Source organism: Sorex fumeus, unplaced genomic scaffold, assembly GCF_029834395.1.
Source record: "Sorex fumeus unplaced genomic scaffold, SorFum_2.1 ptg000045l, whole genome shotgun sequence".
NCBI lineage: Eukaryota > Metazoa > Chordata > Mammalia > Eulipotyphla > Soricidae > Sorex > Sorex fumeus.
The window spans coordinates 5,221,663-5,798,378 of record NW_026606102.1 but is presented as its reverse complement, the minus strand read 5'-3'; the positions used below and the strand labels follow the sequence as shown (position 1 = coordinate 5,798,378).

Here is a 576,716-nt window from a genome sequence, read left to right as displayed (position 1 = left end):
TGTCAGAAGCAGCAGTGGAAGCACTGACATTTTTCTCTGCTTTTTGTGACTCTGAGTGAGTGTGTTTGGTGTAAGCAGAAGAGAAAGGCAAGATGGAGGAGATAAGTGTGTCCAGGATTGAATTCCCTAGAGGAAATAGGTGTGTCCAAGATTGAATTCCCTAGTGCATACTGCAGTTTGAATTCTTTTTTAAATTTTTTTTATTTTATAAAGTAGTTCACAATATTTGATTACATTTAATATTCGAACACCAATCCCACCACCATGTCACCTTCCCACCACCATATTTCAGATGTTTCCATCCTGAACCCCAACCCCTGCCCCAAAGCAGAACCAAAATAATATATGTTTTATTGTTTGTTATGAAAAAACCGCTAAAAATGCTACAGAAAAGTTTCCTTAGAGGAAAGAGTGTGAAGATTGTTGTATTTCACCAGGGGCCATTAAGCCCTTCTATAAGAGATCACTAACATGTTGAAGGTTGAGCCTTGTGTGCACATATATATATATATGAATTTTTAACAGATAAATATATATATATATAAATATATACATATATGCACTAGCACTATCCTCCCATTGTTCATTGATTTGCTCGAGCAAGCCCAGTAATGTCTCCATTGTGAGACTTGTTGTTACTGTGTTTGGCATATCGAAGACATCACGGGGAGCTTGCCAGGCTTTGCCGTGCGGGTGTGATACTCTCGGTAGCTTGCCGGGCTCTCCGAGAGGGGCGGAGGAATCAAACTCAGGTTGGCCAGGTCGGCACGTGCAAGGCAAAGGCCCTACCACTGTGCTATTGCTCCAGCCATACACAGCTATATACATATACAGATATATACATATATATCTGTAAAAAAATATTTCCCTCTAAGATTGGTTGCCTCCTACTTTAAACCCCATCAGATGTGGTTCAGTACTCTTGGAGTATGGGTAGGGTGTGTGCTATAAAGTGGCATGTGGTCATGAATGCAGCCGCATGGTCCAGGAATAGGTTCACTCGTGGGTGAGGCTCAGTCCGAACGTATGGAGAGCAGCCGTGAGCTTGGTGCTGTTGAGTTCTGGAGGTTTTCGGCTACTGGGGTTGGGTCCCTTGGGGTAGGCAGGGGTCTCATCTGCCGCCCTCCAAGGTGCCCTGAGTGAAACAGCCTGGCTTGGGGTCCGGTGGCATGGTTATGGCAAGTGTCATGTTATGCTCCCTTCTGGGAGAGAAGGACTTGTGATTCTCCAGTTTGAGTTCTTAAGGCAGGTTTAGGTACTTAAGTACTTAAATACCTTAAGGCAGGTACTTAGAAAATAATGACATGTCAAAAAGCTGGACTTTTTTTTTAGGTTGGGGGGGGGGCACCCCGGCAATGCTCATGGTTTACTCTTGGCTCTGCACTCAAGGATAATGCTTGGTGGTGTGGAGGTACCATATAGATGTCAGGGATTGAAGCTGAGTTGACAGCATGCAAGACAAGTGTCCTACCCAATGTTTGATCTCTCCAGCCCCCAAAGCTAGGCTTTCTAGACTTGGAATGGCAAAGTGTATGCCAGCTCTTCCTCCAATGACTTGTCCAGAACCAATACCCACGCTGTTTGCCAGGCACTGTGCTGAGTACTGCAGATGCAAATATTGACTTCAGTCTAGTTAGGAAGGGAAGTCTGGGGATAATATTTCTGCTTCAGTAGGGTACAAGAGGGTAAGGTAAGAGGGTCAGATAAGAGACTGGAAACATAGTACAGAGAGTAAGATGCTCTTGCCCAGGCACCCCATGTGGGCCCCCACGCCTGCCAGGAGTAATCCCTGAGTGCAGAGCCAGGAGTCAGACTCCAGCACCACCAAACATTCCAAGAGGGTACGGGTGAGAGGTCAGCAAAGTTTTCATAAAGCCAGAACATTTCAACCAGCCTTTGGATAGAAACTTACTAAGCACACCACATGTGATTGGAAGACTAAGTAGGAAAAATGGAGAATTCAGCAGAGAGGAAAAGAGGTCTAAACACACGGAAGGACGTCAGGATCCTGGGACCTAACTCATATAAGGTTCTCAAAGACTAAACAATCCTTGTCCCTTCCCTGGGTAAAATACAACAATCTTCACACTCTTTTCTCTAAGGACACTTTTTTTGTAGCATTTTTCAGTCGCTTTTCTTTTTATATTCTTTTTTAATTTTTTTTTTAGTGAATCACCATGAGGTACAGTTACAGACTTACAAACTTTCGTGATTACATTTCAGTCATATAATGATCGAGCACCCATCTCTCCACCAGTGCTCCTTCTCCACCACCAAAGTTCCCAGTATCTCTCCCACCATCCCCACTCCATCTTCTCCCCCCCCCACACCTCTGTGGCAGGCACATTCCCTTTTACTCTTCTTTCCTTTAGGGTGTTGTGGTTTGCAATACAGGTATTAAGTGGCCACCATGTTCAGTCTATAGACTACTTTCAGCTTGCATCTCCCGTCCTGAGCGGGCTCTCCAAACATCCTTTACTTGGTGATCCCGTCTCCATCTGAGCTGCCCTTTCCCTGAGCATGTGAGGCTGGCTTCCAAGTCGTGGAGCAATCCTCCTGGTCACTAAGTATACTATCCTTGGTGTTAGTCTCCCATTCTGTTACTTTCATTACAAACAATACAAAATATACTATTTTGGTTCTGCTTTGGGGCAGGAGTTGGGGTTCTGGATGAAAACATCTAAAATATGGGAAGGTGGGAAGGTGTAATGGTGGTAGAACTGGTGTTCGAATATTAAATGTAATAAAATATTGTGAACTTCTTCATAAAATTTTTTTAAAAATTTAAAAAAACAATCATTGTCCCTGATTGGGAATGGCATCTGCATCACACAGACTGACCAGGAGAGAGGGGCTTTGTGGGCCGGAAGAGAGCAGAAGTTAGGAAGCGTATCTGGCGAGCACAGTGTGTTGAGCAGACCTCCAAAAGAGGAAGTGGAGCTCAGGGGAGAATGAGAGTGATGTAACCATTAGCGGGGTGCAGGACAGGCTCTGGAAATATCACGCATATTTGTAAAGGGGGGGAGGTGAGAACCCACAATTGAAGGACATACAACAGGAGGATGTCACACACACAAAGAATGTCAAGAATGTTGTCAGGGACGTTGTTTTTAGTGTCGTGATTAAGAGAAAGGCGACTAGAGTTCCAGGAGGTCTCCCTTGAGCAGAGTCCAATGGCCAGTGTCATCTGGTCAGGGCCAAGATTGGGGAGAATAGAAGGAACATAAAATTGCAGAAGTGTACGAACCCCAGTTCCAGCAAAGACCCTCCAGCCCTGCCTGGAGCCAGGATAAGACCAGGAGAAGGGAAGGAACCGGGTGAGCAGAGTGTTACCTTGCTGCAATATTTTCTATCCTTCGGAGGAAACTGCTGAGTAAAGGAAACTCAGAGGCTGCCCATCTAGAATAAGAAAGAGCCAATTAGGATTAGCATAATGAACACTTATGTTTTCTATAACCTATTGGATATCCAGGATGTGTTTGTTTGTTTCTGAAAAATTATAGTCTGCGTATGGCCCTTCTGCCAATAAGTAAATAACAATGATCCGAAAGCCGTTTTCTCTCTGTTTGTGGCTGGGGCTTGAAAATGGGCCCTCAGGCATGCGAGGCAGACTCTCCCTCAGGGCCATCCCCTGACGATTTTCATCTCTCCTGAGTTCTCTGGAAGCATACCCTAGAGTATGCCAAATATATAGCAAAGTGTCTTAAAATTTTCTTCCCCCCATTTTGGTGGGAATAGCGGGGGGAGGGGGGCAGTAAATTTATAGATCAACACCATGAATGTTTGCACTATTGTTACCATGTTACCTCAACTATAATTTAAAAGAAAGGGAGACAAATGAGAGAGAAAGGAAGGAAATAGAAGAAAGAAAGAAAGAAAGAAAGAAAGAAAGAAAGAAAGAAAGAAAGAAAGAGAAAGAAAGGATGGAGGGAGGGAGGGAGGGAGGGAGGGAGGGAGGGAGGGAGGGAGGGAGAGAGGGACAACGTTCTCCATCCCACTTTAGTCATATATAATACATGTTCATGGCTCCCTGTTTTGGTTCAGTTCTCTCTCTCTCTCTCTCTCTCTCTCTCTCTCTCTCTCTCTCTCTCTCTCTCTCTCATTCTCTCTGTCCTTTCAGACCCTTGTAAGCCCAGCTACAGGAGAAAGCTCTGGCTTCTTCTTGCCAGCGCCCATCCCTCTTTCTCGATTGATTCCTCTGGGGCTAGAAGTGTTCCCTCCCCTTCCTGAAGTAAATCAGCATCACCTTTCTGGCCCACTACTCCAATCAACACCATCTCACTTTTCTCTTGGAGGCAGAAGCTGAATAGGCAGAATGGGGGATGCTTTGCAAAGGTTGGAAAACCCAGGAGAATGATTTGTTTTCCTTGTCATCAGAACGGCAAGCGTTCTGAGCCCCTGCTGGCAAAGTTTCTTCCTAGTGACTCCCATATTTTGGGCACTGCTTACCCTGAAAACATAAGGCTTCCCTTATGTTCAATCTTCCCTTATCAGAGAGACTCGCTGCACAATGATCTTCCTAAGCCTGTTTAACTTACTCGAATCCTCTTTCCTCATGGAAATTTTGAGTTCGGGGAAGACAACTCAAAGGGATAGAGTGTTTGCTTTGCATGCAGGATCCCCAGCTTCAATCCACCCCACCACATGATCCCCTAAACATCGCACTGGGAGTGATCCCTGACCAACAACGTCAGAGTATTCCCCTAGAGCATAATTGTGACTCTAAAACAATGAAAAGAAGAAAAGAAAATTTGAGTGCAAATTGAGTCCGGGGACCAGAGAGATAGCACGGTGAGTAAGGCATTTGCCTTGCATACGGCTGACCTGGGTTCAACCCCTGACTCCCCTTATGGGCCCCTGAACACTGCCAGGAGTGTTCTTGAGCAACTCTTGAGCAACAAGTCAGGAGGAAGCCCTGAGCATAGCCAGAAACAAATCCATAAGGAAATTAATTAATAAACTAAGCAAAAATATTAAATCTAAATTCCCTTACTCATTCAAGGTGGCTTAACACAAGAATCCTATTGATTTAGCAAGGCTGGCAAACGTGCCTGCATTGCACGCGTGAGGCCACAAGTTTAACTCTCGACGCAGCCCATATGCACCAGGACCAAGGGCTCTGCTGTCTGGGATCTCCAGAGCCTCCACAGAGTGTGTACTCTCAAGAACGATGATGCAGCTGGAGCTAGGAGAGTCCCTCAATTACAGCGTGTGAGTCCTGGTGAGCTCTGAAGCTGAGATGCATCAGCCCCCAAGCCAGGTCTCCTGGCGAGCACTGTACCTCAGAGACTGTTGCAGCTCCCAATCATGGCAGCCAACAGCACAAAGGGAAGGACAGGCTTAACGGGGAGGGATTCCACAGTGACAAGTAAATACGGAATTTGGTATAATTTTTTTTCTTAATTTGAAGAGATATTAATCATTGAGTGGTGATTCAGTGTATGCCTGATTCTCAAGCTCAGGGCCCCAGTGCTCCACCCTAAACCTGGAAGGTGAAAACGCCCTTCGCACAACGCTTAGCAGTGACTGCAGTGAACTGCATGTGCAGTACATTTCTCAGCAGATCTTTGACCCCCTTGCCCCCAAGTGCAAACCACATGTCCAGGAACACGCATGGCGGCATCTTCCCCATGTGCAGAAAACAATGTCCCTTCATCGGCTGTCCTCCTCTGTCTATACTGCATGCTGAGGAGCTGTGACCAAGTGACAAGCTACTGATCTTGCCTTTCCTGGAAGGGAGATGACCAGATGCAACATGCCCCCTCCCCGCCTCCTTCCCCCCCCCCCCCAACACACACACACAAACACCTTTCCACCCCCTTTTCTCCCCTCAGGACTTGGGAGCCCATTCTGGCATTTGAAGAGTTAATCTGCTGCCACCTAGTGGCTCTCAGACAACCTGCGTTGACACCCCTCACCCCACCCCCACCCCTGTCCCCTCTCGGGTTCACGTCAGAGGAATCAGTGAGGGGTGGGGTGGGGGTGGGAGGGGGCGGTGCGTTGTTAAGGTTCCTAACTGCTTTGCCTTTCCTACACCCCCAATACTAGTTAGAGATGCTGTATGTGTGTCTTTGTCCTCTCCCCCCTCCCCCGTGTGTGTGTGTGTGTGTGTGTGTGTGTGTGTGTGTGTGTGTGTCTGGGGCTCCTCTCATCTCTGTCTCTGTCTCTGTCTCTGTCTCTGTCTCTGTCTCTCTGTCTCCCTCTGTCTCTCTTTCTCTGTCTCTCTGGTCTCTCTGCCTCCCTCTGTCTCTGGCTCGCTGTGTCTCTCCCCTCCCCTCCCCCCTCCCTGTTTCCTGTGGACCTGGGCAAAGCAGTAGTACAGGCTAGATTTCTTGCAAGTTTTCCACTGTGGGGTGCCGCAACAGCTGTGACCCCGGCTTGATTCTGATGTAGACTTCAAGGGCGCCGTCCCCAGCGGGGGTGAACATTTTTACCTCAGGAGCCTATTCACATTGGTAGCCTTGGCAGGGAAAGTTCCAGAAGCTTTGATTACACAAATACCTCTGCTAGGTACAGGCCCCTCTTGGCAACCTGTGGAGAGAGAATGTGCACGTGAACTGATTAAACCAAAACGACCCGTTTCCTTTGCTGGAGCTGGGGTTTGGGGGGTGGGGTGGGGGGGGGGGGGTTCTGCAGCTTGGAAATGATTTTTTACTTGGCTGGGTTGCCTGGAAACTTGAAGAGTTTAATTAGGATTGGAAGGTTTGGGGCTTTGCAGCTGTCTGAGCTCTCCCCCAGGGTTGCTGAATGAGTGTGAGAGTGTGTGTGAGTGTGCGTATGTGAGCATGTGAGAAAGTGTGTGTGTGTGTGAGAAAGTGTGTGTGTGTGTGTGTGTGTGTGTGTGTGTGTGTGTGAGTATACATGAAGCACAACCAAAAGACTTCAAAAGTACACTGTGCACCCCGCAAGAGCTATGACACTTTTGATTTCAGGTAATAACTTTTAACCTTGCGACTAGAGTCTGAATGAGTGGTTTTGGATTCATGCTTGGCAAGGATTCCCCATGTTCCCCAGACCCCAGAAAGGAGAGCCTGTACCAAATCTCCTGGACTCAGTTCAAAGGGAGAAATAGGACAGAGTTGGGCCTGGCCCCCTGCAGCTATCTTACTTTGTTAGGGGGAAAGAGCAAACAAATTAAAATACACTTGATCTAGTCCTTTATTCACCTCCTTGTCCTTCTTACCCTCAACATCACCCTGATTGTTCTCACATTTGGAGATTTTAGAGACTCAGAGAAGAACTTTCTGCTGGTCTGTGCTGTTGTGGATATGTATGCATTCATTTTTCAACAACAAAGTCATACACAGAACTATGCTCCAACTATGAAAGAATGAAGAATTGCTTCCTGGCAGATGGTCTGGCAAGGGTCAAGGGAGAGCAGAGCTCACTTTGGCTCTTCTTTTCCTTTTTCTTCTTCCTTTAGAGGAAAACTCAGAGTCCTGGTCCTTTCCTGCATGGGAAGATGGAAATGAGGCATCTTGGACCTTGGGCATCTGTCTCCCCAGGCTGCATTCAGAGCACCCCAGCTGGGGGCGGGGGAGGGGGGCAGCGGGGAACAGCCGAATGAGCTGCCTTCTGGTTCTGAAAGTTGGAAGTGCCAGAGCCAGGTCCTGGGGGATGAGGTTCCTTCTGGAGACTCTGACCCCTGCCTCTTCCCTAGATCCATGGGGTCTGTTAGCAATTAAAGGTCCATAGTTTGTAATTTGTACACCCAACTTTCCAGCTCCATCTTCACATGATATTGTCACTCAGTGGCAGGAGGGGGGTCTGTCACTAGAATCTCTCCTCTTTAGGTCACATCTGACAGTGTAGGGGGCTACTCTCAGCTCAGTGCTTAGAGGACCATGTAGAGCTAAGGAGTCAATGCAGGTTTCACTTCATCCAAGTCCTCTTTCTTACCCCAGACTTCCCTCTTTCCAGAACACCTGTTGTACAGAACGAGGCCTCTTATACCGGCCGTGCTGCAACTTGGTTATATCGGTAGCGCCCTTCTCACAAATAAGGCCACATTCTGAAGGTCTGGGGTTTGGGGGCTCAACTGTTTGGGGGATTCAATTCAGCCCATACTATCAGGTAAAACAATGACTATGTGTACTTAGAATTGTAGGGTCCCTCAAGAGGGAATACATAGCTTTCCATAAATTCCACTTCATCTCATTTCTCTCTGTGTCTGTCTCTGTCTCTTTGTCTCTTTTTGTCTCTCTCTGTCTCTGTCTTTCTTTGTCTCTGTCTGTCTCTGTCTCTGTCTCTCTGTCTCTGTCTCTCTCTGTCTCTGTCTCTCTCTCTCTCTCTCTCTCTCTCTCTCTCTCTCTCTCTCTCTCTCTCTCCCTTCCTCTGCCTGTCCCTCTGTATTCTATCTGTCTGCTGTGGTGCCATCAGATCAATAGTCCACGTTTGTATCACCAGACTGTGTGAGATCTATAGGCCCTGCAGGTAACCAAGCCCTGTGGGATGCCACAATTCCTTTCCTTCCTACATGGGTTTTCCCACCTGGAGTGAATCATCGATTGAGTTGAGGGTCTGTGGTTTTTTTTTTTTGTTTGTTTGGTTGGGTTTTTTTGTTGTTGTTTTTCACTTGCTTCGTTTTTAATGTCCCTTAACACTAAGCAAACTCTGAGATCACCCCACGGTGTCAAAATATCTCCAAACAGTCAAACCTGTCAGCAACTATCCCTTTCATCTGCTTGAGATTCATCCGGAACCATCTGACCTGCTGCAGTCCACCAAGGACCGATTTGTAGACTAGATAGCTTCTTTGGCTTAGATCTTTCCTTTGGGGAGTGCCGAGAGAAGATGCTGTGTTGCCCTTACTTGAAGAGTAAATTCTCAGCAGCTGGGGTCTGGGGGCCAGCGTGTGAAAAGCTGGAGGCAGCCTAGTGCTCCTTGAGTCCCTCTGTTTGCAGTGCCATGCTCGCTCCCCCTGATGTCTCCAGGTCTGACATCTTTGCTGCAATGCAAGGGAGTCACGTGGCTGCCCTTCCCCAGCCCCTACTCTGACTTCTGGTTCTCTTTCCTCCCTCTCTCATCTCTGGACCTCTTGGACTAACCTTAACTGCTTCACAGTTGCCCAGGCTTTTCCCTCTACCCAGAAGCTCAGACTCACATCCTGCTATTCCAGTTTCCCAATCACGGTCACGGTCCTCCCGTTGTTCATCGATTTGCTCGAGTGGGCCCAGTAATGTCTCCATCGTGAGACTTGTTGTTACTGTGTTTGGCATATTGAATACATCACGGGTAGCTTGCCAGGCTCTGCCGTGCGGGCGAGATACTCTCGGTAGCTTGCCGGGCTCTCCGAGAGGGGTGGAGGAATCGAACTCGGGTTGGCCATATTGTCTGTGTGCAAGGCAAACGCCCTACCACTGTGCTATCGCTCCAGTTTCCCAATAAATTTGACAAATATCCTTTTACTTATTTCTTTTATTTTTCAAGTAGTTAAGATGGTTACAATCGTGTCAAAGTTCATGTCACTGATATACAAAGTCACTGCACCACCCCCATTACTGAAGAACCTATGACCCTCCGCCCTCACCTTTGTGACCTGTAGTCCCATCTAACTCCCTGTCCTCCCCCTCTCCTGCTTTGTAGTATTCACTGTTTGTTATCCTCTATCCCCTCGTTTTGTTCTCTCTATTCCACAGATTGGTGAGATCGCCTGTATTTTTCCATCTCTGATTTATTTTTGCTTAGCGTGATATCTTCTATTTTCAACCACATTGCAGTCAACTGCATGGTTTCATCTTTTCTTACAGCTGCATAGTTTTTGATTGTGTATATAGACCATAGTTCCTTTATCCATTCATATCTCGTTGGACATTTAGGTTGTTTCTGTATCTCAACTATTGTACTAAGTGCTGCAATGAACACAGGTGCACATATACCTTTTCAAATTAGTGTAAAAATACCCTTTTCCCAGGGAAACTGTCTTTGACCTTCCCTATGCTATTCCTGTACCCACTGGGTTAAATCCTACTTGGGACACCATACACGGACCCCTGATAACACTTTGCCAACACTTGAGCATTACGCCCAGGCAAGTGTGGGTGTAATAGGAGCATAGGATCTTTTTTATCTGCGTATTCTAACCCCAGCCTCTGCCCCAAGGCCTGGCATACAAGACAGATGCAGGAGACATTAATTTGGGATCAGAGAGATAGAACAGGTTTGATCCCTGGAACAATATTTGATCCCCTGACCTCTACCAGGAGTGATCCCTGAGCACAAAGCTAGAAGTAAATCCTGAGTACAGTTGGGTGTGATCCAAAAAACAATAAAAGAAAACAATCAAAAGACATTATTTCATCCATTGTACTTCTCACCTTCAATTGTTCCTCTCTCTACTCCTATTCTTACCTGCACAGACTCTCCATACTAAATCTAGGTTCTAAGAGAGGAGAAGAATATTTGCTACACATTAAGAGCATTAGGGCTAGAAAGATATTCGTAATTCTCCTCCTGGAAAATTGGGCTTAGTGTCACTCTTCTCCTCTCCTTTGGGGCAAAAAGTCTTCCATGATCGCTCCAAGACTTGGGAGCCAGTCTCACAAGGTGGGAGAAGAGGCAGCTTGGATAGAGAAGGGACCACTAAGTAAATGATGGTTGGAGGTCTTCCTCGGGATGGCAGATGCCACGTGATGGCCACTTAATACTTGTATTGCAAACCCTAACACCCAAAAGGAAAGAGAGAGTAAGAGGGAATGTGCCTATCACAGAGGCAAGGGGTGGGATGGGGTGGGGTGGCAGGAGAAACACTGGGAACATTGGTGGTGGAGAATGGGCACTGGTGGAGGGATGGAAGTCTGTAATTGTATCTCACGGTGATTCATTAAAATTGAATAATGAAAAAAAGTCCTCCATGGTTTCAGTCCTTACACATCTTGAAACCTTGGGGTGGTCACCAATGCCTCTCAGTTTTTTTCACTGGTTTTAGTATTGAGGTGGGGAGGGGCGAGCTTGAATCACTCAGGGAGAGTCCTGGTGGAGTCTGGCAGACCATCCAATGTAGGGAATCAAGTGGGGATCAGCCATATGCAAGGTAAGTCCCTTAACTTCTATACCAGCTCTCTAGGCCCTGCTTCCACCAATTTTTAAAGCAGAAGTTGCTCAAGATGATAACATAAAAAACTCTATTTTGGCTTTTTCCTTGCCACGGAGGTGACAGGGCATGTGAGGGTTAGCAGGTCTGTCATGCTAACTGTTAGCAGGTCGCCTGAGAGTTCTCATAAAATAAGGCCCGCCCAGGTCTCCAGGGCAGGATTTCCATGGCAGTAAGCCATGAAAAGGTTGCCCTGGATTATTTTCTTAATGCACTTCTTAAATGAGACCAAAAAAAATGTATCCCACCATAGGGAATAATTTAAAGTTAGAATCATTGGCTTTCTTCTCTATAAAATGAGGTTGAACCAAGTTCCCTTTGAAGCTACTCTAAAACTTTCCAACCTTATTTTCTGATTTTCAAGAAGGGTGGTTCAGGGCAACTCCTGGGTTTCTGAAAATACATTTCTCTTGAGGAAATCAATGTTTTATTGTGGGGTTTTAAATATACATATAAACACTTTTATGGACTTGGCAAAGAATCAGGTGAAGAACGATGTGGATTTGCAATCTGGCAACAATGGTACCATTCTAAAGAGTCCAATAGCCAACATGTTAATACTCAGCATAGAGATTTGTATGGGGGAGAAATGTTAAAATCATCAGTAGATTTCAAAATTGGGATTTTAAACCTTTTTGTACAGGATCAAAATAAACTTATATCTGCTGAAATATGAGACTTAAAATCCTAGACTTTAAAACAAATAAATAAGAGCACTTCATGGTGCTTTGTATGGTTATTCACTAAATATTTTCTCCCCTCCAGAGACCATACTGGACATTCACCTCCTTCCCAACTGATGTTGGGCTTGGCCTTGAAAGTTGCTTTGACCAATGAAATGCTAATGGGAGTGACATATGAGTGAAATGTACCTTCTGGTTTAGCTTCATGTGAGGCTGTGACTCTTCTTAGAGAGCCAGTGTCCCCTTAACTGGGACTCCAAAGTAAGTACCAACTGAACCCACAGAGCCTTCCAGCTTAACTCAGCTAATCAAAGTGAACTGCAATTCTTAGGGAGTGAGAATCAATGTGTGCCACTTTAAGCCACTGAGTTTGGATATGGTTGTTAAGTAGCATTATTGGGAGAGAGCTGACTAATACAGGCTACAGCATGGGTTCTCCTGAATCAATATAAGATTTAGGCCTAAGTGTTTCAGTTCTGAAATTTGGCATATCTTGCTTTGAATCTTACCCCTGTGATTTATAAGACATGAAACATTATGAGATTTACTAATATGGGCTGGAACGATAGCACAACAGTAGGATGTTTGCCTTGCACACGGCCAGCCTGGTCGGGCCAGGTTCAATTCCTCTGCCCCTCTCGAAGAGCCTGGCAAGCTACCGAGAGTATCTTTCCCACACGGCAAAGCCTGGCAAGCTACCCATGACGTATTTGATATGCCAAACACAGTAACAACAAGTCTCAAAATGGAGACTTTACTGGGTCCACTCGATGAACTAATATGCTATAAGACTCAGTTTTTTTCTCTGCGTGAAAGAGACAATTATTGAATTAACCTCATGGCAAAGATATGTGGACCAAATGAGATAATAAGATGATGCTGGGTCTGGAGAGAACCTGGATTGGATCCCCGGCACTGCGTGTGGTGCCCCAACCATGAGTATTCCCTGAACGCAGAGCCAGGAGTAAACCCTGAGCACTTTCAGGAGTGCCACACACCCAAAAAACAAGATATGCTTGTGATATCAAGTAGATAGTGACTGACACAGAGTGAGAACACAATAGATGTGTATTATTCTTTATAATACTAATTCTTAATCAAAGAAATCTTACTTTTGGGGTAACATGCTCCATGAAACTGTATTTTTCTGTGCAAAAATATTTAAGAACTCATTTGGAAATATCTGGCAAAAAAAAAAACGACTTAGAAATTAAACATGATGTGGCTGCTAAGTTTCCTGTTATATTAAAAGTTTCTTGTACAACAGAGTAAGAGGGAATGTGACTGCCACAGAGGCAGGGGGTGGGAAGGGGTGGGGGCTGGAGGAGGGACACTGGGAACATTGGTGGTGGTGAATGGGCACTGGTGGAAGATTGGGTACTTGAACATTGTTTGATTGGAATGCAATCATGAAAGTTTGTAAGTCTGTAATTGCACCTCACAGTGATTCATTAAAATAAAATTTTTTAAAAATTAGAAAAATAAAAGTTTCTTGTACATGGCAGTGTATTTTCTACCAATCAACTCATCCTAAATATGTGCAACCATATTGAGTATTTGTAATGATTTTCCAAATCTGAACTTGTTTCATGTTCAGAGTTTATATTACTATTTCCCTAAGTCCAGGATATGAAGCATAGTATAGAGTAAGAGCAGTCTCAGTCTCACTAAGTACTCTATTATTTGCTTGGCTTGGTTTTGTTTTCTGGGGCTGGAGCTGTATTTTGGTTTGTTTGGCAAAACAAAGTAACTGAGGACTACTCCCAACTCTGTGCTCAGGCTTGTCCCAATGATGTCCCTGGTGGTGCTCTGAATCTATGTGATGCTGGGGACAGAACCCAGGTCTCCCACATGGAGCAAAGCATACACTCAGCCCTTTGAGCCACATCTCCAGCCATTTTTTGTTTCTGTTTTTGCAGTGCCAGGAATTGAACCTAAGTTTTGCACAAGGTAAAGCATGCACTCAGCTCCTTGAGCTGTTACTCTGACCCCTGACTCCATGCTCTTGATATCTAAAATTGTTCCTTGGAGTTCACATCTAATAATGCCGTGCCATGGCACTCTGTGTTCATGTACTTAAGAAAAACATGAAGTACTAGGCACTGCCATGATGCTGCATGCTTGGCGATTGTGGGATGTTTTCCTCTGGTGTCAATAGTCATGGATTTGGAAGCGCTGCCCAAAGCATAGGTTAGAAACAATTCTAGGTAGCATATGATTTTAGTGGGTAAAAGAGACAGAGGCAAGAAATTGCTTAGTGCCATTTGGGCAGCCAGAACAAAGCAGCATCCAACAGAGCCAAGCATAAGTCATTGTCGCTGGGCCTGACTGAATGACTAGGAATTTAGAGAATGATAAAGTTAAGAGAAAAGATTGTGAGCCAAGAACACATGGTGAGCCACGGCACAGATATGTGTGAGTTGGGAGTGGTAAAACAGGAAATGTCCTGTTTAGTCCAGTGTGGGATGGATGCTGGTGAAAAGGAGACTGAGATCAGCTGGTGCTACTTCCTCTGTAAGATGCAGGACCATGGACTACTTGGAGGCTAGAGCAGGACAGGCACAAATACTTGGAGGGTTGCTGAGTGTGTGTGCGTGTGTGTGTGTGTGTGTGTGTGTGTGTGTGTTTAGTGATTCAGGGAGAATTTCATCCAAGAAAGAGAAAAAGGCAGAATTGCAAGGAAACTTTTGTGACTATGTAGATGAGGGCCAGTGGACATCTAAGCTAGCTTTATTAGATGGCAACATCAAGTACAATGGTATTCGCCCAAGCAATCTATGCTTAAGACTTCAATCAACATAAAGAAAATCATATATATGTAATTTAATGTTCAAAGTGCCTTCGTTCCAAATTACACACACACACATGCACACAAACCAACACACACACGCTATTATTATTATTCAACTAAAAAAAATAAAATACTGCCATTTACTATATGGATGGACCCAGCATATTATGCTTTTTGAAATAAGTCAAAGAAAGACAAGCATCATATAATTTCACTCATATGTGACACCTGAAGAAGCAGAACAAATGAATTAAGTAAAGCAAAAGTGAAATGTTGGTGTTTAAGTCCAAATTAGTGGTTTGCAGAAGGGAAGGGCAAGGATGGAATCAAATGTGTAGTTAATGTCATACGTGCATCATGAGTTGATGTATAAGATTCCGCATCTGATACTTGCATCATATTTTGTTTTGTTTTTCTGGGCTTTCCTAGTGGTACTGGAACAACCAAGACTACCTCCAGCAGTGTTTATGGGCCACGTGGTGCTGGGCTGGAATTTCAGGTTTGTGTATGGCAGGAAGGCAGACACCCGATTTCTTTGTTATTTATACTTACATAATGTTATGATGCACTGTTAAGCCAATAAACAGCACAAAGCAAATCAGTTTACTTTTCCCATTACTCATATTCTATTTTTTCTACTATATGTGTGTGATTACAATACACATCACTTCACTTGTATCACTTGTCATCCCGTTGATCATTGAGCATCTGCTCGCTCCAGGAACATGAAGAGCCTCAAACCATTTGTTCAGGGTTTTGACAAAGAAGTCTGACCATCTCGTAGGTGTGTGACCACGTGTCCTTTTGACGTCCCGTGGAATCCAGTCGGTAACAGCTCTAGTCCAAAGGCTGTCTCTAAATCACATTACATGTCCGACTCATCTAAATTTTGACCCCTTGGCGAACAAGACAGCATCCTTGATTCTTGATCATCGACGGAGGTCGGAACTCTGGATTCCTTTTCTCACTTAAGTGAAGTGTGATGCTCCAAGCATAGCTCTTTCAATTTCTCTTTGGGATACCCAAAGCGTTCTCTTCCTGTTTTCGTAGGGCCCATGTTTCTGAGGCGTATGTTAGCGCAGGAAGAATGGCAGAATCGAAAAGATGTGCCCGGAATCGGAGATTCTTCGTCCTCTTAACAACTTCTTTGACACTCTTGAAGGTGCTCCATGGCACTCTCTTCCTCCTGTGCAGTTCTAGCACCAAGTGATTCCGCATGTTGAGTTCTTGACCCAGATACACATAACTGCTGCATTCGGAGATGGTTGTTCTGTTGAGAGCAAATGGAACATCAGGGACTAGTTCATTTTTCTTGAACATTGTCTTGGTGAGATTCATCTGCAATCTGACCTTTCCACACTTACGGTCGAAGAAGGCCAGCATTTGTGCTGCTTGACTAATGTTTGGTGTTATTAGAATGATGTCATCAGCAAAGTGGAGGTGGTATAGTTTCCGACCGTCTATCTTCACTCCCAGTTCTTCCCATTCCAGTCATCACATGACGTTTTCAAGGGTGACACTGAAGAGTTTCGGTGAAATGGTATCACCCCTCTCTTTACATCGATGATTACTTCCTTGTAGAATGGTGAGATCCTGGTGGTGAATCCGTAATATAGCTCACGGAAGATCCTGATGTACTGACAATATGTTGTGGATCTATATTGTGAAAATAGATAGCCACAATATACATATGTCCAAGAAATAATCTTAGGGTTATAAATTTATTGTGTGACCATCCTGTACATCAATAATAGTTGATGTTATTATTCCCATTTTACACAGGAGAAAATTGAGACTCAGGGACTTTAAAGGTCTAAAATTATTGCTCTCAGAATACACTTCTTGTGTCTGAGATGGCATTTAAAACTAGAGCAATTTGATTGCTGAGCTCTGTTCTTTTGGGGGAGTGAGAGGGCTGGAAAATTTCACAAGTGTTGCTCAAGAGGCCTGATGCTTGGGCAGTCCAGTGCTTAGGGCATCTGGAGATATACCTGGCCATGCTCAGGAGAACATGTGGTACTGAATCAAACTTGAGTTAGGTGCATGCTAGACAAGTACCCTAACCTCTGTACTATCTCCTGGTCCCTGAGTCTTTGTTCTTAACCACCATGCTATATCATATAAACAATTTCATTTCCAAAGTTGCTGGCCCTCTCGAGTCTTTGTTAGACAATTCTTTCTTCTTTCTTCTTCTTCTGGCTCTGCCTCAGGGGTCACTCCTGGCAGGAACCATATGGGGTACCTAGGATAAAATTTGGATTAGCCAAATGCAACGCAGAACCTTGTCTGCTGTACTATCTCTCTGACCCCAATTGCCTTTCTTTTCAGTTAACTAGATTGGCTAACTGAAAATCAAGCAATGAGAATTACAAGATGATGGAAGGCAGGAGGAAGTTCCCAGTAACTAATGTGATACAAAAGGGTTATGCCACAGTATTTGAGCTCCTTTCCCTGAACCCTTTGAATTAAGAAATGCCTTATCTTTATGTATTGTTTTAGTAATGGGAAAGTGAGAAACATAAGCATGTAACTAAGCACAAGTACCCAGGGAGGCAGCCAGAGGCAGGAGCTCTGAGTGGCCCATTCTGTAAACCAAGCAAAATGAATAGGTCATCTATCATAAAACCGATCAAAGCAGAACAGAAGAACTCAAAAATGCCTGTTACCTAGGCAGGAGCCACTGAATCAATTATCAAATTAACAAATGTCTCTACGAGGCCTAAAACAGAACGTACCCACCACGAAGATACCCAGCAAACTCAAAATCCTATATTGTGGCCCTACTGCCTCAATGTACCTCAGTGTATTGTGGCGAAGCAACCAATCAAAGAGCTCCGTTCTTGGGGCCAGAGCAATAGTACAGCAGGTAAGGTGTTTGCTTTGCACACAGCCAACCTAGGTTCTGTTCCTAGCATCCCATATGTGGCATTCCATATGGTTTTCTGAGCACTGCCAGGAGTGATTCTTGAGTGCAGAGCCAGGAGTAAGCTGTGGCATCACTGGAGTGGCCCAAAAACCAAAAAAAAGTGGAAAAAAGAAAACCTTCATTCTTATGCCCTTTTTCTCTCTGTTTCACCATTACCCACAATTGCCAGAAAACCTCCTGTAAAAAGTTCTCTTACCCCTGCTCTGGCCCACGACTTTTGGTGACTCCTTAGTTTTGATCCACCTTGGTTTCTCACCAAAAGAGGTTTTGGGTGTGAATAATAAAGTAAATTCCATTGTAAGATTATCAAGATAACAGTGATCTGAGCCAAACCTCTGAAAGGATCTAAGTAACTTGAAGTTAAGGAAAGCAACTGATCTTTTTTTCCGAAGTACTCAAAATATTTCTTGAGAAATCTCGAGTTTCTTCCGCAGGAACCAGTGCATTTCTGACTCTACTGGGAGTGTCCTTTGCATCATGTCCAGGAATCATCGATCATAGGCAAACTCAGCCAGGGAGGTGCTCAGGACCGGAGCTCTTGGAAGTCTTGGCCCCACTCTGAACCTGCTTTGAACAAGTTATTTCACTTTGGCAGGCTCCTTCATCCTCTCTCCAAGTTCCTTCACGTTCCTCCAACATGGGGTTTATTGAAAGAAAAATCAGAGTAGTTGGGATTCTACATAAAAATGTGGTAATAAGACATACTGAATAACCAAGAATCACTGTCACTGTCCTCCCGTTCATCGATTTGCTCAAGCGGGTCCAGTAACGTCTCCATTTTTGAGACTTGTTGTTACTGTGTATGGCATATTGAATATGTCATAGGTAGCTTGCCAGGCTTTGCCATGCGGGCAAGATACTCTCAGTAGCTTGCCGGGCTCTTCGAGAGGGGCAGCTCGGCCAGGCTGGCTGAGTGCAAGGCAAACGCCCTACGGCTGTGCTATCGCTCCAGCCCAACCAAGAATGGCTTAGCCATTACTTGGCCTCTTGTGAAAGAATCTCCCCGCTCTGCAGGATGAGTATTTCTCATTCCTGCTTCTCTGGAGCCTGATAGTCATGGAGACAATGCAGGCTTGACAATTTCTGAATTGACAAAAAAATCACTGCATTTTGAAACCTTGCAAAATGTTGAAAACTTGTTTTTAGAAAACCCAGGCTCTAAGCTAAGTTCTTCCCTTTTTATCCCTCTTTCCTTTTCATGTGTCCAAAAGAATCCCTGCTGGTGATTTTTTTAAAACATTTCAGGTGTTTAATCTGGGGCTTTGGTGTTTGGGCTGCTCAGAGTTTATGCTGCAGTAAAAACAATAATTGGGACAATGACTGGCTAAGCTCAGAGTTTCCTGGAGCTAAGGACCGGCAAATAGAGTCTTGCATCCCTCTTCTTCCAGGGGTGGCTGGATGCCCCAAGTTGTATTGACCACCTCAACAACACAGTCATTTTGCTTGTAGCTACTATTCTCTTGGCTCTGGAAGTAACTAAAGGAGCAATGTGACTCCTTTCAACAGAGCAATCCCACCACCTCCCAAGTTCAAACAATCAAGCTGCAAGTCTCCAGAGATAACTGCTGTGGTTGGCAACGCCAGCATTCCTGGGGATCTGGGGCTCTAACCCTGCCCTCCAAAATAAACGATTCTCTACTGCCTCTGCATTCTGCATGCCTCTTGCTATTAACCCAGGAGCTGACGGCGTGGTGGAGAAGCTGCAACTCATATTACTGAGGGCGTAAGAGGAGATTGTGTTGGTTCTAATTCCAGAGCCGATCGCTTTAGCTGATTATGATGGATGGTTCGCTGCAGTGGTCAGTGCCTCCTGTATATTTTAGGTGGAACGCTTTCTTTTGACACATACTTTACAGAGACATATGTGTATCCTGTTTTAATTAATGGAAGAAATGATTCATTCACAAGTGAAAGATTTAATTAAATAAAGGGTCAGCATGGGTCAGCCATGAATTGCAAAATACCTCCCATGTTTATTCTCCTCACTACCATCTCTGCAGGCTGCCCAGAGCTGTATAAGGCAGGCAGAAAAAAAAAAAAAAAAACCAGGGTCCGGAAAGAAAAGAAATGAAGTTTCATTCATTCATTCAGTCAGTCAGTAGACAAAAGACTCATTGGGCCTCTTTAGCAACCTGGATGCTATGGTTAGCCCTGGAGATACAGTGCAATGGCTCACAAACCAATGTCGTCTGTGCCCTTATGGCAGCTATTTGTCAAGAAAGAAGATGGGAGGAAATAAGCAAGTAATGAAGAGAATGCTAGAATAGGTTATCACATGATTGATGAAAGAAACAAATCGTTTGTGGCTTGGTCATCCTCTTGACAGCATTTGGGAATAATTTTTTTTCAAGCTCTTAATATTCACTTTTATTTTGCATATTGGTTTCACACTGGACTACAGAACTGACCCATCTGACCCAACCTCAGGGGATAAATATCTTATTTCTAGAAGCAACTCCTGTGCAGTATTAGCTACCCACAGGGTCACTGTTATTTTTAGGAAATATTGGAGAAGACAATAGCTGGCTAGAATATAGCAGCCATAGCTATAGTATTTATAGCATGGTACAGTAACCTCCAAATATACTAATTCAACCCTCCCAAATTTTAATTTATGGGCCTAAGTATAATTTTTCACTACCAACTAGCAAGAAGAGGGGGAATAAAGTCTCCTCGTCATACGGAAAACAACATGTGATCTCCCAAGGTCCCAATTTTAATAGAATTCCTACACATTTGACTTCCTCCCAATGACTCTGGCCCACCACTTTGCAACTCCCTTTCTTTGTTCTTAAAGAGTTGCTTGTCACTTCTGGTCCCCAAGCTAGCAACAAACACAGCCTTTCTCTCGTTTTCACATGATTTGGCGCAGAACATTAGGAAACAAGGATGTTTCTTTTGGCGCCTTTCTCTAAGCACCAAGTGCCACAGACTGCAGAGGAAACCCCTTTCCCAGGGTGACTTGGCGGAGGGGAGGGACGGTGGGACTCTGACCCTCACCATGCTGTCCAGGAAGCCGCAGCCTGGGCTGGACTCTCCCCTGAAGGGAGAGAAGGTGGGAGCCTGGGAGGTTTTCTTTCTTTCCGGAAGTGAGGGAGAGGAACAATGATTGCATGGTGGAGGGCTTCACTGTGGTCCCCGTGATAAGCTCCAAACAACGCAGCTGTCTGGCTGGGCATCCTGGCCAGCTTACTCGGCTCAGAGCTCTCAGCGAGGTACTTTGGGGTAACAGACCTGGCTCCATTTCCATCATGACCACATCAGCCTGGTTTCCGCTGTGCAAAAACAAAACTCTAAAAAATGTGACCATACCAAATTGTATGTGGATTTTGTTCTATAAACAATTTTTTTTTGAAGTCTGTGGAAACTTTAAGAAAGACCCATACCGGATCCAGTTGTTTTCCAGCCAGTCAATTCCCCCTTGGAAGCCTTTCTCTCAGCACGAGGTCCTGTTCTACCCCAACAGTCCTAAAATTCAACTTCCACAGGACCCAGGGCACCATCACGGGTTTTCAGCATCTCCTCTTGAAACCTCAAGCTTCTTGCTGCTTCTGGAAAGGAAGGTTCCAGAACCCGAAGGGAGCAGCAGTGTGAAACAGCCAGTTAAGGGTGGGTTCTAGGAGAGAGTCTGTATCGGGACAGAATGGGAGGGCAACGTCGTGGTGGCTGTCAGGGGGGAGGAGGGGGGGGAGGTGTCTTCTCTCCAGATCTAGTGAGAAGTCTGATAAGCCCAGTGCCCAGACAACTCCTCCGTAGCCATTGCTCCCTCGTGCTTTACTTTTGGGGTCAGAGAGCAAGCTCAAAGGGGCTAAGTACAACTTCTGCATAAAGGAGGCCTGGCAGGGTCTGCCACCCTTTGTCAGCATGAAGCAGCTCCAGAAGACAGACCTTCAACCAATTTCCCCTTAAGATTTAAGGTGGTGAAATCTGTAGGGGGGATATGATATAGGCAGGTAGACAGGGAAGGCCCCCTCCCGAGGCAATGACAAAAGCCAGCCCTGCAGAAAATAGGAAAACAGGAACTAAGGCTTATCTGATAAGACCCTCACCTGGCTCCAGCAACAGACCCAAAGAAGCTCCTGCAGGAACAAAAGGCCAATAAAGGAATTTCAAAGAAGACCATCACCCCTCCTATCCTCCCTGGTAACCTCCTTAGCAACGGACTTTTACCTGGGAAGAAGTCCCATGTGGGGGCAGGTTGGAGAAGCCCTATAAAGGCCACCTTGAACAAAGGAAGGGCGTGCATATGCTGCCTGAGCCCACGTGGCTGAGCACATGTGGTGTCCAAGCACATGTGTCGCCCGCATCTCCCCTCTTGAGATGTGTACTTTCATGCTTTCGTGTCTAACTTTTCTCTCTCTCTCTCTCTCTCTCTCTCTCTCTCTCTCTCTCTCTCTCTCTCTCTCTCTCTCTCTCTCGCCCCCGCCCCCGCACCTAAAAATCCTCCAAATAAAACCTATTTGTTTCAAAAAAAAAAAAAAGGAGGCCTGGATTGGGTTCCCAGCACCACCTCATTCTCTGATGACCCCTCAACCCTGAGCCAAGAGTCACCACTGAGCACTGTTGGGTGCAGCTCCGAAACAATTAAAAATTCTTCCAAAGCGTTTACCACTCTCAGTAGACTCCCACTTAACAGGCTGACACTGATGATCTTTAAACAAAGAGCAGGTAAGTGGGGTGACATTAATGGGACAAATAAGTTCCGGAGCAAAGTCTAACCAACTGCTCCATGACAAATTGCAGAATAAAGGTGTGTGGCAGGAGTCTCTCTCCTGTGACCAGGAATCCACAGACTCTCGGCACTAACACCTCAAGGATGGATCCTGCTTCTCACACACTCTGATGGAAAAATCCTGTGATACCTGTGCGTGCCGGGGTGCACAGAGCCACAGCCAGACTTGGGCGACCATTTGAGTCTGGCTCTGTCAGCAACTCACCAGCCTCGAATGTCCATTCTATGAACCAAGGATAATAATAGACTCACCTTAAAGTCTCCTGATCCATTGAATCAACATCAATGCCTGTGGACCAGGAGAAGAAACTGGACAACACACTCCATGGGACACTACTCTGCCAAGAAAAACTTGAAGAGATAGAGAGATAGTGCAAGCCAGGGTACCTGGCCTGCCTGGTTCCTGGTTCTATCTCCAGCACCACCTGGTTCCCCAGCACTGCCAGATGCTGCCCCGAGCACTGGCCCAGGTCATACACAGGGCCAAAGGAGCACCACATCCATGGGGTCTCTCAGTGAACCACATGATATTGCTGGGAAAGGTCCCCTGTCCTCTTGAGCGCCACTTAAGAAATCCAAACATCAGTAAACAAACTAGCACTACACTGTAGCACTGTGTTCCCGTTGTTCATTGATTTGCTGGAGCGGGCACCAGTAACGTCTCCATTGTGAGACTTGTTGTTACTGTTTTTGGCATATCGAATACGTCACGGGTAGCTTGCCAGGCTCTGCCGTGCGGGCGGGATACTCTATGTAGCTTGCTGGGCTCTCTGAGAGGGACGGAGGAATCAAACCCAGGTCGACCGCATGCAAGGCAAACACCCTACCCGCTGTGCTATCACTCCAAATTACATGAGAACATTTTTAAAATTCCTTTTTAAAAATGAAACCGTACCTTTGGGGGCAGAATGGGTGAACCTTGAGTGATAATGCTCAGTGAACTCGTCGAAGTGAAAGACTGTGATGGGACGGTTCTGTGCATATGCAGAATATGAACAATTAAAGCCAACTGAATAACAAAAAAACTGATAAGGAAGGCCCAAACTAAATCTTTTACTCAGAAAAAAAATTGTCTTAGTTACCGAGGGGGTTTTGGTGATGGAATGGCAATTGGGAGGTCAGTGGTGGGAATGGGAATGGCTGTGGGAAAGGTTTTACATAGAGGTGTAAGCACAGACATTTCTTTATATTGTAAATCAATACGTTTAAAAAGAAGGGGTATTTCTATGAAAATTTAATGGTGATATGTGAAACAACTTGATATAGGGTCTGGAATATAGTAAATGCTCAACAAATATTGCTGACACCATTGTTAGAATAATCATGGGGCCAGAGAGATAGTACAGTGGGTTGGGTGCTTGCCTTATACTCTGCTAAGCTGGGTTAGATCCCTGGTACGCCATATGTTTCACCAATTTCCTGCCAAGAATGATCCCTGAGCACAAAGCCAGGAGTAAGCCCTGAGAAATGCCAGGTGAGGAAAAAAATACCCATAATTTCCGGTGGTTTTGTTAAATCTAGTGAAGATTCCTAATAATGCCTATCTTTATCTTTTCATTTTTTTCTTCCATTTTTCTTTTTTTTTTAATTCAGAGGGTCTGGTGGCTGCATTTGAAATGGTAAAATGCTCCTGATAATAGGTTTCTCTGAGAATTACTATAGATCAAGTTTAGATTCCCTTCGGCATCTTGTTTGGCAAAAATCAATGTTCCTATCTGTGCACTCCTGGATTATAAGCCCCATTTTAATGTCTTCTGTATTTTCTATTTAGCATCCAGTATAAGAAACTGCTCAGGATATTTATAAATATTCTTTATCCCAACCAGGTTAAAAAACAACAACTACTTCTACTGCTTGAGTCACTGTCACTGTCACTGTCCTTCCGTTGTTCATCGATTTGCTTGAGCATGCCCAGTAACGTCTCCATTGTGACACTTGTTACTGTGTTTGGCATATCAAATGCTGAGTAACCTTTGCTATTCTTCCATCTGAAAAAGAAACTCCCCTGACATGAAAGTTCTAAGACAGAGGTTCGTGGGCAAGGAAATCTTGCCTGTTCTTGCCTTTCAGGCTTTCTGATGGTCTGTGCTAGAGGCTCCAAAGCTACCTGTATCATATGAGATACTGACTCATCATTTCATCAACCCCATGCCTAAATGAGGGTCAGAATTCTTTTCTTAGCAACCTCCTTTCCATGTATTTTAGAAGAGTGCTGGTGCTGTCAGATGTCCCTACTAATTGGATGAGGAATTCTTTTAACCTTGAAGCAATTAAGTAGGAAGGAAGTATACAGGTAATGTGAAAGTTGACAGTCACCTCATTTTCTATCTGCCATGTATCATCTAAAATGAGAGGAGTGGTGTCTGTAATGCCTACATCTTTCTGTGAAGGAGAGTGTATGTGTGAACTGATCAAAGATGCTGCTTTGGTGATATAGGAATCTTGGGGTTATATGGTGAGTTCTCAACTGCAGCTATAATCATGGTCTGTACTCCAGTTCCTGTTGGGATGTCTGGACACTAAGCCATGTGATGACAATAGAGCCAGAATTCTTGAGACATGGACACATTCAGAAGGCTTTGAACTTGATCTGAGAAAAGATAAGCGTCCTCTTGGACTCCAGAGTTTTTGAAGTGGTCCATTCTTAATGGATTAATGGATTAATGAATTAATGGATTCATGATTAATTAAGCCAATGAATAAGTTGGGAGTCATGGAAAAGTTTTTAAGTATCAAGGTTATAATTTTATTTCAGAAATATCACACTGACCACTTTGTGAAGACAGAACTGGGGACTTGAGGATCAGGAGACAATTTAGAAGGCTATTCTGATTGTCCCTGGGAAGGGTCTTGGGAGTACATATGGAGAGGAAGGGATAAATGGAAGAAATATACAGAATGTCAAATTATTAAGGGAATGAGAAGGAGAATACCTTTTAAGTGTCTGGGTGACCAGTAGCCCCATACCAATGATGAAGAATGTGGAAGTGAAAAGTGTGAGGGAGAGAAACTATGATGGTGAATGTTATGTGTCAGTGTCACTGGGCTAAGGGGCACTGCAGGAAAAACATTATTTCTGGATATTTAATAAATTATTAGCTTTGGGATCCATAGGCTGACTAGAGAAGATCTCCCACATCCATGCAGGTGGAAATCAGCCAATACATTAAGAGCACGAAGAACAAAAAGGTGAAGGAAGGTTAATGTGCTAGCTTGGGTTGAGACATCCATCTTGTCTTACCCATAGACCTTGGCATTCCTTGTCTGGAGTGACCCTTCTGGTGTTCCTGGGTCTCCAGCTTGCAGATAGCAGAGTGTGAACCTTCTTGATATCCATAATTATGAGAGCAAATCCCTCAACTTTTGCTCTATATTTATGCTGAAATGCTGGGTTCATGATTGAATGTGGCAGTGGTCATGAAGCTATGCCATCTAGGTGATACTCAAGGTATGAGTTTTACCCCAGATGCTGGGAGCATTGTCAGTTGGGAACTCAGCCCTGACAAACTGAGGGCAGCTGCTGAGAGTCACTCATTCAAGGTCATGCCCATCATGAGGCATCCATATCCAATATAGGATTCTGGGGGATATGAAGACCCTAGCTACTCTGTTTCATGTGACCTCCATGCCTCAGAGATGGTCTAGCACTCTCCAGATGGTTGGGACTTCATCACTACTGCATACCATCTGCCCCACTCTCTCTTCCAAATCCTGCAGTCTCATCCACCTCCACATGTGTGAGTCCCTTGAGAATGATCTGTAAGTCCATCTTTGTCTCTGTTTCTGCTTCCAAAAAACCCAGCATGGAATAGTTCACACCGGAAATGGTTCCAAAGAACAGGGCATATGCTAGGCTTCTGAAGCAGTCTGGTTCCATCTCTGGTGAGAGATACACTGAGCACAGGTGGCAGCTCTGTTGTTCCACACTGCTGAAAAGTGAACTGGAAGGTGTGTTAAAAGGAAGATATCACAGTGGTTGTCTTACTATATGGGGCTTTGGGGAAAGATGAGTTAAGTACTAATTAGAAGGAAAATGGGATTGGGTTCTTGTTGATTAAGTGCCACCGATACCCTAGATACAAATAAAGAAAAGCAACAAGAGATCAATAGGCATAGAGAGAATAAGCCACTGTGAGACCAAGAGGCTTTCTGGAAGTTTATGCTTTTGAGTTTTGGGGTGGTTTTTTTTGTTTGTTTGTTTGTTTTGGTGTGGAAATCATATCTGGCTGTGTTCAGGGATTATTTTTGCCTCTGTGCTCAGGGATCAACTTCTGATGATACTCGGCAAATCATAAACTATTTGAGGATTGAACTGGGGTTGGCCAAGTACAAGGCGAGTGCCTCAACCCCTGTACTATCTCTCAACCCCAATTTTATGGGAATTTAGAGTGTGATATTAACCTGCTACATGGAAGGTCAAAGAAAGTTGAGGTCTAAACCCAAGACTTATCGATGAGTCTGAATTCTTTAAAAGATTAGTTAGCGCCCTCTCCTCTCTGGAAAGAAAGATGGCGGCCGCATGGGAGCCTTGTGGAGAGCAGGTGTGAGCCGGGGGTGTGGGGGCGACAAAAACCTCATGGGAAGGGGGGCATTCCGGTCCGTCCTTCACGCCCTACCGAGGCCACCAGTTGCCCCCCACGAGCGGCTCTCCAGCACGGCCATGGCCCCAGAAGCACAAGGACTTAATGCAGAACCCAGCAGCTTGGAGCAGAAAATTGAACGGACTATGCGTTAATCCAGGCCATTATGTCTGCCCAGAGGGGAAAGGGTGTTGCCCCATTCGCCCTCTCTTCTCTGGAAAGAAGGATGGCGGCCGCATGGGAGCCTTGTGGACAGCAGGTATGAGCCGGGGGTGTGGGAGCGACTAAAACCTCATGGGAAGGGGGGCGTTCCAGTCCATCCTTCACGCCCTACTGAGGCCGCCAGTTGCCCCCCAAGAGCAGCTCTCCAGCACGGCCACAGCCCCAGAAGCACAGAAACCAATCTCTTAATTATCTGACTCTCAGTAGAAATACTTCCAGGGTTAATTAGCAAAATAGCGGAAATCCAAAACCAACATTTAATTCTTGCACCCAGCTATAGAAAGCGAATCACTCCACAATGCTTTCTCAGCATGTCTGATTTGGGGGGAGGGGGTAAACTCTAAATAATAGTGGTGCATCTTTTATTGAAACAATGAATCTAATCAAAGCAGATAGAGTGTCAACTAGAATTCATCTGCCTCGAAGGCATTGGGAGGGGTGGGGGTGGGGTTTTATTGGGGTTCTTCATGGTAAAAAATAAGTATTGGTAAAGGGAAAGGTGTTTGATATTTGCATGACTGAGACCTAAACCTGAAAGCTTTGTAACTTTTCCCACAGTGATTCAATAAATAAATTTAAAAAAAAAAGATTAGTTAGCCAAAATACATCTAGATATGCTTCTGTAATATCTAAGAAAAAATGGAAGAGTTTTTTTAAAGGTATTGATGCTGATTCTTGGCTATTAAATTAATTATTATAAAAATTATTTTATTCTTTATACGCTTTTCTTCTAATTTTTCATCATAAATGCTTTCTTTGATTATTAAAACACATACACAATCATTTCAGAGAGAGGGGATGGCATTTGATTTCTTCTGCCTTTTCTTTTGAAATTTTGCTGAATCTAGGACCAGGTGATAGTACACATGTTAGGGCTCATGTATCACTCACATGCACAGCCCTGGTTCGATTTCCAACACCACAAGGGCCTCAAGCATCACTGGGTGTCCTCTAAGTAGTATTGGGATGACCCTGATGGTCTTTGACACCTCAGGGCTAAGCAGCACCACCTCCTTGGGTCTTGACCCTAAACTGAAGACCTGGTTTACTGGATATCATTGGAAGTGGTCCTCTGACCATCTAAGCACTCCTTGGGAGAGACTCCAAAATTCTTTACTGATTTTTTTGTTTGTTTGAGGTCCACAATATGCAGTGTTCAGAACTTACTCCTGCTCAGGGATCATTCCTGGCAGTCCTCGGTGAACAGTATCAGTTTTTGGAATCAAGCCCAAGGTTGGCCACGTGCAAGGCAAGTGTCCTACCTATTGTACTGTCTCTTCAGCCTCATGTTTTGGGCTCTTTCTTGTTTGTTTTTATTTTTAATTTTTGGGGGCACCTTGGCAGTGCTCAGGGTTTACTCCTAGTTCTGAACCCAGGGATGAGCTCCTGGCAAGGCTCAGGCGATCATATTTAGTGCTAAGGATTGAACTCAGGTCAGTTGAGTGCAAGGCAAGCATACAACCCACTGCATTACCGCTCCAGCCCTCCAACCTCATCTTAACTGAATCTTTAAGTGCCCATTGTGTCTGGCACTTGGTCACAGAGCCAACTGAAACACCTTGATCAGAGAGAAATGGCAGGGAAGTGAAGCTGAACCAGGTTGCTCCTGACTTTGTGGGTCAGACAAGGGAGCTTGGACTTCAAACATGGAAATAACTAAGTTGATAATGATGAAAAAAAGCTATGACTGTACCATTGTCCACTGAGAAAAACGGAGGGAGCCCTTCATTCCCTCCTAGTCCCCACCCTCTTGGTGGAAAAAATGATTAAGCACCACTCCACTTTTTCTATCACGTGGGTTCTGTTCCTAAATTATGGAGGTAAAGTCAATAAAGCTTTCGTGTTCCCCAATCAATTTCCCTGGACCAGTCCACTCACACTCTCAAGTGTCAAGCACCCTTCAGTCAAGCCTCCACTTAGGAAACCCAGTGTCGGCTGGAGAGCAGTTCAATCTTTCCCTTCAGTGGAACGGGCCAGGCTTGAGGGCTTTTCTGAGCAATGTCATCCTGACTTCAGTGCCATCAAGCACTTTTCACGAGAAGACTAAGAATAGGTGTGAAGTCTTTCTGAGTGTTAATTGGTTCCCATCATTTCCAATACTGGCTATCAAGGCCAATATTATTGTAAGAGAAATCATGAGTGGTCACAGGTATGGCCTCTACAACAAGGAGCAAGAGTGTGGAGAAAAAGGACTCACAAACAGTTCTGCAGGAAGAAGAAATTCACTCACACAAAGTAAATTCTATCACCCTCAGTTGTTCCCCTATTTGTCCATGCACAAAAGTTACTTTTAATGTATCGGTTCTATATTCAGGTATCATAGTGTGGCACTATGGAAGATTTGGCCTCCAGTAGAAATCAGAAAATGCGGGCAACAGAGATGGATAGTACAGTGCTTAAGGCCCTTGTGTTGTACATGGCTAGCCAAAGTTCATCCCCAACATCTTATATGGTCCCTAGAGCACTTTCAGGAGAAGTTCGTGAGTGCAGGACCAGGAGTTAGCTCAGCACCACGCAGTCAGCCTGCCCCTCACAAAAAGGAAGGAAGGAAGGAAGGAAGGAAGGAAGGAAGGAAGGAAGGAAGGAAGGAAGGAGAAAAGAGGAGAGGAGAGGGGAGGGGAGGGGAGGGGAGGGGAGGAGAGGAGAGGGGAGGGGAGGGGAGGGGAGAGGAGGGGAGGAGAGGAGAGGAGAGGAGAGGAGAGGAGAGGAGAGGAGAGGAGAGGAGAGGAGAGGGGAGGGGAGGGGAGGGGAGGGGAGGGGAGGGGAGGGGAGGGGAGGGGAGGGGAGGGGAGGAGAGGAGAGGAGAGGAAGGGAGGGAGGGAGGGAGGGAGGAAGGAAGGAAGGAAGGAAGGAAGGAAGGAAGGAAGGAAGGAAGGAAGGAGGAAAGGAGAGAAGGAAGGAGGAGAGGAGGGAGGGAGGGAGGGAGGGAGGGAGGGAGGAGAGAAGGAAGGAGAGAGGGAGGATGGGAGGAAGAAGAAGGAGGAAGGATGGGAGGGAGGATGGGAGGGAGGAGTAGGAGAAGGGAGGAGGGAGAAAGGGAAGGAAGGAAGGGAGGGAGGGAAACTAGGAAACCTGCCTGATTGTGGACAGTGGAGAATGGTCTCTTATTTGTGTTAAAGAAGGGGTGTGCAGATCTTCATGGGAAATCTTGATTTATTGTCCCACTGGGAGTGTGCCTCAGGGGATGAGCCCTGAGTGAATTTATTGATCACCTTGGCACCATCATTCTATACCTACTACTCTTCCTAAAACTGTGCTTCCTCGTTCTCGTTCGCTATGAAAAAACCCTTCCCAGGCAGAAGGTTGCTTAGAGGAGATGAGCCTACCATCTTCCACCTTGCCAGCACATTGCCAATCAAGCTCTTTCTTCATCCAATCACAGACTCTGGAATGAGCAGCCATGAAGCCACACCTCCTCAGGTGCAGAACAGGAGACAGACCTTCTATTCATAGGATATTAGTCCCCTCCCTCAGTGTGTGAGAAATAAGAACAGGCATTTGTTTTGTTTCACAAGCAAATCTTATTTGATTTTAAAACATTTTCTTCACAGAAAGCAAATATGCTATTTGCTAGCGTGAAAGTGGGCTTATTCCCGAGCTTGTAGAATTATAGGAAAGATCTGATGTGAAAGTCAGGTGCTTGGGAAGTTAAACTTGATTGCATATTTCAAGTAAATGGGTAGGCTCCATCCCCAAAAGTCCAGGCCTTTCCTGTTACCCAGGAACATCAGTCACCCTGCACCCCGCCCCCCCTCCATTAACCAGTGCAGAATACTTCCTAATCTTATTTCTCATCATCTGCCTCCAGAGTCTGATGGCCTATTCCTATCCCTGTGCTGTTCTCTATCCAGTGTAAGCTTTCCTACTCTGAAATCTGCAGCTGGAACCCTCGCCCTGTGTTTCCTTTGCTGGGACTTGCTTATCCATAACCTGTCACTAGTTCTCTTTGGGGCCACACCCCAGTAGCTCCCTGTCCTCACCGCTTTCCTTAGTCTCTCTCTGCTGTCCTCCCATTTGTCTGTGAATAGGTGAGTGGGTAAAGAGAGACCTGACCAGCTGGCAACTTCCTTTGATCTGCTGCTATTTCCCAGTCCAGCTCTCCCATTATCTGTTGGGAATCTCTGCAGCCAGAACATAAAGATCTAAAATGACCAATTAGGAAGCTGATCTCATGTGCTGGGGGAAAGGCAGCTGGATAAAGAAGAAACCACTAAGTAAATGATGGATGGAGGGCTTGCTTGGGATGGTAGATGTGAGCTAAAAGAAGACTATGGGCCAAACATGATGTTTAGTACCTGTACTGCAAACCATAATACCCAGAAGGAGAGAGAGAATAAGAGAGAATATGCCTGCCATAGAGACTGGGGGGGTTGGTGGGGGGAGGCGGGTGGTGGGAGGGATACTGGAAACATTGGTGATAGAGAACGGGCATGGAGGGATGGGTTCTTGAACAGTGTATGACCGAAACATAATCATGCAAGTTTGTAACTGTAACTGTATCTCACAGTGATTCATTAAAGTAAAAAAAAAAAGTGGGGGGGGGGCTGGAGTGATAGTACAACAGCAGGTAGGGTGTTTCCCTTGCACGTGGCTGACCCGAGTTCAATTCTCAGCATCCCACATGGTCCCCCAAGCACCGCCAGGAGTACTTCCTGAGTGCAAAGCCAGGAGAACCCCTGAGCATCGCCAGGTGTGACCCCCCCAAAAAAAGCAAAAAAAATTTTTAATAAAATAAAATGACCAATTAAATGAACTGGTTCCGTGATGTTTCATCTTTCCACTTCACCGTTGCACTATTCAAAATTATCCCCCCACACACACCTTTAGTTACAACAAATGTAATACTCTTATCATCCATGCGAAAGCCATGGCATTTTATATATGAGAAACAATTCAAGGTTCTTCGTGTCCAAGATAATCCAGCTTGAATTCACTTAACTCATATAAATATTTAGCAAGGGCAGCAAGGATGAGTCTGAAATTTTCGCTTTCAATCATTTCTTAAGGTCAGTCATCTCAAATCACTGCAAGTGAGATCTGTTTTTGTTTTTGTTTTTTACAGCAAAGACTACCTGCTGAAAGGGAGATAAGAACAAAAATGAGGGTAGTCTTTTTCCTATACTCTTGAGTAGTTTAGAAAATCTACAAGTGATGATTTCTGTTGGAAAATTAAGTGTAGAGAAAAGCCCAAAGCAGACACAACCATTGAGGAACTAGGAAAGATGGTCAAAGAATATGAGGATGGGTGGAAAAGGATACTGTTGGGCAGTGGGGAGGGAAGCTTCCAAGCAGTGATTTTGAAGCTCTGACAAATTTTTCTGCATTTACAAAGAAAAGCCAGGGATTGGAGGGATTTGGGGTAGGGAAGGGAGGTTCAGCTTGCTCTGCATAGAGTGGGAAGACTCTGAGACAGCCTTTTTGTTCTTGAGAGGAAGTAGGGCTTAGAGATGGAGGCCGGGAATAGAGAAGGGAAACAATGGAAGCAGTTGGAGGAGCAAGAAGGACCTGAAGGACAAGCCCATCTAAGTCCCCTTTTCATCTGCCAGTGTTGCAGGATCCCCCATTTATCTTGTGAATTCTTAATTTACTGCTCATGCCATTTTTAAAATTGTAGATCCTATATCTACACATCAGTATTTACATATGTGTGAATATAGGATTGTATATACATAGATATGAGAGCGAGAGATTTGAAATGAAAATTAAGATAGAATTCTTTTGAAGTCAATGCCAACATGCAGAATTGAGTAGAAGGAGCCCAGAGATGGCTCAGTGACAGATTGTCTGCCTAGTTGTATGTGACGCTACAAGTTTGGTCCCCCAGACCACCCCACATGTCCTAGCCCATTGTTCTTCAACCTTTTTTACACCTACAGACTGGCAGGTAGGGTGTTTGCCTTGCAAGTGGCTGACCCGAGTTCAAGTCTCGGGTTCAGTCCAAAACCTACAAGTTATAGCCATGGTGACAGAGCAGTAGTTTTCGGCCTCTTGATATCTGTGGACCAGCAGTAGGGTATGGAATGGTGGTTGAAGATCACTGACCTAGTCAATCCCAGAAGTGGTGCTTTTTTTTTTTTTTGGGTCACACCCGGTGTTGCACAGAGGTTACTCCTGGCTCATGCACTCAGGAATTACTCCTGGAAGTGCTTACGGGCCCCTATGGGATGCTGGGAATTGAACCTGGGTTGGCTACGTGCAAAGCAAACGACCTACCCCTTGTGCTATTGCTCCAGCCTCAGTGGTGGTTTTTGGAATCCAAAGTTCCCCAACAAATATATCATGTCCAGGGCACCATCAGTAAGGGTGTGTGACCCCCCCCCCAGCAACCCTTGTCTTAACAGAAATAATAACAATGCGAAGAAAGGGGAGATAAATTAAAGGACCTTAGAATTAGAACAAGGGTTAACAACAACTTTTCCCCCTTCAACCACCCTAGCAACAGTCTCTTACCTAGATAGAAAGTCCCATGCAGGGTAGCTTGGGAGAAACCCTATAAAAAGCCAACTTGAACAAACGAAGCACATGCACATATGCTGTCCCCACCCATGTACTGCTTCTGCCCATGTGTTGTTGCCAGACACTGTAGTGCCCAAGCACATGTGTCACTCCGCATCTCTCCTCTTGAAATGTGTGTTTTCATTTTTCATATCTAATGCTGGGATGTGTACTGGGGCTCTGTTTCAATTCTGGAGAAGCCCATGTGCTTTCTTAAGAGCATTATTCTCTCTCTCTCTCTCTTTCTCTCTCTCTCCTCCTCCTCCTCCTCCTCCTCCTTCTCTTTCTCCTTCTCCTTCTTCTTCCTCAAAACTTAAATTAAATTTGCTTTTTACTTCAAATGAAAAACAACAGGGATTAAGGTGCTTGCCTTGCATGTGACTGCCTCCAGTTGGATCCCCTGAGCCTTGCCAATAGTGATCCCTAAACACAGAACCAGGAGTCAGCCCTGAGCACCACCAGGTCTGACCCCAAACCAAAACTAATTCATTACAAACTATTCAGAAAGTATTGAGAGGCCAGGGAGGAGACTCAGCAGAAAGTTGAAAACTTGTCTAGCACGTGTGAATCCCTGGGTTTGACTCCTGACAACACAAAAGAGAATTAAAGAATGGGTTAGCAACAGTCCAGAGATGAGTGTAGGTGATAAAGTTTCCTGAGAATTTGCACAAATGTTGGGAAGAGAATGAGCCTTCACTGCGTGCAGAATGAGTTTAGGAATGAGTTATAATCTTAGATGATAAGGGGCAATCAAGTTCTGGATAACACTTGCATTTTTTAATTATTGACATGGCATGGCTCCCCCCCCACACACACACACCTAAATCCCAAACACTCAACCACTAACTGGATATGATCCACATTGATGACATAAGATGAGGTTGTTCTGTGATTAACATAATAGGAATTGACATAAATAGCTTGAGATTATTGAGAATAAGACTGAAAACAGAGGAACACTAAAAATGTTTAACAGAAAACTCTAGAATCATGGGAGAAAGAGGGAAATGTTCACGGGGTTAATAACTGAGATATAAGGACAGTCTGGGAGAAAGCAAGTCCAGAAAGAAAAAATGTATCTGTTCTGAACAGGAATAAACCTGGATTCATACCATGTTATTATTCTTTCTCTATGTAGACACCTCATTTGTATATATAGCCAGAAACTGTAATTATAGCAAACATCTCACATGGTCTTAAATATTTAATTAGCCTCCCCACTGGAAGTCAACCACGTAGAAAAGAAACACTTTCTCAATAGGTTAATATTAATTAATCAGTCACCTTGGCATCGATATTTATGGAATACTTAAGAAACAAGCATTTGCGAAGTGGAAACATGTTCATCCGTCTACTGAGAGACTCACGGCATTTTTCAAAGTGTCAAATTCACTTTGCGCTCTGTCTCTTTATGTTGTGAAAATTTGAAAATACTGTTGATTTGAAGGCTCTTCAAAAGGCTCTTTTTTTATCCCTAGCTGAGAAAAAAAAAATCAGAACAGATTAATCTGGTATTCGTTAAGTATGTCATTTCTCAATCTTGCAAAAGGAAGATGATAACCACGTGAAGAAAAGAAAGTTTATGGGGTAGGAGAGAGGAGAGAGGTAAGCTTGTATGGGTGAGCACCAGTCACAGCGCAGAGAAGTGGAGCACTATTTTCAGCCCGCAACCAGCCCTAAAAGGAAAGAGGAGGAAGGTAAGTGTTAACTGTGATTTGAAGAATGTCGAAAAGATGTCTCACCAACAAAATAACTTCAGAATCAGTACAGTGCAGCCTCGTCCTGAGCTGATCACTGTGCCTGTGTTCATTCCTTCCTTCAGCAGCGGGTAAGGAATGTCGTTCTGCCTTATGCTGGCTTTGAGAACAGGGTCCTGTGACCAATCAAGTCCAGCCCTGTCTTGGGGCTTCTGTGGCGAGGCATCTGTGGCATATGAGTAAGAAACAATTGCAGGTGTGCAGGAGGCCTTGGCAACTGCTGGCAAAACCTGGAGCTGCCACCTGTGCTGATTGGGATCCCTGGCACCGCGTAGGATTTCCCGCTGTTTGAGAGGGCTGGAGCGATAGCACAGCGGGTAGGGTGTTTGCCTTGCACACAGCCGACCCAGGTTCGATTCCTCCGCCCCCCTCGGAGAGCCCGGCAAGCTACCGAGAGTATCTCGACTGCACGGCAGAGCCTGGCAAGCTCCCCGAGGCATATTCGATATGCCAAAAACAGTAACAACAGTGAGATGTTACTGGTACCCACTCGAGCAAATCGATGAACAATGGGAGGACAGTGCTATAGTGCTTGAGAGCACTGAAGCTAAAGGTGCACTCCCCTAGGGCACTGCAGCTTCAATGCGTTAGCAACAAAAACTCACATGTGCACTGTTCCCCTATGCCCGGCCCCCACTCCCCAGTCATGGAAACATGGCAAAAGGAAAGTGAGGAGGATAAAGGAAAGAAGGAGGGCCCAGACTGATGCTTCAGTAGGTAAGGTGTTTTCCTTGCACAGAACTGATCCTGGTTCAGTCCCTGGCACTGCATATGGTTCCCCTGAGCATGACCAGGAGTGAGCCCTAAGGAGCTCTGGATGTGGCCCCAAAACAAGGAAGGACAGAAGGAAGGAGGGAGGGAGGGAAGAAGGGAGGAAGGAAGGAAGGAAGGAAGGAAGGAAGGAAGGAAGGAAGGAAGGAAGGAAGGAAGGAAGGAAATGCAGATCTCTGTGCTAGGCTCACCAACCGCTGAGATGCATGCTGGTGAGAATCCGAATTCTAGGTAAAGAGTGATCACTTTGTATACAAACCTGTATTGACAAATTGATGCATCAGTCAAATATCTTTTTTCTTAGTCCCTGCAATTTCCTGTGATCTGAGAGCTGATGTGTATCAGGGTTCCCCGCCCGTTTCAGCTCTGACTGTGCCTCTTCATAGACTGGAAGACCCGTGAATTCTTTCATTGTGGTCTACTTGGTGAATGCAGCCCATTTGTCCTGATGATCTATAAGTTACTCCCTGAGCTTGACAGTCTTAGAAGCTTCATTTAAAATGCAAATGCTCTCCTCAAAAAGGGCTGCATGGGGCCAAGGGAATTTATTGTGCATTAGTTAATTAAAATGGCTGGTCAGTCACCTTCCGGGGCTCTGAGAAAGAGGGCACAGGTAGGGTGCATCTTATAAGATGGGAAGAAAAGGTCCTGGATTTGGATATGAAAAGAGGCAAACAGAGGTTACAAGAGGCAGTCAGCCTGGGGAAGTGTCAGGAAGAAAGGAGAGTCATAAGTAATTCTTTTTTAAAAAAATTAATCATTGAAGTATTGTTTATTCATAAGGTTGTGTTATAGGAGAACTATCACGTAGTTCAAAACATCTATCATCACCTCACAGCCCTTCCCAAAGCACCCACCTCTTCCTTCACAGTCCACCAAACTCCCTCTCTATAGTGATCCTCCCCCAACCCCTCTGGTGACCTCAGTTCTGTGTTCAAAGTCCAAGGTTTGTTTCCACTTGGCTTGGTCTCTTGTTTGGTTTCTCTCCATCCCACATGTCAATGAGATCACGAGGCACTGGTCTTCCTTCTCCTGACATACTTTGCTTAGCAGAACATTCCAATTCCATCCAGGTTGTTATGAGAGGAAAGATTTCCTCTTTTGACTCAGGCTATAACTCAGCAGAGAATGTGGGCCTCATACACAGATTCTTTTCTTGCAGTGGAGCAATATCCCATAATGCATCACCGTATCATTGTCATCCCATTGATTGTTGATTTACTTGAGCAGATGCCAGTAACGTCTCTATTCGTCCCAGCCCTGAGATTTTAGCAGCCTCTCCTTACTCGTCTTTCCCAGTGTTGGTAGGCTCTTTCAGGGTCAGGGGAATGAGACCTGTTATAGTTACTGGTTTTGGCATATTGAATACGCCACGGGGAGCTTGCTAGGCTCTGCCCGTGTGGGCGGGATACTCTCAGCTTACTGGGCTCTCCGAAAAAAAAAAAAATATATATATATATATTTCTCTATGATTTGTTGCCTACTGTCTGAACTCCATCAAACATTGTGTGGTTATTATGGAAAATGGGTAGGAAGTGCCTTATGATGTGTCCGGAAAGCGGCCTTGAGCGTGGCAGTGGTTGGGTAGTGGAGGTGGGCTGCCGGGGCTGGGTCCCTTGGGGTGGGGAGGACTCTCTGGAGCACCCCAAGTGAAAACAACCTGGCGTGGAGTCCCCCCATCATGCATAGACACCATTTTTTTCATCCATTCAGCTGCCACTAGGCAGCTGGGTAGTATCCTGAGCGCGGCTATTGTAAATCGGGCAACGTTGAATGTAGGTGTGCAACTAACTTTTTCAATGACTGTTTTTCAGAGAGATACCTAGGAGAAGAATTGTTCGGTCATATGATATGTTTCGATTCCTCCGCCCCTCTCGGAGAGCCCGGCAAGCTACCGAGAGTATTCGATATGCCAGACACAGTAACAACAAAGTCTCCAATGGAGACGTTACTGGGCCCGCTCGAGCAAATCGACGATCAACGGGAGGGCCTTCACCTTTACCTTTTATGATATGTTTGGAATGTTTTGAGCAACTGCACCTTTATTCCCACCAATGGTGGATGAGCTTCCGTTTGCTCCACATCCGACAGCCCTTGTCCTTTCTGCCCTTTTTGACCTAAGCCATCCACACAGCTGGGAGGCAAGAGCTCTTTGTTGTGTTGATTTGCATTTCACTAATGAGTATTTTCTCATGTGTCCCTTAGCCATCTGTATGTTTTCTGTGTTGGTTCCACTCTTTGCCCCTTTTTTCGATGGGTTTACTGTTTTCTTGTGGTTGACTGTTGTGAATTCCTTGTATTTGAGACATCAAGACTTTTGTCAGATGTAGGGAGCGAGAGTATTTTTTTCCTTTCTTTCATTTTTATAGCAACTAGTTCATTCTTCTGATTTATGTATTAAAAGTAACTTTCTTGAGATGGCACATTGGCAAACTTGGTGTTTCCTGACACTACAAACCTTTAAAAACAAATTGTTTTTGAAGGTTTTATCCAGAAAGAAAGGAAAAGTATCTTTTACAATTGAAAATAGAAATATTTTTTAAAAGTTAAGAGAGAGTATTTACTTCTGTTCCATAGGATAACAGACCTTTTCTTTCTCAAACACAGTATAGGAAAGTTTTCTCAACTTAATTTTCAGAATAAGGCATTCGAATCCAATAAATGATCAAAGACAGTAGCAGTCTTGGGGTGACAATCTAAAAAGGGCTGGCGGCTATTTTCTTCATGAAAAGTCTCTCACAGGCCTATCTTGAGGGCACCTTTGTACAGTGCACCCTTAATTAGATTGTAGGTTTACTGAAGGGAATAAAGATATAAAGGGAGTGGGGGGGGAGAGTATTAAGTGACTGGGTGGGGGGAATCACACCTGGTGGTGCTCAGGTTTTACTCCTGGTTCTGTGCTTAAGGTTCACTTCTGACCATTCACTGGCAACCATATGCAGTATTAGGGACTGAACTCAGTTGGTTGCATGCAAAGCACTATACTATCTCTCCAGTTCCATGCTTGTTCTTTATAAAGAGTCTTTTCCTCATATTTGAAATCTTCCTTTGAAACATTCATGCTCTGTGCCCTTGAGGCTGCCAAACCAGCTGTCCATTATTGCCTTCATATGGACCACAGAGAGGTCAACATGAGCCGTGACCAAGCTATTCTGGGTTTGGCCAGAATCATCCCACGTGTGTGGATATTAAAGGCACATGTCTGAGACTGTCCATGGAGTACCAGGCGCTCATTCTTCCTGTTTGTGCAGCCTGACCTGAGAGGTGTTGGGCCCCATAGTTTCTCTTCAGGGTCAAGCATGGGGAGCTCGGTCTTCCTATTCATACAGTCTAACCTAAAGAGGTGCTGGACCCACAGTTTCTTCTCTTCAGTGTGTGGACATGCTGGTGGGCAAGTCTCCCTTTGACTCCACCCACTGATCCAATAGCTCCAATCAGCTTCTCTTAAATCCCTCTCACCACCACCAGTGGAGGTTTGTCTCTTTGACTCAACAGCACCAATTTCATCAAGAAACAGGATGAATGATGCATGTTGTTCAGTGATTTGAGGCCATTTCCATGCGAGTTAGGGCATCCCCCCCCCCTAGGTACTTCTGAACCAGTACAAAGCCAGTCATGCTCAGGCCAAAGATTTCCTTGCCACTGCTCATATCCACTTCAAGGAGCAGGTATTTTGATGGTAGACACACAGGTTCATGGTTGGATTTTTTTTCCTACTCAAACATAACTCATCTAGCATGACATGCCTCATCTACCACCGCTAGAGCTAAATTATGGAGATCTCCTGGCTGGCAGGAAGGAGGATTCTGGAAGAATGTGACTGGGATAAAGCAGTGATGTGTCTTGGCTAGTGTGTAACCTGGTGGCTGTCATTTTTACACATTGACTGGCTTAAAGAATGATGCTCTCAGCATGGTTGGGAAACAGTCTTTTTATGTGACACTAGCCAGAATGAAGTTTTTCTGTCCACAGTAAATATCTGACAACAGCCAGTTCAAAGTGTTTGAAAGCGGAGATATCCCCCAACTCAGTTCTTCATATAAAAAGACTGGAAATGGAGGGCCAGAGCAATAGTAGAGGGGGCAGGACATTTGCCTTGCACACAGCAACCCAGGTTCAATCCCCGGCATCCCACATGGCCCCCCTGAGCACTTCCAGGAGTAATTCCTGAGTACAGAGTCAGTTATTCAGTTACTCAGGAATAATACCTGAGCATCGCTGGGTATGATCCCAAAAGCAAAAAAAAAAAAAAAAACACGGAAATGGCCTGCACATTTTATCATCTCCATTTTAATGGATCTTGAATGACTGACACTTTCATTAAAGACAATTTCACCCATCACCCTGCTTCTTAATTTCTCATACCTGGCAAGATCCTTGCCTGAGTTACATCTTGGCAAATCCAAGATGCGGCAGGACTCTATAGAACAAAGCTACCTCTTTGCTTCTCTGGTCCCCAACCAGAATATTTGGATTCTTGATTCCTACTTCCCCACCTGATCAATTGTTCCTAAATGTTCTTATTTATTTATTTATTTAATTTAGTTTTAATTTATTGAATCACTGTGCTTTACAAAGTTAGACATGATTGATTTTCAGTCATACAATATGTGAGTACCCATCCCTCCACCAGTTTCCACTTCTCTCTGCCAAAGCCTCCAATTTCCCATCCACTTCCCAGCCTGCCTCTATGGCAGATACTTTTCTTTTTCCCTTTTAGTAAATACCTTGATTTAGATGTTCAAACAACTTCTTGTTGGCACATCTAAATAGAACCAAGGCTCACCCCCACCTGATCAACACCTCAGACCTCCCACCTCTTCATATATACAAACTTCTTTAAAGCAAGAACCTATTTTTGTTATTCACATAGACTCAATTTCCACACACTCCTTACCTGACTACAGATTAGCCCCCTTTTGCATGGAGCAACAGAAACTAGTGCAAGGTAAAGAGAAAGGAAGAGCATTTCACTTCTTGTTGCACCATATAGCATCCATGCTCACCTCCTAGGAGAGTGCAGAAAATGAAAGGTTAGACTTCAGGACTCTGGAAGGATGGCCCAGGAACTGAAAAACCTCTGCCTGGCAAGTACAGAGGCCTGGGTTGGATTCCCAGTACACCACCCAGGATTGGCTGCAGCTAGACTTCTGTAGGCAAATTGGATTCTGCCAATAAACCTGAAAAGACATTTTAGAAGACAAGTCTGTGATGAAAACTATCATTCTGCTTCTGATTTTCCATTAACAAGCAAGCTAGTGGGAACACAGAAGGTAGGAGACAATGAATACCTGACCCAGTGCCTGGTCCACACTTCTAGGGATCTAAAGGAAGTTTCCCATAGCAACAAAAAGTGGCTTCCTAACCTCAACAACCTGATCTCTAAATAGTACCTATGACAAGGTGCACAAAACTTATTAGTGCAGAGTTAGTGCCAATAACTGATTCAGCTATTATAGTAGTGCCAACCATTCCTCAAAGCACCCAGTTCCCTGCATAAAATCCTTTAATGCTTCAAACACTTCAAATACTTTCCTTCTCTTAAGTGAGCCCAGCCTTGCATAGAGATTGTGAAACTAGGAATGGGTATAGTCAACAGATTTTCAACAATGGTAATTTGGGAGCAGTTATCTAATTTGGTTTTGATCTGAAAGCAGAGATGATTCTGTTCTCACTGAAATGTGAAAACTGGCTGTCCCTGGCAGAGGTGCAAATAGTGACTTAAATGATCATGTTTTGGGAGGACTTAAATTAAGTGCCTATTGAAGGCCAAACTTTTGGCAGATGAGTATGATAGCAAGGGGACCAACAAGGACAACACACATACTGGACACTACTAGAAGCCTAGAAAGTGTCAAGAAAGAGACTCACTCAGGCCCTTCATGTTCTTCAAATTCTAAGCTCTTGGCAAAATCAGAGTGTTGAGAGTTTCTGTAACTACCATTAAACAATCTCTAATCTCTTAAAGCCAAAGAAAGCTCCATGGCATATCCAAAAATAAGATGCCAAGGCAGATCATGTAAGTTCTGGATCAGAAATTAAATTGAGTTCACAGCCTCTGCGGATCTTTTCTGTTCAATATGACATTGATCAGTGGGACTCTAAGAATAGAGTTGAGAAGGTCTGGGAAATTTTCAGTATGAGCTCCTGGGGTCCCCAATAACCACTGAATTTCACTTGCTAGGAGAAGCTGTTCTTTACTCCTGTTTGACACAGTTGACAGTCCCTGGTACAGCCACCTCTCAATGCAGTGGCCTTAGGAATTTAAATTCAAGCTAGTCAGTGTTCTGGCAAATTATTTTTACTGTCTCTTACCCTATATTTTAAAAGCCAATCCCCAGGGTCAAAGCAGTTATATAACAGGCTGGAAGTTTGCCTTGCAAGCAAAACCCAGGTTTGATCCTTGGCACCTCATATGATCCCTTGAGTCCTGCCAGGAGTGATCTCTGAGCACAGAGCAAGGAATAATCCCTGTGGCCCCGAAACCAAAAAAGTCAACTCCTATCCCTCAAGGGAAACAGTAAAAACATTCACCTATTTCAAATATTTCCATTTCCTTCTTCTTTATATGTTTAGAAACCGGGGCGGGGGGGGGGGGGGGAGGTGGGTATGTGTAATGGATTCATGTGGAAAAGGAGTAGACAAAAGAGAAGTAATTATCAACCCAGATTCACACCGCATTCAAGGAAACATTTATGTTTGTCCAGTTGATCAATTGAAATCTGATTTCAACGGAGGCCTACCCCAAGTAAGATTGAGATGTCAACATTTTCTTGATATAATGTAGAGTAGCGAGGCAGGGGGAACACTGAACACTTAGGAAGATGGCATTATTAACATGAAGTTGTAGCATATGATCATCTCACTTATCATGTTTGACAAAGGGCCCAAAGAAAGCTCCGTGGTAACACACGGAGAATTTTATCCATAGTTGGTTCCATAGTTGGTTGGTTTTTTTGGGGTGGGGGGCGTGGAGTTGTGGAGAAGGATAACTGGAGACATTGGTGGTGGGAAATGCACACTGGTGAAAGGACAGTTGTTGGAACATTGTATGACTGAAACCCAATCACGAACAACTTTGTAACTGTGTATCTCATGGTAATTTAATTTAAAAACAAATATAAAAAATGGAAAGAAATGCATCCATAGTGGCTGTACCAATAGCTTTTTTAACAAGGCTCTTTAACCTTTTCATAGCTGCAGACCAGCATGTGTCTGCACACCCATCCATGGTCCAGTAATTACAACCAAGGTGGTAGGTAGACCAGTGGTTTTCAGCCTTTCTACATCTAAAGACAGTAGCTGAAGACCTCTACTTTAAAGCATAGTCAAGATATCCCTCCTGAGACTGCTTTGGAATTGGCCTCTCTGAAATCAGTGAAGCCAATGGGATTCTGGAGCCATGAAGGCCAACTAGCACAAATTGTCACTATATAGGGAGCAGGCATACAGTCATTTTGGGGAAAATCTGACCCTTAGGGATGAGATTATTTATAATGGGATTTCTGTATCATACTGGATGGGCAACCCTAACTCAAGTTAAAACTGTCAGAAAAATACGGAAACTGGTATGAGTTGCTTAATGAAAAGTCAGATTCCTAGCCTAACCCCCAGACACAGACCCTCTCCCAACCAATCACACTAGAAAAGAAAGGTAGCTTCCTATCAGGAAGGCACCTCAGACACTGTGTCGGTTAAGTACTACAAACTTCCTCTTGGTTTCCTTCAAGAAATCAGTAATTTGCCAAAATTAGTGGGCAAATAGAAATGCCCAATTTGGGGGGTTATTAATGGACTGTGGTTCTTAGCTAACATCACTTCTCAGAGACAAAAAAAGATGATCATGACTCACTAGCCACAGAACTAAGGAGGATCAAGTTATATGTTCACTTTTGTTCAGAATTCATGTTGCGAGGTACTACAAAAGTCCGTGAATACACTCTGGCTTGTTTTCTCATTCCAGCAGATAAAGTCATAATAAAACTTTGGCAGGAAGTATACTCTCCACAAGAAACAAGCCAGTGAACCAAATAGTGAGTCAAAAATAATCACAGGAGCTGGAGCAATAGCACAGCGGGTAGAGACCTTGCCTTGTACGCAGCCAAGCTGAGTTGATCCCTAACACTCCATTTGGTCCCCTGAATCTTACCAGGAGTGATCCCTGGGCTCAGAGCCAGGAGTAAGCCCTGAGCATATTTGGGTGTGGCCCAATCCCACCTCCCAGTGAAACAATCAAATCCCTGGGGTCAATACCCAGTAACACTACCACTAAAGTCTACTGAGGGGGAAAGATGGTGGCCACAGTCTTGAATATCATTCAATCCCTATGGAAAAATATACAGTAAAAAAGTATTAACAGTTTTGATCAATATTGACAACAAAACTAGACAGCAAGACCTCTCCAGAAAGCCCCAAAAACAAATGAGAGGAGGTACCACCAATAGTAACAAGACCTGCTTGTCACCCATCTCTGTGTTAGAGAAATCAGAGGAAAGCAACAATGCAACCAATGAATTTGAAACCCCTCAAGAGGCAGCGAATATCCACTGAAAGTGCAGCAGGACAATTTGAGGGAAGCAGGAGAAACTGCAATAATGGGTGAGTGAAACAGTAATAAAATGGGGTAAAACAGTCCAGCCTCGATATTGGTGGTGGGGAATGTGCACTGGTGAAGGGATAGGTGTTTGATCATTGTATGATTGTAACCCAAACATAAAAGCTTGTAACTATCTCACGGTGATTCAATAAAATTTAAAAAAAAAAACAGTCCAGCCTCCTGTAATCCTTGAAACAAGTCTCCATTACAAGTAAGACTAAGCAGGATTGGAGCAACCAAAATCAATGTGAAAAAAAAAGGTTGGATCAAAGTGCAGGTGGTGGACTAGACCCAGGACAACCCATAAAACAAGTCACCGTTTTTAAAAAACACTACATAAAAAGAACAGATACCATAAAGTCTCTACATCTCCCTCAAACATGTCTCCTTTTAAAAGTTCCATAAGAAACAAATTTACTTAAGATAAGCAACAAATAGTATCAAGAGCAAACCCCATAAAAGTTTACTTTATTAAAAAGAGAGAAAAAGCAGGTTAATATCCCTATGGACAATGAAAGCATGTTTGAAAGACATGTTCCAGGACAGATCAAATCTGTGATAAATTATTTTTAAATGAGTCAAAATATATTAACAAAATAATGTAAGAAAAAATAACATAAATCAGAATTACTGATCAGAGATTACATCAATTATAGAATTACATAAATCAGAGAAAATTCAAAAGGGATTTATGAGAGAACTAATAGGAAAAATTATCAATAAAAGGGGGGAAAGACCAAGCATGTATCTCAAGTGCCCTGTGTGTGAAGCTTTGGGTCCCATCCAACATTGTATGGCCCTTCACACACCACCAGGTTCTCCCAAGCACCACCAAGCATACCCCATTCAAGAAAGGGGAAAATTATTTTTTAATGCATGATTATTATTGTGGAAGAAAGATAAAGCAAGTAAATACAAGTAAAGTCTTAAAGATTAAGAGGGGCATTTTAAATTAAAAAAAAGAGTGGAAGTGAAAAAGAAGTTGAGAGAAAGTGACAAGGGTTTGAAAACAGGCAAAGAAATTCCAAAATATGGGTTGAAATGATAGCACAGTGGGTAGGGCTTTTGCCTTGCACATGACCGACCCAGGTTTGATTCCCAGTATCCCATATAGTCCCCCAAACACTGCCAGGAGTAATTCCTGAGTTCATGAATCAGGAGTAATCCCTGTGCAATGCCGGGTGTGACCCAAGTAGCAAAAAAAAAAAAAAAAAAAAGAAGAAGAAGAAGAAGAAGAAATTCCAAAATATAGAGAACAGGAGGCCCAGACATAATCCCAAACTAGGAAACAGAGCAAATATGAACACCCTTCCTGTAATAAAACATGGAATCACTTTAAACTACATATTGAAAATGTGCATTATGTACCTGAGAAAGAAAAGTATCTAAATAATAAATTTAATAAACTGATTGACTCTAGTAATAAATTCTATGTGATCTCATCATCGGTATGGATTCTTTCTCCCTAACTGGACAGTGATGCAGAAGCTGGTGAGTATTTTTGAGAAGCAGATCCTCAAAGGTCTCCAAGATTAGATTTCAAGATTTATTTGGTCCTCTCTTTAATCTGGAACAAACTGCTGAACTTTCAGGAAAATGAGAGGCTAAAGAATCCTTAGCTAATAGGGGAACTCATGCTTCAAAGGGGCTGGGACAAATTGCAAGCAGACATGAGGGAAGAACCTTAGAAGAAAAGTAACTTTACAACATAAAGTTGGGGTTTGAGAGATTAGCACAGCAGATAAATCATCCAATTTGCATATAGTCAACCCGGACTTGATCTCCCCCGAAGCCTGTCAGGAGTGAGCCCTGAGCACAGAACTGAAAATAAGCCTGGAACACAGAAACATGTGGCCCAACAACAACAAAAACACAAACTCTAAAATGGGGGTGATGGGCTGGAGCAATAGCACAGCGGGTAGGGCATTTGCCTTGCATGGGGTTAACCCGGGTTCGATTCCCAGCATTCCATATGGTCCCCTGAGCACTGCCAGGGGTGATGCCTGAATGCAGAGTCAGGAGTAACTGCTGTGCATCGCCGGGTGTGACCCATAAAGAAAAAAGAAAATAAATAAATAAAACGGGGTGATTGGCTGATAATATGTAAGGGTGTGTGGATTCGCTGTTAGATGGAAAAGGTCATATAAGTGCAATAGCGCCAGGTCATATAAGTGCAATAGCGCGGAAGTAGAGATAGATGCTACTAGTGAGAAGGGGGCGGGGCAGTGACTGGAATGAGGGTCACGTGGAACCTTCTAGGGTAATTGTTGAAACTCTAGTTTTGACAGGTTTGACTGCAAAATGTTCATCTTAAAGTAATTCACCACACTGGTTACAGAATAGGAGCTGAGGAGTTAGGGGGCAGCTCAGTGGCTTAGAATCTGGGTCTACAAGTGTGAGGCCAAGAGTTCAGTCCCTGGCACCACTGCACATATGAGTAGGGTCCAAGCAGACCTGCTATTTGTGGTCCCAACACAAAAGATTTCAAGGTGTGTGTGTGTGTGTGTGTGTGTGTGTGTGTGTGTGTGTGTGTACGAGAGAGAGAGAGAGAGAGAGAGAGAGATCCACAAAGAAATAGTTGCACTCCCCCCCACCCCGTGAATACCACAACTAACAGAGAGATGAGCCTCACTGTCAGGAAGGGTGACCCCTGGAAATGACTCCTGGTGAACCCCACAACTAAAGATTACCCTCCCTGGCAGACATCACCACTTAAAAGTCTCAGTGCCCAGGCCTGCCAGGAGTGTGTGAGGGAATTCTGGTCAGCTCACAGATCTAAAGGAAGAAAAAGGGAGTGGGGCTAAGATTTGCATGACACTAGAGCAGTAATGTTTTGGTTTGTTTGGGGGCCAAATCAGCTCAGGGCTGATTCCTGATTCTGAGCTCAGGGATTAGTCCGGCAGGCTCAGGGGAACCATATAGGGTGCTGGGGGGTGGGTTGTATGCAAGGCAAGTGCCCTATCCACTGTGCTAACACTTGGGGCCCACCAGAGTGATGATTTTTATGGCAGCCCCATTTTATTCGCCACTAAGGGTTCTGCATACATCAGATGTTTTTGTGGAATAATAAGGGAGTCTCTTAAATGTAGTCAGCTGGATGGGCTTCAGTGGGATGACTTTTTCAAATACTGCCATGCCTCAGAACACAGCAACACAGATGCAGGCATTTGGTCCACAGTATTCAAGCTCCTGAAGTCTCTGTTCTCCATCCCACCAAGCAGAGAATACACAAGCCTGTTTGCATATGAGAGAAAAGCAGTTTACCTACCAAGTTCTAAGTTGTAGCGATATTGATTTCCTCCCTCTCCCACAAGGCATCGCAGTAGTTGAGAACGTTGTTACTATCCTATTCTTAAGCTATCACTGATAACAAGCAACTGTACTTCAGGGCTCCTTGATAAAAACACATGCAGAAGAGGTGTGAGACCAGTCTCACAGAAAACCAGGCCCCGCCACTTCCATACGAAGAAGCGTAGACGGACAGGGAGGGTTTGGGAAGCCACTCACACCACATTTGGATAAGCAACTGGACACATTTACCCAACACCACCAAAGGACTGTCAACTTTGATTAAGTCTCCAAGCAAGTGACAGTTCTCCAGCTGGTTCAGGATATGGCGCAAGCAGCTTGGGCATATGAGCTAGCAGAATCATGAAGCTCAAAGGATGGGGGCCTGGTGCAGATAGTGGGCAGACAGCTCCACCAGAAAAAAAAAATTTAAATGCAAGTTGCAGTATTGGGAGCAACATCACGCACTCTGCCACAGATACTTCATCTCTTTTTTGAGGAACGGCTCCTGGCTAGTAGAGATGGAAATGCTTGGTCTTGGGACTCTAGAAGCCATAAGATCTGCATTGCCCGTTATCAACTATGTGTTATCTAATTAATGTAACTGCAAACTTCAGTTTGCCTAGCAACACTCCCAAATCCAAGTGGAAGTGTGAAATCTCAGATTATACTCAGGCAGGTGGTGGAGGCAGGGGTGAGAGCCACATCGGGCAGGCCATCCACACATCCCGGGCACCTCCTCCAGTGTCACTGCCCTCTATTTCATATTTCTAATAGCTTTGTGGAGTGTCACCTATGAAAAGTGCAAGACACAGTCGCATGTGAGGCTAGAGCCTTAACCATTATACTAACTCCCTGACCCCTCAACACCTCCATTTTTATGGTTGAGGCATGTTGCTTCTGCATTGTAGAGTTTGACAATTTCCTAAGATTTTTCTCTCTAGAAACAATTTCTCTTCTGTTTCCGGGCTCTGGAGAGGTTTATCCCAAGGCTATTGGTGTTACTCTTTGCCATGGTTGAACCAAAAAAAAAAAAAAAAAGACAAGATGGATCTGTGCTCAGAAAGACTCAGAAAGACCCCCTTCAGCATCCGGAATCCATGAGGAAAATGTTCCCTCTGTCATCAGCACTTCAAAAGGATGCATTGTGGCCTTTCCCACTGCACAGTATGATTTTTATTATAGAAAAGTCTTTATGTGGTTACTAAATTGTTGTCTTACAACTGATACATATGGCAGTGTCTGACCTGTACTGGGAGAAGCAAATGAACTGACATTTATGAGAGAAACCAACTTTTTGCAAAAAGAAAAAAAGGGAGACATTCTTGTTCCGAACCCAATATTTCCTTCGAGAAAAGTTAAGGCATTTGTGTGAACGTCTCCAAAAGCAGCACCCAATTCTATGATTCACTTAGAATCCCCACGTGCTTCCACTTCCTCTCAGCTTATGCTCCACTCCAGAAAAATTCTCTTATTTCACTTCATTATAGGCAGACAGACACCGATCCCTACAAGAGTGACACAGACTCTCTCCTTTATGACTGTGCAGAGGCATTGCATTTATTCAGCCAGCTCCCGGGAGATTCAATCAGGGAAGATTCAATATGGGAGTGAGGAGTAGGGTGGGGTGGGACGGCTGATTTACCAAAATCAGACATTTGTTAAGTGAAAAAAAAATTATGTGGGCACTTATTAGCATAAGTGCCTACAGTCACATTCTATTTTTTGAAGTTTCCAGCTCTCCGAGAGCACTTCTTGCTAGAAGCTCTATTTAAAAATTACGAAAGGAATTAGCATACTAGCATCCACCTGATAAAGAGAAACAAGAACGGCAAGTGGGCCATTTGAGAAATCACAACTTTTAAGCTAATTGCAATTTCCAAAGTAAACCCTAATGCAGAGAAGAAAGTCTCTAATCTAATCTTGGATGCACTGTGATTTCCAACTGCTCAGCCAACTTGGTGAATTCACCTCCCTTTGCAGGGGTATGCTTCTTGCCTCTCACCCAGATTCTTTCTCTGTGCAGAGATTGATTGAGGAATTAGTGTCAAGGATAAATGAAGGCACTAGTTTGGTTTGTTTTGTTTTGTTTTTACCAAAACAATTTCTTAGTGGGACACAAGACTTTTTTTCTCTCTTCAGGAAAGGTGCAGATTTAACATTGTGTACTCTTTTGTTAGCTGGGGCGATAGCACAGCAGGTAGGGCATTTGCCTTGCACATGGCCAACCCGGGTTCGATTCCTCCATTCCTCTCAGAGATCCCAGCAAGCTACCGAGAGTATCACACCCGCATGGCAGAGCCTGGCAAGCTCCCCCTGGTGTATCTGATATATCAAAACCAGTAACAAGTCTCACAATGGAGACTTTACTGGTGCCCACTCAAGCAAATCAATGAACAACGGGAGGACAGTGGCCGGCAGTGCAGTGCTACTCTTTTGTTGCTGCAGCAAACAGGTGAAGCAGGGTGTTTTCTTCCAAATGGTGAATAGAATGAGAGCAAACTTGGGGAAGCAGCTGCAAGAGGCGTTATTTCCTGAATAAAGGGTAAATAGATGCAGAATTTCTTGGCCTCATAGCTGTCTGTTCAGGAAAATGCCAATGCTACTGACTCTTTTCCAGCAGCGAAAATGCAATCACCCAATTGTTTTGCCCTTTACTGAGATCGCTAGAAGGAAATACTTCTAACCCAAGCCAAATTGTCACTTCTAAAGAAATTTATGCACATGTATCTATGATGACCACAGAGCATGGAAGTCCTTTCTGGTTTATTGTATGTTTTATTCTTTTTCTACTGGTGAGACAATTTTAGGCTCACTCTCTCTCTCCCCTTACATCCAGTAATCCTGATTTTTTAAAATTTTTTAATTGAATCACTGTGAGATAGACCCTTACAAAGCTGTTCTTGATTGGATTTCAGTTTTACAGTATTCTAACATCCATCCCCCCACCAGTGTACATTTCCCAGCACCAGTGTCCCCAGGTTACCTCCCATCCCCCCACATTCCCCACTCCCTCTATGACAGGCATCTCTCTCTCTCTCTCTCTCTCTCTCTCTCTCTCTCTCTCTCTCTATTTCTCTCCTCCCCTTTGGGGCATTGCAATTTACAGTATTGATACTGAAACGTTATCAAGAATACCCCTTTATCTACTTTTAACCATCAGATATTGTCCAGCATGACCTTTCCCAGCTATTATTGTCATACTGGTCTCTTCTCTGTCTCACCTATCCTCAGCCCCACATACTTGTGGTTAGTTCCAACCATTGACCAGTCCTCCTGATCCCTCTTTTCCCTGGCCATGGATATTAGCCTTCTACTATCTATATCTATGTCTACATATATCACTATATCACTGTCATCCCATTGTTCATTGATTTACTTGAGCGGGCGCCAGTAATATCTCTATTCGTCCCAGTCCTGAGATTTTAGCAGCCTCTCCCTACTCATCTTTCCCAACACTGCCATATTGGAGGCTCTTTCAGGGTCAGGGGAATGAGACCCGTTATTGTTACTGTTTTTAAAACTTGTTTATCAAATACACCACAGGTAGCTTGCCATATATATCCTGCATGGCAGAGCCTGGCAGAGCCTGGTATGTGTATATATGTATATATATATATATATATATTATATATATGTATATATGTATGTATATATATGTTGGCGAAGGACAGGCGGGCGTTACGAATACTTTTCCCAGCTTCTGCTGCATCTACCAGTACTTCTGCTCTTCTCTCTTTGAGGTCTTCCTTGATCACATCTCTGCACTGCTTTGCGAGCTCGGACGTCAGCTTGCGGTTGCCTGAGGCATGCGCCAAACCACGCTGGCAAATTAGCTCAAGAGTTTTTGAAGATAGGCGATTTTTTGTGGCTATCTCTCTCTTGGCGTTCCTCGCACATTCATGGAGGTGCTGAACCAGTCGATCGTATTCCTCGTCAATGTTGTCAACAATGGCATCTTCCCATGTTGCCGCAATAGTGCCAAAGAGTTCCCATTGGTGGTCGTTCTGGGAGTTCTCTTTTTGAACTTTGCAGCCCTTTCTCCCCACTCTGTGAAGTAGAATTTTGCACGAAGGAGACGGTGGTCCAATCCCGTTCGAAATTTTGGGACAACAGCGACATCAGTCAGGCAAAACCGTCGATTGAATATGATGTGGTCTATTTCGTTGTGGAATCGTCCACCGGGAGACTCCCATGTCCAACGTTTAGATTCTGCCTTCTGGAACTGTGAGTTACCATGGATGGTCTTGGTCGACATGATGAACTCAGACAGTCTCTCACCCTGTTCGTTCCATTCTAGACCATGGGTCCCGATGTGAAGTTCTTCAGCTGATCTTCTAGGTCCTATCTTGACATTAAAATCACCCACAATGATCTTGTAGAAGGTGTGGTCTTCTTTATAGAACTTCTCCAGCTCCATGTAGAACTTCTCGATTTATCTTTCATCATAATGAGACGTTGGTGCGTAGACAACGAAGACAGAAACTGCAGGCAGTGAGCCACATCTATTCAAATGTAAACATCCGATTTGGGTTGTTAGGCATTCGAATGAATCAATGCTCATGGCCAAGTTTATGCTGGCAAGGACACCGACACCTCCAACACCTCGTTTATCGCATGTTCCGAGGAACAATTCTTCTCCAGTGTCGAAAACGGCATGGTGAGATTCGTGCCTTCTTGTCTCGGTCAGACCAATGATGTCGTACTTGATCATTCGCGCTTGTACCATCAGGTCCTCGATGGATGCATCTGATGCTAGCATACTTGCATTGAAAGTACAGACGATCATTTTTGTCTTCCTTCGTTGTGGCAGCCTAGTTCAGCCTTGAGATTTTGTCGGCCTCTCCTTTCTCATCCTTCTTAGTGCTGCCATGTCGGTGAAGCCTTCAGGGTCAGGTGAATGAGACCAGTTGTAGTTACTGGTTTTGGCATATCGAATACACAACGGATAGCTTGCCAGGCTCTTCCTTGCGGGTGGAATACTCTTGATACCTTGCCAGTCTTTCCGAGAGGAATAGAGGCTTTTGGGGCAACCTCTAATCACCCTTGTAGGTGTTACCATATTTGAACCCTATCAAATATGGTACGACAATTCCGGAAGATGGGTATTTAGTGTCTTATGATGTCTTGCACAGCCGCAAAGTGGCCGCGCGGGTCCGGAAAGCATCCTGGAGTGTGGCGGCGGCTGGGTAGTGGAGGTAGTGTCGATAGTGGAAGTCTGCCAGTGGGGTATTTATCTGGGTAGGGTGGGTCTTCTGTGCGCAATCCTTCGCCAACTACAAGACCAAGATGACTGCCCTCTGACATCCTGATGGATCCATCACATCCTCCAGAACGGCAATGGAGAAGATTATCCATGACTTCTACTCAATCTCTTCGATAGCCATGTCCACTTGCCGACATACCAAATTCCACAGGATGGATATGTCGTTCCCAACGTTCTCCCTTCTGAAATCCGACACGCCATTTCGTCGGTAAACAAACAAACAGCACCCGGCCCAGACAAGGTCAGACCTGAACACCTGAAGAACCTGCCGTCAGTACTCATCAATACACTGGCTCGGCTCTTCACTCGCTACCTGTCTGAATGCAAGGTTCCATCCCAATGGAAAACCAGCAGGACCATACTACTGTTCAAGAAGGGAGACATCCATGACATTGGCAACTATTGCCCGATCTGCCTATTGTCTGTCATCTACAAGTTGTTCACGTGAGTCATCCTAAATAAGATTGGCAGAACACTAGATGAAGGACAACCATGCGAGCAAGCCGGGTTCCGCAAAGGATTCAGCACCATCGACCATATCCACACAATAACCAAGCTCACTGAGGTTTCTCGGGAGCTCAAGATGCCGCTCTGTTTAACATTCATTGATTTAAAGAAGGCCTTTGATTCTGTTGAGACGGAAGCGGTCATTGAAGCCCTAGCCATTCAGGGCATTCAAGCCCAATACATCAAGATCCTCCGTGAGCTGTATTGCGGATTCACTACCAGGATCTCACCATTCTACAAAGAAGTGATCGTTGATGTCAAGAGAGGGGTTCAGCAGGGTGATACCATTACACTGAAACTCTTCAGTGCCACCCTCGAGAACATCATGCAAAGACTGGAATGGGAAGGATTGGGAGTGAAGATAGATGGTCAGCAACTACACCACCTCTGCTTTGCTGATGACATTGTTTTAATAACACCAAACATCAGCCAAGCTGCACAAATGCTGGCCGACCTTGACTGTGAGTGTGGAAAGGTAGGACTACAGCTGAATCTTACGAAGACAATGTTTATGAGAAACAGTCTCGTTCCTGATGCCCCATTCGCTCTCAACGGAACGACCATCTCTGAATGCAACAGCAATGTGTACCTAGGTCGAGAAGTCAACATGACAAATGACCTGGCACCCGAGCTGTGCAGGAGGAAGAGAGCGGCTTGGAACGCCTTCAAGAACGTCGAAGAAATAGCTAAGAGGACGAAGAACCTCCGGCTCCGGGCACATCTCTTTGATTCTACTGTTCTTCCTGCATTAACATATGCCTCAGAGACCTGGGCCCTATGCAAACAAGATGAGAACGCCATTCAGGTCTCCCAAAGAACAATAGAAAGAGCTATGCTTGGAATATCACGTTTCACTCAAATGAGAGAAAGAATCCGGAGTTCTGACATCCGTCGACGATCAAGAATCAGGGACGCTGTCTCATTTGCCAAGATGTCAAAAATCAGATGGGCTGGTCACGTAATGAGATTTAAAGATGATCACTGGACTAGAGCTGTTACTGACTGGATTCCACGGGATGTCAAAAGACTGCGTGGCCGCCCACCTACCAGATGGTCAGACTTCTTTGTCAAGATCATGAACGATCGGTTTGAGGCTCTTCATGTTCCCAGAGCGAACAGATGCCATTGGGCTACACTAGCACACGACAGGGACAAATAGAGACGTTACTGGCGCCCGCTAGAGCAAATCGACAACTAACGGGAAGTTATGTGATTAAGTGATTAAGTGATGTATATATATGTATATGTATGCCACAAATGAATGCAGTCATTCTATATTTGTCCCTTTCCTTCTGACTCATTTTACTCAGCATGATACTCTCTGTATCCATCCATTTATAGGCAAATTTCATGATTTCATTTTTCCTCACAGCTGCATAGTATTCCATTGTACAGATGTGCCATAGTTTCTTGGGCACTCAGGTTGTTTCTAGATTCTGGCTATGGTGAACAGTGCGGCAATGAACATAGGACTGCAGATGATGGTGCTTCTGCTGTCTGTTTTGGGGTCCCCAGAATATATTCCCAGAAGTAGTATTGCTGAGTCAAATGGAAGCTCAATTTCTGTTTTTTTTAAGAAACGTCCATATTGTTTTCCAAAAAAGGCTGGACCAGCCAACATTCCCACCAACAGTGAAGGAGAGTCCCTTTCTCCCCACATCCACGCCAACACCGGTTGCTTTTGTTCTTTTGGATGTTTGCCAGTTTCTGTGGTGTGAGATGATATTACATTGTTGTTTTGATCTACATCTCCCTGATGATTAGTGACAAAGAACATTTTTTCATGTGCTTTTTGGCCATTTGAATTTCTTCTTTGAAAAAGTTTCTGTTCATTTCATCGCCCCACTTTCTGATGGCATAGGATTTTTTTTCTTGTAGAGTTCAACCAGTGCCTTGTATATCCTTGATATTAATCCCTTATTCTCATTTTTAGCAGGCCATCTACAGCTCAGCCAAGCATTTCTCACTGCGTCCATTTAACATCTGAAAAATTTACAGAGTATAGGTGCATCTCTGTAATTAGATATGCATCAGAGCTGGAGATATATAGTACAGTGGGGAGGGCTTTTACCTTGCATGTGGCTGACCTGAATTTGATCCCAAGTGTCCCATATGGTCTTCCCACAGCATCACCGTGAATGCCCAAACTTCCCCTCTCCTGCCAAAAAAAGATATGCATTGCTTCGTTCCAGTACATTCAAGAATCTCAGGGCTTATATATAACAATCATCAAAGTTTGGGGATACTAAATGGTGATTCATCATCAGTTCTGAGAGAAAAGAAAGTATACATTAAAATCAAGACAAGTTCTCCTGCTCTTCACTTCCATTGCCTATGGGTGTTAGTTATTCCCCTACTACGTTGCTTTATATTCTGAATATGAGTGAGATCATTCCGTCTGTCCCTCTCCCTCTGACTCATTTCACTCAGCCTGATACTCTCTAGATTCATTCATATATCAGCAAATTGCATGGCTTCATCTTTTCTATGGCTGAGTAGTATTCCATTAGACTTATATATACCATAGTTTTTATATCTAGTTATCTGTTTGTGGGTACTTGAGTTATTTTCAGATTTTGGTTATTGTTATGTTTAAAGAGGGAAAAAATAAAAACTGAAAGTAGTGTCTGTCACAGAGGCAGGCCTGGAGGTCAGGAGAGAAACTGGACAATTAGTGGAGGAAAGTGGACACTGGTGGAAAATGGTGTTGGAACATTGTATACATGAAATTCAATCACGAATAACTTTGTTATCCTTAATACACAGTGATTCAATTAATTTTTTTACAAACATCAAAGACTAAAGAGTGGATGGAAATAGAAAAATATTATTTGTTCATTCTGAGTGGACAAATGATAGTGTCTGCTGTTTTCTATCTTTCTCTTATCTTTGGGATGCTTCTGAACTTTAAAAAAAAATGTTTTGGTAAGAAAAATAAATCAAAGAAGTTACCAGGTACTAAAATTCTAAAAGAAGAAATGCGAAGCAAGAAGGGAGTTGGCAGGGCGTCTTTCTTCTGCAGGACAAGTCAGTTGGAGAAAACTCTGAACAGCTCTTGCATCAGAGGGACAGTGATCTAGGGGGTCCCTGGGAGCAATATTCTGATTCTAGTGAAGGAGGTGAGCCAAGATACTTATAAGCTCTAGAGAACCTTTAACACAGGAAGCTATTTATCATAACAAGCTCGGTTGATACTGTTCCCATACTGAACCAATTAGGTTTGCCTATTTCGTCATACTTCATAACTTGGGATGATAGATTTCCAAGTATGGTACAGTGTAGTAATTGAATTTTGATCAAACACACATGGCCCATAACCCAGTATGTGAAATTTTCAGAACAGTTCACAGCTTTTAAATATCCAGTCAACATGTTGCCAAAAGTACAGGATGTACTTGATGCAGGGGAGGGCTGAGTCTTGGTAGAGCTGTAAAACAAATATTTTTGTTCTTGTTCTCTTCTTATTTTTCAAATGGCAGTGGAGAAAGGCCATGGGATATCATATCATAACTCAAGTCTTCCCCTTGCTTGCTCCACATGTGCATAAACATCTCTGAGTCTCATTGCAAATCACCAGTATGTGTGTGAGTATGTGTTTGTGTGTGTGTGTGTGAGAGAGAGAGAGAGACCCTTCTTGTCCCTGACCTGACACACACAACCGGCACACAATTCTCAATATTGAGCTGTCCAGTTTCTCAAGAAACAACACTGTTAAGCAGGTGGAATTATAGGGAAATCTTTGACTCAAGAGATAGGATCAGGGACTGGACCAGTTATACAGTGGATAGGGTCATTGCCTTGCAAATGGCTGACTCAGGTCCAATTCTCAGCACTCCATTTGCTCCCCCAATCCATCCAGGAAAAATCCCTGGACACAGAGTCAAGATGAAGCCCTGAGCACCACTAGGAGTGGCCCCAAAACCAAACCAAACAAACAAAAAGATATAATCATGGCCTTGACATTCTCTACTGTGGATGGGGAGATCGACAAACAAAAAAATAAATGTACAGATCAAAAATTGTCATTCCTTTTGCAGACCACAACACCCAAAACTAGAGAGAGAACACAGGGGATTGCCCTGCCACAGAGGCAGGGGAGGATGGGGGGATAGGGGTGGGGGGGATATTATCCATGGTGGTGGAAAATGGGCACTGGTGGAGGGATGGGTATCTGATCATTGTATAATCAAAACCCAAGCACAAAAAATAGTAAATCTACAACTGTACCCCATGGTGTTTCACTAATAAAAAAAATTAAAAATGTAAATAAATAAATAAAGAGAAAAAAATTGTCATTCCTGAACTGGAGAGATTGCACAGTGGGTAAGGTGCTTGCCTTGTAAGTGGACTCCAAAGTGGGATCCCTGGCACCACATCAGGTGCCCTGAGCACCACCAGGAGTGACCCCTAAGCACAAAGCTAGGAGTAAGTCCTGAACACAGCCAGGTGCGGCCCCAAGATAAAACAAAACTGTCATTCCAATCTATGGTCACCAACCAGAAGGAAAAATAGACTCAGGAGGGACAATAATGGGGTTTTGACTTATCCAAGAGATTTTAAGTAAGGAAAAGCTACCAAGTTGGCCTCTGTGGAAGTACTCTTAAGAACTGACTTCTGAAAGATGAGAAGGGAACCAAGAGAGGAAATGAATATACCCTGGAGGTCGAAGGATACAGACAAGCCTTGAAATAATAATCAGAGAATTTAAGATGCTGAAGGCCAGTGTACTCTGTGAGAACCAGGTTAAAAAGATCATGGGAGAGCGAGATAGTCCAGGGGGAAGGTGTGTTGCTTTTTGTTTGTTTGTTTAATTGTTTTTGTTTTGTTTTCTGGTTTAGACCCCTGTTTTGATCTTGGCTCTGCATATGGTTCCCCCAAGCACCACTAGGGGTCACTCCTGAGCAGAGAGCCAGGATTAGCCCCTGAGCACTACTGGGGTGTCCAACCCTGCTCCTCTAAGGAAGACAGCTCATAGAGGCCATGTAAACTAGTTCTTTAAGTGCAGCTACTGAAAACTGGTAAGCCAGGGAGCAACAGAGTGGGTGACAGGAAATACAAGAAGCAAGTAGGCTAGAAGATCTTGGCCATTGGGTTTGACCCTAGAGAGGAGTTGGAGGTAATAATAGGGGCTTGAACAGGGCAATGGCAGAGATGGCGAACTGTCGGTGCAGATAAGAGACTTTAAAGAGGGGTGTGACTTGCTAATGACTGGATATTATCGGGCGAGGAAGAGGGACGTTTCAAGGACACTTTGAGGTTTGCGGATTGAGCTGCTTCATGAAGGAAGTCTAATAAAGAATAACTGGTCTGAATAGTTCTTCAGGCTACCCAGGAAATGGGAGAACTGCCTCACTCTCTCCAACTCCCAGATACTTTCCTGGATCCCACAGGAATAGAGGCATTTCTGAGGGGCCGGGAATTCGGAAAATATCCTTCTGTCTGCACCTCCAATTCTCCTCACTAACATCTTCAAGCTCCGGAAATCAGACTTTCATACAAACTTAGAAATGGTTCCTGGGGCCAGAAACATAGTACAGTCAGTGGGACACTTGCTTTGAACGTGACCAATCTGGGTTCAATCCCTGGCATCCCATACGATCCACTGAGCCATGCCAGGTGTGAGCCCTGAGCACTGTCAGGTGTGGCCCCCAAACAAAACAAAACAAAACACAGATGGTTCCTTTTTTTCCATCACATCCATAGATGTCTGGCATGAAATACCTGCAAGAAAATCAAATGTCCCTTGACAAATGTTTCCAAACTCGATGTTTGGAAATCTATTCATGCTACAGATTTTTCTCTGAGCATTTTTAAGTTTGAGGGGCATGAGGTAAATAAGATGTGCTCCCCTGAATGTATTTGGGGAGGTTGTGGAAGGGAGAAGCACCCCAGCTCTGTACAACCCAACACAGGAGGAGAGGTATGACCCTCCGGGGAGCCCTGAAACATGGATCCAGAGAAAAGACTCCAGAGAAATTACATTAGAGAGCAGTTTTGAAAGACCAACATGAGGGCCAGAGAGATAAAACAATATGCAGGGCACTGTCCTTACATGCATATCACCCAGGTTCTATCCCCAGAACCGAGGATGATCACCTGAGCCTCTTCAGAAGAGATCCTGAGCTCAGAGCCAGGAGTAAGCCCTGAGCACACTAGGTATGGCCCAGAGATGAAAAATAAAATCATATAAAATCAAAAACTTTTAAAAGCTTGGGGGAAAAATCGAGGAAGGAAAAAGGGCACCGTCAAATCTGAATGGTCTTAAAGGATACGGGACCAGGGGCAAGAGTAATATTACAGTGGGTAGGGTGCTTGTCTTGCACACAGCCAAGCCAAACTGGATCCCCAGCATCCTGTATGGTCCCCTGAGCTAGACAGGAGAGATCCCTGAGCACAGAGCCAAGAGTAAGCCCTGAGAACTACTGGGTGTAGTCCCCAGAGTAAAACACAACATAAAAAAATGAACACAGGGAAAGAAAGATGGCAGCCTCTTCAGAGCTTTGTGAAAAACCAGGTATGAGCTGGTCATGATGGGGCGACTAAAACCTCATGGGAAGGGGGGCATTCCCGGCTCGTCCTTTATGCCCTACCGAGGTTACGAGTTGCCCCCCATGAGCAGCTCTCCGGCACAGCCAGGGCTCCAGAAGCACAAAGACTTAATGCAGAGCCCGGCAGCTTGCAGCAGAAAAGTGAATGGACTATGCGTTAATCCAAGCCACCATGCCTGCCCGAAGGGGAAAGGGTGTTGGTCCCTTCCGCCTTTTTTCCTCTGGAAGGAAAGATGGCAGCCGTTTCGAAGCTTTGTGGAAAGCCAGGTATGAGCTGGTAATGATGGGGTGACTAAAACCTCATGGGAAGGGGGGCGTTCCCGGCTCATCCTTCATGCCCTACCGAGGTCACAAGTTGCCCCCCTCCCACGAGCGGCTCTCCGGCACGGCCATGGCTCCAGAGCACAGAAACCAATCTCATAATTATCTGACTTTCAGCAGAAATACTTCCAGGGTTAATAAGTAAAATATCAGAAATCCAAAATCGCGCGGCCTCAATAGCGGCCATGCAACATCATTTAATTCTTGTGACCAGCTGTAGAAAACAAATTATTTCACAATGCCTTTTCAGCATGTCTGATTTGGGGGTGTAAACTCTAAATAATAATGGTGCATCTTTTGTCAAAACAATGAATCGACTCAAATGTTAACTAGAATTTAACTGCCTCACAGGCATTGGGAAGTTTGGGAGGGGGGTTTATTAGGGTTCTCCATGGTGAAAAATAAGTATTGGAAAAGGGAAATGTGTTTGATATTTGCATGACCGAGACTTAAACCTGAAAGCTTTGTAACTTTTCCCACAGTGATTCAATAAATAAATTAATTAAAAAAAAAAAAAAAGAAAACCTTAAGAAAAAAAAACACACACAGGACTCTCAAGGCCGCTGGTCATATCCTAAAGGCTCCCAAAGGCTCTGCTTCCAGGGTGGAAGACTTGCCAATTCCTCCTAAATCCTATTAAAAATAAATAAATAAATAAAATTTAAAAAAATTAAAAAACAGTGTCCTTCTTGTCTCACCTCTCTACTTTCAAGTTAGAGAACTCTAATTGCTGTCTCACTCCACCCCAGTCCTGGTGACTTCTGCTGGAACCCTGCCCATGCTCAGGCAGACTTTGGGTCTATTGCTGCAGGCAGGACCCAGGGTCCTCTCTCCTGCCATCAGCATCAGTCCCACAACTTGTCTGAGCCCAGGGGCTCCCTCTTTCAGAAGAGCCTAGAGAGAGTGGGAGCGGCCCAGGGCATGCTCCTGTGGGCTGGCGGGTAGAGAGCAGGCGAAGACTGACACTTGGTCTCTGGCAGACTACTCTCGTGCAACAGGCAGAGTGAGTAACTGCTACCTCCAAGAATAAATGTGTGTGTGTGTGCGCGCGCGTGTGTGCACAACTGTACACGCATGCCCTTGTGCACTGTGTTTGCCCCGCATGTTGTTTGCATGTGCACCGGAGGCTGGGTCCGTTGCCGGTGGGAGAGAGTGATGTCCATGTGAATGGCTATGCAGACAGTCCTTAGAGAGGGAGTTGGCAGCCCCCCACCCCCCACCCCCCACCTAGCTCCAGGCACTGCAAACACAGCTGTGGACAAGGAGACAGTTGAAGCTTCCAAGGAAAGAGCCGATGCTGTTTGGGGGAGCCAGGGGAATAGTCTGGGGGCGTCTTTCTCACAAAGTCACTTAGGACTGGGCTTGTCCAACATCTGCAAAAAAAGGGGGGGGAGGTGGGGAAAGCTGGGGGCAGGGGATCGAGTCTGGCATTTCAAAAAACAACTTTATGCTAAGGAAAATCCTTCCAGCCCCAGCCCAAGGGCCACTTTAAGACCATTCGTCAGAAGTTGCGACAGAGACCGCGTCCCTCCAGCTGCAGGGAGGCTCAGCCGGTCTCTGGCAGGGCTCACCCGCAGCCCTCCTGCCTGCATCCCGATGACACTGAGATTTCTGCACCGTGCCCCGACGGAGCACTCGCAGCTCCTGCCCCAGAACACACAACCTCCTGGGCAAGTGCCTGGCAGCTTCTTTTATCTGCGCTTCTGCAGGCTGCACAGCGCAGGCATGGGCAAAGGTCTTGCTAAAGGTCAGCTGTCCAGGAGTCGCCTCCAGCGACGGTCCCGGCGCTTCCCCAGCTCCGAAAAGTGCTCCGGGGGTGAGCTCGGGGAGCTCGCAGAGGGACACAGTGCAGGAAACCCAAAGCAAGGAGGTATTTTTGGTGCCGTCTTCTTCCCCTGCGACCGCCAAGGCGATCAGGGCCTGCGTGCAGCATCGGTTCGAATACCACCCCCCAGCACGCTCGCTGGGAAATTTCCATTTTTGTCATTTGCTTTCCTTTGTGAAGCCCAGGCTGCAGAGAGCTGGCAGCCCGCTCCGAGTCTGGCACGGCTACCCCGGGTGGAGGTGGGGGGCGCCCGGAGAAGGCTGGAAACTGGGGGGCGTCTGGCTCCACCTACAGGAGCCGCGGGGCAAGCGGGCGACCCCCACCTGCGCATCAGACTCCAGCTCAGAAACTTGGGCTCTGCAGAAGAAGGACACCCGGCTCCCTCTCACCCGCCCAGGAGGGGGTCCCACAAGTTCAAGGGGAAGCTCTGCTTGAGGGCAAGGACAGCAGCCCTGGGGCCTATCCTGTGCCCTCCCCTGTGCCGGATGAATGAAAGACTGGAAGGCCCCTACTCCAGGATCCGGTCTACCCGCAGCAGAGACCCAGTGTCGTTCCTTTTCCTTTTTTGGATGTGTTCAGGACAAGGCATTTTGCTCCTGGCTAATAATTGCTCACCTGCACCACCTTGACGGCTCAGCTTTCCCCTCTCCCTGGGGGCACAGCACTAATTAAGAACCGCTGAGGCCCATAAGTTTTGCAGGTGGATACACACACACACTTGCCAGTTTAACTCTTAGAACTGATTTGAGTCCAATTTCCCATTGTGTTTTCTTTTTTCTTTCTTTTTATATCTCTGCTTCCTCCCTCCTTCCCTCCCTCCCTCCTCCCTCCTTCACTTCCTTCTTCCCTCCCTCCCTCCCTCTCTTCCTTCCTTCCTTCCTTCCTTCCTTCCTTCCTTCCTTCCTTCCTTCCTTCCTTCCCATTCAGGGATCACTCCTGGCTAACTCTGAAGATCATGTGAGGTACCAGGGATCCAACCCAGGTGTGTCCAGCGCAAGACAGGTGCCTTACCCACTGGACTATCTCTCCAGTCCCAAATATCTGTTATCTGTTTCCTAAATAATTGCTTGGCTGATTGGCTGAGTTGATTGACTCTCTCAGTGGGATCATGCGTGCACACACGCACACACACACACACACACACACACACACACACACACACACCCCTACCTGTCTCCTGTGTCTAAGTTTATTTCTGCCTCGGCTTCTACCCCAGGCCCCAGCAGCTGCTCTACCGCCGTCTTCCAAAGAGCAAGTGTGCCTGGAACTGATGCCAACTGGTCGCCGTCCTTGCGAATCCCTGTCTTAAAGGCTAAGGACGGAATCCTCAAACTCGCGGGTTTGTGTGCTAATAGGCAGGTGCTTCACTTTAGCAGCACAGGTGCCTTTTAGATCCAGCATCGAGCACATCTTCTCCAAAGTGCTTAATTAGCAGTTATTCCGTGTTTCCCAGGATAGCCGCAGGCAGTTAGCCCTCCGTCTTCCCATAAGACTATAGACCGAACATGATTGCCACTCAATGCCTCTTTTGCAAACCACAGCACCCAAAAGGAGAGAGAGAACAAAAGGGAATGCCCTGCAACAGAGGCAGGATGGGATGGGAGGATGGGGGGGGGGGGATACTGGGATCTGTGGTGGTGGAGAATGAGCACTGGTGGAGGAATGGGTACTCGATCATTATATAACTGAAACCCAAACACAAAAATTTGTAAGTCTACAACTGTACCTCATGGTGTTTCACTAATAAAAATTTAAAAAAAAAAATTAAAGAAGGTGAAGTGCCTTCTTCAATGTGAGCCACCATCTGCATTATGTCAGAGGAACATGATCCAGGGAAAGTGGGAGAGCCTCTAGAATCCTCCAGCTTCTAACCACAACCCATCTATAAAATGGAAATAATACTGTCATGACCTCAGAAAGGATTAGAAATGAATCACTACTACTGTAATGACTACAATTTAATAATAGCTTTAAATTATGATCAAGTGCCTACTGTACACCAGGCTCCTTCCCAGCTGTGTTGCATGCAAAATCCAACTCATCCTTTACAGTTGGTATTCCCGTTTTCCAGAGGAGAGAGCGGCAGCTCAGAGAGGGGAAACTGCTCACCTGTGCTGTGAGGCCACCCTGAGACCCCAACTCCTAGCTGACTTCGGTCTCCCAACTATGGTCAACTCCCAACTATGTCAAAGGATAGATCCCTGTACGAGACATCCACATGGAAGGGAGGGATCGTCGCAAACCCAGTCTCTAGTTCTGGGTTCTTGTCAAAATACTATGCTTTCGTCAGAAAATATCATCCATTTTATAGCTCACCGTCTTTAAACACAGAAGGACTTCAGCCGACTTCCTTTTTTAACTTTTCGTGGAGAACAATCCATATTCAAGTCTCTAAGCTTGGTCACAGCTGGAGTGTGTTTTTGCTGTCCCAGGCCTCTTTAGCCAGGTCTGCAGATATTTGGAGTACGCAAGTATCTGCAGAAGGACAGGGAAGTACTAATGGCACCTCATGAGCAGAAGATGCTGCTAAATATTCGACCGCATCCGAGACACCAGAGAGAATGACAGGAGTTAAGGTGTTTGCTTGCCATGAGCGACTAATCCTGATTTGGTTCTTGGCATCACATGTCTCTGGGGCACTGATAGGAGATACTCCCCTGAATGTAGAGCCCAGGACGACCCCTTAGCCCCAGTGAGTGTGAATCCAAACATATATATATATGTGTGTGTGTGTGTGTGTGTGTGTAGGATATGTGTATGTATGACATACCATCTTACAACAAAGAATCATTCCACTCAAAATATCACTAGTCAAAAAGGAGTCAGGGTGGGCGTGGAGGATGGGAGCTGGAGCAATAATACAGTGGGTAAGGTGCTTTTCTTGCATGCATCTGATTCTGATTAATCCCTGGCACCCCGTACGGTCCCCTAGGAGTGCTCCTCGAATGAAGTCAGGAGTAAGCCCTGAGCACAGTTAGGCATGACCCTCCTCGCCTCACCCCCACCCCAAATGTCAATGGTGCTATTGCTGAGAAAGCCTGGTGGAGGACTTTGAAGGGGAATGAGACAGGCAGCATCATCCATCACCTGATGCCAAAGACAGAGAATCTTGAGAACCAAGGGTTACATGGAGAACAAAGTGGTACCAGTGCAAGGGCCCTGCGGTCCAGTCCGCAAGGAGCCCTGGGTTTGACTGCAGGAGACTTGCTGGAGGAGGAGGCCTGCCATCAAGCAAGCACAGAGATGGCCTAAGGTCTGGATTCTGGATCAAAGGTGAGCAGAACCTGAGGCAGTGCCCGTGAGGAGTGCCGGGTTCTTTTCACTTGCATGGAGGAAGTGTGACAAGGCATGGAGAAAAGAAAGCAGACTCAGTGGGGGCTCAATCCCACAGCCTTGAGTGCAAAGAGAAGCGCTTTGAACTTTACTCACAAGCCACAGAACAACATCTAACATTTCAAACACAGGAGTAATGTGGCAATAAGTTCAGAGGAGATGCATCCAGCAGCCTAATGAGGTTGGAATAGGAGATGGTAGAGATGAGACAGAGATGTTACACTGCTATTGGCCCCATATTGTTACTACTAGGGGGGCAAAAATACTTCATTATTATTCAAGGGGATCGATAACTGAAAGATGATTGTGATTCATGATCTAAGTTAAACACTATACATATTTTGTATATATATAATATGAGGAGCAAGAAGGGATGTTTTATACATATACACACATGTATACATATATATGTACATGTGTATACATATATAATATATATACATAGGTTTTATGTATATAAAATCTTGCTCCCCCTTATCATGAGGATGTCCCCTTTTTACAGGCCAGGGGACAGTCTAGGCAGAGAGCGGCAGACTCAGGATTTACCTACCTTTGCCCTGAGCCACTTTGGGTACTGGGTTCTGGTTGGAATCCTCTTGACCAGACCCGGAAGTTCTTCCTTCTTAGCTGGCAATAAAGCAAGGCAGCAGAGATCGCCCCCCCCCCCCGCCCCTCACCCCCATACCTGTGGATGGGCCTTGGACAAAGAACCTCCAGATCTTGGACAAAGACCCTCCCCTTGGCAGATGAAGCTGTTTGCTGGTAGAAAGGGATGTTTTCTCTGGGCTAACTGGGAGGACTGGAAGCCAAGGACACTTGACACCCCACATACAGACTCACCTACAAAATAGCATCCCTTACAAGGGCCAGGAGGATAGCCCCAAATCTGGAAGCCTGCCTCATGAGCAGAGGGGAGAAGGCAGCTGGAATATAGAAGAGATCGCTAAGAAAATGATGGCTGGAGGAATCAGTCAGGATGGGAGATGTGTGCAGAAAGCAGATAATGAACCAAACATGATGACCTCTCAGTGTCTGTATTGCAAACCATAATGCCAAAAAGTAGAGAGAGGTTATGGGAAATATTGTTTACTATGGAGGCAGGGGGAGGGTGGGGAAGGGGTGTCTACTGGGGAGATTGGTGGTGGGGAATGTGCACTGGTGGAGGGATGGGTGTTTGATCATTGTGTGATTGTAACCCACACATGAAAGCTTGTAACTTTCTCATGGTGATTCAATAAAATTAATATATATATGAACATTTTTTTAAAAATTCTATTCTGTAAAAGCCAAAAAAAAAAAAAAAAAGAAAAACTAGCGTCCCTGCAGCTACTCGGGCTTAAACGCATCCTTCCCTGGGGACTGCTGAATGAGTACAAAAACAGAACCCGGCCTGAGATGTGTGAAGCAGAACTACTGCGGGTGCCAGGCCTCCCCAGCCGAGCAGGGAGTGAGCAGGGGAGATGAATGAAGTGGGGAGAGGAAGGCAGTGACTCAGAAATTCCTTGTTTACTTGGCTCCCGGGCAGATCCTAACTGGACCCGGGTGTGTGTTCTGCTTTTGTTTGACAGCCCTTGGCCGCAGGCAGGGCTGGAGTGGGAAAGTGTCAGGCCCTGCCAGGGTCCTGGTGGGTGGCAGTGGGGGATCGGGGAGGTGTCAACACCAGGGCCAGCCTCACCCACTGGCATTGGCAGCCATGGCCGACCTGGGGTGGGCAGCCACTGGTGTGTCTTGGTGACTCAGGACACTTGGTCTTAAAGAGAAGATTCATTGCGACAAGCAAAGGAGGAAAAGACAGGTTTTGGCCACCAACACTCAGAGAGAATTTCCTTACCAATTGGCAGAACTCTCTGAAAGCAATAAAACATGGGGAATTCTCAGTGAGTGTCAGAGGCCTCCTAGCCTTTGGTGGCCATGCCTGTGATTCTGTGTCTCTCCACAGCAGCATGACCTTTAAATGTTTTGGGAAAGTGATGACCTACAATGTGAAGCTCAAAGCTTCCAAGGTGCCAATTCTTCTCTTTAAAACCCCCCACAATTGGCCCAAAGAAATAGCACAGGGGTTGAGGTGCTTGCCATGTTATGGTCGCCGGCACCACTTAGGGGCCTCTGAGCCCAGAGGCAGGAATTAGCCCTGACCACCAACGGGTGGTGCCCAAACCTCCCTTGCAAATTGTGGTAATTTGGTAAATTGTAGTAAAATGCTGGCCTCAATCATTTGATTATACCATTCTAATAAGGGCATGGAAAATAATTCTAATACAGTCTTTCCTCTGCACTTGAACTTCTCCAGGTTCAGGACCGAATCTGTAGGCCCAGATTAGGAGGCTCTGGAGAAGTTCCCACTGAGTTTAACTCAGGTGACATTGTCCCCTATCATCAGAAAGATTCGCTAAGTGTGTCCCCCAAATGTGTTTAAATCCCAATTTTTAAACAGCAAGAGAGAGAGAGAGAAAACCTAACCTTAGCCGTCAAGATGCCTGTTCTCACAAAGCCTTTTTGCCCACGACCTCCAAGTTATCCTAATACTAAGACCAAATGCCAAGAAGTAAACGGTTTTTCCTTGAGAAAATCTGAAAGAGGTAATCACACTCACACACACACACACCACTCCCAATGGGTCTGCCTCCGAGTTTGTGCTTATATGATGTAGGATGACATTGGTTTGTTCTCTCCACTTGGTCACAGGGAGCTTAGGTTTATTGGGTTACTCTCATCACAGTGCTCCCATTCCTCTGTGTTTATTTGTAACTTCTTTCTTTGTCCACTGTTAACTTGTAAATATTGTTTTTCTCTTCTCCTTAAGTCCTTTGCATAGTTAATTCAGAGCAGTGTCCTTTTTGTATGGACACAAGAAGACAGTTAATGCTATGCTTTAGTAGCTTGGGAGTTTAATTGACTCTGAATATTTACCTCCTGGACATCTGTTCTCTCAACTTAAGCCTCAGCTGCCCTTACTTCATAGCACCCCAAAGCAGGGTCCCAACGAGGAACTGGATGAACCCAGGGCAAGCGGTAAGCTATGTGCTACCCTGGCATCGAAATGGGCCTGGCCAAAGTGCTGTAATGCTTAACTACAAGTTAAGAGCATAGTCATGGAAAAATTCTGTCATGATCCAAAACGTAGTAACTAGATTTGAACGCTGCTAGGTTTAGGAAAGATTAATCTGTCCTGACCACTGTAGTCTGAGTCAGTGACAAGATGTTCCCAGGAGAGCCGCCCTACAAGCCTCAGTGTATCTCTTACTGTGTCCATACAAAAATAACTAATATTAAGATGTTAATTAAGTTATTGGACTAAGGAGAAGAGGAACACCCCTAGGTGGTATTTTTGCCTTTGAGCCTGATGGGCAGTCAGGAAGGGTTATCTTATGTTGATTTCGCTACTGGATTGGGTGTAGTGTTGGCCCAGAGTGCAGGGAGATTAGTAAGGGGAACAGAGAGAGAAGAGTGTAGGAGAATACAGGAGCAGGCACGTGGAGAGATGAGAGAATTGGAGGGAGAGGAGAGAGAGAGAGAGAGAGAGAGAGAGAGAGAGAGAGAGAGAGAGAGCAGGGCAGCAAGATGGAGCACGGAGAGATGAGCGGGAGAGACAGGAGGAGATGGGAATGAGGGGCAGTGTGAGACTAGAATGGGGAGCTTAGTGAGACGGGAACAGGTACGTGGGGGAAATGGAATAAATGGCAACTGATCAGTCAACTGGCTTGGCCCTTGCTTCCTTCTTCTTCTGCCCCATGGCACGGGTTGCCCCAGCTGGACGAGTGGCCCAAGACCACCACACTCAGGCAGCAAAGGGGAGAGTCACCAGGGCCTCCCCTGCCCATCCCAGAGATTAAACAGTATGAGTGGCATGTTTAGGTCTCTTCAAGCCAAACAGTGTCCTAAGCAAACCGTGAAAAACAGAAAGAGTTTTCTTTGCTCTGGACTCTCAGATTTGTTGCCCTACATGGGCTACTCCTTGGGAAATAGAGCTTGAGACAGGAAGCCCCACTGTCAAAGTTCAGGGGACTCCAGATAACTGAAAACACTGCAGTCATCACACACACACACACACACACACACACACACACACACACACACAAATCCCAGTTCAGGCTAACTTACTGGAATTCCATCTGAATCATGGTATATGACTTAATCCGAATGTCTTTAGGTAGGTGCCAAGTCCTCATTGCATACCTACTGTGCACTCAGCATAGTCAGGTTACAAAAGTAAGAAAAGAGACAAGCTGACAAACCAGCCCTAGTATGCCCCATATGCCAGTTGAAGAAAACACAATGAATACGGACCAATAGACGACATGATTTGCTGCTTAGACATTTACTGGATGCTTTCTTTGAGCAAGTTCCTCTGCTAGACATTTAGGGAAAAGGCGCTAAATCGGCTCTATTTTGCTTGCTTTAATACTTAGTATTCGTTCACAATTTAATATTGCTGAATACATGAATACAGGAGAGCACAAGGCAAAGTCTCCTACCCTGTGTCTGACTATCCTCGCCAGGGCCCAACAGCTGAAGACCTCCAGGCCCCAACCAAGGCCTTACTGGGGCCACTCTCTACACACTTGGATAAGCCTCAGACATAACAGAACTGGCAGAGGAACCCAGGTGTGTGGGACCCGGGGCTGCAATCTCCAAGCCTGCACGGTTTGGGACTGGACCTGTCAGTAGCTAGACAGTTACACCCTCCAACTGCCGTGTAACCCCAACAACAGCCAGGATCCAGAGATTATCACAACAAGCTCCCGGGAGCGCGCGGCCGCATTTGCGGCTGCGCGACTATTTATTTACTTTTCTCTAAGTTTTCAGGGTACCTTAAATATCCAACCCGCACGACAGAGCCTGGCAAGCTATCCGCGATCTATGCCAAATAGACCAAATTGATATGCCAAATCCAGTAATAAATGGATCTCATTTCCCTAACCCTGAATATGCAGAGTCGAGAAGGATATGGAAGGAGAGGCTGATAAAACACCAAGGCAGACATAGGCTGCCAAAACGCAGAAAAACAAAAATGATTGTCTGTACTTTTAATGCTCGTACGCTGGCATCTGCTGCATCCATTGAAGACCTTATGGTACAAACGCGAAAGATCAAGTACGACATCATTGGTCTGACCGAAACGAGAAGACATCAATCCCATCATGCTGTTTTCGACACTGGAGAAGAACTGTTCCTTGGAACATGTGATAAAAGAGGCGTCGGTGGTGTCGGTATCCTTGTCAACACAAACTTAGTCACAAGCATTGATTCATTCAAATGCCTAACAACCCGAATTGGACGATTACATTTGAATAAATGTGGCTCACTACCGGCAGTTTCTATCTTTGTTGTCTATGCACCAACATCCAGTTATGGTGAAAGAGAAACTGAGAAATTCTACATGGAGCTGGAGAAGTTCTATAAAGAAGATCACACCTTCTACAAGATCATTGTCGGTGATTTTAATGCCAAGATAGGACCAAGAAGATCAGTCGATGAACTCCACATCGGAACCCATGGCCTGGAATGGAACGAACAGGGTGACAGACTGTCTGAGTTCATCATGTCAACCAAAACCTTCCATGGTAACTCACAATTCCAAAAGGCTGAATCTAAACGTTGGACATGGGAGTCTCCCGATGGACGGTTCCACAATGAAATAGACCACATCGTATTCAATTGGCGGTTTTGCCTAACCAATGTTGCTGTTGTCCCAAAATTCCAAACGGGATCAGACCACCGTCTTCTTCGTGCAAAATTCTACCTCACAGAACGAGGAGAAAAGAATGCAAGGTTTAAGAAGAGGACTCCCAGAACAACCACCAACTGGGAGCTCTTTGGCTCTATTGCGGCAACATGGGAAGATGCTGTCATTGACAACATTGATGAGGAATACGATCGAATGATTCAGCACCTCCATGATTGTGCAAGGAATGCCAAGAGAGAGATAACCACAAAAAACCGTCTTTCTTCGAACACTCTTGAACTTATTCGCCAACGTGACTTGACACATGCCTCAGGCAACCACAAGCGAACATCCGAACTGGCAAAACAGTGCAGAGAAGCCATCAAGGATGACCTCAAAAACAGGAGAGCAGCAGTACTGGTAGATGCAGCAGAAGCTGGGAAAAACATTCATAATGCCCGCCTGTCCTTCACCAACTACAAAACCAAGATGACTGCCCTCCGACATCATGATGGATCTATCACATCTTCCAGAAGGGCAATGGAGAAGATTATTCATGACTTCTACTCAGATCTCTTCAATAACCACATCCACTTGCCCACATACCACATACCACATGATGGATATGTCGTTCCCAATGTTCTCCCTTCCGAAATCCAACATGCTATCTCGTCGGTAAAGAAACAAAGAGCACCTGGCCCAGACAAGATCAGACCTGAACACCTGAAGAACTTACCATCAGTACTCATCAATACATTGGCTCGACTCTTCACACGCTACCTGTCTGAATGCAAGGTTCCATCCCAATGGAAAACCAGCAGGACTGTACTATTATACAAGAAAGGAGACATCCACGACATTGGCAACTATCGCCCAATCTGCCTATTGTCTGTCATCTACAAACTATTCACTTGAGTCATCCTGAATAGGATTAGCAGAACACTAGATGAAGGACAACCATGTGAACAAGCTGGATTCCGAAAAGGATTCAGTACCATCGACCATATCCACACAATAACCAAGCTCATTGAGGTATCTCGGGAGTTCAAGATACCGCTCTGTCTAACGTTCATTGATTTAAAGAAGGCCTTTGATTCTGTTGAGATGGAAGCGGTCATGGAAGCCCTAGTCAATCAGGGCGTACAAACTCAATACATCAGGATCCTTCGTGAGCTCTATTGCGGATTCACTACCAAGATCTCACCATTCTACAAAGAAATAATCATCCCTATCAAGAGAGGGGTTCGGCAGGGTGATACCATTTCACCAAAACTCTTCAGTGCCACCCTCAAGAACATCATGCGACGACTAGAATGGGAAAACATGGGAGTGAAGATAGATGGTCGGCAACTACACCACCTCCGCTTTGCTGATGACATCGTTCTAATAACACCAAACATCAGCCAAGCGGCACAAATGCTGGCCGACTTTGACCGTGAGTGTGGAAAGGTAGGACTACAGCTGAATCTTATGAAGACAATGTTTATGAGAAACAGCCTTGTTCCTGACGCTCCATTCGCTCTCAACAGAACCACCATCTCCGAATGCAACAGTTATATATACCTAGGTCGAGAAATCAACATGATGAATGACCTGGCACCTGAGTTGCGCAGGAGGAAGAGAGCGGCTTGGAATACCTTCAAGAGCATTGAAGAAATAACTAAAAGGACAAAGAACCTCCAGCTACGAGCACATCTCTTTGATTCCACTATTCTTCCTGCATTAACATATGCCTCAGAGACCTGGACCCTACGAAAACAGGATGAGAATGCTATTCGGGTCTCTCAAAGAGGAATCGAAAGAACTATGTTTGGAATATCTCGATTCACTCAAATGAGAGATAGAATCCGGAGTTCTGATCTTCGTCAACGCTCAAGAATCAGGGACGCTGTCTCATTTGCCAAGACATCAAAAATCAGATGGGCTGGACACGTAATGAGGTTTACAGACAATCGCTGGACTAGAGCCATTACTGATTGGATTCCACGGGACATCAAAAGATCACGTGGACGCCCACCTATAAGATGGTCAGACTTCTTCGTCAAGACCCTAAATGATCGGTTTGAGGCTCTGCATGTTCCTAGAACGAACAGATACCATTGGGCTACGCTAGCACACAACCGGGATGAATGGAGACGTTACTGGCACCCGCTCGAATAAATCGATGAATCACGGGGATTAAGTGATTAAGTGATAAGTGATTAAGTGAATACATTAATTCTAGACTACTGCTTCTTGGTGTTTGTTTGTTAATTTGGTTGGTTGGTTTGGGGTCACTCCTGACAGTGCTAAGGAGATACTACCTCCTCTGTGCTGGGAGGTTATTCCTGGCAGTGCTCAGAGGACCGTGAGGATGGAAACTGAGACTCCTGCATGCGAAGCATATGTTCAGCCTTTTGAATTCTTCCTCCAGCTCTTAAACTGCTGCTTTCAAACTTCAGTGGGAGTATAAATCACCTGGGAATTCTGGTTCTGTTGGTCAGGTGTGGGACCTGGGATGTAGTTCTAGTAAGTTCCTAGGAAGTGCTAGTGATGAACCATGAACCATTTTTAAATAGTAAAGCTCTATGTCCCCAGTCCCTTAATTATCTCTGCACTAATATAGCTTCTATTCTAACAATAAAAAAATTAAGCAATGAATTCAACATAGTTTAAAGATAATGGACATTCAAGGATGTTTAGGGGGCGTTTTTGGTTTAAAGGCCTTATTCAGCAATGCTCTGTGGTTACTGCTGGCTCTGTGCTTAGGGATCACTTCTAGCAGTGCCTGGGGATTAAACCAGGGTTGCCCACATGCAAGGTAAGTTCCTTAACCCAAGCACTATTTCTCTGATCCTTGAGGAGTGCCTTATTTTTTGAATTTATAATTTTGAATTTTATTTTTTTTAAATCACTGTGAGATACGCAGTTACAAAGCTGTTCACAATCAGGTTGCTCGGATTGGGACAGGGTCTTCTCCACCCAGTTCCCCCATCTTCCAGTATGTAGGCTTACATCTACCAACTGCCCCCTGGCACCGTGCCGTGTAATCCCATCAACGGCCAAAACCCAGAGATTATAAAACCCAGCTCCCGGAAGAGAACAGCGCAGAGTCTCCAGCCTCTGCGCCTGGCTTTCCTCACTGGGGCCCCTTGGAGGAGGGTGGCATAATAGCAGGTTTTATTAAAAATAAGTGTGTGGGCCAGAAACTGGAAGAAACCTGAATGCCCAAGAACAGATGACTGGCTAAAGAAACTTTGGTACATCTACACAATGGAGTACAATGTACAATGGAGTACTATGTAGCTGTTAGAAAAGATGAAGTCATGAAATTTACATACAAGTGGTACAACATGGAAAGTATCATGCTAAGCGAAATGAGTCAGAAAGAGAGGGATAGACATAGAAAGATTGCATTCATCTGGGGGATATAAAGTAACAAAATATGAGGTTAATACCCAAGAATAGCTGAGATCAGCACCAGGAGGATTACTCCATAGCTTAGAGGCCAGCCGGGCATTCTAGGGGAAAGGGCATCTCAAATAGAGAAGGGAGCACCAAATAAAGGGTGTTTGGAGGATCCTCCCAGGAGGGGAGATGCATGCTGAAAGTAGACTATGGACTGAACAGGTTTGCCACTCAATGCCTCTTTTGCAGATCACAACACCCAAAAGGAGAGAGAGAACAAAAGGGAATGCCCTGCCACAGAGGCAGGGTGGGATGGGGGGGATGGGGGTGGGAGGGATATTATCCATGGTGGTGGAAAATGGGCACTGGTGGAGGGATGGGTATTTGATCATTGTATAATCGAAACCCAAGCACAAAAAAATTGTAAATCTACAACTGTACCTCATGGTGTTTCACTAATAAAAAAGAAAGAAAAAAAAGAAGTGTGTGGAAAGGGAGTGCCCTGCCACAGAGGCAGGGTGGGATGGGGGATGGGGGGGTGGGAGGGATACTGGTAATGGTGGGGGTGGAGAATGGCACTGGTGGTGGGATGGACAGGTACATGAATGTGAGTTGAGTGCTACCAGCTCTTGCATCCTGGGATTCAGAGCACACAAAGGATATGAACACGGGATTTGAAGGAGGGTAGAGCTCTGTAAACACCCTTTCTGAAAAGAAAGATCTACCAGTATGACTGCTTCGAGTGATAGAAAAGAAGCTCCAAGAAGAGCTACTTATTCTGTGGGTCCTGGCCCTCCTAGGGCACGTCAGAAACCCCATAGATTCTATGCAAAAGATAGGTTGCAAAAAATATCATGTGTGTGATATTTTTCCGGGAAAGAAACTCACACATTTATCAGTGAGTGGCCAAAGGAGTGCAGTGACCTTGAGTAAGTGGATTTCCTTCAAATGGAGAAGAGTCAGTCCATCCTACAAGACTGAGTCTCCGACTGATTACCATAACTTATCCTGTTGACCAGCAGCACAGGAACCGGGGTGGAGGGGGTGTGAGCAAGGTAGGTTTCAGCCCTGCCTCTCACTGGCATTTTCTGCTGCTTCTCAACACAGCCGTGTCCACCTGGCCTGGGTGTCCTTTACTGTTGCAGCTGAAGGCAATGCCTCCTTCCAAAAACTATTTTGATGCACCAAATACCTTCCTCTGGAAGGACAATGGCTTCTTTTGCTTTTTTTTTTTTTATTTTTTTTTTAGGGAGTGACACCCAGCAATTCTCAGCGGTTACTCCTTGCTCTGCACTCAGGAGTCACTCCTGGCAGTGGTCAGGGGACCATATGGGATGACAGGGATTGTATCTGGGTCAGCCATGTGCAAGGCAAGTGCCTTAACTGCTGTACTATCTCTCCAGTCAATAAGGGTCTCTTGCTAGACCATCAAACATTTACCCAGCTTTGATGTGGTCTAGCCGGGCAGGCAGCCACTTGAGTGACAAGCATGTGGTTTGTTGGAATTGATTTAAAATTGTACTAGATAGAAGCGTTATGTTTGGATTCACTGCTTCCCTGGGATGTAGAGATCAGGCATGATGGAGAAGGACCTTTCCCACCTGCCTGCTTATGCCACCACAGTGAAGCCCAAATTTCCACATCTGGAAGAAAACACGGTTTTCCAAAATGTTAATAACAAATGCAGGATCCTTGTCCGTGACAGGTGAACCAATCTTTATGGCTTAACCTTGCACCATTCTGTTTGATTAGAAGTATCTAGAGTTTGTCCCTATGTCAAACTCTTCCAGAGTACACTGGTGGTTAGCAAAAGCCCCTTCTGCAATCAAGAATCGGGATTTTGTAAAGCATGAGTGTTACCTTTCCCCCATCTGAGTGCACAGACTGTAGTTAACGTTCTTGGACAAAACAAATTTGGAGACTAAATGTCATCACTCAGGTTGTCCTAATAGAAGGAACCACTCAGAATTACAGGGGATTGAGGAGTCTCTGCTCTTTACATAAGAAATATTTCTAGGGACTGGAGAGATAGTGCCAGGGGGAAGGTTCTTGCCTTGCATGTGAACGACTTGGGTTCAACCCCCAGCACTGCATGTGGTCTCCCAACACAGGAGTAATTTGTGAGCACAGAGCCAGGAGTAAACTCTGAGCACCGCCCTCCCACCTCAGATGTCCAACAACAACAAAAAGAAGCATTTCTGTTCGGTGCTGAGAGGGCTAATATGGTGCTTGTGACACAGGTAAGTGGCCTTAAGAGGAAGGCAAATGGTAGTCTCCCGCTTTGGGCTGGGCACTGTGTTTGGCACTCGGTCACCATAGGGGGAACTACTATTATTAGCTCCATTCTATGAACAAGTAAACCCAGAGACACAAAGCTGTAAGTAGAGGAATCAGGTCAGTAGTGTCCACCCAACTCGGGACACTCAGTGAGGGCAGAGGGAATTTTCAAGTTCATCTCACTAGGGAAAATAGTAGTTAAGACAAGGGAACAATCATCACCGTGTGTGTGTGTGTGTGCACGTGTGAGGATGTTGGTCTGTGTGTGTATGTGTGTGAGTCTGTATATATGTGTGAGTTTATGTGTGTGTCTGCATTGTGTGTGAGTATAGATGTGTATGCATGTGTGAGAGTGTTCGTATGTGTGTGAGAGTGTATGAGTATGTTGGCATAAGTGTGTGTATATTGTGAATGTGTGTATGTGTGTGTGACTATATGTGTGTGTGAATGTGTGTGAATGTGCCTCCATATATGTGAGTGTGTCTATATATATGTATTGTGTATGTATGTATGTCTGTATGTGTGTGAGAGTGTATGAGTGTATAGGTATAAGTGGGCGTGTATATGCGTGAATGTGTCTGTATGTGTATGCTTGTGTGAGTGTATGTGTGTGAGTATACGTAGGTGTGAATATATCTAAAAATATGTGTCTGTACATGTGTATTATGTATGTCTGTGTGTATGTGAAGGCACATGCATCACTCCTGTTCATCTTATTCTACCCAATAGCACACATGCCATAAAGCAGTGACAGTGCTAATTTTCCATATATTTATTTCGAACCTAGCATAGAACTAGCCTCTGAACAGCCTAGCTATCTGTCTGGATAAAGTAAGTGAATTCAAAATGTTTTCATGTTTCCAAAACTCTACATCTCCTTCAAATCATTACAAATGGGGAAGAAAAGGACACTTGGGGGGCTGGAGGGGTCACAAATTGTTCAAGAGATTGGGGAGGACAGTTGGCAAAAGGTGAAATGTCTGAACCCTTTCAGCCTATGTTATATGTCTAGAAATCTAGTCCTAGACATGTAACACATACAAAAACTGATACATACAGATACAAATACTGATACAACACACATAAAGACTTTATGTCTGTGTATGTATACACAGAGAAGTACATAAAAATCATATATGTGTGGACAACACATATATATGGGTTTACATATATAACTAAAGATATGCATGCATATGTGAGATATGCCACCACCATGCTGAGACCACTCTCGGCACACATGAAGGTACTGGCAGAGGGACAAAGTCACGTGGGTTCCGGGGCCGAGATCTCCAAGCCTACTCGGATTTGGGCTGAGCATCCTCCACCCAGATCCTCCAAATTCCAGTAGGCGGGGGTCAGACCCACCAACTGGCCCCCTGGCGCCGTGTAATCCCGTCAACGGCCAAGACTCAGAGACTATAAAACCAGCTCCCGGAACCGCATTCGCAGCTGCGCGACATCCTATTATGACATCTTATATCTCATTCCTACTTTGGACAAACTGGCAGGCTACCGAATGTAGCCTGCCCACACGGCAGAGTCTGGCAAACTCCCTGTTGCGTACCCAATATGCCAAATACCAGTAACAATGATGGGTCTCATTCTCCTAAAGAGCCTTGGGCTAGGATGAAGGAGACATTACTGGGGCCTGCTCGAGGCAATCGACGATTAACAGGATGATTTGTGATTTGTGATTGTGATTACATATATAATTTGTTAATTTATTAGTTATAGATGTTTGCAATAACAAAATAAAATGCAGGCTGGAGAGGTAGTACAAGGGATAGGACCGATGCTTTTCATGACTGACCTCACTGAATCCCTGCACCCCACGGCCCTCCACAGCATTGTCACGTGTAGCCCTGAGGTCCCCAGAACCTGCTGGTTCTCTGCACTGCAAGATCCATACAATACTACATTCTTCTAGGCTAGCATTGACGGTCTGTCCCAGTCAGCCAAGAGTCATGAGCATTACTTGAGAGGCCCCCGGAGAAAAAACAAATTGATTTCATTAATCTAAAGATTCATCTATGAGGAAAAGATTTTTTAATCATGTTAAGACCAAAAAATTACAATATTTCGTAGCCATTAAAATAACAGAGTAGACATATTAAGTTAACCATATGAAACTGCCAATTCTTTCTTGCCTAGATCTGCAGAAACAGCAATGTCATATGGTTCAACTTAATATATGTTCAGACGTGAAAACTTTCTGAGTGTCTTGGGAGCTAAAAGAAGCAAGTTATGAAACAGAGCTCGTAGCCTGGTTGTGAAAGCACAAGAAACAAAAATATGGAATATAAACAAGAAAGAAACCCGCCAAAGAGTTAGGCTGGCCATGCTGGTATCTTTTACAATGGAAATTCAAAAAAAAAAAAAAAACAGACTCTCCTAAAAAGTTGTTTACAACAACTGCTTCCAAAGTATTTCTGTGTTTTGAAAACACTTTGGACATCTGAGACACAAATTTCAAAGACCAAGGCACTCACCCTATTTCTCTACTGGCACAGACGGAGGGGAGTAGTCAAGATCAGTCTGCATTATTCAAGCCAATAAGCTTCGATTCTGAGAACGGGGAGAAAGCTGAACTAGGCCTTGGATTTACCTTGAGACAATTGCCTGAGAATGTCCGTCCGGCTTGCTTTTCCTGTTTGAACCTGGCTTTTCAGATTAGTGTGAGGTGATCTGTTTTTCTGTGCTTCAGAACCTCTCAGAACTTGGCAGGCAGGGAACTACAAAGAAAGGAAGAAAAGGAAAGGGGGGGATCAGTGTGAGAAGATGGGAAGAACCTGAGAAGCTTTCTAAAGTAATACAACACACCCCACACCCTCTGGGAACAAAGGAACAAAGCTGATGGGAGACAACAGATGTTCTTCTTCCCTAACCATGAACCCCCACACTCCACCCACACCTCCTCCTCACCCCCAGGAGGGGCTAATGCCTCTTACTGGAATCTGGACAACAAAGGAACTTTCTTCTGTTGCCTTAGATGATGGGTATTAAAGGGTGTGTGTGTGGGGGGGGGGGGGGGGGGGGGGGGGAAGGGAGGTGGAATCACCATTACCAGGTACTGTCAAATAGGAGTGAGTTATCCATATTGTTGGTCTCTCTTGATTTCTATGACTTGAGATCAACAAAATGCCTCCATTTCAGTTGTATATATCCATAAGTTTTGACAAAGTAATGTACCCATGCAACCACCAGCATAATCCATTTTGGATGATGTTCCATTTTTTGAAAAAATATCTTCGTGCCAGTTAATCCCCACCCCTGATCTGCTGTCTATTGCTAGATTATATTTGTCTTTTCTAACATTTCATATAAATAGAATCATACATGTGTCTTCTGCTCAGTATAATTTCTTTTAAACAGAGGTACCATTGGTTTACAGGACTGTGTATGTTTTAGGGGTAAAATTTCACATCATTTCTAAATATACATTCCCACACCACACCCACCACCAAAGTGCCAACATCCTTCCACTCAATTCTTTAGAACCCCTCTGGCAACGTCATTTCTGTGGTCAAAGACTTAAGGGTTGTTTTCTTTTGACTCTGTTCCCTTGCTTTGCATTTCTATCCCCCAGATATAAGTGAAATCATCTGGCAGTTGTCCTCCTCTTTTCTCCTTTATCATGACCCCCTCCAGCTTCATTCATGTTGTCCCCAAAAGCAAGATCTCATCTTTTCTTATAACTGAGTCGCAGTCCCTTGTGTACTTATGTCACTTCTTTAGACACTCTCATCTGTCATTGGACCCTTGGGCTGTTTGCAGATCTTAATTCTTCTTCAACTCTTCAACACGTTCTACGAGCTACATCAGAATAAATAAAACCCAAGTTCATTAAACTACTGCCACAGTCCGAGTCACCGACCTCACTCACCCAGTTTGCATCAAAGACCTTCTCCCTGCTCTGCTCTTTCTTACTCCAGCAAGTCTTCCCCAAGTCCCTCCCCCACTGAGCACCGTGTAGTCCATAATTAATGATACCAGAGCACCTAACTTCCTCACTCCAAATCTTCTCCTGACTTCTCAAATTATTATAGCATTCAAATTCCAGTTGCTTCACCATCTGGCTGCCGACTACCACTCAGATTTTATCCCCTGCCACTCTTCCTCCTGGTCACACTGACTTCCTTTTCTTCCTCAAACATGCTATGACCTTGTCCGCCTCCCAGTCTTTACATTTTTCATTTCCTCCACCTGAAACTTGCTGTCTCAGCCTGCATAGAGCTGGTTACTTTTCACTCTGCAGGTCTCGGTTCAGTGCCGTCGCTTTACAGAGAACATTCTTTGACACATCTTTTGCAAAGTAACATCACCGATCAGCTGAAAATTACCCTTTTTCCATTACTTAAATTTCTTTTTCTCAAAGCCTCTCTAGCTCTGCAAAATCACTTTCTTCCTCTAGAACTTAATTTAATTTTATTTATTGGAGTGGAGATTGGGCCACACCAGACTGGACTCAGGGCTTACTCCTGGCTCTGTCTGTGCTCAGGGGTCACTCTTGGAAAGGCTGGTGAGGCCATATGTGGTGCCTGATCAAACCTGGGTTGTTTGCGTGCAAGTCAAGCACTTTAGCCTTGTACTGTGTTTCCAGCCTGATGCTTAATTTTATACGTCAACTTGTCTGGAAATGGGATGTCCAATTAAACACCTCTAGATCTATCTGTGAAGGTGTTTCCGGATGAGATTACATTCAAATCAGCACAGCAGGGGGCCTGCCTTGTGTGGGCAGGCCTTATCCAATTATCCAGTTTAGGCTTTGAAGTTTAGGCCTTGTACAAAAAGATGGGAAAAGGAGTCAGTTTTTAGTCTGACATCAGCCTGAATCAGCCTTCTTTTGCAGTCAACTACGTTCTGCCATTGGCCTTCCATCTCTCAGAACTATATCCTGGCTTTCCTATATCTCAGGCAAAGAGTCAGCAAGTCATACAACTTAGTCTCCATGATTGTGTGAGCCAGTTTCTTATAATAAATAGCATCTTCCTTAAAACTAAGTTCTCATATATCTTTTTGGTTCTCTCTCTGGAGAACTCTGAAAAAAAAAAAAACGCTCTTCTTTATTTCTTTCCTTCCTTCCCTCTTTTCTTTTCTTCCTTCTCCCTTCCTTCCTTTCCTTCTTCCCACTTCCTTTATCTCTCCTTCCAGTTTTTTTCCTCTTTCCTTGCTTCCTTCTGTCCCTCTTTATTTTTCTCTTTTCTTTTTCCTCAAGTTTTTCACTACCTGCTTGTTGTTACTCCCCGTTTTAGAGTATAAGTTCCAAGAGAGACTTCAGAACTCTACCTGTCATAAGTACATAACTGATGTTCAATAAAACTGTTAGAATAAATGAATGAAACTTTCAAAGAGGGAAATAAAGGGGTTATTTATTCCCACCATAATTAGAAATATTAAGTCACAAGCCCTAACTGAATGTACTGTCCAGTGGAAACCAGGAGTTCTTCAAAGGTCAGCAAAATATTGGATACTTTTTTCTTGTCTCAGTATTGTCTCTGGTAAATAAATGATTCCTATGACTTTTATAGAGAAGTGCTTAGTGAGACAGAATCCTAATGCTGCTATCTGCTCTTTAGCCCGAATAAGGCATATAACCTGTCAGAAGCATAGTTTACTCATATGTAAAATGGGAATAAAAATGATACAAACTTCAGGGGTATGGTGCCGCCAGCAGGTCAATCTGTACCTGTGAGGCAAGTGCATCAGCAGCCTGATCGCGCCTTCAGACTTCCAGATACCCCAAAATTGCTGCTGTGCCTTTGGCCAAATCCCAAAAACTTAGGGCAAAGTTTACCAAGAAAGTAAAAGGCCAAAAGTTAGGTATGTGGGAGACACACCCACAAACCACCTCTAGCTCAGCTATATAATTGGAGGCATGGCCTCTCCGGTTCCTGATTGAACTGCTTAACGGCCATGATTTCAGAGACTCAGAAACAAATCTCGAAACCCAGTGGCTTTAGGCAGAAATGCGTCCAATCCCTGCAGTAGGTTACCAGTGCTGGGCTAACCCAGGTGGGAATAGGTTTTGTGCCTTGGCCTGTTCCCCCTGGCGGCCTGGTGGCCACCATCCTCCAGAGGCCACTGGACAGTCAGGTTTGGGCCCGCAGTGATGAGACACGCAGGGCCTCACAGGATGGGGGTGGAGCTGGTCCTGTCCTCCCCACCCCAATGAGACCCCAAGTCATTACCCATGAATGGCCTCTCTGGCTCCTGATCAAGCTGCTTAGCGGTCATGATCCCAGAGACTCAAAAAAATCTCAAAATCCAGCGGCTTTTGGCAGAAATGCGTCCGGAACCCGCAGTAGGTTACTGTTGCCGGGCCACCCAAGGAGGGAAAGGGTGTTGTCCCTCCACCTGCTTCCCCTAGGTGGCTCCGTGGCTGTCATCCTCCAGAGGCCATTGGACAGTCAGGTTTGGGCAGTGACGAGACATTTTGGGCCTCATGGGATGGGGGTGGAGCCGGTCCTGTCTTCCCCACCCCAACGAGACCCCAAGTCATCGCCCACAAACAGCCTTTCTGGCTCCTGATCAAGCTGCTTAACGGCCACTATCCCAGAGACTAAGGAGGAAATCTCGGAACTCAGCAGGTTTTGGCAGAAATCCCTCCAGATTTAAGTGTTAAAATTTTGGAATTTCAAGATTGTGTGGCCACTGCTACAGCCACGTGACATCATATGCTATTCATAACCAGCAATAGAGAGCAAATTGTCTACTGTTGCCTTTTCAGCAGATCTGGGTGTTGGGGTAAAATCTCAAATAATAATGGTGGGTCTGGTGTCAAAATATTGAATGTGATCAAAGTAGAGAGAGAGTAATGTGGAAATCATCTGCCCCACAGGTAGGGGGAGGGTGTGGGATGGGGGAATACTGGGTTGTTAGGGGTGGAGAACGGGCACTGGTGAAGGTATGGGTGTTTAATTGTATGACCGAGACTTAAACCCAAAAGCTTTGTAACTGCTCTCATGGTGATTCAATAAATAAAATTATAAAAAATGAAAAAAAATGATACGAACTTCATCAGGCAGTGAGATCAGTTACAATAGGCAAAGCACTTAACTCAGTGCCTCCTAAGAGAAAAAACATTTTCATTAACTTCTTTACTTCTTCCTCCTTTTAGGCTTTTTTTTTGGGGGGGGGTGGAGGGGGGTGGAGGAATCATACCTGGGGATACTCAGGGCTTACTCCTGGCTCTGCACTTAGGGATCACTCCTCGCAGGTCTCAGTGGGTCATATGGGGCTCTCGGGGTTGGGATCCAGGTCTGTCACAATCAAAGCGAGCACCATACTGTCGCACTATCTCTTCCACCTCTAGACATTTCATTACTTTTGAGTGAAATCATTAAACTTTGTCTAGTTTGAAGTGTTCCAGATGTAAAGATAGCTCAAGGGGCTGTGTACATGGGAAGTCTGGGATCTCTCTGGGCTGCTATATGGAGCACCTCTGGGAGTGACTCCCAAGCAGAAAGCTGGAAGCAGCCTCTGTGCTATCCCAAGTATGACCTAAAGCTGAAAAAAATTAAAAATAAAGCATTCCAATGTGATATTTTTTCCATTTCCCCAGTTTATTGCAAGCATTCTTCCTTTTTAAAAAAAATAGCTTTCATTTCTTTTTATTTTAATTTAAGCACCATGATTTGCAAAATTAATAATGGCAGGGTTGCGAGCATAAAACATTTCAACATCATACCCATCACCAGAGAGTCAGCTTTTCTCTGCCATTGTCCTCGTGTCCCTCTATCTCGTCCTACTTCCCCTCAAGCCCCTCTAAAATGATAAACTTTCTATTAAAGGCCAGTTCATAGTTCTGCCACCATTGGGCATTTGTTGTTTCATTACTATGTTTCTTTATATTGCACATATGAGAAGAGCATTCTGTATCCGTCTCTAGATTCAACCTTCTAACTTCACTCAGCATCTATCCACGAGGCAGTGAATTGCATCATTTCACCTTTTCATATAGTATTCCATTGCGAATATGTGCCATCGCTTCTTCATCCAGTCATCTGTTCCTGAATGCTTGTGATGTTTTGACTATTGTGAAGAGTGCTGTAATGAGCATAGAAGTTTAGCTTTCTTTTCGGAAAAGTTTTTGGGTCCTTTGGGTAAATGCTAAGAAGTAAAATTGCTGCATCATATGGAAGATCGATTCCTAGTGTTTTTATAAGAGTTCATACTATTTTTCAAAAAGGTTGAGCTAGTCAAAATTCCCACCAGCAGTAAAAGAAGGTTCCTTTTATCCCACATCCCCACTGACACTGGTTGTTTTTGTTCTTTGTGTGTCCCAGTCTCACTGATGTGAGGTGATATCTTATTGTTTTGATTTGCATTTCCCGATGAAAAGGGATGCAGAGAATTTTTCATATACATTTTGGCCTTCTGTATGTCTTCTTTGAAGAAGTTTATTTTTTAAAATTTTTTATTAGTGAGACACCATGAGGAACAGTTGTAGACTTACAAATTTTTGTGCTTGGGTTTCAATTATACAATGATCAAATACCCATCCCTCCACCAGTGCCCATTTCCCACCACCACGGATCCCAGTATGAAGAAGTTTCTTTTTATCTCTTCCTCCACCCCCCCCCCCATTTTTGGATGGGGTTAGTAGTCTTTATCTTGAAAAGTTTTACAATGCTATATGTATCTTTAATCTTTTGACCAATAGGTGGTGATCAAATATTTTCTCCCAATCTTTCATTCTCCTAACCCTGACAGAACCTTGAATATGGCACTTTTTAAAATCTCAGTCAGGGCTAGGGCGAAGGAGACATTACTGTTGCCTGCTCAAGGCAATCGACGAACAACAGGGTGATCGTGATTGTGATCATGATCTAAGGGGATGTCTTTTTATTTTTGACATTGTTTTTTTTGCAGCACAGGAGCATCTTAGTTTGATGCAGTCCCATTTGTTTATCTTTGCTTCCATATGCTTGGCCAATGGCATTGAATTATTGAAGTTCCCTCTAGATTCAATGTCATGAAGAGTTCTACTTCTGTTTTTCTCAATATAATTTATAGATTCAAGTTTGATTTCAAAGTCTTTAATCCATCTTTGTTTGACATCTTGTGCATGGTATTAGAAAGTGATCTGAGTTCATTTTGTTTCTGCGTGTGATTGACAAATTTTCTAGCACCATTTGTTGAAAAGATTTTCCTTGCTCCACTTTAAACTTTTTGCTCCTTTGTCAAAAATTAACTGTCCGTATTCCTGAGGATCTATCTCTGAACACTCGATTCTATTCAATTGGTCTGCGAATTTGTTCTTATTCAAGTACCACACTCTTTTGATTTTATTGTACAATTTTTATAGTATGATTTTACACTGAGGAAGGTAGACCAGAGTGATAGTACAGTGGGTAGGATGATCGGTCACCTTGCACCTTGCAGCCAACTGGGTTCTATCCCTGGCATCCCATATGGTCCCCCCAAGCACTGTCAGAAATAATTTTTGAGTGTAGAGTAACCCCTGAGCATTGCCAGGTGTGGACCAAAACTCAAACTTTATCAATCAATAAATTAATTAAATAAAATAAATCAAATCAAGGAAGGAGAAGCTTCTCATCCCCCCCCCACCCCGAACTTCTTTGGCTATGTGCGGTGTTTTCATTACTCCCTATAGAATTCAGTAGAGTTTGATCTGTATCTTTTTTAAGTGTCCTGGGTATTTTTATAGGGACTGATTGAATGTGTGTAGTGCTCTGGGGAAGATTGTCATTTTAACAATATTGATTCTTCCAAGTCACATGTGATCTCCTGAGCACTGCCAATCTTGAACACAAAGTCAGGAGTAATCCCTGAGCACTGCAGGCTATGAACCAAAAACCAAAGACAAAAAAATAAAAACCTCACAGATTCTTTTAAAAACTATATTTCAGGGACTAATATAGTGGACGGGGCACTTGCCTTGAACATAGTCAACCCAGGTTTGATCCCCAGCACCACATTTTCATTTTTCATTTCATCATCCTGTTAATCGTCGATTGCCTCGAGCAGGCCCCAGTAACGTCTCTTTCATCCTAGCCCTGAGATTATATTCAGGGCTCTTTAGGAGAATGAGACCCATCATTGTTACTGGTATTTGGCATATTTGGTAGGCCACGGGGAGTTTGCCAGACTCTGCCCTGTGGGCAGGCTACATTCGACAGCCTGCAAGTTTGTCCAAAGTAGGAATGAGATAATAAGATGTCGCGCGGCCGCAAATGCTGAGACCACTCGCTGCACACCTGAAGGTACTGGCAGAGGGACAAAGCCACGCGGGTTCCGGGGCCGAGACCTCCAAGCCTACTCGAATTGGAGTCGAGCATCTTCCACCCAGATCCTCCAAATTCCAGTAGGCGGGGGTCACACCCACCACCTGGCCCCCTGGCGCCGTGTAATCCCATCAGCGGCCAAGACTCAGAGACTATAAAATCCAGATCCCGGACGAGAGCAGTGCAGTCTCTGCCCCCGCGCCTCGGTGTTCCTTCCCGGAGTCCCTTGGAGGGGAGCGGGTTGAGCTTTCCTCCCCGCCCCGGCCAGGGCTACGGCAGCCGGAGACCTCCAGGACCAGCCACCACCATGCTGAGACCACTCTCTGCACACCTGAAGGTACTGGCAGAGGGACAAAGCCACGCGGGTTCCAGGGCCGAGACCTCCAAGCCTACTCGAATTGGAGTCGAGCATCTTCCAGCACCACATATTGTTCCCTAAGTCTTCCAGGCAGGATCCTTAAGTGCAGAGCCAGAAATAAGCACTGTCAGGTATGTGAAAACAAATGAAAAAAAAGTTTTTCATCATCATTGATTATGAGAGAAATTAAACTTAAAATGATGATGAGATATCACCGCACACATTCAGATCTTGGTTTGTACAACTCTTTGCACTGCTGGAGAGTAAGGGGATCGTGGTTACCATCGCTTTGGCAGCTTAAAGAGCATTTGCAAATCACAAAGTGCTCCCTGAGAGGAAGCTCTCACTGAGGAAAGGAGTTGCCAAGAGTGTTTCAACCACAAGGACTATGAGGACTACAAGGACATGCCAACACCCAAAGGAGGCCAGAAGTCAAGTCAATCTTGAACAACTTTGCAACTATCTATCTCACAGTGAGTCAATAATACATATTGTTTATAAAAGCAAAATATGTCAGAAGAAGAAAGACAAATAGTGGATGACATCACTCATCTGAGGTATGGAATGAAATAAGTAAAGGATCCACAACCACTAAAGCAAACGCTTGGAGTCTGACTTACAAAACTGAGGTTACCAAGGGCTGGCAAGTAGACTTTTGTGAACCAGTTAACCTGATTAGAAAAGTGATAATGGGGCCAGAGTTCTAATATGGTGGGTTGAGGTGCTTTCCTTGCATGCAGTGAGCCCAGGTTTGATGCCTGAAATCTCATATGGTCCTTTGTGGGATTCCTGAGTGCAGAGCCCTGAGCACTGCTGAGTGTGGGTCAGAAACCAACACCCCTCATTTTTTGGTACTAAAAAATAATCAGTACTGCTAAAGCGACTTGAATTATAATTATGGAGTGATAGCACAGCAGGTAGGGCATTTGCCTTGCATGTGGCCAACCCAGGTTCTATTCCTTTGCCCCTCTCGGAGAGCCGGGCAAGCTACAGAGAGTATCTCACCCACACAGCAAAGCCTGACAAGCTACCCGTGACATATTAGATATGCCAAAAACAGTAACAACAATTCTCACAATGTAGACATTATGGGTGCCCACTCGAGCAAATTGATGAACAATGGGACGACAGTGCTACAGTGCTACTGCTAAAGATAACTAATCACTTGATCACTTGATCCCCCATTATTCATCGAATTACTCGAGCGGGTGCCAGTAATGTCTCCATTCATCCCTGTTGCGTGCTAGCGTAGCCCAATGGCATCTGTTCATTCTAGGAACATGCAGAGCCTCAAACCGATCATTCAGGGTCTTGACGAAGAAGTCTGACCATCTTGTAGGTGGACGTCCACGCGATCTTTTGACGTCCCGTGGAATCCAGTCAGTAATGGCTCTAGTCCAGCGGTTGTCTGTAAACCTCATTACTTGTCCAGCCCAAAGATAACTAATACAGAGGAGTAAATTGCTGAGTAACAGAGAACTCTGCAGGGTCTTGGTGTAGACCTAGAAGACAGTTGTAGATTGATTCAGTCCCAGCTGGATCCAGCCATCCTCAGGACCCCATTCCTGGTTGTCAAGGAGCTTCTCCTTCAAGAAAGGTGATTTGATGACAAAATGACCTTGGTCCTGCTCTTACTTGCCTACCACCAAAGGGAAAATCTCTCTGTTCTTTGCCTACTCTGCACGGTTTGGGAGCACTGTTCTTCCGTCGTTCATCGATTTGCTCAAGTGGGCACCAGTAACGTCTCCATTGTGAGACTTGTTGTATTGTGTTTTGGCATATCGAATACATCATGGGGAGCTTGCCACGCTCTGTTGTGCAGGCGGGATACTCTCGGTAGCTTGCCAGGCTCTCCGAGAGGGATGGAGGAATCAAACCCTGGTCAGCCACGTGCAAGGCAAATGCCCTACCCACTGTGCTATCGCCCCAGTCCAGTTTGGGAGAGCTTAAAGAAAAGCTACTCAACTCAGGAAAATGCTGCACTTGGATGGCTGGTATCTCTTCCACAGAGAGAATCAGAAGGAAGGAGCTTCCTCCAAACAGGCACCACAGTTTCCACCTGCTTCTTGAAAGCATTTGATATTGCCTGTCCATGAGATATAGAGAAGCAATGGCAGAGCCATGAAAGGCTCATAAAGAAGCCAGAAGATGCTGGCCCTAAGTTCCAGTTCCAGAATTCCTGGACTTGAGCACAGATACCTGGAATTGAGTCATGATTTCTGGAAAGTGAGATAGACATGGTGAGGTCAACAAAGGATTACAAATCAGACGCAGGTAGGGAAGCCCCTTCCCTACATAACCCTTATGTAACTCTTATGCAACCCTTATGTAATTCCAAGTTATAACTAATCAGCTAAGTACTAGTAATGGAAAGCCCTCCAGACTGTGGCCAAAAGAGTGGTCCGCAGAAAGTCCCTGTTATGTAATGTTAATTTATAAAAGCCCCTCACTTTTGAGACTTGTAGTCGCTCATTCCGAGAAGGCTGCCACTGTGTGCAGTGAGCCCGGCAAGGGACCTAGCTTGAGCTAGCTGAGCTAGCCAATAAAGACCCTTTGCTTATTGCATCGCAACTTGTCTTCATGTGATTCCTCTGGGAAGATCTTCTCCCAGTTTAACATCACAGGATAGAAAGATCACAAACCACAGATTCAGGCCACAGAACTCTGGTGTGGACAATAATCCGGATGGTCAGGCAGGTCACTCTGCCAGGGAGTGTCATGCCCTCTGCAGTTGGCCTGCCCTGGCCTTCCACTGGAACATTTCCTAGGAAGGAATGTGATGACAAATCTGATACTAAGTCCTGGCTGTTTCCTACTCTCTGTGGAATGTGACAAGTTCTCTACTCCTTGAGCCTCAGTGTTCTCATCTGTAAATTAGGTGCAACTGTCTTTTTTTATTGTGTTTGGGGTAGTTACCCCTGGCAGTGCTCAGGGGTTACTCTGGCTCTGTGCTCAAAGATCACTCCTTGGCTGGGCTTGGGGGACTGTATGTGGTGCTTGGGATTGAATCTGGTTGACTGCATGCAAGGCGAGAACCCTACCTGCTGTACTATAGTTCCGGGCCCAGGGGCAGTCATCTTATTTCAGAGTGGTTTTAATTAAGCCAGTGTTTGGAGGCCCTGCCCCTTTCTTCCTTCTCCCCAGGAGGGATGAAAAACCTCAGCCCAGTTCCTTTCGGTCTCCAAGGGTCTCCTCTTTCTCTCACTCACAACACCCATTTCTGACACCTCATCATCCGCTTACTTTACTGTTCCTCAGTGAAAATTATTTTGTATGCAGGATCCTTTCGGGCTCCAGGAGGCAGTGTATAAGCAGACATAAATTCCGTACTTCCTGGGGTCCCCTCAGAGGATGTAGGTCAAGCCAGGGTGGAGAGCAAGCACAGAGCGAACCAGTAAAACCTGCCAAATTAAATGAACAATTCATCATCATCAGTGTAACTTGAAACTGGCCGTATTCAATGAACTGTCATTTAATTGGGGCTTCTCGTAAAAGGGCCCCCTTTCTACAATATCCATTTTCAAGTTAAAAAAAAACTCACTGCAAAGGCCTTTGCTTTTAAAAAGAAAGCTTCTCATGCATCTCACGTTTGCATTTGAAACACAACTTTGTAAGGGGGGTGGGGGGAGAGGGAGAGAGAGACAGAGAGAGAGAGAGAGAGAGGAAATGAAAAACTAAACATCCTAATTTGTACAATTCGGGTATTGTTCTCTAAAACCTAGACACATTAAACCCCAGATTCCCCCCTTTTCTTTGTTATTTGCCTCTGCATCCAGAGTTAAGATTTTAAAAGGTTGACTTTGTAAAGGAAATGAACTCCCAATCTACATATGAACTGTAGGTTCTCATTTTGAGTGGATACAGGTTAGAATGTTTGACCATAAAAGCCGAAAGGCTGAAGTAAAGTGCAGCGAAGAATCTATTGAAGAAATGGGATCAGATAGATGCAGAGCTCTTCTCCTAAGTGCATATCACTTAACTGCATAATCAGCTTGCACCTCAAGAATTATGCAGTTTCTGTCTGGCCCCCATTAGATGGAATGTGTTGCTACTCCAGTTAATTGCATATTGGCAAATTTCATAATTCAGCTATATGCACCCTGAACCAAGTTCCAAATGCCATTGGGTACAATGTAATCAAAGTAGGGAAGGGAAGTGCAGGAATACTTAGGAGATCCTGCTTGCTTGTCACATTTGCCTTTGAGAGTGTGCTGCAATGGAGGCCTGATGGTCAGAGGAATGTGGGCTTAGGGTTCTTATTCACGGTCAACCCCTTTAAAAATAGGTCTTCCCCCATCAAAAGTCCATTTGGAATGGGCCCAAAAGAAAACAGGATGTCTGTATGTGACAAGATGATGTAAAAAGTCAAAAACACAACGTATGACTCTGGTATCTCCTTCCAGAAAACGCAGGGACTAGCCTTGGTTCTACTCTTAATTAGTTAACTAATTGGAAACTCACTAAGCCTCAGTTTCCTCTTCTGCATCACAGAGTGAGAGTCGCCACATGGGAAAATACTCTTTCAAGCTGACAGTAAGGATTCAGGGACAGAAAAAAAAAATAGTGGTCAGAAGAAATATAAAGGGAATACCTTTAACTGTTCGACAAGTCCTGCTAAAAACCATCTTGTTTTTCATTTTATTCTTCCTCTGAAGATTCAGTATATACACCATCCAAGTAGACCGTCATCATTAGCTTCTTTAGAAGAACTGGCCACGGGTCCACTATAGCCAGTCACGGTGCAGGTTCTGCTTGGGAGGGAAACAGTAACCACCACACAAGTCCAGAGCTCTCCAGGTCCCACCAGAAGTTTGACCCACAGGTGTCCTCATCCTGGAATCTAGGGACGCTGTCCACCTGCTTGGGGACAGCTACCGAAGCACATCTTCAGACCGTGAAGACTTCCCTGGCTTTTTGCAGATTTCTTTGCACAGATGTTTCATCCTTAGCTTGTACCACTGAAGACTTTGCAAAGCTGGAGTTTTTCTACCCCTTTCCTGCCTGGGAAACATTTCTCTGAGTCCCTTGGAGTTTTTATGTCACAAGTGGCCAAGCTGCTCCATAAAGGACCATCAAGAGAAATAGCTGCCTTCCTTTGTGGTATTTTTACTCTCTATGTAACACTGAAAACGATATTTAATCTCATTAAGTCTAACTCTCCTTTCCCACAAAGCAGGACCAATTATAGTACCTACCTTTCAGGCTTGTGAAGATTAAATAATACCACATATCCCGAGCCAAAGCCAGTGCCAAACTCTGCTACCCTCCACCAGCATGAAACAACAAGATCAACTCATGTGAGTGATGCATCACTATTTTTTCAGAAGTCTCAAATCACATTCATCTCAGTTTTGATGGTTTTAGACTACATGGACTACATGGTTTTGTTCTATTTTGTTCATGTAAAAATCATAAAGAACCTTTGTTTTAGAACAAGGACACCACAGTATAGGATAATAGGTGAGCATAGATCTTTCTGGAAAATTTTCAAGGAAAGAAATGACTTTGAATTTCTCCTGAGACCCATATTATCTGCTGCAACTCTTCATAGTTTGCAAGAACCCTGACTGCAATGAATTTGAACAGAGAACGATCTTGAGTGTTGACTGAATCTGAGTAAGTATTGATTGAATTGAATTAGTAGTTCAGCTCGCCCATAGTTCCATTTAGAATCATTGACTATTTCTCAAAAGAGGGACAGCATGAAGATTTCACATTAATATCAAATTCTCTCAGTTCTGGGCTTTCATACTTCACTCCACTTATAGTGGTAAAGTAGAAAATGTCTAATTGCTGGGCATAATGTCTAGTAGATACATTGTGATCCATAAATAGTGGTTGATTGATGTCATTAATGATTGCGACTTTTGCTAGTAGCCTTCTCTTCCATGATCTTCCAGAACTATTATTCCTTTACACCATCCCTGCTGATCTAGTCAAGGTTTGCTAAATACTCATTCACTCCTTCTGACCACCATGCCTTTGCTCTCAAGAATTTCCTGCACACAAAGATTATCTCTCCTTCTTTCATACCTGTTTTTTGAGGAAGTAATGTTTTGAACTGGGTCAACTTGACTAAGTTGAACTTCTTTTTTTTTTCATGATTTTTTATCCTCTATGAATACACATTACAGCTGACCAAAAGACAAGTTTGCAAGGATTCTGAAAGATTAAAAGGTTTTATTTGTTTTTTTTTTCTTTTTGGGTCACACCCAGTGATGTTCAGGGGTTAATCCTGGCTCTACACTCAGGAATTACTCCTGGCAGTGCTTGCGGGACCATATGGGATGCCGGGGAATTGAACTCGTGTCATCTTCATGCGTGACAAACACCCTACCGCTGTACTATTGCTCCAGGCCTGAAAAGTTTTGATGAGAGGTCGTGAGAGATGAAAAAGGAGACACTGTTTAAGTTTAAACTGGTCCTAGTTCTACCTGGTTCAAGTTCCTCCTCCCAATCACTAGTCCTGTTGACCAACTGATCTCACAATGTATTGTCTTATAAGTCAAAGAGTCTTTAGAGAGATGTGACTTACTTAAGAATCTTAGGAGTGGAAAATTATCTAGGATAATATGATGGGAGTGACGTAGGGTCACAAGCCAATGAATGGTGGAAAATTCTAGAAGCTGGACTAAACAAGGAAATGCTCCTCTCGAGCTTTGAGAAAGATTCTGTACTTCTACTTTAACCAAGTGAGATTCAAATTGGACTTTGGACCTCCAGAACCATACGATGATAGACATCCATTGTTTTAAGCCAGGTTTGTAGCCTAATATCAGTAGGAAACTGACACATAAGCATCAACATGATTAAACCTTATAACACGTCATTTGTAGTGGACAAGAATCATCCACATCCAGAGAGCCAGCCTTGAGGCACTGAAGAACAAACAGAGTCAAAAACCTTTTCTGGACTATCTTGGTCATTCTTAGAATGAATTCTCAGAACTATTCTTACACCAGGAGATATAAAAATGGTACTAGAAATTGTTGTTTCTAGCTTGCAGCTAAGAACACTGAGGCTGTGAGAAGTCCAGTCACTAGATCAAAATGACAGAGAGAGGAGCATGTGGAAGAACAAGGATTTGAACTTGGACTCCAATCCATGTTCTGCTGCTCCCCAGGTGAGTGCTGAGACATGTGAACAACATGGAAGTCTCTGGCACAGTTCTGGCCTTCAAGGAAATTACAAGCAGAATGACAAGTGACCTCTAACCTCAGGGAGTATATTACAGATGCTGAGGACTGTACTCTGTAGCTGATGAGGACCTCGGATGAGCCACATGCGGTAGGATTCCCTCCAGGCCAGGACATAGGATAGGAGCAGCAACGTGGTGTAAATGAGCATGAAAAATAGGGGGTGAGGGTACAGAGTGATAGTACAGCAGGAAGGGCATTTGCCTCACACACAACTGACCTAGGGATCCCCAGCCTTGCTAGGAGTGATTCCTGAGCACAGAGTCAGGAGTAAGCCCTGATCACTGCTGGTTGTTACCCCACCCCATCCCACCCCTACCTAAAAAAAGAGAAAGAAAGAAAGAAAGAAAGAAAGAAAGAAAGAAAGAAAGAAAGAAAGAAAGGAAGGAAGGAAGGAAGGAAGGAAGGGAGAAAGAAGGAAGGAAGGAAGGAAGGGAGGGAGGGAGGGAGGGAGGGAGGGAAGAAAGAAAGAAAGAAAGAAAGAAAGAAAGAAAGAAAGAGAGAGAGAGAAAGAAAGAGAGAGAGAGAAAGAAAGAGGGAAGGAAGAAAGGGAGGAAGGAAGGAAGGAAGGAAGGAAGGAAGGAAGGAAGGAAGGAAGGGAGGGAGGGAAGGAGGGAGGGTGGGAGGGAAGAAAGAAAGAAAGAAAGAAAGAAAGAGAGAGAGGGAAGGAAGGAAGGAAGGAAGGAAGGAAGGAAGGAAGGAAGGAAGGAAGGGAGGGAGGGAGGGAAGGAGGGAGGGTGGGAGGGAAGAAAGAAAGAAAGAAAGAAAGAAAGAAAGAAAGAAAGAGAGAGAGAGGGAAGGAAGGAAGGAAGGAAGGAAGGAAGGAAGGAAGGAAGGAAGGAAGGGAGGGAGGGAAGAAAGAGAGAGAGAGAAAGAAAGAAAGAAAGAAAGAAAGAAGGAGATGGAGCGATAATACAGAGGGTCGGATTCTTGCCTTAAATGTGGCTGACCTGGATTTGACCCTGGCCTCCCACATGGGCTCCCGAGCACTACCAGGAGTAATTCCTGAGTGAAGAGCCAGGAGGAACCACTGAGCATTACTGGGCGTGACCCAAAACTGAAAAAAATTACATTAAATTAAAATGGGGGTGAGGATGGGGAGATACTCAAAGCCTGGCACAACACCAGGTGTGGCCCAAAAACCAAAAAAAAAAAAAAAAAAAAAGAAAAGAGCAAAGGAGAAAAATGAGGAGATAAACTCATTCTCTTTGTGAGAAACCCAGCATTTATGGAGCACCCATTCCTGCCCAAGGGGAAAGCTCACAGGTTTTATTTTCTTAAATCCTCCCCAGCCCCAGCTGAAAGGGTCTTCTTAGCCTCGTTTTGTACAAAAGAGGAAATTAACCATCCAGAAAGATTAGGTCATGGTGACAGGCACAAACATAGGAAGTCTGACTCTATAAAACTGTGCTCTGCCCTTGGCGTTGTCCCCGGATCACCGCCAGCCTTCCCTGAGAAGGAGCAGTGTGAGACAGCCATTGTTTAAGAGCCTTCCAACAGCTCCCGTGCTGAGCACTGACCAGGGAGCCCACTCGTCCAACATGGCGCTTCTCAGCTTGCACTGCCGGCGAGCTCCGGAGTGGGGGAGCCAAAGGAGGAAAGACTTTTCCACACCCTGTGAGCGGTTCCCTCTGGGTGGGAAGGTGGAGAAATGTCTGAGATGGGGAAGGCTTTGGGTAAGTCAGAACCATTTATTTCATCAGAGACAAAAGAGAAATTGAAAACGAAGATGGCAAATTACTAACATGCTGGCTTTTTTTCGGTGCTGAGATCAGGGGTCTGTTGGCATTATTTGCTTTCACTTATAATGCTGTGAAAGAAGGGCAGAGTCAATGAACTTCAGAACCTCAGCTGGGGGTGGGGGATATACACTCAGTGACCGAAAGTAACTGGCAAGCAGGAGGCCCCAAGTGCAATCCCCAGCATCCCCACATGCACCTTGCTCCGAGCAGTCCCAGCAGCCCTGCTCTCTGGGTCCCCTGCTGCAGTAGGGTGTGAAATGCACATCCAGGTCCATCGAGGAGTGTGCAAGCATGACCACCTCAACTGAGCCCACAACTGAAAAGATGGATCTGCATGGCCACTGAGAGTGTGACCCCAGGAAGTATGTGGTAGCACCACAGCAACTCAAAGCAAGACACGCACCATAACTGAAAATGAATCGGAACCCCAGAGAAGCAAGTGTGCAGACACAGCAATAAAAATATGCGTCCCCCTCCCTCCAACCAGCAAGACCCACAGCCATATATGAGCACTGTAGCCAAGCATGTGTGGGAACCTGGACCCCAACACCCAGTCATCATAACAATAGTACAGGGGAGGGAAGGGGAAGAGAAAAAGAAGACATTAGGGCCAGGATGTAGCTCAGGATGCCAGACCACATGCATGAGCCCCTGGGCTTGATCCCCAACACTGTAAAAATATCTGAAAGTTACTGTTTTTAAGCAGCCAGAAAATTAGTACAGGGACTAAGGCATTTAATTCTGTACGTGACCAACCTCATTCCATCTCTGGCACCATACGGTCCTCTGAACGCTGTCAGGTGTTGTCCCGAAAGTCTCCAAGCACTGCTGGTTTGACCCAGATTATTTCTAGTTCCTCAGAACCCAACCCATACAGCGTTGCATGAACTGCCAATCCAGTTGGCCAAGAATGAACAGGATTGATCATAGGGTCTCCTGAGCATAGCTTAGAAGTCACTTCCCACCAGAGAGAGACAGAGAGAGAGAGACAGACAGACAGAGACAGAGACAGCGACAACAGAGGCAGAGAGACAGATACAGAGACAGACAGACAGATAGAGACAGAGACAGAGAAAAAGAGACAGAGAGAGAGAGAGAGAGAGAGAAATAAAAATCTGTGCCAAGCTACAAGAAAACTTACGTATTAGTCAGTACAGAAAAAAGGGACTCTAATGCAAAAAAGGACATAGACCTTCCCCAGAGCATCCAGAAAGATACATCCCTGCAGAGCTGTTCACTTCCCCCTGAGAGGCCTGATTGATTGCACTCCCAACCTCCAGCCACATCTTCAGGAAACTGTGAGAGACGCAGAGAAGGGAGGGAACAGAAGGTTTCAGGACAAGGAGCAAGGAGAGAAGGAACAGAGCCCAGAAGGAACACAACAGAGAGGCTTAAAGGGTGGGAGTTCACGGTGTGCCTAGGGGACAACTGGTTTGCTTCCCAGCACACAGGATATCCCAAGCGCCAGCAGGAGTGATCCCCCCCCTCCATAGAACACACTAGGAGTATTCCCCAAGTAACTCACTTAAGTTTAATATGCATTAAGAACTTAAATGCATATTACTTATGAAGTCTGCCCATCTCAAAGGCTACATTTAGTATCTGATCCTAATTACAGGGGCATTCTGGGAAAGGCAAATTCTGGAGACAGTAAAAAAAGATCAGAGATGTCCAGGGCAGAGTGAGGATTGAGGAATGAAAAGGAACAGGAAAGAATATTGCCAGCTCAGTGAAACACTCTGTGTCTAGGATGTATAATGATGGATACACGTCAATACACGTTAGTCTAAGTTCATTGGATGCAAGCTTTGGATAAAGCTGTGTGGTAGGATATTTGCCTTGTATATGTGAGACCCTGGGTTCAATACCCAGCATTCCCTGGGTTTGGCACCCAGCATGGGTGTATGTAAGAGGGGAATACGTAGAATGTATAACAGGAGTGGGTCCTCATAGGAACTTCAGTCTTTGGGCGATAATGACGTGTCCATGTAGGTTTTATCAATCTTTTGTTGGAAGTACCACACTAGAGAGATGGGGGCGGGGTGGGAAGGGAGTGTCAATAAAGAGAGAGACTGCATGTGTGAGACTGGAGATAATGGGAAACTGCTGTACCATCTGCTCAATCTTGCTGTGAACTTAAAACTGCTCTAAAAAAAATTAACCCCTCAGGACTGGAACGACAGCACAGCGGGTGGGGCATTTGCCTTGCACGAGGCCAACCCGGGTTCGATTCCCAGCATCCCATATGGTTCACCAAGCACAGCCAGGAGTAATTTCTGAGTGTATGGGCCAGGAGTAACCCCTGAGCATTGCCGAGTGTGACCCAAAAAGAAAAAAAAATTAACCCCATTGTTTAAAGAAAGAAGATGAGCGTAGACAATAATCTTTACAAAAATTTACAAATTGGAATTTCTACTTAGAAATTGTTTCATAGGTAGTTTGGAGAGGGAAATGAGTAGATAACTATTATAACTTCAGTCCCAACTGACAAATGAGAAAACTGAGGCTCAAAGGGATCAAGTATCTTGCTCAAGGTTACATAATACATTAAGTAAAAAGAGTGGAATTTGACCCGGAAAGTTTAATTCCCACACCCCTATGAGTAAGGATGGGAAGACAGAGTTTTAAAGGTGATTCTTAGTTCCTTATTGCTGCTATGGTGAACTATCATACACATTATGTCTTAAAATAGCACCAATTATGGGGGCTGGAGTGATAGCACAGCGGGTAGGGCGTTTGCCTTGCACGCGGCTGACCCAGGTTCGATTCCCAGCATCCCATATGGTCCCCTGAGCACCGCCAGGAGTAACTCCTGAGTGCAGAGCCAGGAGTGACCCCTGTGCATTGCCAGGTCAAAAAGAAGAAAAAAAGAAAAAAAATAGCACTAATTATTATCTTACCATCCTGGAGGTATAGAAGTTTAATGAGTCGTGGCAGCTGGAGAGATAATACAGGGGTCAAGGCACATACTTTACATGTGGCCGTCCATGGTTCTAATCCCAACACTGCGTGGTTTCCTGAGCACTTCCAGAAGTAATCCCTAAGTACCACTGGGCATGGTCTCAAACCATTCCTCTGCAAAGTGAATAAATAATAAAATGAATCTTGCTGGGTTGAAAGGAATATTTTGTAGTTCTGAGTTCTTCCAGAGGCGCTAGCAGAGAATTCATTCTCTTACCCTTTCAAGTTTCCACATTCCGTGGCTCATGGCCCCTTCCATCTTCAAGCGCAGTAAATCCTCTCACTTTAATGTCTGATTTTTAAAATCGCATTTCCTTTTTTGACCAAGACACATCATTATCAAACTTCTAAAAACTAAGATAATAAATCATACTGCCAGGAGTGATGCCTGAGCACAGAGCCAAGGTGTAAGCCCTGAGCAAAGACAAGTATTACCCCCAAACTAAAAAAAAAAAAAAGCAGATAAATGATGCACTGCCTATATAGGAATATCCACATATGTAAGAGCAAAGTTTACGTATGAAACCATGAATGATAGAATAAAAAAGGGGCTAAAACTTTTCAAGTATTGAAGTGAAAGAAAAAAATTAAATGTTATAAAGAGAAGAACTAACAGAACTGGCCACCATAAATTCTTTATTAGTGCCAGAATAATAGTACAGCGGTTAGGACATTTGCCTTGCACGCGGCCAACCTGGGTTCGATTCCCAGCATCCCATATGGTCCCCTGAGCACTGCCAGGAGTGATTTCTGAGTGCAGAGCCAGTAGTGACCCCTGAGCATCGCTGGGGTGACCCCCCCAAAAGAAAAAGCCAAAAATGGAAACCAAAGAATTAAAATTTTTTCCCACTTTATTTATTTATATTGAACCACTGTGAGGTACACAGTTATAAAGCTGCTCATGATTGGGTTTCAGTCATACAATGTTCCAATACCCCTTCTTCCACCAGTGCACATTTCCTACCACTAATATCCCCAGTTTCACTCCAGACCCCTCCCCTAGCCTGCCCTCTATGGCAGGCACTTTCCTTCTTTTTCTCTCTCTCCTTTTTGGGATTATGGTCTGCAATACAGATACTGAGAGGTTATCATGTTTGTTCCTGTACCTACTTTCAGCATGCAGTTCTTTTTTTTTTTTTATAATTTTTTTTTATTAGTGAAACCCCATGAGGTACAGTTGTAGATTTACAATTTTTTGTGCTTGGGTTTGATTATACAATGATCAGATACCCATCCCTCCACCAGTGCCCATTTTCCACCACCATGGATAATATCCCCCCCCCCCACCCCCATCCCCCTATCCCCCCTGCCTCTGTGGCAGGGCAATCCCCTGTGTTCTCTCTCTCCTTTTGGGTGTTGTGGTCTGCAAAAGAGGCATTGAGTGGCAAACATGTTCAGTCCATAGTCCACTTTCGACATGCATCTCCCCTCCCTCCTGGGAGGGACCTCCAAACACCCTTTATTTGGTGTTCCCTTCTCTATCTGAGCCAGCATGCAGTTCTTATCTAGAGTGATCATTTCCAACTATCTTTGTCATAGTGGTCCCTTTTCTGTCCCAACTGCCTTCTCCTCCAGAACTAGAAACAGGCTTCCAACTGTGGGACAATCTTCATGGCCCTTGTTTCTATCATCCTTGGATGCTAATCTATATGATTTTTTGGGTGCTAATCTATATGATTTTTTTTATATATATCCCACAAATGAGTGCAGTCATTCTATGTCTGTCCTTCTCCTTCTGACTCATTCCACTCAGCATGATACACTCTCCATGTACAAGCAAATTTTATGACTTCATTTTTCCTAATGGCTTTATAGTATTTCACTGTGTATACCATAGGTCTTTTAACCACTCATCTGTTCCTGGGCACTCCAGGAACACTATAAACACAATAGAGTGGGGGCTATCATGAATAGTGCTACAATAAACAAAGAAGTGCAGATGGCATTTTCACTGTGTGTTTTTGGGTCCCTGGTGTATATTCCCAGAAGCGGTGTTGCAGAGTCAAATGGAAGCTCAATTTCTAGTTTTTGAGGAATGTCCATATTATTTTCCCAAAAGGCTGGACCAGTCTCCACAACAACAGTGAAGGAGAGTCTCTTTCCACACCAGCACTGGTTGCTCTTGTTTTCTTTGTTTTTGTGTTGATGTATGCCAGTCTCTATGGTGTGAGATGATATCCCATGTTGTTTTGAATGGGGCTGGAGAGATAGTCCAGCAGGAATGGCCTTTGCTATGCATGCCATGACCCATTTTCAATCTCCATCACCCCCTGTGGTCCATGAGCCCTGCCAAGAATAATCCCCGAGCCAGGAGTGAGCTCTGAATACAACTTGGTGTGGCTCAAAAACAAAAAATAAAATGAAAGAATCCTGTCCTGTCCTGTCCTCCCATTGTTCATCAATTTGTTCAAGCAGGCCCAGTAACGTCTCCATTGTGAGACTTGTTGTTACTGTGTTTGGCATATCGAATACGTCACAGGGAGCTTGCCAGGCTTTGCTGTGCAGACAAGATACTCTCAGTAGCTTGCTGGGCTCTCTGAGAGGAGTGGGCGGAGGAATTGAACTCGGGTCAGCCTGGTTGGCCACGTGTAAAACAAATGCCCTACCCACTGTGCTTGAATAAACTTACAGAGTAAATGTAACACACCAGAATCCCTTCATGAGTCAGAATAAATATAACTAACATACTACCATCCCTTCATGAGTCTCAAATCAGGCTTTATAGTTGAAGCAAAATTCTTAACACTACTAATATTATATCCAGTGTATGTAGAGAGGTGGTTGATGATTGCATTGAAAGTGGAAATAACAGAGCCAGAGAGATAATACAGAAAGTAAGGTGCTTGCTTTCCACATGAACCCCAGTACAATCCTCAGCACCACATGTGGTCCCTCAAGCACTGTCATGGGTCACTCTTGAGCACAGAGTCAGAAATAGCCCTTAAGCACCACCAGATGTGAGAAAAAAAAATTTTTTTAAGTGGGAAAATAAAGGAGCTAAGAGCAAATATCTATGCTTCAGTACATAATCATATCATTTTTTCAGTTCAAAAACTGTTTGTATAGGCTTAGAACGTTCATTGCATAATCATAGTTTAGCCATACATGATTTATAAGTAATACTGGCACGATTTTTTTAAAAGTCTCACATAGTGGTCACGCGCCACTTTGACATTCAAATCTGCAATGATTATGTGAACTTTCAGTACTTTCAGTAATAAGATGTTGATGCCTGTAGACTGTGATAAGTTATATAGGGATATAAGTCAAAAGAGACCATTAAAGAAAATTACATCTCATTGTGCTGTGCTCAAAAGCATTATAAATAAAGGAAAATTGATTTTAAAAAATATTCAGGTAATGCCCAGAAGGCAAAAAGAGAAAGAAATGAGAAACAGGAAGAAAACTAGAAGCAAGTAATAAAATGAAAGCCCTAACAATAGCAATAATTTAAATGCAAATGATCTAAATGTACTAATTAGAAGACAGAGCTTAGCAAACTGGAGGTAGATTATCAAACAAAATGCTGTTGGAGAAGCACAACATTTTGAACATCAAAATGGTAGTTGTTCCCTTTTGCTGCTGTAAAAAAGTTAGCAAAAAATGTCATAACTTAAAACAAGGCACATATATAATCTTAGAGTTCTGGATGTTATTTATTGAACTAAATTGGGTCTTATCTTACTACACTGAAATTAAGGTGCCAGAAGTGTTCCATCCTTTTGAAGACACTAGAGCAAAAGGACTTTCCTTCTCTCCAGTTCCCAGAGTTTACCCATTTTCCTTGGCTCATGGCCCCTTCATAGGTCTTTGTAGCACAGAGTTGCCCAATTTCTCTCCCCCTGCCTTATTTCAGACATCACATGCTTCTCCTACCTTCTATCTCTGTAGAAAGATTCCCACGGAGGCATATGCTGCTCGAGCCCATGTGTGCTTGTGTCCACGTGGCCGAGCACATGTGGTGCCCCAGCACATGTGTCGCCTGAGCACAAGTTGCCCACATCTCCCCTCTTGAGATGTGTACTTTCATGCTTTTGTGTCTAATGCTAGGATGTGTGTAGGGACTCTCTCTGCCCTTGGAGAAGCCTGTGTTCTCTCTTGAGTACGTTACTCTCTCTCTATCTCTCTCCCCCTCCACACCTTAAAAATCCTCCAAATAAAATCTATTTATTTAAAAAAAAAAAGGAAAGAAAGATTCCCACAGAGGCACCCCATATGGTTCTCTGAGCCTCTCCAGGAGTGATCCAGGAGGACAGAGCCAGGAGTATCCCCTAAGCAAGCACCTCCGAGTGTGGTCCAAACACACACACATACACACATACACACACACACACACACACACACACACACACATGCACACACACACACACACATGCACACACACACACACATTCACACAGTCTTAATTTAATCAAGGCCACAAATTCCTTGTGGTCAAGTAAAGTGACAAAAATCTCAAGACTCTGGGGACTAGGACATGGATACCTTCTGGCTATTACTCTGTTTACCACAAGACTTAGGGCAGAAAAAAATATAGAAAAGCAAACAACAGTCCTCTTTCAAACAGAGGTTCAATTAGAAGGTTAAACTGGAGTCATAGCTCAGGGTCTGAGTGAGGCCTCTGCAGATGGGAGCTTTGGGTTCACTCCAGCACTGCACTGTTGGGAAGAACCCTTGTAACAAAGAGTCAAAAGTGGGGTAGGTCGCTTGCACTTGAAGAATACGGTTCAGTCTTGGCACCTCACGTGGTCTCTTGAGAACCATCACACATGGTCCCTGAGCATAGAGACAGGAGTAAACAGTAAGCACCACAGGGCTGTGGCCCGGAAAACAAACCAAACCCAAAACAAACAAATGAAAAAAGAAACTCTTGTCAGCAGCTCAGTGAAGTGGTGAGTACAGAGGCTGACTTGAGAAAAGTGTCTCTCTTCCACCCACCTCACTCTTCAGCCTAACTCAGCAACCAGCACTCAGGGAAACGCTGGCCTAAATCCTAACCTCAGTGGAGGCATTTGGGGTCTGTTGCCTTTTCCTCACAGGAAAGAGCTTCAGGAGGAGGCAAAATGGTGAAGCAAAAAAAGTTTTTGTTGGAACTTATTTAGACACACACACACACACACACATCTCTAGATATGAAGGGAGAGAAAGCCAGAAGTATGTGTTCGAGAGAGAACACAGACTTCTCTAGAAGGGAAATAAGAGAGAAACATCTTGACAAGAAAGTTTGAGGGAGAACATGGGCTTGAGGAGAAAGCCCCAGATGGCTTTCAGAAGGAGCTTTGCTTCAGCCCTTCTAAATGTGCTTTACACATCAAAGCTTTGAATCCATAAAAGTAATCTGGGTGTTGTCACAGGAAAGCCTTGCCCTGCTGATGGTCTTCTCATAATCTCAAGAATTCTTTCGCGACTCTATTTCTGAGGGGTCTACCTCTAATCTTTCCATATTTCTTGTGGAAAGATTACTTTGTGGCTTTGTTGTAGGCAATTAGTAAGGGGGTCCTTAATCACTTCACTTAATCACTTAACTTCCCGTTAGTCATCTATTTGCTCGAGCGGGCGCCAGTAACGTCCCCATTTGTCCCTGTCGCGTGCTAGTGTAGCCCAATGGCATCTGTACGCTCCGGGAACATGAAGAGCCTCAAACCGATCGTTCATGATCTTGACGAAGAAGTCTGACCATCTGGTAGGTGGGCAGCCACGCGGTCTTTTGACATCCCGTGGAATCCAGTCGGTAACAGCTCTAGTCCAGCGGTCGTCTTTAAATCTCATTACGTGACCAGCCCATCTCATTTTCGACACCTTGGCAAATGAGACAGCATCCCTGATTCTTGATCGTCGACGGATGTCAGAACTCCGGATTCTTTCTCTCATTTGAGTGAAACGTGATATTCCAAGCATAGCTCTTTCTATTCTTCTTTGGGAGACCTGAATAGTGTTCTCATCTTGTTTGCATAGGGCCCAGGTCTCTGAGGCATATGTTAATGCAGGAAGAACAGTGGGATCAAAGAGATGTGCCCGGAGCCGGAGGTTCTTCGTCCTCTTAGCTATTTCTTCGACGTTCTTGAAGGCGTTCCAAGCTGCTCTCTTCTTCCTGCGTGGCTCAGGTGCCAGGTCATTTGACATGTTGACTTTTCGACCTAGGTACACATAGCTGTTGCATTCGGAGATGGTCGTTCTGTTGAGAGCAAATGGGGCGTCAGGAACGAGGCTGTTTCTCATAAACATTGTCTTCGTAAGATTCAGCTGTAGTCCTACCTTTCCACACTCACGGTCAAAGTCGGCCAGCATTTGTGCCGCTTGGCTAATGTTTGGTGTTATTAAAACAATGTCATCAGCAAAGCGGAGGTGGTGTAGTTGCCGACCATCTATCTTCACTCCCATTCCTTCCCATTCCAGTCGTCTCATGATGTTCTCGAGGGTGGCACTGAAGAGTTTCGGTGAAATGGTATCACCCTGCCGAACCCCTCTCTTGACATCAACGATCACTTCTTTGTAGAATGGTGAGATCCTGGTAGTGAATCCGCAATACAGCTCACGGAGGATCCTGATGTATTGGGCTTGAATGCCCTGATTGGCTAGGGCTTCAATGACCGCTTCCGTCTCAACAGAGTCAAAGGCCTTCTTTAAATCAATGAACGTTAAACAGAGTGGCATCTTGAACTCCCGAGAAACCTCAATGAGCTTGGTTATCGTGTGGATATGGTCGATGGTGCTGAATCCTTTGTGGAACCCGGCTTGCTCACATGGTTGTCCTTCATCTAGTGTTCTGCCAATCCTATTTAGGATGACTCGAATGAACAACTTGTAGATGACAGACAATAGGCAGATTGGGCGATAGTTGCCAATGTCGTGGATGTCTCCCTTCTTGAACAGTAGTATGGTCCTGCTGGTTTTCCATTGGGACGGAACCTTGCATTCAGACAGGTAGCGAGTGAAGAGCCGAGCCAGTGTATTGATGAGTACTGATGGCAGGTTCTTCAGGTGTTCAGGTCTGACCTTGTCTGGGCCGGGTGCTGTTTGTTTCTTTACCGACGAAATGGCGTTTCGGATTTCGGAAGGGAGAACGTTGGGAACGACATATCCATCCTGTGGAATTTGGTATGTCGGCAAGTGGACATGGCTATCGAAGAGATTTGAGTAGAAGTCATGGATAATCTTCTCCATTGCCATTCTGGAGGATGTGATGGATCCATCAGGACGTCGGAGGGCAGTCATCTTGGTCTTGTAGTTGGCGAAGGACAGGCGGGCGTTACGAATACTTTTCCCGGCTTCTGCCGCATCTACCAGCACTTCTGCTCTTCTCTCTTTGAGGTCTTCCTTGATCGCATCTCTGCACTGCTTTGCGAGCTCGGACATTAGCTTGCGGTTGCCTGAGGCATGCGCCAAGCCACGCCGGCGAATTAGCTCAAGAGTTTTCGAAGATAGGCGATTTTTTGTGGCTATCTCTCTGTTGGCATTCCTCGCACATTCATGGAGGTGCTGAACCAGTTGATCGTATTCCTCGTCAATGTTGTCAACAATGGCATCTTCCCATGTTGCTGCAATAGTACCAAAGAGTTCCCAGTTGGTGGTCATTCTGGGAGTTCTCTTTTTGAACTTTGCAGCCCTTTCTCCCCACTCTGTGAAGTAGAATTTTGCACGAAGGAGACGGTGGTCCGATCCCATTCGAAATTTTGGGACAACAGCGACATCAGTCAGGCAAAACCGTCGATTGAATATGATGTGGTCTATCTCATTGTGGAATCGTCCACAGGGAGACTCCCATGTCCATCGTTTAGATTCTGCCTTCTGGAACTGTTAGTTACCATGAATGGTCTTGGTTGACATGATGAACTCAGACAGTCTCTCACCCTGTTCGTTCCATTCTAGGCCATGGGTCCCGATGTGAAGTTCTTCAGCTGACCTTCTCGGTCCTATCTTGGCATTAAAATCACCCACAATGATCTTGTAGAAGGTGTGGTCTTCTTTATAGAACTTCTCTAGCTCCATGTAGAACTTCTCGATTTCTCTTTCATCATAATGAGATGTTGGTGCATAGACAGCGAAGATAGAAACTGCAGGCAGTGAGCCACATCTATTCAAATGTAAACGTCCGATTCGGGTTGTTAGGCATTCGAATGAATCAATGCTCTTGGCCAAGTTTGTGTTGACAAGGACACCGACGCCTCCAACACCTCTTTTATCACATGTTCCGAGGAACAATTCTTCTCCAGTGTCGAAAATGGCATGGTGAGATTCGTGCCTTCTTGTCTCGGTCAGACCAATGATGTCATACTTGATCATTCGCGCTTGTACCATCAGGTCCTCGATGGATGCATTTGATGCTAGCATACGTGCATTGAAAGTACAGACGATCATTTTTGTCTTCCTTCATTGTGGCAGCCTAGGTCGGCCTTGAGATTTTGTCGGCCTCTCCTTTCTCATCCTTCTCAGTGCTGCCATGTCGGTGAAGCCTTCAGGGTCAGGTGAATGAGACCAGTTGTAGTTACTGGTTTTGGCATATCGAATACACAACGGATTCGAAGGGGGTCCTAGTAATGCATTTTTGGGAAAATAATAAATTTAAGAAAAGACTTCCTAGTCCTGAAGTAGCCCAAGGCATGAAGACCTCATAGTTTTCACACATGCAAAACCTGAGATCTTTGGAGAAGAGAAACCGAGGCACCACCCACGTGCAAAAATCCAAAGACCCACCCAGAGAAGGGTGGACCCCTCAATAAAAGAGAAGCTACTGAAGAATCTATGAGATTATATATATGTATATGTATGTGTATATATATATATATTTATATATAGTAAGACTATCAACAGTCAAGCTTTCCTGTGACAACACGCAGGGTAACTTTTATGTATGCAAAACTCCTGAAAAACCCATTTGGGAAGAATTGTCTAAAAACTCCTTTCCAAAGCCTTTTGGGGCTTGCTCCTTAAGCCCTGTTCTCCCTTGAACTCGTGTCTTGCTTGCTTGTCTCTGTCTCTTGTTTATTTTCGCTCTGGAGAGCTTCACCCTGTGTTCTCTTTCAGACATGTACTTTTCCTTTCTCTCCCTTCACAGCTTTCTTAAAGTTTCAGTAAAAAGATTCTTGCTTCTCCATTTCACATCTTTCTGAAATACTTTTCCATGAGGGGAAAGGATGGACCCACGATGCCTGCGTCAAGATTAGGACCTACCTGATCCAGGTCGGGCATTTCCCCAAGTGCTGGTGGCCGAGGTGGATTGAACACAAAGAGTTAGAAACCGTCTTTTCTCCAGTCAACTTCTATGGCTCCCCAAGTTACCAAGCCACTGGCAACACTGCAACGCTGAGCTTTACACTGAGGAATCTGTTGGTCTTTGTCCTACTGCTGCTACTGAGCTCCCAAAATCCTTGACAGCAGTTTCTCTTTTTCTTTCTTTCTTTCTTTCTTTCTTTCTTTCTTTCTTTCTTTCTTTCTTTCTTTTTTTTCCTTAAATTTTTATTAGTGAAACACCATGAGGTACAGTTGTAAAGGTAAAGGTAAAGGTAAAGGCCCTCCCGTTGATCGTCGATTTGCTCGAGCGGGCCCAGTAACGTCTCCATTGGAGACTTTGTTGTTACTGTGTCTGGCATATCGAATACTCTCGGTAGCTTGCCGGGCTCTCCGAAGAGGTACAGTTGTAGACTTACAAATTTTTGTGCTTGGGTTTCAGTTATACAATGATCAAATACCCATCCCTCCACCAGTGCCCTTTCTCCACCACCACCCGTCCCAGTATCCCTCCCACCCCCCTTCCCCCCATCCCCCATCCCACCCTACCACTATGGCAGGGCATTTCCTTTTGTTATCTCTCTCCTTTTGAGTGCTGTGGTTTGCGAAAGAGATATTGAGTGGCAATCTTGTTCGGTCTATAGTCTACTCTCTTCACGCATTTCCCATCCTGAGAGGAACCTCCCAACACCCTTTATTTGGTGCTCCCTTCTCTGTCTGAGCTGCCTTTTCCCCTAGCGTGTGCGGTTGTCCTTAAAGCCATGGAGTAATCCGCCTGGTACTTATCTCAGCTATTCTTGGGTGTTAGTCTCCTATTTTGTTACTTTCTTTATGTTACTCAGATGAATGAAATCTTTCTATGCCTATCCCTCTCTCACCTTTTCTTTCTTTCTTTCTTTCTTTCTTTCTTTCTTTCTCTCTTTCTTTCTTTCTCTTTCTTCCCCTCTCCCTCCCTCCCTCCCTCCCTCCCTCTCCCTCCCTCCCTCCCTCCCTTCCTCTATTTCCCTCCCTCCCTCCCTTCCTCTCCCTCCCTACCTCCCTCCCTCCCTTCTTTTCTTCCTTCCTTTCTTCTTTCCTGTTATATTAATGGTGACTTTGGGAAGGACTTTAGGATGGTGGAACTGTACAAGTGATTCCAGGGCTGGAAACTTCAATCCTGCACAGCAGTCACGACTAACTGCTTCCTGGGATGCAGAGGGACCAGGCTTGGTTCCATAGAGGATGGTTAACAATGTATCAACCATGCTGATGGCTCTAGATAAAAACAAGAGCCCATGCTCAGAGTGCCTGTGGGTTGTGGCCAAGGTGTTTGGAGGGGTTTTGGGGGAAGAGTGTGCCTGGAGTAGGCATGAATGCACCTGCCCTCCCCACACAGCTACTTCCCTCTGGCTACTCCTGCAGGAGAGCCTTTTACAATAAGGTGGTGACCAGGTAAGTAAAACGTGTTTCTGAGTTATTTCAATGGCTCTAGTCAATTAGTTGGGCCTAGGGAAGCAAATTGTGGGACCCTCTGATTTACTGCTGCTTGGTCAGACTCAGGCTTGCAATTTGCATGGCTGAAAGGCAGACAATTGCCTTGACTTATGGGGTGATTGTGAGGATTTACAGATAATCAGGTCAGAAATTCACTTTGGTAGTATGTGATGCAGTAGTCCTGCCCTCCTCAACCGCCCCCTTTTAAGAAAGTGAGCCTGTGCTCAGGGACCATTTTTGGTGGCGCTCAGGGGACCATGTGGTACTGGGGACCATGTGGTACTGGGATCATACTGGAACTGAGTATTCAAAGTAGGTAAAGGGATATTAGCTGATAACCTTTTATTATGTGGATTGCAAACCATAATAGGGGAGGGGAGAGAGAGAGAGAGAGAGAGAGAGAGAGAGAGAGAGAGAGAGAGAGAGAGAGAGAAGTTCCTGCCATAGAGGCAAGCAGGAGGTGGGACAGGGAGGGAAACTGGGATCATTGGTCGTAAAAAATGTACATGTTACACTGGTGAAGGAACAGGTATTAGAAGACTGTATGGCTGAAACTCAACCATGAACAACTTCATAACTGTGTATATCACTGTGATTCCATAAAAAAATTTAAATAATAAAATTTAGGGCTGGAGCTATAGCACATTGGGTAGGGCGTTTGCCTTGCACGCTGCCGATTCGAGTTCAATTCCTCTGCCCCTCTCGGAGAGCCCAGCAAGCTACCGAGAGTATCTCGCCTGCACAGCAAAGCCTGGCAAGCTACCTGTGACATATTCGATATGCCAAAAACAGTAACAACAAGTCTCACAATTTGTTGTGAGATGTTACTGGTGCCTGCTCAAGCAAATTGATGAACAATGGGAGGGCAGTGTTACAGTGCTAATAAAATTTTTTAAAAAATTGACAAGACGTGGAAAAGGACCACATGGAGGGCGGGAACCACAGATCCCGGAGGAAAAAAAAAAAAACAGGTTCCAAAAAGAGCTGAGATCACCAGGAAGTCCCAGATGGGGTAGGTACCGCATCCCGCCTCCCCCAGATGGAACCCCGGTGTCCAGAAGCCTCTACAAGCACAGCTCGAGTAGGCGGGAACTAGGACTTCTTCTCAAAAACGCACGGCCGCTTATGCGGCCGCACAACATCTCTCTATATACAAAGTGATCAATGGGAAGTAAACCACCCAACCTTTCTCCCTGAAAATCAGAGTTAAGTTTGGAGCACGGCCACAGCCCCAGAAACACAAGGACTTAATGCAGAACCCAGCAGCTTGGAGCAGAAAAGTGAATGGACTATGTGTTAATCCAGGCCATCATGTCTGCCCAGAGGGGAAAGGGTATTGTCCCATTCGCCCTCTCTTCTCTGGAAAGAAAGATGGCGGCCGCATGGGAGCCTTGTGGACAGCAGGTATGAGCTGGGGGTGTGGGGGGCGACTAAAACCTCATGGGAAGGGGGGTGTTCTGGTCCGTCCTTCACGCCCTACCGAGGTCACCAGTTGCCCCCCACGAGCGGCTCTCCAGCACGGCCACAGCCCCAGAAGCACAAGGACTTAATGCAGAACCCAGCAGCTTGGAGCAGAAAAGTGAACGGACTATGCATTAATCCAGGCCATCAAGTCTGCTGGAGGGGAAAGGGTGTTGCTACCTTCCGCCCTCCTCCCTCTGGAAAGAAAGATGGCGGCCATATGGGAGCCTTGTGGACAGCAGGTATGAGCCGGGGGTGTGGGGGCGACTAAAACCTCATGGGAAGGGGGGTGTTCTGGTCCGTCCTTCACGCCCTACCGAGGTCACCAGTTGCCCCCCGCGAGCGGCTCTCCAGCACAGCCACGGCCCCAGAAGCACAAGGACTTAATGCAGAACCCAGCAACTTGGAGCAGAAAAGTGAAAGGACTATGCGTTAATCCAGGCCATCATGTCTGTCCGGAGGGGAAAGGGTGTTGCCCCATTTGCCCTCTCCTCTCTGGAAAGAAAGATGGCGGCCGCATGGGAGCCTTGTGGACAGCAAGTATGAGCCAGGGGTGTGGGGGCAACTAAAACCTCATGGGAAGGGGGGCGTTCCGGTCCGTCCTTCACGCCCTACTGAGGCCACCAGTTGCCCCCCCACGAGCGGCTCTCCAGCACGGCCACAGCCCCAGAAGCACAAGGACTTAATGCAGAACCCAGCAGCTTGGAGCAGAAAAGTGAAAGGACTATGCGTTAATCCAGGCCATCAAGTCTGCCGGAGGGGAAAGGGTGTTGCCCCATTTGCCCTCTCCTCTCTGGAAAGAAAGATGGCGGCCGCATGGGAGCCTTGTGGACAGCAGGTATGAGCCGGGGGTGTGGGGGCGACTAAAACCTCATGGGAAGGGGGGTGTTTCGATCCGCCCTTCACGCCCTACCGAGGCCACCAGTTGCCCCCCACGAGCGGCTCTCCAGCACGGCCACGACTCCAGAACACAGAAACCAATTTCTTAACTATCTGACTTTCAGTAGAAATACTTCCAGGGTCAATAGGTAAAATAGCAGAAATCCAAAACCAACATTTAGTTCTTGAACCCAGCTGTAGAAAGCAAATCACTTCACAATGCTTTTTCAGCATGTCTGATTTGGGGGGGGGGTAAACTCTAAATGATAGTGGTGAATCTTTTATTGAAACAGTGAATCTAATCAAAGCAGATAGAGTGTTAACTAGAATTCATCTGCCTCACAGGGACTGGGAAGGGTGGGGGGTGGGGTTTTATTGGGGTTCTTCATGGCAAAAAATAAGTATTGGTAAAGGGAAATGTGTTTGATATTTGCATGACTGAGACCTAAACCTGAAAGCTTTGTAACCTTTCCACAGTGATTCAATAAATTAAAAAAAAATTGACAAGAGGTTTTGGGGGTCAGTGAGTCCACCAATGAGGGAAGCAGTAGCATGCATGAGGCACTGGCGATGGGTCTGGGTGCAGGGCAGAGCATTTCGGAGAGGCTGCCAGGGATGTCAGAGCAGAGCAGAATGAGGCAGCAAGTGGCGCTCAGACCCAGCACAGCAGAGGGAAGTTACCGCATCAAAATCTTAAATGGACATACAGACACAGGACAGGTCATTTGTTGCTGGTGAAATGGCAGTGAAGTGACATGTCTTCATGGGCTCCCAGCGTGCAGTTGGCTGAGAGGATGCTGTGAATGGGAAGGTGCAGAAAAGGTACACAGTCCGCCAACAGATTGCTGAAGATGAATAAATAAATTAATTTCTTTCAAATGAAAGAAATTTTATTTTAATTTATAATTTTCATTTTTTTCTTCAAAAAGCCTTGGGGTACCTCTTTTTAAAAAAAACAACTAAGAGTTGACAACTTTATTTCCATGTTTCACAATACAAATAAAAATTGCTGGGTTTTGTTCCATTTACTATAAACCCCCCTCCAAAACTATACTCTCTCTGATGGGAAGAGGGGGCAGGTCTCCCTCTAACACCACTGGAGAATACCTAGCGTCACAGCACCATGATCTCCTGGTGAAGAACAAGTGACAGGAGGAAGTGGAGAGAGAGACAGAGAGAGACAGCAAGAGACAGAGAGAGAGATAGAGAGAAAAAGAGAGATCGACTCCCACTCTCCTTATCTGTCTGGTTGAGTCATTCCAGGCTGAGTGGGCACCATTATGGGATGGGCAGGGGGTCTCATCATTGGAGACCCAGGCATCATGGCCATAGGGCCTCCCTCCTATTGGCAGCCTCATTCCAGGAGCAGGTCCCACTGGCATCATCCCAGGAGGAGGGGAGCCCATCATGGGAGGACCCCCCCATATGGGGTGCTGGCATCATCCCAGGGCGAGTAGGACCTGGGAGACTGGGTGGAGATGGGTTCATCACCCCTGCAGGAGGAGCAGAGAACGGAGTCGGAAGAATCGTGCCTTGTTGAAATGCAGCAGCTGTCTTGCCAATCAGGCCCTGGGCCTGCTCTTCCACCCATTTCTGGTAGTAGTCTTTCACATTCTCTTTGTGTTTCCTGCTGCTGCACTGAGTCTTTCTCACAGATGGAGCGTCATGGATGAGGTACGTGTCACAGTAGTCACAGTAAAACTTAGGCTGACGCTCTGCAGGCTGTTGAGCTCTTCTGCCCCGCTCACCGGAAGTCGGTGTGCCTCTTTAAAGCAATTTTCCACCTGTCTCAGACCACTTGACTTGGCCTCCATTGCCAACCATATAACAAGAACATTTCTGCAGGCCTGGATGGATAGCTCCGGGGCCTTGGATCAAGCCTGCACATTCAAGATTCAAGTTTAACCCCTGGAATCAATCATCTGGTCCCAATGATGCTGGGGTAACCCTACTGTCCCCCAGCACCACGAGGCCTGAGCATCACTGCACTGTTGGCCTGATGGATCCTCTGGATCCACTGGTCATCACTGGATACCCTCGCCTGGTTGGCCAAGAACTGCAGAGGTTGACTCCCACGCCACCCAGCACTACTTGAAAGTCCCCTCCAGAAGCTGGAGCGATAGCACAGTGGGTAGGGCATTTGCCTTGCACGTGGCCGACCCGGGTTCGATTCCCAGCATCTCATATGGTCCCCCGAGAACCACCAGGAGTAATTTCTGAATGCATGAGCCAGGAGTAACCCCTGTGAATAGCCGGGTGTGACCCAAAAAGCAAAAAAGTAAAAAAATTAAAAAAAAATAAAGTCCTTTCCAAAAATCATCATTATCATCATCATCATCATTATCATCTGTAGTATTTGATGGTCTTTTCTTTTTCTCTTGCTCTCTTTTGTTTTGGACCATATTAGGTGGTACTCCTGGTTCTGTACTCACAGGATCCTATGTGGTGCCCAGATCAGCTGTGTGAAGGAGAGCACCTTAAGCCCTGTACCATTTCTCCTGGCCTACTTTGTATTTTTTTCAACTTGCAATGGTGAATTTCATGATTCAAAAAGGTAAGTCAAGGGGGTATGGTGCCGCCAGCAGGTCAATCTGTACCTGTGAGGCGAGTGCGTCAGCAGCCTGATGTCGCCTTCAGACTTCCAGATACTCCAAAATGGCTGCTGTGCCTTTGGCAAGACCCCAAAAACTTCGGACAAAGTTTACCAAGAAAGTAAACGGCCAAAAGTTAGGTATGTGGGAGACACACCCACAAACCACCTCTGGCTCAGCTATATAATTGGAGACATGACTTCTCTGTCTCCTGATCAAGCCATTTATTTATTTATTTATTGTTGTTGTTTGTCTAAAATTTATTATTAAATTTTATTTTATTTTTTAAAAAAATTTTATTAGTGAAATGCCATGAGGTACAGTTGTAGACTTATAAATTTTTGTGCTTGGGTTTCAGTTATACAATGATCGAATACCCATCCCTCCACCAGTGCCCATTCTCCACCATCACTGATCCCAGTATGGCCATGATACCAGAGACTCAGAAACAAATTGTGGAACCTAGTGGCTTTTGGCAGAAATGCGTCCAGTCCCTGCAGTAGGTTACAGGCGCTGGGCCACCCCAGGTGGGAATAGATTTCGTGCCTTGGCCTGTTCTCCCTGGCGGCCCAGTGGCTGCCAACCTCCAGAGGCCACTGGACAGTCAGATTTGGGCCTGCAGTGACGAGACACGTGGGGTCTCATAGGATGGGGGTGGAGCCGGCCCTTTCCTCCCCGTCCCAACAAGACCCCGAGTCACCACCCATGAATGGCCTCTTTGGCTCCTGATCAAGCTGCTCAACAGCCATGATCCCAGAGACTCAGAAACAAATCTTGAAACCCAGCGGCTTTTGGCAGAAATGCCTCCGGACCACTCAGTAAGTTACTGTCACCAGGCCACCCCAGGGGGGAAAGGGTGCTGTCCCTCTGCCTGCTCCCCTTGGCGGCTCGGTGGACGCCATCCACCAGAAATTGGACAGTCAGGTTTGGGCCTGCAGTGACAAGACACGTGGGGTCTCATAGGATAGGTGTGGAGCCGGCCCTTTCCCTCCCATCCCAACAAGACCCTGAGTCACCACCAATGAACGGCCTCTCTGGCTCCTGATCAAGTCGTTTAATGGCCATGATCCCAGAGACTTAAAAACAAATCGCGGAACCCAGTGGCTTTTGGCAGAAATGTGTACAGTCCCTGCAGTAGGTTACAGGCACTTGGCCACCCAGGTGAGAACAGGTTTCATGCCTTGGCCTGTTCCCCCTGGCAGCTCAGTGGCCACCATCCTCCAGAGGCCACTGGGCAGTCAGGTTTGGGCCCTCAGTGATGAGACACGCAGGGCCTCACGGGATGGGGGTGGTGCTGGCCCTTTCCTCCCCATCCCGAGACCCCAAGTCACGGCCCACGAATGGCCTTTCTGGCTCCTGATCAAGCTGCTTAACGGCTATGATCCAAGAGACTTAGGAACAAATCTCGGAACCCAGCAAGTTTTGGCAGAAATCCCTCCAGATTTCATTGTTAAAATTTCAGAATTTCAAAATTGCATGGCCACTACTGCAGCCACGAGACATCATATGTTATTCATAACCAGAACAAATTGTCTACTGTTGCCTTTTCAGCAGATCTGAGTGTTGGGGTAAAATCCCAAATAATTATGGTGGGTCTGGTGTGAAAATATTGAATGTAATCTAAGTAGAGAGAGAGTAATGTGGAAATCATCTGCCCCTTAGGTAGGGGGAGTGTGTGGGATGGGGATATATTGGGGGTTTTGGTGGTGGAGAATGGGCACTGGTGAAGGTACAGGTGTTTCATTGTATGACTGGGACTTAAACCTGAAAGCTTTGTAACTGCTCTCACAGTGATTCAATAAATAAAATTATAAAAAAAAAAAAAAAAAAAGTAAGGTGGAGTTCATGCCCAATTCAATCAGCTAATAAGTGCCTGAATAAATAGCAGTACTCCTACACTAAAAAAAAAAGTCAAATGGATGTTTATCTGGAATCAAAGATAGGACCTTAAAGACCATAGTCTTTTTTTGTTTGTTTTTGCTTTGGGGCAAATCCTGCGATGCTCAGGGGTTACTCCTGGCTCTGTGCTGAGCTCAGAGGACCATATGGAACACTAGGAATCAAACCTGGATTGGCCATGCATGCAAGGCAAGCATCCTGCCCCCTGAATTATTTCTCCAGCTCAAAGACCATACTCTTTTAAATATAAAACTAGCTCACAAGACTGCAAGTTTCAAGCACCACACACTCTCCTGGGTGTGTGGGGGAAACACTTTTTTGGCACAAGCAATCCACACAGCTCTCACCGGCATCACTTTTTCAAGACTTCATCTCCATATGCTTGGCATAGTCTGGTAATGTTGACAGGTTAACAGCAACGTGGTGTTGTCTGCATAGTAATTACCCGCAATTAACCTTCATTTAAAGGCTGAGAGTGGGCTGATCAGCTACCTCGTCGCATCATTTCTAAATTTATTAGATAAATATCTCCAGAAAGGTTCAGGCTCAAAAGCAATCAAAACAAAGCCTGCAACCCTTCTTTTTCCCTGACTCGAGGAGGGACTTTAAGGAGGGTAGATGCCAAATAAGACCATGTTGGTTGGTTGGTTTGGGGGCCACACCATTGTGCTTAAGGTTTAGTCCTGGTCCTGTGCTCAGTAATCACTTCTTCCTATGTTTAATGTTAGTAAATCAGAATAAATCACACTCATCGTGCAGTGTGAGGCAGGGAGACTTCCTGAGCAGTGCCGAAAGGGTCTCAGGTGCTCTTCCTGGCTATTGGGTCAACTGGGCCTTGACTGTTCAGTAGTTAGCCTAGCAACATCAATGCTGCTCAGGCCTTGTGCTGGGGACTCCAGGGCCACCCTGCATTGCTAGGGGAACTCCGGGGCCACACCCTGCATGACCAGCGATCAAAACACCTGCTTTCAAGGCATGTGCCCCGACTTCCTGGCCTATTTCCCCAACTCCTGTTCACGCTTCTTGACAGCATGCAATGCCACAGTGTTCAATGAATATCAACATGAGGCTGACAGATTTTACCGTGGTTAGTTTTTTTAAAAAACTTCCGGGTCTGGAGCAATAGCACAGCGGATAGGGAGTTTGCCTTGCACGTGACCAACCCGGGTTCGATTCCCAGCATCCCATATAGTCCCCTGAGCTCCGTCAGGAGTAATTCCTGAGTGCATGAGCCAGGAGTAATCTCTGCATTGTCAGGTGTGACCCAAAAAAGTAAAGTAAAAAGTAAAGGCCCTCCCGTTGATCATCGATTTGCTCGAGCGGGCCCAGTAACGTCTCCATTGGAGACTTTGTTGTTACTGTGTTTGGCATATCGAATACGTCACGGGGAGCTTGCCAGGCTCTGCCGTGCAGGCGAGATACTCTCGGTAGCTTGCCGGGCTCTCTGAGAGGGGCGGAGGAATCGAACTCGGGTCGGCCATGTTGGCTGTGTGCAAGGAAAACGCCCTACTGCTGTACTACGGCATTCAGGAGCTGGAGCAATAGCACAGCAGTAGGGCGTTTGCCTTGCACGTGGCCAGCCTGGCTGATCTGGGTTCGATTCCTCCGCCCCTCAGAGAGCCCAGCAAGCTACCGAGAGTATCTGGCCCGCACGGCAAAGCCTGGCAAGCTACCCGTGATGTGACCCAAAAAGGAAAAAAAAAATTCCAATTGTCACATTAAAACTGACATTTATCACTCTCTTTTGGGGTGTGGGGAAGGGTTGCACTTAGTGTGTTCAGGACTTACTTCTGGCTTGTACTCAGGGAGCACACTTTGCAGGGCTTAGGGGAGAGGGCACATACAGGGTACTGGGGATTGAACCTGGGTTGGCCATGTGCAAGGCAAGCGCCTTATTGGTTGTATTATCTCTCTGCCCCTGACACGTATCACTCTTATTGGATCCAAGCCTCGTCGGGGTAAACACTGGGGTTGATGTTTGTATGGATGGGGAGGAAGCAATCTCTGATCACGTCCAGCTGTGCAAGTCTAGCTGAGGTCAGGTAGCTGGAGATGTGTTGCTGGTGGCATTGCCAGAGGTTACCTGTTTTCCTTGAGCATCTGACTCTCCTTGTGTCCCCATGACAAACATGCCTTATTGGCAAGCGTCTATTTCACTGTCACTGTTAAGAGTAAAGTAGAAGAACCTAAGAAAAGACTGTTTTCCTCTTCCCCCTGTCTCGGCCTGATTTCTCACACCAGCCTGGCTTGAAGTGGACGGTACATCTGAAAGGAGAGGCATACTGAACACAGGCTAGCAGGGGTTTGCGCCCCACAATTCACCACTGGCTGGAGCACGGGAGAACACAGTGGGGCCTCAGACAAGCCCAAAATTGCCACCTGTCTTTATTACTTGCTAAATGACTGGGCAGTTAGGATTCCATCTCCCCATCACTCGAGAATCAGCCACAAGGTGACAATTTGAGACACACAAAAGCTGTCACCATTTTGTAAAAAATTGAAAATAAAAATTATTGTCAATGTAAAGAATATAAAACCATATGGGTAATAGGTCACTTTTTCTGTGAGGAAAGAATGTTCATACAGGCATGGTAAAACAAGCACATAAAAATACTCATGCTGTGATTGTGGGGTTGTGGAGTGAGCTTCTCTTTGCAATTTTTGATGTTTTCTCATATTTTCTGCATTCCACTTGTGTTAATTTTGTAATTTAAAAAAAGCACAAACAGATGCTAGTTTAACCGAGAGAAAGGGAAGGTTCCAGATCTTAGGGTACGGCTACACTTTTTCTTCAAGTGAATGTAATAATTTTTTGTTTTATTTACTTCGCTTTTTTACACACATATTTTTTTAAAAAATTGAGGTAACATGGTTTACAAGAGTGTTAATTTTTTTCAAGTGGTAAAATGTTAAACAATACCAGGTGGGTCAGCAAAGCCACAGTATCTATCTTTCCCCCGAGGTCCATAGACCCTGCATGGGCTGACTCCGGGCCCTAACCCCCTGGAAACCTCAGTTTCTAGTCAGAGTCTAAGGCTTTGTTTTCATTGGACACTGTTCATTGCTTTCTTTCATTATACACCACACGGGAGTGAGATCATCTAGTATGTCTTTCTTTCTGATTTATTTTGCTTAGCCTGACCCCCTCCAGCTCAATCCAGGTTGCAGCAAAGACAGGTTCTGTCTTAGAGCTAAGTACAGGAATAGCTACATTTAAGGTCTTTTGAATCAGGAAGAATAACTAACATCTTGGACTTGAACTTTTTTTGGTGGGGAAGAGTGGGGGGCGGGGGGAGCGCACACCTGGCTATGCTCAGTATTTACTCCTGGCTTTGCACTCAGGAATTACTCCTGGCAGTGCTCGAGGACCTTATGGGATGCTGGGGATCAAACCGGGGTTGGCCACGTGCATGGCAAATGCCCTACCTGCTCTATACTCCTGCTCCAGGTCCAGGACTTGCACTTTTTAAGAACTAATATTGCAGGCTGGAGGAGTGCAGGGGTTAAAGGGATACCCCATACCCCACTGACCCCAGTTCCATACCTAATACTGTACATGCGCCAGGAGTGCCATCAGAGGTCATCACGCCTGAGCACAGGGCCAGATGCAGCTCAATGGGCACTGCCCGCCCCCACCCACAGAACTAATTTTCTTTCTGCTAGTTTCTTGCTATTAGATTTTTTTTATCTTGCTATTAGATTTTAATCTAGAGATTTATCAGTAACCAGTATCCATTAATACTTAACACCTTTAAGCATACAGAAATTAAATATACAGATTTTTTTTATTTTTGTAAAACAAAACACACCCCCAAACTAATACCTTTTTTAGGTCCTATCAGTCCCTAAAACAACAAATGAATGCTATTTCTTAGGTCCTAATAGTCTCTAAAACAAATGTGGGCACAGGCTTTTTAAAAAGGTTTCTTGGTTTAACATAGTGTGGCTTAGAAATCTCTCCGGTAGAGGTAACTGTAGAAATACATCTATCCTTTTGAGTTACAGGAGCAACATTTGATCATGTTTCTCTAGAAATACAGTTTCTCTGGTGCTGAAATAACACGTCTAATGTACCCAACAGGGTTTTGGAGTAGCCACATATGACTGAGTTCATATATGGCTCAGTTCATATATCTCACAATTTGGACCACTGTTCTAAAAAAAAAGGAATATCATAGGAACCATCTCCTACAGAGGCCAGAGCTTGTATTTCCTGTGAACATCCACTACCAAAAATAACCACAATAATGTATTGAACATAAAAAGAGAAAAGTTGTATTCACATGCATGAAATGCATTCACATAAAAAAGATAATAAAATACAGAAAAAAACATTCGTTAAAGAATCACATACATCAGGGAACAAGGCAAAATGGGGCAAGATTAAAAAAAAAAACAACAACAACAAAAACAAAAAGCTGTTCCTGTCATGTACATTTAGGAACTGGGAGTGAAAATGAAGTCGGAAGGTGTCAGAGTACCCTTCTGGAGGAGCCTTGTCCTGAGATGAGATTTTGTCAAGAATCCTTTGCAAGTGGAACTTCCTGAAAAGAACACTTTTGAGAAGCACCAGCCTGGAGAGCAGATTTCCTTCCTGAGAACATCCATTAACTGGAGCAAACTATGCAGGAATCAAGATGAAGGTTTCCGGGCTGCACTGCAGATACTACGTCATCACACCCATGGGGTTGTGGAAACCCAAAGACGTTCAAACCCCGGGCCCAAGTGCTGCTCAAAGCTGTGGGCAGCAGGAAGCCAGCGTCGACCAGCGAGGGAGCTGAGGTCACATAGGTCAACATGAAAGAGAGGAGCCCAGGATGACACAAGCCCCTTCGGGGTCAGGGTGTTTGCACTTGTGGTGAAGTGTTTGCTTGCTGCACCCCAAGTGGTCTCTGGAACACGGAGCAGCATGTTCACTGGAGACATTCCAGCTGCAGAGAAGTCAGACATGTGTGTCCCAGTATGTCCCAAACATGCTCAGGACATACGAGGGGGGTGAACTGTCCTATACTGCCTGTTCTCCAGTGACATAACTGATGAGGATTTCAGCTCTCTGACTCCTGAGGTGCCCAGAACCCAGTGCGTGGAAGCTGGCCTGCCGGTGCCTAGAGAGATGGCGAGTGTGATGGGGACAGAGTGGTTCCTGCCCTGCTGTCTTCAGGCGCTCTGAATTCCGGCAGAGGGACCCTGCTTAGACATGGGCGCTTCATCCCTGCGCCCGTTGCAGGCATCTGCCCGGCGCTACTGACAGATGGCAGCCATTAATCACAGGCTGCTGCTCCCACCTTGTCCATTCAGCCTCCGAAGTAACTGCACGGAGCGAGATGAGTCAGCACTGGACTTCCCAAGAGCCAGTGCCGCCCTCCCCGGCAGAAAGGAAGGACTTCACACTTCAGAGGCCTGGACCACGGCCAGAAGCATCCACGGTGCCTCAAGACTTGAGACTCCCCGATGATCTTTAGCTCCCTGGATACCGAGTCAAAGACAGATCTGAAAGCTGGGGAGAAACAGGTGGGGCTTGAGCCACAGGCCCACAGGCCCCCAGCAATATAAATGGTATTTGTTCACACCAGGGATTAACTGCTTTGAGAGATCAAAAAGCAGAAGACGGCTATTGTCAACATTTTAGAAATTTTCCTTAATAATAAAAGCATTAAAAAAGGGGAATAAGTCACACTTTTATTATTCAGAAGCCAAAATGACAAGTGGCTACCTGCCTTTGGAAAAGACATTAAAGAATACCAAGGTAATAACTCTCCGTCTCATAGAGACAGCAGCTGAAGACAGACTCTATTGTCATGGAGCGCTACCCCCAAAGTCCTGTTAAATAAATCTTCGAATAGTATGATTTTAAGTAATCGTGGAATCTGTGAAGGGGTAGACGACGAAGGACGAAAAGGAAAACCTGGAACTCCACACAGACTGAGAATCTGGATGCAAATCAAGGCGGCCCAAATCCTAAGGCAGAAAACAGAAACATGTTAGAATAAAGTCTTTCCAACTGTCAAAGACGCTGTTAGAGACACATGTTTGGGGAGGTGGGAGGTGGAGGACTGTTCCAAGTGTTCCTCAGGATGACCCCAGACCACTCCTATGGATTTGTGCCCACCAGAAAGGTGGGTTCAGGGGCTGGAGCGATAGCACAGCGGGTAGGGAGTTTGCCTTGCATGCGGCCAACCTAGGTTCAATTTCCACATCCCATATGGTCACCCGAGCACCACCAGTGATAATTCCTGAGTGCAGAGCAGGAGTAACCCCTGTGCATCGCTGGGTATGACCCAAAAAGAAAAAAAAAAAAAGGTGGTTCAATGCAAGGGCCCAAGACCATGGTGCTTCTTGGTCCCTGTGGTGCTGTGGATCACTGGGCAACCCCAGCAGTCCTTAGGGACCTCCAGAGCTACATCCCCAGCAATGTTTGGGAGACGAAGTGGTGATGGGGAGAGAATCAGGACAGTCACAAGCCAGGATTGTGCCGTCAGCTCCAATCTGATGTCTCATTTTAACTCTTCCTTTCCTCTTGGACCCTTTCTATAGCTCTTTAGAGCACATAAATGACAATGCAGGGAGCTGCCTTTTCAACAGCCCTTCAAGTTTCACACTCTGAATTTCAGTCTGAAATTACAATGAAATGTTGGCCTGAAAAGCTACAGAGAAGAATAGGTTGCTTTCTAAATTCTACATTCTTTAATTTTTTTTCTTTTTTTTTTTTTAAACTACGGTTTTAGGGGTTGGAGAGATAGCACAGCGGGTAGGGAGTTTGCCTTGCATGCGGCTGACCCAGGTTCGATTCCCAGCATCCCATATGGTCCCCTGAGCACTGCCAGGAGTGATTCATGAGTGCAGAACCAGGAGTAACCCCTGTGTATCACTGGGTGTGACCCAAAAAGAAAAAAGCCAACGGATTTAAAGCCATCTGCATCGCAGGGTGGAAAAGTCAGTATCGAGTTGTTAAGGCACTTGCCAGCCTGGATCCCTGGCACTGCCAGGAGTAGCCCCCCTGAGCACTGCAAAGTGTTGCCCACATCCTCAAACAACTGACACTGAAAGAGCTATGATTATAACATGAAAATGAGGTTATGTGAAACCATGCAAACTTCTCATAAAGTAGGAGCCACAATTTCCAAAGTGAATATAGGTTTAAAATCAAGTGACACAGTGGCAGACCTGGAGAGACAGTACAGGGGTTAAGGCACTTGTCCTGCAGGCACATTTCTCTCAGCCCTAACTCTAAGGACTCATGCTTGTGGAGCAAGGATCAACAAAATTTTTCAGACAACTGGGGGGAATAATTTCCTCAGACCTCGAGAGGTCTCTCATGGTTTAAGTCTCAGGACAAAACCCATCAGGCAAATCCTACAGCTTTATTGTGAAGTGGAAAAAACCTACCAGAAAGGGAAAATGGTCCTGCATATGCTATTTATACACTAAGGCACAGAAAAATGTTACACCCTCTTGGGCCTGAAGAAGCACTGAGACAGTCACAGTAAACACTGCTACGGGACTGTGGTGAAACCCCGCAATTCAACCTCTCTCTGAAAAGCCAGCTCACGCAGTGGAAGCATCCTAGAGGACCCAGTTGAAAACTGGTAACATCTCCAACTTCTCTGACTTTTCCTGGAAGTTGAGACCAATTAATACTTTTCTTCGGTTTTTGTTTGTTTGGCTGTGGCCACACGTGGTGGTACTCAGGGCTTACTCCTGGCTCTGCACTCAGGGATCACTCCTGGAAGGGTTCAGGGAACCACATGGGACGTTGGACATCAAACCTCATACAAGGCACCCTATCTACTGTAGTAGGGCAAAAATTCAGGTTAGGAAAAGTGCTTATTGTTCTTCTGGGATGAGATTACCAATTTTCAGGATTAAGAAAGAGGAGCAGATATTTAAGAGTCTTATTAGTGAGGTCAAAGAGATAGGACAGTGAGCAGGACATGTGCCTTGCACATAGCTGACCCGGGTTCAGTCTCCAGCACCTGTGAACACTGCCAGTTAGGTTTCCTGAGCACAAAGCCAGGCATCAGCCCTGAGCATCACTGGATGTGGTGCCTGCCACCTACTCCCTACTCCCTACTCCCAGCCCCAGGACAGATGGACTGTTGGACACTGCACCTTCACCGTAACCACCATACACTACTATCAGATGTCTTTTTGCTCTGATGGTACTTCTTTCTCATGAACTTTGTCCTTTAAACTTTGTCCTTTAAATATAGGCACTGCAGAGAGAGCTTAAGTGAGAACTCAGGAGCAATGAGCATACCCGAAAACGGTTTACAAAATATTAGGGATGTTTCACCGGTTTCTGATAAGCCAGTTAAGAGGTTTATTGCATCAAGTAATCTCTTCAATTTCCGACGGTTCTCAAGTTCTCAGAATCTTATGCAAATGTATAATATTATTCAAATTATATATGGGGGCCTGAGAGATACTACAGCGGGTAGGGCACTCGCCTTGAACACAGCTGACCCAGGTTTGATTCCCAGCATCCTATATGGTTCCCAAAGCCCTTGAGCACTGACAGGTGTGGCCAGAAAACAAACCAAAAAAGTAGTACTATATATACATACCTCTTACTGTTTCTCTTTAAAAAAATTATGGATATAACTGTGTTTTTCTAAATGTCTCATTAGTAATACTCAGTCTTGTAAGTCTGGTTCCATAATAATCTATGATATAGCTACTTCCATCTGACGGTCCAACAATCTAGAAGAGAAGAATGTTCGATATTACTCATTTTACAAAGGACACTTCTCATAACACTTTACCCAGTGGTTAATAAAATGACTTCAGCAGGGGCTGGAGCAATAGCACAGCGGATAGGGCGTTTGCTTTGCACGTGGCCGACATGGGTTCGATTCCCAGCATCCCATATGGTCCCCTGAGTACCGACAGGAGTGATTCCTGAGTGCATGAGCCAGAAGTAACCCCTGTGTACTGCCGGGTGTGACCCCCCTCCCCCCCAAAATGACTTCAGCAGTAACAAAAATACAGAAAAAAAAAGAAAAAAACCAAATTAACTCAATTAGAAGAAACAAAGTAGTGACTTGTGTCAGCTGAAAAGGTTACACGGAAGATGGCAGGACTGGAGGGGCTGCAGGAGCTGGGACTTCAAGCACTGAAAGGCTTCGCTTCCTCCTGCCCCCAGACCCTGGCTCTGACCCCCTCCCACTTAACTCAGTTTGCTTTCTTTGCAGAGAGGGGCTGACAAGTAGGCACCAACGCTCCAAACTGACATCTTCCCAGCTTCACTCTCAACACACAAGATTCTTTTTTTTTTTTTTTTGCATTTTGGGTCACACCTGGCGATGCACAGGGGTTACTCTTGGTTCTGCACTCAGGAATCACCCCTCGCGGTGCTCAGGGGACCATATGGGATGCTGGGAATCGAACCTGGGTTGGCTGCGTGCAAGGCAAACGCCCTACCCGCTGTGCTATTGCTCCAGCCCCTCAACACACAAGATTCTTGCTCAGAATTTTTATTAATTCCAGGGAAGGATGACGGTTCTATGCCTTTTTCTGAACAATTTACTGCATTTTAGAGAGGAGAATTACTAGCACTGGCCAAGCTGGGCTCCCTTTGATGAGCTGATGTGACTGACAGTCCCACCAACACGATATGGAATGGGAAAAGGAAGGGACAGGAAAAAAAGAAATCATATTACAACCATCTTGTCCACTTTGCATTGATGGCAATCCAGAGACCAGGATATCAACAAATGATCCTTCACATCAGCAATCTCCAAACCGCAGCTGTGGGGTATACAAGGATTCACCAAAGAGCACGTGCGCCCAGAGTCTAGAGGGGATCGACTTTGAGACCCTTAATTCCCAGCAGTGTTCTTTGGAAGACTGAGCTGCCAGAATGCCACACCTCTCCTGGGGACTCAAGGTGACAACAGGAAAGAGTCTCACCCATCAAAGCAGCACTGGAGTCCTGGGATGGCATACAGCCTTAAGGTCTAAAAAACTTCTGATGTGTTAAACAAAGGGATCAGCTAAAACATGGGACTTAAGGAAATCTCCTTTCATCAAAACATCCTAACTCTTATGCTAAGCCACATCTTATTCAATAGACTACTTCCTAAAGTGTTTTTTTCTTTAAAACTAATTTATTGAAGTAGGGGTGAGGTGGGCTGTAGCGATAGCACAGTGGGTAGAGCGTTTGCCTTGCACGCGGCCGGCCTGGCAAACAGGGTTCGATTCCTCCGCCCCTCTCGGAGAGACTGGCAAGCTACCGAGAGTATCTCGCCTGAACGGCAGAGCCTGGCAAGCTCCCCGTGATGTATTCGAGATACCAAACACAGTAACAAGTCTCACAATGTTACTGGGCCTGCTCGAGCAAATCGATGAACAATGGGAGGACAGTAACAGTGACAGAGACAGGGGGTGAGGTACTTGCCTTTTTAAAAAAATTCCTATTAATATTTCCTTATGAAGATATTTTTAAAATTTTTTTACTTTATAAAGTAGTTCACAATATGATTACACTTAATATTCAAACACCAATCCCACCACCATTACACCTTCCCACCACCATATTTCAGATGCTTCCATCCCGAACCCCAACCCCTACCCCAGAGCAGAACTGAAATTATATATTTTGTATTGTTATGAAAAAAAAATCACTGAAAATGCCACCAAAAAGTTTCCTTAGAGAAAAGAATGTAAAGATTGCTGTATTTCACCCAGGGGCCATTAAGCCCATCTATAAGAGATCACTAACACGTTGTTAAAGGTTGAGCCTGGTATATTTATATATATATATATCACTGTATCACTGTCCTCCCGTTGTTCATCGATTTGCTCGAGCGGGCCCAGTAACGTCTCCATTTTGAGACTCGTTGTTACTGTGTTTGGCATCTGAATACATCACGGGTAGCTTGCCAGGCTTTGCCGTGGTGGCAAGATACTCTCGGTAGCTTGCCGAGCTCTCTGAGAGGGGTGGAGGAATCAAACCCTGCATATATTTATCTGTTAAAAATAAATAAAATAAATAAAATATTTCCCTCTAAGACTGGCTGCCTCAAATGTGGTGCAGTACTCTTGGCGTATAGGTAAAGTATGTGGTATGAAGTGTCATGGCCACGGCTTGGCCTGAGTACGTGGAGAGCGAACGTGAGCATGGTGGCAGTTGAGTTCTGGAGGTTTTTGGCTGCCGAGGCTGGGTCCCATAGGGCGGGGAGGGATCTCACCCGCCCCCCTCCAAGTCACCCCAAGGAAACAGCCTGGCACGGGGCCTGTGGAGGCATGGTTATGGCGAGCGTCATGTTATGCTCCCTTGCGGGAGAGAAGGACCAGGTACTTGCCTTTTATCCTGCAGATCCTGGTTTGACCTCCAGCACTCAAGACTGTTCTGTGAGCACTGCCAGGGATCACTTCTGAGCACAGAACTGGGTCTAGCCCCTAGGCATCCCTCAAAACCAAAATGTTACTGAGGTTGGAAAAGATCTCAAAGGGCTAGAATGTAGGCCTGGCATGCACAATTTCCAGCACCACATGCATGGCCCCAGAATCACTGGGGACAGTCCTGGTGGCCCCAAGCACTGACCACACTGCTGAGCCTAGGATGCACGGTGGAGTCTCTGGACACGGCCTGGGGAGACCCCTCAGAGTATCTGCTACAATCTGTAACAGGCTTATGCTGTTTTGATGACTGTATCATTAATCATTATGACAAAATCACTTAATAAATAATAGATTAAAAATCATTTGATTCTAAGATGACTGATATATATTAGGATATAATTCTGTGGGAAAGAGAGAATGGAAAAAAAGATTTAATACAAGGAGAAAAAGAAACAATGTCAACATTTTGATGGTTAGCAAAAGTTTCCCATCTCTCTTCAAAGACTTTCAAAATGGTGCAATATTTATATACTGCTAGATATATTTTAAATTTGATATAACAGTTTTGTCAATATTTGCAAACTTAGAAATGACATCATTTGTAACTATTTAAACTTTATGATGAAAAATTTAAATGTCAACTTAAAAATGTGCCAAGGGTAGGGATTTAAAAACTCTTTTAGGTTTATACAATTAGGAGTTTGAAGTTATAACATGTTTTGAGACTATGAGGGAATCAACGAAGAAAAAATAAAGTCCAGCCAAAAGAAATAAGTTCAAATCAGATGGTAAAAATTCACCAAATTTAGAGTCTGTACATAGACTGAAATTGAGTTTCTTCCTAAGTCATCTCCCCTGAAAACTTCAGTTTCTCCTATAGATGACAAGCATTCAGGAACAAAAAACAAAGTCAGCATATGAATAGATGCCCTTCTCGTATCATGACTTTCTAATAAGTCTGCCTGGGCTTCACTGGACTCTCTTCAGGAAATTCAAATATGCAATTCAAAACTGGGGAAAATAGTTGTTTGACATAGTTGTTTTATAGAAGGTTTACACTGACGTCAAGTTATCAGGTGGCATACAGGAAAATGATAAGATGCTGCTTCAGTCTGGTTTGTCCCTTAAGTGAAGAAGCTCCAATAGCCGTGGGTTTTGTTTTTGTTTGGGTTTGGGGGCTATGCCTAGCTCTACATCATCCAATATTGCAGCTAACATTCAGCAATCCTGTTAAAGCATTTCTTTCTCCTTACATAAAAATTCTGGTTGCTCAGCAACTAACTCTATCAGGTAACTCCAATTCTCTTCTCCAAAGATTCATATGCTTGCAGGCTGGTCCATCACCTTAAAAGGCAAGTTCAGGGGCTGAGCCAGGTTCAATCCCCAGCATCCCATATGGTCTCCTGAGCACCACCAGGATATAATTCTAAGTGCAGAGCCAGGAGTAGCCCCTGAGTACTACCAGGTATCGCCCAAAAAACAAAACAAAAGAAGATAAAAGACAAGTTCATTGGAAGCCTTATTCCGTCTTTGAAAGCATCTATGTCATGAAGTGATGTAAGAAAACCAATGGGTCTGAAATTGGCAGGGAGAACAAAGGAGGGAAGAAATAAGGAACTGCAGGGAAAAGGGAGGGAGAAAAAGGTGAAAAAGCAATAAGGAAAGGAAGAAAGGACGGATGGATGTCCATGATCTACTTTCGCTCCTAATGAAGGAACCTTAGAACTACCCTATTTCCAGTCTCTACCATTCTTAAAGCCAATTTAAATGGAGATTTTAATTGCTTCTGCAATTTAATAATTGGTTCTTATTAATCCTAAATGACCCACACAAACAACATACCTCACGAAATGAGTAAAATTTCACCACTGTGTGCCACCTGAGGAAACCAGTTTGGGGATTAATCTCTGAACCAGTTAAGTTACCTTGGTTTTTTTGAGCATTCCTTCAATTCGATTGGAAAAAAAAAAGCTGCCTAGGGCTACACAAACGAAGTCAAATCTACCTAATTATAGTCGTATGATCTTTGGGAGGTTCCGCACCTAAATTAGGCGACAGGACCATGTGGTCTTAATTAGGCTCCACACCTTGTCAGTCTACCCAGCTTTCTGGTTTATTTCCCCAGCAAATCCCTCCAGGGTTAATTAAAAAATGCAGAGCTATTTGATATCTATAAAATGTTCACTACTTTTCATGTGACACTTCTTCATCTAATGAATGCTCAAGAACTGAGTATTAGTAATGGTAAGAGATTTAGGGTGAGCGTATGTAATATATATATGTATATATATGGTTTTGTTTAAATATATGTTAAATATATGTATATGCACATATATACACACACACGTACACACATATATATGTTTTCTGTTTTGTTTGGGGGCCACACCCAGCAATGCCGATGCGATGCTCAGGATTTACTCCTGGCTTTGCATTCAGGTATTTGGGGGACCATATGGGATGCCAGGGATCGAACCCAGGCCTGCCAAGTACAAGGCAAGCTCTCCAGCCCTGTGTGTTAAGACAAGCTCTCCAGCCCTGTGTGTTAAGACTTTCTTTTGATCAAAAGCATGTATTTCACTGGGAACTGGTTTACACGAGATCCCATAACTGGGCCTTCTTTATTTATGCACCAGCTTCAAAAAAAATTGACTTTAAAATTCTTAGTAAATTCAAAAAAAAAAAAATTAAATAAGTTTTGAGCTCCAGCGCTGAAAAAAAAAAAATAAACCAGAGAGTTTTTATAGCTTCAGAACTACTACTGTAGATAAACGCTTATATAGTATTATTTATAATTAAGACTGTAATCTGCCTATCATTGATTCTAACTTCTGCTAAATGCACAAAATAACAGATTAATTTTTGTGCTGCTTTAAGCAACTCATATTTGTTGCATACTTTTTAAAAACTTAAAAAACTTGAAAAGTCTCTAACAAACGCAGGTAGGTGTACATGAACTAGTACAGTAACATGTAAAGGTAACTCACTTTAGCAATATGTGCATTATATTTTATATATTATTTTGGTTTAAATATGAAGTAACTAGACTTACTATTTCCCAAGTGGACTTTCCTGGATTTTCGTTATAAATACTGTAAGGCAAAGTATGTTTTTATAGGCCTTAAGTTCATGCATAACATGTTTCTGGGATTCCAGCCCAATAGAAGAACATTGCTATTCACTGGGGGATACTATTTAATAACAAAAAGGAAAACAGGAGTTGGAAAGAATGAGGATGGAAAGAAGAATTTTTAAAAAGTTGATGGACATAATAAATCTAAAAAGTATATAAAAAGTTGGAAAAATACATTTGGAACAAAAATATCAGCAGTTGATGATATTTATAGAAAGAACTTAATTTTTGGAAAAACCATTCTCCTCTGAAATGAACGTAATCAGTATCACATGTTAAATATATTAAGCAAAATTTAAAATAAGGCTACGCATCTTAACTACATTTGAAAGTTGATTTTTTTCCCTCCAATCTGCAAACGGTTGAAAGCGGCCATATCTATTAAAATGTTTTAGTTGTGGGGAATTTACTGCAGGAAGTCAAACTCTCTAACTCTCCCTCACTGATCTGTTCTCCACAGGATAAGGGATTGAGCCCAGGTCACATGCGTATGGGGACACTCTGGTGCTGAGCCACCTCTCCTGCCACCTCGACAAATTTCTTCAGGAGACTGTCTCAAATCCAGATCTTGAAGAGCTCTGAAAAGTTCAGGCATATGTGTATCAAGAAAGTGTCTGAATCCATTAAGTTTTCTAATTTGATAACAATAAAGCTATCACTGTATCACTGTCATCCCATTGTTCATCGATTTACTTGAGTGGGCACCAGTAATGTCTCCTTCCGTCCCAGCCCTGAGATTTTAGCAGCCTCTCCTTATTCGTCTTTCCCAACGAAATAAAGCAAATAATATCACCAAAGAAAGAACCTCTTGTGAAGCTATTAACTACACGAATGGGTGTCAACGACACTGACATTGGGATATCTTTAAAAATTCCAGTAATACAGTCAGTTCCTTGGATTCTCATTGGCATGAGATACCCAGTTCCAAGCATATGGGCACAAGTACCTTGGCCTCTTCCTGCCTGCTTGCCTATCCCACAGTCAGAAAAGGCAGGATATTTGGTTAGGCATATGTTTCCGAATAAAGACAGGAAAATTCCAACTTCAAAACCAAATATTTTCCTTATTTAATTCTGGTATCTTATTGGTCCATATGCTGCCTCCTCCTCACAGTATGGTGCCCAAAATCTCCTAGATTTTGACTTTTTTTTTTTCAAAGCATAAGGATAACGTCAAGCAGACAGAACTGCAGAATGGAAATACTGCATGAGAAAGAACAAAACTGATGATGATCTAAATACATAACGACACACTTGCTGAAGACATTAGGTGTTCCACAAATGCTTCTGGAAATGGTGCCTTGCGAACATTTGCTGTGATAAATTCATCTTTCTCTAAATCAAGACTTCTCACGAATTACCCACAACCCATTCACTATAATTTAATGGAAAACATCTGGTGGGATTTCTAAATGCTACAGGCCAGTATTTTTTAAACAATGCCTGTCTCCACGCCCCTGCACCAGGAGCAAATGAAGCTACCAGAAGCAGTGATGAGACGAGGAAAGTCTTGCACACATCATCTGGCTACAGAGATCTGGTCTGGCCTTACGCTAGTCTCATTCCTAGATTTTTCAACTGAGAGCCCAGATATTCCTTTTTTACTTTTGTTGGCTTATGCTAAATACCAGCTTGTATGTTTGCAACCAAGAAAATACTAGTTAAGTGCTGTTCAGTGCAAGAAAAAAAAAAATCTGGTTTCTAGGGCCAGGATTGTGGCTCCAGGCAGAACACATACAAAGCCTTGGGTCCAATCCCTGTCTCTGCCTGCCCCCCTCCCAAGCACCATGAAGAGAGGCAGTGATGACCGTGACCCCTCAGCACGTTTTGAAGTAGCTCTGAACACCATTTCGCCCCCCACAATAAACAACAATCTTGGTTACTGCCTCATATATAATCGCAGCAGACAATCTAATTCTTATTAACATCCTAACCTGGAAATTGACAATGTGGCTACTCTATTATAATAATTGACAACATGGCTTTGACTATCAGGGAAAGAAATAATAAGTTTGAGAACCTCAATCTCACTTAGACATAATACATATTATAAAGATCCTTAGAAGTCACACAATAAAGAAATCTCGAACTCAATTGAACTCACATTACAAACAGTATTTGAGAGCGGAAGTCTCAAATAACCTGCTTGCGTCTTTTAGAGCTAGATAAATATATAGAACACAGGCTGGGAAGTGCTGTTTAAAAACGTGGCCATGAGTCTTTAGATTTAGCATCTGAAGATTGAAAAAACAATCTTTACTAAAATATTCAAGAGGAGATCATAGCACTCAAATTTGTTTTGTTGTGGGGACTATACCTTGTGGGGCTTGGGACACCATGTGGTGTCAGGAGAATCAAACTTGGGACACTGCATGTCAGGGATATACTCGAGTTCTATGAGCTATATTCCCGGCCGAAAATTCAGAGTGTGTGTGTGTGTGTGTGTGTGTGTGTGTGTGTGTGTCTGTGTGTTTGCATGTGTACACACAATGCTAGACATAAAACTTAAATTTTTGGGGGGTGGAAACATTCGAAACATGGTGGTGGGAAGGTACAATGGTGGGGGATTGGTGTTTGAATATTAAATTATTAAATGTAATGAATTACTGTGAACAACTTTATCAAAATAAAATAAAATTTGGAAAAAAAACCCTTAATTTCAACGTAAATATAGTTCAACTTCTAGAAGTTAACTTACCTGCATTGAAATAAGAATGAAATCAATTAGGCTCCCAATTCCACAAAACCCTACAGTGCAAAACTTTAATAAGCCTAGAAAAAAGAAAAAGTCATTACTTATAATCTGGAAATTTTTGTAAATATTGACAATTTCTTTTCATTTATCAAGAAGCCATTAAATATACCACAAACTCTTTATATCAATATACATAAAATTAACAACTTAAAAAAGTCAAATCCTCTAGAAAGATAAAAATAGCACAGTGGATTTGCTTGTACTGGGGTTCCATCATATGGTACTGGTCCTATCAGAAGTGACTGAGCACAGAGCCAGAAGTAAACCCTGAGCATCTCTGGGTGTGTGCCCCCAACACAAAACAAAACAATAATAAATAATCAAACCTTCACTAAAAAATGAGAGAAATTTAAAGGACCCTGTTTATCCAAGTCACCATAAACTTATGAACTGAGTTAACGAATAACAGAAAGGGCCAGAGAGAGCACAGCAGGTAGGGCACTTGCCACATATGTGGCCAACCTGGGTTTGATCCCAGCACCCTATACAGTCCCCTGAGCCCCACCAGGAGTGATTCCTGAGCGCAAAACCAGGTAGAATCCCTAAGCAGCATCAGGTATGTCTCAAAAAAAAAAAAAAATAGAAATGGGAGTATAGCATAATCTTACAAAATTTATCTGATTTATTTATTTTTGGATTTGGGGACCACCACTGGGGGTGCTCCTGACTCCCTGCCTCCATGGGGCCCTGGCGGAGCTCTGGGGGCTGTGGAAGGTGCTAGGGACTCAGGTAAAGGCAGGACACACACAAGGCCAGGAAGCGTCTCATCTCCTATACCACCTTCTACCTCTCTGGCCTCTCCCCTGATTTTTTTTTTTAAATGAAAATATACAAATGCATTGTGGTTTTAAATAAAAAGCTAAATCAAAGATGGAACTTTGCTTTAATTAAACGCTATGTCTTTGTGACTACAATCTGGTCGTATTTTAACAATTAACACATGTGAGCAATATATCTCCCCCAAGTGATCTTGACTGGATTTCTATAAAAAAGCCAGGGGGACAGAGAGAAGGAAATAATGATAACGTAGGACTGCTTAAACTGTGGTTGTGGAAGTAACCCGGCTACAGATAGTTGATCCCTTGCTATTACTTTTTATGTATTTTAATAGTGACCACTGTCAGCGGGGGGTGGTGCTGGACCATTTGGGCCACCCCCCGACGTGTGGGGTGGTGGAGGACCCATATGGGTGTGGAACCCGTGCGAGGCGCCACCGAGGGCCACAGAATTTCTTAGGAGAAAAGGCCAAAAGAAATTCTTCATTTTGTCCGTGACAATTACAGAATATCTTTTCGTTCTAAAATCCCTACTTTTTTAGACTTATCACGTGACCCAGGTTTTAACGTCCAGGTTTTAACGTCCATTTGTGTTGGGAGCACATACCCTGAAAGCTCAAATACATCGTGTCAAGCCACATTAAAGTAATCAGAGAGAAGACTGCCCTAAAACTGCAAAATGGTATCAGGAACTCTGTTATTTTGAATTTACCCCATATTCTGTCCCCACACAGGCATAGTGTTTATTAGGTACAGTCAAAAATCAACAATTCTTTCCACTAGATGCCTGACGGTCCTTAGTCACATTTCATATTTTCAAGTATGAAAATAGCTGGTAATAGAGCACAGACACGAGGAGAGACACGAAACTTCCCGAGCACATGATGAGGAAATGAGAGAGGCAGACTGGGGGTGGAATAAGATGAGTCATCGCTTTTATATTTAAACTTGGTTTCATTTCCAGACCTCCTGCTTCAGATGTAAAAATGGGAAACAAGACTCTTCGTGAAAGCATAGAAAGTATTCAACTACAAACAGATGCCACGAAAATCACGTTCACCCCGGCACACAATCTGGGGAGTAGAGTCAGCCTGAAATATGTAGGTGCATGGCTTCCTCGTTCCATCTTTCTATTCACTATTTATTCCAAACTTCCCCCGTTATTTTTTTTTTGATTAGTTGCATTTTAGTGTTGGTGGCCATGAAACTGTATCCATGCAATCAGCTTATTGCGTCCCAGCATTTACTCTCTGTATTTCCGAACTGAATCCCTCTTACATAGCATTTGAGTGGTTGGTAAGTGGGAAAGAGCTGTTATCCTTCCTTCAAATTGTCTATGAAAAGACTATCAGGAGATATCGCTCCCAGTGGGGAGGGCATTTGCCTTGCATGCAGCCAACCTGGGTTCGATTCCCAGCATCCCATATGGTCCCCTGAGCATCTCCAGGAGTAATTCCTGAGTGCAGAGCCAGGAGTAACCCCTGTGCATCACCGGGTGTGACCCAAAAAGCAAAAAAAAAAAAAAAAAAAGACTATCAGGAGTGATATAAATTTACAAATTTGTTCTCTTTAACCACAACTCCGTGAAGAAAAGGTAAGATGCGCGAGAGCCTGGGTTGGTGCCCTCCTTCCTCTGTCAACGTTCTTCCGTCAGCTTTCCTCAGAGTCCTTCCTCAGAGAAGAGCCTTTCACCTGCACGTCTGCAGGAACCCCAGCACATCCTCTACTTATTTCCGGAGGCCGAGACATCTATAATAGCTTCATTCGTTTTTTTGTTCATTTTGTCTTCCCGGGCCCTACAAATTCCTAAATAGAGGGTCCTCAATTATTCAAATTTACCAATTCTTTGAATAATAAGTACAATTTTGATACATGTGTATGACTCTCAAAAATCTAGGAACAGGCTGGAGTGATAGCACAGCGGGTAGGACATTTGCCTTGCATGCGGCCGACCCAGATTCGATTCCCAGCATCCCATATGGTCCCTTGAGCACCGCCAGGGGTAATTCCTGAGTGCAGAGCCAGGAGTAACCCCTCTGCATTGCTGGGTGTGACCCAAAAGTAAAAAAAAGAAAAATTTATTTAATGGATAGTCATTTCTAGTTGCCTGCCCCGGACTAATGCTGGTTCACAGGTGTGTGGAAGGATAAAGTAAAAAGCACCAAAGGACTCCGGAGGAGGGAGAAGAGACGGCAAGGCAAGAGCAGACATGAAAACCTAGAGAGGAGACCATGGTTCCCTACAGGACAGCGTCAGGCCTTTGGTGATACGAGGAGAATCTGCAAGAGATGAGGCTAAGTTAGAGGATGCTGCCCTGAATTGATGCTGTTTCCGTTTCATGGTTCTGTGATTTGCAGCAGGAGTAGAAAATTGTGGTAGCCCAAGTAGTAGCCAGGCTGATATTTATCAGAGGCTGCCCTGTCTCTTAGCCACACAAAGTTTGCCGTGTCCATTTGAATCTCTGCTGTTTCCCAAACAAGTCTTGGTCTGCTTCCTGCCACTAAAGATTAGTTCAAAGATTGTTTAAGACTACTTAAATATGATCTGGGGCTTACTTTGTAGTTCATATTTTGGGCATATTTTATAGTATGCTATTCCAGGAACAGATAGAATTGACTTAAGTTCCAAACACATTCTTTTCCTCTAATGTTTTATCTGAACAGCACTTTCTCACATTCATTTTTCTGAAATGTTCTTGAAAAGGGATGCAGCAACCAAATGTCTGATATAAATGACTTGTTATCTTTCTTTCTGATTATTAGCACATCACCAATAAATTACCTATTAACATATGTCATATTATTTTTAATATATCTGTAGGAATTCCTTCCTGTGGTGAGATGCATCCCAGTATTTTTGAGACGGTTCCTCTGCTAGACATTTAGATTGTTTTTAGATTTTTTTTTTTTCGCTTTTTGGGTCACACCCAGCGATGCTCAGTGGTTACTCCTGGCTCTGCACTCAGGAATTACTCCTGGCGGTGCTTGGGGGAACCATATGGGATGTTGGGAATCGAATCTGGGTCGGCCAGATTCTACTTACAAGAGTAGAGTGTGTCTTATATAAAACCTGGTCTATTTTAGCTCACCATTCCTTGTGCTACCTGAGTCATTGTCTTATGTAGTCAATACGCCCATTGAAAGAACACTCTAGCCACAGTAAACAACCTCGTTTATAAACAAACACTGATCAACTTGAACAACACTTGAACAACACAATTCTATTCAGCATATATTGAACTTTTTTTTTTTCCCTTTTTGGGTCAAACCTGGCGATGCACAGGGATTCCTCCTGGCTTTGCACTCAGGAATTACTCCTGGCGATGCTTGGGGGACCATATGGGATGCTGGGGATCGAACACCGGTCGGCCACATGCAAGGCAAATGCCCTACCCGCTATAGCTCTAGCTCCCATATATTAAACTTGATGCAGACAAATACTTTTGTAGTTTTCATTATTTTGATCAAACATATGTATCATCATCAGGTAACAATGGGCTATTTGTACACCCACAAAAGGACTTTTTATGTTTGGTTTTGTTTTTTGAATCACATCAGGTGACACATGGGGCTTATTACTGACTCCGTGTTCAAGGATCACTCATGGAGGTGCTAAGGGTAGATTAGACCCAGGTGAGCTGCATGCAAGGCAAGAATCTGCTGTGCTGTGGCCCCATAAACTCAGCTTACCACTCCTGATAAATAAAAAAGGCACTGGTCTCTTATACAGTCTCTATTGCTTTCTTGGATAAGGAATATCAGCTTTACAGTTGAAAAATTATTTTTATACTCCACATAAAATTGTTTCTGATCAAGAATGATCCATTTGCTCCCTGAATTAGTTTTATTATAGATAAATTTTTTCAAAAAAGGTTAAACTTCCATAGCTTAATAAATTCTTAGACAAGGACTTGGGAACCCTGCAATCTGATACAACAATGTTTACACAAACTTATTTTCTAGATCTATTGCTATTAATATTGCAACTTCGTTATCTCATCAATTTTAATCCTAGAATTGTATCAACAGTTGCCACTTTTTTAAACATTAAATAAAAAGTATAAAAATTGAAAAATTAAAAAAAAAAATCAAGCTTCCAGATGACATTAATGAAGTTCATGCTTTGAGTGGACCTTATTTATACTTTTGTAATATAAACTTTGTAGTTTAAAAACATGAATTCACTGCTCTCACGGTGATTCAATAAATAAAATTATAAAAAAAAAAACCATGAATTCAGTAAAAAGATGTATTTGGGCATACAATAAAAGAGCCGAGATTAACTTTTGGGCATTTTCAAACAGTTCTGATATGTAGGGGTTTTTTTTTTGTTTTTTGTTTTTTTTTACTACACGTTGAATCTTGCTAACACACTTCTGTCTACATGGGCTGTTTTTAGAAAATGTAGATATTTCATATTCGAGTTGCTGTTGCCAAACCGCAAGTATTGTACAATGATTTAGCAGTTATTATTATACTTTTTGTGTCTGCTACTATAAAGGAGAGCTTTTAAATCTTAAAAAAAGTTAAACCGATAAATTCCTTTATTTGTTCTATGATCTGTAGGTACCAGTCCAAACTGGTAACTTCAAACCTATAAAACCAATAATATAACCAAAGATTTCATTTTTAAGAGCTGGGCTTAAAAACATACAATGCTTTGTTATTCTCATAATAAAAAATATTTACATTTTAAAAAGAATACTATTACAAAAAGAGTATCTCTCCTGTCAACTGCTCTGAAAGAGTTATTATCTTTGAGAAGCCTAATCTTTTAATGCTACAGATGAACAAAATATTGCAAATTTTAAAAATCACAGATGTTAACAGAGTTGAAAAAAAAAACCTGACAAAGACAGAATATTACTAGAAAAATACATCTTCACGGTGAAAACTTTTGGCTTTCAACTAAAGGAACACTGAAATATTGAGGACTAAAACATTTAAAGGAAACAAAGCTTTTATTGAATGTCATATCCAACCTTCAGCCCCAACACCCAAATTTCCTTGCTTCATTCTGAATTAAAGTTTATATAATGATACCATATTTAATACTACTTAAAATAAAAGTTTGAGAGCGGGAAAGATAGTACAATGGACAGGGTCCCTGCTTGCCTCATGTACAGTCAACCCAGATTCGATTCCCAGAGCCACACATGGTCCCCCAAGAACTGCCAGGAGTGATTCCTCAGTGCAGAGCCAGAAATAAGCCCTGAGCACAGTGGGTACTGCCCCCAAACCAAAAATAAATAAATGGATAAGTAAATTTAAAAGTACAGGTTTTATAACTGCCTGATTTACATTACTCATTCTGTTCTTACAAAAATGATATGTAAGTAGTATCAAGTATCTTTAAAAGCTATCTACAGTACCAGAGAGTTAGCACCAAGGGCTGGAGCACATGCTTTGCAGGTAGGAAGCTTGGGTTTGATTCCTGACAACATACCTGAGTATCACCCTGAATATCAGAAATGAACCCCCCTCCCCCCAACCACCAAACTGGAGTAGCCTCTGAGCAACACCAGGTGAGCACCCTTCCAAGCTTTCTAAAAGAAAGGATAAAAAGAAAACATTTAAAATTTAAAAATAGCTGTCTATAAATACTACCACTATCTTTTAATAGCCAAAGAGAAAATATGAAGATTATCAGAAAAACAGAAGAAGTATTACAACTATTTTCTATTATAACCAATCACATCAGTTTTCTCTAGTTAAGGGGGAAAAATTTTTTTTTGAGGGGGGAACCTCCTAAGCAGTGTCCAGTGTCCCTGGAGACTGCTCCCATCCCAGAGATCTGAAGATAGTCTCCTTAGGCACTTCAATGCCGGGGACACCCCAGGTCATCCCAGGGTCCTACCGGGTGATGCTCTGGGGTCATGCAGTGATGCTTGATGTTTAGAGCACCATGTGCTATTAGAGACCAAAGAGGCAGCAAACAGGGGAGGTGGGGACAGCTTGGTAACTGAATGTATAACCACCAGCACCGACTGTCACCCACCACCTGTCCAGCGCCACCCAGGCTGCACCACCATTTGGGGACCCGGCACTGAAACAAAAACGTGTCTCTTCGGGGCACCACCACCATAGACGGGCAAGTCCCCAGAGGGCAGTGAGTAACCCCAGGGCTCTGCATCCCAGCACACAGCTCGAGGGCACCCATCAACAGCGCAAAAGGAACGAAAACAGGAAAAATGGGAAATGTTTTTCTTGAAAGTTTAATTAAAAGAATTTTATAAACATTGTAATTTTACTTATTAGATTAGATCTGATGAGAAAACAATCAAATTCTTAACTTGAAGAGTTTAGGATGCCAGTGAGGTATTTGAGTGCTTAAAAAAAATTCAAATGCTTAGAGATAAGAGGATTTTCTAGTTGAGATGATAAATTGGGCATGTGACCACTGAGTTCCTCTCGAGATCCCACTGAAAGATGGCAAAGGAATTTTTGAAATAAACTCAGTAGGACAAAGAAAATGGAAGATAAAACAATAACAACATAAATTCACAACTGTCCGCCAGAAAAATGAGAAACAACAGATTTAATAAGTCACACCCTACGTCAGGCACCAATACACTTACAAAATTAACGCACATCCAAAGGTGGCTGTGATTAATAATATACATTATTTAAAGTTTTTAACTAAATTTTAAATAATACTTTGCAATGCTGAGATCAACCCCAGGTTCTCACACAGGCAAGATAGGTGCTTTACCACTGAATCACATTCCCAGCCTAAAGCTGTTACTGTATTTTTTTTAGAATATAAGAACTCTTTTTATTTTCCTGGTCATTTTTTATTTTATTTATTTTTTAATTTTTTATTAGTGACACACCATGAAGTACAGTTGTAGACTTGCAAATTTTTGTGCTTGGGTTTCAGTTATACAATGTTCGAGTACCCATCCCTCCACCAGTGCCCATTTTCCACTAATCCCAGTATCCCTCCCACACTTCCCCCCCCGCCCCCATCCCACCCTTCCTATGTGACAGGGCATTCCTTTTTGTTCTCTCTCTCCTTTTGGGTGCTGTGGTTTGCAAAAGAGGCATTGAGTGGAGATCATGTTTGGTCTATAGTCTACTCTCAGCATGCATCTCCCATCCTGGGAGAATCCTTCCAACACCCTTTATTTGGTGCTCTCTTCTCTATCTGAGCTTCCTTTTCCCCTAGCACGTGTGGCTGGCCTCCAAGTCATGGAGCAAAATTCCTGGTACTAATCTCGGCCATTCCTGGGTGTTAGTCTCCCATTTTGTTGCTTTATGTTCCCCCAGATGAATGCAATCTTACTGTGTCTATCCCGCGCTTTCCGACTCATTTCGCTTAACATGATACTTTTTAAAAAAATTTTTTTTCCATTTCCTATCTCTCTCTCTCTTTCTCTCTCTCTCTCTCTCTCTCTCTCTCTCTCTCTCTCTCTCTCTCTCTCTCTCTTTTATTAGTGAGACACCATGAGGTACAGTTGTAGACTTAACAAACTTTCGTGCTTGGGTTTCAGTTATACAATGACTGAGTACCTATTCCTCCACCAATGCCCATTCTTCACCACCAATGATCCCAGTAGCCCTCCCACCCTCCACCTCATCCCCCCCCCCTCCACCCCACCTCTGTGGCAGGGTTTTGCCCACTCTTTCCTTTAGGGTCTTGCAGTTTGCAATAGAGGTATTGAGTGGCTATCGTGTTCAGTCTATAGTCTACTTTCAGCACACATCTTGCATCCCGAGCGAATCCTCCAAACACCCTTTGCTTGTTGTTCCCTTCTCTATCTGAGCTGCCTTTGCCCCCAGCATGTGCTGCTGGCTTCCAAACCATGGAGCAGATCTCCTGGAACTTATCTCAACTATTCTTGGGTGTTCGACTCCCATTCTGTTACTTTATATTCCCCAGATGAGTGCAGTCTTTCTATGCCTGTCCTTCTGGCTCATTTTACTTAGCATGATATTTTCCATGTAGAACCACTTCATGTAAATTTCATGATTTCATCTTTTCTAATAGCTGCATAGTATTCCATTGTGTAGATGTACCAAAGTTTCTTTAACAAGTCATCTGTTCTCAGGCACTCGGTTTTTTCCCCAAATTTTGGCTATTTAAAGCTGTAACTTTTTAGGGGCCACTTCCAGCGGAGCTCAGACTTATACCTGGGTCTGTGTTCTAGAACCACTCCTGGCGGGGCTCAGAGACCCGATGCAGTATTGGGAACCAAAGCTGAGCTGGCTGCTTGGACAGCAAACGTCTTACCTCCTGTACCCTTTTGGTCTCCTAAAGTCATTTTTTAAAAAGCCTTTACACAGAAGCTTGAACTCAAAAGCAAAAAAGAAAAAAAAACACACAGTTGCATCTGCAAGTTTAAAGAATCTTAGTGAGAAAGGCCTCTGATAGAAGTTAAGAACAGAACGGAACAAAGTGGCCAGAAGAGAGGTCTCAGCTCCCAGCAAAGGCGAACACTTACTAACCAGAGTAACTGCGTGCACACATGGCCTTATTACCGAGTGTTTCAATCTGTAAGGGAGAAATTAAAAATATACATTCAAAAAAAAAAATCACTGTGTGCTACAGCAAAGTGTGAAAGCACAGCTAACACAGCCACAAAGGACTAAGTCACTCAGTAAGACAAATGTTTAAAAACATATTTGCTATTTAAAATCATCAATTCAGAATAAAGCATTATAAAGTTATTTTCTCTTCACTCAACCTTTTAAAAACTTTCTTTGTTCCCCCTTGGTTTTCGGGTCACACCTGACAGTGTTCAGGGTTTACTCCTGGCTCTGTGCTCAGACCACTCCTGGTGGACTCGGTTGGCCAGATGAGGCAGCAGGGATAGACGCTGGTTTGGTTGCATGTGAGACAAGTATCCTACCCACGTACTATTGGTCTCGCCCCTTAAAAGCTTATTTTTTAAAAATTTTTTGGGGTCACACCCAGGGATGCTCAGGGGTTACTCCTTGCTCTGCACTTAGGACCTACTCCTGGCGTTCCTCAAGGGACCCTATGGGACGCTAGGGCTCAAACCTGGGTTGGTCATGTGCAAGGCAAATGTCCTACCCACTATGCTATTGCTCCACCCCCCCCTTAAAAACTTTTTGAAAGTTAGAAGTAAGTCCCCCCAAATATATTGATGGTTCTTTTCTCTTTCTCAGAGACTATAAAACCCAGCTCCCGGAAGAGAACAGCGCAGTCTCCTGCCCCCATGCCTGGCTGTCCTCGCCGGGGTCCCTTGAAGGGGAGCGGGTTGAGTTTTCCTCCCCGCCCCGACCAGCGCTCCGGCAGCCGAAGACCTCCAGAACCAGCCACCACCATGCCAAGACCACTCTCCGCACACATGAAGGTACCAGCAGAGGAACGAGGGCACGCGGATCCCGGGGCTGAGATTTCCAAGCCCACTCGGATCGGGGCTGAGCATCCTCCACCCAGATCCTCCAAATTCCAGTAGGCGGGGGTCACACCCACCAACTGGCCCCCTGACGCTGTGTAATCCCATCAACGGCCAAGACTCAGAGACTATAAAACCCAGCTCCCGGACATCTTATCATCTCATTCCTACTTTGGACAAACTGGCAGGCTACCGAATGTAACCTGCCCACATGGCAGAGTCTGGCAAACTCCCCGTGGCGTACCCAATATGCCAAACACAAGTAACAATGAAGGGTCTCATTCTCCTAACTCTGAAAGAGCCTTGAATATGGCACTTTAAAAAAAAAAAATCTCAGGGCTAGGACGAAGGAGACGTTACTGGGGCCTGCTCGAGGCAATCGATGAATAACAGGATGGTTGTGATTGATTGATTGTGATTTCTCTTAAAGAGAACATAATGAAAAGAAACTGTGGATGACTCCTAAGCATCACCGTGTCATTTTCCCTTCTCATTATGAACCTAGTCTCTCTGTCCATTCATTCATCCATCATCTAAAAAGAACATTCAATAAAACACCTTTCCTGTGGGCGACTCAGAGGCCTTCTGTGCATGCATGTGGTTTGACTGCACTGGGAATGCTGAGAACCAAGACAACCGTGAGAGACTGTGCGACTGCAGCTATGCAACACTCGGAACAGGCCTCCCCTCTCTGCTCCCTGCAACCACTTCTCCCATTCCAAGCCCTTTTCCACAGTTCCTCCAATACTGAATAGAAAGCGGCAAAAGAAATCGACCCCTCTCTGCTTCAGAGGTCTGGAAACAGAAGCCTACCCATGACTCCACTGGAAAACATGTACGGCCTCTGAGGTTTCAAGAGTCAAGTCCGAATTCCATACCCAGACACTCAAAGTCTTTTCTAACATTGTCAGGGGCCGCCTCTGCAATCACCTCACCTTCTCTGTCATCCTTTCTCATCTCCATCATTCTTTCTATACCGTCAGAGAAATAACCCTCTATTCTCACCACACACACACACACACACACACACACACACACACACACACGCGCGCGCGCGCGCACTCCTTCACAGCCTGTGCCTTTGCCTCTGTGGGCCCCTGTAGTGCATCGCTGTAATGAGTTCATTCTTCAAAATTAGTTCAGACGTTGCTTCACCCAGACACCCTGAGGCTGACTTACTCAGATCGCTTTTTAGACTCTCTTCACATTCAGTTATTACTGCTCAATCAACACCTATATTTCTTTTATCCAGTATGAATGAACTTGAGCACCACCAATTCCAAGAGCACTCAGTTACTCATACAGCAGACAGTAAACCTTAAAGTGTCTGCTCACGGAACAGTTCACGTATACAGTACCTCAAACTTAGTCTTCTGCTTCAACACCCTAGCCCAGTGTCACAAGACTAGCACAAACATCCATCCTGCATCATGGTGAAGAGAAGACTTCACTTGAATTTCCGGTGAGTAGCAACATGGAAAGAATGAGATTAGCGTTGCTAGCCTGAAAGCAGCGCGTTCACAGCGTTCAAATTTGCTCAGTGAAGAACTAATATAGGAGCAGAGTACTACAGTAAATAAAGCACGAGAGCTTGAGCCATAAAATCTGGGTTCACATCCAGGTCACCAGCTGAGTGTCCTTGGGTAAATCTCTTCATCTCCACCAATTTCCCTATCCATAAAATCAGGATAACAACAAGCGCTTCAACAGAATAAGGTTGTCTCTGGAGTCGGTGAATCCCTTAACCTCTCTAGGGGCAATTCATGACCTGTAAAAGAAGACTTTGAAAGAGCGATAAAAACTCGGCCCTTGTGAGATTTAAAGAAGGATCGGCAAGGGAAAATATTGCTTCAACAAAAGTGATCATTAAATAGAAATCGTTTTCATGAGCGTTAGAAACTGTAGCAGATGTGAAGATTGGAACCAGAAGGAAGGTAGGGAGGAAGGCAGGTCAGGCAGAGGCTCCCGCTCCAGCTCCTCCAGCTCCAGCTGGTCACAATGAAGCCACACCTAACTTCTCCATTCCCGCAGCAAGAAGAGGCTCGGGAAGAATCAAAGAATTTTAAGGAGGTGCTGGCACTAACTCATGAAAGGCTTGAGCAGCCACGGCTCTCAGAACTAACGATGACAGCAGTTCCGGGTCAGTACTAGCTTTGATAGCAAGGCCACTATCATAACCGCCTACACTATCTGGGCGTATGTCTTAAAAGCGACAGAAACACAGGAAGCTAGACTTCCTTTTTTGGTGCTGCTTTTTGAGGCCACACCTGGGAGAGCTCAGGGCTTACTCCTGGCTCTGTGGTCAGGCATGGCTCCTGGTGGTGCTAGGGGGACTGAATCCAGGTCAGCTGCATGCAAGGCAAACACTCTCTCTTCCGGCCTCAGTACTGCTTACCCCAGCGGCAATGTGGAGCCCACTACTCTCTACTCGCCCAGAGGAACGGAAACTACTCGACTTACACACAGAACCTGTAGAATTAGTAGTACACAGATATAATCTAGGAGCATATGAAATTTTTTTTATTTTGCTGATCTGTGATTTTGTTTTTAACTACCTTGAGCCCGATGATAACATAATTTGCAAATCTGTGCTAATAGTATATCTCTACTGGAATATTTTGGCTACAGCACTTACACATACAAGGATAACTCTACAGTTGTACACTTTTGAATAGCTAAATGAAAGATGAACTATATCGTAGTCGGGCTTTAGTAAAGCATTCACAAGCAAAGCCTGCCATTCTTCCTGGCAACACTGAATTTTAAAAGCATCTGCCCTTAAGATCATCTCTATAAGAGATGAGACGTGTTAAATACTCTTTATTCGATACTATAAATGTCACACTAAAATAGTCAAGTAAAAGGCAACATTTTAGGTATAGGAAATTTTAGTTAAATTGACATAATTAGAACCGAAAAAAACATAGGCGACACTGCCAGTTTATCCTCAGCCCTTGCCTTTACCAGACTAATGAACACAGCTTGGAACAGAGGTTAGTCTTTCTGTTCTAAGAGAGAGTAAAGAGGGTTCCTCATAATCTAGATATAGTAATATAATCAGTTAAAGAAATCTGAATCAAAAACTAATCTCCCCACAGGTTCTGAGATGGTATCCTCCTTATCTGGAAAGGTGAACATGACTAATCAATTCCTATCAGATCTTTATTTTATTTATTTTTTGGCTTTTGGACCACACCATGATGCTCAGGGATTACTCCTTATCTCTGCACTCAGGAATTACTCCTGGTGGTTCTCGGGGGAACATATGAGATGCCGGGGATTGAACCTGGGGGCTGGACATATTCAAGGCAAATGTCTTACCTATTGTACTATCTCCCTAGCACCCCCAGTAAGATCTCTAGAATGGACAACAGTCATTGCACTTGAGCAACAGGTAGGGAACTTGTCTGGCATGCAGCAGACATGAATTCAATCCCCAGTACCCCGTATGGTCCCCCAAGTCCCACCAGGAGTAAGCCCTAAGCACCACCGAGTGTGACCCAAAACAAAAAATAGTCACAGCACTTGCTGACCTGGAGTTATTATCATCCAACTTCAAAAAGCTGACCATATTCGTTTAACCACAAACCAAACTTACTTATACCAGGGCTGGTCAATGAAAATATTTCATCATGATCTGAATTCTGGTGAAAGAGACTGACTTAAGTGTGTACACATTAAAAAAAAAAAAATCACGAGACATTTCTGTTTTGTATTAAATGAGACAGCACCAAACTGTTACTCATTAGTAGTATTTTTTTAGGTAAGCTATTGACTCTGCCCTTCACTCTTCTTCCTAATGCTTATGAGATCATTTGTTCCAGGGATGAACTTCTTGGATTCTCCAAAGGTTCCATCAATGCCTCCTCTCTTGAAGTGGTGCCTTTGCCCTTGGTGGCATTGGTCTGAGTGAATCCGGGAGCCTGACTTGCCTTTCACCCATATAGACCATGGAGAGTCACTCTTCTCCCACGTATGCCACTGAGCATACTTCCACTCAGAAATCTTCTTGCCCTTTTCAATATCACCCATTTTCAATTCACTCTTGCATTGCATGAGACACAGAAGGTCTTGCCTGCAAGCAAGTCTTTCAGAATACAAATATTTAGCTACAAATTTCATAAGAATTTTTTTTAATGAAACATACTTACCCAAGGCAGGATATCCAAGGTAAAACCGATCTGCTCCCAACCATCCAAGAAAAAGAGACAGTGCAACTGCGACTTTGTATGAATAGCCATTACTGCACAAAAACAGAACCTGAATGTCATATTCATGTATCTCCAATGAGCAAACATTTAACAACACAAAACTCAATTATTATTTGTTTGTTAATTGGGCCATGTATCCATTCAATTAACATCTGGGTGTGCACTGGGTACTATTTTAGGCTATTGGGATACATTGAGAAAAAGAAAAAGAAACTCCCTGTCCCTAAAAAAATCTTGTAATCTAGTGGTCAGTAGAGCAATCAATATACTTTACTGTCACTGTCACTGTCACTCCCGTTGTTCATCAATTTACTAGAGCAGGCCCAGTAATGTCTCCATTGTGACACTTGTTACTGTGTTTGGCATATCAAATATGTCACGGGTAGCTTGCCAGGCTTTTCCGTGTGGGCGAGGTACTCTCGGTAGCTTGCCGGGCTCTCCGAGAGGGGTGGAGGAATCAAACCAGGGTCGGCCAGGGAGGCCGCGTGCAAGGCAAACGCCCTACCCGCCGTGCTATGGTAGAACATATATTAGAAAGTCATAAATTCCGTGCCAAAAAGAAGTGGAGAGAGGTATATATGGAATCCAGAATGCCAGTGGGACAGAGCTAGTATGGTGACAGAGCTACAGGGTGACAGCTGACAAAGACCTAATGGAAGTGAGTTAGCTATGCCACACCTTCGTGGGAAGAGGATCTCAGGCAAAAAGAACCAACCATGGCAAGGGAAGCACGTCTATTTAGGAATTCCCTGAAGAAGTGAAGTGAGAGAAAGGAAGACTAGAACAGGAAGAGCAAAAGTGACAATACAGCAGGTAGGTGCTTAGAAAAAGACAACCGATTCCACTTTGGGCCTTCACCTATATAAAGGTGTTGAGAAGTCAAAGGCGCTGATGAATAGAAAAAAGGACCAAATATGTAATGCTGGGATATTAAAATTTAAGGAAAAAGCAAAGGACCACGAATCAAAAGAAAGAGAAAAATGGTTTTGATAGATGTCAAGGAAATAAGGTATTTTAAGAGAAGGGAATGCCAAATGCTGCAGCAAGATTAAGATATGAACCATAAATATCCATTTGACATCGCAACAAAGTTTGCTGGTAAATTTCTCCCTGGCCAAAAGCCACACTGCATTAGACAGAAAAGCCATAAAAGACAAGTATTATAGAAACAAGTCTTTCAAGAAGCTTGTCTGGGAAGAAGAATAAAATCAGAGAAGCAATTATCTATATAAATAAATCACCCTGAATAATCGGGAAACTGGTGGTGTGTAAGAGCTCGGCTTGTTTACCAAGCCATTTCTCTTCTCTTCTTCGGGACATACAGCTCAATGACATATTCTAAATCACCTTGCAGTTCAGTGCGGTCGGAGGGGAGTTTGGGCCAATGGATACACGCCATTTCCAGGTCTGGCCCGTAAAATATTTTCCCATGAGTTCCCCTCGCCTCCTTCCCACCGCTGGCGGAGAGGAAAGGACTCTGGGGACTGCAGGAAGCAAAGCCACAAGATAAAAAGAGCAAGAGCCGATGTGGGCAGTTGGCGTCTCTCTCCTCACCAATGCAAACTGGACTACAATGACCAAGGACCTGAGAAAGGGCTATGTTAAGTCACTGAGTTTTTAAAAATATTTTGTTTTCAGGGGCTGGAGAGATAGTACAGCAGGTAGAGCACGTGCCTTGCACACGGCTGACCAGGGTTGGATCCCCAGTATCCCATGCACCCCCTGGAGTACCACCAGGAGTGATTCCTGAGCATGGAGCCAGGAGTAACCCCGGAACATCGCCAGGTGTGGCCAAAAATAAAATTTGGAAAAAAAAAATTTTTTTTTAGTTATCTGCCTAAACCATTAGAAGAAGGTATGTGGCTTTAATTACTCTGCCATAGTTTTTTGACTTCAATTTCTGGATACTTTATAGAACGACTATTTATATAGAGTACAATGGAAATCTCAATGAGTATTCATATCATACTACTTGAAAAAGGATGTACAAAGAGAATGCCATAAAAAGAAAAATAAATAAACTGGAAAGGGACACTCAATAAAAAGAACTTTCCAGGGACACCATATTCAGTAGTTGATCAGCAGTTGACTCTTTGGTAGGAAGATACTGAATAATCATTAACAGTAAACAATATACCTGGTTACCCTAAATTTGTAACTCCATGAAAACTAACTTCCTGATTCAGTGCTCAGCAAGCAAATTTGATTCTGGAACTGTATGTTTTATTACTGAAAGGGAATAAGTTGGCCAGTAAAAATGGAAAATCTTGTTTCTCTAATCATTATATTCCTTAGCACAATTAATGTCAATGTCTTGTGAATATGATTATTACAGCTTAAGTTCACTGAGCCTAATGGAATCCAGAATGGTTCATTGAGCCTTAAGTTCATTTACCAGAGACACTGAAAGGCAAATCAGAAATGACTCAAAATCAGGAAACGGACCTCTACTACCATTATATATTACCATATAGGTGATATGAACCTACAAAGACCCAATAGCATGATCAGCTAGTCTCAACAGATGGGTCTTTTGACTTGTATTAGAATCTATGATATCCCAGGAAAAACAGTTCCATTAGGGCCAGAGAAATAGTACAGTGGGTAAGGCGCTTCCCCTGGGCCCTGCCAGGAACAAGCCCTGAGCAAAGCCACGTGTGACAACCCTACTGAACAAATCTCTAACAAGTTTAGAATCCTGGACATGACTGCTTAGTGTTATGCAACAAATTAGAACCTAGGGTTGGAGAGCGAGCTTGGGGTTGAAGGTACTTGTCTTGCACAGAGCCAACCCAGGTTTGATTCCCAGCACCCCAGATGGTGCTCTGAGCATCCAGAAGTGACCCTTGAGCACATGACCAGAAATATATAAGCAGTGCTGGGTGTGGCCTAAAACAAAGAGAAACACCAAACAAAAAAGAAAATAGAATAAAGCTCTTCATTCAATTGAAGTAGGGTGAAAAAGAAAGAAATAGGAATTCTTCTAGTAATTCCAAGAATTCTGAAGGAGGGGCAAGAGAGCACAGGGGTGAAGGTGTTTTGTCTTTCACAGAGATGGGAGTGGCCCCAGGTCTCCCAACTCCACATAGAAACAACTGAACGATAATTAGTTCTCGATACAAAGAATACTGAAAAGTTAAGTCTCTAAAGACACTTTAAGTTTCACCAAATGATATTGTATTATTTAAAAGGTAAGGTCCAGGGCTGAAGCGATAGCCCAGCGGGTAGGGCGTTTGCCTTGCACACAATCGACCTGGGTTCGATTCCCAATATCCCATATGGTCCCTTGAGCACCACCAGGGTGATTCCTGAGTGCAGAGCCAGGAGTAACCCCTGTGCATCGCCGGGTGTGACCCAAAAAGAAAAAATAAATAAGTAATAAGTAAAAATAAAACATAAGGTCCACAGCGATAGTATAGTGGGTATGGCATTCGGCTTGTACCTGGACAACCCAGGTTCAATCCCTAGCATTGCATACGGTCCCATGAGCACTGCCACCAGGAGTAATTCTTGCACTCAGAGCCTGAAGTAACCCCTGAGCACTGCCAGGTGTGCTCCCCTTCTCCCCAAAAAATAAAAGGTAAAAATATGTGATAGCAATTATTAAGAAAAAAAGATAAAACTGAGTGTTTTCTTTTAGTACAAGGCAGAAATTAAAGAAAATGTTAGCTTTATTGTAGCAATAATAAAAACCAAACCTGAAACTTTAAACAGAATATTTCTAACCAAATGAAGCAATTAGGATCAGGGAGATAACTCAGATCCCTGGCATACTGATGTCCTGCCCCTCTTCACCCAGTACCACCAGGGGCAGTGGAGATACCATGGAGATACCATGGATTCCTCACCCTAACTGGTCACAGGAGTCCCCAACATCACTGGGCCAGAGTAGCACCCCATCGTCCGGCCCAAGCACTGAGCCATCAGCCCAGACTGGCCAAACATTGCAGGAAGGATTCCTGAGCATTGTATGGGAACTTCCACCACCAGCAAAGTCGCACTGCTGCAGTGTCCTCCTGTTGTTCATCAATTTGCTCGAGTAGGTCCAGTAACGTCTCCATTGTGTGACTTGTCATTACTGTGCCACGGGGATATGCCACGGGGAGCTTATCAGGCTTTGCCGTGCAGGCGCGATACTCTCGGTAGCTTGCCGATTCTCCGAGAGGGTCAGAGGAATCGAACCCAAGTCGGCACCGTGTAAGGCAAACGCCCTACCCACTGGGCTATCACTCCAGCCCACCAGCAAAGTCACTGTCACTGTCACTGTCCTCCCATTGTTCATTGATTTACTCGAGCGGGCCCAGTAACGATTTCATCGTCAGACTTGTTACTGTGTTTGGCATATTGAATACGTCATGGGTAGCTTGCCAGGCTTTGCTGTGTGGGCGAGATACTCTCGGTAGCTTGCTGGGCTCTCCGAGAGGGGCAGAGGAATCGAACCCAGGTCAGCCATGTTGGATGCCTGCAAGGCAAACCTCTACTTGCTGCACTATTGCTATCTTAATATTCCAAACTGAGAAATTTTTCCCTTCTTTTTGTTTTGTGAGCCACATCCTGCAGTTCTCAGGACTTACTCTTGGCTCTTGCTCAGGGGTTACTACTGGCAGAGTTCAGGGAATCATATGTGGTGCTGGGGATTGAACCCAAGTCAGCTACATACAAGGCAAGAGCCTTACTTGCTGTATTATCTCTCCAACCACCCACATGATAACTTTTGAATTCAATTCAACATTACTACACATTATCTGTTATCTATTACAAACAGTGTAAACTAAGTTTCCAAGTGTCTTTAAAGTACATATGATTAATAATTAACATATTTTAATACCTGTCTATACTCTAGAAATCATCCAAATTTTTTAAAGATGGATTTTTTTTCATAATTTACTTGGTGATTAAGCTGACTGAAGCCATAGTCTTTATTTACTCCACACACAGTGAACTAGTGACCTTAACTTGGTTGCAAGTTACATTTATAAAATAATAGGTGTACGTACGAAGTTTCTGGCTCTGTCCTCTCTCAACTTTTACTAATAAAACTTTTCTACGAAACAAAGTAAATAGAAACACAAAATTTATGGCACTAGTGGAAAAGAAAAAAATACATATGATACAGGATTTACCCCATACATTCACTCTTTACTACAAACATGAAAATTTAGTTTCTCTAATGTACTTACACATTTCGGCAAGATATGGGCTTGAGAAAACCAATTTCATTTCCAGTAAAATGTGTTTCATTACCACCAAAATCCTTACAAGTTATGTTGGGTGCTGGAAAACATGGAACTGAAAGCAGAAAAAAAAAAAAAACAAGAAACCATTTTTTCCTTCAAGTAATGAGTAATTTTTTAGACTAAGAAACCTCACAAGAAAATAGAAAAAAACGAAACATCTCCCAAAGTAACATCTGACATGAGACTTTTAACTGGAAAAAGCTATGTATACGTATGTGTGGTCATGCATCTGAGCACATAATTGCATACACATTACAAAATAAAAATAGTAGGGGCCGAAGAGAGGTACAGTGGGTAAGATTCTGCAGTCAACCCAATTTGATTCCCAGCATCCAATATGGTTCCCTGAGTTTATTAGGAGTGATTTCTGAGGATCGAGTTAGGAGCAATCCCTGAGCACTGCTGGGAGTGGTCCAAATACAAAATAAAGCAAACAAAAAATAACACAAAAAAACAAATTAAAGATAGTATAGTGGTCTCAACACAACCTAGAACATAAGAAATGCTTTATTGGGTTTGATGCAACCATCCTACTCCATCACCTTCTATGTCTGACAAAGATGATGAGGCAAGAACTGCATAGTATCACAGCCCTTCACTTCATCTCTAAGTTAAAGATCACTTACTGATTTCCCTTAAAAATATATTTGCTGACTGATTACCTTTAGCTGATTTATTACACTTATTAGTTGATTTATTAAATTTTAACATAATCAGATATTGTATTTTCCATTTATAGTAACTCTTTAGATAATGAATGGCATAAACTGAGATTCTTTTACTTAATTCTACACATATTTGTTTCTCTCTTCCCTCTAGGATTTGATGTAGTATATTTTTTCAACATTCAGCATATCTTTTTCTATTCATATACCAGATGACATGATAATAAAAGGAAATAATTCTTTCAGGGCTCACTCCTCATGGAACTCCGAGAACCGTAGGGGGTACCAGGGATTGAATCTGGGTCTGACACGTGCAAGGCAAGCCCTCTCGTTGCAGTAGTATCTCTCTCCTCTCAAAAGGAGATAATTTTTAGAGAAATTATTATGAAGCAGATAGACCCTGTCTGGAAGCCTTGAGAGCCTTTTAGTACAAAGAACAAAACTGGGACAGGGAGAGGGCTCAGACGGTTGAGCATATGCTTTGCATGCAGGAGCCCAGTGTTCTATTTCCAGTGCCCCATGGTCCCCCAGCACCATCAGAAGTATCCCCCAAGTATATTTTGATGTGTGTGTGTGAGGGAAACAGGAACAAGAATTTTTGGTGTGAAAATGACCTATGAGCGAATTACCTCCTTCAGCATCTATGACTCTGTAGATTAAAACAGCACAAAAATCACCTATAAACATGGTTGCTTTGGAAGGGGCAAGTTTACAAAACCTAAGAGGTGGTTGTGGCCAGCCAGATGCTCCTATAGATAGAAAGTGGCCAACAAGAGGAATACTGACTGTGCCAGGGAAAAAGCTTATAATGGTTGTGCCCTTTTGTTGTGTTGTCAATAAAGCAAACTATACCACCCATCTTACTTATTTGCTATTTAAATTTCCAAAACAATGTTTACACCAAAGGCACAGATCCAGAACGATGGAGGATCATTTACACAAGAACGGTCACCGCACTGCACTGTCCTCCTGTTGCTCATCGATCTGCTCGAGTGGGCACCAGTAACATCTCAACAATAAATTGTGAGACTTGTTTTTACTGTGTTTGGCATATCGAATACATCACGGGGAGCTTGCCAGACTTTGCCGTGCAGGCGGGATACTCTTGGTAACTTGCCGGGTTCTCCGAGAAGGGCAGAGGAATCGAACCTGGGTCGGCCATGTGCAAGGTAAATGCTCTACCCACTGAGGTATCGCTCCAGCCCCCTCGTGTATTGTAAAGGAATGAAAATCTATTTTAAAAATGGAGGCAGGGGAAGTAAGACGGGAAGCATGGGATGACTGTATTAAATACGGATCCACGGAAGGGAAAAGAAGTCATCTCCCTGTCCTACAGGGCAGCAATCCTGTCCCGACCCCAGGCATCCACAGGCGACCAGGGGGCCAGGCAGCGTCCTCACCACCTTCTTCTGCATCTCAAGCAAAGGGCAGTTCCCAGCTGTGCCTTCCCAGACCCCAGAACTGGGACAACCCCTCCCACCTTTGTGCCCCGCCTCACCCTCTTCTGGGCTCAGAGAGAGAACCTGGGACCCCCGCTGCTGGCTCCCCAAAGCCCTCTGCTGACAGAGCCCAGCATAAGACATGGGGAGCGACCGTTGTCTTGTGACGGAAGTCAGAGCTGCAATGGCAATGGCTAGGAGCTCAGCATCCCGCTGATGGCAACAGAACATGAGCCAGGAGACACATGGCTAAACACAAGAACAAAAGTCATAAAATGAAGGGACCAGGGAAATAGTTCAAAAAGTTAGTGCGTGCACTCGGCATGCAGGAAGTCTGGGTTCAAATCTCAGTACCACACAGCTCCCAAGCAGAGTCAGAAGCAAGCACCATGCCAGGAGCAGACCCTGAACACCACCGAGAGTACCCAAAAGACAAAGTAATAAAACAAGGAGAGTGAAGAAATAATTATACTATAAAGCACCAGGCACAGATACTAATTAAGTCACAAATATAACTCAGATATTCCTGGTGGGTATGGCCAAAGTAGAGATACGGTGCTATAACTCAAAGAAAGTATGCTGATCCACCTCAAAACTGCTCTGGTTTATAACGGTGGGAAACAGAATATAAGAGAGAAGGTCTTCAATGAGAAATAGTACAAAACAATGACTTTTCCAAGATCTTAGATAGAGTACAGAGGTAAAGGCACTTGTTCTTACATTCAGTCAACTCCTGTTATGGCCAATCTCTGATCTCTATTTTCTGGTGCCAAACAGACCCCTTAGCATAGAGCTGGGAGCAAATCCCAGAACTGCCAGTTATGAACCCCAAACAAATAAAAAACAACAGAGCTTTTCCACAGTCATTTCCTGCATGGACTCCAGATACAAGCAAGAAGGACATAATGTTTGGATCTAAAGAGAACCGGGCCAAATTTTAACAGGTAATTTATCTGCAGCTTTTGGCCACCTGCCTTGACAGAGGGGTAAGATTTATTGACTTCTGTGGATGAATTATGATCGTGTCCATAGGGTCTGTCTCTTGAAAATATACCGTGGTAGGTCATGCAAGGAAAGGAAGGAAAGGGGATGACTCAAAACTGGGCGGGGCAAATGTCTGCAATGGTGACACAGATGCTTTGTCTCCAGACACTTTCGGTTATTAAGTGGGAAGAGATGGAAGTCAGGATATTGTTAAGACATTCTACAATGCAAAAAAAAACCCCCTACAAAATCAAAAGAAATAAAAAATACATCATGTTTCTCAGAGCAGAGACCTGTCTAGGACAAAACGTAAGTAGCAAAGAAACTGAAAACCCCTTTTCTAGATCAGTGGGATTCAAAAACTTGAGGCTCCTGAGAGATGGGACAGCAGGTTAAGGCGCTTACTGTGGGCTCCATCCTGAGCAATGCAGATGATACCCTGAGCCCAGTCAGGCCTGATTCCTGAGTACAGAGCCAGGAGTAAGCCTGGGGCAGAGGTGGGTGTGGCCCCCAAGCTAAAACAAAACAACAAAACAAAACAACAACTTGGGAGGAGGGGGCTGGTGATAAGGTTCAAGTGAAGAACAGGTCTTGCACCTTTGAGGCTCTCAGTCTGATTCCTGATATCAGAATCCCTCCCCCTGCCCCAACCCCCAGCACTGCTTGTAACAGTCACTGTAAAAAAGAAAACAAACAAACAAAAAAAGCCAGGGCTGGGGCACAGTACAGGTAGTCAGGCCCTTGCCTTGCACATGGCCAACTGGGGGTCCATCTCCATCATCCAATAGGGTCTGCCAGGAGTGATCCCTGAATGCAGAGCCAGGAGTAAGCTCTGAGTGCTGCCAGGCACAAAACAAGCAAATAAATGGGGGAGGGGGGGGGGAGGTGGGGAAGAGGGAAGGAAAGAGAACAGGGTGCAGCTACTAGGCTTCTCCCCCTAGAAGCAGAGCAATGCCTGCTGTTTCGGAGCAAGCTATTTGGGATACTCTTGTTATAAGATGAGAAAATTAAACCAACGTCTAGCCTGCTTAGTCCTGCGAAAATACTGTCTACACCTAGGAGCACACAGACACGTATTCCTGGATGAAGGCCAAGACTCTAGGCATCAGGTTAAGTATGTAGATGAGCCAAAGAGAAATCAAATATTTATATATTTTTAAGTGGTGCTGGAGATCGGACTCACACACACGCAAGGCAGGAGTTACAAGCCCAGTGTAAAAGAGATCTAGTTTAAAGAAGTTCGGGCAGGGAGCATTCCAGGTCGTAATGATGGTACTCACAAAGTACCTACAGGTGCTCTTTTATTTCAAGCACCTTCAAGTATTTTCAAGTCCTTAAACCGGGTAGTTCTGGGATGAAGAACTGTGCCACAGACCAGACCTCTATTTTGAAACTTTGAGTAATTCTCTGAATGTACTACTTCGCACTTTCTTGGTTAGAAGCTGTCACTTCATCATACAGCCTTATTAGATCTTCTCATAGATCATATAAAGTTGGGTCTCCAGGATACTCTTAATATAAAATATAACTATCTTCCCTGTTGCAGGGAAAGATAAAGAAAAGAGGGAAGAACATTATTAGAATGTTTCTAGAAGTTTGACAGAAGAACTGAGCCCAAGGGCTGAAACCTATGTAAACTGAAAATGACTGGGCTACATCTCTAACCTTCCATGACATAAGAAAATAATCAATAAGAGATTTGAACAGAAAATCCAAAGTGTGGGATTTTATTTTTTTTGCTTTTTGGGTCACACCTGGCAATGCACAGGGGTTACTCTGCACTCTGGAATTACTCCTGGCGGTGCTAAGGGGACCATATGGGATGCTGGGGAATCAAACCCGGGTCGGCTGCATGCAAGGCAAAAGCCCTACCCGCTGTGCTATTACTCCAGCTCCAAAGTGTGGGATTCTAAGACTAGACAAATTTGAACTTAAGGATAGATGTTGTTGCTTAACTAGGATAACTGTTTAAGCAAGTTATATGATCTCACTAAATTTTGTTTTATAAACTGAAGAATGGGGACAACACCCCGGTACTGCTATTTTATAAGTATTGAACATAGACAATGGGGCCAGAGGGATAATACAGTGGGTAAAACGCTTACCTTGCATGTGGTCCACCTGGGTTCTATCACTGGCACCTCCTATGGTCCCCCAAGCCCTGCCAGGAGTGATCTTTGGGTGCAGAGCCAGGATTAAAGACTGCCAGGTGTGGCTCAAAAAACCATAATAATAATAAAGGCAGATGGTGTGTTGGTATGGTGCCAAGTTAGAAAAATTGCTCAGCAAATGCCAGGATTCCCTTCACTTGGAAATTAGAGAATTTTAACATTAAAAGGACACCAGGAAAACAAAACACTACCTGAACGTATTATAGTGAAAGGCTGTAAAATTAATGAAAGGCTTTACAGTGGGAAATTAATTGTTCAACTGTCTCTCTCGAAAATGTTTTAGTGATTCCTTCGCCATGTTACAAATAAAACATCCATAGGAGCCTATGATTCCATTCCTGGGAATTGACCCCAACAACACAAAAACAAATCCCAAAAAAAAACACACATACACCTATGTTCACTGCAGAACTATTCACAAGAGCCAAGACCCAGAAGCAACCCAAGTGCCCAACACCGGATGAGTTTGAATAAAGACATTGTGGCGCACATTCACAGTGGAATACTATTCAGCTATGAGAAAAGAGGAAATTTTGCAGTTTGCTGCAAGTTGGATGGAATTGAAAGGGTCAAGTTAAGTGAAATGAGTCAGAAAATAAAAGACAAAATCGATGATTTATGTAGAGTATTAAAAAACAAAGAAAGGGATTGGACAAATCCTGAGACTAATCAATAGAACTGGGAACTGTGTGAGGGTTGTGGATGGAGGTTAGGGATGTAGGATAATATTGGAGGGCTCTTGAGGGATTGGGGTCTTATTCAGCAACTATGGAACAACACTATTATAAACTATGATATCTCAAAACAAACACACAAAAAAGGAAGCATCGACCCTTGTGTTTACTTTGTAGTATTTCATTTGTTCCTTATTAAAGGAAAACCTGGAGAGCAGACAGAACTAGTAGTATGTTCCTTTTTCCTTTTTTTTCCTTTTAAAACAGAAAACCTTAATTTCCAACAAATTAAATGGTTGACCAAAATTTTATAAGTGGGTAATATTCTGTCAGATCTAGACTAATAATACTCAGTACTCTTAATTATGCCATGAAACCATGATAAGTTCATGCTTACACTGATTTTAGGAACAAGCAAAATAAAATCAATTTGATTCGATTAAAGAAGCTGATTACTAACAACTGTCAACCAGTAAACAAGATTAAGCAACACACAACAAGCCTGAAAACTATTGAATTCGCAGGTTTTCTGAAAAAGGTTTGGCTCTGGCAGATATCTAGGATTTAGATGGCATCCATTCAAGCCTTTAGCTGCACAGAACTACTCAATTATGAAGCAACACTGTTTTATAATGTAAAAATGCTAACCTTGAAATAATCAGGAAATGAAGTTTTGTAACAATAAAAATGTTGGTCCAGAGAGAGATGGCTCAATGGGCGAAATGCTTTCATGTAGGAGACCCAAGTTTCATCTCGGGCACCACATGGTCTCCCCCGCCCCCCCCCCCCAATAATCAAATTCATTAATTTGATTTAATCAAATTTAACCAAATTTATTGATCACGAGAGTCTGATCATTATTCTCTCTCTCTCTCTCTCTCTCTCTCTCTCTCTCTCTCTCTCTCAATCTCTCTCATGCTCTCCCTGTTTGGAACATACAAGAGCCGACTTATATCTTCACATTTCCAGTACCAGAATATAGCTTTCCTATTCTGTTATGTTGGTTTTGTGACTGAAATCTCCAGGCTTTCTCAGGGTCAGGATGGACTACCTTCCCCCACTTCCCTGTACTTCCAAAAGCCTCTCACATCCACACCCCAAAGTTGCCACCCAGCTACTTCAGCCTTACCATCCCAATAAAAACACTGAATGACCTGGACAAACACCATGACCTCTTAGTACCTGTATTGAAAACCATAATGCACAAACGGAAAAAGAGAGAGAGAGCAAGAAGGAAGTAGGGGTGCGGGGGTGGGGTGTTGGGGGATGGTGGGAGGGAAACAGGGGACATTGATGGTGGGAAATGTACACTGGTGGAGGGGTGGGTGCTGGATCACTGTATGACTGAAACCCAATTATAAACAGCTTTGTAATAGTCTATCTTACGGATATTTAATTTAAAAAGTTTTTTTAAAAAGTGATGTGGAATTCATGCACGCTTTAGTCAGCTTAATCAATGGCTGAATAAATACCAGTATTCCTACATTTTAAAAAATCTAGCCTTCCTTTGGGAGAGCTACAGTTAGAAAACTCAGCATTTGCAACTGACATGGCAAAGTGGTACAGGCCACAAACCTCAATGCATGGTTAAGTTTATGGGAGAAATTGCAAGTAAGACATGTGCATAGAGGCTGGAGTGATACTACATCAGATAAGGAGCTTGCCTTGCATGCAGCAGACCCGTGTTTGATCTCTGGCACCCCTTATGGTCCCCTGAGCTTCACCAGAAGTGACCTGGAGAGCAGAGCCAGGAGTAAGCCCTGGATACAGCTGGGCATGGCTCCAAAATCAAAAACAAAGGGGGGGGGAGGCATTGTAATGAGTCTCCCCATTTACATTTTTAATGTTACAAAGGAAAATGCATCAAGTACTGAGAGAAGCAGTAAGTGATCGGTGATTAACAATGACCACCACCACCAAGGAGAAACAGATGTCTAATCATGTGCCCTCCCACGTGTGGGGCTGAGGCTGCCCAATCACACAGAACTTTCCAGCCTGGACTGATTCACCTAAATCTAGTCATTCGACCATCTAACACATTGGATCATCTCAAATAAACATCCCACTAAAATAGGAGGAGACTACTGTCCTTCAACACTCACTGATATTAAAGGCAGTTCTGGGCTGGAGACTGGGGAGAGAGCTCATGCTAGGGGAGCACTGCTTGAGAGGACCCCCAAAATCACAACACTCCAAAAGCACCTACACCATTAGGCTAATGGTTCCCTGTTACTAGGCAGGGAGTGTCTGTGAGAAAGCAAAGGGGGTTTCTGGCAAGCAGGTGGCGGTTTCTCATTATCTGGGAGCAGTCGCTGTGTGTGCAAGTTACACGTATGTGCACTTTGTTAAATAAATGAATTTCAATAAATACTGAAGACAGAGGGCCCAGACAATGGCTCAGAAGGCTGGAGCACATGCTGCGTGTGCAGGAGCACAGGCGGGACCCCTGGCCACCCACTGTCCGCCCCCCGCCCCCCGCCAGCAAAATAGCTCCCCGCCAAATAGAAGGCAGAAAACTCCTTTAGGGCAGAAATTTATGAACTATCCCACCTAGCAAAAGTCTTCCATGTAATTTCTCAGTAAGGAAATACTTACTGAATTCAGTTATTTGCTTTGATGTATTCAAAATATCTTCCTGGGGCGGGAAAGACCATACAGGGGGCACTTGCCTTCCTTCCATGCAGCCACCCCAGGTTCAATCCACAGCACCCTAGATGGTCCCCTGAGCACCCCAGGAGTGATCCTTCAGTGTAGAGTCAAGAGGAAGATGGGCATGGCCCCAAACCTCCCTCCTTACCAAAAAAAAAAAGCTTCCGGTTAGCCCAATTAACAAGTGTTTATTTTTAAATTAGTTATAATTTAATAATTTAACTATTTAGGGATCTGAGAGAAAGAGCAGGGGTTAAAGCACTTGCCTTGCATGTGGCTAACCCCAGAAGATACCCTGGACCACATGGTCCCCTAAACACAGACGGGAGCAGCCCCAGGCACAGGCTGTGGGGCAGGGGCATGTTGGGGCACCCCTTGCACTGTGAGGACTCCATCTAGGCCCAATCTGAGCAAACTTATAAATGCACTAACAAGGGGGACAGAGGGTTGCTAACTAATTTCCTTTTTTTGATTTTTGTGTCATACCTGCAGTAAACCAGGGTTTACTTCTTCTTCTTCTTTTTTTTTTTCTTAAATTTTTATTAGTGAAACACCATGAGGTACAGTTGTAGACTTACAAATGTTTGTGCTTGGGTTTCTGTTATACAATGATCCAGTACCCATCCCTCCACCAGTGCCCATTCTCCACCACCACCAGTCCCAGTATCCGTCCTACTCCCCATCCCCCCATCCCACCCTACCTCTGTGGCAGGGCATTCAACCAGGGTTTACTTCTGGTTCTGCACTCAGGGATCACCCCTGGGGTGATCCTGGTGAGCTCAGGGGAACTACAAAGTGCTGGGGATCAAACCCAAACCAGCCACAAGCAAGGTAAGTGCCCTACCCATATTCTATCACTCTGGCCCCCCTTATTAATTCCCTTAAGTATAATGCACCCACACTAAATAAGTGTATATAACCCTTAAGATGTCACATAAACATATGCAATATTACTGCGAATTATTGTATGCATAGCCTGTTGCTATTTATTTGTATGTATAAACGGTCACATTATAAACTTTCACGATCCTGTTAAAGTTTCACTACTTCAGCAAAATGGCCATGGAAAGTCTAAACAACTGACTTTCAATGATCTTTACTGAAGCTCCAAGAAAGAACATAATCATGCAATTTGCAGCAACATGGATGAAATTAGAGGATACCACGCTGAGAAAGTCAGTCAGCAGGAAAGGGTTAGACACGGACTGATCTTTCTCTTCCGTGGGACATAGATTACACAGCAGGGTAGCAACAAAGGTTCAGAGGCAACAGAGTTGAGTTGGAGGGGGAGGGGGTGTTGAAAGGGAGTGTTGTTGGGGTCCTGGGTGGAGAGGGTAAGCAGGGACACTGGTGATGGGTGTGGTGTTGGAACCCTGTGCATGAGAAACCATTATTAACAGTATTGTAAACCACAGAACTGCAATCATTAACATTTTTTTTGAAGAAAATCTCTTGAAGGGCCAGTCCAGTGGGTAGGGCACTTGCCTTGCATTTGACTGACCCAGGTTCAATCCCCATCATCCCATATAGTCCCCTAAGTCTTCCAGTAAACCCTTAGCACTGCCAGGTGGGCCCCCAAACAATCAAAACCACAAATCTCTGTCACTGAGACCTGGGCTAACAGGTACCACAAAATATAACATCTAGAGAGATAAACCAAGATAAGCTTTTTGTTGCAGTTTCTGGGGATCTGCTTTTTTTTAATTAATTAATTAATTTTTTATGGGGGAATCTGCTTTTTAAAATATATACAAGTTCACAATCAAGAAATCAATCTTTTTTTTCTTTTTGGGTCCTATCCAGCGATGGTCAAGGGTTTACTCCTGGCTCTGCACTCAGGAATCACTCCAGGCAGTGCTTGGGGGACCATATTTTGCTGGAGATCAAACCTTGGTTGGCTGTGTGCAAGGCAAACGCTTTACCTGCTGTACTATACCTCTGGTTCCAAGATTTACGTATAATTTAAATACAATTATTTATATACAAGAAATTCTTGAAAAAACAAGAGTGTATTGTGGCAACCAGGCGCTTAAATCTCTGAATATGCATCTATTTTAGAAAAGCTTCAGCTTATAAAGGAAACATCCAATTGTTACCTTCCTCGTTCTCTACTTAAAAGCATCAGTAGAAGTTCATAGGTGTCGTTTGTTGTTTGGGGGGAAGCCACATGCAGCAATGCTCAGGGCTCACTCCAGGCGGTCCGCAGGGAAACCAGAGACAGCAGGAATCGAACAGCCATGCATGCTAAGCGTATCCTCCAGCCCTTTCAGCTACTGCTTCGGCCCCTTAGCAGGTGTTCTTTTCTCAAAATAATACTATTTAATTGCCATCATTATGCGAAAGGGCAAATAAGAATGCTAAGTGGCTCCAACAAACATCTTCCTCCCTTCCTTTATAAACATAGTCTTTTAAAATACCATATTTTAAAAATATTTTAAATTGAGAAAGCAATTGTTTTCACTTTCATCTGACAAAATAGACAACGCACAAACTTTGTTTATTTATTTAATATTTTTTTTGCTTTTTGGGTCACACCCGGCGATGCACAGGGGTTACTCCTGGTTCTGCACTCAGGAGTTACTTCTGGCGGTGTTCAGGGGACCATATGGGATGCTGGGAATCGAACCCGAGCTGGCTGCGTGCAAGGCAAACACCCTACCCATTGTGCTATCTCTCCAGCCCCCTGAACGCACAAACTTTAGAACAAAAGTTTCCCCCCAAATTATTATGCTGAGGGTATCATCCACCTCTGTAAGAAAATACAGATGCATACTTATAATGCTCTCACACACTGAAGTATATTTTACAAATATACAACGCCATTTATTGTACCTTACTGAGCTAAGAGTCTTACTTTAAATTCTTTTAGGAATTAGAAACTAAAGAATTCTCTTTGTTGGGGCAAGAGAGGGAACCTGAGTAAGGCACTCATCATGAAAGGCTCAGCTGACCCCCACTTGGTTCAATCCCGGTCACGTGGGGAGACTGAGCACAGAGCTAGAAGCAGTCCCTGAACACCGCTGGCGGTGCCCAACCCCCACCCCCAAAATAAAGACCGATTTCCAGAAGCCTTACCGTGAGCTGTGTAGTTTGTACAATTAACTGGTTCTTGGGTCGCATCATTTATTTTGGGGTCTTTACAAATATATGTAAAAAAAGTCAAGGAAAGAGGAACTACATACATTCCAAGATAACCATGGACCTCCCCAAACAGTTCATATTACATACTCATGTTTATATTCAGAGGTAAGAAGCAGCAGCTAGTTTGTCCAATAAGCACAATCACATACACTTTTTTTTTTTGCTTTTTGGGTCACACCCAGCAATCCTCAGGGGTTACTCCTGGCTCATGAACTCAGGAATTACTCCTGGTGGTGCTCGGGGGACCATATGGGATGCTGGGAATCGAACCCAGGTTGGCCAGGTTGGCTGCGTGCAAGGCAAACGCCCTACCCGCTGTGCTATTGCTCCAGCCCCCACATACACTTTTGACTGCACCAAGTTTCATGAAGTATCACAAGAAAAGTTCATTAGCATACGTATATTAGCTCAGGCAAAAGATAGAAATTTCATTTTATTAACTGAGTACTTTTTTTTTCTTTCCAGTTTTTGGGTCACACCTGGTGGTGCCCAAGGCTTACTCCTGGCTTTGCATTCAGGGATCACTCCTGGGAGGGCACAGGGGACTGTCTGAGGTGCCAGGGATTTGAACCCAGGTTGGCTGCGTGCAAAGCAAATGCTCCACTCGCTGTACTCCACTCCAGCCCCCCTTTTTATTCTGTAGTTGAGCAGCGGGATCCAATTCAGAAACTGACACCTGCAAGGCATGTGCTCTCAACACTGAGCCACACCCCTGGCACCAGGAAGTGCCATCTTTGAAGAACATCAATCAGGGCACAAGCACAAAGGGAAAAATGAAAAGAAAAATTATTACAAAATTATTTCAAGAGCAGGCTAAAAAAAAAGTTTCCAGATTTTTTATTGCATTCCGTTATGGGGCCCCAAAAGTATTACCATATATATCACTACCTGTAACAAATCATCTTATATTGGATTATTTGAAATAGGGTTTGACACTGATTAAGTTTTTAAATCACCATGAGGAACCTCATTTGTATGCAGGAATAACAGACATTTTCCTTTTATTATCTCATGGTACACTCAGCACCTTCTCAACAGGGTTCAAAATATACAAGTTGGGGCTGGATCAATAACACTGCGGGTGGGGCGTTTGCACACAGTCAACTTGGGTTCGATTCCCAGCATCTCATATGGTTCCCTGAGCATCTCCAGGAGTAATTCCTGAATGCAGAGCCAGGAGTAACCCCTATGCATCGCTGGATGTGACCCAAAAAAGCTATATATATATACACATGTATATACATATATGGGCTGGAGCGATAACACAGCAGGTAAGGCGTTTGCCTTGCACGCAGCCAACATGGCCGACCCGAGTTCGATTCCTCCGCCCCTCTCGGAGAGCCCGGCAAGCTGCCGAGAGTATCTCGCCCGCACGGCAGAGCCTGGCAAGCTCCCCGTGACGTATTCGATATGCCAAACACAGTAACAATTAAGTCTCACAATGGAGACGTTACTGGGCCCGCTCCAGCAAATCGATGAACAACGGGAGAACCGTGATATATACATATACACACACACCCACATATATATATATATACACACACACATATCAACTGTTCACTTATTTCCAAAGATGACTCTGACATTTTTGCCAAGGAAAAGCAGCAATTTACTAAGTTTGTGATTGTGATTTCCAAACTCCAAGTATTCGGCAAGTTGTAGCTATTCTGTACAAATCTGAATAGCCAATAAAGAAAGTTTCTACCCAACTAACACCTTAAACTGTCTAAGCATTTCTAAGAGTTGAATTTTAAGATTTTTCTCTCAGATTGTTTCAATCTCGTGTTAGTATTTTTTGTTCCACAATTTGTGTAAGACCTCCTCTAATTCTGTACAAAAGTAGCTACTTAATTTTATTGGGGGTGGGGGGTAATTTTAATAGCCCTCCAGGGCTATTCCCACGCTGTGGCTGGTTTCTGCAGGGCTGTGGGATTGAGGGTTGGGGGCGGATCCAACCCACAAGGCCCTGCAAAACTTGGATTCCAGCAAGGGGAATCTATGATCCTCCAGCCCCCAAGCAGCTACATATATTTTATTTTATTATGCATAAGATCGTTTTCATTGACACTTATTTAGAAAGAAGTGAGGGGCGAGAAAGATGTGGGAGGATTACGGGTTCGAGAACACAGGCCTCTCCTTTGCACAATAAGCAAAGGGAGAAGACAAGGAACAAGCAAAGGAAGAGCCAGGCCGGGGTGAGCAGGTGAATTCAGGGGAGACCAGGGACTTGAAGAGCGAGCCCCGAAGTTGCTCATGTCAGTGTGAATGCGATTCCCACTTCGTCTGCTTCTGCCTTTATCACAGCTGCACGTGCGTGCGTGAGAGAGAGAGAGAGAGAGAGAGAGAGAGAGATGCCCCATTTAACACCCGCAGCCTCAGTTCATGCATCCCAATCTAGAGCTGACATGCAGCGTCCCAGTTACGGGGCCGAGCATCCCTTGGGTGCACCAAGCGATGCTCCAGCATCACAGCACCCGGACCCTGCAAGCTGGCACCCACCCCACCCGCTCACTGTCCTCTGCATTTCCACCGAATTTGCTCCCGATTGCAAAATCTGCCCGCAGGTTTTTCCTTTCACCTTGCTATCTCCCTCTCCGGAGCCCGGGGGTCCAATCCGGATGGACTCAACGACGCGCGACTGACCCTGACCACCGACCTCCTCTTCGACCTGCCCCCAACTCCTCCTTCCCGCCCGCGCCGGGGCCGACACGCACCGGGGTGGAACCTGCCGGGCTCGGCCCGCACGGCTCGCGCCTGGGCCGGGGCCTGCCCACTGGGTGGCCCCTGCCCCACCTCCTCCCCGGCCCCCGGGTCATCAGCGGCCCCCGGTCACTGCGTTCCGCCCCAACTCGCGCCACCAAATCCGCCCCCGTGCGGGCGGGCGGGCGCGTCTCACGGAGGATATTGTCCCACTCTGAGATCCTCGCATTTAATCGTCTCCTCGCTGGACGCGGCGGCGGCGGCTGCCCAAGGGCCCGTGGGGATCGACACGAGCCACAGGACGCCCAGGAGCCGGGCGGCCACCGCCTCCGGAGCAGCCGGCCCGGGGGCCCAGGCGGCCGCCATGCTGGGGACCGGGGCGACCCCGCGACTTCCGGTTCCGCCTTCCGCAGGCGTGGGCGGAGACCGGGCGGCTCTTAAAGGCGCCGCTCAGCGTTCTCGCCTGCGGGCCCTCGGGATGCCCCAGGGCTGTGCTTGGTCTTGCAGCGCGCGAGGCGGAACAAGGCTCAAGGGTTCAAAAGGATCCAAGCTAACCGGTCTAGGCTTTCCCGTCCTCAAAAGTCCCCAGCGGCTGGTTGCATTTGAGAAACGCTTGACGAACGTTTTCTCCCTTCGTCCTGCGCGTTGCTCTCAAGCACAGCCTGTTGGAATAAATTTGATGCTGGAGTTCAGAATCTGTTCTCTATCTCATGGTGATGCCATGCATAGCCTCCCTGGTTTTTGTTTGTTTGTTTGTTTGTTTGTTTGTTTAGAGAAGCACTTGTAAAGACTGCTGTGAACTGAATTTAAGGACTCAAGTTTCAGGGACAAACATCTGCCTTTATCTAAACTATGGAATTGTAGGCAAGGAGACCAAAGAAAGAGTGGAGGACCACACCAAAGACAAATTGGGGACCGGATCTATAGTACAGCGTGTAGAGTTTTTGCCTTGCACGTGACTGTCCAGGATTCGATCTCCAGCATGCCACATGGTCCCCTGAATACTGCCAGTAGTGATTCCTGAGTGCAGAGTCAGGAGTACCCCTAAGCATAGCCGGGTATGAACCCCCAACCCCAATCAAAAAAAGCCCAAAAAGAAAAAAGAAAGAAAAGTTGGAGCGTCTTTTAGTTACTTTTTTTTCATATCTTCTTATTGAATTTCTGTGTGTTCTAAAGGTTCTGTAATGAGGATTTTTTTAAAATATATTGAACAAAATGTGAATTTTCCATAGTGAAATGTAATCTTTCCCCTCAGGTGTAAAAGTATTTAATTTGGTGCCTCTTGATCCACAACAGAACGTAGAAGAATGGGGTTTTGCAGTGATTCTCAACTTTTGTTTTATTTTTTAGCGGTGCCAGGGATTAAACCCAAGGCCTGGTACATGCAAGGCAAGTGCTCTACTACTGAGCTGTGCCCAGTTTGGAGATTTTAGAGAGCATCAAAATTACAAGAAGGACTTGTTGAAACACAGAAGAACTGTCTACAGTTCCAAGAACCTAGGTGGGGCAGGATAATTTGCATTTATAACAAATTCTTAAGTGATGTTGATACTATAGGTCCAAGAACCATAATTTGAGAACACTGAAATGATGTATTATGAGAAGTGTCAGGCACGTTCAGGGTGGTATGGCCGTAGACATGGGGCTGGAGCGATAGCACAGGGGTAGGGCGTTCGCCTTACAAGCGGCCAAGATGGCCGACCCGAGTTCGATTCCTCCGCCCCTCTCGGAGAGCTCTGCAAGCTACCGAGAGTATCTTGCCCGTGCGGCAGAGCCTGGCAAGCCACCCGTGATGTATTCGATATGCCAAACACAGTAACAACAAAGTCTCCAATGGAGGCGTTACTGGGCCCGCTCGAGCAAATCAACGATCAATGGGAGGGCCTTTACCTTTACCTTTATGAGAAGTGTCATTTTGGGGTAGGAGGAAGTGAAACTATTGTCTGTAGTATTCATCGTTATATGTAGCACTGTAGCACTGTCCTCCTGTTGTTCATCAATTTGCTCCAGCGGGCACCAGTAACATGTCACAACAAATTGTGAGACTTGTTGTTACTGTTCTTGGCATATTGAATATGACACGAGGAGCTTGCCAGGCTTTGCCATGTGGGCGAGGTACTCTCTATAGCTTGCCAGGCTCTCCGAGAGGGGCAGAGGAATCGAACCCGGGTCAGCCTCATGCAAGGCAAACGCCCTACCTGATGTGCTATCACTCCATTTAAAAAATTTAAAAAATTCAAAACCAATTTTGCAGCACTTAATCTACAAGTTGCAAAGGAAGAAAGCACACTTTTTAAAATTAAAGTTATGCTTTCTGTTTGTTTAAGTATTCATAAAAATGAAATTTATCTAGTCCCATTTTTTTAACCTAAACATTACAAAATTAAATTTGGTTTGGAGATGCTCAGGGATAACTCCTGGCTTTGTACTCAGGAATTACTCCTGGCAGTGCTCAGGGGATTATTTTAAATGCTGGGTATCAAACTGGGGTGGCCACGTGCAAGGCAAACATCCAACTTGCTCTACTGTCTCTCCCAAAATTAAATTTTAAATTAAGTTTTAGGTGGAATTCTTTCTTTAATTCATTTCTATTACCCTTTTTTCCTTCCTATTTTCTTCCTTTCATTTCTCCTTTTAAAACAATCTTTCTCTCTGTCATTCCTGAAGTATATACTATGTAGCCAGCATGAGGAAAGCCCCCAGAGACTCAAACAAAAATAAAATACAGAAATAAAAAACAGAAAGTGCACATTTTAACTTTTAAAAGAGTTAAAATGTGATTTGTTAATTGTTACTATAGATGCCTGTACTTTAATAGGATAAGTGTCTTGATTCAGATATTCTCCCAACAGGGCCAGAGAGATAATACAGGAATTAAGGTGTTTGCCTGGTCCAGTTTGATCTCTGATACCGTGTATATCCTCTCAGATCAGCAAGAAAATATTCCCCCAATAATACTTGGAACATTATATTCTGTCACCTCCAGACATACGTTTCAGAGCTGCGCCTTAATAGGATTCATGATCACCTAAAGATATGCAACCTTTAAAAATAAAGGTTGCCTTTGTTTTTTTAGAAGACCACTACTGTGTTTCATACAGACTTCAATACCTTCCCATAGCCTCATCTTTTGGTAAAATATAGGAAGGGGATAGAGATCAGGAATTTGATATAACCCAGGGAGAAAATACAGAATATCTCACAAATTCTCGTGTTAAAAACAGTTCGTTTCAATTTTGACTACTATTTTGGCACCCTTCCAAAATGATCTGATTTGAGATTAAAGAAATTATGGCAAAAAATAGAAATTTTCCTGGGGCCAGAAAGATTACATGAGTTAAGTTTCTTGGCTTTGCACTAGCCAGCCGTAGTTCTGTGGTCCCCTGAGCACCATCAGGAGTGATCAGTGTCAGGAGTAAGCCCCAAGCACCACCAAGTGTGGCCCAAAATATAAAACAATTAGATATTTTTTCTATTTTCTTGCTTCAGGAATATTTCTACCTTTGTATTTGTCATTTTTCACATAGATTTTGAACAATTAACTATTTGAAAATGCTATGTTTTGTGGATTAATCACATTACAAGGTCTATTTTTACCATTTGAATCGTCATTCTTATTCCCTCTATAAAAGGGGCGAACCAAAAAAAAAAAATCAGTGAAAGGAACAGTGCAATTTTTTTAACTCTGGAATAAATGGTGTATTTCTTTTCTTTTTTTTCGTGGGGGGCATGGGTGCAGTGGGGAGGCGAGTTAATCGGAAGGTGGGACTTAGGGCTTATTCCTGATTTCTAACTTCAGATTCTGGATGAAAATTACAAGATGGAGGTCTGGAGAGATAGTACAGTGGGTAGGGTACCTTCCTTGCATGCAGCTGATGTAGGTTTGATCCTTGGCACTCGGTGTGGTTCCTGAGCCCACCAGGAGTGATTCTCAGTGCAGAGCCAGGAGTAAATCCTGAACATTGCCAAGTGTGGCCCAAACTACCCTGAAAGAGGGGAAAGGAAGAAGAGGTAAAGGAAAGGGAGAGGGGAAAGAAAAGGGAAAAGGATACCTGGCAAGGCATGGTTCCCCAAGTACTAGGAGTGACCCCCCCCCCAAACACAGAGCCGGGAATAGCCTGTAAGCACTGGGTGTGGCCCCCCACCAAATTAACAACACACCCAAAAAATGTGGTTAAAACATTAAATATGATGGAGAAGGATGTCAGCTGGGGAAACTGGGGAGATCTGGGACGAACTTCCCCTGAGAGGAAAACCTTGAGTGAATACCCTGGAGATAGGGTAGGATTTCTAGAACATTCCAGGATAGGACAGGAAGCCAGTAAGCACCAGACAAGGTGATTCCAAGGACAGAGAGGAAACCTGTTTGGCCAGGTCATAAAAGGATGAAGGTCTTAAAGGGATGAAGTGGGAGATTGGGTTGAGTCAGAAAAAAAGGAATGAGCCTTAAAGGGCTTGGATGGTCAATTCATGGTCAATTCAGGGACAGTCTTTTTGAGAAGGGGACTGTATTTATGATCATTGTCAAGTGTCAGAGTAAGAAGAGTTCCACTGCTTGCAAGGCAAGACTTTGAGATCATTAGTCTCCAATGTAGACCACCCCCTGACTCCAGAAGCGTTTCCATCTTCAAACACCTGTTAGGACCTGTTCAAGTTCTGACACACTTTCAACAGACATAATGAATCTCTCTATGTTCTGAAGATTCTGTTGTCATTCTAGTTAGTAATTTATTATAAAAGTTTATATCCCTCAATAATTCCTAGTTCCTCAAAAGCATAGATTATGCTGATACTATTATAATTTTTCACCTCTCTTGGTTGTTGTTGATATTCTTTTTTTAAATTGTTGTTTGGTTGTTTTGGTTTTGGTTTTGAGGCCATATCCAATGGTATTCAAAGCTAACTCCTGGCTCTGAGCTCAGGGATCACTCCTGGCAGGGCTTAGGAGACCATATACCATGTGGGGGGAGGGGTTTGAACTGGGGTCTGCTGCATGCAAGGCAAGTAGTGGACCCCAGTGTTATCTTTCCGCTGAGTTATCTTTCCCAACCTGTTTTTGTCAACATGCTCACCAGGGATCACACACACCCAATGGCTATGGTGCATGCCAGGCATCGCACATCAGGTGTGGTAGTCCGCCATGGGGTCCTCTGCCGGTGGGGGCATTGTTGGTTGTGCTCTGCCTTGCTAGTTGTGGTACCCTCAGGAGTCGCTGCGGCACTCACCAGCCATGGAATTTCTTGGCCATCAAGCTCAGGAGGGAATATATGCTTTTGTCATAGAGCAGCTGAGCTGCCAGGATTGCATGTGGTGGTACCAGGTTGGAACTTTGACCACACACCTGCCTTGCAAAGCATCTGAGCCACCGAGCTATCTTTCTGGGCCTGCAGTTTCCACCAGGTATGCAACTGGTATTTCCTTTAAAAGAAGCATATATAAGGTGTTTAGGGCATTTGGGCATTTGCCTTGCATGCAGCAGACCCAGGTTCAATCCCTGACACCCCATATGATTCCCAAACCCACCAGGAGTGATTCCTGAGAGCAGAGCCAGGAGTAAGACCTGAGCACTTCTGGGGGTTCCCTCCCAAACCAAACAAACAAATAAGCAAACATGGGGCCAGAGAAATCATGCAACTGGCCGGAGCACATGCTTTGCACATAGAATCTCAGATTTGATCCCCGAATTGCAGGTGTCTGATCATCACCAGGAGTGATCCAGGAGGAACTCCTGAGCACCTGAGTATAATCCAAAACAACAACAAAAAAGCTAACAAACACTATTTCCATAAAAATGTCAAGTGGGGGGGGGTTTACAACAAATGTGCTTACATTGTAGTTGATTAGCATATAGGGCTTATTTCCCTTCAAGACAGGCATTCCACATTACAACACTTCACAGGACTTAACAAAGGCCGCGTTTGTTGCAGGAATCAGGCACCCGAAGCCTGATTTTCCTTCTAAAAAGTTTATGGATGGATTGAATCAGACCAAGTATGACACCTGCCATCAAAACGATAGGCGGGAATTTAACGCCGGTTTCCGCACGGCTTGCGCTCCCAGTCCAGGTCTGATGCTGGAGCACGAGAACGTCCAACTGGGTAGTGATGTCAGGGCCTGCACTTGAACGTGGACGTAGAAATCCAGCAGCCCATGGGCATCAGCATCAGTATCTCCCCCGAGTCGTGGAGAATTCTGTGTCTGACTCTATCAACGAGCGCGGGCCAGGCAAGCGCTGCGTAGAACCGTCTCCCGGGTCCTCACCGCTGGAGAAGAAGCCACACAGCCCCGCCAGGGGTGCACAGGATTCCAAGTGGCGACCGGGAGATAGGAAGAGGTTGGGAGGACAGGGAGGGACACGCAGTGGGGGGTCCCACAGACGACACCACCGAGGAGGCCTTTCACTGGCGGCGGGCTCGCCGCCCAGTGCTCCCACCTGTCCTGCCCCACCTGTCCGCGCCTTTGGCGTGCGGGGTTTGGCCGGTCCCCCCTCGGGAGCCTCCCGGGGCCCTGGGCACTTCACCTGCCCCGCCCCGCGGCCCGGGCCGCACCCCCCCGCCCCCCGCGCGCCACCGCGGCGCCCCGCCCCGGGCGGGGAGGGTCGCCGCGGCGCTCGGGGTGGACCTGCCAGGTGAGGCGCGGTCACCCCGGCCTCTCACTTCCGCCCAGGTGAGCCAGGGCCGCGCCGGGCCCGCCGGGGCTCCCCGCCGCGCCGCCGCGGGACCAGGTAAAGCGGGGGGACCCCCGCCCCCCACCCCGCCCCCCTCCCGCACCCCGAGGCCGGCCCGCGGGGCCGCCCCGCCCGCGACGTGGCCCGCCCGCCCAGGGGGTGGGGTGCGCACCCGCGCCGGGGGACACACCCCAGCGCCCAGGCCGCCCCGCGTCGCCAGGGCCCCCGCGGCCTCCGATCGCCGCCGCGTCTGGCACCCGTGGCCCGAGCGGGGCGGAGGGTCTCGCCTCCCCGGGGGTGGCGGCGGCCGAGGCGCTCCCGGTGCCCGCAGCCCGGCCTGGACGCCGCTGGCCCCGCGCGGTGGACGCGGATTCCCGGCGGACGCGGCGGCTCCTGCGCCCCAGCCCCGGCGGTGAAGGTCCAGCCCGCTCCCCGCGCCCCTCTGAGCCGCGCCGCGCCCTGCCACCCGCTCCCCTAAACGCGACTTAATCCCTCCCCACCCTTAAAAAAAAAAAGGTTCTCTGGGCACCCCGGCTTCGCCCCAGATGGGTCTTGTCACTTGGGATTCCAGCTGGTTGTTTCCCGGTTCCTCTGCGGCCGTGCAGAGAGCGCGGGCCTGTGTCGCTAAGTTCTTTAGAAGCCACCAAAGTCGCCGCACTAGAGAGAACAAGGTTTTTTTTATTGGTTTGTTTTGTTTTAATCATTCTCATCGGCATTAATTTGGGGGTCACATTAGTCGGGACTCCGGATTTACTCCTATCTCAGTGCTCACTCCTGGCAGTGCCAGGGGTCTTACCCCGGGATGGTGCAATGGGCCTTGACCCCTGTCGTCTCTCCGGGCACCCCCAACCCCAGTATTTTTTAGATGCCTTTCTGAGATTACTTAGGATGAAAAGACCACAGTTTTTCTCTTGACTGCCAATCAATTTTTTTAAAAGAGGAAAAGTAAGGGGACCCACTTGTAGCTTCAGAATAAGTGGAGTGAGAGCCCGATCTAGCTAAACTGAGCTTGGTGTTTCTAGATGGCCACAGCCTTTATAAGGATCATTAAAATTTTAAAATAATTAGAAAGTTAATATCAGAGCTGGGAGGGATTTTCTGGATAGAATTTGCAAACTGGGTTCTGAAGAGATTTTGCCCTAGCTAATTCAGATTCTATTAGGAGTCCCATAAGAGGAGTTTGGCATCGGAATAATAGTTTTACTTAAAACTGAAAAGAAGTTGTATTAAGCCCTTTTCTATGCTTAAAGATGCCTTAATGAGTTCATGTCTTTATTGCTATTTTTATTAACTATAAAGTGAACTTACATGCATTGTAGGAAAGTTGGAGAGAACTTTGAGAAGAGGAACTAAAAGCAAACCCACACCCTTTCAGCCATACCAGAGATGTCATCACTAATAAATAACTTTGGGTGTTTGTCATCCAGTCAGCATTAATAAAGATAAAGACCTGCTTGTTTTCCCGCCGTGGGTTCACTTTTAGAACTTTGAAACTGAGACAGTGGTTCAGCCTTCAGTACTCCCAACAATTGCATTTTTACTTAAAAGCCCTTAATAATTAGCTTTAAGCCGAACAACCAAGCAGTGTGAACCTACTTGCTTTGTCAATGTTTAACAGAAAACTTTTGGTGGGGACGCCAGAATTGCTTTTAATTTCCAAAGACCTTGGACTAAAATTGTTGACCAACTGTTCCACCTGAGCAGTGCTGTGGTTTTATTATTTTCACAATTGGATGTTCATGTGCAGATTCGGGTGCATTTTAAAAATGTCTGTTTCCTTTCCTTCTGTTGCTATCATGACAGATCACAGACGCTTGCAGAGCTCAGTGACTGGTTGCTGAGTCCTGGAGATTCCACATGTGATTTTTCCATGCGGGTGTGACAAAGGGCAGAGCCTGAAACTTCCTATCTCATGCCTGCAAGGCAGAAGGGCCGAGGGCAGAGCTAGAGTAGTTAGTACCTGGCCCGCCCCCAGAGGGTTTGTTTTACTTTTTCTTTTTCAGCCACATCCAATATTGCTCAGTGCTTACTGCTGCTTTGCTGGGGGACCCTATGCTTGGGAATTGAGTTCACTGCTGGGGTCTGCAGCATGCAAGGCAAACCCCTTAATCCTTCTGCCATCTATTTTGCCCCTCCCTGGCTCTTTTTTTTTTCTCCCCCAATGTCACATTTTAGGGCGTGGGGCAAAAACAGGAATTTAGTGCCAGTCAGTATTTTGATTTATGGCAATGGCTGTAAAAACAAACAAAAGTGATAAACTAGGACCAGAGAGATAGCTTAATGGGCTAGAGAGTTTGCCTTGTATGCAAGAGGCCTGGGTTTGATTCCCTGCATCACCTGAGTATTGTCAAGGGGGAACCCCCAAGCTTCTCAGGGTGTGATGTGTGAGCCCCTAAACAAAAAATAATAATAGTGGGATAATGTTCTCTGTTTAGCCATTGGACAGATAAATATTGAAGATGTTTTGATATTTAGAAGTGTGGCATTTTGTTATTCAGTTGTTCTGTGTGTTCAATAGTGCAGCCCTTGGAGTTAGGAGACATGGAATTGGTTCCACTTACCATGCGATTGTTGGCCAGATAATTTCCTCAGGTCCTATTTTCCCATCTGTAAATGATCACGTGGATGAGTTTTAAATAGGTTGAAATGAAATAATGTTCAAGTATGTGTCTTGAAAACTATAACCCACTCTTTTCATCTCTGTACTGTTTAATTTAATTCTGGTAAAAATTATGGGATATGGGCCCCAAATGATGGTACCATGAGTAGACACTTGCTTTGCACTTGACCAACGTGGATTTGATCCCTTGGTTCACTTTCCTATCCATTGTCACCAGAGCCTGCTAGGGAGGAGTGATCCCTGAGCACAAAGCAAGGAGTCAACCCTGAGCATCCTTGAGTGTGTCCCAGAACAAAACAAACAAACACATCTTTTGGTGGGGAAGAACTCAATTTTGTGAGTCTTCACACTGACAGCTATTTTAATCAAAATCATAGAGTTCATATATACTGGTAAACAAATCTTTGTTAAGAATGCTGAATTGGGATCTTTCTGAAAAGGTATTGACTAAATTGTATCATCAACACAGTAAAAACACTTGGATTTTTGACTTTTGGGCAATTGAAATACAGCTAGTCATGATCAGGCTGTGCCATACATGAAGAACATACACTAGATATTGAGGGTTTAGTGTTGCAAAGGTAATCTAAACTATTGCATTCCTTTTAAACATTCCTTACTTATTGAATTAATTTGTTTGCATTGGGTTCAGTAAAATATATTGCTTAAAATTCATTTTGACCCATCTCTTACCTTTGTCATGTGGTTATTAGAAAATCCTAAATATGCGTGTGATTCACTTTATTTTTTGATTGTACAGGTCTGGGTCATGATTCACAATGGCTAGGCTTATCCTTAGGAGGCTGAACTCCCAAGTGAGGGACGTCTGTGAGAATTTTGATTGTCTGGTCTTCTGAGAAATGGCAATTATTGATTACAACACGATCAAAATCTCAACTAAACTTTATTTGGCTTTTTTAAAGTTATAATACAATTTTGATTGAAAAGAGATATTGTTAACAGTGGCTATACCATTTATTAGGTGTTCCACACTAAATGTTTTTACAGTCCCTTATTTTCCTTTCAGTTCTCAATTTTTATTATCTTTTTTGATGGGTAGGGACCCATATCTGGCGATGCTCAGGGCTTCCTCTTGGCTCTGCCCTCAGGAATCACTGATGGTGGTACTCTAGGGCCACATAGGATGCCATGGTTCAAATCCTGATTAGTGGCATGCAAGTCAAATGCCTTACCTGCTATACCATCTCATCTGTTCTTGGGCACTCAGGTTTCTTCCAGTTTCTGGCTATAGTAAAGAGTGCTGCAATGAACAAACAAGTGCAGATGTCACTTCGACTATACTTTTTTGCCTCTCTGGAATATATTCCCAGGAGTGGTATTGCTGGGTCAAATGGGAGCTCAATTTCTAATTTTTTGAGAATCGTCCAGACTGTTTTCCAGAAGGGCTGAACCAGTCGACATTCCCACCAACAGTGAAGGAGGGTCCCTTTCCCGCCACATCCGCACCAGCATCGGTTGCTTTTGTTCTTTTGAATCTGGCCCTAATTTTTATTATATGTCTTTGCTATACAACACAGATAACTGCAGTGTTGGGCATTAAACATTTGGTCACAAGAACACAGAGCTGGTCCTGGACTAGAATGGATGGCTTTTTCCAAAGTTTGTGTAGAGTGTAAGCACTTTCACATTTTAAGAGTTGATTGTTGAACTAACAGGAAAAAAAAAGATTGATTTTTGAGGTCAGTGTTTAGTTCTCATTTTGTTTTTGTGTTACTGATAGGAAACAATATAATTGCTCACAAAAGGGAGTGGGGTCTATGAGTGAGTCATGCAAAAGCCAATTGTTGAAAGATAAATTTTCACTATAATTACCTTTTTTAAAAAAATTGCAGGGGTTGCACACCTGGCAGTACTCAGGGCTTACTCCTTGCTCTGCGCTCAGGGATTACTCCTGGCGGGCCAATTATATGCTACTTATATAGTTAAAGAACCTGCAGAATAGTAAGTACCGCAAACAGTGATTGTATGTTTTAGGAATTTCAGAGTTGAATTCCATGTATATTGATTTGTCTGTGCATTTGTGAAGTTGCCTTGTGGTTGAGTTAATAAAATCTTCAGACCTTCTTTCCTTCCTGCGGTCCCTCTGTCCTACCGGTTGATTCCATGTTGCTCTTGTGTGTGGATCCCCCTGTATATGTGATTTCCCCCTGTGGACCCCTTGGAATGTGCTGGGAGAGGCGTGGGCATTACAGATTGTATGATCCCTTGCTGAGAAACACTGCTGTAATGCTACCCTTTGGTTTTGTTTTGCTTTGTTTTTTTTGCTTTTAAAGATTTTTGTTCATCCTTTAAAAAAAGAAAATCACCATGAGATAAACAATTACAAAGCTGTCCATGATTGGGTTTCAGTCATACAATGTTCCAACACCCATCCCTTCAGTGATTTCCCACCACCAATGTCCCCAGTTTCCTTCCTGCCAATGCCCCCCATCGCCACCCCTCCAACCTGCTTCTATGGCAGACGCTTCTCTCTCTCTCTCTCTCTCTCTCTCTTACTCTCTCAGTTGCTTGCTCATCTTTCTAATGCTGTTCTTAAAGGCACCGAGCCAGTCTGCTTCTCTGTACTTTGGTGCTCTGGAGAGGTTGATGGTTTTCATGCCCAAGAATGTGTCTTTCTGAGCGGATCAGTTTCCATTAGTTTCCATTTTGTTTTCTGTCCTCATTGCTGTCATATGACTTTGCACAGAGGGGCAGGGTAGGGGTTGTGCCCTGACACAGGCAGATCCCATGGGGCTTATTGCGAGAGTGTCTTCAAAGCTCCAGGACAGAGTGTGGAAGGAGAAAGAGTAGAGTTAGTGGATGTGGAGGTCAGGGAAACAAACATTCATTCTCTATCGAAAGTTTGAAATACTCTCTCTTTTTCAAAGTGGCAATCTGTGGAAAGTCATTAATGCCAACCTTTCTTCTTCCCTGAGAACTTAACTCTTTTGTGGCATCTGTATTGCCTTAAAACTCTCTTCTTGGGGCTGGAGTGATAGCACAGCAGGTAGGGCGTTTGCCTTTCATGCAGCTGACCCGGGTTTGATTCCCAGCATCTCATATGGTCTCCTGAGCACCACCAGGAGTAATTCCTGAGTGCAGAGCCAGGAGTAACCCATGTTTATCGCTGGGTGTGATCCAACAATTAAAAAACAAAACAAAAAAACACAACTCTCTTCTTACCTTTTTCTTTTCTCTTTCTTTCCTTTCTTTTCTTTTTTTCAAAAAACTGTTATAGCTTAGGTCACATATTAACAATAACATTAATGTTTATGATGTTGATGTATACAGTAAACCTTACCACTACCATTTTCAGGAGCCTCCACCAGTGTTCTTATGTTTCTTTCAGTTCATCTCTTCAGTCTTTTATAACCTTTTTGTATTTGCACATACCCAGTGCTGCTTAGGGATTACTCCTGGCTCTGTTCGGGGATCGATCACTCCTGACTCTGTGCTCAGGGATTACTCCCGGTGGCATTTCAAGGATCTTTTACAGTGCTGGAGATCAAACCCGGGCCACCCAGGTGCAAGGCAAGCGCCTTCTCCACTGCTCTATCTCCCTGACCATGTCTTCTTTCTTTTCTCAAAACACTTTTTTTTTTAATTTTAGAAAGTTTTCAGTATTTTAACGAGAATGATGGTAATTTGGTGTTTAGAGGATAAACTGTTTTGTAGAAAGATCTCATATTACACTTAGTCTCCACCAAAACCAGCTGGTTCCTGATTTAGTGACAGATAAAATGGACAAGGCTTAGGTAGAAGGTAAACATTCATGGGCAGGGTGTCCTTAGCCAGTTTCCTCTATTTCACAATTTATTCCGGTTGTTTTGAAAACCACCAGCATGCCAAGCTCTGTGACCATATTTGTGGAGAGATGCTAAGGGCACATCGTCTTCAGTGTGGGAATTTTTCAAGAGAAAGTTTGAGGTGGAAATAAGTCCTTCTTAAAGAGTCTGAATGCTTAGCCTTCCCCCCACCCCACCCCCCTTGCATATCTTTGCTTAGGACAGAGAAATGTTTGTGTGAAAATATTTTAAGTCTTTTTTTTTTTTTTTTGCTTTTTTTTGGGTCACACCTGGCGATGCACAGGAGTTACTCCTGGCTCTGCGCTCAGGAGTTACTCCTGGCGGTGCTCAGGGGATCATATGGGATGCTGGGAATCGAACCCGGGTTGACCGCGTGCAAGGCAAATGCCCTACCCACTGTGCTATCTCTCCAGTCCCCCCCCTTTTTTTTTTAAGTTTTGTCAGTCATTGGAGAGTGCTACCAACAGGAATACAAAAATTAAAGTTTGGGAAGTGAGAGATAGTATAGTGCATTGGATGTTTGCCTTGCATGTGGCCGATCCAGGTTCAGTTCCCAGTACTGCCTTTGGTCCCCAGAGCACTGCCAGGAATGATCCCTGAGCATCGTCAGTATGGCCCTTAAACAAACAAAACTAGAACAGTTTCATTTTATTCACACACAGTAGCTAAGTTACAGGCAGCATATAGATTGCATTAATTTTGAATAGTTCAGTAAAAAAAATCAGTTGTTTAGCCAACAAAAATTCTTTGAAATAATTTAATTTTTAGTTCTAATTTGGACTTATTTTTTCTTCTCTCAGTTGTCACTGTTGTGGTGTCAGGTGACATACTTGTAGTGCTGGGGACTGAACTCTGAGACATGGGGCGGTGCCAGGGATTGAACTCTTGGCCTCATGAGTGCAAGACAGACGTGCTACCAGTGTCTCACATTTCCGGGCCTCTGATACTAAGTTCTCTATGGAATGTTTCAGTTTTGATTTCAACATAACCCTGATATCCAGCATAAGATGACCTTAGAAATTGCCTGTGGTTTGGTTCCAGCTAATACAAATAATCAAGCTCAATCTGGAATTTATACATCTGTTTCTAAAATTGTGTCACTGTAGTATTTTGATAGTATATTCCTTTTTTTTTTTTTAAACATTTGAGTAGTTTAGAAAAGGTGTGGCAGTGAACAGAAACACAAAGCTAGGCCTGCTGTCTTGAATCTGTGTGGCAATCGGTGAGTTATTTGTGGTCCGAGGGCAAGTAGAGATTTGACTAGGAGAGATTCTTTTCTATTTAATCAGGACCTGCTAAATGCAGGCTTGAGGACAAAGGCTGAGAGTCAGATACAGCCTGAGCTTTGCTCTTCCAAGGAAGTCATCCAGACTTGAAGCTGTTCCTGGACTCCATTTTTGAATAACTTTGGAAATCCTGACTTCATTTACCTTAGTGACATTAGGATGTGCTCATGCCCAGGTTCCATTGAGCTCTGGGGGAATTCCCACTGAGGAGCTCTGCGTGTGGTTTCATTGGGACTGGGGTCATTTACACTCTATTGAGTGTTCGAGTACTGAGGATTGTGGTGACTCCCCCCATTTCAAGGTAGAGGTATAAGTTGTCACTTTCAACTGAATTTCCAAAATAGAAGTATGAGGTGTCTTATTATGTTCAAGTGAAGAGTCAAAGATGTCTTGGGGATTCTGGTGCATGATTGTGAGTCTGAAAAATGTATTTCTTGGGACACTTAGTTTCCCATTTGACTAAATCTGACTTCAGGAGGCTAATGAGTGTGTGTGTGTGTGTGTGTGTGTGTGTGTGTGTGTGTGTGTTGTGGTGGGGGTGGGGGCACACACTCAGAATGCTCAGGGCTATTCCTGGCTCTGTGTTCAGGAGGGACCTCTGACGGTGCTTGGGGATGCACTAATATTAGCTGCATGGAAAGCAAGGGCCTTACCCCTTGTACTATCTCTCTAGCCTGGTTAAAAATCTTTCAAGTAAGTTTCCTCTACCTATCAATGTAAATCAAATTTGAAGTTCTGTTTCCATATTAGCATCTCTCAAGTATTCCATTAACTAGATGACGGCTAAGGGCATGGGTATTTTTAAAAAAGACACTATTATAATAGTTTCCTTCAGTCAAGTCCTACAGTGAATAAGACAGAAAACACTCACGGCATAAACTCCCTGGATCAGTGATGGAGTAGGAGCTGATGAGCATCAAGGACTTCTTCGTCTGGAGATGCTCAATTATTGGGACAGCCATGGGCAGTGTCTTGCTGACCTCTGGTTGGTCTGTTTGCAAGTTAGCTCAGCTCTACCAAGTTCAAACAAACTTGAAATGCCTTGCAGCTAACCCGGTTACTTTCTTCTCTTGGCCACATAAGTCAAAGTTGTTGATGTATTTTTTCCATTCTGATGATGTTCCGTTAAGATAATTTCACATCATTTCAACAAATACATGGAGATTGTTAAAGACCTTAAATGAGTGAGATAGAGTTTTCATTTAGCCTATATAGTATGTGCTGGTTGTACTGCTATAGAATTATTTGCATTTCTTTCTCCTGTTCTCCTCGTCCCTTTGGGCTTGAGTCCCCTTCTTTAGATCTTGCTTAACACCATGGAATTGGGTGTAGTTTAATATGTTTGAGTCAGAGAATTAGATGGCTAAATAGTTTCCCCCATCTCCTTTATCAAACAGTACTTGGTTTTGTCCAATAATTTTGGGCTGGGGTCAGAGCAATAGTATGGCACGTAGGATGCTTGCCCTGTATGTGACTGATCTGGGTTTGAGCTCCAACATCCCATATGATCCCCCGAGTACCACCAGGAGTGATCCCTGGGCTCAGAGCCAGGAGTAACCCCTGAGCATTGCCAGGTGTGGGTGCCTCAAAAAAAAGGTTTTTTTTTAATATTGGGGCCACACTCAGCAGTGTTCCGGGGCTCTTCCTGAATCTGTATTCAAGAGTGACACCTAGCAGTGCTCAGAAGTGACAGCTGCTATATGTGGTGGCTGGTGTGAGCTGGATCAGCTGCATGCAAGGCAAGTGCTTGACCCTTGGTCCTGTTTCCATCCTTCTGCCAAGCAACACTTGACCAATGGTGGTTTCCAAAAAAGGACTGGCTGATTCACTGGGAGAGCAGGAAGATGAAATCAAACCTTGCTTTTAACTTCTGTGGCACTGTCATGGAGTTTCTATTTTGCTTGTTACTAATGCATATGCCATCTTAATATAGCAGTGTGTGTTTGTAATATTAACACATAAATTGAGACAAGTGTGGTCACCATATCTTTACTGTTGGGGATGTGTTTTTTAAAAAAGTTTGAAGACCACTAATCTACCCTATTACCAGAATTACTGTTTTAAATAGAAATCTGGGCTCAATACTTCCCTACTTGAAAGGCTTTAATTACTTCCTGTTGCCTACAGGATAAAGACCAGTCTACTTGGTTTTACTTATAAGGACTCTCAAAGCAGTCTCTTTCAACCTGGGCCTCTCAGATTTTCAGAGATATAAGATCAAGGATCTCCCCACCACACACACAAACACACACACTCACTCACTCCCCCTCGGTCTTTCAGAAACTGGTCCTTTTCATAAATACTAGAACAATGGAATGAAAAAAAATCCATACTTTATGGTCAAGAGTTTTGTTAATTCTTTTTTTTCTTTTTTTTTTTCCCTTTATTTTATTTTATTTTTTTTTACAGTTGTAGATTTACAATTTTTTGTGCTTTGGTTTCAATTATACAATGATCAGATACCCATCCCTCCACCAGTGCCCATTTTCCACCACCATGGATAATATCCCTCCCACCCCCATCCCCCCATCCCCCCTGTCTCTGTGGCAGGGCAATCCCCTGTGTTCTCTCTCTCCTTTTGGGTGTTGTGGTCTGCCAAAGAGGCATTGAGTGGCAAACATGTTCAGTCCATAGTCTACTTTCGACATGCATCTCCCCTCCTGGGAGGATCCTCCAAACATCCTTTATTTGGTGCTCCCTTCTCTATCTGAACTGCCCTTTCCTCTAGGATACCCGGCTGGCCTCTAAGTTATGGAGTAATCCTTCTGGTGCTGATCTCAGCTATTCTTGGGTATTAATCTCATACTTTGTTACTTTATATCCCCCAGATGAATGCAATCTTTCTATGTCTATCCCTCTCTTTCTGACTCATTTCGCTTAGCATGATACTTTCCATATTGTACCACTTGTATGTAAATTTCATGACTTCATCTTTTCTAAGAGCTACATAGTACTCCATTGTGTAGATGTACCAAAGTTTCTTTAACCAGTCATCTGTTCGTGGGCATTCAGGTTTCTTCCAGTTTCTGGCTATTGTAAAGAGTGCTGCAATGAACAAACAAGTGCAGATGTCACTTCGACTATACATTTTTGCCTCTCTGGGATATATTCCCAGGAGTGGTATTGCTGGGTCAAATGGGAGCTCAATTTCTAATTTTTTGAGAATCGTCCATACTGTTTTCCAGAAGGGCTGAACCAGTGGACATTCCCACCAACAGTGAAGGAGTGTCCCTTTCTCGCCACATCCACGCCAGCATCGGTTGCTTTTGTTCTTTTGAATGTGGGCCAGTCTCTGAGGTGTGAGATGGTATCTCATTGTGGTTTTGATCTGCATCTCCCTGATGATTAATGATGTAGAGCATTTTCTCATGTGCTTTTTTGCCATTTGGATTTCTTCTTTGAGAAAGTTTCTGTTCATTTCATTGCCCCATTTTTGGATGGGGTTGGATGTTTTCTTCTTGTGGAGTTTAACCAGTATTTTGTATATCCTGGATATCAACCCCTTGTCAGATGTGTATTCGGCGAATATCCTTTCCCATTCTGTAGACTGTCTTTGTATTTTGGTCACTGTTTCTTTGGAGGTGCAGAAGCTTCTTAGTTTAAGATAGTCCCATTTATCTATCTCTGTTTTCACTTGCTCGGCCAGTGGCGTGGCATCTTTGAAGATACCATTAGCTTCAATGTCATGGAGGGTTTTGCCAACTTTATCTTCAATGTACCTTATGGTTTCTGGTCTGATGTTGAGGTCTTTAATCCATTTTGATCTTACTTTTGTACATGGTGTTAGGCAGAGTTCTGAGCCTATTTTTTTGCATGTAGCCGTCCAGTGATGCCAACACAATTTATTAAAGAGGCTTTCCTTACTCCACTTCACATTACTTGCACCTTTATCAAAGATGATCATATGATTGAGGGGAGATGTCAGTGTATTCAACCCTGTTCCATTGGTCTGCGAGTTTTGTTAATTCTTAAACACATTGTTTTGCCACTTTGCATGATGGTTTCCAATGCTTATTTACAATTTTTGAACTTATCTTTGTGACTCCAGCCTCCATTCAGTGTACATTCACTGTTCTAGCGGTCTAAACCCCTTTGTTGTTTGTTTGTTCTTGCCTTTCCAGCTATTTTTAGAGAGGGGGCAAAGTAGAGCTTGTGTCTATTTTCATGGCATGTCACGCACTTCAACACTTGCCTGTAGCTGTTCTCAAGTTGTGCTCTTGGGCGGATGGGTAGAGCACTTGCCTTGCATGTGACTGACCTGGGTTTGATCCCTGGCACCCCATATGGTCCCCTTGAACCCTCACCAGGAATAATCCTTGAGTCAAAGCCAGGAGTAAGCCCTGAGCATAACCTGTTGTGCCCAGTGCAACCACCCCCCACTCCCCTAAAAATCAGAAGTGAAAAACAAACAAAACCCAACTAAACAAAAATCAAACTGTGCTTTCAATGTGAGCAACATCAGGATCACGGGAGGTCATGGTGGAAGTGCTAATCCCCCAGGCTCACCCCAGAGTCCCGGAACCAGAAACACAGTTGGTGACCCCCAGCAATAGGCTTTCACAAGCCCAGCTAGCACTCCAGATACATACGAAATTTTGAGCATCTTCAGAGAGGCCTCTTCGGGGTGAGGAATGAAGTGATGTAAAAATGATCCTGGGAAGTTTGAGACCATCTTGGGTGACCGGACAAATGATTGTTCACTTCTCCACTCTGTTCTTTTCTTTTCTGAATGAGCCTCCCCGAGTGTTCTTGCAGCATCCCAGACTCCTGTGTGACTTGGACCCTTTCGGCAGTGCCACTCACCTCTGCTGTGACCGTGTGTGCCTTACAATGGAATTACCCCGATACCAAAAAATAAACACAAAACAAAAAAAAATGAAAGAGAAAACAAGGGAGTTCCCCATTGTATTATCTTGCTAACTGTGTCTGCATGTCTCAAATGAGGACATCTAAGGGCCAGCTTAGCCATCATCTCTCTCTCTCCCTTTTCTTTTTCTAATATAAGATGAATACGGGGCTGGAGCGATAGCACAGCGGTAGGGCGTTTGCCTTGCACGCAGCCAACATGGCGACCCGAGTTCGATTCCTCCGCCCCTCTCGGAGAGCCCGGCAAGCTACCGAGAGTATCTCGCCCGCACGGCAGAGCCTGGCAAGCTCCCGTCAAGTGACGGGAATACGTCAAGTGACGTATTCGATATGCCAGACACAGTAACAACAAAGTCTCCAATGGAGACGTTACTGGGCCCGCTCGAGCAAATCGATGATCAACGGGAGGGCCTTTACTTTACTTTTATTTTTAAGATGAATACATGCTTTTTCTTTTATGATTTGGTTTTGGGGCCACACGAGCCTGTGGTCAGTGCTTATCCCTGACTTTGTGCTCAGGAATCACTTCTGGCAATGCTTAGGGGACTCTCTTTGATATTGGGGTGATCACATACAAGACAGTGCCTTAACCCTGTACTGTGCTCAGGGCTTACTCATAGTTCTGTGTTCAGAGATCACTCCTGCTGGGGCTGAGAGGAACATGTGAGGTGCCAGGGGTTGAACCTGGGCTAGTGCCTTACCTGCTGTACTATGGCTTTACCCCATACCCACCCCCATACATGATGTTTACATAAAATTTAATTAATAGTAAAATCAGTAGAGTGAAGTTTAATTTTCCATCTCTCCATCCCCAGTTCTATTTTCTGGAAGTAAAGATTATTCCATGAAAGGGGAACTCCCCCATATTATATATTATATATGTTTATATATATATGTATATATATATATAGAGAGAGAGAGAGAGAGAAAGAGAGAGAGAGCACTGTAGCACTGTAGCGCTGTCCTCCTGTTGTTCATCGATTTGCTCCAGTGGGCACCAGTAATGTCTCACAACAAATTGTGAGACTTATTGTTACTGTGTTTGGCATATCAAATATGTCATAGGTAGCTTGCCAGGCTTTGCCGTGTGGGTGAGATACTCTCGGTAGCTTGCCAGGCTCTCTGAGAGGGACAGAGAAATCAAACCTGGGTCGTCCATGTGCACGGCAGACCCCCTACCCGCTCTGCTATCGCCCTAGTCCATATATATATATTTTTTTTTTTTTACAAAAAATATTTTTTTACAAAGTGAGAAAATCTTATTCAGTTTTGTCTACTAGACACTGCCCCTGTGTTAACACAAAGGTTGTCAGGTGAATCCTCAAGCATTCTTAGGTTAAGAGCAGATCATATCCCTAACCATGCCTTATTTCTGACTCAGGTTTAGGGAGGCTCAGAGCCAGAGCTGTCAGCACAGCCTCCTCCAGGAGCCCCCAGGCCCCAGGCACCACTGTCACCCATTAACATTGGCCAGGCGTCATCCACATGCTCAGAATCCCTTTGCACAGAGACTGTCATTACATCATTTACAAGTGTATTTCTGGGACCGGAGCGATAGTATAATGGGTAGGACATTCGCCTTGTAGGAGGCTGCCCCAGGTTTGATCCCCATCATCCCACATGATCCCCTGAGCACTGCCAAGAGTAATTTCTGAGTGAAAAGCCAAGAGTAACCCCTGAGCATTGCCAGGTGTGGCCCAAAAACCAAACAAATCAACAAATGTATCCCTTATAGGCTTTTAAATTTTATTTATTTATTTATTTTAATAAGAACAGAAATGTGACTTTATTTTTTAATTTTTTTTTTATATTTTTGCTTTTTTTTTTTGGGTCACACCGAGCGACGCACAGGAGTTACTCCTGGTTCATGCACTCAGGAACTACTCCTGGTCATGCTCGTGCCTACCCGCTGTACTATCACTCCAGCCCCAGGCTTTTAAATTTTAAATTTGTTTAAAGAGTCAAATTCCATCCCAGGACACAATTTTATTTTGTGTCAACAAACAAGTTCTGAGCAGTATACACAGAAATGTTTTTCTCAGAGAAAGCCTTTTGTCTCAAGAAAGACCCAGTTTGGGTTTTTTTTTTTGAGGAACTAGTGGGTGAGGTGGAGCTGGTGGTGGTGCTTAGAGGCTACTCCTGGCTCTGTGCTGGGGGGAGGGGGGCAGATATAGTCTCGGAAGTGGTCAGGGAATCATACAGGGCTGGGAATTGCACTGAGGTCAACAAGGCAAGCATCTTAATCCTCATGCAACTCCTGACACATTTCTCAGGAGTGGAATCCAGGCCTCCCACAGGCAAAACCCTTTGCCCTCTTCGCCTGCTCCTAAAATCTTGAGCCTTTCAGTTGAATGTTCTCTTCATTTCAAGATGCTTCTTTTTTTTTTCTCTTTGGGTCACAACCAGCAATGCACAGGGGTTACTCCTGGCTCTGCACTCAGGAATTACTCCTGGCAGTGCTCAGGGGATTATATGGGATGCTGGGAATCGAACCCGGGTTGGCCGCATACAAGGCAAACGCCCTACCCGCGCTGTGCTATTGCTCCAACCCCAATTCTGCTTTTATTTCCTTAAATTTATTTTTATTTATTGATGGTGCTGGGGGTCAAATCCAGTTCTCATGCATGCCCTTTCACAGCCCAGCCTGGCTCTCTTTCTTCCATCTTACACTTTCCCTTTATTTAAAGAAATTTTTAATTAAAAAAAAAATTTCTGCAGAATCATATCTGTCAGTGCTCAGGAGTAACCCCTCGTGATTCTTAGGGGATTATATGTGATGTCAGGGATTCAAACTAGTGTTGGCAGAATGCCAGGCAAGAGCCTTAACCCCTCGACTATCTCTCTGGTCCCCAGGATGCTTAAAAAAAATCTGTATTAGGGCTGGAGCAATAGGACAGTACGTGGGGCATTTGCCTTGCATGTGGCCAACCCAGGTTTGATCCCAGGCATCTCACATGGTCCCCGAAGCACTGCCAGGAATAATTCTTGAGTGCAGAGCCAGGAGTAATCCCTGAGAATCACTGTGTGACCCAAAAAGGCAAAAATAAAAACCCCCAAAACCCAAAAACTTTATTACAATAAAACTGGGTACAATAAAATGGACCAATTTAAAGTATATAACTCAGGGGTTGGAGAGATAGTACAGCAGCTAGGGCACATATTGTAGGGTCCAATCCTAGGCATCCCATATGGTCCCCCAAGTCCACCCGTAGTGATCCTTGAGTGAAGAGCCTGAACACTTCTGGGTGTGGCTCCCCTAAAACAAACCAAAACAAAATCCATAAAGTTTATAATTCAGTCCTAGTCGTCACTCAGTTGTATTGTACTTGCATTGCGTGTGTGAGACCACGGGCTCTATGTGAAGCATTCATGACCCCTCAGGTACCTCAAGGAGTAATCCCCGAGCACTGATCAGGGAGTAGCCCCTGAGCACAGCCAGGTATAGCTTCCCAAATTGAAAAAAAAAAAGTATAATTAAAACTTTTTCACAAATGTGTGAAATAGAACACCATTCCAAATATTGAACATTTCCCATCGCTCCGCAAAATTCTCTCAACCCCCCTCCCAGGCAACTCCCTTCACCCTGTTCTGAAGAGTCCCTAATTTATTCATAGGTTAAACATCATAAGGATGGAATCTTATAATTTATACCTTTATTTTAGGCACCATGATTTACAGTCTTTTTAATGCTAGGGTTTCCTGCAATGTTCCAGCACCACACCCTCCCCCAGTGTCTTTCCTTAAGCCTCGCTGCCCCCTACCCTGGTTGGCTCAGCTCTGTGGACCAGTTCTCTGGTTCTGTTACCTTGGGGCATGTGTTATTGACCTACTGTGGTCCTTTATGGTCCACACATGAGAGAGACCATTCTGTATCTGTCCCTCTCCTGGCTGACTTCACCCAGTATAATCTTTTCCAGTTCCATCAAGTAGTGGCAATTGAATGATTTCATTATTTCTTTTCTTTCTCTTTTGGCTTTTTGGGTCATGCTCAGCAGTGCTCAGGGTTTATTCCTGGCTCTGCCCTCAGGATGCCGGGCATCAATCCTCGGTCAGCAGCGTGCAAGGCAAATGCCCTCCCCGTTGTACTATTGATCTTTCTTATAGCCAAGTAGCACTGCACTGTAGCGTGTTGTCCCGTTGTTCATCGATTTGCTTGAGCGGGTACCAGTAATGTCTCCATTCGTCTCTGTCGTGTGCTGGTTTAGCACAATGGCTTCTGCTCGCTCCAGGAACACGAAGTGAGACTTGTTACTGTTTTTGGCATATTGAATATGCCCACAGGTAGCTTGCCAGGCTCTGCCGTGCGGGCGGGATACTCTCAGTAGCTTGCTGGGCTCTCCAAGAGGGAAGGAGGAATCAAACCCAGGTCAGCTGTGTGCAAGGCAAATGCCCTACCCGTTGTGCTATTGCTCCAGCCAAGTAATATTACAAATATAGTGCAACTGCTTCTCTGATCGTTAACACATGGGTGGTTTCCAGAGTCTGATTACTGTGAGCAGTGCTGAATTTGTATCTTTCTTGCCTGTTTCCCTTCCACACACTGTTTGTGAGATGCACCCAGGCGGTGTGTAATAATACCTTTTTCCCCATTCTTTTTTTATTTCCCAGTGTTCTGTTTATGTACCAGCATCTGTCGGGTCATTTGTTGTTAGACTTTGGGGACTTCTCTAGCTTGGAGCTTTTATAAATGAAAGTGCAATGGCTTTTAGATTATTCCCTAGAAGATTATTCCCTAGAGGTAGGACTTTTTATTTGGGTGTGTGTGTGTGTGTGTGTGTGTGTGTGTGTGTGTGTGTGCGCGCGCGCGTGCATATGTGTGTGTAGATATTTAGGAATGGAAGTGTTGTTATATAGAAAGTATATTTAACTTTGGCAGTGCTCAGGGGACCATATGGGATGCTGGGAATCGAACCCGGGTCGGCTGCATGCAAGGCAAATGCCCTACCCACTATACTATAGCTCCAGCCCCAGAAAGTGTATGTAACTTTTTGCAAGAACCTGGCCAATAATATTCCCAGGGGCCTGTGCTGTTTGTTGTACACTGCAACCAGCAGTGTATGAAATTGCGCCTATTCCGGTTGCTTCTTGTCCTAGGTATTGCCTCTAGTTTGACTTTCTGGTTTTAGTGATCCTCGTGGGTGTGTGCTGGCACCATGGTGTAATTTTAATTTTAATTGCACTCAGTGATGTCTTCCGATAAAGAGCATTCTTGAAATTTTCTTCAAGTTTTCTGTAAGACTATATAATCTGCAGAGAGAGAGAGAGAGAGAGAGAGAGAGAGAGAGAGAGAGAGAGATGGAGTGCTGTATACCCTAATGCTTTCTGTGTTTTTAAATTTTCCTTTAGGTTTCTTTAAAAGCGACTAAAGAGAACAAGTCAGAATGCCTGAGAATCCCGCCACAGGTACAGGCAGCTACTTCTCTCCCTAAATTAATGAATAATTCACGAAGCACTGTGTAAGAGGGATTAATGCATGCTCTGATTATCTTTCTTCAAACAAGATAAACTGCAGGTCCTGCAAGTCCTCGACCGCCTGAGACTGAAACTGCAGGAGAAGGGTGACACATCGCAGCATGAGAAGCTGTCTCTGTTCTACGAGACGCTCAAGAGTCCTCTCTTTAACCAGATCCTCACCCTCCAGCAGTCCATCAAGCAGCTGAAGGGGCAAGTAAGTGGCCGGGCTGCTGAGTTCGCTGAGACTCCACCCAGGAAAGAAAGCACTGTAGTACTGTCCTCCCGTTGTTCATCGATTTGCTCGAGTGGGCACCAGTAAGGTCTCCATTGTGAGACTTGTTACTGTTTTTGGCATATCAAATACGGAAGACTGAAGGAAATAACTAACTATTGTCTATTTCTGATTACTTTTTATTTTAAAATTTTATTTTTTTGCTTTTTTTGGGTGCACTCGGCGATGCTCAGGGGTTACTCCTGGCTCTGCACTAAGGAATCATTCCTGGTGGTGCTTGGGGGACCACCTGGGATGCCATGGATCAAACTGGGCTAGGTCAGTTTCAAAGCAAACACCCTACCTGCAGTACTGTATCACCTTGTCCTATCTCTGAATACTCTTTTATTTTTTTAAAATATTATTTTTTTTTATTTTATTGAATCACCATGAGATAAGCATTACAAAGCTGTTCATGATCGGGTTTCAGTCATACGATGTTCCAACACCCATCCCTCCACCAGTGTAGTTTTCCAGCACCAATGTCCCAAGTTTCCTCCCCATCCCTCACCCCCCAAATTTAGCACTCTTCATTCTGCTGTAGGGACTGATGACCTGTGGGTGGTATTGGCGTGAATAGTTTACAGTGTTAAGAACTTCTGTGTTTAGCTTTTGATTTTTGTTTTATTTGTTTTGTTTTGTTTGGGGGCTACAGCCAGTGCTGCCCAGGAGTTGCTCCTAGCAGGCCTCAGGGATCTTATGAAGTCGAACCCAGGCCAGCCATGTGCAGGGCAAGTGCTCTATCCACTGTATTATCTCCAGACCCTGAAATAAACTTCTTTAAAGAAACTGTGGGCTTTTTTTTTTTTTTGGTTCGGTGGGGGGGGGGGGGTCATACCTGGTGATGCTCAGGGGTTATTGTTGACTCTGAACTCAGGAATTACCCCTAACAGTGCTCAGGGGACCATATGGGATGCCAGGAATCGAACCCAGGTTGGCCACATATAAGGAAAATGCCCCATGTACTATTGCTCCGACTTCTGTTTTTTTTTTTGTCTTTGGTTTTTGGTGCATACCCTGCAGTGCTCAGGAATTATTCCCAGCCCTATACTGGGAATCACTCCTGCTGGTGCTTAGGAAACCACAAATGATGTTGAGAATCAAGTCAGGGTCAGCTACATGTAAGGCAAGCACCTTAACCCTTGTATGATCTCTCTGACTGACCCCTACCCTCAAGAATATGGTTTTTGTACTTATCTAAATACGCGAGAGTTAGATGCTTTGAGAATTCTCAACCATTTAATGAAAATTACAAAATAGGGGACTGGGGATGTGGCTCAGTGGGAGACCGCTTGCATGTCTTCGAGATCTAGCACCACTAACACAATTAAACAAAGCCCCTTAAGGGACGGAAGCCATAGTATAACAGGTAGGGCATTTGCCTTGCAAAAGGTCAACCCAGGTTTGATCCCCAGAACCCCATATTGTTCCCTAAGCTTGATACCTAAGCACAGAGCCAGGAGTAAGCTGTCACCACCACCAGGTGTGGCCCCCGAACAAAACCAAACCCCATATCAAGTGATGGGACCAAGGGAGATAGCTCAGTGCTGGACCACAAGCTTTGCATTTGGGAACTCTAGGTTTCATCCTCAGCAACCAACCAGTGCAGATTCAATCCCTCGCACCACATATAGTCCCTCCAGTCCTACCCTGATTGAAGAACCAGGAGTAGGTTCTGAGCACTGCTGGATGTGGCCCCCAAATTAAAAATAACAATCATAATAATAATAAAACAAAACACAAACAAAAAAAAACACACAAAAACAATGCACACATAGGTCTTGATGCGAATTTCTTTCTCTAGGTCAGAATTTATACTGTAGGAACCAGAGAGAGAGGCAACTAGGGTGTTTGCCTTGCATGCAACCAACGTGAGTTTAATTCTTGGCACTCCATATCATCCCCTGAGCACTACCAGGAATAATTCCTGAGTACCCCTGAGCATTGCCCTGAGCGACACCCCCCCCCAAAAAAATATCTAAGCAAACAAAAAGTGCATCCTAATTTTAGCACTCCCCTCATGGAGGCCAGCTTTCATTATTCCCCAGTCCTAGGATGTGTCCATACTGAAACAGTGAATGTGGTTGGTAGCAACAGAAATCAGGAAAGAACCCTAGAAATGTGTCACTCTTACTGGACAGTGAGAGGACTTAATCTTCCACTCCATCATAATAACAATCTTTATTATTTATAAAGTTTAGACTAAGTTATTATAACTTTAAAAAAAAAAGTTTTACTGGGGGAAGGGAATACCTCCTGGCTCTTGAGGTCCATAGGGGCTACTGTTGGTGGTGTTGGGGGCACTATGCTGTGCCAGGGATGACCCCAGGGCCCCAGCATGCAGAGCATGTGCTTCAGTTCTTTAATCCATCTCCAGGGCCCCAACATAACCATAATCTGTTCAATTATAAAATCCTAGTGAACAACTCTGATTTTATAATTTACATGGGTGTTGATTTTTCTATGAGGTTCTACTGACACTTTGATTTTTACCTTCATTTCACTGTTGATACTCATTTCAGCGAGTAGTTTATTTATTTATTTTTTTGCTTTTTGGGTCACACCTGGCAATGCATAGAGGTTACTCCTGGCTCTGTACTCAGGAATTACCCTTGGTGGTGCTCAGGGGACCATAATAGGATGCTGGGAATCGAACCTGGGTCAGCCATGTACAAGGCAAATGCCCTACCCACTGTGCTATCTCGCCAGCCCCATCAGCGAGTGTTTTTTAAAAATTAATCTCTATTTCTTGTTCCCATATGGACTTCTCCCCCTGCCCCACCTTCTATTCCTTACACATACACATTTTTTGAATTAACATGTAAGTGGCTGTGAAAACTACTAATATTTGATGAGTTAATTATGTTCACAAAATGGAATAATAGTAATAATCTCATAGAACTGTTGTAAGGATTAAATGAGATAAGAATGATCTCATTTAAGAAAAACTGTAAAACTTTAAGTATGGTACTTGGCTCATAGTAAGTACTTAATCAGTGTTCTTAGTTTTGTTTTATTTTACCCAAGGATTTTTGTTTTGCTTCCACGTGGAAATGTACAGATAAATGCAAATGGGCTTGATATCTTACATGTATATGTGATTGCCTAATTACATGTATCTATGTATGTGAGCTTCTGTGAGCTGTCATGCTGTTCATCTGAGGTCGTGGTGGAGGCAGGAAGTAGGAATACTGTTAAGTGTTGCATACATGGGCTGGAGCGATAGCACAGCGGGTAGGGTGTTTGCCTTGCACATGGCCAATCTGGGTTTGATTTCTCTGTCCCTCTCGGAGAGCCCGGGAAGCTACTGAGAGTATCCCGCCCTCATGGCAAGCTCCCCATGGCGTATTCTATATGCCAGAAACAGTAACAAAAGTCTCACAATGGAGACGTTACTGGTGCCCACTTGAACAAATCAATGAACAAGAGGAGGACAGTGCTACAGACAGTGCTACTGCATGCATTTTATTAGCTTTTGAAACATGCAGATTCCTATAACTTTTCCTTATTTCTTTCATATGAATATACTTAGAATGCAAATAATATGCAATGTGCAATTATATATATATATATAATTTTTTTTTTTTGTGATGCACAGGGGTTACTCCTGGCTCATGCACTCAGGAATCACTCCTGATGGTACTCAGGGGACCATATGAGATGCTGGGAATCAAACCCGGGTTGGCCACGTACGAGGCAAATGCCCTACCCACTGTGCTATTGCTCCAGCCCATGCAAAATATACTTAGTAAATACATTTTCTGTTGGTTCCAGTTGATGATTCTCATGCTTTTTCTCAACAGCTCAGCCATTTACCCTCAGATTGCTCGGCCAACTTTGATTTTTCAAGGAAAGGTCTGTTAGTGTTCACAGACAGCGCCATTACTAATGGGAGTGCCCACAGGCCTGCCGCATCTGGGCTATTTCCTTGGACCCCCAAGTCAGGAAATGAAGACTTTACCGCAATCATTCAACAGATGGCTCAGGTAAAATGATATCTTGTTATGAGAATAAATTTTATTGCTCCTGTTTAAGTTGGAACCGAAACCTATAAGTACTTTTCAGTCTTAAATACGTTAGCGGATGTTTAGTTTGCTTGTATTTTTATACTGTCGGGAATAGGAATTGGTACAAGTTTCTACCCAGTGTACTTAGAAATTTATGGCCCTGAAACTGCTTAAGGAGAGTATCTATGTGTGGTGAAGAGAGGCTTTAGAGAATGACTCTAACTTGGCATGTTGCTATATTCATAAGGAAAGTCCGTCTCCTCCTCCTCTTCCTCCCCCTCCTCCTCCTCCTGCACCTCCTCCTCCTCTCCCCGCCCAGGGTTCTTGGCTGCTGGGTGTCTTCAGGCCTGTGGCCGTGCTCAGGGGACCATGTGGTGCTGGGAGCCAAACCCAGCCAAATTAGACAGCATGCTCACGAAGCTAACCAGTAGATTATCCCCTAGACCCTCAAATTCTTTTTTTTTTTTCTTTTTGGGTCATATCCAGTGATGCACAAGGGTTACTCCTGGCTCATGCACTCAGGAATTACTCCTGGTGGTGCTTGGGGACCATACAGGATGCTGGGAATCAAACCCGGGTTGGCCGTGTGCAAGGCAAACACCCTACCCACTGTGCTATCGCTGCAGCCCCTCAAATTCTTTTTTGAGGTGGGCATACTTGGTGATGCTCAGGGTTTAGTCCTGGCTCGACACTCAGGGATCATTCCTGGTTGTATTTGAGGGACCATAAAGGGTGTTGGGGATTAAATCTAAGACAACCACGTGCAAGGCAAATCCTTGCCTGCTGTATTATCTCTCCTTCCCTAGTCTCTCACCCCCAATGTCTGTTACCATTCAGTAACAGGCAGCTGAATTTTAGGTATGTTAACTTTATATTTGCTCACATCATCGGCTAACAATATCTGAAGTAATAAAACTTGAGTTTGAATGCTAAAAAGATTTTAAGGTGTGATGGTTTAATAATATCCTACATCTGTTCCTTCTTTGAAATTATAAATCTCTTCTCTTTATTTGATTAGTGTTTTTGGTAGTAGGGGGTGCACCCAGTGGTGCTCAGGGTTTCCCCCCACCTCTGTGCTCAGGAATCATTCCTGGCTGAGCTTGATGGACCACATGGGATGGTGGGGATTGAACCTGGGTTAACCATGTGCAAGGCAAGCACCTTACCTGCTGTACTATCGCTCTGGCCCCAGTAAGGTAAAAGGTAAAGGTAAAGGCCCTCCCGTTGATCGTTGATCTGCTCGAGCGGGCCCAGTAACGTCTCCATTGGAGACTTTGTTGTTACTGTGTCTGGCATATCGAATACTCTCGGTAGCTTGCCGAGTACTAATTATTTTTGTGCAATACTTTTGTAAATGAATTTTGTGTCAAGAGAATTCAGAAAAATTCAGTGTAAGAAGTAATTTAGAATTTACACTGTCCTCCCATTGTTCATCGATTTGCTCGAGCGGGCCCAGTAACGTCTCCATTGGAGACTTTGTTGTTACTGTGTTTGGCATATCGAATACGTCACGGGTAGCTTGCCAGCTCTGCCGTGTGGGCGAGATACTCTCGGTAGCTTGCCGGGCTCTCTGAGAGGGGCAGAGGAATCGAACTCGGGTTGGCCATGTTGGCTGTGTGCAAGGCAAACGTCCTACCGCTGTGCTATCGCTCCAGCCCCTAGAATTTACAATGGGAAAATTTTTTTCTCAAGAGTTTTCTAATTTGAGTGTTCAGGGGCTCTTGGCCTTGGGTGGGGGCACAATTGGTGGGTTTACTCCCAGCTCTGTGCTTGGTGTCACTCCCAGTGGTTCAAGGGAACCACTTGATGCTAGGGATTGAACCAGGGTCAGCACATGCGACATCAGTACCCTGTACGTATATCTGGTCCTCTCAGGAGACTTTATCCACTTGGGCTTTATCTCCTACCACAAGGAAAGTGTAAAAATACCTCTCCACCTGAGAATATTCTCACTGCTCTGAGTTTGGGATAATCAGGGCAGGCTAAACATTTGCTATACCAAGACCATTCACGGGTCTCCAACCTAGTTCTTTGCTTACCTAGGGCTGGTCTTAGAAATGATGGTGATAAATTCAAAACCAAACTACAACGAACCTCTCCGATTCCCTGAGGTTGCAGAACACTGCATGTGCTGGAACCATAGCACAGCGGGTAGGGCGTTTGCCTTGCACATGGCCAACCTGGGTTCAATTCCTTCGTCCCTCTTGGAGAGCCCAGCAAGCTACCGAGAGTATCCCGCCCACACGGCAAAGCCTGGCAAGCTACCAGTGGTGTATTTGATATGCCAAAAACAGTAACAAAAGTCTCACAATGGAGACGTAACTGGTGCCTGCTCTAGCAAATCCATGAACAATGGGAGGACACTGCTATCCTCTCACACTTTTTGCTCTTCCAAGAATTAGACGGAGACAACTTCCCAAAGTTGTTGATCCCTGTAGTGCCGAGTTCCTTTGCTTCTGCAGAGCTGACTAACGGAGATGCTGGTTTGGTGTTATTTGCAAAATAGCACTTTTAGTTCCTGAGACAGCGTTATGTGGGGCGTACATACTTGACTGGTTTTTTAAAAAAATTTTTAATAGATCTTTAAAAATTGAATCACTGTCTCATTGTATAACTGAAACCCAAGTACAAAAATTTGTAAGTCTACAACTGTACCTCATGGTGTCTCACTGATAAAAATTAAAAAAAAAAAAAACTGAATCACTGTGAGATAGACCCTTTTGCAATACAGATACTGAAAGTTTATCCTGTATCACTTAACACTTAACTCCTGTCCAGCACGATCATTTCCAACTATTATTGCCTTACTGGTCCCTTCTCTATCTTTCCTACCCTCTGCCCCCCCCCACACTTGACTGACTTTTTAAATCCTCCTTCTCCAGGGCCGGCAAATTGAGTATATAGATATCGAACGGCCTTCCACCGGCGGCCTGGGGTTCAGCGTGGTGGCCCTGCGGAGTCAGAGTCTGGGAGAGGTCAACATCTTTGTGAAGGAAGTGCAGCCAGGCAGCATCGTGGCCAGGTGAGGGAGGCGCCTGGTTTTGTGCTTCACTCCTTTCTCCGCTGAAAACATTCTTAGAAAGATCTGGAAACAGTCACAGAAGTGGCTGACCTTCTTCCTAGGCAGGTGCTGGCTGTTTGCAGATGTTCTCACAAAGCCTTAGGGGAGTATCTAGTGACTCTGAGAGAGGAGAAAATTGACATTCAGAGAGACTCAGTGATTTACCTAGAGCTGCACAGCTATGACTACTGCAGCCAAATGTGGGTCCAGCCTGACTCCAAAGCCAGTGCTCTTCCACTTTGCACCCGCTCTCCGAACTGAATTGTTTAGTGTCTATTATGTAGTACAGCCTTACAGCCTGACCATTATGATACAAATATTGAAATTCTGATTCGGCACACTGCACTGTTTTCCTGTGTTTAAAATGATAGCTACTTTTCTGTGGGTTCTTTCATCGACTTCACTTATTTGCAATTAAAAGTCCCCTCAAGTCTATGCCCTTTCCTATGCTGCATTTGTGCCTCTGATTTGTTTTATTTTTAAGGGGCACATGCATAATTTATGTGTTTTGTCTGTTGGATTTGGGTTTATTATTCACTGCAAGGGCATAACATTCGTTACTTCACCACCGCCTGTTAGAATAATGGCAAGAGTGGCAGTACTGTTATAAAAATTCTCAGTCCAAGATATAGTTTTGAATTTACAATTTTCATTCACGGGGAGAGATTGGTATTCATCTCCACACCAAAAAATTTCAGGAAGAATGGATATGCAGGATTTTGCATCTTTTTCCTGCCATCTCATGCAGCATTTCCTCAAGAATATTTTAGAAAACTCTAACAGAGGTTAGAATATGTTTGAGAACCTCTTCCCCATGCTTGGAGATTAGATGTGCCCATTCGCAGTAATCATATGATTTATTGTGTAAATTAAGATCATTCAGGGAGTGAAAAGCTGTGCTATCAATGACGCCGAGGCAGCAGGTATTAATAAAACTATTATTATTTTTGTTTTAGCAGGGATGGGAAAGCCATAGTATGGCGGGTAGGGCACAGACCTTGTATGCAGCTGAACTGGGTTTGATCCCTGGTATCCCATATGGCCCCTTGTGCTCTGCCAGGAGTGATCCCTGAGTAAGCCCTGAGCACTGCTGGTGTCGCCCAAAAACAAAATTAAAAAAAAATCTTTTTTATTGTTATTGTTAATTATGGGGGCATGCATGTCAGTGCATAAAGGTCTGACGTGTCACTGAGCTCGGGTGTCAGAGGTGTTTTGGGGAGCCCGACAATGCTGGAGATTAAACCCAGGTCTCCAGTGTGCAAACCTGGTGCTACCAGCCCCCAGAATTATTTTCCCAGCTGAAAAGGACTATCTGGAAAAACTAGGCCAGCCACAGTAAAGTGGGACTGAGACCTGCTCAGCATTTGCTTGCTATGAAAGAACGATGAAGTCCTTTACAGACAGCCTGCTTAACTTTGATTCCCCCAACTTTTCTTTTAAATTGAAAAAATTATTGAGATGAAATTCATATATCTCAGGCATTGCTATTCTAAAGAATGCAGTTCAGTTCATATTAAGATTTAATGTATTTTTAGTACTGTGCATTTTTTCTGTGGTCAACCCTCATCTCAGTTCCTTGTAGGACTAAGTGTGTAATTATAGATTGGGGATAGTGCTCCCCCAAAGAGGAGTTTGATATGTGTGTGTGTGTGTGCTGAATATGTGTGCGGAGTGTGCTTCTGTACGGAGTATGTGAACAGAGTGTGAGTGTGTGAAATGTGACTGTGTCCAGAGTGTGAGTGCATACGGAGTGTATGAAATGTGAGTATGTAGAGTGATGTGTATGAAATACGAATGTGTATAGAATGTTTGTGTGGACTGTGTGTGTGGACTAATGTGAATGAAATATGAGTATATACAGAGTGTGATGTATATGAAATTTGAGTGTATGTGTGTAGAATGAGGGTGTGTGGAAAATGAGTGGGTTCGAATATGCGTGTGGCATTAGTATGTAAAAAATGTGCACAGAGTGTGAGTGTGTATGGAATATTAGTGTACATGAAATGTGTGTGTAAAGAATATTGAGTATATATGGAATGTGAGTGTGTACAGAGCATGATGTGTATGGAATTTGAATGTGTGTGTGTGTGTGTGTAGAATGAGTGTGTATGGAATGTGAGAGGGTTCGAATGTGTGTAGGGTGTGAGTGTGTATGGAATACAAATGTGTACAAAGTGTGAGTGTGTATAAAGAATGAGTGTATATGAAATGCGTGTACTGAGTCTGACTGTATAAAGAATGTGAGTATGTAAGAGTGTGTACAGAGTATGAGTGTACATGGAACGTGTGTACAGAGTGAGATTGTGTCCGAAGTGAGTGCATATAGAGTGTGTATGTGTGAGTGTATGTGTGTGTGTGTGTGTGTGTGTGTATACTGTGTGCTTGTCCAAGGTTAAGGAGAATGGTGACTCCCGCGGTTGTGGTGCTTGAGGGGACATTTGAGAGGAGCTGGAGGTGACATAGGGCAGCAGGCTCAGGGAAAGTGTCCTGGGGTCAGTGACCCTGTGCAGGATGGAGTCCGTCTGTGTCCTTGAGTGTGGCTTTTGCTTAGTTGCTCTGTGACCTTGAGCGGGATGAGGCTGAACTGAGGCGGGACAAGCCTCTGGGATATTTGGCCTCAGCGATCTGGTCTGTAGGTGGACAAAGGTTGAAGACTGTTGATTAGATCATGTTTGCTGGTCTTCACAATCAGTTCTTGCTTCTTAAAAGGAGCTTTCACAGAGAATGGGTTATGTTAGGTGCTTGCCCAAGACCTGTCGGCTCCCAAAGTCAGAGAAATCCACCATCATCTCTGATGTCCTGCTGGACAGCCATGTCCCCACCTTAACAGGAAAGTGTAAACTCACAACCCAATTCTCAGCCCAGTGTTTGTTCTCCTACACCACATCACCAGGGTGTCCCCTGAACAACACAGAGACAGGTTGAGTCCCTGAGCACCCACAGATGCACCCAACCCCCACCCCATTTTTCAAAATTATAAAAATGTTAAAATTATAGATATAGCTTAATAAAAATTTTAAAGTATAAGAGCACTGATAACCTGAGACTACTAGAAATATCTTAGAATGTTTTCTTGTTATAAGGTCATAAAATGTGGGGCTGGAGCCATAGCACAGCGGGTAGGGCGTTTGCCTTGCACGCGGCCGACCCGAGTTCAAATCCCAGCATCCCATATGGTCCCCTGAGCACCGCCAGGAGTAATTCCTAAGTGCAAAGCCAGGAGTAACCCCTGTCTAGTGCCGGGTGTGACCCAAAAAGAAAAAAAAATTGAATGAATTGAATGTGCATCATTTTATATCTTACTCTTTTTCTGTGTGTGCAGTGATTAGGGGGTACTCCCAGCTGTGCTGGGGAGGAAGTGTGTTGTGCTGGGGATTGACTCCAGGCCTCCTGCATGCTTAGCATGTAGCAGTTCTCTGGCCCCTTTTTCTCATCTCAATATGAATGTTTTTCAAATGCTAATGAAGGAAGTTGAATTGGTATTTTAATACCCCCTAATCTATTTTCAGAGCCACTCACAATTTCAGTACCAACAATTGAAATGGTCAACTTGTTAGCTCCAAAAGAGAATCTAAAATTGTATCATTCCCTCTCCTTAGAAAACAAAGTTTGTTTATTTGTCATGGGTGGGGGGTGGGGAGTAGGGATGGTGGCTAGGCCATATCTGGCAGTGCTCAGGGCTTCTTCCTGGCACTGTGCTCTGGGATCACTTCTGGCAGTGTCAAGGGACCATTTGCAGTGCTGGGATCAAACCCTGGTCAGCCATGTGCAAACCAGGCACCTTACCCCGGTACTATCTCTCTAGCCCAGAAAACAGAGTTTAATAGGGAAGGGTCTAATCATTTCTGGTCAGCAGCATACTTAGCATCCATGAATATTCAGTCGTTGATAAATGAGGGGTTTTGATAGCCTGATAATGATGCTAATTGTTGGGGGGAGAGATTTTGGCTAAGCAGAGTAGAAAGGCATTAAAGATGGAGGAAACCATTTATACAAGAGCAGAAATTCCACATATTTGAGAAGGACAGAGGAGAGCAGAACTGAAAAGGGGTTGTGTCGTGAAAGTTGGAAGTGTACTTTGGGGTCAGATCTTTGCATACCGACCATATTTTTGCTCAACATTGGTCATCAGACATTGCTGGTTTCCTGCTCTGCCTCTAAGTTTTGCTAATCTACTGTGAATGAGGGAAAATGGGGACAATGCAGGAGTTTTTCTAACTACAAAGTTATGAATTAAAGTTCTCTGTTCTGAAATAACTCCCTCGAAGGGAGACCCTTGTGTTTTGAAGGGGGTAAGTGCTCATCAATGGAATAGTCATGACAAGAGTTTGTCTTCTTTCCAATGAGGCCTTTCTTTTTAGGCAAGGAGGATCTAGATTAGCATGCTTTTTTTTGAGTTGGGAAATACCAGCGCAAAGATAGTTTAGAAAAAGTAAACACTGAAGAATTTGCAAGTTCAGTTTTAGGTATTAGATAAGGATCTCTTTCAGGAGCTTGACCGTGGATTAGGAACTGAGGGGATGGGTGGTTGCCAGAGAGATAGAGAGGGCTGAGAAGAAAGAGAAGTGGAGCTCCAGAGACAAATACTGTCAAGCCTGCCCACGGGGAAACCCGGGATAACGTTAGATGCACTTTAACTTCAGAAGTCAAAGAATGTACTGTGGAATTAGACTACTTAGATAAGATGCTAAGATTGTCCAGGGTAAGATTTTATATCTTAAATGCAAATTTTAGCTAAGATTTTAAAAAACAATTTAAAGATTATGAGGATTAAATGAGTTAATGCCTGTCAAACATTAGTACCTGTTTTTAATAAGCACTCAGTAAATATTAGCAACCGTTGAGTTTTTTTTTTTTAAGAGATTTTAGGGGCTGGAGTGTTAGTACAGTGGGTAGGGGGTTTGCCTTGCATGTGGCTCACCCAGGCTTGATCCCTGGCATCCCATATGGTCATTTGAATACCACCATGAGTAATTCCTGGATGCAGAGCCAGGAATAACTCCTGAGCATTGCCAGGTGTGACCCAAAAACAAAAGAATAAACAAACAAAAATAATAGAAAAAGAAATTTTGCTAATTAAAAAAAAAAATTCCTGTGTAAACACACAAAAAATAAAAAGGCCGGCGGTCTGGCCGTTTCCCCACTCCAGGGAGGTCGATGGCGATGGTCAGGCGAAGGAAGGAAACGAGGCCAAGCTGGTTGGTCTTAGCAGCAGTTTATTACATGGAAGAGATGTATGTCATGGAGGCCTCAGGAATCCTCGAGCACGTGCGCCTTTGTTCTCTCCGCTTCTGTCCTCAGCCCCATCTTCCCAGGCTCTCTGATGCACGTGTCCCCCCAGAGAGCCCTGAAATCTCCCTTATATAGATCATAGTACCCCTAAAGGGCGCAATATAATGATGTCATCAAAAGGAGTTACAGAAAGAACATTGAGGCAGCAAACATACATTGTTTCCTTACATCCGCAGGCCAGTAATCCTGGCCTCACCTTTTCACAAGCTACAAGCACTTAGATTAGCACAACAAAGACCAGTCTGCTAGAGCTTGGAATCTACATCTCCAAAAAAGCAGTCTCATCCAAGCTAGTCAGGACACACAGGAAACTGCTTCTAGGACGTGTCTCCTCTCCTTGTCCAACCAACATATAAGCATACATAATATTAATCATTTCGTATGGACACAGTAAGAAATACTTTGAGCTTATAGAATTGCTCTCCTAGGGCCATCTCGATCTCAGACTGCAGTGCTCAGGCCAGATATCTTTCCTATTCCTAGCAGCAGGGCCCTAGTCTTGTCGTTACTTTTGGATCATGACATCATTTGCCTATGATCAAACTCTTAACTTATAGTTAAGAATCGTGGCACCTTGGCCTGGCCCATCGCGATGCCAGGGTAGCACATAACTTACCGGCTTGCCCTGGTTCCATCCAGTCCCATGTCGGGACCCTGCCCTTGGGGTGCTAGGAAGTGAGGGCAACTGAGGCTTAAGTTGAGAAGGCAGATGCCCAGGAGTGAATAACATTCAAAGCCAATCAATTCCTAAGTTACGGAGCATATTAATTAATTGTCTTCCTGTATCTATACAAAAGGACATTGCATTAAAGTAAACTGCTCAAAGACATAAGGAGAGGAGAAAGGCAATATTAACTTACAGTACAGCTTCAGTGTCTAAGAAGGATGAGACCTTACAAATTGGTCGGGGAAGAGAGCATAGAAGAGGTCATAGACAGACAAAGTAATGGGAGTGACTCGGGAGCACTGTGATGGGTACAATCTGATAAACCTAAGCTCCGTGTACTCCAACAATTCCTTTTGAGAAAGAGAATAAAAGGGAATCCCCCTGCCACAGAGGTGGTAGCATGGGGTGGTGGTGGTGGGAGGGATGCTGGGATCATTGGTGGAGAATGGGCACTGGTGGAGAGATGGGTACTTGATCATTGAATGACTGAAATGTAAGCACGAAAGTTTATAAGTCTGTAACTGTATCTCAAGGTGATTCATTAAAAAAAAATAAAAAAAAAATAAAAATAATCCCTTGAATAGCAGTTGGGAGACTGACAATTGAGGCAGAGATAGAGTTAGAAGCAATCTCTGGGTTTTAATCACTAGGTTTTAATTTATTATTTTTGGGGCGTGGGGTGTGATTTGGGTCATACCTGACTGTGCTCAGGCTTACCCCTGGCTCTTTGCTCAGGGATCACTCTTCGTCGTGCTCAGGGGACCATCTATGATGCCTAAGAATTGGGCATGGCAAAGCCTTACCTGTTGTACTATCTCTTCATCCCCTGTTCTCTGGAGTTTAAAGAAGGAGAGTTTTAGAGAAGAAGGATTTGGTCTGTGTTGAGAAAAGTTATAGAAACAAAGCACAAGAGGACAGGGTGAATGGGCTCAAGCAGAGGTGGGGGATGGGTGTGAGTCTGTAGTTGCCCCAGTGTGGTGTAGGCTGACGTCAGTGCAAGGGGTTCAGGAGCCCCAGTCTCCTACAGTAGTGGGTATGGTGTCAGACTTGCAAACCCTTGCTAATGGAGTCCTGTACATCGTGTCTGCTTACCTTTCTAGCCAAATGACCTAGAAAGTATGTGTTGAGGGCCGCACTACCGTTTTGTTGATTAGCTAATCAGCACTTTAGAAGCACTTTGAAGAGCTCTATTACAAAATTTCCAAAATAGATACTAAGTGATCTAGTATCTAAAGGAATAAGCAGCTTAACTTGAATAATAGGTTTTTGAAAATCATAGAGTTGCGGGGCTAGAGAGAGCGCAGCGGAGAGCTCTTGCCTTGCATGCGGCCAACTCAGGGTTCAATCCTTGGCACCCAATGTGGTGTCCTGAGCACCACCAGGAGTGACCCCTGAGTGCAAAGACAGGAGTAAACCCTGGGCACCTCCAGATGTGACCCAGAAACCAAAAATAAACACAAAAGCCAGACAGTGACATCTCTTGAAACCATTTCTTTTTTCCTTATTTGATGCAGGGATCAAAGGTTAAAGGAAAATGACCAGATCCTGGCTATTAACCACACGCCCCTGGATCAGCGCGTTTCCCATCAGCAGGCGATTGCCTTGTTGCAACAAACCACTGGGTCTTTGCGCCTGGTTGTAGCCCGAGAAGGCACCCACGTGACGAACGCTTCCACCAGCCTCCCTGACGTGCATCTGCCTGAAACAGTGAGTTGCAGATTTGGGGAAATACTTTTGTATCTTGTCATTGATTTTTCAGAAGTGGAAGGACATTTAGAGGCTATCATTTTACCTCTCCCAGTACCAGAAAGATGATCATATCTCCAAATGTAGCATTAAAAGATTGAACAAATTATTTTATAGAAGGATTGTTCCCCTCCACATCCCCTTCTCTTTGGTCTTTTCAGTGTCTTCTGGGTCTCCTTATTTAGGATTGTTATTTAAAATAGAGGGACAAAGTGAAGCAATAGATGTAATTTATTTGGTGATGGGAAGTATCTGGAGTTCCTTATATAGCTAGTTCATTAATTAAGGTGAGAGTTTTTATTAGAGATTTACTGTTGAATATTTCATTTACTGTTGAATATTTTAAGCAAGATTTGGTTATTTATTTCTAAAATGTCATTTTAAAAATCATATTAGGTGTTTATAGATGAATTATTGATACTGCAAAACTGCCGGCTTTTAAAATAGAGAGATGTTTCCCAAATAATTTTAAAAAATACATACCTCTTTTTGGTAATCAGTAAAATTTGTTATGTAACATTTGATGGGCTTTGGCCCACATCTTCAGAATGCAAGCTAATAAATCTTATTTTCTTATCACACTAAGTGCTACCTGATTTATTAAATTTTTATTCATTGAGACAAAAGGAAAAAAAATTGACCGAGAACAGTACAAGGTCACAGCACAAATTAATGTACAGACATTTTCCCTATTGCAAGCAGTAAGACTTATACAGCACAATTTACATAATACACAGTGCTCACAGTGCGAAGTGGCACAGCCCTGGGGTAGGCCACAGGCTCTGGAGTCAGGTGCAGGTGGGTTCAAGACCAGGTCATGGGTTTCCTAGCTCTGTCCCTATCACTGGGCACATTCTTTGACCTTTCTAAACCTTAGTTTCTTCCCCTTTTACCTGTGGCTAATAACACCATTGGCTGCACAGAGTTGCCGCGTGGGTTAATGGGAAGGCCAGTAAGGAGCAAAACTCAGTGCTGGTACAGAGCATGTGCTGTGAGCATCACCCACTGTGGCTCATTCAGGCTCAGTTCAGCAAAGTTGATAACTAGATATTGCTGCAGACATGAACTTCCAAGATGTCCTGATGTTTAACATAGGATACTTGTGTATTGCATTGTGGCTCACCAGTGTATTAAGAGGACAGCTAAGTTTGCCCTAATGATCTTGAGAAAGGAATTTAGTGCTTCCGCTGGATTGTGTGAATTAACTGCACATTTTTGATGGAAGACAGCCAATTAGAGAAGAAACACATGTTTGATGCTGTGACTGACATTGTTGTTTATGAAGCTGATCATTTCCTTTGCTAAGAGTCTCCTAAATTAGTCTCCATATTTTCTGTCCTCACCATTTAAATCCCTCACATTCTTTTTTTTGGGGGGGTGGGTGGGAGGGGTTTGGTTTTGGGGCCACACACAGTGGTGCTCAGAGCTTACTCCTGGTTCTGTACTCAGGGCTCAGGGCACCATATGTGGTGCCTGGAATGAACCCCAGGCCGGCAGCATGCAAAGCGAGTGCCCTACCTGCTATAGTGTCTTCCCAGACCTCTCATCCTTCATATTCTGCTGAATTAATCTTCCTGAATCACTAAATCACTGCTCTCCTGTTATATTCCTTTTCTAAAACCTTCAGCTATCCCCACTCATCCTGTTATAGTGACCATTTCTTGAACCCATTTTGTTGTCTTCCTCTGCTTTGCTCTCATAACATCTTTTCACATGATTCTCTTTTGTTTTGTTTTGTTTTGTTTTGGGGTTACACCTGGCTATGCTCAGGGCTTACTCCTGGCTCAGGGGCCATTTCTGATGGGGCTCAGGAGAGTCGACCACTTACAAGGCATGCGGGTTTTTTTGTTTTGTTTTGTTTTGTTTTGGAGGGGAGGGGAGGGGAAATTTGGGCCATCCCAGGAATTGCTTAGAGTTACTACTGGCTCTGTGCTCAGGAATCACTCCCGGAGACCCAGGGGACCATAAGGCATACCAAGCATCAAACCCGGTTGGCCACATGCAAGGCAAATGCCTTATCTGCTGTACTATTTCTCTGGCCCTGCAAGACAAGCATCTTAACTCCTGCATTCTCTCCAGCCCTCACGCCATTGTCTTTATTCTTTGTAGTGCAACTAAAATGTCACTTTGTCCTTGGAGCTTTCCATAATTCTTCATTGGGCTTCACTTTTTGTCTCTGTTTCCCCTCCTCGGCTTTATAATGTTCTGTGTGTCTCTTTTTCATTGGTTGCCACCTTGTCCTGAGCACAGAGCTAGCGGTTGGGCATGGATTTGTCCTCAGGAAGCTTCAGGTTTATATTCTATCATAATTCTTTCTGGTATTTCATTATTTCGGTGTCATTTTTCTCCTGATTGCTTTATAATATTCTTGAGGATAGGGATCACACAATCATCTTTATAGTTCTCTTCACCGTCAGAAAGTATCTCAATGAATAGTGTGACTGTTCCCTTTGTTCTCCTTGGTTTTAGCAATACCAATATGGTGCAAAGGATGTCTGTGTTCTACTAACCGTTGGCTCTTGTTGCAAATTTATAGGTTTGTTGGGGCCATGTTGAAGATGTTGAGCTCGTTAATGATGGTTCCGGGTTAGGTTTTGGAATAGTTGGGGGAAAGTCAACTGGTGTGGTCGTGAGGACTATCGTCCCTGGAGGACTAGCAGACCGAGTAAGTGTGACTTTCATTTTCATTTTGGTTTCATACAATTGAAATGATATGCCTTGAAATGTAATTTCATACCGTGAGTTGTAGGATATATATCATTCCATAATAGAATTAAATTTTTTTTATAAAGTAGTCCACAATATTGATTACATTTAATATTCAAACACAAATCCTACCCCCCCCCCCCCCTTTACACTTTCCCATCACCATATTTCGGATGTTTCCATGCCGAGCCCCAACACCTGCCCCAAAGTGAACTGAAATAATTTATTTTGTATTGTTTGTTATGAAAAACCGCTGAAAATGTTACCAAAAAGTTTCCTTACAGGAAAGAGTGTGAAGATTGTTGCATTTCACTGAGCACTGCTTTTCACTGTTGCATTAAGCCTTTCTATAAGTGATCACTAACATGTTGTTAAAGGTTGAGCCTTGTGTGCTTATATATCTTAACTAGAATTTAAAGAGAGCTGAAAATGTTTTGTCCCTCCAAAAGGTTTGACAAAATACCTTCACTTTGCTTGATTTTTAAGAGTTGATTTTGATTTTGATTTTTAAGAGTTCTTAAATCAACATCCTTGTGGGGAAGGGAGAGGCTGCTTGTGAGTGACCATTTTGTTAATTCCATCAGATGTTTATACAATATATAAATACGAATCACGAAAATCCTGTTGTTCGTCGATTGCCTCGAGCAGGCCCCAGTAACATCTCCTTTGTCCTAGCCCTGAGATTTCTTAAAAAGTGCCATAGAAAAGGCTCTTCCAGGATTAGGAGAATGAGACCCATCATTTTTACTGGTATTTGGCATATTGGGTACACCACGGGGAGTTTGCCAAACTCTGCCGTGTGGGCAGGTTACATTCGGTAGCCTGCCATTTTGTCCAAAGTAAATATAAATACATATTATATTATATATTAAAACAAATATATAAATACATGTTTGTTGTTGTTGTTTGTTTTGGGGGTCATATCCAGTAGTGCTCAGAGATTACTCCTGACTCTTTGCTCAAGGATCACTTCTGACAAGTTGGGGGACCATATAGGGTGCTGGGGATCAAACCTAGGTCAACAACATGCAAAGCAGAGACCCTACCTGCTATACTGTTGCTCCAATTCTGAGGTCAATATTTTTTAATTGAAAAGATTCATTAATTAGTGTTTACATTTTGAATATTTTTATTTCCTCTCATTGTATCTTTCAAGCACTTATATGTTAACATTGGAAGACACAGTGATTAAGATTAAGTCTTATTTCAGTGCTGTATATGTCATATTAAGCATTGGATCCTGGCTTTCAGGATTTTCTGAAGACTAATGCTTAAAATGACATATAATTTAAAGACCCTTTCAAGATTTCAGGGTTGAAATATTTATGAACTACTATTTGCAAGTTTATTAATATAGTTTTAATTTGCATTACAGCTGATCTTGAAGGAACCACCACTTGTCAAGATTTGATTTGTTAATAAATAAAAATGGGCTGAAAGGGCTGTTAAAATACTCTTCCATTTTCCAACTATATATCTGATTGAGGCCAGATTTTCTTTATATACTCAACCAAAACAACATTTCACAACATATTGAATGTTGAAGTAGATTTGAAAATCCAACTGTCTTCTTTTTAGACAAACATTAAAGATTTGCAGAAATATTTTAAATACCACTCTTCTCGCTATTTTTTGTTTTAGAAAATATAACCCTTTAAAAATAAATATAAGCAAATGTATAAAAATATTTGTGCACATGAATATATTGCAAGTATTAATATATTACAAATATTTTAAAAATTTTCGGCTAATTTCTAATTCAGTAGAGATTAAGAGAACTACATAAAGTAAAGCTCTTTGAGATCCTGGGTAAATTTTGAAGAATAATTGACAAATAATAGCTTATGCATGTATAATATATGTAATTGAATCCAGTTTGAAATATGTTTACTGGCCATTCTAGAATTGGTACGGCAGAACAAGTGGGCAGAAAACTCAGATAGCAGCTAATGTTCCTGGCTGTTTTTAGAAGCGTATAGGGCATATTGGCAGGATTTCTGCTATAGTCTGTACAGTGATACAGTGGAATTGCTTCTCCAAGTAACTGGTTTTTGCCCTTAGTGTCTTTCAATGATTGGGTAGAGAGCATTCACACTGTCAGAGGAAATAAAGATTTAAAGCCTGCTGGAGTAAGTATTGATCCCATCTACAAAATACCTTAATAAAATCTAGACTATTAGACAGAAGTCACTGGCACCATAGCCTACCAAGGTGACAGTTTATTTTTTATTTATTTTTTAAATGATTTACTTATTTGTTTGTTTTGCTTTTTGGGTCATGTCCGTTGATGCTCAGGGATTTCTCTTGGCTCTGTACTCAGGAATTTCTCCTGGTGGTGCTCCGGGGATCATATGGGATGCCAGGGATTGAACCTGGGTCAGCTGCATGCATGACAAAAGCCCTTTGTACTGCCCTATCACTCCAGCCCCACAGTGATAGTTTAACCATTAGATTATGTGTCACATTTTAACCATTAGAATATGTGTCACAGCAGTCAAGTTAGTGGACAGGGCTCCAGGAGATAGTCCAGAGGTTAAGGCTCCTGCCTTGCATATGACCAACCCCATTGCATATGGATCCCCCAGCTCTGCCGGGGGTCACTTTTGAGCACAGAGCTAGGAATAGAGCCCAAGTACCACAGGGTACTGTCTCACCAAAAAAAAAAAAAAAAAAAAAAAATCTAAAAACCCATAGCTATGACACAAAAGCATATTTTTTTACAGATTTTAATTTTAAAAAAATGTTTCTAAAGGAATGTGCAGTATTTTGATATCTTTTTCTGAAACCTTCCCTACCCCTTAGCAATTTCAATAAACTTATTTGCTGGAGTAGCATTTTTCAAGATGCAAAGTGGAGTAGTTATTGTAAAAAACAAAAGGAGTAATCAAATAAATTTAGAAAACACCAAGTTAAAAGAAATCAAATAGGTTCCTTTACTGTAAGAGTTTTCTGAGCTTTTAATATCCTAATGTGCATTAAGAATTTTCACAAAGAGAATACAGTGCGTAGTTTCAGATAAATCCCTTTGCGGCTCTGTTGGGAAAAGCCTGGGTCTGATTTTTTACTCTTTTACGGGAAGGGAATGTCACAATTTCAGGTCATCAAGACGCGGAGAGGGGCTACCTGTTAGTCATTTTAGAGAAGCAAATGCTCATACCAAACATAGTTATCTACAGCTACATATTATTAGTGGGTAATCCTTCTACCAGCTGTAAATTTTATTTCAGATTATGAACATGTAAACCATTAAGAAATGGCCTGGGGCTGTGCAGTTAGGAAATGCCAATTGGTAATATACTTCTGTTTGACTCTGAAATCTCGGTCTCATTCCTGAGATTCAGTTATCCAGATTCAATCAAAATCTGTTCCTTTCTCTGATGTCCACCTGTCCAGGAAAGGCTACGGCTCTAGGGAAGGGCCAGGTTCTGGGAGCGACAGACCTATGGAGTTTTCCCTGGAGGGAGTAAGGAGGCTGGAAATAGGGCAGAAGCAGGGAATGGCAGAGAAACCATCACCCTTCTCATGGTACCCTACTGGTTCCTTCCTCAGGCCCGACCCTGTGTGTGCCTTTACTTCAGTATTGTGCCGTAACTCAAGAGGTGACCCTGTATGTGGTACCCTAAGTTCCCTAGTCTGTTATACTCTGTCTTTCTCCGCACATCTGGAGGTGCCCAATGGCCATTTCCAGCTCTGTTCTTAGGAGTCTTCTCTGGCTCTGTACTCATGGGACCATGTGTGGTGCTGGGGATCAAATCAGGCTTTCCTCATGCAAAGCGTATACTCAGCCCATTAAGCTGTCTCTCTGGCCTCCATAGTATTTTCTTTCAATTCCTCAAAGAAAATAGTGTTTATTTGATAAAGTCGCTCTTTTTCTGTCAATATCATGTTCGCTTTTGATTAAAGACTGATGATAGAACTAGCCTGGAATCAAAGCAGTGGTCATTTTTTTCTTGATTATGGAAATAGTTGATGCCATTTTTTTAGCATTCAAAGAAATACACCTAAGGATCTGGAGAGACAGTACAACAAATAGAACTCTTGCCTTGCATAGAGCAAACTAGGTTTGATACCCAGCACCCCATAGGGTACCCTGAGCCCTGCCAGTAGTGATTCCTGAGCACAGAGCCAGGAATTAGTCCTGAACACAGCCAGGAGTGACCTAACCCCCTCCCTCACATAAATACATTTGATAGCTTCATTTCTTTTGTAGTTCATAATCTGAATTTCTCTTTTGTTATTGTTGGTTGTTTTATTTTGGGATGGAGGCATCCATGGTGTTGTTCAGGTCTTAGTCCTGGCTCTGTGCACCTCACCCATTGTACTGTCTCTCTAGTCCCGCATATTGAATTTCTTTAGATTTTCAAAATTTTCCGCACCATTTTTTTGGTATTCAAAGAAATACACCTGAGGATCTGGAGAGATAGTACAACAGATAGAACTCTTGCCTTGCATAGAGCAAGCCAGATTTGATTAGAAATTCAAGATTTTCCGTGCCAGGCTGTGGGGTGGGTAAGAGCCACTACCCAACCACCACCATGCTCCAGGCTGCTTTCTGGATGCTCAGGCAGAGCCTCGTGAATGAATTCAGTCCCACAGAACCCAGATAATGTGGAACTTCATGATCTTGGACTCTGGACTCAACGGGACCTCAGAACAGAGATTCTCTGCCTGCTTCCCCCAGTCTCCAGTGACTCAGGGATCACACCTATAAGCCATACCCTGCCTATACCAGATAATTTCCTCATTGGCCACCCTCCAGAACTCAGGATGCTCCTCCCAGATGGGAATATAAAATGAGGCTCCCAGAACCATGCCACCAGACTCCACGGCAGGATGTGGGGCGGGTGAGAGCCCTCCCCACCCCAAGGGACCCAGCCCCGGCAGCTGACCTTCACTACCCAAGCACTGCCATGCTCCAGGCCGCTTTCTGGACCTTGCAGCCGCGTTGTAAGACACATCTTACCCATTTTCCACAACTACTATACCATATTGGATGGGGTTCAGACAATAGGCAACAAATACATAGAAATAAATATATAAATATATGCCTCTTGTAGAGCCCTGCAAACTCCCGAGAGTATCCTGCCCATACAGGCAGAGCCTGGCAAGCTCCTTGTAGCGTAATTTGATAGGCCAAATACAGTAACGACAACAGGTCTCATTCCCCTGACCCTGACAGAGCCTCTAATCATTGGGAAAGATGAGTAAGAAGAGACTGCTAAAATCTCAGTGCTGGGAGGAATAGAGACATTACTGGTGCTCATTCAAATAATTCAGTGATCAATCGGATGACAGTGATACAGTGATACAGTGATAGAGTTTCAAATATTTTTAATTTAAATATGCATTGACAACAGCTATCAGAGAATTTAGCATGCAAAGTAATATATATATAGATTAGATTATATATAGATATATATATGAAATCTTATATATGTGTATATATGTATATGTCTATATATACATATATATAGATTTCATAGAATACCTATGAAAAAGACTATATTTTATACATTTAGCTGATAACTTGTTAAAATATTTTTTTCTTTAAAATTTTTGTTTTTAATTTTTGGGTCATGCCTGGTGGTGGTGGGGTGCTCTAGGATTTTGGGGACCAAACCTTGGTCTTCTGCATGCAAATCAAGTCCTCCAGGCTTTTGAATAATCTCTTTGGCCCTGGGATTTGGTTTTCGTTTTGTTTTCTAATTCTGGGGCCAAACAGTACAGAGGATAAGGCATTTGCCTTGCATGTGTCTGACACCCTGTTTCTGTTTCTGGTACCACATATGGTCCCCTGAGTACCTCCAGGGGTGATCCTTGAGTATCATCCCAGAGTACAAAATTGAACCCCACAAAGTGTAACTCCAAGCTACCCCTAATTTTTTTAAAAATTAAAAAATTATAAACAGGATAGTTGTGGGGCCAGAAAGATAGTACAAGCAGGCAGCGTGTTTGCATTGCACAGGGCTGACATGGGTTTGATCCCCGGCACTCCCTACGCTTGTTGCCTTGAACCCCGCCAGGACTGGTTCTTGAGAGTGAAGAGCCAGTAGTAAGCCCTGAGAACCACTGGATATTGCGCCCAAAACAACAAAAATAATGATGCTTGTTAGTGTTTCACTGTAATAATGAGGCACTCGTTACAGCACCTGTTTTAATTTTGCAGGCTTCCACTCTGCCTTTTCCATGTGCATCATTTTCCCCCTTTGGCTGATTAAACTTCAGTATTTAAGTATTCGATTAGTGCATGGTGTCTTTGAATTCTGGCATAACTATTTATTGGCTATTGTTGATTTATGATTTCTGTTAAAGAACAAAAAGGACTCCGTGTCTCCAGCTCCCTTCCTCAGGAGGCAGGGTGTGGAGAGAGAATATTGAATAGAAAATATCAGTAAAATGAGGTGTTTGGGGTCACTGGACTTCAGCAAGGTAACTGTCACTTGGGTGACTTTCCTGTCAACCTGGCTGATGACTGTTTTTGCTCTTATGAATTCTACAGAACACCTGTTTTTCTGGAGGAAGAAAATGTTTAACTTTCAGTGACAGATGCAAATTATCCACATCATTTTAAATTGAGTTGAGATAAAATTGGAAAAATGTGGTGCCTCATAAGTGACAAAATATGAACTTAGGGTGAAATGCCCGTCTTGGCCAAGCCAAGTATGAAAAAAATGGCGTCTTTATTTTTAGGGCATATGTTCAGGGCTTAATTCTGTTCAAGGAAGGATTGTTGCACAGACCTTCTTTTTATTATGACTACTGAGTTGCTCTTTCTCTCTTTCCTCAAACACACACATTTGTACACGTGTACATGTGCACACGTACACACATGTGCGCACACACTCACACACACACACACATTAAACTCACTCACATGTGAGGCTTGAGCTCCACACTTGTCCCCAATTTCCTCTTAAGCCGTTGCTTATTTCAAGTTTGTAGCACTGATAAAAATATAACATTAGCTTTTTCTTGCTTTAAAATGGAAATCCAGCAGTGTTTTATTTCTTTTTCCATAATCATTTCCTCACTGACTCTGTACCAGCTGGTACTCAGGAGTCTCTGGGGCCACTGCCAGGGATCTGAGCCACCAAGGCCTGGAGGCTCTGTGTGAGGCCCAAGTATATGGTGCTTCTGGGTCTCTGGTTCCAGGGATACCCGGGTCACCCCAATGGTGCCTGGGGCCTTCCAGGGCCACACTTGCTGATGCTCATGGGTTACTCCTGGTTCAGTGCTCAAGAGTCACTGCTGGCGATGCTTGGGGGACCATGTGGTTCTAGGGATCATACCCAGACCTCCTGCATGCAGCCAGACATTGAGTCTCTCCAGCTTTCGTTTTCAGTCTTTTAAACCTGAGAACAGGAAAGGAGTAGAGTTACCATCTACTAAGGTTACTCTGGAGATAGTTACATTATCTATCTCCCAGTAGACTAAGTGAGAACAGGTCTTTAGTGGGACAACTTGGCTTTACCTTTGTGGATTAAGTCTCTTAATAGGTTTGTAGTTTTGGTCAAACCAGGCAGCTTTTTGGAATCAGTTTTTCTCATTTTAAAATAGTAATTCTCTGAGTGAGATGATATGTGAAAAGTACGTTCAAACTGCACAGAATTCAGAAATCTGCTGATACAAACTTAGTGAAAAATGTAGCTGGGTGTGCTGTTTCAAAAATTTCACAAATGAGAGGTTATCATGTTTGTTTCTTTACCTACCTTCAGCATGCAGTTCTTATCCAGAGTGATCATTTCCAACATGGATTCAAACATGATAACCTCTCAGTATCTGTATTGCAAACCATAATGCCAGAAAGGGGGGGAGAGAGAGAGAATGGAGAGAGAGAGAGAGAGAGAGAGAGAGAGAGAGAGAGAGAGAGAGAGAGAGAGGAGAGAGGAGAGAGAGGAGAGAGGAAGAAAAATGCCTGTCATAGAAGCAGGCTGGGACTGGAAGTAGAGGTGGGGGTGGTGGGAGTAAAACTGGGGTCGTGGGGTGGTGGCAAATGTGCACTGGTGGAGGGATGACTGTTGGAACATTATATGACTGAAACCAGATCATGAACAGCTTTGTAACTGTGTATCTCATGGTGACTCAAGAAAAAAAATTAAATAATTTCACAAATGAGAATAGAATGTACAGGATAAACCCTTTGGCAAGATATTCTTGTTTTGGGGCTGAAGAGATAACACAGCGGGTAGGGTGTTTGCCCTGCACGCAGCCGACCCGGGTTCGATTCCCAGCATCCCATATGGTCTCCTGAGCACTGCCAGGAGTAACTCCTGAGTGCAGAGCCAGGAGTAACCCCTGTGCAATGCCAAGTGTGACCCAAAAAGCAAAAAAAAAAAAAAAAAAGAAAAAGAAAGATACTCTTGTTTTGCTGTGTTTTTGTTTTTGTTTTTTTAAGTTTTTGGGCCATACCTGGAAGTGTTCAGTGTCCTGTAGTCTGTTTTCACTGCAGAGGCCGGTGTGATACTGCATGAAACAGTCAGATAATGTCACTTCTCTGCTCTGTCTCCTCCAGTATACACACCGCAGTGCTCATCCCACTCATTCCTTCATTCATTCCCTTTCATCCACTCTTATTTATTTTTTGCTTGGCCTCTTGTGGACCCATGGATAGCATGCTGTACCTTATATAATCAGCTGTTTTTTGTTCCTTATTTTTGTTTTGTTATTGATTGGGTTTTTTTTTTTTTTGAAGGGCCATAGCAACTGGTGAGGAGACATCCAGGTATCAGTGCTCAGGAGCCGCTGCTGGCTCAGTGCTCCAAGACCATATGTGGTGGTAGGGATTGAGCCAGGGTTGTCTGTGTGTGTGGGGCCTCAGTCCCTGTGCTGCCTCTCCAGCCCTGTTCCCCACTTTTATTTTATTTTTTAATTTTATTATTACTATTTTTTTTGCTTTTGAGAGTCATAACTGACGATGCACAGGGGTTACTCCTGGCTCGTGCACTCAGGAATTAGTCCTGGCGGTGCTCGGGGGACCATATGGGATGCTGGGAATCGAACCCGGGTCGGCTGAGTGCAAGGCAAACGCCCTACCCGCTGTGCTATCACTCCAGCCCCTGTTCCCCACTTTTAGATGGCCTTTTCATTGCCACTTTTCCAGAACTACGAGTCTGAGTCTGAATTGTTTATTACCTTGTGAATTTAGATGCTTTGTTTATCCATATGATTTTGTTTGTTTTCTTGAATTAAAGGATGGCCGGCTCCAAACAGGAGACCACATCTTGAAGATCGGTTCCACAAATGTGCAGGGAATGACCAGTGAGCAAGTTGCCCAAGTGCTGAGGAACTGTGGGAATTCAGTCAGGATGCTCGTGGCCAGAAACCCCATGGGTGAAATTTCTGTAACTCCTCCAACCCCAACATCCTTACCTGTTGCTCAGCCGACTGCAACCCACAGAAGCTCAAGTTTTGTGAGTATTCGAACCATCCTTTTATCTTAAATCAAAGCCCGGGTGTGGTACCATACACAGTTAGAAATACCCCGGACTCTTGCTCTGACAAAGTGAGAATAGGTCTTCTGTGGAACAACTTGGGTTGAACTTGGTGAACTGAGTCACTTAAAAGGTTTGTGGCGTCGGTCACTGCGTCCCACGAGGGACACGAAGAGTTTCCTTTTGGAACAATGAGACCCGTTTTTTCTTTCTTTTGGATTGATGCTGAACCGTGGGTCAGTCAATATCCCTGTGTCTCAGCTACTCATCTCTAACCTGGAGAAGGCTACTACTGACCATTTCTGATTCATCAGCTGGTGAGGAGAAGCCCAGGTGGGAGAGAGGAAACAGCAAATATTGTCCATGTTTGAGAGACTTGCCAGTGATTTAGAACAAAGTGGCCAAATGGAATAGAGGCCACAGCTATAATTGATAACAATCATAATTATCCTCAGCTATCATTGTCAAACATCCACTATTTTCCAATTTGTTGGAATTCTCTGGAGTTATGCAGGATAGGACTTCTCTCTGTCAAGATTAAGATGTTAGTAAATGAGTAGACGAAATACAAGGAATTCACTAAAGGATAGAGATGGAGTAACTTTAAAGTGCTATTCTTTGAATCCTTTCCCCTCTGGTTTATTTCATATGCTTTTCAACTTTCTCATGGGCTCTGGATTCAAGAGATGAAAGTAAATAGTTTTCCAAAGGAGGGGTCAGAAGGAAGAGGAAAGAAAAGAAGAGTTATTGTGGTTAGGTAGAACCCTACTGTTCCTCTTCATCTGAATCTGTAGGGCTGTTCCATGTCTTCTAGAACTTGTTTGCTTTTCTCTACTCAGCTCCCTATGAGTGGATGTTTTCTCCCATACAAGTACTAACCAAGTCCAACCCTGCGTAGCTTTCGAGATCAGACGAGAGATCGGGTGAGGTCAGGGTGATAACGGTCCTAGACTGAGTGGACGTTTTCTTCTGAAATATCAGAATCATTTTTTTTTTCTCCTCTAAAACTGTTGCACAACCATTTTCTCTTTCCTATCCTTTACTCCAGGACTCTGGAACCTTCTATTTTGTAGTGAGAGGCCATGGCGACAGCATGATGAGAGCTGAAGACATTCAACCATGTGCTTTCTAATGTTAGTGTTCTGAATTGAAAGCAGGGTGCTACATATCTAGACACCTTTCTCTTTTACAAAAATATCCTAAATTAGAATACAAGTAAGAAAAATAAGTTTTAATTCTGTGTGGTTTACCCAAATGATTATTCATAATCATTGGACTTGGACTTACTTTTGTTTCCATAATTTTCTTTACGTGTAATTCTTCCAGATACACACTTATTTTGAGAGTTTTTATTTTTATGTGATGATATTCACTTTCTATCATTATGTAACAACTTAGTAGCTTGAACAAAACCCTGTGTTAGTCCAGAGTTCTTTTTCTTCGCACCCCCCGGCCCCCACCAAGAACAGAGTTAGGTTAGAAGTATGGGTGGTTTTGACTGGGCTCCATGCTCAGATTATTTTGTTTTTTGGATCACCTTTTGCAGTGCTCAGGGATCATACCTGCAGTGTGTTCAGGGGACCAAATGTGGTGCCTTCTCTTAGCTATTGCAAGGCGAGTGCCCTACCCACTGTACTATCTTGCGAACTCTGGATACTTTTAAGACCAGAATCAAGATGGCATCCCATATGGGTTTGTGTCTATATGCTTCCGGTCTAGTCTGTTTCTAAGTGCATTTATATTGTTGACAGAATACAGTTCCCAACACTGTTGAGGAAGTTTAGACTGGAGTCTCTTCTTTTTTCGTCTGTCAGCTAAGTATTTCTTTCAGCTTCTAAAGGCCTGCTAAAATTCAGCCTCATCTGCCCCACTTCTTCCAGCCCAAATCTAAGTCTGTTGTGTGCTTCAAATCTTTTTCACTTACCAAATTCTGGCAGCAGCAGAAGAAAGCTCTGCCTTTGAAGGGTGAGATCAGAACCACCTGCATCATATTCCTTTTACCGCATCACATAACATAAATACCAGAATAGTACCAGGGGTCAACAGTCAGGACCATCTTTAAATTCTGTATTTTTTACAGGTGCTGATAAAAATTCTTGATTTCAAACCATACACATCTATCTATACACAGTTATGAAATGATATATCATATATAACGAAAATTATTTTTTCTTTAGGATGATTTTACTCTTTCTGAAACTTACGATGTTGAACTCATTAAAAAGGACGGACAAAGTCTTGGAATTAGAATTGTAGGCTACATTGGAAACTCTCATACAGGTAAATGAGTCGTTTCTATTTTATATTTGGAAATAATTGCAAAGGAAGTTAAGGTTTCTTGACAGAAAATTAAATATCTGCAGATTTTAATTTAAACATTGAACAATAAAACCATGAATCCTTAATAGTAACCAGTTACTTTTCAGTGATTAGAAAGCCACTGTCTTATCTCACTAGTTTTATAGCTGCCTTGATAGTTATCTACTAAGGAATTTAACTGTTTCACAACTCAGTGAATAACATCTAAATTGCACCTCTTCTGTCTTTAAAATAGACATATTTTGAATTTTGTAGTTTCCTTATTCTGTCGTTCTACGTGTGATGCAGTAAAGTAATTTCTATGTATATTTGATATTGTAAACTGCAAAAAAAAAAAAGGTACCATGTTTATGGGGACCATAACTTAGCCTCTGCTAAAGTTCCTGCCTTGCAAGCTTTGACTTGCAGAGCTTAAAAAGGAGCTCAGAAATTCCATTCCCAGCACCTCCACCTGTGCTGAGCATCATCCCAGCGTGAGCGTGCCTGATGGCACTGCTACCGACATCCCCACACGGGAAATGGATTTTCAGTGCCGGAAATGGTTTTCGGTTGCATAGCAGCCAGGTGTGTGCGGGCACTGTGGCTGCAGAAATGGGAGCACCAAGGTCAGGAGTGCACACCTCCCCCAGCCAGCACACAGGTGACGGGCACAACTAAAGAACACGTGTGCTAGCATCTAAGTGAAAGGAGAGTGAGTGCCCCGAGAAGGGGGACCATATAGGATGCTGGAGATAGAACCCCAGTGGTCAGCTTGCGAGGCAAACACCCTACCTTCTGTATCTCTGTGCCCTTCAGTGACAATTTGTATTTATTTTTATTTATTTATTTGCTTTTTGGGTCACACCCGGTGATGCACAGGAGTTACTCCTGGTTCATGCACTCAGGAATTACTCCTGGCGGTGCTCAGAGGACCATATGAGATGCTGGGAATCCAACCTAGGTCGGCTGCGTGTAAGGCAAACGCCCTACCCACTGTGCTATTGCTCCAGCCCCCAATTTTTACATAAATGAAATACAATAAAAGAATACAGGCATTGTCAGAATAGTGCTCCTCAGCTACTTGCAAAGCCTTGGTAACTCACAAAAAAAAAACCCCTCTATTTTTATTAGAAGAGTCTTAAGGAACAGTAAATGCATTTTACAAATATTTGCTAGCAGCATAGAAATTCACTACTGTAATGTTCTGATGTTTTAAAAGTAACAAGACTCAGGAGTTAATTTTTTTAATAAAAAATTATTATTTTGCATACTTAGAGCAGGTGGAAAGATTTAGTGTGCTAATATATTCAAAGTCCTGAATGAAATTCATGTCAGACCACCACCTTGTGCTATTTTAGCCTAATGAAATAACTGTTTTCCACCCTTTAGGTTTTTCTAAGTGTCACCTTTTTTAGGTTCAGAATTTAAATGAGTTCCAAAAGAACTAAGTATGGATTGTATAATAATGTTGCAGAAACTATATTGAGTAGCTGTTAGTATGCTGTCTGGTTGGAGAAATTATGGCAAAGTTCCTAAATTTCTGCCTTATAAACTTTTATCATATTAAGTTTTCAAGGTCTTCTTGTGAACCTAACAATATATATGCAGAGCAAAAGGAAAATGAATAACAGACTAGAAAATTTGATGCTGGTGCTGCTGAATAAAAAATTATTTCACTTCTTGAGATTCAAAAGAAGTTTTGGGGAATAAGTAGTGGGCTGTGATAAATCCCTAAACTAGAATAGAAAGTACATATGCAGTGGGGCTGGAGTCATAGCACAGCAGGTAGGGCATTTGCCTTGCATGTGGCCGACCCAGGTTCGATTCCCAGCATCCCATATGGTCCCCTGAGCTCCACCGCTAGGAGTAATTCCTGAGTATCGCTGGGTGTGATCCAAAAAGAAAAAAAAAGAAAGACAGAAAGTACATATGCGGGCTGGAAAGGTAGTACAGTAGGTAGGGCACTTGTCTTACGTATGCATGACCTGGGTTCAGTCCCAGGCTCTCGCATATGATTTTTTTTTTTTTTTTTTTGCTTTTTGGGTTACACCCGGCGATTCTCAGTGGTTACTCCTGGCTTTGCACTCAGGAATCACTCCTGGCGGTGCACAGGGGACCATATGGGATGCTGGGAATCGAACCCGGGTTGGCTCCGTGCAAGGCAAACACCCTACTCACTGTGCTATTGCTCCAGCCCCCTCGCATATGATTTCTTGAGTGCAGAGCCAGAGGTAAGCCCTGAATTTGGTTGGGTGTGGCTCCAAAATTAATAATAATAACAAAATAGCTATGACATTTAAGTTCCTCACATTTTTTGTTGTTGTTTGGGGGCAACACCCAGCAGTGCTCAGGGATTACTCCTGACTCTGTGCTCAGGGACTCAGATGAGGTATTAGGATTGAACCTGAATCATTTGTGTGCAAGGCAACTACCTTACCTGCTGTGCAATCTCTCTGGCCCCTCTTTACATATTTTTAAAGGATAAGTGAAATGTTTTTGCAGAGAGACAAGCAAAAATTTTTCATACGGTGGATTCAGTTTGACAGAGGGAAATAGAGAATTCACCAAAAAAGAAATGTTTGTGTTAATTATGGGTGGAAAAGGGTTTTGATAGAGACAAGGTTGACTGGGAAAAGAAATCAAATTAAATAAAGCAATAAAAATAAAATTGGTCTTTGGTGGAAGAGCAAGACTCTCAAGAGCTGGAGCAATAGTTCAGCAGGTAGAGTGTTTGCTTTGCATGCGGCTGACACAGGTTTGATCCCCGGCATCCCCTATGGGCCCCAGAACCCTCTGAGAGTGATCCAAGAGCACAAAGCCAAGAGTAATTTCTGAGCACTGCTGGATGTAGTCCGAAAACAGAAAAGAAAAAATAGAATCTCATGTGTCAACCTCTGTTTTGTTGAAAGGATGACAGTGAAGTGAAGTGAAATGTCTGGGGGAGATTATGGTTATCATGAATGGTACTGGTGGGATTTGCTGTTCTGTGTGTAGTCACTGGGAATCCAGTGCTATTTTTACACCAAAGATGATATTTTACTCTTTTTTTGGCTTGTTTTTTGCATCACACTTGACAGTACTGAGGTCTTTTTTTTTTTTGGTTTTTTGGGTCACACCCGGCGATGTACAGGGGTTACTCCTGGCTCTGCACTCAGGAATTACCCCTGGCGGTGCTCAGGGGACCATTTGGGATGCTGGGAATCAAACCCGGGTTGGCCACGTGCAAGGCAGATGCCCTACCCACTGTGCTATCGCTTCAGCCCCAGTACTGAGGTCTTACTTCTGGCCCTAAACTCAGGGGTCTCTCCTATTTATGCTACGGAGACCAAAAAGAGTGCCAGGGATCAAACCTGGGTTGGCTGCATGCAAGGTAAATGCACTACCTGCTGAATTACCACTCCAGCTCCGTTCTTTCATTTTTTAAAAATTAAAAAATAGAAACGTAGAATCCTGCAATTACATTTTTCCCCAATTTCCCATCCAGTCTTTTTCCCTTAGTTATTTCCCTGAATCATAATTGTTTTAAAAGGTGTGCTTTTTAAAATTCATTTCAGTGTAAATGTTTTAATTTGAAAAATAAAGGTGATTTCAGGTGGCTGAGACAGCTTGCTTTTCAAGATCACGCATCCTTTGCGCCCACATGTTTTGGAGCCTCCCATGAGCAGTGAATTAAATACAGCAGAAAGACTTGCTAAGAGTCTAGTCACAGTGCGGATGAAGATGATGAGGACTTCCACCAAGTCATTGGTGACAAGGGAGATGACCAGGAAAAAGGGCCCGGTTTAGTTGGGCTCTTTGGATTCCACCTTCTGCAGCCATGCTTTTCATCAAGTTTCCATCACTGATTATTTTTTCCAGAAGAGTAGTCATCCGTCAAATCACTTGGAATTCAGGTGGCTTGTGATGGTGACAGTTTGAAATAGTCCATCAATTTATCTGCTCATGTTCGAAATAGTGTTTGTCAAGGCTGTAGTCAGCCCTTTCGCTAATTAACCTCTTGATATGAATTTTGCAATCAAGGCCTAATTAGAGCTTTCTTTCTTTTTCCATATGTTCTGTGCACCGTAGGGGAAGCTTCAGGGATTTATGTGAAAAGTATAATACCTGGCAGTGCTGCATATCACAATGGTCAAATTCAAACCAATGACAAAATAATTGCTGTAAGTAACCACCTTCTATTTTAGAATGGAACCTAGTTGAGATGGGGGAGGGGAATGATTTTATTACAATATTTTTGTATGAGAGAGAAATGACTTACTATATAGTCTTTTTTTTTTCAAGTTGAATCACCATTGACCTACAGTTACAAAATTTTTATGTTTGAGTTTCAGTCATACAGTGATCAAACACCCATCCCTCCACCAGTGTACATTTTCCATCACCAGTTTCCCCAGTATCCCTCCTGCCCCTCCCCACTACACCCCTCCCCCTGTTTCTATGGCAGTTTCCCTCTTTCTCTCTACTTACGGGCATTAGGGTTTGCAAAACAAATATTGAGAGGCCATCGTATTTGGTCTTTTATCTACTTTCAGCACACACCTCCCATCCTGAACTATCCCTCTAGCCATCATTGACTTAGTGGTCCCAGCTCATAAGGCAGACTTCCAATCACAGAGCAATCTTCCTGGCCCTTGTCTCTTTTAACACCCAAAGACAGTAGTAGTCTCTTAAGGATTTTTGCGACTAATCCCAGTTCAGTGTCGGTGGGGAAAGGCTGGGGATTGGGAGGAGGAAGGTTAGGGTTGCTCCTGGGAGTGCTCAGGGGACCATGTGGTGTTGGGAATCGAATGTGTCCTCTTACAATGCAGAGCATATCCTCCAGTCTATTGACCTATCTCACTGGCCCCTTTAAAAGCTTTGTTTCTTGGTATAGTGAAATCTCATTAGTTTGGGTGTAGCAGTCCTATTTTCCCTACACTCTCTGTAAAGAAAATTTGCTAATATATTGGCAGGAGAAGAATATGTATGATATTTACATATATTGACATGTCATATATTTAATATATGAACATATTTATTTGGAGACTTTGTTGTTACTGTGTCTGGCATATCGAATACTCTCGGTAGCTTGCCGGGCTCTATACCACCTTACTCTGCCCTAATGATCACCTTTAAGCCAATTGTGAAACATTTATTTTTATTGAATCCCAGCTCGGCAGAGCCTGGCAAGCTACCCGTGACGTATTCGATATGCCAGACACAGTAACAACAAAGTCTCCAATGGAGACGTTACTGGGCCCGCTTGAGCAAATCGACGATCAACGGGAGGGCCTTTACCTTTACCTTTTTATATTTATTTGAAAGTTATATGTCACTTTCTTCTAGAAAAGCACCTTTTCAGCACCTCTTTTTGTTCTCTGAACTCATTCACTTTTTATTTAATTAATACATGATCTGGTATCTCATCCGAAACTCTCTTTGTGAAATTAGCTTTTCTACTGACAGATGATTTGGTGGGGGTGGGATTGGGCAGGGGTGATGGATCATGTCTGGAGGTGCTCAGGGTTATTCCTAGCTCTGAACTGTGCAGCGTTTGGGGAACCATCTGCAGCGTCAAGAATGGAACTGGGGTTGGCCACATGCAAGGCAAGTGACTTAGCCCCTGTACTATTTCTCTGGCCTTCAACTAAATAGATTTTAAGAACATAGAAAATGGAGATATTTGATATATTTGAGAATGTAATGTTCTCCTTTACCCATATCAGATCAGTCTTTCCTTCCTTTAATAGAAATGAACTCTACACCTACATATACACAGATTTAATTTAGTGAGTTGTATCAAAACAAGTATTTGTTGGCATAATTAGAATCTTCAGATTTGTTCTGCAGATTGAATGGGTGTGCCCCTCCATCACCCTTGGCTCTTACATAACTGGGCACAGGGAATGTCTTGTGACTTACAGAGTTTGGATGTCAATAGTAAAAGTAGTTGCTTTGGAGAAAATACAGGGAAAGCTAAAGCAATGGCTTGGCTAGCTACGCTAAATTAATTAGACTTCTTTCTTGTACAGACTTTTTCAGAACTTGAGAAGAGCTAATAGAGGGAGATCAGTGTATTTCTTTTGGAAAATAGTACAAAGTGCTAAGATAAAGAGATGAAGGATTGGATGACTTCTTCAATTTTGATAGTAATGGATTCAATGAATCTTTCTTTGGAGCTCTGTATAACAATGGACCATCTTTTATAGCACTTTGAATTTTTAATAGCATTAGAGAATAATTTCCTTAACTCTCTGAGAATGTTTCCTAAAATACGTGATTTAGGAGCTCCAGTTTGAATCTGATTACTGGGTTTTCAGGAAGTCTTATGAGCTTCTTTTACTACTAGTTTTGCATTATTTTAAAATACTTTCTTGGAGATTATAAATTATTGGAGGATAAATGAATTACTTAATTGTATTCTGCCTTTCCAAAATTAATACTAGTAGCTAACTTGAAATGTCTTTGTAATTGTGTCTAAATGTTTTAGGTCGATGGTGTCAATATTCAGGGCTTCTCCAACCAGGATGTTGTCGAAGTTTTACGCAATGCAGGGCAAGTGGTCCACCTCACCCTTGTCCGAAGGAAGGCTCCGTCTTCTACTCCTCCTCCTGAGCAGTCCATGAAGAGAGGTAATTAATCTCTTGGTCCCTCTGCCTGCCTTCCAGCTGGTTGACCTTTGGAAGAACGGCTCACTGATAGAAGTTGCTCTGGATCTGGGTGGTAGAAATGGCCCATTTTGTGATGTATTGATGGAGAAAAGAACCAACTCATGAGCACGTTGGGAATTTTTCCTTTGCCTCTCTTACAATGTGTCAGTCCAAATGCTACATCAGGAATCCTGACACACATCAAGCACTCAGAGCTTCTCTGCCTGAGGTTAGAGATCACTTTGCCCTAAAGCTTCTTGCTTTTATTACTGACATGTGAAGCAGTTTTGACACCTTTTGTTCCAGGGGCTCTCTTTGTCTAACGCTTTGACATTTTGAAAACATCAGTTTTCACATCACCTTTAATGATTATCTTTGATGTCCACGTTTCTTGATTTGCTTTTTTGGATTATAACAAGAGAAAATAAAATACTGATTTTTATCAAGCACATTTTTACTTGTAAAATAATTCTGATTATTTTGGTGACCTCAATGGTAGAGTTTAATTACAGCACAAATACCTAACTGAATTACAAAGCAATTTTTAATTAGCAACTTATAAGGAGATCAGCAGCATTTGACAGTCATGTGACTACCTGGTAAATTTGAAATGAACGACTAGTGATAGGACTAGTGAGTAAGAAATAAGCTAGTGCCATAGGATGAATTCACCGTTCCCCTTCTCTGAAGCTATGATAAGTTCACACTGCTTGGCTTTCAACCGATGCTGATTTTTATTTAAATGGTAACTTTTTAAGTTTTATGTGAGAGTAGAACTGCTGCTGTGAGCCAGGTGCCCTGTCATCTACATTGTATGTGTGACATTTAAAATGGCCCAAATAGGCTTGCTCTCCAAGCCCGTGTTCTCCCTTGAACATGGGTCTCATTTCCTTGTCCCTGTGTTCCTTTGCTTGAGCATTTTCTCTCTGGAGAAGCCCATGTTCTCTCTTGAACATGTACTTCTCTTTTCTCCCTCTCCCCTCATGTCTTTCTAAATAAGTTGCAATAAAAACGATCTTGCTTCACCAAAAATAAGTAAATAAATAAATAAAAATTAATTAATGAAATAAATGGAATGGCCTAAATAGTACAAATTGTACAAGTACTCGCTTGACCTTAAAAGGTTTCCATAAATATTTATATCAATAGAATGGTTTTTAATAGCTCAATTAGAGAGCCCTTGGCTTCAGTAGACTGTATCAAATAAAGCATGTCATCTGCAAGTTAGCAATTCTTCACTGGGCATGTCTGCTTTTAAAATTTGTGTAGGGGCGAGTTTGTTTTAACTCTGCACCTTCTTTCTGTGGTTTGGGTGTCCTTCCCACTTGCCCTAACGGCACTTCTGAAGGGAGGGCTGCTCTAGCCGTTTCCCACAGGGAGAATCATCTCAGCCTTGTTTCCTTCCTGTGACCCCTCCTCTCCCATCCCAGTCTCATGACATAGCCCCTCATTTGTGCAGTTTTCACATGTGGCCCCCTTGGAATATCCTGGTGGCCCACAGATGCAGTTGAGAAATGATGGTGTTCACCCATTTATCATACTACATCATGGTATCCCACGATATGTGTGTTCATAATCCCAGGTGCATTAACCTCTGCCCCATGGTGGAACATATGTGTGCCTTTGGTACAATCAGCATTTAATTTTACTACACCAAGCTGAGTAACTTCTAGCTGTTGTGTGATAACCTCCTTTATGATTCTAAATTCTACCGTCTTTTCCTGCTCTATGCTCTTTAAGATGATTTCCCTACCCTGTGTTTAGTATTTGCTGCAAATAAGCACGTCATGTACTGTAGACAGTTTGTAGTAGAATTTTCGCCCCAGCAACCCTAGCTGCTTTTGGTTGGCATTTCTTTCGAGTTTAATGTACACTAGCAGATTATTGATCCAGAGAATCCCAAGCAAAACAAATACTATGTAGTTTAAAAGTCTCATGTGAAGGGCTGGGGAGATAGTTCAAAGTGCTCAGGGCTCAGGAGTGACCCTGATGGTCCTCGGGGGAACTATAGGTGGTGTCAGGGATGGAACCAGGGTTGATGCAAAGCAAGCACCTTAACCCTTGTACAATCCCTCAGGCCTCCAGCTGGCATTTTATTCGATTCCTCTGCCCCTCTCGGAGAGCCCGGCAAGCTACCGAGAGTATTCGATATGCCAGACACAGTAACAACAAAGTCTCCAATGGAGACGTTACTGGGCCCGCTCGAGCAAATCGACGATCAACGGGAGGGCCTTTACCTTTTATTTATTGATTGATTTATTATTTTTTGTTATATTTATTTATTGAATCACTGTGGGAAAAGTTATAAAGCTTTCAAGATTAAGTCTCAGTCATACAATGATCAAACATCTTTCCCTTCACCAGTACTTATTTTTCACCCCCAAGAACCCCAATATACCCCCCTCCCACCCCTCCCAATGCCTGTGAGGCAGATGATTTCTACTTAACTCTCTTTCTACTTTGATTACATTCATTATTTTGACAAAAGATGCACCATTATTGTTTAGAATTTCCCCCTAATAATCAGAACTGCTGAAAAGGTGTTGTGAAATAATTTGTTTTCTATAGCTGGTTATGAGGACCATATGATTTTGGATTTCTGATATTTTACTAGGTAAGTCTGGAGGGATTTCTGCCAAGAGCCAGATAATTACGAGATATGGTTTCTGTGCATCTGGTTTTATGGCCGTGATGGAGAGCTGCTCATGGGGGGTAACTCATGACCTCGGTAGGGCATGAAGGATGAGCCGGTGCCGCCCCCCTTCCCATGAGACTGTAGTTGCCTCGTCACCACTGGCTCATACCTGGCTTTCCAATAAGCTCTGAGGTGGCGGCCACCTTGCTGCGGTGGGGGGGGGGGGGTGGGGGAGGTGGAAGGGAGCAGCAACACCCTTTCCCTCCCGGGTAGGCATGGCGCTGTAGTTTAACGCATAGTACATTCACTTTTCTGCTGCAAGCTGCCGGACTCTGGATTAAGTCCTTTTGCTTCTGGAGCCTTGGCCGTGCCGGAGAGCTGCTCATAGGGGGCCACCAGCTGGCATCTTAAATAAAGGAATCCTGTGTTCATGACCAGAGATGTTGTGAGGGAATTGTGCAGTGGGATAACAGCAATGGAACAAAATCCTTCAGATATGGTCTCTGTTACTGTCAAGTCAAGCTAGCAATTCTCATTGTAGGCAGTGCCACAGAACCTCCGAAAACACCAACTCTCTTTCTAACTGGAGCAGTGGAGACTGAAACTACTCTGGATGGTGAGGAGGAAGAGGAAACTGAAGAAAAAATGGATAATCTGAATATGGACAGTGCACCTGTAGTAGAGAAAACGGGTAGGCACCAAGCATCAGGCGTAAAGCCTTCTAAGTAATTTTACCTTTCTCATTTGTGAACCAGGTTCTCTCTTTGGAGTTAATGTGACCTGAAGAATCCAGGGGCTGGCGCGATAGCACAGCGGTAGGGTGTTTGCTTTGCATGCGGCTGGCCAGGCCGAGCTGGGTTCAGTTCCTTCGTGATTCCTCTGCCCCTCTTGGAGAGCCTAGCAAGCTACTGAGAGTATCTCGCCAGCACGGCAAAGCCTGGCAAGCTACCCGTGAAGTATTAGATATGCCAAACACAGTAACAATGAGTCTCACAATGGAGATGTTACTGGGCCCGCTCGAGCAAATCGATGAACTACGGGAGGACAGTGCAGTGCAGTGCAGAATACAGAAGGTATTTTTGCATCTTCACTTTTCACTTAGGGATAGTGATTAACATCTATTAATAATAGAGGTTTGGGCTTACAGTATACCGGCTCCACACACACCACCAGTGTCAGTATCCCCCTTTCAAACACCCCCACCCCCTTTAAATACCCTTGGCAAACTCAAGCAAAAGAATGAATTATTAAAGTTTGGGTCACATGATTACAATGGTCATAACTTCATTATGGACAATGATGCTTATGGGGTTTTTTTGGGAGGGAAGTTCACACCCGGTGATGCACAGGAGTTACTCCTGGCTTTAGAGTGCGGAATTACTCCTGGTGGTGCTCTGGGGACCATATGGGATGCTGGGACTATATGGGATGCAAGACAAACAGCCTACCCGCTGTACTATCAATCCAGCCCTGATGATTATGGTTTTGATGCACACAGTTACCTCACACCCATAAAAGAATATCCCAGCCCCCTGGCCGATATAAAAAACAAGATATTCTTAAGATCATTAACATCTTAACATGGCAGTTGGGAACCGAGCATGCTGTGGCTTATTTCTTTTTTAATCATATAAATTTTGATTTCATTTTTATTTGGATGCGATGATCATTTCTCAGTCCTGTCCACCTCTGTAGTTGCAGCATACTTAAGTTGGTGTATGATCAGCAACACAACTGTACGTGCATAACTATCCCTACATTTAGCAGTGTTTCTTTTTCATCATAAAAATTCATCATATGTATCTCGCTATTCCTTTTAATCATGGGCATATATTATTTAAGCGTACAAGTTAGATAAAAATCTTCCAAATATGGAGCTGGAGTGATAGCACAGCGGGTAGGGCATTTGCCTTGCATGTGACCGACCCGGGTTCGATTCCCAGCATCCCATATGGTCCCCTGAGCACCGCCAGGAGTAATTCCTGAGTGCAGAGCCAGGAGTAACCCCTGTGCATCGCCGGGTATGACCCAAAAAGCAAAAAAAAAAAAACAAAACAAAAAACTTCCAAATACTATGAAATTTGCTTTTTTTCTTTTTGCCATTAAATAATAATTTTAGCTCCTCATATTATTCATTATGGGAGGATTATTTTTTGGAGATTTTGTTGAACTTCTGAGAACAAGTTAATTTCTTCTTTTTTTGGTAGTTAGCTTTTGTATTATACTTTCAAACTCATAGCTGCTTTCATTATCCTGTGGAAGGATCACGGTCACGGTCCTCCCGTTGTTCATCGATTTGCTCGAGCGGGCCCAGTAACGTCTCCATTGGAGACTTTGTTGTTACTGTGTTTGGCATACGAATACATCATGGGTAGCTTGCCAGGCTCCACCGTGCGGGTGAGATACTCTCGGTAGCTTGCTGAGCTCTCCGAGAGGGGCAGAGGAATCGAACTAGGATCGGCCATGATGGCTGTGTGCAAGGCAAACTCCCTACCATTGTGCTATCACTCCAGCCTGTGCTATGTGGAAGGATAATGAAAATAAAATGATTAGGCACTATGGAGCTAGCACCAGGGTTGGGAGCAAGGCATGTATCCAGCCTCGGTTTCTTCCTGGGCACCATGTGGCTGGGTATAGTCCTAGAGACGCACAAGCATTGCTTGACGTGGCTCTAGATACTCCTGAGAACCACTGAGATGGCCCTGTGGGTTCCTGACCCCACGGGGCTCAAGTAGCCTCACCTTGGAGGCCTTCCCCTAAAAAATAGTAGAGGGAAAGCCAACATTATTTCATGTGTTTATGTGTGAAATATCATCCTCAAATATCATTTGTTCTGTGTGTGTGTGTGTGTGTGTGTGTGTGTGTGGTGTGTGTGTGTGAGAGAGAGAGAGAGAGAGAGAGAGAGAGAGAGAGAGAGAGAGAGAGAGAGAGAGACCCTGTAGTATTTAGGGACTATCCCTGGTTCTGCTTAGGGTTCACTCATGGTGGTTCTTGGGGACCATATGCTGTACCAGGGATGAACCGGGGTCGGCATTTATGCAAGATATACATCTTAGTTCCCGTTACCCCTTCACCTAAATGGCATGTTTTAAAGCTCACAGTTAAACAATATATTGCATATCTTCAGTTTTCCTTGCTAAATAAGGAGCTGCTTCCTGGAAGAGGTTAAACTTTCACGATGATAGAATTCAATTTCTTATGAAAATGTCATCAGGAGTAGGTGTGAAGTTGCAGAGCTCACCAAAAAAGATATTCTGTTTTTAATGGGATCTTAGGTTATCCGTTGAATGTGATCTAGCCTGACAGTTTATGTAGTTATTTCATGGATATTCTTTTGTAAATCTAGTCATTTAAATTCTTTAGTGTTCATTAGTCCTAGTCTCTGATTTCTGAGGTGAGCCTGTTTTACTTAATGATTTCTTTTATTCAATTAAGCATTATATGCACCCACGATGAGCCTGGAAGAGCTGATACTGCAAGTTGCATTTGATTTCAGGCAGATGGCTGTATCAGTGGTGATAGAGGTATTCTGTAACTTATCCACTCTTACAGCTAGAGAGAATTTTCCCTTAAAATTTACTGTTAAAACAATATATAAGTCTATTTTTTTCTGCTACTATTATGGACATAAGTGGAAGTGAGAGTTTTGCAACTTTGACTTTGCCTATTAGGCATTATTCGGTCTATGAATTGTGCACTGAGCTGGCTGAGATGTTATGGGGCATGGGCAGGATACTTAGATCTTTCTTAATTCTTTAAAAATTATCTTACTTTATAGGGCCAGAGAGATAGTAGCATGGTGAAGGTCTTGTCTTGCATGCAGCTGAACCAGGTTCAAATCCCAGCATCCCATATGGTCCCCTGAGCATGGCCCGGAGTAAGCTCTGAGCACAATTGGGTATGACACACGCACACCAAAAAAAAAAAAAAAAAAAAGAAGAGGAAAACAAAAGAATTACTAAGTAGTTACAAGTGTTCAAATATGTCAAGTTTCTATTATTATGTTAGAATTCAGACAACTCACAGGTAGAATTAAACAAGCCTTTATAATATCTGCTTAATAAAAGTCATAATTTGCTTATTAATAGTAAGATATCTTGTTAAGCTTCTACTTTTCCTCACGGTAAAAGGAAGGGACTACTTTGAAGTGATTATTAGCATTTACATTAGATCCTTGTTTGTCCTAACATATTATAAAACAATGCCAGATGAATTTTATATGTGAACTACAGATTGCTTACATGTAAGCTGTACATAATTCAGATTTCACTTATAAGTTACCATTTCCTCTTCCCTTTCAAATACTTTTTAACAACAAAAGCCCCCATCATAATTTGGAAACAGCTGGCCCTGACATTGTACATTAGTCTTGTAAGTCAGCTCTGATTTACTTTACCTGGTCGATCGAAGTTAATGCATTTTCCTTTTCATTCATTTCCCTTTTACTTGCTGAAACTATGCTGTTATTGAAGAATTTACTAGTGAAGTGTGTTTGGCTCACAGTAGCTTTAAATTTTTTAAATTTTGTTTCAATCCAGAAAGAGTCCCAGACACTCCAGAAAATGAGCTGAAATCCAGATGGGAAAACATATTGGGCCATGATTATGAAGTAATGGTATGTTAGAATCTTCTAATCACAAACATTCATGTCTCATTTCATGTCGGGCTCCAAACCTACCAGTTGACAGAAAGGAGGGGGAAGAACAATCGTCTTGCTTTTCTGTTTGCCTCTTGCCTTTATTCCCTAGTGTACCAATCCATCAATAATTCTCCCTACCCAGGTCTCCCCTCCCCCACCATCGTTTTAAGCTGTAAGAACAATTAAGGTCATCACTTAGCTTCTGTTTCTGAAACCCAAGTTTCAGAGTGTGTTGCAACCCTTAGAGTCGACAACACACAGAAAGAAATGTTGGGAGAGCCAGTGAGCTTGCCTTTAAATTTATTACCTGTATCAGCTGCTTAAAATTGCTGGCATTTTTATGATTGTTTTTATGATCTGTTTGTTTTATTGTGCACTGAAAGGGCTGTGGATATTAGTCCTATGTTTCACAAAGAATCTTACAGTTTTATGAGAAAAATGAAAGAATGATTATCAAACGTATTTGGGAGAACAGGAAGTAATTTAAGTTAGGCATAAGTTTATAGTACCCGTGGTCCATTAGACTTCCTTTTACCTGGTATTAGATTCATTGGGGATAAGGGATTGATTACCTTCCCCAGGTGAATCTACATGAAAGCAGAAAACTCTGCCTCCACCGCAGTCCATAAATGCATTAGGAATAAAAGATTCTATGGGATTTCTACTGTCATTCACGTTTTCTTCCAGATGGCTGTCATTAGTACTTGTTGACTGGTGGAGAATCTTTTTTATTTTTTTTTTCCTTCTTGGTTCAGAATATAGAGTCACTATCTATTACCAGAATTTTTTTCAAGTGTTGTTCAGCAGAGTCAGAGCAGTCTACACTTTTTCTCCTGGCTAATTTTGTATTTGCACAGTAGGCTTCTGGAACCGTTGCAGCATGATTTCAATGCTGGTGTGTCATTGGGCTTACCCTTACCTACCGCTTGGCCTTTTCTTCTGCCCATGGTGGTTTGGGGTTCAGAGTAATTTGCTAGAGCAGTATTTATACACAGCAAGTTTTGCTAGGAGCTCTTCTCCTTCGAATAACGTCCTATCCCACCCACACGGCAGAGCCTGGCAAGCTCCCCATGGCATATTCGATATGCCAAAAACAGTAACAAGTCTCACAATAGAGTCGTTACTGGTGCCCACTTGAGCAAATCAGTGAACAATGGGAGGCTAGTGCCCTGCTGCAGTGCAACCGGGTTACAACTCCTTGTTTTGATGAGGAGGAGCAGGAAGGAGAAAGCAAACGGGAAGAGTAAGAGCAGGCTTGCTTTCTCTGTCCCTTATTTCTTTTCCCAGCATCTATGTTTGAAAGCTTTGGATGGTGGTTTAACCTGTCCCCAGTCTACCTATTTGATGAACAGCTTACAGATGCAAATCATCAGTGAAGCATTTGCTTGCAAGGAATTCACTTCAGGAAACGACCTCCTTTGAAACTGAGAACAATAGTTTCAGGCCAGGAGGACAAGCTTTAAGCACTTAACTCCCTGAGCTTCCTACTCAGCCAGATTTTGAGTTTGTGCCCTTGCCAGCTCTTTCCCCCTAGGAAAATGGTTTAGCTCCTGCGGAAAGTCACATCTTCAGGTTTTCCAAGCTTGTTTGACTTCACTGATCTTGCAAACTTTGCTTTAAGGTCTAAATTTAAAAGTGAAAACGAGCACACTCTTGGTTTCGTCAAAAGTATAAAAATTTGATGGTTTCACTGTCATGGAAGATTACATTAAAATTTTAGGCATCATGGTATTTTAAAAATAGGATACGTATTTGCCCATCCCCTTTGGCTCAAGTTTTGAATAATTTAGGAAAAAAAGATTGCTGGGGAGGACAATAACAACACAAAAAAGCAAACATTCTCTCTCCATTTTAGATAGCGTGTGAGAATTTAGAAATACAAAAAAGGAGGCTAGGATACAGGCCAGATGGTGTTATAAACATATAGGTTTTGCATATTTTTTTTTCAAATAACTTAGAAAAAGTAGTTATATTCTGACAAAAATTTTTTTTCTGTGTAATTTGAGAATTTTTTTTCCTTGTAAATTTAGGTTGCAACATTGGACACACAAGTTGCTGATGATGCTGAATTACAGAGATATTCCAAGGTAAGCATTATTTTTTAATACGTTACCTGTTTATTTGAAAAAAGAAATTGCCCTCAAGTTTTGTCAAAGAAACAAATTGATGTTGTCACGTTAGTTTTCTGGGCTATAGTTTTGGACCTTTCTGGAAACAGCCTTTCTGGCAGTTTCTCCAATAGGTGAACAGTAGGCGATTGTTCCCTGTTATAGGGAAGAACATGACACAGGACTTTCCTGTGTTACCCTAGACCAGAGTTGGTTGTTGTGCCCACTTTACTTTGTTTTATTTTGTTTTGTCTTTGGACCAGATCTTCCAATGACATCATCATATATGAGTTTCTTTTTACAGATTGATTTTTTCATTTGAAAGTCCACAGATTATTTCTTCATTTTGATAAACTACATTCTAAAAGAGTCACTTTAATTATTTATTTATTTATTTATTTATTTTTTACTTTTTGGGTCACACCTGGTGATGCACAGGGGTTACTCCTGGCAGTGCTCAGGGGACCATATGGGATGCTGGGAATCGAACCCTGGTCAGCTGCGTGCAAGGCAAACACTCTACCCGCTGTGCTCCAGCCCCTAAAATAGTCACTTGAAAGCTGGTTGTTTAGTTCTTAACTAAGTAGCTCTTTTCTTCATCCTTTAATTCCTACATAAAGGAGCCCAGCCTGCTCAAACTCATTTCACAGAGGATACTAAAGCCTGAGAAAAATGAATGACTTGCCTCAAGTTATCCACCTAGGGAGTAGCTGAGGCTGGTTGCAACATTTATTCTTTCAGTCCTGAAATAATTACTGAGCTTCTATTCGGGCTAGGTATCAGGACTGAAGAATATAAGAGGTCCTAGCTTTGGGTCAGGCAAGAAGGTGAACAAAATAGTGGCCCTGGAAAAGAGTTGTTAAGTTGTAAAAATGATGGAAAGGGATAGAGAGGGAACACATTCCTGGAGATGAGGAATCAAGGAGGGGCCAGGATGGAGAGGGGGCGGGTGGGGGGTCGAGAGAGTGGAGAGTATGGGGTGGAGGAGAGCACTATTTAGCCTGGGCAAGATTTTCTGGCTCAGACTTGAAGCCAGAGGCCACGGGGAGCTGGGCAAGAGATGAGCGGTGGGTATGACATCCCAGAGGTGGGATGTGGCTGGCGTGTGGGTGAGTGGCAGATGTCACAAGTGTTTCCATGAAGCTAGTGGAAAGATCTTGAGGATGCAGCACCTTCAGTTCCTCCGTGGTGAGCCTTTTATTGTTGGTACTAAGTGGCACCGGCAAAGCACCAGGTGGGCCAGTGGCATGATGGACGGTTAAGACCTTGTAGGTTTGCGGTTTCTTTGAAGGAGGGGGGGGATGATCTGAGCCATGCTCATGGATCACTCCTGGCAGGGACCCTATGTGGTGCCCGGGGACCAAATCTGGGACAAGTGCCTCCTCCCACTGTGCTGTCTCTCTGGTCCCTTCTTTAGCTTTCAGATTAGGGAATCATGCTTCCTGGTTCTGCTGGTGTTCTCAAGGCTCTGGCTATCTTTATTTATGTAGGGTTATTTTTCCCCGCCCCCATACCTGGCAGTGCTTACTGCTGGGTCTCTGCTCAGGGATCACTCCTGTTGGGGTTTGGGGGAACATATGGGGTGCTTAGTCTTGAACCTGGGTCAGCTAAATGCAAGGCAAATGTCCTGCCGACTATACTGTTGTTCCAGATCCCTATTTATTTTTTATTTGGGCCACACCTGGCAGTGCTCAGGGTTTACTCTTGGCTCTGTGCTCAGGGATCACGCGGGGCAGGCTCAGGGGAACTCATGGGGTGCCAGGGATCAAATCCAAGTTGACTCTGTTCAAGGCAAGTGCCCCACCCAGTGTACTATCTATCCCTCCACCCCAGTCCCACCCCTGATCTCTTGGTCTCATTTGTCTCCATTATTTTACTACTGACAGTAAATCACACAGTTGTCACACTTGCCTTGTTGCATTGTCTCGTATCCCCTTCGAGATCCCTGTCAGGTAAGGATCTTGAAAATCCCGCTGCTCATAAACTTTGGCAATTTAACGGAGGACCCCTTACGAAGCTCACTGATTAAGCATCAACAAGAATAGCATGAGATGTGTGTGAAGGAATCAGTCATCGTGGGCTGTACCTGCTCCTGTCATGGAAGCACTTTCTGCTTTCTCTCTGAGAACTCAGAATACTGAAGGGGTGGACAGCTGAAAAAGACAAATGAAACATTGATTTATTTCATTTTCTTTTTTGATTTATTTCATTTTCAATGCAGCAGGGATTGGTGACGAACCACTCTTGCTCCTGTGGTTGAGCCTGCATTAGTGTAGCCTATGGTCCCGGCCAAGTCAGAACTGATATTAGGTAGAATCCTTCAGATCAGCAGATTCCATCAGCACCATTTCTGCTTTATTTCTTCAGTGTGGTTGAAGTTGGAGTACATGTTTTGCTCATGGTTTTAGTTTCTGGGGTGTGAGTGGTGTTTGTTGATTTCTGGGGGTTATATCCAGGAAGAGCCAAACCCTGTTCTGGGAGGCAAGACATTTCTTTCTCTGCTCTTGCTCACTGTTCTGATTTGTTCCTAGTGAGCCCAACGACAAGGACCAACCCTTGGATAAAGCAAGATGAACACGGGACCGGACAAGGAGATTGGAATTAGTTCCTCTGTTGACTTGTTTAGAGTTGCTGTTCTTATCCAGACAGCAACTCTGGGGAAAATATTGGACCCTTTTTCCTATGTAGAAATGATTACTGCAATTTTTGGTTACACAGAGAGACACTCCCCATTAATATTTTTTTCTCCCCCTTTGATTTTGGCGCCACACCTGTGGTGCTGAAGACTTACTCCTAACTCTGAGCTCAGGAATCACTGCTGACAGGGTGTGGGGAGGCCATATGGGGTGCCAGGGATGAAACACAGGTTGGCTACCTACTGGACTATCTACCCACTCTCTACCCACTCTCTACCTACTGTACTATCCTACTCCCTACCCACTGTACTATCCTACTCTACCCACTGTACTATCCCACTCCCTACCCACTGTACTATCTCTCCAGCCCATTTCCCAGTGAGCTTTTTCGCTTATCTCGTACATGCCATTCACTGTGGAATGCCAGCTCATAGCTCAAGTCTTTGCCCGCAGTGTCTACCCAAAAGTCACTGTCAGTGGTGTGCCAGTGATTGTCTGGTTCTCAGTGCTGCTTTGGTGGTGCATTGGTGAATGTACAGCTCTCAATACCCCAAAGTGAACAAGGGAAAATTTACAGATACCGGTGGGGCCCAACCTTTCCACCTGATAGGTTCCACACTGCCCAGATGACGTCTCTGAACAGCTCTGTGGGGAGTGGTTCAAGGCGGCATTTCATGGCTCAGATACCCCTGTGACAGCAGGACTATTAAATTCCGATCCAGCACCAGCTAACCAGGGCAGCTGTTTAGCTGGTTCCTGGCTCCTTCCATTCTGCACCCTGTGTATTTTCTGAGATTTTAGGTAGAATTGCCACCATAAAAACATAACAGATATCAATTTGAGAATACAGATGAAATGTCATTAAAAAAACATGAGAAAGTGATGAATTTTGAGAACTTACCGTCTCTTTGGGAGAGAGGTAGCACTGTAGCACTGTCCTCCCGTTGTTCACTGATTTGCTCGAGCGGACCCAGTAACGTCTCTATTGTGAGACTTGTTGTTACTGTGTTTGGCATATCGAATACGTTACGGGGAGCTTGCCAGGCTTTGCCGTGCGGGCGAGATACTCTTGGTAGCTTGAAAGGAGCGGAGGAATCGAACCTGGGCCAACCAGGTCGGCCATGTGCAAGGCAAATGCCCTAGCTGCTGTGCTATCGCTCCAGCCCTTGGGAGAGAGGTATTGCACACATATTAGTTCTCAAGGCTTACTCCTGGTTCTGAGCAGGAATCACTCCTGGTGGGGCTAATAGGACCATGTGCGATGCTGGGAAAGGAACCTGGGTCAGCTGTGTGCAGAGCAAGTGCCCCACCTGCTATACTATTTCTCCAGTCCCCTACTATTATTTTTAATATTTTTTCACTTAAAAGTAGCAAAACTCTTGGGGAAAAATAAGGTGGATTTTCCAACATTAAATTACACTGTAAAGTTATGGCAATCAAAACAGTGTGGTACTGAAATAAAGAGAGACTCTCAGGTAAATGGAACCAATTTGAGAACACAGAAAGACTCATAAGTAGATGGGTAGCTAATATTAAACAGGTCCTAATAATGTGAAGTGGAGCAAAGAATGTCTCTTCAGCAAATGGTGTTGGAAAACTAGCCTGCCACATATAAACAATAAATTTTAAAAAGAAAAAAGGTAGTATTACATCATTTTCTTTCCTTTTCTTGTCTTGTCTTTTCCTTTTTTGTCACACCTGGCAGTGCTCAGGGGTTACTCCTGACTCTGCACCCAGGAATCATTCCTGGTGGTGCACAGGTGGACCATATGGGTTGCCAGTGATCAAACCCAGGTCAGCTATGTGCAAGGCAAATGCCCTACCCACTGTGCTATCATCCGGCCCCTGCATCATTTAATTTTCAACACCAGTCATAGTCAGAGACTGACTTGTGACGTTCCTAAGAATCTAAGAACCTGCTCCTACCACTGGGCTTCAGTGCCTGGCTAGAGTCACCCCTGTGGGGTCATCTGTCATCTCTGTCTCCCTCGTGTTTGACTCAGAAACAAGGGCAAGAGGAGAATTGGTGGAGGTAGGTGAATGAACTAGGACAGAGCCATTTCTCTGAGCGTTTCTGCTCTAACACAGCGCTCCTCAGCCTTTTCTCACCTGGGACCCCTTTCATACTTTGTTTCCTTCCCGTGGCCCCATCTCCTTGTTCTACAGTTGGCCCTAGTCAAACTGTAGAACTATTGTACTAATCATACTACTATTTAACTTTGTGTTTTAATTTTTTATAAAAAATGTTTTATCGAATATTCATGAGATAGACCATTACTAAGCTGTTCATGATCGGGTTTCAGTCATACAATGATCCAGCACCCATCCCTCCACCAGTGTACATTTCCCATCTCCAATGTCCCCTGTGTTCCTCCCACCATCCCCCAACTCCTCTCTGCCCCCTCATTCCTCCCACAGCCTGCTTCTGTGGCAGGAACTTTTCTTCTTTCTCTCTCTCCTTTTGTGCATTATGGTTTGCAATACAGGTACTAAGAGGTCATCATGTTTGTTCAGGGCATTCAGAATTTTTATCAGGAAGATAAAGCTAGAGTCACTTTTTTAACTGGGTGGCAGGTTTGGGGTGTGAGCTTGACTGCCATGACTTCAGGAAGTATAGCGAGGTGTGTGTGTGTGGGGGGGGGGTAGCCCATACTGGCCCTGAGAAAGCCTGGAGATTTCAGTCACAAAACCCACATATCTGAATTTTCAACAGGTTAATATCTCCGTGAGGTCCATCCTGAGATAGTGGAGTCTGGCCGGGAGCATGGTGGCAATTTGGGATTCTGGGAGCAAGCAGCTCTTGGGGGCTCTACTTGGGCAGGCACCAGGCTGGTTCAACTCCCTCCGATTTACTCTGCTCTGTTAAGCTTTGTGTGGCTCTGAGATTAACTGAAGCTTTTGATATCTTTCGAGATTTGTTTATGGATCTTTGATGCAAGGTCGATAAATGAGCTTTTGTATAGTTGAGCCCGAGATGGTGGTTTGGTGTGGCTCCCACATACCTAACTTTTGGCCATTTAATTTATTGGGAAAATTGGTCCCGGGTTATTGGTCCAGAGAGGCACAGTGGCAATTTGGGGGTATCAGGAAGCCTGAAGGCACCATTAGGCTGCTGATACACTCGCTCCTGTTGGCAGCACTGCATGCTCTGACCCCTAGTCTTGAGCTAGAGTCACTTTTTTAAAAGGGTGGCAGGTTTGGGGTGTGAACTTGACTGCCATGACTTCAGGACTGCCCCTCTCCCACACACACATCTACAAGATTTCTACCTGGGACCCCTCGAAATTTCCTGGGACCTCTGCCTGAGAAACGCTGCCTGACAGAGTTCTGCTAGAGGAAACGGCACTCCAGTCTGCTGCTAGCTCACTGTACAACTTTGGTGAAGAAATCACAGAGCAGCACACAAAGCAAAACCACCTGCCTATCCATGTAGAGGGCCAGAACACCTTTGCGCCAGAGAGGGGGGTGTCTTCCAAAGCGCTCTGTGGTCAAGAGAACATAATTATCAGAAAATGTGCCCAGGACCCAAGTCCGTGGTGCTTAGTTTAAGTCTCAGGACTTAGCCCAACTGTTTCCCTGCCACTTCACATTTGCCTGCTTGTCTGTAGGAGACTAAAATGAGCCCCAGAGGGAGTCTGAACCCGGTCTATGAAATTCTGGGAACTCGAAAGAAGACTAAAGAGAGGTGGCAGAGTCAGAGAGATAGGAGACCCAGAAGAGAAGAACGAGGAGGGGAAGAGTCACCATGCAGTTACCTCCCACCCTAGTGGGGTTTTCTCCTGATCACATATATAACTGGGGGGTGGGCAGGTGGGAGGAGGGCTGGGGCTTTTAAATGCATGGACTATTGATGCAGGAAATACAAATCATAATTAGTATCATTGGCCATCATTGAACGTATACAAGGTCAAATCATCAGCTTCATCTTTGAAAGTTAAGAGATGAATTCCAACTGCACTAAAGACTCATTACCAATTCCTGTTGACACTGGTCAATGTGTCTTCACCTTGGACTCATATCTTACTTAGCCCTTTCGTATTACAGCATGACATCTAGAGCAAAGTAGCAATGGCCTCCATTTTTGCCACCCCAGGCCTCCTCCCATATTGAAAATTGCTCACTTATGTTGGTTAGGTGGAAAAGGCCGTAAGAGTGAGACAGCGTTTCATGTGTTAGTTCACTGACATTCGAGGGATCCGTGTTCAGAGCCTGGTATCCCTCTCAGGTCTGGGCTTGTTAGAGAGAAAGGATGCAGACTGTATTCAAGCAGCAGGTGGAGTGGAGAAAGTAGGAAGCTTAAGCCCAGTGTGTTATCAGATCCCACAAGGAGGTATCATTAGCTGCAGTGCCAGGAAGGGCTTCCTGGAAGTTTCCCTGCCTTCGTATTGATGTGAAGTAGATCAGATCAAGAAGAGGACCTTGGGGGCGCTAGGGAATGGCAATCCGGGCGGAGAAAGGAAGTAGAAGGCAGGGCCAGTTTGGAGTGCTGGTTGCTTAGCACTGGAAGTGGGCTTTGTGCGCCTGTCTCTCCGTTTCCAGGGACCCTGAAAGGAAAAGAAACATGTGGAGAAGAATACAAACGACTTAATGGTTAACCTGACACTTAGTGTTCTTTATTGTCCTCCTTTGGGATTTAGGAATCTGAGTCAACAGGGGTGTGTGTGTTGGGGGGAGGGGGTGGGCAGTGAGTTCCGTGTCCAGACAGCCTGTCTGTGCGAGAGGAGAAGCCCCGGACGGCCACTTCCTGTGTTTGATTTTCTTGTTCTGTGTTTTGCTGCAGCTGCTGCCCATTCACACGCTGAGGCTTGGCATGGAAGTGGATTCCTTTAACGGGCACCATTACATTTCTTCGATTGTCCCGGGCGGTCCTCTGGATATGCTGGGCCTCCTCCAGCCAGAAGATGAGCTTCTTGAGGTAAAAATCTGATGATGAGAAAGACCCAGGGGTTGGACCGGAGAGATAATGCAATGGGCTATCTCGAGAGTCTCTCCTGGTGATGCTTGGGTCACCATGTGGTGAAACCTGGACCTCCCTTGTGCAAAATGCGTGCTCCAGAAAGCCACTGAATTGTATTACCACATCTTGGCCTTGGCAGCTGCACATCCTTTGAGTGATAGTCCTTACCAGGGTGGCACCCCTTTTTAGGGTGCTTGCAAACAGATGGCTGTGATGCAACCAGGAATTGCTTGAGGCTCTGAGGATCACAGACTGCTGAGCTGCAAGGCTCAAATAGCAGGACCGCTAGAGTCGCACTCAGTACATAAGGGACACCTGAGCTTTGAACTTAGGACCGCATGCCTGCAAGGAAGGTCCTCAACCCCCTGCATTACAACTCCAGCCCCTGTACAGAATTCTTGAAAGTTGCCAAGAAAATCGATCTTAAATCTTCTCATCACACAGACACACAATTGATACCTAGGAGAGGTGATGAGTCCTAGCTAAGCTTACTGTGTAATCATTTTTGTCTCTATATAGCAAAGTATCTCATTGTACACTTAAATGTACACAGTGTTTCATGTCACTTGTATCTCAGTAAAATGGGGTAGGGGATCACACTGAAAAAGGCAAAACTGAAACATTAATATCCTGTTTTAGTTTAATAGTTTGGGTGCATTTTATCTGGTAAGTTTTTGTTCCCTGGTTGTTGCTTAGGGGTGAAACCCAGCGGTCCTTTGGGCTAACTTCTGGCTCTGTGCACAGGAATCACCCCCAGCAGGGTTTAGGGGACTTTACACTGGGGATCAAACCAGGAGGGTCAGTTAGTGCAAGGTCAGTGCCTTCCCCACTATCCTCTCTCTGGCCTTGGGGAAATTCTTCTTAAATTTGTAATCTCTGACCCTTGTTTGCAACATGGAGTCACATTTCTTCCAATTTTGCTGATGCTGTTCAATGAGCATGAGAGCTGGGCGACCTTGGACTTCTGTGTTATGGACCTGGTTTTCCTAATATCTCCTTAGGACTCACTCCCCTTCTCATGAGCCCAGTGGGTGCACCCACATGCCAGCCTCTCTCAGACCCAGCAATTCTAGAGCACTTCTTTAAGAAGACTTTTGGAGAGCTGGTTGGATTAGGAAGTGTTCTAATCAGCAACACAAAGCAAAGCTTTTAAACACTGATAGAGCTGAGCATCAGAGTTCTATCAGTCTTTAGTATTGTTTAATACATTCTTAATATTGTCTAGCTTCCATGTGATTGACTTTGCAATGCCTTTACAAGCTCTTAAAAAGAGATGTAGGGGCTGGAGCAATAGCACAGTGGTAGGGCATTTACCTTGCACACAGCTGACTCAGGTTCGATTCCCAGCATCCCATATGGTCCCCTGAGCACCGCCCGGAGTAATTCCTGAGTGCAGAGCCAGGAGTAACCCCTGTGCATCGCTGGGTGTGACCCAAAAAGGGAAAAAAAAGGCATGTAAGCAAGAGTCAAGTTTAAAGACATCTAAAGTGACCCCACCTACCCCAACAGTATTTGTAAGCAGTCCTCAGAATGGATTTGATACAATCCCCTCTTTGCCTTAGCCAGGATGAGAATCCTGCACACTTGGATTACAGAGTTTCCTTATAAAATCTTCATTTGGCCAGAGTGGGATGGAAAGGACCACAGTTGGGTGTATCCGCATTTGTTTTAGGAGTATCTGGCAACCTGGAGGATTATGTTGAGAAGTCCAAGTTCAGTTTTTAGATTAGCAGAAAACATGCTGTGACTAAAGCTCAAATTATTACCACAAAGGTGCATGGGAGTTGAAGGTATGGCACCATTTGGAGATGTTCTGATTTATAGGTGGTTTGAAAAATACTATTGGCATCATCACTGCAGATGAGTGCCTGAGATAGAGCCTCATCACCGCTAGGTGGTTTCTAGTGATTTTATTTTGTGTGTGTGTGTGTGTGTGTGTGTGTGTGTGTGTGTGTGTGTGTGTGTTGAGTCATGGATTTCGCCTCTGATTAGTGGAACATGGGGCATTGGTCCGTGGATATCATATATGATCCTTGGTAGACTGGAGACAACTTTAGACCATTTCTATAATATACAGTTGTAAGGTATTGAGAAATGAAGTATATTTATTTGGGAGATGGAAAAAATATGAGTAGAGTCCAGTTAAGTTCACTTTTATTGCCGTAGATACACAATAAAAGTTGCCATGTTAACCATTTGTAGTGTACATGCCGGGACATTGAGTACAATTCAGTACTAGTGTGTAGTAGATGATGAAGGGTGTCGCTGCATCTGGGTAGAGCACATGTACACGGTTCCAGCTATCAGCTGTGTCCCCTGTGCCTTTGCTACATTTAGAATCGAAGTCCCCACCACCTGGTATTAGAATGTGTTGGGGAAAGGTGGCATGAAAATGTTGGATTCTAACTTCCTGGTTCCTGGCACAAGCAGTGGCCTAGGGAAGGAAGCCCATGGCAGAAAGTCAGAGTTGCTGGTTTTGTTTCTGAATTGTACTTGCTCAGCCCTGGTCCTTCGGCACCTCCCTTAACTGCTGGAGAATAACTTTCTTCTTCAATTCATGCGTTCGCAGGGTGTGATGGCATAGCATCGTTGTAAACTCTCATGCATTATGTTACTGGCATATGTTGTGCCATGGCAAAGGCATAATCACTCTTTATGGAATGGGAGAATGAGGATTTGATGATGTAATGCCATGGACCAGGACTTGCATGGTATTATGTCATCTGCAAATGTGTGTGTATGCATTGTCTGATCACAAAGTCTGAATAACTGAGACTTGATGGCACTTAAGAGGGTCTCAGGCTGAAGGGCCTGGGGAAATATTGTGGACTGTAAAATAAAAAAATCACTGCTTCTTTGTAACCCAATATAGGAATATAAAATTCTTATAAAGTTAGGCAAATAAACTCCTAAACACACACACACTCTCTCTCTCTCTCTCTCTCTCTCTCTCTCTCTCTCTCTCTCTCTCTGTGTGTGTGTGTGTGTGTGTGTACTCCTTAGAGCTTAAGATCAGAAACACAAATAAGCCTTGGGGTTAGAACACGGTGCCAAGTCTCAGCCCTTAGCAGCTATTTCCAGAGCCGTAAATCCCCTTAGATAGGAGTGGGTAATGGGAAATGTGACCAATCCCTTCTGCAATAGAGAGTGGCGAGGAGGACTACCAGGCACTGCTATAATAATTGGAGACAATTCACATGAATAAGTAATGAGCTAAATAAATATTTAAATGTACTCCAAGATAAAAACCTGAGCCGTGATTTTCTAATTTGTTGAAGTAATGGGAAATGCACCCTAATACAGGGGGGTGGATGACAACTCGCTCTTGGCTTCTCTCTGCTTGATTTATCCTTGGTGTCAGTTACTACCCACTGGATGAGTTTGAGCACTTTCTGGGCTTCTGACCATGTGGATCTGGCATGCCCAGGGGATCCCTCCCTGCTCGTGTTGGCATGCAGGTGGACGGGCCGTTCTTCCCCTGGAGAGCCTGCACCCGCTGCAGAACTGGCTGTCTGCTACATCCCATTCATCAGGCGTGAGGAATCGTGGGAGGTATCCTGGACTTTCCCCCCGGGGTCACTCCCCCAACACAACTCTGAAGTCCTTCCCAGGTGCCCGTGTCCCTGTGACTGAGTGCTCCTCCAGGCAGGGATGAGGAGACAGAGGTGAAAGAAAATCGTGACTCCCCATACTCACTGCTGATCACTGAGACCTTCTAAGTTGAGCAGTTTGTAACAACCTTAAAATTAGCCCTAATACCAGCCGTACACTCTAGGGGTAAAGGCAGCTCAGATAGAAAAGGGAGCACCAAATAAAGGGGGTTAGGAAGATCTGCCCAGGATGGGAGATGCATGCTGAAAGTAGACTATAGACCGAACATGATTGCCACTCAGTTCCTCTTATGCAAACCACAGCACCCAAAAGGAGAGAGAGAACAAAAGGCAGTGCCCTGCCACAGAGGCAGGGTGGGATGGGGGGCTGGGGAGAGGGAGGGATATTGGAATTAGTGGTGGTGGAGAATGGGCACTGGTGGAGGGATGGGTACTCGATCATTGTATAACTGAAACCCAAGCATAAAAATTTGTAAGTCTACAACTGTACCTCATGGTGTTTCACTAATAAAAATTAAAAAAAAAATTAGCCCTAATATCTGAAGTGATGGAAACAAGGTTTAGCAGTCCAGCAATATTTCCTGCGTTTCTAAGGAGCCGAAGGCAAAATTAAGTGAGAGATGACAACCTTGAAGCCCAGCAAGGAGAAATACATGGGGGTGAAAAATGAGGCTGCTCACTTACAGGAAATAGATGAACTTTTCAAAAAGTTAAAAAAAAAAAGTGCCAGAGATTGAACTCAGGGCCACCCACATGCTAGGCAAGCACAATATCACCCAACTCCAGGCCTTACTTCGCCACCCCCACCCACACATAAATTTTATATATCCCCATTCGGGAAAGGTTCATTCTTATTATTTTTATAGGGGCCACCCCAGCAGTGCTAGAGGTGGGGGGCTGGGAGACCCCTCCTGCTGATGCTCGACCCAGCGGTGCAGACTTGATGGGTGGGTGTGGTCTGGTGGTGCTGGAGGGATGAGAAGAGCATGTGGCACTCCGTGCTGTGCACATGCTTAGACACGCATGTGCGCTTCCTCAGAGCTGTCTCTGTGGCCCTAGACTATCTCTGATCATTTTAAAGGACTTCTAATGTTTTTAATTCCTAGGAACTGGGTAGAACAAAGCCTGGATCCTTGGCGGGCAGGGTCTGAAAGAGGCAAGCCTCAACTCAACTTCATGTCTCCCGTTCTCTGCACCTTCCAGGTCAACGGCGTCCAGCTGTACGGGAAGTCGCGCCGGGAGGCCGTCTCTTTCCTGAAGGCAGTGCCACCCCCCTTTACCTTGGTTTGCTGCCGGCGGTTATTCGATGATGATGAGGTCTCTGTTGATGACCCCAGGAGCCCTGTTACCTCTCCTCCTGCGATGGAGGTACTAAGCCCATCCCCATGCAGCCCCTTTCTCCGGAGGACCTGAGAGTACTGCAGTCTAGAGAGGAGGTGTGGGGGGGGATGTCCTCTTTTCCCTGATTATGGAAGTCCTCATAGGCCACAGTCTGTAGCCTTTCCACTCGTTGATTTTTTATTTCAGGTCATAAATCTTTCCTTCCCCCTGCTGCACCCCTTCGAATGTTGTGACATTAATGTACAAGTACTTTGATTTGGGAGAAACTTTTTTTTTTTAAATGACTGCTTGGGTTTATTTATTTTGACTCCCTTTCAAACCAGTTCATCTCAATAAGTTTAACGTGTTGGTGAGTGTTAAATATCTAATGGACTTCCCTTTTACCGAGCCTTAAAAATGCGAAGATCTATGACCAATTTCTATGCGTGTCTAAAAATTGTTATAAAAGTCTTTAGAAGAGAAAATAACACCTGTGCTCTTGTACTTCCTCTCTCCCCACCAATAAACACACACACACGCACACACACACACACACACACACACACACACACACGCACCTTTTTTTGTTGTTATTTTTTTAAATAATGAGCATTGTAGGTATGGAACTGGTCCAGCACGTTCTGCCAGTGTGTGCCATTGTTGCCTTTCTTACATGACTTTCTCCCTTAGAAGACTCTTAAATTATTATTCCTCTTACGGAATATTAACTTGTAATCTCATACATAGAATGTTTCCTTTCACCTATACATCTCAACAACAGAACCCAGGTCAAGTGTGGCCCAAAGACCAAAGAAAAAGAGGAAGAAGAAAAAAGAATGAATCTTTCTCCTACCTTACTCTACCGTGGAGTGATGGCAAAGTTTTGGATAGATAGTTTGATTTTCTTTTATCCTCCCCCCCCCCCCCCCCCCCACCCCAGAGGACCATACGGGATGCCGGGGATCAAACCCTGGTTGGTCACACACAGAGCAAGTGACCTACTCTCTGTGCTATCTCTCTCTGGCCCAGATACGTTGGTTTTCTGGTCCCACTTTTCCTCCAAAACCACAGTCAGGGATGTGGGGATCATGGCAGCACTGACCTTCCCCTGGTATGAGAAGGAAGTGAGGAGAGGATGGTGTGTGGAGGACTTCAATGCCTCGCACATGGAAGGTGCTAGAAAAATACTTGCTGGCAGTATATATATATATATATATATATATATATATATATATATAATTATTATTTTTTTTGCTTTTATGGGTCACACCCAGCGATGCTCATTCTTGCTCTTCCAGCCCACCTCTCCTCCTCGTTCTGCTTCTGACAGGCTGTAACTGTCCAGCACTGTCTCGTCCTCATCATAGACACTAGAGTGTGTGTGCTCGTCTTCCCTTTACAAGGAAATTACCGGAGTGTGTGGGCAGAGACCGTAGATCAACATGCTTTTTGTCTTTCAATCTGTTGTTGCTCTCTGCCGTGCACGGCGTTTAACACATGAAGCCAGGAGGATCATTTTGTAAAAAATGTTCATCTTCAGTTAAAATTTTTCTCATTTTCCAGGAATAAGCTTAAAGGCCACACTTTTGTGATTCTTGTTATCTTTACTAAAATTAAATGTGGGCCAGGGTTTACCTCGAAAGGTTGGTAAGAATGCCTTTAATCTAATCTAACAGGGTGCGTAAATCACCACCCCAGCTTGCGGCTCTTCTCCCATCTGTCATGCTTTACCACAATAGGTAAACAACAGCTTTGAATTATGCTAAATGTCAACCTCACTTCCCATTAGTTGATTGCTTTCCATTCTGTAAATACCGGAGTTATGCAGAACTGATTGTATCAAAGTGATATATTTCAGGTGGGAGTGTAATATCTCATATAGCTTGGACACACAGAGATTTCTATAAACTTGGGTTTTGTAATTTTTAAGAAACTATCGGTTTCTTAAACTACCGGCTCTTTATTCATCTGCCTCTCTCCGTTTTTTTTTTTTTTTTCTCATTTATTCCCATATCATCAAAGGTTCTTACACCCTGTCTGGTAAGTCTGCTGAGTGAGAATTCTAGTGCTCATTAGGTATTAAAGGCCCTAGTAAAACATCAGTCACATTTTGGTTTAGCCTTTGGAATTTCTTGTTAGAAATTATAAGGTTTTTTTTTTTAAGGGTACCATTTCATCACATCAGGCTGATACATACAGATGTTATCGATCCAGAACGTCCCCCCTAATTTCAAGTTGTGTAACTCAAGAACCAAGAAATTGTTCCCATGTTTAGATTCAGTCCAGCGTGGATTGGGTTTTGATTTTCCATATCCCGGGGGGACCGTCTGAGATCTGGACCACGCTTAATTTTTAAAGTGTTTTTTATTAGCTCTGGTGCCTTGCTCCTCCATGTTTAGAGGAGGTTCTTCCCCCTGTCCCCACACCCTCTGATAGCAGGAAGTGGACTTTCTCACACAGCTCTTTCAAATGGTTGTTTAGAGGAAAGAGGCACTTTCGATTTATTTTCTGAGATTATGAAATGTTTTCAGAAGGCTACTTTTGAAAATCATTAGCCTGAATCTTTATTAAAAGGGAGTTTTGTGGAAAGCTCACTCAAATATAGATGACTTATTAATGCACTGAACAATGTCTGGCACCTACTGTGTGAGCCCAGTATTGTGTCTGGTTTGAGTGGGATGCCCTGGTTAGCTCTATGATGGCCTGAATACTTTAGCTTAAGTAAAGTAAAGTAAAGTAAAGGCCCTCCCGTTGATCATCGATTTGCTCGAGCGGGCCCAGTAATGTCTCCATTGGAGACTTTGTTGTTACTGTGTCTGGCATATCGAATACGTCACGGGGAGCTTGCCAGGCTCTGCCGTGGGGCGAGATACTCTCGGTAGCTTGCCGGGCTCTCCGAGAGGGGCGGAGGAATCGAACTCAGACACTTTGTTAGCTGCAAGGGCTGCAAAGAACAGGAAGTTGGGAGACCAGAGGTCAGAGTAGTAGCACAGCAGGTAGAGCCCTTGCTTTGTACTCTGCCAGCTGGGTTCAATTGCCAGCATCCCACCTTGTCTTCCAAGCACCGCCAGTACATTCCTGAATGCAGAATCAGAAATAACCCCTGAGCATTGCTGGGTGTGGCCGAGAAAAGATAAGAGGCCAGAGAGATAGAACAGGGGTTAAGGCGCTTGCCTTACATGTGACTTTCTCCCATCCCACCCGCCATCTGTGTTCAGTTCCCAGTACCGCATATGGTCCCCTGAGTACTGCCAGGAGGGAGAGATCTCTCAGCACAGAGATCCGGGTAAAGCCCCTGAGCGGTGCTGAATCTAAACCCCACAACTCCCCAAAAATAATGGAAAAGAAAAAGAAAAAATTCCAGAGTTTTAAAAAGAAGCTTTGATTCTTTGTTTTTATTTTTATTTATTTATTTTTGTTTTTTGGGTCACACCTGGCGATGCACAGGGGTTACTCCTGGTTCTGCACTCAGGAGTACCTCCTGGCGGTGCTCAGGGTACTATATGGGATGCTGGGAATTGAACCCGGGTCGGCCGCGTGCAAGGCAAACGCCCTACCTGCTGTGCTATCTCTCTAGCCCCAAGAAGCTTTGATTCTTTGGAGGGGAGGACAACACATCTTTGGGGAAGGAAGCCGCTCTGGATACGGTATACAGCCAGAAGCTCTGCTTGCCTCTCTTTCCCACCGTCCTCCCTCTGACCCCTGACCTAAACATCCTATGGTTCCATACAGCAGTGACTCTTGCCACTCTAGGGAAGCTGGAGCAGGAGAACCCAGCATCTGTCTGAGGTCAAAGAAAATACCCAAGAAGTATTTGGTACTACTGCAGAGTGCTGGGTAGTCATGCGGGCCTATTTTCTTCAAGAAGTAGTTAATTATGATTTTATTGTCTCAGCTCATTGCTTTGCACCTGCTTTTCTTTTCTTTCTTATTTATTTGTCTAGTGGTGCCGAGGACTGAAATCAGGGCTTCACACATGCAAGGCAAATGCTCTACTGCCAAGCCACGGCCCTATCCCTTTGTCTGTTTTCAGACTTGCTTGACTTTCAAAGACTGAAGGGGAGCTGCTTGCTTTTGCTTTTCTGTTTTTCCTAGTAAAGATTTTTTGAAAGACTTTCAGGAACAAGCATCAATGGGTTCTTTGTGCCCTGCTCCGGCATCTCTCTGTGTTGCTTTTCCTCTGTGTCTCCCAGGAATGATGAATTCAGGTATCACTACTTAAATCTGTTGCAGTCAGTGACTTTGTCTCAATGTTTTCAATTTTTCTTAAATTTTATTTTTTCTCCTTGTATGCTTCTAATGGGATGACACAGCTCATTGAAGTATAAGAGGTCAGTGTGAATGCTTTGTAAGAGGTCAGTGTGAATGCTTTGCAACAGGTCCTTGACATTGACAAACATACTCTATGAGTCATCTCCATGATGTGCTCCAATATCCACAAAGACTGTATACCAGAGTCCCTGTGCCCTCCTGCATGCCCCTTTGAGAAAATAAAAGAGTGAATAATTGCATGTCAAAGGAAAAATGCCCATTTGAAAAAAAAATGATGCTATTCCTGTGATGATGATTCTTCTCAGAACTGGCAAGGTATTGTTTGAAAACAGTACTCTTCTTTGGTTTTTTAGGCTGACCGCAATGTAGATGTCAATAATGAAGATGAGGATGATGATGGGGAGTTAGCTCTCTGGTCTCCTGAAGTCAAGATTGTTAAACTAGTAAAAGATCAGAAGGGCCTAGGATTCAGCATTTTGGATTACCAGGTAAATGAACCCATATAAAGTTGTTTTTTTTTTTTAATTTTCACCCATTAATTGATTTGTATTAAAGTTTTGCAAAATAGTGTGTTTAAAATTTAGCTTTTTGGAGCCAGAGTGATACCATACAATGGTATGGCATTTGCCTTGCACGCGGCCAACCCAGGTTTGATCCCCAGCATCCCATATGGTGAGCACCGCCAGGAGTAATTCCTGAGTGCAGAGCCAGGAGTAACTCCTGAGCATTGCTGGGCATGACCCAAGAAAGAAAAAACATAAATAAATAAAATAAAATAAAATTTAGCTTCTTAATCTTAGGGTCGTGACACCATACTGGGTCATATAAGTTTTAAAATATTTGCTTTAAAATAAACTCCTTTGTGATTTATTATCAGTAAGTGTTTGATTTGTGTATGCATTTTATCTACCTACATACCTGGAATAGCAAAAAATTTACTGAGTGAAAAGAGTTTAGTGAAAAAAGTTTAAGACACCCTGGTTTAAAGCTCCTATTAATTTAGGCAAAATTGAATGATTAAATGTATAATGCTACTGTCCAAAGATGGGGGTGTTGTAGTTTCCATTGTTATCTTTACAATCGATAGTTCTGTTAGTGAATAAAATGATTGATGATGTAATAACTGGACAATAAAGGAAGCAATCGTTTTATACCCATGGATGTATTTAGAGACTGGAACGTGATGAAATTTTTTATTTGAAGGGTTTTTCCTCCCAGCTTTATTGAGATATATTTCACATACCATAAAGCCTGCCCGTTTAAAGCACACCATTTGGTTGTTCTCAGTATATTCAAAGTTGTGTGACCATCACCACTGGCTACTTTAGAGAATATTCCTCACCCCAAAAAAGAAACCCCATACACGTCATTCATAATTATCACTCTCATCCTCCCCCTTTATCTGAAGATTTTATAGTTTTGCTTACCTATTCATTTCAGTGAGCTTAATTAAGTAGAAATGTCCTGAGTGGAATTATATAGCATGTTTACATCTAACACATATCACATATCATTAATATATTTATACACACTCTAGTTATTACGAGGGTAAAGCTATAAACAGTGGGGCAGTTGAGGGGATGTGAAAGATAAAGCTGGATGTCTGAGTATCTTTACAGTTTACCAGTTCAAAGTATTTTTAGAGTTTTGATTATCATGGAGAATTAAAACTGTTGGCAAGACATCCCTTCACTTTTAAGATACATCTTCCAGTGCTTTTGTGCCGCCAAAACACATTGTGGTTTAATAAAGCAAAATGGACTCTATCAAAGCACGTAAAATGCCCAGTTATATAAAAATCAATTCTTTTTTTTATTAAAATATAACAAGACAGTCGGGAACAGATTAAAAGAAAAAATACTTGGAGCATTATGTAAGAACATTAAATTCCATATTTTGGCAGTGATTGAAGATTATAGAAATAGATTATATCTATTTCATTTTGTCTGGCATATTTTTATGCCAGATCACCTCTCCATTATTATAACTTCTCTTTGGGATATTATTGAGCTATGCTTGTTGATTCCAAATAATACAGTTTTTGGGAAATATTTTTTATCTCAAGCAATTTTAATACTGTGGGATTCTGAAAGTTTACATACTAATATTACGGCATATAAAAGAAGTGGCAGGTGCTATCTAATTTTTTTCTTTCTTCAGTGAAGCCCTATTACTTAGGCCAGGATCGGCCATTAGTATTTGCAGAACAATTGAATAATGTAGATTAGCTAAAATGAACTGAATTAAATGAACTTGTGAATGAGGTTTTTATTTGTTTGGGGGCCACACCTGGCAGTGGCAGTGGTTGCCCCTTGTGATATTTTAGGATCCTGTCGTGCTGGGAATCAGACTCAGGCCTGCAGGATACAAAGCAAATGCTCCAACCCAGAGAACGCCCTCTCCCAGACCCTCATGAGATTTCTGTTGTTCATATTGTTGTTATATTTAATATCGCGATTGTTACTATGGGCTGGAGCGATAGCACAACGGGCAGGGCATTTGCCTTGCACGCGGCCAACCCAAGTTCGATTCTTTCATCCCTCTCGGAGAGCCCAGCAAGCTCCCGAGAGTATCCCGTCTGCATGGCAGAGCCTGGCAAGCTCCCCATGACATATTCGATATGCCAAAAACAGTAACGACAAAAGTCTCACAATGGAGACTTTACTGGTGCCCGCTCGAGGAAATTAATGAACAGTGGGAGGATAGTGCTACAGTGCATTGTTACTATAATTATCATTATTATAATTATGATGATAATTAACTATTGGGATTTGGTTAAAAAACTACTTTTTGGGACCAGGGAGATCATCGAATAGATGGAAAAAGGCTTTGCTTATGGGAGAACCATTACCAGTGGTGCATGGTTTCCTGAGCATTGCCAGGGAGAAATCCCTTGTACCCAGCCAGGAATAACCTCTGAGGATTTCTGAGAGAGGACCAAAAACAAACAAACAAGCAAAAGTACTTTTTTAGATGCAGTGTTAGAAATTCATGTACATTTCCATTGTCATTGAAATGGATTGTCTACCGCCATACCACCCTGAACGCGCCCGAAATGGATTGCATTCTTAAATAGTCAATATTTGTATTGTGTTTTTCATTCCCTCATAAATGACGTGATTTACAAATTTTGTATTTTGAATTTGCACAATATTAAAGCAGAGATGTGCTTTAGAAAAGGATTTTGCCACACCCAGCTGGCTCAGGGCCTGCTCCTGGCTCTGTCCTCAGGGATCTCTCCTGGTGGACTCGTGACCGTCTTTGCTGTGGTGCTAGGGATCAAACCCCGCTCGGCAGCTGCCGGGCAAGCGCTTTCTCCACTGCATTATCTCTGTGGCCCCTAGAAATTCAACCGAGAACAAACCCCATGAAGGATAGGAAAGAACTCATAGTGTTTAACAGTTTAGTCCGTTCACAGTCCTTAATAGCCCATTTAACAGAAAAATCAAATTATCGGTTCTGAACTTTATTGTGGTCAATATAGCCAGTTGGTATGTATCAGTGTTTTTCTTTAACTATGTTACTATAGGTATGTATTGTAATCTATTTTTGAGCTTTACTTATATTTTATTTCTAAAATTCTAGGTTTTCTCCATCTCTTATATCTTCTAGAGACCATTACATATACTGGCATTTCTTTCTTTCTTTCTTTCTTTCTTTCTTTCTTTCTTTCTTTCTTTCTTCCTTCCTTCCTTCCTTCCTTCCTTCCTTCCTTCCTTCCTTTCTTTCTTTCTTTCTTTCTTTCTTTCTTTCTTTCTTTCTTTTTTCTTTCGTCACACTGGCAATACGCAGAGGTTACTCCTGGCTCTGCATTCAGGAGTCATGCCTCGTAGTGCTCTGGGAACACTATGGGATGTAGAGGATCAAACCCAGGTCAGCCACGGTCACGGTCATGGTCCTCCCGTTGTTCATCGATTTTCTTGAGCGGGCCCAGTAACGTCTCCATCATGAGACTTGTTGTTACTGTGTTTGGCATATCGAGTACGTCACGGGTAGCTTGCCAGGCTCTGCCGTGCAGGCGAGATACTCTCGGTAGCTTGCCGGGCTCTCTGAGAGGGACGGGCACCCACATGCAAGGAAAATGGTTGACCCACTGTACTATCACTCCAGCACCCTGGCATTTATTTCTATGTAAATGATATGTAATTACCTAAAGATGTAGGGTTTCATATATATTGCTTTTTTCACATCTGAAAGAACTGTTAAAACTCAGAGCAGAGTTGATTTCCTGAAAGCTAATTTGATCCCTTCTTGAAGGCTTGGCTTATTTGCATCCATAACTAAACCTTGGAAGGTTTTGATGAAATATTTTCTTAAGTCCGTCTCAAGGACACTTAATGCTTAGCAGCACGTTTGGACTGTTTGTCAGTAGTACGTAATGCTGCTCTTCACTATGACATTTAGATGGCATGTGACCACAATTTAAAATTTGGTTTTGGGCAAGTTAATTAATTGGTCATGCCATCCCTTGTTGTAATTAGGTAATAAATCCTAAAGTTCACAAATATTTTTTTTTGTGAGGCCAGGTGAAGGTTTAACAAAAGCCACTGGAGGCTACGTTGCTGGTTATTATTTATTATGTGTGTGTGTGTGTGTGTGTGTGTGTGTGTGTGTGTGTGTATCCCCTGTGGGAATTTATTAGGTCTCTGAATAAAGCCAATCACTTGTCCAACCCTAGCTGCACTTCCAGGCTTTGTGTATTTGTAGTAGAAATGTGATAGCCTTAAGAAAAAAAGTTGTAGAGTTGTTGGAGCTTGCAGATTGTAAAGAACCCACATTGCATTAACCACTAATAAAAACTGAAATTTCTCTTTGGAATACTAACTTCAGTTAACCACTAAACAAGAACTTCTTTGGAAACTTGGCAAGATGAGGCACATCTGGGGCCAGAAAGATCGAACAACAGGCAGGGTACTTACCTTACATGCGGCTGACTCGGGTTTGGGGGATCCTCCCAGGAGGGGAGATGCATGTTGAAAGTAGACTATGGACTAAACATGTTTGCCACTCAATGTCTCTTTTGCAGACCACAACACCCAAAAGGAGAGAGAGAACAAAAGGGAATGCCCTGCCACAGAGGCAGGGTGGGATGGGGGCGGGGGTGGTGGGAGGGATATTATCCATGGTGGTGGAAAATGGGCACGGTGGAGGGATGTGTATTTGATCTTGGTATAACCGAAACCCAAGCACAAAATTTGCAAATCTACAACTGTACCTCATGGTGTTTCACTAATAAAAAAAAAAAGAATAAATAAAATCACACTATCTCGCAACACACACACATACACAAACAAAACCCAAAATCCCGTATCTGTTTCAGATGTACTTAAGCAATTTGTAAAATGGGCTTTATAATATCTATTGTTTCCCATTTCCCACCTCCCTTTTTTTGAATGCCAGGGCTAGAACCAAGCACCTCAGACATGCAAAGCGTGTGGTCATAATAATGAACCACATTCCTGGCCCACTAGTAAATCAAAAGATTTTGGTGCATTAAAAATCTTAGGATATAGAGAAGTGGGGAATGTTTTATTTTCATGGCAATGTGAACATTATGGATAATCACTTAATTTAGAAGATATACACACAAATTTTGGTGCTGTTCTGAAAGATAGAGCTACAGGATAAGACGTTTGTATACTATCAGTTAGAGCTAGTTAGTCTAGGGAAATTACTAAGTAGACACCTTTGTTAGGCGAAGTCTACATTTAATAGTAAAATCACATCCTTAAGTGCAGCCGGCCCTTGGTGAGCCATATGTGAATTAGCCAGTTGTGGATTACCGGCAAGCCGTTTTTCATTTGTACAGAAATGGAACCGAACTGTCGCAAAGGGTGAGTGAGCAGAGAGAGGCTCTTGCCTTGGCGGTGGGAGGGTCAGCAGTCAGTCCTGCTCTGTTGCTGGAAGTAAGTGTCGTGGCTGAACAGAGAAAGAAAATTTGCCTTTCCCCCTGAAACAAAGGCACAGCATCTGACACACAGTCCTGAAGCTCAGCCATATGGCCAAAGAGAAAAGGGCAGGAGCTCATTTTCATGAGAGGCATTTTAAGTAGATTGGGGCAAAGAGAAAGGAAGGCAGGAGGGCAGTATGAATCGACACGTCTCTTTTATCATCAGATTTTCAGGGAAGAGTTAGAGTGCCTTTGTGGGCTATGATTTGAATGTAGGTAGACGATTTGTCTGCCTCAGATACGCTCTCTGCTCTACGTAGGGACTCGTCCAAACCCTTCCCTGCATGGTACTATTTCGGGAGAGTCAGCAGTCTCCATGGCATTAGTTTTTATGGGGTTGGTCATAGAAAACAGCGATGTGAGTAATTTATCTGCAGCAGGAATATTTAGCTTAACTGTACCCCCCTCCTTTTTTTTTTTTGCTTTCTGGATCACACCCGGCGATGCACAGGGGTTACTCCTGGCTCTGCACTCAGGAATCACTCCTGGCAGTGCTCAGGGGATCATATGGGATGCTGGGAATCGAACCTGGGTCGGCTGCGTGCAAGGCAAACGCCCTACCCGCTGTGCTATCTCTCCAGTCCCTACCCCCTTTTCTTAACAACATAAAACTCTTCAGATATTTGACAATTTTTTTTTTTTGGCAGTGGGCTGGGGTGAATGTGAGGGATTCAGGGGCTACTCACTAGGGCAGTACTCAGGCCTTACTTTCTGCAGTGCTCAGTGAACTGTGTGATGCTGGGAATCGAACCCACCTAGGGTACCCACATACAAAGCATACATTCCAGTTCTCCGGGCGAATCTCCCTAGAAATGTTTCAGTCTCTGCCTGCTCACTTTTCTTTTTCCTTACAGTGTCAGGGGACTAAGCAGGGTCTCATCCATGCAAGGCAAGTGAGTGCCCTATACTGAGCTCTATGCACGGCCCCCCAAGTTTTAATATCTTAAAACAACCTGCTAGATGCTTTCCTGACTTTAACGCTAATGTGACAGCTTAGTAGTAAGGAATAAAATATTAATATGGCATGGTCCTATGCATTGTGCAAGAGCTAGTGTTTATTGCTAGAAAATCATTTAAAATTTTCATATCTTAAATTAAAGTAAGTAATTTGTTGTGAGTTTATGGTCATAATGAAACAATTACTAAGTGGTCCGAGAGTTTGTAATCTTTAATTTCTATCCAAAAATCTTCAAATAAATTTTGAACTGTGTGGATTTTACCTTCTATTGACCTTATAAATTAAACATAGCAGGTGGATACTCTCTGGAGTTTTGATTTATGTTGAACTTTGAATAACCCCTCATGATTGTAATTCACTGGAAATGTTTGACATTAGCCAATTTTTGAACATTAGCCATGATATTGCCATTCATTGTACTCTTGAATTTCAATGATTTAGAAGGTAAAATTTATTAACCAATAATTCTCCTCCCTCCCACATCCCGTTCCTTCTTTCTCTACCCTCTGAGACAGACAAATTCAGTTTCTGCCAAGGCAGATTTTTTGAAAGACTTTGGGATTATTTCAGACTATAGGAAAGATAAAAATAGAAAGAATGATAGCACCTCCATTGAGAGGTGTTGGTAATGCTTAAAAATTTTGTCTGAGAAGCCAAAGGCAAAGGGTATTTTGTTTTTAAAAACATTTAAATATTCTTAAAAAGATTAAAGTAGTTTTTATTCTTTTACTTCTTTTGGCTTTGGGGTCAAAGCCAGCAATGTTTAGGAGTTACTCCTGGCTCTGCACTCAGGAATTACTCCTGGTGGTGCTCAAGGGATCATATGAGATGCCAGAGATTGAACCCAATTTTACTGTATTGCAAGGCAAACACCCTACTTGCGGTACTACTCTCTGGCTGCAGCAGTTTGTCTGTCTTTCTTCCTTCCTTCCTTCCTTCCTTCCTTCCTTCCTTCCTTCCTTCCTTCCTTCCTTCCTTCCTTCCTTTCTTTCTTTTTCTGCTTTTTGGGTCCTACCCAGCAATGCACAGGGGTTACTCCTGGTTCATGCACTCAGGAATTACTCCTGGCCGTGCTCAGGGGACCATATGGGATGCTGGGAATCGAATCCAGATCGGGCCGTGTGCCAGGCAAAGGCCCTGACCTCTGTGCTGTCACTCCAGCCTCAACTGTTTCTTTTTCTTTTCTTTTTTTTTTTTTTGCTTTTTGGTTCACACCCGGCAATGCACAGGGGTTACTCCTGGCTCTGCACTCAGGAATTACCCCTGGCTTTGCTCAGGGGACCATATGGGATGCTGGGAATCGAACCCGGGTCGGCCGTGTGCAAGGCAAATGCCCTACCCGCTGTGCTATTGCTCCAGCCCCCGTTTGTTTTTCTTGATGGAAGAAATGCACTGTAAAGCACAAATACTCTTGGGCAGGGATGAAGTTGAGTGATACAGTGCATGCTTTGCTTAAGGCTTTGAAGTTCCTCCTCAAAATGTGGAGCGTGGAAGAGGGTTTGGGCCACACCTGGTGGTAAAAAGGGTTGACCTATGGTCAGCCACAAGCAAGGCAAGCACCTAACTCTGGTATTATCTCTCCAGGACATGAATTTGTATCCCTGATACTAAAAAAAAATTTTTTTTAACTCATACTATGACTAAAAGTACATTATGAGTATTGCTGAATCTTGGTATGGCATGACTTGGTGTTTATGGTAAAGGTAAAGGTAAAGGCCCTCCCGTTGATCGTCGATTTGCTCGAGCGGGCCCAGTAACGTCTCCATTGGAGACTTTGTTGTTACTGTGTCTGGCATATCGAATACTCTCGGTAGCTTGCCGAGCTCTCCGAGAGGGGCGGAGGAATCGAACTCGGGTCGGCCATGTTGGCTGCTTGTAAGGCGAACGCCCTACCCGCTGTGCTATCGCTCCATGAAATGTTCTGTTTTTGCTTGAGTACCATTCGATGGGTTTCCCTTTTGTTTGGGGGTTGAAAGGTGTTGGGACCACACCTGACACTGCTCAGGGGCTGCTTCTTGTTCTGTGCTCACGGGTCATTCCCATATGTGGTGCCAGGGGTTGAACCCAGGTCAGGAACCTACAAGGCAAGCACCTTAACCTCTGTACTATCTCTCTGGCTCCTGGAAAGTTCTCTCTCTGTCTCTCTCTCTCTGTCTCTCTCTCTGTCTCTCTCTCTCTCTCTCTCTCTCTCTCTTGGCTTTTTGGGTCACACCTGGTGATGCACAGGGGTTACTCCTGGCTCATGCACTCAGTAATTACTCCTGGTGGTGCTTGGGGTCCATATGGGATGCTGGGACTCAAACCTGGGTCAGCCGCATGCAAGGTAAACACCCTGCCTGCTGTAGGGTGTTTTCTCTCTCCAGCTCCTGGAATGTTTTCTTTTTAAAGACTTTCAAGGGCCAAGGATATTGCTTCAGCAAAGTAGTTCTGTGCATATGTGAGGGCCTGGCTTTGACAGGAGGGGCAGGGTTTCTGTTTTATTTGGAGCAACTCCCAGTGATGCTCAGGGCTTCCTCCTGGCTCTTTGCTCAGGGATCACTCCTGGAAGGGCTTGAGGGACCATATGGGGTGCTGGGCACCAAAACTGAGTCGGCCACATGCAAAGCATTAGCCTGTTTGCTGATTTTGTTCAGACTCGTGGGAGGAGGTTTGTATGAGTTGTTGAAAGGAATTTTATAGATTTCATGTGGAGGGTCAGATAGACTACAGCAGCTAGACCACTATGTAGCCAACATGGCTTCTATCCTTGGCAGACATGTTGGCCTCCGAGCCCTGCCAGTAGGGATTCCTGAGCACAGAATCAGGAGTAAGCACTGAGCACCACTGTGTGTGGTTCAAAAAACAAAACAAATTTCAGATTGAAATTATTGTTGGCTTTCAGTTTTGTATATGGGAAATAGACTAATTTTCTAAGCACTTTAGAAAAACAATAAATTATAAATACACATACAATAAAGATTTATAGGTACATAAACATATCCTGTGACAAGTAGATTTACCTCTGATCACTATCTCCTACAAATACTACCCATTTTTCATGTCTGTCCGCCCAGAAATTTTGCTGCCTCAGATTAAAAAAAATTTTTTTACACATAAATGAAATGTGTCATACACACTTTTAAATATGCTGCTCTTTTTTCTAATTATATGCTCTTTCATCTTGGCATTTATACCTAATTCTTTTTGATAACTGTATAGTATATTAACGTTGATGTGTAATGATTTACTTACACAACTTTCTTTGTCCAGTTGGTGGGTATCCAAATGAGTGGATATTCTTGTCAGACTCTCTTGTGAAAAAGAGGAAATAAATTCCTAGAAATGGAATTGATCATCACAAGAGCATATGTCTTTTCAATTTTGATACATATTTGCAGTATTGCTTGGATACAGCAGTTTGTAAGACACATGTATTTGGATCATTTCAAATTGAAGCCATCTTGCGCTGGAGATGTGCCCTTGGCCCTTGCACGAGTGACGTCCTGGCTTCCATGCCCAGCACTGCGCACAAAAGACACATCTAACACCTTTGTATGTAGAGTCATTTTTATTCAGATAATTCTCCCGGAAAACAAAGTGTGAGCTTTATTCATGAGTTTGCTAATGGTTTTCATTGATATGGACAGATTAAGTGATAGCAATATATAACTATCAATTTTGTTTCAGCTTTATATGGCAGTAATTGATTTATTGACCCTAACAGCTAAGAGGGCATAAACTATTTATATTCAGAGTATGATTTTCCATGTACAAAAGTCCATTCCTATTTCTTCCACCGAACTTTAATCTGGTTTATTAGAAAATTGAGTTTAACATCAGAGAAATAAAGACTTAATTTTTGTCACAAGGTTTGCGAGTCTGGATGAGTGCACAGTATTCATTGGTCTGTGGAAACCCGACACCCTTATGTTCATGTTAGTTGATTATAGTATGTAGAATAAAGAATTTGACATTATGGTAGGATCTAAGCAGTACATATAATAAAAGGCCTCCCGTTGATCATCGATTTGCTCGAGCAGGCCCAGTAACGTCTCCATTGGAGACTTTGTTGTTACTGTGTTTGGCATATCGAATACGTCACAGGGGCTTGCCAGGCTCTGCCGTGAGGGGCGGAGGAATCGAACTCGGGTCAGCCATGTTGGCTGCGTGCAAGGCAAACGCCCTACCGCTGTGCTATCGCTCCAGCCCATATAATAGTAACATTAAAAAGTCAGGCATAAAACTCATTCTATTTTCAGAATCTAAACTATAGAGGACAGCACTGCATTGAAAGTTATTATGTAGTTCTCATCTATTTATCCTCCACTCGTTTTCTGTAATGAAATCACATCCAGTAACGCTGAGGGGTCCAGACCCGCTCCTGGGTGCCTGGGTTGAACCCAAGGTTCTTGGGGATCCATTCAGTGCTGGGTATTGAATCCAGATCCTCACACATGCTGATCCTAGGCTCTAGAATCTCAGCTATCTCCCAGCCCCTATAAATTCCACTTTAATGCTCAGACCAGAGAGAAAGTGCAGTGGGTATAGCATTTGCCTTATGTGCGACTGACCCAGGTTCAATTCCCGGCACCAGATAATGTCCCCAAGCACTGCCAGGAGTGATCCCTGAGCACCACTGGGTGTGACTCCAAAAACAACATCAACAAAAGTACTCAAGGGCTCTTATTAGCTGGCCCCCACATCTTTATTTCGCCGTGGTCTTTTTGCTTTTGTTTTGGAGCGGAGAAGAGTGTCTGTTCACTCCTGGAGGATTGGTCCTAAACCAACACAACCCATTCCAGTAGCAATCTGCATGTTCTTGTATTGCATGACCAAGCTCTGCGTCAGAAGCACTGGCAGGTCACTTTTGCAGAACAGAATTCAGGAAAATGGGTCAAGGCATCTCCTGGCCCACCCGCCAATTCCTGTTCAGTCATTTTTGTTCATATCAAAGTGCCATAAGCTCCAGTGGCACAGAGCTAAAGATTCCTATTCACTGAGGATTTATTTCCTTTCCCTCTGGGAAAGTTCTGCGTCCTCTAAATCATCTAAAGCTGCTTCAGCTGAAAGGTAATTCTGCACGGTGTGCTTGCAGATGGGGCTTGATTGTGACTGCTGAGGAGATTCTTTCCCGGCTTCAAGATTGTGACGTGGGTGGAGTCAGGGAAACTAGGCCTGGTGTGTGGGGATCATCACATGCTGGGAATGAGGACCGGCATCCCCAGAAGCCCCCAGGGCAGCCAGACTGTAGGCTTCAGCAGTCCAGGAGCCACTGAATACAGGATAAAGAGGCCGTGTGTCCCCAAGGACAGTAGACACAAGGGCCAGGAATATTGCTCCATGGTTGGTAACCTGCCCCATGAGCTGGGGGAGAAGGCAGCTGGGATAGAGAAGGGATCACTAAGTCAGTGATGATTGGAGGAATCATTCGGGATGGGAGATGTATGCTGAAAGTAGATAAAGGAACAAACACGATGGCCTCTCAGTATCTATATTGCAAACCATAATGCCCCAAAGTAGAGAGAGAGTATGGGGGAAATTGTCTGCCTTAGAGGCAGGGGGAGGGTTGGGATGAAGGGGGTGGATACTGGGGACATTGGTGGTGGAAAATGTGCACTGGTGGAGGAATAGGTGTTCGATCATTGTATGACTGAAACTCAAACATGAAAGCTTATAACTGTATCCCCCGGTGATTCAATTTAAAGAAAAAAAGAAAAAGAGGCTGTGTGTCTATCAGCTTGAAATTCAGATAGCGCAGATCAAACGCTTGCCTATGGGGCTGCTGCAGGGGCTTTGGTGTTCGTGGGAGGCCCCAGATCTAAGTCAAACCTGATGCTGAATTTGGTGGGAATTTCCTGGCTCCTCTGGAATAGGAATTTTGGGGAGAAAAACCAACGCAATCCCATTGTTCCTGATATGGGCAGGGATCAAACAGGGGTGCCTGCTTCCTGGAGAGGCCCCTCTGCTCCTTCCAACCATTCACTCAGAACAGTTTCTGTCTCCTCCTAAAAGGCCTGGGGGAGGAGAAGCAGGTCTGGACAGTGGAAGAGTTGTGAGGAATCCTTTAGAAAGTATTTCAGAAATGGCCCAACTGCAAACATTAGTGTTTCCGTCGCAGCCATGGAGCGCCCAGAGACAGGCGCTCAGATTTACAGCAGAGCCTGATGCTTAAGTTTCTGCAGTGAGACGCTCGAGATGTTCCAGGAAGTTAGTGGCTAGCGTCTGGCGGTGCATGTGTCTCTCACATGTGCTTACTTGAACTGCAACGATTCTTTGCTACCTCCCAAGGAAGAGTGCAAAGGGGGCACCCTTTGGGGCTATTCTTTTTTCTTTTTTAGTTATTTTTATTTTTGTTCGTCTGTGGGCCATACCTGGAGATGTACAGGGGTTCCTCCTGGCTCTGTGCTCAGGAATTACTTCTGGTGAAATCATAGAGGCTGCTGGGGATTGAACCTGAGTACAAGGGGATTGCCGTGTGCCAGGCCAATGCCCTACCTGTTATACTGTCTCTCCAGCCCCTCTCCGGTGCCATTTTAGCATGGCTGCCCTAGCTTCTCCGAGCAGTTTGAGACATTTCCGCTTGGTTCTAGGCCTTAGCAATGAGAACCCTAGAAGTAGTTTGGTCAAAGCCCTTCTTAGATGGTGGCTACAAACATGGTGAGAATTTGGTAATGATTCATGCTGCTCTGCCTGTTTGAGGGGTGGTGGTGAAGCAGTGGGGTCCTCCCTGGCTGCCAAGGGAGGGCCAGAAGTTGGTGCTGCCTCCAAATACCTTATTTGTTCACAAAGCCTGGAAGGAATTCTTACCCACTCTATTTGAGAGCTCAGGTCCCCCTTTTGGCCATCCCTCCTATATTTTTATTTTAATCAGAGAGTACCTTTATCATCAACACACAACTGTGAATTTAATATTTAAAGCACTCACCGAGGAGCCAGAGAGATACTGCCAGGACACAGCTGACCCCAGTTTGATTCCCCGAGCACCAGTAGGAGTGGCCCTTTAGCATAGAGTAAGCCCTGAGCACCGCCGGATGTGCCCCCACCCTCCAACAAAATTGATTTGCTCAAGGTGAAGGTAAAGGCCCTCCCGTTGATCGTCGATTTGCTCGAGCGGGCCCAGTAACGTCTCCATTGGAGACTTTGTTGTTACTGTGTCTGGCATATCGAATACTCTCGGTAGCTTGCCGGGCTCTCCGAGAGGGGCGGAGGAATCGAACCTGGGTCGGCCATGTTGGCCGCTTGTAAGGCGAACGCCCTACCGCTGTGCTATCGCTCCAGCCCAACAAAATTGATATCTAAATTTTTTTTTTTTTGCTTTTTGTGTCAGCACAGCGGGTAGGGCGTTCGCCTTACACGCGGCCAACATGGCCGACCCGAGTTCGATTCCTCCACCCCTCTCGGAGAGCCCGGCAAGCTACCGAGAGAATTCGATATGCCAGACACAGTAACAACAAAGTCTCCAATGGAGACATTACTGGGCCCGCTCGAGCAAATCGGCGATCAACGGGAGGGCCTTTACCTTACCTTACCTTTTTGTGTCACACCTGGCAATGCACAAGGGTTAGTCCTGGCTCATGCACTCAGGAATTACTCCTGGCGGTGCTCGGGGGACCATATGGAATGCTGGGAATCGAACCCGGGTTGGCTGCATGCAAGGGAAACGCCCTACCCACTGTGCTATCATTCCATCCCCATCTAAATTTATTTTTTAAAAGCACTTGCTGAGGGTCTTGAGGATGACTCAGAGATTTGAAGCACTTGCCTGGCAAGCTCAGGTCATGAGTCCAAATCCCGGTGCTGCCGTGTATGCCAGAGGAGACGAGATAGTCTTGTTATTTGTGATCTCAGTGAGAAGGGCTCAGAGTATGGTTCAGTGGTTTAGTGCTTTAATAGATTACCTGGAAAACATAAGTTCATGAGTTCAAACGCTGGTGCTACTCAGACACAGGGAGAAAGAGCCGGAACATGGCCCAGGGGTTTAGAAAACTACCAGTGCACGCGGGAGGTCCTGAGTTTGATCCCCAGTACTGAGCCAGTGCTGACTAAACCCACAGTCCCAGGGCCCCAGCAAAGGGAAAATAAAAATTAAATACATATTTAAAAAGCACTCGCTGACAAGTTATGCAAGGACTGGATATGCATGCCAGCTCGGGGCCCTACTGTGACTCTGGACACACTTGACAGAATTACTCTCTGTTGACTAAAGTCGTCGTCTTGAAGACAGAAATGATCCTGCCTCCCAAGTTGTAAGGGCCAAGTACCAGCTGTCACCAGCCCCACACAACAGCACGGCAGGGAGCGTGTTGATGCTGGGGATCAGCTCAAATACTCTCTGAGCTGTTGCTGAGGCCCCCACATTTTTCAGGCATAGAACAATGTTGCTTTTTACTGGAAAGGATCACCATGAAGATTTCTAAAGATAGAATCTGAGCACAAGCTTGCTCTATCTTCTACTCATTCTCTCTTTCAAAAAAAGTGCTGTTCACCCTGGTCCAGAGACGCTCAGTTGACTCCCAAAATAGATGAATGCCCTACAGAAATGTCTCCGGAACCCAACCATTTACAATCTAGGATTCCGGTAGCACGCAGCCGCAGTACCCATGATATTCAGAACGAGCAATGGACCATAAATGATCTAGCATCTGCCCCTAGCAGGCAGGCTTGAATGGTAGTGGGAAAATTCAAACAAAACATAATGCCCAAAAGTAGAGAGAGAGAGAGAGAGTACTGGGGAAATTGCCTGACATGGAGGCAGGGTGAGGACTGGGATGGGGGTGGGGGGATGTACTGGGAACACTGGTGGTGGAAAGTGTGCACTGGTGGAGGGATGGGTGTTCGATCATTGTATGGCTGAATCTCGAACGTGAAAACTTTGTGACTGTAGCTCCCGGTGATTCAGTGAAAAAAAAAAAAAGCAACATGGAGTTCATGTCCAATTCAATCAGCTTAATCAGTGACTGAATAAATAGCAGTACTCCTATATTTAAAAAAAAAAGTGCTGTTTGTTCATATGAATTGGGGCAATGAAGAAGATGAAAGGGTGCACTTTTCTTAAAGGTCTTGCATTTTACCAGCAGACACTGAGTATCTTACAGACCAGGCACCATTCAAGACAGTAAGTGGCCAAGAAAGACAGTAGAGGGGCTGGAGCGATAGCACAGAGGGTAGGGCATTTGCCTTGCACACGGCCAACCTGGGTTTGATTCCCAGCATCCCATATGGTCCCCCTCCCACCGCCAGGAGCGACTCCTGAGTGCAGAGCCAGGAGTAACCCATGAATATAGCTGGGTGTGACCCAAAAGCAGGAAAAAAAAAAAAAGAAGACAGTAGACTCCCTGTCTTCACAGTTGGAAGTATTGAGTAAGTTTCTTTCACTATATTAAAAGATAGATTTACTTAGTAACATTCGTTAGAGGGGCGGAGGAATCGAACTCCGGTCGGCCATGTTGGCTGCGTGCAAGGCAAACACCCTACCACTGTGCTATCGCTCCAGCCCAAGTAAACCTATCTTTTAATATAGTGAAAGAAACCAATTTGGAGCACATTGACATACATTATGATTTGGGGGGTGTGGGTTTGGCAGTGGGGGGTAGGGCACCCCTCACTATCCTCAAGGCATGCTCCTGGCTCTGTGTTCAGGTATCACTCCTGGCAGGTCTTGAGGGATCCTATGTGGTGCCAGGAATAGAACCCAGGTCAGCCTCATGCAAGGCAGTTATCCTACCTGCTGTACTCTCTCTAGCTCCTAAATTATGACTTTCACAATAGTGGAAGTAAGACAGAAAAAGTCAGGTTATGGTTTTTTCTTGGATGGGCGGGATGCTCTCGGTAGCTTGCTGGGCTCCGAGAGGGATGAAGGAATCAAACATGGGTTGGCCAAGTGCAAGGCAAACGCCCTACTCACTGTGCAGATCTAAATCATCGCTGCTTCTCTGATGGAGAAGTCGCTGCCCTCCTTCCCTCAGCACCCTTAGTTTAATGAGCACCCCTCATCCTTAGATACAGCACCTCTAAATCTCTGCGAGAATCCATTTCTGTTCTCAATCGATTTCCATGTAATCAGATTCATGTGGTTTTGGGAGAATAACGTTCTGTTCCAGAGAGATTCCTGTTGGGATTGCCCTCTGAGGCATGGAATTCGATCAGAGCCTTTGGAGCTCAGTAAGACTGTTTTGGTTCTCTGCTAATGCCACAGGCCTGGGCCATTTTCTGGGTCTTGCAGGGCCTGCCTGCTGCGGGAGCTTTGGGAACCACATTGATGGCCCTAAATGATAATCCCAGTACTGCTTTGATGGATGCAGGAAGTTAGGGGATTTGCTCAGGAGCTCCCCGTTAGGAGAAGCTGATCTCCCTGAGTTGGCCAAGTCCACTCCACTCGCCAGCTCAGAAACAGGCAGATACTGCCTCAGGCTGATACTGCCTCAGGCCACAAGATAGAGGATAAGGATTCTTGTTGTGTTTCCAGGGAGACACACTTCACAATTCCAGAACCTCAAACCCCCAGTTCCTTGCCTGCATCCTCCCACGTGACCCTAACCTGTTGGAGACCCGGTGGCTTTTTCCCTTTCCTGAGCTGAAAGCACGTGACCTTACCTTTGAGTTCTCAGATGGCCCCCTAAGCCTGTATTCTGTGCAAAGCTAGCAGAATTTTATCTTGTTCTGTGTGCTGCTTATTGCAGAGTATGTATTGCCTTTTCCTTTGGGAGGTGGGGGAAGGGGGTGCTCCCAAGTGGTGCTTGGCAGGTCTGGAAGCCCCTCCTGGGGATTCTCTATCTCGATGCAAAGGTTTCAGGGGTTGGAGCTGGTGCGGGTTACCTGGGTCAAACCAAGTGGTACAGGGGGCCCAGTGATACTGTGAACCTCCAGTGCTATATCTGAGAGTGCTCAAAAGACCATGTGATACTGGGGATTGAACCAGCATCAGCTGTAAGCAAGTCATGTGCTTGACTTCTATATTATCTCTCCAGCCCTTTCGAGGATTTAATTTTTTATTTTATTTTATTTTTTGCTTTTTTTCAGAGTTCGCTTTAGTTTTCTAAATACAACATGGTTACCATCACCTGAATGCAAAGACTAGCTCCACAAGACTGTTCACAGCCTCTGAGACTCGGGGTTCTCCAGATACCCAGTGATGCTCAGGGGTTACTCCTGGCTCTGCACTCAGGAATTACTCCTGGCGGTGCTTGGGAGACCATATGGAATGCTGGGGATCGAACCCAGGTTGGCCTCATGCAAGGCAAATGCCCTACCCGCTGTACTGTCACTCCAGCCCCCTTTTGAGGATTTAAAAAGAAAAATCAACTATAGTCCTAGATCCTGGATCTGGAGCAGCTGTACCAGAACCTTCCAGTAGGTTGCTCCCAGCTTTGGTGTCTGCTCCAAGGGATCCTGAGAGCCGGGGTGCTGTGCAGTTCCCGTCTGCCTTAGTACCTGCATATCTGGAGTGCTGAGACACTTTGTTGCGATGAGTCCCTGCATGTGGGATCTTGAAGGATTGGCCACTGATGGCTGTGCTGACTGAGTTCACACATGCTTGGTTCAATGCAGAAGGCTATAGGTAAGATAACAGATGTCCTCTCCCCAGGTCCGCATGTCCTGTCACCTTCTGCTCCACCACCATCTCCACAGGGACAGCCTTGCTGCCGAAGTCAGGGTGCACCTCAGTTCTTTCGACTCTGAGAAACCCTGGCGTTGGTTTAAGTCTGTGAAATCTTTACTGTTATTTCCACTGACAAAGAAGAACCCCAAGTCTCAGAGGCTGTGAACACTATCGCAGAACTAGTCTTTGCATTCAGGTGATGGTAACCATGTTGTGTTTAGAAAACTAAAGTGAACTCTGAAAATAATTATTAGAAAGGCATTTACAAGGTTTCTATGTTTATAGTAGCTCTGCATAATAGTAACTTTCAAGTTAATATGTATATATATTTTTTAAATTGGGGTTTTCTTTCATACATACATATACATGTATATATGTATATATTAATAAAAGGTAAAGGCCCTCCCGTTGATCATCGATTTGCTCGAGCGGGCCCAGTAACGTCTCCATTGGAGACTTTGTTGTTACTGTGTCTGGCATATCGAATACTCTCGGTAGCTTGCCGGGCTCTCCGAGAGGGGCGGAGGAATCGAACTCGGGTCGGCCATGTTGTCCACTTGTAAGGCGAACGCCCTACCCGCTGTGCTATCGCTATATATTAATACTCTGCTTAATTTTTAAGAATAATTTTTTTCATTATTTATAATTTTATTTATTGAATCACTGTGAGAACAGTTACAAAGCTTCCGGGCAGAATAAATTTTTTAAATTTTTTTTTGTGGAGAGTCACACCCGGCGATGCTCAGGGATTACTCCTGGCTCTGCACTCAGGAATTACCCCTGGAAGTGCTCAGGGGACCATATGGGATGCTGGGAATCGAACCTGGGTCAGCTGCGTGTAAGGCAAACGCCCTACCTGCTGTGCTATCACTCCAATCCTCTCGAGCAGAATAATTTTTTTTTTAATGTAGGAGTACTGCTTTTTATTCAGCCACTGATTAGCTGATTGAATTGGGCATGAACTCCACCTTATTTTTTTTCCCATAATTTTATTTATTTATTGTTTTTTTCTTATATTTATTTATTGAATCACTGTGGGAAAAGTTACTAAGCTTTCAGGTTTAAGTCTCGGTCATACAATGATCAAACACCTCTCCCTTCACCAGTACTCATTTTTCACCACCAAGAACCCCAATATACCCCCCTCTCACCCCTCCCAATGCCTGTGAGGCAGATGATTTCCACTTAACTCTTCTCTACATTGATTACATTCATTGTTTTGACAAAAGATACACCATTATTGTTTAGAATTTCCCCCCCAACAATCATACTTGCTGAAAAGGCATTGTGAAATACTTTGTTTTCTATAGCTGGTTATGAGAACCATATAATCTCGTGTGGCCACAAATAGTGGCCTCGCGATTTTGGATTTCTGCAAAGAGCCAGATAACTACGAGATTGGTTTCTGTGTGTCTGGTGTTGTGGCTGTGCCGGAGAGCCACTCGTGGGGGGCAACTCAGGACCTCGGTAGGGCGTGAAGGATGATCCGGTACTGCCCCCCTTCCCATGAGACTGCAGTTGCCCCGTCAACACCGGCTCATACCTGGCTTTCCAATAACCTCTGAGGTGGTGGCCACCTTGCTGCAGGGCGGGAAAAAGGCTGAAGGGAGCCACACCCTTTCCCTTCCAGGGAGGCATGACCCCAGAGTATAACGCATGGTCCATTCACTTTTCTGCCGCAAGCTGCCGGGCTCTGGATTAAGTCCTTTTGCCTCTGGAGCCATGGTCGTACCAGAGAGCCGCTTGTGGGGGGCAACTCGTGACCTCAGTGGGCGTGGAGGATGAGCCGGTACCGCCCCCCTTCTCATGAGACTGCAGTTGTCGGGCAGAATAAATTTTTAAGAATAAAATACACACAAAATTTGCTACCTGGCCAGGGATATAGCTCAAGTGGCAGAGCACAAACCCTGCATGTGTGTCCCTGTGTTCCTTAATTCCACCCCCCTCACAGTGCACCCCAGCAGCACCACTGAGTATTGCCCTGCGGGCCTCAGGCACTGCTTGGGTAGTCCCTGATGCAAAAAGTAAAAAATAAAAAGCATTCTCTACCCTGTCTCAGAGCATCTAATTTGGTGCTGTGATACATACTGACATTATCTAACGTAATTTCAATAGAGGCTGCAACTCTGTATTTAACCAGGCTATCACTGAGAGTGCCACTGTCTGGAACCCCTGGCCATTTCAGCTACATGATAGAGATTTGAGATGAGGGACAGCTGTCTGTTTAGTCTTCCTCATATCCAGCAGAAGTTCCAGGCCAGGAGTGAATGGCAAATATGTGAACAATTACGTCATGCTCTGTGTTTTTGACTTTTGTTTATTTGTTGGGGGTATGAGGGAGGACCATACCCATTGAATACTCAGGATTTAATCCTGGTCCTGTGCTCTTGAATGATGCCTGGTGGTGCCTGGAAGACCATTCAGCATGGCAGGGATTGAGCCAGGGTCTGCTGCATGCAAGTTCCTTAATGTCTGTACTCTCTCTCTGGACCATGACATCAATTTTTATTTAGCTTTTATTTACTTTTTAAAATTGAATCATCAGAAGACTCACAGTTACAAGGTTGTTCAGGATTGACTTTCAGTCATACAACGTTCCAACACCTTTCCCTTTCCCAGTGTATGTTTCCCACCAACAATGTCCCTGGTTTCCCTCCTGCCACCCTCCCTCTCTGTCACCTCCCCCCAAACCCCCAGCCTACCTCTGTGGCAGGTACTTTTATTCTCTCTCTCTCTTTTCTTCTGGGTATTGTGGTTTGCAATACAGATACTGAAAGGTTGTCATGTGTATCCCATTATCTACTTTCAGCACTAGTTCTTGTCCAGAGTGATCATTTCCAACTATTATTATCTTACTGGTTCCTTCTCTATCTTAACTACCCTCCTTCCCAACATAACTTTTTAAAGAGATTCAAGGGACCTATCACATAAAAAAACAAAAATATTGAACGGGAGACTAGATGGGGAATGATAAGTAATTTCCATGGAACTCGTCTGGACCATTTAAATTATTGTGACATGCCAAGTATTTTTGCAGGGTAGGGCTCCCCAGCAGTGATCGGGGCCCAGAGTCACTTCTTATTTTCCCACTTGGGGTCCAGGCCTAGCAAGCAATGCAGTCAGTACTGCTTAGGTGCAGCAGTGCTGGAGGCCACCAGGTTCCACGCTGGTGGTAGTGGGGGCTGCTAGGGCTACACCCAGTGGTGCTGGGGGCCAAAACAAGGACATGGTGGCAGGGATCAACCTCAGAGCCTCCTGCACATAAACACATACTCCAGATCTCTGCACTATCTCCCTGGCCCCATATACCCACATATATTTTGTTTGTTTGTTTGGGCGTCCACAGTGTCAGTGCTCAGGGTTTACTCCTGGCTCTGTGCTCAGGGATTACTCCTGCTGAGGCCTGAGGCACCATATGGGATGCTAGAAATGGATCCTGAGTCTGCCTTGTGCAAGGCAAATGCCCTCCCCACTGTAATAGCACTCTGTCCCCTTAAAATATTTTAAAAGAACTGATCTATACAGTATAAAATTATGTGCAGCTTAGGTACATTTCTCCTCTTGAGAATATACTTTGATCTTTCAGCAAGTTTCACTGTCTGCTTTTCTTCCAGTGCACTTTTAATTACCCTCTGTGTTTTGCTTCTTGTGCTGCCTGGGGTCGATTTAGTTTTTTGAGTGATGCCTAGGAAAATCTGTTCTTACTGCCTGTGACTTTGTAGGAAATAGTGAGACACAAAGAGCGAGGAACCATTTCGGTTTGATCTTTCTTGATTGCGCTGGGTGGATGTTGGCCATACTTACTTTGAACATGATAGCGATGTGGTAAGTGATCTGACTCATGGATTCCTTGGCTGCATTATGATTCCAAGTGATGTTAGATTTTTGACAAGATAGCGTGGTCCCTATTTGTGGGAGCCATTTAATTATAACCTTCCATTCACTATGGAAACATTTTTTCTGTCCCAGAAGCAACTGCTGAGAATTTTCAGCTTTAAGATATACTCAGACCTGAGTATATCCTGCGACTTTCACTCAGTGAGTTGTCCTTGGCATGTCTTCCTTTGTTGGTGTCTAGAAATGGCAAAAGCAGACGTCTCTTTCCATGTCTCCTCGTATGAAAGAAAGGGCACGTATCACGTCTGTCGTGTAGGTTTGGTGCTGATGGCCGGCTCACCAGGGAAGCACCTAGCGTCAGCGTTTCTGCTGGCTTCTTGGCAACAGCAGGCTCTGCATGCGTCCGTGCGGCCTCTTCCTCCCAGCAGAGTCTGTGTTTTGAATTAACTCCCACCATTCCCTACCTTTTATAGTGGTTTTGTGAATGTCTTGGTGGAAATTAATGACAAATTTGACTCCGGATACTCTGTCAAATTTAGTTACAGGATTTTGGAGTTGCAGGAACGGATCATACCAGTCTCAGAGTCAACCTTTTTTCTTTGACCGTGCAGGAAAAGGGCTTGGGGAAATGAAGAATGTTTGACATGGGGGAACAACCAGGCTATCACTGAACTGGGTTCAAAATTTATCACTTCTAGACTATACCGATACATCTACTATGCCATTGTATGGCTGTCTTCCTTTTCTCTCTCTCTTTTTGGATATATATATATATATTTTTTTTTTCCTTAAAAAAGGATGGGGGTGGGGGTGTCACTCTGGAAGCTGAGAAGTTGGCTCATAGGATTCAAGCACATGCTTTGCATGCAGGAGTCCCAAGTCTTATCTCCAGAGCTGTAAGATTACCTAAATATGCCAGGAGTGACCCAACCAGGCACAGAGTTGGGAGAAGTTCCCAAGTACTGTTGGTTGTGACCCTCAAAACAACACCAAAATCTCTGGATGTTTGTTTCCTGACTGACTTTTCTCACAGTGGAAGGTTAGGTTGTTTGCTTGTTGTTTGTTTGTTTGTTGGCTTTTTGGATCAACCCCGCCCCCACCCCCCTGCAATGCTCAGGGGTTACTCCCGTCTCTGCACTTAGGAATTATTACTCTTGGAGGAGACCATATGGAATGCTGGGCTGGAGCGATAGCACAGTGGGTAGGGCGTTCGCCTTACACGCAGCCAACATGGCCGACCCGAGTTCGATTCCTCCGCCCCTCTCGGAGAGCCCGGCAAGCTACCGAGAGTATTCGATATGCCAGACACAGTAACAACAAAGTCTCCAATGGAGACGTTACTGGGCCCGCTCGAGCAAATCGACGATCAACGGGGGAGGGCCTTTACCTTACCTTTACCAACTATGTACAAGACAAACACCCTACCTGCTGTACTATTGCTCAGGCCCCACACAATGGAAATTTAATTCCTACAGCATAGTATATATTATGAGTGCAAGTGCGCTGTGTGCTGTGTGTGTGTGTGTGTGTGTGTGTGTGTGTGTGTGTGTGTGCGCGTACACATGTGCGCATATGTATCTTGCCTTTCTTGTGTCACTTCCTATTTCAGTCCAACATCAGATGAAATAGCCCTCTCCATTTTTTTTTTTTGGTTGTTTTGTTTGGGGGCCACATCTAGTGGTACTCAGGACTTGCTATTCATGCTGTGCTTGGGGGTCACTCCTGGTGGGACTTAGGGGATCCTAGGAGGTGCTGAGGATTGACTGGGCTGGGCCTCATGCAAGCAAGCACCTTTACCCCTGTACTATATCTCTCTGGCTGAGCTGTTGCCCCATTCTTTTGCATTCTCTGTTCTAGTAAATTCTTACAGGTATTACTTGGAAAGTCTATCTACTTATTTATTTATTTATTTAGATTTTTAACGGACTACTCTTTAGTGAAAGGGCCAGTAATGACTCTTGCAGTTTCTTTCTCAGTTAACCATTACTGAATTGGTATCTTGGCAGCTAGAACATTGCTAGTGGTTTCATGTTATCCAAACACTAATACTGGCCAAAGATCTTTGAAAACAGTCTTTGGAATATACTTTTTTGCATTTGTACGAATAAATCTTTGTGTTATGAGACTCACTAGCCTGCTTTGTCATGTAATTTGCAGTGCAACACGGAATTCTTTGGAAAGGCAAACTGTTCATTTGGAGAGCACTTTGTTTGAAGTCCTTTTCCCAGTTATTCCCTGCCATTCTTTCATTTTGGTGAATGGTTTGTTTGTTTGTTTGTTTGTGGCTTTTTGGGTCTTACCTGGTTATGCTCAGGGGTTACTCCTGGCTTTGCACTCAGGAATTACTCCTGGTGGTGCGTAGAGGACCATATGAGATGCCAGGGATCGAACCCGGACTGACTACGTGCAAGGCAAATGCCCTCACTGCTGTACTATGTATCGCTCCAGTCCCCAACATTTTGGTAAATGGCTTTTGCTAATGGAGAGCAGGTGTTTTGGTGAGCTATACGATGGCCCAGAACTTTCCTGACACACAACTGAGACTCTGTGTATGGCCCGGGTTTCTCACGTTCGGATAGAAAATGGATTTATTAACACAGGTGTCAAAATGATGAAAGATAAAGAGCCAGGTATACTCAGCTGTCTACCTGAATGTACTTGCTCTATCTCTGCCATCTTGCCATCGTCTCTATTAATATACATATATATGTATGTATTAATATATATGCATATATATGGGTTTTTCTGGTTCTGTACTCAAGGTTCATTCCTGCCAACTTGGGGGACCACAAGGGTTGTTGGGATTGAGCCAGGGAGGGTCATTCAGCCTCATGCAATACAGCGCCTAAACCTTTGTGCTATCTCCCAGCCCCACAATGGTCTCTAAAGTTCCATCCCTTTTTTCAGGCTTTTATCCATCTGTGTGTTGGGTCTGAAGTAGATTTTTTTTTTTTACTCCACTCCCCCTCCTTTTGTTGTTGCAATGACCTGTCTCCTCCCATGTTTGGTGGTGGTGTTGTGGAGTCAGTCACACATCAGGTTTGGGTGCTTATACACAGTCCCCTGGGACTAGCACCCTTGTGATTATGGTGCTCTCACCCGTATGGGTTGTCCTTCTAGCTGGAGGTTGTATAGGGGCTAATAGACGCTCCCAGGGCTGCACTCCTGGCCACAGTGCTCATTCGTCTATCGTGGTGATACTTGCAGGGTTGCCGTGCTTGCGCACAATAGGTTGTGATCTTGCTCACACACTCACATGCACACAGAGTCATGGTGGGGGTGGGAGAGCATGGGAGGCACTTCTGGGGCCCATCCTGAGCACATGTATTGGCAGAGGGCCAAGTCCGTTGCCTTGGGCTTACAAGATAGGTGCTTCTGCCTGTGAACTACCCCCTTTTTCCTCTCCCTCAGTTTGAATCCATGTGGTTATGATGTGGCAGCACTTCAAGGGCCCAAGGATGCAATACTGCTTGAGCTCTGCAGTGCCAGGGATTTCTACCCTGGAGCAGAGGATGCCAGGACCACACACAAGTGCTCAGGGCACCATGTGGTAGTGGGCATTAGACCAGGGTCAGCCCCATGCAAAACATGTGTCCTAATCCTGCTGTTATCTTTACAATGTCCAGAACAATTTTTGATGTGCGTATGTCTCTTCCTGGCACCTTAGTCAACTTATTAAACAATGCCCCACTTTTGGGGTTGATTTTGTTTGTTTGCTTTGGGGGTCACACCCAATGGACTCAAGACTTACTTCTGTACCTGTGCTCAGGGATTATGGGTGGCAGTACATAGAGATCATAGGTGGTATCAGGGACTGAACCCAGGTTGCCCTCATGCAAAGCAAGTGCCTTCCCCACTGTATTATCTCCCTGACTCAAGCCCACTGTTCTTATTCTGCCTCCTCTTTGCACGCATTCCTGGCTTCATGTGTCTCCGTTGGAGCTTGCCTTAGTTGCTTGCTTGTATCTGTAGCTCTGTTTGTCTTCTAGTTGAGATTTTGATCTCAACTTTCAACAGAACCACCCCCACCCCTGGACTCTGCCCTTGGTCATATTCCTGGCCTCGGCTTATGTTATGTGAGCTGTGGTCTTTGATCTGTGAGAATGTATGCAAATATTCATATAATTCATTTTATAGGCACTCTGGAACTTTGAATCCTACACATTTGCATGTAACCATTGTCATGTGTCTGGATTTGTCCATGGAAAGATATTCTTATCTCACCCAATAAAGAGATACTTCTTTTTTTCTCATTTTTTCCACTTCTTTTGGTGGAGGGGGGCATGCTTGACTGTGCTCAGGGCTTCTGCCAGGGCTTGGGGGATGATATGCAGTTCCAGGAATCAAACATGGGTTGGCCACGTGCTAGGCAAATGCTCTACCTGTTGTAACTATCTCTCCAGGCCCCAGCAAAGAAATTCTTAAGAAATGTCCCTGGGAATCAAAAATGCAGGAAGCATTTTTTAACCTGAACCCGCAGGCATGCTACAACTGTGCTTCTCATCCACCAGGTGCTGAAATAGAAACCTCAGATAACCAAATGGCATATGCAAGGGGCTCCATTTACGTGCTCTGGCAAAGTGGTTGAGACGTTTTCTAATGATTTGCCATCTTTCAACCTGCATTTAGATAGTGTTTCTCAGCCTGGGATGTGGCCAGTGGTAGAGGTCTTGCCTTGCAGGTTTGAGGTCTGCAGTCTCAGTACCATGCACTCCATGGGTGGATGGGTAGATAGATGGGTGGATGGGTGGATGGATGGTTGGGTAGATAGATGTATGGGTGGATGGATGGGTGGGTGGATAGATGGATCGATAGGTGGATAGGTGGATGGATAAATGGATGGATGGATGGATGGATGGATGGATGGATGGATGGATGGATGAATGGATAGGTGGATGGGTCGTTGGATGGGGTGGATGGATGGGTGGATGGATGGTTGGATGGGTAGATGAATGGATGGGTGGATGGATGGGTGGGTGGGTGGATGGATGGGTAGATGGTGGATGGTTGGATAGGTGGGTGGATGGATGGATGGATGTGTGGATGAGTGGATAGATGGGTAGATGGATGGATTGGTGGATGGATGGATGGATGGATGGGTGGATGGATGGATGGATGGGTGGATGGATGAAGTGCTTCCCTTCAATAGATGAAGCTTGTACTTAGCACTTACTGACTAAGACTTAACCAGTTGATTTGAGTCCTCACTGTACTGCTTTGTTTCACCCTTTTGTGCTTTGGCTACAGCATTTAATTTTCCTTGGCCTTTGTTTCCTTCTCTGTAGAGTAGGGCTGGTATTGGCAGCCAGCTCCTGGTGGTGTGAAGATAAATAAGTTCAGAGGAGCAGGATTCCTAAAAGATGCCCAGCAGTGTAAGAGCTCAGTCAGCGTTCACAGTTGTTATCACAGACGATGGACAGGGCCCTTACCCATGGTGTATGTAGAGGAAGACAATCAACAGAATTCAGTTTCTAGTTAGCACATTGTAGGGGGGAGGCAGTGTAGCACATAAACCACAAATAAGTCAAAGTCTCCTCGCTCTCATGAAATATAGTTTTAGCCGGGAAGATGGACGAAATTATTTCAGTAGAATATTAAGTGTGATATGGTGGAAAAAATGCAAAGGCATGTGATACCATCTAACAGAAGGACTGACTTACTCCAGGATGGTAAAGGAAAGTGCATCATGACAAATGAGAGTAGAGAAGTTCTGTTTTAGGCTGAGAGCAACTTCCCAAAGTGGGTGATATTGCTGCTACAGCACCCATCTAGCTGCCTTGGGCGACGGGGGGGGGGGGGGGGGGGGGGAATTTTTTCTGTTTGTTCCCTTAATACCTTGGCACCAGCAGGGTGGTTTGTATTCATTTAGCCACATCTGAGTGTGAGCCACTGGGGGTGCATGCTGGTGTCAACCTGTTAAAGAAGGTAAAAGTTCACTGAGTGAGTTTTTTGGCTTTGTTTTGTTTTGTTTTGTTTTCTGAAAGGGTGAGAGGCCAGTGTGGGTTTTGGTTAGGGAAGCTCTGATTTGGAGCGTCCACAGAGGAGGAAGAGCCGAGGCGGCTATGAATGTCTCCAGGGGGAAAAGTTGGAGCTGACTGGTCAGAAGTGGTGTTGGGTATGGGGGAGGGGCAGTAGGGGGCCAGGAAATCACTCCTGGCAGATGGAATGGCCTGTAGGGTGTCAGGAAATATGCCAAAACATTTCTAGTTCTCACTTGTGGGGTCACTGGGATGGGGCGGAGGGAGGCAGACAGCAGAGGTGGGTGTGGAGATGAGACTGAATTGATAGCTCTGAAGGAATTTCTTCTCCCAGCAAGGAGGCCTGGGTGCTGATGAGAGGGTCCCCCACACATTTGAAGTACCAAGGGACTGTGATGCTGTTTGCAGGGAGAGATGATGTGTTACATCTCTACAAAGAGCTGTTGGGTGGCAGGCAGACCCCTGGGAGACTAGCAGTTGATGAGGCAAGAAACAAGGACAAGCTGAACCATAGTGATGGCAGTGGAAAGAGAGAAGATGGACTCTGTCAGGAGTGCTCTCCCTGCCCCCCAGTGGGCACACCTGTGCTGGTGAAGGCATGAAGGAGCAAGCCTGAAACCGGGGGTGTGTGGGCAGAATGCAGTCCTGGACTTCCGAGACTCTGAAATTGCCCATGTTTATAACACGCAGCATTAGATTTTAAGGTGCCTGTCAAGATGGCAGACTGGGGCTGGTGCGGGGGTGAGGGTGGGAGAGGGAACTTGGGAACATGACTTGAGGAAGTTGACACTGGTGACAGGGCTGGTGATGGAACAAATGTATGTCAAAATCTAACAGTGAATAACTTTGTAATTCATGGTGCTTTATCAAAATAAAATTTGGGGGAAAAAATATCCAGTGTGAACAGCATATTTGAAGTCCTCAAAAATCTTTCTCTTGAATGCTCTTCGCGCTGATGTTATTTTCTTTATTTTCCTTCTTTCTTCCTTTCCTTTTCTTTTTTCTTCCTTTTTTTCCCCTTTTTTGAGCCACACCCAGCAGTGCCCTGGGGGCTACTCTTGGTTTTGTGTTCAGGAGTTGTTCCTTTTGGTGTTTAGAAGACCCTGCCTGGACCAAGGCTCGGACCTCGGTCTCCCATTGGCTAAACACATGCTCCAGCCAATGGGGCTATCCAGCCCCAGGTGGAGTGATTTCATTCTTTCCTGATGCAAAGATGTTCAATGGGTTGCCTCAGGATTTCATAGCTAAAAGGTGCAGGATTCAGTTTACCTTGGGATTCTGATGAAACTTGACTGTTACAAGGTCTCTAGGGAGTAATGTTCATAAATAGTTGAGTTGAAGCAAACATTCTCTTAGGGCATATGTTTGCTTGTCTGTTTCACAGAGAGGGGAAAATCCTTCAAAGGAATTGATCTTGCTTTTCCAAAGGGTGCTTCTTATAATCTGGGATTAGTCTTTACTGCCCTCTGTTGATGCATCTAAGACTTCTTGATTCTTGGCTAGTGTTCCTTGCAGTGTTATTTACCAGGACAAGAAAAAACGAGAGGTTTAAGAATTATGGTAGGGCATGGAGAGATAGTACAACAGGTGGGATACTTTCCTGGCACACTGTGAGCCTGGGTTTGATCCCCGGCATCCCATATAGGCCCTGAGCATCACCAGGAATGATCCCTGAGTGCAGAGGCAGGAATAAGCCCTGAACACAGTCGGATATGTGGCCCAAACATTAAAAAAAATTTTCTTTGTTGTTTTAAAGAATTATGATAAAGGGGGTGTATGATAAAGTGACTTAGAACCGTCTTGTACATGTGGGTTATGCATTTGACCCCAGTGCTAGACCAGGGGTCTCCACTCCATGACTAAGGTGGCAGCTTCCCCAGCACTGCAACTGAGAGTGTGTGAGCACTGCAGCTAGAGGGTGTGACCTCCAGTTGTGGTACCAACGGGAAAGGGAAGGAAAAGGGGAAAGTGATGATAGGAAGTGATAAAAACCGATAGAGACTTTAAAAGCCTGTGTGGGATGGCGGAGTTGAGCAGAGCTCTTGACAAATGTCTGCGTAGCGTTTTGTTCGATGTAACATGGGCATAACAGTGAGGAAGACATTTTCAGAAAACAGACTCTTCTGACTAGAGGCAGCAAAGTCTCAGAAATTGCTACTGCCACGGAAGGCCGTAGTTGCAGGAGTTTGTTTTCTTCCTCTTTTCCCCCTCATAGGACCACTTCTGTGCTCAGTGGCCAGAAAGGACTGTTCCTCATTAAAGCAACTTCCTTCCACTGCATGGGAAAGTGCAGCCTGAAAATTTATCAGAGAAAAATGAAGGAGTGATTGTGCATCCTGGGACAGTATCAGGATGGGTGGGAAGGGTGGGGTGGGGGGGGGGCAGGAGGAAACTTCTTAAGTGATAAAGAAGCTGCCCTTGGGTTCCCTCCTGCAGGAAAAGGGGGTGATGAATCAGGGTTCCGAGAAACCGCAGCGTCTGAGCCTGGTTGAATCGTCATGAGTCCACACACCTGGTGCTAGTTTGGAGCCTCTGCTCGGGCGCAAACTGCACCGTGCGTTAAGAAGGTGCTCACCGTGACTGTGTCGTGGCAAGGGAAATCGATTCATCTCTCCACTTCCCTTACTTCCTGTTTCATCTTCCTCTGACATGTTTCTAATTAGAATTTCAACCGGGTTACATTTGGAGAAGCCAGCTCACCTCTTGTCGTCCCTTTGGAGAAGTTGCAGCCACAATTCCCTCCACACCGTGGAGTGAAATCCTTTATTAGCTCCCAGTGTATTTTTAACTGTTCTCATAGAAAGTTGAGCAATTTTTTTTTATAAACAGGAAATAATGCTAGCTGCTTTCTGTGCATTTCACGAGGGAATGGGCTATTGTGTACCTTCCATGTCCCCCCTCCCCCCGATAAAAAGAAGCCTTTCATCAAAAACTGACATCCTAAATGAAGGGCATAATTGTACAGCTTATTTATTAGCATGTCAAACTTAAAATGTAATGGTTTCATATTTCAGAATGAACCGTGTGTTGTGATTCATGGTCGTCGGTGACAAAATAGACAGCTCTTTCCTATTACTGCCCCAGTTGCGGGCTCACATGCCACCGTGCCTTTTTTTTTTTTCTAATTATTATTCTTTTCTCTTCCGATGCAATAGCTCCCTCTACTTGAAAATATTGGTGCATATAGTTTAATTCTGTGTATTTTATTAATGAGTTTCCATGAGAGTCATTTTACTTTTTCAGTTCTCTTCATAAATATGTGGTGTTATAGTTGGGAGCATTTAAGAAATTTACTGGTGGGGCGAAGGGGGGGGGGTCGTGTAAGGGTGTGGTGATGCAGAGAATTATCCTGAATTTCTTGACTGGGGAAGTAGGAAAGCAAAGATAGCAAAGGAAGGTGAAATAAATTATGCTTAATGGCATTTTTCAAGGAAGTACTGTGCGGCCTTTGATGGGTTCAATGTGGTATATTTGCTTGAAATTCTGGTCAGTACTTAAAATGAGCCTTGAGTTTTTTATACACAGAAGTGTAGAAAACTAGATCAAAAATTTCAAAAGAGCTAATAGATACTTCAGACATATCCTGGAACTCGGCAGATTTGCACTTTGCTTGTTGCAAAATTGGGCTTTGAACTCCCAACATAGTGCTTTTCCTCTAGTAGTAAGAGAACTAGTAGTAAAGGAATCCCTCCCTCCTGCATTTTTTGTGCAATAGGATGTGCCAACTGAAACAATAGAAGCAACACAGGCAAATCAAAACAAATGCTGCTGTGGTTGTGATTCAGTTCTTTTGTTTCCCTGGCTAGGTGAGGTTAGTGGTTAGTCTCGAGACCGCCACCAGCTGAACAAACGAAGGTAGTATGCTAGACCAGCATTTTCAACCTTTTTGTACCTACAGACCAGCGCCTGTCCTGCATGTGGGTCCTCCGATCACAGTTAAAACCAAGGCAGTGGACCAGTGGCTTTCAGCCTTTCTGCATCTGCAGACTGGCACTAATCTTTGGAGCGGTGGTTGAAGACCACTGGACTAACGACGCATCCTCCATGAGAATCTCTTTCTTCTCCACGTACAAATCTTTTGTTTCCAAATTCATCTATTGCTTTGGTGTGGAGCAAGTGGTAACGAGATGGGACTTACAGCATGGTTGAACCCTGGTTGTCCTGGTGATGCCTTCCCAGTTGGGTGATCTTGCCAAGTCCTCTTGGCTTTCTGAATCTCATACTCCACACCTGCAAAGTTCGACTATAAGTCTATCCATGCCTTGTGAGAGGAACTGGTTGATTCAATGATTGTCAAGCACTTAGAATCTTTGTATCATGTGCTCGATTAAAAACTTTTAAACGTGATAGTCATCATGTCACTCAGAAAAGAAAAGAAAAGAAAAGAAAAGAAAAGAAAAGAAAAGAAAAGAAAAGGAAAGAAAAGGAAAGGAAAGGAAAGGGGAAAAGTGATAGTGGGATTACAAATTAGTTTTTACCAAACAATTGAATTCATTGAATGCTGGTGTTATTTTTGATGCTTCATGGAAAGAAACACTGGACTTTCTCAGTGAGTGAGAAGAGATTGCCCGTTGCACTCATTTTCTTTTTTTCTTTCTTTTTGCAATGCCAGAGATCCAAAACAGCGCCCCACATATCAGAGGCATGCACTTTATCACAGAGCCACACCCATATCACATTTTTTATGTGTTGGAATAGTGGTCACATTGGGACAACTATACCTTGTCTTAATCTTATTATTTTTGCTTATTATAGCTTATTTTTTAAATGTTAAAATTTATTTTAATGTACAAAAAAGCTACAACTATTAATACAATTCTAGAGTTGAAATTGTTTAGATAAAAGCAAGATCCAATATTAAAATCAATAGGTATAAAAAAACAAATTTGGGAGGACTCTTTGGGTCACAACCAGTGGTGTTCAGAAGTTACGCCTGGCTCTTTACTCAGGAGGCAGTGCTTGGGGGGTACCATATGGGATGTCTGGGATTGAACTTGTGTCATCTTCATGTAAGGAGAACATCCAATCTGCTGTACTATTGCTCTAGCCTTAACTCAATTTAAAAAAAAATATTTTTGCCCTTTGGGTCACACCCAGCAAGGCTCAGGGGTTACTCACTGGCTCTGCACTCAGAAATTATCCTGGCGGTGCCCGGGAGACCACATGGGATGCTGGGAATCGAACCTGGGTTGGTCGCGTGCAAGGCAAATGCCCTACCCGCTGTGCTATTGCTCCAGCCCCTAACTCAATTTTTTAAATGTAAAAATTGTTATACTTCAGTGCTGGGTTGTTAAGTTCTTGTCAAAGAATTTACTGAGCTCCTGTTGCTAGTTGAGCCTTTTGTGTTAATGTTTTGTTTGTTGAGTTTAGTTGACTTCTATGTTACTGTTACTTTTAACTTCTGTGGATATTTTATGGTTTCTGTGTCTTCTTTTTTATGTGATTTAACAAAAGGTTTCTATCCTGGTGGAATGTGTAAGGCTAGAGGATTTGTTCCCACAGGACAATGACCTTAGAGCTCCCTTTGCCCAGAAGTCCAAAAATAGTAGATGAGCTCATCTTAGATTGATAGATAACCATGTTAAAGGTGTCAGAGAAACTTGCCCACCAGTTCTCAGAGCTTTTGTGGTTGAACAAAATACATCACCAAGTAGTTTTTGATTTTTATTTTCTGTTTTCATTATGTATGGATTGAGCACTCAGACATTCAGTTGACATTGTTAAGGGTATGTCTTCACCAAGAAGCTCGCTGATATTCGTGCAAATGTGTAGTAGCAGATCTTAGACACATGAAGCAAGACCTCACATGAAGTGAATTAGAGGAGAGAAAAGAGACTGACACAGAATGATCTGTGTCAATTGTGGGATATAAAGAAACATAATAGGGGAATAACGAATACCAAAGAGAATGGAAACAAAGAACATGAGAACGGCATACAGTAGGAAACAGGCCTCCTGAGGGGCGTGGGGACAGGACAGGGAAGGGGCAATGACTGTGGAAGAGAGAAGTGTTCAACTGGGAGGAAGACGTGGTGCTGAAAGGCGTAAAGTGTTAGGTATGAAGCCCTATCAGCAATAGTGCTGTAAATAAACCACAATGCAAATACTTATATTAAGAAGGAAAAAGGCGCCTCTCCTAGAAATTGATTAGTGGGTGGGAGGCAGCTGGGGTTCCAGAGGGGCATTGATGGAGGGCAGTGGATACTGGTGAAGGAATCAGTGTGGAAACATTATAGGCCTGAAACCTAATCAGGAATAACTGTGTAACTTCATGGTGCTTCAGTACAGATAAATAAATGTAGCACTGTAGCACTGTCCTCCCGTTGTTCATCGATTTGCTTGAGCGGGCCCAGTAACATCTCCATCGTGAGACTTGTTGTTACTGTGTTTGGCATATCGAATACATCACAGGTAGCTTGCCAGGCTTTGCTATGCGGGCGAGATACTCTCGGTAGCTTGCTGGGCTCTCCTAGAAGGGTGGAGGAATCGAACCCAGGTTGGCTGTGCTGGCCGCGTGCAAGGCAAACACCCTACCACCATGCATCAAATAAATAAATGAAGTGTTTTGAAAAGATTAGTCCATGAACACGAGCAACCCTAAGATGTGTGTGGTTCCAGGATGCTGACTCCTCTTTCTTTGTTTGGTCCCCAGGACCCCTTGGACCCTACAAAGTCAGTGATCGTGATCCGCTCCCTGGTGGCAGATGGTGTCGCAGAAAGAAGTGGGGCATTGTTACCCGGGGACCGCCTGGTGTCAGTCAATGACCACTATTTGGACAACACCCCACTTGCAGAAGCCGTGGAAGTGTTGAAGGCTGTGCCACTGGGCACCGTGCACCTTGGCATCTGTAAACCTTTAGTGGTAAGTTGAAGTTTGGAGCCACGGTATAGGAAGCCAGAACAGGGCCATTGTCAAGACTGTGGGTTTTGGAGGTACAGACAGACACCTCGTCTCATTGCCCTGTTCTATTGCTATTCCGTATGTGTGTCCTTAGACATGTTTCTTAAGACCCTTCCTTTGCAGAATCAGAAAAAAAAAAGTGTCAACCTCATAGTTGTTTGGAGAATAAAGATGATTTATATTTATTAGATGCTTTTGTTTTTATATAAGTTTATAAGGTACAGCTCCATTCTTAAAGGATTATCGTGAAGATTAAGATGAGACAAAGCATATCAAATAATGACTATAGATTGATGTCTCAGTAGGACTTGATCAGTAGTAGCTGCTATGACATGAGACGGGACTTGAGCTTATAAGGCCCAGGCGAGGTAGATGTAGCTTTTCTGATGAAGAGCAACTGCCCTGCACCATGATGGAACATTTTAAATATGACCCAGATGATATTTATATATTTCCTAATGATGAAATTCAGAACCTGCTACCCCCAAAATACACTTTCTTGTCATATTGATTACTTTGGATTCATTTCTGAAGAAGCAGCAGGTGCAAAAGAACACAGTGACACTGATTTGTCTTTAGAAGCTGTAGATGAGGCCCATGTGAAAGAGCCTGTCCATGACAGAAGGTGGAAAGTGCCTGATGCCAGGGATAGGGGATATAGAGTCGAAGAACTGCATGAACAAACTTCGTCACTTTCCCCCCCTAATCTACAACCCCAGTCTTTCTTCTTCTTAATTCCTCTTTGTTTAAAAAAAAGTGATAAAAAATTAAATAGGGGTCAGAGAGATAATAGAGCAGGTAGGGCATTTGCCTTGCGTGTGACCATCCCAGATTGGATTCTTAGTACCCCTGAGCCCATCAGGAGTGACCCGTAAGTACAGAGCTAGGAGTAAGCCCTGGGCACCCCCAGGTGTGACCCCCAAACAAGCAACCACAACAAAGCTTCAAACTTCCACTTTCAAGATAAATAAGTACTAGAGATATATTATAAGTAAAGTAAAGTAAAGGCCCTCCCGTTGATCATCGATTTGCTCGAGCGGGCCCAGTAACGTCTCCATTGGAGACTTTGTTGTTACTGTGTTTGGCATATCGTATACGTCACAGGGAGCTTGCCAGACTCTGCCGTGTGGGCGAGATACTCTCGGTAGCTTGCCGGGCTCTCCGAGAGGGGCGGAGGAATTGAACTTGGGTCGGCCATGTTGGCTGCGTGCAAGGCAAACGCCCTACTGCTGTGCTGTCGCTCTAGCCCCAGAGATATATTATATAGTGACTAAAAATAAACACTGACTACAAATATAAAAACTGCTTTGTGTATTTGAAAGTTGTGGTAATAACTTATTGTAGGAATATACATAAGCTGCAGTAATCATTTTGTCACATATAAATATATCAAATCATTATGTTGTAGATCTAAAATGAGTATGTTATAGTTCCACTGTATTTCAATTTTTTAAAGTTTCAGTTTTGACAGCAATATTTTTTCCACTGTGCTTAAATAAAAATAATTCTGTTTTCAGGAAGATGATAAAGAGGAAGAATGTCATTATATTTTGCCTTCAAACAATAATGAAGACAAAACTGAAGTTTCAGGAACAACTCAGGATATAAGTTCATCTTTAATACTTGAAGCACCCAAGGTATTTAGTAAATTGCTCTTTGAATGCTTTTCTGTGACCTGCAGTTTATATAAAGTAGACAATAAAGTTTGTTGCCTCTCTCAGCTAAATATGAATTCTCTGATCCTCCTCCCATTATTTATTTATAAGTGAGATCTTTTCTGTCTTATATCCCATTGCATCCATAAATGGCATGGCCAGATGGATGGCATTTTCAAGGAATAAGGGTGACTTTATTTTTATATCACTAATATATTTTTAAAGATTAAAGTGTTGGACCATAGTAGTACTATGATGGGTAAGGCATTTGCCTTGCATGTTACCAGTGCGGGTTTAATCTTGGGCACCACATATGGGCCTCTGAGCACCACCAGGAGTGATCCGTGAGCAGAGAGCCAGGAGTAATCCCTGACCCCAAACCAAATGAAACAAAACTCAAACAAAGATAATTAGATGGATCTGCTGACTAATAAAATGTAGAAGTTTAAAGCATGTTTTATTAATTTCTTCCTGCTGTACATTTTTACTGTAGATGAAAAGAATGTATTTCTTTGTGATGGAAACTCAACATAGTTTCTTTTTGTGGGTGGCACTCCCAGTGGTGCTCAGGGACCAATCCCAGTGGTGCTCAAGGGATCTGAGCCCCAGGAAAAGCATACTCCAACCCTCTGAGCCGTCTCCACAGCCCCCGAAGATCATACTGAAAAGTATTTAGTTGAGAGATATTCCCATACCTTAGTTTATAGGAAATGATTTTTTTTAAACAGCAGGTAGCCATTATTTCTTTGGAGTTACTTAAGGTGGGATTTCCCTAAGTAATCATTTGAAGTGGGTCTATATTTACTGATCACTTTTTTTTTTTAAGTGATCGATCACTTCTTATTTAAGATGCATAAGTTAAATTTATTCAGTTCAGCAACATAACAAAATTCTCTTTCTTTCTGATTGAGAATGCCCCAGTGGTTAATATATATTGACTCTTTTGGAATAGTTTGGAATAGCCTTGAGCAGGTTCCTGCTTCTTTGTGTTTTCCCTTTGCTGGGGGGAGGGTCACCTGAAAAAGCGCTTTCTCCTCCTTGCCAGAGGAGACCTGTGTGTGGTAAACTGTGTAGTGATGCTGGGTGACTTCTTGTACAGCGTGTACTTTCAGACAGGTATCCTTAAAGCCATTTCTGCCACTTCCACTTACAGGAATTTAGAGATGAGCCCCATTTTGAAGAAGAGCTTGTGGATGAGCCCTGTCTTCGTTTGGGGAAATCTTTCCAGTCTCGGCAAAATGAGATAGACCACAGCCCAGAGGCCTGGGAGATGGATGAATTCTTGACTCCCCACCTGCAGGAACTGGGGGAAGAAAGGGAAATGCTCGTCGATGAAGAATACGAGCTCTATCAGGATTGTTTGCAGTCCATGGAGATGTATCCCTCGCCACACATGCCCGGGACCGCTCCTCTCCCCACCGGGAGGGAACCCCACTATGGCACCCAGTGGGTACAGGAGAGCGAATCCCCCGAGCTGCAGGAAGCAAGACCCTCGATGAGCCTCTATCCCCAGGAAGTGCGGCAGTATGGCTACAGCCCTGAGCACATGGTAAGGGGGGGGCAGCGGTCTGCCCTTTCCTTCCCTTCCATCTCTAGCCTTGCGCCCAGGTCCAGCAACTTGCAAGAAGTAACTGATGCCTCGGAAAGGCTCTTTTCCTCATGAATCACTTTCCCCCTGCACCACCCATCTCTGCTGCCAGACTGTGAACCCACCTCTCCACCTCGTTACAAGCTTCTCCTTAGAATCAAGAGGTTGCGGTGGTTTTGCTCTTACAGTGGTTTCTGCCTTCCTTTTAGAGTGCTATTTTTTTTTCTATAATTATCCACTTCAAGGAAGAGTTCCTTTGCCAGTTGTGATTTTTTTTTTGTAATTCCCCCAGGGAGTCGTTACTCTGTATTTCTCACATAGTGCATTTGTCAGGAGGAATCAAGACAGAATTAGTTAAAGATATATTGTTTATATCTTGCTCATCCACATTTTCCCTCTGTGTTTCCATGTGATGCTAAATAGTAAGTCACTGAACTCTAGGAAATTAGCCTTGACATATGCAATACTGCTTCTTTACAGCTGGGCAGGAAAACATTCGATTTTAATAGGCTTGCCCTGACTATTTAATGACCAATAAATGGTGTGTGTGTGTGTGTGTGTGTGTGTGTGTGTGTGTGTGTGTAAAATTAGAGTGATGTGCACACATGTATACACACAGACACAGAGAGAGAGAGAGAGAGAGAGAGAGAGAGAGAGAGAGAAAGTTAACCATTTACCAGCTGTAATCTTTCACAAGGGTCACTTTTTAATGCTTTATTTTTGTTTACCTATTTGCTGCCCCAAATTAACTGGCAAGCAAATGACATGTGATTGACTTTCTAGAAACATTTTTATTTATTTTGCTTATTGGGTCACACCTGGCGAAGTTCAGGGGTTACTCCTGGCCCTATGGGATGCTGGGAATCGAACCCTGTTGGCCCCGTGCAAGGCAAACACCAGACCTGCTGTGCTCTCACTACAGCCCCTAGAAACATTTTTCAAAAGGCCTTGTGAGTGGCTCGGGTGCAGGCAGGGCTCCCTCCCGCCCCCCCTGAGGCCAGCAGCATCCTGGCAGTGGAGTGAACCCCAGTCCTCATTTGCTCCTGGCCTGCCTTTCCTCCTCCCGGCTCTGCCATTGCAGAGCAAAGCACCGTCTCCTTGGGGCTGGATAGCCTCCTGGAGGGCTCCGGGCAGATGTGGTGGGATGGTGCGGGGCCTGCGAGGATAGCCTGGAAGAGCGTGAAGGCGACCAGAGCCCAGGATGCTGCCCTTGACATTGGTGCTTCCTGTCTTTGTTCAGTCTCTGCCCACCACAACCCCCTTGCTGCTGTTTTATCTTTAACTGCTTGTTGTGGCTGCTGGCTTCCGTAAAAGAATCTTTCATTTCAGGGGATGCACACCTGCCAGTGCAGAGGGCTTATTCCTGGGTCTGTGCTCAGAATTTACTCCTGTTGATCTTGGGGACCATATGTGGAGCCTGGGATCAGACCCAGGTCAGCTTTGTGTAAGGCAAGCTCCCTACATGCTGTACTGTCTCTATGACCGATCCCCCCTTAAAACCTTTTCTATTTACCTAAATATATAAAACACCAGAAACATATTATATTAGCATATATACTTTTAAGGCTATGGACAAGTTACATACATGTTCACTATTTATTTTATAAATTAGACATTCATATTTAAAACCCTACAAATTGCTCATTTGGGACCTATTGACATTTAATGATAGGATTTTACTCAAATTCTTTCAATGCTTATTGATAGGTGTGCTGTGACCAACATCACTTTCTGCTCACTTCACCCAGCCTTGGAAACAAGCTGTCTTCCTTTCCTTCTAACTCCAGAATGAGTCATTTTTTAATCTATACTGTCAGTCAAAAATGTATCCTGTCTACAAACGCTCATTTGCATAACACGAGGCTTTTACAGACATTTCTCTCCGTAAGTTTATTTGATAATCTTCACAATGTAGCCACTTACTCCATTGTTTGCTAAAGTACTCTTAAAAGAGCTTGTTTATAGCAACATTCAATGCCTGCCATTTGAAGGACATGCACCCTGATTACCAAATCTGTGTGAAATTTCCCAGCCTTCCCCAGAGTGGCCTCTATAGGCGCTCTCAAGAGAACGTTGATTAAAATTGTTCCAGCTCTAATGTGTCTTGCCTAAACAGTACTTTATTTCCTTTAAATAATTATATGTTCTCCCTTTGTACGTTAGCTCTTTTTTTCCCATACCCCGGCAGTGATCACAGTACAAGATAAGGGGAGAAAAAAAATCTTTTCTTGCTTAGATTTTCTGGCTGGGGCCCTGGAAGTTAAGTGACAAATTGAAAGATAGCAAATTAAAGCCGAAGAAACAGGAGAAAACCAGTTTCTGAACCCGTGGCCAGCATAGAGCAGAGTCGCAGTAATGAGTAATTTCAGGAGTGCGTCAGAATCTGGACTTGTGTAGGGTCGCTGAACAGGAGGAAAGGTTTGTGCTTTCCAGGGGAAGGTTTTGGGCAAATGGAGGGAAGGTCAAGTCTACAGGGCAGTGGAGAGAAGATGAGGTGTTTCAGTCAGATTTCTCACAGAGATTTTTCTCTCCTTGCTATTTCTGAGTTGACAAGTACAGCTGCCGGTTCAAGAATCTGGTGATTCATCAGGAGAGAGAAATTTTCTGTGCCTGCTGTTTCTCAGTTGTCTTTAACCCAAAATATTCCTTATGACAAAGTCATACTTGGGAGTGGAAAAATTTGACCCCCAGTTGTACGCACGCGGGTGCCACACACACACACACACACACACACACACACACACACACACGCACACACACACACACACTGGGCTTATTTACAAAGTTTACCAAGTTGTTCATAATACAGTTGTTTCGGGCATTCAGTGTTCCAACACCAATCCCACCACCAGTGTGAACTTTCCACCAATGTCCCTAGTTTCCCATTCCACCCCCGAAACTTGCCCTCTTAGCAAGCACAAAATAATTTTATATCGCTTGTTACAACAAAACGGCAAATGGAATTATAAAACAGTTCAGTCAAAGAAAATCTGTGGAAATTTTTACCCTGTAGTGATAATATTGAAACCGTCTGAGGATTGACTGAGCTATTTGGTGCCAGTTGAGACTTCTGTATTACTGTTTTCGCTCACTGAGTTTAGTGGACTTCTGTGCAACTTTCCCATCTAATTCGCTGTGCTTCTCCTACTGGGCTGTCAGTACTGTGGCATTTGAACGTGTCCAAGAGCTGTGAACAATTCAGTGTCTTGGTGTGTCTTTGAGCTGGAGTGATAGCACAGTGGATAGGGCATTTGCCTTGCACGTGGCTGACCTGGGTTCGATTCCTCTTCCCCTCTTGGAGAGCCTGGCAAGCTACCGAGAGTATCTCGCCCGCACAACAGAGCCTGTCAAGCTCCCCGTGGCGTATTTGATATGCCAAAAACAGTAACAGCAAGTCTCACAATGGAGACGTTACTGGTGTCCACTTGAGCAAAATGATGAACAACGGGAGGACAGTGCTACAGTGCTACAAATGGTGTCTCTTTGAGATTTAGTTGTGGAGCTGTGGAGCTGGGCCATTTATATGCAGGAGGATGTGCCATATGAGTGGAACTCCTGGTTTTGGGGCAGGGCGAAGACTTGGCCCAACCCCATCTCGAGAAGGTTCCAGAGTTCTCAGCCTGGAGATGGATCTACCTGGGAGTTTCAGCACCTCTTGGAGATTAGTCCCGTCCACCTCTTATTTCTGATGGGTCAGCAGGCAGTCAGATGGGAGTGGCTGGGGTGGCAGAGATGGGGGTAGAATGGCAATGAGTTGTCTGGGAGAGATAAAACGAAGATGGAATTTATAAAAGTTACACTGTCACTAACTCTAAAGTAGCCGAGAGAGCAAGAAGGCCAGACTCCCTCTGTGGACCCTGGAACTGAGGCTGTTAAGACTCTTAACTGGTTCCATCCAGTACTGGGCCAGAGAAGACAGAAATCCCTCCCGAAAAACTAAAGGCTGTGGGGCTGGAGCAATAGCACAGTGTGTAGGGCACTTGCCTTGCATGCAGCTGAGCTAGATTCGATTCCCAGCATCCCATATGGTCCCCTGAGCACGGCCAGGAGTAATTCCTGAGTGCCTGAACCAGGAGTAACTCCTGTGTGTGTGACCCAAAGAGCAAAAAAATAAACCTAAAGGCTGTGATCAGGACCTGGAGGTCGGCCGCTGAAAGTTTCAGTTCTTCCCCTTGACAACACCCTAGCAATGGACTCTCAACTGTATAGAAAGTCCCATATGGGAGAAAACTCTAAAACTGTAAAACCAACTTTGCAATGGGCAGCAGCAAATGTCCTTCTTCTGGGGGTCACCCACATCTTAACTTGGGATGGGTAATTATTTTCATTTGTGGGGCACCCTCAGCTCTCTCCCCTCCAGAAAATCCCACCTTTTTTTCTCTTCAAGCCATTAATCTCACTTTTCTCCTAATCTCTAAATAAAACCGTTTTACTTCATCATTTGTCTCTTCCTGAAATTCCTTTCTGGGAGGGGAAAGCAACAGGCCTGTCATGAATTGTGGAAAAGCTTAGGGCTGATTTTCCTCTTCCTGCACAGAACAGTTCCTCACTCCAGCCTGAATCCCAAGGGTCCCTGAGAAAGCAAGAGACAGGGATTAATTCTCATGCTGTGTAGGTCACGTGGGACTCAAAGTGATATGACAGTTGCCAAGAGAAACTGGTGTGATGCAACATCCGTGATGCACAGGTTCTCTTGGTAGACTTTCTCAGTCCTGTCCCCCTTTCCCACAATTCCCTGGGAAACTGAGGTGACACCCCTCTTGAGGCCAATACTCTCTTACCCCCACTTCCTATCAGTTAGCTGTAGTAACCCCCTGTAGTAGTGACATGCTTCTTGTACAATGTTACAAGCCCTCAGTAATATATTTTAAAACCACACTCAAATACCTTGCAAGCATGTAATGCCCAGTGCTCTTCTATTTAGTGAGTGTTGTTCCGAAGTGTAGAGGAACTTTTTCACCCCGTCTTTGCTGTAATACTTATTTGGAGCTGTCGGTATAGTAACATTTGTGAAGTGCAAATAGTATTCAACTGCTAAAGAGTTTTTTTTTTTTTCCTCAGCCATTCTCTTACTCCATTTTAGTTGAAGGGCAAAACCATCAGGGTTTATAGACCTGGTTTTTAAAATTGTGGTAAAGTATAAAATACATTTAAAAATACCATTTGGATCATTTTACACATAGAGTCCCAGAGGCACCATGATTTGCAATGCTGTTCATGATAGGGTTTCATATATATACATCCCAACATTTCACCAGGGTTTCCTCTACCATTGGCTGTTGAGATTTTGGGAAAAAAGATTACATTTATTCATCTTTATGTACTCTTTGGATGAATATCTATACAAATCCTTGGTCCATTTAATTTTTTTTTTAATGTTTGGACTATATCTGGCAGTGCTCAAGGTCTTTGCTCAAGATCTTCTCTCTCAGTGCTCTGGGACAGGACGAATCACAGCAGTACCCAGGGGACCATGTGGTGGCAAATCCTAGGCCTTTATTTTGGTTTTGGGCCACATGTGACAGTGCTCAGCCATCACTCCTGGCATTGCTTTGGGGACCATATATTGGTGCTAAAGATTGAACTGGAGTAAGCCACATGCAAGGCAAATGCCTTAACCTTGTACTAACTTTCCAGCATAAGCCTAGGCACTTCCTAAAAGATCTGATTATTTTTAGTTAAAATTATTTACATGGAAGCAATCCTGCATTCTTAATTTTCTTTTTTTTTTTTAATATTCATACACCTTTTTTAAAATTTTTTTTTATTTATTTTTTTTAGGCTTTTTTTTTCCCCTTTATTTTATTTTATTTTTTTTTACAGTTGTAGATTTACAATTTTTTGTGCTTTGGTTTCAATTATACAATGATCAGATACCCATCCCTCCACCAGTGCCCATTTTCCACCACCATGGATAATATCCCTCCCACCCCCATCCCCCCATCCCCCCTGTCTCTGTGGCAGGGCAATCCCCTGTGTTCTCTCTCTCCTTTTGGGTGTTGTGGTCTGCAAAAGAGGCGTTGAGTGGCAAACATGTTCAGTCCATAGTCTACTTTCGACATGCATCTCCCCTCCTGGGAGGATCCTCCAAACATCCTTTATTTGGTGCTCCCTTCTCTATCTGAACTGCCCTTTCCTCTAGGATACCCGGCTGGCCTCTAAGTTATGGAGTAATCCTCCTGGTGCTGATCTCAGCTATTCTTGGGTATTAATCTCATACTTTGTTACTTTATATCCCCCAGATGAATGCAATCTTTCTATGTCTATCCCTCTCTTTCTGACTCATTTCGCTTAGCATGATACTTTCCATATTGTACCACTTGTATGTAAATTTCATGACTTCATCTTTTCTAAGAGCTACATAGTACTCCATTGTGTAGAGGTACCAAAGTTTCTTTAACCAGTCATCTGTTCTTGGGCATTCAGGTTTCTTCCAGTTTCTGGCTATTGTAAAGCATTCTTAATTTTCTTCTCTAGAAAAAGATAATTGAATTTAGGTGCTGGAGTGATAGTACTGCAGGTGAGACACTTGTTTTGAATATTCTGACCCTGGTTCTATCACCAGCACCCCATAAGCCTGAGCCCTTCCAGGAGTAAGCCCTGAGCACCGCTGGGGGTGTCCTTCCACCTCCATGCAAATTGTATTAATTTTTCCAAAGTTAAAGCCTCACTATCTGCTAAATCAAGATCTCAGGTTCAGATACCAATTTTCTTATTTCTCAGCTACTAGTCATTAATTAACTTTTTTAAATGCCCAAATGATCCAAATATTACTATAAACGATTTTCTCTCTCATAGTCTTTTATACTATTTGCTACAAAGATCTTCCTGTTATAGTCTAGGCAATTGAGTAGTCCTATATCCATTTAAAACACTAACATTTGGAGCTGAATTCTATTCTCTATAGGTTCCATTAAGTATCTGATAAAGTTGTATATTTAGTTATAATCATAATCTGGAAAAAAAGCTAGCTAGCTAGTACAGAGGGTAGGGCACTTTCCATTCATTGTAGCTAACCTAGGTTCAATTGCCCACGGCCCATATGTTCCCCCAAGTCCCACCAGGAGTGATCCCTGAGCTGAGTCAGGAGTAATCCCCAAGCACCACGGTTGTGGTCCCAACCCCCACCCAACCCCCCAGAAAACAAACAAAACATATATTCTGCCAATATTAACATAAAAGACTTTAGTGAAAATAGTGTTTTTACTTTGGAGAACCCGGCAGGCTACCGAAAGTATCCTTGCCCGCACGGCACAGTCTGGCAGGCATCCCGTGTCGTACTCAATATGCCAAATACCAGTAACAATGATAGGTCTCATTCTCCTAGCCCTGAAAGAGCATTGAATATGGCTCTTTTAAAATCTCAGGGCTAGGAAGAAGGAGACGTTGTTGGTGCCAGCTTGAGGCAATTGACGAACAACAGGATGATCGTGATTGTGATCGTGTGTTCCTGGAGTGGCAATTTGGAAAATCATAGACGGCATGTCTAAAAAAGGGGAGGAAAGTTCATTGAGTTACCAATAGTGCTATGTGAAAGCTTTAGGATTAAGAACTGAGTGCTCCCTGCAGTAGCAACACTGGGGAGGCAGAGCTGAGAAATTCACCCAGTGTTGGGGACCAACACAATTGTGCCCCAAACACGATTCAAAAGGCAGTGTGTATTGGCCACTGGTTCTGCTTAACTTGATAGATCTCTGCTTCTTCTACCACAATGAGTGTTTATTCAAATCCACTTATTTATAAAATATATTTTTTAATGAAAAAGTCGAGTGTTGGGGGGGTGGGGGAACAGGTTTGACTGGCCTCTTGTTTTGCAAATATTAAGTTTCTAGCACTGGTTACAGCTTTCCATGGGCTAAATGGTCGCTGGAGAAATCTGTCTGGTCAATCCTTTTTCCACTTTTGCTGCTTTGAGCAACATTAGAGCATTGCACATTTATCATAAGCTCCTAATGCATTTCTGGTTTTTGTCCTCTCAAGATGAAAGAAGATTTTGGCATCGATGCCCTCCCCTCCATACCTTCCACGGAAGGAAACAATCAACAAGGCAGATTTGATGATCTGGAAAATCTTCATTCATTAACTGAAAGCAGCCTGGATTTAGGTTTGTGCGTTTTACTTCTCCTAAACACAAATTACTTGATGTTGCAGTCTTTCCTTTTTGTTTTTTTGTATGTCATGAATTTCACTGTCACAATTTTATTCACTAGGGCGTTGTGAATGTGCATTGGCTTATTAATCACAGTGCTCCAGAATATCTGGAAGAATAAATGTAGCTCTTATTTCAACTGTGAACTTTCAGATTCAGCTCTCTGGAAGTGTTGCATTTTCTTTTTCTTTCCCCTCATACTTTTTATTAGCAGTCTGGATTAAAAGGAGTACCTTACACAGTATCTGAAATGTCTCTACTAATATATATTAAAATCTCTTATGCTATTAAGTGATACTGTTAGCTCATTGAATGGGGTTATTAAATATTAATAAAGAGAGGCATATTTTAAACATTTATGAAACATTTTTATAGCCATATATTACGGTCAATTTTGTAACATTAATAACTTAGTTTCCATTAAAGAATTCCGAAAGTATAGTGTCTCTCCGTGCTCCCCCAATATTGATTCTTATATATTTTTGAAGAGTTTAAAAAATAATTTTTCTTCCTCCAAAACCAAAATATCAAATATCTTTATAACAGCAAGATCCTTGGTAAGACTGACTGTTCAATTCTTCATGGTACAGGAAGTTGTTGTCATTGTTCAGGATTTACGGTGTCCTATTTTTGGGTAAAGATCCTTCTGTCTGGGCAGTTCTCATAATGTGTTGTAAGAAAGAGAGCTATAGAAACTGATAAATTCAGGATTCTGCTAAGTGCAATCGTTGATAAAGATTGAAGGCATCTCTAAACTGATAACAATTTCTGTGGAATAAAACTATTGTTTTGTTAATTTTTCATATCTAAGGCCAGAGAGCCCAATTCTTGATGAATAACTGTGACTAAGGAAAAAAAAATCTTTTCTCTAAAACTCTCCCAGTGTACTTGTTGTTGCTGTTGTTTTATTTCATTGCATTTCTTTGGCAGACTCTTCTGACTATTAAATCAGCATTTCCCAGCCTTTCATCCCACCCGGGTCTACCTCTGACCTAGCTTCCTTCCCGTGACCCCCTCTCTCCTACCCAGTGGCCATTTCCATGATTTTCACTTGGAATATCCTGGGGGTGGGGAGGGGTTGTCATATGGCTTCCAGTTAAGAAATACTCTACTAAATATTTGGAGACTTCCTTCCCAAATGAATGAGTAAAGAAATTAGTGAACCCTCTCTGTTGAATTCCTGTTGCTACTTCATAGTCACCTCAGCTCTGTTTGGGACCAGCTGCTCCTTCACAAGAGAGAACTCACCGGGGTGTTGTGGGGTGTTGAGCAGCTTTCCTGCCTTCTAGCTCTACATCCCTTTGTTCCTCTTACCCCTTTCATGAGGACAATCTTCAGACATTACCAAAATGTCCCTTCCTAGTGTCCCTGCCCTGGTATCATCTAAGTGACTCCAAAGTTACTTCCATTGCCTTGACTTCTGCTATGAGCTTCTGAGATCTGCTGTAACAAGTTACCCCTTGACTAATGGCTTGACCCACAGAAGTAAGTCCAGTCTGGTGCTGTTCTGGAGGACAGGGTCCCCACTCAAGGTGCTCCCCCAAAGTCTATAGGGAAGAGTCTGCTCTTTGCCCCTCCTGGACCCCATGGCTCCTGCATTCCTTCCTCTGACCTCAGCCTCTGTTTTCACATGACCTTCTCTTCCCACTGCTTGGTTTTAATTTTCTCTAAAGACGCACCTGTCAATGGATTTAGGGCCACTTGCATAATCCAGGGCCGTCTCAAGATACTTTGTTTAATTGCACCTGAAAAAAATTTTATTTTCCAAATAAGGTTCCATTCATAGGTTCAAAGGAATAGACACGTGGTTAGGAAACCACTATTGAACCCACAACACTGAAATGGAACATTTTGCCAAGCCCTGGGCATTTATTTTTTAAGTTTATAGCTCTGAGAATGAAGCCTGAGCTTATTTATATATCTCAGCTCTGCCTTCACTAGAAAAGTATTCATAACCTTGTGTTTTTAGGGAAAACGTTGAGAGCCTCCAGGATACTCTACAGAGGGTATGGGTTGCGTGTTAGCACTAATCTAGGGTGGACTAAGAAATGATTGATAGTCAACTCCAACTCCAGCTGAATTTATTCTCCTCAGAATCCCACTTGGCATTTTTGAGATCTCTGTCCAGCGAAGGGGAGACTGGGTCAGTTCCAGGCACCTCTCCTAATCTGTTATGTAATCTGGCAAATCTCCATGTTTCTTTAAATGTTTCAATTTTCTCACCTGTAAAATTAGGGATTTGGGTTTTCTTAGTCCTCTTTTAAATCAATAACTCTTTGACCACTCTAATAATAATAGTACACAATTTAATAATTATAATTAATAATCCACAATTTTAAATGATCAATGAACAATTAATTTAGAAAATGTTGGCTGGCTGAGTGCATTCTTTGCATGCAGGAAGCCTGGGTTCAGTCCCCAGCATAGCAGATGGTCCCCTGTGGACCAGCCATGGGACACTCCCAAGCACGGAGCCAGGAGTAGCCCCTGAATACCTCTGGGTCTGGCCTCCCCATGAAAAAGAGCCGAAGGTATAGTTTATTATTTGCATGCAGAGAGCCCAGGTTCAGTCTCTGGCATGACTTGATCCTCCGCGCATAGCCAGGAGAAAACTGCCAAGCACCGAGCAGGGAGTAATCCCTGAGCACTGCCAAGTGTGACTCAAAAAACAAAAGTTTGAAAAAAATTTACTTTGGGGCTTGGAGAGATCCTACAGAGTTAGGGGACTTGCTCTGCATGGAACCAACTCCAGTTCTGTCCCTGCACTGCATAAGGTCCCCCAGGCACTGCCAGGAGTGCATGAGCCAATAGTAAGCCCTGAGCACTACCAGGGATAGTCCCCAAGTTGTATACATACACACATACACACATGTACAAATATATGTGTATATATATAACATAATCCAAAATCATGTCTCCTCAAAGAATTTATACTCTTTCATTTCATAAAACCTATAAATTAGCATGGTAAAGGTAAAGGTAAAGGCTCTCCAGTTGATCGTCAATTTGCTCGAGCGGGCCCAGTAACATCTCCATTGGAGACTTTGTTGTTACTGTGTTTGGCGTATCGAATACTCTCGGTAGCTTGCCGGGCTCTGCCGTGCAGGCGAGATACTCTTGGTAGCTTGCCGGGCTCTCCGAGAGGGGCGGAGGAATCGAACTCGGGTCGGCCATGTTGGCCGCTTGTAAGGCGAACGCCCTACCGCTGTGCTATCGCTCCAGCCCAAATTAGCATGACAAAGAGTGAAAAGCATCAAGCTAAATTCCAATCAGCAGTGGACTTGGTGTTAACTGAGTCCAGATTATTTTAAACAGAAAGTAGTTGTGTTTGCCCCTGCCTGGATGTGTCACCAAGGAGCCATGGAAGGATTTCTCTCCAGGCTGCTAAGGGCCAGGATGCGTCCTCTCTAGCCTGCCTGCATCCTACTCTCAGCAAAGTTCCAGGAGGGCAAGACTGGGATAAAACTTTGATTATTTATTTGGGGGCCATACTGGCAGAGCTCAAGACTTCCCCCTGACTTTGTGCTCAGGGGACAATATGCGGTGCCTGGGCTCTAACCTAGTTTGGCCATATGCAAGGCATATGACCTACCAAGAAACTTCTGTTTTCACAATGTCATGTTTTCAGTGGGTCCATGTCAAAAGATCCATTTTCTACTGAGCAGTCCCCATTCTCTGCCTGCCCTCCTGCCATGCATCTACAGTACCTGTTTCCATCTGGCACAAGAAATAGTCTGCTCATTTTGTTTAACGTTCACTGGTCTTGTGCCTGGGTAAGGCCTGTCCAGAGCGGAGGCTTGTGAGTACTTGCTGAGTAACTGAAGAGGGAATAAAGCCATCTTATGTTTTCTGTGATTGGTTTGAACTCCAGACATGGTGATTGCGGATGATGGCCAAGATCCTGGTGTGCTTGCTGACCTTCCTGCTGTGGCTCGAAGAAGGGAGGAAGAAGACCTGCCTATATACCAACTCCCCAGAACACACAATGTGCCCAGGGCCTCGGCATACACAGGAATGTTGAGTTCCAGATATGCCTCTGATACATGGTATGGAGTCTTCCCCTTTTAATCATGTACGACATCTTCTATTTTTACTTCTATTAAAAATCCAGTAGGCACACGTATGGTGAGATGGTTGCAAAAAAAAAATGCAAAACAAAATTATTTTGAATGAGATTCTCCATATGGCACAGTTATTATGAGTAAGTAAGTAAGTAAGTAAAGGCCCTCCCATTGATCATCGATTTGCTCGAGCGGGCCCAGTAACGTCTCCATTGGAGACTTTGTTGTTACTGTGTCTGGCATTCTGCAAAATCACCCTTAGACCCTAGGTGCAATTGTGTTTTGGTGCTGATGTGTGCCAGATAGGTGACACAGAGGATCTGCACAGGGAAAGGGAAGGTAAGGAAGCATTTATTTATGTGCCAGAGGGGAGATAGATCAAGCGTAGATCATATATCTATCATGTAGAAGACTCTAAGTTCAACGGGGCTGGCGAGATAGCACAGCAGGTAGGGCGTTTGCCTTGCACGCGGCCGACCCGGGTTTGATTCCCAGCATCCCATATGGTCCCCTGAGCACCGCCAGGAGTGACTCCTGAGTGCAGAGCCAGGAGTAACCCCTGTGCATCGCCAGGTGTGACCCAAAAAGTGAAAAAAAAAAAAAAGAAAACTCTAAGTTCATTTCCTGGCATCACCCGTGTAAAGGGGGAGAAGCATTATTGTAACAATGCAGGCAAGAAGTACCCAGGAGTAAATTAAAGAGGGTATGCATTTAGAGTTAGAGAATTTACATAAAGGAGTCAGTGACTGATGGAATGCTAGAACTGAGAGGGAGTAACGGAGACTGACTCACACTCTTGCACTGGGACAGTGGGTGTATAAGGGACAGTGGGACCACTTATTCTCTGATTATCGGTGCATGAACAGGTTGGAAGGGAACGTGATTTTTTTTATTTGGAACATTTGGAGGGTTCAAGTACTCATGGGAAAACGAAGTGCAGTGGAGGCAATTAAACCCTGGATTTAGGGAATTCATGGGAAAGTGTATCCCTTCCTGGATAAGTGGGAGCAAGAGCAGACGTAGGTTGAGATTCCTGAACTTGTATGGTCATCCAGGGAAAGCTCAGATTATTAGAGCAAAGGACTTGGCTTAGAATCCTATCAGCATTAAGGCATGAAAAGTGGAAGAAAACAGAGACGTGAAGTGAGCACTAATGTAGGCAACTAATGAACTAGAGGTTGGCATAGAAACCAAGGAAGGAAGCAGTTTTAGCAAAAGGAGCCACAGAGGGGGTGGATCCCTGCTGTGAAAAGGTCAAGATAGATAACAGGGGACGTTTTCCCTGGGTTTCGGACACATGGATGTCACTGGGCACCACTGAAGTCTCAGTAGACTAGAATTTAGACAGTAGTGGGCTGAGAGTAGAAGGTCAAAATTAGACCTAGTTAGAACCCAGTGAAAATTCTGGTCTGGAAAAGAGGCAGAAAGAACCCTTGTTAACCAGGAGCAGGAAGTACCCTCAAGGGCAGATTGAGTCCTGCAGTACTGTAGGTGTAATAACGTGTATGTTGCCTCTCTGGGAAAGACCCCGAGAAGAAATAGTAGGTGTTAGAAAGGGGCTTGTTAAGTGACTCCCAGTGGGAACTGAGCCCACCAACCAGAATGACTAGCCTTTGTGGTTTTGTTTGGGGGCTACACCCAGCAGTGCTGGGGAAGGGGAGACTTCAGGGAATTGCGAGGTACTAGGATCAAGCCCAGAGCCCCCACATACAATACATGCACTGTGGCCCTTTGAGCTCCACAGCAACAGCAAGGGAAGTTCAAGTGCAGGTACTGTGTCTATGAGTGAAGTAGACAGTCAAAAGGCCTCCTGCCAAATCACCCAGTGTTTTCTTATCTTGTCTCATCTCCTCTCCTTGCCTTTCCTCTCTCCTAGTCTCTCCTCTTGTTCTTTCCCTCACCTCCTGCCCTCTCCACCCTCCCCTTTTCTCCCTCTTTCCCTCTCTTCTCTTGCCTTCCTGTCCCTGTCTTTGTTTTTGGCTTCTAGGGAACATTTAACCCTAAGAGTGATGGCAGACTAGTTAACTGGGCATGAGAAAGTGGGATCAGAGGAGAGGCTAGATTTTGAAATACAAGTAGGGTGGAGGGGGGGTTAGGAAAATGCTGACTCCCTTTATCTTCCTAGAGGACAGAAGGAACACCAGGATCAAATCATTACTTTTGGGGGGGTTGATTTTGGTGGGCCATATCTAGCACCGTGGCAAAAAAAAAAAAAAAACAGCAATTTGGAGAGAAGAGAGGAGGTAGAGGAAGAGGGTAGGGTGCAGTTCCTTTCTGGCAGATTCCACAGGGTATGGTGAATGGGAGTTGGGGTGAACTCGCAGAGAAGGAAGCACTCGTGATGGGGAAGCCAGAGCTGGAGGGGAGAAAAATCGAGGAAACGGCAGGGAGGGGAGATAGGTGGGATTCACAGCCTGAAGGTTTTGGCTAAGACTTTAGTTCAGAGAGCAGAATGGTAGCACAGCAGGTAGGGCTCTTGCCTTGCAGACGGCTGACTTGGCTTGGATCTCTGGTATCCCCATGCCCCGCTGAACCTAACAGAAGTGATCCCTGAATGCAGAGCTGGGAGTAAGTCCTGAGCACCTTTAGGTGTGGCCCCCAAACAAACAAAAAGTTTAATCTAGGAATCATTTGGTATTGACATCCAATGGACTTCGGACTTCTGTGCTCTCTGTTCTTGTTCCATGACCTTAAACTTTTGCTTCAAGTTTAAAATAGAACTTGGCAGGGGAGTGCGGGGGGCGGGACGCGGAGTGATAGTACAGCAGGGAGGGCTCTTGCCTTGCATGCAGTCAACCTGGGTTCGATCCCCATTATCCCATATGGTTCCCCGAGCACCGCCAAGAGTAATGCCTGAATTCAGAGTCAGGAGGAACCCCTGAGCATCACTGGGTGTGGCCCAACCCCTCCGCCAATTATATAAATTTATAATTCCTCCACCTGTCTCGGAGATCTCGGCAAGCTACGGAGAGTATCTCGCCCGCAGAGCAAAGCCTGGCAAGCTACCCATGACGTATTCGATATGCCAAACATAGTAACAAAAAGTCTCACAATGGAGACATTACTGGGCCTGCTCGAGCAAATCAATGAACAACGGGAGGACAGTGCTACAGTGCAGTGCTAAATAAAAATAGAAATTGGGGGGCAGAGAAATAGTATGGGGGTACGGTACGTGCTTTGCATGCAGATTCTCTTGGTTCAGTCTCCAGCACCACACATGATCCCTGGAGCATAAAGGTCACGGTCACAGTCCTCCCGTTGTTCATCGATTTGCATTCAGGAGTCCTGCCTCGTAGTGCTCTGGGAACACTATGGGATGTAGAGGATCAAACCCAGGTCAGCCACGGTCACGGTCACGGTCCTCCCGTTGTTCATCGATTTTCTCAAGCGGGCCCAGTAACATCTCCATCATGAGACTTGTTGTTACTGTGTTTGGCATACTGAATACGTCACAGGTAGCTTGCCGGGCTCTGCCGTGTGGGCAAGATACTCTCAGTAGTTTGCCGGGCTCTTCGAGAGGGGTGGAGGAATCAAATTTGGGTCGGCCATGTTGGCCGCTTGTAAGGCAAACGCCCTACCGCTGTGCTATTGCTCCAGCCCGGAGCATAAAGATAGGAGTGATTCCTGAGCAGTGTTAGGTATGTCTCCACCCCGACCCCCAAAATAGAAACTTCATAAATAATTGTTCTCAGCATCTCAAAATAGGTAACACAGACACAGATCCACTCACCTCGCCAGAGGGGTTCCGCTCAGTTGGTAGGCATGCAGGAGGAAGGAGCATCATGTGTGCACTGTTTTCCCAGCTCCCAGAGGACGTTCTCCCAGCCCACAGCCCATGGATCATTCCAGAGGCAGCTCTGCAAACAGAAGCATGAGGAGGGTGGGAAATATAGTTTTTTTTTTTATGTGCTCAAATCATTACTTTTGGGGGTTTTGGTTTTGCAGTGCTCAGGGATTACTCCTGGCTTTGTGCTCAGGGATCACTCCTGGCAGGACTCAGGGGATCATATGGGGGCCACCATGTGGCCATATGGTCAGCCACATGAGACGCCGATGCCCTACCTGCTGTACTTTTTTGAAATGAGACACTTTTGATGTTCAATTTTCTAATACTTTATGTTCCTAATTAACCCCAGTTCCAGAATTCAGAAATCCAGGGCTTCTCTGATGCCCCAGAAACCAAACCTGGGAAGATGGAACCGTCCAGCAGAGTTCCACGCCCACCTCCGTCCTTGCTCAGCCGACGAAATGAAACATCAGGGGTGTCTTCCTTAGTCCCCTCCCCTCCTCCCCTCCATTTCTGGAGAGGAAAGGCAATTTATATGTAATCCATTGCCTTTTCCCCTAAAGTGAGGTTTGGGACAAGTGAGCTGCTGAGACTAACCCAGGCAGTGAGGGTTCCAAGATGACCTTTGCCTCAGGAGATCATTTGCATCTTGTTATGTTTGGCTGATGATCATAGGTTCAAGGTATATTTAAATCTCAGCTGGTTCCGGGAGAGTTCCTGTAACTCATCTTCCTAGCTTTTGTCTTCTGCCCTGTGGAGAGGTGAATATTTATTGCCTTAGGAGCTATCCAGAGGGATGTGGAGCTTCCTTTGGAAGTTATTTGCTCCCCTCTTGCAGGTGTCAGGTTGTGCTAAATGGTAGTTTCGCTTGTCTTCTTGGCATTTATTTTTGTGTAGGACCCAGCAGAATCATTTCATGGACCCTGTGCTTCGGCATCAAGCCAGTTTCTCCCTGCCTTTTGGAGGCGGGCCAGAGACTAAGAAGTCAGACACCTTGGCCGATGGAATTCTCTAGAAGGGGACTGTGCAGTGTGGCTCTGGGTGTCCGCTCCTCGCCAGGTCACCCGAGAGCATGTCTTCAGAATCATTGACTCTTGTCTGTTTATAACACGTCTCTGTCTCGCCCTCCTCTCTGAAGGCAGGCGGGCACCCCCAGTGGGGGTCAGGAGAGTCTCAGAGGGATAGATGAAAGGAGACATTGTTCCAACCCTGTCTGTTATTTATAGTTACCTGATCTCAGATCTGTGCTTCCTCCTTAGCAAAGCAGGTATTCCTGGGAGTTCACAGAAGTCAGTAAGTGGGGTCAGCCACATGAGACACACTCAGCTGCAGTGTGAGAAATCCTGAGCAGAACATGTGGGCGGCACTGGGGAATCGAACTGGAGACCTGCTTGCCCCTGAGCCATTCCTCCCATGCCTTGGACAGAACATGTTTGAAGAAGGGCGGGCAGTGATGCTAGAGGACAGTGAGCCCTGGGCTCCTGGGCCCTGAGCAGGGTAATAACGTTCATTGTGGCTGAGTTTATTAAAATGCTTGCAATTGTCAGGGTTTTATTGTTGTTATTTTTCTTTTCCTTCCTTCCTTCCTTCCTTCCTTCCTTCCTTCCTTCCTTCTTTTTTCCTTTCTTTCTTCCTTTCTTCCTTTCTTTCTTTTTTTTGAAGGATAGGAGTTGAGTCACCCCCAGAGGTGTATTCTGGTTAGGGCTGACTCTGTACCTCTGAAGTAACCCTGGCAGTGCTCAGGAAGCCATATCAAACTAGCAGGACAGGGATCAAGGATCAAACTAGCATGACCTGGCAAAGCCCCATGGGATTGTCTCCGGTACTATCTCTCTGGTCCAGTTTTCTTGATTAGTAAAATGGGATCAACTCACAGTAAAGAAACAGGGAAGTTCAGGAGCCGGGAAGTCCAGTGGGCAGGAGGGAACTTGCCATGCACACAGCCAACGCAGGTTCAATCCCCGTCACCTTTCTTGCCCTTCCTTTGCCTTTGTTCTCATTGCAGCCACACACACAACAGGTTGTGTGGTACACATGCCATCGGTGCTCACGGGAGGTTGTATCCCTTTAATTGGGGTACTTGCCCAGGTGCTAGTGCCGGGTCACACACTTTTTTGTTTGTTTGTTTTTGGACCATATCCAGTGATGCTCAGGGGTTACTCCTGGCTCTGCACTCAGGATTTATTCCCGACAGTGCTTAGGGGATCATATGGGATTCACAGGGATCGAACCTGGGTCAGTCCTATGCAAGGCAAGAGCTCTACCCGCTATACTATCACTTGAATGTTATGTTTTCGCATGTTCTGGTTGCAGTGCTCACTGGGGGTTTCTGTGGTGCTCACATACACATGCTCACCAGGGGCCACACACTTTAGTCGTGCTGACGTCTATTCTGGCTGTCGTGTGCGATTGCACACTTGGTTGAACTGTGCACGTATACCTGGCTGCTGTGCTCTGGAAATCACACACTCAGCTGCAGTGTTAGGAATCCTGAGTAGCACATGTGGGCAGCACTGGGGATCGAACTGGAGACCTGCTTGCCCCCCAGCCATTCCCCACACCCACACCCAAGACTACTGTTTTGGGTTGGAAAAAAAATCAGGTAGCTGTAATAGGATGTAAATTAACCAAGATGGTATTTTTTAAAAATATTTTTTAATGAATCACTGTGAGACACAGTTACAGACTTACAAACTTCCATGATTATATTTCCGTCATACAATGATTGAGTACCTTATCTCTCCACCAGTGCCCATTCTCCACCACCAGTGTTCCCAAAACAAAGTGTTTTTACTTTGCTATGATTCCTTAGGTGGAATAGGAGGTAGATATGTGCCCGAGGGGGAAGGACAGGAGGAAGGACGTGATGTGGAAGGGAGGAGAGTGGTCAGGTAAAGCTTGCTTCAGCCCCCAGGACAGGCATGGCATTTCAGTGCCTTCAGAGGCAGATCTGGATATAACTGTGGGTTTAACTGCCAAAGATGAGATGTCAATTCAGAACAACAGCAGGAGGCTGGTGATAAGACAAAGAAAAAAAATAAAACTAGGTGCTTTTGGGGGAAATGGGGAGGTCCCATCCGGATGTGACTGGGTCATACAGAGGGGCTGCAGTTTGGTCCACACTGCAGGGGAAGACAAATGTGAAAAATTAGGACAGGGACAGTCCAACACAGAGAAGCATTTCAGCAATATAATTACCAGCTAAGCTATATCAAAGCCCAGAAGAGAAATAATACTGACCCAAGGAAACAACTTCCTCTTTGTGGATTAAACTTTGGTTTTCTCTTCTTTTCTCTTTATTTAATTTTTTCTTTTTTACTATTTGGAACCTACTTACTTTTTAAAAATAATTTATTTATATTAATCATCATAACTTACAAAGCTTTTAATAACAGATTTAATGGTCCACTTCTAAACCCACCAGTGGTGTCACTGTCCTTCCAATGAACTAAGGTTCCCTCCCTTCCCCCACCCTGCTTCCTTAGCAAACTCTGTTCTTAAAGTTACTGGCTGTGGTCTGGGCCACGTGTTTACAATAGTGTTGACTCTTATGGTTTTGCTGTACCTCACCTCTAAACCACTGAAATGTCCAAGACCTTGACCAGTGCCCCTGTGTTATCTCCAGTCCACCTTTTAATCAGACCTCCACCCTCCTACCCTCCAGTCCCTTGTTTTACCACTCTCTGTAGCACTTTCAGTATTTGTCAACACTCCTGAGCCACACCTGTTGGATAACACCGGGTTGTCTTTGCTGCTCCCGCAGGGAGCTTGAAGTTTATTGAGCTACTCCTACAAGAGTGCAACTGAGGCACAACTAATAATCCTCTATTGCTTTTCTCTTTTCTTTATATCATTTGTATGGTTTATTTAGCAATGTTCTTTTTATATACAGATACAGGAAGACAATTGTTGCTATGATATGATATGTCACAGGGGAGTTAATTGACTTCAAAATAATATCTCCTCCTGGGCATTTGTATTTACTTGACTTAATTAAGCCTCAGTTGCCCTTAGTTCCAAGCATTCCAAGAACAGGGTCCTGACGAGGAACTGATGGACCCGGGGCAAGCTTGAGCTACCCTGGCATCAAAATGGACCAGGCCAAGTGCCATAATACTTAACTATAAGTTAAGAGCATGATCATGGACCACACCCTTAATAAAATGCACAAGTCATCATATTTGTGCTCAAGCTAGCAAAAGAAATGCTTAATCTTGATAAAGGATTACATTCAAGTTACTAACACCTCACTCAGAATCATGAACATCTCCATCACCCCAGAACATCTCCATCACCACCCCACCTATTTCTAGGGTCTTACCCCAGGCAGGTACCACTCTGACTTCTAATGCAATAACAGCTTTTTCCCATAGCAGAACTCTCGTGAACACGACCATTCAGTGGGTCCGACTCCTTTCACTCAGCGCCTTGTCTGTGCTGTTGTAAACTTGAATGTAAGGGCAGGTCTCAGACTTTCCACCTAGTGGCACCAGGTAGTAAGTTGCTTTGCAGCTGCAAAACCCTAGTGCAGCATTTGTCTGAGAACCTACTTTTTTGGAAACCTCGAGTTCCCCTTCTGTCAAGCTCTGGACTCATATTCTTGGTGGCCTGTCGCAGAACATTGTTGCATGGAAACTGTTTGTAAAGAAGAGAAAGAAATGTGGAGATAATTTGGCCCCACAACTAGGACTTTTCCTTCTTTCCTTGTTTTACAGAGCTGAATTGGCCTCACCTCAAATGAATTCTATATATAAAGTTTAGATAGGGCACACAGCAGGAAAAAAGGCCAGCTTGGCTTCCTGGACTCTTCTGATTTTGTGTGGAGTAGAAATGTTTATTCACAAAAAGGTCGTGTGTCATGTTAATAGTGACTGCTTCTTCTTCACTAGTGGGGGGACTAGTGAAGAAGCAATTTAATAAGCAATAAAAGCAAAAGGCCTTTAAAGGCCTCCCAAATCTATGAAGGATAGTACAGCACTGTAGTACTGTCCTCCCGTTGTTCATTAATTTGCTCGAGTGGCCACCAGTAACATCTCCATTGTGATACTTGTTACTGTTTTTGGCATATCGAATACGCCACAGGAAGCTTGCCAGGCTCTGCCGAGTGGGCGGGATACTCTTGGTAGCTTGCTGGGCTCTCCGAGAGGGACGGAGGAATTGAACCAGGGCTGGCCATGTGCAAGGCAAACGCCTTACCCACTGTGCTATCGCTCACATTTTTTTAAAAATTTTTTGCTTTTTGGGTCATACCCAGCGATGCTCAGGGGTGACTCCTGTCTCTGCACTCAGGATTTACTCCTGGCAGTGCTTGGGGGACCATCTGGGATGCTGGGGATTAAACCCGGGTTGGCCACGTGCAAGGCAAATGCCCTACTCACTGTACTATCACTCCAGCCCTGGATAGTAACATCTTAATAGTGCAGTAAAAGTATTTTGCTTTCTTAGTTTGATTTTAATTTGGATTAAAGTTATATGCATTTGGGACTAGAGCAAAAGTACAGTGGGTAGGGTGACTGCTTAGCACACGACCACCAGGTTTGATCCGCAGTGCCCCATAGGGTCCCCCTAAATCTAGTATGAGTGATCCCTGAGTACAGATCCAGGTGTGGCCCCAAAACAAAACCAAAACCAAGAATTTAAAGGTATGTGCATTTCCCAATGTAAAGTGACTCCTTTAGTTGTATAGTCACACTTCTCTAGGAACTGGATCTACAAAACTAACCACCAGATACATTTTTGCAAATTTCCTTCTCTTTAGGTAAGAAATTATCTGAACGAAATATAAGGATTCCCGCTTTCTAAACAAACATTATATGTTTTGAAAAAGTCTATCTCTTCCAACAGTATAACCTTTTTTTGGTTACACAATTGTTAAAGTTTTCCATATTGTAGGGTCTTTTGGAGGAGAGGCCCCCAAATACTAACTTCTGGGCGCTACTTCCTGACATGCTTAGTTGATCTAGTTTGTGGGCCTGAAGGTTTGGGTGCTTAGGCCCTGTAGTGCTGGAAAGGATCGACTTACTCAATGGTAGTAAATTTCTTTGTAAACTGGAAAGCACTGTTTACACAAAATACTCGTGTGGTACAACTAACAGGAATTAGTGAAGGTTCGGATGACAGGAATATCATGTTTACTGACTGGTTATTTCAAAAGTCTGTATGTTTAGGCTGTTCTCTTAGTCAATAGACACCAAATTTTAAGAAATATATTTTATTATGTTTTATATACTGATTAAGAATCTATACAAGCACAGACCTTTGGAAAATAGCATCTCGAATATCACCAATAAAAGCATTTATAGCTCAGATTTTCTTCGGGTGCTGAGTTGCTATTTGTTGAGTTGAATGTGTAAGCAACATCTTTTTGCTTTGTGCTGTCATCTATTAATGTAAATAATTTTACAGCATTAAAATAAAGAACGAGTTAGGCAGATATGCTGTTATAAGTTGAATGTGTGTTTTTCTTTTCTCCCTCTTTAGTGAGTTACCCGAGAGAGAAGAAGGAGAAGGAGAGGAGACCCCAAACTTCAGCCACTGGGGTCCACCAAGAATGTAAGTTCTAGGGGTTTTCGGGCTTTCTCAGCTGGAGGGCTCTGGGCTTCAATTTAGTATCACTCAATCTCCAGTGACTGAGATTTGCCATGATTCATCTGGAAGTTGATCTCACTTTTAGTCTTAACTTTTATTCTTAACTAGACATTTTAGCTAGGCAAAGTGACTGTAACTTGATCACTTGATCACTTGATCACTTGACATCCCTTACTCATTGATTTGCTCGAGCGGGCGCCAGTAACGTCTCCATTTGTCCCTGTTGCAGCTAGTGTAGCCCAATGGTGGCTGCTCGTTCTAGGAACACAAAGAGCCTCAAATCGATTGTTCAGGGTCTTGACGAAGAAGTCTGACCATCTCTTAGGTGGGTGGCCACGCGATCTTTTGACATCCTGTGGAATCCAGTCGGTAACGGCTCTAGTCCAGCAGTCGTCTCCAAATCGCATTACGTGTCCAGCCCATCTGATTTTCGACGCCTTGGCAAACAAGACAGTGTCCCTGATTCTTGACCGTTGACTGAGATCGGAACTCCGGATTCTTTCTCTCATTTGAGTGAAGCGTGATACTCCAAGCATAGCTCTTTTGATTCCTCTTTGGGAGACACAAATAGCGTTCTCATCCTGTTTTTGTAGGGCCTATGTTATGAGGCGTATGTTAACACTAATATTAAGGCTGTAACTAATATTAGGAAAATCTTGATCCCATCCTTCCAGAGAAAACAATGTTCAGATCTCCATCTCTTGGCAGACAGAAAGTGTTGGAGTGTCATGTATCAGCTGAATTAACAGGCACAGCAGGTCGGTCACCTTGAATTTGGTGACCTTTCTTACCAAGTCTAGAGTCATGAAGATTACCAAAGTTTCCCCTTAGGACACCTCATTACTCTCTATTGTTTGGTTGTTAGGGCTGTAGTAGCTAGCAGTGCCCAGGTGCTCCTCTCAACGTGGACCATACAGTGCCTGGATCAAATCCCAGTTTGGGGCTTTGAGGTCACATCTAGCAGTGCTCAAGGGCTTCCCTTGGCTTGTTCCCTAAGGGTCAGTGTCTCCTGGTGGTGCTGGGAGACCACAGAGTGCCAGAAAGTAAACCCAATGAGGTCAGAGCCCTAGTAGAGTGGGGAGGACATTTGGACTTGCATGTGGCTGAACGGGTTTAATCCATGGCATCCTATAGCGTCCCCTGATTCTGCCAGTGTTAAGCCCGGGACTGTGGGTTCCCAAGCAGCGAGATGGAGAGAAACACGAACTCAATAATGCAGAGGCAGTCGGAGTTTCATTCCAATATACTGGGGTAATCTATCTCACCCACAGAGTGGTCTCTTGAGAGTGACCCCGACTTCAGGCAGCAAGCAGTTTATGGAGGGTTTGATTACATAAGCAGGACATGCCTATTGTTTCAGAAAGAAATCTTCCTAGCTGATTTTTCTAATTTCTGCCACCAGTCATGGCATCAGTTTCGCCCTTACACCAGGAGTGATCCCTGAGCACAGAGCCAGGAGTTAACCTTGAGCACCGTTGGGTGTGACCCCAAAACAAAAACAGATTAATCCGAGCCCCCTGAGTGCAAAGCATGTGCATTAACCCCTTCTGCTCCATCCCTGGCCGGGCCTCTGAAACTGTAGGTTACAAGCCCATATGGGTTGTGTATCTACTTAAAATACACTTAAAACTAAATTTCTTTTTGATTTATTGCCAATAACTGAGTTTCTACTAATTTATATACCTATGCTCCCAGGTCACAGGGACATTTCTCAGGTGGGAAAGGGTCACAAGTGGAGATGTTTAAACAGCCCTGCTCTTGGGTCCTACAAATTCTTCCTCTCCCTCCCTCTCCACACCATCTGGTTTTTCTTGCATTTTCGTTTTGTCTCCAAACTCTGCCAAGCTGGTTTTCAGTCCCTTTTCTTGTGAGTTAATTATTAGTTTGAACGATGCAGTTTGATCTCCATCAAAGATATTTGGAAGGACAAGTTCTGCTACATACTTCCTTTAGAAGAAGAGTATGAAAGTAGGGAGAGAAGGAAACTCTCCCACCTTTGAAGCAAAGAAGACCACTCCTGGTGGTGCTTAGGGGACCTGGGTTGGCCGTGTGTAACTCAAGAGACCTGCACATTCTACTCTCCCTCCAGCCCCTTTTCATGTATTTTTGTGGTATGTTTTTTTTTTCCTTTATAAATTTTTGTTGGTTTGGATTTTGCCACCTGCAGCAGTGCTCAATGCTTACTCCTGGCTTGGGGGGATCACTTCTGGCTCAGATACCATTTGCCTTGCCTGGAATCCAATCTGGGTCAGCCATGTACAAGCCATGAGTCCTGATGGCTGTATTAATCTTCCATATGCTGAATATTATAATGCTATGGTTGTATTCTATAGCGAGATAACTTGCAAGCGTGTGTCTTGAAATAACCTTTTCATGTTGGTGTGTTTGTGTGGGTCTGAGGGACAAATCAGCTCTGGTAGCTTTGTCATATGCCCACATGTGGTTGTGTTTCTGAGTTCTCTGGGCAGGTGGCACCACCTCCTGCCCTGAGATGGGGTGGTTGAAAGATTCAAGATTACTGAACTCCACTCGCTGATTCGGTGTCACCTCTGGATTCCCCAGCTTCTGCTCCCACACTGCATTTCCTGTGGTTGTGCTGTTAATGTTAATCAAGTCCGGTGCCTTTACTGCTAAAGGCTCAGAAATTTTTCTTAACTGATCTCTTGTCTTTTTTTTTTTCCCTCTTGTCCATTTTCTACAACATGCATAACCAGTACTTTGTTAAACTTGTTTATGCTTCAGTTGTACATAGTGATTTTTTAAAAGAGATAGATAGTATTTCTCTTTAGGTATCTCCAAGCTTGAATTTGTCTGTGTGAAGCATTGTAAAATGATACATTTCTCTTTTGGGTATCATTATAGTTGTATAAAGGTTTATGGTGGTCCTATTTTTCTCCTATTACTGCTGTGTGACTTTATTCTACATATAGTTGGCATTTCAGATAAATGGCCTGTGCACAGCAAAGCCTGGCAAGCTACCCGTGATGTATTCAATATGCCAAACACAGTAACAACAAGTCTCAAAATGGAGACGTTACTGGGCCCGCTCAAGCAAATCGATGAACAACAGACAGTGTGACAGCATAGGAAAAAAAAATAGTGAGCCCTGAGTACTGCAGAGTAAGGCCCAGAAACAAACAAAAAAGGCAAAAAAGCAAAAAGAAAGATATCTTCCTCTTGGAGCTGGAGGGATAGCACAGTGGGTGGGGTGGGGCGTTTTGCCTTGCACGAGGCCAACCCAGGTTCGATTCTCAGCATCCCATGTGGTCCCCTGAGCACCACCAGGAGTAACTCCTGAGTGCATTGCCGGGTGTGACCCAAAAAGCAAAAAAAAAAAAAAAAAAAGGCATCTTCCCCTTTTCCCCTTTAAGAATTTAAACTCTCACATATGCTAATAAATTATTGACAATATCCCTTAGGAACTAGGTCTGACTTCTACAACATTGTAAAAATATATTTAGAAAATATATTTAAATATACAGAGGGTATAAATTGAACAAGATAAATAGGCTACCAAGGTACATTAACTTGTTAATGAATTAATTTTTTTTCCCTTTACAGTGTGGAGATTTTTAGGGAGCCCGATGTGTCTCTGGGGATTAGTATTGTTGGTGGACAAACCATTATAAAACGCCTGAAGAATGGAGAAGAGCTGAAAGGAATATTCATCAAACAAGTTTTAGAAGACAGTCCAGCAGGAAGAACAAATGCTCTTAAAACTGGAGATAAAATACTTGAGGTAAACAAGGCTAACAGCCTGGCTGTGTTTGGCATGTCCTATAAGACTGAAAGGAATCATTTCACCGAGCTCCTCAATTCCTGCCTGGGGTACGAGTTAGGGACCCAAGTAGGTGACTTCTATTTAGATGCCTTAGTTTGGACATTGTGTGTGCCATTTTATGAGAGTCTGAAGTGGTATAGAAACACAAAACAAAAATCTTCACTGACTGAACAAAACCATTTCTCAACAGAGGATGGCAAAAGGCCGATATTATGTTTGTCCCTATCCTTAGTCAACTCTGAATTTTCTAAACCCGTGTGTCAGTGGCATAGCCAGTGGACACTGGAAGGAGGAGCACTGTGTACCCTGAGCTTTCATGATAGTCTCTGGCCTCCTACAATCCTGAATTGGAATAACCCTAACCCAGAAATTTTCCAAATGAATGAATATTGAATATTGTTGAGTGGCAGAAGTAGTTTCTTAGTCTTTATTATAGAAGGTTGTTACTCTTTTTTTCTTTTTGCTTTTTGGGTCACACCCGGTGATGCACAGGGGTTACTCCTGGCTCATGCACTAAGGAATTACTCCTGGCGGTGCTCAGGGGACTATATGGGATGCTGGGAATTGAACCCGGGTCGACTGCGTGCAAGGCAAACGCCCTACCTGTTGTGCTATTGCTCCAGCCCCAAAGGTTGATGTTCTTAAGACCTGAAATATGCTTATGGTAATTTAAGTCTTCTTCTGACAATTTCCCTATGTTTAAATAGGTTTCATTATACATTTTGCTGATGGTCCCACTTTCCAAGAACTTTCAACAGTGTTAAGAGAGGACTTGCTGTTATTATAGAATCATAGGGAATTCAGTGGGACTTTCAAGGAAATCCCACATATCCTTCCCTTGGTCTTCCCCTTGGGGACACACTGTGGTACAGTAGTAAAACCAAGACACCAACAATGGCACAATTCACGAACGCCTCTCAGCATTCCCCAGTTGTACATGCACTCATTTATGTGTGTGTTTATCACTCTGTACAAATTGAGTATATGTCTCACTTTGCATAAACACCACCGTTAAGAAACTTAACTGCCATCTCCAACACAATCCCTGAGCATTCTTGCCTCTCTCTCTTCCCTCTATCCAATCCTTCACCTCTTCCAGCCCCTAATCTTTTTCTCCAGGGCTATAATTATGTTATTCCACAGTCATCGTATACATGGCATTATGCATCACGGGTCTTCTTGAGATCACTTCTTTTTTCCACTTAGCATCATTTCCTAGAAATTTATTCACTGTGTCACATCTAACAATTCATTTTTATTACTGAGTAGACTTCCAGGGCACAGGGATGACACAGTTTAACTACCCACCACTGAAAGACATTTGGGTAGTTTCCAGCACTTGGCTATTATAATAAAACTACTATAAACATCTATACACAATGCCCTCAAGTCCCGCCAGGGTTGATCCCTGAGTGCAGAGCCAAGATTATCCCCTGAGCACCAGTGTGTGCCCCCACCCCCACCGCAACCCCCCCAAATCTGTGCCCAATGGGCTAGAGAGAGAGTTTGTGGATTCAAGTTACTTGTCTTGCATGTGGCCAACCCCAGTTTGATTCTACATATTCTCAACAACTCTGTGTATTCCCCCAACACTTCCCCCAATTACATCCAAAAAAAACCCAAAACAGCCCATATGTACATGTGTTCCTGAGTGAGATTGAATTTTTCTGCATATGCTCCAGAGTGCAAACATGCTGGTTGTATGATAAGTCCATTTTTGGTTTGGAAGTGAGAAACTGTCCAAATTTCAGCATCACTAGGAGTGATTGCTGAGCACAGAGCCAGGAGTAAGCCCTGGGCACTGCCAAGTATGGCCCCAAGGCAAGCAAAATAAACATACAAACCAAACTTTTCCAGAGATAGAAATATTTAATCTCCCCACCAACGGTGTATGTGTGTTTCAGTTTTTCTGCATCCTTACCTAGATTTAGTGGTGTTACCGTTTTTCATTTTAGCCATTTTGAGAGGTAGAGCATGATATTTGAAAGTAAAAAAAAAATAATTGAATATTCATGAGATAGACCATTACAAATGAAAAATTCTTTTTTCTCTAAATTTTACTTTATTTTTATAAAGTTGTTCACAATAATTCAATACATTTAATATTCAAGCACCAATTCCACCACAGTTGCACTTTCCCGCCACCATATTTCAGATGTTTCCACCCCAAATCCCAAACCATGCCCCACAGAGCAGAACAAAACAATTAATTTTGTATTGCTTGCATACGAACATTCAATATTGCTTGAATTATGAATAATCCACTAAAAATGGTCCAATAAAGTTTCCTTAGAGGAAAGTGTGTAAAGATTGCTGTGTATCATCCGTAGCCATTATGTCCTTGTATAAGAGATTACAAACATGTTTGTAAAACCCAATCGAATGTGTGCTACTCTTGGTACATCAGTGGTGTATTGTATGAGAGGTTACATGGCCACGAATGGGTTGTGCATTCCCAGAATTCTAAAATTTGGAATGCAGTTATACGGCAGATTCACTTGTGGGTAAGGCCTATGTTGCTCTCTTTCTGTAGCTTTATTTCCGAATCTCAGGGTCATGGCCATTGATGAGATTATATGGTGCCAGGGGCGCTTGTGGGTGTGACTGCCAAGCTACTGATAAGCTTGAGAGATGGGGGGAGGAGGCTCACTCCTGCTCTGAGGGAGCTTGGAGATTACAAATGGAAAATTCTTAATTTGAATTTTCCTGGGAATAATAAGGGACTTTTCATGTACTTGATTGCCATCTCTGTATTCTCAGAGGAACAAAGCCATGCGGGTCCCGGGGCTGAGATCTCCAAGCCTACTTGGATCGGGGCTGAGCATCCTTCGCCCAGATCCTCCAAATTCCAGTAGGCGGGGGTCACACCCACCAACTGGCCCCCTGGCGCCGTGTAATCCCATCAACGGCCAAGACTCAGAGACTATGAAACCCAGCTCCCGGAAGCAAAGGCTGCATTCGACATCTTATCATCTCATTTCTACTTTGGACAAACTGGCAGGCTACCGAATGTAACCTGCCCACACGGCAGAGTCTGGCAAACTCCCCGTGGCGTACCCATATGCCAAATGCCAGTAACAATGAAGGGTCTCATTCTCCTAACTCTGAAAGAGCCTTGAATATGGCACTTTTTTTTTAATTATTATTAGTGAAACACCATGAGGTACAGTTGTAGATTTACAAATTTTTGTGCTTGGATTTCGGTCATACCATGATCAAATACCCATCCCTCCACCAGTGCCCATTTTCCACCACCAGGATAATATCCCTCCCCCCCATCCCCCCATCCCCCCCTGCCACTGTGGCAGGGCATTCCCTTTTGTTCTCTCTCTCCTTTTGGGTGTTGTGATCAGCAAAAGAGGCATTGAGTGGCGAACATGTTCAGTCCAGTCTACTTTCAACCTGCATCTCCCCTCCTGGGAGGATCCTCCAAACACCCTCCGAATATGGCACTTTTTAAAAAAATCTCAGGGCTAGGACGAAGGAGACGTTACTGGGGCCGCCTGCTCGAGGCAATCGACGAATTACAGGATGGTTGTGATTGTGATTGATTGTGATTGCCATCTCTGTATTCTCTTTAGTGAAGTGTTTGTGCTTGTCTTTGCCTCTTTGCCCAATCTAATTATATTGTACATTATTTTATGTCTTGGGAGCATCCATCATCTATCTTTGCTCTTGAACATAAGAGTTTAAACCTACTAATAAGAGTTTAAACCTACTAATATGAGTTTAAACCTACTAATACGAGTTTAAACCTAGTAATAAGAGTTTAAACTTACTAATAAGAGTTTTGTTTGTCTCAGACTTAATGATTTCTATTTTTTAAATTCATAATGACCTGAAATGTTTTGTTAAGCACAAGACATTTGTTTAAATATTTTCCAATGAAAAGTAAGTAAAGTAAAGGCCCTCCCGTTGATCGTCGATTTGCTCGAGCGGGCCCAGTAATGTCTCCATTGGAGATTTTGTTGTTACTGTGTTTGGCATATCGAATACATCACGGGTGGCTTGCCAGGCTCTGCCGTGCGGGCAAGATACTCGCGGTAGCTTGCAGGGCTCTCCGAGAGGGGCGGAGGAATCGAACTCGGGTCGGCCCTGTTGGCTGCATGCAAGGCAGAGGCCCTGCCCACTGTGCTATCGCTCCAGAGAAAAGTAGTATAAAAGAAATGGTGGGGGGAGGTTGCTCTTCAAGCTCAAGCTCTCCCTTGAATCGTGCTTGTCTGTCTTTGTGAATCCCTCCTTGCTTGTGCTTTCAGCTCTGGAGAAATCTGTTCTCTCTTGAACATGTAATTTCTTTTTCTCTCACCTCGTATCTCTGTTTGTTTTGGTTTTGGTGCCACACCTAGCAATGCTCAGGGATCACTCCTGGTTCTGCATCCAGGAACTATTCCTGGCAAGGTTGGGGAACCATATGGGACCATATTGAAGCTGTTTCAGCCACATGCAAGGCAAGCGCCTTACCTGCTGTACTATCTTTCCGGCCCCCAGATCTCAGAATCAGAAGCTTCCTTTTTGTTTTGTTTTTGTTTTGTTTGGGGGCCACACCCAGAGATGCTGAGGGGTGACTCTTGGCTCTGCACTCAGGAATTACTCCTGGCAGTGCTCAGGGACCATATGGGATGCCAATGATAGAACCTCCGCATGCAGAGTCTCACTGTACTATTTCTCCAGCCCCCAACAAACGTTTTTATCTTAAGACTATAATGTAAAAGAATCTTGAATCACAAAAGACATATTTTGCCCCATAGGAAGTTGGAATTTAATTTTCATCAGAGTCGACAGACATCCATAGTGATTATAACTTTAAAACTGAGAAAATATAAGTTTTCTTTTTTCTTCCAAAATAAAATAGAGCTCTACCTTTCCCCTTATTTCCCAATTTCAGTGGGCATTTAACACAGGAAATCTATGTTAACAAAAGTTGATTGTTACTGGGAGATGAAGTCACTCATATAAACTCTACTTACTGTTAAGTATTTGGGAGATTGGATAATTCATATGCAGCTTCATGAAACCATTGTGACTGCTTTTAGAACTCACTAGCGCCCAACATGGCCGACCCGAGTTCGATTCCTCCGCCCCTCTTGGAGAGCCCGGCAAGCTACCGAGAGTATTCGATATGCCAGACACAGTAACAACAAAGTCTCCAATGGAGACGTTACTGGGCCCGCTCGAGCAAATTATTTTATTAATTTATGATTATCCATGGGCTGGAGCGATAGAACAGTGGCCAAAATGGCTGACCCGAGTTCGATTTCTATGCCCCTCTCGGAAAGTCCAGCAAGCTATGGAGAGAATCTCGCCCGCACGCATGGCAAAGCCTGGCAAGCTACCCGTGACGTATTTGATATGCCAAACACAATAACAATTGTCACAGTGAAGATGTTACTGGGCCCACTCGAGCAAATTGATGAACAACAGGAGGACAGTGACGATTATACATTTACTTTCTCCATTTAGATGGGAGCAGAGCTTTTCTAGAGCCTTATTGTTCTCTACCGGAGGTTGGTGTCTAAGGACAAAGAACCGACATCCCGAAGTGACATCTGCACTTGTTTGTTCATTGCAGCACTCTTTACAGTAGCCAGAAACTGGAAGAAACCTGAATGCCCAAGAACAGAGGACTGGTTAAAGAAACTTTGGTACATCTACACAATGGAGTACTATGTAGCTCTTAGAAAAGATGAAGTCATGAAATTTATATACAAGTGGTACAACATGGAAAGTATCATGCTAAGCGAAATGAGTCAGAAAGAGAGGGATAGACATAGAAAGATAGCATTCATCTGGGGGATATAAAGTAACAAAGTATGAGATTAATACCCAAGAATAGCTGAGATCAGCACCAGGAGGATTACTCCATAGCTTAGAGGCCAGCCCGGTATCCTAGAGGAAAGGGCAGTTCAGATAGAGAAGGGAGCACCAAATAAAGGATGTTTGGAGGATCCTCCCAGGAGGGGAGATGCATGTCGAAAGTAGACTATGGACTGAACATGTTTGCCACTCAATGCCTCTTTTGCAGACCACAACACCCAAACGGAGAGAGAGAACACAGGGGATTGCCCTGCCACAGAGACAGGGGGGGATGGGGAGATGGGGGTGGGGGGGATATTATCCATGGTGGTGGAAAATGGGCACTGGTGGAGGGATGGGTATCTGATCATTGTATAATCAAACCCAAGCACAAAAAATTGTAAATCTACAACTGTACCTCATGGTGTTTCACTAAAAATAAAAAAAAAAATTAAAAAAAACAAAAGAACCGACATCCTAACCAGGGCCAGCTGGGCCTCAGTGCTCTCCTCCTCTTCACTGCTCTTTATGCTCCACCTGCCTTTATTTTATTTTATTGGTTTTTTTTTGGGGGGGGGGCCACGTATGTCTGTCTCGGGTCATGCTCCTGGCCCTGTGCTCAGGGATCATTCCTAAATGGTCTCAGAGGACTATATGTGCTGCTGAGGATTGACCCCGGTCATGGTTTATGCAAGGCAAGCATCTGCCAGTTGTGATCCCTTCTGTGTTCTAACTGCACTCTCCCCCACAACTGTGGCAAGCACCCCACCATGGACTAGTCCTGGCCCTCATTTCCACTATCTATGCGTGTTGTTCGCATTGATACTTCAATCTTAACCTAAGTCCATGGGTCTTGTTTCTTCTTTAGTTGAGAACATAGCAGCCATGCAGACAACTTCCCCTTGCTTCTACAGCACACCAAATCTTTTTTTCTAATGACCTGTAACAGCAAAGCAGCTGAACTCCCTGTGACTCATCCTGCAGCCAATCTCTCTAACTTGGCCTGCAAAGTCATGCCCTCTTCGCCATCATTTCTTTCTTCATCTTTCCCTCCTACCATCTCCTTCATCATTAATACCATTATTTCTCCCATCAGAAAAAAAACAAAGCTCAACTTGACTCCGCATCCCTCTGGACCTACATTCTTATTTCTACAGCCCCTTGAGCCAAAGCAGTAGCCACAGTGTCACTTTGCCCTGACTATAAACCACCCCAGTGTTTACTAGGCTTTGTTACCTTTGCTGTTCTGTTCAGTATGTTAGGTAAGGGCAGAACGCTCTTGCAGATTAGAGACATATTCAAAAGTTAGATTCTCTGAAATTTTTATAGGAAGGAGCCGTTCTGGGAGGCTGGAGAGAGAGCTCAGTGGTTTGGGCACATGCTTTGTGTGCAGGGGAATGCAGTTTGATCCCTGGTACCATGTGTTCACTCATGCACCTCCAGAACAAACCCTCAAACACAGCCAAGAGTAACCCCCCAGCACCAGCAAATATGGCCCCAGAATTAGAGAGATGATAAGGGAAGCCATTTTCACAACACTCACATTTATTGAACACAAAACGCTCAATTTTTAAAAAGCCGATCAAGATTCTTTGTAAACAAAATTTGAGAAAATTCAACTGCTCAGTTTGATCATAGGAAATTTGCTTTAAAAAGTCATTCTTTAATAATGTGGGAGGAATTCAGAGAGCCCTGCCTTCCCCTCCCCCACTCACAGGCTGTGATGTGTTACTACAGGAGGTGACACTGCAAGCCCAGAAGTATCAGAAGGTTCTTTCATGTACTACCAGATTTGCATGAGGATATTTAACCTGGGCTTTTGTTATTAAGATATTTTTCCTTATTTACAGGTACATTTTAGCCAGAAGCAGAAACACTTTCTTAAACATGTTCTTTTAATATAGCAAAGCTTTATTAAGGGCATCTATCTGTGTATCTACGCACCTACCTATTTTTATTGATGGCTTTGTCTAATTCATTAGTTTCTGGTGTCGGTCATTTCTGGGTAATACGCTTGCAGGCTGAATCAACCTATCTGCAGTATGTCCTGCCTTGCTAATTGAAATCAATACCTTGTGTGCTGTAGGTGTCTGGAGTGGATCTGCAGAATGCATCTCACACAGAGGCCGTGGAAGCCATCAAGAATGCAGGGAACCCAGTGGTGTTTGTGGTTCAGAGCCTGTCACCCACACCAAGAGTAAGTATCAGCTCCTAGTTTCCAAAAGTTTAAAAAATAGTCTCTCTCTGTAGACCCAACTCTATTATTATTTATTTATTTTGCTTTTGGGGTTATACCTAATGATGCTCAAAGCTTATTCCTGGCTCTGCACTCAGGAATTATTCCTGGTGGTTCTTGAGGGGACCATATGGGATGCCAAGGATTGAACCTGGGTCGGCCACAAGGCAGATGCCCTCCCCATTGTACTATCGCTCTGGTCCTGTATACCCAACTTCTCTCTCAAGTATTTTCACATATTTTCCTTGCTACTAAGCAGTTACTCTGAAAAGGGATTCACTTTGTAAAAGTTTGGTTATTCACTTCTTTTTCCTTCCTCCCCTCTCTGGTTTTGATCTACTGGACAAGTCTGAGCCATTCCAGGCATCCCAGTTTTGGTCCACGGCCTGTGCAGTCACCCAGACCTCATCTCCATTCCTTGCTCACTTTATTACTTACCTTTTCTGAACCAGTTCCTTTGCTTACAAAGGAAATGTAAAGAAGATAAGGGTACAAAGGGGACCTGAGCGGGGGGTGGTCTAGCATTTATTAAAACCTGTAAAATCATGATCCTGGAAATCCTGGAATTCTTTTGAAGACTGAGTTCAAAAATAGCAGTACTGAGGCTGAGAGGGAACCCACAAAAGGAATAGCGCAAAAGAGACCTGGAATTCACCCCTGGCACCCCTTGATTCCTGAGCAGAGCCCAGGAGTGACCCCTGGACACTGAACTGGAAGTCACTCCTGAGCACTGCTAAGCTTGGCCCACAAAAAGCTGAACAACAAACAACTAACACAATTGATGTTGAGGCCATTCTGCTACTGATGACTCTTTAGGTGTGGAATAGAGCTCTGACAGGCAGGTGGCAGGGGTAGGCTGTGGATTGTGTGCTGCACTGCTCAGCAGAAATAGCACCGATCCCCTCTGATGTGTAATGGGAAGCGATATTTGCTTTCATTTAAGGCCTATGGGAGGAGGCCCCCCCCACCCCATTTCCCAGTCCCAAACTGCATTGTTTTAAAAAGTTGCTTTACAGCTATGTAGTGCTTTTTCAGTCTTCCGTGTAGGGTGGGGCAGACAGAAAGTCCTACTTCGATGGACAAGATGACAAGTAGATAATTGGCTGCCCCAAGGGCTGGAAAGTCCCTGTGCCACCCCAGCTGACTTGTAATCTATGACTTGTCAACCTGCAGCTGACTTCAGCCTTCTCCCTGCTGGGGTCACCTAACTTTGTGCATTGCATCGCCCCGATGAACAATCTGGTCATGCTGTTTAGACTGTCCATCTGGAACATCTGGAACAAGAGCTATGAGCTGAATCAAGTCTTAGAAGTCTTTGATGTCTAGTTTTGTTATAATTGGTTTTATTTTGTTTGGGGGCCACACTTGTAGTGCTCAGACCTTACTCCTGGCTCTGTGCTGAAGCATCCCTCCTGGTGGTGCTCTGGGGTCCATATGTGGTGTGACCGTACTAAGGAACCCACGTCTGCTGCATGGAAGGCCTTCCCTGCTGTACTATCGCTCTAGCCCGTGCAATTCAGTTTCATATCCATAATATTGAGAGAAAGACAAGGTGAAATTTCTGGAAACTAAGCGCAACAGAAAAATCGAACTGATTGTTCCTTACTAAATGATACTCACTGATAGCTACAATGCGCCAATCAAATGATGTATTTGTGTGTTCTGCTAGAAAAAAAATAGCATTCAAAGCATGTCAATAGGTGAAAAAGTCAATCTGAAATAGCACTCAAAGCATGTAAATAGGTGATAAAGTCAACCAAAACAAAACCCATGTTCTTGCTGGGCTAGTTGGGGGATTTTCTCATGGGTGACATGACCAGTACCATTGTTTTCTACCATTCAGAAAAGGAAAATCCCCCCAGTATTGTGCTAGGCTTATCCTCTATGCAGGAGTGCAGACGGTCTCATTGTGATTCGGTCCAGCAAGCACTGACCTGTCTTATGTTTCTGCCAAGAGAGCATGTTCAGGTGATGGTGTTAATTGCTCTGTCCATGAATTGTCCCTTTTTTTTTTTTTTTTAGCACAAAGAGATTACTATTGAAGGACGTGATGAACAGAATAAAATTTCCTGTCTTTGCAATATGCTGCTTTCTTTGGTCTACTTATTAATCCAAGAGGAACTGATTGTTGTAGGATTAGAAATTAGAAGCAATAACTTTTACCAGTTTTTATTAAATTTTGGAATTTTCCTCCAAAATCCCATTAGAAGTTATTTCCTATGTCAAAAGGAGTCTTGGTTATTTGAGAATTCTCCGTTAGCAACACAATTCGAGTGATGGTGATATTATTGTACTTTTCCTTGAGTTGAGTTTTATATTACTTTTATATTTGTATTTTTAACAGTTACTTTGGGGGTTATCACCAGTACATTGCTTTCTTAAGCTTTTTCTCCTGAATTTCTCAATCACATTTTAATTTTTTGTTTGTTTGTTTTTTGGGGGGGGCCACACCTGGCAATATTCAGAGATTATTCCTAGCTCTGCATTCAGGAATCGCTCCTGATGGGGCTTGGGATGACCATATGGGATTCTGGGGATCCAACCTGGGTTGGCCACACCCAAGGCAAGTATTGTCTGTACTGTCTCTCTGACCCCAGAAAAATGTACCTTAAGTTACATTTAAAGGAAATGTAACTTGTTTTTTCACAATTACAAAAAAATGTAATTGTTTCTTAATTTGTTTATTAACTATCAAAGACAGAGAGCAGAAAGTTCCTCTAATTTTAGGAAAGAAAATCAATTTTCTCTTATTCTTCCTGTTAGTCATCAGCTTTTATGCCAAGATTATTTGGGCCACTTGAAGAACCTTAAAAAACTGCCAATGGTGGACAGAGAGATAGGGTATGGGGTATGAGACTTGCCTTGCATGCAGCTGGCCCAACTTCTAGGCCCAATACCTCTTATGGTTCCCCAGCACTACCAGGAGTGATCCCTGAGAACAGAGCTAAGAGTAAGTCCAAGCATGGCTGAATGTGGCCCAAGAACAAATAAACCAAATATCCTAATAATTTTATAATTCCCCAAGATATCCCATAGGTCCACCAGGAAAAACTAGCCATGAAATTTGTGTAATAAGTGAATGGACATAGAGAGTATCATGCTGAGTGATATAAATCAGAAGGAGAGGGACAGACATAGAATGACTGCGCTCATTTGTGGGACATACAAGAACACAGTATGAGACTAATGCCAAAGACAGTAGAAACAAGGGCCAGGACGACTGGTCTATGGTTGACGCTTGCTACAAGTGGTGGTGGCGAGGAGCTAGGCAGTTACGATAAAGATAGTATGAATTCTGAAAACGAATAAGAGAGTGGCGACAGTGGTGGCTGTGTGGTCTCTCTCTCGCCCGCCAGGTGCATTCGGTGGCCATGAGCCACTTCCCTACTCAGCCACTTCACTACTGCGTCCTGCTGCCACTGCCAAGGGACCCATGAAGGAGGGAACAGGGCCACCAGGCTGAATTGTGATCAGTTGCTGCTTATGTCATCCACCCCATGCACCTTTCCAGTCTCACTAAGCTCCCCATCCCAGTCTCACACTGCCCCTCATTCCCATCTCCTCCTGTCCCCCGTGCTAGTCTCTCCAAGCTCCATCTCTCTGCCTCTGTCTTGTGCCTAACCTCCAAGCATTGAGGGTAGCAACCACTCCTAGATCAGGTAGCACAATCAACATATGAAAGCCCTTCCTGATCTCCTGCAACCAGGAGATCCACTCAAGTGCAAAATACCATTTAGAGGTGGGTTTCTTCTTTCCTTACTCCCAAAACCATTTAAACATTCATCTTAATTCTACTTCTTAATATTAGTTATTTTGTATGGGCACGGAAAGAGATACATTAAGCTTATAGGGTGGCTCTCCTGGGGACATCTCTCTGTAGATCTCAGACTACAGTACTCAGGCCAGATTAGGCTTTCCTGACCCTAAGCAGGGTTCTTATCCAGTTGCTACTCTTTGGATCGTGACAGAATTTGTCCATGACCATGCTCTTAACTTATAGTTAAGTATTATGGCACTTGGCCTGGCCTGTTTCAATGCCAGGGTAGCTCATAACTTACCTGGGTCCATCCAGTCCCTCGGCGGCACCCTGCTCTTGGGGTTCTAGGAATTAAGGCTTAAGTCAAGAAAACAGATGCCCCAGAGTGAATATTATTCGGAGTCAATTAACTCCCAAGTTACAAAAGCAGAACATTAACTGTCTTCCTGTGTCTATACAAAAAGGACATTGCTTCAAAGTAAACTATGCAAAAGGACATAAGGGAAGAAGAAAAACAGCATTTCACTTACAAATACAAATCAACAGTCTGATTTAGGAATAAAGCCGATTGACAGGTTGGGGAGGCAGAGCACAGAGAAGAGGTTAAAGATAAACACAGAAATGGGAGTGACTCAGGAGCATTGTGATGGATGTAACCCAGTAAACCTAAGCTTCCATCAGCCAGGGAGAAATGACAAACCAGTGTTATCCTACAGATGGGACCACTATGACAATGATAGTTGGAAATCACTTTGGACAAGAACTGAGTGCTGAAAGTAGATAAAGGGGTATACAGGATAACCTTTTAGCATGTGTATTGCCTAGAAGGGGAGAGAGAGAGAGAGAGAGAGAGAGAGAGAGAGAGAGAGAGAGAGAGAGAGAGAGAGAGAGAGAGAGAGAGAGAGAGAGAGAAAGTGCCGGGGGGCTGGAGCAATAGCACAGCAGGTAGGGTGTTTGCCTTGCACGCGGCCGACCTGGGTTCGATTCCCAGCATCCCATATGGTCCCCTGAGCACCGCCAGGAGTGATTCCTGAGGGCAGAGCCAGGAGTGACCCCTGACACCTGCGCATTGCTGGGTGTGACCCCCCCCAAAAAAGAAAAGTGCCTGCTGTAGAGGCAGGTTGGGATGGGGGTGTTGGTGGAAGGGAAACTGGGGACCTTGGTGATGGGAATTGTACACTCTGAAGGGTGTTGAAACATTGTATGACTGAAATCCAATCTTGAACTGTAACTGTGTATCTCACAGTGATTGAATTTAAATGAAAAAGATATGCCACAGGTTTCCAAAAAGGAGATGAGTCAAGAAGTAATCTAAGCTCTCGGCACCATTCAGAATTAAAGTCATTGTACTAAATTGAACTGTTTTACTCATGTATAAACATTTATTGGATGCAGCTGTGATGTGTTCGGCCCTTCTCAGCACCAAGGTTATAAGTGATAAATAACAGCGAATTCCAGCTTCATTGAACAGATTCTGTCCTGGGGTGTAAATAGAGTTGTAATTCATCTTTGTGCTAACACTGGTAGTGAAATATTTATTGAGTGTGCTCAAATGCACTACAAAACAAAGGCAAACCAGGGTACAATAATGAATAAGGTAAATCTATCAAATAAATGGTGCCTCCTCTGTTCTAAGAATTACCTAGAGTGCCCTCATATTTTGCAAAGTCAGGTATTTGGATGGCAATCGGTATCATGACCTTGTTTTCCTTCTTCATTTTCTCCTTCTGGGTCTACATATACAAAGTTGTGAGCTGATGGCTCCTTGATGATGGAGCATGTGTACATGTGCACACACATTGTTTGCCTTGAATTTTACTTGCTTTTCATATGTTTCATTTTTTGATGAAGTCACAGGGTTAGTTACTAAAGACATTATTGGTAAATGTAATTACAATGAAGTTGAAGTGTTTCCTTTTTCTATTTTCTCTGTGTGTATATTAGATCATCCCAAATGCGCAGAACAAGGCCAACAGAATTACTAGTAATCAAGACCAAGGCGCCCCGCAAAAAAGAGGAAAGGTAAATTAAATCTCTCAGCCTCTAAGAAAATGTTTTTGTTTTCCTTTTGCATATCTGAGTGGCAATTAATAAGAGTGGGTTATTTGAAATGTAGAAAGACTTTATTTTTAATATTTCCATCCTGTGAATATAACAACTCTGGTAAAGATACAGGTCAGAAGCCAGGTTCAAAATAAGCGTATGGGGGCTGGAGAGATAGCACAGCGGGTAGGGTGCCTTGCACGCAGCCGACCCAGGTTCTATTCCCAGCATCCCATATGGTCCCCTGAGCACCACCAGGAGTGATTTCTGAGTGCAGAGCCAGGAGTAATCCCTGTGCATCGCCGGGTGTGACCCAAAAAAAAGCAAAAAAATAATAATAATAATAATAATAATAAGCGTATGTATGTTTGTCTTAAAGTACCACAGTCTTGTCATTGTCTTGGTCTGTGTTTCCTGTCCACTCTCCCAGAAAAGACCACTCAAGACTTGGTTATCCTGAGTGTTGAAAGCAAGTAGAGGGATATAGAAGAGAACCTTTCCGCATCTGTATTGCAAACCATGAGAGAGAGGAAGAGAAAAAGAGGGAGAGGAGAGGTGCCTGCCATAGAGATTGACTGGGATGGGACATGCCTTGAAGAGGCGGGAGGGAAACAGGGGACATTATTGCTGAGAAATTATACAGGTGGAGGGATGGAAGTTGGAACATTGTCTGGCTGAAACACAATCATGAATGATTTTGTAATGCTCTATCTCACAGTGATTCAGTTAAAGTTTTTTTAAAAAAATCTTTTTAATTGAATCACTATGGGAAAAGTTACAAAGCTTTCAGGTTTAAGTCTTGGTCATGCAATCATCAAACACATTTCCCTTCACCAGTACTTATTTTCACCACCAAGAATCCCAACATACCCCCGTCCCAACCCTCCCAATGCCTGTGAGGCAGATGAATTCTAGTTAACACTCTATCCACTTTGATTAGATTCATTGTTTTGACAAAAGATGCACCATTATTATTTGGAGTTTACACCCCCATATCAGACCTGCTGAAAAGGCATTGTGAAATAATTTGTTTTCTACAGCTGGTTAAAAGAACCAAATGATTTTGGATTTCTGGTATTTTACTTATTAAGCCTGGAAGTATTTCTGCTGAGAGTTAGATAATTATGAGATTGGTTTCTGTGGCTCCAGAGCCATGGCCGTGCTGGAGAGCCACTCATTGGGGGTAACTCGTGACCTCAGTAGGGCGTGAAGGATGAGCCGGGAACGCCCCCCCCTTCCCATGAGGTTTCAGTTGCCCCATCACAGCCGGCTCATACCTGGCTTTCCAAAAAGCTCTGAGGTGGCCGCCATATTGCTTTCCAGAGGGAAAAAGGCAGAAGGGAGCAATACCCTTTACCTTCCGGGCAAGCATGGTGGCATGGATTAACTCATAGTCCATTCACTTTTCTGCCGCAAGCTGCTGGGCTCTACATTAAGTCCTTGTGCTTCGGGGGCCATGGCCGTGCCGGAGAGCTGCTCTTGGGGGGCAACTTAAAAAATTTTTTTAAAAAAGACTGTTATCTCAGCTTGAAGTCTTCCCTCAGTGTTCTTCCAGAAGATTCCTTCTCCTCATCTAATCCCCAGATCAGAGGGCCTCTGTGCTGAGAAGTCATCCTGTCCTCCCACTTTTATTCTAGTGGAATTGGTTCACCTCCACATTTCTGCAGGACATGGTGTCAGGTGGGGATGCACTTTCACTTCACAGATAGTTTGCTGTCCGAATGCTTTACCCAAGCACCCTTTGATGTCCCACTGTGCCCCCATCCCTTCCATTTGTCCAGCCCAATACAGATCTGTAGTGCCCAAGCTTGTCAAGCCTAAATATGAATTGTATTTTCCCATAGACAAATTCCTATATATGTGTGTGTGTGTGTGTATATATATATATATATATATTTAGAGATATCTTACCTCTTTTTATCCTTTTTCTATCCTGTGTATATTTTAAATTGGCTTGTTAAATTTCACCAGAAGAAAAAAAAAATACCTTGGGAATTTTTTTTTTCTTTTTGGGTCACACTCAGCGATGCTCAGGGGTTACACCTAGCTTTGCACTCAGGAATTACTCCTGGAGGTGCTCGGGGGACCATATGGGATGCTGGGAATCGAACCTGGGTCGGCTGCGTGCAAGGCAAATGCCCTACCCACTGTGCTGTCCCTCCAGCCCCACACCTTGGGGATTTTGATTAAAATTTTCTCCAATTTATAAATGAATATGGGGAAAGGTGGCATCTTCATGATAATGAGCCTTCTTACCCGGTATCAATATATGCTTATTATTAAACTATGCTTTTTTTCTTTCAATGTTTATAAAGTTTCTCTGAAAGGAATTATATTCCTTTGGTTTGTTAATCCTAGGCAGGCTTATATTTTCTAGTGCTTTTAATTACTTATTTTTCTTTCTTTCTTTTGGCTTTCGGGCCAGAGAGATAGTACAGAAACAAGGCATTTACCTTGGATGCAGCAACTCCCTGGCACCACATATGGTATGGTCCCCCCAAGCACCACCAGAAGTGATCCCCAAGCACTGTGGAGCCTGGCCACAAAACAGGCCTCCCTGCACCCTGTCAAAAAAATAAAGGAAGGAAGGAAGGAAGGAGGGAGGGAGGGAGGGAGGGAGGGAAGGAAGGAAGGAAGGAAGGAAGGAAGGAAGGGGGAGAAAGCGAAAGAAAGAGAGAAAGAAAGTGAGAGAGAGAGAAAGAAAGGTAGTATAGAGCACTGGGAAAACCAAAATGCTAAAATAAAATTTAAATTCTTTATAAATCTTTTCCCTAAACTATTAAACTTTACATATCAAACTTCCAAAGGATTCTCCTTTACATGCCTCATAAATGTACATTATATAAATGATTTTTACTTAAAACATTAATCTAGTTTTTTAGTATTTTAGTATTTTTTAGTATATACTCTGCGGTACTTGGGGCTTACTCCTGGCTCTGTGCAGAATTTCTTTATTTAATCCAAATTTATTTAAAGTTTTTTATATGAATATTTTTAAGACTCATTGTTATTTTGTAGCCTATTCCAATTATAGTCAGAGAGCCTGGTTTGTGTGCCATACTCTACGTTGGTTGGGACTTTCTCCTACTTTGACTTTTCTCCCACTTTGTCACTTCGTATTTATGATTTGAAGAATGACTCTTATCTAGCTATTAGATAAAGAATTTTAGACAGAGTCATTAAAGCAAACTGAGTTATCCAGAAAGTTACTTACTTTCTGGTATTTTCAACTATCATATGTATACATGTGATTAAATCACCATGAGATACACAGTTACAAAGTTGTTCATGATTGGGTTTCGGTCATACAATGTTTCAGCACCCAACCCTTCACCAGTGTACATTTCCCACCACCAGTGTCCCCAGTTTCCCTCGATGCTTATTTTCCTTTTCCCCGCTGTGAGGTTGTTTTTGTGATGGGCAGAGTTGCACACCCTTGGCGTCAGCTCACATCATTGGCTTCTGTGATGGCCATGGGTGGCTCCTGGGTGGTGCCCTTGAGGAGGGTGCTCAGGGGGTGCACACTTTTGTCACAGTGCTCAAGCACATTAGCTGCCACACCCTTCTCAGAGGCATATGCTTGGTTGCAGTGCTTGCTGGGGTTCTCACTTTCAGTTGCAGGACCACACACATGTAGTTGTGGGATGGCAGGGATCACATACTTTTTGTTGTTGTTATTTTGTTTGGTTGGTTTTTTTGTGGCCACACTGATGATGGCCAGGGGTTCCTCCTGGCCTTGCACTCAGGAATTACTCCTAGCATTGCTCAGGAGACCATATGGGATGCCGGAGATGGAACCCTGGTCAGCCTGTGCAAGGCAAACACCCTGCCCACTATAGTATCTCTCTGGTATGATTTTCCTTAAAAGTAACAAATAACATAATAAAGAATAACTTATAGAGCTAATACCAATTGAAACATAGTCTGGCCTCGTATTGAAAACAAAAGCTTAGTGTTAGAAATTTTAAAATGGAGAAATAGAGTAGGGAAATAGCCCATTGATAGAGCACCTGTCTTTTTTATTTTTTCTTTTTTGCTTTTTGGTTACACTTGGTAATGCTCAGAGGTTACTTCTGGCTCTGCACTCAGGAATTAGTCCTGGCAGTGCTTGAGGAATCATATAGGAAGCCGGGAATCGAACTCAGGTCGGCTGTGTGTAAGGCCAGTGTCCTACCCACTGTACTATCCCTGAAATATCAGAAAGTAAGTAAGCTTTCTGGATAACTCAGTTTGTTTTAATGACTCCAGCCCCTCAATAGATCTTGCATATGTGAGGTTCTGCACTTAAATTTCTTCACTTAATCTTCAGCTTTGGTTTCCCCACAATAAATATACATGCATATATGTAGGTCTGGAGTGATAGCACAGCGGTAGGGCGTTTGCCTTGCACGCAGCCAACATGGCCGACCCGAGTTCGATTCCTCCGCCCCTCTCGGAGAGCCCGGCAAGCTACCGAGAGTATCTTGCCTGCACGGTAGAGCCTGGCACGCTACCCGTGAAGTATTCGATATGCCAAACACAGTAACAACAAAGTCTCCAATGGAGACGTTACTGGGCCCGCTCGAGCAAATCGATGAACAGTGGGAGGACAGTGACAGTGACAGTGACAGCATATATGTATATAAAGAGCTATGCTTGGAGTATCACGCTTCACTCAAATGAGGAGATAGAATTTGGAGTTCCGACCTCCAGCAGCACTCAAGAATCAGGGACACTGTCTCGTTTGCCAAGGCATCGAAAATCAGATGGGCTGGATATGTAATGAGATTTGGAGACGACCGCTGGACTAGAGCCATTACCGACTGGATTCCACGGGACGTGAAAAGATCGCGTGAACGCCCACCTACGAGATGGTCAGGCTTCTTCGTCAAGGCCCTGAATGATCGGTTTGGGGCTCTTCATGTTCCTAGAATGAGCAGATGCCACTGGGCTACGCTAGCACGCAAGGGGGATGAATGGAGACGTTACTGGTGCCCGCTCGAGCAAATCGATGAGTAACGGGATATCAAGTGATCAAGTGATATGTATATGTACTGAAACAAAAACAGAGTCATGTATTTAGAAAGAAAAAAGAAAAAGAAAGTTCTGTAACGAGTTGCATATCTCAGACATTATATTTTACTTGGTTCTAGAAGGTGAGTCTGCTAGGATACCTCAAAAGACTCAAAACTGTCAATCTCTAAGAGGAATATGTATTAAACAACCTATGGGACAGAGAGATGCCAGCTAGGGTGTTGTCTTTAACATGGACAACATGGGTTTGACCCACGGCACCACATATGATGCCATATGATGCCCTGCACATGACCAGTAGTGAACCCTGAATGCAGAGCCAGAAGTAAGCTCTGAGCACTGCTGGGTGTGGCCCCCAAACTAAAAACCCGAAGCCATACAACCGACAAAAAGTCATACGAAATATGCAGGTGCCAACATTTATTTAACTCATTGGTGAGGGAACCAGCAAGATGATAAGCTTAGATCAGAAAAAAAAAAATTGGAGATGTAAGCATTTACAACTGCTGAAAGAAAGTAGTCCTCAAACTTTAATTTTAAACTGGCTGAGTTTTTAAAAATAGGCAATAAAATTGTAACCTTCAGCGTTATCCTATTTGTAGGGGTTTTCAAAAATTGTTTCTGCACCAGGGAAAGTTAGTATGTGGTGCAATCAGACATAATCATTTGCTTAGCTGTTTTCCTTCTTGTTTGGATTCCGTCCCCTAGACCCCTTCTCTTCACGGTGCTGTGGCTGACGGTACTGAGATGGGCTGGATCTGACACTCCCCACTGGCCACAAGCACACATTTTTAGCTGAGGGGCTGACTCATATTCTTGGTGGGGGGGGGGTGCATGCTCTGGCTGTAGTGCTCGCCCAGGTGCTGGCAATACTCACACTCACTGGGTGTTGCACTTTCTGGCAATGATACTCACATTTCTTCACTCCCACCCCCACCCAATCATTCCATCTCTCCTGCTCACCTCACACACTAGCATTCACTTTTTTTTCAGTTCCTTTGTTTCCTTGGAGCCCACACACACTTATGTGGTGATTACACAGACTTGGTTGCAATGTAGTCAGAAATTGCCCATGCCGCCAGATATTGCAGACAGTAGAGCAGCCAGGACCACACTTCCGCATGTGGGAGACTGGGGATTTGAACTCATAACCTTGTGCTTGCAAACCACTATGCTCCTCCTCCAGGCCTCTGTCATTGTCATTTTTATCCAAGTTTTCATCAGAAAGTCTACGGAGTCTACATGAGAACCAGTTTTTGACTCGTTCAACAAAAATTCAGGAGTCTTTGTGCTAGGCATTGTGCCCAGAGAGGAGGGTTTCACATTTCCTTGTGCTGTTCGCTTCCCTCTGGAGGTGGGCACCTGGCCCAGATGTGCCTACCCAGCCTGTGTTGCTGGAGGAAGATGTTGGGGAACAGTTTTTCCCCCAAATGGACACATTGAGCATTGGGTCTGGACAGACATGAGCCGAAGGATGATAGGTGCGTGGAGAAACATCCTCTGGGAGCAGCTGATGGCGGTTCACTTTATTGCTGAATACACGCATGTTTTATAGTAAGGTCTTGGCTTACAGGAAGGTCCAATCACAACAGTTTAGCATTATTGGCCTATCACCTTTTCTTCTCTGCTTTGTTCTGGTCCAATCCCATTCAAAGCTAGGCGCTGTGGTTAGGACGACCTGCTAAGCGTACACGACAGTTTCTATGTCTTTGGCGCATGTGACTGGGAGGTTGAGTGAGGCTTCAAGGCTGAACACCTCGTGCTGACACCCTGTTCTTGCCAACTTTGCCCAGATCCTCCCTTCCACGGGGCCTCACTTCAGGACCGCTTTGCAAGGTTGGGTCTTATCTGCTCTAGTGCCCGCTGCTGCAGTGCTCCACAGGGAGAGGCTGACCCTGCCCTTTCCTCCACTCCCATGCAGGAGGAAGGTTGCCCCAGGTGTTGGGCAGCACATATGCAAATGAGAGATACCCAGACATGCTTATTTTATTCTTCTTGACAGTGTTGATAGAACTTGAATATCAGTAGCATCAATGATGCTCACCTCTCTAAAAGGGAAATGCTACTAAGTAGCATTATTCACATTTCTGAATATTACTTTAAAAAGCTGTCTCTCAAGGAGAGAGAGAACAAAAGGGAATGCGCTGCCACAGAGGCAGGGTGGGAAGCGGGGGATGGGGGGTGGGACGGATACTGGGACCCGTGGTGATGGAAAATGGGCACTGGTGGAGGGATGGGTATTTGATCATTGTATAATCGAAACCCAAGCACAAAAATTTGTAAGTCTACAACTGTACCTCATGGTGTTTCACTAAAAAAATTTTTTAAAAAAAAAGCTGCCTCTCTCTATCTCAAAAATAGCTGTACTATCTTTGACCAAAAATGATCTAATCGGAAACGGTTTACTGAAAGGAATTAATTTGCCTCTCCTACTCTCCATTCAGTTCTCTGCAAAGTCTTTTGACGCTTAAGGAGATTGTTGATCACATCTCTGTCTTCTCTTGTTGTCGGAGAAGCACTTTGTGTCTGGCATCTTATCTGTCATCATCGCTCTGGCATTTTAAATGCTTTTGGATTTTCTACAATCGATGAAGTTCTGCTTTGGGTGGGATATTCATTATCCTAAATAGATTTAGGAGTAAGTTTTCCTTGATGAAATCTAAATAATGTTTTTTGTTCGGGAGGAATTTATTGTCTGTCTGACTGCTGTAATGTACGAGCCCATTCATTCATCCAAGTCTATCCTGCCTATTGTGGTTTTGTCTTGGAAAGCATAATTGAATGAACTTTATTGAAATCCTCATAAAAAATTTTAAAAAAGACCCTTAAAGATGACATGCCACTGGCCAAGCAAGTGAAAACAGAGATAGACAAATGGGACTGTCTTAAACTAAGATGCTTCTGCACCTCAGAAGAAACAGTGACCAAAATACAAAGACAGTCTACAGAATGGGAAAGGATATTCGCCCAATACACATTCGACAAGGGGTTGATATCAAGGATATACAAAGTACTGGTTGAACTCCACAAGAAGAAAACATCCAACCCCATCAAAAAGTGGGGCAACGAAATGAACAGAGATTTTCTCAAAGAAGAAATCCGAATGGCAAAAAGGCACATGAGAAAATGCTCTACATCATTAATCATCAGGGAGATGCAGATCAAAACCACAATGAGATACCATCTCACACCTCAGAGACTGGCCCACATTCAAAAGAACAAAAGCAACCAATGCTGGCGCGGATGTGGCGAGAAAGGGACACTCCTTCACTGTTGGTGGGAATGTCGACTGGTTCAGCCCTTCTGGAAAACAGATGGACAATTCTCAAAAAATTAGAAATTGTGCCCCCATTTGACCCAGCAATACCACTCCTGGGAATATATCCTGGAAAGGCAAAAAAGTACAGTCGAAATGACATCTGCACTTCTATGTTCATTGCTGCACTGTTCACAATAGCCAAAATCTGGAAAAAACCCAAGTGCCCGATAACAGATGACTGGTTAAAGAAACTTTGGTACATCTACACAATGGAGTACTATGCAGCTGTTAGAAAAGATGAAGTCATGAAATTTATATACAAGTGGTACTACATGGAAAGTATCATGCTAAGTGAAGTGAGTCAGAAAGAGAGGGACAGACATAGAAAGACTGCATTCATTTGGGGAATATAAAGTAACAAAATAGCAGACTAACACCCAAGAATAGCCGAGATAAGTACCAGGAGGTTCACTCCATGGCTTAGAGGCCAGCCTCACATGCTAGGGGAAAAGGCAGTTCAGATAGAGAAGGGAGCACCAAATAAAGGGTTTTGGGAGGATCCTCCCAGGATGGGAGAAGCATGCTGAAAGTAGACTATAGACCAAACATGATTGCCACTCAGTGCCACTTTTGCAAACCACAGCACCCAAAAGGAGAGAGAGAACAAAAGGGAATGCCCTGCCACAAAGGTGGGGGGGATGGGGGGATGGGGGTGGGAGGGATACTGGGATCATTGGTTGTGGAGAATGGGCACTGGTGGAGGGATGGGTACTTGATCATTTCATAACTGAAACCCAAGCACAAAAATTTGTAAGTCTACAACTGTACCTCATGGTGTTTCGCTAATAAAAAAAAAAAGAACCCAACCCTTAATTCAATTAGTTGGGTATTTTAGGAGCACTTAGGTTGATCAGCTCTGGATTCTTTTTAGCAGCTTGGATTTCTCCTTAAAGGGGGCGACATTTGATTTTTTTTTTCAGACAACATTCAAGAAAATGTCTACATTCTGGACTGGCCACCCAATGATTGAGGTTTATTCTCCTCTAGTTGGTTCTTATTGATGTACTGTATTGTTTGGTGTCTAACTGTAAAGAATATTCAGAGAAATTTTTAAAAACTGGTTATAAATATGTCTCTTTTGGAAACATTAAAATGTGTGTTAATTGCCTGCAAAGAATAGATGTGAGACTTTGTTAGCTTTTTCTTTTAATTTTTAAAAATTGTTCCCTTTTTATTGAATCACCATGGACTACACAGTTACAAAATTGTTCAGGGTTGGGTGCAGTTATAAAATGTTCCAACACCCATCCTTTCACTAATGTCCATTTCCCACCACCAATGTCCCCAGTTTCCCTCCTGTCCCCCCTCTCTCCCTCTATGGCCAACACTTTTCTTCTCTCTCTCTCTCTCTCTCTCTCTCTCTTCCCCCCATGTGAATCATTTAGGTAGAATGTCCTTAACATGTCAAGCATTTTTTTTTTAGAAATTGTCAAGTATTTTTTTTTTAGAAATAGACACTATGCATGTTCTATACGAAAAGAAAAATGTAAATGATTATACAATGCTTTGGGTGACTTTCTTCCCTTCGATTCATTTTGGAAACTTCTTTCATTTGAATTAGTTGACTCGTAATAGAAAATTAAGCTTTACAGCATCAAGAAGATATTCTCTCACCCTGGGCAAGAAGTGCTTTCTTCAAAATAGATCAGTAGTCTAAGGTGAAGTTTTTGAATAAACTCCTGTTTTGCATACCATCATCTTAGCTTCACAGTCACTTTCACGTAGCAGTCAGCACCTAGAAAATCAAGTCTATTTGTTGTGTAGCATTCTTGTGGTCCGCTTCAAGTTGGGTGAGCTCCAGATATTTCCAGATTACCTTTTTGTCCTGATTGTCTTTGAGCAAGGGGCAGATCCTGCAAACATACTAACTCCTCTCTCAAATTTTGCAACTTCAGAGACGGGGAGGTGCACCACCACCAATGAAACTACCGCCACCGTACAGAGCTCTGTCCGATGACAGTGAGGACAATGAAGAAGAATATGCATTTACTAACAGTGAGTTCCTTTTCTTCAGTGGGGGGTGAATGCAGAGTTTGGTCAACGATACTTCCATGATTGCGGTAACTAGTCAGAGCTGGAATTGTGGGTTCTTAGAGTGTGAGACCATTTCCTGTTAAAAAAGAAACTAACATCTTCTGAATTGTGGTGATCTTCTTTGCCAGAGCTTTTTTCTTTCACATGAGAAAAATATTCGTGGGACTCTCAAGAGGTCAGTGGGTTGGGCACAATTTTTTAACTTTTAAATTTTTTTTTTCGCTTCTTGGGTCACACCTGGTGATGCTCAGGGGTTACTCCTCACTCTGCACTCAGGAATTACTCCTGGTTGTGCTTGGGGGACCATATGGGATGCGGGGGATTGAACCTAGGTTGGCCACATGCAAGAAAAATGCCCTGCCCAATGTACTAGCACTCTGACCCCATTTGGGAATGATTTATCTCTACTTTCTCCTAGTCTGACTCTTCGGGTTTGAATGCAGAAATGCTAAAAAGTCATTGAAAGTGGAGTTGGGCCCTTAAATCTGAGCTGATTGTAGTTGACCACTGTCAGTACTTGCCTTGCTCAGTTGGGTGGTGATGTTGCTAATGCAAAATTTGACAAGTCCTCCCAAGTCACAGTTCCGCTAGACTTTCTTCCATGGTTTTCTTTTGCATCAGCTGTATTAAAGGCACTTTCATACATATATTGAACATATTGTACACATTCTTTGAAAGATTTTGCATTTCTTCTGTGCATGTAAAGTATCTATAGTTAGATCTGATTACTGTTTCAAGGGTAATTCCTTTTGGAGGGAGGAAAATGTTCTAAAACTGGATTGTGATGGTTGCAGAGTTTAGAAATATACTAAAAGCCATATTTTTATATGGGTTGAAAGCTAAGGTTTTTGTTTTTGTTTTTTGTTTTTTTTTTTGGCAGTGGGGGCACACCTGGTGATGCTCAGGTGTTACTTATTCCTGGCTCTGGCTCTGTACTCAGGAATGAATGACCCCTGGCAGTGCTTTGGGAACTGTATTGGACGCCAGTGATTGAACCCGGTCATCTGTGTGCAAGGCAAATGCCTTAACTTACTGGACTATCACCAATCCATGGTGTTGACCATGATTTCTGGGGTCTACATTCCCATATTTGCTTGATTGTTGGGAATGCTGGACTATACACGTGGCTAAGATTGTTCTCATCCTATTCTACTTCTTAGTCATGAGGTCAGGGACAAGTTGTATAACCTCTTCTTGGTACACACTTACTTATCTCTATGGGGACAGGACATTTCTGGTAATAACCTGCTTCACAGGATTGCTGTGGCAGTGCATGAGGAAGGTTCCTAAGGAACAGCGTAGAAAAGGCCTATTATGAGAGTAACCGTTCTGGGTCAACAGACGTCAGGCGCTTCCTGTGTTATTACTAATGCAGTCAACCAAATTGTGTGGCATTTTAAATTACACATAGACAGAAACTTGCACGGAGGAATGAAAGAGTGTGTCTAAAGTTCACTGCTAACAAATAGTGAAAATGGAGCTTAAACCCAGGCACTTGACTTTAGAGACTGGCTTACTCTTATTTCTTAAAAACTATCACTCTGCAGAAGTTGGTATTGTAGGGGCTGGAAAGATAAAACAGAGATTAAGACACTTGCCTGGCATGTGAGTACCCCCACCCCGACTCATGTCTGGCACCACATATGATCCCCTGAGCACAGAGCTGTATCTCTGTGTCACTCTATATCTCTGGAGCACAAGTGTGTGCAGTAGCAGCTGTATCCCCCAAATCACATGCAGATGTGTTCATATATGTGTAAGACACAAATTCCGGGATTTTAGGGAGACTCGAAAAGGAGACCGATTTACACTGAGTGCAGAAAAGAGTGTTGAGTATCGAAGGAATTGTCTGTCTCTGTCTTAAGGGACTCTCTCCTATTGGATTTGGGTGTGGAGGGAATTTTTTGTTTGCAGACCTCACTCAACAGTGCTCAGCGGCTTCTTCTCCTAGCTCGGAGCTCAGGGGTTGCTCCCGAAAGTGTTTAGGGGACTGTTTCTTGCTGGGAGCAAAGTTGGGGCTCCTGCGAACATTTTCTCCAGCCCTCTATGCTCTCTTTACTCCCAACGAGCTTACTTAGACCGTGAACCTGACTTTTTTCCTCTCTTCATTTTGCTCCCAATATTTTTCTTCCCGAAGCACATTTCCCTTCCCATTTTAGGTCCCAGTGCTTGTGTTTCTAATCCTTTCTGGTCGGGTGTGACCTGTATGGATTTTTAAGATGGTTCACATTTAAATTGTAGGTGAGTCTAACACCTTTAGATTTCTTTTATAAGTGGGTCCTGTGGGCTTCTCCTTCTAGCTTCGCTTATCAAATGAATATTCTGCGCAGCCATCCAAAATTGAAAATAGATTGGTTCACTGTTCTAACAGGTTCTTATTGTCCCAAGATGAAGAATTTCTTTTAAAACTGTATCTAGTCAAGAAATGTTTATGTAGTGGCTATCCTCAGTGGGCAAGCATTGTGCAGGTCTGGGAAGACAACAGGGAACAAAATCTCTTTTTTCAATGAACTTATCTTTTGTTGTTGTTGTTGTTGTTTTTGTTGTTGTTGTGGTGGTGGTGGTGGTGGGGTGTGTGTGTGTGTGTGTGTGTGTGTGTGTGTTGGGCCACAGCTAGTGGTGCTTCGAGAACTAGATGGGCTGCTGGGGATCAAACCCAGGTACGCAAGCTACAAGCACCTTCCCCCTGAACTATCAATGAGCTTGTCTTTTAGAAAGCAGGAAGATTAACAACAGTAGAATAGTTTCAGTATTGATAAATACAGTGAACACAGAGAAATAAACCAACTTGGTCTGTGAATAAATGCCATGGCTGAGTAAACATTATGTAGAATGGTAAAGGGAGCCAAGAAGGATGCAGATATACAAGAATTGATTTGTACTGCCAACAAAGATGCCAGATTTCTGTGAAGATTATCTGTATTTCTGACTGCCTAATGACCATCCTGTGGGTTGTGCAGCTCAGGGGCCACCAGGGCTACGCCTGGCAGTGCTTGGAAATCATTTGGTGTTGGAATAAAACTCAGGGCCTTCCACAGAGCTGTACTTGGACTGTCTCCCCACCTCTTTTATCTGCTCTTAATTGTCTCTGGACCAAAGTTAGAATTACCATATGAGGGACCGGAGCAATCAGGCAGCATGAGAATCCATGTTCTTTTGTCACATTTATGTTTATGATACATTACTTGATTCACCAAGGTTATAATATGCTTTGTAGGCTTTTGTTGTTGCTGTGGGGACCACACCCAGGGGAACTCTGCCCAAGGACCCACATGCCAGGCGCTCTGCCCCTTGAGTCTCACCTCTGACCCGACAGTTATCTTTTACTTTTTGGGGGCTCACACCCAGAAATGCACAGGGGTGACTCCTGGCTTTGTACTCAGGAATTAGTCCTGGCGGTGCTTGGGGGACCATATGGGATGCTGGGTATCGTTTGCAAGGCAAACACCCAACCCTCTATACTATCGCTCCAACCCCCAAGATTATCTTTTTCAATACTCATGCTAACTGTCCCTCTGCTATCTTATATAAACTTTCAAACTTTAAATTTTGTTTTGTTTTGTTTTGTTTTGTTTGGGGTCCACACCTTGTGCTGCTCAGGGCTTCCTCTTGGCTCTTGGCTCAGGGATCACTCCTGGTGGGGGTCTGAGGAACACATGGTGTGACAGGGAGCAAACCTGGGTTGGCTGCTATAATATAACTCCAGCCTCTAAACTTTATTTTTAATGCAAAAAAGCATCTTTCATTCACATTTTTGTAGTATGTTAAGTATTTTATAGTATGTTAATAATCAGCATGTATACCTTGATTGAATTTTAGGATATCGAGCACAAAAAGAAAGTTTATGCTCCAAATTACATCATGATTGCTAATCTAGGTATTAAAAATAAATCAAAACCTTATTTTAATGTCTGCCTGGTTTGAATTATTTCCGTTTGTAGCTTGGCTTTGTTTTAATTCAAGCTGCCTCAGAATTATTGCCTTTGTATTAATTCAAACTGCTTTCAGAGAAAAGCTTTGATTAAAAAAAAATTCAACCTTCCACTTTCAATTTTATTTAACCCACTTGGATATTGTCTAACAGAATATGTCTAATTTGGAAGAAAAAGTGCTTTTTTTTATCTAAAAGCCCAATAATAAGAAAAGAAGCAACCCAGTTTTTTAAAATGGATAACATTTAAAATGACATTTCACCAAAGGCTAATAAAATAGCCGATAAGCACATGAACAAAATGCCCAATATTACTGACGGAAAACAGGTAGGAAAATGTGAAACCAGTGCACCTCCATGAGAATGGCTATAATGTAATACAGGCCCGTGTGTAGCAATACACATGGTGAATTTTATGCTAAGGAAAATAAGTCAGGTAGAGAGGACAGATATTGTACAATTTCACTCAGCCACAGACTATAAAGAAACACAGCAAGAGCCAGAGTGCTAGAACAGTGGGGAAAGTCTCTTGCTTTGCATGTGGCCAGCCTTAGTTCCATCTTCAGCACTAAATATGGTCCCCAAGTATTGCCAGTTGTGATCCCTGAGCACAGAACCAGGACTAAACCTTAAGCACTTCAAGGTATGGCCCAAAACCCCCAAAGCAATAAATACATAAAACAAAAACAAACTCTTAGATGCAGAGGCTTGGTGGATATTAGGGAGCTGGGTGGGGGTGAAACAGATGGGGGTCCATGCTTTCTGACATTGGTGGCAATTATAATATTCATACATGTCAGGTTGTAGTGCTATATGACACAAAACTACAAGATATGTCTACTACTTGAACCCTGCAGGAACCTTCTGCTTGCTGGTAGGACATAACAGAGTACAGCCACCTTGAGAAAAAATTTGATTTTTTTTTCTTAAAAATGTAAACAGGATGTTGTGGTTTGCAAAAGAGGCAATGGGTGACAATCATGTTTGGTCTATAGTCTACTTTCAGCATGCTTCTCCCATCCTGGGAGGATCCTCCCAACACCCTTTATTTGGTGTTCCCTTCTCTATCTGAGCTCCCTTTTCCCCTAGCATGTGTGATTGGATCATTGTATAATTAAAACCCAAGCACAAAAATTTGTAAGTCTACAACTGCACCTCATGACGTCTCACTAGTAAAAAAAAAATGTAAACAGGGCCTGGAGAGATAGTATAGTGGGTAGGGCATTTGCCTTAGACCTGCTGACCCAGGTTCAATCCCTGCTATTCCATTTAGTTTCCTGAGGTCCACAGTGTATGTCCTCACCCCCCCCCAAAAAAATCCTAAACAAACAACTAAACAAAGTTTGGAATTTTACTTCCAAATCTCTATCCCTGGCAGCGTTATTCCTGGTGGCCAATGCCGTTGCCTGGTTAATGGAGAAACAAGATGCATGTCCGTTCTGTGGAATAGTGATGAAAGCAAGCCGGATGTCATTTTACCTGTCCCTTATACTAAGTAAGGGAAGAATGATAACACATACTACTTAATGTTCTGTTTCTATACAGTACCCCCCCCCCCACACACACACACACCCGAAACACAGCTGTAGTTAAAATGTATTCGATGTTTGCCAGGGTCGGGGCTGGGCTCTGGCTCTGTGGCACAGTGGAAAAGGTTTTAACTGGATTGCGGTGATGGTTGCACTCTGTCAGCTTACAAAAATGAGTGAGCTGACCATTGTCAGTGGGCACATTTATATGATAGATAAGTAATGGTTAGTATACCAAATAAAGAGGTTAAATTTACCTCTGAGTTTAGTAGCACTTTACGTTAACGCATCACACTTAGGTAGTTAAAAACTTATTAACTAGAAGAAGTTCTACGGTGAAGGGGTGCAGCCACAATCTCCAGTGGCTCTGAAGAAGGGAATGAAAGTATCTTTTTTCTGGTGGTGAGGGTGTCTTCCCAAGCAATTCTCTGGACACCCAGGACCCTCCAGTGACTCTTGCCAGTGAGCCAAGGGCCTGAGGATGCAGTGCTGTACAACTCTGGGGTGTTATGCCGGGATCATCATGGATTACCTGGGCCACCCCAGAGCTGCTTTGGGACCCCCAGACTCCCCCCTGGCAGTGCTCAGGGGCTATCCGGTCTGCACCCCATTATGCTCAGGGTACTTTGTGGTGCTAGAGATCAAACTGGGGTCAGCGGCATGCAAGGCCTGCCACCTAACCTCTGAGCTGTCATCCTGGCCCCTATAGCGTCTTCCTCAAGAGTCATAGGAGTTGAGAATGATGGTACAGCTCAGTGGCTGTAACTAATTGCACACTTGTATGTCCTGAGACCCCCCCAAACCACAATATCATGTATCGTCAAAACCAGACCTAGAACTCAGGTTTTCTTTGGTATTGGGTGGCCACATTTAGACTGCCCCTTCACATCTGTTCTTCTATCCCACAATGCCAGTTTTTTTTTTTCTTCCTGAAGAGAAGGCAGACTAGAGATCCACAAAGATTTATTGAGAAACTAGTTAGAAACAATGTTTTTCATGTCATTGTGGACTCCGGGTGGTTGCTGCAATACCAATAGATGTCACTGCAACCAATAGCAGTTATTACCAAGGATTTAAAGAGTATTAAGATTGTTCACCTCCAAGAAAGCAAAGGGCATTCTTCAGTGGCTGCTAATACTTTCTCAAGGTTCCCTTCACGAAATAGATGAATTTTTTTGATCTGTCTGTTTTTGCTTTTGGCCATGCAAAACAGGAGAGAGAAGATTCAGATACGAAGGTTAACATGTCATTGAATTTAGTTACAGGACGTCTTTTTCCTCCTTTTCTATAGGCACCATTCCTTCTCTGAAGCTTTTTATGATTTATTAAATTAGTGTACATTTTTAAAAAAATTATTTCTTAGTTAAATCATAGTAGTGAGATATACAGTTACAAAGTTGTCCATGATTGATTTTCAGTCACAAAATGTTTTAGCACCTGGACAAGTTAAATTTTTATTGTAGCCCTCTAATTTTTAAAATTGGAGGTGGGTGAACATTCTTCTCTTCTACAGAAAAAAAATAATTTTATTTGGGAGGCCACACTCAGTGGTACTCAGGTTTTACCCCGTCTCTGTGCTCAGTGATAGCTCCTAGTAGGACTTGGGGACCATGAGGTGTGCTTGCTAGGCAGATGCCCTACCTGCTATGATATCTCTCCTCTCTTTTTGTTGGGAGTATTTATTCTGAATACTTCTGAAATTTACTGTCACTGTCACTGTCCTCCCGTTGTTCATCGATTTGCTCAGTAACGTCTTCATTGAAGACTTTGTTGTTACTGTGTTTGGCATATCGAATATGTTACGGGGAGCTTGCCAGGCCCCCCCGATAAAATTTTGCCACATTTTTTCCTAATAATAAACAACATAGTTGTATGGTTTGAACTCCTTTAAATAGAATATAAATTGTGCTCTGTTCTTTGCTTTTTTTATATAACCCACCTATAAGATTAGTGAACAGAGAGATGCATTTCTATTCTTCCTTTCACAAAGAAAGAATCATGTTTTGACTGCCAGATCAGTTTTCAGGTGTGCTGGAGGGTGTGTGTGTGGGGGGGGTGTGGTGAGGTGGGGGGGTAGCATTGTGAGTCAAGTTTTAAGAAACCTCAACTAAGATGCCAGTGATTTCTCTGAAAACTTCATTTTCATAAATAATTTTTTGGTGCAGACTTGACTGCTTAAATTGAATCTTTACTGCACATGGAGAATGTTGCTGAGACACAAATGAATGTCTCCAGGGGATGCGCTCCTTCAGCGCAGCTCACCAGCTTCTTTGTTACAGAAATGATTGGATGCAGTGAGCATCTGTGGAGAGTTAGTTGATGACTGTCGTCCCTCACCTCTGGCCGGCTGAAATCCCTGCTGCTTCCTTGTCATCTGCATTAGAAAGCAGCCCGGAGTAGGGTAGGGGGTGTGTGTGTGTGTTTGAGGCGATTCCCAGCGTTACAACGGTTACAACGGTTACCAACTGAAGCCGGCCACCCAGAAACCTGCGTTTTCCCTGGTGCTGTCATCCCACTCCAAGCTGGGTGACCGAGCGCAATCGTCGGCAGCGATCTGCAGCCCTTGGCGGGGCAGATGTTGAAAAACCGCGGACTCTGCTTCTCCCGGGCAGCTCTCCCCATCTGATGGGAGGAGGCAATTTGCTGGAGGGGCAGCTTGAAATGAGCTTAATGAATTGCTTCTCCTGATAGCACTGGATTGACAGCTTGCCTGGGAGGAGAGTAAGATCTAGGTGAAGGAGGGGGGGAGGTGAGGAGTGGGGCCCAAGGTCGGCGGAAGAGAGAGACCAGATTCACTGCTGAAGAGCTCGCTGCCTCCTCCAGCACTCTCGGACTGCTTCTCAGGAATGCAGCATCCCTGAAGGGAACTCGGCTCCAGCCATGGTCCAAGGGGGCTTCCCAGGTAAGCGCTGAGCACCTCTGGCCACTGGGTGCTGCTGCCCAGTGCAGTCTTCCTGGGCTTCCGGGATGGTGCAGGACATCATTTGACTCAGGTGGGGAGCTCAGGCACAGATCTTAAGTGGCAGAGTGAGGGTTCAGATGCCCATGCGGGGGCCACAGCATGTTAGAAACTGATTGCTGGACCATGGTCCTTCCCTGTGGAGTCAAGCTGGCGTTGTCCCTGGGATGTTTCTAAAAGTAAGGCAGCTTATCAGCCTGTCAAAGATCTCCTGGTAGTTTCCGTGCCAACCTTCTTAGTCCAGCCTTCCTGCACTACCCTCCGCTGTCGGTATTTTGTTGAGTGGGAATCCATCTGCTGGGCACTCCTTATCTTCGCTGCTCTCTGGGACTTCACCTATAATCAGATGGTCTTGTGATTGGCACCAGCACCAGTTTCCTTTTTAGAAAGGAAACCGTTTGTTAAAATTCAGCCATTAGTTCTAGCAGAAAGCAGAATAGAAAGAAGTCCTAACAGAAAACAAAAGGCTGCCTTCTGGGTACCAAAGCACCTGGGAAAGATGCTGCCTCTCGTGAGTGAGGTTTCCCTCCATCTCAACTTGCAAATTCAGTTTCACCATCGGTGGGGGCTCGGGCTGCAGCCGTTACCGGGGATCTCCCTGTGCAGTTCTTGACCCCTTGCTAGCTAGATGGGAGTGTTTGCTTCAGGATGTGTGGACACCTCTCCGTGCTGTCTGCTTTTGCCTGACTTGTAGTAAATCACTTTACTAACATCAGAGTTTCCTCTGATCCAAGTAAGATACGGGATGTTTAGACACAAGATACAGGATGTTTAGACAGCCTCGGGGTCCCCTTTTCCAAGCATGATGGCCCCGGGGAGGCACGTGTGAACTCGAGGAGTTGGGCAACACCTTGGAGCCGTTGCTGGGGTGGGTGCTCAAGCAAATGGGGCTCTGTGTGCTGTAGCTGCAGGTCAGATGCTGCATCCCTGTCGATCGAAGCAGGCCTCCTTCTTCCTGGGCCAAATATCACCGAGCAGGAACTTTTGCCTACATCTCTGAGAACCTCAGCGTCGGAGTCATAGGCTGCAGTTCTGCCTGCAGTTTTGTGGTTTGGATGCAGGGAAAAGGGTGCAGCTCGACTCTGCCTGGGTCACAGGTTTGCCTAACGACTGTCCCTCCCATGCCTGTTTCCTGTCTGTTGCCCACGTTGCTCTGGGCAGCCTCAGCCTCATCTTTTTGATCCCATTTCTGACATGTGCGTGGGCAAACTCAGGGATTCAATGTGAGGGTCTCAGGACCCTCCGTTCTTCTCTTCAGGCTCCTGAGAGCTGTCTGTTCATTTCCCCTTTATTTTAGGAAGCTTCTGGATGTTCAAAGTCTATTTATCCAGATTGGGGGAAAAAAGAGAACAAACACCAAAACCCCATGTGTGCGTTAGCCCCTACCCCAGTGTAACCTGCCATCCCCACCCACCCCCCGCCCCCCACCGCCCATGGTTTCCTTTATCTCAGGCTCCCCGACTTAAAGTGCCCACTTTCTGGGCTTCTTATTTATTTATTTATTAAATTTTGGAATCATACCTGGCACCTGCTCAGATCTAAGGTCATGACACTCAGGAAACATAGATTCAGGGTGCATTTAAGGTTTTCATCTATGCACATTTAATTTCGAAACATTTTAGTGCTTTGTAATAGTCTCTGTGCTATGTTCACCGCTCTTCTTCTAGCTTACTCCTGGCTCTGCACTCAGGAATCAAGAGGGACCATATGGGATGCTGGGGATCGAATGCGGGGGGGGGGGGGGGGGGAGGAGACCATTTGGGATGCTGGGGATCGAACCCAGGTGGACTGGGTGCAAGGCAAGTACCCTACCCACTGTACTGCTGCTCCAGCCCCTTTCTGGGCTTCTTAAACCACAGTTAAAAGCCCTGCCATGCCCCAGCGTGGGTTTTTCCAGAAATTGAATAAATATGTCTAGGCAGGGTGAAAGTTTGTGTCTTTCCTTCTACGTTTTTCAAAAGATAGGTGAGGCCAGTTGTTGAACTGCTTGCTACTGGCTCTAAGAGCGTTCCATGAGTCGACATATATTTGTGTGTTGTTTAAGAGTTACTTTTCCAGTGTGCCTGCTCAGAACCAAGGTCTTGACACTCAGGATTCATAGATTCAGAGTGCATTTAAGCTTTTCATTTATGCACATTTAATTTTGAAACATTTTAATGCTTTGTAATAGTTTCTGTGCTATGCTCACCACTCTTCTTTTAGCTTATTTTCAAACATCTTTTCTTGGCCAGAGAGAGCACAGGGATAAGGCATTGCATGCAGCCAACCCCAGGTGGTCTCCAAACCTTTCCAGGAGTAATTCCTGAGTGTAGTGTGTGTTGGGGGGGGGGGGGGGGGGAGGAATCGGCTTTCCATTTTGTGTCTCTTTCTGGGATAGTTCACAATTAGCTACACAGGGAATGATACAGATTGAGCCTTTAGACTCTAGAAAATAGACTTTTTCTTTTGTATTTGCTTGGCAAAATATTGTTTTAAAGGGATATGTGCTGCCTTGTTTCAGTATTTATAACTCTGTAAAATACTTCAAGCAAACATCATAGGTCCAAATTAAATGCCATTTTAATTGATCCTACATTACATAAAGAGAATGCTGTTTGAATTAGGAGGTATTGTATCAAAAGGAAAGAGGCATTTAGTTCTTTTCTGGTACCTGCCAGCATCTGTTTGATGAATACAATGGGGAGAGAAGTAACAAACATCCCTTTAGAGACTCTATTATATTTTCTAGGATAGTTGTGTATTTTAAACCATGCACAGTTATCTCTCTCTTTTTTTTAATTTATGATATGCCAAGAATGCATGTTGTGTATTTTGAATATCTCTGCCCTGGGTCATCCTCTTTAGTACTTTTTTATCCATACAGAGTAAAAAATACTCTTTCTGGAAAATTTAGAGGGACCTACGCACATTTGGTGAAAGTTTGACATACTCATAGTTACTAGGTTAGCATAATTGTCAAAATTTTTGGAATCTTGGTAATAGGATCTTTGCCCTCAAGAACTCTATAATCTTTTCTAAGAGAAATGATGTGGATAGGCAGGGAGACAAAAGTTTTAGGAGGTCCCCACTGCCAGCAACTGAGCTTGTAAGCCAGCAGGTGGGCATAAGGTGGCAGCTCCAGACTGGTACTTCTGCACAAAGGCAGGTGCCAAGCAGAAAAGAAAGACCAGAACCAACTTACTATCTCTTTTACCCCAAAGTAAGATTTGATTTGATCTGTATTCTAAAACTTAAATATGTATTCTAAAACCTAAGCTTCAAGCATTGGTTGTTGGGCTGGAGTGATAGTACAGCAAGTAGGGCGTTAGCCTTGCACACAGCCAACCTGGGATCAATCCCTAGCATCCAATATGGTTCCCTGAGTACCGCCAGGAGTAATTCCTAAGTTCAGAGCCAGGAGTAACCCCTGAGCATCACCAAGTGTGACCCCAAAAGCAAAACTATAAAAAAAAAATTGGTTGTTTCCTACAGTGGAAATTATAAAGATATCTAATCCTTGGGGAAGAGACTTCAGGGGTTGACATCAAATATATCATTTCATGTCCTGACTTTTTTCAGTTCTTATGTTCTAGGCACAGGGCTAAAGGCTTTCACACATTACTTTCTCCAAAAATCACATAATTTTGCAAGCTTGCTTTTTTCCCCCAAGGGATCTTATAGACATCTATATGGTTCCAGAGCCTGTCCTTTTAACAAGCTGTAACTTGGTACTTTTCAAGGATCTTCTAAAGTCATCCTCCCATTTACAAAGCAAATTGTTTTTGCTCTTCTTTTTCAATCACTGGGCAAATCGGCATGAAATGGAATTCAAATGGAGGGGGGGAGAATGAGACACGCTGAAGTTATGAATTCTCAAAAAGGTTCACTCTATTCTTCAGCAAGCCGTGGTTTAATATTGAAAGTTCCAATTTCAAAAGGAAAGTCAGAAACCAAATGAAGCCCAATTGGCAAGAAATTGAGCAATGGAGACGTGCCATTGGGCTTCAGGGGACACCGCCCCTCGGCATCACACACAGCACAGCATGAAGCCGACTGCCGGGCATAAACACGGCTCACTTGCATTGCCGAGAAATTTCTCCATTTGGAGAACAAGTGGCAAGTCTCCTGATGCTAACCAGCAGGGAATGGGTAAGTCTCGAAGGTTAGTCAGCTCTTGAGATGAGATTTTTAACAATTGTATTTGAGGGCATTATTTCCATGCTCAGCCTAGATGAGATGGAAATGTGTAAGCAAATTGGTCAAGTTTTTGCACGGCATTGGGTCTTTGGCTCCGTCTTACCTGCAATTTGCATCAGGCTTTCAATATCTGTTCTCGCAAGTGTTTCAGAAGCCAGTACAGCCGTAAAAGCTGGCAGAAAGGGAAGGGAGCACCTTCCAGCTCCATAAAGCAAAAGATACTGAGGCATAACAAGCTAAGAGAGGAAAAGAAAGAAAGAAAATGATGATATGTAACGGACAGCTTACTAGTTTCCCATCTAAGTGTTTGCTTGAATACATCTGCTGTTTCTTGAAAATGTTTTGATTATACCTGCAAGGATAAAACATGCGCAGAGTAATAGTCTAATAACAAACAAGATTGCGTGGTTATGCCTGCTCCTCGGTGCCTTCCGAAATCTCTGAAAATAGCTCTCTGCTCTGGTGCAAAATTAAGTTAAATGCCTTGGTTCCTCTTATGTTGGGTATTGGATTTGAATGATGCCAAGGCACATTTATATAATAGTAGGCAAGCTGTTTACCTTCCAGTTTTTGTATATTCTTCAAGAAGAATCATTCTGGCAGATAGACCATCTGTATTTTTTTTTTCAGATCATAGAACCTAAAAAGCCCAGTTTCCTATCCTCTTCAGTTCCTGTGGATTCTGTAACTTCCAGCCCATGTCTGCACTCTTATTTCTTTTGGCATGCTCACTTCCCCAGTGGGAACCTGGCTGAGAATGGTCCTACGGGGCTGCATGGGGGTTTACTAGATACATGCTCTGTGGGTCTCCTTTACTGCCAAAGTTAAGGTCACTGTAGATGTTAAATAAATATTCTTTAAGTGGGTATGGAAAAAGCAATTTTTGCATGTGACGCAGTGAATATTCATGAGCGAATAGCCAGTTCTTTTTGAATTCTAGAGTGGGCATCTCCTTGGAGCAGTGGCTCCCTAAAATCCTTCTATCCCCACCACAGAGAAGGTTCTTTTTATGGGTGACATCGTGTCTAATGATGAGATGTAAGACAATCATATCTTCTTTTAGTGGATCAGTTGGGGGTTTTTTAGAACAAAAAAAATTCCCAGTAATCCTAAGAAGTTCATTCTTTTTGTTGCTGCCACTGCGGATGAGGTGACATCCCCCCACCGCCACCCAACCCCATGCCCTAGGGAATTGCTGAGATGTCAGTCACATGGTAAGAAGTTTTTTGGGATTTTTTTGTTTTTTTTTTTCTTTTTGGGTCACACCCGTCAATGCACAGGGATTACTCCTGGATCTGCACTCAAGAATTACTCCTGGTGGTACTCGGGGGCCATATGGGATGCTGGGAATCGAACCCGGGTCGGCCGGCTCCAGACCCCGGTAAAAAGCTCTTAAGAAGAATTTATAAACTTGGGGTAGAAGGGCAGTAGAATAATGAGCAGATTCATTTGTTTTCCTAATGTGTCTTTTTATGTTTATCCATCTATCATGTTGGCTGGTTTGGTGGTTTCTGAACCACGTGTCTCCCTGCTTGATTATTCCTGCTGCTCTGTGGCCTATGTACCAGCCACGTCCCACAGGGGCAGGCATGGCATGGTCGAAGAACGCCGCTTCACCGTATTTTCCCCATGTGCCTGTTTGTGTTTAGAAAAGAACCAAGACCTAAGGGCTCTCACTGGCTAAAGCTCCCTGTGATTTGAGATTCGGAAAGATTTGCTTGGAAGCTTTCCCCAGGATTTCAGCTGTGCTTGCTGGTTCTTTTGACAGATGGCTCTGTCACTGTAGGAAACGCCTATTGTGAATCTGGCCCTAACAGGTGGGAGATCTCGCTTCTCTCAGGGCAGTTAGAGGAGAAATTGTGGTTCGGGGGATTCCCTGGTTCCCTGGGCTGAGCAGAGAAAGGAAGTCCCAGCCCAGGGACAGTCTGTGAGCGTGTGACCGTCTATGTCTCTCTCTCAGCTTCACCTGAGGGAGGGAGGAAGGAAGGAAGGAAGGAAGGAAGGAAGGAAGGAAGGAAGGAAGAGGAGGGAGGAAGGAAGAGAGGGAGGGAGGGAGGAAAAAAGCTAAATAGATGAATTTCCAAAGTTTAGACTGTTTGCATTTCTCTAAAGAACTCGGCTACCACTTATTTATTTATTTATTTATTTATTTATTTTTTATTAGTGAAACAACATGAGATACAGTTGTAGACTTACAGATTTTTGTGCTTGGGTTTCAGTTATACAATGATTGAGTACCCATCTCTCCACCAGTGCCCATTCCCCACCTCCAATGCTCCCAGTATCCCTCCCACCCCCCGCACCCCCCCATCCCACCCCACCCCTGTGGCAGGACATTCCCTTTTGTTCTCTCTCTCCTTTTGGGTGCTGTGGTTTGCAAAAGAGGCATTGAATGGAAATCATGTTCGGTCTATAGTCTACTTTCAGCATGCATCTCTCATCCTGGGAGGATACTCCCAAGGTGCTCCCCTCTCTATCTGAGCTGCCTTCTCCCCTAGCATGTCCGGCTAGCCTCCAAGCCGTGGGGTGAACCTGGTCATACCACCCTGAAAACTCTCTTCTGTCGGCTGCCACTTTTAAAAGGTTCTGCATCCCCCTTCCTTCTTTGTGCAAAGCAGCTTAGAGTAGGAAAAACTAGGTTTTTTTTTACCTACTAGCGACTTGAGCTGTATGTGTCCTGATGAAATCCTAGTGATCTTTGAACACACATAACCTCAGGTAAAATGTGGCTTAGGAATGGGAAGGTGGTTGAAAGGGCTGGCGCACAGGCCTGGCATGAGGGGCTGGAGTGCAAGCCGCAGCCCCACAAGGGGGCCCTGATGGCCCTCAGTGGTGCTGTCCTGAGCAGTTCCAGACCACGAAGCACGAGAAGTCACCTCCAGAGTCCCCACTCCCACCACCAAAATCGCCCCAGATTCATTAGTCTAAAGATTAGGTGGAGAGTCGTATGATCTTCATCTACATCATTTCTCCTAGTCTTTCCAAAATTATTTCTCAACTCGACAGCGGAGATGACAGCACCCACTTAATTGGATTATTTTGAGCTGCCGGATGCAGAGACGCTCCAGGAGAGGGGATGCCCCACCGGCAGCGGCAGAGCACTGAGTCACCGGCACTCATACCTTCTTACCAGACTGATCCAAGCGCCTCAAGAAGAATCGCTTCACCATTGAGTGAAATACGATTTTTACAGAGAACACTTAAAATTGCTTTTTACCTCTTTGGAAATGTCCCATATCACGTGTTGTTGCCAGTGTGAATGTTTTTCACAGTGTTCTCGCTTTCCATTGAATTCCGGGAATGGGAAAATACTGATTTTTTTTTTCTTTCAAATTTTTATTTTAGTAGAGCATTGAGAATTCCAAAGTTAGCTATATTTGGGGTTCTGACAATGTTCTATCCCCAGTCCCGCCACCAGTGTCAACTTCCCTCCACCAGTGATCCCAGTTTCCCTCTCCTACCCCCACCCCCCCACCCCAGCTCCAGCCTACCATCTTGACAGACATGTTTGATGTTTGGGTTATTTAAGTTTGGATCTCGTAATTTCAGTGTTGTTCACTCAGTGGTTTGGAGATGTAGCTCTGTCATTCCTTGACATCACCCATGTACCTGCGTCCTCTTGACCTCTTGACCCAATGCTTCTCATCAATCTCTTCTCCCCTGCCCCTGCCCCCTTATTTCTTTCCTACTTCTCCCTCTACTCTGAGACCAAGGGTAATTTAGGTGTTCCCTCCATGCATTTCCTCATCCAGTTACTCTGAATACCACATACATGTGATACCATCCTATGTTCGTCTTTCTTCTTCTGACTTACTTCATTTAACATGATATCTTCCAGTTCCATCGATGAAAATGGCATGATGTCAACATTCCTTATGGCTGCATGATGTTCCATTGGAGAACACTGATTTCCAATACTGATTTTGTATTGGAACACTGATTTTGTTTCAGCAAGATTCACCCTCACCAGAGGGGAAAGACAGCAAGCTCGTAGCAGGACCTAGACCTTCCGATGGGAAATGAAAGGGATGCCCATTCTAAAGATGGTCAGATAAAGGCCAGAGCAATCATGCAGCAAGTAAGGCAGTCACCTTGCACGAGGCTGACTTAGGAGGTTCCAACCCTGGCACCAGAGTCACAGCAGAGTCAGGAGTAAGCCCTGAGCATCACCGGGTGTGGCTGAAAAACAAAATAAAATATGATGGAGAGAGAGACCTGGCTCCAGGGTCCAGGTGAAGCTCTCATAATGAATGGGAGCAGTCCACAGTGCCTCTTCTCTTGGCAGCCATCTGCCCTCAGGGATGGCTAGAACTAGGCCCCTGTGTGAAGTGGAAAGTCTCCCAGTTTTGGGAAAGACATTGTCTTAGAAGCACACAGAGGGGCTGGAGCGATAGTACAGTGGGTAGGTCATTTGCTTTACATGCGGCCGACCCATGACAGTTTGATTCCCACCATCCCATATGGTCCCCCAAGCACCGCCAGGAATAATTCCTGAGTGCATGAGCCAGGAGTAACCGCTGGGCATCACCAGGTGTGACCCAAAAAAGCAAAAACAAAAAAAAAGAAGAAGAAGAATCACAGATGGATTAGCAAAGGATTGACCTTGAGGAGAGGAAAACGAAGCCCCTTAATCCTTTGGGCAGTAAACTTGGAGCGGGGCTTCCTAGGTGCTAGGTACTCTGCTGCAGTGAACACACCGCACAAGAAGACCCAGAGGCGAGCAGTCCAATCTGCTGAGGGTTGATTTTCTGCATCCTACCCACTTCTGGCTTATGGACAAAACCATGAGGGAAATGTCACAAGAGATTTTCTGGGGGTCCAAATGCCTATTTGTACTCCTAGCTTGTTTACTTAGCGATGAGTCTCATCTCACTCTTGTTAGCTACCAATTTGCAATTAAAATGTTCAGCTACAGTTGATCAGATTTTGCGCTCTGATAAGAGAGCACAGAAACCATTTGACAAAGAGACCTTCTTCAGGGTTTGTTTTGTTGTGTGTGGGGGGGCGGGCATCAAGGAAAGGGTTTGGGGCCACACTCAGAAGTGTTTGGGGGGGAGGGGCTGGAGTGATAACACAGCAGGTAGGGCATTTGCCTTGTACACCACCGACCCAGGTTTGATTCCCAGCATCCCATATGGTCCCCACGCACGGCCAGGAGTGATTCCTGAGTGCATGAGCCAGGAGTAACCCCTGAGCATCGCTGGGTATGACCCAAAAAGCAAAAAAATAAAAAGAAAAAGAAAAGAAGAAGTAAGTGTTCAGGGGCTCCTCTGCCTGTTTTCTAAGGGTAGGGGTGGGGGTCACTCCCAGTAGGGTCAGAGGGACTGTACATGGTGCACGGTGCCAGAGATTGAACCAGAGTTGACCATGGGCAAGACAAGCACCTTACCCACTGTACTGTCTCTCAGCCAGGACTGCTGAGCACAGTGTAATCAAACAAAACTTCCCTCCTCAGAACAAAGGAGGTAGGAAAACTACATCTAGAGAAGGAATGGGAGTTCCACCCCTTGCATTGGCTGCAGAGACAAGCATCGTTCTTTCGTAACAAAGCTGAATCCATCATCTTCTGTTCTTGCCGTAAACCAATGTTTCCCAGATTTTCTTCGCTGGAAGCATTGTCTCTTTGGGTACTCTGCTGGGCCTCTAGTTTTCTGCTTACTTTCACAGACCATACTGGAGCTCCTTCTAAAAGGTCATCCATTGTCCTGAGAGTGTCATGAACTGGTATGTTTTGATTTAATATTTCATTTAGCATATCTTGTTTTTGCCTTGGGCAGAAAACCTCACAGTCAGTAGTAAAAATACAGGAGTGATGGGGCTGGAGCGATAGTAGGGTGTTTGCCTTACACGCAGCCAACATGGCCAACCCAGGTTCAATTTCCAGCATCCCATATGGTCCCCCGAGCACCGCCAGGAGTAATTCCTGAGTGCATGAGCCAGGAGTAACCCCTGAGCATCGCCGGTGTGACCCCCCAAAAAAATACAGGAGTGATGAAGGGATGCTCTCCAGATAGGTAAAATTAGGGGAAGGCGTGCAAATGGGAAGGGGTTGGGCAGTGAACTCTCTTCTTCTGTTTCTTGATATCATTATCTTCTTTATGGAAAGGGGTACCTTCCTCAGGGCTTACGACTGGCTCTGCTCAGAGGTCACTCCTAGTAGGGCTAAGTGAAGCTGGGGATCAAAGCCAGAACTTACCCCTGTATTATCTCCTGTCCTGTTGAAATACTAATTTCAAGTACTTGGCCTGAGGTGTAGTTCAAGTTGTTGGTACAAAGAAGTTTTGTAGTTGACAAGACCAGATCTCAGGCAAACCTCCCTGGATATGTAGAATAAGGGGGTGAAGTTTGTCACATAACGTTCAGCGGTTCTCTGAGAGGACATGTGTTCTTGGACTCTGAACCAGGAAAACTGTAGAGTCTTTGGATCTAAATCCTAAGGAAGAGTTCATGTGTTGGTAGGTTCCAGGTGGAGGAACTAGAGCTTTCTGAAGTGCAGATCAGGATGAAGTTCCAACCGTGAGTGAAGAAATCTCCAAGGATAGTTCTTCTGGAGAGCAACATTAATTTTTCTCACAGGTGTGAGTCTGGAAGTGGACACTGCCTGATGTCAGGGCTATCTGCTGCCCCTTAGTGCCTGACCTTAGGACCTTAAGATTCTGGGGGCACTTATCAGCTATGCTTCAGCTCCCTGGAAGGAAAGAGGAAGAATGACAGATGCCCTTTCTTTTTCTTTTTCTTTTTCTTTTTTTCTTTTTGGGTCATACCCGGCAATGCACAAGGGTTACTCCTGGCTTTGTACACAGGAATTACTCCTGACAGTGCTCAGAGGACCATATGGGATGCTGGGAATCGAACCTGGGTCGGCTGTGTGCAAAAGCAAATGCCCTACTCACTGTACTATCACTCCAGTCCGACCGACAAGTGCCCTTTCTTCTCTGAAGAACTTTTTCCAGAGGGGCCAGAGTAATAGTACAGTATTTATGCAGCCAACCCAGATTTGATCCCCAGCACCTGATTGATATGATCCCTGAGTACCTCCAAGAGAGATTATTGAGCAGAGAGCCAGGAGTTAAGACCTGAACACTGCTGGGCCTGGCCCCAAAAGAAAATACTTTCTAGAAAATTTTCCATAACTCTCCAACTTATAGTTCTACAGCCAGAGTCTAGTTATCTGAGTAGCTATAGAAGAGGCTCAGATTCTGAAGGCCGCGAGCCAATCAAAGGAGAACTGAGGAAATTAGACCAACAAGTGTTTGTTCAACAAGCATTTGCTAGAGTTGTTCCAAGAGTCCAGCCTGGTTCTAAGTCTAAAGGATGTCAGGGGCCTCGAATCAGTGAGGAAAGCTGTGAGAACAGAGGCGTCCATCAGCAGGCTGAAAGGCCCAAACTCTGAGGAACCACAGGAAGGCGGGTGAGACTGGAGCTAACATGGGCAGGGAGATGAGCCATGAGGTAGATATCGGATCTTGGGTGGATGAGGTACCTCTTGGGCTGATGAGTACCAGGATACTAAGACCCTGAATTCCGTGTCCACCTCAGAAACAACCCCGCACCCCTCACCTTTCCCCCCCATCACTTACCCTTCATTCACTTCCTTTCAGTCTGCTCTGGCCTTGGACTTCATTTTCTGTTTGTGTCAGAGTAACCTGTAGCATCATATTATGCCTCCCCATCCTAAGGGAATTTTTTTTATATTTGTGGAAAATATATGTTCTGTACAAGGCTTCCAGCCATTTTGCTTAAAGGTAGCATAAAAGGCAGCAAACATCATTTCCTTTTTATTGGTTTACTTATCTGTTCACACCAGAGGAGAATGAAAATGTGGGCCTGTCTAGTATTTTGAGCTCCTTACAGCCAATTTTAAAGGTTTATGATTTTAATAGAATGTTACTCATTCAATTATGATTTCTAGAGGGTAATGTATGTTTTGTTATTATTTTTAAGGTATGTTAAAAAGAAATAATATTTCTTTCATATTCTTGACTATCCTTCAAATAACCAGCTAATAAAAATGTGATAGGTTGGCAAATTAAAGCCTGCAGAAGAGTTTTTGACATATAGGAAGTTATAATTCTGCCTAAGTTGTAGTTGGAAAAGAAAACAGGCACCATTCATTTTTTCTAGATTTTTTTATTGAGGTAAAATTTGCAAGTCTCAAGCATAATGGTTTTGTGTTTATGTATACTGCACAGTAACCGCATTAACTAGTGATTGTCACTGTACTTAGCTACAGAATTTTTTTTTTCTTGTGGTGAGAATTTTTTTCTGCTCTGATTGCAGTAAAGAGCGGTTAGCTAGGGTCAGAGCAAGAGTACAGCTGGTGGGGCATTTGCCTTGCAGGTGGTCAACCCAGGTTTAATCACTGGCATCCCATATGGTACCCTGAGCATCTCCAGGAGTAATTCCTGGGTGCAGAACCAGGAGTAATCCCTGGGCACCGCTGGGTGTAACCCCAAAAGCCATAAGAGAAAAAGAAAAGATTAACTAGGGCCAGGAAGTTGACTCACAGGGCCAGAGCATTCGACTGACATGTGGGAGCCCAGTCTGGATCCCAGCAGCCAAGTATTACCTTGCTAAGGCCCCTCGCTGTTGTCCCTACACAGCAGGGTCAAATGTCACCACTAATGATCCCCAGACCTGAGCACTGTTGTGGGGGCTACCCCCCAAAAAAGTTGTATATTATATCCCCAGGAGTTACCTTTGTTTTGTTTTGGGGGGCCTTACTCAGTAGTGCTCGGGGTCATTCCCGGCTGTGCTCAGGGCACAGTGAGATGCTGGGATCTCACCTGGGCCTCCTGCATGCAAAGCCTGAACTCAATGCTGGAGCCCTCAAGGAGTCCCTTCATTTAGAACTGAAAGTTGGTGACTTTTGATTCCCTTCTCCCATTTTGATTTTCTTGTTTGTGTATCTGTTTTGGGGGCCACACTCAGAAGTATTCAGAGGTTACTCCTAGCTCTGTGCTCCAGAATCACTCCTGGCAAGCTCAGGGAACCATATGGGATGCTGGGGATCAAACCCAGGTTGGCCGCATGCAAGGCAAGGACCTTGCCCACTGTACTATCTCTCCAGCCCCATCCTTTCACTCATTTTGTCCACTTCCTACTCTGTCAACCACCCACTTGTACTTTGTACCTAAGATTTTGGTTTTAAAGGGTTAGTTTTTGTTTTCCAGTTTATACATGTAAGTTAAGATCATATAATATTTGTCATTTTTCTGATTGATTTCATTTAACATAGCGCCCTTGGAACCCTTATGAGTTGTTGCAAATGGTAAGATTTCCGTTGTTGTTATTTGTAGATGTGTCTACAAATCTCTGTTCATTCATCAATGGACCCTTAAGTTACTTCCTTAAAAATCTTGTTTTCCTGAGTGTGATAATCTTGGGCACAGGGGGTTATGGATAAGGGTTGTGCCAAACATCACAGCTTTATCAATTTTTTCCTATAAAAAAAAACTCAGGTGGGGTTTTTGCTTGTCTTGTCTGATGGTGGTTTTGTTTGTTTGGTTCATTTGGGGACCATACCTGTGGTACCCAGGGGCTTTTTCTAGCTCTGTCCTCAGGAGTGACCCCTGGTGGTGCTCCAAGGATCAGCTATGGTGCCAGGGACTGAACTGGGTTGGCTGCATACAACGCAAGTGCCTAAAACACTGCCCTGTTTCTCGGGGGTAGTTTTAATTTGGAGGTGTCCACCTTGTTTTCCATAATTTGCGTCTCTACTCAGTGCATGGGGTCCCTGTGCTTCCGTGTCCTCAACCAGCTCTGTTGCTTCTTTTTCTTTAAGGACAGGCAGGAGACACTACTTCATCGTGATCTTGTGACCTTGACATGCACTTCCTTACTGTTGAGAAAAAGTCCTTTCAGACCCCTGCCTGTTTTTCATGGGTTTATTGATTTCTGTGGTGTTGGGAAACAAACCTAGGGCCTCAGTCATGCAGCCCTGTGATACCCCCCTGAGTTTGCACCGCCACTGACCATTTATTTTTCTCAAGTGTTTTGGTTTTAGAGCCATACTTGGTGATACTCAGGTTACTCCTGGCTCTGCACTCAGGGATCACTTCCGACATGCTTGAGGGATCATATGGGATGCTAGGACCCAAAACTGGGTCAGCTGTATGCAAGGCAAAACTCACTGTACGATTTCTCCAGCCCTGGCTGACCGTATCTTAATCAGCGTTTTGTTGCTGCTTTTGTCACTGTGTTCTCTGAATTCTTTTGTCTGTCTTTCATATTAACTCCTTATCAGATCTATGCTTTGCCTATTGTTCTTCCTTCGTTTAGGTTGTCTTTTCATTCTGTTGCTTTCCTTTGCTTTGTAGTAACAGTGTTTGCCCTTAATGGAGTGTGTAAATCAGATAAAAGTAAATCCCATGTAAATACCACACTTGCATACTGTACTACCTATTCATTTGGTTATGTGTGCTTAGAATATTGAAAGAGCTAGAATATTAGAAAACTTATTTTTATAACTCAAGGAATGTTTAAAACTTAGAAATAGTCTCTGTTGTCTGCATGTATAGGATTTTTGGATCTGGTTTTGCTGCTATGGGGGACAACACCCAGAAATGCTCAGGGGCTCTTCCTGGCGCTGTGTTCAGGGGGTGACTTCTAGTGGTACCAGGGATTTGAACAAGGATCACAGCCCCTCCACCTGCATGCCAGGCAACTTCCCTACCTTCTATACTATGTCCCCAGCCCCATGTGAGCATAGAATTTTATAGCTTGGTTGAAATAGTAAACTATGGTCTGTTGACAATTTTTAGTTTGGTTTACCGAATAAGTCTACATTTGCTTCTTTAGATGCCAGCATTGCAGAGCTTTTAATTTAATTATGTCTTTACAAATGCTCTAACTTGCACTACGAATGTGGTTGTTCATTTAAATTTTTTTGTAGAGAAATGATTCATATCGTTTTGATGACAATTTCTGCCTGCTCTTTAGCCGCTTCCCATTCCAGATTATCCCCAGGAGATTGTCTGACCAGGATTGTTCAGTGGATAATACTGTAAAAGAGAGTGGCATTCTGTACAAACCAGGCATTAGGTCTTGAATTAGGTTTTTTACCTCCATATTTTACAGGAGACGGTTAAGACTCCTTTATAGCACAGATTTTGTGCTAGATGATTTTGTCCAACTGTGGGTTCTCTAAGTATTCCCGGCAGGAGAAAAAGGCTAAGTGAAGCTGTGATGTTTGGCAGGTTAATTGCACTACATGCATTTTTCACCTTAATAATATTTTCAGAATATGCTGACTTATTTTGGGGTGGAACCCTGTTGAAATTGAGGAAGATCTGTGTCATTACCAAAGAGTTCTCATGGCCTGGGCATCTCTTTCCTTTGTCTTCTGGACCCCTCGCCATCTGCTTTCCTGTATATTGGCAGTTCCTCCAACAGACCCTCTCCGCTCCTCTGTGCCTCACATCCTTTGCTTGTACCTTTTCTTACCTAATAGTCCTGTTTCAGCCCTATTAACATAAAATCTCACCTGCTTCAGGAGTACCTGCCTCCTGAGTTCCAGTGTAGACCCTCTTCATACTCCTTGGGAGGCTCTTCCCATTTCTCTGAGCTCCTGTCAGGAGTTTCAGAACAATTTGTTTGGTTGGTTTTATTTCGGGTTTTATTTTGTTTTGTTTGCTTGTTTGTCTTTGGGCCACACTCAGTGATGCTCAGGGGTTGCTCCTGGCTCTGAACTCAGAAATTACTCCTGCAGCGCTCACGGGACCCTATAGGATACCAGTATCAAACCTGGTGCTGCATGCAATCTGCCCTACCGGAGGTCCTGTCGCTCCACCCCCTGAAGCAATTGTATCTCTCCACTAGGTGGTGAGTGCCAAGGCCCAGCAGCTCCCTTGCCCAGCAGCACCAAAACACCACGTTGACCATATGAAAAGTAGCAATAAAGCTTTATGGAGGGAGCAAATGAGTAAGCATAATTTTCAGCCTTTATTCTGGAAAGCTAAGCAAATTCACCTTTATATTACTGATCCTGATAACAAAAAATACCTCACTGCTGCACTCTTCCTTCTGCAGTGTAAAAACCCCACGTAGTATAGGTCAAAGACCATTGTATAGTAGGTCAAAAGATCTGTGTTCAGATTCCAGCTCATCACATTCTACTTTGCCACCCAAACTCAGACATTAAATGTTCTTGGCCTTGGTTTATTCATCTACAGTGTAGGTGGCTATTGGGAATATTAGAAGATTAAAATTTAAAAGAATGTAAGAGAACTTGGCAGGGGGCCAAATAGAAAATTAATTCTCTGTGGGTGTTATTCGCATTTGACTATAATTACTGTCACTCCTATCTTCTGCATTCATCTCCTTACTGGTTTTGAAGATACTGGGCTAAACAACATATTTGTTCCCTGTTTCCTTCCTGTTCTATTGTTGAAGTGGCTGGGGTCACCCAATCGGCAGCCAGGGATTGAACCCTTCAATTATAGGGCTTGCACCAATGCTCGGCTGGGGACACCCCCATTTCAATACAGCGCTCATATGCACCTGACTATGCAGTGGAGATCACCCCATGTACTGTGCTGTCAGAGGTCCCAGGAGTCCCAGACAGCAGGGCCACCGAGACCAAGCTCAGTCCACATGGACAGTGCCAAGGATCATATCCCTGGTCGCAGGCTTGCAGGGTAGGTGCTTTGAATCACAGAGCCCTTTACGGTCCTTAAAGTGGCATAATTATTTAGGAACACAGTTGGTCTCAAAGTGCAGCTCTCCAACCCCCAGCACCCCGTTGTCAAACTGTGGGACTTTTAAAAACTTCTTATCATTGATCTTCTGAGGTGAAAGTAGGGACCATGGACAGAGGAACCAGTGTCCAGGGCAGGAGTGAGGGAGGAACAGAGAGTGGACACAGTGGCGTTATGGGGTTCTGATCCGATGGAAAATTTTCAGATGTAGGGAACTCTAGGATTCTGCAAAGTCAAAAAAAAAAAAGTAGAGTTGGAGTGGGAGGTTGGGGCTGTTCTTTTGTTATGCTTCAGCTGCACCGCCTTGCATAATCCTCACAACTCCAACACAGCTATTATTTTCACTTTACTTAGGAGGTAACAGAGGAAAGGCTCATTTTGCTATTTACATATTTGGGGGGGGTTGGAGGTCACTCCTGCTGGTGCTCAGGCGGCCAGATGGGTCCGGGAATTGAACCTGGGCCTCCTGCATGCAGAGTATGCCCTCAGTCCACTGACCTCTCTCTCCTCCCTCAGCGGAAAGTCTTTTATGCAACCACAGGCGAGAGAGATCAAATCTAAATCCACAGTTTGACTCCAGAGCCCACACGTGGTCACTAAATTTGGTTGCCTAGTTGAACTGAGAAAGCGTACAGTGGGTTTGGTTTTGACCATACCCATTGGTACCAGGACTTCTCCTGGCTTTGTGCTCAGGGATCACTCATGGCGGTACATGTGGGATCTTTTGCGGTGCCACCTATCAAACTGGGAGTAATGTCATACAAGGCCAGCACTTTAACCCCTGTACTCTCTCTGGCCCCAGGGATTTGCACGAGGAGATTTGGAAAGGCCAGATGCTTCCACAATTGAACCATCTCCCTAGTCCTAAAATTAAATGCTTATTTTTTTTTCTAAATTGACTTTTGATGTGGTAGCTAATTTCGCCTTTTAAATTACTTTAAAATGTATCTCTCGGGGTCCCTGAGCACAGTCAGGTTTGGCCCAATAAACAAAAATAAATAGGTAAGCAAATTAAAAATAAAATGTCTCTCACTTGGGCTGGAGAGATAGCACAGCGGGTAGGGCGTTTGCCTTGCACGCAGCCGACCCGGGTTCGATTCCCAGCATCCCATATGGTCCCCTGAGCACCTCCAGGAGTAACTCCTGAGTGCAGAGCCAGGAGTAACCCCTGTGCGTTGCCAGGTGTGACCCAAAAAGTAAAAAAAAAATTGTCTCTCTCTTACGAGTTGAAGTTGGGAGTCAGAGAGATAGTGTAGGGATTAAGGCATCTGCTTTGCACGCAGCAGGTCCTGGTTCAATCCCCAGCACCAGATACAGATCCCAGAGCACCCGGGAATGATCCCTAAGCACTGATGAGTGTGGCCCCTCAAAACAGCAGCAAAACAGTTGAATTTTGGGGGGGCCGAAGTGATAGTACAACGGGTATGTCATTTGCCTACATGCAGCTGACCCAGGTTCGATCCCCGGCATCCTATATGGTCCCCCAAGCACCGCCAGGAGTAATTCCTGAGCTTCCTGAGCACAGAGCCAGGAGTAACCTAAGCATTGCTGGGTGTGACCCAAAAAGGGAAAAAAAAGATATCTTTGTTATGCAATGCCTGCTCTTTACCAGCTCGGGACCTTAGGATAAAGGTAAGAAGAGGGCTCAATGCAGTTTCACACTCTCTTTAGAGAAATACTTGTGGTTTACATTCATCACTGGGCTGGAGCGATAGTACAGCGGGTAGGGCGTTTGCCTTGCAAGCGGCCTGGCCGACCCGAGTTCGATTCCTCCACCCCTCTCGGAGAGCCCGGCAAGCTACCGAGAGTATCTCGCCCGCACGGCAGAGCCTGGCAAGCTCCCCGTGACGTATTCGATATGCCAAACACAGTAACAACAAAGTCTCTTGGTGGAGACGTTACTGGGCCCGCTCCAGCAAATCGATGAGTAACGGGAGGACAGTGACAGGGACAGTGACATTCATCACAGAGATGTTCAGTGCCCTTCTCTTAGCTCATGTTCACAGGTGACTCAGATGCTTCCCCCAATCCCAATGAACATATGTCATGAGATTCTTCATTGGAAGGCAGCTGTCACTAACACGGCACCTATGATTGTTGGAATTCATGGCCAGAATAGCTCAAAGGGAGTTTTAAATTCTTTTTTTTTTTCAATAGATGTTCCTCACTTGGCTTCCTCCTCTGCTGTCGCTTTGGCCTTTTCCCCATTTCACTTGCTCCTTCCTCCCACTTCTATCATTCCCCGTTTATCTTTCCTTTCCTCTCATGAGAAAGCTACTGCTCACTGACGCACAGGATCCCAGGAGATTCTCACTGCCAGCTGCTCTTGGATCACTTCAAAGGCCAGACGTACACGGGAATGGCCTCACCACCGTGTCTGAAATCTCATATTTTCCATGCCCTCATCTCAGCCTGGCTGGAAAAAGCCACAAAGATATTAAAGCCCAAGGAAGTATTAAATGGAACAAAAATACTGTCCCCAGAGGGAAACTCAGTATCTACTCCTCTGTGGGGAGGAAGTGAATAGCAGCCATTGTCGGGTTTTTGGACAGCCTGTGATCTGTTTCCTCTATCTTTATTTGATCCGTTAGCTACTTTTGTTTTAGGACTTTATAATTTGTTGTTGTTGTTGCTGGCTCCCTTCGGTGTAAAGGGATAGATTTATCTGTGATTTCCTGTCATTCCGCAGCTTTCCCATAGAAAATGTACGTGTTCTCTTCCTAACTCTCAGTTGTTGTTTTGGCAAATACAGATCTGGATCAAATCATCACGGTCATGGTCACGGTCACGGTCCTCCCATTGTTCATCGATTTGCTCGAGCGGGCCCAGTAACGTCTCCATCATGAGACTCATTTATTTAAATTTATGATAATTATTATGATAATTTATTATGATTATGATTATTTTGGTTTGAAGGCCACACTTGGCTATGCTCAGGTCTTCCTCATGACTCTGTTTTCTGGTATCATTTCTGGTGGGACTCAGGGGGCCATATGAGGTGCCCAGGATCGAACCCAGGTCAGCCATGCACAGAGCTAGCTTCTTAGCCGCTATCATTCCTATCCTAGGGCTAAATTTTTTTTGAAACAGTCTATTTATTCATTCATTGTGGCCAAAAGAATAACAACAACAAAACCCTATTGTGAATATAGTGCTGTGGGCATGGGTGTGCCAATATCTCTTCCAGACCCTTCTTTTGTTCTTCTAGAAGCACGTGCAAAAGTGAAGCCCCTCTGAATGATTTTTGAGGTGTCTCCATGTTGTTTGTCATAGCTGTTCTTTCTCACCCAGAGTGCACACAGCTTCCATCTTCTTCACATCCTACCAGCAGTTCTTATTCACTGTTTGCAGGTACTAGCAAGGGGCTATCTCCATTTGCTTCTGGTTTGCCTTTTTCTGACGTTTCGTGAAGTTGAACACCTTCTTTTATGTTTGTTGGTCACTTAGAGATCATCTTGGGGGAAAAACGCTGTGCAAGTCTTTGTCAGTTTTTTTATGGGGTTAATTAGTTTGATTTTGCTTAGTTATAGGAGCTTTTGAGGTTGTTTTGTTTCTTTCAATTCCTGGGCCACACCCAGCAAGACTCAGGAGATACTCCTGTCTCTGCACTCAGGAATCACTCCTGGTGGTGCTCAGGGGATCATGTGGGATGCCAGGGGTTGAACACAGGTCAGCTGTGTGCAGGGCAAGAACTTTACCCACTGTACTATTTCTCCAGCCCCAGGAGTGTTTTATATATTCTTGCTATTAACCAGAATACCCATGTTTAAATCATGACCACACCAACGTTGGACTGAAAAAATTGATTTGGCTAATATTTTATGACTAGAAAGTAGAATAGAGGGAATTGAAGAGATAGTACAGTGTGTAGGTCACGTTTTGTGCATGGCCAACCCAAGTTTGATCCCCACCATTCCGTATGATCCCCAGAGCTCTACTAGGAGTGATCCCTGAGTGCAGAGCCAGAAGTAAGTCCTGAGCACCGCTGAATATGACCCAAAACAAAACAACAAAAAAAAGTAGAGTGGAGGGGTGTGTGTGTGTGTGTGTGTGTGTGTGTGTGTGTGTGTGTGTGTTTGGACCACACTCACCAGTTCTTAGAGTTAACTCCTGGCTTGGTGCTTGGGTTCACCTCCTGCAGTGCTCAGGGGACTATGAGGTACCAGGGATGGAACCTGGTTCTCTCACATGCCATCATGTGCTCCACTCCTTTGAGCCATCTCTCCAGCCAGAGTCTGGGCTTTGGACTCTGGTTCTATTGCTTCCAGTATGCCAGGTTACCGTGTGGGCTTGGAAGCATTAGCCTTCTGTTTATTTGTTGGTGGTGCCTGGGATCAAACCCAGGACCACACATATGGAAGCCAAGTGCTCTCCACTGAGTTCCCTCCCTGGTCCCAGACACCCGTCACTGCCGGCACAAACGGGAGCTTTGATTCTGCACCTACACTCTCTGCAAACCATGGAGCCTGACAATCTGGGGGATGAAATTGTTAAGCAAAAGCTTTGCTATTACTTAAAATTTCTTCAAAACTGTGTTTAAATCAGATGACAAGTTATGCAATTAGGAGTAGTCTTTCTTATGTAACTATTTTAAGAATTTCCTAGGATACTTTTTTGCTCCTTATTTTAGAGGTAAATTTTAAAGCAATTAACATGGGGCCAAGAATATGGCTCGTGTTTCTTTCATGTTTAAACCACAAAAAAAATACAACAGTAGTGATGTACTATGTGACTTTACACTTGTTACTTAAACTTTCTGAGCCTGTTTCCTCATTTTTAAAAAAAATAAAGACAATAATAACAATAATCTTAAAGAGCAATACAATGGTGTCAGAAGAGTGTTCAGTGGGATGGAATGCATTCTTCGCATTTGGAGACCCTCCGCCCCTCGCCCCTGGCCCCCACCCCAGCATCTCCTAGAACAGGCTTTTTTAAATTTTTTCATTTTTTCATTTTTTAATGAATCGCTGTGAGATACAGTTACAGACTTACAAACTTTCGTGCGTATGTTTCAGTCATACAATGATCGAGTACCCATCCCTCCACCAGTGCCCATTCTCCACCACCAATGTTCCCAGTAAACCCCCCCCCCACCCCCAGGTGGATTCCCTTTTACTCTCTCTCTCTCTCTCTCTCCTTTAGGCTGGTGTGCTCTGCAATGCAGGTATTACGTGGCCATCATGTTCGGTCTATAGTCTACCTTCAGTACACCACATCTCCCATCCCAAATGTGTCTTCCAAGCATCCTTTACTTGGTGGTCCCTTCTCTATCTGAACTGCCTTTTCCCCCAGCATGTGAGGCCAGCTTCCAAGCTGTGGAGCGAGCAATCCTCCTGGTCCTTATCTCTACTATTCTTGGGTGTTAGTCTTCCATTTTGTAGAACAGCCTTTAAGCCCTGAGCTCAGTGTATTCACCAAGTACCACCAGTTATGGCCTCCCCTGTCCCTTTCCTCACCAAAAAAAAAAAAACTCCCCAAGAAACAAAAACCCAAAACCCATAAAAATAGAACCGAGCTATGTAATTAAGACAGATTTGTATGGTAATTTAAGGAGCTTTCCAGTTTCAAGAAAGAAGGAAAGTTTGGACTGGCTAGGGAATAAATCTCAGGTATCATGTACTAAACATTAAGTGAAACACTTGATACAGTAGATTTGTTTTGATTTCAGGGGCCTTTTGGTGAAAAGTTTTCTGACTCTAATTTTTGGGGGTTTTTTTTGTCTGTGCCTTAGTGTATTTAGAAGGTAGCATTTATGATAATAAAGCATTTAAATTATCCAGAAAAGTGTGTGTATTGAGGGAGGAGAGAAGGAGAGGGAAGTTAATTGTTTAATCTTGCTGTCTTTTATTATCCTTTAACTCTTAAAGAAAACTCTATTCCTTGGCTATTTGGTTTAACCTAAATAGCCTGTTCCTTGACCAGCACTGTAGCAATGTAGTACTGTCCTCCCATTGTTCATCTATTTGCTCGAGCGGGCACCAGTAACATCTCCATCGTGAGACTTGTTACTGTTTTTGGCATATCGAATATGCTACAGGGAGCTCAGGCTTGGGCAGGATACACTCAGTAGCTTGCCCAGCTCTCTGAGAGGGACGGAGGATTCGAACCCGGGTTGGCCACGTGCAATGCAACTGCCCTACCCACTGTGCTATCGCTCCAGCCCTCCTTTAAGAAGAATTTACCTTTGGTGTTGCTGTAATTTATGCAGAGATTTCTGCTGCACTTCCCTGGAACATAAACGCCCCTGAAGAGGAGGTCATTTCTCTCCCTCTGGCAGAGCAATAAGCAATTAAAAATGAATGCACCAACTATTGTCAAATCCTTGCTAGAATCCTGCCTCCTCCCTGAACCTCAGGCTAATGATGTACTGGCTCAAGGTGCAGGTCATGGGTCCTGAGCAGGCATGGGGGTGGGGGGGTCAGGTGTTGTAGGTGGGTTTGGGGGGGAAGGGAGGGGGATAGAGGGAGGAGGGGTCATAGTTTCTTAAGCAGACATGCTTCAGGGATGTTTGCTTCCAAGGGGCTGGTCTCCACTTTGGCAAATATCCCCTTTTGTTCCTTTTTCCACATTCCACTCCTGTTTTCTGTATTGGAAGCTGCCGTTTTTTTTCCCCTCCAGAAATTCGAATGAAATATTTGAGTGCAGTAGGGCCAGTGCTGGGTATCCATCAGTGGCACTGTCTGTGGCACTCTCTCCCTCCCGAGCCGTGTCAGCACAGGTCTGAGAAGGACCGGAAGCGAGACCAGAGCTCAGTTCTGCCCTTTCGAAGGAGCTGGCAAGCCCCTGCTTCTACGGGGAGGAGAGAAGCAGTCTCCTGGGATTTAAAATGTGCAAACAACGATGGGAAGTGTTGTTTTTTGAGTGACATTTAGCTTATCTCTATGCTGCTTTTAGAAGTAAACCATTTTTAGTCCTCTCCAGAGTCAGTATAAAAAATCTAAGTAGATAATTATCAAACTCTCTTTATAATTTGTTTTCAGGCATATCTTAAGGCATTTTGATCTTGGAAGAGGAGTTACCCTAGATTTTTATACATTCTTCCTCCCATCCTCCCTCCCTTCCTCTCCTGTCCTTTCCTTTCTTCCTTTTCTTTTACTCCTCCCTTCCTCCCTCTTTTTTCTTTCTCCCTTTCTTCCTTCTTTCTCTTTTTCTGTATCTATCTTTCTCTCCTTCCTTCTTTCTTCCTTTCTTTCTTCCTTTCTTTCTTTCTTTTTTCTTTTTCTCTCCTTTTTTCTTTCTTGCTTTCCTCTTTCTCTTTCTGTTTTTCTGTTTCTTTCTCTCCCTTCTCCTTTCTTTCTTTCTCTTTCTCTCTCTATCCATTTTTCTTTCTTTGTTAAGCTCCATCCTATCTTTCCCCCACCAAGCTATTCCTTAGTAAATTCACTTTTTTTTTCATTAAACACTGAGTTTTACACCTTGTGTTCCAATAAGATTGTTTTTGTTGTTAATTTTTTATAAAGTAAAGGTAACATGGTTTCAGTAGTGTTAGCTTTCATGATTTTGGTGCAAATTCACTGCAGCTTCACTGCCACCAAGCTACTGATCCAGCTCCCCTCACCCCACTATTCCCACATTATTAATAGTTTTGTAAGTCTAATAATAATAACAATAATATCACTTAATCACTTAACTTCCCGTTAGTCGTCGATTTGCTCGAGCGGGCGCCAGTAACGTCTCCATTTGTCCCTGTCGCGTGCTAGTGTAGCCCAATGGCATCTCTTCGCTCCGGGAACATGGAAGGCCTCAAACCGATCGTTCATGATCTTGACAAAGAAGTCTGACCATCTGGTAGGTGCGGCCATGCGGTCTCTTGACATCCCGTGGAATCCAATCAGTAACAGCTCTAGTCCAACGGTCGTCTTTAAATCTCATTACGTGACCAGCCCATCTGATTTTCGACACCTTGGCATATGAGACAGCGTCCCTGATCCTTGATCGTCGACGGATGTCAGAACTCCGGATTCGTTCTCTCATTTGAGTGAAACGTGATATTCCAAGCATAGCTCTTTCTATTCTTCTTTGGGAGACCTGAATGGCATTCTCATCTTGTTTGCGTAGGGCCCAGGTCTCTGAGGCATATGTTAATGCAGGAAGAACAGTGGAATCAAAGAGATGTGCCCGGAGCCGGAGGTTCTTCGTCCTCTTAGCTATTTCTTCGACGTTCTTGAAGGCGTTCCAAGCCGCTCTTTTCCTCCTGCGCAGCTCGGGTGCCAGGTCATTTGTCATGTTGACTTCTCGACCTAGGTACACATAGCTGTTGCATTCGGAGATGGTCGTTCCATTGAGAGCGAATGGGGCGTCAGGAACAAGGCTGTTTCTCATAAACATTGTCTTCGTAAGATTCAGCTGTAGTCCTACCTTTCCACACTCACGGTCAAAGTCGGCCAGCATTTGTGCCGCTTGGCTGATGTTTGGTGTTATCAAAACAATGTCATCAGCAAAGCGGAGGTGGTGTAGTTGCCGACCATCTATCTTCACTCCCATTCCTTCCCATTCCAGTCGTTGCATGATGTTCTCGAGGGTGGCACTGAAGAGTTTCGGTGAAATGGTATCACCCTGCTGCACCCCTCTCTTGACATCAACGATCACTTCTTTGTAGAATGGTGAGATCCTGGTAGTGAATCCGCAATACAGCTCACGGAGGATCCTGATGTATTGGGCTTGAATGCCCTGATTGGCTAGGGCTTCAATGACCGCTTCCGTCTCAACAGAATCAAAGGCCTTCTTTAAATCAATGAACGTTAAGCAGAGCGGCATCTTGAACTCCCGAGAAACCTCAATGAGCTTGGTTACCGTGTGGATATGGTCGATGGTGCTGAATCCTTTGCGGAACCCTGCTTGCTCGCATGGTTGTCCTTCATCTAGTGTTCTGCCAATCCTATTCAGGATGACTCGAGTGAACAGCTTGTAGATGACAGACAATAGGCAGATCGGGCGATAGTTGCCAATGTCATGGATGTCTCCCTTCTTGAACAGTAGTACGGTCCTGCTGGTTTTCCATTGGGACGGAACCTTGCATTCAGACAGGTAGCGAGTGAAGAGCCGAGCCAGTGTATTGATGAGTACTGACGGCAGGTTCTTCAGGTGTTCAGGTCTGACCTTGTCTGGGCCGGGTGCTGTTTGCTTCTTTACCAACAAAATGGCGTGTCGGATTTCGGAAGGGAGAACGTTAGGAACGACATACCCATCCTGTGGAATTTGGTATGTCGGCAAGTGGACATGGCTATCAAAGAGATTTGAGTAGAAGTCATGGATAATCTTCTCCATTGCCGTTCTGGAGGATGTGATGGATCCATCAGGGCGTCGGAGGGCAGTCATCTTGGTCTTATAGTTGGCGAAGGACAGGCGGGCCTTACGAATACTTTTCCCGGCTTCTGCCGCATCTACCAGTACTTCTGCTCTTCTCTCTTTGAGGTCTTCCTTGATCGCATCTCTGCACTGCTTTGCAAGCTCGGACGTTAGCTTGCGGTTGCCTGAGGCATGCGCCAAACCTCGCTGGCGAATTAGCTCAAGAGTTTTCGAAGATAGGCGACTTTTTGTGGCTATCTCTCTCTTGGCGTTCCTCGCACATTCATGGAGGTGCTGAACCAGTCGATCGTATTCCTCGTCAATGTTGTCAACAATGGCATCTTCCCATGTTGCCGCAATAGTACCAAAGAGTTCCCAGTTGGTGGTCATTCTGGGAGTTCTCTTTTTGAACTTTGCAGCCCTTTCTCCCCGCTCTGTGAAGTAGAATTTTGCACGAAGGAGACGGTGGTCCGATCCCGTTCGAAATTTTGGGACAACAGCGACATCAGTCAGGCAAAACCGTCGATTGAATATGATGTGGTCTATTTCGTTGTGGAATCGTCCACCGGGAGACTCCCATGTCCATCGTTTAGATTCTGCCTTCTGGAACTGTGAGTTACCATGAATGGTCTTGGTCGACATGATGAACTCAGACAGTCTCTCACCCTGTTCGTTCCATTCTAGGCCATGGGTCCCGATGTGAAGTTCTTCAGCTGATCTTCTCGGTCCTATCTTGGCATTAAAATCACCCACAATGATCTTGTAGAAGGTGTGGTCTTCTTTATAGAACTTCTCTAGCTCCATGTAGAACTTCTCGATTTCTCTTTCATCATAATGAGATGTTGGTGCGTAGACAACGAAGATAGAAACTGCAGGCAGTGAGCCACATCTATTCAAATGTAAACGTCCGATTCGGGTTGTTAGGCATTCGAATGAATCAATGCTCTTGGCCAAGTTTGTGTTGACAAGGACACCGACGCCTCCAACACCTCTTTTATCGCATGTTCCGAGGAACAATTCTTCTCCAGTGTCGAAAACGGCATGGTGAGATTCGTGCCTTCTTGTCTCGGTCAGACCAATGATGTCGTACTTGATCATTCGCGCTTGTACCATCAGGTCCTCGATGGATGCATCTAATGCTAGCGTACGTGCATTGAAAGTACAGACGATCATTTTTGTCTTCCTTCGTTGTGGCAGCCTAGGTCGGCCTTGAGATTTTGTCGGCCTCTCCTTTCTCATCCTTCTCAGTGCTGCCATGTCGGTGAAGCCTTCAGGGTCAGGTGAATGAGACCAGTTGTAGTTACTGGTTTTGGCATATCGAATACACAGCGGATAGCTTGCCAGGCTCTTCCGTGCGGGCGGAATACTCTCGGAATATCTGGATTTGAACAATAATAAATTGTTTTTAATTTCTTTCTTGGGAAGAAAGGCTGCATTCTCTACACCAAATATCCCATGAGAGGAAAACCCATAAGACCCTACTAGATACATCTTGGACAGGGAAAAGGCATATGTGTATTAGTATAAAATTATGAGCAATTTGGCAAAAAAACAAAACAAAAAGCCCTTATGGGGCCTAGACAATAGTATAGCAGGTGGGGCTCTTGCCTTGCATGCAGCCAACCCAGATTCAATCCCTGGTACCTCATGTGTTTCCCCAAAGCCTATCAAGAATGTTCCCTTAGAGCTAGGATTGAGTTTCTAGCACTGCTGGGTGTGTCCCCCCCACCCCTTGCAGAAAAAAAAAATGGAAAAGAAAAGAAAGAAAAATTCTGAGTAATTTGGAACTTCTTCCTTTACATAGAATGTCATGAAGTTAGAAAACCTGTTTTAAATAAGTGTGATTGTTCCTCTGAATCCAAATACTATTTTTTCTCCATTTTTTTTAGCTTATGTCTAATGAGACATATTTTTTTAAATGTAGGAGTACTGCGTGTGATTGTTCCTCTGTGTCCAAATACTATTCTTTCTCTAGTTTCTTGCAGCGTATGTCCATTCAGGTATATTTTTTTAATGTAGGAGTAGCACTGTCTGTAGCACTGCCCTCCCGTTGTTCATCGATTTTTGCTTGAGCAAGTACCAGTACATCTCCATTGTGAGACTTGTTGTTACTGTTTTTGGCATATCAATATGCCATGGTAGCTTACCAGGTTCTGCCATGCGGGTGGAATACTCTTGGTAGCTTTCCGGGATCTCTGAGAGGGACGGAGGAATCAAACCTGGGTCGACTGCATGCAAGGCCAACACTCTACCCACTGTGCTATCGCTCCAGCCCAATAAATAGGAGTACTGCTATTCAGCCATTGTTTTGTTCAGCCATTTTAATCAACCATTGATTAAACTGAATTGCGCATGAACTCCACATTACTTTTTTTATTCAGAATGTTAATTTTATTTTATTATTATTATTATTTTACTCACCATGAGATACAGTTATAAAGCTCTCCTGTTTGAATTTCAGTCATACTGTGATGGATCACCCAACCCTCCACCAGTGCACATCTTCCACCACTAAGGTCCCCAATATCCCTCCCATCCCACTCCTCCCCCTGCCTCTATAGCAGATAATCTCCCCCATACTGTCTTTTGTATTGCTTGTTATGAATAGCATAAGATGTCGTACAGCCACAAGAGCAGCCGTGTGCTCCTGGAATTCTAAAATTTTAGATTTAATTAGAGTCTGGTGGGGGTCACACCCACCAACTGGCCCCCTGGCGCCGTGTAATCCCATCAGCGGCCAAGACTCAGAGACTATAAAAACCAGCTCCTGGAACCGCGCGGCCACATTTGTGGCTGCGCGACATCTTATTATGACATCTCATTCCTACTTTGACAAACTGGCAGGCTACCGAATGTAGCCTGCCCACACGGCAGAGTCTGGCAAACTCCCCGTGGCGTACCCAATATGCCAAATACCAGTAACAATGATGGGTCTCATTCTCCTAAAGAGCCTTGAATATAATCTCAGGGCTAGGATGAAGGAGACGTTACTGGGGCCTGCTCGAGGCAATCGACGAATAACAGGATAATCTGTGATCTGTGATCAGAGTCTGGAGAAACCTCTGCAGCGAGCTACTCAGTTGGGAGATTCTTTTGTGTGTCTCTGGATCATGGCCATTAAGGAGTTTAAGTTTGTGGGCATGACCTCTAAGGTCCCATGGGGAAAGGGGGGGATGAGAAAGACCAGCACATCCCCTATCATACCCAGCAGTTCTTATGTTCACTCCCAGCTCTGTGTGCTTCCAGCTTGCTTCTGGCCATACTTGGGGACCATTTGATGCCATTTGATGCCAGAGATTTAATCCATGCTTTTCACATGTAAAGCATGGTTTCCTCGAGGCCCTGGTCTCCAATGTTTGTTAGAAATGGACAGGTATCTCAATTATTTGGAGTTGAAACAATTGCCACTTGACTGATACATCATGAAAACCATTAAACATTACTCTATTTACTTCCAGGGATGCTTCAAGAGGTATACAAAGATTCAAGATCAATACAAAATATTTTTAATATTTTGTGGCTAAGTATTGTAACAATAACTTCTATAACTCATGTTTATGAGTTTGGGAAATAGTATGAGTTCTTTGGATATTTTTTTCTCTTAATTTTAAGAAAGAAATCTTGGCTTCAGATAAAATAAGACTCTTTGAAGTGGGTTGCTTGGGTCACAGCCAGCAGTTCTCGGGGCTTACTCCTGGCACTGTGCTCAGGGATCACTCCTAGTAGTGCTGGCAGAGGTGGTGGGAGGAACCATATGTGGTGCCAGAATCAAACTGAAGTTGCTGCGTGGAAGGGTACTTTACCCAGCACTTCAGAGTGTTTGTAGTGCAATTGAAATATTTTAAGAAAATCATTTTCTTTAGACATTGTCTTCTTACCTGTTTCCTCCCTCACCTACTGGCTACCATGGAAACAGCTCCCAGCTGTCTTAGAGCACCTGCCTGCAGGCACTGTGGGTTCCCCTGCAGTGGAACCACATCTGGTGCAGCAAAACATTTGTGCTGAGTCAGCCTTACTCATGAGCTCTCTCTGAAATTCTGAATCAACAAATACAACGACACGCCATGCATTGCATTTTCAAAAGAGTTCAGGATTATTCTCCCCCCTCCCCCCCCAGTACACTAATGTCATTTTCCTTCTTTTCCTTTGGAAATTCTAATTTTCCTCTTAATACCTACTAAGTAGAAACAAATGAAATTAACAGGAAATGTCTGAGATTTGAAGGAGAGCGAGGCAGTCTGGGAGGTGGGGAGAGATAGAGAGAGAAAGATGAAGATTGAGGTTCTAAAGTTGTCTAATGGGTAGTCAAAATGAGGGTCTCATTGAATCCAAGGAGTGCTTGTTGAGCCTGAGAGTCTCCTGGTATTAGATTAGTCTGGTGAAGGTGATATTTAAAGATTGATTTAAATTTTGGTGTTTGCAATCTTTGTGGGTGATTGTTAGACTTGCAGAAGAGACCGCTTTTATACAGCATGGGATATCTGAATGTAATTAACCCACCTGATTGCCCAGAGGAGTGACTTTAAAAGTTTGGGACAGAGAATTTGGTCCCATTCCAGAACTTTACCTCAAACTCACTGGTTTACATCATAGTTGGTAGGGCCCTGTCAACTATTATTATAGGCTCTTACAGGTGACTTTTAGGAAGTCAACTTGGTGAATGAAAGATTTAAGGAGACGGGGCTTGGAAACCCATTGTTTCAATACTTAAGGGGCCCTCTTATTTAAAATTGTATAATACTAAGGTCTAAGAAATAGCTGTGAAGTGCTGAAAAGAGCATAGTATATTCTCTCTCTCTCTCTTTCTTTCTCACCCCCCAGCCCGTGTGTGTGTGTGTGTGTGTGTGTGTGTCTCGAATTTAAGACATGAAGGACTGAAATGGTTCCTTCGTGTAAGGGGGTAACATGAGAAAATGAGGATTCTAAAAAGAGCTTTTGTAACTCCAAGAGAAACTTAAAGCCATTTGCATTCTTCATAATTTTACCGGAGCGACTTAGCAGAGTTCCGTGGAGAAATAATTGAAGTATGTTCCAGAAGCTTTACATTCCTAGCTATAGACTAGCTTCAGAACCGTAGACAAGACGTTCATTTCTTTGTTTATAGAATGGGGTTCACGGGGAGGAAATGCTGTAAGCAGATAGCTTTACTTGATTTCTGAGTTTGTTTTGCCTGAATTAAAAGTTCCTGATTCCATGATATGATGAAAACATAGCATTTAATGTATCCGAAGAGTTGAATCTGACATCTTTTCAGCCCTTCCTGGTTGGCAGCATAAATGGAAATTTTAGGATAACCCATAAGACCTAAAAAATCTTAATGAAAATTTGACCGGAGATTAAAGCTACAGAGCATTTGACACTTTTACTATCGAATTACTCCTTCTGTTTTAATGATATTACAGGGGGGTGAAATGATCAACTAAAAACCTTTTGGCTCTTCAAGTTTCTCCAGTTTGATAGAGTGGGTTTTAAAGGATAATGTCCACAGAGTCATTTGTTTTTCAAATGGTTCTAATGGAATCTTTTAATACAATACTTTGGAATACAGCTCTAAAGAGGAATCGATTATCCTGCTCCTTTGAAATAAAAGCCTGCGTTGTCTTAGAAAGAAAAAATTGTATCTCATGCTTTGGGATCTGAAGCCACTTCCTTGTGGAGGGCTTTGGGGTGTTGGCAGTACCGTGTGGCAGAGCCTCCAAGAAGCCTGGAGCTGTTGTCCACTTGTGTTCTCAACAGGCAGGTTTTTCCTTAAATTAACCATTAAACATATGCCAACTGCTGTTTCAGATGCAGAAGAGAGCAGAGGAGTGGATTGTTGAGAAACCTAAATGGAGATTTTATTCTGCACTAGGAGACTAGAAGACTGTGATAGCACCATGAAGATTCATAGGCAAGGCCCCATGTGCTGGGGAAAAAGGCAGTTAGGTTGGAGAAGGAACCACTAAGTAAATGATGATTGGAGGAGTCGCCCAGGATGGGAGATGTGTGCTGAAAGTAGACCAAGGACCAAACACAATGACCTCTTAGTATCTGTATTGCAAATCATAATGCCCAAAATTAGAGAGTAAGGAGGATCGTACCTGCCACAGAGGCAGGGAATGGGGTGAGGTGGGGTGGCAGGTGGGACACTGGGAACAATGGTGCTGGAAAATGTGCACTGGTGGAGGGATGGTGCTCAAGCATTGTTTGACTGAAACCTAATCGTGGTAATTTGTAACTGTATCTCGCAGTGACCCATATAAAACCTCTTAAAAAAAAAAATTCACAGGCAAAACTAGGGGTGGGGGGGTATCCTTATATCAGATATCAGCTGTTTGACCTCTAGCAAATTCTTTTAATATCTTGGTTTTATTTCCCACATCTAGAATGGAAAGGTGATCATTCTAAACCTGAGGAGTAGTTTTTAGCATGAGAGAAAAATTGTTTTTTCACTTTCATTTTTTTCATTGACATTGTTTTGCAATACTGCCAATTTCCAGGGGCTTAGCTCTGCTTTCTTTGTGTCTGTAATTCTTGCCTCTCTCTCCACCAAATTCCCCATGCCACCCAATCCCAGGAGACCCCACTGTTCATTCCCCCAACTGTTTTTTCCCCCTGGGAACATGCATAGATTTTCTCCAGTCTAGGGGTTAGTTTTGTTGTTTTTTTGCAATTTGCTTGCTTTAGTAATCCAGATTCCATTCCAGTACTATCTCTTCAGTCTAATGACATGCCATTTTAAAGTTTCAATTCCATTTTGTAACCTAAGATCTACAAGTTGTAGAGATTCTTCTAGGAGCCAGGGAATCGCATTGTAAGCACCCAGGTCAGGATTTCAAATGAATTGTGACCCTTGATCTTCTTATTCTGCTGCAAGAATGTATTCTCAGCCTGAATAAGGTACATGGAGGGAAATGTCAGCAGAACCCTCCATGACATTGAAGCTAAAGGCATCTAAAGATGCCTTTAAAAAGGCGAAACAAACACCACTGACCAAGCAAATGGGAGCAAAGATAAATAAGTGGGACTACATTAAACTAAGAAACTTCTGCACCTCACAAGAAACAGCAACTAAAGAGATACAGACAGCCCACGAAATGGGAAAACTTATTTACCCAAAACCTATCAGATAAGGGTTAATTAATATCCAAGATAAATAAGGCACTGGTAGAACTTGACAAGACAAAAACATCCAACCCCATCAAAAAATGGAGAGAATAAATGAACAGAAACTTCCTCAAAAGAAGAAATACAAGTGGCTGAAAGACAAAAGAAAAAATGTTCTCCTCACTAATCATCAGGGAGATGCAAATCAAAACAACAACGGGATATCATCCGACACCACAGAGACTGGCACACATCAAAAAAAGCAAGCAAGAACAGGAAGGTGCCTGCCCCAGAGGCAGGGCGTGGGTTGGAGTGGGGGTGGCGGGAGGGATACTGGGAACATTGGTGGTGGAAAATGCGCACTGGTGGAGGGATGGGTGTTCTATCATTTTATGACTGAAACTCAATCATGAAAGCTTTGTAACTGTATCTCATGGTCATTTAGTAAAAATAAATAAGAAGAAGAAAAGAACAAGAACAACCAGTGCTGGTGCAGATGCAGGGAGAAAGGGACTCTCATTTATTGTTGATGGGAATGCCAACTGGTCCAGCCTTTTTGGAAAACAATATGGCATTCCTCAAAAGAGTAGAAATTGAACTTCCATATGACCCAGCAATACCACTTCTGGGAATATATCCCGGGGTGGCAAACAGACAGCAGAAATGCCACTTGCACTTCATTGCAGCACTGTTCACAATAGCCAGAATCTGGAAATAATCCAAGTGCCCGAGAATGACAGGGTAAGGAAACTGTGGTACATCTATACAATGGAATATTATGCAGCTATTTGGAAAAATGAAGTCATGACATTTTCTTATAAATGGAATATCATGCTGAGTGAAATGAGTCAGATGGAGAGGGGGAGAGAGAGAGATGTAATGATTACACCCATTTGTGGGATATTTTTAAAAAATAGTATGATACTAATACCCCAAAAGAGTAGAAAGAAGGGTCAGAGGATTGGTCCATGGTTGGAAGGCTGCCTCAAGTACTAGGGGAGAGGGCAGTTGGTAGAGAGAAGGGACCATCATGACAATGATGGTTGGAAATGATTGCTCTGGAGGGAGATACATGCTGAAAGTGAGTAAAGAACCAAACATGAAAGAGAGTTGTAGATAATCTGGGCGCCTGGAGAGTTGAGATGCCTCTCAGTATCTGTGTTTCAAACCATAATGCCCAAAAGTAGAGAGAGAGAGAAGAAAAGTTCTTGCCATAGAGGCACGCTTTGGGGTAGGGTGGGAGGTGGTGGGAGGGATACTGGAGACATTGGTGGTGGGAAATGTACACTGGTGGAGGGATGGGTGTTAGAACATTGTATGACTGAAACCCGATCATGACTCAATAAAAAATCAAAACAAACAAAAAACAATGCACTCCCAGAGTATTCAAAGCCAACTTCATCTCAGTTCCTGACTTGTTAGGTTGGAGTCAGATTTTACCAAAGAAAAGATTCCACTCATCATTCATTGGTGTTTATAGTTTTTCGTTTGTTTGTTTGGTTTTAATTTTTTATTGAATCACCATGAGATATGCAGTTATAAAGCTGTTCATAATTGGTTTCAGTCGTACAGTGTTCTCAAAGGGTGAATATGTAGTTGACAGTCTAGGAGGTTGTTTTTTCCCTCTGAAGATTGAGTAGATCAAGCCGGTGCTGAACCCCCTTTATATTGATGTTTTATTTTATAGATGAATAAACAAATGTCAAGCCGCCTTTCTGTTTGTGCTTCTGGAATTGGTGCTTTACCTCTGAGCTATATCAGTGGCCCTGAGCCTCTTTTTATATTAATATTTATTAATATTCTTCTTTCTCAGCATCATTCTTTTCATCTGCAGGGGTAGGGGGGTTCCTGAAATACAATCACTACAACTTGTTGCCATTGTGGGTCTATTGAGGGTCTCTGTTTTGTGTGTGTTTGTGTGTGTGTGTGTGTGTGTGTACACGCCTCCCTTTTACTGCTATTATTTTGTACGTAGTAAAATTAACTGTCCTAATGTATTCAGTATTTGTGTACTTTGTGTACCTTCTTCCAAAATATGTGCTCTGTATTTTTATGCAATAAACTTAATGTTCCTAGTGATGTTGCCTGAAAGGTAACACCATGCTATTGCTAATTAGCATGCACCCATGCTGATCTCCCAGTCCTTTCAGTGCTATTTCTAAAACTCTCATGTTGCTGCTTCCTGTAAGTCCTGACTGCTGATTGTAGACTGTGATGTCTGTTCCCCACGGTTTATCTAGTTTCTCCCCCAACGATGGGCACCCAGATTATCTCCAACTCTCTGCTATCTCACATTGTACCAAACATCTACGCATCATCCCCATGAGACCTACAGAGAAATTTGTTAAGATCCTATGTGCCCAGGAGTGGAGGAGTCTGGTTTGTAGAGCATGTGTGTGCTTAATTTGATTAAGAAGTGCCAGGCTGCTCTCCAGTTGGGCACATCATTTAACACTCCAAGCAAAGGGCCTAGGATTGCATATCCCCATATCTCCAGCACTTCTTCTTCTTTTTTTTAATTGAACCACTGTGAGTTAGAGCATTACAAAATTGTTCATGATTTCATTTTAGTCATATAATATTTCAACACCCACCCCTCTACCAGTGTAATTTTCCAGCACCAATGTCCACAGTTTCCCTCTCACCCCTTCAAGCCGTCCCCCACCCCAGCCTGCCTCTATGACAGTCACCTCTCTCTTCTCTCTCTCTCTTTCCCTCTCGTGTTCTCTCTCTCTCTCTCTCTCTCTCTATATATATATATATATATATATATATATCCCATTTTAGGCATTATGGTTTCTCTAGCACTTCTTAAGACTCAACTTTCGAGCATTTGCCAGTTAATAGTGCAATCCGATCTTATTTAATTTGTATTTTCCTAGTTATCCATAAATCTGGACATTTCTTAATATGCCTGAGAGCTTTTTACATTGTATATCTTTTGAATACTTTCCTGTTGGTGCTGTTACCTTTTTCTGCATGATTTGTAGGTGTTCTCTATATTGATTCCCTGTTGATTTTAAATACTGTGGTTCGCAGGGTGAAAGCAATAGCACAACCATTAGGGGCACTTGCCTCACACATGGCCAACCTGGGTTCAGTCCCTGGCATCCCATATAGTTCCCCAAGCCTCACAAGGAGTGATCTCTGAGCACAGGACCAGGAGTAAGTTCTAGACACAACTGGATGTGACCCTTACCCCCTGCCAAAAAAACCACTAATATTCGCTTTTTCTGCCATATTTTCTATTTGTAAATTTAAGTTTAGAGATGGCCTATTATCTATTTAGTAAGTAGCTTTGGAAAAGTGTTCTAAAGAATCAAATAAAAGTTCCATCTTTTCAAATCTTTTCTCAGTCTATAAACATGGTACTTTAATATTTTCTGCTTGTTTATCACTATGGTTGTTTTCCTTGAAAAACAGCATTGATAGTTAACTGTCCTTGCGTTACCAATGTATACCATTTTTTTCATTAATTATTTCCAGGTTGATTCACTCTTGGAATTACTCCTGGCGGTATGCTTGGGAATCACTCCAAGCAGTGCTTGGGAAACCATTTCCCATATGGATTGAATGGGGGTCGGTTGTATGCAAGGCAAGTGCCTTATCAGCTGTACTATCTCTCCAGTTTTTTTTAATGTAGACAGAAGTCAAAAATATCGATACAATTCTAGAATTGAAGTTTATCAAATAACAAAGCTCTAATATTAAAATTAATAAGTATCAAGAATGAATTTTTAGTGTGAAATGTGTTATATCCGATCACAGGATTGTTAAGTCCTTGTCTAAGAACCAAGCTATTTGTTGTCAGTTAAGTTTTCTGTATTATTATTTTTAGTTGTTGTTGAGTTTAGTTGACTTCTATTTTCCCATCTAATGTGGTGTGCTCCTACTGAAATTTCAGTATTAAGGAATGAGGAGGTGGTCCAGAGACATCAGGATCTATGGTCTGAGCCAGTAGGTTGACATAGTGGTGGATATGGAGGTGGGTGTGGCTGCCGGGAATATTGAAAATAGAGGGTTGTGAAGAGGCTGCCCAGCCTGACTCCAAGAAGATTCCAGGGTTCTCAACTTGGGCACCAGAGTACCTGATGGAATCTCTGTAGAGAAAATGAGTGAAGTGATGGGGTTGAGCCCTCGGCATGGTGCAGCTGTGTGTGGGGGGGTGCAGTGGCCTGGGCTTCAGCAAGTCAGATACTTGGCAGAACAACCTCCCAAGGGTGACCAGAGTTTTCAGCTGCAGAGACTTGTGCTTCCTTGAGTTTTGACTGCTTGGTCCATCTCCGCGGAGATTTAGTCTGAGTTGGTAGAGCAGGGTCAGTGGGTGAGTCGATATGGAAGCATCTGTGCCTCTCCAGTTTTATTCTTAGGTTGAATCACACAAAATCATCATTCCTACATCAGAGAATGATAAAATGTTGCCTATTTCAGAAGTCAAATTAAATGGTTTTAATATCCTCATGAATTAAGTTAGCTTTAAAAAATCTTATATGCTGTGATCATAAGCTAAATAAGCCTATACTTTTCTTTTTGGCAGGGGCGGGGATTCTGGGCACCACACCTGGTGATATTCAGGGGTTTTGCCCGACACTACGCTAAGGAATCACTCCTGACAGTGCTCAGGGGACCATACGTGATACAGGGAATTGAACCCAGATTAGCTACGTACAAGGAAAGCACCTTACCTGCTTTATTATCTCTCTGGCCGTAAGGCTATATTTTTCTTAAATTTTTTTATTTTTTAATTCAGAACTATTCCAGCCTCAAGAAATAAGGTAGAGGGGCCAGAGTGATAGAACAGCAGGTAGGACATTTGCCTTGCATGCGACTAAACCTGGGTTCCATCCCCGGCACTCCATATGGTCCCTAGAGCACTTCGAGAAGTGACTCCTAAGTTCCGAACCAAGAATAACCTCTGAGCACCACTGAGGATGACAAAATAATAATAATAATAATAATAATAATAATAATAATAATAATGTAGAGTCCCTTTTTTCCATTTTTCATGTTTTGAAGGAACTTACTTAAGATAAAATATTACAATTTGAAATTCGATGGAATTCAAATGCAAAAATATCTAGAACAAGATTTCAGAAGGTTGGCAGATCTAGCCTTACGGGTAGCTCTGTGCTTGGGGATCACTCCTGACAGTGCTTAAGGGACCGTATGGACTTCTGGGGATCAAACCCAGTTGGCTGTGTGCTTTACCCACTGTACTGTCTCTCCAGTTCTGACAAAGATTCATTTTTAAGGGAATATGTTTTTATTATTATTTCCGTTTCTTTAACAATGAGTCCATTTTTCTTGTGCTAAACATGGCATTTTAAATTTCCTCAGAAATTAAAGATTAAAAATGAATCTGTCATCTAAATTTAAATGAAAAGACTGGAGAGATAATAAGGCAGGTAGGGGCTTTGCCTTGTACACAGCCGATCTGGGATCCATCCCTAGCACCACCTACGGCCCCTTGAGCCTCACCAGCAGTAATACGCCCTGAGTGACAGCAGGTGTGGCCAAAAATAATGGATCACCTTTCAGCTCGTCTTGATAGACCATAATTTTAAAACCAGTTTTCAATTCTTTTCTCTTTCTAGTTGTGTATTTGTACCATTCTATTTTTCCTTGATTAGTTTTTGTAGTCTTTCTTAGTGTTTTTAGATAATTTTGTTTTAATTTCATTTATTTTAAATTGTAGTGGTGTGTGTGTGTGTATGTGTGTGTGTGTGTGTGTGTGTGTGTGTGTTTTCTTGTTTGGTGGCAATAGTTCTCTTTTCATGAACTGATGCCTCTATCTCTGCTATTTTCTCTACTTGTTTCTTTACAATTTTTTAGGCAGTTTTTTCCCCGCACATTCTTGGGTATAAAGTTTAGAAAATTTTTTTAACTTTTTTTCTGAAAAATAATTCCAGATTCTAAATTCTTCTTTTTCTATGTCTACATAAAAGTCTAGACAAAATTTAGGACAACAACTAATTATGAATACTGTTTCTTTACTTTTATCTTTTTCTTTCAAATTGATTTATTACTAAATACAAGTGTTCTTGCCCCTAGTTTTATTGTTCTGGGTTGAAAGACACAGCCTGCAGGATAATTCTTGAGAGTTACAGAAGTTTCTTTTATAGCCCATTATTGCCTTATGATTCCCCAAAAATTTGTGTTTTCTGCCAGATGGAGACTGAAGACTCCGAAGGCCTGAAGGCTCATTCTTGAATTAAGAATTCGTATCTAAGTCTTTGAGTTAATCTTGTTGTTCCAGTCCAGAATCTTCTTGAAACAAATTGTTTTCCACTGCAATGGCTGGGCCTGGAGAGATAGGACAGCCGGTAGGGCATTTGCCTTGCACAGAGCTGACCCGGGTTTGTTTCACGGCATCCCACATGGTCCCTGAGCATCTCCTGGGTAATTTCTGAGCTCAGAGCCAAGAGTAATCCCTGAGATGGCAAGTGTGGTCTAAAAACAACAACAACAAAAATCTACTGTAGTGACTTCTGAGAGGGGAAACTTGCCGTTTTTATTTCATTCTGCCTTCTTAATATAGTATACAGACTCCCCCCGCTACCCTGTAAGTCCCATAAATAGAGGGAAGTGTAACTGTGGAACCTGGGAGATGAGATCTCTTACATGAGGTATTCCCAGGCCCCATGGGGACACAGAACCTCTGCAGTGCTCCCAAATTGGGATGTTATTTCTGTAAACTGTACACTACCTTGTAACGTTTTGCTCTGATTTCTTGTCACCCACTTGGGGCCCCAAAGATTTTCATTTTGCTGCCAGATTGCCTCACACTCTCTCCTCTTCTCCCTTCTTGCATTCTTTTTCCTGTAACCAATTTCTGCACATTATCAAAACTCTGCTCAAATTCTGCTTTTACTGAGAAATCTCTTCTAGCTGCCCTGTTTGCTCTGGGGACTCTGGAAAGCAGGGTAGGCTAGCACATTTAATTTACTGTTATTTACCGATCTACATCACTATAAACACAGTGTTGAATTGCTTGTACTGTGGCAACTAGCACATCTATTTCAATCATTGCAGTTATTTAATGTTTGTTGTGTTAATGTTCACCTTTCCTATTATGTAGCACAAGCATCTTGATGTTCATGATAAATTGTAAGCCTTTTTCTCATTATATCAATATTATATACTTATAGAGATGGTGAGAGTCGGACAAAAATTTCACATACCTTTGGGTCAAAGCAATTAAATTTTCAGTGAAAAAAATATAATAAAGTACCCTCACAGTGCCTTGGTTGTTGACCAATAAAAAATGACTGTGTTTTTATTTTGTGGTTTATATTACTTAAGGATTTTTCGTATATGAGGATAGTTTTATATATTGCAAGTTCTTTATTTCACTAACTCTACTCTTTTTCAGTAAAGTTTCTTTACTCTACAAAGGGCTGGAGCAATAGCACGGTGGGTAGGACATTTGCTTTGCATGTGGCTGACCCGGGTTCGATTCCTCTGCCCCTCTCGGAGAGTCCTGCAAGCTATCGAGAGTATCTCGCCTGCACGGCAAAGCCTGGCAAGCTATCCGTGACGTATTCGATATGCCAAAAACAGTAACAAGTCTCACAATTTGTTGTGAGATGTTACTGGTGCCTGCTAGAGCAAATCGATGAACAACGGGATGACAGTGCTACAGTGCTACCATTCAGAGTCCTTATAAAGCAGATCGACTTGTTTTGTTTTTTTTAAAGTAAGCAGTCATGTATTGCTTATTCTTTTAATATACAAGTATACATAAAGCAATTTTTACAAGTATGCAATTATGTACTCTCTTATTAGATAGTGTTTGATAAGTCTGGTAAAGTGATATACAGGATTAAGCTCTCTCCCCACTGTGTCCCACCCCCCACCTCCCATGGCCTAAAGAATCATTCTTTGAATTAAGCTTTCCATTTGCAAGGTCCCCTCTCAGCACAACGAACATAAACTAAGCATTAGATGGAGTATAAAGAGATGTAAATAGTCAGGATCTGCTGATTCGTTTTCAGCTGATGAGATGACTATATGAGCCCACAGTAGTCTGCACTGAAATGTGAGCATGGTAGCACACCAGAGCTGAGCTGGTAGCATGTGGACTGCTGGTACATGCTTAAAGCTTCACCAAGGGCTAGAGCTACAGTACAGTGGGTAGGTATGTTGCCTTGCATGCAGCCAACCCGGGTTTAATTCCCAGCATCCCATATGGTCCCATATGGTCCCCTGAGCACCACCAGGAATAATTCCTTAGTGCAAAGCAAAGCCAGGAGTGACCCTTGCGCATCACCGGTGTGACCCAAAAAGCCAAATAAATAAATAAATGAATAAGTAGCACTGTCCTCCCATTGTTCATCAATTTGTTCAAGCGGGCACCAGTAATGTCTCTATTGTGAGACTTGTTGTTACTGTTTTTGGCATATCAAATACGCCACAGGGAGTTTGCCAGGCTCTGCTGTGCAGGCTGGATATTCTCGGTAGCTTGCCGGACTCTCTGAGAGGGACGGAGGTATTGAACCCAGGTCGGCCACATGCAAGGCAAATGCCATACCTGCTGTGCTATGGAATAAATAAATTAATTAATTTAATTTAATTAAATAAAAAGCTTCATCACTCCCAATACTGACCTGCTGTGTGACCACCCAGGCACTAAATCCACACAAATGAAGCATAGTCAGCCAAATCAGCAGCAATAAGTTGAGACAGGAGATGGAATAAAAGAATGATAGCAGAAGGCTTTATTCTTCTTGAAGATGAATTTTGTCTCATTTTCTCAACATCCCAGATGAAGAAGTGAAATCCCATAAGAGAAAATGTTTGGATATTTAGTATGTGACAGATTTGTAGACTTAATGCAGCTCTGACCATTAGGCCAATGTTCTTAATTGTCCTTGTTTTCCCCTCACCCAATATTCCTTGTGTCTTTTTCCAGAAGTATAATAAATGAGAATTCATTGCTGATTCTGTTCCTCTCTGGGCTGAAGTCTAGAATACTTGAAGAATCCCATCTGCTTGATTCAGAGTGCTAGCTCCAGGATCAAACTTCGCTTGGCATACATTGGCACCCAGAAAATAGTCTTTGGTCCCCATCCTGATCTCCTCCCCTCACTTTGTTTTGCCTTTTGGAGTGGGACAGGGAAACCAGATCTCCTATCGCATGTTAGTTAAGAACATAATATAGGGAAAGTATTTCCACCTCTTAAATGATGAAAACTGGATTTTTTAAAAAAAAATTTAATTTTTAAAATTTTAAATTTTTTAAAAATTTTTTAAAAAAATAACAACTGTAACCTTTACATAAGACTACAAAAACCCTCAAATACTTCATTCTCAGAAGCATGAATGGGAAAATACAGCAAGGATGGGAAAATGCTGTCATCTCTATGATATCTATTCAACGGCTCTATTTATATATTTTGTTTGCCTTTTTCTTTTTTAATAGAAAAAATCAGGCAGAGATATGCAGACCTGCCGGGAGAATTGCACATCATTGAACTTGAAAAGGATAAGAATGGACTTGGACTCAGTCTTGCTGGCAATAAGGACAGGTCACGCATGAGTATCTTTGTGGTAGGAATTAACCCGGAAGGACCTGCTGCCATGGATGGACGGATGAGGATTGGAGACGAACTGTTAGAGGTGAGGGGCTCTATGTTTTTCATTCTCTTTTAGTAGAGTGAGGGGGTGAAGAGAAAAGTATACAGAAAAACAAGGTGACAGTGTAGGGGGTGGCTGGGAGGGGGATGTTGACAAACTGTATTTCCTTCAACTATTTAAAATGATTTTCAAAACTACCGTTGCTTATAAACGTTATTTGCTGCTTGAGTGGAAACCAATCTCTCAAGTTAATTTAGGAACTCAAATCACATGAAAACGCAGTAAGAGAATAGGGCCGACTTTTCGTATCAACTCAGAAATGTTGAAAAGTAATTTGATTGTTTTCAACCTTATGTTGTGAGTCTATATCAAAGTTCTCTTTGGAATGTGAACTAGTCATTAGATATGATATTTGTTTTTCTTGCATTAGCGTTCAGTTGGAGGGGAAGTATTAAAGCCAAGAAAAACTTGTGAACTGGTCGTCAGGAAACGGTTAATGTCTATGACCTTGGTGATTTAGGTTAAGGCTACACTGGTTCCTTATTTAAGAACAAGATAAAGATAAGAGAACCCGAGAAGAAGACTGGTCCTCTGCAAATTGCTCTCCGGACCATCTCAGTAGTCATCTGAAAGGTTATTCTCATTTCCCTAAGCTGAAAGTCAGGATTTCTGTTTCAAGTTTGTCAGAGCTTGATATCGATTTGCTTGTTCAACCATTCACTGAGTTGTCTGTTTTGACTGGGCTCAGAAGAAGAAATAACTATATCCCGTGCCTTCATTCAGAGCACTCACAGCCTGGAGGAGGAAAACAAAGACGAGAGGCCAATTGCAATGCAAAATGAAACAGAGCGGGTGCTAACAGAGGCCCCATCCACCCTCCACAGCCCCTTTCACTGCTGAGCTAGCCAAGTGCACGCTCATTCTGGGATTCAGTATCAGCCCGTGTCTGACTTCTCAGCTCTTTTTTATTTACCCAGGGTGCTCCCAGGACTCCTGGATAAGATCCTCTAACACTCGGGCTCTCTGGGCAGCTGACTCACAGAAGCACTGCATATCAGTGCTTTAAACAAGCCTCTGCCCATCCGAGAAGCAATGTCCTTTGTCACCCTGGAGTGGCTTCCCTTGTCCTTCTGTTATCTCACATCCTGACAAAGACCCACTTGGGCTCATAATATTAGTGTGCCCATTGCAGAAATAGAATCAAAGGTGTGGCCGTGTGTGTTCCTCGCTTTGGGTTCATTTTCTCTGGCTGCTGCTTGGAGACGTATTCAAAGATGAGAGAAATGATGGTGGCACCGAGGAGGTGGTTCAAAGCTGAGTGCATGATTTGTATGTGGGGGGACTTGAGCTCCACCCTAGCACCTCATGGTCTCCGAAAAACTCTTGAACTGATCTTCAAGAACCACATCTGGTGTCGCTTCTGAACTCAGCAGGATATGACCTCCCTCTCCCCCACCCCACGCCCCCCGAAAAAGGAAAAGAAAGGAAAAAAGTGATAGTGGTGGTAATAATGAGGAAAATAGGATTAATTTGCTGTAGTCATTTCTAACACTGGAACTATGTGCTACCAATTTGTACATATATTTGTATTCAATATTCACAAGACTCTATATTCTTGAGTGCTGTTATTATCTGCATTATTTAGCCATCATAATTACATAAATACCTTACTTAATACTGTGAAACTGGGACTGGAGTGATAGCATAGCGGGCAGGGTGTTTGCCTTGCACTCGGCCAACCCTGTTTCAATTCCCAGCATCCCATGTGGTCTCCTGAGTACCGTCAGGAGTAATTCCTGAGTGCATGAGCCAGGAGTAAACCCTGTGCATCGCCGGATGTGACCCAAAAAGTAACCCCCCCCCAAAAAAAACAAACAAACTATAAAACTAAGTGGCTTAACTTGGGCTAAAACCCAGGCCTTACAGACTTCCAGATCTAAGCTCTAGCCACTGAGACAAACTGGACTCCCCTTGGTACATCTTCATCCAAACTCCTTTCACTTAGATCCATGCGAATTCTGACTTATAGTGATCTAGGGAACCATGTATATTAAGTCATTCTGGCATGCTCTGTGTACCTAGACACTGATTTCCTGTCTTACATGGTATATGGAAATATTCCAAAGGCTGTCATTTGGAACATCAAAATTCTAGTTCTATTCACTTGACCTTATTAAGCCTCAAGATAGAATGTCCTTTGAGGTTCCGAGAAACAGGAGCATTGGTATTTTATTTCTCTGTCTAGCATTTTATTAGATATAGGTAACAAATGAGCAATAGCAGCAGAGAAAATGGGAGGTTTTTACAGACCCAATACAAAATGGAACGTCAAGCAGGACAATGACTGCTGGCCGGAAGACACGCTTGGATTTATACTTCTCCTTTCAGTTATTGGCTGCATCTCAAGAGGCGCCCAGCATTGTGCCTGGCAACTGTAGTTGACCATTCACTAAATCCCACTTCCTTCCTGACAAACTTCTCATCTCTGTTTCCTAGACTGGAGATTGGAAGGGCTCTCCTGGGTGAAAAAGCAATACGCACGTCTTTCCTCATTGCACTGTGCTGTTCCTTCCTTGGACTCTCTCTCTGAATTTAGCCCTTCTGTTGGCCGTGCAGCTGTTCTGTCTTCATTCAAGCAAGAAAAGAGCTAGAGGGCAACCCTCCTCTACTCCCCCCTGGTTTTACCTTTCCGAAAATAAAGGCAGGGAGTGGAGAATAGCATATGCGTTGCATACAAGAGCCCAGGTCGAATCCCCATTACCGCATGATCTCCCGACCACTGTTGGGGGTGACCTCCGAGTACTACCTGGAGCAACCCGTGAGCAGCATACTAGGAGATTGTCCAAGCACTGCCAGATATGGCCCCCAAACCCCAAAATAAATATACATAGAGAATGCGTAAGTGGGCTTGGGATACGCCCAGTGGTAAGGCACATGCCTTGCATGTCTGAGACCCTGGGTTCAGTCCCCAACACCAAAAATAAATAAATAAGTAAATAAATAAAGCATAAAAACAATAAACATAGATGTGATGGGGTGCAAATCATGACTCCTTGGCAAGTTATTTCTCTTTGCTAAGCCTTAGTGACTCTGTTTCAAAGTGATTTACTCAGGCTTACTCAGTTGGTCTCTACACAAACTGTTCTCTTAGAGGCTCGCTCTGCCTAGGGTCAGTTTCCCGTGGGTCTCAGCGGGCGAGTGAGAATCTCTAGAAAAACCATGTCAAGGTTTGTTACAGTATGTGACACCACCTGACGCGTTAGCACCTTAATAACTACCAGCAGACTTTACTTTGGAAGGAATACTTCCAAGTAGATGCATTTGTCATTTTGGGGGGGCTTGGGAGGCGGCAGACCAGCCAGCACTCAGGGCTAACACCTGGCTCTGTGGTCAGGGCTCACTCCTGGCAGTGCCCAGAGGACCATATGTAGTGCTGGAAGTGGAGCCCAGGTCAGTCACATGCACAGCAAATGCTCTACATGCTGTACTACCACCCCTGTGCCCCTTCTCTTTTCTTTGTATGAGTCCACTTATCTCTGAGAGTGGATTTTGCAGGGTGTCATCTCAGCACCCACATATGTGAGGTTCCAGGGGAAAGGCTTATGCAGGAGTCTTCAACATCTCATTCCCCTTTGCAGAGAACTCTGGAGCCGAATTTGAACCCAGATTTATGAGGGGGACAAATCCCACGTGGGAAACATTTCTGTAGTTTCTTTTTATAGTGAAGAAAATAATTTCATCTCTGGTAAATGGGAAATTTGTATATAGAAGAAAATCACATCTGATGGGTGGGTTGTTTGTTGTTGTTGTTGTTTTTTAGGTCACCAAAATTTTTTGGTTTTTGACCACCAGAAGTGTTCAGTGGTTACTTCTGGCTCTATGTCACAGATCACTCCTGGCAGTGTTCAGGGGACTGTGTGTGGTGTGGAGGACTGAACCAGGGTAAGCGGTGGGGTGCAGGACAAGTGCCTCAAACCTGGGTTATCTCTCAGCCCTTCCAGTGTTTTAACTTGGTGTTATAAACTCAATTCAGTGGTGAGCACCAGAGAGCTAAAAAATGGTCTCATAGAAGCTAGTCTTCCCTCCACCCCTGTCACTTTATTTCAACTCCATGGTTTACAGAGTTGTTCATGATAATTTGTCACAGGCATTCAATATTTCAATATTCAGCACCAATCCACAGCCACCTTTCCTCCACCACTGTCTCCATTTTCCCACCTGCCCTCAACCTGCCCCCTTAGCAGGCCCACAGCAATTTATTTTATATTGCTTATGACCACTCCAATGGCCAATGAAATGATCCAAAAAATGTTTCTGTAGAAGACAACTTGTGAAAATTGCTATATCTTATCATTAAGTCCTACATTAAGTGCTTCCTTTTCTGAAGAAGACATGAAGGAACCGGCAGAGGAACCCAGGTATGCGGGACCCGGGGCTGAGATCTCCAAGGCTGCTCAGATCGGGACTGGGCCTCCTCCACCCAGATCCCCCATCTTCCAGTAGCTAGGCATTACACCCACCAACTGCCCCCGGTGCAGTGTAATCCCATCAAAGGCCAAGACCCAGAGACTATAAAACCAAGCTCCCGGACCTCTTATTGTCCAGTTCTCACTCTCGGAGAACCCAGCAGGCTACTGAGAGTATCCTGCCTGCACAGCAGAGTCTGGAAAGCTCCCCGTGGCATATTCGATATGCCAATACCCAGTAACAATGATGGGTCTCATTCCCCTGACCCTGAGAGAGCCTCCAATGTGCACTTGTGAAAATCTCAGGGCTAGGATGAATGGAGACGACGTTACTGGTGCCTGCTCAAGGAAATCGATGAACAACGGGGTGACAGTGATACAGTGATACAGTGTCTGAGGGTTTACTAAGCTGTTGTTGCAAGTGAAGCCTTCTATGCTAATGTTTTTATTAGTCTAGATGTATTGACCTCTATTTAACATCCCCTCCAATCTGGTATGATTCTACTGGGGTGTCTGTGTTGTAGCGTTTGGAGATGTATCTCCGGAAAATTCAGAATATTTAAATGGTTAGCCCAGCCAGAGACATGGCAGTGGCTTTGGGGCAGGGAGCGGCTGCTGGGCCTTTGTTTGGGTGGGACCTGGCCTGTTCCCAGCCTCCACTCCTAAGATGGCCATGTAGGTCGCAGCTGGGAATGGGTGTCAGAAAGAAATTTGCAGCTAGTTGATCTCTTTTGATACTTATTTATGAGTCTCTGGAACAAGGCCATGGATCCAGGAAGTATTCTTGAAGATTGTGGTGAGTGTCACTGTAGAAGGCATTTCTAGGCAGAGGGCAGCTACCAATCACTGGGTCAGGTTTTACCAACTCCATTTCTTGGAGTAAGCTGAGCAAATTTTGTGTATTTGGTTCAACCACATCCAATGTCTTTATTCAATGGATTGTGCCATGAAAGGTCAAGATAGGTGTGTCTAGATCATTTGCATACCCTTACTATCTGCCAAATTATTTTCTTTTTGGTATTGCTGTCATTGTTATGTTTGTTTGTTTGTTTGGGGCCATATCTGGCAATGCTCAGAGCTCTAAGGCTCTAAGGATCATTCCTGACAGAGTTCAAGAGCTCAGCACCTGACTCACTGTACTATCAATCCAGCCCTGTTGTCATTTTTGTTTCACTCACAGCCTCTTTTTACTTGTACTTAGTTGGATTTTATTGTTATTTATCTGGGGGCCACAGCTGGTTGTGCTCAGGGCTTACTCCTTGGCTCTATGCAGAACCCCTGGCGGTTCTCAGGGGACCATATGTGGTGCTGGGAATCAAACCCAGTAGGTCACATATAAGACCTTAATCCTTGTACTATCTCTTCAGGACCCAAATAAGATGAGACTTATTTCTTGGAGGCATAAATAGAATGTGTTAACCCTGTGTGTCTGTCAGGGGCCATATAGCCTCTTATGCTTCCCAGGATATTCCAAAGGGGCCATAGGTGAAAATTGTATAAATAGTGGGGGGTGTGGTGAAGACACAAGAGTAGATGCCAACCCGGATTTCCTCAAAAACTAGGGTTTCCTTCCTGTGGAGGGGTCGGGGGACACAGGACAGAAATAAAACAAAGTCAGAAGGTGGCCACTGTGGGGAAAAGATCAAGAATGCCTGTTGGAGTGCACCTGGTGACTACTGTGAACCCCAAACTACCCTAACCCATCCCAGGTGGGGAACACCCAATGTGTCCACTGCCTGCTGTGGCCAGAGTGGCAGTGTGTTGGGTGGGTCCGTGGCCCATTTGTTGTCTAAGGAGACCTTTCATCCAGAAGACGATGTGCCTCAGTCTCAGAGTAAAGCTTTATCGTGTCCTGCCGTGCTGGAGCGAGCTTCTGCATTCATTTCCAAGGCATTAGCTTCTCATTACCATGCACACTGAAAGGAGACCCACACCGGAATATTAACTTACCCCAAGCAATTAGGCAGAAAATATGCAGGCCCGGGCATGGTCCTGTCCGAGGACTATCGGATTTATTTATAATCTTCCCTACAAGCAAGCCGGGGAACAGAGAGCAGGGAGTGCCATGCAGAGAATTGGAGGGATTTGTCAGGTTCCAGAAGCAACCAGAAGGAACAGCGTGGGTGGCACACGGACCACATGCAGGGGGCGTTAGCAGGTAAACTGGCTCGGCTCTTTCCCATACCCTTCAAGAAAGAGGAAGATGTGCCCTGTGCAGCTTCTCCTTGTAGGATAACTCAAACAAAATCTTGTTCTTTTACACGTGCATAGGAGGGTTACTTAAGAATCAGAAATAAAATGCGAGGTCATTTCCTGTTTGCCAGGAATAAAGATATAGAGCGATTTCAAGTAAACCCAAGTCTAGAAATACCTCTTTTATAGGAGGGGGGTGGAACGGAAGGCACTAAGAAAAGTGATGAGCTCAGGCACCGAGAGCACTTTTATGGGAGAACTTCATACATCCCATGCCCACAGGCATCTCTGCAGTCTGCTACTTGCCTTGAGGTATTTTTCAAATCTTTTGGAAGTACAGCATCGAAGTAGCTAAATCACTAGCTTTTGTACATCCATTAATAAGCTTATTTCTCATTTACAGTAAAAGCTTCTGTCATCATAGATGGACTTTCTGAGATCATCATCATTCCTGGGTATCACTTGCCAAGTGTGCTTCTTACTGCAGTAAGCCTGCCTTGAGAGCCCTCCTCTAGTAACGCTTCCCACTGTAGAAACAAGTCTGAGGAGCAGAAAGAAGGGCAAAGGATTTCGAAACTGCAAGAGAGTTATTCTTCCGACAGTTTTGTTAACAGACATCTATCGAATTTATTTATGCACACTAAAAATGCATAATAAACAAACCAAACTTTTTACGGGGGCAGTGGTTTCACGAGTGTTCAAGTATGTCAAATTCTAGATTTTAAGTATGTGGATCATTGTATGTCTATTCTATCTCAATATAGCTCTTAAAATTTGGGTTACCCAGGCGCATATGCTGCCCGAGCCCATGTGCTGCTTGCGCCCACGTAGCTGAGCACATGTGGTGCCCGAGCACATGTGTTGCCCACATCTCCCCTCTTGAGATATGTACTTTCATGCTTTCACACCTAATGCTGGAGTGTGTGGAGGGGCTCTATCCGCCCTTGTAGAAGCCCATGTTCTCTCTTGAGTGCGTTACTCTCTCTCTCTCTCTCCTCTCTCTTCCGCCACACCTTAAAAACCCTCCAAATAAAATCTATTTATTTAGAAAAAAATTTGGGTTACCCAAACTTCACAATAGTAAACCAGCCGTGAAGATGAGCTTTCTGTGTGCAAAGTGAATCTCCATATGGGGTGACTGTAGCACTACCCTGTCCACGGTCTTCCCATTGTTCATCAGTTTGCTCAAGTGGGCTCCAGTAACGTCGCCATTGTGAGACTTGTTATTGTTTTTGGCATATCAAATATATCATGGGTAGCTTGCCAGGCTTTGCCGTGAGGGCAGGACACTCTCGGTAGCTTGCCGGGCTCTCTGAGAGGGACAGAGGAATCAACCCAGGTTGGCCACGGGCAAGGCAAATGCCCTACCTACTGTACCATTTCTCCAGCCCGGGGGGTGATTATAGAGTCACCAAATACTCTACAGCCTAATTCACAGCTTGGCTTCTCAATGGTAGACAAAGAAGAATTACCATATGTGCAGCCCTTTTCATTTCTTCAAAGTGCAGTCCTTAGTTGGGGACCTATGCTCTGGAACTGCCAATTAAACTTGGTTCTTAAAACCAACTCCTCTGCGTGCACAAGTCTCCAAATTTCATTCCCAGAGTAGAATGGGCTGAGCACCACTGGGTATACTTATGGTGGCCTGAGCACTAGACCTTTAGGCCACATAGCTAGGCCAAGTATCACAAGGAGTGGCCATGGGATTCCCTGTGTCTTGCTTTTTACCAGTTCTCTGGTCATAACAACAACCAATAGTCATCCATGTCTTGCTCTGTCATCTTCCCTATGTAATCCCGCAAGTTACATGCCAGTTTGAATTACAAGGACGTTGAGAAATCGGGAGTAAGAGAGCTGAAAGAGTTTTGTGGCCAATAGTACCTTGAATTACATTGGCTTTCTGTCTAGGAAAATATGTTGTGGGGGAGGATTATTCTTCTTCTCTTCCCCTTTTTTATTCTACTCTGCCCTGTGGGTACTAGAAGGCCCCCTCTCAGTCATCTACTTCATTTGACCAGATGAATCAAGTTTTAGTGCTTTGCAGCACGTCCAAGAGAAACACCAAGAAAATCAGAACCTCAAAATGGATTGTAGGAAAAGGTGGAGGCCTAGATCACCCTTTACCCCAGTGTGTAGAGAGTTGATGGTCAAGAAAGGAAAGAAATCAAGGGGAGAAGAAGAAAACAGGAAAGTCATGGGTGAACAGGCACCAGAGCTTCAGATATGTTGGTGATGTGAGTGAGTGGTAGAGCCACATATCCCAAACACACTCAACAACACTGAAAACATGAGATCTAAACTGCTACCATTGGAACTTTGTAATGCACCTGTCAAGTTGACAGGTCGGAATGGGGCCGGGGTTGGGAGTGTGGAGGATAAGAGGGAAACCAACAATTGTGGTGGGATTGGTGTGGAAATATTATATGCCTAAAACTCAGCTATCAGTAGTTTTGAAAATAAGGTTCTTTAATACAAAAAAAAAGAAAGAAAAAGAAAATAATAACAATAAAGATGTCGGAAGCTGAGGAAAAAAAATCAGAACTTCAGATAAACACATTTTTCCATTCACTCCCTTCAGCTGAGAAATGTTTTTGGCCTTTTTTAAAAAATACTTTGAAAATTACCTTGGAACTCAAAAGAAAATCTTATAATTTCCCCAACTCTTTCAAGTAAGAGATTTGTGAGCTACAAGAGTGAATGAGGTGAGCTCCATAGTGCTAGGGCTTCACCTATCGAAGATATTTCAATTTAATTAGTTTTGTTTGAGACCAAGTAAATCACTTACTCTTGAGCCTTTTAAATGAATGTGTTCCTTGGGGACACTGTAGTTGGCAAGAAATAGATTAAATCAAAGTGGCAGGGGACCTCATCCCAACCCGGCCTCCATTCAGCTTTGTCCTTAAAAATCTGCTGCTTTGCCCAAAAGATGATTAAGTTATAGGAGCTTGATACATAATATTTTCTCTTTTGGAGAAGAAATGAATAGCATCATTTATTAGGGAACATTTTTTCATTACAGAGAAATTGTGCTTCCTTGCAAGTTTTCATCTTCTAGTCTCCAGCTCTGCTCTTGGGACTTCTTGCCTTCAGTTCTCTCAGCTGCAAATCTCAAGTGGGGGATTAGAAAGTGAAGATCATTCTTCACAGGCTCTGGTGTCTGAGATATGGAGAATGAGAGAATATTCTGGAAGGTCTTCTTGAATACCCTGGACAACTCAGTTCTCTGTTGTACCACACCACTGTGATTTCTAGAAAGACACATACATGCTCATGTCTGTAGCTTTTCCTCCATCCTGGCACCTTTGCTCCCCCTCCTCGTTTCCCTGGTGTCTGCTAAGCTTCTGTCTCCCCCTCCACCAGACCCACCCAGCCACCTGCTGGCCTCCTGCCCCATCCAACAGCAGTGCAGTGATTGACCTAAGGCTTGGTCACTTATCCACCTGCCGGGTGCTGGAATTGAATTCCTGCAAAATGACTTTCAGGGACTCTAGTATCTAGAAAACATCCTTAGGGCTCAGTAAGTCTCAGCTGTGAAAATGATAGAAATGACAATTCTTCTTTCTACGCCGTTTACATAATGATGGTTGAAAAATATATGGGTGAATACGCAGCATATCTGTTATGCTTCCACTGGAACATTTCTTGCTCTGGGATTTCTATTTTGAGACACCCTGTAAATTGGATTTAAAATTTCATAGGATTAAAAATGACTTACTTATCCTAAGACTTTTAAGTACCCTAAATAAGTACCCTTAGGAATATTTCTAATTGATATCAGAAGTAGGTTTTGGGCTCAAAAGATTTAACTATAAATACTGACTTTAGCATGTTATATCGGCCAAACTCCCTGAACACAGCTTCAATTTCTCCATGAATATAATAAGATAATTGTGCATTCCTCTGCTGGTTTCCATGATACTTAACCTGGTCTAATGTACTGAAGGCATATGTATGTGTGTACTGTGTGTGCCTTGTGTGCAGTTAGAAAATACCAATGTTGGGCTGGAGCGATAGTACAGCGGGTAGGGCCATTTGCCTTGCACGCGGCTGACCCGGGTTTGATTCCCAGCATCCCACATGGTCCCCCAAGCACCGCCAGGAGTAATTCCTGAGTGCAAAGCCAGTAGTAACCCCCTGAGCATCACCGGATATGACCCAAAAGAGAAAAAAGATACCAATCTTGAAAACAACCCGGGGGAGGGGGGGGGGCGTTGGAAAGATGGTTTCAAGGGCTGTTGCTCATGGCAGGCATGCATCAAGCCCTGATTTCTGGCTCCAGCATGGACTCCAAGCCCTGCTGCATGTACTATAGCCCAGACACCTCTGGGCAATGCTGAGCCCAGGAAACGTGAAGTCGCTTGGCCTGCACGTTGATGTACTGGGCCCAGTTGGCCAAGTACCATCCAGGGTGGCCCCTCAGCTTCCTAAGCATTGCTGGGGAGTTGGAGGATAATCCCCAAAAGCGACACTAGGAGCTGGGACGACTTAGCAGATAGAGCTCATGCATTAGATATTTGAGTCCCTGGGTTTGATTATCACATTGCTAGAAAACAAAAGAAGAAATTCCCTTAGCCACATTTGAATGTTGCCGTAGATCTATAATTTGCATTGCTAGGAATTTTCATTTGGAACTGGAGGATTAGTGCAGGGGCTCAGAGCCCTGGCCTGGCAGAGGTATGGTCACAAGTTCAAATTCTGTATGCCCCACATGCATTCTCCACGGTCCTTTGCTATCTGCTACCCCCAACAGTTCCTCACGCAGTCCCCAGCTACAACCACAACCAGTTCCGTGTCAGCACCACCAAAAGGAGAGTGGTAGCAGAGAAGGTGTGTGAGGCCCCCGATCAGGAAGTGCAGGCCTCTGGCAAACACAGTTGTGAGCCCCTTAACTGTGATTTTTTTTTCTTACTCAGTTGAGCACACATTGCCCAATGAGCATGTGTGAGCATGTGTGAGCACTGCAAGAAAGGAAGGCAAATTTCAGTGAACTCTGTGTCTGAGCTCGAATTCCTGGGGGTCAAGCCCAGCCAGCACCATAGCCAGGCATGTGTGCGAGCCCTAGGCATCACAGCAACAGAGAGATGGGGAGAAAGGATGAAAAAACCTTTTTTTAAAAAAAAAGGAAATAAATAAATGATTTTATTTATTTATTTATTTTGGCTTTTTGGGTCATGCCCAGCAGTGCACAGGAGTTACTCCTGGCTTTCCACTCAAGAATGACTCCTGGTGGTGCTTAGGGGACAATATGGGATGCTGGGACCATATAGGACCATATAGGATGCTGCGTCGGCTGCATGCAAGGCAAACACTCTACCCGCTGTACTATCACTCCAGCCCCAGGAGATGATTTTAAATCCCACAGGTCAGAGAAGCCATCGAAGTTAGCCTTTTATCGATATTTTCTTTAGACTCAGATAATTGTAGGTAGTTGAATGTAATGTTGTAATTGTCATTTTATCACTGGATAAGGCTCTGTCTTGGTGGCATCAGACTGAGAGCTGTGCCATCCTCCTTTATCAGCTTTGAATGACTCTGTTTTCTATTTATTGTGGAAGCAAGGACAAGTCTTTTGGTGGTAAATGTATACTTTTTTCCTATAAAGCAGGTACAGTCACGATGAATATTTTGATACCAGAGCTTTAAAAACTCAAAATATGAGAAATCGTTTTTGATTAATTCTCATAACTTTTTTTTTTTTTTTTTTGCTTTTTGGGTCACACCCGGCAATGCTCAGGGATTACTTCTGGCTTATGTACTCAGGAATTACTCCTGGTGGTGCTCGGGGGACCATATGGAATGCTGGGAATCGAACCTGTGTCGGCCATGTTGGCTGCATGCAAGGCAAACGCCCTACCTGCTGTGCTATCGCTCCAGCCCCATAATTCTTATAACTTTTAGATTAAAAATCAATTTATAGGAGCTGGGAGGGGTCAGAGAGGTAGTATAGTGCCTAAGACGCTTGTCTTGCACACAGCTGATCCAGATTCAATCCCTGCACCCCATATGGTCCCGCTGAGCACCATCAGGAGTGATCCCTGAGCACAAAGCCCCATCAAGAGTGAGCCCTAAACACCACGAGGTGTTTCCCCAAAACAAAAATCATAACCAAGAAAAATAAACCTATAGGGGCTGGGAGATGGTGTGAAAGGCTAAAGCACGTGCTAGTCATGCAGGACCCCTGGGTTCAACCCCTGACACTGCATCATTTCCCCAAATACACTCAGGAGGCCCCTCACCTCTCAAAAGACATAAACACCTAGGGTTTGTTTGGGTTTTCTTCATGTACAATACTCAATAACAGAATTTATTAAAGAAAACTTGGGGCCAGAAAGGTAGAAAAGCAGGTAGGGCCCTTGCTGTGCACAAGGCTGACCTTGATTTCATCCCCAGCACCATATATTCCTTCATGAGCCCCCCAGGAATGATCCCTGAGTGCACCGACAGTCTCAGTACCACCAGCTTGCCCTTCTAAAAGAAGGTTAACCTTTAGATTCTGATGTCTAGAAATTTAAATTTACAGTGTATTTGTAAGTAGAGAGAGCTCCCGTTTTGTTATTAGTTCAAATACCTGAATTCCAACCTAGTTCCTTAATATCACGTTGCCAGTGTTATTAAGTGGAATCCTTCCACTGTAATAAAAGAAAGGAAAAAAAAGAAAGGGCAGAGGGACTCTGGGTATCCTCTTGTGTTCAAACCTCAGGCAAACCCGACGCTTGAACTAAATTTTAATTTTTGTATAATTAATATTTCTAAACCCAGCTCAAGTTAATTAACTTTTCTTTCCAATTTGGTTAGTTTTCTGAATAGACTTAATTGATCTGCTCTTCAGCATAGATTTATAGTTATGTCCAGTTGAACTATATGAAATGAACAATAATTTAAAACCTAGCTCCAGAATACTTTTTTTTTTTTAATTTTTTTTTTTTTATTTATTGAATCACCTTGGGAAAGGTTACAAAGCTTTCAGGTTTAGGTCTCAGTCATGCAAATATCAAACACATTTCCCTTTACCAATACTTTTTTTTTTACCATGAAGAACCCCAATAAAACCCCACCCCCCACCCTCCAGAATACTTTTGAATGATAGGTTTTATTGAAATAAATCTCATTAGTGACCTCTAAGTGATAGTTTATATACTGGAGCACAAAAGCAAGTCTATTTACTTTTGCTGAATCTTTCCTGAATTAGCCCTAACTCTACTTCTGTAGAATCTATAAAATGGCTCAGTTAGTGGGGCCAAGTGATAGTCCAATGGGTAGGGCATTTGCCTTACATGCAGTCAATCCAGGTTCAATCCCTGACACCCCAGATGATCCCCTGAGCCCCATCAGAAGTAATCCCTACACAGCCAGGTATAGCCCAAAAACCAAAAACAAGAAAGAAGGAAGAAAGGAAAGAAGAAAGGATGGGAGGGAGAGACAGAGGGAAGAAAGGATAGCGGGATGAATTTCTTGGCCAGTAAGATAGTACAGTCATTAAAGTACTTGCCTTCCAGATAGCTGGCCTGAGTTTGATCCCCAGCATCCCATATGGTCCCATGAGCAGGTTTGACCCCCAGGAGTAAGTAATGCATGCAGAGCCAGGAGTAACTCCTGAGCATCTCTGGGTGTAGCCCTGAAACAAGGCAATACTGGTGCAGTTAAGGAAACTTATTCTGGTACCTAAATATAGCAGGTTTTCCCACATTTGTGCGATTTTTTTTCCTACAACAGAGCCAGAAATCAACTCATAAAAGGAAATATGAACCACAAACGAAAAGCCAACATCCCATCATTTTTTATTACAATGTAATACTTTTTGCAAATACATATTTTTCTCATTTGGGTAGTTGTGTCTTCAGCTGCTATATTTTACTTTTAATGACATTTCATTGTACTGGAAATTGGGAACACAGGAGAAGATGCACTAACTCTTGCCTGGTGTCCTCCTGGGATAAGGACTATGGATGGGATAGTTTTTGACTTGAGACGCAGAATCTCCTGAGGCCACTTTTGTCAGTAATCAGAACTGAGGGCCAAACATATTTTTAAAAATCAGAATTGTGGGAACAAAGCATATAAAGCTTCTTTAAGCCAAAACTCGTTTCCCCTCATCTTCTTTTTTTACTCCTTTCAAATGCCAACAAGACTTTTGAGCATCTGAGAATGCAAAGGACTAGGAGAGAGAAGCAGTGTGGGATAAGAGAGCTAATATTTAGAATTAAAAGATCCCCCAAACTATGCAGATAGAGACTTTTGAGGGATGTAAGTGGGGAAGGAGGGTTGGACCACACTTGACAGTGCCCAGGGAATCAAGGAATGTCAGGTATGGGGTGAGCCACATGGATAAGCTCCTTATCTTCTCTGCTTTGTTTTTGGCCCCAGTTAGAACCTTTTTGTTATGAAGAATACAAATTAGGGAGCCAGAGAAACAATATAGCAGGTAAGGCATTTACCTTGCACACAGCCAGCCCAGGTTTGATCCCCACCACCCCATGTGGTCCCCCGAGCACTGCCAAGAGAGATCCTTCAGTGTAGAGCCTGGAGCAAGCCCTGAGGACCACCAGGTGTAACCCCCACCCAATTTTATAAGAGAGAGAGAGAGAGAGAGAGGATACAAATTAGTGTAAGGTAATTGTCCCCAAGTGGTTGTCTCCTTCCAAAGATCTCCATCGCCTCTGTTCATCTTTGTCCCACTTTCTCGGTGATTCAGAAAGTAAGACCCATGGGCACAGAATACACTTACCAGAGTCACAATTTGATTATTATCAGATAAAAGAGATAAATTGTCACCCAAACTAGGTTACTTTTGAGAAGAAGCATTATTAATCACCGGAATGGAGTACATAAGCTTGATAACCCTAAAAATCAGGAGGTCTGGCTCTACGAGCCCCCCACCCCCACTCGAGGTGAAGGGTCAAAGATCACAGGGAAAGCGAGGGAACAGCAAATCAGGACAAAAGGAGAGTTTCCCCACACCACAAGATCAGACCAAAGAGCAGGAACCCACTGACTATTCCTCATATATATCATGGCATCACCTTCAAAAGAAGGAATTTTCAGAAAAGGCACTTAAGTGTCTCCATAGTGATTTTCCCCCGAGCTCTAGTTCATCTATTCTTTAAAAAAGGGAGCAGTGTATTCCCTCAAATAAAACATTCTGATTGTTTTTCTTTGGCTTACTCAGATAAGAAAACAGTGAAGAGGTGGGCAATCTAGCTAGGTACAGTGAAGTGTGATTGGTGGCGGTGACTCAGTCTGTTCTGTCGTTTGCACCCAGAGGAAGGGAGGGTGTAAGAGATGCTGTGTGATGTCTGGGACTGAAGAAGCCCAGCGGCCCAACACAAAGCACTCACTCCAGGCCCTGTGCCGAAACAGGCTGGCTCTGACCTCTGTATCTCGGAACTCCAGGGACCAAGATGATCAGGGACCAGAATCCACCTGAATCCCGCACAGGGTTGATACGAGAGACATATTGATAGAAGTAGTCTTTAGAAATGGTTCAATGTTCATGTGTTCTTTGCAAACAGTGTGACCTCTAGGCATTCCCCAAGATTGCAAGCTTTTAATTAGAAGCTCAATCACCTACCCTCTCCTTGGAGGTTTAAATAAAATGTCAAGCATAAGAAGCTTAGTTCAGTGCATATAAGCAACCAATAAATTATTAGTATTAATTGGAATTAACCTGAAAGACTCCCCAGAATTGTAGACCACTTTCTTTTCAGCCTGTGCCGTGCTTGGAAGACCTCCTCCATCTGTTTAAAGAATGTCTCAGAGAACCCCAGCTTCTCAGAAATAGAGTAAGTGATAACCTGATGTTAATTGTGCACTGGAAAAAAAATATTCGTACTTACTGAGTTTTCTCTAGAGTCTTTTTCCTTTACTGATGAAGAAATAAAAACTGCTTCTGTAGCTGGAAGCAAGATCCATTTCATGAAAATGCTAAAAATTATTTTTATATTAATAAGATTTAAGAATATGCACAAGAAATCTCTCTCCTGAATCCCAGAGGCGGCAAATGTGTCATTTCTAAGGCCAGAAAGGGAAGGTGTTGTTTTGGATTTTTTAAAACCCAGAATTCTGCATTTTCCTTTTAGAATTTATTCATCTGATCAGGTTTCACTCTACCTTGGGTTTCTTGTTCTGGTCCCAGTTTTCCACCAAAGAACTGAGTTTCTCCAGAGGCCTCTCAGCATTGGCAGGGAGCAGCTGTCCCAGCAGTAAACACCCAGGTTGTTGGCCTTGAAAAAAAGCATCAAGCAAGCTGCTTTGCCTCTTGGCTGCCAGAGTCTCTGAATACTTGGAAATAGCACCTTCCATCCAGGCTTAGGAAATTAACGTGCATGGCCTGTTTCCTTTATCTGGGCTGTAATTTCCCCTCTTTAAGGAATACAGTACTAGGCAACCTATAAAAATAGAGGGCCACCAGCCAAAAAAGGCATAGCCATGAACACAGAACCATTTTATTTCCTATATGCTCAAAGTTTTGCAAAGCAAAAATGAAAGAAAGAAAGAAAGAAAGAAAGAAAGAAAGAAAGAAAGAAAGAAAGAAAGGAGGGAGGGAGGGAGGGAGGGAGGGAGGGAGGAAGGAAGGAAGGAAGGAGAAGAGGGCAAGGAAGGGCAGGATGGGAATGGGAGGGGAAAAAGGCATGGTTAGGAGCCAGGACAATAGTACAGCGGGAGGGTAAGGGCCCTTGCCTTGCACATGGCCAACCTGGGTTCAATCCCTGGCACCCCATATGGTGCCCTTCCCCCCAAAGCCCACCGGAAAAACACAGATGAGTGTGCCCCAGAAAAACAAAACAAAACCAAAAAATGTAGTGGGTTAGTGCCATTTCCTTTCAGGGCTCAGGACATCTTTACTGGACCCCTGGGTGCAAGCTCTGTGTCTCAAACAGGAAGAACTCAAAGGGAGGTCCCCAGAGGCTGCTGTCTGGGGTCCAGGGCAGTTAGTGAATATGTACCTGCCGCCTGGTCAGATGGACTCTGCCATGGAGGTCAGGGTGTTGGGGGCTGCGGGGTTGCCATGCAGGATGGCTAAAGCCTGTGCTGTGGCATTCAGACAGGAAGGCTGGGGATTGGGGTGGGGGTGGGGGCTCCGAATTCGGGAATGCCTTTCCTCAAGCAAAGGCCAGGCACAGCCAGGGAGATGTTTGCCAGCAATTACCTCCACGCCAGGCCTGGAATCAAGCTTGTTCCTCACGTCATCTCCTTTTAAAATTGAGACAGAGAGCCCTGCCTGCAGTTCATTGCAAATTAAAGTAATTGAAAAATACATTTATCCCAAAGAAGGGGCTGTGCTAGACATACTCTTATATGACGAGGCACCATACTTAATACATTTTGGATATCTTCTTATGCCGCTGAACCTGCTTTTTCACATTATTCTTCGTGCCTACATGATTTGTTTAACCATTTCCTTGATAATGAAGTTAGGTAAGAAGATGTAAGTGTATGACAAAACCATGAAAGTACTAAGGAGAAAATAAATCATCTAGGGCATAGTCTAGATTTTTGTTTGTTTTTCTTTTAAGACCACTCTCAGCAGTGCTCAGGCCTCACTCCTGGCTCTGTACTCGGGGATCATTCCTGGTGAGCCAAGACCAAACCCAAGTCAGCAGCAAGAGCACTCACTACCTGCTGTACTCTTTCTCTCCAACACTTCCATTCTTACTGTTTTTGAGCCTTCTCCATATAGTTTTCTGTAGAAGCTGAACCAGGTGACATTTCCATCAGCAGTGAGTGAGTTCCTTTTTTGGCACACCCCTCCAACACTTGTTAATTTTCAATGTTTTTAAGAATGACAGGTCGTAAGATTTTTTTCTTTTTTAGGAGCATCATTAAGTGAAGGGTACAGGGATTGTTCGTAAAGCCCCCACTTCCCCTGCAACACGTACACACATACATACACAGCTGCCTCAATACTAACACTAACCACGGACTGGGTGCAGTTACCGAACCCATTTCAGTGCATTCTCATGTTGCATTAAGGTTCACATTGTGTCGGGCATTTGGTGGGTTTGGACAAGCATAGAATGACATGCAACCATCATTACTCTGTCATACAAAAGGTAGGCCTTTATAAAGTGCTATTTATTTATTTATTTATTTATTTATTTATTACAGCAGTGTTAATGTTCTCCATCTACCCCCCTCCTCTCCTCCTTGGGAACCTCAGTTTTGTGCTCAGAGTCCGAAGTTTGTTTTCATTTGCCGTTGTCTGTCCCTCTCTTTGTTTTTTGTTATCGCACATACCCAGAGTAAGATCATCCAGCACTTGTCCTTCTCATCTGACATACTTCACTTCATGTAGCATCTTTGTCCAACCCAAGCTGTGGCCAGAGATAAGCTATCATCTTTTCTTTTTTCTTTTTTAAATTTTTCTGTTGGATGTTTATTATGGATTAGGGAGAGAAATATTTTATTTTATTTATTTTTAATTTTTTTATTTTGTAAAGTTGTTCACAATATTTAGTTACATTTAATATTCAGACACCAATCCGACCACCATTACATCTTTCCACCATCAAATTTTGGGTGTTTCCATCCCAAACCCCAATCCCTGCCCCAAGGCAGAACCAAAATAATATATATTTTTTATTGTTTGTTATGAAAAACTGCCGAAAATGCTACAAAAAAGTATCCTTAGAGGAAAGACTGTGAAGATTGTTGTATTTCACCCAAGGACCATTAAGCCCTTCTATATGAGATCACTAACATGTTGTTAAAGGTTGAGCCTTGTGTACTTTTTATATACGTATCTTAAAAGAAAAAATGTATATATTTTCCCTCTAAGATTGGTTGCCTCCCAGTGCTGGCGTGGATGTGGGGGAAAAAGGGACACTCTTTCACTGTTGGTAGGAATGCCCACTATTCCAGCCTTTCTGGGAAACAATATGGACAGTCCTTCAAAAACTAGAAATTGAGCTTCCATATGATCACACAATACCACTTCTGGGAATATATCCCGAGGATGCAAAAAAGCACAGTAGAAATGACATCTGTACCTATATGTTCATTGCAGCACTGTTCACAATAGCCAAAATCTGGAAACGCAAGTGCCCTAGAACAGATACTGGTTAAAGAAACTTTGGTACATCTACACAGTGGAATACTATGCAGTGGTCAGGAGAGATGAAGTCATGAACTTTGCTTATAAGTGGATAGACATGGAGAGTATCATGCTAAGTGAAATGAGTCAGAAAGGACAGACATAGAAGGACTGCACTCATTTGTGGAGTATAAAATAACATAACATGAGGCTGACACCTAAGGATAGTAGATACATGGGACAGGTAGACTGCTCCATAGCTGGAAGCCTGCCTCATGAGCAAAAGGGAGAAGGCAGCTGGAATAGAGAAGGGATCACTAAGAAAACAATGGCTAGAGGAATCCATCGAGATGGGAGATGTGTGCAGAAAGTAGATAAAGGACCAAACATGATGGCCTCTCAGTAGCTATGTAGCAAAACAATGCCCAAAAGTAGAGAGAGAGTATGAGGAAAATTGTCTGCCATGAAGGCAGGGAAAGGGTGGGAGAGGGGAGTATACGGGGGATATTGGTGGTGGGGAATGTGCACTGGTGGAGAGATGGGTGTTTGATCATTGTGTGATTGTAACCCAAACATGAAAGCTTGTAACTATCTCACGGTTATTCAATAAAATTTTTAAAAAATTGGTTGCCTCCTACTTTGAACCCTATCACATGTAGCACCGTAATCTTGGAGTATGGGTAGGGTGTGTGGTTTGAAGCATTTGTGGCTGTTGTGGTCCAGGAAGAGATTCACTCGTGGGTGATGCTCTGCCTGAGCGTGTGGAGAGCGGCTGTGAGCATGCATGCAGCACCTGGGTTCTGGAGGGTGTTGGCTGTGGGAGCTGGGTCCCTTGGAACAGGGATTGCTCTCACCCACCCCCCTCTGGGGCGCCCCGAGTGGAACAGCCTGGTGCGAGGTGTGGCGGCATGGTTATGGTGAGTATCATGTTATGCTGCCTTCCAGGAGAGAAGGACCTGCGATCTGGATGGTGGTAGATGATGAGATTATCTGGTGCTGACCAGAGGTGGCTTATGGACATGACTGCTGATTTGCCAGAGATGGGGGGTATGGGTGGAGGATCTCTGTTCTCCATCCTGTTGAACAGTCACAAAGTTCCCATACTTGGGTTTTTCAGGAGATTCACTCATGGATGAAGCTCTGCCCGAGTGTGTGGAGAGCGTGGCTAGGTTCTGGAAGCTAGGTCGTCTGCTGGGGCTGGATCCCTTGGGGCGTGGAGGGGTATCAGCTTTTCTTATGGCCTGTAGTATTCCTTTGCATATATATATATATATATATATATATATATATATATATATAGCACAATTTCTTTGCCCACTTATCTGTTGTTGGGTATTTGGATTGTTTCCAGATATAGGCTTTTTGTAGTGTCACAATAAACATAGGTATGCATGTATCTTTTCTATTTAGTGTTTCTGTGTTCTTAGGAGAGAGGAACTGATGTGTCAGATAGTAGTTAGATTTCTAACATTTTGACACTTTCCATATCATTTTTCACAGAGGCTGAACCAGACAAGAGTCGAAAGTTGAGGGTGGGCACATTAGAAATTTATGATAATATAAAGGCAAAAGCCACAGCAGAAAGGGAAAAAAAAGATGCATTGGTTTGGATACTGTAGCACTGTAGCATTGTCCTTCCCTTGTTCATCGATTTGCTCAAGCGGGCACCAGTACTGACTCCATTGTGAGATTTGTTGTTACTATTTTTGGCATATCAAATACACCATGGGGAGCTTGCCAGGCTCTGCCGTGTGGGTGGGATACTCTCGGTAGCTTGCCGGGCTCTCCAAGAGGGATGGAGGAATCGAACCCAGGTTGGCTGCATGCAAGGTCTACCCGCTGTGCTCTTGCTCCAGCCCACAAAACCCTTCTGGACTATAAAGATTTCTATAAATATAATTTAAAAGAATTATCTCATAGAATTCTCATAATAGTTAAATGAAATGGAGGTGCTAATTCCATTTGGGAAAGAGAAGACTAGGGCTCAGAGAGCTGCAAAGTAGGGCTCAGTGGCTTTCAGGGAGATCAGTGATGCAAAGAGTAAAAGCAGATGGAACAGGAGGCCCAGTGAGGCGGGTCTCAAGTTTTGTCTCTGCCGTGGATATGAAATCAGCTTTTCTGCTTCTGAATGATGGAGGAGCTTCATTTTTTAGGCAGTTAGAAATACTGTCTTTTCATTCATCATTTCAAGTGTTCACTCCTGTAACTTTTCTCATGACACTCTTAGGACTAAAATGATACATTTTTCAGGTGTGTCTTCAGCATTTCAGAAACATTATAAAAGGCATGACTTCCTTTTTATGATCTCTTATAGAATGTTCTCTACCATTCTCTAAATAGTAGAAATTATCTTGGCTTTTATTAGAGATACCGTAGGATTGATCATTGCTTGTTATAGAGATGGGGATAAGCCAGTCGTTATCAGTGGAATGAAATAAAAGGCCAATCATGTTGCTCATCATAGTTTATTAGGGGAAAAATCGGGAGTGTAAATGTGTTTGGAATCAATTTCAATGAGGCAAACCAAGTTAGAAATCCCACCTCATTTTGGATAAAAGCAGATGGCTTATTGTTTGTACACAGGAAGCTGTTTCTATGCAGTTGGCCTAAAAGTTGACTTAAAATGGGGGTATCACATTTATTGCCTCTGCACTTACAAAATTTATGCTTGTAATAACCTTGACACATTTACAGAATCATGTTTAATGGGCCCTCCAGAGGTTTGGTGACAACTGCAGTTTGGTCTGTTTTCCATATTTTTTCAGGAATCTGGAAAATCTGTAGGAAATGAAATATCTATCATAAAGTTTTTTCATCCTTGCTCGACTACTGCTCTTAAAGTTTGCAGGAAGGTTGATGATTATATGTTCTTTATTAACTACACCATGGACTGAATTTAAGAGATTTTACGAGCATTTTAGAATTTGAATCCATACTGCAAAGAACATTAAGATTTTTTACCATGAAGCGTCCCAAATGGGGCCGGAGATATGGCTCAAATGGTAATGCACAGTCCGTGCATATACTCAACCGTGAAATCAATCCCTAGCAGCACATGGCCTCTCAAACATGACCAGCAATGGTCCTCCAAGTTTTTAAAGTCCTATATGTACCCACTTTAACATGAATGAGGCCATTGTTTAAGTGCTCAATATATATACATATATATATATATTTATCATACACATATCTGAATAGGAACACACTTAATTCTATGTTGGTATACATACTGCATTCTTATAAGTTTTTAAAAAATTCTTTTGCCCAAACAGATAAACAATCAGATCCTGTATGGAAGAAGTCACCAAAATGCATCTGCCATTATCAAGACCGCCCCTCCCAAGGTCAAGCTGGTTTTTATCAGGTAAGAGAGTGACATGTAATCCAAAGTCTAAGATTTGCTCTGGACAGATTATTATTTATTTAAGACTCTCATCTTTGGTTTGTCTAGATCATGGTCTTGGTCTTAGAGAGTTGCATCTTATTTTGTTTGCTTTGTTTTGTTTTTTTGCTTTGTTGTTTTGGGGTCAAACCTGGCGATGTTCAGGGGTTACTCCTGGCTCTGCCACTCAGGAATTACTCCTGGTGAAGCTCAGGGGGCCATATGGGATGCTGGGGATTGAACCCAGGTTGGCCACTGGCAAGACAAATGCCCTCCCCACTGTACCATTGCTCTGCGCCCCACTTTTCTTTTTTAACTATACCTAACGAAAGTTTAGATTGCCTGGACTAGGAGGCATCCTTGTTTTTATATGTCTCACTTGATAGAGTAGTAGTTAACCCCAATCTTTGTATTTTTAAGTGTCTGTATTTCTTTTCATTCTTCCCCTCTGGGATCTGATCATTCTGCCTGTAAACCAAAGAGAAATAGAAAAATCTTCTCGTTTCTCCTCTAGTGACCATCATATTGATCAATCATATTTTTTTCTGACATTCGGTTTCATCAAAGAAAAGATAGAAACACAGAACCCGGGAATGTTTTGGGAGCTTCCCATGACAAATGCTGGAAAGGGCTCAGGGAAGAGCATATGCTGAGCATGCGTGAGCCCTGAGCTCCATTCCATACCAGATGCCCTCTCCAGGCACTGCTGGCTGTAGCCCTGGTGGTCCCCAACACCACCTGTCCTGGGCACTGCCTGGAATAGTTTGAAATAGTTTAAATTAAAATGAAGAGGCTGGAGCGATAGCACAGAGGGTAGGGCGCTGCCCTTGCATGCGGCCAACTAGGGTTCAATTCCCAGCATCCCCTGTGGTCCTCCAAGTACCACCATGAGTAACTCCTGAGTACAAAGCCAGGAATAACCCCTATGCATCACTGGGTGTGACCCAAAAAAGCAAATAAATAAATAAAATTAAATGAATTAAATGCTGGTGAGAAATCCAGGGTTGGGAAGGTCAGCTCTGCTATCTGTCATGTTGTATGTTGGGTCCCACAATGGACCCTTTCTTGTGGGTCAGCTAATTGGGTGCTTTGAGTGTGAGTGAATTGTAGTAGGGACTCTTCATGGCTGGGATCCCCTCCCTCGTTGCCACAGCAGGAGGACGGATTCTCTGGTTTTGGACCAAATTCTTTCTGGATGCAATGACAGATAAATCTGAATTCTTTCTAGGTCAAATAAGTAGCCTTGTATATTAACTGCCGCTCTGTGTTTTTCCCCTGGGTGGGCCTCAGTGAACCTCTGTACGTAGGAATGTGTAAACACCTACCCCATATACTGTGATAGTTCACATACTTGAAATGTTAATATAATGTCCAACAGTGTGTAACAGTCAAAAGAGCAGGGACCAGTGTTTTATGGTGGTGATGATCACTACTATTCTCCCCCACCCATTAGTTACCTCTCAGTAAAACCTACCACTGGCAGGGAGATGCTGGGATGAAGGGGTTTCTTGTCCCAGTGAGGGGAGATAATACAGGAAGTGATAGTAATATCCTTCCCACACCCTCACTTTAGACTGATAGAATATGGCTACTTTGCTTCTGAAGAAATACAAGGCTGGTGCCCTCCTTTCACATTAACTGGATTTTCCAGCTTTTTACTCCTGTGAAACCTTCTTCCTTGGATGTCTTTGTATCTAAAGACAATCTCAGAGGCCCCTGCAAGTTAGACATCAATCTACCCTCAGAGTTCCTTGCCTCTTCTGTTGCTAGAGGTTATGAAATTGAAGTCCCTTGATGAAAGAGAAAGAGATTCTAGGACAGGTCAGGGACTTGGAGGTTTAAGATATTGTCTATGGAATGAGGCCTCACAGATAACGAGTTCCAGCCATTTAGTTTGATGGCTTTGCTCACTGTTGGGGGAAGATGCCAGAGAAGATGTGTACTGTGGTAGCCCCTTCGCAGAAGTGCTGAGCACAGGGGGTGGTACCTGCTTCAAATGCTCTCTCTCTCTCTCTCTCTCTCTCTCTCTCTCTCTCTCCCTTTCATTCTTTTGTTGCTTGTTTACTATTTTCTGCATTTTGATTGGGGAGACCATCCAAAATTTATTTTTCTTTCAAAGGCAGACAGCAGCAGCAGGTAAAACGACAGGGTTTCTCCAAATAGCACCCCTTGCCAAGGCATCATTCATTTCTACACTCCCAAGACTGAACAGGGAGAAGGGAAAAGCTCCAGGGTCTCCATGATAGCATCCGCTTTCCAGTTCCTGCTTACTGACAATCCCAGAAGGAGAGGTGCCACCTGGAAAAAAAGATTTTTTCTGGATCCGCCAGTCAAAGGCCATCATTGAGGAAGCCTTGGGGAACAGTCTTGATCTCCCACAGAGAGAGTGGAAGTAAGGCCCTTGGTGGCAGCAATCAAGCTGGATAATTCAGTGCTCAGGTCCAACTGTGCTGGGGTCCACCAAGGCCACCTAGGGGTGAGGGGCGCTCCTCAGTACCAGCATATGATGGATCTCACAGGTGCTCCAGCCCTGTGAGCTCTTTGTCTGGCCCTTCTCAGTGACCTGGAGGCAGTTGGTCACTCAGTTATCCATGTGCCTCCGCTCCCCTTGAGAGTGAAGACAAATAAGATCCAAAGGAAATCATGTGATGCAGTGAAATAGTTGAAAACTAGAGCCCTCCTCCTTCAATAAGGAAATATTGAGTGATTTTTAATTATTTAGAATAGAGGAGGAAAAGATGAGTCTAACCCTGGAAATAGAGGCTCTTTAATTAGCCTCTAATAGCGTCCAATGATTTCCGTCCTTATTGTCCAGAAGGGATCATAAGTTGTACAATAAAATTGAGGATATAAGCAAGATTGAGGGTGCTGATGAATACTTATTGGCTAGAATTTGTTTGAAGTGATTTAGAAATATCAATATACATTCAAAATATGTGGGTTTTTTTTTTTAAATAAGACCACTGTAAAATAATGATGTGCCTTTCATGCCTGGTGGGTCAGGAAGTTAGCTCAAAAGGCCCAGTGTGCATGGTCTGCATGAGAAACATCCAGGTTCTACTCCTGGTAGCTTCTGGTCCTAGAATGAGTACTGGCTGTAGTGAAACCCAAGCAACAAACTAAGAGTAGGTCCTGATACCACAGAGCCTGGCCCCAAACAACAACAAAAGTGGAATGCCTAGCAATGTGTGCATTCAGAAACACGAAGAAACTTTCTTTCCTCTCCTACTAAGCAATTCTCTATTATTTATTCTCGAAAGGCATTTTTCTATTTGTTGTGAGGGCCACATCTGGTGGTACACAGAAGGATTGCCAAGACCTCTCGGTGGCACTTGGGGACCACTCAGTGCCTGGGATCCAACCCAGGGCCTACCTGCAAGGCATGTACTCTACCACTTGAATTGTATCCTTAGTCCCACAGTAAATTATTCTTTCTGAGTTTGTGGATTTAAAGATATAGAGAGGGTCAAAGGGATAATACAAAGGTTAAGGCTTTCATCTAGCAGGTGGCTGTCGCCATGACCCTGGTTCTAATCCTGGCACCCCCACACACCACCACGAGTGGCCCCTGAGTACCCCCAACCACAACCCCCCCCCCAAATAACTTAAAAATGCATATAGGTACTAACCGATCATTTAAAAAAACTTCCTCTTCCACTAGTCTCTTTACCCTACTACTTTACCAAATTATCTGGTGGGATGATTTGTTCTCTAGCTCCTTATCTAGGGTGCAAAAAAAAAAAAAGAAAGAAAAGTCTAGGCATAATTTCAGTCTCTGTTGTCCTACAAGCTTTCAGACTGCGCAAAGGAGAATGAACTTCGGGAGAATCAAGGGAGGCGGGTGCTGTGTGGCTGCCTTTTGTTTGAGCCAGCAGGTGGGTTTCTGGCAGTGTGTGTGCCAGCATCTTATTCATCAAATAATGCATCACTTCCACTAAGACAAGGATCTGTTCCTATGGCAGAGACTTCCTGCCCAACGAGAAGCTGTCTGTCCTAACATCTGACTGAACTGTAGAGACTCTCGTGGTTGCTAGCTCTAAACCCAGGACTCCCCTTGCCTGGACTTGAAACCCAGTTCTCTAGGAGCACAGCTGGGTGGGCCTAGCCAGTTTCTGGTCTGTACTAGGGGCTGAGGGGGTGGGTTTAGAGGTGGCTCATAAGTGGACTAACATAATCCTATATTTAAGTTGCCTATGTATGTATATTTGTATTTAAAAACACTCCCATATTTATTGAGGACTCGGTGATGTTTGCTACTATGTTAAGGGTGGGTATGAGGATGATGGCAGGAACAGGAGAGAAGGAAGGGTCCCAGGAGGTCCAAGAAAAGGAAGTGGAGACCAGAGAAGTGGTGTTGGATAACATTGGGTTGCCCTTGCTCCAACAAGGTAGTACTGCAGGTAAGATCCTTGTCTTGCTTCCAGATGACCCTGGTTAGATCCCTAGTACCACGTACCCTGAATACTGAACCAAGAGTGAGTCCTGAGCCCAAAACCAAAAACAGAAAGGAAGAAGTGGGGGGAAAAGAAAAGTGGAGGGGAAATAATTTTTCTTAAATAACTTTTTGTAATTTTTTTCTAATTCTTATGCTGGGTTGGAGCGATAGCACAGCAGGTAGGGCGTTTGTCTTGCATGCAGTCGACCTGGCCAACCCAGGTTTGATTCCTCCGCCCCTCTCAGAGAGCCCAGCAAGCTACCAAGAATATCTTGTCCGCACGGCAAAGCCTGGCAAACTCCCCGTGATGTATTCAATATGCCAAACACAGTAACAAGTGTCACAATGGAAACATTACTGGGCCCCCCTCGAGCAAATCGATGAACAATGGGAGTACAGTGACAGTGACAGTGACAATTCTTATGCTAGACTCACAATTTAGGATACGTTTACATCATGATTAAGCACAAGACAAGGAAGGGTGTGAACATTCTACAAAGCAATTTCTGGTAAATGTTGGAATGAGAGATATGGGCACATTCTGCCTGAAACATTTCGCTAGTTTCTCATTCAATGACTTTTTTTTTTTAAAAAAAAATTAGTGATAATCTGCTACTCTAACAGGAAATCAAACACTGTTTAACTAAGGAATGGATAAAGAAAAGCTTAATGAACATGAATTAATCCTTGTGTCCGTAAAATAAATTACAATAGATTTTACTGAGGTCATTTCAGATAGTATCAGAAACTAAAGCACAAGAGGAAATCAGAAAAGAAAAGATTGCTGTGGCCTCTGTGAATAGCCAGTGGGGGTGTGATGGGAATTGGGAATGGCGTTTGAAGGAGTATACATTGAGCCCTGCTTCCTCAGACTGACTACCTGGCTTATTACTCTTTAAATGCATCTTCCATCCCCTGCTCTGTGTTTCTTCTTTCAAAGTAATGTTCAGAGACCTGATGTTTCCCTCTTCTGAGAGCAAATCCTGAGGCAAGTAAGATTCATTTGTGACAAGTTTCAGGAAGTTAGCGCTTCCGCTCGGTTTAGCGACTGCCCGTGTATTTTCCTTTTAAACTACAGAAGGTTATAGAATGTGACTCTAAAAATGGATTTTTATGAACTTCATCCCTTTGTTGTCAGTGCTTCTCTTTGGCCGTACTTCTTTCCTTCATTGAACTTGGTTTTCTCCACTTCTCCCCGGTGCAGATGTTTTTGACTTTTAGACCTTGACAAGTCTCTTAAAATTATTGACAATTGGGCTGGAGAAATAGGACAGGTAAGTTGCTTGACGTGCACACAGCTCACCCAAACTCAATCTCTGGCATCACAGAAGGTCTCCAAAACAATGCCATCACTAATCTCTGAGCATGGAGCTAAAAGTAAGCCCTGAGCACTGCCAGGTATGGCCTCCCAACTCCCCCAAAATTACTGACGATTGAGAGCCAAGGAGGAATATGAGTGGTAGGGCTACCTTGCCTTGCATGTGGAAGGCACACAGCACTGCACCTCACAAAAAGGGAAAAAAACGCAAATAAAAGTATTGACAATTGAGATATAAATTGTAATTGGCCACACGTCTTGGTGTATGATTAGCAATAAAGCCATCACGGAAAGCTCTTGAAATAGGCTGCAGGCAGTCTTTTAATTAACTAGGGTCTTAAGTCGGTGGTGATGTGTGTGCATCTGTGTGATTCCATCCTTGTCATAGAATTCCAACCCTTGTAATTTATTCACACACTAATGAGTCTATAATTCACAAGGGGTCTGAATCAATAGTGAAAATTAGCAACTTGCGGCTATACATACATCTGACTTACATAATCATCCCCCCCACCCCCCCCTTTGCTTCTATACCGTTAGATTTTGAACAATTCTATAATCCTGTAATCGTGCCCTTTGGCAAAATAGATTTTGCTATCCTAAATTATTCTGCTCTGGATCACCCAGAGGTCTGTGACAATCCGAGTGCTTCCTCGGTCCTGCGCGTTCAGTTCTCTGAGTTTTCCCGTTCAGCGTGATTCCCCCTACCCTGCACACGACCCTGCGCCAATGTACAGGTAGAGAGCCGTCTCCACACGGTGAAGAATGAACGGCTGTATCTGGCAGCACGTGGGATCCAAGGAGATTAATGATCTTGCCTGCAGCTCCTGTCGTACCTTCCCCTGCTGCTGAAAATTAAATGTCATGTATAACAGCTCACTCTCCGTTTCTTAATTACATGTGGAAAATGTGTAGCGTGTAAAAGCTCCCGGGGCTAACGGAGGCCAAGTGAAACGGAACCCCTTGGAAAGATTTCTTTCTGGCTGTCGGGTGTGACTGAGTCAAAGGGGACGCACCAGGGGACCCGCCGCATCTCATCGATTGATCATATGTCTGCTCTGGGTCATTTCGGAATGTGGCCTGTTGTTCCCTGGCCTCACTGCTCAAAGACGACTTGGACTAGAAATGAATGTGAATGTCAGAATCCTCTCTGGGGGAACTGCATCTCAGGAAGCAGCTAGAATGCCTGTTTTAAAATCCTTATTGTGTGGGGGCCGGAGCGAGAGTACTGTGGGTAGGGTGCTTGGCTCGCACACAGCTGACCGTCCACCACATCCCATTTGATCCCCTAAGTACCACCAGGAGCAATTTCCAGTGGAGAACCAGGAGGAAGCCCTGAGCCCTGCCGGGTGTTACCCCAAACAAAGCACTGTAGCACTGTCTAGTAGCACTGTCCTCCCGTTGTTCATCGATTTGCTCAAGAGGGCACCAGTCTCTATTGTTAGACTTGTTGTTACTGTGTTTGGCATTTCGAATACGCCATGGGGAGCTTGCCAGGCTCTGCCATGCAGGCGGGATACTCTCGGTACTTGCCGGGCTCTCCGAGAGGGACAGAGGAATTGAATGCCTGGCAAACACCCTACCCTCCCTACCCGCTGTGCTATCGCTCCAGCCCAAACAAAAACAAAAATAATCTTTACTGTGCTCTTGGTTTACTGGGGGAGGACGTGCTGGGGGCTTCCAAATGGTGCTCAGGGCCCTGGATCAATCCCAGCAATGCTTAGCCAACTGAGCCAGCAATTCCACATGAGAAATCCAGGGTATAAACCACTGCTTGGGCCCTGCAGTGCTGGGGGCTCAAGGGTTATACCCACGAATGCGCAGAAAGCCATGTAGTGCCATGTGGTGCAGGGATAGGACCCAGGTCGGGCACATACAGGGTACCTGCCTTAACTCCTGTACTGTTGTCCAGGCCCCATGACCTTGATATTTTTTTTTAATCTCATTTTTAGAAATAGGAGTGATTGGGGATTGTAGCATGTAGATTGGTGATGGGGGAACAGCATGTTTTACTTCCATCAGAAAATATTTATTCATTTATTCAGCAAGTATTTGTTGAGTGCCCACCTGTGCGGGAGCTGCGGATCAGTGATGCAAGAACACAGCCTGCCCTAAAGGAGGAAGCAGAGTAAACAGTCTGATTCATCATCCAGGGATAGAAGTGTCAGCTCCTGTAGGAGCCTGAACAAGACACACCTACTCCAGGCTTTGCAGGTTCTGGGAAGGTCTCAGCGAAAGAGGCATCAACTCAGACCTGAGAAGAAGTCAAGCCGTTGGAGGTACAGAAACTTCAATTTTCAGAACTGAAAGTTTGGGCCGGCATGCCCGAGTCTTACTTCTAGAAGATGTGGTCTTTAGGAGAGCACTATCGGATGAGCATCCTGCTTTGTGGTCATTTGCTTTGAATTGTGTAAGGAAGCATCTTTCAGACTCAGGGACCATTAAGGAAACCAGTGCCTCTACTCATGTGCATGTGAAAATATCATCCATGGGAGTCAGGGGCAGAAGTTTAGAGGAAGAGGCCAGTTCTGGGTTGTCAGGAATTGCAGAGGAAGGAAACACTTGAGGTTTCAAGGCCCTTCTGTTTCTGCTTAGCTGGGCCATGCATTCCATCCCTGCCTGCAGGCTGACTCTTGCTTAATCTTTTCAGGATACTCGCTTTCTTTCTTACTCATTTTAATAGTAACCTTAATTAGTATTTACTTTTTTATTTGTTAAGTAAAATTTTGAAACATTCGAGAACAAGGAAGAATGGAATGTTTTGTCGGTTGGTCTTTTAGCAAATACATCAGAAATTCTATTTTTATATCCAAACAAGTCTTGCTCCTTTTGGCATATTATGTAACTTTGGAGACTGTGTACTCAAGCCAGTGGTGAGCCATCTGGCTCATCTATTTCTAAAAGTCTCTTGAAAGTCTGTGACATATTCTTTTAAACATTCAAATAGCCAGACATTTTCTCTTGAAAGTGATCGGTCAATCAGAAATGACAAAAAATTTTACAGACTGTTCACTCATAAGTTAGTTCAATTTAGTGAATTAGCCAAAGTGTTGGTACGGAAAAACAAGCTCATTTTTTAAAATATGTTATATATAAAGTATCTTTTAAAATCCACTTTGCTATTTCATGAAAAGAATTTATCAAGTTTTCATTTTTTAAAAACTTTCATTTTCAGCACCATAGCTTGCAGTACTGTTAGTACTAATATTAACTAATAATAGTACTAACTGTTAGTACTATTATTAACAGTACTAGTTAGTGCGTAACACATTCCTGTGCCACATCCTCCCCTGCAGTGTCCACTTCTCTCCACCATCATCCCAGTGTCCAGGATGCTCTGGGCATTTTGTAGAGTTCCTTCACAAACACACATGCATGCACACACATGCACATGAACTCAGAGTAAATAATACGAAAGAGTGCAAGTAGGTGCCTTCTCCCTCCACGGATGCTGTAGGAGTCAGATATTTCACTTCCGAAGGTGGCCGGTGAGTGGTCATGAGACCAATATGATGCCATAGACTGAGAATCGGAAGCAAGTGGCTTTCTGGATATGGTGTCTGTTCCCAGGGCCCAGGGCCTTGACCAGGGTTCCTAACATGACATCATTCTCCTTCCCAATTCCTTACTCTCTGGTGGTCTAGTTCTTTTCTGTTCCAAGTCAGATTGGACAACTTGCCTGTGTTTTGTCAAGTCCTATTTTCCCACTAACAAATTCTCCTTGGCTTTAGTTGGCCCACACTCATTCCTATTACCTGCTGCCAAAGAATCCTAATGAACGGGGACATTGATCAAAGCCAGGCTAGCTGGAGACTTTCCGGGCAGCTCCGGTGCAAGAGTCAAGCAATTCCCTCTGCATGTGGCAGGCTTCTAGTCCCTACAGGGTTTTACCTTTGTTTCCCAAGCATCTTTATTTATTTATGTATTTATTTATTTATTTATATTTTTGGTCAGGGGCTGGAGCGATAGCACAGTGGGTAGGGCGTTTGCTTTGCACGCGGCTGACTCAACCAACCTGAGTTCTATTCCTCCGCCCCTCTCGGAGAGCCTAGCAAGCTACCGAGAGTATCTCGCCCGCACAGCAAAGCCTGGCAAGCTACCCGTGACATATTCAATATGCCAAACGCAGTAACAAGTCTCACAATGTTATTTGGCCCGCTCAAGCAAATTGATGAACAACCGGAGGACAGTGCTACAGTGCTATTTTTGGTCAGATGTGGTAAAGGTGCTTTTTCCCGCCTTTTTTAATTGAATTACCATGAGATACACAGTTACAAAGTAGTTCATGTTGGATTTCAGTCATACAGTGTTCCAACACCCGACCCTTTACCAGTGTGCATTTCCCATCACCAATGTCTCCATTTCCCCACCTCTGCCCCCGCCCCAACCATCCCCTCTATGGTGGACACACTCTTAACTTCTCTCTCTCACTTTCTCACTCACTCACTCACTCACTCACTCACTCACTCACTCACTCTCTGCCACCCCCCCTCCTTTTAGACATTATGGTTTGCAGTACACAAACGGTTATCATGTATATCACTTTTCCTCCTTTCCGCACTCAGTTCTTGTCCAGAGTGATCATTTCCAATTATCATTGTCATAGTGGTCCCTTCTCTGTCCTAACCGCAGCCTCCCACCACCCCTTATGGCAAGTTTCCAACCATAGAGGAGTCCTCCTGGCCCTCGTTTCTACTGTTCTTGGGTATTGGTCTCATACTGTGTTTTTAATAGACCACAAATGAGCGCAGTCGCTCTATGCCTGTCCCTTTTCCACTGACTCATTTCACTTAGCATGACACTCTCCAGGTTCGTCTTTGTCTAAGCAAATTTCATGACCTCGTTTTTGCTAGCAGATATATTCCACTGTGTAGATGCACTGTAGTTTCTTTATCCAATCATCTATTCTTGAGCACTTGGGCTGTTTCCAGATTCTGACTATTGTGAATAGTACTGCAATAAATATAGAAGTGCAGATAACTCTCCTGCATTGCATTTGGGGGCCCCTAGGATATATTCCCAGGAACAGTATTGCTGGGTCATATGGAAGCTCAATTTCTAGTTTTTTGAGGAATGCCCGTATTGTTTTCCAAAAAGGCTGAACTACTCAGCATTTTCACCAGCAATGAATGAGGATCCCTTTCTCCCTGCGTCTGTGCCAGCACTGGTTTTCCTTTTTGATGTGTGCTGTTCTCTGTAGCATTCCAGACACCTTTAATCTCTAGCTTTCTCAGCATCAAGAGCCCTGAACAATTCTGTATTGGAGGCAGTGGGGGGAAAGGGGAGGAAGGTTCCTATTGCTAGCATACACATATGGGCTTGTAATTGCAGATTAGGAATAAGAAAGCAAGGGGGAGAACAGGAGCTGTTCTACCTTCTTTAACTTTATGTGAGGATTGGAGTGATAGCACAGCGGGTAGGGTGTTCGCCTTACAAGCGGCCAACATGGCCGACCCGAGTTCGATTCCTCCGCCCCTCTCGGAGAGCCCGGCAAGCTACCGAGAGTATTGGATATGCCAGACACAGTAACAACAAAGTCTCCAATGGAGACGTTACTGGGCCCGCTCGAGCTCGAGGGCCTTACATCCCCACAGATGTGACTCATGGTAGAGTGTCTGCCTTGCAAGCATGAAGTCACAAGTTTGATCCTCTGCAGTGCGTGCGCACACATGCACGTGCACACACACAAACACACACACACACACAGAGCACATCACTGAGAGCAATGCTGATGGCACAACCAATGGGTTCCCCAACGATTTGGCCAAGCATGTGTCCCCTAGACAGTGTAACAAGAGGAAAGGAGAAGTACGTCTCCCCAAGACACTTACTAGGCTAAGTTATTCATTCCAAGTGCCCCACACGGCCGTGTTGAGGGTATAGCGTTGAGCATAGCTGCCTTCCAAATTCCCCATATCAACCTTCTTGCCAACTGAAAAATTTATGAGTCACCCTTTCCTCTGCACAGCTGACAGTTGCTGAGAACTAGCCTGCGGCCCTTGTGAAAGTGGGTCTGGGTGCTGAGTTACTCCCTGCAGCCCTCATTAGTGTCTGCCATTGACTGGATGCCAGTAAATAGAACTTAACATTCCACTGTCATTGGCCATTTAGCTCTGATTCACCAGATTCAGCTATTTTAGTTGTTTCTTCCACTTGGAAATTGGATATTATTCCATTTTCATATTCATATCCTTTAAATGTCTCCTGAGGTCTTTAAAAATATCTCCTGGAATCTTTCTAGAAAGTTCTGCTCACATTGAGATTTATTGGCTTTCTCTATTCATTCACTGTTATATTGCAATTTATGTGTAAGTTATTTTCTGTATCATATTTTTCCCCTTCTTCTTGTGCCATTGTATTTAGGAAAATTAGAAGATAATATCCAGTTCTGCTTAGTTGTGATCCTGTGTTCCTTGTTCATTTACCTTGTCTGTGTAATTACAGGCCAAATACATAACTACTTCCATGCTAGATGCATGACTGCTTTTGGAGCAGGGAAGTATTTTGGGAAGTATCTCGCAGTACTAGGGGGCTATTCTTGGATTTGTGCTTGGGGTTCACTCTCCTCAGTGCCAAGGAGGGAGTGCCACATGGTCACAGGACTGGCTGCATACAGGGCAAGCACCTCAACCCTTGTCCAATCTCTCCGGCACCTCTGTACTTCTTCTTTTCCAAGGCAGGGGTTTGGGGCCACACCTGGCAGTATACGAGGATTACCCTTGGCTCTGTGTTCAGGGACCTCTCCTGGAGGTGCTCAGGGGACCATATGTGGTGACAAAGGATCGAACTGGGGTTGTCCATATGCAGGACAAGTGCTTTGTGCCTACTCTATTTGTCTGGTCCTCATAATCTCCTATTATTGTAATACTGTTAGACTATATGGTTGGCACCATAATCATTAAGGGCGCAACCCAATGGCATTAAGGACATTTACAGTCTGTGTACATTTATATCCAACCTCTTGTTTCCAAAACTTTTATCTTGACATAATTGAAATTCTGTATACTTCCCTGGCATATCCCTACACATCCCCAGCAGCCAACATTCCCTTGGCTGGGGAAGCCCTGGCAGTTATCATTCTAGTTTTCCTCTCTGAATTTGACTCTGTAAGGCGCCGCATACACATAGAATTACACAATATTTGTGCATTGTAGCTGCCTTGTTTAATTTTTCCATAATGTTCTCAAGTTTTATTCACATGGTAGCCTGTGTCCGAGTATTACAGTTGAATAATACACTGATGTCAAATGAACTACATGGTGTTGATTGTTGGGGGATACGTGGGTTGTCTCTTTTAGCTCTTGAGAGTGATGCCTCTAGAATCATAGCTGGACAGGTGTTGCTGTGCAACTCTTCTTTCGGCTCTTTTCGGTGAATGTGCAGCTGTACAGTTGCTAATTGTGTGATAATTCTGCTTTTCCATTGTTTTGAGAGATCACCATGCTATTTTCAGTGCAGCTGAACCATATTGCATTTCTGCCAATACTGAACAAGCATTTTGATTTCTTCACAACCTCACCAATATTTATTTCCAGTTTGTTGGCTTTTTAAAAAAAAAATAAGAACTGTATTTATCTATTTATTTATTTGTTTGTTTGTTTATTTATTTTTGGGATGGGTGGCGACCCAAACCTGGTAGTGCTCAGGGGTTATTCCACTCAGTGCTTGGGGAACCATGTGGTGACAGGAACGAACCCAGAGGCTCCCGCATGTGTTCCAGCCTCTTGAAGTGACTCCCCCGCTGCTAAGAGTTCTTATAACAAGTGTGAGAAGACTTTGATTCACATTTCTCTGATGATTAGTGATGCTAAGCTACTTTCCATTTCGGTATGCGTGTTGGCCATTTAACTCCTCTGAAGAAGTGTCTCTTCAATCTTCTCTTCCTTTGGTTGGTGCTTGGGGGACTAAGGTTTTGGGGTCACACTCTGTGGTGCTCAGGGACCATGCAGTGCTGAGGATCAAGCCCAGGCCTCCTGCATGCCAAATATGTGCTCAACCCCTGGCACTCTAGCTCTCTGGCTCCCATTTGCCCATTTTTCAATCAGATTGCTTTGTTGTTTGAGTTCTGACATATCCTGGATATTAACACTCAGTTGTCACAGATTGAGCAGGGAGTGATTTGGATGGACTGAGACGAGGCAAACACAAAACAAGGGCACCAGCAAGGACACTGTTGTCCAAGTTCAGCCAAAGCAAAAAGTCTCTGAATTGGGAGGGATGCCGTGAAGCTAGAAGAAAGGAAAGGATGAAACCATTCTTCAGAATGGAGCCATTAGCCATGGGGACCTCTTTGGCAATGAGGGTTTTGTGTCTGGGAACTCAAGCAACCTGAAACTCAGCATCATCAAATATGTTTTATTGTTATTATTATGCTTTACCATTTTGAAATTGATATTATTTCATGGCAATTCTATTAGAAGATGTCCCAATTTTACAGATCAAGAAAGTAACATTTTAGGTAGTTTTTGTTTGTTTGGGGGGGGTGCACACCTTTTAATGCTCAGGGCTTACTCCTGACTCTGTGCTCAGGGATCACTACCAAAGGATCTCAGGGGACTGTGTGGGGTACTAGGAATCGAATTGGGGTCAACTGCCCACAAGACAAGTGCCCTCCCTGCTGTAAATCTCTCCAGCCCCAACATTTTAGGTAGTTTAACATCTTGCTTGTAAGTCAGGCATGTGAATTCAAGTAGTAAAGCTCACACCTCATATGTGTGAAGCATTTGGTTGTGACCCCAGCACTGTGAACACCAGCACCTCTGCAAGTGGCCCCTGTGCCCCCCGAACACTGGGAAGAGTATCCCAGTACCCCAAAAGAAATTAAAATAGAGATCTTGCTTACACCTTATCCATGATAAAATTCGCACCTTTGTCTAGACCAGCATGAGTCTAGACTTCTCTTCAGAAGAGTATAGTTGTCTTATACAACAGATAGCTGGAGAAAAAAGAATTGTTTTTTGAAGTGCTGATGAATCTTATTTATTGTTTAGGGTATACCCGGAAGTGCTAGGAATTATTCACAATGCTTGGGGAGTCACTCCCCATGATATTTGGGGGTGCATATGGTGTCAGGGATCAAATCCATTGTTCTCACAGGCAAAACCTGAGCCAAGTTCATTGAACTATCTCTCTGGCCCCACAAATTTATATTTTAATTAGAATACCATTGAAGCTCAATGCAAGTGATGTTAAGTGTTTAGTTGGTTGAATTTTAATCATACTAGACATAAACAGTTTTTCCTGGAGCACCTCTGTACCTCTCGGAGAGCCTGGCAAGCTACCAAGAGTATCCCGCCTGCACAGTAGAGCCTGGCAAGCTACTCATGGTGTATTCAGTATGCCAAAAACAGTAACAATAACGGGTCTCATTCCCCTGACCCTGAAAGAGCCTCCAATATGGCAACGTTGAGAAAGACAAGTGGAGAGAGGCTGCTAAAATCTCAGGGCTGGGGCGAATGGAGACATTACTGGTGCCTGCTCGAGTAAATTGATGAAAACGGGATGTCAGTGATACAGTGAAACAAATACCCAGGTTCTCACCACCCACAACAGAAATTTGGAGCATGCTTTTCCCTCTGTTTGCTGGGGCGTCCAGACACTCACCTCCTTCCCCAGCCTACACTTCCTGAGTTCTTCCACCATGATTGGTTTTAACCATTCATGAAGTTTATATAAAAAGAATCCAACTTTGTTGACTCTTTTGTGTCCTCTTTCTTTGATTTTACATAGTTCTAGGAGCTTTGTCAGCAGTGTAAGTTTGTTCTTAAATTACTGAGCCCGTCTATGTTGGTGCCTCAATTTGTTGGTCTGTTTTCCTATAGGTGGAGCTTTGGGTTGTTTCCAATGTTCAGCTATTCTGAATGAGATAGAAGCATAACTTTTGAAAAGGATGATTATGTGTTAAGTGACTTTTGAGTGCGTGTTAGTGATTTACAACCTCAAATTTCTTCAGTTTAACACAGCAAGTGTTTTATTTGGAAGGTAGCAGGCAGCAGCAACACCTTGAAGTCATTCTCAGTGTAGTGCTTGGGAGTCACTTCCAGTGGGGCTTGGGGGGGGGCATATCATGCTGGGGATTGAACCCAGGCTTTCTACATGCAAAGCATGCGCTCCAGCTCTCAGTGCCAGCTCTTCAATCCTATTTATTTCTTTTTGTTTATTGGTTTGTTTGGGGTTGGAGGGCAGTAGGCAGCGGGTGCACATGAGGGATTATTTCTGGTTTCGTACTTAGGGATCATGCCTTGCAGAGCCCAGGGCTCCATATGTGGTATGAGGAATCAAACCTGGGTTGGTCGCATGCAAGGCAAGTTCCCCCCCATTCTCCCCCCCCCCATTTTTCTTATGTTACGTGTCTCCCTCAGGGTTCCACAAAGGGCCTTCTTTGCATACTCTGTGCTCAGGAAACAGATATTCTGTCTACATGTGTGTTGACATGACTATCCAGGAAATAAAAAGAGAAGAGGGTAGGGAGTATCACCAAGCACTGGTTCAATGTGGAAATGAAAGAAAAGTATGAACCTTGGGACCTGGCAACAGCAGAATCACATCACTGAGGATCAGGAGGGTATCACCCTGTGCTGCGCCCTCAACTCTACCTGCACTAGCAAAGGCAACTTCTTCAAGTATTTTATAGTCATCCTACCATGCCAGGGATGGAAAGTGGAACTGTGACACTCAGCTCTTAAGGCTGCACTGCCGAGACTCAGAGTAAACAAACAGAGGGTCTTATATGCAACTTTATCCAAAGGACATATTGAAACTACTGGAGTCCTGTCAGATAGTTGGAGATGTCCCCCAAGGCGAGCCTGGGACTATTAGCCCAGACAGGAGAGGAGCTCCCTGAGGCTGGCACTGGATAGCCCAATGGGAATCACTGCATAGCGTGTTTCCCAATTTAGAAGTTTGAGGAGAAGGTTGAGAACCCAGAAGTGGGCCTTGTCTTTAGGTCAGGCCAATCCTGATCAGCTCCTTTTATCTTAAAGATCCTGTACCGTAATACAATCTGGCCCCTCTTTGAGTATGTATATGGTAGAAGTGTAATTTCTTCCTGATGAATTTCTTCCTGATGTACATATCCCTTGATTCTTAAAAAATGGCCTTCACCATCTCTTCTAATATTTTTTCAGCCTGAAATCCATAGATACTCATATGGCCACTCCGGCTTATTTGAGGGAGTTGTTTGCTTGAAGAATTGTTTTCCATCCTTTGACTTTGAGTCTGTGTTTGCTCCCACTGTTCAAATATGTTTCTCATAGGCAGCAGAATGTTGGATTCAGTTTTTTAATCCATTTTGCCACTTTGTGTCTCTTAATTGGCACATTTAGACCATTAACATTGAGAGAGATTATTGTCATGGGGATTTGTGCCTTGTTTCTGTAGAAGTTGTTATGTTGGTGGGGTTTGTCTTGTCTTACAGTAGCCCCTTCAGTCCTTGTCTTGTGTTTGGTTTTGAGTCTATAAAGTTTCTGAGCTGTTGTTTGTCCATGAAGTAGTGTACTTCTCCTTGAACTTCTCCTTTGAGTCTAAGTAAGAGTCTAGCTGGATAAAGCCTTCTTGGCAAGGCGTTCATTTCATTGAGTTTTTTCACTATATCCCACCACTGTCTTTGGGTCCAGATGGTTTTGTCTGATAAGTCTGCTATAAATCTAAGGGATGCTCCTTTGTATGTGATTTCCTTCTTTGACCTTGCTGCTTGCAGTATTGTGTCTCTACCTGTGGTATTCATCATTCTGATTATGATATGTCTTGGAGTCTTTTTATGATAATACAATCTAATTGTAGAATTGGGATCATCATATTCACAGTCTGTTTCAGGGAGCAGGAAATTTGGAGACTTTCTTAGATTTCCACCTAACATTATATTGCATGACTTTTTTTTTACACCAATGTGAGTGCACTTTTATTTTTTAAAAATAGACTTGAGATCAGGATCCCAAATGCATATTTGTCATGAATATAAATCTATCCTATGAGAAAGAAACTCAGGGAGGGCGTCAGCAGTATCTTTATGGAAAATAAACAAGACAGTACACTTAATTGGGCTCCTTGGTAACTGTTAATATCATGAAAGACTGAAACCATGTTTTATTCACCTTTGTTTGTATAGTATATGTATTGGTTCAATAAACAGATGTTTATATTCAACACGAACCAGAGCTAATGTGATTGACTCTCAACCAATTAACACAAACTCTTGCTGTTCCAAATTAAAAAGAAAATGTATCCAGGAATACAAGGCTGTATCCTGGACTCAAGGGGCCATTCAAGTCAAACCCTGCAATAGTGTTGTCAGCGGCGGGGGGCGGGGGGGTGTCTTATGAAGCCCCTGGGAGTATCCAAACATGAATCCCCTGACTTCTGTCTGAATCACTGGGAAAGATAATCTGATTGGCCCAAAGCGAGGCAGGTGTCTGCCTCTTATGTCCACCAAGCTTGAGGCAGGCTGTCTGGGGTACACATGGTGTATCAGCAGATTACAACCAAAGAACTGTTGACTCCGTGTGGGCCCCCCATAAGGGGGCTCACCATTGAAAACCTCTTAAGTAGGAGGTAATAGCACAAGATTAGGGAGCCAACCAGTAGGATGGCGTGGGGAGACCACAGCAAGGAACAAGGTTGGAAAGGGGCTCTGGTAGGAAAAGGGTATAAGGGTTGAGAAATGCAGGTGAACAATCGCTATCTTGACCCGTTTAGGAAATCACCCCCAAGAAATGTCCACTGAGCATTGACCTTTGGCCACTGGCCCTCTGCCGTCTGTAATTGATCATTAGAATAGATTGGAAACCACAGGACATTGTTCTGCTGTCCAGTCTCTTTCCTGCTTATTCAGGCCACTGTCAGTCTATAGGCAGTCATAGCAGCGTCATCTCAGGCAGGTATAAGCTGGGCACTATTATAAGAATCTGATCCCTGTGCTAATGGGGGAATAACAGCTCAGAGCATGTTGACAGAGCACAGGAACCATAAGCACACGGGCGTCTAGAAACCTTCTCTAAGCCGTAGTAAAACTCCATTGCCTCTGTCCCAACGGCTGTTAAAGAGAATTATAAAAACACTAACAATTACAATTCCTGACCATGTCCTATAACGGGGCATCCAGACCTAAGAAATGCCAGTTAATTATCGTGGCAAGGTTAATTACAAAGAAACAGATTGTGTTCCTTTCCAGAATCCTAGAAGGGGTCGAAGGGTCCACAAGAGTCACTGCAGCTCCCAGCATGGTGGTACTCTAAAGGCCTTCTCCCTCCCCTGCCTTGTCCCACACTTCTTTGTCTTCAGAATTCTCGCCCTGCCAAGTCTCCATTTGCCTGATGCTGAAGTGCACAAACGCCAGCTTGTAAGTGGATTCTAAAGAATTATGATGAGCCATAACTTCATATAACAGCATTCTTCTCTCCACTGAGTAATTGTAAGTTTTCGATTATGTGAGGTTGGAAAAAAATTAATATGGACTTTAAAGACCATCAAAGTCATGCTAATTTCAGGGAATCATTAAATTATGAAGGGATAACTTGGCCGATTTGCACTAACATGGTCCTGTGAATCATGATTTCTCATACTAAGAATTTATGCCTTGCCATATCTTTAATGCCGGTAACCTTTGAAAGATGTAAAAAGCCATCTGTTTAATTACTGCCCAATCTACTGTGTGCTGCTCGGGGAGCTAATGTGTGATGTTGACTTCCAGCTCTCAGCTTCAGCTGAGCTCCACTGTGCTATTCAGTGGGGGAAAAGGAGTAGGAAAGGAAAGGAACAATGAGAAAATGCTGTTCCATACCCAAGGTGATTTCTTCGATGTATGAGAGGAAGGGCCGAATGATAGATTGTACCACCAGAAAACAATAGCTGTGTCACCTACTGGTGCAGGCCTACGGCATCTGTAATACTCTCAGGAATAATAAATCTATTTTTATGCTCTGAGTCACTTTGATGATTTGAGTTTTTCTCCCTTTGGTTGTTGGACTTGTGTGCTAGCTAATCCAAGAACCTAAGAATGTGAGAGACAGCAGAGGTATTTAGACACATCTCTTTATACTCTGCCTCAACCCACCAAGATTATATATATATTGCTAGGTCACGGTCCTCCCGTTGTTCATTGATTTGCTCGAGCGGGCCCAGTAACGTCTCCATCGTGAGACTTGTTGTTACTGTGTTTTGGCATATAGAATACATCATGGGTAGCTTGCCAGGCTTTGCCGTGTGGGCGAGATAGTCTCAGTAGCTTGCTGGGCTCTCCGAGAAGGGCGGAGGAATCGAACTCAGGTCAACCATGTTGGTTGCATGCAAGGCAAACGCCCTACCAGCTGTGCTATCGCTCCAACCATATATATATATATATATATATATATATATATATATATATATATATTCATCAGCTGGGGATTAGTTCAGCCTAATTACTTAGCTTGGGAAACTAAGACTCTGCAAAGTGTTTTTCCCTGTGTAGCACAGCTAGTTAGTTGCAGTGCTAGAATGGAAGCTCCTCCAACTTGTTAAACTGAGTCATCACATTGCTTTTCTGTAACAGCCTTCAGTCCAAACTATTTCCCAGGCACTGTGTTTGGCCTTGAAGATAGAAGAATAAAAAGGACATGAGTGCCAGCTTTGGGTGCCCTCTCTAGGGCCCGGGGAGCGAAAGCAGTGCAGAAGTGGCTGTGCTGATTGGCTAAATGAGTTGTGAAGAAGCACATGTGTCTCTGAGTGTAGAGTGTGATACACATAGAGCAGAGGCCCTTCCAAGAAATGACATTTATGGTGAGCTTGGTGAGGTATGAGGAGACATAGGAATAAAACTAAGAATTTTAGTACCAGGTATGTAGGGTGGAAGAGAATAGGCAGAGAAAAAGACCCGGGGCGGGAGGGGCAGCGTTATAATACAATGGGTAAGGCATTTTTCTTGCACACTCCAGCATGGTTCAATGCTGATTCAATCTGTAGAATCCCATATGGTCCCACAAGCTATGCCAGGAATCATTCCTGAGTGCAGAAGCAGGAGTAACCATTGAGCACTAGGGATTGTAGCTACACAAAGCAGAAAGAAAGAAAGAAAGAAAGAAAGAAAGAAAGAAAGAAAGAAAGAAAGAAAGAAAGAAAGGAAGGAAGGAAGGAAGGAAGGAAGGAAGGGAGAGAGAGAAAGAGAGAGAAAGGGAGGGAGGGAGGGAGGGAGGGAGGAAGGAGGGAAGGAAGGAAGGAAGGAAGGAAGGAAGGAAGGAAGGAAGGAAGGGAAAGAAAGAAAGAAAGAAAGAAAAAGAAACAGAAAGAAGAAAGAAACAAACAAAGAGAGAGAAAGAGAAAGAAGAAAGAAAGAAACAGGGAGGAAAAAAGAAAGAAAGAAAGAGAGAGAGAAAGAAAGAAAGAAAGAAAGAAAGAAAGAAAGAAAGAAAGAAAGAAAGAAAGAGGAAGAGAGGGAGGAAGGAAGGAAGGAAGGAAGGAAGGAAGGAAGGAAGGAAGGAGAGAGAGAAAGAGAGAGGGGGAGGGGCCTAGGGTGAGGTGGACCTTGGCATGGCTGAAAAATGGAAAGAGTCAAGTTAGCCAAAGGAAAGCATAAGCATTAGCACAAGTCGAGTGCTGGGGCCAGACTGCACCAGGCCTTGGAGCCTGTCCAATTACAGTGCAGGAAGACACCAATCAAGAACTTAAGCAGGGGGTAGAAGTCTCCAAGTTTTGTATTTGAACCATAACTCTGCTGACTGAAGAACAGACTGGGGGAGGATGAAGATGTAAAGCAGGGAAACCAAATAGGGTGTTCTGTTGATTCGGGTGAGAAATGGAGGTGGCTTGTACTCAGACAGGCTGGAAAGGCCTGGTAGGACGCCAGGTACATTTCAAAGGTAAAGGGGCAGAGAGAGTACAGCGGGTAGTGCTTTCGCCTTGTATGTGACCAACTCAGGTTCAATCCCCGGCTTCCCATATAGTCCCCTGAGCACCGTCGGAAGTAATTCCTGAGTTCAGAGCCAGGAGTAACCCCTGAGTATTGCCAGGTGTGACCCCCCCCAAAAAAAAAAGTCAAAGGTAGAAGCAACTGAGCAGCTTGGTGAGTTGGATACACCCGGATGGATAAGAAGTTTCCAGAATGACTCTCTGGAGCAGGGGAGGGAACTCATGGAGCTGAAGAATAAGAATAAGAATTAGCATGCTTTGTGGAGCCTCAAGGCAATCTTTGCACCCCTGGTGACCCCTGTCACTGCCTGGCCAGAGCAGCACCACATCACAGTGACCACACATGGAATCCTCCAACATACACAAGCAAGCTGAGTAGCCCAGGAGTATTGCATGGGCTCCCTGAGCACCAATTAGAACACACACACACACACACACACACACACACACACACACAAAGAATGACTCCCATATTCTTGGTTGAATAACAAGGCAGATGTTGGCATTCACACAGGGAAGAGAATTTGCTATGAAACCACTTTGAACCAGGTGGGATGAAGATGTTTCTTCTGTTGTTTCTGAGATGCTTGGGAAACATCTATGGAAATTGAGAGAGGAGCTGCAGATCCTGAGCTCAAAAAATGATCCCAGTTAACTGTGAATGTCCATGCATAGACTAGCATCAATACATTGCCTTTGAACTTACAAGATTAATATACCTAGTAGAGTTATTGAACCTAGGGTGAAATAGGATATATATTTAATAAAGAAAGTCATTGGAGGTAAAGGCAGTGGTATGATTCAAGCACCTACTGGATATGAATCCATGGGTCTCTTTCCAGTTGATGAGAAGTGAAAGTGGGGCTGGGTTTTGAGTATCTTGGCTAGTCTGATCCCAGCTGTTCTGTATTCACAGGTTATAGAGAGAGATATCTGTGAATAGTCTTAGATCTCTGTATGCGACTACAAAATATGTATGTGACTACCTTGGTGTATAATGTGAAACCTAAAGTCAGAACGTCCCATCATTATGGTCATGCATCATGATATGTATATATATGATATATAGATGTATATATGCACACATATATACGATATGCTATATATTGATATACGATATATTGGTCATGCATCATGAATGAATGGTAAGGAATAGATCTCTATCAGAGCCATTGCCTACTGTCAACTAGTGACACAGTTGAATAATCAGAACTGGTTGTCTAGCACTTGCTCTATGTCTCTCACCCTGGTAATGAAGCTTCACCTTCCATTTTCTCTGCTCCAGTTCAGATAAGGAGCAGGAGGAGTGTCTGGGTCTGTACTCACTCCACATCCCTCACTCCCTCTCACATCATCTACCCATGCAGGACTGTTCACGTACACCACATCATCCTTCATTTGGCAGAATGAAGCTAGAAGTCAAATGAGAAGGCCAAGAATCTTTCCAGTTCAAAGAGCAAAGTGCTCCAGAGATTAGCAGGTGCCAGAGGCTATCAGGCCCACCTGAAAAATGTCTCCTCCTCCATGCAGCCTTTCCAAAGTTACCCTCAGCAGCATCTTCCTTATTGAGCAGAACTCAGCTCAATTCAGCTCAATTCCTGACATCTTTATTCTTCATCACCAATAATTAAGTCTTAGGGTCTCCCTAGCAATACCTTCCCTTGGACCAAGGAGCTTTGCCTGGTTGACATGTGACTATATATGTTTATTCTGTGATACTCATGCCTGCATTTTTGACTGGGACTTGGTTGTGATCACTTGATCCAGGCACTTTGCACTGGTTTTGTGCTAATTCTGCCTTTCTTCACTTCCACAGAAATGAAGATGCAGTCAGTCAGATGGCCGTCACTCCCTTTGTCTTGACGGCAAGTTCACCATCTTCTCTGGAGGTAAGATCGCTCTTGAATGAATGGATTTGATAGTTCTGTCATGATTGGGTATTTCCGCACCACCACCAAAATCTCCTTTTTTTTTCTTTTTTCTTTTTTGCTTTTTGGGTCATACCCGGCAATGCACAGGGGTCATTCCTGGCTCTGTGCTCAGGAATTACCTCTGGCGGTGCTCAGGGGACCATATGATATGCTGGGAATCGAACCCGGGTGGGCCGCGTGCAAGGCAAATGCCCTACCTGCTGTGCTATCGCTCCAGCCCCCCAAATCTCCTATTTTTTTATTTGAGCTTTAGTATTTCAAACCCACCGAATTTTCCTATTGAAAACACAACATATTTGAGATGTTTGTGGTTTGATTATAAGCAGTGTACAACAATGTTAAACACACACATTGGAACATAGGCATATGAGTTTTGCTCTGTCACCATTCCTAAGGTGTCTTGTAGATGTATAGTTTGTCATAGGTGAGCTCTCCAGAATTTAGTAGAAAATTATCTAATGATTGAATTGTCCTTCTTCATGATTTTGAAACACTGTGATTACAAGTGTCCAAATAACTATTTTTGTCTGTTAATGGGTACTTTCCAGTTCAATAAGATTGCTATCATATCATCTGTTAAGAAGAGAGACAGGGCCAGAGCGATAGTAAAGCAGGTAGGACATTTGCCTTGAAAGCAGCTGATCCAGGTTCGATCCCTGGCATCCCATATGGTTCACCCAGTACCACCAGGAGTAATTCCTGAGTGCAGAGCCAGGAGGTAACCCTTGTGCATCGCTGGGTTTGAGTCAAAAAGAAAAAAAAAAGAGAGAGAGAAAGAGAAGAAAAATCAATGTGTCTTCCTGAGAAAATATTATGTTCTCTTCATATTTTCTATTTAAAAATTTAAAATATTCATATTTCTATTCCCAAAATAAATACATTTCTATTATAGCTAATCAAAGAGTGCTGAGTTATTAGAAGAGAAAAATTTTCCTTCTGCAACTTCACAGGAAGTTATTATTTAATGTTAAGTGTTTTTCCTTTTTCCTTTGCTTCCACAGCCTAGATAAATGTCTATATATAAATGGTGTCTCTTTTTGGGGGATGGAGGCATAGTACAGCAAGTAGGGCACTTGCCTTGTACACACACAACTGACCCAGGTTTGATCCCCAGCATCTCAAATATTTGCCAGGAGTGATCTCTAACCACAGTGCCAGAAGTCAGCCTGAGCATCACCAGGTGTGCCCCAAAACAACAGCAACAACAAAAATGGTGTCTCTTCTGTGTAAATTCTTGGTCATATAATATACACGTTTTCTATTGAATGAGCACAAAGTATGTGCCAGGGATTATTTGAGCATGAGAGATACAGGCATGAATAAAGTAGATAAGACCTCATGCCATAGTTCAGCTTATACTGAACGAAGTAGATAACTGACAGATCAATACATAATTGGAGAGAAATATAATAGTGTAGGTATCTTGCAGCACTGTCCTCCCATTGTGCATCAATTTGCTCCAGCGGGCCCAGTAATGTCTCGTCTCCATTGTGAGACTTGTTGTTACTGTGTTTGGCATATCGAATATGTCACAGGTAGCTTGCCAGGCTTTGCCGTGCGGGTGAGATACTCTCAGTAGCTTGCCAGGCTTTCCGAGAGGGGCGGAGGAATAGAACCCAGGTCGGCCAGGTTGGTGGCGTGCAAGGCAAATGCCCTGCCCGCTGTGCTATGACTGGTGACCACATTGGCATTTTGGAAAAATGTAACATAATATATAGGTAAAACCGAAGTGATTTTTAAAAGTACAGAGGGGCTGGTAGAGCAAATAGGGCATTTACCTACCCCAGCATCCTAAATAGTCCCCCAAGCACCACCAGGAATAATTCCTTAGTGCAGAGCCAGGTATAAGCTCTGGAAATCACTGGTGTGATCAAAAATATATCTATATTAAAAAAAAACTTTCTCTATGGAGGGGATAAGAAATTCAAGTGAGAAGTCGCCAGGAGCATTTGAGGAATATGGCTGGGAGCATATTGAGGGCCTACAGAGTAGTGAAGTATAAAACGAAGGGAAGAGCGTGGCCATTGGAGAGATTAAGAAGTTTGGAATTTAGGGGCCTGGAGCACAGCGGGTAGGTCGTTTGCCTTGCACACGGTCGACCCGAGTTCAGTTCCCAGTATACCATATGGTTCCCCGAGCACTGCCAGAAGTAATTTCTGAGTGCATGAGCCAGGAGTAACCCCTTTGCATCGCTATATATCACTGGGTGTGACCCAGAAAGCAAAAAAAAAAAAAAAAGAAAAAAATTTGAAGTAGAAGCCACTAGATACTAACTAGATGGTTTTTGATGGAAAAGGAAATGACCTTGTGTCCAGTCTGATGGACAGACAATGGACTTGAGAATGGATGTCCTAGAAGGCAGAGAAGCCCTGGGAAGAACTGACTATGGCATTTTGAACAAAGAAAAGTGAGTCAGTTCTTGATGTTTCGGATGTTGAGTTATACTTGGAAGTTAAATGGGGGAGGTGAGGGGATCCAGATAATTGCGGATAAGCCTAGGATGATGGCCAACCAACTCAGCAGATGGAAGTCATACTCCCTCCAATCTGCTTGAGAGTCAGTAGGTTTGGTTTGACCTGTTCTATTGCTTCTTCAGTAGGGTGCTCTAAAGTCAGAGGTTTAAGTAGGATTCATCCCAGGGATGCAAGGATGGTTTAACATTCGGAAATCAATCAACATAATCCACCATATCAACAAAAGAAAAGATAAAAAGCATATGATCATATCAATAGATGCAGAGAAAGCATTTGATAAGATCCAGCACCCCTTTATGATGAAAACCCTAGCCAAAATGGGTATAGAGGGGACCTTCCTCAACATAATTAAAGCCATCTACCACAAGCCTACAGCAAGCATCATCCTCAATGGGGAAAAACTGAGAGCCTTCCCTCTAAGATCAGGGACGAGACAGGGATGCCCACTCTCTCCACTGCTGTTCAATATAGTACTGGAAGTACTTGCAATAGCGATTAGGCAGGAAAAAGATATTAAGGGCATTCAGGTAGGAAAGGAAGAAATCAAGCTCTCACTATTCGCAGATGATATGATACTCTACTTAGAGAACCCAATAACTTCCACCAAAAAACTCCTAGAAACAATAGACTCGTATAGTAAAGTTGCAGGTTATAAAATCAATACCCAAAAGTCCATGGCTTTCCTATACGCAAACAGTGAGAGAGAAGAAAGCAACATGAAAAAAACAATCCCGTTCACAATTGTGCCCCAGAAAATCAAGTACCTAGGAATCAGCTTAACTAAGAAAGTAAAGAACCTGTACAAAGAAAACTACAAAACGCTACTTCAGGAAATAAAAGAGGACATGAGGAAATGGAAAGATATCCCCTGCTCATGGGTCGGGAGACTTAACATTGTCAAAATGGCAATACTACCGAAAGCATTGTATAAATTCAATGCAGTCCCTATAAGGATACCCATGACATTCTTCAAAGAAATGGAGCAAATACTCCTGAAATTTATATGGAACAATAAGCCCCCACGAATAGCTAAAGCAATTCTTGGGAAAAAGAAAATGGGAGGAATCAACCTCCCGAACTTCAAACTGTACTACAAAGCAGTAATAATTAAAACAGCATGGTACTGGAACAAAGGCAGAACTGCAGACCAATGGAACAGGGTTGAATACACTGACATCTCTCCTCAATCATATGCTCATCTAATCTTTGATAAAGGTGCAAGTAATGTGAAGTGGAGTAAGGAAAGCCTCTTTAATAAATTGTGTTGGCATCACTGGACGGCTACATGCAAAAAAATAGGCTCAGAACTCTGCCTAACACCATGTACAAAAGTAAGATCAAAATGGATTAAAGACCTCAACATCAGACCAGAAACCATAAGGTACATTGAAGATAAAGTTGGCAAAACCCTCCATGACATTGAAGCTAATGGTATCTTCAAAGATGCCACGCCACTGGCCGAGCAAGTGAAAACAGAGATAGATAAATGGGACTATCTTAAACTAAGAAGCTTCTGCACCTCCAAAGAAACAGTGACCAAAATACAAAGACAGTCTACAGAATGGGAAAGGATATTCACCGAATACACATCTGACAAGGGTTTGATATCCAGGATATACAAAATACTGGTTAAACTCCACAAGAAGAAAACATCCAACCCCATCCAAAAATGGGGCAATGAAATGAACAGAAACTTTCTCAAAGAAGAAATCCGAATGGCAAAAAAACACATGAGAAAATGCTCTACATCATTAATCATCAGGGAGATGCAGATCAAAACCACAATGAGATACCATCTCACACCTCAGAGACTGGCCCACATTCAAAAGAACAAAAGCAACCAATGCTGGCGTGGATGTGGCGAGAAAGGGACACTCCTTCACTGTTGGTGGGAATGTCCACTGGTTCAGCCCTTCTGGAAAACAGTATGGACGATTCTCAAAAAATTAGAAATTGAGCTCCCATTTGTCCCAGCAATACCACTCCTGGGAATATATCCCAGAGAGGCAAAAATGTATAGTCGAAGTGACATCTGCACTTGTTTGTTCATTGCAGCACTCTTTACAATAGCCAGAAACTGGAAGAAACCTGAATGCCCAAGAACAGATGACTGGTTAAAGAAACTTTGGTACATCTACACAATGGAGTACTATGTAGCTCTTAGAAAAGATGAAGTCATGAAATTTACATACAAGTGGTACAATATGGAAAGTATCATGCTAAGCGAAATGAGTCAGAAAGAGAGGGATAGACATAGAAAGATTGCATTCATCTGGGGGATATAAAGTAACAAAGTATGAGATTAATACCCAAGAATAGCTGAGATCAGCACCAGGAGGATTACTCCATAACTTAGAGGCCAGCCGGGTATCCTTGAGGAAAGGGCAGTTCAGATAGAGAAGAGAGCACCAAATAAAGGATGTTTGGAGGATCCTCCCAGGAGGGGAGATGCATGTCGAAAGTAGACTATGGACTGAACATGTTTGCCACTCAATGCCTCTTTTGCAGACCACAACACCCAAAAGGAGAGAGAGAACACAGGGGATTGCCCTGCCACAGAGACAGGGGGGATGGGGGGATGGGGGTGGGAGGGATATTATCCATGGTGGTGGAAAATGGGCACTGGTGGAGGGATGGGTATCTGATCATTGTATAATTGAAACCAAAGCACAAAAATTTGTAAATCTACAACTTTAAAAAAAAAAATAAAATAAAATAAAGGGAAAAAAAAAGAAAAAAAAATAAAGTCAGAGGTTTGCTTTAGATAGGTTAAATTTAAGATCAATATAGCACACTTATGACCTTTTGCTTAATATAATAACCATGATTTTTTTTTCTTTTTTTTATTAGTGAAACACCATGAGGTACAGTTATAGGCTTACAAATTTTGTGCTTGGGTTTCAGTTATACAATGATCAAGTGCCCATCCCTCCACCAGTGCCCGTCATCCATCACCATGGGTCCCAGCATCCCCCGACCCCCGATCCCCCCCGTCCCATCCTGCCTCTGTGGCAGGGTATTCCCCCTTGTTCTCTCTCTCTTCTTTTGGGTACTGTGTTTTGCAAGAGAGGCTTTGAGTGGCAATCATGTTTGGTCTATAGACTACTTTTAGCATGCTTCTCCCACCCTGGGAGGGTCCTCACAACACCCTTCATTTGGTGCTCTCTTCTCTATCTGAGCTTCTTTTCACCTAGAACGTGTGGCTGGCCTTCCATTCATGGAGCAAAATTCCTGAATAACCATGATTTTAAATGTTCTATTATACTTTTTTCCAACCGATAGGCATTCTGATGGTCTTCCAGTGTTTTGCCGGTAAAAATAGCAAAGTAAACAACCCCCCACCCCCACCCCCGTGCATACTCTAGACCTTTGCAGGCATGTGCGCCTACTCAACAGCCATTATGTTCTGGTGCTTTTAACTCTGTAGAAAAAGATGCGCCCCCCCCCCCCATCCCTAATGTACAATGTCCCAGTCAAAACATATTCAAGTTCTGAACTTTAATCTTATATTAGCCCAACACTATCAGTAAACATCATAATGATAGATATTGACTTCCCATCAGCTTTGTCAGCATGGGCTTAGGAGCAGGGGATTTCAGACCCATATAGACCTGCTGGTAGCAGAGAGGGGCTCTTGAGCCATATTAACTATTTAAGTTCAATATCAGCAGCACTACGCATTAGGCCCCTGACCCTCGGTGACTGCAATCACCCTTTCTGTCTTCACTTTTCTTACCTGGCAGGGGGGAGACTAATGGTTCCCATATCCTAAGGTTGTTTACATTAAATGGGACATACACATTATGCCTGGCATGTGGTAGTTACATCACAGTATTGGAATTATATTCCTAATTTTGTCATTGTTTTACAATGTCCCATACATTTTTGTGGGGAGCGTGGGGAAGGAACAGAGAGGTCATCTCTTACTTTGTTTTTTGGGGGGGCCACATCTGGTGATGCTCAGGGGGTTACTCCTGGCTCTGAACTCAGGAATTACTCCTGGAGGTGCTCAGGGGGACCATATGGGATGCTGGGGATTGAATCTGGATTGGCCCCATGCAAGGCAAATGCCCTACCTGCTGTACTATCACTTGGGCAGAAAGGCCATCTCGTAGACCAAGTTTTTTAGGAGTATTATTTATGGTCTTGGATGTTCCCATCAAAATTTCGCCAAGGAACTAAACTTTTTAATAGAAGATAATCTCTATTTTATTGAGACATTGGTTAGTGGCACTGTATGTTTTAGAGTTCTACTTCCAATATGCTGTACCAAACACCGAAGTTCTTTTTTTTAATTATTATTAAATTACTTTTTACTATAAAGTTGTTCATGATGGGGCTGTAGCACAGTAGCACAGTAGGTAGGGTGTTTGCCTTGCATGCAGCCAACATGGCCGACACGAGTTCGATTTCTCCGCCCCTCTCAGAGAGCCCGGCAAGCTACCGAGAGTAGCTTGCCTGCATGGAAAAGCCTGGCAAGCTCCCCGTGACGTATTCGATATGCCAAACACAGTAACAATTGTCACAATGGAGACGTTACTGGGTCTGCTCAAGCAAATTGATGAACAACGGGAGGACAGTGACAGTGACAGTGTTCATGATGATTTATTACATTCAATATTTCTTTTCCACCACCATTGCACCTTCCCATCACCATTATTTCCAATTTTCCCAGCCACCACTCAAGCCTGTGCCAATAACAAGCCCTAAATAATTTATTTTATATTTTATATTTCATAATATTGCTTATTATGAAAATTTCACTAAAATGATCAAAAAATGATTAGAAGAAATTGTGTCAAGATTGTTGTATGTCATCCTGGAGCCATTAAGCCCCTGTGTAAGACATTACTATTATGTTGTTGCAAGTTAAGCCGTGTGTGTTAATGTTTTCTTAATCGAGATTGGTTGCCTTCTACTTTACATCATATCTAATGTGGTGGGCTACTCCTGGTATATCATTGGTGTAGAGTTTGAGATGTCTCATGGCTGAAATCATAGGTGCACACGCTAAGAATTCTAAAATTTTTAATGGGGTGATACAGCTCGGGTTAAATTTTTAACTGAATGGTGACTTTGGGGTCCAGAAGCATCTCTGCACCTTGATCTGTTTCAGGATTTATTTATGACTCTTTGGATCATGGCCGGTTAATAAGCTTATTTTCAGTTCATGAACATGAATGCCAGACTCCTGGAAGAACCAGGGGATACGGGGAGGTTGCCTGTCCCCAGCTCCATGGACTTAGGGGCAGGGGATTTCAGACCCATATAGACCTGCCGGTAGCAGGGAAGGAGAGAGCCTGGAGATTTCAGTCACAAAACCCGCATACCTGAGTCTTTCAACAGATCAATCTTTGGATGAGGCTCGTCCCAAGCAGTGGTGAAGTTGAGCATGGTGGTAAATGTGGAGTGTGAGGGCTTTCAGCTGATGGGGCTCTGTTTGGGTGGGTGGTGGACTCACTCACCCCCCTCTGAGGTGCCCGAGATGAGCATGAGCCTGGCCCGGAGTCCAAAAGCATCTCTCCAAACATGGAAGTTCTAATATCCTCCACCACATTCCATTGGACCTCCTCTATCCCTTAACCCCCCCCCCCCCAATCTCACCCCTTATGATAGCCTCAGTTCTGTTGTCAGAATCCAAGGGGTTTTTTTATTCTTATTATTAGGTTTGGCCTGTTCTTTTTGATTTACTTCTTGCTTTCTGTTCCATGTATGAGTGAAATCATCCAGGATTATTTTTCTCCTTCTGATATATTTCACTCAGCGTAATCCCCTCCAGTTCCAGGCACGTTGTGCTTCCCTTGGCAGAATTTCATCTCCTCTCAGTCCCTGGTACTTCTCCACTGTGCATGTGTATCTCCACCTCTTCCAGCTCAGCCAGCTGTAGCCCTGGGAGACTTGGGCCCTGGGCACCACTACAGCGACCTCCTTACTCCTTTCTCTCAGCTCCCACTCTGTACACTTAGTTCTCTGGCACTGCTCTGCATTGACCTTGGGCCCCAGTTGTGCTGACAGGTGACAGCCTTGGCCAACACAACAGAAAGCTTCACATCTGACTTATCTCAACAAACCCGTCAATTCTCACTCAAGTACAGTGTATCACAGCTGGAAGCTATTAGCCTAAACTATTGAAATAAATGCAGGACCCCAACAAAATGAGGAGCAGAACTGATTTTGTATTTTTGGGGTCTCATCCAGTGGTTCTTTTGGCTACTCTCTGCTCTGTGCTCAGGACCACTCCCCAGTCATATTCAGGGGACCATGCAGTGCCAGGGAGTGAACCTGGACCTCCTGCATATAAATCACGGCCTCAGCCCATTGAGTGTGTCTCTGGCCCTGAAACTGACCTTTAAAATGTTCTAATGCTGACCCTCGATGCTCTCAGCAGTATAACCTACTTCATTTGAAGTTTCAGAGACAGCACCCTAATTTCAGCCTTATAGAAACAGAGCAGGAGACCTGTGGAGGTTCAACAGTCTCTGCCTCTCTACACAGTTGGGTGCTGGCGGGGGTGTCATTCAGCATCAGCTTCCTCTACACCAGGGGTCTGAGGCTGAGCCAGCACGGATGTGTGCAGAATGAAGGGAATAATGCGTGTAAGGCTATTACGATCGCTCCTGGTGCCGAGGAAATGCACAATAAAATATGAACACTTGACTCTCTTTATCCAAATACCTAAGCATCTTTAACTCCGTTTTTAAATACATTATACCAATTAGCTGCTATTTTCATTTTCACATTGTGCTAGCCACAAAAATGCTTTGAATCCTTTAGTCACCTGTAAATGATGCTCATTTTACTATAACTAGTATGCATCCATTGAGTACAATACAAAGAGGGTTTTCGGTTTCCCTCTGACCTGCTGGCTTCCAGTAACTGCCACCAGGAGAGTAGCCTTCCAAGGGATGTAAGTATAGAGGGTTACCTGGGGTCCCTCTCAGTGTACCTTTTACCCTTCACTGTTTCTAATAAGTACTTCAGCAGAACTCACATTGGCCATACTGCTGAGAGTGGTGACCTGTTAAGGTCACAGCCACAGAGATGAATGGTAGCCATTGCTTTGTGTTAGACTTAATAATGATCATTCACCATAATAGAATGGCACAATCATTACAATACTAATAGCATTCCCCTTCCTTTATTGAGCAAATATTTATGGAGCTGGTATATCAGGCCCTATACTAGATGCCTGGGATTTAGCAGAGAACGTTACTTCCTGCCTTGGAGTGAAGCAGCCTGGAGGAAAATAGCTACAGGATGGAACAAGAGCTCCAAAGAGCTGGATTCTTGTCTTAGCTCCGCCTATTCCTCTAGGGCATGCGTGGGATCTGGGTAACGGTCACGCTTTCAACCGCAGCCCTTTTTGGTAAATCAGGCTAATAAATAAGCTCTGCTGCCTGTGTCCAAAGCTAGTTACAAGGGGTCAACTACTGCGCATAGGTAAGACTATTTTACCGTGACACAGCTCCACCTACGCACCCGGGCCAGCGCGCACCTCCCCACCTGTGCGCCCCTGGACCTAGGAGTCAGGCAGCTCTGAGTCCTGCTCCTCCTCCTGCCAATCACCGACGTGAACTTGAGCCAGCAAAGCTCTTCGGGTTTCCATCTGCTCACATTTAGAAGGAGTTTGATAGCAATAAATAAGTCTATGAATTTGCAGGGAGGACGGGAGGATGTTTAGTCTTGGCACTCTTGGAGAGCTAACATCATCCGGCCGCCAGAGAAGTTGCCTGCGCCTACCCCAGGGGACCGTCCGTTTGCGATGCTGCAGACAGCAGCCTCCTTAGTGTGTCAGCAGCCTTCCCTTGTTTGGGTGGCCCTAAGGGACGTTGCATGCAGCCCATGCTGGGGGCATTTCTGTCCATACCCTCAGGCTCCAGGCGAAGGGGGTGGGAGACTGTGGATGGCCCCAGTGCCCAGGGGCCACTGCAGTTTTGTCCATGGGCCCATGTGCACCAAACTGCAGAATGAAGATCCTGCAGTGAGCCCCTCCCCCCTCCCCCAGGGCCAAGTTCAGGTGCCCTGCCCCCCTCCCCCCAGCTCCCTCTATCCAGGAAGTGGAGTTTCTGAACCAGATTGATGATACAGGGTCAAGTTGCTGGCCTTGCTCACTTCTGACCCTGCTTCAATCCCTAGCATTGCATCTGGCTCCTAGAGCAGCACCAGGAATGGTCCCTGAGCACAGAACCAGGAGTAAGCCCTGAGCACCTCTGAGTATAGTCTAACCTCCCTACCCAAATAAATGAACAAGAAATGGATTTCCCCCGTTTAATGCAGATGAAGTTGAAGACATGACAGCCAAAAAGTGATTCATAGCAGGTGGCAGAGGGCTCTGCTTAAATCCCTTTAACCCACTTGGCAAATAGAGGCGCTGCCCTCCTGAATCCCACCCACCAATCCTTCCAGTTTCAGAGGCGGAGAAGAGAAGAACCCATTTGGTTGTGAGTAGGCTTTTATTTATTTATTTTTGGTTTGTGGGCCACAACCCGGCAATGCTCAGGGCTTATTCCTGGCTCTGCACTCGGGAATCATTCCTGGCAGTACTTGGGGGACCATATGGGATGCCAAGGATCAAACCATGGTGGGCTGTGTGCAAGGAAAACACCCTACCCGCTGTACTTTCTGGTTTCCTGGTTATATTTTCAGAGAGACAGTGTCTTTCCCCTCTTGCAGAAATCCTGTCTCCCACACCTTTCATTTTCAACAGTTACATACAGATATTCAGGGTTTCTCTTCTTACCAAATGTATTTGTCCCCTTCCTCAAATAGCCCTTCTGTCTTGGCTATCAGACATGTCGCTGTAAGGTTAGGATGAAGGCTTCAAATTCATCTCCCAGAAGAAGCACACACAGACACACACTCGCACGCACTCACACACACACACACACACACACACACACACACACATTCTATTAATCTTTCCTGTCCAAAACCTTACACCTTTGTTCCTTGCATTTCTTCCACCAGGGTTGCCTCTCTGCTTCCTCTTCATCAACCCTCACCACTCATTCCTTGAACTATTGCTTTTCTGAAAGTTCCTCCCAGTTTTCTTGTGCTCTCAGTGAACGAAATCATAGACAGAGAGAAATCACCCAGAGTATAAGGAGTGCTCAGGTATGATAGATTATGACTGACTTCCTCCCTCTGCCTTCCCTGCAGTGATGAAGTCTTTGCTTCCTTCATCACTGAGAGACCAGGATCAACATGAGCCTTTGCCCCCCAGGTGCCATCACCTACAAGTCCTGAAGGAGGAGAGAGAGGCCTCTTTCTGAGTTTCCCAGTTGGGCTTCTGTTCATTGTGCTTCTCTTCTTCGAACAGAATAAGAAGCACCACCCTAAATAGATTCTGCGGGGCTGGACTTACTGCCATCTCCCACCTTTTCTATTATTGTGGGGACCAGCCTAGCCGTGGGGCAGGTGCAGGGTGGGGAGACCGTGCTCTGGATACTTAGAGCGCCAGGGCCCATGCACTATGAAGCATCAAGCCAAGGGCCTTGCATGAACTAAGCATGTGTTCTACCACTTGAGCCACATCCCCAGCCCAGTGTGCGTGGGGGGAGAGGGGGGCCGTGGGGAGCCTCCTGACTTCTCAGCCTTTCCCCAGTGCCAAGCACATCACATAGCACATAGTTAATAACATCAGTGAATGGCAGAAATGACACTTTGGCTATTCTGTTTTATCCTTATGCTTCATTCCCATGGCAAATACTTCTTATTGAAACCATATATTCTGCTACTATTTACCTAGCACCTGCTTTGGAGAACATACAAATATTGAATGCATGTCATCCCCAATCTCACAGAACTTAGAATCTTAGAGGAGAAACAAGACAATGTTTACTCCTAGAATTAAATGCCCTAAACGATAGAACTTTAGAAGGACAGAGAAGGTAAATGGCGTTTCCTGCTAAAAAGGGAAGCCATTTCTTACAGATAGACTGAATTTTAAATTATTAATTACAGGGCCAGAGAAAGAGCACAGGGGTTCAGGCATTTGCTTTGCTTGTGGCTGATCCCAGTTTGATCCCCAGAACTTCATTCCCCTGAAGAAATGGTCACCTCCAGGAACTCCTGAGGACACAGCCAGGAGGGAGTCGCCCCCAAGCACTGCCAGGGGTGTCCCCCAAACCCCAGAAAGAAAGAAATGGGGGGGTGGAGCAATAACACAGCAAGTAGGACGTTTGCCTTGCACATGGCCAACCCGGGTTTGATTACCAGCATCCCATATGGTCCCCCGAGCACCGCCAGGAATAATTCCTGAGTACAAAGCCAGAAGTAATCCCTGAGCATTGCTGGATGTGACTCAAAAGGAAAAAAAAAAAAAAAAAAAAAAAGAATTGTTTTCACTTTTTGAGTCATACCCAGCGATGTATAGGGGTTGCTCATGGCTCTGTACTCAGGTATTACTGCTGGTGATGTTCGGGGGACCATATGGGATGCTGAAAATCAAACCAGGTCAGCCACAGGCAAGGCAAATGCCCTACCCGCTGTGTGATCACTTCAGCCCCAGAAATAAAATTTTTAAATAAAATATGAGCTGTAGGGGCCAGAGTGATAGTACAGCAAGTAGGGCATTTGCCTTGCATGCAGCCAACCTGGTCCATTCCTTGGCATCCCATATGTTCCCCCGAGCACCGCCAGCAGTAATTCCTGAGTGAAGAGCCAGGAAGTAACCCCTGAGTATCGCCAGGTGTGACCCAACAAACCAAAATATATATGAGCTGTAGTTAGATGAGAAGTAAAAGGAATGGCACCAATAGAAATAGGAAATACCGGGGTATGAGATGAGAAGTACTACAGGTTATGGAAAAGGGAATTGTGGGAGATGAGGTAGGAAAAATGAGTTGAGGGCAGATGCAAAGGCTGGAATTCAAATCTCAAGCTTGAATTTCACATATTCAGCTCTTGGATCTATTGCTGTCATGCAGGATGACAAAATGGCCTGGGCCAGGTCTCCTGCAGGTAGATGCGGCGACCACCCTGGTCAAAGTGTCTTGAAGAGGGTTTTCCAAGCAGGAGGCTGCTGCTTTGTTTAAGGGGCCCGGAGCACTCAAGTGTACCTGAGCTCTAGGTACAGATTCCCTTCCAGCCCGTGCCAGGCTGAGTTTTCGGAAGCTGGAAACAAGAAGCTACATTTTGCAATTTTCTCAGAAACTGTGCCGTTGGAATGCTAAGTGAGATGGATCGGGCCTCCTAAAGAATGAAGAGGTTGATTAGCCAGGGAGTCCCATTGGCGTCATTTCCATTTTATCTTTAATTGTGTGCCTGCCTGCTGGAATTCTGTGCAGCTTAGAAAACTTGTTCACAATTGGGAGTAAGAGAGAAATTCAGCTAATCCCATACTGTCAGCATGACTTTGCAGAAAGAAATATTAGTGAAATTAGTCTGACAATGAGACTAATAAATCAGTTCTTGGTGTTTTGTTTGGTTTTGATTTTTGAGCAGTGCATTGGATTTAGAAAGTATGAGGATGATAAAATCTAAGCCAACTTTTTTTTCTTGACTTAGAATTATATCAGGGGAATCGTTGTTTTTTAAATGTATTTGCTTAGTAAGAATATCAATTAAAAGGGAAACAGTTATGTATACTAATATACTCTGATGTCACGTTAAATGAAGAAAGAGTAGGAAGCAATATGTAAAACATTTATCTAATCAGAAGATGTGATTTTGCCAATCCACTACTAATTTAACTTTTACCAATAGCCTGTTCTCAAATATAACATAAATTTGTGCTTTCAAGATTCTCATAACCTAGTTGGGGAAACTACAAACAAAGAGTGGATATAAAAAGAAAATGAAGCATAAAAGTAAAATGGGATTTATCAGCACTTTCTATAGAAGATTTTGGAACTTGTTGCAAGCTTAGAAGAAACTTGGGGAATCAAACATTTCCTAGCGTTGTTTTGGGGGGTCAGTTCTAAGGCGGTATTAAAGCATGAAAATGAGCATTGCCTTTTTATTGTTTATCTGTAAAATATATTTCCTTGTGAAATCTACTTCCGGTCCCCCTGGGAAAAGGCCACCCCCAGAGTGGAGTGGACAGGTTGGTGTGGGTGATTTGAAGATCTACAGGAGAGGTGGGGAATGTCCAGCCTTCCGGTTAGCTGAATCGTGGGGCACCAGCGAGCCCCCTGCCAGACTACCACGCTAGTGGGTGCTTCGGAAGTCAGGCTCGTCCCCTGCTGCTCCCCTTCCCAGCTCAGGCTGATGCAGTTTTCTAAGCCCCTGGTGTCACTAGGGCCTACTAAAGGCTCCCGGACACACTTGAGTGATTCTGTTTTCAGAAAGGAGCGCCACTGTTTTATACTATGCAAGGAATCTCTATGGGGAGGAAGGCTCCCAAGCAGTGTTCAGGTGTCTGTAGGTCACACCCAGTGATACTCAGCAGATCGGTGCTAGGGCCCTGCGGTTCCTGGGCTCCACCAGGGTTGCCCTGGCAGTGTTCAGGGGCCTCTAGGGCTATACCTGGTAACGGTATAGAGGCCACGTGGTGACAGGGATTCAAGCAGACCACATGTGCTCCCGAACCCTTAACTAAATGGATGTTTGAAATTTCTCACATCCATTTCAGCTCGCCAAGGAAATAAATACCATGAGCTAAGCTCCCCTCCTCACTTCCTTTTTGACATGATTCTCTTCTCCAACTGGATGTTTTTACTTTACACCCTCCTCTCCGAAATCATCTCAAAATTTAAGCAGTCATTAAAACAGAATAAAAGTTTTAGTTGAGTGTACTCCTAAGATATAGCTTGCTCAAGGCACTTGCCTTGCATGCAACCAACCCAAGTTCGATTCCTGGCATCCCATATGGTCCCGTGAGTCCCACCAGGAGTGATACATGAATGCAGATTTCTGGTACCAAGAATAATCCCTGAGTATCATTATCGCCAGGTGTGGCCCAAAAACACAAATTAGACAAAACAAAAAATAGATGTTATTTATCTGGGGCCAGAGCTATAGTACAGTGGGTAGGACACTTTCTTGCCTTGAATGTGACTGAACTGGGTTTGATCTCCGGCATCCCATATGATCTGCTGATCACTGCCATGAATGATCACTGAGCACAGAGCAAGGAGCATGCCCTAAGCACCACAAGGTGCGGTCCCCAAACAAAAACAAATCAAAAGTTTTAGTAGAGACTCGTTAAAAAGAGCTAAATGGGGCTAGATGGGGCTGCAAAGAAAGTTCAGTGGGATGAAGCACTTATTTTGCATGCAGGAAATGTGGTTTTAATCTCTAGCACTGTATGATCCCAAGTATTCCCAAGTACTGTCAGGAGTGCTTCCCAGCACAGAGCTAGGAGTAGCCCCTGAATCACAGCAGTGTGGCCCCAAAACAAAGCCAAAAGAAGCTCATCTGAGCCAGGGAAGTGGCTCAAAGGACTGTAGAGCATCCTCTGCATGTGGGAGCTCAAGGCCTCCTTGCCAGCACATGGGATCCCCTGGGCTTCTCTGGGACCACCCTGACCCCTAGCACCATGCTGGGGGTTGTCCCCAGAACCACTGGCTGGGACTCCAAAACAAAAATGAACATGGATTTTAAAAGTAGGTAGACCTAGGATGAGCATGAGAGTGAATCCAACACAGGAAGTGAATGAGGCACAGATGTTCAACTCTTGGGTCTTTCCACCTCATTGGAAGATCAATTTTGAATGTGCATAGTTAATGTAAAGATGAGATGATATCCAATAAAAAAAAAGCTCAGAGTATCAACATTGAATTTGCTTTTCCAATTCAGTTTTTCATTTGATAGATAAAAGATTTCTGTGCTAGAATGAAATAGAACATTTGCCTTGCAGGTGGCCAACCCGTGTTCAATCCTCTGAACTTGCCAGAAGTCGTTTCTGAACACAGAACCAGGAATATGACTGAACACTCCGGGTGTGGCCCAAAAACAAAAGACAAAAATATATATATATATTGGCATACTAGCTTTAATTTGCATGTTGAAGTTACAAGTAAGAGTAAATATTCCCTATCAGAATTATTTTCCTTACAAGCTATTTCACCTGAATTTATAGTAATTCCCATATGGTGGTGTTTTTTTACAAAATAAAAACCGAGACACATACATGTAGATATTCTAATTGTTGCCTTATTCTCCCCTAGGCATCCTCACAAAGCAAAGAAACTTATGCTTAATTAACTCTAACATATAATATGTGATCATTTAAATTGAGGAGCTGCCTGATATGTTTTGGAATTTTAATGGGCCTTATTATTGCCAGCTGTCTCATTTACATTAACTAAATAATTTTAGAATTCTGTGGAAAAGAATCATCAAGAAAAATAAATACTCAGGGCTGGAGACACAGCATAGCAGGGAGGGCACTTGCCTTGCACACAGAGAACCCAAGGTTGATCCCTGGCAGCACATAAAGTCCCTGAATACCACCAGGAGTAAGCCCTGAGCACTACCAGGTATGGCCCAGTGCCCTCACCCAGCCCCCATCATAACTGGGGGAGGGGGGCGGGTGGGAGGGGGGAAATAGCAAATGTCTCCAAATATTTGGGCTGGAAAGAGCTAACTCAAACTGGCTGAGACAGGAAGTTAATGAATGAGGTCATAAAGAAAAGACTGCTGAGCACAGGGGGGCAAGGAAGAAAGGGAGAGGGGTAAGAAGAAGGAAGGAGGGAGGGAGGGAAGGAAGGAAGGAAGGAAGAAGGGAGGGAGGGAAGAAGAAGGAAGGAGGGAGGGAGGGAAGGAAGGAAGAAGGGAGGGTGGGATGGAAGAAAGGGAGGGAGGGAAGGAGGGAGGGGGGAGGCCATTCATTGTTTCAACCAGTAATTGGCAGATGTCAGGCAGGGACTAAGCATTGAATTTGAGAAATATATAAGATCATACAGGGTCTCATTTCAAAAGCATTTCCAGAGACCAGGAGATAGTGCATGGCTTAAGGCACTTGCAGCCAACCCCAGTTTCATCCCTGAAATCACAGATCCCTCAGTACCACCAGGAGTGATCCCTGTATGCAGAGAAGGGGTAAACCCTGATCGCTGCCAAGTGTGGCAAATACCCTCACCACCAAAATAGATCAATAAAACTGTGTCCTAAAGATTTGGGCTGGAGAAGATGCAGGAGTTGTAACTGATACTGGCTGAGACAGCTCTCGTCAAGAAGCTGTGGAGGACAGGGCTGTGTTGCAGAACTGGCATGACCCCATGATCCAGTGGTGCGTTCCAGGACACACTCTTTTCATCTCTGCTTTGTTTTGTCACTCACAGTGTCCGCTCCTTGCCCAGACCGGTTTTCTTCTCATAGTGGCCGCCTACATGCTGCTTTGAGCCTGAGAGGGAGGGAGCATTGGTGGGGTTCTTTTAGGCTCCAGGAAGAACTCAGTCTCCATAAGCCTCCAGAAAAATCTCTCTTAGTGTAACTTTTGCCAGAACTGAAAGTCATGCCCATTTTGGAAAGGATGCGTGCGTCCACCTGATAGTAGAGAACAGGGACCGGCTTTTTCTAAGGTGCATCCGTGGGGAACATAGTTAGTTACCAGGGGAAAGGGCCTTAGACTGGGAAGGACAGAAAACAGGAGTGAGTTCAGGTGAGGTGACTTCATTTCAGACAATGAGACAAACTATTTTATTCAAACTCTATTTTCCACTTTAGAGTAAATACCATGGTTTACCAAGTTGTTCATGATGATTTGTTACAGGCACTTAATATTCCAACCCCAATCCCCTCACCACTGTCACCTTCGCTCCACCATTGTCCCCATTTTCCCAACCACTCCTCCAGCCTGCCCCTGTAGCAGGCCCAAAATAAATTATTTTATGTTGTGGCTTGGAGCCAGCTACACATGCTAGGGGAAACAGCAGCTCAGATAGAGAAGGGAGCACCAAATAAAGGGTGTTGGAAGGATCCTCCCAGGATGGGAGAAGCATGCTGAAAGTAGACTATAGACCAAACATGATTGCCACTCAATGCCTCTTTTGCAAACCACAGCACCCAAAAGGAGAGAGAGAACAAAAGGGTATGCCCTGCCACAGAGGCAGGGTGGGATGGGGGGGATGGGGGGTGAGAGGGATACTGGGATCCGTGGTGGTGGTGGTGGAAAATGGGCCCTGGTGGAGGGATGGGTACTTGAACATTGTATAATTGAAACCCAAGCACAAAAATTTGTAAGTCTACAACTGTACCTCATGGTGTTTCACTAATAAAAAATTTTAAAAAATAAAAAATAAAAATAAATTATTTTATGTTGCTTGTGACCACTTAATGTCTAACAGAATGATCAAAAAATATTTCTGCAAAAGAAAATTTGTAAAAATTGTTGTATGTCACCAGGGGAACATTAAGTCCTTGTCTGCGGGTTTACTAAGCTGTTGTTGCAAGTCAAGCCTTCTGGTGTTAATGTTTTGTTAGTCAATATTGGTTGGCTTCTGTGTTATTTTCGATCCAATCTGGTGTGCTACTACCTAGGATCTCAGTGTTATGGAATTTGGAGATGTCAGCTCCAGAAAATCCAGACTATTTAACTGGGAAGTTGGGGTTGGAGTGATAGCACAGTGGGTAGGGTGTTTGCCTTGCACGCAGCCAAGCCGGGTTTGATTCCCAGCATCCCATATGGTCCCCTGAGCAACGCCAGGGGTAATTTCTGAGTGCAGAGTCAGAGCCAGGAGTAACCCCTGTGCATCGCCGGGTATGACCCAAAAAGCAAAGAAAAAAAAAACTTAACTGTGAAGTTAACAGAGCAGTTAGTTAACTCTGCATGGCTGCCAGGTCTTCTGGGAGTCTGGGGTGGAGTGGGGGAGGTCACCCACCCTGAGTCTTCAGCAGATTAGGTTCTCTGTGACACTTAGTCTGAGCCACTGGGGTCCAGCCAGAGACATGGTTTTAGCCTTGGATGTAGGGGTGGCTTCCGGGGCTTTGTTTGGGCAGGACCTGGCCCACCCTACCCCCACCCGCTAGTCCCCTCCCCCAGTCACCCCAGAGGAAGGAGACAAATTCTAGGTGTGAATCTGTTCCGTTTGTTGGGTCCACTGAGTGAAGAATGACATCTTGGCCTTCTCGTTGATGTCCCATAGGATCAGAGTGGCCCCGACACGGCTGACTGTGAGGAAGATGGCAGCCTCGATGTGAGCATTAAACAACTGTCTGAAAGTGAGAGCTCCAGACAGGTGAGACTCGTGACATTTTATCTTTTCTGTTTTCAATCTGCACCCAGATTAAAAACGGGACCAGGGGGTCATATTCAGGCCTCACACATGCTAGGTATGTGGTCTACCGCTCAAACTATATTCCCACCTTCCTGTGAGAATTTAGGGGGAGAGGAGGCTTTATGGTTATCTTGTACCACTGTGGGAAAGACCAGCAGTTGTGTTTGCTGTTTTAGGAGCTTTGAACTCAGAACATGCGGGACAGATACCCCCTTCCACCCCTTTCATCCCAGAAAACAGCCAGCTGGCACTGTTTTCTTCACTATTCAGTTGTGCTCTCTTGAGACAAAATAAATCTCTCTTTCGTATCTTTTTTTTTTAATCTTGTTAAGTATTGAAAACTGTCAAGTGAGGGCTGTGCTGAATTGATCCTAGAGGCAGAGACAGAAAGTAAATCGATTCTACTGATTTATGATAAAAATGCTAAAACTCACCCAGGAGCGAAAGCCTGGGAAGAAGTTGTTTTAGAGCCTCCAAAAATCAGAATTTGTGATACTTTGCTATTTAGTCCTTGTACTTTTTTCTGGAAACCTGGTGCTGGGCTCATTTCCTAGACCTTGTTGTGTGGGAATGCCGGAGACTGGACCGGAGTCTCTGTCCTGGCTTCTGCACGTAATCCCCACTTCTCTTTTGCCACTTGACATTCCCATCGTTAGCCTGCAGGTTCTAGAAAGAAATGTCACCCTGTTGTCCCAGCGTTTCAAAATGTCTTGCAAATCTCAAAGAATGAATCACTCAGGAAGGTCACCTTGATTTTATGAGAATGTGGAGGTGTTCATTGTACCCCTGGGGGCTTGGGAAATCGTTCATTTATCTTCTTTCAACTGTGAGGAAAGATAGATGAGGACTGACTTCAGACTCTGTGCCCGAGAAAGGGAACCGATTCTCTTTGTCCACAGGGAAAGGCCTCTGGGGTGCTCCAGGAATATATGCTGGGGTCCCCTTGGACAAACCTTGTAAGGCACTGAGGCAAACCTGCGGAGAGCTGGGGCTCACGGCACATTCTGAGCTCTGTTCTCACACCAGCCCCTCTAGGTAACCTGTGTCCTTTCCCAACAGGAACTTGCAGTTTGCACTAAAGACAAGGGAGAGGTGGAAGAATAAATGTCCCTCTCAAGGCTACTCATTTAAAAATTTTATTAACAAAGGGGGCTGGAGAAACACTATAGAGGTAAGGCACCAGTTCCATCGTGGTGCCACATAGAGTAGGTCAGGTGCACCTGAGGCACTCTTGAGCAGAGAGCCAGGAATAACCTCTGAGCACTGCCAGATGTGGCCCAAACCCATACCTCCTCCAGAAAATAGTTTTAACTAGGACTGTGGAGAGAGCCCATAAGGGCTGAGCACATGCTTTGGTGTGGGAACCCCCAGTACCACGTGACCTGAATGACAGGGGCCCCATGCAGCATCTTAAAAGCACTATTTCCAGGAGTGGCCCCCAGACCTCCTGAGCACTGCTTGAAAGGACAAAAATCAGGGCCAGAGAGGTAGCTCAATGGACAGAACACACATGCTTTGCAGACAGGAGGCCTGGGTTCACTCCTCCGAGCACCACCAGACAACCCCCAAGCTGAGCTGGAAATAGGCCCTAAGTACTGCTGGGTGTGGCCCCTCAAAAGAACCAAACAAGGGCTGGAGAGATAGCACAGCGGGTAGGGCATTTGCCTTGCACACAGCCAATCCGGGTTCAATTCCCAGCATCCCATATGGTCCCCTGAGCACCGTCAGGCGTAACTCCTGAGTGCAGAGCCAGGAGTAACCCCTGTGCATCACCAGGTGTGACCCAAAAAGAAAAAAAAAACACAGAAAAGTGGCAGTAAGACAGCAAAACATCTCATTCCAAACCTAGGGGAGGGATCCTAGCACCATGGCCTTCACCACTAATCTTTCAGGAGAAGAAGGGTGGCTTCTGAGCTTGGCAAGAAGAGGAACCAATCCACGTGGATAGATATGGATAGATGTATTTAGTTATGGATAGGTGTAGATAGGTATGGATAGGTATGTTTACGTATAGATAAGTGTGGATAGGTATAGATAGGTGTAGTTAAGTATGGATAGGTATGGATAGGTGTGTTTAAGTATAATACATGTGGATAGGTATGAATAGATGTGGATAGGTATGGTAGGTAAGGATAGGTGTGGATAGGATGGATAGGTATGGATAGGTATGGTAGGTGTGGACAGGTATGGATCGGTGTGGGTAGGTATGATAGGTGTGGATAGGTATGGTAGGTGAGGATAGGTGTGGATAGAAGTGGGTAGGTATGGTAGGTGTGTGTAGGTACGGACAGGTGTGAATAGGTAAGTGTTTGACTCTTGTTGGAGCAACAGTGGCCTAGAGTAAAATTTAAACAGTAGAAATCAAAGAATTGAGATTATAGACAATGAATCTCAGATTATTGTCTTACTTTTTATACTCTGTTCAAATATACATCCCCACAGCAAGTTGTCACGGTCACGGTCCTCCTGTTGTTCATTGATTTGCTCCAGCGGGCCCAGTAACGTCTCCATTGTGACACTTGTTACTGTGTTTGGCATATCAAATATGTCACAGGTAGCTTGCTAGCTTGCCAGGCTTTGCCGTGCGGGTGAGATACTCTTGGTAGCTTGCCGGGCTCTCCGAGAGGGGCGGAGGAATCAAACCCGGGTTGGTTGGATTGGCCACATGCAAGGCAAACACCCTACCCGCTGTGCTATTGCTCCAGCCCTGCTATTGCTCCAGCAAATTGTAGCTAAGCTTATATAAGGGCTACCTTCATAGAGGATCCTCTGAAGAGCTCTTAATGCCTTTGCCCAGGTTACCTATTTCCATAGTCAAGTTAAAGCCTGTCGGTCCCCCTGCTTCAGTGCTCTTGCCATTACTGCATGCTGGTGGACTTGTTTCCTATCTCAGGTGTCCCCCGACACACAACCGAGAAGTGTATCAGAATCCCAGAGGTATTAGGTCTCTCTCAAAAACTGTCAAGGGTGAAACTTGTTTTTAGGCAGCTGATCAGACGAGGGTTTGTGAATCGTAGATTCAGTGGTGAGAGACTGGGGCAGGGAAGTGTCTGGAATCTATTTCAGAAATTTAGGTGAGAGCCTGCTAAAACTTATTTTTTAACCTTTAAAAAGGAACATTACAAAAGCTATTTGCAAACTTGCAAACCCAAGTCTCATCATTATTATCTCACTAGTTTATTATTTTAATGTGTCAATTTTCCCCTAAAATACTATTGTTTATTTGCAATCTTATTCCATCTCATCCCCAAAATAATCTTATGGGGGGGGGGGGGGACATAAGGCAGGAATTATTTAGACCTTAATCTGCTCAGTAAAAGGTCACAGAACCAGAAATGGGAAGGATTGTCTCTCAGCCCTGGTGTCTGCAGAGGGTGACTCCCTAAAACAGTGCTTTTTCTCTTGGTGGTTATTCTGTTGAGAATATCTGCATGAGTATGGTGTGCTCTTTTGAAGTACTATATTTCAATTCTTTTCCCCCGCCCCCTATTTTTATTGAAATATGATCTCCAACACTACTAATTATACTTTTCAAGGGAGCAGGAGAGATAGTGTAGGGATTCAGGGACTTGCCTTGCACTGCAGCTGACCTGGTTCACATCTCCAGCACCACCGGTGGTCCCCTGAGCACCACCAGGAGTCACTCATGAGCACAGAGCCGGAAATGGCCTTTAAGCAGCACCTTATGTGGCCCTCAACACCTTCCCTAATAAATGAACTTTTTCCTAAAAGATGTGATTACACTTCTCGTGCATACATTGTCCTAATTACCCCCATCACCAGCATACCCACTTCCCTCCAGCAGTGCCTCAAGACTCCTTCCCAGCCCCTGCCCCGGTAAGTAAGCTCAGATCTATAGAGAAAGTGCCAGTTCTGATGCCTTTAGCCATTTGTTCCGTTAGGATGTTTCTTTCTATCCCCCATATGTGACCGCCTTCTCCACCAGTGCCCCACCCCCACTTTCTCTAATTGAATCACTGAGATACACAGTTACAAAGTTGTTCATGATTGGGTTTCAGTCATACAGTGCTCCAACACCATCACCCTTCCCTTCACTACTGTACATTTCCCACCACCAATGTCCCCAGTCTCCCCCCCCCCCCGCCCCCAGCCTGCCTTGATGGCAGACACTTTTCTGGTGGGGAGGGGAGCGTTTTAAAATATATTATTATTATTGTGGGGCGGAGCGATAGCACAGCGGGTAGGGCGTTCGCCTTACAAGCGGCCAACATGGCCGACCCGAGTTCGATTCCTCCGCCCCTCTCGGAGAGCCCGGCAAGCTACCGAGAGTATTCGATATGCCAGACACAGTAACAACAAAGTCTCCAATGGAGACGTTACTGGGCCCGCTCGAGCAAATCGACGATCAACGGGAGGGCCTTTTATTGTGGTGGTGGTGGTGGTGGTGGTGACACCTGTACACATGCAGAATAAAGCTAAATTCCTATGTCATTCATTTCTTAAGAGTATAAACATTGGAGCTAAATTGAATTCAGATCCACCATTGACTGGCAAAGTAACTTTAAGCAAATGACTAAATTTTAGGACCTCCATTTTTCCATCTGTAAAATGGGAGAAAGGGCCACCATGACAATGAAAGTCAGTAAATAAAGTCAGAAGAGCCATGTAGAGCCAGACTCACATTCAGGGGGATTCCTGGCTAAGGGAAGGCTTCCAGGGTGCTACATATGACGATGTTATTCTGAGGAAAGCATTAGCAATTAGCCACGTGCCAGTGATCTGTCCCAAGTGAAGTGTTCACATATTACATGGAAAGCGGAAATGAAATTTCCCGCCTGACGCATGCCGTTGTCAGTAATAATATATCACATTGACTGAGTGCCTCTGTACCAGGCTCTGGTCTAAGCTCATTTACATGGCACTTTTACAGGGTTCAACTTAGCATTGAGAAGAGCTACACCCAGATGTTCTCAGGGATAACTCTCAGTGACTTTGCACTCAGGGATGGTTCCTGGCAGGCTCAGAAGACCATCTGTGGAGTCAGGGATCAAACCCGGGTCAGCCACACGTGCAAGGCAAGCGCCCTACCTGCTGTACTACCTCATCAGCCCCGTGTATCTTTATATTTAGTTTAGTTTAGTTTAGTTTTGTTTGTTTTGTACCACAACCAGCATTGCTTGCTTACTTCTGGTTCTGTGCTCAGGGATCACTCCTAGTGGGGCTCAGGTGACCATATGGGGTTCCGGGGATCAAACCCAGGTTAGCTTCATGCAAAGCCAGCACCCTACCCACTGTACTATCTCTCCAGATCTGGCACTTACCCTTTCAGTGAGTGTCTGAGTCATCTCCCAGCTCTGCCTGGCTCCGGGTCTAAGCAGGACTGTCCTCAGGGCCACCCTGCCGTCCTGCTGCTCAGGGAAGCTAAAGAAACACAAAGCCAGGACAACAGTTGCTCTGAGATCAGAGCGTCGCGATTGTCCTTTCCTGTCATCCAGCATCTTCAACTGAAAATTTGAAAAGTGTGACAGAGAAACAGAGATGCTGAAGGTCACTTTTTACAGCAGTGACAGCAGTCATTTTCATCTCCAAACAAGTGTGTTATAAAAGGGAAGGAACTGGGCCAGAGTCATAGTACAGCAGGTAGGGCGTTTGCTTTGCACACGACCAACCTGGGTTCGGTCCCTGGCATCCCATATGGTCCCCCGAGCATCACCAGGAATAATTCCTGTGTGCAGAGCAAGAGAAAATCCTGAACATTTCCAAATGTGACCCAAAAAGCAAAAGGGGGGGAGAGAGAGAGAGAGAGAGAGAAAGAGAGAGAGAGAGAGAGAGAGAGAGAGAGAGAGAGAGAGAGAGAGAGAACTAAAATTCTCCAACAAGCTAACCTAACCCGCGTCAGCATTTTATACCTCTTTGCAGTGATGCACTTTCATGCGTTCGACTTTCTGCTAAGGTGATACCTGAGCTTCTCAGCTGGTAGTTGCGTGTGACTAGTTTTCTTTGCCACTAAAGCTTCTCTCCCACCCCGCGAATGGTTTGCACAAACAGCCTTCACTGGAATGTAATTTTACCGTGTGATTTTTTTTTTTTCCATCCAAACAATAGCCATTATTGAGTCTTTCTTGCGTGTCAGGCAGTGCTCTGTGCGTTTGGTGATGAATAAAAAAACGACCTGCATGCTTTGCATACAGGAGGCCCAGCTTGGATCCCTGGCACTGGGGTTCCTCTCCTGCCCAGCACCTTCAGGAGAACCCCCTGGGTACTGACCTGGGAGTAGCTTCTGGGCACTCCTGAGAGGTGTTGAGTGTGGTCCCAAAGCAAACAATGACCCTTATAAATCAGCTTACAAAAAAGGTGTACTATCTCACTCACTATCAGAGAAATGCATACAAAAGTCACTGTGACATACTACAAAGATGACTTTGATAATAAATAAATAAATAAATAAATAAATAAATGGCCAGGAAGATAGCTCAGAGGTTTGGGGCTCAGGTCTCAACTCCTCAAGGTCTTGAGTTTGATCCCTGTCAGGGGGCGGCCTGGGGGCTTCCAACACCATGGTTCCAAGAAGCCCCACATCGCCAGGCTACAGCATGGAGTTGTCCAACCCAGTGAGCACCGCTTGGGCAACTTGTCCCAAATATAAGATATAAAGTCACAGAAGATGGCATAGAGATGGAGAAAGTGGAGCTCTCACACATTGCTCAGGGGAGAGAAAGATTTAATAGCCCTCATTTGGAAAGCAGTTTTTAGTTTCTCCACATATTAATATAATTGCCCGGTGATTCATCCATTCCCCTTTGGAGAGAAAGTCTAGCATCTGCCCACAAAATATTCACATGTCAGTGTTCAACACTGTTCAGGATAGTTCAAGAAACAGAAACAACCCAAACACCTGCTAACTGATAAATAAACAAATTGTGGTGGAAAATTACTTAGCAAGTCAAGAGAATAAAACATGGGCCCGTGACCTTATAATTCGATGATAGAAGTGTGCAGAAAGACAGAGTCACAGAGCCAAGAAGTCAGCGAGTGGAAGCCTGTGGCTAGGGGTGGCCAGAGGGTTCTCTCTGAGTTGGTGAAAAGACTCTAAACTTTGACTCTAAGGCCACGTGGACAGCTCTGGATGGTAAAGCCATTGCATTATTGATTTCAAGTGGGCAGATTTTTTAGCTGTTCACTTTATCACAATAAAGAGGTTGTTAAAAGAACAGTAGAAAGAGAAAAGAAGGAAAGTGAGATTCCATCAGCTAAAACCGAATTAGAAATGCAGAACTAACGTCTAGATGAAAAATTATATGATTCTGTCCAGTAGTTGTTATCTGATCCTGCCAGGGTCTTTTTGAGCTGTCCCTCGAGATTTGGGAACTCTTAAATGTTAGATAATCTGCATGAGTAGAAAAGACACATTTACTTTGCCCATCAAAGTGGAAGTGAGAGCCCAGAGAGATAGAACAAGGGTGAAGCACATGCTTTTGCACACGGCCAACCCTAGTTTGATCCCTGACACCATATATGATCTATTCCCCTGAGCACTGCCAGAATTAACCCAGGAGCAAAGTACCAGGAGAAAGCTCTGAGCACCACAAATAGGGTTGGGGAATAAAGAAAGCTTGAGGACCTGGGGAGACCAGCTCAAACGCTGGACATGACCTTTGTATGGAACCCTGAGTTTGATGCCCAGTACCACATAATTCCCCAGGACTCCTGGGAGCAATTTCTGAACACTATACCCAAAGTAGCCCCTGAGCACTGCTGGGTATGCCCCTCTCCAGCTAAGTAACATTTTTGTATTTCAAAATGTTCAGACTTTTCAGACTGCAACATTTATCTTTGCTGTTTTTTTCATGAGGAAATCTAATTTCTAGTATAAGACTAGAGAAACAAGAATATTTCATGTGTATTGGGATAGCAGCCAACACAGAGGTTCTTGTGGGTTTGTTTTGTTTTGTTTTTTTAATCTACCAGTGGCCAAGGAAGCATGAGTTGGCTCTGAATTAATCATCACTAACCTGTAGAGGTGATGACATAAAAATCCAAAAATTTCACTAACCATGCATTTTAGAGCAACCAATGGTACCATTAATGATGGCCGCGGGTTCTGGGGCCGAGATCTCCAAGCCTACCCGGATTTGGGCCGAGCATCCTCCACCCAGACCCTCCAAATTCCAGTAGGCGGGGGTCACACCCACCAACTGGCCCCCTGGCGCCGTGTAATCCCATCAGCAGCCAAGACTCAGAGACTATAAAAACTAGCTCCCAGAACCGCGCGGCCGCATTCGCGCCTTACTTATTAGGGCCGCGCAACATCTTATTATGACATCTTATTATCTCATTCCTACTTTGGACAAACTGGCAGGCTACCGAATGTAGCCTGCCCACACGGCAGAGTCTGGCAAACTCCCTGTGGCGTACCCAATATGCCAAATACCAGTAACAATGATGGGTCTCATTCTCCTAAAGAGCCTTGAATATAATCTCAGGGCTAGGATGAAGGAGACGTTACTGGGGCCTGCTCGAGGCAATCGACAATTAACAGGATGATTTGTGATTTGTGTGTGAATGGTACCATTGAGTACCAATCAACTCTAATACAATGCATTAGGATCACTTTGTTCTCTCTACCTCCCTATATGATCCATACACAGTTTTCCAAAAAATGACATGAAAAGATATCAGTACTCAGAAAATAATTTTAAGAATTTAATAGACCCTTAGCACAGCTGGAGAGCCCCCCACCCCACCTCCCCACCCCCGCCGGAAAAAAATCCTGGGGACCGGAGAAATAGCACAGGGATAGGGCATTTGCCAGGTTTGATCCCCTGGAACCATATATGGTCCCCGGAGCACTACTGGGAATGATCCCTGAGCACAGAGCCAGGAGTAAGCCTTGAGCACTACTGGCCCCCAAATAATAACAAAAACAAAATCCGGTTTTTATTTCCTGCCTTTCCACCATCCTCTTGCCTTCACTTGCTTCCCTCATCCACCAAGACCGGGCAGAGCCGAGGCTGTGCAGGGAGAGAGGCAGGAGGTGATGGAGGAAGAGACAGGGACAGGAGTGGAGAGCAGGAGAAACGTTCTTCTACCCCGAGAAGCCTGGGGAGTGTTTAGAACAGGGTCAGGATGGAGTCATCGGGAAAGATGCCTCCTAGGGTGGGCCCAAGTGGCAGTACAGAGGGGAGGGCACTTGCCTTGCACACACCCAACCCCATTTGATCCATGATATCTTCTGTGGTCTCCTGAACCCTGCCAGGAGCGAGTCCTGAGTACAGAGTCAGAAGTAAGGGGCTGACCCGCTTGGAGCAGAAAAACAAATGGACTATGTGTTAAACCGCGCCAGCATGCCTGCCTGGAGGGGAAAGGGTGTTGCTCCATTCGCCCAATCCTCTCTGGAAAGAAAGATGGTGGCCGCACGGGAGCCTTGTGGACAGCAGGTTTGAGCCGGGGGTGGGGGCAGCAGGGACCTCATGGGAAGGGGGTCGTTCTGGGCCGTACTTCACGCCCGACCGAGGTCACCAGCTGCCCCCCACGAGCGGCTCTCCGGCACAGCCACGACTCCAGAGCACAGAAACCAATCTCTTAACTATCTAACTTTTAAATAGAAATACTTCCAGGGTTAATAAGTAAAATAGCAGAAATACAAAACCGCGCGGGACATCATTTTATTCTTAAACCCAGCTGTAGAAAGCAAATCATTTCACAACCCTGTTTCAGCATGTCTAAGGGGGGGGGGGGGGTCGTAAACTCTAAACAATAATTGTGCATCTTCTATCGAAACAATGTATCTAGTCAAAGTAGATAGAGTATTAACTAGAACTCATCTGCCTCACAGGAATTGGGAGGGGTGGGAGGTGGGGTTCTATTGGGGTTCTCGGTTAAAGAAGTGTCCAGACAGTCTGAAGTGTCCAGACTGTCTGGAGGCAAAGACAACAAACTGCTGGAGGCCAGAGCGATGGCACCCAGGTTAAGGCTCAGGCCTTGCACACAACAGGCCCTAGTTTTTAGGCTTTTCATTAATGTTCTAACACCCAATCCCACCACCAATCCCACCAATCCCGCCATGGCTTGTGAGTGACCAGTCAGGGGTCATCAGGGCAAGCAGCCTTGTGAGGAGTGAAGTGAACAGGGTGTGTTGAGCCTGAAAGGGGTGAAATTCAAAATCTTCCCACAGGTGGAATTGTTTTGAAAGATCAGCCTCTCAAGTAAACAGTAGGGGCCAGAGCCATAGTACAGCAGATGGATAGATAGACAGACAGACAGACAGACAGACAGACAGATAGATAGATAGATAAGGTGCTTGCCTTGCACCCAGCCAACCTGGGTTCAATTCCCTGCATCTCCTAGGGTCCCATGAGCCCCATCAGAATACTCTGGGTAACTTGCCAGGCTCTCTGAGAGGGACAGAGGAATCGAACCCTGGTCGACTGTATGCAAGACAAACACCCTACCCACTGTGCTATCACTCCAGCCCTAAACTAAATAAAAGTTTACTTATAGATAAAATAAGTCTGAGTGAATGAGAGAGTTCTGGCCATGAAATGTGTTGTGTAAGAAGTACTAAATTAGGGTCCTCATACATTGGATGTAGATTGCAGTCTCGGGGCAGGAAGTGTGAGCTTTTATCTCCAGAATCCCCAACCCTGGTCTCCAGCCCTTTGATCCATCTCTTTGGCCCAGAATCCTTGGGTTGAGGAACAAGGCTACTCACACACCGAGTGTTGAAAGTAGGTAAAAGGATATACATGATAACCTTTCAGCATCTGTATTGCAAACCATAACGCCCAATAAGGTGGGAAGAGGAGGGAGAGAGAGAGAGAGAAAGAGAGAGAGAGAGAGAGAGAGAGAGAAGGAGGGAGGGAGGGAGGGAAGGAGGGAGGGAGAGAGAGAGAGAGAGAGAGAGAGAGAGAAAGAAAAAAGAGATGCCTGCTATAGAGGCAGGCTGTGTGGGGCCAGGGAGTTGTGTTGGGGGAGGGAGGCAGAACTGGACCACTAGTGCTGAGAAATTTACACTGGTGGAGGGATGGGTATTGGGACATTGTAAATTGGAACATTGAGACCCAATCATGAACAACTTTGTAACTGTGTGGTTCACAGTGATTCTCTAAATATATTTAAAACAACAACCACCAAGGACACCTCACACACTTCCGTCCAAGCCCCTCCCTAAGCCCCACTTCGTTTCTTTCTCCCCCAAGTATACTATGGACAGCCCCCACCCCCAAAACAGAATCCATCAAAACAATTACACTCATCTTCCCCGCCTTGTTCAGACCTGGAGGCAGGCATTCCTACAGAGTTGACTCTCCAGTGATCAGGGTCCAGGTAGTGTTGCCAGTTCACAGAGCCATCACTTATCTCACTCACCGCCCTTTAGCTTCACTTTCCCTGAAGGACCAAGGGTGCTGCTTTTTGAGTCTCGACTCTCCACATTCCAGGACCTTCAGTCTAAACTTACCTTCATGGCTTGCTCCATCTTCAGTGAAGACTTACTTTTTTAAAATTTATTTAACACCATGGTTTACAAAGTTGTCCATCATACAGTTGTTTTAGGCTTTTCATTAATGTTCTAACACCCAATCCCACCACCAGTGGGACATTTTCTCCACCATTGTCCCAAATTTCCCACCCACCCCCAAAGCCTGCCCCCTTGAGAGGCACAAAATAATTTATGTTCTATTGCTTGTGACAACAAAATGGCAAATGAAATTATTGAAAAGTAGTTTCGCAAAAGGAAAATTATGAAATATGTTGCCTCTCACAAGTCATTGAGGATTTACTGAGATGTTTGTTGCTAATTGTGCCGTCTGCGTTGTTTGTTTGCTGAGCTTAGTGGGCTTCTTTGCTACTTTCCCATCTGATTTGTTGTGCTTCTGCTGGGCTGTCAGTATTATGGGATTTGGAGGTGCCTTGCACGAGCGCGTGCTCCAGGATCTGTAGAACCGGGTCCATCCTCAGCCTGCTCCCCTCAAGGGGGTCCCAGAGTTTTCAGCCTTAGACCAGTGTATCTGTGAGTTGCGTTGTCTTGGCATCTCTTCCGAGATCAGTTGGAAAACTGTGAAACTGGTGTTTTTTTCTTTTGAGGGGGGAACTTTTTTGAAAAAACAGCTGTGGGATGTGGGTGCGGCTGCTGGGCTTCTAGTACTAGAGGCAGAGGGGGTTGGGGGAGGCTTCCATCCCCTACTCTGAGAAGACTTCAGAGTTTTCAGCCTCAAAACCGGTGTACCTGGCAATTTCTGTCTGCTTGGTTGTCTCTGCAGAGATTAGTTGTGAAGCGTTTGAATGGCAAAGGCTGTGTGGAAACTCTTTTTTGTCCCTACTGGCATATCTTAGGAGAAATATATTTCTAATATTAGAATTTGAACCCTGAAAGGATTTAATATTCAACATAATTACAGGTGTCGGGATTACTGGTGTGAGAGAGGGGGAATTTATCTAGCTGAAATGAGTATCAAAGAATATCTGAAAGGTAATGGAGAGAGACTCAAGGGCTGGGGTACAGGTTCTCCACACTGCCTTGATGTGCTCCCCATACACAGAAGGTGTGTCTGATGGGCTCAGACCTGACAAATCTAGAGGTCAGAGCAATAGGACAGTGGGAGGAACGTTCGTCTTACATGTGGTCAAACCAGGTGTGATCCCTGAGCACGGAGCCAGGAGTAAGTCCTGAGCACAGCCAGGTGTGGCCCAAAAGCAAAACAAAACCAAAAACCTGAGAAATCTAGAAAGGTCAAACAAAGTAGCTGGGGACCAGACTCCGGGCATTGGCCTTGCTTGATGGAACTGACCCCGTTTTGGTCCCCGCCGGAGGTATTTGGCATTTTGCCTTTAGAGGGATTGCTTGCTTGTTGACCTTGATGTTAGAGGTGTACCTCCTAGGTCCACAGTGCCGTGATTACTTTGCACATGCGAGTCCCAGGGTTCACTGGCCAGTACCATCAACAGTGGGAAATGACAAGTTTGAGCTTGTTTCTGAGAGGTAGTCTAGACCAAGGGATAGGACTTCTGTGCCACTCTCATTGTCCATTTGTTGAGCCAACTGACTCTTGCTGAGTGGTGCGCATGGGGCTCTATAGTGAATAAGTGTTGGAAAGTGTGTGTGCACACACACACACACACAAACACACACAGTGCCACTAATGACTGCCTCTTGTGTGTTTCAGGAGGACACGTCCCCGGTGACAGGACAAGGCATGCTGGCCGAGCCACAGAGGGCACCAAAGTGCCCAGCGGACCATGTATGTAGCTCACCCTTGAGGGGTTGCTCTCTCAGGAGGGGTGCGTGATGCATGCTGTCCCAAAGCAAAGGAGGCAGCTGCAGTGACCTCAGGCCCTTCAGGAGATGGCGGCAGGTGATGAAGAAGTCAGCCCAGGACCGAATTGCTGCTTCTGTGCACAGGGATGGAAATACCCATCGTCCATCACCCCATGAACACAGAGCCAGGAGTAGCTCCTGAGCACTTTGTGGGTGTGTCCACCTTCTACCTCCCAACCCCCCCAAAAAGAGAATTTCACTATATTTTTTTTTTTGAGCCACACCCAGCTGTGCCCAGGGTATTCTCCTGCCTCTTTATTCAGGCATCACTCCTGGAGGGCTCAGGGCATCATTGGGTATGTCAGGGATCAAACCCGGGTTGACTATACAAGGCAAGCAACATACCTGCTCTACTATCACTCCAGCCCCTAATACTAACTGGAGTGGGGTTTTAATATTGTGGGGTTTTAATATTGTGGGTTTTTTTTTAAATGTCCTTTATTACTTCTTGGTTTAGGGGCCACACCCTGTGGTGTTCAGGGCTCCTCCCGGTTTGGTGTTTGGGGGACCCTGTGGTTCCAGGGAGAGAACCCAGACTTCCTGCATGCAAAGCACATGCACCTTGAGACATATCCCTGGTCTCTATCCTTAGGAACTATAGTAACAGATTCGTTGGCCAGCTTGTGATCGAAACCTTTTAAGATGGAAAATTCCATACCCGCAAAGAAGGCTGTTCCATTTTGGAGCAGCTCATCCGCCCAGGAAGTTCCTCAGACGAAGCCGATACAGCTGAGACACAGGGTCCCTTCTCTTTGGCAGTGCCACAAAAGGCTTTGAGTCACTGTTCCCAAAGGAGAACCCTGTAGATAGCGAAGTCCTGGGGCTGGGGCAGTAGTGCCAATGACAAAAACAAACCAGAAATAGCTAGTATTAAAGTCCTCCGGGGTTCCCAGTTGTGGAAGGTTTATTATGTACTTTTCTCTATCTTTTCAAATTTATTTTTTATTATCTCTTTATTATTATAGGTTGAGCGGGTTGTGGTTTTTAGTTTGTTTTATGGTGGAAGGTGAGGGGAATTGTCTGTTTTAGTGAAAGATTGGAACGTCAGGGCCTCCAGAAGTAAAGCAAATACTCTACCACCTCACCCCATCCCCAGCCTCTGCATTTCTCTCTTTGTTCTTCATGAAAACCTTATAAGAGGCAGGGGTATTGCTGCTGATTTACAGATGGGTTCATTGATTTACCTATGGCCATAGTACTAATTGGCGGTAACAGACTTAGCAAGAAAGCTTCCTTTCAGTAGTGATTTAAAAAAAAATTCCAGCCTAAAGAGCTGATAGAATATAAAATCTTTCTCAGGAACACTGATTACTGTAACTTATATATACCCACAGAGGTTTTTATAGTCCCCAGAATTCTCCCTGTGGGTCTCCTAGAAATCCGTTTCCCCTGGTTTAAGGATCCATGGTTTAATTTTAAGCAGTATGTAAGATCACACAAACACATACAAGCCTTCCTTGGACTTCACACACCTTCATGCCAATTTATTTGGCCTAGGAGAGAGGTCCCAGAATCTATAAACTGCTTCCTTATAGCTCCGATTAAGAAGACAGTGCTGAGGCTGGGGCAGTAGCACAGCAGGTAGGCCGTTTGCCTTGCATGCATCCCAACCCGGGTTTGATTCCCAGCATCCCATATGGTCCCCCGAGCACCACAAGGGGTAATACCTGAGTGCAGAGCCAGGATTGACCCCTGTACATAGCCGGGTGTGACCCAAAAAGCAAAAAAAAAAAAAAGATATTGTTAAGAAGACAGGGTCACATGAGCCCCGCCAGGAATAACCCCTGTGCATATTGGATGTGGCCTCAAAGAAAAGCAAAAATTAGACAAGTAAAATAAGACAGGGTCAGGAGCCTCTGTTGAGTTGGAAGACTTAGAAAAGACTTTCCAACTCTTCATTCTAATAGAATAACATCCAATGGCAAATCCAAACTTTCAAATCCTTGTGTGGAAAAGCTTGGTTCTGTGGCTAGGGATCATGATCACGATCATCCTGTTGTTTGTTGATTGCCTCCAGCAGGCACCAGTAGCGTCTCCTTCGTCCTAGCCCTGAGATTTTAAAAAGTGCCATCAAGGCTCTTTCAGGGTTAGAAGAATGAGACCCATCATTGTTACTGGTATTTGGCATATTGGGTACGCCACGGGGAGTTTGCCAGATTCTGCCGTGTGGGCAGGTTACATTCCATAGCCTGCCAGGTTGTCCAAAGTAAGAACAAGATAATAAGATGTCTTCCGGGAGCTGGGTTTTATAGTCTATGGGTCTTGGCCATTGATGGGATTACCTGGCACCGGAGGCAGATGGTGGGTGTGACCCCTGCCTACTGGAAGATGGAGGATCTGGGTGGAGGATGCTCAGCCCCGATCCAAGCAGGCTTGGAGATCTCAGCCCCGGGACCTGCATGGTTGTGGCTGGTTGTGGAGGTCTTCGGCTGCCAGGGCTCTGCTCTGGTCATGGAAATGAACATTTATCATCACCCCCACCAATCAGAGGTCTGCCTCAGTAGAAACTTCCATTATTATATGTGAGGCCAGGGTTTGGTCTCCAGCACTGCAGAGAGAGAGAGAGAGAGAGAGAGAGAGAGAGAGAGAGAGAACGCAATTGCATTTACATGTACACAGCTATTTCTAGAGGGTTTTAGTTTTTGTTTTTTGGGGGTTTTTTTTCTTTTCTTTCTGGTCACACCCAGCAGTGCTCAGGGGTTACTCCTGGCTCTGCACTTAGGAATTACTCCTGGCCATGCTGGGGGACCATACGGGATGCTGGGGCTCAAACCCAGGTCGGCTGAGTGCAAAGCCAACAGTGTGGGCCCACTGTACTATTACTCTGGCCCCATTCCTCATGTTCTAATTGCCTCTCAGTTCAACATCTTCTGGGAACCCAGTGTGCTCTATGACACAGGATACTCCGTGGACCCACACCGTGAGGATGAACAGCATTTTCTGCTATTGTGAAATTCATTGCAATGTTTTTGTACTTCTGTGCTTTCCTGTTTTCAAACTCACATGATTTGTCCATAAGACAACACTGCCGCTGGCATTCAGCTTTGTTATTGGCATTCTGTCTCCGAGAGAAGACAAAATGAGAATTGAACGGAAGCGAGGTACAAATTAAGATTAGGTTCAGTTGCTGCCAGAAGTGTCACTTTAACATCACCGTCTGGGTGTGATCAGATTAACAATATGCTATCTCCAGTGTCCTGGAGCCATGGACCGCCTCTCTGATTACTGTACTGTCGCCATTTGGTTCCTCTGTTCTCCTCCAAATGTTGTCGTCCCAACCCCCTGCTTTTGGGCTAAAACAGCTGCTGCAACTATTACTATCCTGTTGGTATTCCAGTTAGGGAGAAAGGAGGGTCTTCAGAGAATGACCTGACCAGTTCCTGTCTGTTTTTAGCCAAAGACCTGGATTTAGTCTGTCTGTGGACAAAGGTAACTTCCAGGCAGCCTAGAAATGTGATTTCTAGAAACATTAGATATCTTGACGGTCCTACTGTTCTGTTTTCCAGTGGCAACGCCCTTTATTTTGACCATCTTTTGAATGATCTCTTTCTCTTTTTTAAATATCATGTGTTTTGAATAAATCATTTTGGAGGCAGGGTCATACACAGAGATTTGGGGGGCTACTCCTAGCAGTGCTTGGGGAATCATGTAGTGCTAGGGAGTAAACCCAAAGCACGCCCCCCCAACAGAGCATACAGTGGTGCTCCAGCCCTTTGAGCTACATTTTCTGCCCTTGAATAAGTTTATTTTGGCCGGGGAGGGTGTACACACTTGGTGTTGCTCAGAGAATATCACTGCCTCTATGCTCATGACTAATCCTTGGCAGTGCTCAGGGCACCATATGTGGCACAAGGATTTGAACTGGGGTTGGCCACCTACAAGGCAAGTGCCTTACTTCCTGCACTGTCTCTCTATCTCTGTGATTTTATGGCTTCATCGATAAGTCTGCAGTCATTATAAAATGATAGCGATACAAAAATCCCAAGGGGGAAAAAATGAGCACCTGAGAATCAGTGCTAGCAGCAGTTTGACAACCACTTAAACACATGGAGCATTCTTCAATCACTAGCTTTTAGGGCCTCCTCTTCCTCTCATTAGCCGTGTGATTTCAAATACGTCACTTGACATTTGGGCCTTGATTTCTTTCTCGGTGAGAAGGGTGTTGTCTAGCTCTCAAGGCAGTTCTCACAATTAAAATGAATCCACGGGTGGAAAGTGTTTTGGGGAGCCAGAAAGCACAGTATAGCTACTCAGTGAGCAGGGAGAGGGAGAGAGGGTGGAGTTTGGTCACGTGGTTGCATGTGGCACCGCACCTTGTGAAGTCCAACCCTCCTCAAATCTCGAGGTGCCGTTTTTCTAGAGCAGTTACCTTGATCCTGTTTCTAGACTCCAGGGCCAGCCCGGTGCCTCGCTGCCTCCACCAGAATCTTCCAGCTGGGCCTGGGTTCCCTGGCTAACTACAGATCCAGAAGGCAGGTCAGGCTACTACCTATCTTTCATAACTGCCTGATATGAAGCATGATATTCTTTGGGATTGGGGGTGGGGGAACTATTTTTTTCCTTTATTTTTCTGGTTCTAATATTCATCGGAGGTATCCGTCACACACATCCCAAATGACAAGTTCATTTTCCAAAGCTCGCCCAGCCAAGGTCCTTGCTGAATTGTAAATCCATCTCCTCCTCTACAGCATCCATGTCTTCCCCCAACTCATTTTCACTCAGTCATTTGCAAAACATTCCACCAAAGCCCTGCCGGGTTCCAGTACCGGAAACCGATGGTGAAGAGTGGAAGAGTGTTGGCCAAGTAAAAGGCAATGCCTGCTTCTGGTGTGTAGTAGGCTGTGTAGCGTCTGCTCCTGCCCCTCAAAATACTCAATCCACCCACCCAAAGCATCTCTGGGTAGAGTGACAGAAGAGATGGGCAGTGTTGTGTGCTCAGAGTATCAGCAGCATAGGTCGGTGTCATTGGCCACAGCACAGATGTTTGGACTTCACCTCAATTTCATCAGGATGAATAGAAACGGTCCAAATTCTTGTCCTGGAAATTCTGGACAATGAACCACCATCTCTCCGGCACATCTGCATCTTTCCTCCTGTGATCCATCCTCCCCTGAAGCATCTTAGATGTTTAGTAAAGAAGCATGGGGACCAGGGCCCAAATCATGGCCTCCTTCCTCTTGCCACCTGTCCATTCTAATTTCTCCAGGACATCACTGGACTGCATCATCACTTCTGTAGCGAGACACCAATCGTAGCATGTTCTCTTGCTCCCTTTCTCCTCTTGAATGTTGATCTAATTCTCCTTCTTTTTGCAGGCTGTCAGTCAGATGAAACAGCAAAAGTGTTCTGCGAAGGCCTCCTTCAGTTTGCAAGAGATACCCTTAGCGCCAACTCCATCCTTCCCATCACCAGATGCAGACGTCCCCAGCTATGGTACGGTTCTTCCTCTGAGCCCAGCTGCACTGGGTCATCAACCCTGAGACAAGTAGGGTCCGGGCCCCAGGAGTTCAGACCTTGTACCCTTCCTCAGCTCTGTGCTTGGGGACCCGGGCAAGCCACTGATTTTCTACACTGTTCTCCTCACCTCTGTCATAGCCTATTGGTTTTGTTTTGTTTTGTTTGTTGTTGTTTTCGAGGGGAGTGGTTTTGGGGAAATTATAACTGGCCGTGCTTAGGACTTACTCCTGACTCTGCTCTCAGGGATCACTCCTCGAGGTTTGGGAGACCATGCAGGATGCCAGGTCAGTCTTATGAAAGGCCAGTCTGGCCTATCGCTATTGGAAAAGAAAAGTATTAGACCAAAAGAGACCCTCAGGAAATACTGTTCGAGCTGAGGCTTACAAATCCCTCACCAACTGTGAGTCCCCACTCTTCAGAACCTTATTAAACTGAATTGTTAGCTTTGCCTATGTTGATAGAAGCTATTTGAGGATTTCATTTTCAGTGTTCAGAGAAATTGGTATTTACGTTCCCTTTCTGAATTCCTGGCTTGAATTATGCTGACTAGCAATTGAAAAGAGAGCTTCAAAGTGAATAATGAGTTTTTCCGCTTTTCTTTCATGCGAGTCAGGTTGGTTTTTTGTTTTGCCTTTTTTTTTTTTTTAAAGAACTTAAAACACCGGGTTTCTGAAGGCAAAGCAGCCCTCTGAGCAATCTTAGCAGAATCCTATGGTAATTGTCTTTTACCTCCATTCCCATAAATATTAACTTATAGAAAAATGAGCAGGAAGCTTTTATTAGAAACCACTGGGTTTCCACTTTAATTCTTGCTCAATGTGATCGGTAAGCTGTAGATCCTGGGGTAAATATTAGCCCAGAAGCTGGGTTTGTGTTTTTGTTGTTGTTGTTGTTTTTGGAGGGGGGATATCACACCTGGCAGTGCTCAAGGTATACTCCTGGCTCCGTGCTCACTGATCACTCCTGGTGGATTTGGGGAACCCTATGAAGTGCTGAGGGTTGCAGCCCCTTGAACACTTGCAAGGCAAGCGCCTGACCTGCTGTACTATTTCTCCAGCTCCCCCCAAAGCTGTTTTTGTGGCATCTGCAAGCTCAAAACTGTTTTCACATTTTTCAGAGGCTGAACAAAATCAGAAACTTATGAAATACAAATTTCAGTGTCCATTAATAAAATTTGATCAGAATACTCACTGGCTTCCATATTGCATCACAGTCACAATCACAACCATCCTGTTGTTCGTCGATTGCCTCGAGCAGGCCCCAGTAACGTCTCCTTCGTCCTAGCCCTGAGATTTTTTTAAAAAGTGCCATATTCAAGGCTCTTTCAGGGTTAGGAGAATGAGACCCATCATTATTACTGGTATTTGGCATATTGGGTACGCCACGGGGAGTTTGCCAGACCCTGCCGTGTGGGCAGGTTACATTCGGTAGCCTGCCAGTTTGTCCAAAGTAGGAATGAGATGATAAGATGTCGCTTCCGGGAGCTGGGTTTTATAATCTCTGGGTCTTGGCTGTTGATGGGATTACACGGCGCCAGGGGGCCAGTTGGTGGGTGTGACCCCCGCCTACTGGAATTTGGAAGATCTGGGTGGAGGATGCTCAGCCCCGATCCAAGTAGGCTTGGAGATCTCAGCCCCGGGATCCGCGTGCCTTTGTTCCTCTGCCGGTACCTTCATGTGTACGGAGAGTGGTCTCAGCATGGTGGTGGCTGGTTCTGGAGGTCTTCGGCTGCTGGAGCATATGCATATGCTTATTTTTACCTTTTCCTTTTTTCTTTTTTTGTTTTTGTTTTTGTTTTTAACTCCTGGTGGTTTTCAAGAGCTACTCCTAGCTCTGTACTCAGGGTCACTCCTAGCATGTTCTGTGACTATCTCTCCAGTCTGTGACAGATGTTAGATGGTTGTCATAGAGACCACTCATACTGTAAGGACCAAAATATTTACTGTTTACCCTTTTGCCAAAACTGTTGGCTGATTCTGGGACTGGAGAGACCTCAGTGGGCTGGAGTTCAGACCTGGATTTTATCCCTGGCACCACGTGGTCTCCGAAGTTCTGCCAAGAGAGACTCCCCACGCACTGAGCCAGGAGTGGCCCCTGAGCAGCAGTGAGTGTGGCCCCAAAACAACCACTCTGTATTGATCATTGGCTGATCCCAGTGTAGGGCTCTGATAAGTTACTGGATATCACATATTTATACCTCAGTCATGGAAATTAATTGTCCCACCATTAAATCCGGGAAATTTTCATTCATTTGCTCATCTGTTTGTCAAACCTTTCTGGGAAAGTTGAAAAGAACGAGACTTTGGGCTGAACTCCTGGAGAGAAACCCACCCGAGACTAACACAGAAATGAAACGCCATCTCCACGGCCTCCAACCAGATCTCTTCTGTCTTCCCCTTCAGGAGACTAGAAGAGTCATTTCTAAACAAAGAATTCACTTTAAAAAAAATCCATACAATGGTGCCACGGTTGTACGTGTTTTTATTGTACATCAGTGGAAAATGAGGTGTAAAATACCTAACACTGCAAGACGATCTGGACAATCTCGGGGTCCAGGAGGTGCTCCGAGAGCTGGAGCACGTGTTTGGTGAGCACACAGCACAGGTTCAATTCCCCAAACCACACGGCCTCCCAGTACTGCCAGGTATATCCCTGGTGGCCCCCACCACTGATCAATCTCCCCCCACCCTTCCAGAAAGACCTGGAGAGAAATCAAGTTCATAACCTCATATTCTGATACATACATGTGGGAGGGCGGGGGGCGGGGCAGGGATTGAATTCGGGGCCTCACACATGTGAGCCATGAACTCCTCACTGAGCCACATCCCCACCAGCCTGTGGCATTTTTCAGCATGGCCACACCCAGCGGTGCAGTGCCAAGGGGCGGAGAGGGGGTGGCAGGCCACACCAGGGATCTCAGTCTTCAACTATGAAACACCCCCTCTCTCCCAGCATCATTGATGTGGTCACTAAGATGTTCACTCTTAGGCAAGAGGCCATTAGATTAGCACATTCCACCCGGAAGGAGCTAACCATCATAGGACTATTGACAGTGACCACCCCTGGGCTGAGTTCCCCTACATGCTCCCTGCGTCCTCTCCCCAAGAGGAAAGAGGCCTGATGTCCTGGACACTCCTGACACCATGACTTGGTGGTGACGAGTCAGAGCAGGGCCACCCACAGCCTGGGCCCCTGTGTCCTACCAAGCAAGGGCCAGTGTTTCCTGGGAAGAGCCAGAGAGGAGACACTGAGGATGCATGATCCATCTGCTGCAGCCACTCAGTGGCACGGCTGTCTAAAGCATGACTACAGACATGGGTCATAGGGATATGAACCCGTGTGTGTGTGTGTGTGTGTGTGTGTGCGCGTGCACGCGCACGCACACGTGCATATGCACTCAAGCATGGCTTTATTTAGCAACAACAGATATGAATTTTATATGATTTCATATTTTGTATTATAAGAAGTAGAACTTGGGGCCAGAGCGATAGTACAGAGGTTAAGGTGCTTACCTTGTATGCCACCTGGTTTGGTCTCTGACATCCCATATGGTCCCCGAACCTCTACCAGGAGTGATCCCTAAGCACAGAGCCAGAAGTAAACCCTGAGCATTGGCAGGTATGACCCAAAAACCAGGAAGAAAAACAAAGAACTTTATTTTTTTTAGAGTTAAGGCTCAGACTGACTTGGGAGGAAAGCCAGCAAATGAGGTTCTGATGTTCTGATTCGCCATGTCCCTTGGCCTCGACGTGTAAATTCCAGTTTATGTGCCCCTGAGACATAGTCCCTTCGCACTCGATAGAGAACGTGTGCCTTATAGCAACAGTTTAAAAGCACATTAGGCTCTGAGACCTTGTGCTAATTCCCAGCATCCCAGCTGCACCCAAAAAAAAAAAATGGACTTTTTGGAATTTCAGAGCATGAATTATCTGAAGCAGAAGCCATTCTAAGTGAAACCTTCACCTGCCTGGAAATAAAACGTTTCTTCTGATTTTTTTTCTTCTTTCCTCAACCTTTTGAAAATCCACAGGGTCAGCAGATCTTGTCTGCCGTAAGCAAATCACTTGACCTTTGTGCTGTAGCTGCAGTCGCCAACAGGTGGCACCCTGTGCTATCAGCCCTTCACTAACATCACCTTAAGAACCAGTACCAGGGAGGGTCCTGCTTAGCCCTCGGCGAAGAGGATGTCTTCAGGGGGGTAGTTGTTTGCATAAGACGCTCCTGAAACTAACATTTGAAACGTTTCAATTTTACAGTCATCTGGAAAATGCATGGACTCCAGTAACGGAGTATGCACTCAGCTGTCACTGTCACTGTCACTGTCCTCCCGTTGTTCATCGATTTGCTCGAGCGGGCCCAGTAACGTCTCCATTGTGACAATTGTTACTGTGTTTGGCATATGGAATACGTCACGGGTAGCTTGCCAGGCTTTGCTGTGCGGGCGAGATACTCTCAGTAGCTTACTGGGCTCTCCGAGAGGGGCGGAGGAATGGAACTCGGGTTGGCCATGTTGGCCACCTGCAAGGCAAACGCCCTACCCGCTGTGCTATCGCTCCAGCCCATGCACTCAACAAATGACTGTTATTAAGCATCCTAGCCAATTTTGGGCTGGAGGGATAGCACAGCGGTAAGGCGTTTGCCTTGCGCACAGCCAGCCCGACCCAGCCACGTTTGATTTCTCCACCCCTCTCGGAGAGCCCGGCAAGCTACTGAGGGTATCTCACCCACATGGCAAAGCCTGGCAAGCTCCCCGTGACGTATTCGATATGTGCGAAACACAGTAACAGCAAGTCTCAAAATGGAGACGTAACTGGGCCCACTCGAGCAAATCAATGAACAACGGGAGGACAGCCAATTTTAGCCTGTTTATCCCACCCCTCGCCTCTGGTTTTTAGGTTAACCCAATCAGTCAGCGATTTACTTGTTTGTTGGTTGGTTTGTTTGTGGGTGGTGTAAGAGATCAAATCCAAGACTTCATACATGCGAGACCCTTGCTCTACCACTGAGCTATTATCTCTTGTCCCTGAAACTATGATTTTTCTTTTTTGCCTCAATTTCGCACTACATCCAACTACACTCGGGTCAGCTACATGCCCAGACAAGCACCTCTCTAGCCCCAAACTGATTTGTTTTAAGTAATCCTTTTTGTTGTTTGCTTGCTTACATATATTTGTTTGAGGCTTCTTCCCTGGGGTCCCTGGGAGTTCCTGGGCACATACCCACAACCGTGCTGGGGAAACATGCAGTGCTGGGGATGGAACCCAGGTCCTGTGCATGCTACACGTGTGCTTCAGCCCTTCACACTGGTTCCCCTGCCTCAGAACTAAGCCTTTCAGGGCAGAGAGATAGCACAGGGGTTCAGGCACTATTTTTTTCTTGCACATGACTGACCCTGCTTCAATCCCTGGCATCCTGTTAGGTCCCCTGGACACCACCAGGAGTGAGCCCTGAGCACAGAGCCAGAGGTAACCCCTGAGACCTGCTGGGTGTGGCCTAAAAACAAAACAAACCCAGAATGTAAACCTTTACCAAACAGCAATAAATCTTTTAGCAGACTTTCTGCTTCTGGAACCAACAATTAATTCTTGAGCAGAGTACTTATAACCTTCCTGCTTTTACTATGTATTGCCCCCGGCCCTCCAGGGGCACCCACTCAGGTCTTTGGAATGTCCCTTTTCCAGAAAGTTACATTTGTGATGGTACATTAGTGTGCCACCCTAAAAATCTTTATGCTAGGAAATGTTTTGCTTTGCTTGCTTGCTAGTTCTTTCTCTCTCAAGTGACATTTATCTAAGTGACTCATTCATGTGGTCTGAGTTTCAGGTAAAGGTAGATGGTGGGAGTTTGACTTGCACATAGCCAACCTGGCTTAGATCCCCAGCACCCCATATGCTCCCCCGAGCCCCACCAGGAGTGGTCCTGAGTACAGAGTGAGAGATCAGCCCTGAACATCACTAGATGTGACCTCCAAAACAAGGTAGATAGTGAGAATCCCTCACTCTTGAATATCTCTACTTAAATTCAAACTGGTTGCATTCGGTGGCCAAGAACTGTTCCCCCAACCGGCTGACAGCAACAGACAAAGGAACAGGACCATGGATGGTTGATAATCAGTGACATGTTTTTCTTCTTAGAGTGTAGTTACATAGAAATCAGAAATCAGGGCTAGAGCAATAGCACAGCGGGAAGGGTGTTTGCTTTGCATGTGGCCGACCCCAGGTTCAATTCCCAGCATCCCATATGGTCCCCCAAGCACTGCCAGGAGTAATTTCTGAGCACAAAGTCAGGAGTAACCCCTGTGCATCACCGGGTATAACCCAAAAAAGAAGAAAAAAAAAACAGAAATCAGAAATTGTGAAATATGGGCGTATGTATAGATGTGGTTGAACATCAGCATAACAGTAAACAGATGTAAAGTCCATCGGTGGAAGTTCTAGATTAATGCAAGGACAAAATCTTATCTGGGGGGTTCAGCACTCTAGGTTATTAGAAGATCTGCTCAAGGGTGGGATTTCATCTAAGGGCACATTGCTTTCTCCTTTCCTTAGCTAGTAATCCATTTAAGCACCCATTGAATACTAATATTTTGTCATTTGGTATGGGCTGGAGTGATAACACAGCGGGTAGGGCGTTTGCCTTGCACGCAGCCAACCTGGGTTCAATTCCTCTGTCCCTCTCGGAGAGCCCTGCCCGCATGGCAGAGTCTGGTAAGCTCCCTGTGGCGTATTCGATATGCCAAAAACAGTCACAACAAGTCTCACAATGGAGACACTACTGGTGCTCGCTCAAGCAAATTGAAGAACAGCGGGAGGACAGTGCTACAGTGCTATATTTTTAGAGATAATTTTTAGGTTAATTATTTTCGGTTACATCATGTTGTATTGATTAGATCCTTTAGTTCAATTCACATCAGATGCCCTCATTGAAAGCACTTAAGCACACTATTCATTAGCATTTTATAACTCTAACTCACAATCTTCTGTCTTAGCAGTCTTTCCTCTCATTATAACCCAAACCTGCAGGTACTTAATCATCTTAAAGGCTTCCAGGCCAGTTTTCACTGGGGTAGTTTAAGATTTCAACAATTTCAGGCCAGAGATATAGTACCGGTGTTAAGGAACATGCCTTGCATCCTACCAACTCTGGTTTGAATCCTGGGATCACCTAGGGTCCCCCAAGAACTACCAGGGGTCACTTCCAAGCACAGAGCCAGGAATAGACCCAGAGAACCTCTGGGTGTGGTCCCAAATCACCACCAATACCCCCAAATTTTTTTGCAAGGATTTCATAGTCCATGCTTGGGCAAGGGAGATACAGTACTGATGTCTTGTTTTGTTTTGTCTCGGGGCTGCGTCGAGGGTTCTGTATTTAGGAATCATTCCTGGAGAGACTCAGAGGACTATATAGGGTGACAGGGATCGAACCCAGGTTGGCTGTGTACAAGACAAGTATACTACCCTCCAACCTACCCCTCTGTCCTCTCTCTCCAGCCCTGCTTTACTGATTCTGTCTCCACAATGCTACCAGAGTGTCCTGTTTAACCCCAGGTGTGGGCAGTCAGTGGTGACCTCATCTTCTCTCTCCTCCTCGACAACTGGAAGGGGGGGTGATTGACACACGTAGGACACCCCCCCATGACTCATCTGTATTCCTGCCTTCCCCAGGTGGCTTCCAGGCTCCTCTATCCGTGGACCCTGCCACGTGTCCCATTGTCCCCGGCCAGGAAATGATTATAGAAATATCCAAGGGACGGTCCGGGCTTGGCCTCAGCATCGTGGGAGGAAAAGACACACCCTTGGTAAGTTCTAGAAGTAAAATGTTGCTACGGGCCCGAGCAGATGGTTGAGCCGATGTAGGGCCTGGGGCCTCCTGCCTGCAAGTTGGGTTGTCCACGGTGTGGCAGAGCATCTTTGGGACTGGCTGTGTATGTCATTCTTCTGGTGGTCTGCGTGCACGGTTTCTCAGAGATCTCCGTGTATGAAATTGTGTTTGTTCCAATGCCCCTGAGACTCACGATATCACAGCAATACTTGGAAGAGTATTCAAAGACTTAGAATGGTGCGTGACCCAGGCAAAGTGTAAAATAAGGAGAAAGTACAGTGGTAAGGCACCTGGCATGCACGCGACACTCCTAGGTTAGATCCCCAGCACTGCATATGGCCCCCCAGCACTGCTAGGGGTCACTCCTGAGCTCCCGAGCACTCCAGGGTGTGACCCAAATCCTCCCCCACAAATAAGAGGAAGTCTTGACCATAGATCTCATCATCAGTATTTAATAGAGTGCAGATATGGGGGCTGGAGTGGGCAGGGCATTCATCTTAAGTTTGGACAACCTGGGTTCGATCCCATATGGTCCCCCGAGCATCACTGGGAGTCATTCCTGAGTGCAGAGCAAGGAATAACCCCTGGATATCACTAGGTGTGCCCACCAAAAAAAGAATGTGATAAAAGTGACCATCTATTTCTTCAGCTCAGCCACTTAAGCTTTGTTTTATTCTTACTATGTCCACATCCACTCACAACTTTTTCCCTTTTTAATGCTAGAGATTGGAGATTTTTAGTTTCTGCTAGGATAATGGATCTTTCAATATTTTATACATAATGGAATATGTATGGAATAAAATACTGCCACTAAATGTAATGTTTTCTGACTTTTGGGTTACTGAGAACTTATATTACACAAAGCAAATTTGATCCAAAAGGGTAAAGTGGAAAGTCGTTTTCTCTCCTGTTCTCTTGTCCTCCTCTTCCCTTTATCCCCATTCCAGAATGACCTTCTCCCTAAGGACAGCCCCTCATTAATATATGGAACCAGAGTGACAGTACAGCAGGTAGGGTTGCTTGCCTTGTACACATCCAACCCAAATTCGATCTCCAGCATTCCTTAAGGTCCCCCAAGCCTGCCAGAAGTAACTCCTGAATGCAGAGTCAGGAGTAACCCTGAGCAATGCCTGGTATGGCCCAAACACCCTGAAAAAACTGCGTGCATGCGTGTGTGCGTGTGTGCATGAGTGCGTGCATGCGTGCGTGTGTGCGTGTGTGCATGCGTGCGTGCGTGTGCGTGTGTGTGTGTGTGTGTGTGTGTGTGTGTGTGTTGGAGATATATCTGACAGAGCTCAAGGCTTATTCCTGGCTCTGTACTGAGATCTCTCCTGGTGAGGCTGAAGGGAACATGGGGTGTCAGGAATCAAGCCCTGGTGAGCTGTGTGCAGGGCAAGCACCCTACCCATGATACGTGCGATCACTCTGGCCCATTGAATATATTTTTACGTGAGCATTATAGCTTTATTTTTGTCCGCATGATGAGTGAGGAATGCTGTGTGTGCCACATTTACAGACAAAACAAGTACAATATGGTTCATACCGTGTGTCTCACTTTGGGCAAGAATTATGACCTGTCTGTATTTAAACCAACGGGGTGCTGGGAAGAGCCTGTTTCTTTGCTTTGGCCCAGATATTAGTTCCCCAGAGCCCTCGGAAACTTAGGCGTGGCCTGGACGCCGGTCCTGGGGTCTCGCTGCTTCTCCAGGATCCAGGTTCCCACCTTCCTCTCTCCTGCTCTCTGGCCTCTAGCGAGAATCCTGGCGGCTGGTTGCCTCCCGCTGAACCCTTGAGCCGCGTGTGCTCAGAGGGGTGTGCAATGATCAAAGGCATTTTGTCTCCGTCTGACCAACCTGTGCTGCTGAGACTCAAGCCTGGATCCTTCAGCTCCTGGCCCGTGCAGGCAGGCAGTTCTGTGCACACAGCATCGGGTGGAGCTGGAAGCCCTGGGGCTCAGCTGCTCGGCAGCGGGGTGGAGCTCCCAACCTTCCCTGAGCCTGTCCAGAGTTCCTCATCACCCATGGGCTTCCCAATCTTCCGTAATGTTCCTTATCATTCTCCTTCAAGTGACTTCTTAATCATTTTTTAAGGTAATGAATATGGTTTTTTACTGTTTGGCTGGAGTGATAGCACAGCAGGTAGGGCACGTGGCCAACCTGGGTTCAATTCCTCCATCCCTCTTGGAGAGCCCAGAAAGTAGCGAGAGTATTCCGTCCGCTCAGCAGAGCCTGCCAAGCTCCCCATGGCATATTCGATAGGCCAAAAACAGTAACAACAAGTCTCACAATGGAGACGTTACTGGTGCCTGCTCGAGCAAACAGATGAACAATGGGAGGACAGTGCTACAGTGCTACTGTTTGGCTAAAATCATGACCATGCAATAGATAAGTAGGCTGCCTGGTTTGGTTTGGTTTGGTTTGGTTTGGTTTGGTTTGGTTTGGTTTGGTTTTAGGGGGTGCCACATCCTGCAATGCTCAGGGTTTGCTGCTGGCTCTGCACTCAGGGGTGCCAGGGAGCAAACCCAGGTCAGCCATGTGCAAGACAAGCCCTACCCACTGTACTGTTTCTCCAGCCACTCCTTTCTTTTTATTTTTTAAACATATTTTTTTTATTAGTGGAACACCATGAGGTACACTTGTAGATTTACAAATTTTTGTGCTTGGGTTTCGATTATACAATGATCAAGTACCCATCCCTCCATCAGTGCCCATTTTCCACCACCATGGATCCCAGTATCCCTCCCACACCCATCCCCCTCATCCCACCCTGCCTCTGTGGCAGGGCATTCCCTTTTGTTCTCTCTCTCCTTTTGGGTGTTGTGGTCTGCAAAAGAGGCATTGAGTGGCAATCATGTTCAGTCCATAGTCTACTTTCAACATGTATCTCCCCTCCTGGGAGGATCCTCCAAACACCCTTTATTTGGTGCTCCCTTCTCTATCTGAGCTGCCCTTTCCCCTAGAGTGCCCAGCTAGCCCCTCCTTTCTTACTTTTCTCTATGTCTTTTCTTTCTTCACTGATTTAGCACTAATTGGCAGTCTGAGAAATCTGGGGGTGAATGTCACACCTCATTCATCCGTGACTGTCACTGTTCCCACCAATGTCCCAGTGCCGCCCACCCCACACAGACCCACTGCAGTCTCCCCACCTCCACTCCGTCCCTCTGCGAGTGACCCTGGTTTCAGTTGAGTCCGTCTCCAGAGGGGCTCAGACTTACCTGGTCCATTGCTTTCTGTCCAGAAAAATAAAATCACTCAGCGCCCCCCCCACCCCCCGGAAATCTACCTTCTGTAAGTAAACAAGCAGAAAGTGTCCCAGTTTATACCCAAGACTGCTCCTGCACCCCTGGGGAGGTGGCGCCCACTCTCATGAACTCTGAAAAAGCCCGTTCGGTTGTTTCCTACTAGTTTATTTTATTTTGGCTTTTTGGGTCACACCTGGTGATGCTCAGGGGTTTCTCCTGGCTCTGCACTCAGGAATCACTCCTGGTGGTTCTCGAAGGACCAGATGCGCATTTCCTGATATATGGGGCAGCCTGGCGAGACTGTAAATCCTGTTGTCCTTGGGAGGGGAGGCACCACTTAAAGATGAGAGATGGGGCCCAGCGCCTGTCTCCTGACCTCAGGTACCTCATCCAGCACCGCCAGACAGATGTCCGGGTAACATAAGGGGGGATGGATCTGAGGCTGTGCCCCAGGAGGCTGGCAGGAAGCCAGCGTTCACGAGAGAAAGATGCTCACCCACCCCCCACCCTGGCTCCCCTGACAGCCCAGATGCCGTCTGTGCACATGCCCCCAGCAGGCCATCGGGGGCAACGCCTCCCATGAATCCACCTGTGCTCGCAGGCTGCCACCTCCTTACCAGGGCTTCGGTGGGACTCCAGGATTGTTTATGTCCTGAACTGTTCTCAGGAGCTCTACAGGCCATGGGCTGCCACGCACCACGGTAGTCTAGTCTGCTCAAAAGGAATTGTGGGCAGTATTGGGACCTTGTAGCTTTGCAGGGCTGCAGATGGGGCTCAGAGAAGCCCCATCCCATACTTGCCTTGCATGTGTGAGGCTCTAGGTTGGACCCCAGCACCACACAAACTCACACACTCTCACACTCACGCACACACACTCATGCACACATACACACAATTGCACACACACGCACACATATGCACACAGACGCACAACCTTTTCACTTTCATCTGTCCGTTTGATAGCGTTTGAGCGTGAGCCTTCTCTCATCTCTGGTGGAGGGAGCAGGCACTGCGTCACACATCTGACTTCTCCATAGCTTCCCTCTCTGCTGTCTGTCCTGGGCAGACAGCCTCCGGGAGGGACCTGACACTGCATCAGTCCTGTCTGCTATAAATACTGGAGCTGAGGCAGGTGGTTCCTGCGAGCACCGAGCACAGTTCCCTTAGCAGCCCCAGGTGCTCACTGCCCGTCACCAGCTTGGACCCTCCAGCTCCCGTGATGATGGTGAAGGCTTAGGAGCCCCATTGGAGCCAGGCTGTCCTCCAGGACAACCCCTGCCTCTGTCATGAGCATGGTGTGGGCACCCCAGACAGACCTGCACAAAACAAGTGTAGCTTTTGGGGATAGTTGGCATCTGTGTGCCTAAAGGCAGACCTTCACTGGGTGCCAAAATTAAAATGAAACCAAAACTAAAATAGAATAGACTCGAAAGTATTTCTAACTTAAGGAAACTGGAGAGATAGCACAGTGGGTAAGGCATTTGCCTTGCACACAGCCGACCCAGGTTCGATCCCCAGCATCCCATGTGGTCCCCCAGCACCGCAAGGAGTAATTCCTGAGTGCAGAGCCAGGAGTAAGCTCTGAGCATAACACTGGGTGTGACCCGTCAAAAGTTTTCTATTTGGGGGACTAGGGAAAAAAAGGAGAGCAATATACCCTTTCTAGATTATTGAATACAGATTATTTGTTATATGTGTGATATCACGATCACGACCATCCTGTTATTCGTCGATTGCCTCAAGCAGGCCCCAGTAATGTCTCCTTCGTCCTAGCCCTGAGATTTTTTTAAAAAGTGTCATATTCAAGGCTATTTCAGAGTTAGGAGAATGAGACCCATCATTGTTACTGGTATTTAACATATTGAGTACGCCACGGGGAGTTTGCCAGACTCTGCCATGTGGGCAGGTTACATTCGGTAGCCTGCCAGTTTGTCCAAAGTAGGAATGGGATAATAAAACTAGCTGTGTGATATCAGCTGGTTTATTTTTGGTGTAAGCTGGTGACCTTGTAACCAAATGCAATCAACCATGCATTACATGGTTGATCTGTGATTAACAGTGAATTATTTCTCATTGTGAAATGGGGCAGGGAGCTTGCAGGGTCCTCTGGCACCGTTTCCCAGTTCAAGGGGCTCCCTTGAGAACTCTTCACCTTCATGAGGACACCCACCCACCTCCAGGGCTGCTGTCCTGTGAGGTTAGGATTTCCACATCACCTTGGGGTACTCGCAGTCAGTAACTCAGATCGATGAAACCCAGCACTTTGTTTAATGACTTCACTTCTTGAGTTTTGTTTTTAGTTTGGGTCACACCTGGCAGTGCTCTCAGGGATTACTCCTGGCTCTGCACTCAAGGAGCCTTGTTCTTTCTGTTTGTTTTTGTTTTGTTTGGGGGGCCACAACTCAGCAATGCTCAGAGGTGACTCCTGGCTCTGCACTCAGGAATTAATCCTGGCGGTGCTTAATAGATATTGTATGGGATGCCGGGGATCGAACCTGTGTCAACTGTGTGTGCAAGGCAAACATTTTAAGTCCACTTCTCCTTATGGTCCCCCTTAGAACCCCTCACCATTTCTTTAAGCCTCTCCCTGAGCCCATCTCAGACACATTTGCTTCCAGTGCCCCAGCGCCTCCCACTCCTGTCTCTTACACTGGGGCCTGATGATCAGACATTTGGTTCCAGTGTGTCCAGAAGTGAAACATAGTTCCCTAGTGTTGCTTATTGGAACTGTTTTATCACCACTCTTGGAGATTCTGGAGAAGGGAAAGAAACACTTAAGAAACAAGTTATCCTAGAGTGTTGGTGGATTTGAAGCGCCCTTGGGATTGAGCCTGGGAATTGGAGAAAGGAGCCTCAGGGACCCTCCTTGCTGCATTTACTCTCTTCTTGAGACCCTCACCTTAGGTTCTGGCTGTGGACATCCTATCCAGTCCAGCCTTGCTGAGAACAGAGCAAAGTTCTGTGACATCGAATCCTAGATCCTTAATTGAGGGACCGGGACGAACATCAGAACCCTTCTGGTAACAGAGATGTGAAGGAACTCGGAATAGCTCAATGGGCCAAGCACATGCAGGAGGTCTTGATTTGATCCCTGGAACTTCCTGGTCCCCTGAACACCTTCAGGATTGACCTGAAGTCACCCCCAAGCAGAGCTAGGCGTGGGTCCGACACCCTCCCCTCACGTCCTGCCCTTTCCACCCCAGATCTTTTCTATAAGCATCTGTCTGGTTCTGAATTCACCTCATTTGCCCCTTCACCGTGTTGTCTACTTTTGTCTCTCTGTTACTGCTCTTTGAATCGCGATCTTTTTTTTTTTTAAGAATAGAAAGCTATTTTATATTTGATTAAGTGTTTTATTTTGCCGTTCCCCTTCCCGTGAACTTTGCACGGTCTGTTTCATGAGAAGTGTGGGTTTGCTTTGGCATATAATTCCCCCAGAGCTAAGCCCCTTTTATCGTTATTGCTTAAGTCATGTATTTTTATACAAAACATCTTATTACCTTAGTTTTGTTTCAAAATCAAAGCAAAGTTTGCAAAAAGTATATGAATCACACCAAAAGAATGTTAACGAAGGGTACCTCTGAACGTCCACATTCGGGCATTTCTGATCTTCAGGAATATGACTGTACGTAAAAATATCATGCAAGCTGAGTAAAATTTAGATAAATAAGGACCAGATGGAACCATAGGGACTTTTAAACTACAATGCAAATATTATCCCATTTCCTTAAAATAAATCTATATTTCAGTATGAAAAATTATATTCATATTGATGAGTATCAACTTTTTGTGAAACCACACTTGGCAAGCAAACTCCATGTAAAGTAAATATGAAATACTTTCTTTTTTTGAGTTTGAGAAGAGAAAGCTTTTCAGTCTGGAAATGTGTAACATTTATATATATATTTGCAGCAGCTCTTATATTAGCTGTTTTATTGGTGTGATTTTCATTCCATGTTTTACTTACTTATAAATAGTTGCAGGCATTTGCAGCCCCTGAGTTCAAGTTTTCAGATGGTTTACATAAACCATTGCTTTAAAACATGCATACATTCAGATGGTGTCCTTGATCCCCATAAAAGAGATCAATTTCGTCTTTATATTTCTGTCACAAGATAGAAGTCACTGCTTCATTACTGACTTTAATACTCCTTTATTAATACTCCTTTATGTTGCCTGTAGTTTATTATCTGAAAGTACTTCAGTATTCCAGAGATATGAGCATCTGAGCTATTTTCCTTGAAGGTTTGTCAGGGCATATATTCACAGCCTCCACCCAAGAACATCACAATAAACAGAGGTTTCCTTGGAATTCTTTGATACTTTGGTAGCAAAATTTGGGGGGAGAATTCTCTGAAATCTTCACTGTGCTCTGAGATTCTTAGGAAATGTGCATGGTTGAACCCCATACCCTGAATTTTTCTGTGAAAATTGGCTTTCTGCCAGGTAGCAAGAGACTGGGGTTAGCATCTGAGTAAAGTTTTCTCTTTCCTTTGTCTGATAAAATTGTTGGGCCCTGGCTCAACAGGCTGGGCACATGCATTATGTGCTGAAGACCCAGGTTCCATCCATATGGCCCCCCAAGCACCACTGGGAGCAAAGCAGAAAGCCGGGAGTAGGCCCTGGATACCTCCGAGTATGACCCAATTCACTGACTAAATTGTAGCGTTTTAATGACTCTAGAAACCATGTGGTTCAGCTATTTCCCCCCAAGAATTGGAACATCTGATCAAAGTAGTTCTTGCAGCACTCTGGCGAAGCTGGCTACCTGCAGAGTTTAACTGGCAAACATTTTCCTCCTCTCCCTCCTGTCCTGAGTCCTTCACCCCAGCTACACTTTATTTTCTTCCTTTTACAGTTTTTCAGTTTTAAGCCACATCCAGCATGGTGTTGTTTCTGGCTCTGAGCTCAGGAATCACTCGTGGCAATGCTGGGGGACCATATGGGCTGCCCGGGATTGAACCCAGGTCTGCGGGGTACAAGGCAAGTGCCCTCCCTGCTGTACTTTGGCTCCGGCCCCCACACTTTATTTTCTAATCACTTTCTAACTGAATTGCAATAGGGAAGGTTGGTTTTTGTTATTGTGGTTGTGGTTGTTGTTGTTGTTTGTTGGTTTTTCAAAGACTCACAAAGGGATTGGGGGCAGAAAGGAATTCTGTCCTAAGACAGCCATCCCTTTATTTCTATAAATGTTCAAAACAACTATGAGTTGCGTCTTATCTGTATTGATCATTGTAATGATTCTGATCAAGAAATGAGTATAAATACAATGTACTGATACTTCTATGAATGCAGTTAGGGTGCTATCAGCTTTGTTCCAAGTGAAGTATACTTTGCTTCAGCCCAACACTTTCTTCAGCCTGTTTTATTGCAATAGGTATTGCAAACAAGGAACGTGATCTCTTGCTTGTGTTTTGCCATGTAGATTTCCTATGCTGTTCATAAGAGAGTTTTATGAACACCGTGTTTGAACAGCATCCCCACCCCCAGTGTCAGTGTCCCCCCAGCAAAGTCTCAAGGGTCCGTCTCCCATTACCCTTAGCAGACTCGGTTCCGAAGACCAGCTCTCAGGGTCTCGTAACATTGGCCAGTTGCTATTTCCTTACTATGTTTCTTTCCAAGTTCTTTTTGTTTTGTGCCTCCCCCAGCTCAGGGGCTGCCAGGCAGGCCTTTGAACCTGCTGGACCGTCTCTCCAGCCCGATCTATGCTCTGTTTCTTTACATCCCACAAAGGAGAGAGACTTTCTGCATCTGTCCCTTTCCTCCCAATTGACTTCACTCAGCAGGACACCCGCTAGTTCCGTCCACCCTGCAGCAAATTGTGGGATTTCCTCTTACCTCCTAGCTGAATAGTATTCCCGTTCTTCTCTCTCCTCTCGTCTGTTCTTAGGCACTTGGGTTAGTTGTTTGGCACTTGGCACTTGTTTCTAGGTCTGGGCTAAGGTGACTAGTACTGCAGCAAACGAAGCAATTGCTCGATTTCTGAATATCGACAGACTCAGAAACTCAACACACGAAGCTTCACGTTTGCATGGCTTCTCCCACACCACAGATTTCAGTCGTGTTTTTCTTCCAGAGGGGAAAAATGTCCATTTTATATACATCTTCTGGTCTCTCTCGGACTTTCTTCTCAAAAGGGCTCCACACGCCTCCTGTAACAAGGAAATGAAAAGAAAAATGTCCATTTTCTTCCAGAGGGGAAAAATGTCCATTTTATATACATCTTCTGGTCTCTCTTGGACTTTCTTCTCAAAAGGGCTCCACACGCCTCCTGTAACAAGGAAATGAAAAGAAAAATGTCCATTTTCTTCCAGAGGGGAAAAATGTCCATTTTATATACATCTTCTGGTCTCTCTTGGACTTTCTTCTCAAAAGGGCTCCACACGCCTCCTGTAGCAAGGAAATGAGACATCGTGTTTTGGGGGATCATTTCCTAAAAACTTTTTTTACTTGAATGTGAAAGTTTATATAAAATTTTTCAGTAGATAAAAGGTCTCTTCATATTGTGTTTTGGGAGGGGGAAGTGGGAGTAGGAACTTTGTAAAATTTCTCAGAGATTGGGTTTACTTCCAGAGCAAGTCAAATGAAGTAAAATACGTCCACTGGAAGCAGGATTCGGCCAAGGATAGACACAGCCTTCATAGCCATGTCTGCTATGTAATTCTTCATCAGCGTTTCTTCCTAACGTGGTCATTAGAACAATCCACTGAATATCTAGATATACCAACTTTTTGGCCGAGGAGAAAGTATAGAGTCACAGTAAGGCACTCGCCCTGCTTGTGGCCAACCTGGGGCTGGATTCCCAGCACCCCACCATTCAATTCCTGGTACTATCCCAAACATCACCAGGAGTGATCTCTAAGCTCAGCCAGGTGTGACCCAAAAAACAAAAATTAAAAACCAGGAATGTCAACTCTGAAATCTCCATGGGAACAGTCCTTCCCAAAGGACATCTTGATGACCTCCTCCAATCCACAGGAGACCCGCGGTTAATTTCTGGAACCCGTGGCTGCTTCCAGAGCTTGGGGCCTGCTATGACAACGGGGAAATTGCCTTTTGCTGAGTACTCGGTGTGTTTATGAGTCACCGCCTCTGCTCATTGGCAGCTTGAATGGTAAAGAAAATGGTGATGGATATTGAAATACCGATGACTTGGCCTCTGAAGATACGTGGCCGCATGCTGAGGAAATTCTCTTCAGAATTGAAATCCCATCCCCACCCCCTCCACCCCAGGAATCTGGGATTTCTGCAGAGCTCTAATTAGATCGTTAAGGCCCTTGTCATTGCTCTCTGAACTAAATTAAATCCTTCTCAGGAGATTCAGAGGCATTTACTACCCATTGGAGTGGCTATTTAGTTGAATTTACTAATCCTTTTGCCATCTCAAAGCTGACTGGGTAAATTTGTGGTCCTACCAGTCACTTCTTTCTGGTGCCTTTTGGGGGTGCCTTTTTTAACTTATTTTTTTTTTATCTCTGACCCAGCTTTTCCCCCCTCAACCTATTTATATGTGGGAGCCAGCACCTGTCCTGGTTACAGGTGCATGGACCAGCAGTTGATGGTCACCACTCTAAGCAAGGTCTTTGTTTAGCAGACTCATGACAGCCCACTCTGGGCATGGCACAGACCACAAAGGGGAATCGGAAGTGCCCCCCTTCAGAAGGTTCCACTGAGGGTCGGAGGTGGTACTGAAGTAGATCTAGGAGCACACTTTCGTGAAGAGGTGAGAAGTTCAGTAGGAAAAGGAGAGTGAGCAGGCTTCGAAAGAGAAAGGCTCATCAGTCTTACTAGGAATGGGAATCCGAGGAAATTTCATACTGGAGGTGGCATTTGGTGAGCTCCTGTACAATTTCTTTCTTTTTGGTTTTTGGAGTACACCCAACTATGCTCAGGGCTTACTCCTGGCTCTGCACGCAGGGATCACTCCTGGCAGCCTCCAGGAACCATATGGGATGCCAGAGATTGAACCCAGGTTGGCCACGTGCAAAGCAAACGCCCTACCTGCTCTATCATCGCTCTGACCCCTCATGTACAATTTCACGTAATGCAGGGGGTATCAGGTAACAGAAGGTGTGACCTTCAAGTATTTGGTGTCCCTGTGACTTCCAAGATGCAGATGGACAGAATGCCTCCAAACCAGGAAGCTTTGTACTGCCTGCGTCCTGTAAGGGAAAGTGTTTGGCTGAGGAACAGGTGCTGGAGAGAAATTTTTCAGAGTCTAACACCATACACATGCATTATCTACACTTGAAAAGAAATATTTCTTCTTCTTGAAATAGAGACAGTCATAGGATAGCCACTTAAACATGAATTTGTTGGGCACCTGCTTCTTCCTAAACTTCTTTTTTAAATGATATTCCTAATTGTGGAATAAAGGAGCTTACCTGATGTGTTTCAGACATAGACTAGTAAGGGAGAAGTCTTTAAGTATTTTTTTCCTTGTTGGGTCACACCTGGCGATGCACAGGGGTTACTCCTGGCTCTGCACTCAGGAATTATCCCTGACAGTGCTCAGGGGACCATATGGGATGCTGCGAATCGAACCCGGGTCGGCCGCGCACAAGGCAAACGCCCTATCCGCTGTGCTATTGCTCCAGTCCCAGTATTTTTTTTAATGCCTCTGAAATCATGCCTGAACCTTGTGATTGGGGCAAATCTAATACCTGAGAGATGCTCCAACTCATCAATCAAAAATTTCTCTGGCCCCAGAGCTAGCAGCTCACAATGGGCTCCTCAGGATGAGCAGAGGGAGCCTGCCACCCTGGCCTCGGAGCGTGGCATTCCAGCTCACTGAAGCTTCTGTTGTCCCTAAGCAAGTCACCAGTCAGCAACCAAGGGGAAATGGTTTGGATTCCATGGCAATCTTGATCATCTCTAAATGAGTCTCAGGTTTTTTAGGAGAAATCTGTTTTCTTGGAATGAACAAGCTTTTTGTCTTAAACATCAGCTTATCGCTTATTTTATTCCACAGTAGAAAAGCATCCACTGAATGACATGATTGTACAAAAACAGCAAGGAAGTAGGGGAGGGAGGAAGGAAGAGAGGGAGGGAGGAAGGAAGAGAGGGAGGGAGGGAGGGAGGGAGGGAGGGAGGGAGGGAGGGAGGGAGGGAGGGAGGAAGGGAGGGAGGGAGGGAGGAGAGAGCTGCCTTGCATGTGACTGTGGGGCAGGCATAGGGCTCTGTTTCACACCTTGTGTGGTCTAGTCCTGGTCATGGGACCCATGGACCCACTTTTCACCTCATTTAGCCTTTCATTTCCACTTTCTCGATGGGTTATCTTGTTCACACTTAAGGAAATAATTCGCTTCAACCTTCCAGGTTTTTTGTGGTGGAGCTGAAGAAACCAACTTCAGTTGAATTTAAGCCATATAGAATTTTTCAGGTTAACTTTAGGATGAGTCAAGATCAAATATTCAGAGTTTAGGAGCAGCTTCCCATAGGAGGAATGCAGAACAGGGGCTTTGGGTGTTTGATAGTTCAGCCGGAATTTCATCTCTTTTACTCAGAGGCTGCAGAGGCTGAACTAGATCTGACCCCTGCTGTGTCTCCAGTCCCTGCCCCCACTATAACTGAAATCAAGAACATCGAACTTACTTCGTTATCATGATGTAGTCAGTGACCCAGGTGGGAAGTGGGCACCATCTATGGCAGAGACATTAAATGAATGAGACAGTGTTTCTTCCTGCCAGGGGCGACATTGTACACAATGTGTAGGTGATATTGTGAACACCATATGAGAATGAGAATGCTAAAACCTGGAGTGGTTCAGGGTCTTTCCAAGGTCCATGGGAAATGTAGCGGGGAGTCAGACTTGGAAAAGCAGCCAGAATTTTGCTCAAGAAAGCTGACTCCACACAGCTCACATAGGTCTCATACATGCCCTTTCCTGAGCAGAGAAGCAGAGCCCTGCCCAAAGCAAAGTGATTGACTTTCTTTAGTTCTCCATGGGATTGCTGTTGTGAATAGTGGCACTGAAGTATTGAAGATTGAAGGAATGTCATTTAAATATGCAGAGATCCTGGGGCCAGAGCAATAGTATAGTGGGTAGGCACTTACCTTGTATGTGGCTGACCCAGATTCGATCCCCAATGTCCCACATGGTGAGCACCTCCAGGTGTGACCCAAAAATTTAAAAAATCAATAAATAAGCAGAAATTAGAAAGGAGGCCACAGAGAGACCTGGGGTATGAAGAAACACAGAACTGTGCCAACAAGCAGTTTTGCTTGAATAATTATGAAGCACCGAAATGTCCGAGTTTGAATTGTGTGTCTACTGGAATACTATGCAGCTGTAACAAAGAATGAAATCATCGTTCAGTGCAATAAGAATGGAACCAGAGGGCATTGTGTGAAATGGAAGTCAGGGGAAGAAAGACAAGTGCTGGATGAACTCACTCCTCTGTTATATAGATAAACTAACAAAGGAGTATTGAACGATGACAAATCCACAAAACACAGGTTACAAAGCAGTGAGGGGAGGAGCAGGGGGGATGAAAAGTGGACCAGAGGTGACATAGGGGCAGTAGTAGAGGGTCCTGGGCACTTTGGGGTGGGGACATGCAGAAGCTACATAAAAATCATAACTGCAAACACTATTGTAATCAATTTTATCTAAACTACAATAAAAAAATATATATATAACCATTAGGAGAGAAAAATCCACATTTCTGGTCCAAAGTTTTTATTTAAAATAATGAAGGTCAGTCTTGCCCAATGACCCATTATTTCATTGACCTGCAATTGTTTTCAAAGCAAGAAGTGAAATTTCAGTGTCACCTTGTCAAAGAGAGATCTGAAAGAGCTGGATCTAGTATTCTTTTCTTTCTTTCTTTTTTTCTTTTTTTTTAACTGCTCTGTCTTAAACTGTGAACTGTATGTTCTGAAAAATAAATCAAATCCATTTCTAATTTCTCTGTGGGTCTCCACCTCTGCCCTCTGTCACCTCCAGTTAATGCAAGTGTGCAGACCACAGCTTCGAGAGCACTCACAGCCCAGAGGCTAAAAAATGGAGTCTTGTTCTGTTAACCTCTGAGAGTGTCTCATGTTTTCTTTCCACTGATGACTTTAGAGAAATCACTGTAGTGCTCAAGAAAAGGACAGGAGTAAAGGGTAGGGGGCGCACAGGAAGGGGCTCAGCAGACATGTAGGATGCCCTGATTTGGCTCCTGGCATCACATGGTGATTTCCCCTCCCCCACCAGTACCACCAAGAGCAGCTCCTGAGTATAAAGTGAGGAGTAGCCTACAAGCACCTCTGAATGTCACCCAAAAATTAATAAGTAAATGGGGAGTTTTTCTTACAGGAAGTCTCGTGGCTGAGCCCTGAGTGATAGTACAATGGATTGAGCGCTTTGCCTTGTGCAAGGCCAACCACAGTTTTACTACACGAGGTGGTGAATTTAGCACATACTTGAAAGCATTAAGATCTACCCCACACACGCCAACACACTTTATTTACACACCATGGTTTGCAAAGTTGTTTATGATGTTTTGTTACAGGCGTGTAATACCAATCCCACCACCAACACACTTTATTTACACACCATGGTTTACAAAGTTGTTTATGATGTTTTGTTACAGGCGTGTAATATTCCAACACCAATCCTACCACCACTGTCACCTTCCCTCCACCGTTGTCTCCATTTACCCAACCACCCCTCCAGCCTGCCTCCATTGCAATAATTTATTTTATATTGCTTGTTACCAATAAATGGCTAACCAAATGATTAAAAATTATTTCCTTAGAAGAAAATTAGTGAAAATTGTTGTATCATGGGTATATTAAGTCCTTGTTCGAGGAATTACTAAGGTGTTATTGCAGGTTAAGGCATGCCGATCCCGGGGCTGAGATCTCCAAGCCTGCTTGGATTGGGGCTGAGCATCCTCCACCCAGATCCTCCAAATTCCAGTAGGCAGGGGTCACATCCACCAACTGGCCCCCTGGAGCCGTGTAATCCCATCAACGGCCAAGATTCAGAGACTAAAACCCAGCTCCCGGAAGTGACATCTTATTATCTCATTCTTACTTTGGACAAAATGACAGGCTACCGAATGTAGTCTGCCCACACGGCAGAGTCTGGCAAACTCCCCGTGGCGTACCCAATATGCCAAATACCAGTAACAATGATGGGTCTCATTCTCCTAACCCTGAAAGAGCCTTGAATGTGGCACTTTTTAAAAAAAATCTCAGGGCTAGGACGAAGGAGACATTACTGGGGCCTGCTCGAGGCAATCGACGAACAACAGGATGGTCGTGATTGTGATCATGATCGTTTGAGGAATTACTAAGGTGTTATTGCAGGTTAAGCCATCTCTGTTAATGGCTTTGTTCACTGAGGTTGATTGGTGTCTACATGACATCCCATCCATTCTGGTGTGCTAGTACTAGATTGTCGTGCGTTCCAGAAAATCCAGAATTTTCAACTGGGCAGTACAGCTGGAGCTAAATTTTTAACTGGTCTGTGTCTGAGACATTTTTTCAGCTAGTTGATCTCTTTCGAGATTTATTTATGAGTCTCTGGAGAAAAGCCGGTAGATGAACTTGCATGATGGCCCAGGTAGTTCATGGGCATGGTTCCAAAAGTACAGGGAAGTGGGGGGAAGGTAACCCATCCCGACTCCAAGAAGGCCTGGAATTTTCAACCACGGGAACTGAGTTCTTTGAAGTTTACTTCTCCGTGAGGTTCAGACCTGAAGTGATGGAGTCAGGCATGAGGCATGGTGGCAGCTTTGGGATATGATGATGAGTGACTGCTAAAAAGATCATTTTTCTTTGGGGTCTGGAGAGATGGGACAGCAGTTAGAAGCTTGCTTTGCATGTGGCAACCTAGGTAAGACCCCCAGCACCTGATGTGATCCCCTAAGCCTCCACCAGGAGCAATCCCTGAATGTAGAACCAGAAGTAAGCCCTAAGCACCACCAGGTGTGACCCCCTAAAATTTCTATTTTTAAATTTTTTAATATAGTAATTGGTTTTAGGGCCACATCCAGCAATACTCAGGCCTTAATCCTGACTCTGTACTCAAGCACAACTCCTGGCAAGGCTCGGAGGAACCTGTGGGATGTCAAGGATTGAACCCTACTTGGAGGATGCAAGGCAAACACCCTGCCTGCTATCCTATCATTCCAGCCCTCTCTGCAGACCTATTATTTTCTGGTTTTTTCCCTTCTCTATTCCAAAATCTGTGCTGGGGATTGGTCATTTTTAAGGAAGCCAGTTTGAATTAATTCCCCTCAGCCCCCCTTTTTTTTTTGTTGCTTTTTCTATAAGGATTGCTTCATTTCTTCATTGACATCTAGTCCATTTAATTCTGATTCTAGGGCTCCATCCTGCTGGATCAAGGCAGAATTCAGGCTCTCTTTTTTGGGTGCCCCGTGAATTCTTGGGGTTACATCTTCCCAAAGTCCCTAGACATGGTGCTTGTCACCAGCTCACACTGGTGATCATCAAACCCATGTTAAGCTGACAAGGTGGGGGCTGGAGCAATAGCATAGCGGGTAGGGCATTGGCCTTGCACGCGGCTGACCCGAGTTTGATTCCCAGCATCCCATATGGTCCCCTGAGTACTTCCAGGAGTAATTCCTGAGTGCAAAGCCAGGAATAACCCCCGTGCATTTCCAGGTGTGACCCAAAAAGGGAAAGAAAAAAAAAAAGCTGTTACGGTTCCTCCAAATCCAGGAGTATTGCTGCTTCCAAGTTCTGGGCTGGTAACCCGGGACATTTCTCCAGCAAGACTCACATAGTGTGGGCCACGCCAGGCTTCCAGCCTTACCCACAGCATCCGGCCTCTCCCATGTGGAACCTCAAGTCCCTACTTCTCAGGAATGCATAGATCTGTGTCTTGTCTCTTTTCTTCTCCCCGGATACTGAGCCTGTTCTACTCCATTTTTTGGAGCCCTTCTGCTTTATAAAAACAGTGAGGCAGAGATTTGGGATTGCTTTCATTGTCAGCTTTCCCAAATGTCCAAGTTAGGGCAGTTCCGCGCATGAATGCTGGGTGAGCAGGGGGAGAAGGGAGCTATAGAGGCTGGGCAAGCTCAAATGAATAGTTAAATTCTCTTTCGTTATTTGGAGTGTTGGCTTACCCCAGCAGCGCTCAGGGGCTCTTTCTGGCTCTTTGCTCAGGAGTGACCCCTGGTGGTGATGGAGAGATCAACCTAGGATCAGCCACTTTCAAGGAAAGTGCCTTCCTTACCTCCTGCACTATCTCTCTGGCAGTAAATTTAACATTGTCTTAGGCAGAGCGTCTGTGTGTCTGGGGACAGAGCAGGTAGTTGTGACATGGGAGATAGTTTCTTTCTGTGCTTTATCATATCTTAGGGTATTATTGCTCTGCCCTTCATTTGATATGTGTTATTTCTAGGTGATTAAAAAAAAAAGTCAAATCTTTCATTCAAAAAGATGCAAATTATATTTTTGATTCACTAATCACAAAACTCTTACTCAACCAAAACATGCTCTGCCTTAATATTTTTCTGATTTTACAGCTAAGAATGCTGCGTTCAGGGCACTTAATTCAGCCAGAATTGTCTATAGGCAGAGTCAGGATTCGAACCCACAGCTCTTATTACCTTGAGTCCTTAAATGTTCTTTCTCCAACCTCCTCCTCTGTCCTCCAGAGCCATTTGCTGTCACTCAGTCCCAAGTAATGATGCTTGGCAAACTTCCTTCACCAGGTCACATATAAACACCCAACCCCTGCTTCCGGTGAATTCTGGGACCTGTGTCTCAAAACAGACCATTCACCATCAGAAAGGCACCACTGCATGCCCCTTCCCTTTCCCACTGCAGTATCCTGGAGATGTGTATAGACAGGACAAGTGTGTGGATCTCTGGGGCTGGAGTGATAGCACAGCGGGTAGGGCATTTGCCATGCATACGGCCAACCTGGGTTCAATTCCCAGCATTCCCCCGAGCACCGCCGGGAATAATCCCTGAGTGCAGAGCCAGAAGTAACACCTGTGCATCACCGAGCGTGACCGAAAAAGCAAAAACAAACAAAGTGTATGGATCTTTGAATCTATCATAACGGTATGGGACTTATCTGTGGATCAACTAAAATGCCAAGTTTTGACAAATAACAAAGTACAGACTGCTACCAAGGATTTGGTGGTTGACTAAAGGAGGAATTCATATTGGCTGAAAATTAATCAGAACTTGTTTCTTTTTTTCTTTTAGGATGCTATAGTTATACATGAAGTCTATGAAGAAGGAGCAGCTGCCAGAGATGGAAGACTTTGGGCTGGTGACCAGATATTAGAGGTATGTGGTTATGAATTACATTTCATGCCAGCCGCAGGGCTTCCTTTGCTGATCTTGATTCAGAAGCCCATGTACCTATTCACGGTCTGCTCTTCAAGTCTACCCTTATAGCTCTCCCATTAAACTCACCTGTGCTTGGTTCTGCTCTCTCTCTCTCTCTCTCTCTCTCTCTCTCTCTCTCTCTCTCTCTCTCTCTTTCTCTCTTTCGTACATCAATAACTCATTAGAATCAGAAAATTATCCATTTAAATATCAGAAAACTTTTTAATTTAAAAGGAAATAGGGGGCTGGAGCAGTAGCACAGTGGGTAGGGCATTTGCCTTGGACGTGGTCGACCCGAGTTCGATTCCCAGCATCCCATATGGTTCCCTGAGCACCACCAGGGGTAATTCCTGAGTGCAGAGCCAGGAGTAACCCCTGTGCATCACTGGGTGTGATCCAAAAAAAGCAAAAAAGAAAAAAAGAAAGAAAACAAAAGGAAATAATGGTTTTCCATAATGGTTGACGTGACATGACGCCCTATACTCCTGCCACGAGAGTCCTTCCTCTCCACTATGCCTCACGAAATATCCCCTAGGAATACATCCAGACACGTAGCATAACTGCTCACGCCAGGGATTTTAAGGACCTTACTGCAGCTGTGATTTTTTTTTTAATTTCTCCTAAATCTGTCAGATTGAGGTGCTGCCTTCACCTTCATTTTCTGGTGGATAAGTATATTGACTCTTCTCCCTTTCCATGGTGGATGGTATTTATTAAGGATTAAAATGCTTCACTTGCCTCTTTCCAGTGGAACCTCATACTGCAAAGGCATTAAGAGTGTTCTAGAAAGTGCCGAGGCAGCAGAATTTGAACCCGGGAACATATCAGGGGAACTGCCATGCCAGGCGTTCTGGTAGGTGGAACTAAAGAGCTTTCTCGCTGGCGTGGAACCTTTACAAAGCACTTCTCCCTCTCACCGGCGAGTTTAATGGAACAGTTCACGTTTTATGGTGGGCCTGCGCGCGTCTCGCTTTGCAGCCTGAACAGAGCGCCTCGGGAATGACATCACAGGCTTTCATTCCCCCCTCCCTGGTTCATTTCTGCCTCCCAAGATGAAACCAGCGGCAGCCTGAAGGGCCGAAAACGAAGGCAGGAAGGAGTTAAAGGAGACGCCAAGCTGACTGCAAATTAAATTCCGGGCAAGTTATAGGGTTTCTCTGCAGGCCTTTGCTGGGCTTCCTTGCTGGGTTAGGGCATATTCCCAGAACATTCATTAAGCTACAAATGTACGAGGTTAGAAAAATAAACGCAGCCTTGTTGGGAATTGGTTCGACTTCCTTAGCAGGCAACACCATTTTTTAGTTAGAAAGGTTCTCTTGCTTTCTTTTTCTTTTCTTTATTTTTTTTCTTTTTTATCTATTTTTTTTTTTTTTTTGGTTAGGATGAAATGAAGTATTCACCTACATTTTCCAATTAACTGGTATATAATCGGCTTTACAGGACAGGTAAATTGAATATTCAGGGTACAGATGGGCCAGCAAGATAGTATAGCAGGTCAGACACTTACCTTGCATGTGGCTGACCCAGGTTCAATCCCTGGCTTCACATATGGTCCCCAAAGTACTGCCAGAAGGAATTTCTGAGCACAGAGGCAGGAGTTACCTCTGAGTACAACCTGGTGTGTCACCCAAAAAATAACAACATAAATTCCAGAGGCATCCATGCACTGATCTGTACATGACTCAGGAGACCACAAGTTACTCTAGAATTCTCACTTAAAACTCAAGCTCATATGTCCGTGAAATTGATTGTGACAATGGTTGCACAGATATAAAACTACAAATATTCACAGACTAAGTTATATACTTCAGATGTGGTTTAGAAGCAGTCATAACTCAATTAAAAATACTGTCACTGTCTATATTTGTGCTGGCTGGACTCTCAGCTCTGACTATTCTCTTCCGTGAAGTGTATTCCTGCACAAGTAGCCACACAGGAACTGGTTAACTTGAAGAATACGAATTTGTTTTCGGTTGAAGGGAAACTTAAAGGATCAGGCAGAGGGATATTTCTTAGCAGTAAAATATGTCTCCTGTGCATGAGATGCTGGGATCAGTCCACCCCCCAAAATAAATCCCTGCATGCAATCATACATACATACATGCATGCATGCATCATACGAACATTAAAAGGGTGGGACTGGAGTGAGAGTACAGCGGGTTGAGTGTTTACCTTGCATGCAGCCAACGTGGGTTCGATCCCCAGCATCCCATATGGTCCCCTGAGCAGTACCAGAAGTAATTCCTGAGTGCAAAGCCAGGAATAACCTTTATGCATCGCCAGGCATGACCCAAAAAGCCATAAATAAATAAATAAAAATAAAGGGTTAAGTAGGTCATTTCTCTGCATCTGGCCAAATTATCTCCCCTGATGTGGTGAATGGCCCACACTACCAGCACAGGCGCTTCTCTTGCCCCAATGGGACCTAATCTATGGAACATATCATGTGGTTGACTGAGAAGGCCAGATCCCAGGGGTTAAGTTACTTGCCTTGCACATGGTCAACCCCAGTTTGAATCTTGGCACTGCATGTGGTCCCCCAAGTACTGTCAGGAATGATCCCTGAATAAAGAACCAGGAGTCGTGCCTGAGCATCACTGGGTATCGTCTGAGCCCTCCTCCCCTAAAAGTTAGATTTCAGTTGGGTAAAGTCACATGTTTCCTCTCTGAGCAGCTGTCTCCCCCATCTACATTAGGACTTGTAATCACAACCTTGGGCCTGCAGGTTGCCTCATGATGACAGCGGCACATTGGGTAGTACAGGTTGAGACCATAAAGTGAGGATTGAGCCAGGGTTGGCCAGATGCAAGTCAAGTACCTTAACCCCTGACTCTCTCTCTAACCACCCTATAACCTTCCCAAGTAGTAGAGAGCACGGTACCCCACTCTCCTCCTCTACAATCAGTGCTGTAAATGAGTGCTACTCGACATTTTCCCCATCAGTACATGTACATCAGTCTTTTCCCAACCAATGCCTTTTGTCCCTCTTGCAATGTGTCAGAGAGGCTTCCCTGTTGGATTTTGTTCTTGTTGTTTTGGGGGTTGGGGGACTGGGTGGCAGGGATTTGGACCACACCTGGCTCTGTGCTCAGAGTCACTTGGAGCAGTACTTGGGGAACCATGAGTTGCCAGACTGGGATCATCTGTGTGCAAGGCCAAAATCTGAACCCCTGCATTACCTCTCCGGCCCATTCCCTGATTTTAATATTGTCCTCGTAGGATTATTAGGACAATCAAGTTTTGCTTACAAAGAGATGGTCAGATAGCTTTTTAGCATGGCAAGATTTCTGATTCTGTGATGAGTCCAGACTGTCTTCATGCTGCTTCTCCTTCCGGGGCCAGTCCCTCCTCTTCCTCTCCTCTTAGGACTGTGATCCCTTTCTAGACTTGGAGAATAAAATAATGACGCCCTGTCCCTATTTGCTTGTTTCCCCTGTGCTCATCTACCCAAGGGGCATAATCCATCCTACTGACAAGTGATGCTTCCTATCGCCTCCTTTTGTTTTGTTTTGGTTCTGTGTGGGGACCATACCCAGCAGCAATCACTCTGTACTCAGGAAATGCTCAGAACCACATGTGTTGATAGGGATTGAGTCATGGTTGGCCGGATGCAAGTTGAGTACCTTAACCCCTGACTCTCTCTAACCACCCTATAACCTTCCCAAGTAGTAGAGAGCACTGTACCCCCACTCTCCTCCTCTACAATCAGTGCTGTAAATGAGTGCTACTCGACATTTTTCCCATCATGACCCCTTCTGGCCATGTTTCCTGCCTGTGACCTCCAAGTTCTGCCGCTTGACCCTCTGGCCCTGTGCCTAAACCCCATTTATGTGATTCTTACCTGTGGCCCCCTTGGATATCCTGGGAGGTCCCAGGGAAGGTACAGCTTCTCGTTGAGAAGAGCTCTAAATGATGTACGCAAAGCTTCTGTCAGGCACTTATGAAGATGCATGCTCCAGTTTTCTGTTTCTCACAAGTGTTAGTGTATTCAGTGGGATCTTTTCTTAAGCAAAGAAAGAAATGTAGTCATGAACTTGAACATTGCTTTGATTTTGGTAGATATCTTGATGCTGGAATTGAGTGTCAGCTATTTATGTTAATATTATAATTTGATGGCCATGATTTTTCTTGAGTACAATTGGTAGTGCCTTTCCAAAGAAGTTTGGAAGCTTAGAGAATCTACCTTCTTCCCTTGGTGGTAACTTTTACAGTTGAATAGCAAAAGTGGTCTTGTGTGCCATCTATTGGAATACAGGAAAATACTCAGCTAAGATGCATTTTCTGGGGACAGTGTTTTCCCCGTTGTTCTGTGCGTTTGCCCTCCACATACTCTAAGAACACATTCAGTGTCTAGAATCCCTGAGACTGCCGGCTCTGAGACCAACCCGCCTGCCCACAGCTTCCGTTTGATCCCTGTGAAATGCCCACTGCTGACTTCTCCTGAGTCAAGCTAGGGTCTAGTCCTAGACCAAATGCACTACCGGGCATTTCATTTCATTCTTCCAGCACTGGGTTTCCAACATTACACTTAGCTATTGATGTGCAATTCACACACGATAAGTCACCACAACTTAGCCTGAGTGATACACATATGCTTTCTCTGAGCCAGCAAACTGGGATCAGCACTCCAGCTCAACTCCTTTGAGCTCCAAAACCGAGATTCAATTGTGGGGCAGGGGTTGGGAACTGAGGAAAGTAACATGTCACCTGGTGTAACTCAGAAGCTACTCCTGGCTCTGTGCTCAAGGGTTGCTTTCACGATGCCCAGTGATAAAGACAGAACACAGCTTCACACATTCAGCACAATGTGCTCAGCCCACTGAGCTATCTCTCCTCGCCCCACAAAACCCATTTTCTTCACCATTGTTATGCTGAGTATAGTTCATCTAGATGAGTACACAAGCTCCCCAAGATAAACTAGAAAAAAAAGAAAGCAATTTGAGAGACTGTAGAGATAACTCAGTAGGCTAAGTGGGAGTCCAGAGCTCAATTCCAAGCTCTGCATGGTTCCCCAGGGACCACCAGGAACAACCCCCAAGTCCAGAGCTAGGTGTAACTCATGAACACCACCAGGTATGACCTCTTATCATTTTTCCCTCTTTGTTTAAACACTATGGTTTACAAAATTATTCATGATGATTTGTTACAGGCATTTGGTATTCCAACCCCATCCCACCACCACTGTCAACTTCCCTCTATCATTGTCCCCATTTTTCCAACTATCTTTCAAGCCTGCCCCAAAAGCAAGCCCCAAATAATTTATTTTATATTGCTTAATTGCCACTCAGTGAATTATCACAAAAGGTAAAAGAAAATTTATGAAAATCGTTACATCTCACCCTGGGGACATTCCTTGTCTGAGGGTTTACTAAGCTTCTGATGCTAGTTGAGCCTTCTGTGTTAATGTTTTTGTTGATTGAGCTTAGTTGGCGTCTGCATTACAGTGCTCCTACTGGGACATTAGTGTTGTAGAATTTGGAGATTTCTGGAGATTCTAGAAAATTCAGAATATTTATTAGGGCATGACCCCACATGATGACAATGGTGGAATGTGGGTGTGACTTCGAAGCTTCCTGAAGTACGTGGGGGAAGGGAAGGTCATCTGCCCGGACTTTGAGGTGGCTCGGAATTCTCCGCCAAAACACAAAACAGTGTACCTGAAATTTTCAGCAGCTTGGGTTCACTGCAGAGCTCAGTTGTGAGGTGGTGGAGTCCGCCCAGCCATGGCAGCAGCTGTTGGTGTGTGAGTGTGGCTTCCACAGGGTGGGGACTTGGCCTGCCCCCTCCTGAGGTCACCTCGGGGTTCTCTGCCAGGGACCAGTGTATCCAAGACACTTGTATGGCTAGTTGATCTCTTCCTAGATTTAATCTTGACTCTCCGAAGCTCAGTCCACAAATGAGCTTACATGGCAGTGGTGGCAGAATGGCCCTTTATCAGGTTCAAAGTTCAACAGTTTGGGGGTAGAGAGATTGCAGAGTGGGCAGGGTGCTTGCCTTGCATGCCAGCTGCATCCCATAATGTCCCAGAGTCCTTCTAGGAGTGATCGCTGTGCGCAGGTCCTGAGCACTGCCCATCATGACTCCCAAAAAAGAAAGAAACACATACAGTGTCTGGTACAGTCAGTGATCAATAGGTTTGTTTCAAGTTCCACACAGACAGTGACCGTCTGTTTCTGCAGCCCAGTTCCTGTCCACATTAACCCATCAGATGGGTTCACGTGTTCTGTTCTCCACAACATGATATGTGCCCTATTCGCTTTTGCTCGGCTCCTAGACAGGGTCACTCAGGGGTCCTGTTTCTCATTTCTGCTTCGCGAGACACATGCAGAGATGTTTGTTTGGGGGTGCCCCTGGCTGCAGGTGAACGGGACCGACCTGCGGAGCGCCAGCCACGAGGAGGCCATCACCGCGCTGAGGCAGACCCCACAGAAGGTGCGGCTGGTGGTGTTCCGGGCCGAGGCTCACTACCGGGACGAGGAGAACCTGGAGGTCTTCCCCGTGGATCTGCACAAGAAGACGGGCCGCGGGCTGGGCCTGAGCATCGTGGGGAAACGGTAAACCCAACGCCGTGCGGATGGTGGTGGCCCTTGCCCTGGGAATCAAGGGACTGATGCTCAAAGACAACAAGTCCTCAGAAAGAAAGCTGGAGAAGTCGTATAGTGGGGAGGGCTCTTGCCTTGCACACAAACAACCCAGGCTCCAACCCAGGCTCCGTCCCCGGCACCCTGAGCCCACAAGAAGGGCTCCCTAAGCACAGAGCCAGGAGTAGTCCCTGAGCACTGCTGGGTGTGGTCCAAAACACAAACCCAAACAATTGTGTGTGTGTGTGTGTGTGTGTGTGTGTGTCCCAATATTAACTAAGATAGGATTGCTAACAGGATATCTGACAGACTTGGGTCCTATTTCTGAGTAAAATCTTACCCCACCCCTGTCCCCCGAAAGTGTCTTGTGACACACCCAAGAACTCTAAGGTAACTCTCAAACATTTGTTTTGTCACCCGTAAGCACAGTCAGCCAGCAATGAGCAACTTGGATTTCGTGGCCATCAGGCTGACAGGGGGTAACTGAACCAAGTAGCTGTGAGGGCAGAGGAGAGAGCTCAAAGGGAGGGACCCCAGGCTTGATCTTGGTGCATGGTTGAGCACTGCCAGGAGTAGTCCCCCAGTACCACCTGGTGTGGGTCCCTTCCTCCCCCACTACACACACACAAAATAACTAGCCAATATCAAGGGATATAAAAGGAGGGTTTGAGAGTGTTGGGGTAGGAACATTTTTCTAGGGGCTGGAGAGATAAGCACAGGGCTAAGGCACTTGTCTTGCATATCACTAGCCCCATAGATATCCTCTCCACGCTGGCTTACACCTGAAAACAGAATAAGGAGTAGCCCCTAAGCGCCATCAGGTGTGGTTCCCTCAAAAAAATTCCAAAAACAAAGTCAAAAAGAAAAGTTCTGGGGGCTGGAGAGATAGTTCCACTGGTTAGGCGCTGTTGGCCTTGCATACAACTGACCCAGGTTCAATCTCCAGCACCCCATACTAACACCTGAACCCCTGAGGGTGAACTCTGAGCACAGAGCCAGGAGTAAGCCCTGAGCACAACCAGGTGTGACCTAAAAAACAAAAAAGAAATTTCTCTGCATTGTACACCATGTTAGTTATCAAACTAGTTTCTAAAGCTAGTTGAGGATTTACTAAAACTAGCCTAATAGGGACCAAAGAGATAGTACAGTGGGGAAGGAGCTAACCTTGCAACATTATTGACCCTAATTTGATCCCTGACACTGAATATGGTCCCTCTAGTATTGCCAGAGTGATTTCTGAGAGCCAGGAGTAAGCCCTGAGCACCGGTGTGACCCCAAAACAAAAATAAGCAAAATTGGCTGAGTAAACTTGGTTGAGAGACAAATTCTTCTTCATGATAGTAGTTTATCGGTATATTATATGTATTTTGTCCTCAAAATAATAGCCTGTCCCTAAGCTGTTGGTAGACCCTGGCAACTAGACCACCCTTTGGAAGTCTCACCCCAGGACAGGATTGCAGTGATTGTTCCAGAATTCTAGTCAGCGTCTCTCTCAGCAAACCCAGCCTCTGTGATTGATAGCAGATGGGTGGTTTTCCATTGTCACCCACGGTTCAATCAGCAGATATGAAAAAGTTAAAAAGAAAATCACTGCTACAAAGGTCTAGTGTGTGTTTATTCCAGCAGGACTTCAGGATTTCCAGGGAGTGCTTCAATAGCTGTAAGTGGACTTGAATGTCTTCTTTGGAGGAACTCAGATGAGGTTTATGTGCATGGTGTCCTGAGCCCTCAGAGAGCTCCAGTGTCCCGCATCAGAGCCCCGTAGTTACTTACAGAAGTTATTACAACCAAAGATTAGCAACAGGTACTATGCTGATGTGCCTACCATCTTTTTTTTTTAACTTTAACTCTAAAAAACTATCCCTTTGAAAATGGCCAAATGGCTGAGATAAATATTTCTACGCAAAATCAGTGCATGGATGGGTGCAGGGTAAAGAGAATGTCCATGTGGGGCTGGAGCTATAGCACAGCAGGTGGGGTGTTTGCCTTGCACACAGAGACCCGGGTTCGATTCCCAAAATCCCATATAGTTCCCCGAGCACTGCCAGGAGTAACTCCCATCAATAACTTACTGCTAAGAGAAATTTAGAAATATCTGTAGAATGCTGGGAAGGAGACTCTGTCGCAAAGCACATGCAATGCAGGTATAAGGCCAAAAAAAATGTGACCCAAAAAGCAAAGAGAGAGAGAGAGAGAGAGAGAGAGAGCCCATGTTTAAATTTGCTTTCTTGTTGACACATTGCCCTGTGCCCTGGAAATCTTACTCAGAGTCATGTCTTGTAATTTATTGATTCTCAGTGGACTGATGAAACCCTCTTCCAACAGCACCAGAGTATAAGAGTCAGTTGTATGTCTGCATTCCTTAGCACAAAATCCTACTGTAAAGAATCGGATAGATGTGTAGCTCACAAAATTCATAATTTCATTTTGTTTTGTTTGGGAACCACACCCAGCAGTGCTCGAGACCTGACTGACTCCGTGCTAAGGGATCTATCCTAGAGGACTCGCGGGACTATATGGGGTGCTAGGGATTGAACCCAAGTTGATACATACGAGGCAAGCATCTTAACCGCTGTACTAGCAAGCATCTTAACCACTGTCGAGCATCAAGATCCAGAGTTTTTAACGTGGCAGTTCCCTGATTATAAATATATGCTAAAGATATTCCCAGAGGTATGCTATCAGAGGTAAAATCCTTGCAGATTGTTCATATTAGCTAATGAATAGAAGTAGCCTTACACCCATCAATAACTTACTGCTAAGAGAAATTTAGAAATATCTGTAGAATGCTGGGAAGGAGACTCTGTCGCAAAGCACATGCAATGCAGGTATAAGGCCAAAAAAAATGTATCTTAAGGATTTTAGGTAGAAATATATGTAGGATCATATGCAGTTATAAAAGAAAACGGTGATGAGGGACCAGAAGACAGTTCAGAGGGCTGATATGTAGAGCCGGAGTGATAGTACAGTGAGTAGGGCACTTGCATTGCATGCAGCCAACCCAGGTTGAGGCCCCAGCATCCCATCCAGTTCCCCAAGCACCGCCAGGAGTAATTCCTGAGTGGAGTAACCCCTGAGCACTGCTGGGTGTGTCCTTTCCCCCCATACAAAACAAAGACTAGTGTGCATGCTTTGCATATGGGGGTCCTAGATTTGTTCCCCAGTACCATGTGGCCCCCTGAGCACCCCTGGGTGTGATCAAAAGCAAAAACAAAATGGGAGGGCCAGCACTGTGACTCAGCGACAAAGCACATGACTTGTTTGCGTGAGACCTGAGTTCCATCACCAACTCTGCAGAAAACAAAAGCAAAGCAGTGAGAAAACTCCCAAGTATAAAAAAAGGCCAATTACCAAGGCGTATTAAGTTTAAACCAAAAAGAAAACCAAAATTAAAACAAAAAAAAATGTTGGGGACACATAGTTTAGTGGGTAGGACACTTGTCTTGCAGGCAGGCAGCCCAGTTTCAATCCCTAGCATCCCATATGGTCCTCCAAGCACTGCCAGGAGTAATTCCTGAGTGTATACACGAGAGTAACCCCTGAGCATTGCCAGGTGTGTGACCCAAAAAACAACAAGCAAGTTGGAGGAATGTCTTTGTGTGTGTGTGTGTGTGTGTGTGTGTGTGTGTGTGTAAACATATGTATGCATGTGTACCATACACACATGATTTCACATCCACATATACAGTGTCTCTTAGGAAAACCCCAAGGAAGAGCAATACCATTGCCTCTGAGAAGAGACCGAGGAACAGAGGCAAGAGGGCAACTTGCAAGGGCCCCACTCAGAAATTTTGAAACATACAATTATTAATTCATGAAATAAATTTGATTAAAACTGGGGCTGGAGAGATAACACAGCGGGTAGGGCGTTTGCCTTGCACGCGGCCGACCCGGGTTTGATTCCCAGCATCCCATATGGTCCCATGAGCACCTCCAGGAGTAATTCCTGAGTGCAGAGCCAGGAGTAACCCCTGTGCATTGCCAGGTGTGACCCCAAAAAAATTTTTTTTGATTAAAACTTTTAAGTGATCATGGCTGGGAAAGGAAGAGTGGGAAAGAGACTTTCCCAGCACCATCAGATGCTAATAAGGGAGCTTGTCTCTAAAATTAAGAATCAGTATGGTTAAAGAGCACTGAACTCCACTTTTTAACGTGAATTTTCATTTTATTTTTCTAAAAGGATCCTCATTAAGAAATTATGCTCTTGGGCCAGTGCAAATGAATATTGCAGTAGGCAGCAAAGATAGGCATGAGCTACTGAGGCTGATGAGGGTTTTATCCTTTATCCTTGGGTTTATCCTTTGAAAAGTCCATACATGGGAACTGGAGCAATAGCAGGCAACCAGCCCAGTTTCAATCCTCAGCATCCCATAGGGTCCCCCAAGCACCAAGCACTGCCAGGAGTAATTCCTGAGCACAGAGGCAGGAGTAACCCCTGAGCAGTAGGTAAGGTGCTTGCCGTGCACACATCAAACCAGGCATCCCATATGGTCCCCCAAGGGCACCAGGAGCACTCCCTGAGTACAAAGCCAGGAGGAAAGCCTGAGCATTGCCGCATATGCCCCCCACCCGCCCCCCCCCCCCCCACACACACACGAAAAAGAAAAAGTCCATGCCTGTGACTGGTGAGATGGCTTTGTTGGAAGCTTGGAACCTTCTGTCCAGTTTGGGTTTAGTGAATCTTTTTTTTTAATTCTTTTTGGATCATACCCAGTGATGCTCAGGGGTTACTCCTGGCTCTGCACTCAGGAATCACTCCTGGCAGTGCTTGGGGGACCATATGGGATGCTGGGAATCGAACCCAGGTCAGCCATGTGCAAGGCAAACACCCTACCCGCTCAGCTATTGCTCCAGCCCCGGGTTTAGTGAATCTTTAGGGTGTGGGTTGTGGTGATTTCGTCAGGAAATCTTGAGTTAGGCTGATCCCCGCTGCTTTGTGGCACTTACAGAAACGGAAACGGGGTGTTCATCTCCGACATCGTGAAGGGGGGAGCTGCAGACCTGGATGGAAGGCTCACCCAGGGCGATCAGATCCTGTCTGTGAACGGGGAGGACATGAGAAGCGCCTCCCAGGAGACCGTCGCCACTGTCCTCAAGGTGAGCCCCTCGCTGCTTTCTGCCTCCCTGGGGTTCCGGGGAGTAGTTCTGATATAGATTGATTAAAGAAAGGATTTGAGGGGACCCGAATGATAGTACAGCCAGTAGGGTGCTTGCCTTACGTAGGGCCAACCTGGGTTCAATTCCTAGCATCCCTTATGGTCCCCTGACCACCACCAGAAGTGATCCCTGAGCACAGAGGCAGGAATAAGCCCTGAATGGAGGAGGAGGAGGAAGAGGAGGAGGAGGAGAAAGAGGAGGGGGAGGAGGAAGAGTAGGAGGAAAGTGATTTGATGTTTTCAACTCTAGTTTTCACTGGAAAGCCCATTTCTGACTACTTTAAATGATAAGAATGACTTTAAAATAAAAGTCAGGGCCAGAGAAATGTCTCAAAGAGACAGAGATCATACTCTGCACACAGGAGGCCCTGGTTCCATCCCCTGCACAGCACTGCCCCAAGCAATGCCCAAGCACCCACCTGGGAGTAGCCTCTGAGCACTGCTAGGGATGACTCCCAAACAAAGCTGTTACACTGCAGGATTGGATAGGGAAGAACTCTGGAATCTCTAAGCTAGTTTTTTTTATACTTGTGAGATTTTTCACATATCTACAATTACTCTTTATAGATGTAACTCAAAAAAAAAAAGCAAAAATTCCCTTCTTTAAACTGTGCTGCATGGACCTCACTTTCAAGACACTGGTTGATAAATATTCTTGTGAATTTCCATTCCACTCTACACCAGTACATTTTACTGTTTCACTGCAGAATGGAAGCTTTTGCTAAGACAAGCGAGTGTTATTTTAAAATCCTTATTCCTGGTACTGGAGAGGTAGTACAACAGGTTGAGTGCTTGCCTTGCATGCAGCCAACAGGGGTTCTATCCCCAGTATCCCATACGGTTCCCTCCAGGAGCGATCCCTGAGTGGAGAGCCAGGATTAAGCCCTGAGCATAGCCAGGTGTGGCCCAGTTTGTTTGTTTGTTTTTAATAAAATCTAATGCTAATTCCTAATGTAGTCAACTGATCAGTTATTATTCAAGGGAATACATGGATTCTTTCTGTTTGATTTTTGTGTCCTCCTTGTTACCACTTTTTTCTTCCTTATTCTGCTCATGCGCATTCATGCAAAGGGGAAAGAGGTGGAAAGGAAGTGGACTGAAATATAGTCCTTGGGACTGGAGAGCTCGTAGAGCGGGAAAGGTTCTTGCCTTGCATGTGGTAAGCCCAGCTGCATACGGCCCCCGGAGCACTGCCAGGAGTGAGCCTAGAACACAGAGCAAGAGTGAACCCTGAGCCCATAAACAAAAAGAAAAAAAGTAATTCTTTCAACATCTTTTAGGATGTCATGTAGAATGGCCCCGCTTGATCCCCCTTGTTATTTTGTGTGGGTTTTTTTTGGACTGAGTATTCTCCGTGCTGAGTGAATATAGCCACCGTGCACATTTCTGTCTGCTCTGCCCGTTTAGAACCAGAGTGCTACTTTTCACTTCTCTTCTTTTCTTGTCTTCCAAGTGTGCACAGGGGCTTGTGCAGCTAGAGATCGGAAGACTCCGAGCTGGTTCCTGGACCTCCTCGAGAAAGACATCACAGATCAGTCAGGTTGTTGATACTTGCCCGTCAGATTGACCCACCTGTCCCCTTGGGAGAAACTTGCCGGTTTCATTTGTGATTAGAAATAATGTGTAATGCACAGCCTGCTCACCACGCCAAGCCCCGTGTATTTTAATGTGTTTGAAATAAAAACAAAAGGTGGGGTGGAAATTCATTAATCCTGAGATTTTTCTCTCCTTTATTGCCTGCACATGTTTTCTTAGACCCACTTTTCTTTCCCACTATTAGCTTAATATTGACTGTACACAGCTGTGTTTATTTAAAAAGAAAGAAGGAAAGAAACAACATCTGGTGGCAATTTGACCCTCATTAGCACAACATTGTTCTGTTCATTCAATTAAATATTGCTATAAAGTTAACTCCTGAATAGCCACGCATACATGCTGGGGCAATTAATGATATATTCCTAGGAGAGTGAAATATAGGGGCTTCTCTGGTGAGGGGGAGGGTTTAATGGATGATGTTTTGTGGGTTAGTAAACATATTTTTTTGCAAAGTTGATGTAAGTGCTACTTTTTAAAAAAATGTATATTTCACTTATTTTTTTTAATTGTAATAGTTGGTGAAATCAAGATGGTAGGCTATTATGTCTAGTCCCATTTTCTACTTAAGCAAAGTATAGAAACTTACTGTGACCCGTATGGCTGTGTTTTAAAAGTTGTAGGTGTACCTTTATTTTATTTTGAGGCTAAAAGTTTGACTCTCCCCGGTTGCCTTAAAGGCTCCCCAAGGCCTTTTTCAGAAGGTGCTCAATTAGTGTGGTTAGTCTGCAGGTGTTTCTAGAAAGCTCTGAGCTGTCTCTGCCTTGTTGATATCAGCAAAAAAGGTGAGGAAAGGTCCCATTGTTCAGAGAGGACCACAGGACAAGCTGTCTGCTCTTAGAGAATAATCAATCAACTCCAGGATGTATCACATCAAGGAAGTCTGAGATGGTTCCCCTCAGTACAGCTTCCTTTCTTTGTTTTGAATTGTTTTGTTTTTTCATGTTTTGGTTCTGGTGATCAAATCCGGGATCCTATCATGTGAAGTCTGTGCTTTGTCCCTGTACTCCGTCCTCATCTCCTGCCTTTCTGGATTATGTCATCGGCTACAGATATCAATGTGCTCAGACATGGGGAGGCAATGGGCAGTCAGGAGTGAATGGTTGATCGCGATTCTGGCCAGGCTGGTAGCAGTAATGGAAACGGGGAACTAACGGTCTGAAATGATTATCTTCACTACTGCTTGCATGGACATTCATTTGGGTTTTTTTGTTGTATTTTTTTAATTTAATTTTTATTAGTGAAACACCATGAGGTGCAGTTGTAGACTAACAAATTTTTGTGCTTGGGTTTCAATTATACAATGATCAATGTTGTATTTTTTTAAGTTTTAATTTTTATTATAGTTAAATAACCTGGAGCCAGAGTGATAATATAACAGGCAGGGCATTTGCCTTGTATGCGTCTGACCCGGGTTTGATCCTTGGCATCCCATATGGTCCCCCAGGCACTGCCAGAGGTGATTCTTGAATGCAGAGCCAGGAGTAACCCCTGAGCATTGCCGGATATGACCCAAAAAGCAAAAATTCAAAAAAATTTAATATATAGTTGAATAACTTGTTTGCAAAGGTGTTAATATTTATGGTTTCTGTCTTTTTTATTTTAAAAAATGCTTTAATTAAACACCATGGTTTACAAAGGTGTTCATAATATAGTTGTAAGGGCTTTCAGCGTTCCAACAGCAATTCCACCACCTGAGTGATCTTCCCTCCACCATTGTCCCCATTTTTCTAACTACCCCTGCCCCAGCAAGCCTGCCCCCTTAGCAGACACATGATAATTTGTTTTATATTGCTTGTTAGAACTAAATGGCTAAAGGAATTGTCAAAAATACTTCAGTAAAAGAAAATTTGTGAAAATTGCTATTTCACCACTGGATTGTGAAGCCCTTGACTGAGGATTTCCTGAGCTGTTTGTTGCTGGTTGAACCCTGTGTGTTATTGTTCTTGTTTGTTGACTTTAGTGGGCTTGATATTACACTCCCATCTAATTTGGTGTGCGCCTACTGGAGTTTCAGTATTGTGGAATCTAGAGTTGTCACGCCACCACGTTTGTGGCTGTGCAGTCCGGAAACTGCAGGACCTTTAGTACTGGGCTGATAAGTTAATATGGTGGTCACTGTGGGAGGTGGGCATGGCTGCCAGAGCTTCCTAGGCATGGGGGAGGGAGAGTGGGAGGCTGCTCGCCCCCACTCCAAGAAGACCCCAGAGCTTTCAGTCTGAGCACCAGTCTACAGAATTCTCACAGGCTAGTGTCTCTGCGAAGAGTATTCATGAAGCCGTGGAGTTGGGCCTCTGGCATGGTGGTAGTAGTAGGGTTTTGATACAGCTGCTGGTACTTTGGCAGGGTGGGGACTCAGCCCACCCCCCTCCCGAGGACACCCCAGAGTTTTCAGCTGAAAGACTGGGGTGTCCATGAATTTTAGTGGCTTGGCTGGCATCTCCTTAGAGATTTGGTCATGAGTCTGAAGGCCGGGTGGGGGGCGGGTGGGGGGGGACAAGTCGACTTGGCAGCAGCTTGGAAGGTGGGCCAACATTTACATTTTCTATACACAACGTGACTCCACCTTCCACCACCAAAGTGCCCAAGATCCTCCCTGTCCATATGTTATCCTATGGATATTTGTTTTTAACAGAGTTTGGGGGATTTTATTTGGGGAGTGTTATATTTTGGGGGGGGAGGAGGGATTGGGCCACACAGCTTGGTACGCTGTGAAGCCAGGGATCAAAGCAGGGTCAACTTCTTGCTAGATAAACTCCTTAACTCCTATATTACCTATCTGGCCCCCGTCATTCATTTCTTTAGTAAATTTCATTCAAGCCACATTGTACACAGGAAGTGAGATACAGGAGGAACAAGCCTGGCAGTGAAATTTTGCTTCCTGGAGCTATGGATATGCACAGCAAGGATTCACTAGGTCTCACAAAAGGCCTTCCGCTGGGAGCCTGTGAAAGGAGGGAAGGCATCCTGCATGGGAGGCTTGTGGGAAGGAACAGAGGGATAAAGGAATTCCAGCCTTGTAGGAAACCGGACTAACAGGTGAGGGAGGATCTCTCCTAACAGGTGTAGGATCTCCCCTTTCTGCAGAGTGCTGATGAGTATCTTCCTGATTAAGTTCACACTCAGGTTAAATACAGAACTCCCCAATTTCAATTCTATCATGAAAAGTCAAAAAAAAAACACCTAGAATATGAATGAGACAAAGTAGAAAACATTTCTGTCTGACCTTCTAGAACAGAAGTTTTATTTCAGAGGGTCAAAATTTAATTCATTTATAAGAAAAGATGTGCATTATCTTTTGTCCTTATGATGGTGGCTGAGGTGATACGGTTGGTCCTGATACTTGACTCATTGGATGGGAATGTGGGAAGGAAGTGTCCCCTCTCCTCCGTCACCCTCAAGCACTGAAAACTAACTCAGATAAAGATACAGTGTTGGGGAAATGCCCTTTTGTGCCCATGTGTCTGCTGAAGTAAATGGGACACGTGAGGAGCATGGTTTTCTTCCTGAGAAATTTTTAGTGAGGGTGATAGATGCTGTCTTTTGAGAGTCAAGGAGAAAATTACTTTTTCAATGAAGCCTGAAGAAAGAGTCCATTAAGAGGTCTTTGAAGGGCTGGGAAGATAATACAGTGGCTAGGGACCTGATTTGCATGAAAACCAATGTTGGGTTCAATCCCCAGTACCATATATGGTCCCCTGAGCCCAGCCAGGAGTGATCCCTGAGCATGGAGCCAGGAGTAAGCCTTGTGCACCACCAGATGTGGCCACATATTAATACAGCAATAAAAAAAGATCTAGCCTTGTGTCTACCTAGTCTCTTTTAAAATGGCTTTTCCCACCAACCAGGGAAATCATCTCTACCTACAAGTGATTGAAAAACAATACTTGGGAACTTTTCTTCAGCTACTTAAGGGCACACTGCCAAGAAAACCAGGTCTTGGCAGGGCCAGAGAAATAGTACAGAGGGTAAGACGCTTGCATGAAATGCTACCAACTCCAGACCAAAATCTGTGGCCCTCTATGGGCTGGACAGATAATGCAGTGGGTAGGGCGCTTGTCTTGTACACAAATGAACCAGGTTCCATCCTGGGCATCCTGTATGGCCCCTGAACATTTCTGGGAGTGAGCCCTGTGTGCAGAGCCAGGAGTTATTCTGTGCTCATTATCAGTTCTGAGTAATTGTTGATTTTAACACCATTGATTTGAAATTCTATCCTGAGGGTTCAGATGTGGCTCAGTGCTAGAGGGCTTGTGTAGCAAATAAGTAAATAAAAATATAAAAAAACTTTTTGTTTACACGGCAAATATTCAACAAAAGCATATCCTTTGGGGGAAAATCTGAAACACTCCTCTAAATATATTGATTATTTATGCTACCATTTACTTTGTTGGATTCTTTTTTTTTAATGCGCATTTACTAAAAATCAAATCAACTTTTATCAAGGTTAGTTTTTTTTTTTCTTATCCTGAGGATCCATCTAGATGCCTTTCAAATGGTTCACAGTAGAATAGCTCTAAAATTTGTTCTGGATATTTCTCCATGATAACAGAAGCTCTGCTTGTTTTGGGAAAAAAAAAAAAAGGTTTTCATGTGAAACTTGGTCCTGAAATTATAGAACCAAGATGTTTATTTTATGAAGGTCTCCTCCATACCAGTGTCTATCCTTACCATAGTTGCATGATGGTCTGGGTGGTGCCAGAATTGGATTTCGCACCCTGGAACATGCAAGGCTTTTGTTTAACTCCAAGCTTTGACTGTCTCCCAAAATCTCTTGTAAGCCAGTTAGGTAAGCTATCCTACTCAATATCACAGTTGATATTTACCATTTGCTCTGAAATGAGTAGTTGATTTTTTTTTTTATTTTCCGTTTGGGCTGTGGGATATTGCTGAGGATGGAACCCAGAGTCTCATGCATGTAAAGCATGGACTTTACCACTGAGCTACAATCCTCAGCCCTGAATTGCATTATAAAGAAAAGACAAATGAAGAGAGAAATTGATTTTTTAATTAAAAACTAAAAATATAGGAAAAGTTCAGAGATGTAGCATAGTGGTAAGGCACAGAGCTGACACATATGCGACCCATATGTGTCACATGTGACCCATGACTCACATATGTATAACACATACATCCAATCCCCAGCCCCCAAAACTGTCACTGTCACTGTCCTCCCATTGTTCATCGATTTGCTTGAGTGGGCCCAGTAACATTGTGAGGCTTGTTACTGTGTTTGGGATATTGAATATGCCACGGGTCGCTTGCCAGGCTTTGCTGTGTGGGCAAGATACTCTCGGTAGCTTGCCAGGCTCTCCGAAAGGAGTGGAGGAATCGAACTTGGGTTGGCCATGTTGGCTGCGTGCAAGGCAAACGCCCTACCACTGTGCTATTGCTCCAGTCCAGCCCCAAAAACATAAAGGAAAAAGAGTTGAGTCATTGGGCTGAGTGCATCCGTTCATGCTAGAGGCCCCAGTTTGATCTCCAGGAACACCTGTACCCCAAGAAGACCTGGAAGCAACCCCTAAGCACAGGACTAAAAGCAGCCCCTGACACCTACTGGTTGTAAATCCCTCTCAAAAGAATTACAAGAGGGTCGGAGCAAGAGTACAGTGAGGAGGGCATTTGCCTTTGCAAGCGGCTGGTCCCCCAGGCGCCACTGGAAGTAATTCTTGAGTGCAGAGCCAGGAGTAACCCTTGAGCATGGCTGGGTGTGACCCCCCACCCCCCCCAAAAAAAAGAAGAATTATAGGATAGAATAGAACAAAATATAAACTAGAATCTTAATGATACGTATCTGGATGTTGAATGTATACCTTCTCAACCCTTGGGTCTATTTGAAAGTTTTCATAAAGAAGTTCAAACAACTTACGTCATAGAATGAGGAAGATAGAAACTATCAAAATTCATCAGGTGATGATTGTGATTTTTAGGTTTTGCTTTAAATTTTGCTGCAACTAGGAATCATTTTGTTGAAAAAATTATTAGTGAAATGTTTTCGTGCCTTGGAAATGTCCTTGACTATCCATGTGGTTTTCATTGAGCAGCCACTCACCAGCCATATGTGACTCTCTGAGAGACCTCAAATATTTATTTCAGTGACCAAAAGGATGGTAACTAGGGTATTGCAGATGGGGCTAAACATAGCTGATGCTGGGAAGATCTTTGAGGGGAAAAAAGTCTATAACATTCCCTTGAGAAATGTATTGCTTTTTCTGACAGCTGAGGTCAAGCTTCTGTTACAGTTTCATGTTATTTATAGTAGCAAAAGAGATCATGTGGGGGGAATCAACAGCACGGTGGCTAGGGTGTTTGCCTTGCATGAGTCCGACATGGGTTCGATTCCCAGCATCCCATACAGTCCCCCCCAAGCACCACCAGGAGTATTCCTGAGTGCAGAGCCAGGAGTAACCTCTGTGCATCACTGGGTGTGACCCAAAAAGAAAGGCGAGAGAGAGAGAGAGAGAGAGAGAGAGAGAGAGAGAGAGAGAGAGAGAGAGAGAGAGAGAGAGATCATGTAATTTGAATGATGAGGGCGTAAATCTTTTTTTTTTTTTGAGGGCATAAATCTTGACTGGGTCCCCAGATGCCACAATTTGCCACTCGCTCATCCTCTAAGCAGCATGTAACCTGGAAAAATGTTTGGATCCAGTTGCTGGAAGGGCTTCACTGATCTCTCACGTTCTGCCTAGCTGGCTGAAGCCCTAACTAGGGAGATCTGGGGGCCTGATGGATGGGAAGGGAAGAGGGTGGCTATTTTTGTCTTCTGCTTTGGACTCTTAGAATTTTCTAGGACATTCTGGTGACATCAGTAAGTGAGGTGTTAACAAGTGAGTAGGAAGGATGAAGAGTTCAGGGATGCTTGGGCGTGACTGACACCTGCTCTCCTTACAGGGGGCTCTGCACGGCACACACAGTGGCTTTCCTCCTGCCATCGCTCCCGTCCTCACCAGCCTGCAGAACCTGGTCGGCACAAAGAGAACCTCAGATCCTGCCCCGCAAAATCCAGGTATCACTCGGACACACTTTCAGCCAAGCCATCTAATGCCTAGTTTTGTTTTGTTTTGTTTTGTTTTGTTTAATTTTAAAATCAATCCTTCCAGGGGCACAGATAGAACATATTGCATGTGAGTGACCCCAGTTTGATCCCAGCATCCCATGGACTCTGAGTACTACCAGGTGTGGTCTCCCAGAACCTAAGAATTTCCAAAAAATAGAAATAAAAAACCAGCCCTCGCTAGTGAAGGCACTGGTGTTGGAACATGATATGACTGAAATCCAATCATGAACAACTTTGTAACTGTGAATTTCACTGTGATTCAATTTAAAAAAATAAATATTAAAAAAAAGAAAGAAAAATTGGCCCTTACATGGCAGGGAAATGACTCAAATGATACACACATGCTTTGCAGGGGTGGGGCCCTGAGTTTGAGCCTCAGCATAGGGATACCCCTATGGGTCCACCAGTAGCATTCTGCCAGGTCTAAACCAACCATCACCAAGAGTGGTCTCCAGTAAAAATATAATAATACTGTTTCAGATTCTAGAGACCATTCTGGGGTGGAGGCACTTGCCTTCATATGGGCATACCCAGTTCAGTTCCAGAGCCCACCAAGAGTGATCCCTGAGCACAGAGCCAGAAGTAAGCCCTGAGCTCTGCCCTAGCCCAAAACAACAATGACAAGCTTTCCAACTTCAATAGATCCCTGAACATGGTCACAGAAGCTCCAAGCTTTCAGAAAGGAGGCAGGACTGATAGTGCAGTGGGTAGGGCACGAGCCTTGCACACAGTTGACCTGAGTCAATTCAGAAGCCCTAGACATCCCCCAAGCTCTGCCAGGAGTGACTCCTGAGCACAGAGCCAGGAGTAAACACTAAGTACTACCTAGTGTGCCCTCCCCTTGCAAAAAAAATCTTTCTGGAAAATCTGTTGTGAATAAAAAAGACTACTAAGGTTTATATTTGGTTTGATTTCTGGTTCTGGCCTCCAGTTCTGCTCAAGAACTGGGAGGCCAGAACCAAATTTTCCCACAAAATTGGCATAGATTTTATGACCCCCTCTTTTTTTTTTAATTGAAAAAAGGTGGCACGTGACCATTATGTTAAGTTTAAGTGTTTTTTTTTAATTGTGCCAGCACTACTTAAAAGCAGGGTGCAATGACTGTGCAGTCATGAGGGTACTGTGGGGACACATGCTGGTGCTCAGGCACAGGGTCCAGGCCTGCACCCCAACAGCGTGGGGTGGCCAGGAGGTGCTAGAAATCAAACTAGGGGTCCCAGGTGTGTGCCCCTGCCCAATTGACAATTTCCCTTGCCTGAAAGTCATTTTTGGAATGTGTCTTTAACTTGATACAAATCACATGAAAAAAGAAGCAGGCAGGCAGGCAGGCAGGCAGGCAGGCAGGCAGGCAGGCAGGAAGGAAGGAAGGAAGGAAGGAAGGAAGGAAGGAAGGAGAAAGGGAGGGAGGGAGAGAGAGAGAGAGAAAGAAAGAAAGAAAGAAAGAAAGAAAGAAAGAAAGAAAGAAAGAAAGAAAGAAGCGATATCTAATGTGGCTCATAATGTCAATCCACTCACTAAGAGGAAGTTGAAAAATCCCAGGTCACCATCAATGGGCAGAAGGGCGGGGATCCTTGGGCCTGAGGGTGGAGGCAGATTGTGGCAGATCGTGGCAGAAAAATGGATAGTGAGACACGCATTCTTCAATCCCTTTCAACCCCCTGTTCTAGGTGCTTCTGCCATAGTCCATCAGCTGTTTTTAGACCCCATCCATGTTCAGAGCTCAGGAATCACCAAGTGAGGATTCTTTGTGGGGGGAGGAAGCGGGGAGGCACCATCCGACAATGCTCAGGGATCACTCCTGCTGGTGCTCTGGGAACCATATTGGGTGCCAGAAATCAAACCCGGGTCCATGGAGTGCAAGGCAAGCCCCCTACCCACTGTGTTATGACTGCAGTCCCATGAAAGAGGATTCTTTAGAACAGTGGACAGAGGCCCTGTTCAGGCCATTGGTGGACATTCTAGAAAGGCCATAGCACCTGCTTCCTTTAGTATTCTCTTTTGAAAAGTCCAAGGGAAGAACACCATTTTCATGGGCATTAAAGTTAGCCATTTAGCGTCTCTTCATTGAAGGAAGCTAACTGTGTTGCCCTTTCATTTCTAGCCACTGATACGGGACCAAGAACTGTTGAGATCGTCAGGGTAAGACCATTATTTTGTCTTTTATTTCCTAATTTGTGTTGGAATAGCATAAAATATACATGTTCCACCTAATTTGGTTTCTTGGATTATTAATGCATTCAAGGAGGGGAGTAAATAAAACTAAAACTGAGAAAAATACAGTGACGCTCATAGATGACCACCACAAATTTTTTTGGACATACCCCATTCACTATATATTGTGTAGGTGTTTAAATTTTCTTAAACAAACAAAGAAAAAGAGGTATCATGGGGCTGGAGAGATAGTCTAGTGGGTAAGACGCTTGCTTTGTATAGTGTCAACCCAGGTTCAATTCCCAGCATCCCATATGGCTGCCTGTGTACATCCAGGAGTAATTCACGAGCAGAGTCAGGAGTCACCCCTGAGCATCTTCGGTGTGGCTCAGAAACAAAAATTGACACCCCCAAACTGGTATCATTCCTTGTATTTTGCTTGTTTACTTTAGATTTGGATTTTTTTTTTCCCCTGTGGAAATGGGGCTTAAATCCAGAACTTCACGTGTAAGGCATGCACTCTACCACAGAGCTATATCCCTTCTTGCTGCACAGAATTGTATCATATAAAGATCATCTAAGGGATATGTACTGTATGTATGCACTGTAATTTTCTTAGCCAGCTTCCTCATTAGCGTATTTCTCAATTTCTGCCTGGTGTTTGTTTGTTTATTTGTTTTTTCTTGTCATGCCTGGTGTTCTTTTTTTTTTCTTGTTAAACCCAAGGGCCTCACTTTTGCTATCTTTGGTAACCAAATACCTTTCTAACTATCCCCACACCATTGTGGTTTATTTCCTCAGGAATTCCTCCTAGAAATGAAATTGTTATGGCAAAAGGCAGACCTCCTGGCCAAGAATTCACTGCCCTTCTGAAAAGATTATCTAAGATGCATTTCAGTTCCTACACTCATCAGATGTTCACTGTCAATCTCCAGTCCCCAGAATAAGGAAAGCTGAATTCTCCTTTAGCCAGACTAATAAAGATTACTTGCTGTAATTAAATATGCCAAATGCCATGAGGTGCCTCTTAGCTAGTTCATTTTCTGAACTCATTCTCAGCTACAAAGGAGACCTCCACCATCTGTGATCTCTATGGCCTTTGGCAAATTCCTTCACTTGATTTTTTTCTTATCTACAGTATGGGCTAATCACACATTTGACCTAGCAGGTAAATATTACTGTTCAGATCAAATAAAGTCACTTTGAGCATTGTAGGAAGGCATGGTTCCTAGTTCCATCCATGAATATCCGAGGAGAAGCTTACTGGGTGGGTGGCCTCTGGTTGGATGAAATCTCCCTTCTTTGTTTTTCAAAGTGCCTTTCCATCACAGCTCAGAGGCTCCTAGGATGGGGAAATGAGATGTGCCCACACGGGTCAAGGAGGAAGCTTCTTGGTGGGTTTGAATAAAGCTGTGGTATTCAACACATTTCTCCTCATTCTAAGATTTTTAAACTAATATCACATTGTGTTGCTTTCTCTTTTCTTTCCTTCTCTTTCTTTTTGTTTGTTTTGTGGCCACACTCAGTGGGTGGTGCTCAGAGGTTACTTCTGGCTCTGCACTCATCACTCCTGGCAGTACTCAGGGGACCATATGGAATATCAAGAATCAAGTGTGGGTTGGCTGCGTGCAAGGCCAATGCCAGGCCCACTGTACTATCACTCTGGCTCCATGTTGTTCCTTTAGTCCTGTCTGCCCCTTGGTTTTATGGGCTTTTTCGACCAATCCTAATCCTCCCCACCCTCTTCTCTCTCTTGGGCCAGGCAGGAACTTCCTTCGGAAGCCTACCTTGCTTCTTATGCTCAGGGTTCTGCTCCTGATGCATTTGGAAAACAGATACGAGACCCAAATACTTTGGAGATCAGCAAATAACTGACCTGTGGTCAGAGAGGCTGACATTGCAATGACAAATCTGTGATAGGCATGGCAGGGTCATGCTAGTAATGATATTGGTCATGGAAACTCACTTCTCATAACTGTGACATGAGGTTTACGTTCTTTTACAGTAAGGTCTTTGGTTGTCATTTTCTCCCTTTTCTCTTCCTCCACTTGACTGTGGTACCATTCAAAGCTGCATGTTTCTTTAGGGGGTGGAGGTTGCACCCAGCGGTGCTCAGGGAATCATATGTGTTGTCAGGAATCAAACCAGGCCTCAACCACAGGCAAAGAAAGCACCTAAATCCCTGTGCTCTGACTCTGGCCCAGTTAATAGTATTTTTCATTGTAGAGCCTTGAGAGAGAGTGCAGAGGTAAGATTTGCAGCTGACTCAGCTTTTATCTCGGCCCCACAGCTGGTCTCCCACATACCACAGGAGGGACTCCTGAGCACAGCCAAGTGTGGCCCAAACCACCTCTACCACCACTCCTGCTAAATTATTTTTAAATTATGCTTTTCATAAAACCCCACATTCCTTCTCACTACCCACCGTGGGGCCGTGACCCACAGTTTGAGAAATTAGGAGTTAGGAGCAGGGAGCCAGCTCAGGGCTGAATCTAGGCTTTGCATTCAGGAGGCGTGGGTTCCATTCCTAGCACCATGTCACCCTCTGAGCACTAATCCAGGAGTCATCCCAGCACCACCAGTATGGCCCAAAAACCAAACAAATAGGAGGCTTTCTGTTTAATAATGAGAGAACCTGGGAGTTGGAGTTGTGTGTCTGTGTGCACTGCCTTCTGCCTTTATTCCCGGCCCTGAAGGGCCCCTTCTCCTGGTTCCTCTGGCCAGAACGCTGCTGCTTCTCCCCTAACTCCCAGTTTATTTCCTCTCTCATTTCTGGACTGGAGCTGATGTCCTCGTCAGAACTCTGGGGTCAGGGAGAGAAATGGGGACAGTCACCTCTCGTCATCCTGTCTCCCGCTGTCAACTCCATGACACTTTTTAGGCTCCTTCTCCGAGACCCCGGGTAGCTCTTTTTGGTATGTTGGCAGAGTTCAATTGGGGGAGAAGAAGTCGGATTTCTTGGTGTGTTGGTGTGTATGACTCAGGGGACAAAGGCACCATCCCAACTTGTCCCAAGGGTCACAATAAAGGTGGATTCTTTTCTTTTTTTTAAAAAAGTTATGTATTTATTTTCTTTTGGCTTACAATACTATTATTAATGGTTTCTCATGGACAACACTGTCAAACACTGTCCTCCCGTTGTTCATCGATTTGCTCGAGCGGGCCCAGTAACGTCTCCATTGTGAGACTTGTTGTTACTGTGTTTGGCATATCAAATACGTCATGGGTAGCTTGCCAGGCTTTGCTGTGCAGGCGAGATACTCTCAGTAGCTTGCCGGGCTCTCCAAGAGGGGCGGAGGAATTGAACCTGCCTCAACTGGGCTGGCTGCGCACAAGGCAAATGTCCTACCCCTGTGCTATCGCTCCAGCCCTCTTCTCATAATTTCCATACCACACACATCACCACGGTGTCTGTTTCCCTCCTTCCCCCGTGTGCTACTTCCCTGTTATGTTGCCTTTGGGTCTTTGTTGCTTCCTCCCTAGGTATCTTTAAGGCCCGCATATGGGAGCGGTCATTCTGCATCTGTCCATTTCCTTCAGTCTAATTTCACCCCCCAAGCTATCCTCTAGTTCTGTGTCATTGAAAATGGCAGGATTTGGTTGGTGGGAATATCTTCTAGTTCAACCTGCCTGGAAAACAATATGGAGATTCCTTTAAAAAAAAAAAAATATATATATATATATTAAATAAATAAATAATATAGGACTAGACCTCTCATCTGATCTCGCAACGCCACTTCTTGGCATCTATCTCCAAAACACAAAAGCATTAATTCAATAGTGGTGGGGCCAAGTGATAGTAAAGCAGTTGGGACGTTTGCCTTGCACATGGCCGACTTAAGTTCAATCCTGGCATCACATATGGTCCCCCAAGCACCGCCAGGAGTAATTCCTGAGTGCAGAGCCAGGAGTAACCCCTGAGCAACGCCGGACATGACCCCAAAAAAGCAAAAAAAATAAAAATAAAAATAAAATAATTCAATAGTCATGAGATTTGACCCTCAGCCACCTGAGGGGAACCGCCTCCCAGACCACCATGTCTTGAACTTCACCCGCATTAATACACTGTCACCAGCATTCACCACTGGTGACTTGGATGTGGCTTAATTAACACAAATCTCAGCACAAGTGCCAAAGTGTTGAACTGGAGAAAGTCCCACTTCCCAGAGATGGGGAGTTTCTGTAGCCTAGGAGCTGGGACTTACTCTGAGCCTGGCGCAGCAGGGCCCGAGGGCATGGCAATGGGGGTGTGTTTAATCTCCCAGGGTGGCCAAGGGAGAGCTCCAGACGGCTCGCCCTCTCGCCGCCCACGTTTGGTGGGTCTGGGGCACTCCCCCAGCTGGGGCGGCCCATGCCATGGGGCAGACAAAGAGGATACGAGGGCCAAGCCGGTTGATTGATCAAATGTTGTTTATTCCATCCTCCCCATGCAACTTTTCCAGTCTCACCAAGCCCCCATTCTAGTCCCACACTGCCCCTCATTCCCCTCTCCTCCTGTCTCTCCCGCTCATCTCTCCTTGCTCCATCTCGCATCCTGGGCTCCCCACGTGGCTGCTCCTGAATTCTTCTTCTACATTCTTGTCTCTCTGTCCCCTTGCTAGTCTCTCTGCACTCTATCTTGCTGCCCTGCCTCTCTCTCTCTCATCTCTCCAGCTCTCTTGTCTCTCCAACTCCAGTACACAGGGCCCAGGCCACACCCAGTCTGGTAGCAAAATCAATATAAGAAAGCCCTTCCTTTGCTTAAGGGCAAAATACCTCTTAAGGTGTTTTTCTCCTTACCTCAGTCCAGTAACTCAATTAACATCTTAATTACATTTTAGTATTAGTTATTTTTGTATGGACACAGTAAGAGATACATTGAGGCTTGTAGGGCAGCTCTCTTGGGAACATCTTGCTACAGACTCAGACTGCAGAGCTCAGGCCAGATTAATCATTCCCAACCCTAGCAAGGTTCAAATCTAGTTGTTACTTTTTGGATCATGACAGCATCTGTCCACGACCAAATCTTAATTTATAGTTAAACATTAGGCACGTTGGTCAGGCCCATCTCGATGCCAAGGTGGCACGTAGCTCACTGCTTGCCCTGGGTGCATCCAATTCCTCGTTGGGACCCTGCTTTGGGGGGTGCTAGAAAGTAAGGGCAGCTGAGGCTTAGGTCGAGAGTTAGATTTCTAAGTTTAGTCAGACTTAGAGTTCTAAGAAAAATCATTAGAGTCAATTGACTCCCGCATTACAAAAGCATAGCATTTACTGTCTTCCTGTGCCCATAGAAAAAAGGACATTGCTCTGAATAAACTACATAAAGGACTTACGGAGAAGAGGAAAACAATATTTACAAGTCAACAGAGCACAAAGAAAGAAGTTACAAATAAACACAGAGGAATGGGAGCACTGTGATGGGAGTAACTCAATAAATTTAAGCCCCCTGCGGCAAGGCAGGAAGGACAGACCAATGTTATCCTACAGGGGTACTCCTGTTCTCCCAAGGTCCCTGCATTCCTAGCTGGAGTCTGGGCCCGGCAAAGGACCACCCCTTCTGGTTGCAGATGACTTCGAAGGGTAGCTGTTGTCCCCACAGGTGAAAGCCACTGAATCCCAACTCCTCATCGTATCTATGTTGGTGAGAGTCCAGTGGCCTCCGAGAAGGAGAAGGACGTGCCTTTTTTCTGGACAACCTGTGGCCGCCAAGTGGGGGAGGTTCCTGTGTGCACACCTGCCCAGCTGGCTGTAAGCATGGGCGCTTGTGGGGAAAGGGGTTTCTGAGTGACTGTCAGCATCATCACTCTGTCCCCAAAGTGGGACCCCCCTCCCAAGACTAAAGTCAGACACCCTCACCAGGGCGCCGGTGCCAAGAGTGTCCTCACTTGTAACCCCAAGAACCCAGGAGCCTTCTCCATCCCCTGGGGCATCTCTGCACACTCACAGTCTGCCTCTGGCTAAGACCCTTTGTTCCCACATTGTGTATTTGAGCTGAGCATGTGTACAGACCTGCAACAGAGCGAGGTGTGTGGTTGTTCTGTCCCAAAGCCTGCTGGGGGGCCGGAGCAATAGCACAGTGGGCAGGGTACCTGCCTCGCATGCGACCGACCCAGGTTTCATCCCGGCATCATATTGTCCCCTGAGCTCTGCCAGGAACGCAGGGCCAGGAATAACCCTGCTGGGTGTGGCCAAAAAACTATCACAATCACAATCACAACCATCCTGTTATTCGTCGATTGCCTCGAGCAGGCCCCAGTAACGTCTCCTTCATCCTAGCCCTGAGATTTTTTTTTAAAAAGTGCCATATTCAAGGCTCTTTCAGAGTTACGAGAATGAGACCCTTCATTGTTACTGGTATTTGGCATATTGGGCCAAAAAACTAATGAGTAAATAAATAAGCATTTGCCACTTCTGCCTCAGAGCAAGCCTCTAGACAGAGCAGAGCAGGGTCTTGGTGCCCTGTTACATTATTTAGCAGGGCGAGGGCTGGGCACCACTCCCTATGGCGGGCAGGGGCTCTTCCTGGCTCTGTGCTCAGGGGTCACTCCAGGTGGTGCTTGGGGTAATCTAATGCATGCTGGGGTGTTGGGCCCAAATTTCAGATCCCCAGTTGCGGGGAGACCAAGTCCATACGCGATTAATGCAAAAGCAAAGAAACTTTATTGTTAGCTCAAGCCAGGGTCCAATTCTCATCCAATATATTGGAGTCTTGATAAGGACATTTCATTTCATTTCATCATCCTGTTATTCGTCGATTGCCTCGAGCAGGCCCCAGTAATGTCTCTTTCATCCTAACCCTGAGATTATATTCAAGGCTCTTTAGGAGAATGAGACCCATCATTGTTACTGGTATTTGGCATATTTGGTACGCCACGGGGAGTTTGCCAGACTCTGCCCTGTGGGCAGGCTACATTCGATAGCCTGCAAGTTTGTCCAAAGTAGGAATGAGATAATAAGATGTCATAAAAGATGTCCTGATAAGATGTCGCGTGGCCGCAAATGCGGCCGCGCGATTCCAGGAGCTGAATTTTATAGTCTCTGAGTCTTGGCCATTGATGGAATTACACGGCGCCAGGGGGCCAGGTGGTGGGTGTGACCCCCACCTACTGGAATTTGGAGGATCTGGGTGGAGGATGCTCAATTCCAATCCGAGTAGGCTGGGAGATCTCGGCCTCGGAACCTGCGTGGATTTGTCCCTCTGCCAGTACCTTCAAGTGTGCGGAGAGTGGTCTCAGCATGGTGGTGGCTGGTTTTGGAGGTCTTCTCCTTGATAAGGACCCTGACTCTAAATCAACAAAGCGGTTTATATAGGTTTCAAAGTTTCAAAATTAAGCAAGCACTATGGTAACAGTGATACCATAACAGGCAACAGTTAAACAATAGTTTCCAATAACAGAACCAGTTTTATGATTACATAGGCCACCCATTCCTTATGGTTAACGAAAGATCATTTCTGGGGCATTATAACTGAGACACGGTGATTGCTTGAGCCCATTTACTGGGCCCAGGAACTTCACAGGTGGGTTCAGGTTGTCTAGTTAGACATTGTTTCAGTGCTGGAAAACTGAATCTGTTTCAGTTCCAGGTACTGACCCTGAGGCCCACCTGATTTTTTTTATTTCTGCCGCCTATCTTGGCTGCACTCTGGTCTGAGCCTCACAGGGGATCACTGCTGTCAGCTCTGTGCAGAGCAAGCGCCTGAACCCCTGGACGAACTGCCTCTCTCTCCAGCTCTTCTTATTATTTTGTCCCCACTCCCGTGGCTTTTTATGGCGCATCCTTCCAGGCCAGGGCTGCTCCATAATTTTCTCTTTGAATCTTCAGACTCATGCTGGGAGGTGAGAGACCAGTGTAAGGGAGATGCTAAGGGAGCAAAGGGATTTTTACACCAAACACTGCCACCCCCAGCCAGGGGGCACAGGCACACCGCAAAGGAGCTGAAAGCCAGGTCTTTCTGGCCCCACCCCCCTGGTACTTAACCCTCCGTGGTCCTGGCCTCCACACCCTCTCTGGAATGAGATTTTGTTCAACAGGTCCCAGGGGCCACTCAGTGAGGCGCAGTTGGGTCCATCCTCCTGCATGTTCTGTCTTCTCTTTTAGGAGCTCAGCGATGCCCTTGGAATCAGTATTGCTGGCGGCAAAGGAAGCCCCTTAGGAGATATTCCTATATTCATTGCCATGATACAGGCCAACGGTGTTGCCGCTCGGACACAGAAGCTGAAAGTAAGCAAGAGAGAGTGGCGGCAGCTGACTGCAGGAAGTGGGGGCACTAACGGTCTGGGCAGAGGAAGAAGCGGAAGCTGCTGGGGGCTTGTGGGGGAGCACCTGGTTCAAAGCTGGAATTCCAGCACCTGTCTGAGCCCCCACGCTGAGGGCAGAATGCAAGGGAGAAAGCCAGCAGCAGCTGAAATTCTGTGGGTCCCCACCCCTATAAGGACGTTATTGTTTTGTATCAAAGCTCCTCCATAAAAGAAGAAATTGCAGCTCATTTGCAAAGCCCCCCCACCCCCCCAGACCATTTTGTGTGCCTCATTCCACCCAAAATTGATTTTTGCCTGAAAGAGATTTGGCCACACAAACCTCCGTCAGCTGAAAGTATCAGCATCCTGACAGTGGTTTTTTTTTTTTCTTTCCTTTTTTCCTCACTGCCCCTGAATATCAACTTCCGTAGCAACATAAAGCGGATGATATTTGGCTTCCACAGCTCGGTTGGAACCGTTCATTTGTGCGTCCCACTATTAATTGGCACACGGATGCCGGCAGCACCATTTCCAAACGACAAAGGTGGCCTGCGGTGCCTTTTCATCCTCCGTTCTCACCCCCATCTTGTTTCTCTGATTTCCCTGTATGTGTGCAGAGAGCCATCAGAATTCCTCCAGCTTCTGGAACAAGCACACTCAGTGGAAACAGGGGATGTCTCACAATAGCCCCCAAGTGGGAATTGGACTCCCAGCAAATTTGAAGTATTCTCTGCAAATTTAATTTTTTCCCAATGATCGTGATTTTCTGCCACTTTTTGTCCCGCCAGGTTGGAGACCGGATTGTCAGCATTAACGGGCAACCTTTGGATGGGCTGACGCACACCGATGTGGTTAATGTGCTGAAGAACGCGTACGGGCGCATTAGCCTACAGGTACCGTGGGCTTCAGGCTGCAGCTGCACGGGGCGGATAGGTGACTGCAGCCAAGACTGAGTCTCAGGGGCAGGAGACAGCCCTGCTAGCAGGGTGCAGGTGATGGGAATTACGAGGGTGGAAAGCAGGAAGTTATTTTTCTTATTCAGGTATTCTTTACTGCCACCTGTACAGGCAAGGGAGCAAAATTATATAAAAGCAGAACAAGGGGACAAGGGGCAGGGGTAGGGAATGATGCTTTGCTGCCCAAGATCAATCCACAAGGCTTTTGGTTTCCAGTGTTCTTTTGTAAAGCAGAGTGCTTTGTTTTGTCTTTGGGGTGCTTTGTTTTGTCTTTCTTAGGCCCAAGAACTGTTGCAGAATCACCCAAAGTTGGGGTTTTCCTCTCCTTGGAAGAAAGGGGAAGATGTGGGTACTTCTTCTCTGAGTTGGCTGCCAAATTGGTTGCTGTAGGGGTTCATCAACAAAGGCAGAGGGCTCGAGCGGTAGCACAGCGAGTAGGGCATTTGCCTTGCAAGCGGCTGACCCGGGTTCGATTCCCAGTATCGAACTGGTCCCCTGAGCACTGCCAGGAGTAATTCCTAAGTGCATGCGCCAGGAGTAACCCCTGAGCATCCCCCAGTGTGACCCAAAAAGCAAAAAAAAAAAAAAAAAACCAAGGGTAAGTTATATAGTCACAGCGTGCCCAAAAAGATTGTCCAGAAGGACAATAAACTATATATGAAGAGAACACCAAGCATGCTGTGAATAAGCTGACATATCCCAGTATCCAGGATGTCGCTGACATCCAGTATCTTACAGTGAGTTGTTTTAGTGACTGAGTTTCCCTCCCTGTCAAAAAGAAGAAAAATTGTGTGTCAGGGAGCACACTTGGTGGTACTTAGTATTTACACCTGGCTTTGGGACCAGGGACCACTCCTGGGTGGCTTGGGGGACTCTATGGGGTGCTGGAAATTGAGACCATGTCATCCATGTGCAAAGCAAACACCCTCCCCACTGTGGTATCTCTCCAGCCCCAACCAAAATAATATACTTACGAGCACCCTTGTATCCAGAGGTGTACAGTATGGTTGCTAGGTAGAGAAATGGAACCTACCATTCAATCCTTTGGAGCAGGACTTCTTCCAGATTTTTCATTCTCAACCCCCTTTCTTTTTTTGTTTTGTGGCCATCCCAGTTGTGCCCAGAGCTTACTCCTGGCCTTGCGCTCAGGGATCACTCCTGGTGGGGCTTGGGGAACCATCCCAGGTGCCAGGATCAATCCCAGGTCAGCTGCATGCATACAAGCGCCCAACCTGCAGCTCAGCCATCACAACCCCTTTTTGCCTGAGAAATTTTTATGTGAACCCAGGTATATAGGTAAACAAAATATGTAGCACTGTAGCATTGTCCTCCCATTGTTCATCGATTTGTTCAAGCGGGCAACAGTAACATCTCCACTGTGAGACTTGTTACTGTTTTTTGGCACATCGAATACACGACTGGGAGCTTGCCAGGGTCTACCGTGCGGGCGGGATACTCTCAGAAGCTTGCCAGGCTCTCCGAGAGAGATGGAGGAATCTAACCCAGGCCAGCCACATGCAAGGCAAACACCCTACCCACTGTCCTATCTCTACAGCCCAAACAAAATAGGTATGCCAATTAATTGTTTACTGATAATAAAACCATTTTTGAAGCTTATTTTAAAGAGCATATTCTTAATTTTTTGTAAAATGTGGAATTCTACCCCAAAGTTTAAGAAGCTAAGTCATAGGCCAGAGAGATAGTCCAGGAGTTATAGCGTTTGTCCTGCATGTGGCAGACCCCATTTCAATCCGTGTATGATTACCCAAGCACTGCCAGGAGTTACCTGAGCATCATGCAAGGATTAGCCCTGACCCAAGACTCTCCCCACTCCATTCCCCCCAAAAAAGCCAGGCTTGGGGCTTGAACAGTAGCACAGCGGGTAGGGCGTTTGCCTTGCATGCAGCCGACCCGGGTTCGATTCCCAGCATCCCATATGGTCCCCTGAGCACCACCAGGAGGAATTCCTGAGTGCAGAGCTAGGAGTAACCCCTGTGCATTGCCGGGTGTGATCCAAAAAGAAAGAAAAAAAAAAGCCAGGCTTTGGGCTGGAGAGATACATTCATGGGCTAGAGTGCGTACTTTGCATGTCTGCATGCAGGAGACCTAGATTCGATCCCTGAAACTGTATGGTCCCCCAACCTCTGCTAAGAACAACCCCTAACACCAAGCTGGGAGTATCCCTTCTCCCCAGCATTGCCAGGTGTGGTCCAAAGACCAGGGAGCTTCAAGCAAGAGTGATAATACAGCAGGTAGGGTGTTTGTCTTGCACATGGCAGATCCTAATTCTATCCTTGTCATCCCATATGGTCCCCTGACCACCACCAGGAGAGATTCCTTATCGTGGAGCCAGGAGTAACTCCTGAGTATCACTGGGTGTGACCCAAAAACAAAAACAAAGACCAGGAAGCTAATTCTCAGCAATCAGGCTAGACTGGACTTTCCTTCTCACCATTCTAGTGTTAAAATAATGTTATTTTAAAAACCATCATGTTTGAGTGAACCCATTTAGTGCCTAAATTTCATATATTCTCGCTCTCTCTCCCTTTCTCTCTCTCTCTCCCTCTCATTCTCTCTCTCCCTCCCAACCTCTCTTGCTCTCTCACTCTCGTTTTCTCTCTCTCTCTCTCCCCCTCTCGCCCTTTCTCTCCCTCTCCTTTGGGCCAAACCTTCTGGTGCTGGGTATTATCCTTAGCTCTATGCTCAAGAACCACTCTTAGTGCTCTAGGGGACCACTCAGTGCCAGGAATCGAGCCTAGGCCTCCCACACACAGAACATCCACCCCAGCCCCTTGTTCTCTCCTCTCCAGTCCTAAATCTCATTTCTCCGTGGTCTCAGTCCAAAGGGGCAAAGCATTTAAGCATTTTAAATGATCTCAAAGGGGAACAGTGTTTAGTAGGGAAATAGGAAAGGACTGATTTGTGTGTCCGCCTGCAGACCTAGGTTCAGTCCCCGACACTGCACAGTCCCCCCATGCTAAGAACAACCCCTAACACCAAGCTGGGAGTCTCCCTCCTGCCCAGCGCAGCTTTCACAGTTTTAGGAGCAAGTATGAGCGGTGGTTTGGGCCCCCAAATTAGTGCAGATCAGACACCAAAGCACTCTGAGGACCAATTGCAGCCTGAGCCTCCCTGCTTTTTGTCCCCAGCTGCAGAGGAAACAGACTCTGTACCTCTCTCATATTTTTTTAAAAGGAGATATTAAAAGAGTAATAGAATTCATTGTGATCCTGGCATTTGGAATCTATGCAATTATGAGTGTGGAAACTATAGCACTGTCTTTTCGTACTTCATCCATTCGCTCACGCAGTCACCAGTAATGTCTCCATTGTGGGACTTGTTGTTACTGTTTTTGGCATATCGAATACGCCATAGGGAGCTTGCCAGGATCTGCCATGCAGATGGGATACTCTTGGTAGCTTTCCGGGCTCTCCAAGAAGGATGGAGGAATCGAACCCGGGTCTGCCGTGTGCAAGGCAAACGCCCTACCCGCTGTGCTATTGCTGATGAAACCTTTGGCCATAAGCCCCAGGAAACTCTTCTGTCCTGTCTCATGTCTTTCAGTCCATTTGTTTTTATGAAAGTATTAAAATATGTATGGAGTGGTCCCAGCAATACCGTGAGCATAGCTGTGTTGCTGCCGGATATTTACTACTGGGTAGGCCAGCCCTTTGGCAGGGGATAGAATCAGTCAGATTGTTGTACCTGATGAGGTAGACTTATTGTCTATGAATTCCACAAACAGTCCAGCAACTGTTGATGCACAGACAAGATGAAGGTCTGGGTCAGTATGCCTTAGGGGAGTAGAAAGGAACACCATTGCTTATTGAATTTCTTCCTGGAGTTTGTCTTGCTCTCTTGAGATATAAACAAATGGATAGATATTTCAGTCTTTAAATATCTTTTTTTTTTATTTTATTTTCGGACCACACTTGATTGTGTTCCAGGATCTGAGCTCAGGGATCACTCCTGGCAGGGCCAGGGATTGAATATGGCATGCAAGGCAAGTGCCCCACCTCTGCTGTACTAACTTTCTGGCCCACCCCTAACCTTTTTAAGATAATAGAGAGTAAATAGTGAGCCCTTGAGATTAATAATGAAAGAGGAAAAGAAGTCCTCATGAGGTTCATTCAGGAAATCCAACAGATAGGAGATAGGCATTGCAAATTCTCTCTCTCCCCTATCTCTGTCTCTGTCTTTCTCTGTATCTCTGTCTCCGTCTGTCTCTTTCCCTCTCTCTCTCTCTCTCTCTCACACACACACACACACACACACACACACACACACACACAACCACCACAGTGAAATTAATTTAGTTTCATCATAAGTAAGAGAATAAAACTTGAAAAATACCTACAAACATTGTAGAGGGCAAGTATGATCCAAAGACAAAAAATATTATCAGTAATTGATGTTTTATACGCGCGGCAGAGCCTGGCAAGCTCCCCATGGTGTATTTGATATGCCAAAAACAGTAACAATAATGGGTCTCATTCCCCTGGCCCTGAAAGAGCCTCCAATATGGCACCGTTGGGAAGGACAAGTAAGGAGAGGCTGCTAAAATCTCAGGGCTGGGATGAATGGAGACATTACTGGCGCCTGCTCGAGCAAATCGATGAACAACAGGATGATAGTGATACAGTGGTGTTTTATATATTTTACATATCTATATGCCCAGGTTCATATAAAAATCTCCCTAGCAAAAAGGGATTAATGCATTTACAGTGAGAGCACAGGGATTAATGCATTTACAGTGCAAGCAGCTGACTCCTGTTTGATCCCCTGAGCAACACTGGTGTGGTCCCAAAAACAAAAACATATCAACATATCTTATAATCACCCAAATGTCTACAGGTATATGCCCATATAGGATTCATTAGTACTAACATTAGAACCTCCCACTTAGTGCCCACCCAGATTCAATCCCTGGCACTGCATTCCCCCCCCCCCCCCCCCCCCCCCCCCCCCCCCGCCTAAAGCCATGGGGTGTGGCCCCAAATTTTGCCATTTTTGGTAAAGGTAAATGCCATTTTTAATTTTCAAAATAAAACTGAATCAACACGAACATTAAACATGTATTTTTTACTTTCGCTATAAAATCATGGGCTTGAAGTCAGAGGCTGCTAAAATTCCTTTTAAAATCCTGAAAGTGGAAGAACCGGAAAGAGTACAGGGATAAGGCACCGCCGTGCATGAAACCCACCCCCTCCCCCACAATTGCATCTGGTCCCCAGAGCACTGCCAGTGGGGCCCAAAACTCCAAAAAATAAAAAAGTCTTGAATGGTTTTCTAGGAGGCAGCTGAGGCATTGCTTTCCAATTGCCTCTTATTTACCCTTCAACTTTTGAAACTTCAACAAAACATTTTATATTCAAAACAGACATATTAAATCAACATACTCAGATTTTGCGGAGAACCATTGTGTGGCATTGGGGATCAGACAACAGAACTGCCCAACTGGACCCTGGGCACCAAATCCCCCTCTCCCCCCTCCACGGGCTCTTCTTAACCCTTTTCCTGGAGTCAGCTCTGTGACTGCGAGTCTGTATTTTCTGTATTTGATGCTATGAGACGACGAGTCGAGGGTCTCCTCCCAAATCCCCAGATCTCAGAGCGAATCTTGTTCCTTTCAAGGATCAGCAGCCGGGGAAAGCTCTAAGGAGCATCTCGCTTTTGGTAAAATGTAGCATCCTGTATCTCTGGGAAAATGCTCTCGACTTCTCAGCGCTTGGAAACACGCCTGGATGATGCTTTCTTCCATGCGCCGCCTCTCATCCTGGGCCCCGCGCAACAGGCGCGGGTGTTTGATCACTCCCTTGGGAAATGAATGGAGCACCAGGACCCTTGCCTAGCACGTGGCCAGTGCGGGCTCGATCCCCAGCACCAACATAGTCTCCCACCTGGAGTAATCCAGAGCCCCAGAGTAAGCCCGGAGCACTGCTTGGGTGCAGTCCCGAAACAAAACAAAAAAATCTAAACCATCAGGAAGTTTATCTACAGTAATGGGGGTGGGGGGTGAAATAAAGTGCAAGGGGAATGGGGGGCTGGCAAGGGTGCAGGTGGTGCCTAGGACGAACGTGCATAGCAGCAGGAAGCTAGGGGCACGATCCGGGGCTGCGGGGGGCTGCGGGACAAACGGTCCTCAGGGACAGCTGCAGTGGGAGGGAGAAGCGGGTTAGGGGGCTCCACAGAGGCGGGCGGGGGGAACGCGGAGTCGGGGTACACGGGGGTGGGAGGGGGGAACACTAGGTCTTGGGTGGCAGCTGCAGGAGGGGGGAACACTAAGTTGGGGGACACTAGGTCGGGGTTGGCAGCTGCAGGAGGGGGGAACGCTAGGTCGGGGTGGGCAGCTGCAGGAGGGGGGAACCCTAATCCTGGGGTGGCAGCTGCAGGAGGGGGGAACCCTAATCCTGGGGTGGCAGCTGCAGGAGGGGGGAACACGAGGCCTGGAGTGGCAGCTGCAGGAGGGGGGAACGCTAAGTCGGGGGTGGCAGCTGCAGGAGGGGGGAACCCTAATCCTGGAGTAGCAGCTGCAGGAGGGGGGAACACTAGGCCTGGAGTGGCAGGGGCAGGAGGGGGGAACGCTAAGTCGGGGGTAGCAACTGCAGGAGGGGGGAACACTAGGCTGGGGGACACGGGGCCAGGAGCGGGGAACACCCTTATGGGTCCTTCCCCATCCTCTTCCCGGCCCAACGGGGCCTCTGCTCCGAGAGCGCGGGGCCCCTCGGGTGGCAGCACTTCCTCCTCCGCAGCCCCAGGGGGCGCTCCTTCTTCCTGCCCTGCCATCCCCCCAGTGGCCCGCAGGGTTTCCGCCGCCACTTCCGGTGTCACTTCCGGCGCCTCTGTGTCCATTTCCGGTGTGGGTGCCGGCTGGGCCGTGGCCGTGTCTCTGGTCCCGAGACTCGCTGTCCTCCGCGGGGGTGGAGGCTGAGAGGCTCCGCGTCGGGCCTTGGTGGTCCTTCTCGGGGCAGGGGGATGACTGTCTCCCTCCTGGACCTCTGGTCTGGCCCGTCAGGCAGGCTCCGGAGCGATCTGGCCCTAAGAAGGGTGGGGGCGTGAGAGGGGGCCAAGTACCCCCTTAAACACCTCGTGAGACCCTCGGGGCCATGACTTGGTCCCAGAGCCCCGAGCAGAGCCCGTTCCCCTGCACCACCCTTGCACCACCACTGCATCCCCAGCCCAGGGCCCAGCCCCACACTTGTCAAGGTGAAACGGGGGTCCCAGTAAAGACCCTTGTCCTGATGCCTAGAGCCTAGTAGAAACCAGAGGAGTATGACTACTAGACCCAAACGGGTTTTTTTTTTTTACTGTTATGAGTCACACCCGCAATGCTCAGGGGTTCCTCCTGGCTCTGTACTCAGGAATTACTCCTGGCGGTGCTCGAGGGACCATATGGGATGCTGGGAATCAAACCCCGGGTCGGCCACGTGCAAGGCAAACGCCCTACCCGCAGCGCTATCGCTCCAGCCCCAAACGTTTTTAAACCAGGGTAAACTTCATTGAAAATAGGAAGGGAACGGGGAGTTGGTTTTTTTCCCTTTTATGCATAAATAGGGCCCGGGAAGAGGGTTCAAGGGCTGGAGCGTATCCTTTGCCTGCAGGGGGTCCAGGTTCCACACCAGGAGCAGCCAGCACTAAGTCGGGGGTGGCAACTGTAGGAGGGGGGAACCCTAGGTCGGGGGTGGCAGCTGCAAGAGGGGGGAACACGAGGCCTGGAGTGGCAGCGGCAGGAGGGGGGAACGCTAGGCTGGGGGACACCCCTATGGGTCCTTCCGCATCCTCTTCCCGGCCCAACGGGGCCTCTGCTCCAGGAGCGCGGGGCCCCTCGGGTGGCAGCACTTCCTCCTCCACAGCCCCAGGCGTGGCACAGAAACGAACAGAGAACGTAAATGGGGCCCTGCGTGCACAAGACCCGGAGTCTGATCCCCAGCTTCACATGGTCTCCAAGCCCGATGGGGTGTAGCTCTTGGCAGCCGACAGGCCCGAGCATTGAACCAGCCCACTTGGTTGTGCATCACCAGGGTTGGGAGCAGGTATCCTGAGCTCTTCTTGGGAGCCCCTCAACCCCCAAGACATGACTGTGTTGTCCCATCAGCCTATGGGCCTTCCCTCTTCCCCCAATACCAAGACCCTCCTGGGCTGGGCTCACCTCTGCCTGCGTTGTTCTGCCTCTGCGCTGTCAGCTTCTGGCGGAAGAGCAGTTCAGATGCAAGACCGAATCGCACTTGCAAAATCCCAGATCTTGAGTCGCTGAACATATATATATCCACTCTGGAGATCAGATTATCCCTGTCACACAGTCAGTCTCAGGGATGTCCAATCAGCTCAGAGACCCAGGTGGCAGTGGTGGCTGCAGATGCCGGGGGTGGGGGCGGGGTGTCTGGGTAGCGTGTTCTCCTTGCCTCGCTGCACAATGTAAAGTCTTCCTGGAGCTCCAGCCAGCTCCTTGAGGCAGGTGGGCCTGAAGATGCTGGGTGGAGTAAGGGTGGTGGCCTTGAGTGCTTTGCAGACAGGAGCTTGACTTCCATTGCACGGACACTTGTGGTCCTCTGAACACTGCCCAGAGAAGCCGAAAAACATAATTTTGAAGGATCTTAATTATGTCTGTAGGATTGAATATTATTAGTGATTGAGAGGCCCTTTGGATTTTAAGGCTGGTCAACAAGAAACCCTTTAGAGTTTGAAAAGATTTTTTTCTGAGTGACAGGCATAGAACTGGATCAGTCACATAGGAAGCAAGCACCTTAAACTTCACTATCTTTCTGGCTGGCCCTAGATGTACTTTTTGTGGTTCTGGTTGGGGAATCACACCTAGCAGTGCTCAAAGTTGACTCTTGAGTCTGCTCAAGGGCTTTTTCTTAGTGGGAATCAGTGGTCTATATCAGGACTGGGTCTGGAACCAGGCTCAGCCTTGTGAAGGCAAACATTTTCTCTCTGGCCCAAGAAGTATTTTGAAAAATATGTGTTCTAGGGGCTGGAGAGATAGCACAGCAGGTAGGGTGTTTGCCTTACACGCGGCCGACCCGGGTTCAATTCCCAGCATCTCATATGGTCCCATAAGCACCAGTAGGAGTAATTCCTGAGTGCATGAGCCAGGAGTAACCCCTGTGTATCGCCAAGTGTGACCCAAAAAGAAAAAAAAATGTGTTCTAGATATATAAATTTTTTACTTTTTTTTTAGTGAAACTGGGCTGGAGCCATAGCACAGTGGGTAGGATGTTTGCCTTGCACACAGCCGACCCGGGTTTGATTCCTCCATCCCTCTCAGAAAGCCCGGAGAGCTACCAAGAGTATCCCACCCACAAGGCAGAGCCTGGCAAGCTCCCCGTGGCATATTCGATATGCCAAAAACAGTAACAACAAGTCTCACAATGGAGATCTTACTGGTGCCTGCTTGAGCAAATTGATGAACAGTGGAAGGACAGTACTACAGTGCTTTAGTGAAACAAAATAATTTTTATTGATAGAAATAGGAGGGAAGAGAATGAGAGAAGGAGGTGGGGGGAGCGAGCAGTGTTCTCAAGTAGAAAAAGCAGAAGAAAGAAAGGGAGAAATGTGGTTTTTTGGTTTTGTGTTTTGGGCCATACCCAGCCATTCTCAGGGCTTACCCCTGACTTTGTGATCAGAAATCACACCTGGAGGGCTGAAGGATGGATGGTTGGATGCTGGGGATCAAACACGGGTCAGCTGCATGCAAGACTCACTATACTATCTCTCCAGACCCAACAATAATTCTGATTTTACCCAACAGAACTCCCTTTGCCTCTGTTCTCTGTACTGACCGTCTCTCTGATCCTCTCTCTCTCCCCCTAGCCCGCCCTCCATTTCTCTTTCTCTCACACCCAAGACTGGGATAGACCATGTGATACACACAGCAGATTGCCCTATTGTATGGGGCCGGACCCCAGGTCTGCATACCACGGCAGGCAATTTGCCTCATGCCATGCAGAACTAAGAACACAAGGTTCCAGAGCGGAAAGGCCCAGAAGGCCTCTATTGCTTCTGTGCAGGCCTTTTTGCTTCTGATTGTTTGGGTATTCGAGAGTCACTTTGTTGGGGTCTTCTCCAGGCCTCTGTTCAGCGCGCTCATCCAGCAAGGGGCTGCCACTCAGGGTTCTGAGGACAGGGCCGAGCTTCCCTCCAGCTAAGGGGAGGGTCCGAGGGAAAAGAGCAAACCTTGCCACCACCTCCTCCGAGGAAAGAGAAGCACACGAGCACAGTGCTGTAAAAAATCCTGTAAAGCAGAATCCACTTTATTGAGAGACATCAAGTCTTTTTATATAGATAAGGAGGGTGGTGGGAGTATGCCACTGGTCACATACACAGGATGATCAGAACAAACATGTTGTTCACACACACTTCACTGCACATTTGCCAGAAACATCCCGTCCCCAGGTAACATTGAACTGTGATATGCATTGTAGCAGGTTGCCCTTCAAAGCAGACCGAAAGGGGCTGAAGGGATAGCACAGCGGGTAGGGCGTTTGCCTTGCACGCGACCGACCCGGGTTCAATTTCCAGCATCCCATATGGTCCCCAGAGCACCGCCAGGGGTAATTCCTGAGTGCATGAACCAGGAGTAACCTCTGTGCATCACTGGGTGTGACCCAAAAAGAAACAAAAGAAAGAAACAAAGCAGACCAAAAGGTGTTTCTCTCCCAACACATCTCCCCGCTGAGCCCAGGGATTAGTGTGGTATTTCAAAGCAGACCAAAAGGGGTTTTTCTTCCAACATCACTTCATCTTCTGCTGCGGCTTCCTGTGGCTCCCGTGGCCAGAGGCCCCTACCCTGGGCAGGTGGGAGAATATCTGGCATGAATGCTCAATTTATGTTCAGTAAGCTTCTATGCGCGGAATAGATGAGCCAGTACAGGCAGGAAAAGGTGGCCAAGTCTTGGTATTTCAAAACTCCCGTAGAAAACCATTGATGCGGGGCTGGAGCGATAGCACAGCAGGTAGGGTGTTTGCCTTGCACGCGGCCAACCCGGGTTCGATCCCCAGCATCCCATATGGTCCCCCAAGCACCACCAGGAGTAATTTCTGAGTGCATGAACCAGGAGTAACCCCTGAGCATTGCTGGGTGTGACCCAGAAAGCAAAAAAAAAAAAAAAAAAAAAAAAAACCATTGATGGGTACTTGATCTTGTATGACTGAAACATAAGCACAAAAGTTTGTAAGACTGTAACTGTATCTCACAGTGATACATAAAAGTTTGTTGTTGGTGGGGACTGGAGAGATAGTACAGTGGGTAGGTTACCCGTGTTGCACATGGTGGACCCAGGTTTGATCTGCAGCACCCCATATGGTTCCCTGAGTCCAGGAGTGACCCCTGAGGACAGAGCCAGGAGTAAGTCTTGAGCATGATTGGGTGTGACACCTCTTCACCCCAAAATAAAAGAAAAATAAAGCCATTGTTTCAGGGTTGGAGCAATAGAACAGTAGGCAAAGTGCTTGCCTTGCATGCGACCACCATGGGTTCTATCCTTGGTACCCCAGCATTGCCAGCAGTGATCCCTGAGCACAGAGCCAGGAGTAATCCCTGAGCACTGATGGAAGTGAACCCAAACCCAAAAAAGTGAAAAACCATTATTTTTTTGTGACAGGATGTGCTGGTTTCCCCTTGTTGAATTCAGTACCCCTTCACCCGAACACCTGAACTGGCTCAGTTCTGAGCCTCTGCTTGTTCTGGGGGGTCTTGAGGCCTACTTACCTAGGCCCTCATTCTATGTCCGGCCTCTTCCACATTTATTTTCTTTAAAAAAAAAAAAAACCAGACATACCTTCTTATAACTTCTTCTGTCTCACTCACTGTGGAAGTTCAGGATTGCCTCCCACATAATCCCTATTTGCATAGGAAGGTTTTTATTTATTTTTGGTTTCCTTGGGGAGAGGCCACACCAAGCTGGGTGTTTGGAGATCACCCCCAGCAGTGCTCCGAGATCAGGGACTCACACATGCAAAGTTTGCACTGCAGCCCCACAAATCCTCAGTAAGCAACTCTTCTGTGTGATCCGAGCCTCAGCCCTCATCCTCAGGAATCCTGTGATGAGACAAGACAGTGAATAATCCCACACATATGTTCCCTCACTGTGGAGGAGAAATCCAAAGGGCATCTCAATCACTAATAATATTCAATCCTAGAGACATAATTAGGATCCTTTTAAATTATGTTTTTCAGTTCCCCTGGGCTGTGCTCAGAGGACCACGAGTGTCCGTGCAATGGAAGCCAAGCTCCTGTCTGCAAAGCACTCAAGGCCATCACCCTTACCCCACCCTGACCCTGTGATGAGACAAGACAGTGAATAATCCCACACATATGTCCCCTCACCATGTAGGAGAAAGGCAGCCAGAGAGCTGTGGAGAGGGCAATGGAAACATCCTTCCAATAGGTGCTCACAGAAGTGACTTTGATTAAGGGAAGTGACTTTGAGGCAACGCTGGGGAATGGATTAGAAGGAGAAACTAGGAAAGAAGCGTTGTGAGTATAGCTTGGAATTTTCTTCCAAGCAGACTACTGAAAGGTTTTAAGAAAGGGGGTGTCATAATCCATTCCAAGCTGAAAAAGATCTTCTCAGGGCCAAGAAAGACAGTACAGCAGCCCACCTGGGTTCTATCTCCAGCACCAAAGAAGGTCCCCTAAGTACCGCCAGGAGTGATCCCTGAGCACAGAGCCAGGAGTGAACCTGAGCCTCCTGGGTGTGGCCCCCAAACAAACCAAAGATAAACCCTATCATGTTTGGGAGAGGATAAGACCAAGAAGTTTAACTTCAAAAATGTTTTGGGTTTTTTGGGGGGGAGGGAGAGTTTTTGTTGTTGTTGTTGTTGTCTGTTTTGGAGTCATACTTGGAAGTGCTCAGGGTTTACTCCTGGCAATGTTCAGGTGACTATAGGCAGTGCTGGAGGTCAGCCTGGGCCTCCTACTTCCAAGCATGTGCTTGTCAGTTCTAGAGATCCAAAAATATATAAAGAGGCCAGAGAGCTAGTACAGTAGGCAAAGTGCTTGCCTGCATGTGACTGACCTGGGTTCAATCTCCAGCATCCCCTGTAGTCCCCAGAGCACCACCAGGAGCGATTCCTCAATAAAGAGCCAGGAGTAATCCCTGAGCATTGCCAGGTGTGCCCCTCACCAAAAAATTATGTACAGAACCAGTGATTTGGCTTAAAAGTTCTTGAGTGTATATTATGCATGTGTGAGCCCTGGGTTCAACCCCCATTGCCACATGATTCCCTCAAGCAACATGCCAGGAGGGCCCCCACCCACTTCAAATAATTATATACAATAAGAAACGTTGAGGGGTTGGAGCAATAGTAGAGCAGGTTGGGCACTTCCCTTGCACACGGCCGATCCAGGCTCAATCCTCATGACCCCATAACGTCCCCTGAGCCCACTGGGAGCAATCCCTGAGTGCAGAGCCAGGAGGAAGCCCTGAGCACAGCTGGGTGGGCCCAAACAATGAAACTTTGAGTTAGAGAGCACTTTGACATGGTTTTCCTGCCACATAATGATAGAGTCGTTCTGGTGTTTTTCTTATTAGTGAATCTCTTACTGTGACGCTCTTACTGTACCTGATTTCTAGATTAAACTTGATTGAAGCAGGTATACTTGTTACCTATCACAGGGAAATAACCCCAAAAGCTTAGTTCCGTGGAATATTTCCACCTTCACAAAGGGGTCTTCCTTCACAGACTTGGTGGGGGGGGGCAGGAATTATGGGAAAAGGAAACTTGTGGTGATTAATTGAATGAGAATGGTCCCCATGGAGATAAAAAGAAGATGAATCGAGATGTGTTCTGCAGGGAGCATCCAAAAGATTTGATCAGGGTAGGTGAGAGGGAGACAAGTGAGAGACTTCTCTAGTGAGAGACAAGCTCCTCTGGTGTGAAGGGCCTCACCTTCTTTCCAGCTGAAACATCATCCCCAGGGATCAAGTCATTTCATAATTACTCCTAGGGAGTGTCAAGGAAGCAGCAAGAAGTGGCATCTAGGGGCTGGAGCAGTTTGCCTTCCACACAGCTGACCTAGGTTTGATTCCCAGCATCCCATATGGTCCCCCGAGCACCGCCAGGAGTAATTCCTGAGTGCATGAACCAGGAGTAACTCCTGTGCATGGCCGGGTGTGACCCAAAAAGCAAAAAAAAAAAAAAAAAGTGGCATCTACAAAGATGAGGAGGGGGAGGGAGGGTTCCTCTGTTGAATTTAGATTTAGATTGCTTTTGTCAGTTGTTTTGTTTTGGGGCTCAGGACTTACTCCTGGCTCTGTAGTCAGGTACCTAATTCCGGGCAGTGCTTAGTGGACCATATGAGGTACTAGGGTTTGAACCTGGGTTGGCCACATGCGGGGCAAGCACCCTGCCTACTGTATTGTCTCTTGGATTTATTCTAATAAGTCTTTGAAATGCTAAAAGGCAGATGTTGTGGCCCAGGACATGGCTCAAGGGACTAGAAAGCCCACTTTGCCTGTGAAAGCACGGCACAATCCTCAGCGTGGCAAAGTCCTCAGCCCTCAGAGCTGCCTCTGAGCGCTGAGCAGTGGGCCCAGCCCTGATCACCACAATGCACGACCAGAAAAACAAACAAAAATAAAAAATATATGCAGATGTTAAACTGGCAATTGGGTGATAACAAGTTCTATTGGGATGTGTGGTTGGAATTAGGGCCAGATGGTTCAATGGGTGTGAAGCCTTGAGTTTAATCTCCATCCGCACCCGAATAATTTGTTTGTTTTGGGGCCACACCCAGTGATGCTCAGGGGATTGTATGGGATGCTAGGGATCAAACCCAGGTTGGCCTCTGGGTACCCACTGTACTAGTGCTCAGGCTCCAGCCTTATTTTAACATTCAAGAAATTGATTTGCTGGACTGGAGTGATAGTACAGTTGGTAGGGTGCTTGCTTTGCTGCTGCAGACCCATGTTTGATCTCTGGCATCCCATGCCTTTCCCCAAGCCTATTAGGAGTGGCCGCTGCAGAGCCAGGAGTAACTAAACACCTCCAGGTGTGGCCCCAACAAACAAAACAAACAAACAGAAAAGTGAAAACAGTGCTATGAGGATCGGGAAAGAAAGAAACGGAAGGGGGAGATGGGGGAAGAGGCAGATGGAAAGTAACAGAAAAGGCAGGTTGAAAATAATCTGAGGGCAGGGACCATGGGGGTGAAGAGGTGTTATTTAACTGAGTGTCTGAACGGGAGAACCGCCAAAACTGAAAGCATGAGATCCAAACTACACCATCCGAACTTAAAAATGTGCCTGTCCAGAAGGCGTGTGTGTGTGTGTGTGTGTGTGTGTGTGTGTGTGTGTGTGTGTGTTGGAGGTGGGTGGAGAGGAGACAAAGGAACATTGGTGATTGGTGGAGGGAAGGTGACACTGGTATTAGGATAGATCAGAAGAGAGTGTACCTGAATAACCCACCTTGAATAGCTATGTAAGTGACAGAGCCTAAATGAAAAATAAGTCAAACCAAAAAAATCTGGGGCTGTGGGCGAGAGACATAGTGCAGTGGGTAGGGTGCTTGTCTTGCGCACGACCAACCTAGGTTCAATCCCCAGCTTCCCATATGGCCCCCCTGACCACTGCTAGGAGCGATTCCTGAGTGCAGAGTCGAAAGTTACCCCTGAGCATCGCCAGATGTGCCTCCCCCTAAAAAACTAGCTGGCACTGGAGCAATGGTGCAGCGGGTAGAGCAGTTGCCTTACATGCAGCCAACCCGGTTTGATCCCTATTATGCCATATGGTCCCTCAGGTAGCACCGGGAGTGATCCCTGAGTGCAGAGCCAGGAGTCAGCCCTGAAAAAAATAATTAATACAAATTTTAGAACTTTTAAAAATTCCTTTTAAAAAGTGCTGGTGAGGGGCTGGAGCAATAGCACAGCGGGTTGGGCATTTGCCTTACACGCGGCCGACCCAGGTTCAATTCCCAGCATCCCATATGGTCCCCCGAGCACTGCCAGGAGTGATTCCTGAGTGCAAAGCCAGGGGGAACCCCTGAGCATCGCCAAGTGTGACCCAAAAAGCAAAAAAAAAAAAAAAAGTGCTGGTGAGGGGACAGATGAGCCAAAAAGCTGAAATGCAGGTTTTGCCTGCGGGAATCTATTTTGGGTCCCCAACATGATGTGTACTTGGTACAGTCCCACATGGCTGCCGTACTGGGTTCTGCTGTGCAAGTGTAAGACCACGGCACACTGTACCAGTGACTAGGCAGAGAGAGGACAATACATACATACATTATATATGCACACACATACATGCACACATACATGTCTGTCTGTCTGTCCTCCCGTTGTTCATCGATTTGCTTGAGCGAGCCCAGTAACGTCTCCATTGTGGGACTTCTTGTTACTGTGTTTGGCATATTGAATACTCTCAGTAGCTTGCCAGACTCTCTGAGAGGGGTGGAGGAATCGAACCCGGCTCGGCCAGGCTGGCTGCGTGCAAGGCAAACGCCCTACCGCTATGCTATCACTCCAGCCTGCACACGTACACATACAGGAACAAACACATAGACACATCTACATGAATACACACGGAGTATATCTATGTGTGATGTGAAGACATGTACATTTATCTGCATATACATATATCCAGGTATCTTATATACCTACTGATAGATCTGAGAACCCTGTCCACTGCAAAGGGACAGAGATGAATCAAGTGAAGGAAATAGACTTATTGGGGTGTGCTCCCAGATGGAACTCTATGTACCTGGGGTGAGGCTAGGTCGAGCCGCGTCCGGAAGGGACTAAGGGGGCTTTTAAGTTGTCTTGGGTGGGAAATAGGGAAAAAAGACCACTGGAGCTGGTGTGCTTGGTCCGGCCTGTTGTCTGTAGGGATAAATGTGAGGAAGCACAGGATGCAGCCTTGGGCTTCCTGTCCAGGTGGGCCATAAGTCCTGTCTTCCTTCCCCACTGGAGGCCGGGTGAGCTTTGATTCTGGAATGTCACTATTTCATCTGCCGGCTGCCATTCGGCCCCCGAGGAAACCTTACACACAGACAGACAGACAGACAGACAGACAGACACACACACACACACACACACACACACACACACACACACACCCCAGATCCTGAGTGTTCAGGTGGAAGTCAATCCAGGTCTGAGCATTTGGGGGTAAGAGTAGCAGGCCCAGAGAGTCGTACAGTGGGCACGGCCTTGCACGTAGCTGGGCTGGGTCTGATCCCTGACACCACGTAGGCCATGAGGAGTAAGCTGTAAGCACTGCCATGTGTCGCCAGAAAGGAGGAGGAGGTGGGGGGGGGGGGAGTGCAGGGAGGGCACAGCAGCAGAAAGTGGAACTGGGCGGATGCTCAGTGGTCAGGCACTGACCTTGCATGGATAAGGCCCTCGGTGCAATCCCCCACGCTGCAAAAAAGAAAAAGAAGGAAAAATTAAAAAGAGGGTCTCAACCACCGGAGGAAATCAGAGCGGGGCAGCTTGGGGGCAGATGCTAGGGTGGAAATGGGCTGGGGGGGGGGGGGGCGGTGTTAGTGTTAGTTTGTTGTTGGTTGGTTTTTGGGTCACACCCAGGACGCTTAGTAGTTACTCCTGGCTTTGTACTCAGGAATTACTCCCGGCGGTGCTCAGGGGACCATATGGGATGCCAGGGATCGAACCTGGGTCAGCTGCGTGCAAGGCAAATGCCCTCCCCGCTGAACTAGGGCTCGGGCCCCTGGAGCCGGGTTTAGAAGGTCCAGTTGCAAAGTTTGCTGTACAGAAGGAGGAAGAAGAGCTGGTGCTAAGAGAAGGGGCATTTGGGGCCAGAACCGGGTTTTGTGAGTCTTGTGAGAAAACTACAGCCAGGTTTGGGCTGCCGCGCCCTCTGTTGGCTTGTTACAAAACTGCAACCAGGCCCTGCGTGGCTGTCAAGCTCCTTCCTGCTGTGTCTAAGACTCCCTTGAAGAAGGGAGGCAGAGAGGTGGCTCAGGGGTCGAGCTCTTCCCTGGCAGGCATGGGGCCCTGGGTCTGACCCCCAAGCACTTCCGGGGGGTTCCAGAGGAAACATCTATTCCTTCTGCACCCTAACGTAAGGCCGTGGATGATATGGTCAGGCCTGGCATCGTTTACGTGGCAGAAATACTCAGTGCTCGTTCTGCGTCCTGGTAGGGGCTGGCAGAGTCTCTGTGTTTCTTCTCATTGCTCCAAGTGCTTTGGTAACTTCTTTCCAGGATACAAATGCAAATGGAGTGTTTAAATGCCAGCCTGCTATTCTTTGGTTTTTGTGCATCCAAAAGGCATTTGCCGGAGAGATGAAGGGAAGGAAGGCGCTTGCCTTCTGCACAGCGGACCCAGCTCGATCCCTGGCAGCACACACGGTCTGAGCACAGCCGGGAGGGGTCCCTGAGCACAGAGCCAGGAGGAAACCAGATGGATGCTATCCCCCAACTCAAGCAAATGTAGACAAAGCTGCCGGTTCTAAAATGATCTAAAGTGTGGGTTCCATCCACAGCTACATATGATCCCCCAGCACTGCTGGGGTTGGCCATTGCCTGTGGCTCTGTCCAGTGGGGAGTGAGGGAGGTCACCTCAAGAAAAGAGTTTGGGTGCTCGCTTTGGCAGCACATCGACTAAAATTGGAACGATACAGAGAAGATTAGCATGGCCCCTGCGCAAGGATGACACGCAAATTCGTGAAGCATTCCATATTTTTGAGAATGGGCACTGGTGGAGGGATGGGTACTGGATCATTGTATAACTGAAACCCAAGCACAAAAATTTGTAAGTCTACAACTGTACCTCATGGTGTTTCACTAATAAAAATTTTCAAAAAATAAAGTTTGGGGACTGGAACAATAGGACAGAGGGTAGGTTTTTTTGCCTTGCACACGGCCAACCTGGGTTCGATTCCCAGCATCCCATATGGTCTCCGAGCACCGCCAGGAGTAATTCCTGAGTGCATGAGCTAGGAGTAACCCCTGTGCGTAGCCGGGTGTAAGAAAGAAAGAAAGAAAGAAGGAAGGAAAGAAAGAAAGAAAGAAAGAAAGAAAGAAAGAAAGGAAGGAAGGAAGAGAGAAAGAAGGAAGGAAAGAAAGAAAGAAAGAAAGAAAGAAAGAAAGAAAGAAAGAAAGAAAGAAAGAAAGAAAGAGAAAGAAAGAAGTTTGTCCACCTCTCTCTCTATCCACATCTGCCACCCAAAGAAATATCTGGCCTGGGTCAGGACTGGTAGAATCTGCCACAAGCACCCACATGGCTTGGACCCTCACACCCTGCCAGCCTACAAGGCAGCCCTTGCTGTGCACCAGGAGTCCACCTGTTCCGCACAGTGTGGGAGATGACCCCGCTGCCCAATTTCTCGGGAAGCCGTGGACTCAGACTGGAGTGAGAAGCTGCTCTTTGCAGGCCAGGAGGGTCAGCCCTCCCCTCAGCACAGACCTTCTGGGTCTGCCACCTTTCCCTCACAGAAAAGAATTTTAGGAAGAGCGTAAATAGTGGAGAGAGATGGTTTTTACTGAATGAAATTTATTTTAGAAGTCTTGAGGGGAGAGAAAAAAAGGAATGCATTTTCCAGAGAGAACACAGCCCTTCCCAAGAATGGAAAACGCCAGCAAGCAAAGATACATCTTCAGGGGAGAACTTTAAAGACCACACCCAGAGTTGCTTGCAGGAGGCGCTTACATAGTTTTTCCACCCGGGTTTCTTCCTGGAGTTCTCTGCATACGTGAAAGCTCATCCGGAAGGCCTTGCCCTATGGAAGATCTCATAATCTTATCCCTTGCACTGCTGATGGTCTTTACATAATTTTGTAGATTTTTCTGCAGTTTCTCCTTTTCTGAGGGGCCCACCTTTCTCTGGGTGGGGTCCTAGATTTCTGCATCATGGTGATACCTCAGTTTCCCCAAAAAGTTCAGGATTTGCTTGTCTTCACACCTTTGGGCCACTTTAGGGTTAGGCAGTCTCTTCCTAAATTCCTTATTTTCCAGAAGTACATCACCAGAGCCCCCCTATCTTTCTGCCTGTAACATGACCAAGCCAGAAGTACCCCTGAGCACAACCATTGTGGACTCCAAAAAAATTAAGCTGGGGGCTTGAGAGATAGTACAGCAGGAAAAGGTCTTGCCTTGCACATGGCTGACCCAGATTCTATTCTTGGTGACACTCCTTGTGGTCCCCCACTGTGAGGACTGATCCCTGAGTGCAGAGTCAGGAGTAAGCCCTGAGCACTGCTGGGTGTGGCCCCAAAACCAAAAATAAAAAAAGATACAGGGGTTCAGGCACTTGCCTTGTAAGCCCCTGACCAGGGTTCCATCCCCAGAACTCCATGTGGTATCTGAGCCCCCTAGGAGTGAGTTCTGAGCACAGCGCCAGGATTAGCCACTGAGGCAAGCTAGGCGTAGTTTATAAAAAAAAAAAATATATGGGTTGAAATGGGAGGATGAAGTTGCCTCTTCCTGAGATGAGGAAAAGCTCAGGAGCATAGCGCCAGGGCTGAGCCCAGTGTTGTGCTGGTCAGGCTTGGAATTCCCACTGGACATTCCTCTAGAGACTGTCCAGGACCTCCATGGACCTGGAGGTCAGTGAGAGACAGCTCTGAAGGCACCCTAAGGTGCTATCGTGACAGAGGATGGCAACTGGCATTTAGGGGTCACAGAAATGGTACCAGGGGTCAGGCACTGGCCATACATGTGTCCAACCTGGGTTCAATCCTCAGCGGTACGTACGGTTCCCTGAGCCCACCAGGAGTGAGCCCTGAGCACAGCCGGGTCTGTCCCAAAGGAAGGAGGGAGCGAGGATAGCAAGGAAGAAAGAAGAAGGAGGGAGGAGGGAAGGAGAATAGAAAGGCGGAAGGAAGGAGGGAAGAAGAGAAGGAAAGAGGGAGGGAGGGAGGGAGGGAGGGAGGGAGGGAGGGAGGGAGGGAGGGAGGGAGGGAGAAACCAGGTGGTGGCTGAAGAAGCAGCTGCTAAAGCTGTTGGTTCCTCTCTCACTCCTCTGCCTTGTTCTACTGCTACAGGTGGTAGCAGATACCAACATCGGCGCCATCGCCTCCCAGTTTGAGTCCATGACGACGGGCCAAGCCGGTTCCCCCACCGGAGACTACAACCCCGAAGATGCTGAGTGCGTATTCTAACCCAGGCCACACGTGGAGGCTGGGCTCAGGGTCTATGGGGGCTCACTGGATAGAAGAGGGGACCAGGAATGACCTTCCCTGGTTCTTGGGAGAGGGGACCGGGAGACGATCTTTCCTGGTCCTTAGGGGAGGGGACCAGGAGGTAATCTCTCCTGATTCTTAGGAAAGCCCCTAGGAGGCTTCTGGGGCTCCTTTCTGCCCCCCTGCCTTTGCTGCTCTGCGCTAGCTCCTAGCAGGACTCACACACTCCACCTCTGCCACAGTAACAGCATTTATTGCCCAAGAGGCCGATAGTAACAGTATTTGTTACTGGAAGGGACAGATTTAAAAGCTTTGAAAGCCCTAGGTGGCCACATTTGCATAGTCTGACATCAGGGTCCCAAGGGGATTCTCCAGACTCAAAGAAGTACTGCACCGCTGGAGCCTGGCCACCAGTGGGCGCCCGATGAATGTTGGTTGGTGCAGCTGAAGGGCTGAGGGGGTCCCAGGGTCCCTGCCTTTGCCAACTTTCCCCACTACTTCATGCACGGAAATGGCATCGCTGAGTTTGATCTCTCTTAAAGAGAGACTGAGAGACAAAGGTCTCTTTGTCTTTCACTTTTTCTTTGCTCATTGTGAAAGTAATAAACATATGTCGCTTTATTAAAATGGGACCAGGACATACAAGTATGTAATATTTTTTCAAGGAGCAAAGGCAAGCGGTTCCGGTGCAGGAGTGCTACCGTGAACCTCCCTGTGGGGCTTTGGAGGTGTCCTGGGGTCTGCATGCCTTTGCCTTGATTCCACGGAGAATCATGAGGGTAGCGCCCCCGTGAACATGTGGAGCTGTCTGTCTCTGTGAACTGTCTCTGAGATGAAAGTAAATGCAGGTGAGATGCAGGGAAGCCAGCTCCGTTCCAATTGCCAGAGGGGTGTGTTTTGTTTGGGTTTTGCCAGTTTCTGCCCTTTCCCACAGAAAACAGGTCTCTAAGAGACACACAAAATGGTGACAAGGGCCAGCCCTGTCCCATTGGCTTTTCCTATTCCTGTCTCAGGATAATGGAATGGGGTTTGCATTGGAAAGAAGAAACAGGGGGTGCTGGAGCGATAGCACAGTGGGTAGGGCATTTGCCTTGCACACGGCCGACCCGGGTTCGATTCCCAGCATCCCATATGGTCCCCCGAGCTCCGCCAGGAGTGATTCCTGAATGCATCGCCAGGTGTGACCCAAGAAGCAAAAAAAAAAAAAAAAGGAGAAGAAACAGGAGTCCAGGGTCCAGTTCATGTCTGGCCAGTAGGCACCTGGAGGGTCACCTCTTGACGCTCGGTCCAGCCTGACTCCGAGACTCATTCCAGGAACCCGGCAGGGTGATGCTGCCCAATCTCATCCCGTGTTTACTGAGCCTCAGGCCAGCTTGTTCCCTGAAAGGCACAGAACAGCTCTAAAGCAGGGTCACCAGAGCAAGGGAGAACTGAGGTCCAGGTGTGGGATAAGCAGGGCAGGCACTTGCCTTGCACACCACCCACCCGGGTTCTATCCCTGACACCCCACATGGTCCCCTAAGCTTCACCAGGAGTGAACCCTGAGCGCAGAGCCAGGAGTGAGTTCTGAGCACTGCTGGGTGTGACACCCCCATCAAAAAACCAAAGAACTTTCCACACCCCAGGTTGCTGATGTGTCAGTTTTTGTGACTCAGTTCCTCCCAGAGGACACCTACCTCTTAGCCCTGTCTGTGGCCATCTACCAGAAGACACTGGCGCTAACCATGAGGGTTCTCCAGTACCAGTTGGGGCCTGGGGTACCCGCATTGCTGATGGTTTCTACCCTTTGGGCTAAAGTCCTGGGGAATAAGAACTGGGCATTGGCTAAGCTCAGAGTGCCCCCCCAGGCCCCCGTGCGTGAAATAATTTAGCCATGTGTCTCTGAGACGAGACTTTCACACTACACGAAGCTTTAAGCCCGTAAATTATATCTGTGGGACAAAGGGTCTTTCCCCACTTCCCCCCCCCCCACCGCCACTCCCAAGATGCCCTCCTGGATTTCAGGTCTCCTTTGGCACAGCTGTGAGTCTGATCTGAAATGCACACTGCCCGGGGCTCCCTGGCCCAGCAGAGGGGGAAGACAGGTGGGATTATCCCAGAGGACCCTATTGGGACAGAGAGGATGCTGGGCAAGTGGGCAGGTCTCATCCCTACAAGGGTGTCCCGGAACCCTCCCCCGAAGGAGGGTTTGATGGAGCACCTCCTCTTCTTCCCTCCTCCCGGCCAGCGCTGGCACAGGTGTTGGCACACTGCTCAGGCAGAGAGAAGAGAGGCAGTTCTAGGAGACATGGGGTGCCATCCCCTGCTCCTGGTAGTCGGGCCTCACCCCTCTTCCTCTAGCTGCCTCCCTCTTCTGGGTTGCAAATTCGCTTCATTCAGCCCCAGACACTAAGTTTTCGAGTTTAAATTAGATCAGAGAGAGGACTCAAAGGGCTATAGCGTATGTTTTGCATGAGGGAACCCCGGGTTCCATCCCCCGCACTGCCTGGTCTGAGCCTCAAGCACTGCCAGGTGTGTCCCAAAAACCACACACACACACACACACACACAACACAATGCAACACACAGAAGGCACATTGATAATTTCAGCACCCAAAAAAAGACAAGATTTTTTTTTCTTTTTGGGTCATTCATGCCCGACGATGCACGGGGGTTACTCCAGGCTCTACACTCAGGAATTACCCCTGGCGGTGCTCAGGGGACCATATGGGACGCTGGGAATCGAACCCGGGTTGGCCGCATGCAAGGCAAACGCCCTACCCGCTGTGTTCCAGCCCAAGACAAGATTTTTTAATTGGAGAATGGGATCCATGTTATGAACAAGAAACCCCTAAGATGGGGCTGGAGCGATAGCACAGTGGGGGTAGGGCATTTACCTTGCATGCGGCTGACCCGGGTTCAATCCCCAGCATCCCATATGGTCCCCTGAGTACCACTAGGAGCAATTCCTGAGTGCAGAGCCAGGAGTAACCCCTGAGCATCGCCGGGTGTGACCCAAAAAGAAAGAAAAAAAAAGAAACCCCTAAGATGGCCAGAGTATTGGCTATTCATCAGCACGATACAGAACGTTAGAAAAATTAAGTTTATAGGTTGTATTCCAAAAGTCTCTTCAGGATCATGGAGCATCATTGATTTATGTTTTGAAAGTCTTTCTCGTATCTGTATTGTTCCATTCAAGTGAAATGTTCTCATGGTGTCTCCTCTTGAACTAAACAGCTTGTATTGTGTTTTCAGAACACCTGCACCTAAGATTATTACTTTGGAGAAAGGCTCTGAAGGGCTGGGGTTCAGCATTGTTGGGGGTTATGGAAGTCCCCATGGAGACCTGCCAATTTACGTCAAGACTATATTTGCAAAGGTATTTTTTTCCTTTCTCATTATGCTTTTTTCTATTAAACCTCAATGAAACTCTCGTTAAGTGCTTTGCGCACTCATGTGTATGTCTTTGTGTGTGTGTGTGTGTGTGTGTGTGTGTGTGTGTCCTCTCACCCTGTCGGAGCTGGTTCCTCTGATGGTCTCTGCTGAAACCAGAGTGAAGGCCCTTCCCCCTTCCTCTTCCTACATCCTTCCCGCCCTGCCCTCCCGAGGCTGGATGGCAGCCTCTGCTCCCATCCAGCGAGCAGGAACAAGTGTTAGAGCAAACTGCCAGCTCGCTTGTGACTTAATTGTACTAACTGTCCCTTCAAGTATGCGGGAAAACACTAGCCGTGTAATCAACTTACCAGGGAGCCCCCCAGCCTCCGAGGGGAGATGACCGCACTCTCTCCTGCACCACAGACAGTCCAGCCAATCTCCAGTTCACCTCTCCGGGTAGACCTTTTTACCGGTGTGTCCCAGGTGAGGGAAGGAGTCAGGGAGCACTCACCCTGTGATGTTTATTTAAAGATATTTTGGGGGGGACCAGAGAGATAGTACAGAAGGGAGGGCACTTGCCTTGCATGTTACCAACCCTGGCTCTAACCCTGGGTTGAAACCCCATCATCCAGCTTCCCATATGGTCCCGTAGCCCACCATGCGTGATCCCTGAGCACAGAGTCAGGAGAAAGCTCTGAGCACCACCAGGTATGCACCCCCCCAAAAAAATAAGATTCAGTTGAATGACTTTTTTTAATTTGCTAGAGCAAACCAATATAATAAAACTAAACTCACAAAGGAGATTTTTCATTTTTCTTTCTTTTTAAAAAAATTTTTTTTTTCCTGGAGCGATAGTACAGTGGGTAAGGCATTTGACTTGCACACAGCCAGCCTGAGTTCAGTCCCTGGCATCCCATATGGTCCCCCAAGCACCACCAGGAGTAATTCCTGAGTGCAGAGCCAGGAGTAACCCCAAGAGCATCGCTGGGTGTGACCCAAAAAGCAAAAGAAAAGAAAAGAAAGAAAGAAAGAAAGAAAGAAAGAAAGAAAGAAAGAAAGAAATTATTTTTGGTTTGGGGGAACCATACTCAGTGGTACTCAGAAGCTACTCCTGGTCTAGTGCTCAGGGGTCACTCCTGGAAGAGCTCAGGGGGACCCTGGTGCTGGGGGTCGTGGAGAAGCACGGCCCAGGAATGACTCTCCTTGGGCAGATTTGAGCTTGCTCTCCGCCCACCAGACATGGTTAGCTTTGCTCTGACTGGGCGACCTGTCACTCCCACACTCACTTTGGGTGTCTTTGATCTGCAGGGAGCCGCTGCTGACGACGGCCGCCTGAAGCGCGGGGATCAGATCCTAGCGGTGAACGGCGAGAGCCTGGAAGGCGTCACTCACGAGCAAGCCGTGGCCATTCTGAAACGCCAGCGTGGGACCGTCTCCCTGACGGTGCTGCCCTGAAGTCCCCAGGGGGCCCCCCACCCCAAGCCAGTCTGCTATAGGTCCCCCGAGAAGGATAACGCTCTGTGCCAGGATGAGGGGCAGCCTTGCCGGAGAGCCACCTCCAACGTCGTCGTCAGCTGCGTGGGGACCACTGGATGTCCCCCGGCCTCACCCTCCCCAGCTTCCCTCACCGCTGGGCCAGGCGAGGCGAGAAGGGGTCTGGGCTATTCTGCATTTCACATCTGGCCTCTCACCCCGTCGGAGCTGGTTCCTCTGATGGTCTCCGCTGAAACCAGAGTGAAGGCCCTTCCCCCTTCCCCTTCCTGCATCCTTCCCGCCCTGCCCTCCCGAGGCTGGATGGCAGCCTCTGCTCCCATCCGGCGAGCAGGAACAAGTGTTAGAGCAAACTGCCAGCTCGCTGGTGACTTAACTCGTGCTAACTGTCCCTTCCAGTATGCGGGAAAACACTAGCCGTATAATCAACTTACCAGGGAGCCCCCCAGCCTCCGAGGGGAGATGACCGCACTCTCTCCTGCACCACAGACAGTCCAGCCAATCTCCAGTTCACCTCTCCGGGTAGACCTTTTTACCGGTGTGTCCCAGGTGAGGGAGGGAGTCAGTTTGCAAACTCTCATCTCCACTGCCAGGAAGGCTTCTCCGTCCCTCCCTTCCCTGAGCACGCGCGCCCGCCTTCGCACCCAGGGAAGTGGGCCCCACGCTCTGACTCCCAACAACCCCGAGGCATGTTCCAGTCTGGGAAGCTTCTCTGGGGTCCCTGGTGTCACAGAGACGAGCAGCGTTCCCACCCCGTCGCCTGCCCCCGAGGAGGGAGAGGGCCCCAAACTGGAGCCAAGAAGAGCACATGTTTCTTCAATGAAGCCACATCTGGGGAGGGAGGCCTGACCGTGTCGAGGAGCACAACAGCATTGGTGATGCTTCTCCTGGCTGTCCCAAGGCACTGGAGCAGCCCAGATTGTGAGGCACAGTCACAATACACTGAGCCACTTGGTGACAAGAGATCAAGCTGGACCTCGGAATCAGAGATGGCAATGCAAGCTCATGTTTCACACTCTCCAGGGCACTTTCCATTGGCTGGAATTGTTGCTTGCCAAGAAAGCAACAGCAGGGGCCAGAGAGATAGTACAGTGGTTAGGGCTCTTGCCTTGCATGGGCTGACCAGGCTGGCTTCAATCCCCAGCGCCACACATGGTTCTCCATACACGGCCAGGAGTGATCCCTGAGTGCAGAGGCAGGAGGAAGCCCTGAGTACCAACCAGGTGTGACACCCCTAAAGCCCCAAAAATAAGGAAAGCAAACACAAAGAATTTACAAGAAGTTGGCGGTCTTATTCTTATAGTACTAATCTGGCATATGACAGTCTTATTAGAGAAAATCTTTCAGGAGAGGGAAGATCCTTACATCTCCCATAATAAAGACCACCTCCTAGGGTCCGTGGTAGTTGGGCATGACTTAACTAAAAGCACGTTGCTGCCATGATTCACAATAAGTGTCCAAATGTAATGAGTTCTGACTTAAAATGTTATTTAATATGGATAGCTTTTGATCAAGAATCAGCTTTGAGTAGATGTTCTCACGAAGTGCATTAACTCTTGTTGGAATATCTTGTGGCTATTCCAAATTAAAGAGTGCCTAAATTTTACGTTCACACTATCTTTCCTGATTGGTCTTAAGTTTTCTGAAATGACACATGGCTTATGGAATCACTCATCTCCCTGGTAGGGGCAGTCTTAGAATCTAGCCTTTCCATGCATGAGAAACTGTCTCCGTCTCAGAATGTTCTGTGTTAGGATCTCGGGAAGATCAGCTCATGCACCAAGGAAGAAAATGAAGCCCAAATGAAACTTGAAAATGCACCTTTCAAAAAATTATATAGATAATAATTTTGAAATGATTCTGCTTGATTTTGATGGACTGAACATTAAATATACATTTTGAAATATCTTCTTGTGTGTCTTTCTTTTGGTAAGACGGGCTATACCTGGCCATGCTCCTGCCTCTGTGTGCAGGGATGACTCCTGCTTGGGAGACCATATGCAGTGCTGGGGATAGAACGGAGGCTGGTTGGCACTGGAGAGATAGTTCAGCAGGTAGGGCATTTGCCCTGTATATGGGGAACCCGCATTCAATCCCCAGCACCTCACATGGTCCCCGGGCCCTGCCAGGAGTGATTCCTGAGCACAGACCCGGAGAAACCCCTGAGCACTGCCAGATGTTGCCCAGGGCTTTACCCCAGCCCCTACATAATCCCCCAGGATCTCAGGAAACGACAGTCCTACCCTGAATCCCTGGCACACTCACATCATATGATCTCCATGCACAGATGAGTTTGACCGCAAAACACGTTTTGTGTGTGTGTGTGTATGAGCACACATGCGCGTGCACACTCAGAGTTGCCTACAAATCAAGTAGTCTGTGTAGCCCGTTACCAAGGGGAGGGTTGGAAGAGGGGTACAGTGATACCACAAAGCTGCAGTGAACTGAAAGGGATCCCATGGCCAACCACGCCCTGGGCCTGAGCCAGGGAGAACCGGCCCCTCACACCTGCCACCCTCTGCAAAGCCAGCAAGCCCTTCTGCAAGGGTTTCCCTCCACATGCCTTCAATTGCAGTCACATGACCCCAGTACCCACCTGAATCTCAGGAATTTGAAACTTCAGGCTGCTCCCTTTTCACCCAGCATCGTCCCATCTTCCAGATCATTCCCACCCACCATCAGAGAAGTCGGCCTCAGGCCCAACGCTCAAATGGCAGCAAGATTGTTTCCATGCTGAAGGCCCTGAGTTCGATCCCTGGCACTGCGTGACTCAACTGAGCATCCCTGAACATGGCCCTGGGGGGCCCTGGGCGGCCTGTCAGATGCAGGGCCAGGCATATGACCCTTTGCAAATTATTTTAATTCAATTGTATTGTTTCGGTTTTGCGGTCACACCCAGCTATGCTCAGGGCTTACTCTTGGCTCTGTGTGCAGAGATCACAACTGGCAGGGCTCCAGGGAACATACAGGGTGCTGGGGATTGAACCCAAGTTGGCTGCACGCAAGTCACAAGTGCCACCAGCTATACTATTTGCTCTAGCCCTACAATTTTTTTTAAATTTTTTAATGAATCACCGTGATGTGCAGTTACAGACTTACAAACTTTCATGATTACGTTTCAGCCATACAATGAGCATACCCATCCCTTCACCAGTGCACATTTTCCACCACCAGTGTTCCCAGTATCTTTTAACTGAACAGAAACAGTTAAGTCAGACTCTCCTTGGGATAACGTCCTTAGGAGATACCCAGGGGTGCAGCACCCTCGCCTTGCCTCACCCGCTGCCTTTCTAAGCAACAGAAATGTATTGCTCCCAACGTCTCCCCGCAATTTTTTTCCTTTTTTCCTGGTTTTTGAGGCTTACTGGTGTTCAGGGCTTACTCCTGGCTCTGCAGTCAGGGATCACTCCTGGTAGAGAAATATGTGGCTTGCCAAGAAGTAAATCTGGGTCAGCGCATGAAAGACAAGCGCCCTACCCACCATACTATCTCTCCAGCTCCAAGGTGTTCTTTTGTTTGCTTGTTTGCTTGTCTAGGTTGTTGGGGTTTTTTTTCCTTTTTCTTTTTTAATTTTTATTAGTGAAACACCATGAGGTACAGTTGTAGACTTACAGATTCTTGTGCTTGGGTTTCAGTTATACAAGGATCAAGTACTCATCCCTCCACCAGCGCCCATTCTCCACCATCACCAGTCCCAGTATCCCTCCCACCCCCCCCCATACCCCCATCCCACCTTGCCCCCTTTTGTTCTCTCTCTCCTTTTGGGTGCTGTGGTTTGCAAAAAAGAGGAATTGAGTGGCAATCGTGTTTGGTCTATAGTCTGCTTTTAGCATACATCTCCCATCCTGGGCAGATCTTCCCAGCACCCTTTCTTTGGTGCTCCCTTCTCTATCTGAGCTGCCTTTACCCCTAGAGTGTACAGCTGGCCTCGAAGCCATGAATGAACCTCCTGGTATTTATCTCAGCTATTCTTGGGTGTTAGTCTCCTATTTTGTTACTTTATGTTCAGTTGTTAGGGGTTTTTTTGGTGGGGGGATGGGGAGGCAGTTGGCAGGGGTCGGTGAATGAGGGCCATACCTGGTATTGCTTAAGGGCTATTCCTAACTCTGCTCTGGAATGACCCTTAGCAGTGCTCAGGACCTTGTGTGGTGCTAGGGATTTAACTGGGCTCTGTTGCATGCAAGGCAGGCTTACTCTACCCACCTCTATCTTTCTGGCCCCCGTTAATTTTGTTAGGGACCCACACCCAATGTTCGGGGGTACTCTGTGGTGTCAGAGAAGGAACCCAGAACAGGCCCTGGTTTGGGGGGCCTAGCTCCTCAGCTCATAGGCTCAAAGATTCTTAACCACATGGTACATTAACAACTGCCTCCTGGACTGCAGAGAGACCCCAATAGACAGGAGCACAAGCTTTGCAAGCAGGAGGCTTGGGTTTGGTCCTTAAAATACTGCCCTGGGGCGGGGGGGGTGGCTGGAGCAATAACACAGTGGCTAGAGCATTTGCCTTGCACGTGGCCCAACTCCAGTTCCATCCCCAGCATCCCATATGGTCCCCCGAGCACCGCCAGGAGTAGTTCCTGAGTGCAGAGCCAGGAATAACCCCTGTGCATCGCCGGGTGCGACCCAAAAAGAAAAAAAAAATGCACTGCCCGGAGCAACTCCCAAGCAATTCCCAATCACCAAGCTGACCTGTGATACACCAGAGCACTGCCGAAAGTGAGCCTATAGCAACCAAAGAACAAATAAACGCCTCAGGATTGTTTTTCCCTTCACATGATAAAATCCCAAATAATTCGTGTAACACTTCTGAATACTTCTTACATCAAATGTGAGCAGCCTGGCCCCAGACCCTCGGTCTTAAAACCCACCATTCCTTTTCGTATTCCTCTGGATAAAACCAGGGCCCTGAGGATGGGTCAAAAGCCAGGATTCCCAGACTCCACACACCCACCTGCGTCTAAGCTGGAGGAGGTACCAGCAGAGGTGGAGGAGGTGAAGCCCTTAGAAGGAGAAGGAAGTGGGTCTCGCCCATAAGCCACCTCCTGCCAGCGCCAGATAATCTCGTCCAGATCACACGGCTACTTCTCCCAGAAGGGAACATAACATGTATGTAAATACATACCGCTTGTATGTAAATTTCATGACTTCATCTTTTCTAACAGCTACATAGTACTCCATTGTGTAGATGTACCAAAGTTTCTTTAACCAGTCATCTGTTCTTGGGCATTCAGGTTTCTTCCAGTTTCTGGCTACTGTAAACAGTGCTGCAATGAACAAACAAGTGCAGATGTCACTTCGACTACACATTTTTGCCTCTCTGGGGTATATTCCCAGGAGTGGTATCGCTGGGTCAAATGGGACCTCAATTTCTAATTTTTTGAGAATTGTCCATCCTGTTTTCCAAAAGTACTGAGCCAGTCGGCATTCCCACCAGCAGTGAAGGAGATCATACACCGGGATTGTTTTAGTTCCTCCCACAGACACCTGGCTTGAAAGTTGAACTCCCAGGCGATTGCAGTAACCTGGAGACTGTTCTAGATAGCAAGGTTCCCTGGGCATAGGGGTGAGGATCCTCAAGGTGTGGGTCATTAAGGTGCTAAAGCCTGCAGTTCCTAAAGGTATGGGTCATCCCCATCCCCCCACAAACCCCAGCACCACACCCACACCTCACAGCTGCAGCCTCACAAACAGCCCAGCTTCACGGCTTGACGTCGAATCTTGGAAGAGAGGCTGAGTGAGCCAACAAGACTGCCAGGTACACCTGTCTCTGGGCTGAAAACTCTGTGGCCTTCTTGGGGTGAGGACGGGCAGCTTCCCCAGATCCCAACAGCTGCACCCCTGCCCACAGCCCAGCTTCACCGCTCCATGACTGATCTTGGAAGCCAAACTGATGAAAGAAAAATAAATAAATAAAAGACACAGGTACACCAGTTTTGGGGCCGAAAACTCGGGGGCCCTCTCTCAAGGGGGTACAGATCATGAATTGTCCCAGCTCTGCAGACCCTCCAAATTCCACAACACTGACACCCAGTAGGAGCACAGAAAATTAGATGGGAAAGTAGCACAGAAGCCCACTAAGCTCAATAAGCAAAAGAAATGACACGGAAGGCGCAACTGGAACATTCAGCTCAGTAAATCCTCAGACAATGCCTTCAATCCCCCATTGTGAGATAGAACAATTTTCACAAATTTTCTTTCACTGAATTTTTCATAATTCCACTTACCATTTTGTTATCATAAAACAAAAACAAACACTGTCCTCCCGTTGTTCATTGATTTGCTCGAGCGGGCCCAGTAATGCCTCCATTTTTTGAGACTTGTTACTGTGTTCGGTGTATTGAATACTTGGGAATATTGGGTAGCTTGCCAGGCTTTGCCATGCGGGCGAGATACTCTTGGTAGCTTGCCAGGCTCTCCGAGAGGGGCATTATCATTATCATAAATAATATAAATTATTTTATTTATTTAATAATATCGGCAGAGCCTGGCAAGCTACCCGTGATGTATTCGATATGCCAAACACAGTAACAACAAAGTCTCCAAAGGAGACGTTACTGGGACCGCTCGAGCAAATCGATGAACAACGGGAGGACAGTGACATTTAATAATATAAACATAACAATATAACCATTGTTATCATAAACAATATAAATAAATTATTTTGTGCTTACGAAGGGGGCAGGCTTGGGAGGTGCTTGGGTCACTAAGGACATTGGTGGAGGAAAGGTTACACTGATGGTGGGTGAGATGGGTGCTGGGACATTGAGTTCTCAAGCCAACTGTATTATGAACAACTTTGTAAACCACGAAATAAAGTTAGAAAGGTGTTTAAATAAAGTTAGAAAAAATAAAGGTGTGGGTCTTCAAGTCATCTGGTATTTGGGGGAGCCGGGATTAGGAGAGGATTTGAGATACACCCTATGTCTCTCCGGGGCTGTTCTGGTTCTGTGCTCAGGGGAATATATGGGCGGGATGGGGGTAGAGGGAGGGTCTGAGGGAGGGATGCAAGTTTTTTTGGTGTTTTGTGGTTGTTGTTTTTGCTTTTTGGGTCACACCCAGCAGTGCACTGAGGTTACTCCTGGCTTTGCACTCAGGAATTACTCCTGGCGTGCTCAGAAAACCATATGGGAATCGAACCCGGGTCAGCCATATGCAAGGCAAAGGCCCTACCCTCTGTGCTAAGTTTTAGGTTGAGAGGTTAAGTTTTTGACCCCTTGTAGGACCTCACCCCTGAGCTGTTTCTCAGCCCTTGGACGTCTGGTCTTCAGACCCCGTCCAAGCAAAGGGGACGAAGGGATGCCTGTACATCTTTCTGTGATCAGGGAGCTATGTCATTTTTAAAAGTATATAATTTTATTTATTTTATTTATTTATTTTTTTCTTTTTGGGTCACACCCGGCGATGCACAGGAGTTACTCCTGGTTCACGCACTCAGGAATTACTCCTGGCGGTGCTCAGGGGACCATATGGGATGCTGGGAATCGAACCCAGGTCGGCTGTGTGCAAGGCAAACGCCCTACTCGCTGTGCTCTTTCTCCAGCCCCCAAAGTATATAATTTTAAAAAGTAAATGTATAGAGCACATGTCTAACATGCACGCAGGCCTGATTTCAATTCCGGACACCACAGAGGGGGAAATTTTTCTGTTAGTTCTGGGATCATTCCTGGCCAGTGCTCGGGGGCCAGCTGAAGTGCTGGGTTGAGTGAGTGCAAGGCGAGCCCCAGCTCAGGTATGATTCCTCCACAGAGGCTGGGTCACAGAGGCTGGTGCATCCTGGTTTACTCCTTTCCAGCCACCGCCGGCAGCCGGCGAGACCGCGCACGGCCACGCGGGGGCGCACGGGAGACGCCACGACTTGGGGTGTGGCCGAGTCCCGAGCGCGGTGGGTGGCCGGCTCCCTGCAGCTCCTCTTCTGTCCCCCAAGCAGCATCCGTTGGCCGGGTCCTGGCACTTGGAGCCCTAAGTGACAGCTGGACGGTGTCCGAGCCTGGGCAGAGAGTTCTTGGGTGCGTCCTATGGGGCATTGTCAGTGATTTCCTGCTGTGGAGAGGACTCGCAGATTTAGTGAGTTTTTAAATTATTATTATTAAAACTAGGGGCTGGAGCCATAGCACAGCGGGTAGGGCGTTTACCTTGCACGCGGCAGACCCGGGTTCGATTCCCAGCATCCCATATGGTCCCCCGAGCACCGCCAGGAGTAATTCCTGAGTGCATGAGCCAGGAGTAACCCCTGTGCATCGGCGGATGTGACCCAGAAAAATAATAAATAAATAAATAAATAAATAAATAAATAAATAAATAAAATTATTTAGGGGACAAAGGATAAGACTCATTGGTGGAAATTTTTTTTTCTTTTTGACTTTTTGAGTCACACCTGGCGATGCACAGGGTTTACTCCTGGCTCTGCACTCAGGAGTTACTCCTGGCGGTGCTCAGGGAACCATATGGGATGCTGGGAATTGAACCCGGGTCGGCCACGTGCAAGGCAAACGCCCTCCCTGCTGTGCTATTGCTCCAGCCCCCTTGTTTTTGTTTTTGACGCACATTCAGCAGTGCTCAGGGTTGACTCCTGGTTCTGTGTTCAGGGATCATTCCCGGTGGGCTCGGTCGACCTCATGGGGTTCCAGGCTTCAAACCTGAGTCGGCCACATGCAAAGCAAGAGCCCTACCTGCTGTCCTATCGCCCCTACTCCTGTTTTCAGCTTCTCATGTGACCTTCATCACCCGCTGTCTGGGACAAAGCCAAGGGATCACAGCCTGTCCTTGAGAGAGGGGCCAGCAGGCAGGGCACTTGCAGGCAGCTCACCCTCGTTTGATCCCAGGCAACATAAATGGTCCCCCGAGCCCTGCCAAGAGGGACCCCCGGAGGAGTATGTGCTTGGAAATACTGTCCTATAGTGCATGTTGTTTGCTTGGTTGGTTTTTGGTTTGGGGGCCACCCTCCAGCAGTGCTTGGGGTTTACTCCTGGCTCTAAGTTCAGGGATGGTGGGGCTCAGGGGACCCTGGATGGTGCTGGGGGTGGAACCCAAGTCAGGTGCATGTGAGGCCCGTGCCTTTACTCTCTCTGTCTCTGCTCCCTGGTGTGGCCTTTGGGGCCATCTCCGTGTCCCTGACTAGAGTGTTTCTGAAGAGAAAAGGGGGAGAAGTGAGATAGCCAACCCCCAGCATTCCTGAAGGACAGGGGAGGGAAGAAAACAAGGGGTCAAGCAAGAAGAGATGGAGAGACGGGAGCTACCAGGGCCGGGTCAAAGGCCCCAGGAACATGAGCGGAGCAGAGCTGGAGAGTATCCGTCACCCGCATCACAGAGGTGACAACCTGAAAACAGGAGACCCCAACTGCAGCCTGTCAAGGACACAGCCAGGGTGGGGGTGGGAGGGAGCCTGGGGACCCTGGCGGAGGGAGGTTGTCCCTGGTGAAGGGATTGATGTTGAAACACGGCATGCCTGTAACTAGGAACAACTGGGGGCCTTTTGTGATCAGATTTGCCTTATGCGCTATGAGGCAAGATTTAAGATTTCTAGGCCTGGAAGTTCTCAGCTGCACCGATGTTGAAATTATTTCCACACAAACCCTTTGAAATCAGTCTGCCGACAAAATGGGACCGTGAGAAACTGAATTGTGAGTGAGGAGGGCTGACTCTGAGTTCACTGGGAATCAGACACAGAGCATAGTTGGAGCCAGGGAGAGGGCCCAGAGGGCCATGTACAGACCTGCAAGGTCCCAGGTTCAATCCCTGATCACGTGCCCCTGCCCCCCGAGGTACCGCCATGAGTGCCCCTCTAACAGTAATAATAGGGCAGGCTGGAGAGAGTACAACAGGTTCAGGCGTTTACCTTGCACGCAACTGAGTGGGGTTTGATCCTGGCATCTTATACGGTCCCCTGAGCACTGCCAGGGTGATTCTTGAGCACAAAGCCAGGAATAGGGCTTCAATACAGCTGAGTGTGACCCAAAAACAAAACAATAATAAGCCCAGAGCGAGCTCAGTGGGCTGAGCACAGGCCTTCCATGTGGGAGACCCCAGTTAAATCCTCAGCTCTCCTAGGTCCCCTGATCACCACCAGGAGTGGCCCCCAAGTGCTGGGCACTGCCAAGTGTGCCTCCCCGCCAAAAAACAAACATAGTGGGAGGCAGGTGTCACCCCCCAGACTCACAGGCCCTGCATTCTAGAATCAGGGCACAGGAGGAGCCTGCAAGAGGAAGGAGGATCCATGGGGGAGACACAGGGAGAACCCCCCGCCCCCAGGGAGCAGGTGACCTTGTGGATATTTGTGTACTTATTAGGGCTCTAGAGAGGACAAAGTGACGCATGCAGGGGGCAGGTGGGCATTGGCAGGCGCATGGGTCCATGGGAACTAGCTCAACTGAGGTTTGATGCCTGGCACCCTATAAAGGCAACCGAGCCCAACAGAAGTGATCCATTCGGGGTTTGATCTGCTTCCTGTCAGGCTCCCCGACTTGATCGAGGACAAGTGAACTTGAGGGTCCTTTCTGTCTCTCGCTGCATGCCCAGCTCTTGGCACACTGCTTGCAGATATCACAGATGTTCAGTTAACATTGCTTGGAAATGGTGGTTTTGTTAGTTCAAGGGGGAACCACGCCCGGCAGTGCTTGGCTGACTGTGAGGAGATCAAACCTGGGCAGTGTGTGCTGTAGCCCTTGGAGTCCTCTCCCTGAAGGACCTGGAGCGGTGCTGACCCTGCCTCTGGCCTCCCCTGCCAAGCCCTTGGTGCAGTGACTTTCCATCCTCTCTCGCACACCCGCATCTGGCCATGGCCTTAATTCACACCCATGGGTCTAACCTGGCCTGGGTCCGTCAGCTCTCGAGAGCTGAACACTTTCAGTACCTGTATTGCAAACCACAATGTCCAAAAGGAGAGAGAGACAGAGACAGACAGAGAGAGGGAGACAGAGAGAGACAGACAGAAAGACAGAGAGACACACACAGAGAGGGAGAGAGAGAAAGGGAGAGAGAGGGAGAGAGAGAGAGAGAGAGAGAGAAGAGAGAGAGAAGGAGAGAGAGAGAGGAGGAGAGAGAGAGAGATGTCTGCCATATAGGCAGCCCACAAGGGCCAGGGGGAAACTCGGAACACTGGTGCTGGGAAATGTACACTGGTGGAGTGACAGGTGTTGGAACATTGTATGACTGAAATCCGATCATGGACAGCTTTGTAATTGTGCTTCTCAAGGTGATTCAATGAAAAAGGGGAAAAAAGGAGTGGAGCAACAACAAAAAAGAGTTAAACCAAGTGCCAGGAAGGCAACTCAAGTGGTGTAACACATGTTTTGCCTACGTGAGAACTTAGGTTTGACTCAAGCAATACAAAGAGAGACAGACAGACAGACAGACAGAGACAGGGACAGAGCTGGTGGGGGGAGGTGGGTGTAAAGACAAGGAAGTTGAAGTGAACTTGGCACATTACATAAAGCTTAAGTAACCAGAATATGTTTTTTTTCTTTTTTATCACTTTGTCTTCCATTATTCCACCCTCTCCATTAAAATTAGGCTCATGAAAAAATAGTAAATCATCAAAATCCATCCATTGTTTTTGGGTCACACATAGATGTGACAGTGCTCAGGGCTTACTCCTGGCTCTGTGCTTAAGTATCACTCCTGGCAGACTTAGGGGACCACCTGGGGTGCTGGGATTTAAACAACAGGTCAGCCAAGTGTAAAGCAAGCTGCTATCTGCTGTACTATCTCTCCAGTCCCTGAAAATCATCTTATCCTCCTCCTTATCCTCCTCCTTCACTTCCCCCTCCTCCTCCTCCTCCTCCTCCTCCTCCTCCTCCTTCTTTCCCCCTCCTCCTCTTCCTCCTCCGCCTCTTCCCCCTCCTCCTCTTTCCCTCCCTTTCCCCCTTCCCCTTGCTCTTCTTCCCATCTGTTTTCCAGACTGTGACCCGAGAAAAGTTCACCTCAGCATCCTGGGGCAGACAGGAGCACGCTCAGGGGTCAGGAGCTACATTTTCACCCAGACGACTCTTTCTTTGCCCAAGTTCACCAAATGCAGGGGTAGCAAATAGGAAAAGAGAACCACCATAAGTGGATCCTTCATACTCGGTGCTCAGGACTGGGGGTCACCCCTGGCAGTGCTCAGGGGACCATGCAATGCCAGCGACCACTCAGGCCTCCTAC

The 576,716-nt window shown here is 44.8% G+C and overlaps 2 protein-coding genes, 2 non-coding genes and 2 pseudogenes across 5 annotated transcripts; 4 read left to right on the top strand and 2 right to left on the bottom strand.

Moving 5' to 3' along the window:
- Positions 1-113,844: 113,844 nt before the first annotated feature.
- LOC130030990 (U1 small nuclear ribonucleoprotein C-like) lies at positions 113,845-122,897 on the bottom strand (annotated as a pseudogene).
- A 45-nt stretch (positions 122,898-122,942) lies between these two features.
- TM2D1 (TM2 domain containing 1) lies at positions 122,943-168,736 on the bottom strand. The gene is made up of 7 exons (XM_056122289.1): positions 168,544-168,736; positions 165,573-165,646; positions 153,859-153,967; positions 148,619-148,710; positions 134,271-134,344; positions 125,662-125,797; positions 122,943-123,055 (listed from the first exon to the last, which is right to left on the bottom strand). The coding sequence occupies exons 1-6, from the start codon at positions 168,702-168,704 to the stop codon at positions 125,687-125,689; spliced, it is 621 nt and encodes a 206-aa protein (XP_055978264.1). The 5' UTR covers positions 168,705-168,736; the 3' UTR covers positions 122,943-123,055; positions 125,662-125,686.
- Positions 168,737-174,926: 6,190 nt separating this feature from the next.
- PATJ (PATJ crumbs cell polarity complex component) lies at positions 174,927-566,478 on the top strand. 2 transcript variants are annotated; one of them, XM_056122283.1, is made up of 46 exons: positions 174,927-175,062; positions 192,930-192,986; positions 193,085-193,251; positions 197,112-197,294; positions 200,198-200,337; positions 207,850-208,042; positions 210,618-210,746; positions 219,979-220,197; positions 222,396-222,498; positions 226,585-226,676; positions 228,986-229,127; positions 232,322-232,471; positions 236,319-236,395; positions 238,450-238,506; positions 245,944-246,078; positions 250,935-251,099; positions 255,677-255,811; positions 290,277-290,486; positions 292,043-292,162; positions 293,334-293,729; positions 301,749-301,872; positions 305,789-305,963; positions 316,246-316,317; positions 319,915-320,092; positions 328,014-328,124; positions 333,865-333,942; positions 344,191-344,290; positions 395,418-395,614; positions 418,534-418,625; positions 442,092-442,164; positions 461,711-461,803; positions 474,967-475,041; positions 479,505-479,594; positions 480,434-480,551; positions 488,240-488,373; positions 506,815-506,898; positions 513,301-513,494; positions 518,471-518,618; positions 520,131-520,217; positions 527,162-527,276; positions 529,429-529,466; positions 537,558-537,680; positions 538,486-538,590; positions 559,596-559,699; positions 562,968-563,091; positions 564,396-566,478. In XM_056122283.1, the coding sequence occupies exons 2-46, from the start codon at positions 192,965-192,967 to the stop codon at positions 564,540-564,542; spliced, it is 5,814 nt and encodes a 1,937-aa protein (XP_055978258.1). In that variant the 5' UTR covers positions 174,927-175,062; positions 192,930-192,964; the 3' UTR covers positions 564,543-566,478. The 2 variants fall into 2 exon arrangements, with proteins under 2 accessions (XP_055978258.1, XP_055978259.1); XM_056122284.1 differs by lacking the exon at positions 479,505-479,594.
- Positions 199,253-199,387, top strand: LOC130031169 (small nucleolar RNA SNORA72). The gene has a single exon (XR_008793624.1). It is a non-coding gene; the product is annotated as a small nucleolar RNA SNORA72 (small nucleolar RNA).
- LOC130031173 (uncharacterized) lies at positions 452,411-452,521 on the top strand (annotated as a pseudogene).
- On the top strand, positions 557,191-557,297 carry LOC130031147 (U6 spliceosomal RNA). The gene has a single exon (XR_008793610.1). It is a non-coding gene; the product is annotated as a U6 spliceosomal RNA (small nuclear RNA).
- Positions 566,479-576,716: the final 10,238 nt, after the last annotated feature.

What these genes read in the sequence shown, in the direction of transcription:
- TM2D1 (XM_056122289.1), bottom strand. Translation starts at nt 168,704, where the DNA reads ATGGCGGCCGCCTGGGCCCCCGGGCCGGCTGCTCCGGAGGCGGTGGCC. An exon ending in CCCATATCTTGCCGAAATGT is followed by an intron (nt 148,711 to 153,858) that starts GTAAGTACATTA and finishes GTTTTTGTGCAG; the next exon opens with TAATGGCTATTCATACAAAG. An exon ending in TCATTCTTATTTCAATGCAG is followed by an intron (nt 125,798 to 134,270) that starts GTAAGTTAACTT and finishes CTTCTCTTCTAG; the next exon opens with ATTGTTGGACCGTCAGATGG.
- PATJ (XM_056122283.1), top strand. Translation starts at nt 192,965, where the DNA reads ATGCCTGAGAATCCCGCCACAG. An exon ending in AGATATGCCTCTGATACATG is followed by an intron (nt 305,964 to 316,245) that starts GTATGGAGTCTT and finishes CTCCCTCTTTAG; the next exon opens with TGAGTTACCCGAGAGAGAAG. An exon ending in TCCTGCCCCGCAAAATCCAG is followed by an intron (nt 527,277 to 529,428) that starts GTATCACTCGGA and finishes TTTCATTTCTAG; the next exon opens with CCACTGATACGGGACCAAGA.